Below are 503,634 nucleotides of genomic sequence, written 5' to 3'. Positions count from 1 at the left end.
CACATCCCAGAAAGAAAGGACAGTGCCTGTGTGTGACAGCCAGCCTGCTGTGCCAGGCCGCTCTCTGATCGCCCTCTGGTACGGAACACTCTCCAGAAACCCGCGGTCGGGGGTGGTGGTGGTGGGGGGAACGACATAAGCAGGAGAATTCTGCTGGAGCGGTTTGAGCTAGGGAGTGGAAAGCAGGGATCCCAGGAGTTAGGGGTTGGGGGGAACAGCACTGATCAGGGTATCACATGAACTATCCTCTCTCTTTCTTTTAGAACTGTGGCTCTGATTAAGAGGTTGGTAAAACCAGAACCTCAAATCCCAGCCTGCTTCAAACTTCAGGGATGCAGGATTCACATGCCAGGATCCAAATCTGTCCCTACAGTTTTGGCTCCAAATCCAGAAAGGCCCTATTTTCCCTGTGAAGAGGGTGGGATTTTCAAAGGGGCCTAGCACTGGCCGAACTCTGCCAACCATCTCTGGGGGTTTCACCATTGATTCAGCGAAAGCAGAGTTTGAAAAAACAGGGTTATTGATCTTCAGGAGAGCCCAACGGGAGGGAAGTGAGAGGCTCCCACCCAAGCTTCTCATGGCTCTGTGAAGCTGCTCTCCTGGTCCCTGCCCCGGTTTAAATTTCACATGCCTACCTCAGAGTTGCCTAGAGCTGACGGGACCCAGCTTTAGCCCACAGACATGCAGGGGTTTGATGGAGCTACTACACCAGTTTACACCAGCTCAGGATCTGGCCCCAGGCAGCTTTTGGCATTCCTGCCACCTGTGCTGCATCCAGTGCTGCAACTGAACCCCCCCCCCACACCGCTCAGTCATCTGTTCCCCCCACCCTCCTTCACACCTCCTTCACACCCCTGTCTGACACATGAACCTGGTACAGGCTTTGAGGTTTGTTTTTAAGACCTGCATTGATTCCAAGATTCAAAGTCCCAGGGCTCCTGGGCACCCAATCCTGCTTTGACTGACAGCCATTGACTGCAACTGGAGCAGGGTTTAGGGTTTATAAACAGCGCTTTCCCTCAGCACGGACACAAGGTCCCCAGAGTCCTGGGTTACCTGCCTTAACTATCTCATTCTTGGGGGCTGCGACTGCACGGGGTCACAAAGACGTATTGGGGGGGGCATGATCTCCTCCCATGCTTTATGGCTGGATGGGATGGGATAAGGAATTTTATGGAAGGGAAGTCTTGTAACTTTTTTCTGATGTCATCTGAGTGCATGGTATAGAAACAGTTGAGAACCACTGATTCATAACCATCTCTTACTGGCATTTATCCTATGTCCAAATTTCTCTAATCTGGGAAAGCATCCTGAGGCTCCTGGCTTAGATTTCTCACTCATGAGATGAGTTTCATTTGTCTCAATCTAGAGACTCCCATGGTGTTCCTTTGGTGGAGTGATATCTTTCATCCTACAAAATCCTTGGGGATGAATGAACTGGCTTGTGACTAGGGACGGAGGAGGTCCTTTTGCCTAATTTCAAAGCCAAGCAGATACCGTGGGTGTGTAGGTTTGATTTGATCACAAACTTTATCAGGCTCACATCCTACTTAGGCTAGACAATGAGAAAAAGCGAAGGGAGGAAAAAACAGAGCCAAGAGTGGGCAGAGTGAGAAGCAAATATGGGGAAGGGGGTGGGGTGGGGGTGGAAGGTGCACAGCAAGGGCAAGAGAAAAATACCAATGACTCAACCAATGCAGCCCCTCTGTTGCAGGCATCACTCCTATGCATTGGGTGGCAGAATGTGTCCTAAATAGACAGCACAGGTTACTCCTTAGCTAGCAAAACAAGTTAGTTGGGTTTTTAAATGGAATCACCCTTTAAAGATCCCTGGGTTTAAGTTACAGGGGAAGGGTTCATGAACTCAACACAGCTATGCCAAAGGCAGCTGCGCAGGTCAACAAGCACTGCCTCGGATGCCAACAGCTTTCCCATTGCTCTTTGTAAGGTTTGTGACCTTGAAATAGCTTCAGGTGTAAACTCCACTTATGTCACAATCAGCCTCCAGAAGGGGAGAGACTAGGGCCAGCGTCTGATATACTGGTGTAACTGGCATCAGAAGCTGGCCCATAAAAGCTCAGGGGTCAGATCCTCAATTGGTGTAAATTGGCATCACACCATTGAAGTTTATGGAGCAAGGCTGAGTTACACCTGCTGTCAATCTGGCCTGTGGACTGAAGATCGTTCAGTCGATCTCCCTTCCAGCACAGGATTCTTCTCAATGTTTTGTTCAGACCTATTTTAAATTCCTCCAGAGAGGAAACTTCCCCCACTTCTTTTAGGAGACTGATGCTTAGAGTTGACGGTGGGATGGCAGCTGGCAGGGCATTCTCCATGAGGGCTCCAGGGGCTGTGGAATTCCCTCCCGTCCCTAGTCCAGAATAGCCCAGACTGGTCAAGGACAGGGCCCATTTGATTCAGCTGGCCTTTGCAGAGAGACAGGGGATGGAGGCTGGGCCATGGAGGTGTTGGTGTTTGATTGCGTGCCCCTGGCTGATGGAAGGAGTGAGCTGATGTTTGTCATCCTGGTCTCCTAGTTTCAAATGATGGGCAAGGTGCTCCGAGCTGAGCTTGGGAGGTTTGTACCTCCCCCGCATGCCCAGACAGGGGTGGAATTCCACCAACTCCAGGGGAGTGTGGCCTGATTTACACCCCTGGGAAAGGAGAACCAGGCCCTTCATAGTCCATTCCTCTCCATAGCGCCATGTCCAATGCCTGTGCTGGGTGAATAAACAGGGCCTGACTCCCAGTTCCCCAAAGATCCCTTTACACTGCTCTGGCAAGGGGCCCTAAAGGGGGTGAAAAGGTGCTACCCTTCCTCCCTCAGTGCTAGTCTCTACTCCCACTCTAAGTGGTTTTGGCCCCCTGTTAACTGTACATGCCCTGTTGGGGCCCATAATCTCTGGGCAGTTCCCTGTTTAGTTGCCCATCACCGGTCTCCCGCATGGGGAGAGGGTTAGGTTGTAGCAAGATCCAGGCACGACTTCGGAGAGCTCCTGGAGATTAAACAAGATCTGGGCTGGGCTGGCAGAAGAAGGATGCTCCAGGGACAGCTGGCGGCCCTGGGCAAGAAGCTGCGGGCGCTGGGCAGGTCTTGGTGGGAAGGGACGCAGCCTTTGGCACCAGGAGAGGGGGCTCTCGGCCAGGACACAAAAGGCGAGGGCGAAGCGGCGAGCGGAGGGAAGGGGCAGGGATCCGAGGAGGGGCTGAACTCTGTCTTCGGGCCAGAGAGCCGGGAGCGTCGCTGCAGGGCGGCGGAGTCAGAGGGGCAGATCGAGGAGGAGAGAGCGGAGCTGCGGGCACCCTGCGCAGGGACGGGGAGCCGCGTCTGGGCGCCGGGCTGCCGGGCAGGGGAGCTCGGCCCGGGGGAGCAGCGGGAGAGGCCGAGCTGTCCCAGAGCCGCCAGCCCCTTGCGGGGTCCCGCATGGCCCGGCTCTGAGGGGCTGCGGTCGGGAGGAGCCCGGACGGGACGGGAGTCCAGGGCGATGCTGCGCCTGCTGGAAGCCGAGCTGCTCTTCGCTTCCCTGCTCTCCGGACCCTTCCCGCCGCTCTCCGGGGATCAGAAGAGGTGAGATGCGGGGCGCTTGGGGGCTGTCACTGAACCAGCGCAGCTGGGGGCTGCGGGGCGAGGGCCGGGCGCAGAGGCAAGCCCTGGGCTCCCGCCGGGGAGGAGATCGGGGACGCAGTGCGGGAGCCGCCCGCCCCACAGCAGCCGAGCCTGCTCCCTGCTCCGCCTGGCGAACGCCCCCGCAGGTCTGCGCTCGGGCCCGGCGTGGGAAGCTCGAACGGCTCCTTCCCGTAAGCAGCGCCACGGGCCGGGCGCCGCATCTCTGCCACGAGCCGGCACCCCCGCCTTTCCCCTTCGCCGGCTCCCGGCGCCCCAGCGCGCCCCAGCGCCAGCAGCCCGCCCTTGGCGAGCCCCACGGGACTCTGCCTGCACAGGTCTCTGACGCCCGGCGCTTGCCACTTGTCCTCAGAGCCACTGAGCTCCTGGAGCTGAGCCAGCATCTGCTATTCCAGTCCCGGAGCCCCCCCTCCCCCAGCTCTGCCAGTGCCCCCATCCTCACCTGCAGCCCCCCACCCCTCTATTCCAGTCCCGGAGCGCCCCCACCCCCAGGACTGCCAGTGCCCCCATCCTCACCTGCAGCCCCTCTGCTATTCCAGGCCTGGGCCATATTGCAGCTCTTTCACTGTAGGTCAATCCTTTGTGTGTTTTTGTTTAAAGGTGCATTTCGTGCTGGACTGACAATAGCCCTGTAGATGACAGTCCTCTGTGGATTTGTCCACAGGGCAGGCCCAGCATGTGTCCTGGCAGCAAGAGCTTCCCCATCTCTTGCCTGAGGAGAGAAGAAAGAGTTCAGTCTCCATGGTGTATTCAATCCCTAGCTTCTCTTCTGGGAGGGCCACCAAGGGCTTGCCCATTAGCGTTAATTGCATTTGGCAGTTGTGCCCAAGGAACTGGACCCATTTCGCACAAGCCACCGAGCAGCCCTCAGCTGGTAAATGACTTTCAGCGCTCACAACCTGGGCCAGCGCTGAACTAATGATCTGGCAATGAAGGGATCCATTCCCTGTTACTAATCCCCAGACCCCCTCTGCAGCTCAGAGCCCCAGACCCCCTCTGCAGCTCAGTCTGGCCTGACAGCATGAGAGTGCAGCACGGACTGACAATCGTGCCAAGGTGTGTGGTTGCTCTGTAATGTGGACAAATGGGGGACTGGAATAAACTGAGCTCAGTGTGGCCCCATTGTGTTAAGGGCTGTACAGACATGTCTGAAGACAGCCCTTGCCCCAAAGAGTTTATAATCAAAAGCTACTGCAGCTTCCAGTATCTGGATTACCACATGCCTTTGCCCAGCCGGTGGAGGAAGAATCCCGGGGCCATGTGGTTCTTGTCCCCCTGAAGGCATGCTTGGAACAGGCTTCACACACAGACACCTTTACTTACCCCTTCAGCATTTGTAACTGAGGTCAGGGAGCTGAGTTCCAGCCTGGTTTAAGAAGGACTAACTCTATTGACCCCACTGACACTGCAGCTGCTTCCATCAGGTCTGAATCTGACCCCGTGGGAATTCTGAGGGAGGAAGGACTTCAGGTTTGGGCTTTGATTCTCTTCTCACTTACAGGGGGGTAAATCAGGCATAACTCCCTTACAGTCAGTGGGACTACACCAGTGTCAACCTGGGGATAAGAGTCAGGCCCCAGATCAGGCCCATCTGTTTTGTTAACATGTTCGGTGCTGCAGAACGAGAGAGAGAGAAAGATCTGACTCACCTTCAAGACAGACAGACAGCCTGTCTGAGCAGAATGGTTTATAGCTAAGGACATAAGCACCAAAGTATTTTCTAAGGGCCAGATCCTCCGCCGGCATAAATGGGCACGCTCGCTCTGTTGACGTCAGTGGAACTATGCCAATGTTCAGCAGCTGAGGCGCCGACCTTAAATCCCCTCCCGCATGTTTTGTGGAGCCTCCAAGTAAATTGTTTTTCCTGGTGTTGCACAATGGACTAACTGGAAGCAATGACACATCACCTTATGCCTGTCAAAAAAATATCTGCAAAAGATGTTTCAGATACACCAGTTGTGTTGATGGGGCCAGTGCTGCCAAGGCTCCTACCCACAGCCGCAGGACAACTTCCTCTCCTCCCCCGACACAGGAGCACTCCGCCTTACCCAGCTCCCAAACCACCACACGGCATGAGTCTGTGTGGTTTTCCAGGCCATTAGACCCCCCCCTTCCCCCCCCGGCATGCCACTGGCTAGGAGCCCTGGCCAAGAGCAGCATATTGTTATAAACTGGGTGAAACCTAATCATGGGTTGGGTTAAAAGCTCATTGAGGTTGGTAGGTGTGAACTCATCCTTCTGTTAACATAACTGTAAACATAAATGCCACCTAAGACAAAAGGTGTGTGTGAAGCCATCCAGGCGCTTCTGGGCTGAGTATTGTTTGGGGTAGGTTTGTATGGGTGTGCAAGAGAACACACTGAAACTGAGGACAGAACCAAGAACAGAGAGGGAAAAAACAAGAAAGCCTAGGGCTTGGTCTGCACTACAGAGATGGGTCACCATAAGGCAGCTTACGTCAACTTAACACTGCAAGTGTCTACAACATTTCTCCCGCCGATGTAAGATGCCCACTACACCCACCTAATCGCTCCACCTCCGCGAGAGGCATAGCACTTAGGTCGACGCAGTGAGGGTGACGCAGTGTCCGTGTACCCCCTGCACTGCTCACATCGCCTGTTGCTGCCTTTGGCAGCCTGAGCTCTCAGCCTCATGTGGGGCTGAGAGATCAGGCTGTCAAAGGCAGCAACAGGCGATGTGAGCATAGAGTTGACAGCCCAAGCCGCCCTGCTACCAGGGCTGACAGCCAGATTCCCGCCAAGCCGGGGCTGGCAGCTCAGTGGCAGGGCTCCAGCTGTCAGTCGAGAGGGGGAGCTCCAGCTGTCAGCCCCAGTGGGGGTCTCCAGGCAGTCAGTGCCCCGCAATGCCCCACACTGTCAGTTAAATCGGTGGAAGCGCTCCTGATGAGGACATGCACCACCAACAGAGGGGGCATAGTGTGGACATAAATCACGGCAGTAATTACTGTGGTGGCTGTACATCGACCTAACTTAGGTCGACCTCTCTTTGTAGTGTAGACAAGACCTCAGTGTGGCCTCTGAGTATAGTTTGACCCTGGAAAAAGCTGGAGATTTGAGAGAAATGCATCAAAGAAAATACCAGGCTCCATCAAGTCCTACTTCCGACTGGAACATCCCCAGGGCACCAAAATTTGACTAGCGTCTCAGGTCACAAGTATCCAAGGGCACTTGCCTGTGATGTGGTCTGTTTGGAGGGACGGTTAATTCTGACAAATACAACCTTAAGGCCCTCATGTCACTCCAGACCCGAGACCAGTGAGCAAAAACCACCAAGCCATGTCTACTGGTCTGACACGTGCCTATGACACTCAGGTGGGACAGGCTGCGATGGCTTTGTGAACCAAGGCAGCCTGCAATCTGATCTGGAAGGAACAAACTAGACTTAAACTCTTCCTTCATCTTTCCTGCAGCAAATCTTGTCCCGAGAATAAAATCCTGACCATGGAATACTCCTGTACAGGAGCAGGTGGGACGCCGGCCACATGCTTACGGTAAGTCATGTGCCTATTTGGAAGCTCAGGGTGGGAAAGGGGAGGCATGTGTAGCACCCCTAGGATTTTGAAATTGGGGGGCATTTAGAAGGCTTTGTCTTTCCTATAATGAGGATAAACAAACAGGTCACAGCTCTCAGGATAGATTGACTGTGTCTAATGGTTAAATCCGGGGAAGCAGGAGCCAGGATGCCTGGATTCTATTTCTGGTTCTTCCACTCTCGTACCAAGGGCAAGTCCCTTCTGCTCTCTATGCCTCAGTTCCCAAAGCTGTACAATGGGGATAATAACTACACCACAGGGGGTCTGATCCTGCATTGCTTACACAATCACAACGCCCAGGAGGAGCCCCAGCTGGTGTAAATCAGCGATGCTCCAAGGACTCCGGTAGAGCTATGCTGGGAGTCCAGCCCAGTGACTGTGGAGAGTGTGAATGTGTGAGGAATGCAGGAGCGGGCCTGAGGGTGTTCCGGGGTTTAATGAGTTAATATTTGTAAAGTGCTTTGAGACTCACAAATAAAAGACCCCCTAAACGCTCACAGTATTAGTGCTATTAGCCAGAGCTTCTCCAGTGAAATCCTCCCGGAACTCTTCCACGGTCAGGGCTTTGTGCACTGAGGTGCCGTGTGTGATCTATAGCTCTACTGAGATCACGAATCCTGTACCAGAAAAAGGAGGTCTGAAGTGTCCAAACCCAAACCATGTGTCTCTCCGAGGCAGCCCAGCTGAGCACCAGATGTGGCCAGCTTCCCTCGGACCGGCATCATCTTCAGTCGAAAACAGTCTGAGGAGAGCGGGGCTTGGCAGGCTCCAGTCATTGCAAAGGCATTTTTTAAATGCACACTCCAGCATTTTTTGTGCATTGCCAAGGGAATTCTTGAGCCTTTGGAGACTGGAGAAATAGAGCAGCGTGGAGTTTTGGGAGAGACCTGAATAGACCCAGCCACTCGCTGAAAGAGAGATCGCAGACGCACATGGCAACTCTGTGCCCGTTGCAGTGAACCCTTGGGTCTCTCTTTGGCTATGTCCACACTTATGGTGGCGTGTCGAGTACCATCATGCCGCAGTGAAAGGCGGGCTGCACCCCCACTTGTCATTGCAGCGTGTGACTACACATCGCAGTGAAAGGCTCTGGCAGGGGTGGGAGGCCGCGGGACACTGCACTGCTAAACACAGCAGTGTAGACAGGAGTCGCTGCTTGGGTGTGCAGAGAGCCATGTAGGGTATGTACCCCGGGGGGATTCAGGCGTGTAGGGCGCTCAATCTGCCTAAGCTAGGGGTGGGCAAACTTTTTGGCCCGAGGGCCACATCGGGGTTCCGAAATTGTATGGAGGGCCAGGTAGGGAAGGCTGTGCCTCCCCAAACAGCCTGGACCCCACCCCCTCCCACTTCCCGCCCCCTGACTGCCCCCCTCAGAACCTCTGACCCATCCAACCCCCCCTGCTCCTTGTCCCCTGACTGCCCCCTCCTGGGACCCCCTGCCCCTAACTGCTCCCCCAGGACCCCACCCCCTAACCAATCCCCCCTGCTCCCTGTCCCCGACTGCCCTCACCCCTGTCCACACCCTTTCCCCCTGACAGGCCCCCCTGGGACTCCCACGCCTATCCAACCCCCTCTGTTCCCCATCCCCTGACCGCCTCCCCCAGAACCTCCCCCACATCCAACTGCCCCCTGTTCCCTGTCCCCTGACTGCCCCCTGGACCTCCTGCCCCTTATCCAACAATCTTGCTCCCCGCCCCCTTACCATGCCACTCAAAGTAGCAGGACTGGCAGCTGCGCCAGCCGGCCGGAGCCAGTCATGCCACCGCACTGCCCAGCAGGAGCTCGCAGCCCCGCCACGCAAAGCGCTGGTGACACGGCGAGCTGAGGCTGCGGGGGAGGGAGGACAGCAGCGGAGGGGCCAGGGGCTAGCCTCTCTGGCCGGGAGCTCAAGGGCCGGGCAGGACGATCCCGTGAGCCAGATGTGGCCCGTGGGCTGTAGTTTGCTGACCTCTGGCCTAAGCCATGCCACACCATCTACACGCTATATACACCCATGCTAGCTGGGTGTGCAGTGTCTGTACTCTACACGCCGCCGTAGACGTACCTTTTGATCCAGCAGATTTGTAGTCACGTAGCCCCTGCAATATGCTAGGTGCTATCCACACACACACACATAGAGACAGTACATTTTCAAAGGCATCTGAGTGGTTTAGGAGCCTAAGTCCCATTTCAAAAGTGACAGTGCCAGATTTTAAAAGGTATTTAGGTGCCTAACTCCCACGCAAATCAATGAAGTTAGGAGCTTAAATACCCTTGAGGATCTGGGCTTCAGTACTCTGAGTCTTACTGAAAGTCAGCCACACTCTGGGCTTGTCTACACTTATACGCTGCAGGAGATCCTCAGTATAGACGCAATCTACACTGACGGGAAGGATACTGCCACCAGCATAGATAATCCACCTCCCCGAGAGGTGGCTGCCAGGTCGATGGAAGAATTCTTCCATTGACCTAGTGCTGCCTACACACGAGGTTAGGTCGTCTTCACTACACTGCTGTGGATTTTTCATTAGTTTGACCTAATTTTCTGGTGTAGACCGGGCCTTAGGCTCTTAAATCACGTGTGTAAAAGGGACTTGGCCGCTCGGTCACGCAGGGCTGATCTGCACCGGGAACTGACATCAGCACAGCTACATCTCTCAGGGGTGTAAAAAGCCGCAATGCCGAGTGATGTAGTTAAGCTGATGTAACCAAGAATTCTTCCATTGACCTAGCTACTGCCTCTCGGGGGGTGTGTGAATTAACTACAGCAGAGGTTCTCAAACTGTGGGTCAGGCCCCCAAAGTGGGTCACGACCCCGTTTTAATGGGGTCACCAGGGCTGGTGTTTAGACTTGCTGGGGCCCAGGGCCAAAGCCCAAGCCCTGCCACTTGGGGCCAAAGCCCGAGCCACACTGCCCGGGGCTGAAGCCCAAAGGCTTCATCCCTGGGGAGCAGGGCTTTGGTTTTGGCTTCAGCCCTTGGCAGCAGAGCTCAGGTTACAGGCCCCCCGCCTGGGGCCAAAGCCCTTGGGCTTGGGCATTGGCCCCCTCTCCCAGGGTGGCGGGGCTCCGGTGGGCTCAGGCTTCAGTCCCCCTTCCTGGGGTCATGTCATCATTTTTGTTGTCAGAAGGGGGTCGCGGTGCAATGAAGTTTGAGAAACCCTGAACTACAGTGACAGGAGAACCCCTCCCCTCGCTGCAGTGAGTGTTGATACTGAAACATTACAGCGGTGCAGCGGCAGCCATGAAGATGTTACCCCTTGCTTTAGTTAAACTGCAAGTTATTTGGCTCAGTGTAGGAATCACTAGGTCAATTTCTATACTCTGTGCTGTGTAGGTCAGAGAACATATCCAAACAGTCCCTTCCGGCCTTACAAAAAATTGTATAAATCTATATCCGAGGCTGCGTTAGGGAAGGGGATAGCAGATACAGTCAAAATAGGTAGATTTCAGATCAGTAAATGAAACCAATAACTACCATCCCCAAGTAGCCCTGTGCCAAAATCGGTAATATTATCCAGAGGAAGAAGCAGCATGTTTCGGACACCCCACAATGGTGGGTGGGGCAAAGGAGAGGGGGAGGAGTCAAAGAGGACCCCAAGGCCTGAGTGTTGGGGACTGGGGGTGTGATCAGTAAGGACAGGGGGAACAGGGAAGGTTAGGGAGGGAAGCTGGGGAGATCAGTTTCAGTCTCAGCGAGAGGACGAGATGTGGATTGGCTGGAGAGAGGCAGGTCAGGAGAGGGGAGGTAGAGTTCTGAGTCACTGGCATAAAGATAATGGCTGAAGCCATGTCAGTGGATGAGATCCCCCAGAGGCAAGGGGTCAAGAGAGAAGAGGAGGACAGACCCTTGCAGGACACCCAGGCTGAGGGAGGAGAAGAGCCACTGAAGGAAGGGGAGGTAAGAGGAGAGTGAGGGGAGGAGAGAAGCACAAACAGTGAGTGATTATGTGGAGAGGCTGGGATGCCTGTTGTAACTAACTAGCCCCCTAGCAGGAGGAGAGGCTGAGAAGTTACTATTGCAAAGCACAAGGGTGTGCAAACTCCCCCGCCCGCAGAGCTGGAGTGGGGTAGAGTTGCCTTTCCCAAGCCAGTGTTCTGATCTGGGAGGGCAGCCCCCGGACCGGACCGTGTCTTGCTACCTGCTCTGTTGGGCAGACCCCCAAGGCTTCTGCATGCTGTCACCAGGGCTGGAGCGGAAATTGGAAGCACACTGGCTGGCTGAACCTTTGCCCAAGCTGCCTGCTGAGTCAGCTATGATTACAGGACTGGCTGGGAGCAGGGCCAAATACCTTGCAGGGCCCTGCCGAGCGGAGCTTCCCCTGAACTCTTTCATTACTGCAGCAGCTGGGCTCCAGCATTTTAATTAGTGAAATTGTGCAGAGAAGCAGAGGGGGAGCGAGGGTGGGGGGGTTATTCCATTGGGCATTTGCTGCTCCTCTCAGCATGGGCTTCCTAGCCACAGGCAGCTCTGGGCTTGGCTGGGGCTCCCCCCGAACGCTGACTCGGGGGAAGCTGAATCAGCACTGTCTATGCCCCCCAGCTGACATGCATCACATATTCTCGCAGTCCCCTCTTCAGCTCCAGCTTGACTGGCCTCAGCAGCCCCAATGTTGCAATCTGGAAGAGCTGCTGGGCCAGGTCCTTGGGACCAGCCCTACAGTACCTGGTGTAGCTGGGAGCGAGCGGCTGGAGAGGGATCTTTCTGCCAGTCCAGTCCCAACTCAAGACAGCCTCACGGCTGGTTCAAGGTGAGCTCATGCAGTGACTGCATTGCACACAGCAGCTCAGGCCTTTGTCCTTCCACCTCAGCCACACCCCTGTGCTGAGGTGGGCAGGAGGGGTAGCATAGAGCTGGCTATACTGGTTCTTGCCCACACAGCAGTTTCCCCTGTGCCAGAAAAATCTCCAGTAATTGGCAAAACAGGCCTGGAGGCTGCTTTGTGCCACCAGACTGGTGCCAAGCTGGCTCCGTGGGGACCAAGATCTGGTCTTCAGCTAGGGCCTGATCCTGAGAAGAGCTAAGCATCCACATCTCCCATTGCCATGTCTCCAGATCAGACCTTTTCTTCTGAGCCTCCCCACTGTGCACCGCCAATAGCTCCCAGCCCTGCCTTAGCCCTGGTCTACACTAGGACTTTAGGTCGAATTTAGCAGCGTTAAATCGATGTAAACCTGCACCCGTCCACACAATGAAGCCCTTTATTTCGACTTAAAGGGCTCTTAAAATCGATTTCCTTACTCCACCCCTGACAAGTGGATTAGCGCTTAAATCGACGTTGCCGGCTCGAATTTGGGGTACTGTGGACACAATTCGATGGTATTGGCCTCCGGGAGCTATCCCAGAGTGCTCCATTATGACCGCTCTGGACAGCACTCTCAACTCAGATGCACTGGCCAGGTAGACAGGAAAAGAACCGCGAACTTTTGAATCTCATTTCCTGTTTGGCCAGCATGGCAAGCTGCAGGTGACCATGCAGAGCTCATCAGCACAGGTGACCATGATGGAGTCCCAGAATCGCAAAAGAGCTCCAGCATGGACCGAACGGGAGGTACGGGATCTGATCGCTGTTTGGGGAGAGGAATCCATGCTATCAGAACTCCGTTCCAGTTTTCGAAATGCCAAAACCTTTCTGAAAATCTCCCAGGGCATGAAGGACAGAGGCCATAACAGGGACCCGAAGCAGTGCCGCGTGAAACTGAAGGAGCTGAGGCAAGCCTACCAGAAAACCAGAGAGGCGAACAGCCGCTCTGGGTCAGAGCCCCAAACATGCCGCTTCTATGATGAGCTGCATGCCATTTTAGGGGGTTCAGCCACCACTACCCCAGCCGTGTTGTTTGACTCCTTCAATGGAGATGGAGGCAATACGGAAGCAGGTTTTGGGGACGAAGAAGATGATGATGATGAGGAGGTTGTAGATAGCTCACAGCAAGCAAGCGGAGAAACCGGTTTTCCCGATAGCCAGGAACTGTTTCTCACCCTAGACCTGGAGCCAGTACCCCCCGAACCCACCCAAGGCTGCCTCCTGGACCCAGCAGGCGGAGAAGGGACCTCTGGTGAGTGTACCTTTTAAAATACTATACATGGTTTAAAAGCAAGCATGTGAAAGGATTACTTTGCCCTGGCATTTGCGGTTCTCCTAGATGTAGTCCTAAAGCCTTTGCAAAAGGTTTCTGGGGAGGGCAGCCTTATTGCGTCCTTCATGGTAGGACACTTTACCACTCCAGGCCAGTAACACGTACTCGGGAATCATTGTAGAACAAAGCATTGCAGTGTATGTTTGCTGGCATTCAAACAACATCCGTTCTTTATCTCTCTGTGTTATCCTCAGGAGAGTGAGATATAATTCATGGTCACCTGGTTGAAATAGAGTGCTTTTCTTCAGGGGACACTCAGAGGAGCCCATTCCTGCTGGGCTGTTTGCCTGTGGCTAAACAGAAATGTTCCCTGCTGTTAGCCACAGGGAGGGGGGAAGGTTGAGGGGGTAGTCACGCGGTGGGAGGAGGCAAAATGCGACCTTGTAACGAAAGCACATGTGCTATGTATGTAATGTTAACAGCAAGGTTTACCCTGAAAGAGTGTACCCACTGTTTTATAAAATGTGTCTTTTTAAATACCGCTGTCCCTTTTTTTTTCTCCACCAGCTGCATGTGTTTCAATGATCACAGGATCTTCTCCTTCCCAGAGGCTAGTGAAGCTTAGAAAGAAAAAAAAACGCACTCGCGATGAAATGTTCTCCGAGCTCATGCTGTCCTCCCACACGACAGAGCACAGACGAATGCGTGGAGGCAAATAATGTCAGAGTGCAGGAAAGCACAAAATGACCGGGAGGAGAGGTGGCGGGCTGAAGAGAGTAAGTGGCGGGCTGAAGAGAGTAAGTGGCGGGCTGAAGACGGGGCTCAAGCTCAAATGTGGCGGCAGCGTGATGAGAGGAGGCAGGATTCAATGCTGAGGCTGCTGCAGGACCAAACCAGTATGCTCCAGTGTATGGTTGAGCTGCAGCAAAGGCAGCTGGAGCACAGACTGCCACTGCTGCCCCTCTGTAACCAACCGCCCTCCTCCCCAAGTTCCATAGCCTCCACACCCAGACGCCCAAGAACGCGGTGGGGGGGCCTCCGGCCAACCAGCCACTCCACCACAGAGGATTGCCCAAAAAAAAGAAGGCTGTCATTCAATAAATTTTAAAGTTGTAAACTTTTAAAGTGCTGTGCTTAAAGTGCTGTGTGGCATTTTCCTTCCCTCCTCCACCACCCCTCCTGGGCTACCTTGGTAGTCATCCCCCTATTTGTGTGATGAATGAATAAAGAATGCATGAATGTGAAGCAACAATGACTTTATTGCCTCTGCAAGCGGTGATTGAAGGGAGGAGGGGCGGGTGGTTAGCTTACAGGGAAGTAGAGTGAACCAAGGGGCGGGGGGTTTCATCAAGGAGAAACAAACAGAACTTTCACACCGTAGCCTGGCCAGTCATGAAACTGGTTTTCAAAGCTTCTCTGATGCGTACCGCGCCCTCCTGTGCTCTTCTAACCGCCCTGGTGTCTGGCTGCGCATAACCAGCAGCCAGGCGATTTGCCTCAACCTCCCACCCCGCCATAAACGTCTCCCCCTTACTCTCACAGATATTGTGGAGCACACAGCAAGCAGTAATAACAGTGGGAATATTGGTTTCGCTGAGGTCTAAGCGAGTCAGTAAACTGCGCCAGCGCGCCTTTAAACATCCAAATGCACATTCTACCACCATTCTGCACTTGCTCAGCCTGTAGTTGAACAGCTCCAGGCTGCCTGTGTACGGCTTCATGAGCTATGGCATTAAGGGGTAGGCTGGGTCCCCAAGGATACATATAGGCATTTCAACATCCCCAACAGTTATTTTCTGGTCTGGGAATAAAGTCCCTTCCTGCAGCTTTTGAAACAGACCAGAGTTCCTGAAGATGCGAGCATCATGCACCTTTCCCGGCCATCCCACGTTGATGTTGGTGAAACGTCCCTTGTGATCCACCAGAGCTTGCAGCACTATCGAAAAGTACCCCTTGTGGTTTATGTACTCGGCGGCTTGGTGCTCCGGTGCCAAGATAGGGATATGGGTTCAGTCTATAGCCCCACCACAGTTAGGGAATCCCATTGCAGCAAAGCCATCCACTATGACCTGCACATTTCCCAGGGTCACTACCCTTGATATCAGCAGATCTTTGATTGCGTGGGCTACTTGCATCACAGCAGCCCCCACAGTAGATTTGCCCACTCCAAATTGATTCCCAACTGACCGGTAGCTGTCTGGCTTTGCAAGCTTCCACAGGGCTATCGCCACTCGCTTCTCAACTGTGAGGGCTGCTCTCATCTTGGTATTCATGCGCCTCAGGGCAGGGGAAAGCAAGTCACAAAGTTCCATGAAAGTGCCCTTACGCATGCGAAAGTTTCGCAGCCACTGGGAATCGTCCCAGACCTGCAACACTATGCGGTCCCACCAGTCTGTGCTTGTTTCCCAAGCCCAGAATCGGCGTTCCACAGCATGAACCTGCCCCATTAGCACCATGATGCATGCATTGGCAGGGCCCATGCTTTCAGAGAAATCTGTGTCCATGTCCTGATCACTCACGTGACCGTGCTGACGTCGCCTCCTCGCCCGGTATCGCTTTGCCAGGTTCTGGTGCTGCATATACTGCTGGATAATGCGTGTGGTGTTTAATGTGCTCCTAATTGCCAAAGTGAGCTGAGTGGCCTCCATGCTTGCCTTGGTATGGCGTCCGCACAGAAAAAAGGCGCGGAACGATTGTCTGCCGTTGCTCTGATGGAGGGAGGGGCGACTGACGACACGGCTTACAGGGTTGGCTTCAGGAAGCTAAAATCAACAAAGGGGGTGCCTGTACATCAAGGACTATTTCAGGCAGGACTGCACGGAGGGTTCCAATAAGAAATGGTGCACCTAAGTTATCGTTGTTATTGGAACAAGGAGGTTAGCCTGGCCTCTGATTGATACATGGCTAGATTTACCTCGCTGCACCTTCTCTGTGAATGACTGCAGTGTGACCTAGAGGAATGAGTCCCCTAGACAGGGGAGGAGGCAAATGAGTACAAAACAAATCTGGTCTATTTCTTGTTCTGAGCCACTCCATCTATCTTTTACATCTTTGGCTGGCAGCAGACGGTTCAGAAGGACTGCATGCCATCCGCATCTCATGGCTGCTCGGCAGAAGATGGTACAGTACGACTGCTAGCCATCTTCATCTCTTGCCTGCCTGGCAGAAGATGGTACAATACGACTGCTAGCAATCCTCATCTCTTGCCTGCCTGGCAGAAGATGGTACAGTACGACTGCTAGCAGTCCGTATTGCCTGCCCGCTCACCATAAGACGGTTCAATAGGACTGACTGCAGGACTAAAGAGAATGACCTGGTCAAGTCACTCCAAATTTAGTTCCTGCGCCCATGTCTGCCCAGGCGCTCCCAGCCGACGTGGCCAGGAGCACCTCGGACACGACGAGGACGACTACCAGTCGTATTGCACCGTCTGCTGCCAGAAGGCAATGGGTTGCTGCTACTGTGCAGCAAAGCCGTACCGCGTCTGCCAGCACCCAGGAGACATAGGGTGACGGTTACCTGAGTGGGCTCCATGCTTGCCGTGGTATGGCGTCTGCACAGGTAACTCAGGAAAAAAGGCGCGAAATGATTGTCTGCCCTTGCTTTCACGGAGGGAGGGAGGGAACGGGGGCCTGACGATATGTACCCAGAACCACCCGCGACAATGTTTTAGCCCCATCAGGCATTGGGATCTCAACCCAGAATTCCAATGGGCATCGGAGACTGCGGGAACTGTGGGATAGCTACCCACAGTGCAACGCTCCGGAAGTCGACTCTAGCCTCGGTACTGTGGAAGCGCTCCGCCGAGTTAATGCACTTAATGCACTTAGAGCATTTTCTGTGGGGACGCGCACACTCGAATATATAAAACCGATTTCTAAAAAACCGACTTCTATAAATTCGACCTTATTCCGTAGTGTAGACATACCCTTAGAGAGACTATTCCTCTCCTTGAGCCAGAGGGCACTTCAGCCTCCTCGTTCAAACAAGTGTTGACTGTCGCCAGCTCTGAGTGACGGGAGGCCTTGGTCCAGAGGGTTTATCCAGGAGTCTCTTCACAGCTGGATTGCGCATGTAGCTGAGAAGGGCGTCCGGCGAAGGGTGAGCTCTGCCTGATGCTATACCCAAAAGTAAGGCTTTGAGCATCCTCCCCTTCAGTCCTGGGAAAAAGTGGGGCGGGGATTGGAATCCAGCCCAAATGCAGCCGATGTGCACTACCCACAGATGCACGAGAGTTTCCATAGTCATGGTGGTCTCTGTGCCCAGCTGGAGTGACTTCTTCGCTCCTCCTGGCACAGAGTCAGCTGACCCCAGCCCAGATCTCAGTACATCACCCAAAGGAGGAGGAGGAGGAATAGGGAGATTGTGACAGAGGGCAACTTACCTAGGCACCGTGCAGCCTCAGCAGCAGTACAGTCTTACTGAGATCGGACCTTGCCGTGCGATTACAGAATGGGTGGAGGAAGGGGATGCAATGGATCTACCCTCCCTAGTTTGGTATGACATTGTGTGATGATATCCTAGGCAAGACTGTCTCAGGTGAGAGCTTCCAGAGCCAACACTGAGGTAGTCACAGCGTGAGCTCCTTGTGATGCTTCCGTCCCAGAGGACAATGTCTGAAAATGAGCCATCCCAATTCTAGGCGGAAAGTACAGCTCCAGGGAGGGGGAAGTACCGAATGACTGAGTCCAAAGGCAGAAAGTTATGGTTGGCTGGTGATCTGGGCTGGCCTGCACTGGAAAATTAGCTTGGTCCAGTGTCATCACTCAGGGGTGGGAAAAACCCTAAAGGCTTGGCTACACTTGCAAGTTAGAGCACATTAAAGCAGCCCCGGGTGCCCTGGCTCACTACCTGTCCACACTGGCAAGGCACGTAGAGCGCTCTGATTCCACGGCTAGAGCGCTCCTGGTACTCCACCTCGGCAAGTGGAATAACGTTTGATGAGCCTTGGCTGCAACGCCCGGGCATCAGTATGAATGAGGTGTTGCATTACTGCACACTGATCAGCCTCCGGAAACGTCCCATAATCCCTTAAGTCAAGTGGACACTCTTCTAATTGTTTTGTAATTGCTGCACGAATGTGGAAATGCCTTTTCAAAGCTCTGTTTCTGACAGCCAGCTGCTTATCTGCTCCGAGACAAAGCAACCATTACTGTAGCATGCTGTGTGTGAGAGAGAGAGGCGGGGGAGGAAGGGGGGTCTGCTGCTGTCTGAACTTACAAGACAGCATGCTGACATGCTCTCAGCCCCCCAAAACTCACTCTCTCTCCCCCCACATACACACAACACACTCCCTGTCACACTCCACCCTACCCCCCATTTGAAAAGCAAGTTGCAGTCACTTGCATGCTGGGATAGCTGCCCATAATGCACTGCTCCCAATGCCACTGCAAGTGCTGCAAATGTACCAGTGTGCTTGCAGCTATCAGTTTGGACAGACTGCAGCGCTTTCCCTACTGCGCTCTCCGAAGGCAGGTTTAACTCAAAGCGCTCTACATCTGTAAGTGTAGCCATGCCCTAAGTCCCCGCGTAGACAGCACTAGGTTGATGGAAGAATTCTTCTTCCATAAGCCTAGCTACTGCCTCTCAGGGTGCGTCTACATTGAACTGCTACAGTGGGAAGTGGGAACTGCTGCAGGTGTAGCGTTTCAAGTGTAGATACACTCTAGGTGTGGAGCAATGGGTGGGCTCTGGCATGCATTCGTGTCGGGTGCTGTTTCATTTAGCCTTCCAATGACCAACCTGGAGTGGGCAACTCGCTCTATTTGCAGCTGATTCTGAACAGGGGATGGAGGGTAAACAGTGAAGGCCAAATTCCATTCTCAATGTGGACCCACGGTGCTGGGGATGGAGAAGGAAGGAGCTGGGAAGGCTGCTTAGAGCCCAGTTTTATGGGCCTCTCTGCCTGGTAGCGCACAGATGGGATCTGGAGAGAGGTCTGCTCCAGTCCTCCCTCCCCCGCCAGCCCGGAGGGGTGCCATGGCTGCAGGACCCGACCTTGAGGGAAGGCTCCGTGTTCCCCTCGCTCTGGGAGCTGGGCAGTAGATTTACACTGGAGCCTTCCCAGTGATGTCAATCAGGTTGCCCTCCAGGGTGACAGCAGAATTCTTTTGCTTGGCAGAGAATGCAGAAGAATGATCCTGTGGTTAAGGTGCTAGATTTGGACTGAGGGTTCCTAGCTCTGCCACAAGACTCCCTGTGTGACTCTGGTTCCATTACTTAGCCTCACTGTGCCTCAGTTTCCCCAGATGTAGAGTGAGGATAATCATGCTGCCCTATCTTTGAAGTGTACTGTGAGGCTAATGGCGCAAACTTTCAGGAGATGCCTAGAGTCTTTGGGGATGAGGGCTGTATCCTAGACAGACAGACAGGCCGATCAGGAGCTCACACCTTGCTATCTGGCTGAATGAGACCATGCTGTAATAGGGGGATTGGGTTTAGAGAGCGGAAAGGCTGTGGAAGGCCAGGGCGTATCAGCAGATAAACGCTGGGTGAAGTGCCCCTCTCTGGCCTGCACAGCTGCTCTCAGGAACTTGGCCTCTGTGTGGACAGCAGAACGCTCTAGTCCAGGTCTGCCAAGAGGAGGATCTTTGGGCAGGAACTGGGAGGAGCGACTGGGAGGGGCTAGGCCAGCGAGGCGAGATGCTCAGGGCCCAGGCTGTGGAGGCACGAAGGGTTAAAGCCGTGCGTAGGCACTGGTGCCAGACCTCAAGGTGAATTGTGAGGCTGGGGGATGGGGGGACTGGAAGGTCATTTTAATTAAAGTGTCTCCACAGAGGGTTTGAGAAAACAAACCACAGGCTCCTCCCTGCCTCTGACTCTGCGGGAACCCAGCTTTTGCTTTTAATTGAATTACGCTGCAGACATCTCCCCTCTGCTGGGCTGGACCCTGCCTGGAGTGACACACCAGGGCTCGGCAGCAGCAGCCCAGGCAGGGCAAGGACCCAGCCCAGCAGGAGACACAGAGAACTTAAAGCCAGAGCAGGGAGCAGTGCAGGGGGTTGGCACTGGGCAGTGGATCATTTCACCTACAGGTTGCTGGCACTAATCCAGACCAGGCTGATAGTGATAGCAGTGGGACCGGTCCAGGGTTCTTTGCTCGGGGTCCCCAGCCAAAGTTCATTTTGACCCTCTCACCTGCACCCCGGTTTTCATTCTGTGTCCCCCGGGAATTCGTTGATTTCTGTGATCTGTGGCCGTGTCCTTCCCCTAGTGGGCTCTGCACATCTGCCCAGAATTCAGATCGGCTGGCAACGCCACCACCAGCATAACCCTCACCCGGACAGAGCCTGCGCAGCTCAGCAGCTAGGGTGGTGTTGCTGGCACGGGTGCTGGATCGCTGCCTCCCCAGAGATGGGCATGGCCATTTCCGGTCCCTCTCCGCATTCAGCTACGTGGGCACATGAACCCGACTGTGTCGCAGACCCAGCTCCCGAGCAGCTGCCGGGAGAGCCTCAGCCCTACCAGGCTCTTGCCTGCCCCATGGTACACCGGGGGAGGTAGAGCGGGGTGCCAAGGGGATGGGTGTATCAGAACAGGACCTCCTGCCTCTTCAGCTGGGCCCCTTCTCCAACACAGCACAGGCTAAATCTCAGCAGCGTTTGCCGACCATCTCCCACCATGGACTCGGCCCTGAAGCTGCAACTCCTGTCCAACTCGGCTGCTTTGCCGAGCTCTTTGCCGCTGACCCACCAACCAGCTGTCAGGGCGCTGGGCGGGGAGTCTTGGGTTCTGTTCCAGGCCCTGCCACTGGTCTGCCGGGTGACCTCGGTGAGTCACTTCCCCTCGCTGCAGCTCTTTCTTCTCCCCGCCTTTGTCAGTCTTGTTTATTTTGACTGGCAGCTCTTTGAGGCAGCGATCTCTGTCCAGCACCTCTCGGCACCACTACAAGAGCAATCACAATGGTGCCCGCCCCGATGCGTTCTCTCCTGAATGGCATCTCATAGACTTTGAGATTTTAAGGCCAGAAGGGACCACCAGGATCATCTAGTCTGACCTCCCGCCACGTCCCAGGCCACAGAGCCTCACCCACCCGCTCCTGAAGTAGGCCCCTAACTTCTGGCTGAGTGACTGAAGTCCTCAACTCATGATTTTAAGACTTCAAGTTAGAGAATCCACCATCTCCTCCATGCTACTGGTTGAGTGTGTCCGCTTCTGTGGTTCTATGAGGCTTCTCTCTTCCAGTGAACCTTTCCCCTGCAGGTCCCCAGTGCTCACAGCTGTCTCAGATTTCATCAACCCCCTTTGTCCCACCGTGCTTCATGCCATTGCCATGTGTAACGGCCCAGCAGAGGCAGAGGCCAGGAACGTCTCTAACAGCCCCCCCCAGCCCCCTTGAGGGTTCAAGTGGCTTTACAAAACATATTTCAGCAAGATCCCTTTGCTTTCCCTGTAACAGTCCATGTCACTGCTGCAGCTCTGCGGCCTGGATGGTTTGCATGGAGCTTATGCCCTCATCAAACTCATCTCCGCCTGCTGCTGCGCCCCAGGCCTGCAGCTAGATTAGCTTCCCTGTGTCCCTGAGACGAACTGCAGCTCTCACCCCTTTGCACTGACTGTCACTGGGGGCAGGGAAGACTGGGTTTGCAACATGTTTGTAGCAGGAGTTGCACTGGGCACCTTCTGAGGACAGCAGCCAAGCCGCTGGTACATTGGTGACTTGGTCCCATGATTAGCCGATTGCAGTATCAGCAGGTTTGTTTGGGGTTTTTTGGGGGTGGGGCACAGGATCCAGTGCTAACTGGTTCCAGAGTCAGCAATTTAACTGGGCACCTTGCTAGTCTAACTGGTTTCTGCGCCAGCTGGTGGAGCTAGGCAAGGATCATCCCATGCTTCTGTTCAGCATTTTTAAAGTGCCCATCACCCTTGAATAGAGGCACACAGGGCCAAATTCATCCTGGCACTGGAGGGGCACTCAGCACACAGACCAGGAGGGGGTGGGGGGGGAAGGTGCTAAGGTGCCTCCCCTATACGCAAGTTGCTAGGGGGTCAGTTTGGCTCTGGCCCAGGGCAGATCAGCCCCAAAACCTGCCCTCACTTGTGTCTGGCCTCTAAGGACCATTGCAACAGCTGGGAATAGCCCAGTGCACAGGAATACGCTGGCCATGACCCCTCTCTCCTCCAACATGCCCTGGCACCAGAGACTCTTATGGGGGTATGGCCTAGACCCCCGACGATATGGACTCTGCCGAGATTCCCCCTATATAGGTGGAATTCCCCAGAGCAACAGATCCAGCTGGTTTAAGGGCCCTGTCACAGGGTGGGCTGGACTCTTATCCTCCCTGCATAGGGATTCAATTGACTTTATTAACCAGATTCTCCCACCCTTGTTCTGTTCCCAGGGATGCATCTCCCCCTTCCTGTCTGGAGCGCTAAGCTGACATTGGCTGGTGTTCTCTGCTCTGCTTCCCTGCTCTCTCCCTAGAGGGCCGGGATCGCTCTGTCTCATCTCTGAGCCCCGGCTCCCCAGCAGTTCCCAGGCAGCAGCAGCTGCCTCTGTGCCGGTCTGTTCCCATGAGGTCACCGCTGCCCTGCTTCTAGCATCAGACAGATGAAACTTACATACCCCTGGGCTCGCTCTCTCTCTCATTAGAAGCATCCACCCGCCGTGCAGATGTGGGATGATGGATGTACTTCCCACCCCCCCTGCCACTGAGTGCCCATTCCCTTTCACCCAGCCCACTGTGAAATAGACATCAGGAGAGGAATTGCACTGGGGGTGATGCTACTGCCTGTACCAGAAGCAAGGGAAACCGCCAAGCTGGGATTTTTTTAGCCTGCACATCAGTCCAGATGAATAAGGCCTACCAAAGTGGGTGGTGCAGAGGAAAGCAAAGCCCTGGAATTGTGTGTGGCAGGAGAAGGGGGGATATGGAGTGAAGATCTAAGATACTCCAGGACAAACCTTTGCTAGACTGAGCAGTGGTGGACTAAATAAGTGGGAGGGTTGAAATTGTTGTTGTTAGTCTCCAGCATCAAGGCCCTCCTCTCTCAGAGCCAGGTAGCCTAAATCTGACCTAACTCCCACTGGCTTTACAGTAGTGTGGTGCCATTGACTTCCCTGGAACCGAGCTTACATGCAGATGAGTGGGAGCAGAACGCGGCCCAGAGTTTGGCTAGCTGCAGACTCAGGCAGGCAGCGTCACACCCCAAAAGGTTGTCTTTGCAAGCAGAGGGGCAGGAAACTTTGTTTTAAACTAAAGCTTAAATAATGGAGAGAAGGAGCCAAGTGAGAAGGTGGCTGACTGTCCTCCCTCCTCTAAAGCGGTAAATGGGGGGTATGGAGTGGGCAGCGGAGGGATGGGGGATCTAGGCTCTCAGCCCACATATCCTGGCCAGCTCTCCCTTTGTGCAGCCCTAGAGACCCAACCAGGCCCAGTAGCTAGACGGCCATTGCTCCCCAGCCGACGGGCAGGGAGGCAGAAAATACAGCAGGAGTTAGTGTTGTTTCAGGCTCTGGGGGTGTTGCTCCCCCCAGCTCCTCCCCCTCCCACGCCTGGCTTAGTTTGCTTTAGATCTGAAAGCGTTTTACAAAGATGGGAGGTGTTATCCCCTTTTAAAGACTGGGAAACTGAGGCACAGAGAGGGGAAGGGGGATTTTGCGTAAGGTTACAGAGTGAGTCAGTAGCAGAGCCAGGAATGGAGGAACCCAAAGGGCCTGGCTCTCAGGCCTGTGCTCTAACCGCTGGCTCACACTGCCTCCGACTGCAATGGTCCCCCTTCTGTACACTACAAACTGTACTCCCACATGTCCCCTCTGCCCCCTGCTCTTTCACCAGCTGCTGTACGTCCTTTGTCACTCTAAGAGTCCCGCTTCAGCCCCCAGCAGTTCTGGGACCTGGCTAGGAGAGGAGAGGAGATCCAGTAACTTTACCAAACATGGGGCAGAAGACTCATGGAGAGGTTAATTAAGCTTAGAAAGGAAAATGACGCACCGCAACAGGGGCAGATACGAGAGTAAAACAAGAAAACCAGAGCACAGGGCCCCCCCAGCACCCCGCTCCAGCAAGAAAACGAACTGCTCAGATACAGCCCGAGGAAGAAGTTGGCAGCTCCAAGCCCAACTACCTTTCTCCAGGGAAATCCCACCTGGGAGCAGGAAAGTGATGGCTCTCCCTGGTGGGCAGCACAGGAAGCTAAACCCACTGCAGTCCCAGTCTCTCCCAGCAGGAGGTGCTGCAGGACAATGGTGGAGAGGTGAAATCAGGGGGACTCCAGTCCCAGTCTCTCCCAGCAGGAGGCGCTGCAGAGAATGGTATAGCAGCTAACCCAGCTATTCTCCTCTCAGCGGGAAAGGCTACATGAAACAGAGGCCAATGATCATGCACATCATGCTTGGACTCTGGTCTGGGGACTGCAGTGCTGAAAACCAAGCGGGAAAGGAGGGCAGGTGGGTGGAGAGCACTAATGCTAGAGAGCTGAATGCCGGGCAGCTCTCTGCTGCCCCTGCTCTGGTCTCCATCACCAGCTCGCCGCCTGTCCAAATCCCAGAGCAGGACACAGCGTAGAGCCCTGCAACCTGACCCAAAGGCAACAGGACCCAGCTACAAGTGTCGGAGCCACACCGGCTGGGAGAACAACCAGACCCTTTCAAGGCTAGGCCAGCTCTCGCCTCCTGCCCATGGGGTCAGCGTGGCTGTGCCGACTCAGGTTTGGGGGGGAAGGGTCAGGGTGAGATGAGTCAAAACAATACAACGGAAGCATTTTGACTTTATCAAAATGTTTCGTGTTGATAAAGAGCCAAATGAGAAACATTTCTACCTTATCGAAACAGTGTTTCATTAATTTCCCCTTGAAAATTTGCCCAAAATGAGACATTCCCAGGAAACGTTTTGATTTAGTCAAATCAGCTTTTGCCAGACAGGGACAGACGTTCCCACAGAAGCTTTTCGACTGGCTCTAGTCCTAGCGCTGGCTTCGTTCTCAGCTCGCTCTCTCCTGTGGCTGAACTCTTCCTCCGGTGCTGAGAGCACAGTTAAAAGCAGGCGGCCTCATTCCAAACCTTGCCGGCGTGCAGGCCGTCAGGACGCCGCTCCACACAGGCATGTCTCGTGTTGACAGCCTGCCCTGGCTTTAATGAAAGCACCGAGGGCAGTGGACAGGTTTCCCTACTCAGCACATGGCTTCTGTAGACATCAACATTAAATTCAGCTAGAGCCTGGGGTACCATCCGCTCTTGCTTATTCCCTCCAGCCAACCCATTCTACCCCTGGGGGAGCAGTGCCCCATCACTAAAAGGCCCAGTCTTCTGAGAAATTAGCTTCTTCAGAGCAGCATGCTTGTGGCAGGTCGGACTCCAGCTTCAACACCCTGCCAGGACTAGCTGGGAATCCATCTTTACTCTCCACAGTGCTCTGTTACACTCAATGCCATTGTGTTCTTGTACGCCCGTCCCTTCTAGGGCTTGAGACATGGCTTTGGGAGACTAGGGGCTCAGTCTGCAGGGGAAGGTTTTTAAACTGTCAGTGAATCCCTTATTGCTGCCTAACAATCGAGTGCGTGGGAAGGGGAGTCGGACTCCTGGGTTCTTATTCTTGACTCTGCGACTGATCGCCTGCGTGACTATAGGCAGGTCACGTCACTGCTCCAATCCTCGTTTCCTAGGGGCTGGGGTCATGGGATCAAAGCCGGAAGAGGCCCAGACTCACAGTGGGTCAACAGCCTTCCTTGGGAGCCTCACAATGCCAGAAGTAACATAGAAGTGGCCTCAGAGGAGACCCAGGTTTGGAGAAGTGCGCCGGGCCGGGCAGAGACAGAGCAGGGGAAGGGAAGGGAGAGAGATGGTAGATGTCCCGCTGGGTCTTCCTCCATGCTGTTTTTATTAACTAGAGTGCAGCAGAGCTGAAGGGGACAGCAGGCATCAGAGGTGGGTTCCAGCATGATCCATTTCCTGGTTCCAGCACAATTGCCAGGGGTCAGTCACGCGGGTGGCTTGAAAGAAAGGGCAGTGCTTTGGGAACCTGGCTGATCCCGCCTCCCGCTCCCCTTCAACAAGGCCTCTGCTGAGGCCAGTCAGCCGATTCCACCCTCCTAGTTTTGATTCAAACCCAGAGATTGGGTTCTTTTCTGCCATAAAGTAGATCCAGGAGACATTGTGGTGGTACTGCCCCCTTGTGGTACAGTGTGCGACTGCCACCCCCATTGGGGGCACAAAGGGGAGGGAACAATCAGTCCAGCTTTGAATACATTTGGAAAGGTCCAGAAAAAAAAAGTCCTGTACCGGGGCTCATCAGAAACAGCTGTGGTACCGGTAGCCAACCAAGTGACTCGATTTCATCCTCAGGCTCCAGCATCAGCAAAAGTTGAGGCTGGAGAAAGATGAAGGCACAGGGGACAAGCGGGCCCAATGCTGTAGAGCGCTTCAGGGCCGAAGCTGTTCTCTAGCTACTAGAGAGGTAGCATGCTCCAGTGGATAATGCACGGGATTGGGACTCAGGAGAGCTGGGTTCTAATTCCAGCTCTGGCACTGCCCTGCTGTGTGACCTTGTCCCCTTGGTCTGGCTTGTCTATTTGGATCGTAGGTTCTTTGTGTCTCAGTGCCTAGCACAATGGGTCCCTGATTTTAGCTGCTGGGGTACAAATAATAAACAACATAAGGAATTCTAGGTTATAATCTCACAGAAATGCAAATGATAGAATCAGGCCCAAATCCTAAAGTCCTCATTTCAGGCTTGTAAATTGCAGGGCCTGAATAAGGTCCTCAGCATTCAGCCAAGACTGCTAATGCATGGCCCTGAGTCACTCCTTTCATTGGTGCATCTCCATTGATTTCAGCAGAGCGACCCTGGCCTCACTCTGGAGCAATGCAGTGAGGAATCTGGCCCTGCTTGTTTCTGCGATGTCTCCCAATTGCTTGTGACAGAAGCTAACTGCTTTTGGGCAGATGTGTGTTCGTCGCTCATTCGTTCTCGAGCTGGCAAGTGGTCCACAATGCAGCCTCCAGCGCTCACATGGTGCATTTTCAAACAAGCCCCTCTGCGTTTTCCCCCAAGCTGCCCCTCACCTGCAGGAGGAGCTCCTCATAAAGCCACCTCGGCCTCCTCCCGGGCTCTCCTCTGCCACAAGGCCTACAAGAAACTACTGGTGTTCAGAGGCCTGGAGGCCAAGAATATCCCAGTGTTCCCTTGTGCTCACCCGTCTGTCTGTACTCATCTGTTGTCTCCTGTCTTGTACTTAGATTGGCAGCTCTTGTCTGTTTGTTCTGTGCCTGTACAGCTCCTAGCACAATGTGGCCTTGGGCCATGACTAGGGCTCCTAAGTGATACAATTAAATAAATAATTGTCTGATTCTCGCTCTCTCTCCCCCAGGAGGAAGTGCTGTGAGGGCTATAGGTTTGTGATGGGCCAGTGTATCCCGGAAAGTAAGTATAAAAAGGAGCTCTCTCCCATCCTGCTCACTCTGTCCACACTTATTCTCAGGTGGCACTAAAGCCATGGATCATGTCACCTGTGAGTGGATCGTCTAGTCAGATAAATGCCAGGATGATGCCATCCGCCTGGAAAGGCTCTGGGAGACTTTGCTGCAAAATTTGGGCAGCCTTCTCCACTGCCTGCTCCAAGGGTGAAAGCTCTTGAGATGTTGGCTCATGACAGGGCTGCTTCTTGCACCATGTGATGGCAGTTCTCTGTTTTCACACATCACACCTTCAGCACCCAGCATATGGTATTTCAGCAGACGAGGCTTTCTGCATTCTGCTCTGTGTTGGGTGGGAAAGGGTCCATCGCTTTCATTCTGGAGGTGGGTCCAGGTCACAAAGTTCTGATCCAGATCTTCCCCAGAGTTCCGGGATGTTTGGAACCACGGTTTGCTCCAGGCTCATTTCTAGTCTCTGTTGAATGTGGGCCCCTCCAGCTTCTCTGCAGAGTCCAGCGCATGATGGGTCTGGAGTCTGCGCTCTCGCTAGACACCTGGGGTGCTGCTAGACAGAGGGTGGAGTGGGTCTATTACGGGATGGGACAGGTCTGACATAGTTAGGTTGGGAGGCTTGGGAGAGGAATTGGGTCACCTGCCAGTTACAGCTAGGGAGAGGGTTTGGCAGCTGGGAGAGGGAGGTGGGGAGGATGCCTGGTGGAAGGGAGAGATTGGGTTGAGGATGCTAGTTACTGGGGAGTGCCCAGCCATGAATTACTTATGCATGCAGAGGACATATGGGGCCGGATCCTCCACTGATGTAAATCTGCATCTTTACAGGGAAGTCAGAGCCAGGCTGAAGATTTGGCCCAGGGCAATGCACTGTGATGTGCGTGGGGGGGGGTCACCCTTAGTTGCAAGGCTGCGGTCCAACCCACCCTGCTTGACACCCAGGGTGAGGCGCGTGGGAGGGGTGGTCCGTACAGCAGCACACAACTTCATCTGCCCCTCTTTGCAGGCGCGGATGTGTGCGCCGACTTCCCGTGCGAGCAGCAGTGCACGGACAACTTTGGTCGCGTCCTGTGCACGTGCTTCCCCGGCTATCGCTTTGACAGAGAGCGCCACAAGACTCACCTGCACCCTTACTGCCTCGGTGAGTGCCCCCAAGGGTACCCGCCCTTGGCCTGGGCTGGTGGTAATGGCCTGGCTCCGGAATAGCTCCTGTGTCATAAATGGACACACGCGGCATCTTTCAGTGGCCTGGGGTCTGTTGGAGGACTCTGTTGCAGGAGAGGCTGCTGCAGATACCAGCCATCCCTAGGCTCCAGCGTCCAATGTAGGAGCCTAGGGGAAGGTTCCCAGAGACCCATCGCAGGGTTGCCATCCCCAAGGGATGTGTGTATCTCCTGTCCTGGGCTGTAGGATGATAGGAATCTCCCTTCTGCTGCGTCCGTTCCCCTGGCAAGGCCTCCGTGGCCCCTGGCGCTCCCCTGGCTGAGCTGTGGCTGATGTTTCTCTGTGTTCAACCCCAGACATCGATGAGTGTGTGGAAAGCGGAGGTGCCGTCTGCGACCAGCTGTGTACGAACACCCCAGGCAGCTACCGGTGCCATTGCCAGCTTGGCTATTACATAGCGTCTGACGGGACAACCTGTCTGAAATCCAGCAACGGTGAGTCCGTGGACCAGGAGAAGGATCATGTCCTAGCACTGTTCGACCCTGGGGCCACGCTCAGCCCTGGCTCAAGCAGATGTAGCTCCACTGACCCATGGCTGCAGGTCCACCCCCCCCCCATTCCTGCTGCTGACTGGCACAGGTGCGTCATTCTCTTCCAGGCACCACAGTGGTCAAGTCAGAGACCCTGATGGGCACCAGGTCCTGCTCCGTCACCTGCGAGGAGTTCACCAGCATGAAACAGACAGTCTCCCAGCTGAGACAGAAGGTGGGACAACGAACCCTGAGCCTCTCCTGGTCACACACAGCTGGCAGCGCTCCGACAGACAGCTGTCTGGGGCAAACCTGCAGAAGCAGCCCTCAACGGGACCCTGGGGCTGTCACCCCGCCACCGAGTCTCACCCAGTCAGAGCTGAAAAGAAATAGGTAGTCCAGGAAGCGGTCGCCCTGATCACACAGGCGTGCTCAGTCAGACCCGGGGCGGAAATGGATCCAAGGGCCGCATTCAGACCTGTGCGAAGTGGGCACAAGTCCATGGAAGTCAGAGCGGTTGCATCCACTTGTACCTGTGGTGAATACGGCCCACACGGCTTTTTTTAAAGGATGTGCTGGGAGGGGTGCCTCTCTGGCCACTCCCATTGGGGAGGGGCATGCAGGGGGCAGGACCTTCTCCCCAGAGGTCCTCCTTCTCTTGGCTAATCTGCATACCCTTTGCAGCAGGTTCCCATTCCCTCTAAACCCGCTAGGCGTAGGCCATGGAGCCAGGGGGACCACCCAGGCCATGACCCGACCACTATTTGGCTGGACCAGACCTGAGCAGCTCTGTGACCCCATGTGCCAGGTTGCAGTGCCGCTCACGCAGATTTGGAAGGGGTGGGTCTAGGTGCTCATGGGCCAGAGGTCAGGCTGCTGGGGAGGCTGCGAGAGGAAGAGGAGGGTCAGGTGTGTGGGGGGGAACAAATCTAGGCCCCCCCCACTTTCAATGATGCTCTCCAGCCCCTGCCACTGGGAATCACTCTGTTGACACTTTGTCCCTGGGGCATGAGGCTGCAGAAGTTGCGTGACCCTCCCTCCTTATAGGGCTTGTCTGCACTTCTTTTCCTTCCCCTTAGCTGCTGCTTCCCGTCTTGGATAACAAGAGCAGGAAGTCCTGGATGAGGATTAACCGCAAACCAGCAGACTTCTCACACCGTCCTCCTGCCCTAGGGCCCCCAGGCCCCCTGGGGCCTCCAGGTACATCTTGGGATGCTGGAGATTGCTGGGGTGGGAGACCCTGGATGCCTGTGAGGATCTGACCCAGCAATGCTTTTCATTAGACCAAGCAAGAATCCTGTTTGTCAGAGGGAAGCGGCAGGGCCGGGTTGGTGCAATCAGCCCACTAGTGCAGGAGTAACACCTACAGTGGGCAAGCAATGGACACTCTATGTCCCATGGCACCTTTGCCAAGAGCTGGGCTGGGGTTACCCTCTTGGCCGGGCTAATTTCTCAAGCCTGGATCCCCACTACCCTGGAAATACCAGGCTGCATTAGCTCTCTGGGCTTGGCATGGGATGATACACATCTTCTGTGGCTAAAGCCACGGCTCGCCCCTTTCCTGGGGAGACTAGCAGGGCCTCGGGCAGTGTAGATGGTGCAGTGGAAGACACTGCCCTTAATGCTCCAAGGATGACGGCAGAGGCCCATGCAGAGCTAATCCTAGGGGGATAATGCTGCCCCCCATCAGAGTGTTACAGCCTGCTCCCCTAAATTCGCCCTGTGCGTGGCGATGTTCTTTATCCTCGCCCTAAAACGGCAGCATCACTTGGGCAGGAGGATTGCTTCATTCCACCCCAGAGGTGGCTGCATTTCAGCAGTAAATTATCGCCTCCCAATACTTTGGCACATTTCAGGATGGAAGGTGGCTTAGGCTGTGTCTACACCACAGGGGCTGCAGCTGTGCTGTTGCACTGTAGATGCTTCCTACAGTGACAGGAGGAGTTTTCCCATTGGTGTAGGTCAGTGGATCTCAACCAGGGATACGTGTACCCTTGGGAGTGCGCAGAGGTCTTCCAGGGGGTCCATCAACTCACCCAGAGATTTGCCTAGTTTTATGGCAGGCTACATAACAAGCACTAGTGAAGTCAATACAAACTAAAATTTCGTACAGACAATGGATTGTTTACACTGCTCTAAATAGAATACACTGAAAAGTAAGGACAATATTTATAGTCCAATGGATTTAGTTTAGAGTTATATGGTAAAAATGAGAAAGGAAGCAATTTGTCAGTGATAGTGTGGCTGTGACGCTTTTGCATTTTTAGGTCTGATTTTGTAAGTAAGTTGGTTTTAAGTGAGGTGAAACTTGGGGCTACGCAAGACAAATCAGACTCCTGAAAGGAGTATGGACAGTAGTCTGGAAAGGTTGAGAGCCACTGGTGTAGGTGATCCACCTCTCTGAGAGGTGATAACTAGCTGCATCTGCACTAGGGGTTAGGTCAGCTTAATTACTTTGGTCCGGGGGTGTGGATTTTTCACACCCCAAGTGACATAGCTGGCTTGATCTACATTTTAAGTGTACACCAGGCCTTAGCTGCCACCTATCATGTGGCAGCCTTTTTAGGTGGCCTCTCTAGCCAGCAGGAGCACTTCCCTGAGTGCTACCCGTTTGGCAGGTGTCAAGGTTCCTTCCCCACTCTGAACGCTAGGGTACAGATGTGGGGACCTGCATGAAAAACCTCCTAAGCTTATCTTTACCAGCTTAGGTCAAAACTTCCCCAAGGTACAAAATATTCCACCCTTTGTCCTTGGATTGGCCGCTACCACCACCATACAAATACTGGTTACTGGGGAAGAGCTGTTTGGAAACGTCTTTCCCCCCAAAATACTTCCCAAAACCTTGCACCCCACTTCCTGGACAAAGTTTGGTAAAAAGCCTCACCAATTTGCCTAGGTGACTACAGGCCCAGACCCTTGGATCTTAAGAACAATGAACAATCCTCCCAACACTTGCACCCCCCCTTTCCTGGGGAATGTTGGATAAAAAGCCTCACCAATTTGCATAGGTGACCACAGACCCAAACCCTTGGATCTGAGAACAATGAAAAAGCATTCAGTTTTCTTACAAGAAGACTTTTAATAGAGATAGAAGTAAATAGAAGTAAAGAAATCCCCCCTGTAACATCAGGATGGTAGATACCTTACAGGGTAATTAGATTCAAAACATAGACAACCCCTCTAGGCAAAACCTTAAGTTATAAAAAGATACACAGACAGAAATAGTTATTCTATTCAGCACAATTCTTTTCTCAGCCATTTAAAAAAAATCATAATCTAACGCATACCTAGCTAGATTACTTACTAAAAGTTTTAAGACTCCATTCCTGGCCTATCCCCGCAAAGCGGCATATAGACAGACAGACCAGACCCTTTGTTTTTCTTCCTCCTCCCAGCTTTTGAAAGTATCTTGTCTCCTCATTGGTCATTTTGATCAGGTGCCAGTGAGGTTACCTTTAGCTTCTTAACCCTTTACAGGTGAGAGGATTTTTTTCTCTGGCCAGGAGGGATTTTAAAGGGCGTTACCCTTCCCTTTATATTTATGACAGCATGTAACCTAGTGGTGGTTGGGGACAGTGGGGGTTAGACACACCTCTCTTAACAAGAAATGGGCAAACCAGCCCAGACTGCCTCAAACCTGCAGCCTTCAGTTACCAGCCTTCTTGTCCTGGCTCCCCCCACATGGGGAGGGCAGCAGGCCTGGCACTCTCTGTGGTGGGCACACAGCTCTAGGGCTTCCCAGGGAAGAGGCGGGTGGGGGTGCTGGGCTGACATCCAAGTTGGATACGAAGCGGAGATGGATCCAAGCAGAGATTTCCGCTCAGGCTCTAGATTAGAAATGCTCCCTGATCTGGGAGCAGTGGGCTCTGGGGTTTGGGCTAGGCCCTCTGTAAAGATTGGATCCAAACCCTCTGGCCGGGGGTCCTGGGCCAGGGCCTTCTCTGGTATTAATGCTGTCAGTTGCTCTGCTTCTTTAAGACCCAGTTCAGAAATCAAACATCCTTTTCTATGTTAAGGTGACCCGGGAGCAACAGGTGAGAAAGGGAGTCCAGGGGCAGTTGGACCTCCAGGGCCTCCAGGAACCCCAGGGCCCCGTGGGGACATGGGACCAATGGGACCGTATCCTGACTTTGCGCATATCAAAATCGGACAAAGGGGACCAGTGGTGAGTAGCAAAAGCCCCATTTGCTGGGTCATGCATCCTGGCCCCACCCCCAGAGCGCTGGAGTCCAGCCCACCATCCCCATCGGCCAATGGCTTCTTCCCCTGCCCACACCTGGCAAATGGGCCAGTCCCACACACACAAGCCAACCCTGCCCAGTCAGGTTCAGTGCCTTCCCCCTCTCCTGCAGAGACCCACTGCCCCCAGCGCTTCCTGCCCCGCCCCTTCTCTCCAAGAGACCCACAGCCAGCAGCATTTCCCCATCACCAGATCCACTTGCTGGACCTCCAACCACCAGCATCCTTTCCCTGTCCATGCCACCAGAGCTGGCTCCCCGCCCCACAGCTGGCAGGCACTCAGCCCCACCCAGTGCCACACATGCTCTCCACCCTCCGGATGCACTTGCTGTAGACCCAGAGTCGCAATGATCTTGTTTACTCCTGCACTAAGCTCTGTGTTTGTGCTTCTCCTAGGGCGCTCCTGGGGCACCGGGAAGGAATGGCCAGAAGGTACCACGGCTTCCATTATTATCTGTATTGCCTTCGAGGCCCCCAGTGGGGCTCCACGGTGCTAGGTGCTGTACACATACACACAGTGGTTCCTACTGCAAAGAGGCTCTCCCGCAGTTCTGATTCCCAGTCTCGTGTCTCAGTTCCCAGTGAAAGTAACGTAATTCCTTTAGTGGCCCACAGCCAGGAGAAAATGAGTCTGATTCTCCAGTGCCTTGTCTCTCTGGCCATTATCTACACTAGGGCAAATCAATCCTGATCCATCTACACTAGGAAAATTAGGACCCAGGGTTCTCTGCTGGGGTCACACACCCCCGTGGTAGCAAACATGCACTTTTCTGACTGGTCCATTCTAGTCTCAAAACCAACTGCAGGGGGCATGACGCATGGGGGGCAAGTACACGCCCCCATTCTAGCTACAGCAAAACTTTCCGCACGAGCGGTGTTGTGGCCCCATTGCAACCTGAGTGGTTACATCTTGTCAACCTGCTGTTGCTTGTGCAGAACAGGTGAGGCGCTCCGTCCCAGAAGTGGCTGCATTTCAGTGGTAGGTGAGCGATCCCTGTGTCTGTACAGTTTGTTAAAAACCCTTTGGGAGTCTGCAGCATGCAAGGCGCTATAGGAATAGGTGTTGAGTTTGATTCACCTTTGCTCAGATGGCTTTATGTGTTTGAGGAGTGACGGGGGCCAACCTCTCTGCTTCCCCCTTGTGGCCCAGTCAGACATTACTCACCCTGTCAGAGTGTCTCTGACAGTCAGTCACTGCCTCTTGCAGGGTCCAGTGCAATGGGCGTCAGCCCTCCAGCTCAGCCATGTCTGAATCGCAGCCCTTCTGGGTATCGAAGTCCCCAAATACAAGCGAGCTATGAGCTCGCAACAGGGTCATCTGAGGAGTCTTCATCAGGAACCCAGGCTTCTGCTCTGGGGCTGTCTTCAAACAGCCCCTCCTTTGGTCAACCCCCGGATCAGCCATCCCATCCACTGGGAGACTCAGCCAGGCTGCCAGCTGTCCCCGACTCCTGGCTGTAACCAGGCTTCTCATCCCAAGAGAGCAGAACTCTGATCTTCTGCATGCTCAGCCCCACGCTAAGCTGGGCCTTCTCCTTTGAACTCCCCGCTCCACACCTGACATTGGCTGCAGGTGTAGCAGGGTGGGGCTCATTGGAGCCACAGAACCTCATGAAACTCCTCCCAGCCAGAATGGGGCCTGTGTGCCCCAGCATGGAGGTCATTTTATTCTCAATGAGTACGAAAATATCTTTGGTGCAAGTTGGTTTTGGGGGTGAACTCTAGCCAGCAACACAGCTTGTTCTGAGGACAAACAAGAGGCCAGACTCTCAGCAGGTGGCAATCAGCCTGGCACAGGTCAGTGCGCAGACGCTAGGCACCCTGACAATAGTTACATACAAAAGCACAGAATATCCCCTGGCAGCAGAATCCAGGAAAACATTAACTTCCCAGCCTGTCGCTGAGAAATCCTACAGCAGCTTTATCCCCACCTGAAAGACCCTGCCTTCAGTGCCCTTGTCAAATAGATGGGTTTTGACAGCGATTTAAATCCCATCCCCCTGCTCTGCCACAGAAATCATTTTGCTGCTAGTCCCCGCTCTGACCTTTGCTTTCTGTTTTAGGGCAAACGAGGATACCCCGGTCCCCGAGGGCCACCGGTAAGAATGGAAAAACAATTAGCAGCACAGAGCATCAGGCAAAGCCAGGGTCAGAAACCTCAGCTTGGGCCCCAAGTCCCCACTGCCTTGCTCCTTGGGCAAGTGAGTGTGAAATTCAACGAGTCTGATTTGTTAGCACTTGGTCCCCACTGTGTTTGGGTGTAAATGGCCGCACAAGGTTCAAGGCAGTGGAGCATCAGGCCCCAGGGGTCTGAGAAAGTATCTAAGGTTAGCCTGATTCTGGGTGTGTCTCACAAGTGTGTGCTCCCCTCCACACACACACACCCTCCCCACAATTCATCTATCTTATTTTAGTAGGCATCAAGCCCAGACAACATGCTCTGCCCTGGTCAAGACACAAAATAAAGACATTCCCTGCCCCAGTGGCTTACAATCCAATAGACACAATGGGAGAAGATGGGAAGCCTAGAGGAAGGAGTAATTTGTACACATATGGTCAGATCCCACTCTGGTGTAAACTGATGCAGCACCATGGACATCATGGGCCCTCCCCTGCTAGTATAAATCAGCGTAGCTCCATTGACTTTAATAGCTAACAAAGACCCCTCTGACAGGGAACTTTCTGTTCTCGAGCAAGGCCGCGCCCACAGAATCCAACCAACTTGAGCCCACCCTTGTGCATTGTAGCGATGGTGCAATGCTACCTCACAAGAGCCTGTTCTCAGCAAATCCATCCCTGAGGTGAGGAGGTACCTAGCAGCACTCAGCCTTACATTCCTGGCTCTGCTCCCTGGGAGCATGGAGAACGCCAGCCTCTCCTACATGCAACCAGCCCTTTCCTGCCATTCTCCTGCCTTCCCGAACACAACCTCCGTCAGGCTGGCATTGATCAGCTGGGACATGGTGTCATTGTATCATCGTGAGTCAGGGTCTGGGGTATGCTGAAACGAAACCCTGGACATCTTTATGTTTGGCCAGCATGGGAGCCTGGCCAGTCCAGTCTGAGCCACTGGGCCAGAGCTCTGCGCTCAGAGCGAGCCTCTCTATTCTCTCCCCACAGGGCCCTCCGGGCTCCTTTGACTTCCTGCTCCTGATGATGGCCGACATCAGGAATGACATCCGTGAACTACAGGAGAAAGTGTTTGGCCATCACCGGAGGATGGAGTTTGAGACGCCGTCTGCCGACAGCAGGGACTCTGAGGTGCACGAATGGGGATCCGGCCAGGAGGAGCTGCTGCGGGGGCCTAGACCCGCGCGCTCAGCCACATGACCAGGTGGCAGACACCTGCTCCCCTGCAGCTGGACGCAGGAATCGCCCACACTCCAGAGATGTTGCTTGGACACAAGATGCTCCAGAGATGTTCCGTGGTTGCTGGACACTGCAGCTGATTCGTCCCCTCGGGCCAATTTGAGCCGGCCATCACAGTCGCTGTCCAGAGCAGGGAGTCTATTTATTATGAGTGTTAAATGTTATATTTTTACACTAGAAAGAATGGAAAAGGGGTATTTTTATAAAGGTACTTTTCTGTCTCTTTGAAGAAGATGGGACATTCTCTAGATGCAGGGAGGAAGCCCTGGATTTGCTTCTCCACAGCAGCTCAGCCTCTGCCAGCAGTTTATATCCAGGGGAAATGTAGGGCAAATGAGCTGGAAGGAAGGAGTAAAACACCGAGGGCCTGATTCTCTTCTCACTCCAGTTTTACGCCAGGGTCACTGTGTTGATTTCCCTGAGGTTGCTCCCGGTTTACGCTAGTGTGAGTGGAAAATCAGGTGTGGATAATCTCAGATCCCTGCTGATGTGTCCAAGGAAGAATTCTTTACTGGCTTCAGATCTGACCCTCTGTGTAACCTTGCTCCAGAAAGCTCAGTGTAACACCTATTCTGTATGATGCTCTGGCCCTTGCTCATGATGGCAGATTGATGAGGCTGCTACGGCTGGGTCTTGTAGCTCAGACAACAGAAGCTTATGGTTTCAGATCCCCACTGCCAATAACCCGCATGGTAGAAAGAGAGAGACAGAACACTAAAGGCCATTAATAAAAGCTCACTGTGCATGCAGGGCCCTCCTTGCCTGGGGAGATGGTGTCACTCTTAGCCCTGGGCTTTCATCCTAAGGAACTGTGAACCCAGGTTACGTCCAGAAATACTAAGGGCCAAATGCAGCTGTGAATCTAAGCTGCTGTCATTTTTGCACCTCTCCTCTTGTAAATGACACGAATTTGGTCTGGCATGCCTTTACCCTCACTTCTGACTTTGGTCTCTGTAACAGGAGAGACGGCAATGCAAATAACTGCAAACAGAGGAAAGTGAACAGGTTCCTTCTCCAGTCTCTGGACCTGGGGAGAATGTCATCAGAACATGAGCAAGGGAATGAGCCCCCCAAACTCTCTAATAAAGGCCCGCTAATGGGTTGCAGTCTACGCGAATTCAGGGGTTCCAGAGAACTCCATAGACAAAACTCTCCAGTAGGTGGCAGCTGGTGTTTTGAAATCCACCCTCAATTTTAGCACAGAGGCACTGGAGACATGAACGCCTGTAATTTCTGCATAAGCAAAACTCTTGTCAGGCTGCACTGGCTCCTACAGAGCAAAGGCATGTGAAGGAAACCGTAGTGCACTCATTATGTGCAAACAGGAGTCTAGGCTCCTACACAAACACACTGCTGCTCTAAGAGGGACGGAGGCTGCCTTAAGATGTGTTCTGCTAAGGATCTGTTATGCCTCTAACAGAGGAGTAGAGAAGCCAGTGGTGAGCTTGGCCGGCGAGTGAGGAGTGCGGTGGAGTAAGTGGCAAAAGCCCAACTCTCACACTACGTCTACACTGTTATTCTCAATAGCACCAAAAGGGGCCAAATGAGATCCGGGCTTCTTCATGCTAAGTGCTGCATAATCACAGAGATACAGCCTGTACCTTGAGAGCTTCCCAGCTGCAGAGAAATGCAACTGCGAGGGGAACCAAGGGGAGGGCGTGACTGTCCAACCACCACGCAGCAGAGCTGGGACTGCAACCCACTTCTACCGATGCCTAACGTGGTCTCCTAGCCACTGGACTGTGCTGCCTCCCAGTGGGATTTCATCCACTAGTGCACTGTAGCTGCAAAACCCTACCATAGCCACTGTTTATACCAGTGCAGTGTGGCTGCAGGAGGGGATTGCACTGAGCCAGCTACGTTCGTGTAATTAAACAGGGGGCTAAAAATCCTACTGTAGGCCTGGTTTTAGGGTACAGATGGAATTTCCTGGAAAGTTGAAAATAAATGCATTTAATAGGTTAGGAGTTTAAAATTGTGGGTCAGAGCCTCAGATGGTGTGAACAGAAGACAATGGAGCTCTGCTGAGTCCTATGGCTCTGACTATGCAAGGCTTAAATGGTCCTTATCCATCTTAATTTCTTTCCCTGGTTTTATCTCTCCTCGATACTATTACAGCCCCCCATTACTTGGGCACTTCACAGTCTGTAATGTATTCATCCTAACACCACCCCATGAGGCTGGGCAGTGCTGTCATCCCTTTTGTACAGCTGGAGAAACTGAAGCAGACAGGCTAAGGACGTGTCGTCACTGGAGCGTTAACTCAGGCTCTGACTCTGGCACTTAGGACGGAAGAATCCCATGCACCGGTACAGGCTGGGGACCGACTGGCAAAACAGCAGTTCTGCAGAAAAGGACCTGGGGATTACAGTGGACGAGAAGCTGGATATGAGTCAGCAGTGTGCCCTTGCTGCCAGGAAGGCCAATGGCATTTTGGGCTGTATTAGTAGGAGCGTTGCCAGCAGATCGAGGGAAGTGATTATTCCCCTCTATTCGGCACTGGTGAGGCCACACCTGGAGTATTGTGTCCAGTTTTGGTCCCCCCACTACAGAAGGGATGTGGACAAATTGGAGAGAGTCCAGCGGAGGGCAGTGAAAATGATTAGGGGGCTGGGTCACATGACTTATGAGGAGAGGCTGAGGGAACTGGGCTTATTTAGTCTGCAGAAGAGGAGGGTGGGGGGGAATTTGATAGCAGCCTTCTACTACCTGAAGGGCGGTTCCAAAGAGGATGGAGCTCGGCTGTTCTCAGTGGTGGCAGATGATAGCACAAGGAGCAACGGTCTCAAGTTGCAGTGGGGGAGGTCTAGATTGGATATTAGGAAACACTATTTCACTAGGAGGGTGGTGAAGCACTGGAATGGGTTACCTAGGGAGGTGGTGGAATCTCCATCCTTCGCGGTTTTTAAGGCCCAGCCTGACAAAGCCCTGGCTGGGATGATTTAGTTGGGGTTGGTCCTGCTTTGGGCAGGGGATTGGACTAGATGACCTCCTGAGGTCTCTTCCAACCCTAATATTTTATGATTCCCCCACCCCTCCTCGTGTTCACACACAAAACCCTCTCAGATGCATATGGTGGTGCTTTCAAGCCAGGCAAGCTGGCCCTGCTGTGAGTGTAGTCTGATGCCCTGGAGGGGGTGGGGGTGGGGGGCTGCTTTCACTGGGTTTGGCAACCCATGCACTTTGCAGCAAGGATGCAGGCTAACTCACCTGGAAACAGACAGTCCTCCAGTGCCTTCCCACAATCCCCCACACACATGCCTAGAAGGACCAGCAAGTTCTCCCATAATTCACTGGGAAAGAATCATAGAGCCAATCAATTCACTGCAGTGCTAAGAACCATGGGATGTGCCCCTAGCAGGTTAGCAGTGTGGACACAATAATGCAGGCAGGCTAGGATAACCCAGGTGGTCAGACCTGGGTGTCAGTCACCTGGACTTAATCTGCCATGAATACCCTAAGTGACTTTCCCAAAGTCACAGAGGAAGCCTGTGGCAGGGCAGGGCATCAGAGCTAGGTCTTATCACTGGGCCATCTTCCTACTCCTAAGCCTAGTAGGGGGAGGAAGATGGTAGTGTTAGAATAGGTGGGTTGGCCCGCTTTACAAATGGCTTGTCAAACCAGGAACTCAATGCTGATGTGAGTGAATGCTCATGTTTAGGCCAAACATTATAAAGCACAAAGTTATGCATCATGGCTGTCTCCACTAGCACCATGGCAGCGAGTGAATTAAAATGTGTTTGTCAGGTTCCAACATCTAGAACTGGATCGTTGAAGACTATTAGACTTGGGTCATTGATGTGAATGGGAGCGGGACTGGGCCCAAGGTGCCTGGCCAGGGGTGCATGCTGAAGAGCCCACAAAAGAGGAGGCCCCATACAGTGCATCCCTTAAAATGTGCAGGTGCCTTTCATCTGAGGCCAATCGAAGCACTGTCCAGTCATTCTCTGAGCCAAACAACACCTTGGGAATTACGAGAGCGCTAGTTCCCCCATGTTACAGATGGGGAAATCAAGGCACAGACTGGCTAAGGGACTTGCCCAAGGTCACCCAGCAAGTCAGAAGCAGAGCAGAGAGAGTTCTTGCTTCCCGAGCCTCTGTTTGGTCCACTAGACCCTACCAGTTCTGCAAGGAGCTGGTGGAGACCTCTCAATGTGTGTCTTGTGAGCAGAGGGAGATGGGAATCCAAAGACAGAAGTCTAGCGCCCAACACCACTTCCTGTTCCTAGATCACTGGGCCCTAATGTGCTGTCTGCAAGAAATGGCAAGGGGACGTGTTATTGGCAGCAGGGCTCCAGAACCCTCCAGCTAGCTCCAGTCCACGAGCTAGGCCAGCTGCAAACACCTGTGTTGCCAGCAATCCGAGCCAGCCCTTCATTCGCACCAGGAGCAGTTGGTGCAGGTGGATTATGGCCCGTGCCCGGTATTTCTGGGTTCCTCCTCCCCAGCTGCTGGACCCTGGGTGGGGTGCATCACCTGTGAAGGGTGTGCAGTGGTGCCTCCTGGGAGACGAGAGGATTGTGGGCTGCAGCAGGGGCTGAAGCAGCTTTTGGGACCCGTTGGAGGAGTCTTGGGGGCCACCATGGAGGGGCCACAATCACCCCCTTGGCCTTTCTCCCCTCTCTCTCACCCCCACACCCTCCCACTTTCCCCAAGGCTGTCTCCTGTGACCTGAATGTCCTGCCATTGTCCCCCTCCCCTCTTGGGTGCACTCCCTCCCAGAGGGATCCACCCAGCCCTGGGGCAAGGGGATCCTGCCATCAACTCCTCCAATGTAATTTACACCAGTATAGGGGGTCATGAAGGGACAGCTGTGCTGAGAGACTGAGAGGAAAGACAGGTTTGAGGCAGCTCCACCGAGCCTGCAGCTCTCCTCAGGCAGGCCTTTGCGTGCAGGAAGCTCTTATCTTTCTATCTGCCTTTCTTTCCTTCTTAACCTCAGGACAAACTCCATCCTCACGCTCTCTCTGATTAACATGGCACTTCATTGTAATTCCAATTACTTGGTGCATCCAATCAAACCACCGCCTCCTCTCCAGAGAGCAAGGGATGATAACACGGAATGGGGTGTTGGCTTTGGACCATGAAGAAATGTTAATTATTGCTAAGCACACAACAAATAACCCAGTGACCAGATGCATGAGAGGAGCTCAGTGGAACAATGGAGCTGAAATTAATGAATGGCACCTTTCATGCCATCTACTATATCCCACCTACATGCCTCAGCAGCAGCTAAACTCAATGAGAAACATGTCTCAATGCAAGAAACTAGAGTCACAAAATTTGGATCTTCATCCAGATTTCAAACGTTTCAAAGCTCAGGGACACTTGGATGTGGAGTTTTGGTCTGTCACAAATACAAATATGAGCCAATCATAACATTTGAATCTGGATTCGGGTTTAGATTCTAGTTCCCCTCTATTCCCCCTCCTCCTCCACACAGTCACAATGAACCAGATCCTTGGGTGGTATAAACTGATGTAGCTCCATTGACTTCAGCCCTGATTGACACCAGCTGAAGATCTGGTCCAATACTGGAGTGTTGAGAATCAGGTCTCTGATTCAATCCCATCTCACTCCAAGCAGTTAGAGAAAGATAGATATATACAGCACTCTGGAAACACCAGACCACCTCTGTCTTAGAAAACATAGATGGGTGAGTATCACATGGAAACATACTGGGGAATCTTCCTCCAAAAGGAAGACAATGAGATACATGGGGATATTCTCCATTGTCAGCCACTCACATGGCTGCAGTAGCCAGGGATGCTCTTTCTGTGGATGTATCATCAGTGACTAAAACCCTGTGAGATCGGGTTCTCTGGGCCCAGGAGAGATCCAATGTCATGGCCTCAGACTGGAAATATCATGAGCACAAACTCCTTCATGCTAGGTCAGCGTTTGCTGGTCCATTCCCAGCTGAAACCCAAAAGTCAAGAGGCATGGAGGAAAAACGTGAAAAGAGTTTACCAAACTTTTTACAGTTCTCAGGGTTGGGTCAAACATAGGGAGTGAAAGCTGGGGCTAGTTCTTTTCTGATCTGACCGGCTCAGCCCGAGTTGTGCTTGGTCGAAGGGCATGAAACCACTAAATAGCTGTTATGTGTAATATGCTCAGAGGCAGCGTTCTCAGCTCATTCAACGCCAGCTAGAGAGATTTCTCCCCTCAGCACACTGACAGCATTCATGGGGCAGCCTGCTACTCCCAGGTGTTTGCTAGAGGATACCCCACTTCTTTCCAGGTGGAATCTTCATTAATATTAGGATAGCTATAAAGATAGCAGAAGGCAAAAGTCAGGCCTGGTGAGTGCAGAGAAATTGCACAGATCGGCCTCAATACAGTCAGGGGTTCCCCATCTTTGGGCACGTTGCCAGTCCTGATGACGGATGCTCTATTTGTCACATGAGGATCCCGCCAGTCCAATCAACTTCGAAATGGTGTCAGGCTATACAACTCAGACCCACAGTTCAAACACCCCTGAGCTGAAGGGTATTCAACCCATTGCAAGCAGTTGAATCTGGTTTCAGATCTCAAACAGGCCCAAGGTTTGGTTTGGGCTCGGGCTCATCTCAAACTGGAATGAAAAGGTACTCCGGGAAAGAGAAATCTGTGTGTGTTATTACCAGGCGTTTTATATGCCGTGCATTATGTGCCTGGGTCTGCTCCGCTATTTTCTGTATCTCTGTTTTCTGTGTGCCTGAGGGAAGTGGCATTCTCTGAAGTTGATTAGTACCACAGTGATGGGCAGCCCCAGGGGATAGGCAAGCGGCTGAGAGGAAGGAGTTAGTCTGTCAGCACCTCATCACTTCTTGTTACACAGGGACGGAACTGTTAAGAGATCTGATCTTGTATTAACATGCACTCAGGGATGGGGAGGAGATTAGAAATACCACAACACAAGTCACCGAGGGCGCCCAGAGAAAGAGGAGCCAACAGGATTAGCTCACACCTGTCCAGGAGGATCAGCTGTTTAGACAAGGTGTCCCTGGGTGATGGACAAACCTCAGAAGGGCTCGGAAGCCCACAAAGGTTTGGGCTGCACATCCAGGGCTATCCAGGAAACCGAGCCAGATTTTGGTTTATTTACTTAGCACTAACTTTCCTCTTCCATATGTTTTATAAACATTAAGGAGTTCATCTACACGTGCCTACAGGAGGAAATGATGCCTGACTATAGACATGTCCAGCAGAAAGAGACAGGACAAAAATCCAAGGGTTGGAAGCTGAAGCTAGACGCCACAGTCAGGGGTGCCCACTCTGTGTGAGGCAAGAGGTCAGACTGGAGGTTCTGAAAGGTCCATTCCAATCTTTAAAAAAAAAGAAAATCTATGACTTAATTCCCATGACTGCCCTGAGCAGCAGCCAGTGCTACAGTCCCAAGGGACAGGAAAACAGATGAAGGGCCTGGTTTTTCAGAAACGTTGAGCACCCAGAGTGATCACTGAATTCAGATGGAACTTTGGCTGTTCAATACCTGTGACGATCAGCCCGTAAGTGACTGAACCAAGATCAGAGCACAGCCCAGGGGAAGAGGCAAGATGAAGAGATTCTAAGGCCAGAAGGGACAGCTGTGATCACCTAGTCCCAGGGCTATTAAATTTCATTGCACCGCAACCCCCTTCTAACAAAAATTACTACGCAGCCCCAGGAGGGGAGACTGAAGCCTGAGCCAAGGGGCTTTAGCCCTGGGCCCCAGAAAGTCTAAGCCAGCCCTGGCAACTCTATTAAAATGGGGTTGCAACCCACTTTGGGGTCCCAACCCACAGTTTGAGAATAGCACACCTAGTCTGACCTCCAGATGAGCACTTAGGAGGTTCCGAGTCCCAGACCCCTGCTCAGTCCAGCCTTTTCTCCCAGCTCTCTTGGCCTATTTCCACTTCCTGTCCAGCCAGTGGCTGAATGTGTAGAGGGAGCAGGAAACACACAATGGGATCAGGGTGGGTGACTGTGATGAAGTGGGACTGTTCTTAATGCTTCCTCTGAATATTGTAGGGGTGCCTCAGTTTCCCCTATGCAGTTCTTAAGTATCTAGGTGGTGGGATAAGGGTGTATGATCGTTGCAGAGCCCTAGGGCAGGTGTGTGCAGGGGTCTAGACACAGAATGGCCAACACCCTGTTTCCTGGCAACTGATGGCCTGGCCCTTCCCCCCTGCAAGGTGAGAGCTAAAGGGTTGGAGAACAAAGGAATCAGGTGACCTCCTGGCCTGGGAAAGGGGCAAAACCCAGAGGAGGAGGGGCTGGAGGGAGATTCAGTTTGGGGCTGGCTGGGACATGGAGTGAAGTGCAGACATTGTTTTCTGGCTCACTGCCCCCCAAAATGGACCCAGCTGAGGGGTCCTGTTCTCTGCACCTGCAAGCTCTGTTTTAGATCATGTTCCTGTCGTCTAATAAACCTCGGTTTTACTGGCTGGCTGAGAGTCAAGTCTGACTGCGAAGTTGGGGGGCAGGACCCTCTGGCTTCCCCAGGAGCCCCGCCTGAGCAGACTCGCTGTGGGAAGTGCGCGGAGGGGCAGAGGATGCTGAATGCTCTGAGGTCAGACCCAGGAAAGTGGAAGCTGTGTGAACTGTGTGTCCTGAAGACAGGCTGCTCACAGAAAGGAGACTTCCCCAGAGTCCTGCCTGGCTTAATGGGGAGCAGTTCCAGAGCATCGCCCAGGGACTCCGTGACAACTGTTCTCTCTGTCCCAGGATCTTGCCACCCCAGGAATGTGTCCCCATTGACCATCACCTTCCGCTCCCACTGAAGGTCCGAGGGGCCTGGCCCCAGGAAACTCCGCACAGACATATAGGTTGGGGTCAGGAGTGGGAGCCCGTCCACCTCCCCACCCATCTGGCTGATGGAGTCTATGGCCTTGGGACCCAGCAAGGGAGCTACACCCTGGGGCTTTTCTGCAGGGTCCCCCTGGTTCAAATCTCCAGCCTGCTCAAAGGCAGTGAGGTGGGCATCCACATCCCCCGCTCCTTAACTAGGGGCAGCAATTTAGTCTCGAGGTTCCCTGCGGAACTGGCCCCCCAGGGTCTATCCCCACTCACCCCTGGGAGGTCCCCTATGCCTATCCGCTCCACCACCGCCAGTTCATGCTGCTGCTGCTTCTGCAGCTTTTTCCTCAGGCATTCACTGTCTCTCACGGTCCTCTTGCTCTCTCGGACTCAGCTCCAATCCCATCCGTCTCCGTTCTCCTGATGGGGAACCCGATCGTGAAGACCCCCATCTGGTCAGGGACAGGAGCCTTGGGGATGTCTGGCTCCCACTCCAGCTGCTCCCAGATCCTGCTATAGCTCCATTTGGGGTCAGGAATCTGTTCCTTAGAGCAGTCATCCTCCTCCAGCTGCACAATTAACTCTGCTTTGGTGAACTTTCCAATGCTCAACCCTCTCTTTCTGCACAGGGTTACAATGTCCTTCTTAAGGAGATGGTGACAGGCCATCGCTCTGCTCTTCCCAAGTTGTTGTGGACTCTCAGGCCTGTGTGCTCTCAGCTCCCCACGGTTTCTAGGGAGAACCTCTAGTGTGCCAGCCCTTCTTGAGGTCACCACCTCTTTGCCAGGGTCGAGCTGCAGACTCCTCTGCCCCTTGGACGGCTCGCTGCAATCCCCTGGGGAACCCTGTCACTGCAAAAGTCCTTCTCTCTCCAAAGAGCAAGCCGCAGGCTCCTCCGCCCCTGAGACTGTTCACCGCAGTCCCCAGGGGGACCCCATTACTGCATAGTCCTCCTCGCTGGTCACACACTCCCAGGGGTTAATCGCCCCCCGAAAGCACTCCTCGCTGAGCACACCTGGTCCTCGTCAATCCCCCTTCATTTTACTGCTCCCCAGTCACTTACTGCAGGAAGCGCCATCCACGGGGTACAGTACATCCCACCACTGCCACAGAGTCCCTGGGCGATGCTCTGGAACTGCTCCCCATGAAGCCAGGCAGGACTCTGGGGAAGTCTCCTTTCTGTGAGCAGCCTGTCTTCAGGACACAAAGCTCACACTGCTTCCACCTTCCTGGGTCTGACCTCGGAGCATTCAGCATCCTCTGCCCCTCCGCGCGCTTCCCACAGCAAGTCCGCTCAGGCAGGGCCCCTGGGGAAGCCAGAGGGTCCTGCCCCCCAACTTCACAGTCAGATGTGACTCTCAGCCAGCCAGTAAAACCGAGGTTTATTAGACGACAGGAACATGATCTAAAACAGAGCTTGCAGGTGCAGAGAACAGGACCCCTCAGCTGGGTCCATTTTGGGGGGCAGTGAGCCAGACAACAATGTCTGCACTTCATGTCCCAGCCAGCCCCAAACTGAATCTCCCTCCAGCCCCTCCTCCTCTGGGTTTTGTCCCTTTCCCAGGCCAGGAGGTCACCTGATTCCTTTGTTCTCCAACCCTTTAGCTCTCACCTTGCAGGGGGAAGGGCCAGGCCATCAGTTGCCAGGAAACAGGGTGTTGGCAATTCTGTGTCCAGACCCCTGCACACACCTGCCCTCTAGGGCTCTGCAACGATCATACACCCTTATCCCACCACCTAGATACTTAAGAACTGCATAGGGGAAACTGAGGCACCCCTACAATATTCAGAGGAAACATTAAGAACAGTCCCACTTCGTCACAGTGACGTTGCGGCAAACACTGGGGCTGGTTGTTATTCAGATTGGCCATCCCTCACTCCTCTCAGCAGGCACCGCAGAGCCAGGGTTATTCAGAGGTCTCGCTGCCCTCTGAACTTCGTACACTTCTGAACTCCAGCTCTAAGCCCCTTAATGGGGCAGGGCCTGAAGCTGCTCTTGGGTATTCCAACCTGTGCCGATAAAATCTCGGACATGCTGGAAGTGTGCATCCTTTCTGCTAGGGCACCCCCTCCTGCCCATGTGCAGCATTGCAGGGGACTGCCTCTCTCACTCCCTCTGGTGGCCACTTTGGAAACAGCGCTCACTCTTAGTAGGTGAATTCCCTGATTCCTTCTCTGGGTCTTCTGTGGCTTGTACCTCCCGCCAAGCCAGCCATCAGTTCAGTCCCGTTCCAGAGGTCAGCTCTTAACAGATCCTTCGCCCCTCCTGGGCTTTACTTCAGTTCTCTTACCTTTGTAGGCCCCTAGTTCAGGGCTTTTCTCCGTCAGCGAGACCTGTCTCCTCCACAATCGCCCCCTTCCCAACTGAATTCCCTCAGTCTGCTTATATGGCTTAGCTCTGCCTCTTCTATCCAGGAGGCAACTAGTTACCCCCCACCCCTGCCCCCCAGGAGCATAGCATAATTAATTGGGTCCTTTTCCTTGCCTTGCAGGTGAAGGAGTTTAAGCTTCATCCCACATGCCCTTCCTCAGGGTAACTCTGCTATCTGAAGAATGTGATATTCAGTCTGGTAATGAGTTTTTAGCCAAGATTCAAAATCAACATGAGCCCAGCAGAGGAAGTGGAGCTCTTGGATAAACCTGTGGAACTCACTGCTACAAGATGTTTTCAAGGAAAATAGCTGACATTTAAAAGAACTAGACATTTTGTTGGATAAGAGTTATAGGATCTGCAGTTATAGGATCCAAGGTTTCATTTGCAAGGGCTCTCTCCACCTTCATAGAAATGTAGGGCTAGAAGAGACTTCAAGATGTCATCTAGTCCATCCCAACATGCTGAAGCAGGACCAAATATACCTATACCAGCCCTGGCAGGTATTTGTCCGACCTGTTCTTAAAAACCTGCAGTGACAGGGATTCCAAAACCTCCCTTAGAAGTCTGTTCCAGAGCTTAACCATCCTTAAGGTAAGAAAGTTTTTCTTAACGTCTAACCTAACTCTCCCTTGCTGCAGATTAAGCAGATTACTTCCTGTCCTACCTTCAGTGGACATGGAGAACAATTGATCACGGTCCTCTTTATAACAGCCCTGAACATATTTGAAGACTGTGAGCAGGTCTTCTCTCAGTCTTGTTTACTCAGAGTCTACACTACAAAGTTAGGTCAGTAACTACACCACTCACCCCATCTGATGTAGTTAAATCAACACCTCTTCTGTCGAGGAGCTACCGCCTCTCGGAGGGGTGGATTTACCACAGTGACAGAAGAACCCCTTCCATCCCTGTAGCATCTCTAATATATCTATGCCTGTATCTGTATTTTCCACTCCATGTATCTGAAGAAGTTGGGTTTTTTTACTCACAAAGGTTATGCTCAAATAAATCTACTAGTCTTTAAGGTGCCACCAGACTCCTTGTTGTTTTTGTAGCATCTCTAGTGTAGACAAAGCCTAAATTTACCCTCTGTTTTAAATCTTCCTCACAGGTCAGGTTTTCTAAAGCATTCATCCTTTTTGTTGCTTTTCTCTGGACTCTCTCCAATTTGTCCCCAACTGTCCTAACACATGGCACCCAGAATTGGACACAGTACTCCAGCTGAGGGCTCCCCAGTGCTAAGCAGAGCAGGACAGTTACCTCCTGTGTCTGACATAGGACACTCCTGTTCCTACACCTGTGGTGGGGCACTCTACTCACCGCAGGTGCGGTGCCTCCTCCTGGCCATTCTGGGAAATGGCTCCCAGGTCAATGCCCCTTCCTGCAGTTGCATGCCATCACTCCATCTCTCTCTCTCTGGTCTGCAGGCTCTGTCTCACTCCAGGAGTTGCTACAGCCTCTTCATGACTTGGCCCTCCAGTCCCCTCCTTCAAAGTCTTTGTCACTCCACAGTGACCCAGTCAGTCTTCCCATTCACTGCCCCACCCATGCCACTTCCCCAGTGGTAGATAGGGGAGCCTGGGCCTGCCTGCTACTCTGGGTTCCAGCCCAGGGCCCCTACAACATGAAGCCAAGGTCAGGTCAGTCCTCAACCTTGCTGCTTCCTCCCTAGGCTATGTCTTACCCTGGCACTCCCTGCTCTCTGGGGTCTGCTGCCCTTTCTGCTTCCTCTGGAGCAACCATGGGCTACTCTTCTCTCTAGCCCCCAAACCCACCTCCCTTCTCCCAGAGAGTGACTGCAGCCTAGCCCTGCTGCCTCACAGCTCCCTGGCTTTATAGAAGCCCCGCCCCGCCTGTTTCTGCACAGGTGAGCTTCCCCTAATTAGGGCTTTCCTCTCAGCCTTCAGCCGAAGAGGTGAATTGGCCCATCTGGCCTCCATTAATCCCTTCAGAGCAAGTGTTGGGCGGACACCCCATCACAACACCCAGTGATATTAACCTTTTCCACAACTGCGTCACATTGTTGGCTCATATTCAGTTTGTGACCCACTATAACCCCCAGATCCATTTCAAGTAGTACAGCCCTATAAGAAGCTTAGTCCTGAAAATGCTTCTCAGCTCTGCCCAGCAGACATGTAAAGGCACATCATCCCCTCGAGGGCAGACTCATAGGTACATACCCAGCAGAATGGACTGTTGGTCCAGCTCCCGGCCTGGGTGCTTGGCCCCTGTGTCTGGATTGCTACCTCCCATGGGCTGGATTTTTCATTTGAACACCCTTTCATTGTTAGTAGTATCACACCTCGGGACCCTATCTTAGATCAGGGCCTCATTGTGCTAGGTGTTGTACAGACTTACAGTGACAGACAGTCCCTGCCCCAAACACCTCACAACTGGCATAGACAAGACAGACAAAAGAAATACAATTATGCCTGGTTTACAGACAGGGAGCTGAGGTACAGAGAGATGTAGTCACTTGCCCAGGGTCACAAAGGAATGTGTGGCAAAGCCATGAATTTAACCTACATCTCCTGAGTCCTAGTCCAGTGCCGTAACCTGACTGTGGGTGCATGCGTGTGAGAGAGTTTATTATTTATATTGCAGGATTCCATCATGGACCCATTGTGCTAGGTGCTGGCCAAACCCAGAACAAAAAGGCAGTCCCTGCCCCAAAGAGTTTATGTTATGGACATGGGCCATCTGACCTAGTGGTTAGAGCTGGAGCCTGTCCTAGTGGTTATAATCAGGAACGGTGACTGGGAGTCAGAGCCAAAGATCAAAGCTAGAGTCAGGACCTAGGAGAGAGCCGGTGTCAGGAGCCAGGCAAGGGCAAAGGGCCACAGGAGTCTGGAGTGGGACAGGAACAAGCTGGAGCAGGGCAGGGAACAAGGCAGGGGCAGGAGAGATTGCAGCTGGGAGCATAAGCATTGAGCAGCTGGTGACCTGCTGCTGAGCTTACACACAGACCTGTTGGCTCCTTGCAGCGAATGGGGTGAGTCTGCCGCAGCCCAGCTGGGCTCATTCACCAGCCCCAGACTGAGCTGCAGGAGGGCTCCAGCCCATAGTACCTGACACTGTTGAGCTTCTATCCACTTCCCTCCTTGATCAGGAGCATCTGGGAGGGAAATGGGGAGAAGCAGGCAAGAATAAGCTATGCCTGCTTCGTTCCCGCCCCTCCCAGCCAGGTGAGCAGCTCAGGCAAGGAGGGGTCCATTTCAGCACGTAGAGGAGCGTGAGAATGACATTGCGTGCCTGGGAGACAAAGGTGGCATGCCCAGCATTTCCACCCAGTCCCGCCGCACTTCCTCCCCAGGGGCTGGTTAGAAATCAAAGCAGGGAAAAAAAAAAGGGTGGGGAAAGATTAAGAAAGCTGCTGCTCTGCTTGCAACACCCTGGGAGTAGCGTTTGCCACACACAGCCCTCTGCGTGCAAGCGGTGAATAAACAGCCAGGCCATCAGACCACGCAGGGGTGGAAAAGGATGACAGCCTGGGCAAAGGGTGACAGGAGAAGCTGCCCTTCAGGCTCTCCCACGGCCTCTGCCCTGTCTGGCCCCCAGCTGCAGCTGCCCCCACTGGGCCTGCTCTGTAGATGTATTGTCACAGGCATCGGACTGGGACTCTGAGGGTCTGTCTACACTGCATACTGGTCCCGGGTTCTGACGTAGGTTTGAGCCCAACCCCCGCGTCTGTCCACACACAAATCAGCCTGTCTCGGATCAGCAAACGCTCAGGATCCGGGTCTTAGGTCTCTGCTGGTGGGGGGGCCTGGAACCTGAGTTGGTGATTCAGGGCCAAACCCTGTCGCTCTGCAGCATGGATGCAGCTCAAGCCACACACCCGGGTCAGAAGTTCTGCGCAGTATGGAAGTGTTAGTACATCTGTGAAACCCAGGTTTTCAGTGTAATGTGGTTTGTCAAGTGCAGGCTTGGAAAATCGAGTCCACTAGCCCGGGTCCCCCAGCCCCGGGTTTATAATGCGGTGTAGGCGTATCCAGAGGGGCTGGTTCTCTGCTGCCTTGTGCATTTGCACAGGTGCAATGCGCGTGTTGGGGGTGATCGTGATTATTTATTTGTATTACCATAGTGTCTGGGAGCCCCAGTCATGGCCCAGGGCCCCATTGTGCCAGGCGCTGTACAAACACAGTCCCTGCCCAAAGAGCTTACAATTGTTACCAATCTGACTCACTTTGCATTGCAGCAAATAACCACACCTGGTGAGGGCAATGGAGAATCCAGCCCAGGAAATATGGGGTCAGTTCTCAGCTCTCCAACAGATTTCCTGTGTGACCTTCAGCCAGCCACTTAGTCCCTCTGGGCCTCTATTCCCACCCTGTAAAATGTGGATAAGCATGGTCCCTTTGTCTTGCCTACTTAGACTCTAAGCTTGTTGGGGCAGGGACTGTCTGGTACTATGTACCTGTTCAGTGCCTAGTGCAATGGGGTCTGATTGCAGTTGGGGGGTCTCAACACACTTAGGCCCAGCTCCTCAAAGGTATTTCGGCTCCTATTGATTTCAATGGAAGTGAGGAGTCTACACACCTTTGAGGAGCTGGCCCTATAGTAATACAAATCATTGATAAGACCTGTGGCCTTTGCTCTCCAGGGCTGTGAAGCCAACACCCTGCACTGGCAGGACATTCACAGGAAGCATTTGTAAAGGGGTTTTTTACTCGCTGGGTGACCTTGGGCAAGCCGTGTCACCTCTGTGTGCCTCAGTTCTTCCTCTGTGAGAACACAGCGACATAGGAATCGCCACAGCAAATCAGACCGGTGGTCCAGCTAGTCCTGAATCCTGCCAGGACTAGACCAGGCCTTGTAGATCTTCATGTGGCTCCTCTTTGGCTCAGGAAGAGATTCAGGAGCTTCCATGGCATTGTCCTCCTCCTGGAGCCCCTCGTAGGGGATGATCTGGACTTCACGGTGGCCAGCACCAGATGCTCCACAAAACTCCCTAATTGACAACTATGGAATGATCCGCCCATAGGAGAAGTTTCTTCCTGACCCCCATCACTCAATGGTTCCCTGATTCCCTGAAGCATGAGGGTTTATATCCCTTCTAATTAAAAAAAATTGAATTTCTTTTTAACCTATCTAGTTGCACTTGGGATGTTCTCATTATCCATATAAACATCGAATCTTGTGGCAATGAGTTCCACAGGCTAATTACAGGTTGTGTCAAAAAGAAGGCACGCTGAATCCTACCCTGCTCCAAGGGGGAGGCGGGTTTAGTTTGTGGGGAGAAGGGGTGTTATGAGGGTTCTGAGACAGAGTGTTGCCCTGTTAAGAGAACTTGGAGACATTCCTATTGAATTGAATGATGATGCTCTATCAGCCAATTCATTTTAAAGGCCGTAATAAAAGCAATCAGCCTTGGAGAGATAAGGGCTCCTCCTCCTTATCACAATGGCAGTTCCAGTAAAGAAATAATAGAGCTGGCAAGGTACACCGGGGATTATGGACTGAAAGGTTTAATGAGGAAGATCACTAGGAAAAGACAAAGCCAGAGGGAGGACATCTCTTATCTAGGAACAGTGACTGAGGCTTTCATGAGAACAATCAATGGATTTGTTTATCTCAAGTCCCTGACAGAGAAGATGGCAAAGGGCTAAAATCCTGGACTAGAGCAACCAGAGAGCATCCTGGGAAATGGAAATCCTCTTTCTAGCTCTGTGAACTAATCCATCAGAAGCTGTTCTCTGCTGGGCTGGTGGAAGGAGTGTGGGCCTTGACTGGGCCAGTATTAATTACAGTCGTGTCTAGAAACCCACTCACAGATCAAGGTCCAAGTGTGCGAGACGGTGTACAGACAAGCAGCAAAGAAGACAGGCCCTGCCCCCAAAGCACCAACAGTCGTAGACAGGTTACAACAGGTGAATGAAGCAAATGAATGGGGTAGCCAGGGCAAGATGGAAGGGGGAGGTAGCACCAAAGTGAAGTCACAACCCTCCCATGCAGCAGGAGTAAAGGGGTGTAAATGAAAATGTCCCATGGAGCAGGAGGGAGTCTGGAATCAGACCAACGTCTGTCCAGTTGTCTTGGGACTGAGGATGGTGGCAGGTAACACATCCTCACTCTGCCCTACAAACCTAGGCTGTGCTCCCACCACCAGGAAGCGTCGATCCTTCCTGACCCCCAAACTTTCATTTCCCAGCCACGTTGTTTGAGAGGCAGTGGGCCTAGCACACTGGGAGGTGAAGGACTCCTGAGTCAGGCTTGTAAAGGAAGGTTCATGCTGGAAGCGAATTGTAAAGAGCTGGTGCAAAGCTCAGGCGGGTTCGTAACACTTACCGTTGTGAGCTGGGGGAGAATTTGCTTACTTATTGGTAGCACCCACAAGCAAAGCTGGGTGCTACAAAGACCACAGCTAGTTCATGATTTTATCATTTACCACCCAGGCAGAGGGCCAGATTCTCTAAAGTGATCAGCACCCACCCTGGGGGCAGATTGACAGTGTGGCTCAATTCCAATTGAGACAGCAACGTAATTATCCCTAGACTGGCTATGGATAATAATGCTCCTTATAAAGTGCTACGCCTAGAGATGTATATAGCAGAAAATGAAGCTGCATTATTAATTAATCATACAAAACTCATCCTTATGCTATCGAACGAGTGGTGTTATTGAATGCAGGGCACCTGTGAGTCATCAAACTATTTTATTCTGTTCTAGATCGGTTCTTATGCCGCGTTCATCACTGCAGCGTTTAAGTAGCTTCCCATCGTGCAAGGTTCAGTAGCTTCCCATAAGCCACATGAATGAGATCTGTTCTACACACCATTCCGTACCACTATCACTATGTCCGTTTGGGGTGTGATAATTTTAACTGATATAGTTATACCAGTGTAACCCCTAGTGTGGACACAGTTATACCAGTATAACGTGCCTTATAGATTTCCCCTTCTCATTCAGGAGTAGCGATACTGGCATATGTACCTTATCACCAGTATAACTGCATCCACACTAGGAGGTTGTACTGCTTTAAGTACAAGTCCTAGCACCACTCAGGGCATGGCTACACTGGAAACTTCAGAGCGCTCCCGTGGGAACGCTCCCCTGGCAGCGCTTTGAGGTGCGAGTGTAGTCACTTGTGTGCGCTGGGAGAGAGCTCTCCCAGCGCTCCTGGTCATCCACCTCCACAAGGGGATCAGCTCCCAGCGCTCGGGCCCCGTTTACACTCGCGCTTTAAAGCGCTCTGACTTGCTGCACTCAGGGGGGTGATTTTTCACACCCCTGAACCAGCAAGTTAGAGCGCTATAAAATGTAAGTATGGCCAAGCCCTCAGTTACCTGTCTCAGCAGGCATTGGAGACAATGTAAAACCTGGAAAGGACTCCTTAGGAAATGGCTCTTTTTCAGATTTTACAAAATCCTGGGCTCAGGTATCTGGAGAGAACCTTCCTGGGGTGTTTTAAGCCTGGTCTTGAGAACTGTGCTGGGCATCTGTAGAACCAAAAGCCGTCAGTGTCGCACCTCTTACAATCAGCACAGCAATCACCAGGGTGGCTGCATGACCTGACCTCTGAGGGCTAGCCCATGTGCATAGCGACAGGAGAATCGGGCTGCTGGGATGAGGGCTGAGTTCTGATGGATCCCTTACCGCAGAGGATCTAGACACTGGTGAGATCCCAGGGGCATGTTTGGAAAGTACAGCAGCACTTCCAAGCAGAAGCCTGCATACCCTCTGACGTTACAGGCCTTTGTAGCTAGGGCTGGTCTATACACCTTGAAAAGGAGCCACCCCCGACCCCCTCCAGCAAACCAGTGAGTGTTTATAGTCTAAGGGCCAAGGGGAGTTAAGCACCATAATACCTTTAAAATACCTTTGAAATCTGGCCCTTAGTGTACCCCACACATCCCTGGGACCCTAACACCCTAAATCTGGCCCTAAGTGTACCCCACACAGCACTGGGCCCATTAACAAGCCTGCTGGAAACTGTATTGAAGCAAGGGCTGTGTCATTGGATGGGTCCCAGACGGCAATGAGTCGGGGCAGAAGAGCAGAGGGTAATGCAGCATTTGCTGGACTAGCTAGGGCACCTCACTTAGGAGAAAGACCAAGGGCGTAGGAGTGAGCAGAAGACAAGAGTCCATCCAAGGGGAAAGGAGAAGAGGGAAGAGGAGGGGAGCAGTGCACTCAGCTAGAGGGAGGAGTCTTGGGCAGGGCAAGGCGGTCGGATAGTGTTTTGGTGTCTCCAAACTCCATTTAGCCTTGATCACGGTGTTGTCTGTGGTGGCCCAGAAGTACAAGCCACATGGAAATTCTGTCTAATTACTTCTCTGCTCCCCATCACCATAGTATCTGAGCACCTAGACGCCGGATCTGCAATGCCTTGGAGAGGCCCCAGGCCCACTATATGCATGTGAATTCCCAGTTCCACACTGCAAACTCCATAGCACAGCTGGGCTCAGGTTCAGTCACCAACCAAAGCACCCGGCTCCTAATTTCAGAGCCTGTTTCTTGTCTGGGAGGTGGGCCCAGTGGAGTTCCAGCTTGGGACGGGGTGGTCTTCACAATGGGACAGAGCGGTAGAAGGCGGGGTCTAGCTCAGGGACTGACGGGCATAAGGGGGTTACACTGGCTCTCATGCAATCCGTGTCGTTGGAGACTGAGCTTGTCTCTGGGTCACTGGCTCACCTCCTTGTCCCAGTGAGACTCGTTGTTCCCTCACACACTAACCCCACCAGTGGGCAGAGAACAACCTGAGAATGAGTCTAACCAGGAGTCATGGTTCAGGACTCATGCAACACACTCCAGTCCAGAGACCAACACCCCGTATAACATCTCCCCAGTCATAGCCACACGCCCTAGCAGTTAGAGCCAGCGAGGGCTCCTTTCACATCCTTCCTTCCATCACTCAACATGCATTGCACAGACAGCTTCCTCGAACAAAGAGAAATGAAGCAACAGGGTATGGGGAGGAAGAGTGGAAGCCAATAGCCTAGGACACTAAGGAGATTCCAGACACAGAAGGAAGAATTTACACACACACACACCCGCCTGCTCAGCATCCCGCAAACCTAGCCTGACGCAAGAGAGGGAAATGCTTCATGCCTGGCAAAATCAAAGCCTGGGTGCAGCCTCTGTGGCCTCGTTTACACTACCCGGGGTAGACTGGGCAGTTAAAATAAATGCAGAGCTCCCACCATTGCTACCATCTGTGGAGCTACCCCAGGGCCAGAGCAGCGCTGGGGATGTTAATAAAGATGTCAACACAGACAAGTTTGAAAGGGAGGAACCCTAAAAAGACCCAGGATTCTTCTTCAGCCCGTGCCACCAATTGGTGGGGCAACATCGCAACACAAACTCCTCCAGCACGCTGCAGCTGATCCTGCCCATGCATGGGGGTCAGCTCAGCAGGCCACATTGCTTCACTGAGCCCATTCAGAGACTGGGCTTAACCATGCAGTGATGCAGCCTTAACCGTGAAAAACAAAGGACCCCCTGTAACTAAACGTAGTCTTTCAGTTCCCCTGTTGGGTCCCTATCTGGCTGCAAGGTGCTGACTGCCCCCCCAGCTTCCAGGGATCTGAGGTCACTCAACGCCTCTCAGGAGGCATCAAGGAACAGGCCCCGTAAGAAACTGGCTGCAGTTCCCAGCGAAGCAGAAACAGGATCACAGTGCAGGAGCCCCCAACATGGGGGCAAAGAAGACCAAGGTGTGTTGGGATAAAAGGCCTTGTTCGCTGGAGTCAGTGTGCGACTTCACTTCATCTGCCTGACTTGGGTCAGATGCCTTCACTGAACCCAATGATGGTTGCATTTGCTGATAAGGGAGCCCAAGGCATTATCCTTCCCGCCTCTGGCTGGAGAGACACAAGCGCAGATAAGGAAGCAGCTGTGTTCTTTGGTGGGAATGAGCCTTTTATTGCTGCCGGCGAGATAAGCAAAGCAGGGTATGAATTTATGCTGCTGAAGTGAAACTATCCCTCACTGACAAAAGACCTCTCAGACGCAGGCTTATCAGAAGCTGCCATTTACCCTGCCATGAGATCACTGCTGTTATCCTTCACACACAGGTGCACAGAGCCGAGGCCATGAAGACAAGTTTCTCAGCAGAGGATGCGTTTGGGGTTAGATACCCAGAGCTAATCTAGTGCCAACAGACCAGGGACTGAACCAGGGACCTCCAAAGCAAAGTATGAGCTGCTACATCTTGGGCTAAAATTCCACAGCTGCCTACCTGGGGGCTGTAACAGACTCATACGCTCTGCAGAGCAGCACAGAGGGAAACCTGTAACACACACTCACCTGTGGGTTACACCAGCATCGAGAAAGAGAGGGAGAACGGACATGGCCTAGATGAAGGGGTTGTAAGCAGGTTTAAGATATTTCCCATCCACATTTTGCCCCGCAAAAGGTCCATATCTCCCTTGGGCCCCATAACTAATGGCAGAGGGAAATGTATGGAGCTTAAAGGGTCAGAACCTCTGCTGGTGTGAATCACCATCGCTCCATTAACTGCAAGGAAGTTCCAGTAGGGCACAGCATGAGAGAGCCTGAGAACCCCTGGGCCACGGGTTGTGATTCTGTCCCCAGCTAACATGCAGGAACAGCCACCGCAGACGCTCAGCAACTGCATTCAATTGCACCTCCTGCAGGCAGGTGCCTTCAGAAATCTCCCTCTAGACAGAGCTATGGCCACAAAGCATAAATAATCAAACACCGATCAAGAGGCTGGAGCTAATGCTAATACCGCAACATTGGGGCTGCTAGTCCTAGACACACTTTACTTTATGAAAACACAGTATAAACTGGTCTAGTACAATATTTGGAACCTTTCTGTGGTTCGGTGGAGAGCTCCTTCATCTATTGTAACCTAATATGCCCCAAATTCTTTTCATAGCTGTTACTCTTTAGCCAAAGGACCAAATTCTGTTCTCGGTTACACCCATGCAACCCCAATTAACTTAATGAAGAAGACAAGGAAGACTTGGGGCATGGATACAATTAATTTAGGCCCCAATTCAACAGTGCATTTAAGCATGTGCTTAAGTCTAATTGAAATCAGTGGGACTTAAACAGAAGCTTAAATGTGTTGCTGAATTGGGCCTTAATGCAGCAGAACAGGGTTGGGAATACTCATTTTCTTCTTCATTCTGTTTTGGTTGAACAAGTCAAACATAATTCACATTTGCATTCCCAGCATCTAAACCCTGCTAAGCCCTGGGAATGCACAATGCAGTCCGAACTGTTTTATCTCTGCAAATTTCAATTATCCCCAATAAAGCCTTATTATATCTATGAGGCTGCAGTCACTCCTTCTAGTGGTCAGATGACAATTCCAGTGTTTTGGCTTTTAAAGCCGTGTGGTGGATAAAGTTTCTGGCTTGGGACTGAAAACTCCAGGTTCAAATTAGGATGGGGGTCCATTTTCATGGAAACCGTCCTGTGTTAATATTATTTTGTCCTCCATGTGCTGTGGATAAATAAATACTTGCCACTCAGTTATTTTTCTAAACAAAACAGGCGTATCTGATCAAAAATATTTAATATGGATAGAAAGCCAAGCCTGAAAAAGGAAAGGCCAGCATACTTCGGAGTTCCTTTTGTAGTAGGAAGAGAGCATGAGACATAAGTCTTTGTATCAGAGGCCTGGTATAAGGCAGGACTTGCTCGCAGACTCTGGCAAGAACAGGGCTGATATTGCAGAAATACACATTCCTAAAAAGTGCTAGTCACAGAACAGTCACGCAAACACATCCTGATATCAAGTGATACCAGAACATCCCAGTATCAAGGATAGTACGAAAACATTCCCCAAGGATAACAGGAACACACTGACCCCTCCTAAAAGATAAGGTCAGGATAATAGTATGTAATATAAAAGGAGGACTTGTGGCACCTTAGAGACTAACCAATTTATTTGAGCATAAGCTTTCGTGAGCTACGGCTCACTTCATCGGATGCATACTGTGGAAACTGCAGAAGACATTATATACACAGAGACCATGAAACAATACCTCCTCCCACCCCACTCTCCTGCTGGTAATAGCTTATCTAAAGTGATCACTCTCCTTACAATAAGAAAAGGAGTACTTGTGGCACCTTAGAGACTAACCAATTTATTTGAGCATGAGCTTTCGTGAGCCGAGCTGTGGCTCACGAAAGCTCATGCTCAAATAAATTGGTTAGTCTCTAAGGTGCCACAAGTACTCCTTTTCTTTTTGCGAATACAGACTAACACGGCTGTTCCTCTGAAACCTCTCCTTACAATGTGTATGATAATCAAGTTGGGCCATTTCCAGCACTAATCCAGGTTTTCTCACCCTCCGCCCCCCCCCCACACACAAACTCACTCTCCTGCTGGTAATAGCCCATCCAAAGTGACCACTCTCTTTACAATAAGAAAAGGAGTACTTGTGGCACCTTAGAGACTAACCAATTTATTTGAGCATGAGCTTTCGTGAGCTACAGCTCACTTCAGCTCACGAAAGCTCATGCTCAAATAAATTGGTTAGTCTCTAAGGTGCCACAAGTCCTCCTTTTCTTTTTGCGAATACAGACTAACACGGCTGTTACTCTGAAACCTCTCCTTACAATGTGTATGATAATCAAGGTGGGCCATTTCCAGAATAAGGGGGGGGGGGTGAGAAAACCTGGATTTGTGCTGGAAATGGCCCACCTTGATTATCATGCACATTGTAGGGAGAGTGATCACTTTGGATAAGCTATTACCAGCAGGAGAGTGAGTTTGTGTGTGTGTGTTTTGGGGGGGGGTGAGAAAACCTGGATTTGTGCTGGAAATGGCCCAACTTGATTATCATATGCATTGTAAGGAGAGTGATCACTTTAGATAAGCTATTACCAGCAGGAGAGTGGGGTGGGAGGAGGTATTGTTTCATGGTCTCTGTGTATATAATGTCTTCTGCAGTTTCCACAGTATGCATCCGATGAAGTGAGCTGTAGCTCACGAAAGCTCATGCTCAAATAAATTGGTTAGTCTCTAAGGTGCCACAAGTACTCCTTTTCTTTTTGCAAATACAGACTAACATGGCTGTTACTCTGAAACCTGTCAGTATGTAATAGAGATGTTTTGATTGAACCAACATGTACAAGGTGATAACTGGCCAGGGGGCAGTGGGGGCAGTGACTAACTATGTCAGAGGCAGTAAGTAACTTGTTTGTATCAAGATATAAAGATGTAACTCAGAGGTCGTATCTTTGCCCAGCCGAGGGAGGAATGGAAAGTCCCGTCATTCACTGAGCTGGTCCATTGTCATGGGCATGCATGTCTTAGTATCCTTGTAGAGTCTACTGGGTGCTATTACCATGCTTTGTCAACAATAAACCTGGCTGGCGCCTTCGTACCTTAACGGATCTTGTGGTCATTGGGCGGTTCACTCGAGGTCTGCTGTGCTGTCTGTCTGCACAGAGCTGGGGCAGCACACAGGGAGAACACATACACACAGCCGAACATCTAACCACACTTTCACTGCAATGGCTAAGCTGGAAGGCAGTTTTTCTGAGTAAGTAGCCACTTAATCTAATACCAGCTAACCCAAAAAAAATACATCCTTCAGCAAAATGCTGGTCCTCCATAATTGATCTGGATCTATGAAGCCAGAGCAAGGGTAGTGGTATGGCCTAGAGCAGGGGTTGGCAAACATTTTGGCCTGAGGGCCACATCAGGTTTCTAAAATTGTATGGAGGCCGGGTAGGGAAGGCTGTGCCTCCCCAAACAGTCAGGCATGGCCCAGCCCCTGCCCCCATCCAACCCCCCCACTTCTCGCCCCCTGACGGCCCCCCCCGGGACTCCTGCCCCATCCAACGCCCCCTGTTCCCTGATGGCCCCCTGCCCCATCCACCCCCCTGCTCTCAGTCCCCTGACCGGCCCCAGACCCTTCACCTGTAACTGCCCCCCGCCGCCCCATCCAACCCTCCCTCCTTCCTGACTGCCCCCACCCAGGACCCCTGCCCCATCCAACCACCCCTTCTCCCTGACCGCCCCTGGACCCCTTGCCCCTAATTGCCCCCACCCCATTCAACCCCCCCCCACCTGACTGCCCCCCCGGGACCCTTGCCCCATCCATCCCCCCCTGCTCCCTGTCCCCTGACTACCCTCTGCCACCCCATCCAACTCCTCCTCTCTTTCCTGACTGCCCTCCCCAGGACCTCTGCCCCAGTCAACCCCCATTCCCTGCCTTCTGACCACCCTGACCCCTATCCACACCCCTGTCCACCCCCCAAACTCCCCTGCCCTCTATCCAACCCCCCTCCCCACCCCGCTCCCTGCTCCCTTACCACGCTGCCTGGGGCACCGGTGGCTGGCAGTGTGGCTGCACCAGGACAGGCAGCTGCGCAGCACAGCACAAAGCACTGGGCATTGCGCCACGCGGCGGCGTGGCTGTGGGAGTGGGGGGACAGCCTCCCGGGCCAGGAGCTCAGGGGCCGGGCAGGACGGTCCCGCAGCCCAGATGTGGCCTGCGGGTTGTAGTTTGCCCACCTCTGGCCTAGAGCATAGGGCACCAGACTAGGAGTCAGGAGACCTGCATTTTATTCCTGGCTCCGCTACTGACCTGCTGTGTGTCCTTGAGCAAGTCACTTTCCCTCACTGTGTCTGCATTTGTCATTTAGCGTGCCAGTGCTTCAGGATAGGGACTGCGGGTGAGATTTTTAGAGGCGTGCAGGCACGTAAAGAACCAGATGGCTGCCTTGTAGGACTTTCAAAAGTGCATAGATGACTAACTCCCACAGGCAGCTATGCACCTCAATGCTTTTGAAAATCCCAGTCAGTGCCTGTGTGCATCTGTTGGCACCAAGATGGCTTTAAAAATCTGGACCTGTCTTTTATGTGTGTACAGCACCTGGCACAAAGGTGCCCCAGTCTAGGGTTTCTGCGTGTAACTGGAACACAGACAATCATAGTAATCTCTTGCACTAAAGTGCACGGTGGAGCTGACTCTACCAGCAGGCAGAATGAGAGAGGATCTGTGTCTGCAGATAGTGTTTGTGTGGGGGGGAAAGGGGGGCAGAATGAGGGCAGCCAGCTTCAGTAGTGTTATTGAACATGCTCAGTTCATGTGAGCATGCTCACTACAAGCCAAGCTGCAAATCGGGGAGGGGCCCCCACAGGACCCCCCCACATGACCCCCTCCCCCCGCCCCCCAACGTGTTGCCTCTGAGAGCTGAGGTCTCATAGACTCATAGATAGTAAGGTCAGAAGGGACCATTATGATCATCTAGTCTGGCCTCCGGTGTGCAGGATGGAGAAATAATGCAAGGCTGGGGACTGAAGGCCCAATCAGGCACTCACAGGGACATCTATAAATGCAACTGCAGAGGCATTAGAGGGGCATCCCGCACTTCACTGCTAGAAGGCCACATTGTAGCTTGGATGTTTTTCATTGCATTTTATATATTTATGAAAAACACTTTTGTTATAACCCATGCATGCAAAGACCCTGATCCCCTTCTCATGCCACCATTGACTGCAGGTACTCTTGACTTGTACTGGTGTAAGCAAGATCTGCCGCTCAAGAATGTGCCCGCCTCGTGAAGATGATCCACCAGCTTTATTGCCAGAACAAAGAACTGAACACGTATTGCATTTAACACGTCAAACAAATCTAACTGCTTTCCTAATGCCAATCATCATCGGGAACAATTGCTGGGTGTTACATGATTGCATATGGGAAGAGAGTTCATCCACGCAACTCCAAAGGGGAGAGGAGGTGGTTGATGCAAAATTGGTGGGGCTAAGGGAAAAGTGTTGTCCAGGACTGTGATTAGAAGGGGAGGTGTTCAGGAGACTGTGTGCTGTCAGCCCTGCTTTATGGTTCAGGGATTCGGAATACATATTCTAGGCACATCACGAGATTGAACATGACGCAGTGATTTCCCTACACGTCCTCTGGGGGGCTGGGGGTGGTGTACACCCCTCCTGAATTTCCCCAACACCCGCCCCTCCCCCCAGTTTTGTGAACTAGTTACATGCAGTGTTGCCAATTTAGTGATTGTTTGGAAATTTGAATTGAAATTGAAACATTAATACACACTTTAAAAGCATATACAGTGTGGGATAAAATACGTGTATCTGAAAGAGTATAATAGATTTGAAAAGTATGAACATAGACTAGCTTCCTTGTACCACTGTTTATGACAATGTCAGTGCATTCATGTCGGTGATGTTGGCCAACCTAATAATTTCAAATTATGATTTGTAAGCAAAGTCTAAATGAGCTCTCCCTGACAGCTAGTGATGAGCTGGGGACTGGGGGGGAAAGGCTTCAGGACCAGATTGTATTTACATTCACACCTAATCTACCTAGGTATCCAGCAAACAGAGCTGTGTTGCCCAAGTGATAGATTTTGGCTGGGGTTGGGTTACAAATCACTTGAATGCACAGGGAGGGGGGAGGTTATTAAATGTTATTTTTATTGTATGGGTAAAGGGCAGTAGAACTGTACTTAGCCTGTGCTGATTGAGGGCATCCAGAGAGAGAGGGTGGGGACAGGTGTTTTGCTTGATGGTCTGCCTGAGTCACAAGTACTGTTTGATCTGCCCCTCTCCACTGTTTAAAGACAGAGCTGATTAGGATCCATAGATAGTCTTTGTTCTGTTAAGTGACCACTACAGCTGAAATCACTGATCATGACCTGCTGTGGGACAGTGTTTCTGTGGAAGAGACGGCCCAGTGTGCACTAGCAGCGAGGTTCCTCACTGAGAGCTCAGCTGAAATCACTGAGAGCTGCTGGAACCTGAAGAGACCAACTCGCAGAGGTCACAGTGGCAGGTGGCAGCAGAAGGTGGCAGCGCAGGGCCATTGGCAACAGAGCGATGGAGCAAACGGTAGCACAACGAACAACAGTGGCCAGAGCAAACAGTGAGCAGCTGGAGGAACGAGCAAGGTGTCTTCTTGTCCCTCACCTGGGAGATGAACTCATGCGAAAGCACCTCTGAACTCTGAATCTCCACTGACCAAGGACAACACCGGTGAGTGTTAATGAGGCTGTTGAGAATGTTGGAGACACAACACAGTTCATGCGAACAAACATGGCCGTGGCATCGTACTTTCTATTTAAGCAAGAGATACCACACACTACAAACTGGAGGCCAATGATAAGTGCATTGTCACTTGTTCATTCTGAAGTTGAACACTGGTTCCGAACAAGACCAGCAAATGCTCACTATCTTTCTGCAAGAAACTCAACTGACTGGCTAGACACATGTGGTGCAACAGTGAAAGACTCAGCAGTTGAAAAAGTGAAGAACTCTCCCACCACATTCAAAAAATTTGCATACATGGCTGATGAACACACCAATGCAAATGGGCATCAAGTATTAAGTCATTGTGTACGTTATCTTGATGTCAGTGGTAGGCCAGTAGATGCATTTCTAGATGTTCAAGTTATAGAAGACAGAATGGCTGCATCTGTGACAACCCACATCTTAGAAGAGTTAAATGCATGTCAATGGGACCCCAAACAGAGGGCTGCTTGTGTATTTGATGGAGCTGCAAACTTCTCTGGAAGACATGGTGGAGCACAAGCTTTGCTCAGCAAAAAGTGTAACACTAATCTCTCCTATACACACTGCAGAGGCCATCTACTCCAACTAGCGCTGGTATGAGCTGCAGACTCTTCAAAAGACATTTAAAAAGCTATACATTTAATGTCTTCATTATATTTTTTTCAGCAAGAGTCCAAAAAGACTGAATATCTTGGAAAATACAAAAGATACACTGGGACTGAAGTTCAAATTAGTCCAGTCTGGGAAAACCCTCTGACTTTCTCATGAGTGATCCTTGGCTGTTGTCTTAAAATTACTCCAACCATTATTACTGGCTTTGGAAAGTATCTACCAAGATACGATGGATCTAAGTAGTGAGGCTGGTGGATTACTTTTGTTACTACGTTCAGAGAAGACTATTGCCATTCTCTCTCTTGTAAGTCTACTGTTGAAACCACTGGGGTCATTAAACAATGCCATCCAGGCATCTGCTACAACAGTAGTAGATCTTTCTCCAGAAGCTACATTTGGATCAATCAAAGAGCTATCCATTGAAAAAGTACTGGAAGAAGCAAAGACTTCAGTCCAGAAGTTGACTAATGACTAATATTATATTTATAAATAAATTTGTTAGTCTCTAAGGTGCCACAAGTACTCCTTTTCTTTTTGGCATTTATATTGAATCCTTAAGTGAAGGGGACAAGAAGTGTTTGTTAAGACAACTGAAAAAGTACACAGACTTGATTCTTAAAAATCTACAACAGCGACTTCTAGATTCTATTCAGCCTCTACGTAGCTTTTAAAGATCCCTGTCTTATAAAACACTGACAGACTCACGATCTGACACCTCATCAGCCCTGACCCCGCACCGCCCCATCCCCGTAAATTCGAACCCTCCCCCCCCCAATTTCAATTCCTGGGGAAAACACTGAGCATGAGATGCCTGCATAAGATTCTGAAAATGAAGTGGGAAGACAAAATACCAAACAGAGGTGCTGAAGCACGCAGGACTGACATACTTAGAAACCACTATCAAGAAGAGGAGATTGCAATGGCTCGGTCATGACAGGAGAATGGGAGGACAGGAGACCATATCCCCAAGAATATTTTGTACAGCGAGATTTGGCATGTCTCTAAAAAGCAGGATACCACGACATGTGCAGAAATGATTTGAAGTCGTTCAACTTCAATGTAGACAGCTGGGAGGAGCGTGCAGAAGCCCGTCCAATCTGGAGGGAACATCTGGCACTGATTGCAGCAGAACATGAAGTGGCTTTGAGCCAGAGGATGGAAGCAGAGCGAGAAAGAAGAAAGCAGTGTGCTGTAATCTTGGACTCCAACTCAGACAACACCTGGAGCTGTGAAATTTGTACCAAGCTGTGTTCCTGTCGAATTGGGTTTGTCAGCCATAAGCAGATTCATCAGACACCTAATTAGACCTCTTACCAGTTTGGCAGGGATGGTTGCCAATGATGTTCAGGAGACAATCTCTTGAATAAGAGGGGGCCCATGCAAAGGAAAAGTTTGAAATTCCTAGTGACAATAAAGTTTGCTGGATTCCAGCAGCTGGGGAGATGCTCACCGGGACTCTGCTCTCAAATGCAACTTCCAGTTGGGCAGTGTTGCCTAATGGATAGAGCACTGGACTGGGCCTCAAAAGACTTGGGTTTGCTTCCCAGTTGGGTGATCTTGGGCCAGTCACTAGCCATCTCTCCCGGCCTCAGTTTCCCTAGCTGTAAATTTATGCTGATCTCATTTGCAAAGTGCTTTGGAATCTATGGATGATGCGAGCTAGGGCTGACTATTATTTGCTTTCACTTGTTCAGAAATGCAATATCATTTCATCCTCACTTTCTTCTGCTGGCACCCACAGCATTTCAAAGGTTCTTTGGAACCTGCAGTGGGATCACGTGACCTTTTTAGCATACGAGAGACATGGGTCTGAGCAACAGTTACTTGCTAACATCAAAAGGTTCCTCTATCATGTCATGCTTTCTCCCAGAATGAAGTATTAATCAGCCTAGTTAACATTCCCCACCCCTAGGGCACTTCTGCATTCCCTTACTTAATTGTTAGTGTTCAAATCTTGCCAATTATCACAAATTCTAACCTTCTCTTGCTATTTGCTTACATCCAATATGACTTACAAGCCATCGCTGTCATGTTCCTGTTTTCATGGGCTGTCTTACAACAAAGAGTTCATTCATCAAAGCTGCCTCAGTTTCTGGGGCTCTTTGGAGGAAATCAAACAGGTCCAAGAAACCAGAAAGCTAATCCATGTAAACAAAGTTGTTTTATTACCTATGTTCAGTTGGGAGTGAGATGCTGAACTCTTTCTTACCCTCCTTGACAAGCCTAGCCTTCTTCTACAATGTAATAGACAATACTGAACACAAGGGTTAGTTGTCAGTTGTCCTAGCTCCAATAAGGAGTTTATTTCAGCTGAGGATCTACCTCCTAAGATGTCCATGGACCTTAATACTCTACCTGGATGAAGGTCATCATGACATTTGGGACAAGCTTAGGTTCCAGCTTAGCAAAGATCTTAAGCACATGTATAACTTTAAGCACATGGGTGGTCCCAACGGCTTCAACTTTTGGCTGTCTGTTATAAGGAGGCATTAACGGAATACACCTTAGTAGCATTCAAAGAGGAATTCAGCAGAGAGCCCCAGCTATCATGCATCACCCCCAAAAGCAGTTACACCTGTGTGAACAAGCCAGGCTACCCTGGCATGTCTGTCATGATTATACAGGTGAGGGTGATGGAGCTAATTAATTGACGGGCAAGACAAATCAATACAGATTAGTCAGATAGAAGCTATATTGGGTCCAATTTATCTTAGCATATGCCCCTAAGGATGAAAATTCAAATGGGATCTCCCCTTGCCCCCATCCAGTGTCCAGAGGTGACTCACTCTGAACTCTGGATTGGGAAGCGCTGCTTAACCTGGAAGTGCTCACACCTCTTGTGTTTCATTACCAGGCCATACAGAGGGGTCATGTCCACCTTCTGTCCATCAGAGACGCTGAATTCCAGCTGCTGCAGCAGGGTGGTCAGGAAGAGGAAGACCTCCCATCTGGCAATGGTCTCACCAAGGCACCTCCTCTTCCCCAGGCCAAAGACCAGTATCTTCTCCCCATCGGTCTTGTTTACTTCAGTCCCTCCGGCACAGAGAAAACGCTCTGGGTCAAACGTAGATGGTTCTTTCCAAAGCTTCCTAGAATAGCAAGAGCAAAGCTCCTGAAACTTCCGTTCTGCTGATGCCTTGAGAAGGAATGCTGGAGAGCAGGGAATTCAGCTTGGATGGGTGTCAGGAACAGCTTCAGAACCGGGCCTAGGACACATTGACATCCACGCACCTTTGTCACTCAAGAATGCCTTTTCCATTTAAAATAACCTTCAGAAGGCATTGGGCCAAGTTAACATCTGTTGTAAGGCCTTGATGTTACTGGTTGGCTTTTGCACTGAAGCCTGAGGGGTTAGATCCCTTATAAACATGTTTTTAATCCTCTCTGAAGTTACAGTTAATGTTCTCATTATCCACTAATGTCTAATCCTTTTCTGAATCCTGCTAAGCCCTTAACCTCAGTAGTATCTTGTAGCAATGCACTCCACAGGTCAGTTGTGTATTTCACAGATTATAAGGCCAGAAGGAACCGTTGTGGTCATCTAGTCTGATGTCCTTTACAACAAAGGCCCTAGAACTCCCCTGAGTTCATTCTGGTTTGAACTAAAGTATATCTTACAGACAAACATCCCATCTTGATTTATAAATTGCCAGTGATGGAGAATCCACCACAACCCTTGGAAAATTGTTCAAATGATTAATTACCCTGACCGTTCAAGTTTGCACCTGACTTCTAGTTTGAATGCATCTAGTTTCAGCTTCCAGCCATTGGATCTTGTACTTTTGTCTGATAGATTGGAGAACCCTCTATTATTACATTTCTGCTCCCCAGGTAGGTACTTACAGGCTGTGATCAAGTCCTCTGATCAGTTTTAAATTTGCTGCTTTCTGATGCTATTGAATATCCCCTTCCTCCTTTATTATGAGAGGGTAAATACAAGCACTCTGTACCAAACATTATTTTGTACACTCTACCACGTCCCCTTCCTATTCAGCTGCCCTCTCAACTAAATAGACCCAGTTTTTTCAGTCTCTCTCCATATGCAAATTTTTCTAGACCTCTAACCTTTTCCATTAGCTGTTTCTGGACCCTTTCCATCCCTGCTCTGTCCTTTTGGAGATGGGGTGACCAGACCTGGACACAGTATTCCCAGGGAGAGGGTGTCATTGATGTACAGAAGAGCAGTATAATCATCCCAACTTTTCTACATGGGGAAACTGACTGGAATAATTGTCATTAGTTATACCAAAATAGCTATAGGCCAATAGTTATTCCATTATGCCGGTAAATTTCCATATGTAGACAAAGCTCTCGGTGTTTTTCCCGACCCCATTCCCTGTGCACCCTGACATTCTGGTTGCCTTTTTCACCTCCGCTGCACACGGAGCAGAGATTTCCACTGAGCTGTCTGCAGTGACTCCCAGGTCTTTTTCCTGTCTCACAAGAGATTTCTCCCTGATCCTTTCATCAGCAAGGGCTAAGGTGCAAGTCAGGCCTACAGACCCAGCAGATTCAGGGGGAAGCTTGATGGGAACCAGGGCTATCTGTGTGGAGTCTGTGGCCTCAGCAGCCCACCCAGTGCTCCTTGACAGCCCAGTTCCAATGCCCCACCCACTCACCCCTCCCCTGCCTGGCCATCTCTGTGTCTTCCCACAGCAGAAATTCCCAGTCCTGTGGAGAATGGGGAAAGCACAGAAATCCAGCCAGGGCCACCTCATCTAGGTTTGGTTTTTTTGATACAATGGGGCAGGGAACATTCCTTCTTGTTTGCTTGGAAAGTGGCTAGTACATCATGGATGCCACCACACAAACACAGCACCATCCTGATCTGCTTGTCCAAGTGCCAACCAGTCATACTGAAGGTACATGGTAGTGCCATGTTCTATGCGACTAAATGGGGGCTGGTACATTGATCTGAATGGATTGCACACTATTACCCTATCTGGACTCTGCATATACTTACTCATCGTGATTGACTTGCCATTGGTTGACAAAAACACAGAGGTCCTTCGGGATGTAGTAGCCATTCAGAACTGTATCTTTCGTTGTGCTGAAGGACAAGAGTGAAATTCTTAAGTTTAAAAAGCTGCCTCTGTGTTCTCATATTAATCAATTCCTGGGCCTGTTTAAGTCAGAATTGGGCCCAGAGGAGATCATTTTTTTGAGCATTATTGTACTTTCTAAGGGCTGGGTTTTGCATCTCTCACACTGAGCGGACCATCAATGGAGCGACATGCTGAATAAAGGTACCACTCAATGTGTTATGCCCCTATATCTCCACTGCATCCGTAGCACTTACCAGTGAGGAATGGTGAAGGGCAGGAAGGAGGAATGTCTGAACATCTCTAAGATAAAGGCTTCTGTGTAAGGCAGCATGGGCCGGTCTGAGAGTCTGGGTCTCCTCTCTCTGCCAATGGTCTGATCTACAGGTTATAAAGATGAGGAAAAGGACGGTTGGAATCCAGCCTTCTAGAGAGAGACATTTTAACTCTGTGACTGAAAACATACATTTACCTAATTCTTCCTGAATCTTCTTCTGAATGTCTGGATAAGTCACAAGATACATGAGGCTCCAGGACAAAGATGTTGTCACAGAGTCAAACCCTAGACAGACAGAGAGGAAAGACAGATACTAGATGAAGACAAGTCAAAGGGAAAATTCAAGCCCTGGGCTTTAGATTGTCATCAGATTTTCCTTGCTTGCACACCAGGTTTTGTCCAACTCAGAAAGGTGTGATAAAAAAATTCCTAGTTAAGGGTTTTTACACTTGCTCCACTCTGTGCTTAGTGATGCTGATTCGTCACTGTATTATTTCAGTTTTATACTGGTGAAACTTTAATGAAATCAATGGGGTTTCCCCAGTGTAATTTAGTGATGAGTCAGGACCAGTTCTGGTAAATAGGGATACAAAACTGTCTCTTGGGAGCTTCATTTCCCCAGAGTGCTGTCTTCCTACAAACTCTTCCTCAAATAGTAGAAAGCCTCCTGGGGTCGTTGCTGGTAGGCGTCAGGGTGAAAAAACTAATGTGATCTGTTTTCTGCTACTCAGAGCAGCTGGATGGAGTGTTCTTATGGGGGGAACAAAAAAAGGACTAATATTTATCAGAGTTTATTGGGATGCAAAAATAGAAAGTGGTTTCCGATTTGAAAGCCTGAATTGGAATGTTCTTACCGGCTCCGAAGAGGTCATTGACCAGGTTGACAATTTTTCCCTTCAGGAGCTGAATGTTGGCATTGGCTTCCACTTTATTCTCCTGACTTTGCTCAATCAAGGAGTCAGTGATGTCTCGAATGTTGTCCTGAAAGAGGAAAGTCCAGAGGAAGATGGCATGAAATTCCAGATCACTAGGCAGGTAAACTGAGAGGTAATGAAGAGCAATCTACTACTGAAGGGATGCTGTGCTGGAAAGTCTAGTACTCCCATGTCACAGAAGTGCGAGTAAATTCCAGTCGTGACAGGACAAGGAGGTCAGGAGAATATTTTCTTCCCCTACAGTCAGTAGGTAACATTTCACCGAGCCATAAAAATAAGGAGATGAGAATATACAGCTTGGAAGTGCAGGATGTCAGAATGATCCTCTTCTTGGAAAATACAAGACAAACGTGCTAAGCAAATTAACTCTTAATATGTGCCTAGGGAGAGAAACTTATTAATATAGAAACTAGGGTAATTTGGGTCCTAAGATGCTCCCATAATAGATAAGATGAAGATTCATTTGTAAAATTCCTAGAGATAATAAAATGCTATTTTGGCTAGGCAGGTTGTCAAAAAAGAAGCATAACATCCATTCACTGTGCACCTTTCCTGACTTTTATTTAGGTGGATGGTGGAATGAACAGGCTAGTGTGTGGGCGCACCATTGCCCTCTGTTGATTGACATCAGTACTGTTCAACAGTGTGTCATAGGTACTAGGCCCTGTGTTGCTAACAGCTAATGGATGTTCCTCTTTAGCTCAGTTGGTAGGGACCTGTGCATTTGGACAAGGGTATAAATTCTATCCCAACCTTTCTATGAAGTTTTGAATGGCCATCATAGTAACACTGGTGAGTGCTTAGATTTGCTACAGGACAGCCTGCTGCAAGAGGAAAAGTAACTTGCAGAAGCTGAAGAGCACAGCACAGAAGCTCATCTCAGGTGTGAGCAGATTCCCCCTAGGCTCTTACCTTCTCAAAGCTCTCGTAATGCTCTTTGACAATGTCCTGCAGGAGCCTGAGGAACCTCGTGTTGAATTCCATAAATTTCTTCATGGTGCGGTTCGGGAGATACTGGAGCACTGGGATGAAATCCACTGGATTGCCGGTGGCAACCACATCCCCAAATTCCTCCGTCACATTCGCTATGCTGAGCAGCTCCTGGTCATCATGGTCATAACGGTTGCCAAAGCACATGGCAGAGATGACATTGGCCACAGAGACCACCACATACCGAAAGGGGTCGAACCTCTTCTTCTCTTCCATCAGTTGCAGCAACTTTCTTATTAGGTAGTCAGCTTCTTTGGAGACGTGCTCCTCGAGGAGGCAGGTGGACGAAGAGTTGGGGCTGGGCAAGACAGAGAAGGTCTTCAGAGCATTCTGGGCCAACTTCCTGCGAGCTCTCCACACCTCCCCTGAATCAGTGCTGAAGGTCAAGCTCTGGCCATCTGTAATATGGTGAAAGCTGTAGAGATCAGGGCGCCCCATGAAGTCCTCCCCTTGCTTCACCAGGGCTTGTTTGATGGTGTCCAAACCACTCAGCACCAGCACAGGTCTGCTGCCGATCCATATCTGCATCACATCTCCATACTTCTGGCTCATCTGAGTCAAGGTCAGGTGTGGATTGCTCCCCAGCTCCAGCACGTTGCCTATCAGGGGGTAACCCCTTGGTCCTGGGAGCCTCTTCAGCCCCTTGGGGATCTGCTGCCGGAAGGATCTGATGACCATGAACGTCAGACAGAAGACAGCAGAGGCAATAAGGATCTCGGTGACTGAGATAATGCTCTGACTTCCCAGCAGTGACATTGCAGCCTTCCTCTTCAAGGGACTAAGAAGCCTGAGAAAATTAAACAAAAGGAGGGTGTTGGGTGTCTAACTTCCTCAGGCTGCTAAGGAAATGCTAGCCTTATACCTCAAGTGGACCAGACTCCACACAGGGCCATGACACACTCAGGCCTCCTTGCATTAGAACTTTGGGGGATCCTTTCTTCATAAACCCTTCCTGTGGGTTGGCCATTAGCGGGGATCCAGCCCTTTGACCCTAGAGCCTCTTACCTGCTGGGATATTCCTCCTACACTAGTTCTAGTTCCAAGAGCACAGGACAGGAGTCAGGAGATCTGGGTCCAAATCCTGGTTCTGCCACAAACTTCCTGGGGAACCTTGGGCAAGTCACTTCATCCCATTGTGCCTCTGCTTCCCATTGGCAAAATGGGACTAATCATATTTATTAGCTCAGGGGTGTTGTGAAGCTAAATTTATTAACAAAATGTTTGTGATGCTCTTGGGGATCTGCAGGTGGAAAGAGCTCAAGAACTGCAGAGACTTGAAGTGCCAATTAACATTTCACTTTCCTCTTTGTGGAGTTGATTGGTTTACTGCAGCCCTGCCATGGAATGAAGAGAAATTGACAGGGCAGTTTGAAATACAAAAGACCCATCAGCATTATCTGAACCCTGGGAGACATGGGGGAGGAATCTACTGCTCCATCATTATCCTCTCTGGCCACTGATTGTTAGGAATCGGGACATAGACAGTCTGGCCTAAGGTCAGAGTCAGGAGCTGAGCCAATGATTAGAGAGGACATTAGCAGGCAATGATCAGGTGCAGGACATAGGGGCAGGAACCAGAGATGAGGCAAGGAACAGGAGCAAGGCAGGAATTGGGAGCGAGGGCAGGAGCCAAGGACAAGACGGGAGTGGAGCAGGGTTGGATGCAGATTGCAGGAGAGAGGCAAGGAGCAGTGTCCAATGCAGATGCAACAAGGAGTCTACAGAGATGCTCAGACAATCCAACCAGCCATAGATGATTCGTGCCTCGTGATACTGGGGGGGGCACAATGTAAAGGGGGGGGGTCACATGAGGCCCCGGTGTCGCCTCAGGGAGGAAATTCCAGCCACACCTCCCTGGGCCACAGTGGCCATTCCTGCTGGCTCCTGGGGGCCTGGGGCCACAGGAGTGGGGAACATATGTCTCTGGGTCTGGCTGGGGCCCGGAGACTCACAGCACCAGTGTCTCCCTGGAGCTTACGGACACCTCAGCAGGGGCGGTGCAGGGCACAGGCAATGCTCCTACCTCCAGCTGAGCAAAAACCAGGAAACCTTCTCCCAGCACCTTCCCCAGTGACCCCTGTGCCCAGCCCAGGGACCACCATGCTCTCCTCATCCCACCAGAGTTACCTGCAGAGGGGCAAGAGGTTCTGTCCTTCTTCCACTGCACCTCCCACTGGCAAGTTTAGGGCTCACTCAGCCACTCTCCCAGGCAACTGGACCTGGGTGGGGAGTAGAAGGGATGGGCTGCTGCCAAGTCCCCAGCTGGGTTCTTGCAGGCAGCCACCACACTGGACAGAGCAGTGACCCAGAGCCACCATCTTCAGCCAGTGTGATAATCGACTCCATCCCACCCCTTCCACTCCCTGTCCGGGCCTGGCTGCCAGGAACAGGGGCCGAGTGTGCCAGGGGACAGGCACAGTGGGAAAAGGACGGAGCCCCTCTCCCCCAGCAGGCCGAGCAGAAATCTGAGGAGAGGGGGCAGGGACAACTTGACCGCACACACCCCACCACCCACATGTGTCGCCTATGCAGCCAGCTCACTGCCTGTCTTAAGTAGTGGATGTAAGCCAATCAAGTGATCCAGGGAGTCCCTCTAGGACTTCCTGTGGGGCCCGACTTTGCAGGAGCAGTAAGGGGCTACTTTGGCTGTCTGTTTCCCATGGTGGCGATGCAGCAGTGTCTGTAACCCAGGGCCTAGGCCCTAGACCCTCTACAGCAGAACACTCAGATCCTTCCATTGATTGCCCTTAACAAGTTGGGGCAAGATCCTCAGCTGGGTTAAACCAGTTCAGCTTAATTGATTTAATGGAGTTGGCCCAGGATCTGGCCCTAACATTTACCCACAGTGCTACAGGAGATACAATAGTTATTCCTTCAAGCCAGGGTGCCCCTGTGAGGCAACTGGTGGCTTTGACAGTGCTGCACTTCTGAAATGCATCCGATGAAGTGAGCTGTAGCTCACGAAAGCTCATGCTCAAATAAATTGGTTAGTCTCTAAGGTGCCCCAAGTCCTCCTTTTCTTTTTGCGGATACAGACTAACACGGCTGTTCCTCTGAAACTTCTGAAACTGGAGATCCTGGGCTGGAGTCTCACTAACTGGTCTCTTTATCCTTCTCCCAGCTGGGAGAGGGACACCTGACACCTGGGAGAGGGACACCTGCTGGCTGAGTGAAAACCCAGAGCTCAGCTACGGGCCCTAGGGTTGTATGCTGCCCTCCCAATTACTCCTTTTCTTATTCCGCTTCGGATACCATCACCCTACTGAAACCATTGCTCTGACCCAGCCCTTTTGCAGAGCTAATAGAACCAATATCGAAGGTGGCCACTATACTGTTGAGTTCAAAGGGATCTTAATCCAAGTATTTTCTGTGCCTAAATTGGGTGTCAGAGTAGCAGCCGTGTTAGTCTGTATCTGCAAAAAGAAAACCCAATGCACAGCTACAGACTAGGGACCGAATGGCTAGGCAGCAGTTCTGCGGAAAAGGACCTAGGGGTGACAGTGGACGAGAAGCTGGATATGAGTCAGCAGTGTGCCCTTGTTGCCAAGAAGGCCAATGGCATTTTGGGATGTATAAGTAGGGGCATAGCGAGCAGATCGAGGGACGTGATCGTTCCCCTCTATTCGACATTGGTGAGGCCTCATCTGGAGTACTGTGTCCAGTTTTGGGCCCCACACTTCAAGAAGGATGTGGATAAATTGGAGAAGGGCAGCGAAGGGCAACAAAAATGATTAGGGGTCTGGAACACATGAGATATGAGGAGAGGCTGAGGGAGCTGGGATTGTTTAGCCTGCAGAAGAGAAGAATGAGGGGGGATTTGATAGCTGCTTTCAACTACCTGAAAGGGGGTTCCAAAGAGGATGGCTCTAGACTGTTCTCAATGGTAGCAGATGACAGAACGAGGAGTAATGGTCTCAAGTTGCAGTGGGGGAGGTTTAGATTGGATATTAGGAAAAACTTTTTCACTAAGAGGGTGGTGAAACACTGGAATGCGTTACCTAGGGAGGTGGTAGAATCTCCTTCCTTAGAGGTTTTTAAGGTCAGGCTTGACAAAGCCCTGGCTGGGATGATTTAACTGGGAATTGGTCCTGCTTCGAGCAGGGGGTTGGACTAGATGACCTTCTGGGGTCCCTTCCCCTTATATTCTATGATTCTATGATTCTATGAAAAGGAGGACTTGTGGCACCATAGAGACTAACAAATTTATAAATTATAACAAATTTATAAATTTGTTAGTCTCTAAGGTGCCACAAGTCCTCCTTTTCTTTTTTAAATCGAGTGTGTATTTCACTGTCGGAATTAATGCTAACGATTTATTATTTGCATTGCAGGAGCACCCAACAGCTGTCGTCAGGACCAGGGTCCCATTGCTCTAGTACAGAAAGACACAGGCCCTGCCCTAAAGAGTTGACGAGTTTGAAACGAGACGTAAATGTAACCAGATGAGGGAACTGGGGACAAAGCATTAGTGGAGCAATGAGAAGATCACACTGTGGCATAGACCAGATAGTGCTTACCTGAATCATTAACAAGGTGCATTGGTTGCAAAATGGAGGAGGGAAGGAAATTGCAAATCAAATCAAATCAAACAAATAAATCCAAGAAAATGGTCTCCGTTTCTGATCAACATTTTAAAGCCGTTGAAATTTTTCAGCAAGCTGATTTGTTTGATTTCTATAATCTCAGGGCTCCATGAATGTCAGTGACCCCGAGCCATTTAAAATTGGCTAGTTTCTTGAAGGTGGCCCAGGCTGAGAGGCTGAAGGAGGAAAGGATTGTGACTCAGTTCAGGGAGGGTGTTTTGTGCCTGGAAGGAATTGCAGAGATATTTGTGGGACGAGTGGAGAAATGTCTGGGTGACCGATGAGCCAAGCCCATGAAAACTGATGTTTTGTTGCGCAGCGTAGTGCATTGAACTGTATTGACTGATCTAGGATTGATTTCCTGCTGTCTAACTCAGGACTAAAAGTAAAACCTATTCTACCTCCCATATGGACAGATCCTGACAACTCCATTATCAAATGATCTCCTTCCCATCGGTTTTGGATCATCCTCTAGAATTTAATCCAAAATGAGATCTCTGCTAGAGAATTCTATGAGGGGCAGTCCCAAAAACATATAGAAAAGCTCTCTCTGTTAAATTCTGTTGGTTTTTACAGGGATTTTTATTGAACTCTCTTAGATTGCTATAGAATCCTATTGGTTTCTTCCCTGCTAAATTCTATAGGGATTTGCATAAAGGCAGGTCTGCTGAGTTCTGAATAAGTTTTGTCTTGAAAGAGCCCCAGTTATTTAGGCTATTTGATGCATAATTACAGCCTTCACATACGTTCTTTGAGTTGAACGGTTAGCGTTATTTGGACCCTTGTTATCAGAATACTGGCCAAGCTTTTCCAAAATGACTAGTGGTTTTGGGTGGGCCCTGGTTTTGTGTGCCCCGGAGGGCTGGTTTTCAGAGAGTGGGTGCTCAGCACTTTCTGAACATCTGACCCCCTTTTAAGAAGTCTCAAATTGGGCTCCTGTAAAATGGAAGTCCCCAAAATTGCTTTGGAATACCTGGACCAGCGATGCACACATACAACACATCTGAGAGAGACCGGCCCTGGACAGCCACTTCCCACTGTCCCCCACAAGTATTTAAACTAACCCTTGTTTTTTAATATATTACAAAGGTAAGGGCTGTGTGAAGCAGCCTACAGTACCTGTGTGTCCCAGAGGAGGGATGGTGCTTAGGTTGGACTTGCCACCTGTGGCGAGAAGTTCTTTGGTGACGGCGTGAGGAGTCTCTCCCCAAGGGGTCTGGAACTCGCTCTTCTGGACAGTGAACTAGGTTCTCCCCCTCAGGCAGGCTGAAGGATCACTTTCAGACAGCTTTCTATGCACCTCCCCTGAAACCTGATTGGTCAATCATCCTCCTATCGCACTGCAAAAGTATCCTCCAAGCCACCTGTTTTGGAACTCCAGGCTGACTAAGCGTGAGGGGCTAGCTCAGTGGTTTGAACATTAGCCTGTTAAACCCAAGGTTGTGAGTTCAATCCTTGAGGGGGCCGTTTAGGGATACAGGGCAAAAATCTATTGGACTAGATGATCTCCTGTGGTGTCCCTTCCAACCCTGGTATTCTATGATACAAAATAATCAACAGAGTCTCCTCCTTGTGCTGGACCTGATCCAGAACCCATCAAAGAATTCCGCTGGACATCTTTCCATTGACTTTAGTGGGACAGACCCTTAGTCTCCATGGCCAGCCTCCAGCTGACCAATGCATATTTCACTCTCAGCAGCAAAGGCTGGATGGCAGAGACTGTGGTCAAGAGGACCAGAACATGCTCTTGCCCAGCCTGGCAGTTCTTTTCAGTAAAGTACTTCATTAAAAGACCATCTTCTCTGGATGTGGTTGTGAACTGATTCATAAAGAGTTTGTTCTCTCCCAACACAACTCTAGTGTCTGTGGTACTGGAGGGCAGAGTGAGCATGCGGGCGGGGGTAGGCAGCGAGGGGGAGGTGAGGTCAGGATGTCAGAGACAGAGGGCAGGATGGTGCAGTGTGGTTTGTGGTCTGCAATCAGGACAGGAGATGGTTGCGTGTCAGGAGCCCATTCAGAGGCAGCCCTCCCCTGCCCCCAGCTCAGTATCAGGTTAAAGATTGCCCAGGTTCGCGTGAGAAGCCATTTGGCTGAATTTCACCACTGTTTCCCCTGCAGCCAAACAGAGTGAGTTTGGGAACAGAAGGAGTGGAGAGTTCAAGGGGGACTGGGAGGTGGGGTAGGGAGCAGAGCCATTCGTTCCTCTGCAAGCACCTTTGACACATGGCAGGATGTGATTTGCGTGAGAAGGCAGTAGGGCCAGATAAGCAAGAGCTGCACTTTGGGAAAGTCCAGGGCAAGGTGCAACCAGCAGAAAGACCCTGACTCCTCCATGCCTCTCACACACTGAGTGAAAACCCACTGCAGACACAGAAGCAGAAGAAGCCTACCTGACCTGTTCCTTATAGGAGAAAAAAATCCTCCAGAGCACAGGGGACGTGTGTTGACTTTGCAGCCTCCAGCTCCACCGAGGGGCAAGTTTTCAGCCCCAGTCTCTGGGCTGACTTGCCCACCCTGTCTGATATGGCTACACTGCTACAGCCCCCATATAAATGAGTAGCTGTAATGTGGGGACAGAGGGGGGAGATTTCCCTTGCCTGTTAGATATAAGATACTTGAAAACCCTGTCTGCAAAAACTAGCTTCCACTCCTGGGCTTCTAGAAATTGGTTGGGCCATATGCTGTGTTTTGCGACGTGGAATCAGCTGGGGAAAGGCCAGCGGAGGGGAGAACAAATATTGATTTTATTTGATGGAGAACTTAGAGGAAACGCAGATGCGAGAACTGCAGCCTGTGAGTCAGATTTCATGGGAGCGGCCTCTGGCTTTGAACATCTCCATATTTTGGGTGCTCAGTTGAGGCCATCTTGCGATTGATGTTCAGAGGTAGAGTGTAAGGCAGTGGTCCCCGAACTGTAGGGGGAACAGTAAGGGAGGCACAGTGGCACCCGGGACAGCCCGGACAGGGGATGGGGAGTGGGGCCACCCAGCCCCGCTCTGCCCCCAGCTCCGCTCCTGGCCCCGACCACAGTCCTGCTCCCGGCCATGGCTCCTGGCTTCTGGTCCCCAGACTCGGCTCCCAGTTCCTGGCTCCTGGTTCCTGGACGTGGCCCCACTCCCAGTTTCTGGCTCCTGACCGTGGCTCGAGCCCTGGTCCCAACTCCCCACCGTGGCTCTGGTCCCACATCCAGCCCCGGCTCCCTTCTGCAGTTCCGAGGGACCTGGTAAGGGAGGTGCAGGAGCAAAAAAGCTTGGGGACCACTGGTGTAAGTGGTTTGGGGCAGGGACTGTCTGTATTTGTACAGCACCTAGCACAGGGGGGGTCAAAGTCCAGGACTGGGACCCCTAGGTGCTACCGCAATACAAATCATAACTAAATGCTGATCACCGGCAGCTCAAATTACTCCAATTAAGCTCCTTTGGGGGAAAATCTGACCCAAGATGTCTTACAAAATCAGACTGTTATTTAAGGTTTCTGCTTGGTTATACCCCACTGATTGAGCTTTTCCAAGTGGTACAGATCAGGCCCCACTCAGGTGCGCCCCCCCCATAGCAGACAGGTGTCCCGCAGGCACCCTGCCACAGTCCTTCCCCCCCACACACACCCTCAAGGGTCCTGCCAAACACTCTTCTCGTACTCTCTCAGGCTGAGAATCTCACAGGTGAAAGTCCCCCGTCGCAACTCAGAACACTGCGGGCTCTGCCACCGTGCATCACTTTGGACTCTTCTCCAGCCCCCAATGTTCTTTCAAATGAAGGGCTCCTGTGCGTACCCCTATATCCCCAACAAGAACTCAAAGGCAGCAGTAATGCAAATCACATCCACCCACCATGAGCCTAATTCAAGTCTCACGTCCCTCCTGGGTTCATCTCCCGACGCCTGGGACAGTGGCCACATGACCGCTGTCCTGGGCCTTCACCCCGGCATTCCTAGAGATTGGCAGGAAATGCCCCCACTACTACTGTGCAGGCCCTTAGCTGCCTTTAGCATCTGTTCTCTCCCAGTTCTCTGCTCCTTTACTGGATAGTGGCACCGCCTGGCCCTTTCTCTGGCCTGAGTCTCCAACACCCAGGCCTCCCTGCTCCTGGCCTGACTCTCCTTCTCCCTGGCTCCCAAGCCTCCTTATATATGTCCTGACCACAGGTGCTGCCCTGCCCCTAGTCAGGTCTCGCCAGGGCACCCCTTTGCAGTCAGGAACCCAAGTCGGTCTTTTGACATTTGCGCTTACCCTGGGAGGAAAGGAGTCTGAGTAACATGGAGGCCGAGGCTCCAACAGATGCTCTTCTACAGAGATCACAGGACTATAGTGGCTGGGTCATTACACATATTGAATCTATTTCCCCATGTTAAGTACCCTCACACCTTCTTGTCAACTGTCTAAATGGGCCATCTTGATTATCACTACAAAAGTTTTTTTCTCCTGCTGATAATAGCACATCTTAATAAATTAGCCTCTTACAGTTTGTATGGCAACTTCCACCTTCTTTGTATGTGTATATATATATCTTCTTACTATATGTTCCATTCTATGCATGCGATGAAGTGAGCTGTAGCCCATGAAAGCTGATGCGCTAATAAATTTGTTAGTCTCTAAGGTGCCACAAGTCCTCCTGTTCTTTTCACAGGACTGTATCAGTGAAGGAAACAGAGCCCAAAGGCGAAGAATGATTTGGTGCCCGTAGGGGCTTAAGGGGTTGCTGCTCAAATGTGTGATGTTCATGCCGGGCCTCTGAGCAGCAGCACCTAAGTTAACAGGTAACCAGATCTGCAATGGGAATCAGAGCAGAATTGCCTGAGCAGCCAGTGTGAGGGCAGCTTTCACATGGCCCCTCTCTTGTCCACATCAAGGGCAGAGAGGTGTGCGTGTGATGGGGTTTCCCGATCCCACACAGCGACTGAGGGAGGGAAGAAGCAGTGCTGGGCCCTTCAGCTGCTCCAAAGGGAAGAGCTGCTCCAAAGGGGACTCTGACAATCAAGCAGGGAAGGAGAGTGGAGAGGCTGGTTGAAGGGAGGAAGCTGGTTTGTAGCTTCTGGGGACAAAGCAATCCCCAGGAGAGGGTCTGGACCATGGGCAAGACCCAACCAGGAGGGTAGGGGTCTGCCCCTTTTTCCCCTCCCCCACTCCCTGCTGAGGGAGGATGTTGGGACATAGGAAGAGAGCTGGGGAATGCTCCTTTGACAGACTGAGTTGCTGGAAAGTCTAGCTGTGGGGATAGCAGGCTGTGACCACTCCCCAGACTAAAGAGAGAGCAGGGAGGTAGGAAACAGCCCAGCTGATGGTCAGCTGCAGTGACCAAGGCACTACAGACCTCTCCCGCTTGGGTCCTGGGCTGAGACCCAGTGGAGAGAGAAGGGAGAGGGACCTACCTCCCTTTCCATACAGGAGAACTCTGGAGCACTGGGAACTGATGGGCCAGGGCCTGCCCCCCAGGCCAGCTGACCTCTGAGTGAAACCTGCCACAGGGTGTCAAAGCTTCTCAGAGACCCCAGTTCACTTTCTGCCCAGGCCCCAGCTCAGACTCAGGTTAACGATTGCCCAGGTTTGCATGAGAAGCCATTTGGCGGAGTTTCCCCAGCTGCTCCCTGGCAAAGGGGGCAGTGAAGGGGAGGAGGAGCAGCAGGAGGTGAGCTGGAGAGATAGGGGAGGTGAAAGGGGCAGCACAGGGAGAGGGCAGAAGAGTTCATTCTTCCAACAGCCCTGCCTGAAACATGGTAGGGCTGGCCAGTGGGTGAGAAGGGAGCAGGGACAGATTAGCAGCAGCTTCACCCAGAGGGGAGGCTCAGGACAATGTACAGCCTTGACCATCCCCCACCCTCACTCTTGGTTGGCACTATTAATCTCTCTGTGTCTTCAATGGGCTTCCACAAGGGCTGGATTTCCCTTGCTCAAGCACAGTGAAATTCTGGGGGAAATTCTTGCCCCACTGAAGTCAACGGCAAAACTCTGGAGCCTGGATTTCCCTCTCCATGCACAGAATAGTAGAAGTACATTCCGTCATTTTCATTTCCCTAAGGGAAAAATTTACAGGAGGCAAGTGGGGCTTGGACTTTTCAGCTTCTAATCACAGATTTTAAAAATCCCGTTCGTTCCAAACACCCTCTTGTTTCCATGCAGCTCTGTGTGCCTGGGATCCGCTCCCATCCGTGGGGCCTGATCCTCCAGTCCCTGCCCCAGATATGAGGGGCTCGTGACAAATCCTGTGAAATAAGTAAGAATTGCCTGAGTAAAAACTGCCTCAAGATCTGGCCTAATAATGATCATTAATACCAGCGAATACATGAGTTGGCACTTGTGATTTCGTGAAGGCAAAGGAAGAATTGAATGGAGAGAAAAGCCAGAGGGAAATTCAATGCACTATTTCAATAGAAATATTTTCACTTGATCTAGCTGCAAAATGTGGCCCTGATCCTGCATTGGGATTTACTAGCACAGCCTGCTAGGATTCCATGCAGCAGGTCCCCAAATAGGAGGTCTACCTTAAGCAAGGTAGATAGATGGCACCAGGCCCATAGGAAGAATGAAAGCAATAAAACAAGGGGAGAGGTGGGAGAATGACAGCCCAGGGGCTGTTACTTCCCAAGACAGAGAAAAAGTGAATAACTAGTTAACTGGAGAGTTCGGAAGGGGCATGAGCAGGGAGCCTGCCCCGGTGGAAAGAGGTGTGTATTCCAGTGCCTTTGCCTCTCATTGCCCTGAGGGATTTGCAGGGCCAGCTGTCAGCTCCTTGGGAGGTGAAAGGGCAGCTTGTAGCCACCTGGCATTGGGGGACAGTGTGAGAAATGGCAGAGATGATTTAACTCTCTGGACAAACCTGCCATGTCCTGAGTATTTATGCTGTTGGAGAGATCTTAAAGGGCCAATGGGCTCTTAAGGGCAAACCAAACTAACTGAAAAGCCAAAAATTATCCAAAAATCAGCGACAGAAACATCAAAAGAAGAGGCAAGGGACTATGGGCCCAGGCCTGCAGCCTTTATTCACCTAAGAAGTCCCGCGCAAGTCCATTGAACTACTTGGATGAGTAAGGACTTCAGGATCAAGGAGAAGGACAGACAGGTAACACTGTATTATGAACAGACAATTCTTGAATTAATTCTTTGTGCATTACAGAATAGTGACCTGCTGATGGGAACAATTTCAAGGCCTGAACAGTTTATTAGTATATGAACAGTTGTACAAACTCATGGCAGGTGTCACTCTGTAATACCAGACTATGACTTCTTGTCTACAATAGGAGTTGAAGTCAAGTGCAGACAAGGCAGTGTACAGCTTAATATATGCTAAGATGGTTGAGTTAAACCCTAAGCTTTGACTTGGCCATTTTAGCACATGTTAAAAGCCGTGTCCCTTGTCTACATGAGACTTTTCAAACATGTGTTAGCTAGCATATTCTAACACAGCTTTTATCCCCATCTGGACAAAAGTCATAGGGCCAGAGGATTATGCCACATTACACCTGCTGAATAGCTGGCACAGAGTCTTCAGTGGAAAAACAAATGAACAACAACACAAACAAAAAGTAACCATAACGTTAAGGTTGCACAGTTAGAGCCCAATCCTGATCCCACTGAAGTCAATGCAAGTTTGCTCATTTACTTAACTGGGATCAGGATCTTGCCCTTAAAGCAGACAGAGCCAGCAAATACTTTGTTAAGTCTTAATGGTTAACTAAACAACGTTGTGCCTATAAATTACAAATGTACAGTCTTTCATTTTAAAGGCACATGGGACTAGAGTTTGATCTCAGTTAAACCAATGTCAATCCAGAATAAGTCCATGGGCTCAAACAGACCCACACCTGTGTAAGTGACAGGAGAACTGGGTCCACAATGTTTTACAAGTCATACTTTATCACAAGAGATTTTTTCCTATAATCTTAGTCATACATAGATTGATTTACATAAAAAGGAAGAATTTATCTTATAGTGATATTGATCTTATTGTGACAAACTCTCTTTCACATTAGTGTGCCTTAGTGCAATGGCTCTCAACCTTTCTATTGTTCCCCTTTCAGGAGTCTGATTTGTCTTGCGTACCCCCAAGTAACACTTCACTTAAAAATCTACTTGCTTACAAAAACAGACATAAAAATACAAAAGTGTCACAGCACACGATTACTGAAAAATTGCTTCCTTTCTCATTTTTACCATATAATTATAAAATAAATCAATTGGAATATAAATAGTGTACTTACATTTCAGTGTACAGATATAGAGCAGTATAGACAAGTCATTGTCTGGATGAAATTTTAGTTTGTACTGACTTCACTAGTGCTTTTTATGTAGCCTGTTGTAAAACTAGGAAAATATCTAGATGAGTTGATGGACCCTCTGGAAGACCTCTGCGCACCCCCGGGGTACACATACCCCTGGTGGAGAACCACTCCTGTAGTGCACTCGAAGTGCATTTTACCATCATCTTTTTATAAAAATGATGTGCATTTTCTTTTTTAGTCATAATGCGCCTACAGTATTGCACAGGAAGACAAATACAGCACATCTGTGTAGCTAAGACTGTGGGGGGAAATGTATTTTTCATTATTTGAGAAAGGGATGTGTTCACACAATTAGAGATTATATGGTAAGGCACAGGACCAAGGGGACCAACCGGAAGCTGCATTTCCACATTGACTGCACTTCGAGGAGTTTGTGTGAATAACTGTGCAGTCAGTACTTAGCATTAACATAGGTTTCTTGGCATGGAATTTCCTTGGTTGATTCGTTTATTCTAAACATAGAGAGAAAAGTAAAACTAAAGGAAACAAATGGTCCAGCGTGTGCACAGATACCAGGACAGTGCTGGGCTGGGAATACAGCTGAGGCCTCTTAATCATGTCCAAGTGGAGTCCAAGGGGGGAGAGACATCTGAAGTGGGCCGGGGAGCGGGAGGGGCTTCAGATTGGTGCCGATGGGTATGCATGGAATTGTGTCTGCAGGCAGGCTGTGTGAGACAGGATGGGGGGGGTTCTTCTCCAGTGAATGCGGATGTATGATTGTAAAGGATCACCAGGCATATCCCTTGCTCTGCCCGCCCCATCACACTCATCCAAAGGAGCTGTACTCTTCGCTCCTTCATGCCAGCTGCAGCTGGGAGTCTCTGCTGAGCCCATATAGGCTGGGCTGCTGAGGTTTATGGGGGGAGAGGCCAAGAATCAGACCTGCCTGCCCTGAGCCTCGGTTGCCTGACTGTCTCCTCCCCTTGAGGCAGACTTCAAATGGAGACACCGCGCCTTGAAGAGACACTTTTGTTGCGTGGCACATTCCATCCTTCCCTGGGGCTCTCCTTTCTTCTGCAGATCCCCTCTCCCAGGTTATATCACAAAGCACTGCTGGGATGGTCTGCTAAGGGTAGTGTGTTTGTGGGAGACTGATCACTGTGTGTGTGTGAGAGAGAGAGAGAGACCAATCGCAGAGTGTGTGTGTGTTACTCCTGGGGGAATTCTGCACCACTATGCATGCGCAGAATGTATGATCCCAGCAGATTTCTTTGCTTCTCTGCAGAAAAATGACTTTCTGGTGGGGAAGCAAAGGGAAGACACAAGAGCACTCATGCGACCCTCCCCAGCAGTATGTTTCAGGTGCCCAGGGTAGCTGGCAGAGAGGTAAATCACTGTGGGGCAGGAGGCAGGACTGGGGAAGACCTGGCTGGTGCTCCCAGCCAGCGCAGGGCTCAGCTGCTAGTCCAGGCTGAGCTGAGGAGGCTGGGACATCCTCTTCCCCTGCAAGGCATCCAGGGCTGGGTCAGACCAACCCCCAGATTTCTCCCCCAGCTGCAGGAAGCTCTGCAAAGTTCCCCATCCCCACTTCCTGCACCCATCACTTCTCAGCTGTGGGGGGAGGGATCCCTGTACAGGAAACTGCTCCCTCATCCACCCAACCCCTGTGCATCCAGACTCCCTCATACCCAGACCCTCCCACTGAGCCTCACACCCCCCTGCACCCAAAACCCCCCAATGAGCCCCACTCCCCTACACCTGCACCACCCTGATGAGTCACCCACACCTGGATACCCACCCCACTGAGCCCCAACCAGTCGCACCTGGATCCCCACCCCACTGAGTCCCACTCTCCCAGCACCTGGACCCCCTACTGAACTCCCCACAGCCAGACCTCCCTACCAAGCTCTATCCCCCTGACATCCAGACACCCCCCCCCCCGCTGAGCCCCAACCACCTTCACCTGGACCCCCTTGCAGAGCCCCATTACCATTGCACCCAAAAAAACCCAAGAAGCCCCTGTGCATCCAGATCCCCTCTGCACCCAGATCCCCCATGGAGCTGCCCACACCCAGATTGCCCCACACAGAACCATCTCAGCCCACACCTGGTTCCCCCCACACTAAGCCCCTCCACACTTGGAGCCTGCTTTGCTGAGCCTGCCTGCCCACATGGAGGGGCAGGGCCCTAGGGTGTTTCTGGGGCAAGCCTGGTCTTGCACTGTGTCAGGGTTGGGTGCAGCCTCATAGCTGAGTCGGTGTCTGGGGGTGGGGGAGCTGCACAGCGATCTCCTACCTCCTTGCAGCCAGTGGCCTGTGCGCCCCAGTGCCATGCTGGAGCCTTCGCATTTATTTGACAAACAAAATTTGCAGAATTTTTAAATATTGTGCACAGAATTAATTTTTTTGGTGCAGAATGCCCTCAGGAGTAGTGTGTGTATGTGTGTGAGGGACCGATCGCAGTGTGTGCGTGTGTGTGTGTGTGTCACTGCGCGTGTGGGACCAATCACAGTGAGTGTGTGTCACCATGTGTGGTGTATGTGTGTCGGTGTGGGGGGGGGCGATCGCAGTGTGTGTGTCACTGTGTGTGTGTCGGTGGGGGGCACCGATCGCAGTGTGTGCGTGTGTGTCACTGCGCGTGTGGGACCAATCACAGTGAGTGTGTGTCACTGTGTGTGGTGTATGTGTGTCGGTGTGTGGGGGGGCGATCGCAGTGTGTGTGTCACCGTGTGTGTGTCGGTGGGGGGCACCGATCGCAGTGTGTGTGTGTGTGAATACGTGTGTGTGTCGGTGTTGGGGAGGCAATCGCGGGGTGTGTGTGTGTCACTGTGTGTGTGTGTATCTGTGTGTGTCGGTGGGAGGGACCGATCGCAGTGTGTGTCACTGTGTGTGTATCTGTGTGTGTCGGTGTGTGGGGGCGATCGCAATGTGTGTGTGTCGGTGTGTGGGGGCGATCGCGGTGTGTGGGTCCGTGTGTGTGTTTCCGTCTTCATCAAACGGCAGGTTTTAGTTTAACGTCTCCTTTCCCTCCACTGCCCAACCTGCCCCGTTTCTCTCCATTGATTATCCGCCTCTTTGATTCAAACCCCCAACGAAACCCACCTCCCTCCCCAGCAGAAACGCGCGGGGGAGGCTTTACTCGTGGAAGACCCGCCCCGCGAAACGAAACGGGAGAGGGCCGCTACCAAACCCGCCCCCCGCCCTCCCAAATAGCGGCGCCCCGGTTCCCCGGGGACACGGGACACCTGGGCGCACTGCACCTGCCTCCGAAAGGGCGAGGGGTTGCCCGGGGTCCCTGGGAAGCCCCGCTCTGCCCTGGGCGTGCAGCACTTTCCCCTCGCGCCCAGGTGCACCCGGGCGGACTCTGGGTGAAGAAACAGGGTCAAAACCGGCCCCGCGTCGGTGGCTTTCCGAGCCAAAATCTGGCCCCCAGCGCCCGCCGCGGTGCCAGTCAGAAAACCTGCCCCTTGGTCGCCGGAGCCCCTTGGCTGTTCATTCCTCGCCTGTCCCTGGCTGAGCCCCCGAGAGGGCAGGGGAAGGGGCGCTCAGCCCCGCACGGGATCGGGCCCTGGCTGGCTCTTCCGAGCCAGCTCGAAGGACTCGGCTCTCGCCCAGTGAAAGGGAGCCCGCGGTCCGTCTCCGGAGCTGGGGCTGGTTGGTAACCAGGAGGGCAGGTAACAAGGTACTTTGTCAAGCCGTTTGCCATGACAGGCACGGTAGTCATTCAAATATGACCCCTACTGTACGCAGGAGTGATCTCGGCCTCCTGTGATCCCCCACCACCCAGGGAGCTTAGAGCCTCCAGGACAAAAAGCCATCTGAGCTCTAAAGGACAGTGAGAGAACAAAAAGAAAAGGAGTACTTGTGGCACCTTAGAGACTAACCAATTTATTTGAGCATGAGCTTTCGTGAGCTACAGCTCACTTCATCAGATGCATACCGTGGAAACTGCAGCAGACTTTATATATACACAGAGAATATGAAACAATACCTCCTCCCACCCCACTGTCCTGCTGGTAATAGCTTATCTAAAGTGATCAACAGGTGGGCCATTTCCAGCACAAATCCAGGTTTTCTCACCCTCCACCCCCCCACACACAAATTCACTCTCCTGCTGGTGCTAGCCCATCCAAAGTGACAACTCTTTACATAATCAAGTCGGGCTATTTCCTGCATAAATCCAGGTTTTCTCACATCCCCCCCACCCCCATACACACACAAACTCACTCTCCTGCTGGTAATAGCTCATCTAAACTGACCACTCTCCAAGTTTAAATCCAAGTTAAACCAGTGAGAGAACAATTACTCCTGGTGTCCCTCTCCTCCGCACACAGGCCCCCAAGAAGGGGTGGCAGCAGGAAAGCCAGGGTGTCAACAGACGTTAAAATTATTAGTCCCCACTCTGGGCACTCGTACTGTCACTGCACTCAAAGCAAATTGAATGTACTCTGCTATTGTGTCAATGTAGAACAAATTAGCCCACTCTCCATTGTTTCTGGACATTTCAGTACAGGAAGATAGGGTTTTTAAAAGAAATTCTAAATTCCCTACTGTGGTTGCCATGACGTAGGTTTTGCTGCAGGTCTGTAACTACAAACTCCGTCCCCCCCCCCCTTTTTTTTTTTTTTTTGCAAAGGATAAGACTGGGGGAGATGTCGAATGTTATGCTAGACCCGTCTGCCCATTATTTGGAGACGTCAGGTAACTGGTGAATTTCAAGAGAAAGAGGGAATCAGTATTATTAGCTACAACCTGCCAAGAATGATTAAAGTCCTGACACACAGAGAGCTGAGTTTTGAGAGGCAGCACCATCTGCTCTTCCAGTGTCAAGCCACTGCTGAGCACAGGCTGGAAACTGGTTAGTGCCAGGTGGATATAGAAGTTTCCTTCCTTCAGACAGATCTGCCAGTGTAACCGCCCTGAACATGATTCCAATCTTGGTTACCTGAAAAAAGGCAGAGGAAAGGCATTAGAAATCAGACTTAGTTCTACTGTCAGGTACCCTTAGGTGAATTTCATACTCCAGAGCAGCAGCTGTTAAAGGCATATCACCAGGAGTCATTCTCCATCCTGGGACCTGGCCCAGATGACAGAACACCTGTTTTCCAAAGGCCCCTTTACTGATCTCACTGCCTACAGTGAAGTGACTGCTGTAAAAGACAATCAACTCAAGGACACTTTAAAGGTCCTCACCTTTATTATATGTTTGATAAGCACATGGTACATTCTGTGTGCTTCCATAAGCAAAATATTCATAAGTAATCATAATATAATTACACTCACAGATGCAAATGCCATACAAACATCAATGCATCTTCACAGTAAATAAACAAGTATAATTACCCCCATTTTACAAACAGAGACCTACAGACACAGCTCAGGCAATACTGGTGTAAATCCATACATACTTCAGTGGAGTGGAGATTTTCACCAAAGTTCAGGATCTGGCCCACAAAGAGGTTAGGGCCAGAATTTTCAACAGTTGGGTCTCAATTTTGGTTGCCTCTGTATTTAGATGCCCAATTCAAGACACCAGGGATCTGATTTTCAGAAAAAAGCTGAGTACTCACAACTCCATCAGAAGGCAAAAGGAATGGCAGGAGATCAAAGCCTCTGGGAATCTGGGCCAAAGTGTCTCAGATTGGTTGTTTCAGCATTGCCCTTGCCAGATAAGTGAACATTTTTTGAAAGGATGTGAGCAGCCCAAGACCAAATAAGAAATTTATCAGAGCCAGAATTCAGCAGTTCCTGATTCCAAGCCTCATGATCTGTCCTCTAGACCAGGGTTCTCAATCATGAAGCACCATTCAAATTGGTGACACCAGAATTATATATAAAAAAAATCACATGGGAGACTGGGGTGGGGGAGTGTTGTTCTTGGGGTACCCAGGAGTGGGAGTCATCTTGTTATCCCTCCCTGCCTCCAGTGTGAGGGAGGCTTGCTTGTGCTTAACTGGGTACCAACTCTCTGACACCATCAGCCTATTAGCCCCTCAAGAACTCTCCTCTGGGCTATGCCTTGCAGGTTACAGTAGAGGCATGCCAGTCCCCAAGTTCCTTTTAAAGTGTCCCCTGTAGTGCTCAGCCCCTTATCCACTGAACACTCACAGGAATACCAGGTCTGCTGACCCAAAGGAACAGTGTACACACCAGCTTGAATGTTTCAGTTCAGGATTAGTACCTGGCTTATTATCAAAGCACTGAGATATATTTATAATGAAAACAACAACACATTTATTATTAAAGATTCAACATTCAGGTGATCATGAGTAAGGAAATGGGAAACAGAAGTGTTACATACAAAACAAAATCATAACAGCTTTCTAGAGACTAAACTTAATTTACAACATACTCTGCTGTCTAAAGAATCTTCTCTCATCCAAAGTTTTCCGCAACGTCTTCAACCAAGGTTGGTGATGACCCTGTGTCCATGAACGTAAATGCACTGCCTGTTTACATCCTAGAGGCAGGATAAGGGGGTGGCTTCTTTGCCTCCTACTATATGCCCAAAATTCATTGTCTGTATTCAGAGACTACATAAACCCCCACGTGGGTTATTTTTCCTGAGTGCTGCTTTCCTGATGACTTCACATCTTTTGATAATTTCCTATGGAAATGGGCATCCATTGTGCTAGTTTATAATGTTTACTTCACATCCAGTGGAGATAAAGCTGAATAAACATCTCTTGTCTAACAGAAAACCTGTTTCTCCACCTCTGCTCTGTTAGAGAATCTAAGACAATATTTTCAGTAGACATACATAGCTCCTTACATAGCATCTGTGCATACATTTCACAATGATCAGTGTGACCTGGCTTTCATTTAAGACCTCACCTGACATTCTTTAATGAACCAGAATGTAGATTATAGTCTGGGATGGGGAGGAGAGAATCAGGATATTCTTGTAATCCCCTTACCAGTTGGCATTAAGTGGTTCTTAGGTCATGGGGAGGGGGCAAGTTTTGCCCCCGGGGACACGTGGGGGGAGGTTGCAGAGCTTGCCCCATACTCTATCCTGCAGCTGCAGCAGCTTCTGCAGCTCCAGTCCCATGAGGCCAGCTGAGTTTGGCTCCCCACTCCAGACACTGTGACCTGGTACACAGGTTTACAGTGACACTCGGTTTGGCACTGATGCCCCTCCATTGGGATGACAGGGGTCGGGCCAAATTTGAGTGAGTTGCACTGCAACCCCATGCACAAGACTGCTATGCCACTCATACAAATTTGGCCCAGTCGGTCCTCCATCATGAGGTCCAGGACAAACCTGAGAGGTGCTGCAACACTGGAGGAGACAACACCTGGAGTGGGGAGATGAGCCCAGCCAGCCATGTAAAACAGAAGCTGCCAGTATGGAAAATACCGTGTCCTTATTTGGTGCTCATTTTGTTCATATGTATAGCATATATCTCGGAGAAGAAATATTCAGTAAGCCAGATAGTTTTGCACTAAAGCTATTTACTGGGTGGCAACTGGCCTTGGCAGTTTACAAACGGCTCCTGAGCCCCCAAAAGGCGGAGAACCACTGCTCATGGCCATGATGCTCCTTTTCTCTTTACTCTGAAATGGGCCACTCTCATTACCACATCAAAAGTTATTTTTCCTCCCTTGGTATCCTGCTGTCAATTGAATTGTCTCATTAGACTGACCTCACACTTGGTAAGGCAACTCATATATTTTCATGTATTTATACTTACTCCTGTATTTTCCACTCCATGCATCTGACGAAGTGGGTTCTAGCCCATGAAAAGTTTATGCCCAATCAAATTTATTAGTCTCTAAGGTGCTACAAGGACTCCTTGTTATCTTTTCTCTTCTATTATTTTAACAAAGCCTCTCAAGACCAACACTTTGTGCTTTTATTTCCCCTTCCCTCAGAAGATTTAAAAGCTCTTCAACAGACCTTAATAAAATACAATTCCCTGCTCCCCTCCCCAGCCCAGACTATAATCTACATTTTACAGTGGGGAAAACTAAGGCATAGAAAGATTAGGAGAAGTGGCCAGGGTCACAAAGGAAATACGTGGCAAAGTAGGGAACTGAAGCCAGATCTCTTGAGTCCCAGTGGTTTGCTTTAACGTCTAGAGTTAACATGCTTCCTCCAAGAGGGGATATCTCAGAGGGGGACTCCTTTAAGAGACAGGCAGCTGGCCTTTCTCCCTAAACAGGAGAGAAGGAATGGCTCTGTCAGCCAGTGTAGGGCAGGAGACCTTTGCGTGACAGTTTGAAACAGCAGAAGATTACAGAGCATGTCAATCAGCTGCCTGAGCCTTATGAAATTGCTCCCACCCCCTGCTATAAACAACCTGGCCTTTAATTTGTGGCTGTGGTGCAGCCAGCTCTACCCAAGAGGTGCCAGGTGTTTGGACTGGAGCAAGGGCTTGTAAATAGTCCTTCCCTCGCCCCAACATGTTGTAACTCGCCCTCTGCCTTTGTTAGCTCTGACCTGGGCCGCTCCCTCTATAACCCAGGGCTCCATGGGCTCCCAGATCAGCAGTCCAGCCGCCAAAGTGTAGGTGCTGGCCTCCTTTGGGCGCTTCTGGGCCTCGGCCTGAGTTCTGGACGTGCCTCGGAGGCCACTGCAAAGTGCGCTGTCCCTTTAAGAGCGCTCAGCGCGTGACGGAGTGACCAGGGAGTGAGCTGCAGGTTTGCCCGCGGAGTTCGGGCATCCCGGGCCCTTCTCACGCGATCCCTCGCAGCCAAGTGGCTGCAGCCAAGGGCTGCCGCGGCACGTCCCCCGGAGCCGGCCCGGTGCCCCCTGCGGACTCCCTGCTCGGCTCCCAGGTGTCCAGCGCTGCTCACGGGATACTTTTCAGTCCCGGCGTCTCCCTTCACGTTGGGTGAACACGGATCGCACGGCTGGGGATCGCACGGATCGCCCCTTTGCCTGCCGAGCCCCGCTGAATCTCCCAGGGTGTGATCGGTGCCCCGGGAAGTGCCAGGGCCCGGGATGGGGTGGGGGGGATTCTCTGTGGGGAGAGCCAGGGCTTCCCTCAGGTTGCACATTGGCATCGCCCTTCCCGCAGCGCAGCCTTCTGCCCCTGCCCATCTCCTTTCTCACGCGATGCCCCGTCCTGCCAAGGTTTCAGAAAGCGCCTCTAAGTCTGGAGCAGTGACCTCCCTTGTCCTCTGCCCCTCAGCTGCCTTTGACTTGTGCCCCCCCCCAGTCTCCCCTACACGCAGCGCCCCAGTCCTGTTTGTGCCTGCACGGGAAAAGCGGGGGAACGCAGCCAAACGACTTCGCACGCGAACCTGGGCAATCTTTAACCCGAGCGAGGACAGGGGCAGAAAGTGCCGCTACCTGATAAACTTTAACCCGCTGCCGCGGTCCCTGCTCATCCCTCCGCTTTCCCCCTCCAGTCCATCCCTCTCCCCTTCACTGCTGTCCGTCCGGCCTCCTGGGCCTCCCGCGCAGCCCCCAGCCTCTGGCACCGGAGTCCCCAGGGGGTGAGAAAGGGACAAGCCAAGCCTGGGGAAGAAGGGCAGCCCCTGGGACTATGCCCGGGGGTCTCACTCACCATTTCGAACTGCTTCTTTGGGTGCGTTTTCTCTGCGGACGTTATAGACAGAGGGGGTGAAACCCTGGCCCCACTGAAATCAATGGGGAGTTTTGAAATTGTCTTCGATGGGGCGAGCGTTTCACTGGCGGAGATTAGTGCTTTAGAGAGAGAGAGTTTTGCTGCCCTGGTTATTTTTGTTTCACAAACTGAGCAGAGGTGACTGTTATCCCATGCACTCGCCTATAGTCTATAGAAACCAGTGCATATTTAGCCACAGGACTCTCTGGTCAGGTTCACTCAGTCCTGCAAGCGGGGGACCCAGAGTTTCTGCGATCTCGAGTTACATGTGACAGGGGAAATTCCCCTTTCTTGAGGCTCCTGCTCCCACCCCAAATCCAACAGGGTGAAATGCTGTAGGAAAGATTCCACCCCGTGGTACACCTGTGTGGTTTCTATGACGATGCTGCTGCAGATGTTGTCCGACACTGCCCCAGAATTCCGGATGGGTAACTCTATAAACTCCCCCCCCCCATCTGACAAAGTCCTTCAGAGTGGAGACTGGATTCCGCCTCTCCCTGTAATAATGTAATTTCCATGCGGCTCTCCTGTTCTTTTACCTTCAGCGCAACTCCGGCTGCAATCTGGCTGTAAATTCGCCACAGCTGCAAATGTGATTTGGCCATTTCCAAGCAAGGGCACATTCTAACAGTCCCTGCTAGCAGCAGTATCTCCCCTTAGCAGGGGAGAGGCCTGTCCTGATAAAAACTTCAGGAAGGGACATTTGCAGGATGGGGGGGAGGTGGGGAGAGAGTAAACAGAGGAACTGTAGGGTCCTGATTCAGTCCCCATTGAAGGAGAATTTCTGCCTGAATCCAGCCCTCACCCTCAATCCGCCGTCAGCCTGGGCCTCCGCCACTTTATGAAACAGTTGCTCCAGCTCCTTTGATCCTGGAGAGGCCAATGTCTTTGCATGGAATCCTGGAAGAGCTAATGGCCTAGGTCAGTGGTTCTCAAACTTTTTTTTCCGCAGACCACCTGAAAGTTGCTGAGGGTCTCAGCAGACCACTTAATGATCTTTCCAAATGTTGTTTGTATCATTAGCTAAGTATTGAAAAGTGCTTTGGATAAAAGTGCTATATATAAAAAAAAATAATTAAAGCACACAACTCATATTTTAATATCAGTAGTCTTACCTTTCTAATGCAATGGATGTGCCCTCTCTCCCCAGCCATGGCAGCCCCTGAGCTGGGGCTGGGAAGGAGGGCTGTCTCTCCCTGGCATCTGCAGCCCTGGAGCTGGGGAAAGTCACGTCTTTCTCTGGCTGCCACAGCCCTGCACATCCCAAATTCCCCCCACCCTCTGCGTGGCTCCAATAATTAGGTGGGTGGCCCTTCATTGTCTCATGTACAGCCGCCCAGGCGCACACCTTAGAGGGAACTATCCATGGACCACCTGAATGGAGCTTGTGGACCACTGGTGGTCCACGGACCACAATTTGAGAATCTCTGGCCTACTTCATCCTTCGAGAGTTGCATCCCCCGCTTGTTTATGTCCAGGTCTTTCTGAAGAATGCATCACATTGGAGTTAGGAGTCAGCAGATCTTAATCAACCCGTTAAGTGTTGTGATCATCATTCCTTAGAACCCCCAGCAGTGTAGTAAATAGGTGCAATATGGAAATGTTTTTAAAATCCAGGAATGTGCACAATGTATGAAAAAGTTTCTGCACATGAAGTACAATCCCTTTGGCCTGTGGAAGATGAGGATGAGATAATAACATAGTTCATGGGATGTGGGATGTAACCCAAATATAGTTTCTGGGTTGAGGTACAGAGAAACCCAGCACATACATATAATCAGTTCTCCTGTTACTAATTGGTTGTGTGACTTTACAAATGAATGACATAAGAGAAACAGACAAAACCAAACTCAGCTCCAGAAGCAAGTGAACCAGAATGGAAGTGGAGCAAAGCAGCTTCTTCTATCTGTTTTATCAGCCTTTATGTTCACTTGCTGTTTTTTTTTCAGGAATGAAGTTAATTTTAAGTCAAAGGGCAGAAAAGACTGAAGAGACCCTGTCCACACTAGAACTTGCACTGTAACTACCTGAGGTTTGCAACCATGTGCACATAGGATTTTAGGGCCAAACAAGCATAATATTTGCCTTCATATTCAATAGGGTTACAATGTGTTCATAGATTTTAAGGCCAGAAGGGACAATTATGACCCTCTAATCTGACCTCCTGCATGACACAGACCACAGAACATCCTCTAGTGATTCCTACTTCTAGGCCAGCAACTTGTGGTTGAAGTAGATCATACCAGATGGAGTTAGAACCATGTTAAGACCATGTTAGGACCCCAATGTGTTTTTTTTTTAATAGTTCCCTGGCCACAATAGACACTTAAATCACCCTGGCTACAGCCATGGTTGAAAACAGTTTATCTGGTTTAGCACTTTCAGCTGTATTATAACAAATAGATCAGTCTGTTTGGGAAAAATGTGAGCCACTTCTGGATCCTGCTTGGATTAACTGACCCAAAAATGCATCCATTTTCTCAGCCAATACTTACATGGTTTTTAAAGACAGATCTAGGCCTTAGCCCTCAAGTCAATCTTAAACTTGAATTTTGCAGCTGTAACTTCTAAATGCTCCATTTTATATGCAGCATACATGTAACAAACTAATGGATTGTAGATTGTATTTTAGAAAGTACATCTCTCTCCTTTTTGTTTGTTTTGTTTTGGTGCATTCATTGTCTTTTACTGTATACTGCCTCATGGGATCAAGATGATCAGATAAGGCTACATGCCTGTGTTCTGCATGGTCTATATGGCTGTATGTGTTTGAAACTCAAATGCTATTATGCACTTCCTGCATTTAGTAGTGATATGTCGATACAGTTACAGAAATTGTTGTGTGTCCGTATTCTAAATGTAATGTTATTCAAATGTGGGATTCATAGCAAATATATAAGCTAGCTATTACACTCCATAGTAGTCAGACTAACTGATGGCAGATGAAGTCACTTGTACAGGCACAAATATCTGTGTGTCTTGCTTAGCTAAAAATATTTGAGTGGGTTGCTGCATTCAGATGGCAAAGCTCTTTGAATCAGAGATCTTGTTTCCATACCTGTCCCTAACTCAGGGAGCAAACTGTTGTCACTGTACAAATAAATTGTGATTCATGCAGGTGTGAAATGGCTGAGATGAACTCACTGTTGCTGAACAAAGATAGGCATCAGTGTGAGAGTTTGCAGGTGGTGATGTCTGGACGTGTAGCTTTATGTCCTGTTTTTAACTACTCACAACGCCAGTCAGCACTACACTTTGAATTAATGACACTTGCTCTAAAGAACAAAACCTCTGCAGGAGGTAAAGTGTTGGAGGACAGGGATTCAACCTTTTTCTTTCTGAGGCCCTCCCCCCAACATCAAAACTCCATGGCCCACCTGTGCCACAACTGTTTTTCAGCATATAGAAGCCAGGGCCGGTGTTAGGGGTAGCAAGCCGGGCAATTGCCTGGGGTCTCATGCCACAGGGGGCCCTGTGAAGCTAAGTTGCTCAGGCTTCAGCTTCAGCCCAGGGTGGTGGTGGGGCCCCAGGCTTCAGCACTAGGGCTTAGGCTTTCTGCCCTGGGCCCCAGCAAGTCTAACACCTGCCCTGCTTGGTGGATGCCCTGAAACCTGCTTGCAGCCCCCCGCCAGGCCCTCAAGACCCCTGGTTGAGAACTGCTGCTGGAGGAGACACAGTTTCTGAAGGCCCCAGGCTGATTAGCCAGGACTGGTCAGCTCTCCAGCCTGGGAGAGCAATAGTTTATAGGGGTCTTTGGGGGGGAATGAGATAAACTGCCCCCACACTGCCCCAATTCCACTCCAAAGCTGCATCAGCCCCTCCCTCCTGCTAGCTGCAGCTCACAGCTTCTGCCAAGCCCAGACAGAGCTGAGTGGCTCCTGGCTGCCAGGGTTAATGAGGACAAGTTCAAAGAATCAGCCTTGCGTGACAGGCACCCTCAATGGAGCCTCACGCACCTGAACACACCCTCACCCTGAGCCAATTTTCAGCCTGGGACCCTGCGCCTGTCTCTTTAAGGAGCAAATGCTTCTGCTGGGCCTTTTTGCCTTAGTGACTGCGCAGCCCTGGAGGGCTCCCTTGGTCCCTCCTGCCCGGAGAGGGTGCCCGAGCTCGTTCTGCTGCAGCTTGTCTATGTCTCATCCCTGGCACAGCCAGCGAGCCCCTAGGGGGTGGCGTGGCGGTTATCTGCAGTGGCATCAGGTTATATGTTCCTTGCATGCTAAGCGGCAGTTTGGGCATTGGGTAATTGTTCCCCATCAAGGGTCATGGCTGGAGTGTGATTTGGCAGGTGCGTGTGTGCGGGAAATTAGCTCAAGGGGTATTGACAGGATATTGATACACAGGGACTGTAAACACTCCCCCCTCCTCCCGCCCCCGCCCCCCTCCCCGCTGTTTTCTTGTGAGCACCTGGATCTGCATGCCAACATGCTTTAGCTCTTTAAAACCCTCCCTTCCCGCCCCCTTCAGCATCCTGCCCCAAAGCCATCCATTGACAAACAACTGGGGAGAATAAAGAACACAGGGCGCTGTCCCTTTAAGAGCCCTCCCATAGCGTGACTGAGTGACCAGGGCGTTACAGGTTTGTCCGGAGAGTTAACTCACCCGAGGCCCCTTCTCACGCGAAGCCCAGTGGCTGCATCAGAGGGCTGCCCCCTTGTCCCCTCCCCAGCACAACCCCGGGGGGATAGGGAGCGAGTCAAGGCAGCTCATCCCTCCCTCTAGGCTGCCCGCACCCGTCATGGGGGCAGGACCCCAGCCCTGCTGCCCAGGGGCCAGATCCTGCTTTCACGGAAAGCCAAGGGAGTTTTGCAATCGACTTAAAAGGGAGCAGGACCAGGTTCTCAAGGCAGCCGGCCAGGCTACTCTCCATTAGCGCAGAGCATCTCCCACCCCCAACTCTCCAGCCTCTCCCCCTCTTTAGCCGGTTTGGTGCGGGGACTTGGAGTGAATCCACCGTGGGCCAGATCCTGCCCCCCGAGGGGTGTTTTTACCCAATGACTTCAGTGGGACCCGGATCGGGCTCTGCATTAGCTGGCAATATTGCCGAGGCACCGACCGTAGGTTCTCTCTCTTTCATTGTCCACTCGATTTAACTGCAAATTAAAAGAGACCGGGCTAGTGTGGAAGCAGCACCTGGCTGTGCTGTCAGTCAAAGCCCACCAAGCATGTCTCTCCCTCCACCCCCCCCCCCCCCCCACGCCTGATCAGGGCTGCTGTGGCTGCTGGGAGCTTCCCGTGGGGCTCGGGGGCTTCCCGCAGGGCTCGGGGGCTTCCCGCAGGTTGCCCGTTCGTGCAGTCCCCTGCTCCTGCTAATCTGCCCTGCCCTTGCTCCCTTCTCACGCGATGGCCCCTCCTGCCACGTTGCAAAAGGTGCCTTTGGAACAGTGACCTCCCCTCCCCCTGCTCCACCGCCTCATCCCCCTGCAGCGCCCCCTCCCCTTCTGCTCCCCAATCTCTCCCGGCTGGCTTGTTTGCACGGGGAAAGTGGTGAAACGGAGCCAAAGCGCTTCTCACGCGAACCTCACCAATCTTTAACTTGGCCCGGCCCAGGGGCAGAAAGCTGCTGCCCGAACAACGTTAACCCCCTACGTTGGGCGCACAGCCCGGCCCCCTCTTTCCCGGGTCCCCCAACTCCCTGGAACCCTCTCTCCAGGGCCAGGGAAACTTTGCTCCCCAGTGATCAGGGATGACACCCCTACTCCGCAGCATGGGATGAAATGGCGCAGTGTTGGGGCAAACGAAAGAGGAGCAGAGCAGCGGGTCCCCTCCAGGGTGAGATGGGGGAGGGAGGAAGGTGTGTAAATGGGGCTTTCCTCCCATACCCCCACTATGAAACTTTCCAAGTACGAACCCTACTTCCCAAGGTTACTGTCTGCGCCTGGGCATGCTACAGACGCATATAGAAACACACGGGATGCGGATCTGCCTCTGACTTTAATCTGTTCAGTGGCTAATTAGTGGTTATGTCCCAGACTTGGGATTTTAGGAATCCTTGGGACTGGCTATCAGACCCCCGCTTTTCTAATAATAAAAGGCATTTTCACGTCGGTTTTCTGCTCAGCACCCTCCCCGCTCCCCAAAGGCAACCCGGGTCAATTCCGGCTGTCCCGTTCTTTACAATTGCAATGGTATGAATATTCCGTCCCTTCAGAGATAAATCAAAGGACAATGCGGTTTCTCCTATCCACGGGGGGTCAGTAACTTCAGGGGAGGAGGCTACTTCTATGGCCACTGACGAGTGGCGAGGGAGGACGAGAAGCGAAGCGCTAAGCTGTCTGCGCTAAGGGGAAGGATGTTTGCACAGAGATCGCCCGAAGAAGAGCTCTGTGTAAGCTCCAAAGCTTGACTCTTTCACCAACAGAAGTTGGCCCAATAAGAAGGTTACCACCACCTCTTTCTCTCACAGATCACAGTGACAGCCGCTGGAATGGCACCCCCTCGCCATGGGGGGCTAGTGACACCCCCCTCCCCCCAGAAGGACTGCGCCGGGCAATAGAAGAGATGACAGGGCACAGCTGGCGCCAGCCTCTGTCCTGGACGCTAGTGTGTTGCTGTACAGGGTTGTTGGGGTGGAGGGTTAGGCCTGGTTGGGTATTTTGCGCACCAAAGCCACCAGGCGCATTCAGCACTCTCGGGAAACCCTCTGAGCTGAGCTCCTGAAGCCCTCACGATCCCGGGCACAGAGATACCCACCCGACCCGACCGCCTCCCCCTCTGCCAATAGAGACTTCCCAGAGCTAGTGAACTCAAGAACCAGCAACAGCCGAGGCCGGGGGATCCGGCTTTCCAGAAGCAGGATGGAGGAGTCGGGCTCTTGCATGGACTGAGCCAACCTCCCTTTCTCCTGCGCTTCCGACAGCAGGCGCAGCGGCCCCAGCGCTGGACAGCCCCTGCTTCTTGCACTGATATCTCTCTGCGCTGCGGCTTGGAGACGAATCCCTGGCGCTCTCCAGGGATCCTGTCCAGTGCAAACCATAGCGGTTGTTGCGATGGGAAGGGAGCTGCTAGTCACTACTTTGGAGCTGGAAGCTTTGCGCACACTTTTGTCACGTGACGGGAGGATGCTCGGCCAATCGGGATGCAAGGAGGTGCATATAATGTTGGCAGAAAGTGGCACTCCCGTCAAGTTGCTGGGGAGGAGCACCTTATACCCCCCCTTAAGAAGCGACAGACCCCGGGCATCTCCGAGCTGCACCCACGAGCACCCTACTCCTTAGAAGAGCTCTCCAAGGAAAGCTGCGCCAAGCATCTGGGACGCACAGGTACCGCAGGTTGCTTTCCCCCGCTCCCCGTCTCTGCGGTGCTTTTCTGCAGATCCAGCCGCAGTGTAAACGCTTGTGGGGAGGGGGCTGATGAATGTGGCTGTCTGGTGGCTTTGCACATATAATGTAGAAAAGTCTTTCCCCCTCCCCCACTAGTGATAGAACTTATTAGACGCTCAAATTACCTGGAGTCCTGGACTGTCGTTTGATGCATTATCAGGTCGACCTCAAACCTGTTTGCAAAAAATCAGAGTGAAACCTAATAGCTGGAATGATACCTTATCCCCTTGAGCATGTATCTTACAGATGAAATAACACGGGGGCAGTTATAACTCTGTCTCCCACGTTCACAAGCAAGAAGTCATGCAAACAGTCATATCCAACATCCTGCAAGGATATATCTTTGGCAATAATTAAGGGCCAGGGCTTGCTCCTGTCAAAATTATTAGCAAAACTTCCGTTCAATAGCAAAAGGATGGAGCCCTAAATCTTTTGCCACAGACTTATTTGCCTGGATGGGAATCAGTTAAGAGAACTCTAGTCAAGTGTGGGTGTACCAGAGAAGCTCTCCAAAGGGTTCCAATATTAAGGCTCTGACCTCTCTTCCTTAAGATTTGGATGAGTGAGCAATATAGGCTGCTTGTTGGGGGGGATGACTCAAAACCTAGAGATCTCCTACTGAAGGAACAAGAAATGGAAACAAGGGAAGTAAATAGTCTCTGGCAAAAACTGTTCTAAACCCCACAAAAGTTGCTTTAGATCAATTCAGATGGTCCGATTTAAATGTCCCAGAAGATAGGACATTTAGAATGGAGGACATCTTATAGAGACCCTTGTTTTCAGATCCACCTCTGCCCATTGTGCCTTGGTTCTGCAGGGAAGATGTGTGTGCTCTGGGAATTGCCTGTCTTGCTTGTAGAGGTGGAAATCCGCCACTTAATGCTTTCCTAGTCTCTAATAATTTCCTTTCACTAAACAATTAGGAAGATTGTTCCTGTTTTTGCATGAAACAAGCCACTGTCCATTCAGTGATGGGCACAAAAGTCTAGTCTGGGCTTCCTGGTGACTTAAAAAAGCACCCCTCACCCAGGTAGGGTGATCAGATGTCCCAATTGTATAGGGACAGTCCCGATATTTGGGGCTTTGTCTTATACAGGCGCCTATTACCCCCCACCCCCATCCCGATTTTCCACACCTGTTATCTGGTCACCCTACACCCAGGAGAACTGACCCCTTTTAAAGAGTCTACCCATCATTTCCTCATTCTCAGTGAATGAACAGACTCTCTTCCTTCAGTGTGAACTAGGAGACGGAAAAATCTGGACTGATTTCCTCACTCACTAGCTTACATCTCTCCCTTCGTGGAAATGTGAGGCACTCCCTCTCCTATGTCAATCTTTAATGGGTGAATCAGTGACACTATAAACCATACAATGCTCTTTGGAACTGATAAGATCTAGTGTGTCGGAAACAAACACACGAAAGTAACTGGTGTCTAATCTATGTGCACTACTACACACAGGTGCTGTAAGTAGAGAGACCCTCATTCAACAGACCCTTCTGGAGAGAGGTGCACGCTGGTTGTAACAGAGACTTTTGACTAAAGCTGAACTAGACTTTGCCTTCAGATTACCCTTTTTTTTCTGGCATGTGGTCATACTAAGAATCTTACAGAGATCTTGGTAGCCCCATCTCTCCCTTCTGCATGTGCATATTCCAGGTGATCTTAAACTGAGATCAAACACTTAAGTCCTGCATCCTGTGATATTCTCAGCAAGATTAGGACCGTCGGACCCGGTGTTAGGGCCAAATTATAACTTGGGTAACTACATTCTGTACCTCAGAATTTCCCCTTGGTAGCTCCAAGTCATTAAGGCACCTTCTCTTCATTCCCCTAGTAAATGCTGGTATAATGCTGCCACAGCCTGTTAGGGAACCATGATGTTCTACTCCAGAAATTGCAACATTTCAGCAATGAAGTTCTTGGCTATTCAAAGCAAAACCCTGCATGCATTCTTTAGATGAGCTGAGGTGCAATGCTACAGGGCTGGTGACCCCTAAATCAATGGGACTCACTAACCATTTGAACAAGATGAGGAGAATTTGGCCCTGTAAGCAGGTCCCCCTTCAGTTCCTGGAAACCCTGCCTGGGTGAATTAAACAGCATACATAATCCATCAGAGCATCTGTATTATTTCTCCCTTGTGTGCCAAGTATAACACCAATTAAATATAGCAGCAGCTAGGAGTCCCCCTCCTGCTCCCTGGTTCAGTCTTGTATACAGCTTGCCTTCTTCTCCCAGCTATCCAGCTGATGAGCTAGTTACCTCATTAACTTACCAGGTTCTCTACAGGTCCAAGCAATCTCTTCTAACCTTCCAAACCTGCTCAAACTACTTAACTCCCTCATACTCTACACCATGTACCCTGGGTGCTCTGTCTAAGGGTATGTCTACATAGGGATAAAAACCCCACAGCTGGCCTGGCTCAGCTGACTCAGGTTTTCAGGGCTCTGGTTCCAGAGCTAAAAACGTGCTGTGTAGATGTTTGGATTCAGGCTGGAGTCCAAGTTCTGGGACCCTACAATGGTGGATGATCCCAAAGCTTGAGCTCTAGCCCAAGTCTGAATGTCTACACAGCACGTTTTAGCCCCACAAGCCCGAGTCCAAGTCAGGTGACCTGGGCCAGCTGCAGCTTTTATCCCTGTGTAGACATAACCTAAGTGACCAGGGTGCTAGCTTCCAAAAAGCTCTGTTTATAGTTGCTTAACTGCACACTGTCATAGGCATATAGTATGAAAAATGTTTTTGGATCCTTTTAACGGCTTCTATATAAATGTAAAGTATTATAACTCTTGGGATGAAAGGAGCAAGATCTCTGGTCCTGGGGTCATTAAGGAGTAAAATCAATGTGGCAAGTTGTTTCACTCTGGTCATTTAAAGAAATGTGGTTCAAGTAGAAATAGTCTCATAAAGCAAGTGCCCCAATCAAAATTAGAATGCAGGTTTCCTGACTGCTAGCTTTATGAAGTAACCATCAGATAACACTGCCTTATAACCTGAGGTGCCTCCTGGATTTTACCTCTTACCTTTCTTTTGTTTAATCTTAGGGTTCTTAGTCCCTTGAAGATGAAGGCTGCAATGTCACTGCTGGGAAGCCAGAGCATTATCTCAGTCACCGAGATCCTTATTGCCTCTGCTGTCTTCTGTCTGACGTTCATGGTCATCAGATCCTTCCGGCAGCAGATCCCCAAGGGGCTGAAGAGGCTCCCAGGACCAAGGGGTTACCCCCTGATAGGCAACGTGCTGGAGCTGGGGAGCAATCCACACCTGACCTTGACTCAGATGAGCCAGAAGTATGGAGATGTGATGCAGATACGGATCGGCACCAGACCTGTGCTTGTGCTGAGTGGTTTGGACACCATCAAACAAGCCCTGGTGAAGCAAGGGGAGGACTTCATGGGGCGCCCTGATCTCTACAGTTTCCGCTACATTGGAGATGGCCAGAGCTTGACCTTCAGCACTGATTCAGGGGAGGTGTGGAGAGCTCGCAGGAAGTTGGCCCAGAATGCCCTGAAGACCTTCTCTGTCTCGCCCAGCCCCAACTCTTCGTCCACCTGCCTCCTCGAGGAGCACGTCTCCAAAGAAGCTGACTACCTAATAAGAAAGTTGCTGCAACTGATGGAAGAGAAGAAGAGGTTTGACCCCTATCGGTATGTGGTGGTCTCTGTGGCCAATGTCATCTGTGCCATGTGCTTTGGCAACCGTTACGACCATGGTGACCAGGAGCTGCTCAGTATGGTAAACCTGAACAATGAGTTTGGGGATGTGGCTGCTTCCGGCAACCCTGCAGATTTCATCCCAGTGCTCCAGTATCTCCCTAGCCGCACCATGAAAATTTTCAAGGATCTCAATGAGAGGTTCAACTCCTTTTTGCAGAAGATTGTTAAGGAGCACTACAGCAGCTTTGATAAGGTAACCGGCTTGGAGGCGATTCATTTGCATCCATTTTCCTGCTCTATCCTTCATTGTCTGCTTTTTGTCTTTTCTCTTTTGCTTTCTGGCTCACAAACAAATATCAGCTGAAGCAGAGGTTAGAGAAGAGGTAGTGGAGATCATGCAACATCTTCTCTCTAGCCAAATAGCATATTTCCCAACAAAACATTACAAATTAAAACCCAATTATTTCTTATAAACAGACTATTTAGAGGCATTGATTTCTATATTTTGCTATAACTAGTAAATGTTTTCAATTGATTATAACTCTTTAATTTAAGTTTCATAGCTGCTGTAGGAAGCAATATAGTCCACTCTATTATCATAACTTGGGACAAATAGCATTATCTGTTGGCTAATGACTGCAGGGGAGAAAAGCTTATTTGCACATCTGAACCTGCAATGTAATCATGCTTCGGAGTTCACACACCTGTGACAACGAGGCACTAGACTTTCCTCCCTCCACCAGTGGACTGTTCTTGTTTAACTGCCTTAGTGTTTTGGAATTTGGTACCCTTTCCAACCTATGGACTTTCCTATTTCAGGACAATATTCGGGACATCACCGACTCCCTGATTGAGCATTGTCAGGAGAAGAAAGTGTATGAATCTGCCAACATTCAGCTCTCTGATCAGAAGATCATCAGCATTGTCAATGACCTTTTTGGAGCTGGTAAAAATACTTGCATTCAAATCCAAAGCAATCCCAGAGCTTTCTGTTCCAATTTATCTCCAGGCCTTTGATTCATGCAACTCTCATTCTCTGAGGCATAAAGGATACTTCAGTTGGCTACTGTTAGGAGCAGAGCAGTTAAATTTTTACAAACTGAAAGCTTGAAAGTTCTTAAATCAAGAGTCTTTGGCAATTCAGTCCCCCTGAAGGACTTTGTAGGAACAATAACCATGAAACAAGTTCTCCAGAGACAGTTGTGTACTGCTGTTTAGTGCTGTCAATCCAGAGTTGGGATGATAAAACTACTAGAGATGGGCCTGAACTAAAATTCCAAACACCCTTGAATTTAAGTTGTGGCACATCCACATTTTTGATTAACTTTACAGAGTTGATAAAAAAAAAAACTGCACTACTACTAACATTAACACCTTGCAAAATTGGCCAAGAAATGAGGAACATCTAAAGGCATGGGGTTGTAAATTTCCTTTGACTTGTCTTCAAGTGATGACTAAATGCTTTGCTTTTCCTTTGTCTCTATCCAGGTTTTGACACTGTGACAACTGCGTTGTCCTGGAGTCTCATGTATCTTGTGACATATCCAGAAATTCAGAAGAAGATTCATGAAGAATTAGGTAGGTTCATGCTTTCAGGTATATACAGTTTCAAGGCCTGTGTCTCGAAGGCTGGGTGCCAAACAACCTCTTCCTCCACTCTAACCTGTAGATCAGTTGATTGGCAGAGAGAGGAGACCCAGACTATCAGACCGGCCCCTGCTGCCCTATACAGAAGCTTTTATCTTAGAGATGTTCCGACATTCCTCCTTCCTGCCCTTCACCATTCCTCACTGGTAAGTCCTGTAACTGTCAAGGCCAGTTTGTGCCCTTTTTTTTGGTGCTCTCTGTGAGAATGGTCTTCTGACTCAGCCCCCTTCCTGTGCAGATCAACACAGAATTCTTTACCCTGTTATCACCTTCACCACCTCCTGATATGAAGCCAAGTAAACCATACTCCTCTGGGGGAATAGTGCAAAAGGCACCCTCCCTCCTCAAGTTGAATGGGGGGGTGAAATATTCAGCAGCACATTGGGGGAGGGATAGCTCAGTGGTTTGAGCATTGGCCTGCTAAACCCAGGGTGGTGAGTTCAATCCTTGAGGGGGCCATTTAGGGATGGGGGCAAAAATTGGGGATTGGTCCTGCTTTGAGCAGGGGGTTGGACCAGACGACCTCCTGAGGTCCCTTCCAACCCTGATATTCTATGATTTGAATTAGTTATTCAAACCCTTTCTCTTGCCTTATCTATACATGGGATTAGTTCCAATTCAGCAACTGACGTAGCTGTATTGATGTAAAGGGTGGCTTTAGTTGGGGTTTGTACCTGTGTAGCTGCACTGGTTGTTGATCGCAAGCTGCTCAATCCCAAGTACAGTTTCACTTCAGACCCTCCAATTCACCTGATGCAGGGCCATTAAGAGCTACAGCATAGTGTCTTAATGTTTTCTTCTCTTCCTTGGGAGAAACCATGTCACCTGATCACTTCAACAGGCATTTGTTTCCCGTGACAGGAACTTTCTTTGCTAGTAACATGAGTTTGAAAATTCTCCATTTCCCAGAAATGTTCACAATTAACACTGCAAATACAAAAAAAGACAGGCTATCACCTAACACAAGTCTGAGGAATGCAAATAAGATGTACAAAACAAGACACTTCTCTAAAACTGTCATCTCACTTTGATTCACCTGAAAGGGGCCTTGCAGCTTTTTAAATTTAAGACCACCTCTGTTTCTTTCAGCACAACGAAAGACACAGTACTGAATGGCTACTTCATCCCGAAGGACCTCTGTGTGTTTGTCAACCAGTGGCAAGTCAATCACGATGAGTAAGTTCAGTCAGACCAAATATGATGGGTTGGTGCTAAAATTGTTCCAATGCCTTTGTATCAATAAGACAAATCTAGATGAGTCCTAAATGACTGTACAGGATTATTGGGAATATGCTGCAGACATTATTTCTATAGAAACTCTGTAAACCGGTTGAAGTCTCTGTTTTGGGGTGTGGGGGAGGAGCGATCTCACTGAGGATTTACTGTATGACTGGTAAACTATGGGTCTTATTCTCTTCACTTACGCTAGTAGAATTCCATGGATTCAAATGGAGTTCTGACTTTCAACCTTGTGAGAGGAGAACTGGGACCAATGTGGCTTTTAGATACTAAAGTCTGAGCCTTTCCCCACACCCATATACCACAGTAACTAATGTTGTTCGTACTGGGCCTGCTGGGATCCAGTATCTTGCAGGTAGACTAGGTTTAACCTAGTTTAAGGGAAGTCATGCCTCACTAATCTTACAATTTTTTCAGGGAGTCAACAAACATTTGGATAAGGGTGAGCCAGTTGATACTGTACACTTGGATTTTCAGAGCTTTTGACAAGGTCCCTCACCAAAGGCACTTAAGGAAACTAAGTAGCCATGGGATAAGAGGGAAGGTCCTCTCAAGGGTCAGAAACTGGTGAAAGGGTAGGAATAATTGGTCAGTTTTCACAGTGGAGAGGTGAAGAGTGGGTCATCCAAGAATTTTTACTGGGATTTGTGCTATTCAACATATTAATCTGGAAAAGGGGGCAAAGTGGCAAACTTTGCAGACAATACAAAATTATTCAAGATATATGCAAAGAGTTAGAGGTATCTCACAAAACTGGATGAATGGGCAACAAAATGGCACATGCAATCCAACATTGGTAAGTGCACAGTAATGCATATGGGAAAATCCTGTCTCTCTCTCTCTTTTGCTAAATTAGATGTTACCACCAAAGAAAGATCTTGGAGCCACCACAGGTAGTTCTCTGAAAACTTCCATTCAATGCACAGCAATGATCAAAAAGACTAACAGTATGTTAGGGACTATTCAGGAAGGGATAAAAAATAAGACAGAAAATATCATCATGCTGCTATATAAATTCATGGTGCACTCCTTCCTTGAATAGTGTGTCCATTTGTGGTTGCCCCATATCAAAAAGGCTATTGTAGAACTGGAAAAGCTTCAGAGAGGAGCAACAAAGATGACAAAAGGGTACGGAATGACTTCCATACCAGAAAAGACTAAAGATTAAGGCAGTTCTGCTTAGAAAAAAGATGGTTAATGGGGGAGGATATGACAGAGGTCTGTAAAATCATGAACGGTGTAGAGAAACTGAATAAGGAAATCTTGTTTATCCTTTTACACAACACAAAAATCAAGGATCTCCCAATGAAATGAATAGACAGCAGGTTTAACACCAGCAAGTGGAAGTACATTTTCACACAATGCGCAACTAACCTGTGGAACTCATTGCCATTGGATCTTGTGATGGCCAAAAGTATAAATGAGTTAAAAAAAACTGGATAGGTTTATGGAGGATAGGTCCATTATGGATGGTCTAGGATGCAATTGGTTTTCCCAGGAAGATTTCAAATTATGAAACCTCAAATCATCATTTTTAATAAAAAAAATCGAACCCATTAATGACTTGTTTTCCCCTCAGCCGAAACTATATTGCCTTTGGTCACAAACATAAAGGGTTAAATTCATCCCTGGTGTAACTGCATAAACTTTCAAGTAAGCAACACTAGAGCTGAATTTGGCACAGAGGATTTTGTTGCTGCAGTGCTAAAGGTGAGAGCACGAATGAGTAGTAAAAGTAGCTGGATGTGAGGCTGAAAACTGTTGCCATGTTTCACACGAGTCTGTTCTGATGCTATTCATGCTGAAATGCCTGCTTTCCTAGTAATCCTTCAGATGATGGTACAACTGTGGTCTTCTCCTTCCATTTCAGGAAGCTTTGGAAAGATCCATCTACCTTCAACCCAGAGCGTTTCCTCAGTGCTGAAGGGACTGAAGTAAACAGGGCAGAGAGTGAGAAAGTGATGATGTTTGGCTTGGGGAAGAGGAAGTGCATTGGTGAGTCCATTGGCAGGTGGGAGGTCTTCCTCTTCTTGACCACCCTGCTCCAGCAATTGGAGTTCAGCATATGTGATGGTGAGAAGGCGGACATAACACCTCAGTATGGACTGACCATGAAGCACAAAAGGTGTGAGCACTTCCAGATTAAACCGCGCTTTGAAGTGAAAAGCTCTGGGTGAGCTGCAGATTCTCATTGCTAGGACATGGAGGGGAAATGCCACATCACAATATTTTGGCTTTTGGGAACTACCACCAAGACTGCTTTGAAGGCTGACATGCTATAGAGTCTAAGATAATAGAAGCCATGTTGACTCTGCATCTGTACTGACATCGTGGAGGCTTGCTCATATCTGATATGTAAATGTACTCTATCTGCTGCTGCCTATTGGCATTCAAAGACTGTTTTGCAACTGACTCAAAAATTGGCAAAGCCTACCAAGTATACTCTGAGGAGCATGCCCTATAGCAGGGGTCGGCAACCTTTCAGAAGTGGTGTGCTGAGTCTTCTTTTATTCACTTTAATTTAAGGTTTCGCGTGCCAGTAATACATTTTAACGTCTTTTAGAAAGTATCTCAATATATTATATAACTAAACTATTGTTGAATGTAAACAAGGTTTTCAAAATGTTTAAGAAGCTTCATTTAAAATTAAATTAAAATGCTGATCTTACGCCACCGGCCCGCTCAGCCCGCTGCCAGCCTAGGATTCCGTTCACCTAGGCTGGCAGCAGGCTGAGCGAGGGCCTGCAGCAGGAACCCTGGCTGGCAAGGGGCCGGCAGCCAGAACCCCAGACTGGCAGCGGGCTGAGCGGGGCCAGGACCCCAGACTGGCAGTGGGCTGAGCGGCTCAGCCCGCTGCTACTCAGCCCACTGCCAGTCTGCGGTTCAGTCCACTGGCTCCTGCCAGCCAGGGTTCTGGCTGCCGGCCCCACTCAGCCCGCTGCCGGTCTGGGATCCTGGCCCTGCCCACTTAGAGTAGGTACCTACTTTCTCCCTGGTTCTAGCCCATTCTCTTCCTCTCTCTCTGCATTGAGCTGAGGGTGGGAGTGCACTGAGCACAGGGCTGGGGGTGAAGGAGCAGGCTGGGGGTTGGGGTGCAGGGTCTGGCCAGGAGCTAGAATGAAGGAGGTGGTTCAGGGTTGGGGCAAGAGGTTTGGGTGTGGAGTGCTTACCTGGGCAGCTCCCATTTGGTGCGAGGGGTGCAGGTGGGAATGTGGGAGGGTGCAGGAGCTCCTGTTTGGTGTTCAGGGTGGGAATGTGGGCGGTGCAAGAGTCAGGACATTGGGTGTGGGGGGGCTGGGTATGTGTGGGGGGTACTGAAGTCAGGGCTGGGGTCGTGGGGGGGTGCAGGGGTCAGTGCAGGAGGCTGGGTGTGTATGAGCAGGGTGCAGGGTTCAAGGCAGGGGCCTGGGGTGTGGGGGCGATGTAAGGTGCAGGGATCAGGGCAGAGGGCTGGGGGTGTGTGAGGAGGGTGTAGGGGTCAGGGCAGAGGGCTGGGGTGTGTGGGGGGGTGCAGAGATCAGGGCAGAGGGCTGGCTGTGTGGGCTGGGGTCGTGGGGGTGTTCCCAGCCCCCTGCTCAGAGCAGCTCACAGGACGGGGCTGGAGGGGATATGGCCTGATTCCACCCCCCCTTCCCCAAGGCCCCGTCCCCACCTCATCTTCGCCTCCTCCCGGAGCAGCGAGAGCACTGCAGCTCCTCTTCTCCCCATCCCGGTGCAAGGGCCATCAGCTGATCAGCAGCAGAGAGGGAGAGGAGGAGGGGCAGGAACCCAGCATGCTGGGGGAAGAGGCGGGGGAGAGGGGAGCTTTCCTGCCCTGCAGCAGCAGCTGGCAGGACCAAGCTTCTTCATCCTGCTGGGGGGCGGGGGCGGAGAAGAGCAGGCCGGGGCGGGCAGGATTTTTAATGGCATGCTGCTGCCTGCCGGGGGCCAGGCCTGGGTTCGGCAGCGGGCAGAGCGGGGCCGGCGGCTGGGACCCGACAGGCAGCAGTGTGCCATTAAAAATCGGCTCACGTGCCGTGCCATAGGTTGCCGACCCCTGCCCTATCGTGACATCTGACACTTCAATTAGCCAGCTCCCTCATTCTTACCTGTAGAAACAACAGCATTGGGCAACATGCTTTGATCATGCAGCTACCACTGATCTTGTGAGAGGTTTTACACTGAGTATCTTGTGTTCTCTGCTGAACTTCCCTTAACATCCCTGAGGTGTAGTCCTTTTATGACAGGCACCCAGGTTTTTTTGTGTGCCCTAGTTTAGAATAAGCGACTTTGGCCTAAGATTATCTCTGAAATGTAACCAGCTGGCTATGGCTGTGAAATATATATTGAATATAGAATCAGATGTACAACATGTAAACAGAACACATTTTGCAGCCATTATTTCTAATCTCATTGACTCATCTCAGTTGTCTAAAGGTTTTGAGGAGAAACATAACCAGCCTTCTCCTAAATGGCTGGGATGAATAATTTGCAGAATGAGTTTGTGAAATTTCACGATCTATTTGTGCTGGGTGAAATGCACCCTTATGCAGAGAGCTAGCTAAATACCCATGCACTACTTAAGTCCTATTTTGAAGGCTTGTGTGAACTTAAGCGTTGCATTGAGGAATATCACCCGCTGTGTGGCTGGTCAGCTAAATCACGTGGTATCCTTCTCCCTGAAATATTTTAAAGAGGAGAATATGCAACATGCTTATCTTGTAAGAAAATTCATAAAACTGCTGAGATTTGTGAGCATTTCCTTTAATACTTGGCAATTGTCTGGATACTTGTAAATAACCCATAGCAAACAACTTGATACTGTTGTACATGAAAATAATATTAAGGCAGAGGTCTTACTAGACCAGGTCTATTCATCTAACAAAAACCTTTTCAAAGTCACAAGTTAAAATGGGTGAAAACAAAGGACAGACAGTGAGAGGGGAAACCAAAGACATTATTTGCCTTCAAATTGTGTATTGCTGCTCTTTAAAACTAGTTTTTAGAGGGAATTAGTAATAGATTTATATGTTCAGTCTAGTAAAAGGGTTATGGGGAGGAGGGAGGATAGTTTAAAGGAAGGGGGGTGACTTACTTGAGAGTCCAACAGATCCTTTGTTGTTGCCTAGGCCAGCGTCCTTTGTTCCTGTGAGGCTAGGCTGGGTTTGTCCCATACATGTCCTGATGAGGCGTGAACTGCCCCTCTGCTCTTGGAGAGTTTTTGTCTGAGCTTGCTTTAAGCCATGAGAACACATTTTCTGCCTCATAACTATATACATGAAATTATAACCTATAACATTACTATAACAACAATTACTAAAACATTACCATAACAACAATGCTCAGTACATCATGAGCCTGACATGATAAACTTTGCATTAGATACCACACAATCATATTATAAGGATGAACATGGGGGTGTACGGTGTTCCCATGAGGTACAGAATGTCACAGGGCCGCAGTTTGCCACTGCGGTGAGAGGTTGGGTGATGGACTGCTGATTTCCCCCACAAAGGGGAGACAACGGAGTTGGGGCACAGCTAAAGGGCTGTGCCCTGAAGAGGACACCGTGGTCCAGGAGTGACGCAGGTCCCCACAGACCGCAGAGACTGTGGAGAAGCAGTGACTGAAAGTGAGACACCACAAGAGGAGGGTGCCCGGCTGATGGACAAAGTTAATTCCAGGAGCAACCAGCAGTAGGTGCCACAGTGGTGAGCACAACCCGTGTCATAAATATAAAGGGAAGGGTAACCACCTTTCTGTATACAGTGCTATAAAATCCCTCCTGGCCAGAGGCAACAACCTGTTACCTGTAAAGGGTTAAGAAGCTCAGCTAACCTGGCTGGCACCTGACCCAAAGGATCAATAAGGGAACAAGATACTTTCAAATCTTGAGGGGGGGGGAGGCTTTTGTTTGTGCTCTTTGTTTACGTGGTTGTTCTCTCTTGGGACTGAGAGAGGCCAGACAGAAACTCATCTTTTCCAACCAATCCCAATCCAAGTCTCCAATATTGCAACCAGTATAGGTAAGCCAGGCAAGGCGGATTAGTTTATCTTTTGTTTTATGTGAATTTTCCCTGTGTTAAGAGGGAGGTTTATTCCTGTTTTCTGTAACTTTAAGGTTTTGCCCAGAGGGGGATCCTCTGTGTTTTGAATCTGAATACCCTGTAAAGTATTTTCCATCCTGATTTTAAAGAGATGATTTTTACCTTTCTTTTTTTTTTAAATAAAATCCTTCTTTTAAGAATCTGACTGATTTTTCCATTGTTCCAAGATTCAGGGGTTTGGGTCTTTGATGATTTTGTAACCAATTGGTTAGGATATTATTCTCAAGCCTCCCCAGGAAAGAGGATGTATAGGGCTTGGGGGGATATTTTTGGGGGAAGACATCTCCAAGTGGTCTCTTTCCCTGTTCTTTCTTTAAAACGCTTGGTGGTGGCAGCATACTGTTCAAGGACAAGGCAAAGTTTGTACCTTGGGGAAGTTTTTAACCTAAGGTAGTAAGAATAAGCTTAGGGGGTCTTTCATGCAGGTCCCCACATCTGTACCCTAGAGTTCAGAGTGGGGAAGGAACCCTGACAACCCGTTACACAGGGCCAGCATTAGGGGGTGGCAAGCAGAGGCTCAGCAAAGCTAAGATACATTCTGAAGCTGAAGCCTGAGCCTTGCTGCCCTGGGCCGAAATCAGACTCGTGAAAGGGGTACAATAGTCTGGAAAGGTTGAGAGCCACTGTACTACATCATATGCATCATGTGGTCACTTCACCAGATCAGTTGGTGGCTCTATGGTCACCTCTTTAAGGTGGCACGTGAAATGACTTGTCTCTTCGAAGAAGCTTTCCTTCCATAATGACCTTTATTGTTCCCACTGTCACCTTTAGCTACTGTAATTATTTTGTTTTTTATATTGTCATAAGCACAGACTGCAGTTTAAGTTGGCCAGATCAGCAAGTTCACAGATGAAACACAGTCTGTTCCCACCACTGAGTTAGTAGCAAACCAAATATGGCCATTTTCCTGAGTCATCCTGGGCTTCTGGTGGAGAACAGCTAGGTTCAATAGAGATGGAGGGAAAGTGGGAAACATCATGGTATCTTGAAAGTGAGAATCTGATATAAAGAAGAGATATATATGTCCAGGTCAGATGTGGGCAAAAATTAGAGTTGATTTTGCAAGTTCATCAGTTGGATTTTAGCTTTCCAAATCAAAATCCAGACATGATTAAAATCTGGATCCCATTTAGCCCAAACCCCCAAAATGTGAGATGGGGAAGGAAGTTAAATCCTTCTGATTTTGGCCTATCTTTAGTTTTGTTATGTGTGGAATGAGTCCTGTGGCCCCAAGCATGGCTGCTGGGCACATTTTGGCATTCTAAGAAGTCCCTTTCTGTTTCTTATTGTTGAATGAGAAATGATTGCAATGTACTTTCTGATTTCGCTCTTCTGTCAGTGACTCAGAAAGCGCAGCCAGATGAGCTGAAATAATTAGACCCAACCCATGCGTGACAGCTGGCAGATCTGCCCTGTACCAAACTTACACGGAATTCTGCTACACCTACTTATTATATAAGGTGGGAGGTACCAGCCATATGCTCTTATTGCCATATTTTTCATAAAGGAAACATTGGGTGGAAGAGAATCCCCTGTAAAGATGAACTGAGAAAAGTCATTGAGTGCATCTTTGACATTAACATCAATGATGATACAGGGCTGGGCCAATATAGCAGGTCTTGTGCTCATCAGGGCAATAAATACAGCTGTGAAATCAGAATCTATAATCATAGGCAATGATGTAAGCTGTTATAAAAGATGAATCTTTGGACCTATTTGGACTGTATGAAAGTAAAGAAAATGTGTAGACCACCTTTCATCGTGTTCAAGAAACTGAAATACAATAATAAACACGGATGTTCTTGACTCAGAAGCTCAGGACCCCACGTAAGCATACATCTTGTGCTTAAGGACATCCCAGTCCAGCCAAAGAGAATTCCAAAGGTGGTGAATATGTATTGTATTTCTAATGCATGAGGCACTGAAATTCCCCTAACTGGTAACAGGCCATATTACCAAGGAAGATAAATATGTCCTCTTGCTTCATCTAAGCTCCCTAGATCACACCAGTTTGAATGGCACTACGAAGCGATCTATGTCAAATGACAAGGATGTGACTAGAGAATGATTCCCTTTAATTGCAAGATGTAGCAAGGACGGTAACCCAAAAAGGAATGTTGAGATTCATGAGCTCTAAGGAGCATAAGGAGGTAGAGGGCAGTCATTTCTTGAATGAATTATGGAATATCTGAATTATGTATATCTGAACTCCCTGCTCAAAACATGGTGGCTCTCTAGTACTGCTAATAGTAGTGTGCTATGTAATCCCTAGGGCTTGCTCAGACCTCCATCTTTCCAAGGTACAGAAGCATTGACCTCCATGCAATTTATCCTGTTGTGGCTCTTTTGATAAGACCATAAAACGCAAGGTCTTGACTGTTCTGCAGGGACATTGCCCTCCCCCTCCATGACATTTAAGTAAAAGCAGAGGCTTGCTTGGGTTCTTTTGACTGACCCTCAGCGGATGCTATTCCCCTCGGTGGATGGCCTAGAAGGCCCTCGTCCTCCATCTGCATGTGTCAGGCCTGTCTTTCCTCAAGGGAATTTGCATCAATGGGGCCTCCTCCTCTCCCTGCAATGGGTGTTGTGGGTTGGGATGAAGGGAGAGGAGGAAGCCCCATTGATATGCGCCTACCTCCCCATAGCAGGTGTTGTGAGTGGGGCTGTGTGACTCAGGGACCTCTTGGTGCCAACATAAGGTTATAGGGATCCCCTGGGTCTGGTATCTACATACTAATTCATCAAAGGGTGTCCCGTAAGGTTTCTACAGAAAGTCTGTGTCACACTGATCATCATAATCATTGCAAAATGTATGTACAGATAATATATAAGGAGTTAGGTACATATGCTAAAGATTATGCTCTTAAGGTCTGCAAGCTGGGCCTGGTCATCAAAAGGTAATAAAATTTCTTTCAGGCAGGAAACGCTTGTCCACCTGTCTGCCTATTTGTAAATTTGAGTATTGCATACTTCACAATGGATGCCTATTTACAGACTGAGCAAAATGCTAATCAAAAGATTGCAAAGTCTCCAGGGAAAATTCTCTCCTGTTTACAAGTAAAGTCAATGGAATGTTGGAACTATATCCAGAGGTACAGAGGTAAACCGAGACATCCTTCACCTAGGGGACAAGCAGCCAACCTGGTTGCTGAACACTATCAGGGAAGCTTTGGATAAACTAAATGTCATTATGAAAATGTCATCTTAGTTAAATTTAGACTCTAGAAAGTGTGTTATTTTATTTGCTATTTAACCATCTGTTTCCATTCTCCTTGTTTCTTCTTGACTCGCTATTCTTTGTTAAATAAACGCAAGTCTGATTTCACCGTCACCCTAAGTGCTGTGAGTGGAGCCTGAGGTGTAACGGCCAAGCTGGGGTGCGCTGTTCCTGCAGCAGGAGCTGGAGCTGTGAATTTGGCGCATGGCATGTGCAGTGGCCCATCACTGTCCTGCAAAAGGGACTATGGTGCCCACATGCTGGGAAAGGGTCAGGTAGTGTTTTAACCCCAGGAATTGAAAGTAGTGCCAGGGCTCAAGCAACTAGGTGCTGAGGCTCAAGGCATTTTTTTTACATTCATAACTGACGCAGCAAGCCCAGAAGTGCGGGGGCTATGAACTGCCAACCAGAGGTACAGGGCTGAGCCCTAGCACAAATTAAGCACGGGGGGAAGGGCTGTGCTGCCTGTGGCCGAGGGGTGGGGGGGGCAGGGAGCTGGCTGGCAGGCTCCCTCTGGCTGGGGGCAGGTGGGAGCATGGACAGGGTGCAGGAGGCGGCCCTGCCGAGCCCCATGGCACGCTGCGCCCGCGCAGGAGCGTTCCAGGCTGCCCGGGGGCGGGGTCTGGAAGCTCCTGGAGCTTCGCTCTGGGACCCCACTGCCCCGCCCTGGAAAGGGGACTCTACCTGAGCACAGAACTCCTCCTCGGCATGAGGCACATGGAGCATGCGCACCAGCGGCACGTGCCAACAGGGTTTACACACGCGCAACCCCGGAGGGCACTCTGCGCAGGTGCATAGCCAGTTAGGCGGGTTCAGTTTGCACGGCGCAGGGCCGCAGGAGGTCCAGTTGTCTATGCTCCTAGGGGTGGGTAGAGCGTCGTCTTGGCACTGAGGCAAAGAACAGGCCTCTATGACTGGAGGCGGGTGAGCGTGGGCTCCCCCCCACCGAGGCGGAAGTGACGGCAGACGCACAGCGCCGTGGAGGCGGTGGTTCCCGTGTGCGTCGGGGTCGGTGTGCAGAGTAGCTCCAAGAGAGGCGGAGAGCGAGCCGCGGGACTCAGGTGGGGGCGGCTCCCCTGTCCCTCAGGAGTGGGCAGCGCGGGGCGGGCACGGCCTCGGCCTCGGCCTCGGCCTGTGGGGCGCCGGCAAGGAGGGAGAGGCTCCGGGGGAGGAGCTGGGGCTCCAGCAGGGGCGGTCCGTGGGAGGGGCCCCACTGAGATGCATGGGGGAGGGGGACCCCCATTCCTGGGCAGTTCCCCTTCCCGACTCTGCCCCCGTGCACGGGCGCAGCCCCCTTCTTTAATTCGTTCTCCTCGTGGCTCTTCTCCCTGTCAAGGAGTCGGACAACCTGGTGCATTTCAGCGGGGCAGCTGTTCTGCCTCCCCCTCCCCCTCCCTTTCGCCTCAGCAGCCCCAGAGCTGCTGCTCCGGGGGGCGGGGGGGAGTTGAGTCCCTTTTCCTGTTTTTGATGAGCGCCGAAGGCTCCTGTATTTCCCCGTGCCCGTTTGAAATCTCCCACCGTGAGTGATCATAGAGCCGGGCCTGAGTGCATTTTTTTGCTTTCAAGGGAGAGTGATTAAAAACAGGCCTGTCTTCTCCTGGATGAAGATGTAAGTGAGCATCCACCCATGGGATCCTAGTCCTCCATACTCATAACACACACATAATGAGGTATCCTGAAAGCAAACCATCTCCGTTAATGAGAAGCACTGTTCTTTAACCTTTGTAAGCAAACTGGAGCAGAGTTCGTGTCTTGCTATGCACTTGTATAGTGGCTTGTGCAATGAATTCCTGCTCCTGATTGGGCTCTCTTGCCATTACCACAATAAGAATAATAAATAGAAACTTTGCTGTTTCATCTGGTAGGCTGTTCTCCTGAATGCTAGGAGTAACTGTGTTCCCTTGACGACCACAAGACACTGGCACAAATTGCCTTTTGAACATCTTTGGGAAAAAGGCAGGACATTTCGATGTGGGTTTTGGATGACGCCAAGAGTGTAACAAGATTAAAAAAGGGATTGGATATTTATAGATATCAGGAATATCCAGAATTGTTCGAATTATTACCATGATTTTGGAAGGCATATTAAACTGCATGCTTCAGGGTTTATCCCAGTGCCTGACTATTAGGTCTCATCCTGATCTTTATGTAGGGGACAGGTTATTCCCCACCTACCTACTGTGCAGTTCTTACACCTTCTGTAGCATCTGGTACAGATCGCTGTCAGAGACAGGATATTATACCAGATGGACTTTGAGCCTGATCCAATATTGCAGTTCCTATAAGCTTAAATTTACAAGTATTCTTGTTCTAAAATAATAGGGTGGAGTAGACCAGTGGTTTTCAGATTGCGGGTCGCAACCCAGTACTGATTCGCGGAATGGAAGACACTGGGTCTCGGCGGCTCTGGTCAGCACTGCTGACTGGGCTGTTAAAAGTCCCGTTGGTGGTGCTGCCTGGCTAAGGCAGGCTAGTTCCCACATGTTCTGACACTGCGCTGCACCCTGGAAGTGGCTAGCAGCAGATCTGGCTTCTATGCAGGGGGGGCAATGGGAGCTGGGAGGGATCGGTGCTTGTGGGCGAGAGCTGTGTGAAGCCGCTTGCATGCCTCTGCCTAAGAGCTGGACCTGCTGCTGGCCACTTCTGGGGCACAGCGTGGTCCATGGTGCCAGGACAGGCAGGAAGCCTGCCTTAATACTCTCACGCTGCTGATCGGGAGCTGCCCAAAGTAAGCCCGAGCCCCTTCCTGCACCCTAAACCTCTCATCCCTGGCCTCAGCCCAGAGCCTTGACCCCCTCCCACACTCCAACCCCTTGCCCCAGCCCTGAGCCCCCCCAAACCCAGAGCCCTCTTCTGCACCCCAAACTCCTCATTGCCAGCCCAGAGCCCTGACCCCTCCTGCACCCCAACACCCTGGCCCAGCCCATAGCCCCCTCCCACACCCTGAACCACTCATTCCCGGCCCCGCCCCATGCCCCAACCCTCGGCCCCAGACCTGAGCCCGTACCACACCCCGAGCCCCTCATCCCCAGCTCCGTTGGATTGTGGGCATTAACAATTTTCTTCAACTGGGTTGCCAGAAAAAAAGTTTGAAAACCACTGTAGTAGACACTTGAGCCCTACTTATAATGGGAAAATGAGCTGTTGCGGAAAATAACTTTGTGATGGGTCCCCCTGAACTGGTATTGGAAACTGCTTTAGTGCGAGTTTAGACAACAAAAAAACACTTCCAGATTTATTTTTGAAAGCTGATTGAGGCTTGGAATTTTATCCTAGTCTTTAAACTGTTTTCAGTTCCAGTTGAAAGAGAGTTCTTTGCCTAAAATCATTTGTAGCAACAGTTCAACTTCCAACTCTAGACAGGGCAGCGAGTGGCTTTGGTGCATCTACACCGCACCTGGGAGCGAGCCTCCCAGCCAGGGTCCACAAACTTGTGCTAGTAGTCTAAAAATAGCTGTGTAGACATTGCTTTGACATTGCGGCTTGCGCTATCAAGCTCATGCCCCAGGAGTCAAAGCCCAAGCTGCAGCATCTACACATCAATTTCTAGAGTGATGGTATGAGCCCCACAAGTACTAGTTTGTAGACCTGGGCTGGGCGTGTTGCTCCCAGATGCAGTGTAGAAATGCCCTTAGTGGCTCTTTTTCTCAAAAGAGCTCAAAGTGCACAGCAAAGATTTTTTTTTTTTCCCCCATGTGATAATTTAGCATTTAAAAAATATTTATATACTAATCGCCTAACGTTTTTTGCCAGCTCAGAGCACTGTATAAACATTAAGGAAACTAATCTGCCAGACCAACCTGATCTCCTTCTTTGAGAAGATAACTGATTTTTTTAGATAGAGGGAATGCAGTAGATCTGATCTACCTGGGTTTCAACAAGGAATTTGATACAGGTCCACTTGGGAATTAGTTAAATTAGTTAAATTGAAGAAGGTGGGGATTAATATGACAATTGAAAGATGGATAAGGAACTGGTTAAAGGGGAGACTACAATGGGTCGTGCTGAAAGGTGAACTGTCACGCTGGAGGGAGGTTCCTAGTTGAGTTCCTCAGGGAACGGTCTTGGGGCCAATCTTATTTAACATTTTTATTAGGGCTGTTGATTAATCGCAGTTAACTCATGCAATTAACTCAAAAAATTAATCGCGATTAATCACAGTTTTAATCACACTGTTAAACAATAGAGTACCCATTGACATTTATTAAATATTTTTGGATGTTTTTCTACATTTTCAAATATATTGATTTCAATTACAACACAGAATACAAAATGTACACTGCTCACTTTATATTATTATATTTGATTACAAATATTTGCACCGTAAAAATGATAAACAAAAGAAACAGTATTTTTCAGTTCACCTCATACAAGTACTGTAGTGCAGTCTCTTTATGGTGAAAATGCAACGTACAAATGTAGATTTTTTTTTTTGTTACATAACTGCACTCAATAACAAAACAACTCAAAAGTTTACAGTCTACACATCTACTCAGTCCTACTTCTCCTTCAGCCAATCACTAAGACAAACAAGTTTGTTTACATTTATGGGAGATACTGCTGCCCACTTCTTATTTACAGTGTCACCAGAAAGTGAAAACAGGCATTTGCATGGGACTTTTTTAGTTGGTATTGCAAGGTATCTACGTGCCAGATATGCTAAACATTCATATGCCTCTTCATGCTTCAGCCACCATTTCAGAGGACATGCTTCCATGCTGATGACGCTCATTTAAAAAAATAAGGCGTTAATTAAATTTGTGACTGAACTCCTTGGGGGAGAATTGTATGTCTCCAGCTCTATTTTACCCACATTCTGCCATATTTTTCATATTATGGTCGTCACAGATGATGACTCGGCACGTTGTTCATTTTAAGAACACATTTGCTGCAGATTTGACAAAATGCAAAGAAGGTATCAATGTGAGATTTCTAACGATAGCTACAGCACTAGACCCAAGGTTTAAGAATCTGAAGTGCCTTCCAAAATCTGAGAGGGATGAGGTGTGGAGCATGCTTTCAGAAGTCTTAAAAGAGCAACACTCTGATGCAGAAACTACAGAACCCAAATCACCAGGAAAGAAAATCAACCTTCTGCTGGTGGTATCTGACTCAGATGATGAACATGAACATGCGTCAGTCCTCGCTGCTTTGGATCGTTATTGAGTAGAACCCATCATCAGCATGGAAGCATATCCTCTGGGATGGTGGTTGAAGCATGAAGGGACATATGAATCTTTAGTGCATCTGGCATGTAAATATCTTGCAACGCCGGCTACAGCAGTGCCATGCGAACACCTGTTCTCACTTTCATGTGATATTGTGAACAAGAAATAGGACTGAATGGATTTATAGGCTCTAAAGTTTTACACTGTTTTATTTTTGAATGCAGGTTTTTTGTACACAATTCTACATTTATAAGTTGCACTTTCGTGATAAAGAGATTGCACTACCATACTTAGGTGAATTGAAAAATACTATCTTTTTTTACAGTGCAAATATTTGTAATCATAAGTAAATATAAAGTGAGCACTGTACACTGTATTCTGTTATAACTGAAATCAATATATTTGAAAATGTGGAAAACATCCAAAAATATTTAAATAAATGGTATTCTATTATTAACAGTGTGATTAATCATGAATAATTTTTTAATCACTTGACAACCCTAATTTTTATTGATGATCTTGGAACAAAATGTGGGAGCGTGCTAATAACATTTATGGCTGACACACAGTTGGGAGGTATTGCCAATACAGAGGAGGACCGGAATATCACACAAGAAAATCTGGATGACCTTGAAAACTGGAGTAATAGAAATGGGATGAAATTTAATAGTCCAAAGTGCATGGTCATGCACTTAAGGACTAACAACAAGAATTTTTGCTATAAGCTGGGGACTTATCCGTTGGAAGCGACAAAGGAGGAGAAAGACCTGAGTGTATTGGTTGATCACAGGATGACTATGAGCGGTTAATGTGTTGCAGGTGTGAAAAAGGCTAATGCAGTCCCAGGTGAGGTATTTTCAGTAGAGACAAAGAAGCGTTAGTACCAGTATACAAAGCACTGGTGAGACCTCATGTGGAATACTATGTGCAGTTCTGGTCTCCTATGTTTAAGAAAGATGAATTGAAAGTGGAACAGCTGCAAAGAAGGGCTACTAGGATGATCTTAGGAATGAAAAACCTACTTTATGAGGGGAGACTCAAAGAGCTTGGCTTGTTTAGCCTAACCAAGAGAAGGCTGAGGGGAGATATGATTGCTCTGTATAAATACATCAGAGGGATCAATACCAGGGAGGGAGAGGAATTATTTAAGTTAAGCACCAATGTGGACACAAAAACAAATGGATATAAACTGGCCATCAAAGAATCAATCCTGAAGCACTTGCATGAGAGGAAAGTGATCAGGAACAGCCAGCATGGATTCACCAAGGGAAGGTCATGCCTGACTAATCTAATCGCCTTCTATGATGAGATTACTGGTTCTGTGGATGAAGGGAAAGCAGTGGATGTATTGTTTCTTGACTTTAGCAAAGCTTTTGACACGGTCTCCCACAGTATTCTTGTCAGCAAGTTAAGGAAGTATGGGCTGGATGAATGCACTACAAGGTGGGTAGAAAGCTGGCTAGATTGTCGGGCTCAACGGGTAGTTATCAATGGCTCCATGTCTAGTTGGCAGCCGGTATCAAGTGGAGTGCCCCAAGGGTTGGTCCTGGGGCCGGTTTTGTTCAATATCTTCATAAATGATCTGGAGGATGGTGTGGATTGCACTCTCAGCAAATTTGCGGATGATACTAAACTGGGAGGAGTGGTAGATACGCTGGAGGGGAGGGATAGGATACAGAAGGACCTAGACAAATTGGAGGATTGGGCCAAAAGAAATCTGATGAGGTTCAATAAGGATAAGTGCAGGGTCCTGCACTTAGGACGGAAGAACCCAATGCACAGCTACAGACTAGGGACCGAATGGCTAGGCAGCAGTTCTGCGGAAAAGGACCTAGGGGTGACAGTGGACGAGAAGCTGGATATGAGTCAGCAGTGTGCCCTTGTTGCCAAGAAGGCCAATGGCATTTTGGGATGCATAAGTAGGGGCATAGCGAGCAGATCGAGGGACGTGATCGTTCCCCTCTATTCGACATTGGTGAGGCCTCATCTGGAGTACTGTGTCCAGTTTTGGGCCCCACACTTCAAGAAGGATGTGGATAAATTGGAGAGAGTCCAGCGAAGGGCAACAAAAATGATTAGGGGTCTGGAACACATGAGTTATGAGGAGAGGCTGAGGGAGCTGGGATTGTTTAGCCTGCAGAAGAGAAGAATGAGGGGGGATTTGATAGCTGCTTTCAACTACCTGAAAGGGGGTTCCAAAGAGGATGGCTCTAGACTGTTCTCAATGGTATCAGATGACAGAACGAGGAGTAATGGTCTCAAGCTGCAGTGGGGGAGGTTTAGATTGGATATTAGGAAAAACTTTTTCACTAAGAGGGTGGTGAAACACTGGAATGCGTTACCTAGGGAGGTGGTAGAATCTCCTTCCTTAGAGGTTTTTAAGGTCAGGCTTGACAAAGCCCTGGCTGGGATGATTTAACTGGGAATTGGTCCTGCTTCGAGCAGGGGGTTGGACTAGATGACCTTCTGGGGTCCCTTCCAACCCTTATATTCTATGATTCTATGATTCTAAGTTTAGCCTTGAAATTAGGCGAAGGTTTCTAACGATCAGAGGAGTGAAGTTTTGGGACAGTCTTCCAAGGGGAGCAGTGGGGGTAAAAAACCTAATTCACTTCAAGACTGAGCGTGATAAGTTTATGGGGGGGAGGAGGGGAGATGGTATGATGGGACTGCCTACAATGGCATGTAACTGATCTGCAACTGCTAGCAACAAATATCTGCAATGGCCAGTGATGGGATGCTAGATAGGGAGGGCTCTGAGTTACTTCAGAGAATTCTTTCCCAGGTGTCTGGCTGGTGGGTTTTGCCCAGATGCTCAGGGTCCAACGAATCACCATATTTGGGGTCGGGAAGGAATCTTCCCCCAGGTTAGATTGTCAGAGACCCTGGGGGGTTTTGCCTCTGCAGCATTGGGCAGGTCACTTTGCAGGTTTAAACTAGTGTAAATGGCAGATTCTGTTACTTGAAGACTTTAAATCATGATTTAAAGACTTCAGGTAACTCAGCTGGAGGTTAGGGGTCTCACATCTCTACACATGGAAAGGCATGCACAGTTACTTCAATGTGTTGATTGAAAGTTGCACTTCCCTGAGACTCTAGAATTATGAATTGAGGGGAGACTCATGGATCAAGTGTTTAAATAAACACACAGTATGTATTTATGGGAATGTTTACCCTTTGAAATATATGCAGTAACTGTCAAACAAAGTAACTTAGTAGTTACTTTTGAACTTTGTTTTATGTTAAAACTTATCAATTAGCTAATTGTAGGATTGATAATAGTATTTTATGGGTGAAATTCTGGCTTTAGTGAGGTCAGGATTTTACCCTATATAGCTATAGCTCCATCCTTCTGTTCCACTATCACTACTCAAGTGTTTAGAATGGGAAGTGAAGACAAACTTATGTGACTGAAGCTCCAGGGAGAATGTAGGCTGGCGGAGCTAGATTCTTGAACTGGAATTTAACCAGAATACCCCTGGAAAAGTAGTTAGGGTTGGAATGCGTTACAGAAAATTACTGGTGTTTTTTAGATTACAACATTATATGGAATCTGGTTGTGTGAGACTAAGTTTTAGCAAGTATTATTTATGTAGCAACAAAACTGTGCTAGGTTCTTTACAAACAAGCCTACAGGCATGGTCTCTTTTTAAAGGGTCTTACAATCTAAATAGGATCTTAAAGTACGTATAGGTATTATCCCTGTCCCACTATGAAAAGACAGGCCACCAAAGTAAGGGCCTAAGATGTGGTCTAGGACCATGGCATGGGGGGATATAGCTGATGCTAATTAGGTTTGTCAATCTCCTGATTTCTTTTTTTCCACCTAATCCTGTCTTCATTTTACAGTGATCACGTGTCAGAAATATGGCTACAGACTGGCTTGGAAGCATTGTGTCCATTAACTGTGGAGACAGCCTGGGAGTCTATCAGGGACGAGTGTCAGCTGTGGATCAGATCAGCCAGACCATCTCCCTGACGCGGCCTTTCCATAATGGGGTCAAGTGCCTTGTGCCAGAGGTCACCTTCAGGTAAGTGTCTGCTTCTTCCAGGCAAACTTTACATATGACTGAAATTGGAGCATTTTGCTTCAAACCTCATTACTGCTTATCCTTGGCTGTAAAGTGCCTCTATTGTTAGGCTCTATACAGAAAGCAAGAGATGCTGTCTTTTGGGCTTTTTTTTGTCTGGGTTACGATGTGAACACAGATGTTGATCACAATTGGAACACATTGGTAGGAGCAAAGAAAATGGTCACTGTGTATTACCTGTCATCCAGTTTACGGTTAGATCAGACATTTGGCAGGAATTTTTGCCAATGGCAAGTTTAATGTTTGTGTTTGCTAAAGCATGATTGAAGTGAAAGTGGAGCTGTTAATCATTTAAATTAGATCCTTGCCCTGAATAAATCTGTTTTATGGCTCCAACTGCATATTTATCTTCAGATCTGTCTTATCTTCTGCCACTTTCTTTTCCTCCATCTAGATAGCTCTTGATATTCGTCTGGCAAGATCTCTTTTCTCTTTGGCATAATAATCTTGTTCTATAATTCTGAAGCCAATTGGTGCAGATTGGCCTTGGAGACACATACCAACAGCATCCGAAACTTCCTACACAGCAGTAGGCTTGTTAGTATTGCTGTTCTAGTACTAAATTAGCTGCCCTCCAGCTCTGCCCCCAACTCCCCTGTTACGTTATTGGAGAAGAGTAAAGATTAGTCACCAAATATTTTTTTCTATTATCAGTGCAAATTGGCAAAGTTAATACACAGATTTAAATGATTTCCACAAATACACAGATTTAACTATTTTATTACTAAACAAAGGTTAAATAGCTACCTTAGGGAGTCTCTCTTCCTTAGGGCTTGTCTACATTATTCGCTGGATCAACGGGCAGCTATCGATCCAGCAGGTGTTGATTTATCGTGTCTAGTCTAGACTAGATGCAATAAATCGACCGCCGAGCGCTCTCCTGTCGACCCTGGTACGCGAGAGGCTCAGGCGGAGTCAACGGGAGAGTGTCAGGCATCGACTTACCGCAGTGAAGACGCCGCGATAAGTAGATTAAGTATGTCGACTTCAGCTACGTTATTCATATAGCTGAAGTTGTGTAACTTAGATTGATCCCACCCCCAGTGTAGACCAGGCCTTAGAGAGTTGAAACAAGGGGCAGAGGGGGAGAAATAGAGAAGGAAGGATTCATGTAATGCTGATAAAGGTATTGAGGTCCATGACACATTCAGTCTTGGTAACAACATTATTTTTATATCCCAGTATAATAGATTCATTCTGAAGTTTGATTATTCTTCATAAATCTAAAGTCAAAGACTGTATCTTATAACCACTCTTTCCAGAGTGACTAGTTTACAGCTTGCACCCACTCCTTTATTACATGAAAGTGTGGATTATTTCCAGTACTGCACTGTAGTTTTCATGACCTTCAAAGGAGCTTTTAAGTGCCATCTCTCTGAGTTTCGCTATTTTAGCGATTGCTCTCAATAGAAACAGACTATGGTAAAGGGAAGTCACCTGAAAAATAAGATTAGTCATAGCACCTATACTCTTCTAGAATCTATTAACTCAAGCAGATTTCTACCCAACCATTTCCCCCCCACACTTCTGACTAGGTACAGAGCCAGTGGGATAAATTGCTATTTGGGGTTCAGTTCTCTCCAGGACCAGAAGAGTCAGATGTACTGTCTGAGGAACATAGCCTTTAAGTGTGTGTGTTCCTAATAGGCACTGTAATCCATGTTAGTGGGTTTTTTCCCCCTTGGATTCCAGTGAATTAAGAGAAAAATGTCATTCTGATGCTGCTTTAGTCTCTAACATACTAGGGGCTTGATTTCTGTAGAGCTGGGTGCCAATGTTGAATCCCACTTTGTTTTGTTCTCTTTCCTGTCTTTAGGGCAGGTGATATTACTGAGCTAAAGATTCTGCAGATCCCAGGTCCTGGGGACAGCAAACAGAGTGGGGACCTGCAGCATACCAAACTGGGCATTCCTGGCGTTGGGTGCCAAGTGGGTACCAATCAAAACGGCACTGGCAAATTGCTAAAGAAGCCTACCTCTTCCAGCAGTGCCCCCCAGGCTATCCCAAGGAGAACGGACATGAAAAATCAGGAAGTTGTCATCTCCCCACAACAGCAACAGTGCTCTAAGAGCTACATGGACCGACATTTGGAATCTGTGAATCAGTCCAAAGGTTTCCGTCGTAGACACAACTCCTGTGAGTATATTGCCCATTCAGCAGCTTTCCCTTCTCTTTAGCCCGATGTTCGTGGGCTCTGTCAGTCTAGTCCACTGCTGCATTGACTGCTGTTCTCAGATGGGTATTTAATATAGCAATTAAAATGGTGCTGGAAAGACTTTAAAAAATAGTTTGTTACTGGTATTCTTGTTTCCACACCATTAATTTCTCCACCCTGTTAAGATATTTGGGAAAATGCTACAAGCTGTCATATTTTTTTACCCCAAAAAGTTTGATTAAATGTAGATCTTAAAACTGCCAGCCACTTGTCTTAAATCAAGTGTGATTTAGTGATGGCTTTTAGCTATATCAGGGGTCGGCAACCTTTCAGAAGTGGTGTGCCGAGTCTTCATTTATTCACTTTAATTTAAGGTTTTGCGTATCAATAATACATTTTAAAGTTTTTTAGAGGGTCTCTCTCTCTGAGTCTCTATATTATATAACTAAACTATTGTCGTATGTAAAGTAAACAAGATTTTCAAAATGTTTAAGAAGCTTCATTGAAAATTAAATTAAAATGCTGATCTGCTGCTGCCAGCCCGCTGCCAGCCTAGGGTTCCGTTCACCTAGGCTGGCAGCAGACTGAGCGGTGCCGGCGGCCGGGACCCCAGACTGGCAGTGGGCTGAGCGGCTCAGCCCGCTGCCAGTCTGGGGTTCAGTCCACCGGTTCCTGTCAGCCAGTGTTCTGGCTGCCGGCCCCTCTCAGCCCGCTGCTGGTCTGGAATCCCGGTCCTGCCCACTTAGAGTAGGTATCTACCTTCTCTCTGGTTCTAGCCCACTCTCTTCCCATCTCTCTCTCTGCACTGAGCTGAGGGTGGGAGTGCACTGAGCACAGGGCTGGGGGTGAAGGAGCAGGCTGGGGGTTGGGGTGCAGGGTCTGGCCAGGAGCTAGAATGAGGGAGGGGGTTCAAGGTTGGGGCAAGAGGTTTGGGTGTGGAGTGCTTACCTGGGCTGCTCCCATTTGGTGTGAGGCGTGCAGGTGGGAACGTGGGAGGGTGCAGGAGCTCCTGTTTGGTGTTCAGGGTGGGGGTGGGAATGTGGGGGGTGCAAGAGTCAGGGCATGAGTGTGGGGAGTACTGGAATCAGGGCTGTGGTCGTGCAGGGGTCAGGGCAGAGGGCTGGGTGTGTGTGAGCGGGGTGCAGGGCTCAGGGCAGGGGGCTGAGGTGTGGGAGGGATGTAAGGTGCAGGGATCAGGGCAGAGGGCTGGGGTGTGTGTGAGGGGGGTGCAGGGATCGGGGCAGGGGGCTGGGGTGTGTGTGAGGGGGGTGCAGGGATCGGGGCAGGGGGCTGGGGTGTGTGTGGGGGGGGGCAGGGATCGGGGCAGGGGGCTGGGGTGTGTGTGGGGGGGGCAGGGATCGGGGCAGGGGGCTGGGGTGTGTGTGGGGGGGGCAGGGATCGGGGCAGGGGGCTGGGGTGTGTGGGGGGGGGCAGGGATCGGGGCAGGGGGCTGGGGTGTGTGGGGGGGGGCAGGGATCGGGGCAGGGGGCTGGGGTGTGTGTGTGGGGGGGGGGCAGGGATCGGGGCAGGGGGCTGGGGTGTGTGTGTGGGGGGGCAGGGATCGGGGCAGGGGGCTGGGGTGTGTGTGTGGGGGGCAGGGATCGGGGCAGGGGGCTGGGGTGTGTGTGTGGGGGGGGCAGGGATCGGGGCAGGGGGCTGGGGTGTGTGGGGGGGGGGGGCAGGGATCGGGGCAGGGGGCTGGAAGGGATATGCCCTGATTCCACCCCCCTTCCCCAAGACCCCATCCCCACCTCGTCTCCGGCTCCTCCCCGGAGCAGTGAGCGCACTGCACCTCCTCTTCTCCCCCCTCCCCCCCCATAAGGGCTATCAGCTGATCGGTAGCAGGGAGGGGAGGAGGATGGGTAGGAACGAAGCATGCTGGGGGAAGAGGCGGGGGAGGGGAGAGCTTGCCTGCCTTGCAGCAGCAGCCGGCAGGACCAAGCTTCTTCATCCTTCCCCTGGGGAGAGGGGGGAGCGGGCCAGGGCTGGCAGGATTTTTAATGGCACACTGCTGCCTGCCGGGGTCCTGGCCTGGGTTCGGCAGCGGGCTGAGCGGGGCTGGTGGCTGGAACCCAGCAGGCAGCAGTGTGCCATTAAAATCGGCTCGCGTGCCATCGGTTGCCCTGAGCTATATTAATAACAACATGAAAAACTGATGACAAAATCTAAATCCGTAGTTTCTCTGAGTGGACAACTGCTGTTATGGCATATCTAATTCACGATTCATTTTGGTCAATTTCACACTCAGAGGATTTTAAAAATTGTAAATGATTTCAGATATTTAAATCTGAAATTTCACGGTGTTGTAATTGTAGAGATCCTGCCCCAAAAAGAAGTTGTTGGGGGTTGCCAGGTTATTGTGGGGCGAGTTGCGGTACTGCTACCCTTACTTCTGCGCTGTTGCTTGTGGGGTGCTGCCTTCAGAGCTGGGCACCTGGCCAACATCTGCCACTTTCTGGCTGCCCAGCTCTGAGGGCAGCACAGAAGTAAGGGTGGCAATACTGTGACCCCTCCTTGCGATTCCCCTGCAACTCTCTCAAATTGGGGGTCCTGACCCAAAAGGAACACAGGTCTCCCCCCATGAAATCTGTGGAGTATAGGGTAAAAGCACACAAAAGATCAGATTTCATGGGAGGAGACCAGATTTCATGGTCCATGATGCATTTTTCATGACTGTGAATTTGGTAGGGTCCTTACTGATGGGAGAGATCATGCACATCCCACTCAGGACTGGCTTCGCTCTGAGTATTCTGCACTGGGGCATAAAACGCTGTTACGCTGGCCCTTGGGTTGTTGGGTGGAAGGGACTGGATGACCTAATCTGTCACTTCCATTTCTAACTTTTTTTCCCCCTGAAAGTAAGGTCTTATTGCTCTTTCTATGAGTGTCTGGGATACACTGGCAAAAAGCCAGGTGCGTAATGTATATTCTACACAAAATAGCTTCACATTATGATAGCATCCAACAGCATAGACAAAAAAGTCTGTTTCCATCAAATCAATGCAGGTAACTGGGAACTCTCTTAAATAAATTCCAGGTCCCTTCCATCTTTAACTTCTTTTCAGTGGGCATATTTCTTAGCTACAGTTTAGAATTCCTAACTGTGTCGGATTAGAGCCCTGCAGTGAGACTGGGATCCAGTAGATCTCTGAGAACCGGCCCCCATAATGGGGGGGTAAAAATTCAACAAACAATGCGGGTGGGAGTGGGTGTTGCAGGATGTGACAGAAGCAGATTAAAACAATAGTCCTGCGCTAGGTTCTGTGTCAGACTTCTAAGTTCTCCATGTTTGGATCGCTCTTAATTGCTTTTGCTGTGCTGATGATTGTGTATAATGGCTATCTAATGTAGGTGACTGTGTGTATCTTGGATAGAGATTAGCAAGATCAGGCAGCATGTCTGATTTCAGATTGCTAGATGTAGCCTTTTTATGAGGTCATCTATAACTAAGAAGTGCATTAACGCACTCATATCCAGGTACGACATTTCTGATTGCAGCATAGGGAAAAGTGTGTGTTTATATATGCATATCTGCTTAATTGTGGGTGAATAAATATTTTCTCCAAATCCTCAAAAAAAAAATCACCTCCAAGCTGAGGGAAAACTTGGAAAATTTCAACCTGAAAAGAATTAGTTTTATTAAGTAACAAATACCCATTCTAATTCACTTATTTCTGGTATCTTAAACCAGTGGTTCTTAACCAGGGTACGCAGAGGTATTCCGGAGGTAATCAACTCATCTAGATATTTGCCTAGGTTTACAACAGGCTTTGTAAAAAGCACTAGTAAGTCAGTACAAACTAAAATTTCGTACAGACAATGACTTGTTTATACTGCTCTATATACTGTACACTGAAATGTAAGTACACTATTTATATTCCAATTGATTTATTTTATAATTATATGGTAAAAATGAGAAAGAAAGCAATTTTTCAGTAATAGTGTGCTGTGACACTTTTGTATTTTGTAAGCAAGTAATTTTTAAGTGAGGTGAAATTTGGGTTATGCAAGACAAATCAGACTCTTGAAGGGTACAGTAGTCTGGAGAGGTTGAGAGCCACTGTCTTAAACTATAGTATGTGCTATCCTCACATGCTGCTATAAAGCATTAGAGGGAACAATAGGATGCAGACATTCTTAGAATAAAAATCTGGGGCCTGCTACGTTTAGCAGAGTTCTTAAGCACATGCTTAACTTTAAGCATGTGCGTAGCCCTATTGATTTCTGAGGGGCTGCTTATATACTTAAAAGATAAGCATGTGCTTTGTGAAATCTAGGTCTGAAAGGCTGCTTGTATGGCTATTAGTATTTACACAATGCAACCAATAAAGTTTAAGTCTGCAGGCATCCTTTGAGCTGGCTTTTATGATGTCATTGTTTGACCATAAAGGCTTACTAACACTTACAGGGGTTGTGGGCAGACATTTCTGTTTTCAAAGTGCAACTGCCCAGAGCAGCTTTCAGAATCTACATTGGCATAGATGAGAAGAGGCTAAGTATGAAGTTTTATGAACTATATGCTACAGTGCAGGACAACTTCTTATGGAATGGTGGTAGCCTCCCTAGAGTTAAGGTTGAAACTAGCTTCTTGCTATAAATCTGACTTTAAATCTTTTCTCCAAAAGAGTGCAAAAAGAAACCCGTGTCTCTAAAACTTTTAAATGCTGCATCTCGTCTCAAGCTTTTCTTGTAGTCTTAGTAGAATTCAGAAAAGTTAAAAATAATTTTCCTGTCATTCACTTGCAATCACCCAAAACAAGTTAGAGATTTTTTATTTTCAAGATGGTTTGGGCTACATCAAATTCATTTTGATTTTTGTTCACATTGTTGACAAATGCCAATTTTGCGTGGGGGGGAGTGTACCATAGGGGGAGCATTTCACTGAAATAGTTATTTTTAAGTGTATATAGAGCAATATTTTAAAAAGTAGACTGACCTCATCCTGGCTTCAGGTTCTGCTGCTGTTGTCACTGACCTTAGCCAGAGGTGAGAGGTAGGACAGGGATGAGAATTTAGGAGGTGGCATGGAGGTGTACCTGCAATGAGTATGGGGAGAAAAGGAGCAGCAAATGGCAAGTTGAAAGCAGGGAAGAGTTATGTAGGGGTACTAAGACACAAGTGTTGTGTGTGTAAGGATCTGGAAGACGTATGAGGGGGCTTGTGCAGGGGACTATGGAGGTGATGGAGAATTCTGGGGAAGATAAAGGGGTATGGAAATGAGTGTAAGGTGTTGGAGGGCATGGAAAGCAGGGTCCACGTATGTGCAGGGGACTGGGTTGAAGTTATTCTGACTGAGCTATAATTCCTCTACATTCCACTTTTTAAATATAGGTACTGTATTTGCCCTTCTCCAGTACTCTGGATTTCACCCATCCTCCATGAGTTCTTGAAGATAGTAGCTAATGGTTCTGAGATTGCTTCATTTGGTTCCTTAAGTACCCTAGGATGAATTTCATCAGGCCCTGCCAACTTGAATACATCTCACATATTCTTTAATCTGTTCTTTCCCTATTTTGGCTTGTGTGTTCCTTCCTCTTTTTTGATAATATTAATTGTGTATCTAGTCACCATTAACCTTTTTAGTGAAGACTGAAGCAAAATAGGCATTAAGCACCTCAGCCTTCTTAAGTAGAGGATCTTTGCTTTCCTTCGTCTTTCCGTTGCTACTAGTGTATTTAAAGAACCTCTTCTTATCGTCTTGTATGTCCCTTGCTAGGTGTAACTCATTTTTTCCCTTAGCCTTTCTGATTTTGTCCCTACATGCTTGTACTATTCTTTTGAACTCCTCCTTAGCAATTTGTCTGTTTCCTTTTGATTTTAAGGTAAGTAGAGCACTCCTAATGGAGCCATATTGGCTTCTTACTATTCTTCCTATCTTTCCTTCACTTTGGGATAGTTTGCAGTTGTGCCTTTAATATTGTCTCCTAGTGAAACTGCCAGCTCTCCTGAACACCTTTATCCCTTAGATTTTCTTCCTATAGGACCTTACTCTGACGGGTTGGACCCCTGGGATGTCACCTGGTGTGCTGGGCTAGGCACACTGAGGCAGACTATTCTGCCAGCCTGGGCCCCCTTTTATCTGGTGTTGCTCAGCTAGGCTTTCCAGCCAAGCACACAGTCAGCACAGAGAGACAGAGATCTGCTCTGAGAAGGCTCAGCCTAAGGGGCTTGCCACAGCACCCAGATGTCTACTCCACCTTGGAGTACAAACCCAAAATTATATGAAATGCGCCTTTTCCCTCAATGTGGAGGAGGGTATGCACAACTTCTTCCCCCCCATTAGAAATCACATAAACTGGGTTATATTGTAAACCAGAAATAAATGTATTAACTATAACAGGTGTATTTTAAGTAGTTAAGGAGGTAGCAGACAGAACAAGGCAGATTAGTAAGAAAATAAAACAGAGCACACAAACTAAGCTTAATACGTACACTAAAGAAACTGGTTAAATGTAACTTCTCACCCTAAATGTGGTTCTAATAATCTTCTTCACAGGCCAGATGTGCTTCCAGCATGGGTCCAGTTCTTTCCCCCAGTTCAGTCTTAGTTGTTTCCAGCAGTCATCTGGGGTGGGGTAGGAGGGGAGAACTGATGACCTGGATTACCTCACTCCCCACCCTTAAATAGGATTTGCATAAGGCGGGAGTCCTTTTTTCCCTAATTTGACATGCTCCTCCCCCCCCCCCGCCCTTGTGGAAAAGTACAGAATTCAAGATAAGTTCCAGTGTCAGGTGACATGGTCACATGCTTCTGTAGGCGCCCTTCCCCCCCCCCCCCCCCCCAAGCCATTCTTCACAGGTTAACCAGCACATGCGCAGGAAGACTAAGCTCTTTTACACTCCATTGTCTCTTGCTGATGGGCTATCAGCAGTGTCAGGCTTGTTTGTTGTTGTCCCTGAAGTGTTAGCAGGGGGGCTTCACCCAAAGTAACATAGTTGAAATATAGATACATAGTCAATATTACTAGCTTCAGATACAGAAATGATACATGCATACAAATTGGATAATCACATTCAGTAAATCATAACCTTTCCAATGATATCTCACATGAGCCATCTTGCATAAATTATGTCTGTTATGTCATATTCATATCATAAGCATATTTTCATAAAGAATATGGAGTATAATGTCACACTTACAGTTCTGAGTTTTAGTCTGCTTTTTTGAAGTCCATTGTCCTTATTCTGTTGTTTTTACTCCTTCCTTTCCTTAGAATAATGAAATCTATCATTTCATGATCACTTTAACCCAAATTGCCTTCCACCTTCAGATTCACAACCAATTCCACCCTGTTGATCAGAATCAAGTCTCAAAAGGCTGTCCTCATGGTTACTTGCTCCACTTTCTGAAACAAAAAGTTGTCCCCAATAATTTCCAATAAATTCTTGAAATGTGTGTGTAAAGTCCCAAATTACTACCAGGTCTTGTGTTTTGGGTATTTGTTGTTTGTTCTAGAAATGCCTCATCTGCCTCTTCTTCCTGACATCACTCTGTCTCTCACCCCCCTTTTTTTTCTTCTCTTTCTTGACCCAGAGACTTCCAACTTGTCTGTCTCTTGCCTTCTTTTGGACTTCAGCGCAAGTGTATATTTTCTTGGCGTATAATGCAACACCATCTTTCTTTTTTCCCTGCCTGTCCTTCCTGAACAAGCTCTATCCCCTATAGCAATATTCCAGTCATGAGATTTATCCCACCAAGTCTCTGATGTCAGTTAAGTCATAATTTAGCTTGTGTACTAATACTTTCAGTCAGGGTTGGCAATTTCCCAGGAAAAAACTAGTTTAGTTCAGAGTGCTGGTAATCGTGGTTTAATCCGGGAAAGAATAAAATTATTATTAAAATAAACTAATGAAAATTAGGGACAAATATTGAGCAATTTGATATTAGTTTTCCAGTAATATGGTCCTTTTAATTTTAATTAAAGGAAATAAAATAAAAACAAAATAGAAGCTGTATGCTGTTGCCTTGGCTACCTCAAACAGAAACTGAAACTTCGGAACTGGGGAATTCCCCTTCTTTGTTCAGCACTGAAAATGAAGTTTGTTTAGCAAACAATGAAGGGGAATTCCCAGATTCAGAAGTTTGTTTCTGTTTGAGGTAAACTGCCAAATAAACTGTCCAGTCCGATACTTGATCTGATTGGCTGGAGTGGCAACTGAACTCAGTGTCTCAAGTCAAAATATTTCAATATGAACAAATGTGAAAAACCACTTGATCCAATTCATGGCTATTTTGAGAAAGGTTTCAGAGTAACAGCCGTGTTAGTCTGTATTCGCAAAAAGAAAAGGAGTACTTGTGGCGCCTTAGAGACTAACCAATTTATTTGAGCATAAACTTTCATGAGCTACACCTCACTTCATTGGATGCATACTGTGGAAAATACAGAAGATGTTCTTATACATACAAACCATGAAAAAATCGGTGTTTACCACTACAGGAGAGTGATCACTTTAGATAAGCTATTACCAACAGGAGAGTGGGTTTGTGGCGGGGGGTGGGGAGAAAACCTGGATTTGTGCTGGAAATGGCCCAACTTGATTATCATACACATTGTAAGGAAAGTGATCACTTTAGATAAGCTATTACCAGCAGGAGAGTGGGGTGGGAAGAGAGAAAACCTTTTGTAGTGGTAAACACCCATTTTTTCATGGTTTGTATGTATAAGAACATCTTCAGTATTTTCCACAGTATGCATCCGATGAAGTGAGCTGTAGCTGACGAAAGCTTATGCTCAGATAAATTGGTTAGTCTCTAAGATGCCAGAAGTACTCCTTTTATTTTGAGAAAGTTCATGAAGATGGCAAAGAGAGTCTTAGATGCAGAAGTTGCAAAGAAAAAGTAAGTGGGAAGGCAGACTGTACGAGGAAACATTTTGCAAAATGCCGTGAAAAGAGCAAAGAGACACCGGAACCACTGACTTTGGCTAGATGTATGTGAGTATTAGAATCAGACTGAAGATGAAGGTACTTGCCATTGCCAAGAACGTCAAAAGAAAGCCGCACCCAGGTCAGCCAAAGACAACGAGGAGGAAATGTCACAGTTTTTCATCCACAAATGGGTGTGTGTGTAACAAAAGCAACTCCAGAATTGAAACAAAATGTAGACTTAAAAATTGCAGCATTTTTTTTATGGATGTAAAATTCCCTTTTCTGTTATCAAGCATCCAGTTTTTCAAGCAATGATCATCTTCCTAAGGCCAGACTAGAAAGCACCCGTCGAAAGCAGGCAGCAGGTGAACAGTTAGATTCAGTTACTAATGGTTTAAAGGTGGAAGCACTCAACAGATTACATGGAAAAGCAGTTACATTACTTCAGTCATCTAGTATTAATATGCACAATGATCCAGTGATAGCTAACTGTGGTTTCTGTATCAGTGATTGATACTGGAAGCAGTAAGAAAACTGGGAAGTACCATGCTACACTGGAAAGAGAAGCCAAAGCATTAGCAAATGAACTGTCATTGTGTTAAGAGCTACCTGACCGACAATGAGAAAAAGATGCGAAGTATGAGAAGTGATTTGGAACAAGATGGCAACACTTAGATTATGTATGTATGGATGTGCATCGCATTTGTCGAGGTAGATTTAGCCAGACCTTTCATGAAGTGCTTTGATGAAACATGCTATAAATTTGCAAAGTATTTTCGTAATACTGGTTAAAAGAATGCCAGGTTCTGTTAAGACTCAAATCATGGTGACAGACAATGGAAAAGTCAAATAACATGTCTGGAAACACAGAATTGTAGGACTGGAAGGGACTTCGAGAGGTCATCTATTCCAGTCCCCCACACTCATGGCGGGACTAAGTATTATCTAGACCAGGGATGGGCAAACTTTTTGGCCCAAGGGCCACATCGGGGTTGCAAAACTGTATGGAGGGCCAGGTAGGGAAGGCTGTGCCTCCCCAAACAGCCTGGCCCATGCCCTCTATCTGCCCCCTCCCACTTCCTGCCCCCTCAGAACCCCCGACCCATCCAACTCCCCCTGCTCCTTGTCCCCTGACTGCCTCCCCTGGGACCCCACCCCCTATCCAACCCCGCCGTCCCCCGCACCCTGTCCGTCCTGACCCCATACAGGCCCCCTGGGACTCCACCTGTCCAACCCTTCCCCCCCCCCCCAAATCTCTGCCCCATCCAACCCCCACCCCCTTACCATGCCGCTCAGAGTGGCAGGAGCTCACAGCTGCCTGGCCGGAGCCAGCCACGCCACCCAGAGTACTGGTGGCGCAGTGAGCTGAGGCTGCAGCGGGGAGAGGGGACAGCAGGGGTGGGGTTGGGGGGCTAGCCTCCTTGGCAGGAGCTCAGGGGCCGGGCAGTACAGTCCCATGGGCCGGATGTGGGCCTTAGTTTGCCCACCTCTGATCTAGACCATCCCTGACAGGGACGACTGTTCCTTCATATTTAGCTTGTGATCCACTATCACCCCCAGATCCCCTTCCGCAGGACTCCTTCCTAGGCAGTCATTTCCCATTTTGTGTATGTGCAATTGATTGTTCCTTCCTAAGCAGAGTACTTTGCATTTGTCCTTATTGAATTTCATTCTATGTACTTCAGACCATTTCTCCAGTTTGTCCAGACCATTTTGAATTTTAATCCTATCCTCCAAAATACTTGCAATCCTTCCCAGCTTGGTATCGCCGTAAACTTTATACGTGTACTCTCTATGCCATTATCTAAATCATTGATGAAGATATTGAACAGAACTGGACCCAGAACTGATCCCTGTGGTTCCCCACTTGATATGCCCTTCCAGCTTGACTGTGAATCACTGATAACTACTCTCTGGGAACAGTTTTCCAACCAGTTATACACCCACCTGATAGTATCTCCATCTAGATTGTATTTCCTTAGTTTGTTTATGAGAAGGTCGTGCGAGACAGTATCAAAAGTCTTAGGCCCTGTCTACAGTGGCAAGTTTCTGCACAGTAAAGCCACTTTCTGCGCTGTAACTCCCAAGGTGTACACACTGCCAAGTTGCAGCACCCCAACGAGAGGCATAGAGCTTTCTGCTCCAGGGCTGCAGTGCTGCGGTGCCAGTGTAGACACTGTGGTGATTCCAGTGCTGGGATTGGCCTCCGGGAGGTGTCCCACAATGCCTGTTCTCGCCTCTCTGGTCATCGGTTTGAACTCTACTGCCCTGCCCTCAGGTGACCAACCATCATCCACATCCTGTAAATTCCTTTGGAAATTTGAAACTCCCCTTCCTGTTTGCTCGGTGACGTGTGCAGTGGTCTCAACGAATCTTTCCAGGTGGCCAGGCCTGCTCCACACACCAGGTGATCCCCCATTAAGAGCAATGTCGAGCTGCTTGACTTCATCAGCGTTTGAGGAGAGGAGGCTGTCCAGTCCCAGCTGCACTCCAACTGTAGGAATTATGATCCCTACAGACAGATTTCACAACGCGTGACCAAAAGTGGCCATGACGGGACACACTGCAGCGCAGGGTCAAAGTGAAGGAGCTGTCGAACTCCTACCACAAGGCGCAGGAGGCAAACCGCTGCTCCGGTGCTGCCCCCACGGGCTGCCGGTTCTACAAAGAGCTGGACGCGATACTCAGTAGTGACTCCACCTCCGCTGTGGATACTTCGGTGGCTTGCGTGCCACTCGAGAGTGGACTGAGCCAGGAGGAGGAAATCTTGGACAAGGATGTGGAGGGGGAGGGGAACCCAGAGGCAGAGGATGACTCAGAGGCCAGAGATACATGCAGCCAGAAGCTCTTTTCTGCCCCAGAGGAGGCTGGTCAGTCACAGCTGTCAGAGTTTGGCGACGCAAAAAGGAGGGGAGGCCCCTGGTAAGTGGATCTGATTTTGGGAATCGGTGAAGTGAGTTGTTGGGGGCAGGAGGGCTGCAGAAAGCAGGCTTGTCCCCCACCGCATGCCTAGTCTGAGCAGTGGAACAGGCTGTTGATTGACTCCCTCACTTCATGGGAATCTCCCTCAGAGATCTCCAGAAGACTCTCATGGAGATACTGGGCAATCTGCTGTCGCATGTTCTTCAGCAGAGCTGCTTTGTTTCTTGCCCCATTAATGGTAACTTTCCCGCGCCACTATGCTGTCACACGGGGGGAGGAGGGGGGCATTGCTGCACAAAGGCGAGCAGCACAGGGGCCAGGGCAGAAGCCACAGATTTGGAGAAGACCCTCCCTTGATTCCCTGCTCACCCTCAGCAGCGAGATCTTCCATAAGGATCATATCCTGTGGAAAGTGTGGGGACAGGAATGATTATCGGGCCCCACCTGCGGTGCTGGCTCTCCCCAAGAGCCATGTGCCCAGTGTACAGCAGGGTCAGGGAAGAGTGATTTACCCTGCCCCTGCAGCTGCTCACCATTTTGGGGGTCTTGTGGCTCGTGTGCTTGCCTGGGGACAGCCAGTTCGTAACAGGTGTATGAGTACTGGCTGTGTTTTAAATCACTGAATCAGTGTTCTGTGTTGCAAACAATACTGCTTCTGTAAAATGTTGCGTTTAAACTTCACAGAGATGATCTTCGGAGCCCAGCCTCCCCTTTTTTTATTGGCAGCCGAACAGCTGCACAGAATTAGAAAGCTACCATAAAGAACTAAGGAGGACTTTCTGCGTGAGGTTATGATGCACTCAGCCACTGAGAAACAGGAATTGAAAGAGTGGTGGGACAGTGAGAAGAGAGACCAAAAGGAGTATGCAGCATGCCAGAATGAAGCCATGAAGTGGCACTTAAAGATTATGGAGCGCCAAGCAGACACGCTCCAGGTGATACTAGCTCTTCAAATCGAGCAGCTCTGCGCCCACCCTCCCCTGCAGCCACTGTTGCAAAACTGTTTCCCATGTGCCCCCCAGACGCATCCAACACACTCTTATCAACCTCCTGGCTCCAGTCTATACCAGCGACATTCCACTCCTCCCCCCTCACAGTCCAGCACTGTGGACTCCCACTACCGACTGCACTCAATACCCATCCCTCTGCAGTTTGGCCCTCCTGAAGTACAGTACCCACTGCACTGTACTCCAAAGGAGAAGGTTGGATATAATCCCTGGACATACACAAATCTTTAGCTGTCCTGGAACCCCTCCTCCTCCTGAGACCTTCCCTTCCCCCATCCCCCTCACTGCTGACTGTTTTTTTATTTGACTCTCTCCTCCGGTTGTTATCTTTTAATGAAAGAATTGTGTTGGTTTGAAAGCAATCTTCATTCTATTAACTGAAAGCAAAAAGAGCCCTGCAAAGCAACATACAATTATGTTAAACCCACTTATTGCACTGTCTGCACCAATCACCTCCTAGTATTACAAGCACTGCACTCCCAAGCATAGCAAAAATATTAGTGGCTTTCAGCTTCAACTTGCTGCCTCAAGGCATTCCTGATCCTTATGGCCCCGCTCTGTGCCCCTCTAGTAGCCCTGATCTCTGGCTGTTCACACTCAGCCTCCAGGTGCTGAACCTCTGAGGTCCAGGCCTGAGCGAAGCTTCACCTTTCCCTTCACAAATATTATGGACCATATAGCACATGGTTATAAGTATAAGAACGTCATCATTGGCCAGGTCCAGCTTCCCATGGAAGCAACGCCAGCGGGCCTTTAAATGGCCAAAAGCACACTCAACAGTTATTCCGCACTTGCTCAGCCTGTTGTTGAACCACTCCTTGCTGCTGTCAAGCTGACCCGTGTATGACTTCATAAGCCACGGCATTAAGGGATAGGCGGGGTCTCCCAGGATCACAATGGGCATTTCCCCTACAGTCTGGGAAGAAAGTCCCTGCTTGCAGCTTCCTGAACAGGCCAGTGTTCCGAAAGACGCGTGCATCATGCACCTTTCCGGACCAACCTGCGTTAATGTCTGTGAAAAGCCCACAGTGATCCACAAGCGCATGGAGAACCATTGAGAAATACCCCTTGCGATTATTGTACTTGGTGGCTAGGTGGCCTGGTGCCAGAATTGGAATATGCATGCCATCTATCGCCCCTCCACAGTTAGGGAAGCGCATTTGTGCAAAGCCATCCACAGTGTCATGAATGTTGCCCAGAGTCAGGGTCTTTCAGAACAGGATGCGATTAATGGCCCTGCTCACTTCCGTCAACACGAGTCCAATGGTAGTCTTTCCCACTCCGAACTGATTAGCGACCGATCGGTAGCAGTCTGGGGTAGCCAGCTTCCACAGTGCAGTCACTACGCGCTTCTCCAACATCAGGGCAGCTCTCATTCTCATGTCCTTGTGCCGCAGGGCTGGGGCGAGCTCATCACACAGTCCCATGAATGTGGCTTTCCTCATCCGAAAGTTCTGCAGCCACTGCTCGTCATCCCAGACATGCATGACTTTGTGATCCCACCACTCAGTGCTTGTTTCCTGAGCCCAAAAGCAGCGTTCCACTATGGTCAGCACATCTGTGAATATCACAAGCAATCTCGTGTCGTAGCTGCTACGTGTGGTGAGATCAATGTCACACTCCTCTTGCCTTTGCAGTTTAAGGAATAACTCTGCTGCCACTCATGACGTGTTAGTGAGAGTGAGCAGCATATTGGTCAACTGTTCGGGATCCATTTCTGCAGCCCGAAGAGGCAGGGCACGCAGTACACAAATGGTTGAAAGATGGTGCCAAACGTGGACGGAAGATTGCTGCAATGTGAAGCAATGCATCACGGGGCATTGGGACAAGACCCAGGGTGCCCCGCAACCGCTTCTGCTTTCCCACAAGTCAGTGGCAGAAGAGAAAGAGGTGCTCTGTGGGACAGCTGCCCAGAGTGCACCACTCCGAATACAGCTGCAAGTGCTACAAGTGTGAACATGCTATTGCATGGGCAGCTGACAGTGTGAACACCCAACAGCGATTTCTCTTCAATGCTCTCTGAGCGGCGCTGTAACTGCCAGCGCTGTAACTTTGCCAGCGTAGATGTGCCCTTACTAAAGACAAGATATACCACATCTATCGCTTCCCCCCATCCACAAGGCTTGTTATTCCTGTCAAAGAAAGCTATTAGGTTGGTTTGAGAGGATTTGTTCTTGACAAATCTATGCTGACTGTTACTTATCACCTTATTATCTTCTAAGTATTTGCAAATTGCTTAATTATTTGCTCCATTATCTTTCTGAGTATTGAAGTTAAGCTGACTGGTCTGTAATTCCCGGGATTGTCCTTATTTCCCTTTTTATAGATTGGTGCTATATTTGCCCTTTTCCAGTCCTCAGGAAACTCTCCTGTCTTCCATGACTTTTGAGAGATAATCACTAATGGCTCAGCTGTCTTTTCAGTCAGTTCCATGAGTATTCTAGGATGTATTTCATCAGACCCTGGTGACTTGGTGATATGTTTAATAATCAGCCACATTATCTCAGGATTGTGAGTGATCATGAGGCAGAACCTGAAGATAGGGTGGTCAGTATAATTGATGATCAAAGTATTTACCAAGAGGGAAATAACTTGATAAGTCAATTAAAACCAGTTGCAGTGGCGCTTGACGGACTCCAAAGGAACACATCAATAATTGCTGCAGTGTGCAAAGTATAGCTGGGTCTCCTGATAAATGAAGATGTTGCACCATGCAAAGTAAAAGTGCAAAAGAGATTTCCTGAGGCATGGCCAACCTCCTTCATGCAAAATATGCAGGAAAGAAATTTGTCAGCTGAACAAGAAGAAATTGCAAGACAGTGGTTGCTCAGCAAAAATCCTGACTTTCTGCCATATTTACTTGCATTTAAAATAGAAGAATTGCAGTATCCAAAATCAATGTTTTCTTCCGCCATCAAGGAAAAAGCTTTCCCTTTAATATAGTGGGGAAAAATCTAAAGAATGCTGATATTCCATCTGACTTCATAAAACTGGTAGTACAGTTGCATGTGTCTCAACTTCAGCAAGCATAGAACAAATCTTTTCAACTTTGGATACATTAATGGGGGTGGGGGATAACTCAGTGGTTTGAGCATTGGCCTGCTAAACCCAGGGTTGTGAGTTCAATCCTTGAGGGGGCCATTTGGGATCTGGGGCAAATACTGGGGATTGGTCCTGCTTTGAGCAGGGGGCTGGACTAGATGACCTCCTGAGGTCTCCTCCAACCCTGATATTCTATGAATTCAAAACTGAGGAATCGGTTCAGGCTATCTGCTTCATCAAATTTGGTCTTCTGCTACAGAATGCTGTGTGGCCAAATGGACCTGGACTTGTAGTCTACAACTCTACATGTTTCTGATTGCTTAATGCTTCAAACCTACTGCTCTGGATTATTGTCATTTTCATATAATTGAATGCTTTTGACTTTTGTTTACATAATATTGAAAATATGAAGTGAGTCATGACGTGCGACTTCCTTGGAAAAATATCCAACCAAAATGTATACAGACATCCTGACATTCAGTATTATAACAACATACATTAGTATCACGCTCACTGCAGTTTTACTTTTTATTTGTACAACCCTGAATTAATCTCTTGATCTATTGCCAGGTAACCACAACTTGAATATGTAACTAAAACTAAGTGTAATGTGTGTGTGCATTAATGTAACAATTTTTAAACTGGAAAATGCCTTAAACTGGGACTAGCTGGTTTTTCCTGAGGTGGTAAAAGGCGAGATTTTACATGGTAAAAACCACCTCTGGAAAATACCATGCCACCCTTGTTTCCAGTTCTTCCTGTTTGTTCCCAGTACTCCTTGCATTTGGGTATAAACATTTGCGATCTTAATCCTGTCTAGTTTTTAAATGTTTCATTTGTTGGTACTTCCATCACGTCCCTTCCGTAGTCTCTTAAATCTCACTTAATAAGTTTCCTGAATTTTCCTTAATTACATCCAACCACTCCAAGTTATATCCCGTTGGGCATCTCTCTCTGAAAGTCCTTCTTTGAACTTCCCAAAAATAGATTTATCCAGCTGTAATCTGAGATCTGCTTTGCTTTGATCTCACTGACTGAAGCCTGTGTGCCAGTTGCACTAGTTAACAGCACTTCGCTAGCCTTTTGGTAGCTCTGTAATTAGCCGAGTGCTTTAAACCCCTCCAATTAGTCTTTAAACACAAGAGACAGAAAACAGTTATTTTGGGGTTTTTTTTCAGAGTATGTCACTGATTTGACTTAAAACTGTCTGAAATCTTTGGAAACCAATGAAACATATGGCAGGCTTGAGTTTGAGAAATCTACAGGTATTGGATCTACGACTTTATTCAGTCATCTTCTCAGTCCCCCACAGTTTTGGTGGAGAGGTCTTGGACCCTCTCTATTAAATGTTTGTGAGTCCAGTGCATGACAACTTGGATTGTAAACAGGTCAAAACTCCTAACCTCTCTGAAATGTGTAGGTTTGGGGGATGTGTGAATCTGTCAGCAGTGGGATGCAAGAGATGCAGGGTGTGGGGGGGCGATTAAGAAGTCCATGGAGGAATGATGGAGCTTTCTCTCAGAAGGTATAGTGGCTGGGGTTAAAGCAGCTGCAACTGACCTTTCAATGACCTTTAGCGTGTTAAGTCAGGGACATAGTTCTCCCTTTACAGTGCTTGTGTGACAGCAATCAATAAGCAACAAATGGCAGTGTGGGTTACACAACAATGAGTTATGTGCAATGGTGGCACTGTGCTCATGCATGCTAGGGTTGGTAGTAAAAGCTCCCCGAGGGATCTTACAGGAAGGCAGCCAACCCACTGGAGACTTTATACTTGCTTGAATGTTTATAATTGAAAGGTAAAGAAGTTTGGGAATTATTGTTTATCTTTTCCAAAGGAAGTGCTTTTTTGTGTGTGTGTGCGTGCCATGGCAAACTCCCAAGTTGATGCCAAGCCACACATCTTTCACTTTAATAAGCTGAACAGACAGACACAGGAGGCTGGCTAGCAATGACTTTTCTGGTGTGTTGGGAGAATGAATGGGCTGGGAGGGGAGAATTTGCTTGTGTGTGTGTGTGCGCGCGCGCGTGTGACAAGAGTGAGAGAATTGTATGCTCATGAATGAGCTGGATTGAAAGCCCTGAACACGCTGTCTTCTGTTTATCCACAGAACAGGTATAGCAAAGGCAACAGCAGTATATGAACCGCCATCAGTTAGGGATCTCGGGCACTACTGATCTGCATTAGATTCAAGCCAGTGCCCTAGAGGGGAACAGCTCTGCATCCTATTAGTCTTCTGAGTTAACCATTTCCCTCACCTCATCTTTACTTTTTTTTTTTCTTATACTCCCTCCTTGTTTTCTTTCTTTTCCCCTCGTCTGTGTGGTTTATTACCCTTTTGCTTTATTCAGATCACAAACCATCCACAGAAAAGGCTCTGAACAACTCTGTGACTGAAGGTCCTGTAAAGACACAACTCTGATCTGCTTTGGCGACCATGAATTATGCAAGTTTTGTTGTTGGGGTTGTAACGGACTCATTACACAAGAGCTAACTCTGGTGATCAGCAGTATTTCAGAGCTGGTGACCATCAGTGTGGATTAAAGGGCTGCCCTCCACAATTGTGTGTGTTTAACTTTGACGGGGCATGGTCTTGGCTCCCATTCAATATGTCTGCAGGGGAGCCTGGGGGAGCTTTCCCATCATTGTTCTCTCTACTTCTCTAATGCAGTTTTCTATTCTGTCAGCATTTACACTCCATTCACTTCAGTGCTCTCTATCCCCTGGAACCACCACATGGGGATGCTTCTATGTCCATGTTTGTTTTTCAGGGCAACTGAAGAGTAGAATGCCGTTGTTTTCAGAAGAATCTGGCAGAGAGTCTAAAAACACTCATTTGGTAACAGGAACAGACTGGATTGGAGTAACAGCTGACACTGACGTGAAAGGCAGACTTCTCTTGACACTGTTCAGTGTAGGCTCTGTGGCTTATTGAGCTAGGCTCTTCAGGAGTGCTGCAGGGAATTATTTGCCTAGTTTTGGGTCTTTGAATGCTTTCCTGGAAGCTCTCTGCAATGTTACTGTATTGATCTAAGCAAAGAGATTGGAAGTGAGGTGTAACTGAAACCTTTCCCTCCCCCACAAAACTATACAGATAAATGACTGCTAAGGGGGTTGGCATGCACATTCTGTATGTTGCAGTCCCAGGTGTTAGTTCTTCTTGCTTGAATTCCTTATTTATTCCTGTTTCCTAATCTTTTGCATTTGCATGTCATCTGCCAATTTTTTTGATTCCTTTATCAGTGTGAAAAATATATTCCTCCTCTCTGTGTAGCTTCTTTAATGTAGAAAAATCTCTTGGTTCATCTCATTTTCATCTTCCAATTGCAGTAAGATGACAGCTTTAAAGGACACTATCAACTTGAAAGTCACACTTGTGTCTAAAAATCAACTGCCTGCTCTAGTTACAGATAATCTTGGATAGCTATACTGGAAAGAAATTGAGTAGAAAAATCTTTTTTTTTTTTTTTGTACAGGTAACACTGTGTATAATCAATTTCACTGTCCCTAGTGAGCACCTGTATACCATTATGCATCCATGCTGTGTGTTGTGTTTGTACAGTTCCATTAAAAAAATCATATCCCTAACCAAAATGTCTATAACTGTACAAGAATTGTGTATAGGTCTGACCTTAGATTTTGCTGGAGCTGCCATATAAGTAATAGTATTATGTAATTAATCCTTTCCCTCTAGTGTGGCATACAATTTTTTACTTGCCCAAGATGAAGAGAACTTTTTTGACAAGTTAATAAATTTCCATTAGTCTCCATCTGGACAGGCAACTAGATTTTGTGCTTTAGCTGGTAAACTTTCGTGGCAAGTTTCCACAGCTGTGTGGCAGTGTCAGGCTAGAAGAAGTCTTGTGGGTGGGGCAAACGAGACTTAAGTGCTCTGATTTTATAGAAACCTTTTAACAATCATGCCGTTTCCACAATCACTTGTTCAGAATGGCTTTTATAATACAAAGAAATAAATGCATTTCATTTAAAAACAAAACAGGTACTTCTCTGACAGTAAAATTCTCTTACGTCATCGCCACTTTTGAATTTTTTAAAGACAACCTATAATGGAAAAAAATAGTGCCCTTTTCCCTTGTTTGACTAATGAAGAAAATTCAACGGTATCTGCTTGTTTTTTTTAATTTTAGAAATACCAGGCCTTGACTTTCCTGTGTTTGCTGGAGAGGTAGTGTGTTCAATGGGATACTGGAAGCTGAGCAATTGTGGAGAAGAGCCTTTTAGTCAGAATGCTTAAAACTATTTGGTTTAACTCAAACATCTGACACATACTTAAGAGGAAAGTTTTGTGAAAGAGTCAGCATCCCTTTCAGTGGAGGGCTGGGAAAGCACTCTCACTCAATCATTTAGACTAGTCCTCCAGCAAAAACAAGGAACACACAGATTTCTAAAATAAAAAGTAAGCGAGAACCTGTCTCAGGGTATGTGCCTTTTTACATAAACAAAGGGCAAAATCAAATGACGCCTGTCACCAGTAGCACCCCCCCAATAAGTCAGACTTGTTGTTCAGTGAGCTCGTTTGTTTTCTAGAGAAAACTGTTTAAGACGCAGCTGTCTGGCGTGTGTCTCAGCAGAACTTTCTCTATCCAGAAAAGGAGTACTTGTGGCACCTTAGAGACTAACCAATTTATTTGGGCATGAGCTTTCGTGAGCTACAGCTCACTTCATCGGATGCATTGGATGCTTATGCTCAAATAAATTGGTTAGTCTCTAAGGTGCCACAAGTCCTCCTTTTCTTTTTGTGAATACAGACTAACACGGCTGCTACTCTGAAACCTTTCTCTATCCAGTGAGCCTATTGCCAGGGAGGGAAAGGGGATAGTTTGCTTTATGGCCATCTATCTTACTGGAGGCTATTCTGGGATTAGCCACTGGAGCTTAAATTGTAAACAGGTTGAGGCACTTACACAGATCTCTCCATAGATATTAACTTCGCCTTCTGAATTTATGGATTCTGTTCATTGCTAGCTTGGCTAAAAATGGCTCGATGTTCTTAGCTGCTTCTGAGTAAATATAGCAGTTGACAGCTGTAGTGAATTAATGCACATGTAGAATCAGCCTAAAATTTGATGTTCTTCCTCTGCTAAACAGGAACCTGTACTTTTTAACGGAAGTGTTTAGTGCTATGGTAGGGGAGTGGGATTTCTGTGAAGGGAGTAGAGGATCCAACACACAGCACGCACAGAGACTTTAAGAAAGTTCAAACTTTCTGCAGATTGACCTTGTCAGGTAGAGCTTGACAAAGTCTTTGATCCCAGGTGACTAATTTGTCTGTCCAGACAGAAAGAACTTGCCTAGACAAGTCTGGGGACAAGTAGCTTTGCAACAGCTCGCAACAGCTTTGCAACAGCAGAAAATTCTGCCAGTTCTGTAAATCCTGTTACCTCTGTAACAGAATCATAGTTATTTGTAGCTTGTCTTGTATTTCCCGCTAGTTGCAAATGGGAATTGGGGTACAATAGGGTAATAGCCAACTTTATAATTGGCTATTCAAGGGTTAATATATTGTATATTTTCATAGCACTTCTCGCCCCAAAGGTTACGACAGCAGCTTACAAGATACAGTGATGTATGCACATACAGCACCCCTGAAATGTGGACACATTTGTCTTGGAAAGCAACAACCACCTCAGCAACTAGTATACTGCACAGCAGTATGCAAGGATGAAAACGGGTTGACTGAGGAAAGCAGGACAAAGCCGTCTTCTCTTAAAATGCCTTGGCATCCTTTGTGTCCGCACAGACGAGACTGGAATTCCTGTTTTGTTTTTGGGGTTTTTTTTGTAAATCTTTCTGAAAGCTCCCCTGCACTCGCGTTCTGTCAAGTTTTTAATGTTGTGGCTGGAGCATGTTTAGACTAATCTGTAAGTGAAGGGATTTTAAATTCATAAACAGTGGAACCATAAATTTCATAACATGATGGAAGAAAATAATTGTGAGAATATGGCATTTTGGAAAGTGTTCCATGGAGTCTGATTGGTACAAGTGTACAATCTGGGGGCTGGACTTTGCCCACAAAGACCAGCACATACAAGTCCTATTAACAGTAATTATGGCACTTTGGGGTGCTTGTTTCAGTGGGTTGCAGTAGTTCTGTGAACTACCATTTCCAAGTGTCTCATACAGTGAATTTTTCTTCATACAAGAGCACATAGTGTCAATCAATCTTGTCATCTTGGTTGTGGTTGCAGTGCTACTTCCAAATAGGAAGAGATTCCCAAAGCAGGACAGACAGTCTAGAAGGGAACTGGAATGAGCTACCACTAGCTTATTCAAATAAACAAGTAACTCTCCTGTGAGCAAGCCAGGTATGGTCTGAGTTTGCCACTTCCCTGCAAAGAAAGCACTGCTTTACAGATTAGTTAACCTCTGTAACTAATCGGCAGTGGTGATGTCAGCATGTCTCTTTGCCAACTTGGAATCCCAACTTGTCCCTATCAATTGATTATTTTCTGTTTCTGTAAGGACTCAGAGGGGTGGTAGCTGTGGCTAATATCACGATTGTGTTGAGCACCGGTAGCATGCTTAGAATTGTCCAAACATAAGATGCTCCTGTCTCATAGAGTGTGCAGTGAACTAGTCTGTTCAATGAATAAGTGTGAGGCCATTGATGATAGGGGTTTAATGCAAACCTTTTTCCAGATCTGAAACTCTAGATTCAAATCAGTCTGGTCACAGTGTAGGGGTGCAGTTGAAACTTTTGAGCTGAGGGTCACTGTACTTTCTCTTGCTGGAAACAGTGATAAAAATGGAGGGATGTCTTTTTGTGGGTGGGGCAGCAGGAGATAAAGGGGGAAATGAAATAGCAATCTGAGGTACTGTTTCAAGCTTTACAATGTAAATGCAGAGGATAACATTTTGTCTGCCATTTTGAATACCTTACATACGGACATACGGAAAGCCCCACTTTAAATGCTCTTTATGTGACTCTTGCTGCCCATCAGCAGCTCAGTAATACTTCTTAACCCTTAACTTTTTCACTCTGTCCAGGCCAACTTTCCAGTTCAGCCATGTGGAGCCAGAAGCCTTTGATCAGATCAGAGATGAACACCCAAATTCCCTGTATTGGTGGCTACATTGCTTTCAAGGAGGCATGTAGTCACCAGCACAAGGAATTCTGAGGTACTTTGTGATGGGAAGTCTTGGTGTTGCTCTGTGGGAAAGAATTTCTACCCACAGACATAAGGGATAACGGGGAGGCAACCCAGATGAGGCTTAAACGATTTTCAAGGGGCCGTACAATAAATGTATGCACACTACTGCTGCATAGCTTGATTCTTCCTTAGAACTGGGTGAATGGGAGCGTCTGCCTAGTCTCCAGTGGATTTTTGCCTACTGCACAACTTGCTATTGTTGGCAGTCTGTTTGTAAGAGGGAGTAGCAGGTCAGCAGGATTTGGAGGTGCACTAAAAGTGCTGTGTGGGAAAGCCAGCACTATGCCTGTCTACACCACCTGTCAACATGCACTTTTGCTAATCATTCAGTATCTTGAACACCCAACTTAGATAATTGTACAAAAGGAGGCATCTGAATGAACGTTTGTTCCACTTGTGACTTGGTTTCAACCTGTTTTATTTTTTGTTTAGGGTCATCCAGTAGCCGCCACCCAAACCAGGTGACTCCAAAGAAGAGTGGCCTGAAGAACGGTCAGATGAAGAGTAAAGACGATGAGTGTTTTGGAGATGACATTGAGGAAATCCCAGACACAGATTTTGATTTTGAAGGGAATCTGGCTCTTTTTGATAAGGCAGCAGTGTTTGAAGAGATTGACACTTATGAGAGGAGGAGTGGCACTCGCTCCAGGGGTACCCCCAACGAGAGGCCAGCTCGCTACCGGCATGACGAGAATATCCTGGAATCAGAGCCCGTCGTCTACAGACGGATCGTCGTACCCCAAAATACTAACAAGGAATTCTGCACTGGTATGCTGGTCCTTTTACTTCTGAGGATGCTTATTCCATGGCTCCTCCAGGAGATAACTGGGAAGTGTTCCCACAGGGGGCATCTGTCACCTTAGTGCAACAAGCATGGCTATTCATTTACAGAGACTTGGATCCATGCACTTTACCACAGTATTTACATTATAACCCTCTTTATCTGCCATGTTTCAGACATCAAAAGCATAAAGGTAAAAGGGGATAAGCTTACAGTAGGGAACAAGGCCAGGATTTGGAGAAAAGGAGTTACAGTGGAACAGAGTTGTCTTGTGAACTATCAGACTAGGTTCATGTGACTTGTGACAATTGGAACCAAGGCTTAGCTCTCAGTAGCGTGGAGAGCCTGTGTGGATTGACCCCTAACTCTCAAGAGGGTTTGTCTCAGGATTCAGTACATGTGACCATCTTGGCACTTTTGGTATGTTGCTTGTGATATGAGGCAGTACAGTTCATGAGCTTTTGATGTTCTGCCTGGGTTTGAATAGCATCTGCCAGTAAAGCTGCTAACATGCTTTATTGTTTAAAATTTGAAATCTAGTCAATTTAAAATGGTGAGTTGAAAGTAGTTTCAGGTACTACATGTATTCCTGAATGTCCATGTCCAAATGTTGTAGTTTTACAGTCATTCTCTTTTTTTAACCACTTTTGCCTGTTGCTGTGTGAAAGGTCCAGACAAACAGGAAACTGCATGTAGTGCTGTTAGGGGCACAAAACACATTTTGATAACTAGGGAGATACATCCCTCCCCCCTCACGTCCTCCCCGTTCTGTTTAAAGTAATCTGAGCTGTTACAAGAATGTAAAACTTGATTTTTTTTTAAGCGGTGACTGTTCCTTTAACTTGAAGTTTTCATCATGTAAAATCCTGTTGACGAACCTATTAATTCCTTAAGTGGCCCAAACAGTGCATCTCAAAACTACCTGCAGCGCTCCTACGCTTTCCGGTCCTGTGCAGCGGTTAATAGCACTGTTCAGTGCAAAGCATAGTATAAGCAGTTATTGTGCAAGTTTTCCCCAACTGTGTGAATGCACCCCTGCAATTCCAGTACCAATGCCTTCCTAGCAGACAGCAAGCTGTCAGACTGAGGGGTTAGTCATGTGTGGGTCAGTGAGTTATATTTGATTGTTAGTAGCTGTGGAATCTAAATATAGAAAATGTTTGTGTTAGGCCACCTAGTCCATCTCCCTGAGGCAAGTGTAGGATTGTTCCCTACTGCACAAAGCACTAGTAAGTGTTCAACTGGTTTTAAATACCGCAAGTGACGGTACTTCCAGCGCTACCTCTGGGAACCAATTCCTCAGGCTAAGAGATTTCACTATTGGGAAGCTTTCCTGATAATCTACCCTTATTTAGCGATAATTTCAACCCATTGACACTCTTAGTTATACCCCCTTTTACTTATATTAAATAGTTTCTTTCCCTTTTTGAGTGTACACGCTTCAAACATGTGCGGACAGAGTCTTCTATACCCTTAATTGATGCTTAGCTAAATGATACATAGTTATAAACATCTTAATCTTATTTCCTCCAACCTCCTAATCATTCTTGCAGTTCTTCCTTTAGTACATTGGTATTTTTCTGGTGACGTGTTTAGCAGAACTGAACACAATATTCAGAGCCACCTAGACTATTACTTTCCTGTTGTTTGCCATGCCTTTGGATTTGTGGCCCAAAATTTCATTGGCCTATCTTTGTTTTGCTATCGTGTTACCCTCCAGATAAACTCTGTCCCCCCGAGTCTGAGTATTTGTTTTTAGGGATATCAGGAGCAGGCCACCTTCTGCTTCCATGTAGGGAGTCAGTTGTTGGGGATGGAGAGATTACATGCAAGAGCAGTGTTAGGTGGGAGGTGCCATGGCCTGAATCACTTCTTGCTGCTGGGAATGAGTCTGCCAAACCTTATCTCTTTGTCTGCCTAATATAAACAAGTGGAGGATGGAGAGAATTTTCTCTTTGCCTGATCAAACTGCTGACACATCAGTTAGCCCTCACCTCTAGCATGAAACCAGTTAATCACAGAACTCAGTTTCAATCAACAAACTTGTGGTTTACAAAAAAAAAAAGCCTGAAATGAATGTGCTGGACCTCAGCCAAGAAATTGGATCAGAGTTTATTTTGGAGCTGTAACCTAATGTGAAAGTTAAGCAGGGAGTATGTATAAGAGACATATAATCTAAAGGCCTGAATTTGAAATTGACAAAGGTTGGATAAACAGTTATTCTAACATACAGAGCTTCTAGTACAGGAGGTCCTTGTTTCTTGTTGTGCGGTTTATTTCCTTCCTTATTTCTACTAAGATGTGTACAAACAAGACTTGTATTTATATTTGTCCTGGTGACATCTTTTAATTCAACTAATGAGGTAAATCTCCCACATCTTTTGTAAGAATTGCATCTCCTAGAAGGCTGTATCTTCATAACCTAATACTCGAGGGAGAAGGGTGGGGCGGGTAAAAAGAGAGCAAAGCCAGAGTTTGGAAATGAAATCCTCTTCTCAACTTGGCACTCTCCTACCTCAGAACTGTTTTTGGCTCGTCAAGTGCTCAGTATATTAAACTAAGTAATGACTGAAAGGGGATCAGAGCAGTAAATTAGCTGCTCTTTTTGTTGCAGTGTGGGGCAGGGGAGAGGATAAGTGATTCTTGTCTGTATAGTTTCCATAACGCCTTAAAGTCTAGGATGAAAAGTAGTGTATAAAGCTAAGGGATGGATCATTCTACGGGGTCTTCCTAGCCTATATAGCTAACTTTCTGATGAGTCTTCCAGATGGAATTCTACCTTTGTTTGCAAAAAAAAAAAAAAAAAACAAAAAAAACTGTCACTATACAGTAGGAAATCAATCAGACATTGAATTCCCTGTTTGTGCTTACTAGGGCACATCTGCAGTCCCTTGGGGGGTGATAGAAAAGTTCCACTTCTCAGGGGTGGCAGGTTTGTAGAAATTTTGGTGGTGCCCAGAACCCGCCCCCCACCTGCCTTGGGCTCTGGGAGGGAGTTTGGGTGGGGGGAGGAGATCTAGGGTGCAGGCCTTGGGCTGGGGCAGGGGATTGGGGTGCAGGCTGTGGGAGGGAGTTTGGGTGCAGAAGGGGTGAGAGGTTGGACTCTGGGAGGGAGTTTGGGTGGGGGGCAGGGTATGGGATGCAGGCTCTGGGATGGAGTTTGGTTGCTGGGTGCAGGCTCTGGACTGGGGCAGCAGGTGGGGGTGCAGGAGGGGGTGAGGGGCGCAGGCTCTGGGGCGGAGTTTGGGTGTAGGCTCCGGGCTCGGGTGAGGGGTGCAGGCTGTGGGAGGGGGTGCAGGGGTGAGGGTTGTGGGGTGGGGCTGGGGATGAGGGATTCATGATGCAGGAGGGGGCTCGGGGCGGAGGGTTAGGGTGCAGGTGCTGGGGAATGAGGGCTCTGGCTGGGATGAGGGGTTTAGGAGGGGCTCAGGGCTAAGGCAGAGGGTAGGGATGCAGGGGGCGTGAGGGCTCTGTCTGGGGCTGGGGATGAGGGGTTTGGGGTGTTGGAGAGGTTCAGGGCTGGGGCAGAGAGTTGCGGTGCGGGGGGCAGGTGGAGGGCTCTGGCTGGCGTTGCAGGCTCTGGGGTGGGGCAGGGCTGGGGATGAGTTTGGGGTGCAGGCAGGTTGCCACGGGGCCGGGGCCAGAAAGGAGGACTCCCCTCAGCCCTCTCCCCACTGGCAGCAGTGAGCTCTGCCTACAATCCTACAATTCCCCTTCTCCCCCACCCAGCAGCACACTCACCCCACACCGCTGTCACTGCACATGCTCCTAGGGCCCCTTTCAGGCCCAGGAAGCCCCCTTGCCTCCCCTGTGGTGGGTGCCGGGCAGGGGCGGGGGGGCTGCCATCACATGTGCACTTACTCCCTTGCTGCTGCCCCTCACTGTAGCCTCACTGGGGTGGGGGGTGGGGCTGCCCCTTGCCCAGTGTGGGCAGGAGCGGTGACTGCGGGCAGGGGGGCGCCCTGTGCTGGTGGAGGGTCCCACCGGAAAAAGGAAGGGTCCGAGGCAGAAGGGCAGGGCAGGCTGGAGGGGGGCGCACTAGGACTCTGCAGCGCAGCTTGGAGCTGCAAGGGAGAGGCAGGATGCTCCGGGACCCGGGGGAGGCACGCGGGAGCAGCAAGTGGGGGCCGGGGGACACTCGGGGGAGGAGTGAGGGGCGGCAGGCACGTGCTGCGGGGCTGGGGGAGAGACCTGGCCCCAAACATTGGTGGAGCTGGGCCTCCGGGCCCTGAATATTGCTGGAGCCAGAAGCATAGCTGGGGGGGAGCGGGGCAGCGGCCGCTCTCCCACAGAGCAGAAGTGGCGCCTTTCAAATTTTTTGGCGCCTTTTTAATTTTTAGTCACCTGGCAGCTCTCCGGGTCTTCAGCAGCAGCTCAGGCGGAGTCATATGGGTCCTTGGTGCCTGGGCTCCAGCCAGTGGCATAGCCAGGTGGAGAAAACGGGGGGAGCGGAGATAAAAAAAAAAAGGCGCCACCCGCTTGGACTCACCCGGCGGCTCTCCAGGTCCTTCACTCGCTCCAGTCTTCGGCAGCATTTCAGTGGCGGGGGGTCCTTCAGTGCCGCCGAAGACCGGAGGGTCAACCCTCTTGATCTTTCTGCAAGAACAGTGGATTTAGTATCTTTGGCCTCTTCCCCTCTCTCTCGGCACAGATACAGAGTGCTCTGTGGGTAATAACTAATTATCTATTTAAACGGTTGTGATTTCCTTCTGTTTAACTTGGTAACTTCTTTCTAACGATTAAAGGGTAGCAGCTGCTGGAGTAACAGGAAGGGAGGGAAGGTTCAGAGTGACAAACCCCTCATTAGTGTTAATGGGACTGAAATCTATTATTTCTGGATATCTGTAACAAAGAGAACCCGAGTCATCGTCATTTTCTCTCAGAAAGGCTCTGTCTGAACTCATTAGTGAATCTCTAGTTGGGAAAGCAAACTTTCTAGTTATACAGGAAACCGCTACTTTTTAGTCATTTCTTCAATCTAGTCCTGTCTGTCTTGGATACGGATTGCCTTGTCAGAGCTCAGCATTGACTGACAGTGATTGGTCTGTCTGATGAATGTAATAAGAACACAGTCACAGTTGCTGTGTTGATTGACAAGTAGTTAATGTCCAGCTCTTGCCATGCCTGAAGCCGGGAAGCTCAGCCATTTGCGTGTGAATCCCTGCAGGCTCCTGCCTCTTACTCTGACACATGGCCCAGAGAATAACTTGGAGTTTTTTGAAGTGGTATCATGACCGCAAAGATCAGGGGACTGGACAGCTGTGTGATGGCACTAATTCTTCAAAAGAAACTCTAGGTCTGTCAGTGCATTTTATTGTCCATTAAATAAGTTCATCTATATAATGGGGGTGGTTAAGCACTGGAATAAATTGCCTAGGGAAGTTGTGGAATCTCCATCATTGGAGATCTTTAAGAGCAGGTTAGACAAACACCTGTCAGGAATAGTCTAGAATAGATAATACTTAGTCCTGCCATGAGTACAGGGGACTGGATTAGATGACCTCTCGAGGTCCCTTTCAGTCCTATGGTTCTGTAATGAACACAAGGCTGGACAAATCCATTTGTAGTAAAGCAACCCAATGGACTACTAGGAAGTATTGTTTGGTAGCCCAACTATTATTATAATCAACTGTATGTTTCAGATAAATAGTCTTAAATCGACCCATGACTCCTAGATCTTTTATTGCCTTTGATTCAAAATCCAATACCCCGAAGGCTAGATGAAAGTGGCTGATGTTCCATTGTCAGTTCTGGTCTCTCCTCCATGGTTATGCTCACCTATTTTTTTTAAAAGGTTAATTCTATTAACCTGTCTCACTAAAGGACAGGAGGATGCTCTGAATCTAGCAACCTTCACCCAACAGAGAGGAGCTTTTGAGATTGTTAGGGCCCAGCTCTCCAAACACTGTTCTCTTAGGGACTTGCAATATTTTATTCACTGGTTGTTCCCTGACCATTCACGTTCTGCTGAGTTTCTTCTTCATTTCTGCCCTCTTTGATTAGACAGCAGGTGAAATGAACAGATTGGGTTTTCTCCTTTGTCTCCTAAGTGACCATCTCTGTAGACTTTGGTTAAAGTAATTGTTTTGAAATGCAAAATACCGTTGCAGCTGTTTGCCTCCTGTATCTCATAAATTGTTGAAGTGAGACCTAAAGGCGGTCAGGTTGTCATCTGAGGTCAGAGGAGAAGATGATGGACTTCCTGGGTTCTTCCACCTCCACTCCCAAAACAAAGATGGTCAGTCTTGCAGAAAGAACACCAAGCATGGACATGGGTGTCATTTTGTGATTGTTAGTGTGAAAATCTGATTCAGTTCAATTCAAGGGGACTTTTTTGGCATGACAAGCTATACTAATATGACCAAAGTATAAGAAAAACACTGACTGTTAGAGGCGGCTGTGCTGTGTTTTATTATAACTTGTGCTTTTATAGAGGCAGTAGGACTTCTGGGGGGGGAACCAAGAATGATAGTGGTGAAGAGGTAGTATATTTTCTTGTAAGCTCTTCAGAAATGTAGCAGGAGTATTAGAGTGGAGAAGGCAGACTGCAAAACTGGGTCTGTTCCAGAGGAAAAACGAACACTGAAGCTAGTACAGTGCTTATCATGTCTTCAATCATCACTTATTTGAATCCATCCCTGGGGCTCTGCATGTGAATTACCCCCCAAATATATAATTAGCATTCACTCCTTCTGGCTGGCTTCTGTTGATCTTCCTCCTTTTGTTCCCAATTATACAATACTTAAAAAGAAAAGTTAAGTGTTGACAACAACAAAAATCTTGACTACCGAGAAAGCCTAGATGCCCTATTTATGAGAACAACAGGGGAGCAATTTGCGTGCTTTCTACCACACCTGCCCATCTGGAGAACTGAAGTGCACCAAGAATTTGGAGACCACTGTCATGTCCCCCCTCCTTAATCTCTTCTTTTCCAAATTTAATGTACCCAGTTCCTTCAGCCTTTGCTCATATGGCTTGAATTCCATCCCTTTGATCATCTTTGTCACTTACTTCTGGATTCTTTCCAGTTTCTCTATATCCTTTGTATACAGCGGCGGCCTAAAATTGGACACAGTACTCCAGCTGAGGCGTAACAAGTACTGAATAGAATGGTACTATCACCTCTGTTAATGCAACCCAAAATTGCATTTGCTTTTTTTTTGCAACAGCATCACATTAGCTATCCTCTAGTCACCTGATAAAGAGGCTGATTTGAGTGATGATAGGTTATATACCACAGTTAGCTCTGCAGTTTCATATCTGAGTTCCTTAAGAACTCTTGGGTGAATACCATCTGCTAGTGACTTATTGCTGTTTAATTTATCAATTTGTTACAAAACCTCCTCTATCAACACCTCAATCTGGCAAAGTTCCTCAGATCTGTCACCTAAAAAGAATGGCTCAGGTGTGGGAATCCCCCTCACATCCTCTGTGAGGATGAAGATGGATGCAAAGAATTCCTTTAGCTTCTCCGCAATGGCCTTGTCTTCCTGAGTGCTCCTTTAGCACCTCAGTTGTCTAGTGGTCTCATTGATTTGTTTGTCAGGTGTCCTGCTTCTGATGTAGTTAAAAATGTTTTTGCTGTTAGTTTTTATGTAGAATTTAAGCTTTAATTTGTAGAAGAATTAAGGTGTTTTGTTTTTTTTTAGTTAAGGTTCTGAATCAAGTGTAAACCAATGTAGTACTGTCTTCCTGAGTCTACAGACAGATGTCTTGAGAGCCTCTGTCCCTGTTCATAGCTTTACCAGCAGCAGAATGAAAAACAGAGTCTGGTCAGTTTCACGTTTGCTACTCACAATCCTTGTGTCCTACATGAAACTGACAAGAATTATACAGATTTCCTAAAGCTGCTCCTGCTTAGGAAAGCTGAGCAGCAACAGAGGTGGAAACTGAAGCGATTCATGGCGGTGGAGGAGCTAAAAGTAGAAGCTCCGGAGAAGGAATAGAACAAGACAAAATGCGCTCTCCATTGCAGTTGTCAGAGGCTCTGGAAAGGGGCAGAGAATTAGAGAATTTCCCTGCGCACCCCTGACTGCAGCCAAAAGGCTGTGGATTTTGGGGGTGGGGAAGAGACAGCTCGTCTTTTGCTTTCCAAGAGCTAGACTCTAGAGGGTGTGTGTGAAATTTCATATGTCAGACCTCTACTAGCCAGAGGCCTGTACAAAAGGTAGGGCCCAGGAACAGCACTCTGGTAGCAATCCCATCACCCTCCACCCTTCTCAGCAGTTGAGTAGTAGAGGTTGGGTAGTAGGACTTCTCATCTGGACATTGCTCCTGGACCTTGCTTTTTAAAGCCACCATCCTCATTTCTTGTATGTACTTCTGATTAGTGAGCTTAGCCCTTTGGGTAGTGGATATTAGGTTTTTTCCAGCCCTGTGTATCCTTTGCATATGCTGTGTGGTATAGTAATTGATTTGAATGGGTAACTTATTCATAGGTCTGTGCCCAGTATGGAGTGTACTTTAGAAATTATTTCTACATTCCTTGGGTTAATGAGGATTTAGTGCTGCTGTGCATGTTAAGGAATAGTTAATTATATCTGTCTTTTTTTCATGGGCAGCTATAAAATATATATTAATATTAAGGCCTAAGCTGACCTATTTTATTATCTTGATCGCTGAACAATAAAGATCCACCTTCCAACCCAAACATAATTAAGCTTGGCTGGAGTTCAATTCTGGTTACAGTACTGTTATTGTTTGTGGGTTTACACGCTATCTCCTTGATTGCTTTCCTCCAGAGTTTGTTTATCTCCATCAGCTTGTTTTAGATAAACCAGTCTGACTGGTTGGACCTTGCGTGAGTGCTAAGAAGGGAAATTTTCTTGGTGCTTGCACGCTCCGAGAAAGAGCAATTAGGACAAAGTGTAATACTGGTTCAGGCCTTGCTGTTTGCATGCTATGATGCTGTGTAATCTTACCATACCTTTCTGTCAGCTCCAAGTAATGTCCCTTGCATTAACCCATTAAGGGTATGTCTACACAACAATAAAAACCCCAAAGCACTGAGTCTCAGAGCCCACTTCAATTGACTCAGGCTTATGGAGCTCGGGCTGGAGAGCTAAAAATTGCAGTGTAGATGCCAGGCTGGAGCCCAGGATCTGAGAACTATCCCCCTTGGAGGATCTCAGAGCCCGCATTCCAGCCCAGGCCTTAATGTCTATGCTGCGATTTTTAACCCTGTGCGCCCAAGCCCCACTAGCCTGAATCAGCTGACCTGGGCCAGCTGCAGCTGTGTCACAAGTCTTGTATTGCAGTGTAGATGTACCCTAAGTGTTGATGGTTGCCAGAGCTATCAGACTGATGGAGTAGGCACGCATTGTAACTTCCAGCATCTGGAGAGGGTGCTGCTGGCTTAGCACCTCTTTGGTTGTAATATGCCAAACTAGGTTGGTGTGAAATGCAGACCTGGTGTCCCAGCCCTCTGGTTAGTGAGAACGTTGTGTAAACAGGGAATCCAAGGACCCTGTCCTCCAGCTTAAAAAGATCTGCATTGTTTAAAAGCAATTTGGGAGTCACAAGCCCCAGGTCAGAGAGGGGAGTGTATGTGAAATAACAAGTTTGGAAAGACCCTGAACTGAGGTCACTCAATCCTACCTCAGGCTAGAGAAACAAGATCTGATGAATGAGCAAAGATATGAATGGGAATGAGCTGTGGCTGAACCTTGTATGACTTTGGAGGGAAAGAGGGTGTGTGAACACTGACAGGTGCGTGACTAGTTTGACAGGTTTAAGATCGTTAGTGGCTTAGGACTCTGAACGTTCAGCTTTTTGAAGTTGCTGCTATCAACTGTTTAATTACTTCTGATAATACACATGTTTGCATATATGCTGCATATAATAAAAGCTTGATTACAGAAAAGTCTTTTAATCAGCTGTTAACATGCAAGGTCAAGTGGTCAAAACTGTTTCACGTCTCTGTAGGAGTAATGTGTCTAGTTTGTTTCAACACATTCCTAGATGTTAAGGCCGGAAAGGACCATTAGATCATCTAGCCTGACCACACAGGCCATTGAATTTCACCAAGTTACTCCAGCATTGAGCCCAATAATTTGTTTGACTAAAGCATATCTTCCTGAAAGGCATCTGGGCTTGAAGATCTTGAGAGATGGAGAATCCACCTCTTCTGATGGTTTGTTCCAGTGGTCCATGACAAGGGCTCGTGGATGCTACAGGAATACAAATGATCACCTGCACTGTTAACAAATTGTGCCTTGTTTCTAATTTGAATTTGGCTTTAACATCAAGCCATTGGTTCTTGTTTTTCCTCTCCACTAGATTAGAGCCTTTTAGTAGCTGGTATTTTCTCCCTTTGAGAAGGCACTTATAGACCGTGATCGAGACACCTCTTGAGCTTCATTTTGAGCTCGACCTGTTTAGGTTAAGTCTCTCACTGTAAGGCATCTTCTCCAGCCCTCAAAAATTTTTGTGGCTCTCTTTGCACCCTGTTTTTCAACTTTTCAACATCCTGTTTATAATGTGGACATCAGAACTGTACATAATATTCCAGTCCCCTCTTTGTATATCTACGAATTGCATTTGTCAGTTTTGCCATAGCATCGCACTGGGAGTTCATGTTGAGTTGCTTGGCTACTGTGAGGCCTACATCCTTTTCAGAGTCACTGCTGTCTAGGAGATAGTTCCCCATTCTGTAGGTATGGCCTGCATTCCTTGTTCCTTGCAGTTGTGGCTATATTGAAACCATTTTATTTGCATGAGCCCAGCCCACCCAGGAATCCAGATGACTCTGTATGATTGCCCCATCGTCATTATTTACCACTCCACCAGTGTTTGTGATCTGCAACTCCTTAAGGATAGACAAGGGCAAACCAGGGGGTTTACATTGATTGAGCTAAGGGGAACCTGAACTAGCTTTCTTGGTGCAAACTCTGACTTGCCCTTGTTGGTGCTTGGGAGTCGGCACCAGTGCAGCTGCACCACTAGCTGAATTGATGCTGTTCCTGAGTTCATATGTAGACTGCATCTGTAACTGATACATGTGTGAAAATGAATCAGGATTGATGTTTGTGACTGATGCAGAAGTAGGACAACATTAATGAAAGTACCAGATTTTTTGGCACTTTAGTCAGGCCCTCTGCCTGGCACTTCATGCCATGCCTAAGCTGTGAAAGAGAGCTTCATCTTCTCGTGAGCGATGTACATTTTTTTTATCTGTAATGTATCCTCAACATGCTTCCTGTGGCTCTCACCTGCCAGTCCCACAAAGTGACAACAGACAGAATGTTCAACAATAAATCCCAAAGCCTTCACCCATTTGGAGGCTGCTGATTGTTCCTGAATGCCTCTGGGCACTGCTTGTTCAGTTCAGAGCAGTGTATCTGAATTAGCCAAACAGAAGTGAGCCAAGAACTTGCCTGCCTGCAGTCATTCCCCCTCAAGCTGTGATTATCAAATATCACGAGCTAAGCAGAATTGAGCTGTGCTGGTATGTGGATAGGAGACCTCTAGGGAAATCCGGGTACTGCAGGGTGGAATATTGAATGAAGAGTATCCTATATCCCTAGAAAAACAACAAGGAGTCTGGTGGCACCTGAAAGACTAAGATTTATTTGGGCATAAGCTTTTGTGGGTAAAACACCACTTCTTCAGATGCACGGAGTGAAAATTACAGATGCAGGCATTATATAATGACACATGAAGGGAAAGGAGTTACCTCACAAGTGGAGAATCAGTGCTAACAGGGCCAATTCGATCAGGGTTGATGTAGTCCACTCCCAATAATAGATGAGGAGGTGTAAATTCCAGGAGAGGCAAAGCTGCTTTTGTAATGAGCCAGCCACTCCCAGTCCCTATTCAAGCCCAAATTATTGGTGTTAAATTCGCAAATGAATTTTAGTTCTGCTGCTTTGAAGTCTGTTTCTGAAGTTATTTTGTTCAAGTATAGCTACTTTTAAATCTGTTATAGAATGTCCAGGAAGATGGAAGTGTTCTCCTACTGGCTTTTGTATGTTACCAGTCCTGATGTCCGATTTGTGTCCATTTATTCTTTTATGTAGGGACTGTCCAGTCTGGCCAATGTACATGGCAGAGGGGCATTGCTGGCATATGATGGCATATATAACATTAGTAGATATGCATGTGAATGAACCTCTGATGGTGTCACTAGAGTAAATATGGGGACAGAGTAGGCAACGAGGTTTGCTATAGGGATTGGTTCCTGGGTTACTGTTTCTGTGGTATGGTGTGCTGTTGCTTGTGAGTATTTGCTTCAGGTTTGGGGGCTATCTGTAAGCGAGGACTGGCTTGCCTCCCAAGCTCTGTGAGAGTGAGGGATCGTTTTCCAGGATAGGTTGTAGATCGTTGATAATGTGCTGGAGAAGTTTTAGCTGGGGGCTGTACGTGATGGCCAGTGGTGGTCTGTTGTTTTCCTTGTTGGGCCTGTTCTGTAGTAGGTGATTTCTGGGTACCCATCTCACTCTGTCAGTCTGTTTCCTCACTTCCCCAGATGGGTATTGTAGTTTTAACAATGCTTGATAAAGATCTTGTAGGTGTTTGTCTCTGTCCGAGGGATTGGAGCAAATTCGGTTGTATCTTAGGGCTTGGCTATAGACAATGGATCGTGTGATGTGTCCTGGATGGAAGCTGGAGGCATGTAGGTAAGTATAGCGATCAGCAGGTTTCCGGTATAGGGTGGTGTTTATGTGACCATCACTTATTTGCACTGTAGTGTCCAGGAAGTGGATCTCTTGTGTGGACTGGTCGAGGCGGAGGTTGATGGTGGGGTGGAAATTGTTGAAAACCAGGTGGAATTCTTCAAGGGCCTCCTTCCCGTGGGTCCATATGATGAAGATGTCATCAATGTAGCGCAAGTAGAGGAGCGGCGCTAGGGGACGAGAGCTGAGGAAGCGTTGTTCTAAGTCAGCCATAAAAATGTTGGCATTCTGTGGGGCCATGCGGGTACCCATAGCAGTGCCACTGACTTGAAGGTATACGTCGTCCCCAAATCTGAAATGGTTGTGGGTGAGGACAAAGTCACAAAGCTCAGCCATGAGGTGTGCCGTGGCCTCATCAGGGCTACTGTTCTTAACAGCTTGTAGTCCATCCTCATGTGGAATATTGATGTAAAGAGCTTCTACATCCATGGTGGCCAGGATGGTGTTTTCAGGAAGATTACCAATGAATGCATTGTAGTTCCCTCAGGAAGTCGGTGGTGTCTCGAAGATTGCTAGGAGCGCTGGTAGCATAGGGTCTGAGGAGAGAGTCCAAATAGCCAGATAATCCTGCTGTAAGAGTGTGGATGCCTGAGATGATGGGGTGTCCAGGGTTTCCAGGTTTATGGATCTTGGGTAGCAGATAGAATACCCGGGGTTGGGGCTCTGTGGGTGTGTCCGTGTAGATTTGTTCCCGTGCTGTAGCAGGGAGTTTCTTGAGCAGATGGTGTAATTTCTTTTGGTGGCACTCAGTGGGATCAGAGGATAGTGGCCTGTAGAATGTGATGTTGGAGAGTTGCCTGGCAGCCTTCTGTTCATAATCTGACCTGTTCATTATGACTACAGCACCTCCTTTCTCAGCCCCTTTGATTATAATGTCAGAGTTGTTTCTGAGGCTGTGGGTGGCATTGTGTTCTGTACGGCTGAGGTTATGGGGCAAGTGATACTGTTTGTTCACAATTTCAGCCTGTGCACGTCTGCGGAAGCACTCTATGTAGAAGTCCAGTCTGTCATTTCGACTGTCAGGAGGATACTTGATACCATATATCCCCAGAGTTTGTACTGAGCCGTTATTCTAGCACAGCGCTAGAAGGTGCTGTATTATTTGAGAACTTTTGGTTGAGATGTTAAAGGTCTTGACCTGTGTGGTCAAAGATCCAATGATATTTTGCAAGCACCTTCTTCCTACCTGATTATCCATTCCAAACTTCCTATCCTAAACAGTTATGCATTGCTGTTGTGTGCCGTTTTATAGCTGTTGTGTTCCAACTCAAAGGGGTTTGCCTTTCTGTGGCAGGGAAGTGGATTTTCCAAAATTAGTAAAGACTGTAAAATTCTAGGGGTTCATTGCATGAAAGGTGCCCCATTAGTGCAAGATAATTCTTGCTTAGAGTTGGAGAGGGGTAGAGAATTGGGTAGTCATAGCTCCAAATACTTCAAATAAAGAATCTGGCTTGTTTTACCTGTTGACTTCTTGGGATCTCACTGTAGAAGTGAGAAAACATCTCTGCGCTGCCGTCCATCACAGCAGGGTGTTATTTTCAACACTCCAGTCCTGCTGATACAGTCTTTTTTTCCACTCAAGAGTTGGAGCAAGTCCTGGTGTGTTAGAGAATGGTGTTGCCAAACAACACACAAGTGTCTGAGAAACTCTGAGAAATACATAGAGAAACATTGAGAAATATATATTATTCTTGTGCCCAGGTGATCCTGGCAGAAGTTCTGTCCCTCTGGGATTTTGCTGTGTGGAGAACCAGAGCAGATCCTGTAATGATACAGTTCTTGTTGGGCCTTGGTGTTCTGTGACAAGATTTCTAGAGCCCTGCATGGATACAAAATTTGTATCCGCATCCGATCCGCAAAAATTGTTCTCGGATATCCTCATCTGCGGATATCTGCATATTTGCAGGGCTCTACAGATTTCCCACAAAGGGCATAGCTGAAGTGACTGTGACAGCTATCCTCCATTAGCTCAAAGATATTTGTTTTTATGTGACTTGTGTTAGGGATAATGAACTTTAACAGATAGTGAGGATGGATTGAGCAAAATGTGTAGAGGTTGGTGGTCTCATCCTTTGGAGCCTCAGGATCCTTTAATCTGGCTGGTCATTATTGTCAGGTGAAGGTATAATACCTTACCTCTCCGTGGGGTGCTTCTAGGTCACAGTTTCTATTCCCTGGCTTCCAGTGCCACTAAAGTCTGTCACAGCCATGTGCACATCCCTTGTAATGAGTTTGGAGGTGGTTTCTTTGTGTTCAGTGTGTCATGGAAGCCCCTGGTAAAGAACCCAAGTAATCTAAAGAATAAGAATGGAGTTTGCAGACTATAAGATCTTTTCCCCGTAAAGGAGTTCTCTCTGGCCAGAGAAACCTAAGGTTCGTATGATCCTTCCCACATTTATGATGATCCTCAAAGCCATGGGCTGCCCTTTGGATGGATGTCTGCAGTATTATTCTAAGCCCAGATGCCCTGTGGGCTGTCTGGTGCTGTGTAAGTACTTGAAGGATGGCTCTCATGGACTTGCAGAAGATGAGAGCTGTTAATAAACAGAACTAAAATAACTGCAGAATGCAATTGAACCATTTAAATTTCTCAGCCACACTCTGCAAAGGGCTGGTTCTTAGATTGAGATGTGCCATGGTAAAACTGCCAGTCACCAATCAGAAGCCTTTGAGCTGTTTGCTGCCTGATCTATGGCTGGATTATTCAAAGGGTCTGGCAGGAGGTAGGTCCACAAATACCATTGCAAAAACTCTTGAGAATCCCACCCTATATAGTTACAGGGCTTTAGTTGCTATCTTTCTGAGTTTAGAGGTATGGATTCCTGGCCAGGAAGCCAGCACCGCCTGCTGAGTTCAGATCACTTCAGCCAGAGAAGACATTTGGGGTCTTTTGGAGGTTGCATAAAGTCTGAGTTGGGGTGGCACAGTAGAGTGGGATTGTGGGAGACACCCTTTCATTTCTTCTGGTGGTGATGTGAAGCCGCTAAGATTTAGGGGATTATAGGTGATGTGAGTAACATGGTGCCCTTGCCAGCTATATGAATAAGAAGTTAGGTTGATGGAGGAAGAAAGTTTTGTTTTGAGACTTGTGAAGTAGGAAACTGGCTGGCTTTTATACACTATTTGCCCTCACCAATTTATCTATCCATGTATTCCACTCGCTGCAGGGGGCGATTCCACCCTGTGATTCCAGGGAAGTCTTCAGGCTCTGGGGCACTTTATCCTAGAGAGTCTGTTTAGAAACAATGGGTTTCAGAGTAGCAGCCGTGTTAGTCTGTATCTGCAAAAAGAAAAGGAAGACTTGTGGCACCTTAGAGACGAACCAATTTATTTGAGCATAAGCTTTCGTGAGCTACAGCTCACTTCATGCATCTGATGAAGTGAGCTGTAGCTCACAAAAGCTTATGCTCAAATAAATTGGTTCATCTCTAAGGTGCCACAAGTCCTCCTTTTCTTTTTTTAGAACCAATGTAACTGCTGTCTCATTAAAGAGGGAAATGCTAGTGCTTGTGGTAGTGGTAGTGGTAATCAGATAGCACTGGGTAGGACATGGAGTAAGCAGGAGTTTGGGGAAACCTCCTTCCCAAAGAATTCCCCATCTAGAATTCCCACGCTCCCCTTGCTATCCTGTTCTTGAACGTAGGTTGCTAGTTGGCGAGGAGAGGGGTCTGCTAAGACAAGGTTACTTCTGCTGTTGAGCTTCCAGGATTAAGCTACTTTCGAAGAAACCTCTTTTTTTTTTTTTTTTTCTTTTTCCCCACATTCTGGGCTTGCTTGCAGTAATAACTAAAGCCAGGAGGCCCCTTTCCCAATTAGTAATTGTGGTTTGTCCTCCAAATTTGTTTCTTAGGAGCCTAGAGGAGAATGCAGGCTGTAGTGCAGCAGCCATTCTCACACCCCTTAAAGAAATAGTTTCTGTGGCAGCATGTGGAGTAAGTGCCGCAGATGTAGCTAGCTAGTTGAGAGTCAAATGGCTGCCTCTTGAAGGGAGCTGGAGCCTGCTGGGAGCACAGTTGCTGATCCAGCCTTTAGAGATAAGGGGACCTCCTGTAGAGGCAAGTAGCCTCTTCGTTATATTCATTTAGGAGCAGTCTGTCATTTAGTTTAGAACAGATCTTAACCCTCTGGATGTGAATGATTATTCTGTCCTTCCTTCCCCTTCTCTTTGAATTGCAGACTCTGGGCTAGTCGTCCCAAGCGTCTCTTATGAACTGCACAAAAAGGTGCTTTCAGTAGCTGAGAAACACGGCCTGACTCTGGAGCGCAGACTGGAGATGACTGGGGTGTGCGCCAGCCAGATGGCATTGAGTCTGCTCGGAGGACCCAACAGGTAAACAACCCCTGCTGTGAATCTCCCCATTTGCCTTGTGAATGGAGTTTACAGAAACCAGCTTGTTCATCAAAGATGTGGCCAAATTAAATTGTATAAAATAATCTCCAGGGAAAATCTTTGTAACTGTCACAGTTCAGGACACTGCACCTGTCCAGCAAGGGCACCTGCTCTCAGGTGTCTGGCTCCCAGGCAGTGCCTTTCTTTGGTAGAGCCCTGCATCTCTCCCTTCTGACCCAGGTGCATCCAGGCTGCACTGTTCCCTGCCTTCATTGTTCTCCCCAGCAGAGACAGGCTGCCCAAGCAGACAGTTGACAGGTGTAATTGTTAACAGCTATGAGGTACCACGCAGCATTTCCTATGCAGGCCTACTTTATTCTTAAGATAAAACTCATTAAAGAGAAAACATTAAATGTAATAGAAGAACCTATACAAATGCTAATAAATTTACCAGAGTTAACCCCAACTCTAACATGGAGTAGTCCTTCAGTCCCCGCTTCCTCCCTCCCCAATCCAAGGATTATAAATTCATCACAGTTTCAGCTCAGAACAAACACTCTCATAGCATTTTTAGTCTACCCTCTGTACAGTTCAGGGGTCTTTGATTTGGAGTTTCCAGGAGCAGGTAATTAGCAGACAATGGGTTTTCCCCTCCGGGCATAATTTGAAAAGGGAGGATTTGAAGTGGGTCATTTGCATTCCCCAGGTACTTCCTAGGAAATCCACTTCACACCTATTTTTCCCAAAAATCCTTTGAAATTCCTAATACCTTTCAGAGATTGCATTGGTCTGTCTCCTAAAGAAGGTACATACATAGGGCCTGTCTACACCGGCAACGTTAAAATGCTCTACAAAACCCCACCTCCATGAGGGGCGTAGCTCCCAGTGGTTGGGCACGGTCTATACTGGCATGTTACAGCACTGAAACTTGCAGCGCTCGGGTGTTTTTTCACACCCCTGAGAGAGAAAGTTGCAGTGCTGTAAAGACAAGCCCATACAGTTCCATGATAATACATACACCGTTGCATGTTTAATATAATGGACCCCAATAATGTTCAACTTTATAGAATTAAGTTTCATTTAATTCAGAAAATTCATTCAGGATATTGCAGGGTATTGTCAATTTATCACAGTAACTACTATGTAGTACATATAGGGCCCTGCTAATCCAGATGGCCAGATGTGGCTTTGTCTCGATGCTTGCCCTCCTACTCTGGACACAGAAGCACTATTCTAGCCTGTTATGCAAACCCCACACTGTATTCATGAGTCAGTCCTCAAATGACCATGAAAATGAGAGAGTAATCCAAATTACCTAAATGCCAACCAAAGGAAGAGTTTTGCCTATAGCCTCACTTCCTTATTGTCTCTCCCTCTACATTGTATGTATATAGAGAATCAGGAAACCCTCTTGGAGAGACTGTCCTTGTTCCAGTACTCTGGATGTATTGATTTACTCATGGCTTCGCCTGGGTTTCTATATCCCAGAACCAGTAATGTCCCTCGGTCAAATACAAAATCAACAGAGGAGGGAATAAAGAATAACTCAATTCCCGGTGGAAACTTTTTCAGAGATCTCGGGGAAGATGTAACCCAAGAAAGATGAAAACACTTTATAATTTTGGATTAGCTGATCCTTTGCATGAATAACTAAACCCTTCTTTTGGTATTTATTTTAAATGTAATATTTTTGAAGGCAGATGCCAATAAAAACAAAACTCAAGAACTAAGAGGAATTGCACCATCTAGTCACAATATCACTTAGATTTTTTTTTTTTTTTTATACTTAAATCCCATTTGGAAGTCTTAATCTTTTCCTGGGGCCTGATTTGACAAGAGGTCTGATATGCAGTTGGTCCTGTGTGCATGCACACACCCCTTGTGTGAGCAAAAACCTGCCTTCAGTGTGCAGTCACTAACTAGTCAAGTAGACGCACAATTGCGATACACTTTTAAGCCTGATTTACCTGACCCTAATATTTTAAGGTATCTTCATCCCACTGGAGAGAGAGAGCATTAACTCCCTCTTCTGTTGTGTAGATAGTACTGCACTTCAATCCAATGTCTCACAAAACATTGTCTACACAGCAGCAGCGCTTTCCCTAACAATTTCTTTTGATGCTTGCTTATGCCTTGAGATAATTCATGAGGCTGCCTTGCTGGATAGAAAGTAGACGCAGCCACTTAATCTGTTATTGTACGTGAAACTGGTGGTGCATGGAGGTAATGGGAGGGCTTTAAAAATACAGTAGTATGAATTGTTTTCTACCTTTAAATGTATCTGATCGGTCTGAGGTGAACCCTAAGTTCATGGTGGTATTACTATGCTTTAAAAAGCTCTTATTCATTCATTCCTTTCTTGGGTTCAAAACAAGACCATTGGAGAGGAGCAAAATGACTCTTTTAGAATCATAGACTTTAAGGTCAGAAGGGGCCATTATGATCGTCTAGTCTGACCTGCACAACGCAGGCCACAGAATCTCAGCCACCCACTCTTGTAACAAACCTCTAACCTATGTCTTAACTACTGAAGTCCTCAAATCGTGGTTTAAAGACTTCAAGGTGCAGAGAATCCTCCAGCAAGTGACCTGTCCCCCATGCTGCAGAGGAAGGCGAAAAACCCCCAGGGCCTCTGCCAATCTGCCCTGGAGGAAAATTCCTTTCTGACCCCAGATATGGCAATCAGCTAAACCCTGAGCATGTGGGCAAGACTCACCAGCCAGACACCCAGGAAAGAAATCTCTGTAGTAACTCAGATCCCACCCCATCTAACATCCCATCACAGGCCATTGGGCATATCTACTGCAAATAGTTGAAGATCAATTAATTGCCAAAATTAGGCCATCCCATCATATCATCCCCTCCATAAACTTATCAAGCTTAGTCTTGAAGCCAGATATGTCTTTTGCCCCACTGCTTTCCTTGGAAGGCTGTTCCAGAACTTCACTCCTCTGATGGTTAGAAATCTTCGTCTAATTTCAAGTCTAAACTTCCTGATGGCCAGTTTATATCCATTTGTTCTTGTGTCCACACTGGTACTGAGCTTAAACAATTCTTCTCCCTCCGTGGTATTTATCCCTCTGATATATTTATAGAGAGCAATCATATCTCCCCTCAACCTTCTTTTAGTTAGGCTAAACAAGCCAAGCTCCCTGAGTCTCCTTTCATCAGACAAGTTTTCCATTCCTCAGATCATCCTAGTAGCCCTTCTCTGTACCTGTTCCAGTTTGAATTCATCCTTCTTAAACATGGGAGACTAGAACTGCACACACTGTTCCAGATGAGGTCTCTCCAGTGCCTTGTATAACGATACTAACACCTCCTTATCTCTACTGGAAATACCTTGCCTGATGCATCCCAAGACTGCATTAGCTTTTTTCACAGCTGTATCATATTGGCAGCTCATAGTCCTCCTGTGATCAACCAATGCTCCGAGGTCCTTCTCCTCCTCTGTTACTTCCAAGTGATGTGTCCCCAGTTTATAACAAAAATTCTTGTTGTTAATTCCTAAATGCATGACCTTGCACTTTTCACTATTAAATTTCATCCTATTACTATTACTCCAGTTTACAAGGTCATCCAGATCTTCCTGTATGATATCCTGGTCATTCTCTGTATTGGCAATGCCTCCTAGCTTTGTGTCATCTGCAAACTTTATTAGCACATTCCTGCTGTTTGTGCCAAGGTCAGTAATAAAAAGATTAAGATTGGTCCCAAAACCGATCTCTGAGGAACTCCACTAGTAACCTCCTGACAGTTCACCTTTCAGTGTGACCCGTTGCAGTCTCGCCTCTAACCAGTTCCTTATCCATCTTTCAATTTTCATACTGATCCCCATCTTTTCCAATTTAGCTAATTCCCCATGTAGAACAGTATCAAATGTCTTACTGAAATCGAGGTACATTAGATCCACTGCATTTCCTTTGTCTAAAAAATCTGTTACCTTCTCAAAGAAGGAGATCAGGTTGGTTTGACACGATCTACCTTTTGTAAAACCATGTTGTATTTTGTCCCAATTACCATTGACCTCAATGTCCTTAACTCCTTTCTCCTTCAAAATTTTTTCCAAGATCTTGCATACTACAGATGTCAAACTAACAGGCCTGTAGTTACCTGGATCACACTTTTTTCCCTTTCTTAAAAATAGGAACTATGTTAGCAATTCTCCAGTCATACGGTACAACCCCTGAGTTTACAGATTCATTAACGCTTTTATTCTCGCTGTGTTGCATTGTATGCTACTATAGACCAATGGTCTCACAGCAAAGCCTCAGAAAAAGAGAGCCAAACAAAGAAAAAGGTGAAACCATAGAACTCAAACCTGCTTGAACTGCAACACCTTCTAAGCATCCAGTGGAAGTGCCCCTTGTTTTGAAACAGAGCCCTTGTGGACAGCGTATTGATGAGATGAATAGAATAGTGCTGCAAGGTTCCAGAGTTTTGCTGTCTGTTTTACCTTTTGAGGGAAACCCTGAAGTGGAGCAGGTAGGTCATCAGTAATTTCCCAGTGCTTAAGTGCTGGACAGATTGAGATGCTGTCACCGCATATATACGTGTCTTTCCAGAGCAGGAGGACTCTGGATTCCTCATCTTCAGATTGTTAAACAGCTTAGGGAGATTTCTGGGACCTCCATGCTTTAGATTCCATTGTCATCACCCTCCCACAGAAAGAATGCAAAAGACGCTTGGGTTTTAATGGTTTCCCCCTCTCTGTGTTTCAGGTTGAATCCTAAAAATGTTCACCAGCGACCCACGGTGGCTCTGCTGTGCGGCCCCCACGTGAAGGGGGCCCAGGGAATCAGTTGTGGACGGCATCTTTCCAACCATGACGTTCATGTCATTCTCTTCCTGCCCAACTTTGTCAAGATGCTGGAATCCATCACTAATGAGCTGAACCTCTTCAGCAAGACCCAAGGCCAGCAGGTGTCCAGTGTCAAAGGTAAGCAGTGTTAGGCTTTGGTGAAAGCTGGGTCTGAGCTGAGACGCTGAGCAACGTGCAGAAGCTCATGCTGAAACGGGTCCCACTTATGAGAGCAGCACTGAAGGCCTGCACCATTGTAGCATCAAGTTTTCCTTCGAGTGATTGTGCACAGAAATGTTCTGCTGTAGGGGTGTGTGCATACAATGCACTCACCTCTCAGTGGAAAGTATATGTGCACAACACATCCCGAAGAACAATGGTAACTGTACAGGTGAGTAACCCATTTTTCCTGTCTGTCTAATTGAGCGTGTTTATTCTAACACTGTCGTGTATTCTTAGTTCAGTGGCACCACTTGGTGGTCACCAGTGGCATTCCCTCCTTTTACATACCTATGGATTATTTGTAGGGCTGTTGATTAATCACAATTAACTCACGCAATTAACTCAAAAAAATTAACTGCGATTAAAAAAATTAATTGCGATAAATCGCACTGTTAAACAATAGAATACCAATTGAAATTTATTAAATATTTTTGAATGTTTTTCTACATTTTCAAATATATTGATTTCTGTTACAACACATAAAGTGAGCAGTGTACACTTTGTATTCTATTATTTTTATTACAAATATTTGCACTGTAAAAATGATTAAAAAAATCATATTTTTCCATTCACCTCATACAAGTATTGTAGTGCAATCTCTATCATGAACGTGTAATTTACAAATGTAGATATTTTTGTTTGTTACAGAACTGCACTCAAAAACAAAACAATGTAAAACTTTAGAGCCTACAAGTCCACTCAGTCCTTACTTCTCGTTCAGTCAATCGCTAAGACTAACAAGTTTGTTTACATTTATGGGAGATACTGCTGCCTGCTTCTTATTTACAACGTCACCTGAAAACGAGAACAGGTGTTTGCATGGCACTTTTGTACCTGGCGTTGCAAGGTATTTACCTGCCAGATATGCTACACATTCGTATGCCCCTTCATGCTTCAGCCATCATTCTGGAGGACATGCTTCCATGTTGATGATGTTTATTAAGAAAATTATGTGTTTATTAAATTTGTGACTGAACTCCTTGGGGGAGAATTGTATGTCCCCTGCTCTGTTTTACCTGCATTGTGCCATCTATTTCATGTTACAGCAGTTTCGGAGGATGACCCAGCACATGTTGTTTGATTTACGAACACTGTCACTGCAGATTTGACAAAATGCAAAGAAGGTACCAATGTGAGATTTCTAAAAATAGCCACAGCACTAGACCCAAGGTTTAAGAATCTGAAGTGCCGTCCAAAATCTGAGAGGGACGAGGTGTGGAGCATGCTTTCAGTAATCTTAAAAGAGCAACACTCTGATGCGGAAACTACATAACCCGAACCACCAAAAAAAAAAAAAAAATCAACCTTCTGCTGGTGGCATCTGACTCAGATGATGAAAATGAACATGCGTCGGTCCGCTCTGCTTTGGATCGTTATTGAGCAGAACCAGTCATCAGCACGGACACGTCCTCTGGGATGGCGGTTGAAGCATGAAGGGACGCATGAATCTTTAATGCATCTGGCATGTAAATATCTTGCGACGCCGGTTACAACAGTGCCATGCGAACGCCTGTTCTCACTTTCTGGTGACGTTGTAAACAAGAAGCGGGCACTATTATCTCCTGCAAATGTAACCAGACTTGTTTGTCTGAGCGATATGCTGAAGGAGGACTGAGTGGACTTGTAGGCGCTAAAGTTTTACATTGTTTTATTTTTGAATGCAGTTATTTTTTTGTTCATAATTCTACATTTGTAAATTGCACTTTCATGATAGAGATTGCATTACAGTACTTGTATGAGGTGCATTGAAATATACTATTTATTTTGTTTTTTACAGTGCAAATATTTGTATTAAAAATAAAGTGAGCACTGTACACTATATTCTGTGTTGAAATTGAAATCAAAGTATTTGAAAATGTAGAAAACATTCAAAAATATTTAAATAAATGGTATTCTATTATTATTTAACTGCACAATTAATCGTGTGATTCATTTTTTTGATTATTTGCCTTAGAGCCTGTCCTGTTGATATTGGACTGATGCATCTATGTCAGCGTAACTATGCTGGTACAAATATCACCAGTATAGACATGCCCTTACTAGAGTCATTGTGAATCTGCATCAAATCTTTAGTTCACTTCAGATCATCATCATCTTTTTCTTATTCATTACACCAAAGTTGCAAATAACTGAAAATAAAGTTAGCCTGAGTGTTGGTCGTAACAACTGGAAGCTGAATGGTCTCAATCATCTTACCCCTGATGTCAGCTAAGTGCAGGCCTTTTAGTTTCCTCTAATATTATCTAGGGCTGTCAAGCGATTAAAAAATTAATGGTGATTAATCGCGCAATTAACAAAATTAATTGCAATAAATCACATTGTTAAACAATAATAGAATACCATTTATTTAAATATTTTTGGATGTTTTCTACATTTTCAAATATATTGATTTCAAATTACAACACAATACAAAGTATAAAGTACTTACTTTGTATTTATTTTTTATTACAAGTATTTGCACTGTAAAAAACAAAAAAAATAGTATTTTTCAATTCACTAATACAAGTACTGTAGTGCAATCTCTTTAGCATGGAAGTTGAACTTACAAAAAACTGCATTCAAAATAAAACTCTAAAATTTTAGAGCCTGCAAGTCCACTCAGTCTTATTTCTTGTTCAGCCAATCACTCAGACAAACAAGTTTGGTTACACTTGAAGGAGATAATGTTGCCCGCTTCTTGTTTACAATGTCACCTGAAAGTGAGAACAGGCGTTCGCATGGCACTGTTGTAGCCGGCGTAGCAAGATATTTACATGCCAGATGCGCTAAAGATTCATATGTCACTTCATGCTTCTACCACCATTCCAGGGGACATGCGTCCATGCTTTTGACGGGTTCTGCTTGATAACGATCCAAAGTAGAGCAGACTGATGCATGTTCATTTTCATCCTCTGAGTCACCAGCAAAAAGTTTTTTGTTTTGTTTTGGTTTTTTGGGGGGGGGCGGGGTTAGGTGGTGGTTCGGGTTCTGTAGTTTCCGCATCAGAGTGTTGCTCTTTTAAGATTACTGAAAGCATGCTCCACACCTCATCCCTCCCTCAGATTTTGGATGGCACTTCAGATTCTTAAATCTTGGGTCGAGTGCTGTAGCTATTGTTAGAAATCTCACATTGGTACCTTCTTTGCGTTTTGTCAAATCTGCAGTGACAGTGTTCGTAAATCAAACCACCATGTGCTGGGTCATTCTCCGAGACTGCTGTAACATGAAATAGATTGCATAATGCAGGTAAAACAGAGCAGGGGACATACAATTCTCCCTCAAGGAGTTCAGTCACAAATTTAATCAATACATTATTTATTTAATGATCATCATCAGCATGGAAGCATGTCCTCTGGAATGGTGGCTGAAGCATGAAGGTGCATACAAATGTTTAGCATATCTGGCATGTAAATACCTTGCAATGCTGGCTACGAAAGTGGCATGCAAATGCCTGTTCTCACTTTCTGGTGACATTGTAAATAAGAAGCAGGCAGCAGTATCTCCCATAAATGTGAACAAACTTGTTTATCTTAGCAATTGGCTGAACAAGAAGTAGGACTGAGTGGATTTATAGGCTCTATAAAGTTTTACATTGTTTTGTTGTTGAGTTATGTTATGTAACAAAAAAAAAATCTACATTTGTAAATTGCACTTTCAGGACAGAGATTGCACTACAGTACTTGTATGAGGTGAATCGAAAAATACTATTTCTTTTGTTTATCATTTTTACAGTGCAAATATATGTAATAAAAATAATATACACTTCGATTTCAGTTACAGCATGGAATACAATATATGAGAAAATGTAGAAAAACATCCAAAATATTTAATAAATTTCAATTGGTATTCTGTTTAACAGGGTGATTAAAACTGCGATTAATCACGATTTAATTATTTTTAGTTAATCGCATGAGTTAACTGCGATTAATCGACAGCCCTAATATTAACTGCTTCAACATATTGTTTCAGGGATCTGCTCGAATCTAGTGGGGGGAAATTGGATTTTCAGTGGTATTGGCTCTAAGGACACAAGTTTTTAAAATTTATTGTGTGGTGGTTTTTTTCCTCTTCTGGAAGAAACAAACCCTAGAACGAAAACCATCTGTGAAATTATTTATATTACTGTAGCACCTAGGGACCCCTGCCATGGATCAGGTCTCCACTGGGTGCGTGCAGCACCTAACGCACACATGTAACAAAGAGCTTGCAATCCAAGTTTAAGATGAGACAACAGGTCAATACAACAAACAGATGATGTGGGAGGAGTACAAGAAAACGACGACGCAGTACTGATCAGCGTGACAAGCAGCGGTTGCACCACACCCGCTGCCTAACCAATGGCAGATTCTCCAAAATGCCCTGTCCTTCCCTGTTTTCTACTTCTCTGGCTGGTAAACCAACCTCCCCCCGCGCCCCCCCTCCCCCCCCCCAGTTTTTTAATGGATCGTTAGTGACAATGACATACCACTGAGACCTGCAGTGCTGTGGTGGCTCAGCTGAGCAAATCATATTTTTGGGGTAGGGTTTACAAAAGCGTTGGTGGTTTTATAAGATTTCCTGGCAGTAGTTTCAATTAGAATCCAGGGAACTTTCCCCACCAAATTAAAGCATGTTTAGAGCTTGACAAAGGTTAGACCTAAAACTCATTATGTGGGGCCCTAGCGGGCAGGAGGAGAGGAATAGTGGCACACCAGTCCCTAGGCCAGGCTTTACACAACAAGACACTCCACATTAGAACCTGGTGTTACACTGCAGGTACTACCATGTAATCAGACGTTCAGTGATAGAGCTGTTCTGGAAGGTGGCCTCTTCAGAGGGCCAGCTGGTTCATTGAAGTGATGTCTCTCCGGAGGCCTGGGTTCAAAACTGATCAGTCTCAACCACGTCCATCCCAAAAGTGCCACACTTCAGCATGATGAGCAGAAATTGCCAACCTGCAACTCAAGCCTTTGAGTTCTATTGGCAGACGGCTGTGGGAGAGTCTATAGCTAACTGGCAAAGTCTGTTGTTACAGTGCTGCTTCTGAGTGCTAAAATGGGCCACCTCTAGGCCTCTTGCTCTGTAGGGAGATTGGAAGAATTCTCCTGGAGATGCAGGGCGGGAGGTGGGAGTACGGTTCTTTGTAGGCCGCTGCAGTTTCTGTGGAGGGGAGGTTCTCTCTTACGCTGGTCCTGGATGCACATTAAAACACGCATGTTTCTTTCAGATCTCCCAGATACCCCTGTTGACCTGGTGATAAACTGCCTGGATTGTCATGAAAATGCTTTCCTGAGAGATCAGCCTTGGTACAAAGCAGCTGTGGACTGGGCCAACCAGAACCGAGCCCCTGTCCTCAGCATAGACCCTCCTATGAGTGAAATGGAGCAGGGCATTGATGCCAAGTGGTCACTGGCCTTGGGCCTGCCCCTGCCCCTGGGTGAGAGGGCAGGGCGAGTATATCTGTGCGACATTGGCATTCCGCAGAAAGTCTTTCAGGAAGTGGGAATAAACTACCACTCACCCTTTGGCTGCAAATTTGTCATTCCATTGCATTCAACATAGAGCAGACCCTGCAGTGTATCAGCCCTGGAGGGGGAGATGGGGCGGAGTCCTGCCTAGCAAGCTGTATAAAGGATCCTGACAAGTAAACTCTTGACGCCTTAAGGATGTGAAGTGCTGGAGTTTTCTTCCAGAAGAAATATGCGTATTAAAAACAAAAAAAACGAAGGGAGCAAATGTTACTGCAAGATGCTTTCTCTCTCTCCCTCATGCCATTGGATGAAGGAATGTGGAAGAAGCTGGTATCTAACACTGGGAAAGGCAGTGCCTGCTGCCCAGCACCTGGTCACCAGCCAGAGAATGGTTAAAGTGGGTGAGAGGGTTTGTTTACAGATGCAAGTGACTGTCCGACAGCTTGGAGGTTTACAAGATGATGCTCTGTTTTTTTTAGTACTTCCGGGGGGGGGGGGGGGGATTTGTGCCCAGCAGGGGGCCCCTTTCAGGAGCAGTACCCCTCAATGATAATGTAGAAATGTCTTTGTTGCAGTTTTACTGTTTTGATTTTGTTCTTTATTTTCTTTTATGTTCATGAGAGCAATTATAGTTAAATCTCTTCCTGGAGCTGCCCGGCCCTTGTGGATGGGGCTCCCTATTTAGAAAGCGGGTGTAAAGCTTTTGTTCCTTGACTGCTTGCTGAGTGAATGCTGCCCGGAGTGAGGTGTTTACCATGGTGTCCTTCCACCAGACAGTGCTTTGGGAAGGGCATTTTCCTAAGGTGGGTTTTATTTCTCCAGCGAGCTGAGTAACCGCAGTGATTTGGAGAAGATGCGAGGGGAACAGGCAGATGTTACCCTCTTTTCTTTAATACCTTGTGCTCAGCACAGGTAGTGTTTGGATATATTATTGTAGAGCCTCAGTGGCCACCCGCAGCACACCCTGCACCTGAATGCCATGCTTCACAAGACATATAATATTCCAATCCCTTTGGGAGCAACAGCCACGTCTGGGGGAGGATTCTCCCTCCTAAAAAGCATATGTGCTTTGTTCTAATGCACTGTTCCACATGGATCTCAATGGAGTCAGTGGAAATCATGGGGCACTTGCCTCCCCTGGTTATGCAAACTGTAAAGATGAGTCAAATGCTGTTTGTCTTAGTATGCAAAGACAGCCGCGTGTGCACTCTGCATTAGGGGTGTTATGGAAGGCTTATGTTAACTCGTTCGTGGAGGAATCTTCCTCCAGGCCCCCTTGTCAGCTCCGTGTAGCACTACTAACTGTAGGGCCTCCGGGCCCAGATGATGATGGTACTGTGCTTGGCAAGCTGCTGTGTTAGGCTGTATTGCCCCTGCATGCACTAGTGCACTGAAAGCTGGGCGCCTATACCCCAGGCATCACCACTGGTAGTGACCACTGTTGTATCATGCGGCTTTCAGAAAGCTTTAAGCTTTCCAGCGACATCACACTTGAGGGGAAGGTCAGAAAACTCTGACCTGAATTACTGTAGGTAGTCTCACCCTGTTTAGTTTGCTAACTGGTTTTGGGTGGCTGATTTTTTTTCCTATATGCTGCAAGGAAAGCATTTGTCTTCATGGCACTGCCTCGAGTAAGAAGTGATTTGATGAATCTTTGGGTGTCTCTGTAGATCTATTATGCTGGACCTTTTCTTGTCTCTAAAAGTGCCAAACTATCAGGGGCTAGTGATGAGAAATATTAAACTTGGACCAAAACAGTGCTCTCTGCCTGAGGGTTTCCTGTAGAGGTAGAGAAGAGAGAGGTGAGGAATCCTTGAGCCCTGTCCTAGCAAAACAGAGCTAAGTTCCTCTGCTACTGTTTGAACTTTAAGCACAGCCTATGCTCCCAGCAAAGTTCTGCCTTCAGCATGGGACTCTACTGGTGTGGTAGGTCTGTCTGGCACTGACAGACTTCAAAGCTTCTGCTGCTGCCTTTCCCAGGGGAGGGAGATCTTCTTTTGCTGAAGTGTAGAGCAGCTGTTCTGTGAGAAACAATTGCAGCTGCTGCTTGGGTATTCAGTAACTGAACTCATGAAGAAACTGCATGCAGAGCACCCTATTCAACCAGCTGGGTTATGGGGGGATACAAGTCTGGTACTTGAATAGTGACAGGATTTTTAACATAAATCATAGAATAGCTGAGTGCACCAAGCAAGGTAAAAAAAGAGGGTGGCTGGGAAGAGACTTCCAAAGGAAATAAGATTGTTTACCTGAGCAGTGTTCCAAGTTACTGAAGTATGAGAAAATACACCAGCCTAATCTGCAAAGCACTATTGAATGGACCCTGGGGGAGGTGGCAAGCTTTCATTTCATCCCACAGGGTTTGGGCAGGGGCCTCGGAGAATAGCCCTGCTCTTATTCCCTGGTACATTTGGTATCTAGGCAGCTCTCTGCTGTATAAGGTCTTGTTAAAGGACTTCCCATGCCAAACAGCACAGAACTCATCTACCTCATGAGGATAAAGGGCCTATGGTTCAGCACATTTCTCAATGCGGAGGGTTAGACTACTAAACTGTGTCCACTGGTTTATGCTTAATGGCCTTAGTGCTAACACAGATTCTCAATGACTAAACTCTTCCCTAACATAATTGGGTGTAACAGGCTGTGGTTGTGTGGGTTTCTCTGCAAGGCTTCAAGCACCTATGCCTTAGGTAAAACACTAGTTTCAGCTTAATGCAACAGCATTTAATAAGGGATGGCACTTGCCTAGCAAGCAGTGCTGGTTAGTGACAGCATGGTGAGGGGTTATCCTTTTAAAATAAACACAACCCAAGGTTTTTCTCTGCCTTTCTCCTGTAGATCTTTGAAGTGTGCATCAGTGGCTAAGGTCCTACCAGCCATATTAGAAGGGGTAGCAAGAATTGCTCAAAGGTTATTTTTTAAATAAAGAATTAAAGTAGTCATTGTTATTGCTGCCACAGCACTTGATGCCTCTGGGCAACCGACAGGATTTTAAGTAAGGGTGCGGGCATTGACAGATTCTAGATTGACTCATCTCAAGCACAACTAAGCAGCTTTGGGACAAGTTGTGTGTTACTATGCTAAACTTAATACATTCTCCCTTTTAAGTAGCACAAGGGTAAGGGTGCTTGCTTTTCTTCTGACAAGCAGAGCTGTATTCTTGCTAGAGGAATGAAATCACTGGCCTTGTCCTAGACCAGATGCATTTTGTTGCACATCCATGTGATCAAGTCTTTAGGATTCTTGGCCCTTTTATTGTCACACAGCTACTGCAGACCTGGATGCAATAGACAACAGCAGGAAGGGATACAGCCTCCCCTTGCCCCATTTGTCAGAGCTCTTCGTTAAGATGCAGGCTTTAAGGGATGTTAACTTTTAGTGTTTGTCACGATGTGACCATTTCCACCAGTGTGTCAGGACTCAGTGGAGTAAATACTCAGGAGCTCACTTCCCAGGGCCCAGGAAAAGCAGCTGCCTGTAAATAAGCACTGGAATGGACTTTGCTTTTCCAGAAAGCAGAAATGCAACTTTCACTGCTCTGTAGTAACCAGCAGTAGATTTAAGTTCTGCATCATTCCCTCACAGCTTGTCATAAGAAAACATGCACCCTCTTTTCAGCAGCCATGGAAAAAGCCCTGGCTTCAGGCACCCAGTTCAAAGACAACTGCACCCTAACTCTGTGTAATCGAGTCAATGCTTCAGTCATATCATCATTACAAACACTGTTTCATAATTCATGCAGCAGCTGGGGTAATACCAGCCTTGAAATAAAGTGCAACTATTCCCATGTGTTCTGTGACTTATGTATATGGGAAAGGTTTGCCCCCACCTGTAAGAAAGAGCCATTCTGCACAATTAAGCCAAACCCAACATGCATTCTACTAGTTACTTCTGAGTAAGGTGCCAAGCACAACAGAAGTTACAAGTGTTTTGAAAAGGGATTTATATTTCCCTGGCAGTTACTGAAGGACTAGCAAACCATCAAAAAGTTGCCCAAATCCTCCCCTCCAATACCACAGCCAGATGTGAGATTAACAGTGCAGTACCTCTTTCCTACAACCTGCTACACACTTGCTAATGGAGGAGAAGACAAAGCAAGGTTAGTCCAATCCATGCTTGGAAATGAAGGACTACCTAGAGCCAGCAAAGCAGTAATGTCACATTCATAACAATGCCATTTTGTGGAGAAATATAAAACCACTTTTTATTTAACAGAAAAAATCTGGCAGGGTGGGATCAAAAAAATAGCTGGACACATTCATACAAGTAAATTATCAAACAATAAGAAACACTTTATTTTAACTTTACAACATATAAATATGAGACATCTGTGCTTTCCTTGTAGCTTTCTCCTCCCCCTCCCGTGCCCAGGGTCCATATCACATTGCACCAGTACCTCTGAACTCTCCGCTACAGGAGGGCTGCGTGGTGCCTCTACAGCAGAGGTCAAACTGATCCAGGAATATGTTCAAATCCAGCAGGCCTCACCACCCACCCATCTGTCATCTGCTCAGGTCACGGTTTGAGACTCGACTACACAGCAGCCTTTCCTCTGGAGACAGGCCGCTAAAGAACGGATGCAGCAGAGCATCAGAGAATGTGATCCTCTTGGAAGGATCAAACTCTAACATCCTTCTCATCAAGTCAAACAGCTGCACATGGTCCGGTGAGTCATACAGCATGTAGCTCTGAAATAGAATAGTACAGATTAAGCTGTGGAAAAATGCAGGCAAACATCTGGCAAAAACTAGACACGACCCTCCACACTATGTATCTTGAGAGCTGGCAACACTGCTACAGATAGGGCAGGGTGCTACACCATCAGACCTTTATTCCTGAAAAAGCCAAGGGAAGTTAAGAGATTTTGGGCATTTGAAGAAAGTTTCAAAGGTTGTCCTTTACTTCCTCCACGAGCAGACAAAGCTAGGGATGGTAGAACCCTGTGGCAGTGGCGAGTATCTCCTCTATTGGCTACAGCAGCAGCTCGAAGAGAATGCCGAGGGAAGTGTCACTGCTCCCCTATCAACAGTTCCACGTTTTTTACAGGGGGAAAGGAACAGACTCATGTGATTCTCTGCCAAACTGCAGGCCCTCCTTGCAACATCTGTTGAGGTGAGAGCCACCTCTGGCCTGATGTGGCCAATCTTGAAGCCCCTTCCATCTCTCCCACATTCCTGCTGCATCCTTGTCTATTAGATTAATTGTTATCCAGTAAAAACACCAGGCAAATCTCTGATGGTCTCCACTGGGTGAGAAGTCATAGGATGCCCAGTCCCGCCTACATACTACTTCCCCCTTGTAGGGAGAAATCCTTGGAGTGGAGGCTCCATGTAAGGGTACATATGATGGCTCCCATCACCACAGCATCTGAGCATCTCACAATCTGTACTGTATTTATCATCACACCTCTTGGGAGGTAGGGCAGAGCTATCACCCTCATTGGGCAGAGGAGGAACTGGGGCACAGTGAGGCTAAGTGACTTCTCCATGTCACACAGGAAGTCAATAGCTGAGCAGAGAATGGAATCCAGCTCTCCTGAGTCCCTGTCTATGGAACCAATCTTCCTCTGCCCTGTGATGGAAGGTTGGGGTCCAGCTTGTGCCCACAACAGACAAAGCCAAGGCTGCCATGCCCAGATTCAGTCCTGCACGGATCCCCTCAGCCTTCCCTGCCTGGAACAGTTTGGAAGATTAGATTCCCTGTAAGCTGAGGGTTCTCCCCAAGTCCTTTCAGTGAGCAGCAGCCACATGAGAGGGTTCCCTGTCCTGCCTCAAAGGATAAAACTAACCAGACATGAGACAGACATGTCCGCAGCTTCCCTTAAGAATAAAGGCAGAGTAAAAGTAACCAGCACATCTTTCTATGATGATTTTCACCATCCCGGTCCCTATTTCACAGCTGGGGAATTGGAGGCACCCAAAGAGACTTGCCCCAGGCCACAGCAATCCAGTCACAGATCCAGTACAGAACCCAGGGCCCGAGTTTCAGAAGTGAAGCGCATCCACAGCTCACACTGAAGTCAACTGAAGCTGGAGTGCTCAGCACTGTTAGAGATCAGGCTCCCACTCCTCATCCCATCTATGGGACTGTGCTACCACCATGGAATTCTAGGGGCTTGCTCATCTATAGAACACAGCGTATGGAGCAGTGCTGAACTGGCTGGAGGAGGAGCTACGTGGCCTAACAATTCCATCCCTAATTTCTGATTCTTACCACGCCACAGTGACACAAAGTGAAGTCTTTACTAACTGCGACTACAGCGGATTTGGGAACAGGATCTGGACTGATTGTAAAGCATTGGTTAATAGGCTCTGTAAAAGCTAATACAGCTTAAAACAATTCTGTTGGGACAGACCAGTCACTCTAGTCTCGGCAAGGTTTTGTTTTTGTGCCAAGGTGCTCCCTGCATATACGGAAAGAAGCTATCTATGTGTCTCCCATGTCATTTAGATACTGACAGCAGCACCCCCATTTCCATCCAGTGTCATCTCACTCCAAGAACGTGCCAGGTGACACTGTGGAAGCTAGGAATCTCAGCATCCACTGCAGAGCTACCTAAGCTTTCTATATAAATCAGAGCAGCGTCTCATACCCGCAGTGGTTTGCAGTTCTCTTGGACGTATCTTCCATCTGATGTGTTCTCATCCCATACCAGTCCCCCCTTGTGGAAGTACTTCTGTTTCCTGTACAATAAAAGGAACTATTCAAGAGTCCTATCTGCAAGAGACATCTGGGGGCACACACGTATGGGGTACGCGTAGCCTCACTGCAAGGCAAGACATTGGTACTAGGACTCAACTACATTACATATAAGCCAGCCAGTGCTATCAGAGGACGCTGTACCTCTTTTCCAAAGCACTTCAGAAAACTATATGCTGGGTATTCTACCAGCCCAACCAGCAATCAAGGTGGTCTTTAAAAGCTGAGCCTGGTTAAAGCCAAGCTAGATGATTTCTAGCAGCCAATACTTGGGGTTTGAATATAAATCTCGTATATAGCACTTTTCATCCACGGAATTTCAAAGCACTTTACAAAGATACTGAAGTATCATTCCCATTTCACAGATGGGAAAAACAGGCACAGAGAGGAGAAGTGACTTGCCCAAGGTCAAATATTAGGGTCAACGGCAGAGCAGGGAACAGAACCCAGGTCACCTGACTCCCACTGTAGTGCCTTAGCCACTGAACCATGCTGCCAGAAAACGACAGACGTTTCAGATTTTGATGCTGTTTGCATGAAAGTTCACTGTCAGGAACGGTGGCCCTGTCTCTGCAAAAGCATGGAAGAAATCCTAGGCAAGGCCCTCTTAGTGGTATAGAACAACAGGGTTCCATTATCTGTAGGCTGCTTGGCCATTTTTCCCAGCACCTGTACTCAACATTACTTTTATTTCAAGTTCAAGTCTTTTCTTGACCCTACGACCTCCACCCAGAACTACAACCCTAGCATTAGGATTCTGATGCATGGCCTCTCTGCATCAGAAATGGTATCCCGCCTACTCCACCATCACCAGAACAATGCAACAGCCAAGTCAGCTGCTCAGAGCTCAGAAGCTGGTTCTTACCGGGTTTTGTGGATCATCTGAGATGGGATTGGCCCAAGGATTTTTTCCATCATTACAAGGTGCTCACGATTCTCATGAGTCTGCAGAGGAAGAGCGACTAGGTTATTTTCTTAGCCTTGAAACAGTTACACAATGACGACAGGAAGGTCTAAACCCACCCTTCCAAGGATGGACTAGTAGGATAGTCTCCTCATGGTACCCAGAAAAATGTAGGCCCAAATCTACAAAGGTATTTGGGCTCCTAACTTCCAATGAGTTCAATGAAAATTAGGAGCATAAATTCCATTGTCGATTTGGGCTTCACAATTTAAAAAGGAAGGCTAAAGCTTACACAGTTCAGTCAAGGGCATAAAGGCATTACAAAAGTGTACCTGAAAGAGTGTGAAGCCACGGTAATACTCAAATAGAATGCAGCCAATACTCCAGACATCACACGGCTGTGCCCAGCCCAGCTCTGCAATGAAGAGGAGAAAAAATGACAGCTTCCAGTGACAAACATGGAGCTTGCACAAATTCCTTGCTGGTGGCCTCTAGTTTCCTTTAAAACTGGAGAGACCTAAAACTCAACTACACGCCCAGTGGATTTCTGTGGTGAGATGACTGCTTAGTCCTCTGGGAGTCAGAGTCCCGGAACAGAGAGATGCCCCCTTTTCAGTCTGTGCGCTGAAGTGGTTATTCTCTGATTAACTCAACTGCGATACCTCACACAAGCATCTCAGATCTCTGCCATCCCACATCTCTGGGCCGAGCACTCCCCCAAAGTTCTGGGCACATATTTACGGACAATATTTTGCATATAAGAAAGCGTCATCTTTGTTCCAGGCTTTGGACGTGATGCAGACCAGGTGTGCTGCCTCAGCAGTCCTAATGCCCCATCTGCAGCACCATCCAAACCTTTGCTCCCAAGAGACCCATCACAGCAGCAGGTTTAACTTTTTGTCTAAATAGGCCAGTGTAGATTGTCCCCTTTCTCCACTCCAGAATCAGAGATTTTTCCAGTCTGTTCTCTCTTGTGAAGCCCAATTCTTACCCTAATGCATCCCGTGGCCCATGCCCCAGAAAGCCATCAGTAAAGACAGAAACGTAACTCCACTCACCCAGAATCACCTCTGGCGGGCGGTAATGCCGAGTAGCAACAATAGTAGTGTGATGTTCATGGTCAAAAGTGGCACTTCCAAAGTCGGCCACACGGATGTTTGTGTTCCTAATAGATTTCTCCTCACAGTTCTGCAACACAATAAATAGCTATAAGGAACCTGGAGAGGGGGTTTCAGAATAGAGAGGGGTTCCAACAGGATCCCTCTATCCCAATAAGAGTTCCTTGCCCATGTCATTAGCAGTAAAAATGGCCACAAAATACAGAAACATTGCACTTGTATAGCACCTTCCATCACAGATCTCAAAGCTCTTTAACCCAGGTAGCCAAGTACTCTTCGTTTTATAGATTGGAAAAGTCAGGAATAGAATGCAGGCCTCCTAACTTTGTCTCCCATGTCCAAGCCACTGGAGATGATGGCCCTCATGCTCAACCAGAGAATGGGAAAAAGGAAAATCTTTTTCTTGCAGAAAGAGGCAAGGAGTTCAATCATTTCACCCTCTTTCTCAGAGGCACAACCTACCTTGGTCTCATTGTACATGGTGTCGAAATCAGAATTCACAAAGAGGATGTTTTCAGGTTTGAGGTCAGTGTGAGTCAGCTGGTTGTCATGTAAAACTGCGGAGAGGGGTGGGGAGAGAAGAGAGAAAAGTTTAAGAATCAAGCGCTGGACCTTCCGTACAGTTATGTCTGTTACATAGGCCCCCTGCGAACACATGCTCCCTTGCCCCAAAGGACGGTACTTTGAACCAGAGTGCAAGGTGCTGCACCATGGCCCATGTCAACTGTGTATCAAACAGCTTCATTAAGCTACACAGAATTATCTTATTTGAAGCCAGGTTCTTCACTATATGTCATCACATTTTAACTGTTAAATATACATTTCAGTCACCCCATCGCGTTCGCCACATACAGGCAGTAAGTCTCGTCTGTGTGAAGCTTACAAGGTTTAGTTTCCCCCCTCTTTCAGGAGGAAACTGAGGTGAATCTAGAAGCCATGTCCTCAATCCACCTCCCTTCACTGTTCTCCAAAAACATCGGAATCGCTCACCTGATTTTAAACTCTTCAGACTGTGAAAAGTGAGACTAGCCAAAATGTTCAGACACTATTAACATGCATGTAAAAACAAACTGACATTTCTCAAAGAAAACACTAGCTGGCGAGTAGAACTCACCTCATTGCTGCAGACAACCGTGGCAAAGGAATCTGGGTAACTTACATCTCAAGGCATGGCAGAGCTGGTATGCCATGTGCCGGATCTGGGGGAGGGGATATGGCTGAAAGTTATTCTCCTTCAGGAATTCAAAAGTGTTCTTGCCCAGAAGCTCAAAGGCGATGCACATGTGGCCATGGAAATTGAACCAGTCGGACATCAGGACACACAAACTGGACAGAATGGATAATAAGAATGTTATTGGCCACACAACAATCTTCCAAGGAAGTAGTATTTCCATCCCTCCTTCTCCTCAAGTGACTAGCACACAAACACTCAGTTTTCAGACACAGCCCAGCCATGCTTCTCCCTAAGCAACCTGGGATTCACCTGCTCAATCATCCAGAGATGCCAAGGACATAGATATCCTAGTGTAAGCAGCAAAATTCTTACACTGAAGGGGGTGAGAAGCGGGGAATGTTTCACTATAAAGAACTGTGTTTAGTTAATAGGGAAAGATAAATTAACCCAATTCCCAGATATTTAAATGGTCAATAATTACATATTCAGGGACCTAGGAATAAGTCACAATTCATACTAAAAAAAGCCCTTCTATATTCCCAATCCCAGAGGGTGGACGAAGGAGAAGACAACACCATTTTCTAGGTAGACGGAAAAGACAGGCATTACGTTTTCATGCTCTTATCTCAGGCTCTCCCTCACACTACCTTGCACCGACCACCATCCTCTCCAAGTAGATACGTTGACAGCACTAAGCAGCAACAGCTTCTATGCAAGATATCAAACTTACTATTTGTTGTCCTTGTCTCTCTCTCTAATTTTCTTTAGGACATTAATTTCCAGTCTGGCTGCTTCTCGGTACTTTCCCACATTTCTAATAATTTTCAGCGCCACCTGGGATTTACCTCTGCAGAGGGGAAGATGACACAGGAATGGGTCAGAGGTGGAGTGGCCCAGACCACCTCAACAAATAATTGTCCCTAGGCAAAAAACAATTCCCAGTTTCTGAGATTCTTAACCCAATTTCTTTTTGGATGGAGAATGAGAAAATGTCTCTACAATAAATCCTGGGATGAGGTAGGAGACACTGGCCATTTTTCATCCCCTCCCCAAATTGGCCATGCAGTGGGAGCAAACCACAGCTGCCTATCACTGTATTAGTAAGCTATGCCCTGCTGTTGACTGCAGCATGAAACTGGGAAATGCAGCTTGGGAAAAGCCAGGATCAAGGAGAATCCATCACCCTCGCTTCATCTGCATATTCTTCCACCAGAGGCAACTAAAACCACTTTGTAGGAATGGTCCCCAGTCACCATCCCAAGGCTTGCTGGGGGCTAAGGCACTTATCCAAGTGACACCTTACTCCGCAAGTACTAAGGACTGGGGAGCCCCTCATATATCCACAGGATGGGAGAGGTGGAAATAATCCCCATATGTACTGCTGGCCACACCCCTTTGCTTTCCTCATCCTCCTCACTGGCCTCTGAGGGATTATCTCCAGTGCACCTCCAAAGGACTTAAGGAGTGGGATTTCCCTTCTCCATATTTTACACTGCACAAGAGAGGGACTCCACCCCCACAGACCTCAGGAAGGGGAAGAATGCTTTCCTCCTAAAGTCCTGTGCTCTCTTCAGCCCCATTTATGACTAAGCTCTTTGAGGCAAGGACTGTAGTTCAGAGAAGTTTCTAAGTAAACACAGGGCAGTCACATAGCAGAAACACTGACACAAAGAGGATAAGATCACTTTGGCAAACCCAGGATGGGCATATAATTGAGTGGAAAACAAGGCCAGCAAAGTAACAGCTTGGAATTTGATGATCTGCCCATTCTTGTCTATAGCAAAAGATGATACTGAGTGGAATCCAAGCTGAGGCAAACTAATACTGAATAACTGTTTCTAACAGAACTGCAGAAAGCCACAGAATACAATGGCCTCATGTTGTAACCAAGAAGGTCACTCAAGCATATCTCTTCTCTCCCCTCCCACTTTGCTAGGAACTTTTTTTTGAAGGGATAGGAAGAGCACCGGGTAGCGATCAACAGCTCCATGTCTAGTTGGCAGCCGGTATCAAGTGGAGTGCCCCAAGGGTCGGTCCTGGGGCTGGTTTTGTTCAATATCTTCATTAATGATCTGGAGGATGGAGTGGACTGCACCCTCAGCAAGTTCGAAGACAACACTAAACTGGGAGGAGTGGTAGATACGCTGGAGGGTAGGGATAGGATACAGAGGGCCCTAGACAAATTAGAGTATTAGGCCAAAAGAAATCTGATGAGGTTCAACAAGGACAAGTGCAGAGTCCTGCACTTAGGACGGAAGAATCCCATGCACCGTTACAGACTAGGGACCGAATGGCTAGGCAGCAGTTCTGCAGAAAAGGACCTAGGGGTGACAGTGGACAAGAAGCTGGATATGAGTCAGCAGTGTGCCCTTGTTGCCAAGAAGACCAATGGCATTTTGGGCTGTGTAAGTAGGGGCACTGCCACCAGATTGAGGGACGTGATTGTTCCCCACTATTCAATGTTGGTGAGGCCTCATCTGGAGTACTGTGTCCAGGTTTGGGCCCCACACTACAAGAAGGATGTGAAAAAATTGGAAAGCGTCCAGCGGAGGGCAACAAAAATGATTAGGGGACTGGAACACACGACTTCTGAGGAGAGGCTGAGGGAACTGGGATTGTTTAGTCTGCGGAAAAGAATGAGGGGGATTTGATAGCTGCTTTCAACTACCTGAAAGGGGGTTCCAAAGAAAATGGATCTAGACTGTTCTTGGTGGTAGCAGATGACAGAACGAGGAGTAATAGTCTCAAGTTGCAGTGCGAGAGGGTTAGGTTGGATATTAGGAAAAACTTTTTTCACTAGGAGGGTGGTGAAGCACTGGAATGCATTACCTAGGGAGGTGGTGGAATCTCCTCCCTTTGAAGTTTTTAAGATCAGGCGTGACAAAGCCCTGGCTGGGATGATTTAGTTGGGGATAGGTCCTGCTTTGAGCAGGGAGTTGGACTAGATGACCTCCTGAGGTCCCTTCCAACCCTGATATTCTATGATTCTACCTAGACTAAAACAGGCCCACAGACTCAGCACCAGATGCCAAGTGTGGAAGAGCTGGGGAATGTGTATCAGCATCTAAGAGAAAAGCGACAGCGACATCTGAAGAGGACAGGACAAATCCACCCCACCTCATCCATGTCTGAACTGACTGGTACATGATAGGTAAATCACTTGGAGACCAAGGATAGCATACCTGGCATGGTCCACACACTCCACAACTTTGCCAAAAGTGCCTTCACCTAGGCTGCCGACAATCTCATCTAGGAGAGAAAACAAGAGCTGATGTGAGCTTCGAGAACCTGAAGGGCATGAGGTCCTGCAATTTCACAGCATTCACATCTCAAAAAGGTATCTCCCTGCTACACTCTTTAAAACAGAAATGTCTATTGTCTGCTTCAGGCAATTACTGGTCAGCCCATTTATAAGCAATAAACACTAGAGACCCCTCCAGTACAATAAGAGAGATCTTGTCTAACATGGGGATAGAAAGTAGAGAGGTAAAGTTTTACGAAAGGTGGCTGTACATCGCTCTTGGAGCCAATCGCCGATTCTGCACACCAGGTGACCTTCCTTGTCATCTTCCACGCTCCTGCTGCGTTTACTGCTCTGTTGGCTTCTCTGCACACACCGCCCCCCGAAACGCCATCCGACCAATCGCACACAGCGGGCAGTTCCGATTGGCAGATTGAGTTGTCATTCAAAGGTGGAGACGACGATGCGTCGGTGGTTGGATTTTCCAGATCCCCGCATTTCATAAGGCACACAGCATATATAACGATAGGGATATTGCAAGGGACACGTCAAGACACAAACTAACTTCAAAACAGAAAAGTAAAAACAGCTACAGGTATGTAAAGAACTGTCTCATTAGCTACAGTGTCTGATGAAGCTGCCTCTTAGCGGGAAGTGCCACCCTCTTCTCTGGCAGGGAGCAGCAGCTGGGATGCTCCAGTCACTGGGTTCGTACAAGCATTCCCCCCATGTTTCGCCACAGAGGAGCAGATTCCTCTATGTGAATAGAGGATGCTGCCAGTAGCGCAAGAAGAGCGAGTGCTTTGCCAGTCACGTCACTTTCTCCAGTGGCAAGTGTGCCGATGGGTAGAGTACACAAGTCAGGTTGGTCAGGCTGTCCAGTAGAAGCCAGATTAGCAGTTCCCCCTTTGTGGAGTCTGGCCCGCTTTCCTTTGTATGTTTATTAATAAACACCTCCAGGTATCCCATGGTCTTGTCCCACCCTTGACTCGATACTACTCAGCCCTTCCCATCCTGATGGAACCAACAACAGAATTGATCCTATATCTGCAAGCCTGATTGGACCCATATAGGGCCAGTGTCATCGTCCTTCTTCTGCACAGATTTAAAACTTGAAAGAATTCTAGGAGCAGGAGAGTTAAGTCCCTCGAGAGCCTTATAGCTCATAGCTCCAGGTGTGCTATAGGTAAGAGCTCACAATCAAGCCCATTGCTACTAGCTTCTACTGGAAAACCAGCCAAACATTCCTGGAGGTTCCTTCCCGCCAGCAGAAACACCCCCACCAAAGCCAACAACTCTTCTGTCCAGTGACTGAACTTTTCTATTTAGTCCCTCAAACAAAACAAAGTGTAAAATTAGTTACATTCTATCTAGTGAGAGATTCCGTAACAGGGCTCTACAGTTCCATGTCTGAACTTCCTAATATGTGCTGCGCCATATTCCTTTCCCCAACAAGTCAAGAAGAATGAACTACAGACAAAGTTTAAGAGATCGTCTGAACGGAGAAAAAGTTTCAGAGAGCACTTGAGATAGCTGCGGTGAGACTTCACAACACAGAGTAGAGATCACAACAACCAAAACCTGCACAGTACCACCACACACGCACAGTTGTTATTGGAGCATTTCAATCATTTAACCTTGGCATTAAAACTCAGATAAATTCGGCTGGAAAAAAAAGAAGGAAAGTGATGGGCCATTAAGAGTTCCAAACCATGCAAGTATCCAGTATAACCACAGGGGTTAGGAATCAATCACTTTGTTTAAACTATATGAAAGCAACAAACTTGAGAACTGTGAATAGTAACGGATCCTTACTACGGTATGACAGAGGCGGTAAAGTTAAGACATTTGGATGAGTACCTCACAACACTTCCAAGTCACTCCATTGTCCTGGGATAACCCACCTCCCTTTTGCCACAAGTTGATTATTAATCATCACTAACTAGGAGAGGGAGGTTGTAGTTCACTCCAGTCAGAGAGAGAACAAGGACATTCTCAAACAAAACTTCAGTCCAAGGAAACTAGTGACAACAGGGCACCTCTCCCGAGTATTGTGGGGAAGTGGTTGATAACCAGAGTGCTAACAATTCTGAAGAATGGATTTGACACAGCTGACTCGTCCTAAAGGGTACAAGATTCTGACACAACAAACATGGAGTATCTACATTGGAGTATCTTATGCTGTCACAATGTAGCAGTAACAACTCAGGCAGAAGTTTCAATACGCAGCAGAAGTGGAACCTTCAAGCGAATAAAAGAGGAGGACACACAACCACAGTGGATGCTGCAACAGTGCAGGCCTGCATCCAGGAGTTCCCCTTGTAATTGTGCAGACAAGCATTCCATCTGGTTTCGCTGCACTCCCCCTGCACCCCCCATGCCTTGGGAAGCTAGGCTTTATTTCCAGGTGCTGGAATGGTCTGTCAAAATTAACAACTATTAATGCTTCCAGTTTAAAGACACAGTGAAGTGGAACAAAATCAAGAACAAAACAGAAGAGGGATTAGAGGTACTCACCCAGTGTATTCAGAGCTACAGAAGGTAAAAAGTTAAAACCTGAACAATCCTGAACTCATCCGGATGCTACTCACCGATGAGGCACTGCTACAAGACCTGGTCTTGCGCTTCCGGCAGCGATGCTGGTGCTTCCTTGTTCGGTGGTGCTCTCTGTCCCGTGATCTCCGGCAGTGGTGTGAGCGGGTGGAGTAATAATCCTCTCCAAAAGAGGGGCTTCTGTCTTCAAACCTGTAGTTATCACTCTCCCGTCTGTCTCTATACCTCCTTTGGTAAGGCATCCTCTCGTGGCTGCATTACAAATAAGAACCCACTTATAAACCTGGGAAGGCAGAGCACACTGCACAAACAACGGAGCACTGCTGCATGCAAAGGCAGCCTGACTACACATGTCCTTGTGCCCTCTGCAGGGCAGCGAGGAACAATGGCAGCAGATCTAGTTCTGAACTGAATCCTGATCTGGGAGTTTGCACCATATCACAGGACTTTTGGCCAAGTAGTTCAAATGGAAGGGATGTCAAAATATGTGGTATTCTCTCCTTTATGGGAAAGGAGGCTTAACGTGCAAATTTAGATCTGGGAAGGACTAGATTCTATCTTTGTGCCTCATCACCACAGTATGCGAGTACTTTCCTCACAACCCCTCACTTCCCCTATGCAGCACAGAAGCTTTTTTGTTGTGTTTTTTTAAACAGATGGGGAATTAAGGCCCAGAAAGACTAAATGATTTGCCCAGGTGAACAGAGAATCCCAGGGTAGCACAATGGGAACTTAAGTCCACCATTGCCTTAACAACCACACCATTCTTCCTCTCATTGACAGCCTGAAGATTAGAGTCCTTCATTTAATTACAAAGCAGGTGCTGTGTGTTCAACACAAGCATCCTCCGTGTTACTGCACATCTTGACCAGAAAGGATTACCTCTGTGGGCCAAAAGGACCATTCAGTCTCTATAGTCAGTCCCTGGTCTCTGATGACTGGTCAATAACACCAAAGTTATACCTAAAGAAGAGCTATGTGTGGCTCGAAAGCTTGTCTCTCTTACTAACAGAAGTTGGTCCAACAAGAGAGATTACCTCACCTACCCTGTCTCTCTAGTCTGGGACTGACCAGTTATAACATTACATAAAGTTATACCATGTTTAGAGTAAATTTTAGGCCAATTTAGTAACATAAGCAGATTTTTATACTAAGTGCCAAAGGATGCTAGACCTTCCACCTTTATCAGCTACAAACTTCTCTTCCACAATTATTTTTTAACTGAAGCCTCAACCTCAATACCAAGTGCTTCTGTTTTTAAATATAAATGTAATATAAATGATGTTACTACTTTAAAAAAAAAAAAAAGGGGGGGGTCCACAAATCTGGTAAAGCTTCTCCTGTTAGATCAGACCACTGTGATCCAAACAGTGAATCCCACTGTGACCCGGGGCCAGAAAGGATTAAGGAACTTGCAGGCTAATTGACCCAGATTCAACCTTTAGAAACACTGATAGATAATGTTTGTGTTTTTGTGTGTTTACTAGGGCTGTCGATTAATCGCAGTTAACTCATACGATTAACAAAAAAATTAACTGATTAAACAAATTAATCATAATCGCGCTGTTAAACAATACCAACTGAAATTAAATATTTTTGGATGTTTATCTACATTTTCAGATATATTGATTTCTATTACAACACAGAATACGAAGTGTACTGTGCTCACTTTATATTTTTATTACAAATATTTATACTGTAAAAATGATAAAGGAAACAGTATTTTTTAATTCACCTCATACAAGTACTGTAGTGTAATCTCTTTATCGTGAAAGTGTAACTTACAAATGTAGATTTTTTTTTTGTTACATAACTGCACTCAAAAAACAAAACAATGTAAAACTTTACAGCGCACAAATCCTACTCAGTCCTACTTCTTGTTCAGCCAATTGCTAAGACAAACAAGTTTGTTTACATTTACGAGAGATACTGCTGCCTGCTTCTTATTTACAATGTCACCAGAAAGTGAGAACAGGCATTTGCATGCCACTTTCGTAGCCAGCATTGCAAGGTATTTACATGCCAGATATGCTAAACATTTGTATGCACCTTCATGCTTCAGCCACCATTCCAGAGGACATGCTTCCATGCTGATGATGATCATTAAAAAAATAATGCATTAATTAAATTTGTGACTGAACTCCTTGGGGGAGAATTGTATGTCTCCTGCTCTGTTTTACCTGCATTCTGCCATATATTTCATGTTACAGCAGCCTCGGATGATGATGCAGCACATGTTCGTTTTAAAAACACTTTCACAGGAGATTTGACAAAACACAAAGAAGGTACCAGTGTGAGATTTCCAAGGATAGATACAGCACTCAACCCACGGTTTAAGAATCTGAAGTGCTCTCCAAAATCTGAGAAGGATGAGGTTTGGAACATGCTTTCAGATGTCTTAAAAGAGCAACGCTCTGATGCGGAAACTACAGAATCCGAACCACCGAAAAAGAAAATCGACCTTCTGCTGGTGGCGTCTGACTCTCATATTGAAAATGAACATGCGTCGGTTCGCTCTGCTTTGGATCGTTATCGAGCAGAACCCGTTCTCAGCATGGACACATGTCCCCTGGAATGGTGGTTGAAGCATGAAGGGACACATGAATCTTTAACGCATCAGGCACGTAAACATCTTGCGATGCCGGCTACAACAGTGGCATGCAAATGTCTGTTCTCACTTTCAGGTGACATTGTAAACAAGAAGCAGGCAGCATTATCACCTGCAAATTGTAACCAAACTTGTCTGTCTGAGCGATTGGCTGAAGTAGGACTGAGTGGACTTGTAGGTTCTAAAGTTTTACATTGTTTTATTTTGAATGCAGTTACTTTTTGTACATAATTCTACCTTTGTAAGTTCAACTTTCATGATAAAGAGATTGCACTACAGTACTTGCATTAGATGAATTAAAATATACTATTTCTTTTGTTTTTTACAGTGCAAATATTTATAATAAAAATATAAAGTGAGCAGTACACTTTGTATTCTGTGTTGTAATTGAAATCAAAATATTTGAAAATGTAGAAAACATCAAAAATATTTAAATAAATGGTATTCTATTATTGTTTAACAGCGCAATTAATCGTGATTAATTTTTTTAATCGCTTGACAGCCCTAGTGTTTACCTATATACTGTTAGACAAGAACTGTTTGATTACATTCTATCGCTGGATTCTCTTAATTCAGAGATTAAAAAACGGTTACCTACCTTTCGTAACTGTTGTTCTTTGAGATGTGTTGCTCATGTTCATTCCAAGTAGGTGTGAGCGCGCTGCATGCACAATCGTCAGAAGGTTTTTCCCCTAGTGGTACCCGTCGGGTCAGCTGTGGAGCCCCCTGGAGTGGCGCCCTTATGGCTGTGTATATAGGTCCCTGCCGACCCACTGCCTCTTCAGTTCCTTCTTGCCAGATACTCCTGGGTGGTTCTTGGAATGGACATGAGAACACATCTCGAAGAACTGTGACAAAAGGAAGGTAACCATTTTTTTCTTCTTCGAGTGATTGCTCATGTCAATTCCAAGTAGGTGACTCCCACTAAGTACCCCAGACGAGGGGTCGGAGTTCACCGAGTTTCAGACTGAAACACTGCTCTACCAAACGCAGCATCATCTCTAGCCTGCTGAGTAATGGCATAGTGCGACAAAGGCGTGAAGCGATTACCACATCGCCACCTTGCAGACGTCCTGAATAGGGACCTGAGCCAGAAACGCTGCAGAGGATGCTTGAGCTCTTGTGGAGCGTGTCATCAACGGTGGAGCCAGAATCTTTGTCAAGTAATAGCACGTCCTGATACAGGTCGTGATCCAAGAAGAGATACTTTGGGATGAGACAGGAAGACCTTTCATCCTCTCGGTAATGGCCATGAATAGCTGCATCGACCTTCTAAACAGCTTTGTCCACTCAATGTAAAAAACTAGCATGCATCTAACATCCAGGAAATGGAGCGTGAGTTCCCTGCTGTTAGCATGTGGTTTGTGGCAGAATACCAGCAGAAAGATGTCCTGATTCACATGAAATTGCGAGACTGCCTTTGGGAGGAAAGCCAGGTGTGGTCGTAACTGCACCGTGTCCTTATAAAACATGGTACAAGGGGGCTCAGATATCAGAACTTTGAGCTCAGACACTCTTCTGGCCGATGCTATAGCCACTAGGAATGTTACTTTCCATGAAAGGTACAGGAGAGAGCAAATTGCCAGGGGCTCGAAGGGAAGGCCCATCAGCCTAGAGAGCACCAAATTGAGAGCCTGGTGGGGGGAAGAATCAGTTGTCGTACTTGAGAGTACAGTCTGCCTAGACCAGAGGTGGGCAAACTATGGCCCGGAGGCCACATCCAGCCCATGGGACCGTCCTGCCCGGCCCCTGAGCTCCTGGTCTGGGAGGCTCAGCCCCAGCCCCGGCCCCTCCCCTGTGCAGCGCAATGCTCTGGGCAGTGGGTCTGCAGAGCCCGGCCTGCCAGTCACTGGTGCTCCAGGAAGCAGAAGGGGGCAGGGAGTGGGGGGCTGGATAGAGGGCAGGGGAGTTCAGGGGGTGGTCAGGGGTCAGGGCGGTCAGAGGGCTGGGAACAGGGGGGTTGAATGCGGGAGGGGGGGACAGTCAGAAAAGAGGGGTTGGATGGGGCGGCAGGGGACAGGGGGGTGGATGGGTCAGGGGCAGTTGGGAAGGGGGGGGGTTGGATGAGGCGGTGGTGGGCAGTTAGGGGCAGGGGTTCCAGGGGCAGTCAGGGGACCAAGAGCAGGAGCGGTGGATGGGGCAGGGGTCCCCAGGGGGCTGCCAGGGAACATGGGGGGTTGGATAGGGCAGGAGTCCCGGGGGGCAGTCAGGGAGCGAGAAGCAGGGGGCGTCAGAAAGGGGGTGGAGGCACGGTCATGCCTGGCTGTTTGGGGAGGGACAGCCGCCCCTAACCGGCCGTCCATACAATTTCAGAAACCCGATGTGGCCCTCAGGCCAAAAAGTTTGCCTGCCCCTGTTCTAGAGCTTTGAGAAAATGGCCTATGCTAGGGTTAGAAAACACTGAGTGGCCCACTGACCCAGGGTGGAGAGCCAAGATGGCAGCCAGGTGAACCTTTATTGACGATACTGTCAACCCCTGCAGTTTTAACTGGCGTAAATAGCCCAGGGTGAAGGGAATCGACATCTGCAATGGAGGAGTGCCCTTCTGAAGCAACCAAATTGTAAACCTCTTCCACTTAGCCAGGTAAGTGGCATAAGTGGAAGGTTTTCTGCTGCTGAGGAGAACCTTCCTAACTGAGTCTGAGCATGCAAGCTCCAACGGATTTAGCCACAGAATTTCCATGCCGTGAGGTGGAGAGATTCCAGCTTAGGTTACTGGAGGCGGCTGTGGTCCTGGGTGATCAAGTCCAGAACCAGGGGCAGAGTTAGAGGTGTGTCCACGGAAGGTCCAGCAGCATGGTGAACCAGTGTTGACGTGGCCACGCTGGAGCTATCAAGATTAACGACGCTTTGTCCTGTCAGACCTTGAGAAGGACTTTGTGGATGAGAGGGAATAGTAGGAATGCATACAGCAGGCACCCTTTCCGGGAAAGGAGGAAGGCATCTACAAGCGAGCCCTGGCAGTGATTCAGGAAGAAGTAGAACTGCTGACACTTCCTGTTGTGTTGTGTCACAAACAGGTCTACCTGGGGAAAGCTCCAACTTTGGAAAATACTGACTGGGACAGCCAGGCAAAGAGACCACTCGTGGCCATGATAGGACCTGCTGAGGCGGTCAGCCAGTTTGTTCTGCGAACCTGGAAGGTATGAGGCCTCCAATTGTATTGAGTGGGCGATGCAAAATTCCCACAGCTTGAGGGCTTTCTGACACGGGAGAGGAGCAAGCACCACCCGGCTTGTTTATATAAAACATGACTGTGGTGTTGTCTGTCAATACTGACACACATCTGCCCTGAAGATAGGTTTCAATTGCCTGGCAAGCAATGCGCACTGCATGCAGCTCCTTGATGTTGATGTGCAGCAAAAGTTCTGCCTAGGACCACAGACCTTGAGTCCTGAAGTCGCCTAAGTGTGCTCCCCATCCCATTGCCAATGCATCTGTGACTAGTGACCGTGTCATTTGAGGTTTGGAGAAGGGTATTCCCGCACATACTGTTTGTGGGTCGAGCCACCACTGGAGGGACTTGAGAACCGGAAAGGTAAGAGTGACCAGTTTGTGCACGTGGTCTTGGTTTGGCCTGTAGACCAGGACCAGCCAAGCCTGCAGGGGATGAAGCCGCAGTCTGGCATGCTGTACCACTTACGGGCAAGCAGCCATTGGTCCAAGTCATTTTAGGCAATTCCGCACCGTTGTGGTGGGGAATCTGCTGAGATAATTTATGATAGCACTCATGGCAAGGAAACAAACTTCCAGAAGAAAAGCCCTGCCTGGGTGGAGTTTAGGGCTCCGACAAACTCTATCCTCTGAGTGAGGGCTATAGTTGACTTTGCCACATTCAGAATGAGGCCAAGCTTGAGGAATGTCATACGCACCAGACTCACATGGTTTTCCACTTGGGCCCGAGATTGACCCTAGATTAGCCAGTCATCCAGGTAGGGAAATACCTGCACCTGCTGTTTCCATAGGAAGGCTGCCATAACCGCCATGCACTTGGTGAACTCCTGAGGAGCTGCTGAAAGATCAAAGGGGAAGACTGTGAACTGATGGATACTGTTTATCATGAATCAAAATCTTCTGTGGGACAGAATTATGGAGACTTGAAGCACGCATCCTTCAAGTCGAGGGCGGCATACCAGTCCCCCAGATCCAGAGAGGGGATGATGGAAGCCAGGGAGACCTTGTGGAACTTCAACTTCTTCATGAATCTGTTGAGGTTTCGCAGGTCTAAAATAGGCCTGAGCCCACCCTCGGCCTTGGGAATTAGGAAATATGAGTAGACCACCTTGCCCCTGAACTCCAGAGGGACCTCCACTACCGCCCCGTGAAGTAGGAGCGTTTGCACCTCCTGCACTAGAAGTTGCTCATGAAAAGGGTCCCTAAAGAGGGACGGGGAGGGAAAAGAATATCCCAGTTGTACCGTGCTCAGGTTATTTGAGCCTAAGCACAGTAGAAATGGGACAGACAGTTCACAAAAGGTGGGAAGGATCCAGGATGTGGACTGGTGTGCCACCCATGAGGTGTGCCTTTTAAAAAAAGTTCTCTTAGAAGCTGGAGACTGCCTCGTTGAGCCATGGCTCTGATTCAAGGAGTAGTGCGGAGGCCTTTGCCTATTACTCCTACCTCGTCTCCAGCTATAGTTCTATCTCTGCTGAGAGGGGTAGAAGTGAGGCACGGGCTGAGGCTTAAAACTGTTCTTCTGCAGGGCTGGCATGTGGAGGCCCAGTGACTTTAAGGTTTCCCTAGAGACTTTTAGGCTATGAAGCCTAGAGACTATCTGTTCTGTGAACGGACCCAAGCCGTCAAACAGCGAGTCTTGAATGGTCTGCTATACCTCTGGTGGGAGGCCCAAGACCTGCAGTCACCAGCTTCAGCACATAACAATGGCAGCGGACATTGTGCAGGTGGCCAAGTCCACCGCGTCCAACGCAGCCTGCAAGGAAGTCCTTGCAATCGCCTTACCCTCCTCGATAATAGCTCCAAAATCGAAATGGGAGTCTGTTGGAAGGAGCTCCTTAAACTTGGACAGAGGGAGCAGCTGAGCACCGCTTGCTGACTACCATTTGGAAGCTGAAGCCCCCTGGTGGAATAGACCTTATGGCTGAAGAGGTCCAACTTCTTTGGATTTTGACACAGGGCCTTGCTGCCCTTGCCTTTCCTTGGTATTGGCCACATCCACTACCAACATGCCCAGCTGAGGGCACGTGAAGAGGTATTCATACCTCTTGGAAGGTACAAAGTATTTCCTTTCCACCCCCTTTGCCATGGGAGGAATGGAGGCAGGAGTTTGCCAGAGGATCTTTGTGGTATTATGAATGGTCCTGATCAAGGGACAGGCCACACTTGACGGCCCTTCTGGGGGATGGCCCACCATGGGATCTGTGTCTTCTGACACTTCTGCTGCCTGAAGACCTAGGTTTTGAGCTACTCTTCTGAGCAGCTCTTGATGGGCTCTATTGTCCACGGCTGGCAAAGAGGTAGACACTACTGCCTCGTCTGAGGAGGAAGATGAAGAAGCCCCCATGGGCACAGGTTCCTCCTGACCCTCCAATTCACAAGGTTCCTCCCCCCAGTGATGCCATCTGCGTGGTGGCTGGCACGATACCAGCTGTGGTGCTGGGCTCCGATCCTTTAGGGGGTTCCCTTACCATCGAGGCAGATGGGGGGTTCCGCCTGTCTGAGGCAATGGACAGGGACCTGGAGCTCAGCCCCTGGGCTTGATGGTATGCTCAGGGGGTCCAGAATGGCTATTGCGTTGGAGCTTGCCATTGAGGAGGCCAGGGCATCATAGGGACCTGGTGTGCCTCCTCCCGCCGGGAACGATGAGAATGGTGCCGGCTCTGCCTGGAGATATAGGACTCCAACTTCAAGGCTGAGTCTGACGTTGGGGACCACGAGGGTGCTGGAGAGCAATGCCCCAATGAGGGGGACTGCTGCCGAAGCATGGCCGGTTTGCCCTCAGAGAGAACTGGCCCCTTGTCCGGTGCCAGTTCCAGAAACTGCTGTGCCACCATCTCCATAAGGTCCCTTGTGGCCTCAAAATGTATCTGGGGTAGATGGCTTGTCCAGCTCCCCCATCTGGCTCTCTTGTGCTGGGGAGTCCAACAGGACTGGACTCAACGGTTCCGCCTGTTCGGCCGGAGTCAACAGTGCCGGTGTTGCTTGAGAAGGAACTGAGTGTCTCCGCGAGCCCCATCGCGCTCCACTGCTCTGTTGGCGAACGCCCCCTCTCAGCTCTTCTTTGCTTCTTATGCGGCACCGGCAAGCGTGATCAGTGCCAAGAGGCCGCTGAAGTTGTCTTCAGTTCCGGAGAGTGTCGGTGCCGTGAGTCCCTGGGTGCCAGGTTCTTTGCCAGCACCGCAGCATCCCTTACGGGGGCCAGTGTGCTCCGCACCAAAGTGCTGGATTTCGGCGCTGACACAGGCTGTGCCAGCTGTGGGCAAAGAGCCAACTGCATAAGAAGAAGTTTGAAGTCCCTCTCCTTTTTTGTTCTTGGGTGGAAGCTCCTGCAGATTCTACACTCTGATGGGCTTCCCCCAAGTACTTTAAGCAGGAGTTGTGAGGATCTCCCCTGGGCGTAGGCTTTTGACAAGATCCACAGGATCTGAAGCCTTGACACCGAGGCATACCCCTGTCCCCAAAGGTGAGAGTGGGGGGAAAAGGGGGAAGGCCCTACAAAGTCTTAACTAAAAACTATAAATACTATGCTAATAAAAACTATTTACAAAACAAAGAAAGGGAATGCTAGGGAATCGCTTGCCCGAGGCAAGAGAAGCTTACTGACATGGACAGTAAGAAGGAACTGAAGAGGCGACCGGTCGGCAGGGACCTATATACACTGCCATAAAGGCACCACTCCAAGGTCCACAGCCAACCTGATGGGTACCGCTAAGGGAAAAACCCTCTGACAACTGTGGATGCAGCGCGCACACACCTACTTGGAATGGACATGAGCAATCACTCGAAGAATAAAAAGATATTAACATTTAAATGAACTATAAATATAGGGATATCACTGTCTCAACTTCTCTTTGAAGTATGTAGCAAATCACCTGCAAATGGCGGGAGATAGGCAATTGCCTTATGTTAAACCATGTAGCTAATTACCAGTGAGAAAATAGACGGTTACTTCAAAAGCCTATTGTTCACCCAAGGACTGGTGCTGTCAATAGGCTGCAAAAAATCTCTATACAAAAACTCTTAGGACCAGATCCTTTCATCTCAGATCTACTTAAGCTTCATTCAGGGGAAGTTTGAGGTGTAAGACTCCAGTCCCATCTGGACCACCCAGATATTGAATATTTGGACACTGAACTATAATATTTGATTCTGAAAAGGACTCTTTGCAACTCTGAAGCTCACCATCTCTACTATAAAACTGACCTAAAAACTATTTATACCTGTATGTATAATGATCTTTTAACCAATACATTGTTTTATTTTTTAATAAATGTTAGCTTAGTTGATAAGAATTGGCTGTAAGCATGTATTTGGGTAAGATCTGAAATATTCATTAACCTGTCCAATCTGTTGGGACTGGCAGAACTTTTTATATGATGAACAAGATTTTCAGTAAGCCCCATCATATTTGACTTGGCTGTCTGGGCGGGAGCCAAAGGCTGGGTTGCTTTAAGGGAACTGTGTTTTTGGCGTCTGGGTAACCAGTACAGCATTATGGAAGCTGTTTTGTTGCTGGCTTGGTAAATCTAAGTATCAGAATAACCACCAGTTTTGTCTGTCACATTCTTTACAGTTTACCAAAATTGAGCAATCTCAGTGTGGCTCCGCTAGGACCTTGGTCAAACGCACATTCCCTTAGCTAGCTGGGGCTGGGCAGAGTTTAGGCACTGACCCAGGCTCTACGCACATACTCACGATGCAGACCTCATGTTTGATATCCCTTCTGGCAGAGGCGATGCCATGGTCCAAATTTGCCTGCTAACCCCCACTCCCACAACAAAAGCAAGACCATCTCTTCTCTGGCCCTTGTATCTGAGTCCTGAGTTTAAGTCCCCTACCAACACCTGTTCTGCTGGTGATGATTTTGCACCTTCCACTTCATCAGCCCCCCTGAAGAGAAATTTGGTCAAACTGGTTTTCCTGCTCAGGCAACCTCCTTAGCACACCCATTGTCAGATTAGAGCACAATTGTGAAGGTTAACAACTCCATTTATTAGGTCTAGGAAAGACCTGCTATAGTACTGTCAGCAAATGTTTGCTTCCATATCCACACAGAGGCATTCCATGATAACAATTTCATATCAACCAGAATTCATAAGTTGTACATACAGATTCCCCATATGGTCACAGTGGTGTATGATACTGAATGAGAAGGCAGTGTTTATGTAGCAAAGCCTGTAGTTCATAAAGACAAAGGTCAGTTTATTGCCCTTTCACATTCAAAGTGAGCGTCTTATATTTTAAGATTGTCTGAAGTTTACTTTATACATTTATTTTTGATGTGCAGTTAACCACAACTTGACGCCATTCAATAGTTACATAAGAGCAACCAGCCATATCTTTAATCAAAATTTTGGGAGCTGCTAATGTTCCAGTTTGTCAAGTCTCGATTTTCTTCATTTTTCTCCCTCTTTGCCAACCAAGGGGCCAATTGTTGCCAGGCAGGATAGTGATTTCACTTGATCCATTAGATGCCAAAAGAAATCTGATGAGGTTCAATAAGGATAAGTGCAGGGTCCTGCACTTAGGATGGAAGAATCCAATGCACCGCTACAGACTAGGGACCGAATGGCTAGGCAGCAGTTCTGCGGAAAAGGACCTAGGGGTGACAGTGGACGAGAAGCTGGATATGAGTCAGCAGTGTGCCCTTGTTGCCAAGAAGGCCAATGGCATTTTGGGATGTATAAGTAGGGGCATAGCGAGCAGATCGAGGGACGTGATCGTTCCCCTCTATTTGACATTGGTGAGGCCTCATCTGGAGTACTGTATCCAGTTTTGGGCCCCACACTACAAGAAGGATGTGGATAAATTGGAGAGAGTCCAGCGAAGGGCAACAAAAATGATTAGGGGTCTGGAACACATGACTTATGAGGAGACGCTGAGGGAGCTGGGATTGTTTAGCCTGCAGAAGAGAAGAATGAGGGGGGATTTGATAGCTGCTTTCAACTACCTGAAAGGGGGTTCCAAAGAGGATGGCTCTAGACTGTTCTCAATGGTAGCAGATGACAGAACGAGGAGTAATGGTCTCAAGTTGCAGTGGGGGAGGTTTAGATTGGATATTAGGAAAAACTTTTTCACTAAGAGGGTGGTGAAACACTGGAATGCGTTACCTAGGGAGGTGGTAGAATCTCCTTCCTTAGAGGTTTTTAAGGTCAGGCTTGACAAAGCCCTGGCTGGGATGATTTAACTGGGAATTGGTCCTGCTTCGAGCAGGGGGTTGGACTAGATGACCTTCAGGGGTCCCTTCCAACCCTGATATTCTATGATTCTATGCTGGGCCAAGACCAACTAATTTAACACAGGCTGCCAAACAGATAGCAGCAACTGTAGGTCACTACTGACCTTGGTTGAAACTGAAATATAGATCTCAGATTCCTAGACTTTAAGGCCAGAAGGGACCATCATGTTCATCTAGTCTGACCTCCTGCACATTGCAGGCCAGTAGGCCCATTATCTCTGGCTGAATTACTGAAGTCTTCAAAACTTGATATAAAGACTTCAAGAACAACAAAAAATAAAAACCAACCATGGAAAGGTTAAAGAATGTAAGGGTCAGCTGGATACACTTTTTATTGCCTTTGCACTAGCAAACTGCAGTTGCAAGTTGAAACACGCAGACACCACCTGTGCAAGCTGCTATGCTGACTAGCTATCCTGTTTCAGATGCACAGTGTACCACATCGGCATGCAGCACTACTTGCAAATGTTACAGTTCCCAGCACAGTTCCCTGAAGCAGATGCTTAGTGCCTATGCTAAATTTATTTGCACCTATGCATTATTTGGTTTGTTCCAATGGATGCTTTGAACAAGGCTGGAATTTAAGCAGGGTCAAATTAGGAAGGATCACATATAGCTGAACTAAAAACAGCTCTCTTTTTTAAAATTTTAGGGTAACACTTTCACTCTACCCTAACTAACTAAATCTGGGCAGCAATTTCAGAAGACAACTTGGTTTGACATTAGAGATTTAATTCACTCCTTGATATCAGTACTGAGAAACACTGACTCCAGGGCAGGGTATTTCATCAATACTTAACGTATCTCAGTATTTTAGAAAGGAGACGTAGTTGGATATGAGATTTAACAAGAGGCTCAGAAACAAACCCATTTACTTCCAATTTTGAAGCTATTAGCCATGATCAGGAAATGCTGATAATGTTATCACCACCCAATTCTATCCCTGAAATCTGATTAGAATCTTAGAGGAGAATCCCAGCCTCCAATTAAACCAGCTCTCACCTTCTAGACCGTGATCTCCTTGGAAGATCCCTTTGAGGCTGGTATCGCAATCTTCCTTCATATTCTCTGCTGTGAGACCTCCGTCTCTTCCATTTGTGACTCATGTAGGTCTCCTGCTCAGGGGATTGATATCTCTTGCAGTGATGCATCTAGGGACATAAGAAAGGCACTTCAAGTAAAAACTGTCATTTCCTCTAGGGGCAAACATTTCTAGTTTCCTACACCCAGGTCCCCACCAACTTCTACACAGAGTTCAGGAGCGCCAATATTCTCTGAAACTTATTGTTCACATTTTACTGACTTTTTGAAAGCCTCATACAGCTCACTGCATAGTAAGCAAAAAGCATGAAAACAGAAACCATGCCCAAAGAGTTGGAGGAAATTCCCATAAAAGCCATCCATCACCAGCAATATTAATAATTAGAAGTTATAATTTTAAAAAGGCTTCACAAAGCAAGCAATGCATGTAACCAAACCCCAAAAAACATTACAGGGACACCATCAACATAAAAACCACTTTTTTTCTAAAAAGTTTTATACCCTCTTTTGTTACAAACACCTAAAATTATTGTAACTGAAAGAAGCTAGGAAAAACTTTTCCCTGTATTTTTTTTTCCAGTTTATTTGCTTTACAATAAACTGGAATCTGTTTCACTGTTTCCTCTGTATACCAGTTAGTTTACCCTGTTTCACAAAAGCAATAAGGATGAGAACACACTGTTAAACAGGAAAAGTGATTGTAAAACTACAGAAACTGGCAGGGAGACTCAGGAGCGGATGTAAGACTTGACACTATTTTAACTTTTTAAAAACTGACTATATTAAATAAAGTGTCCCTTTAATACAAAAGAGCACTGATGCTCTGTTTAAAAAAAAAAGATAAATGACACCTAAATAATCAGACACAAAAGAGACGTGGATGGCTCAGAGTATCTGTAAGTAAAGACAGAACCTTTCACTTCTTGATCATAGTTAGAATCCAGACTATATTAATATGGTGTGAAAAAAATCAGTGCTTCCAAACAGCTTTTCACTCACATGCAAAATGGTGTTCTTGGGCCAGTTTCTAGTGGACTGGAGTCCTTATTTGCAGAACAAACAGATTTCAACGGTATCTGTTAGGGAATCTTCCACACACACGTATTCAAAAGACAAGTGAGATTTAAGAATGCAGTGGCCAGAGTAGAGATTGATTATCCAGTTTCCTCTCACTGCTTTGCCCTGCTCCAGTGCAAAGCAGTCATAAATCCTGGTTTAAATGGCCTCAGGAGGATTCCCTGGCATAAGGAAAGCCTCTAGTGGCATAAAGCAGTCATAGCAGTTCTTACGCCCCTCCCCCTCGGAAAGAGGCCCGGACAACCTGCACAATGACACTAAGCTCCTCAAAAATCCTTGTTGGTACTTCATGTAAGACAGTAGCCTGAAGGCTACTCTAGCTTGGATCACCCTGGGTGCCAGCTCCAGGATCAGGGAGCATCTGAGGACAGCTTGGCCAGTTTAGAGAACATGGGCCAGATCATCTTTTAAGTTAACAATGAAATTAACTATCACTGTTACACTGGAAGCTGGAACAAACTATAAGCCTCTTAAAAGGCCACCATCAGATCAATTTAGGGCCAAAGTGTAAGTTATAACATTTTACTGTTTTTAAAAAAGCAAGACCAACCATTTCCATTTCCCATTTAATCAAAGTGATTTAAGTCATCAATTTTAATCTTGTTTTGCATTTGTATTTTTTAGTTATTTTCCTAAAGAAAGGTTCATTCACATCAATTGGTATAATCACGAAAATGAGCTGATCTGCGACCAAATATAAAAATTTAGTGTAAGGGCAATACTACTTTTTGCTATCCAGGGAGATATGCTATATCTATTCACATTTATTTAACCAATTATACATCTTAACATACATTTATTCAGATTCTTAATTTCTACACTTTCCTCTTGGTTCTGTACATAATTTTTTAAAAAAGAGCACCATTTAATGCATTAAAATTTGAGGAGGGCTCATTGATGCAGCATTTGGGTTTATTTACATGATTTTAATAGATTAGAATAAGTTTAAGCATTACCATGGTTAGTAATTTCTAATTTAATTTCAACCATATTTTAAAAGAAAATGTATTTTAAATAAAATCTGATTTAAATAAAAACAATTTTTTAAAAATTAAAAATAATTGATTTTTATTCTCTCAGTATCCCTTGCAGTATTCACAACTCAAACGCCACAGAATTGGACTAATTCATGAGTGCTAGAAGAGAAAATTAAGTCTATTTTCTTTAGTAGAGAAATGCAAAATGTAGACATAATTGTGGAAAGCCTGTCAGATTTTGAAAGCCCTCAAGTCTGGTTAAAAAAAAATAAATCAAGTTTAAAAAAAAAAGCTGATCTTGAACTAATAATGCCCTAGAACAAAGCACTCATTCCTGGTTTCTCCCTCATCGTGTATGGATTTTCTAGATCTCTTCTGCTGCCTTATTTCTACTTTATCTCCATTTACTGTCTGAGACACCTTAAGTCCCATTCTTTTGAAGTGGAAAGCCTTAACCAGCAGCGTCAATGGTTCCTCCTACCATATTCTACCATCCCATCACGGTGACCTCACATCTACCTGAAGAGATCTAGACAAAACTTCAATTGGACCCATCAGCACAGCTTGTTTCTTCAGACAGTGAAAATGGTGGCTAGGGAACAATGCAAAACACTACTTCCCTGAAGGTGTCAGCCTCGTGATTGAGACACTAAAGTAGAACCCACAAAGTATTCAGCCTCTAAGACCACAGGTGAACATTTCCCCTCCCTTCATCCGTTTGACTACCAAATCTGTGTATCCACTTCTCTCATCTGCCAATCCAGCTAGACACAGAAACAAATCATCTCCCAAACCACTCTGTGACAAAGGGGTTTCCAGTTTCTGCTTTAACAAAACCCCGTAAGAAACACAGTGTTGTTCCTCAATGCAGCATATTACAAAGAAGGGCACTTGGTCATTATCTCAGAGTTGCAAAAAAGGACTTTGGCCCCTTTGCATCCTTCATGTGATCATAGCAATGAAAATTTTTAAATGGACATAGAAGGGTTTTAATTTTGGATTGTCAGCTATCTCACCCAATACAATTATATTATTTCTACATCATCTTCATCAGCAGACGTTCCAAAACCGGGGCTCAGCTGTGAAAATATTTGTAAATTTCAAAACCCCGCCCCCCCATCTCACAGGAGCCAGCAGAGGAACTGGTTCCAGACACACACCCTACAGCATAAACAAAACAGGCCCAGAGGCGGGGGCAGAGAAGGGGGGCGCCCCGGGACCCTCGGGGGGGGGGGTCAGCCCCAGGGGCGGGGAGCAGGCGCCCCAGGACCCTCGGGGGCTGGGGGGGGGTCAGCCCCAAGGGCGGGGGGCAGGGAAGGGGCGCCCCGGGACCCTCGCGGAGAGGGGTCAGCCCCAGAGGCGGGGAAGGCCCGCGGAGGGAAGCGCTCAAACCTGGCGTTGGCGAAGCGCGTCTCGGCCCTCAGGCCAAGCCAAGCCAGGCCAGGCCCGTCCCGTGCCCCATCCGGGTCTCCCCCCTCCCCCACTCCGAGTTCCCGGATGTTCTGGCCCCGCTCGCGCTCCCCGCCTCCAGGGGTTGTCGCGGCCGGGCGCCCAGCACTCACCGTCCCGCACCCCCTCAGAGCTGCGCTCGGCGGCTCCGCTCAGGCCCTGCACCGCCGCCACTGCTTCCGCTTCCGGCTAGACCTGCGGCGCGAGCGGGCACCCTGCGGCCACCTCCTCCAACCACGACACGAGCTGCGCGCGCACCGCCTTCCTACTGACAACCCGTCACGCCGGCAAGAAGGGCTCCTCCGAGCTCTACCTACGCTCCTGGTTCCTCTAGCCACCCGCTCTATGCTCTTGGAGGACTCCTGTGCGGAAAACCCGCTTCTTCCTGGGGCACGTGGCGGCCGGGCGGGGACAGGCAGGGGCTTGGCGTACAACCGGGCACCTGTGCAGCGTGCTCGCGCAGAGAGCGCAAAGCCCCGGGGTATTGCATTTGCTTTCCTTGGTTAACAGCCATGAATGAATTGTATTTGTTGCCAGGGGGTCGCTTGGCACAAGCTCAGCCCAGCCCCTGCCACGTCCCCTGCATTCGCACCCCGCCTTCTGGAGCGCTACACCTGCCTTTAGCCACAGCCCTGCTGCAGGTTTTAACTGCACCGTCCAGGCCGTGCCTCGCTGCAGGGCTGCGGAGTCGCACCTCTTAGGGAAAAGCCATGAAGCGCTTCGGCCCTTAAGGGTCTCACGTGTAGGGAGCAGCTTGCGGGAGCCGGATCATCTCTGTGGAATTTTTAAGAGATCCTCTAGAATTAATTCATGAAAAGGAGGACTTGGGGCACCTTAGAGACTAACCAATTTATTTGAGCATGAGCTTTCCTGAGCTACAGCTGACTTCATCGGATGCATCACAAAAGCTCATGCTCAAATAGGTTAGTCTCTAAGGTGCCACAAGTCCTCCTTTTCTTTTTGCGAATACAGACTAACACGGCTGTTACTCTGAAACCAATTAATTAATAGCTCACCTTACCTGATCACTCTCCTTACAGTGTGTATGGTAACACCCATTGTTTCCTGTTTTCTGTGTATATAAATCTCCCCACTGTATTTTCCACTGAATGCATCCGATGAAGTGAGCTATAGCTCATGAAAGCTTATGCTCAAATAAATTTGTTAGTCTCTAAGGTGCCACGAGTCCTCCTTTTCTTTGTCCTCTAGAATTGTGTATCAGGGATAGAATTCTCTCTTAAACGCCGTAAGGAGGTTTAAAATTCCATGCAAAGGATCTCATCTATACTAAAGGGACTCTATTAACCCCAATCTAGCCTACTGAAAAAACAAAACGAGAAATTTCAAGTTGCTACACATGCCCCTGAGAACCCCTGCCATTTTTTGGCCTACATCTTTTCCTCCCAAGGGATTCAACAAGGATTCCCTTCCTTTGTCTTGTCAAGTGGGTCAGGGTTTCCCTCAGCCCATATACAGGCAAGGATGGTGGGTCCCCAGGATTCAAAGCATCTGCAGGCTGCTGGCTGTCTTGACAACTGCTATGCCCCCAACTTCTGCTTTTGTCAAGACCTTCTTCTAGCAATTGTTCCCCTGATCTGTGAGTGGGATCAGGAAAGAACCCTAAGTGTGTATAGTACAGTATCTAATGTTTGAGACAGGAACTTCAGTTTAAAGGGCCTGGGGCTCCGGCCACCGCTACTGCCCTGGGGTAGTGTCGGTAGCCGGGGCTCTGGCGGTGATTTAAAGGGCCCAGGACTCCCAGCTGCCGCTACCGCAATAGAGCCCTGGACCCTTTAAATCCCTGTCCGAGCCCCGGGGCTCCCGGCCGCCTCCGCTACATGGGGGCTCCGGCAGCGGGGCTGTGGTGTCAATTTAAAGGGCCTGGGGCTCTAAATGCTGCTGGGAGCCCCAGGCCCTTTAAATCGCCAGCCTGGGGGAGCCGGTCCGGACGGCGCACCGGCTCTTGCCGGTACGCCATACCAGACCAGACCGGCTTACTTTCACCTCTGCCCCAGGGATACTGCCAGTGTTAGCTGGGCTGTGTTATCTGTCCTAGCATGTCTGCAATGAAGAGCGTTCAGTGAAGTCATGTTGTCACTCCCTGGGAGTTTGTTCTGCTGAGTTATCTAAAAACAGTCACAGCTTGCTTTTTCTGTGAAAGGAACCCTTGATCGGGCTGTTATGGGGCGCATGTGTATGTGCATGTGTGGTCACTGAGCCAGATTCATCCCTGGTCCAGGGACAGAGAAGGGGCTAGCGTCTTCCTTATTCAGGACCTGCTGAGGGCAGGTTTGGCTCCTGGTGCAGGCTAAGGTAGCTCTAAGCTGCTCTAACTTGCCTGCTGCACGGTTACAAAATCATTGGGGTGCAGCTCTGCCACCCACCTGCTGTGAAGTGCTCTAGCTCGCTCCCCCCATTCTAAAATGCTCCCTTCACTGGGGCCAACTGCGGTGCATGTAGGTGAACCGCCCACCTCACCTGCTCTGAAATGCCCCAGCCCCCACGGCCCTCAAAATGCCTCCTGTGCTGGGGCTTCCTGCAGCATGGGGGAGAAGGGGCGGGAGAGTTAGTTCTACAGCTCTGTCAGAGAGCCTCCTGTGCCATGGGTATGCCTTGGGTGGGGGCTTACAGCCTGTGTGCTCGCTTACCTCTGGTCACTCAGTATTGCCAACCCTCGTGATCTGATCACGAGTCTCACAATATTTGGTGTTTTCCTTAAAGCCCCAGCTCCTGGAGTCATGTGAGTATGTGAGACGCTCAGCTTTCGTTTTTATATAAAGCGTATTGCCCTCATGGTTGCAGAGAAATGCTTGAAAAGTCTTGAAGAAAAATACAAAGAACCCAACATGTATTTTAAAAAAAATCTCATATTTTTGCAGCCTGACTCATGAGTTTGAACATGGAGGGTTGGCAGGCTTTATCCCTGGATCTGGGAATCCCTGGCATGGCTAGTTTGCCAGCATTCAGAGGGGGGTTGGATTCCCAGCCCCCTTTCCCCCTTTGAGTGCAAACATGAATGTCAATGAAAAGCTAATAAAGGGATCAGTGGTTGCTGCTATTAATAGCCGGTGAGTCACGTACAGTATGTGAAAGAGACTTGATGGACGTTTTGGGAGGTAATTGTTGTTGGAAGGCTTGTGCAGGCAGTGGGGAATGTGGAGTGCTAGGTAAATGGTGTCTGTAAAGGGATGTATAGAATAAGTGGCAGGTGGAAAGGCAGCGCACCTATAACTGCAAATGAACTAAGAGGGGATTGAAAGAAAACTGACACAACAAAAAAACTTCAAATCCAGACTCCAGCAAGAAATTGCTGAATTGGAATTTATTTGCAAATTGGATACAATTAACTTAGGCTTGAATAGAGACTGGGAGTGGCTTAGTCATTATGCAAGGTAGCCTATTTCCCCTTGTTTTTTCCTACCCCCCCCCCCCCGACATTCTTGTTAAACCCTGGATTTGTGCTGGAAATGGCCCACCTTGATTATCATACATAATGTAAGGAGAGTGATCACTTTGGATAAGCTATTACCAGCAGGAGAGTGGGGTGGGAGGAGGTATTTTTTCATGCTTTGTGTGTATATAATAAGATCTTCTAAACTTTCCACAGTATGCATCCGATGAAGTGAGCTATAGCTCACGAAAGCTTATGCTCAAATAAATTGGTTAGTCTCTAAGGTGCCACAAGTACTCCTTTTCTTTTTGCGAATACAGACTAACACGGCTGTTACTCTGAAATCTGCCACATAACAGATACGATTTGCTACCTGTTGCATTTCGTTATCGAGAAAAGTAAATTACTCAACAGAGATTTTAAGCTACTTAAATAGAATCTTTAAAATAATTAAAAACCAAATACGAAGTTGCCATCTTTCCTTGCTTCACCACTGTTCTGTCGTGTGGCCTTGGGCAAGTCACTTAATGTCTCTCTGCCTGTTTTCCCTCTAGTTAGATTGGAAGTATCTTATTTTTTTTATATCTGTGCACTTTGCCAGTCATGAGTTTAAGGCTAGATCAGATTTCTTTGTTTTAACCAGACAGTTACTGCAGGAAGGCAGAGCCAGAGAAATGAGGTTTGCTTTTTGTTCTGAAAGCAGAGAGTTTAGTTGTGGAGGAGGGTTTTGGCTGGGGGATCTGGTTAGTTACAAATTCACTGTCTGTGGCGACCCTCACCCCCCACTGCTACCAGGGATGGAGCCCCTCAACGCCCAGCTCCCTCACATGGGATCGCAGCTCCATCATCACGATTCCACTATCCCCGGGGCCCAGGATGGAAGTGGGGGAGGCAGGTTTGGGGCAGTTTTACTTTCATTCCCAGGGAAGTGCTGAGCATAGAGAGAGAGGGACAGTGGCAGGAGAGGGGCCCAGGGTGTGTGGGGAAGCGTGGGCCTGCTGCGGCTGGTGAGTAACTCTGCCAGGTGCCCCTGCCGCTCCCCCATCATAGCCGCCTACGCGTCACAATCGGAGCCAGTTTATCAGGAGAGGGGGAACAGGCACTTTGAAGCTTGTTGCCATCTCGGTTGCCGTGGCAGCAGCAGTCCTGTGTTTCCTGACATGGAGAGAGGTGGTGAGTACAGCAGCTGAGCTGAACGAAGAGACGCCCTGGAGATTCAGTCGGACGGGGTCCCCGAGGGCCTGCGGGGAGACTCGCGGAGGGGTAAGTCACTTACCAGTGCTCTGCTTGCACTCTCCCCAGTGCCTGCGTTTCTCCTGGCCAGAGCTTGGAGCAGAGGGCGCGGCCACTTCACGTTCCCCAGGGCTTGGTCTTTTCTGATCACACACCCTGTGTTGGCAAATGCAGGGCATTGTGAATAGAGATGGGGTCCAGTTTGGAGCTATAGGGCCAGCTGGGGGAAAAGGTTCCTCCTTCGGACTCTCCCCATGTTGGGAGCTGACGTTGCCAAGGAACCACTGAGCCTTAACTGCCCACTCATGTTCTTCTTCCAAGTCCACGGTCAGAGCCTCCCGCCTCCCTCTGCAGCATCGTTGCCTGTGTCACTCACCTCCACAGGGATGTTTGCTGTGGGATTGACCAGGTGGGCTCTGTGACTGGGAGGGGAGAGTGGCCTTCAGCCTTGCAACTGAGGTGGGATACGGGCGTTCCTGGTTTTGAGCTCATTCAGGAAGTCACCTCCGCGAGAGGAGATGCAGCCATCTGTCTGTGGGTTTATGCCGTGCTCAGCGCTGTGACATCTGAGAGAAAACACAAAGGGTTCTCAATGGCCTTCACCTCCAGTGCGGCTACCAGCACAGTCCAGGGGAGAGGTTGGGGTTGCAAGCCTCCTCCTGTTCCCTCTCTTCAGTGTCCTGACTATACAGATCTGCCCAGCCGATTGCAGCCAGAGGATCTGCCCCATAGCGCAGTGTGCCGATTCGCACGGCACCCTGGGAAATGGAACAGAGGATTCTGGGATGTGCTTGGAGGTGGCGCAGTAGTGAGTGACATTGCAGGGTGAGGTATCCCATATGAATTCCCTTGTTGGGTATCCACTGATTCTTCCTTTTGCTGCCCTTGGTGACAGGCCTCTGGCACTCAATGCCACAGCTGGATTGCATCTTCTCCATGTCCCATAGATCTGGATCTGTGAGATTCCCCTTGGAAGCTCCAGGGAAAGTGCCGTACGTGAAGCAAATGTCAGTACCTGAGACTCAGCTGCACTGATGACCCTTCGAGGGAGGGCACCCCCCCCCCCCATACCACTGGGCCATAAATGTCCCACCAGAAGCAGAGCAGCTTTCCTGGCCTGCCGTCCCGATACAGCGGTGATGGATGCTTCCAGCATGGCACTGACACAGGGGTCTCAGGTTGGGGTTGCCAGGATCCTGAGAATAGTAAAAGACGCCCACAGGCATCTCGACCCTGTTCTGTGTCGGAGCTGGAGAGGAGCTACACAAACAGCTACCCCTCGTCAGAGGTCCCCTTCCAAGGAGAGGTAATGGGACCAGCTTGACTTTCGTGCTGGGGGACCAGGCACCTTTCTGGGGCTTCATGGGATTCCTGCAAAGGGGTCATGTTCCACCCCTGGCCTTCTGCTTATCATACCATGTGGCTCCTAAGATAAAGCAGGCTGATGTCCTGCTGGTGATGGGTCTGGGACTCGATTCCTTGGCACACTCAAACTGCTCAGAGGGCAATATGCCAGCAATCCCCCGTGATCTCACCTCTGGCACAGAGGCCATGGGCATTACCTCTGCCACACCCCAGATTCCCTCTCCCTCACAAGCTGAACTGCGTTGCCATGAGCGTTCATGAGGTGGCTGGGTGGCAGGGGTTGTTAGTGACTGCTCCCATGATTCACTGCCTTTGTTCAGGCAACATCGCTGACATTGATGGGGAGTGATTCCAGTGGGGGACGGGCAGAGTGAAAAGGAGAGAATGTGAGTGTGTGTATCAAGGGGGGGATCAAGATGGAAGTGGCACATCCCTGTCCTCTGCATCAGTCTTTTCTTCCTCACCTCATTCAGAACCCTCTGAACGGGACGCCAGGACCCCGGGAGCCCAGCCACGCAAACAGCACATGGAGAGAGTCCAGCAGGGGCTCTCTTAGCCCCAAGCACATCGAAAGAGCCAGGTCCATGAGCCCCTTGCGAGGGATCCACTCCATAGATAGTGGGATGTAAGTTCAGTTTTAAAAGAGCTTGGGATGGGAGGGATCCCGTGGGAATCGAGTGGAATTGTTTGTGATTGAGGGGTGCAGAAAACTTGCTTGTTGGGAAGATTTGCAAGGAATCTTTCTTATATAAGTACAGTTTAGGTGGATGGATGGAAGGACAGAAAGAAATACTTACAGAGCAAGTCAGATCCTTTTCTTAAGCAATAAGTTACAACCGGAACTCCCTGCTGCTGTGTGTTATTGGATCAGCTTGCTTAACACATTTCAAAATGGATCAGACACTCACAGCCAGACAAATAGCATCTGCAGTCACACTAGGTAAGACAAAACAAGGGCTGTTCATCCTCATGCTTCAGGCCAGAAATTGATCACCACTTGCAGCCAGGAAGAAATTTCCCTGCTGGGTATAGCCCTGCACAACTCGGTGCCTGAAGAGGTTTTCTCCTTCCTTGAAAGCATCCCGCATGCAGGGGACTGGATTAGATTTATCATTGGTGAGTTTCAGGCAGGCAATTGCTATGTTCTTACACCACATATCTGGGGTTGTGAATTACTGGGCAGTAAGTTGTTTCAATCACATGAGTTTAATTGCATCAGCTGTGGAATACTGCAGCATAATTCATACTCTGGAGTGACTGGTTTTGGTTAATTTCCTTTTAAAATAAGAAATGTGTTCTTCCCCTGAGAACTATAATGGGAAAAATGTCCCTAAGATTGATTGATCTATCAGTTGATCTGTTCATCCCCATACGTATCCATCCATACAGTCATCCAAACTGAAATGATGGTTTCACTAGCATTCCTATAACTCTGATTTTACCAAAGAAAGCCCCTGAGCAAAGAGCAGAGGGGAAGTAGAGTCCAGGCCTTTAAATTTCCACTTGCCTTGCAGAAGCAGCAGGGTTTTTTTAGTAGGATCTCAGTGTAATTCAATGGAATTCACCTGTAGGACACCAGCAGGACTGGGGGTATTTTCAGGTGTCAGGACTGCAGGTGGCTGCCTAGGGTACTGCCTCTCAGGAGTCACTGGAATAGCACAGGGACCATAATGATCACTCAGCAATACTTTTGTCCCCTGCTGCTCTTCCCAAGGGGCCTGATCCTGACATGGGCTAAGTATCAGCAATTCCCACTAACATCAGAGGGAGTTAAAGGTGCTTGGTAGCTCTCGGAATTAAGCTTTGGCAGTGAAGTTTATGCCTGCTCTAGTCCTGCTCACTCCCACCAGAAAGGAAGGCCATGTTTCTGCTCAGCCATGTGTAGTGGCTGCATTTGGCTCTCAGATTCCACCTCTCCCTCCCACCATGCCTCCTTTGAAGCAATGCTGCACTTAGTGCGGTGGTTTCTGGGACACATTTGGTAACAGACATCTGGTCTTCCCTGGATTTGCCTGAGGACTCCCTGGAGGTATCAGGTGTTTACTGTTAGCTTTCTCAGCCATTCATTGAAGGAACTGGGGTGGGTATTGAATCTTTAACAAAGAGAGGTTTTCTTCTAGCTGTTTATAGGGCATCTGAGTTACATAGGAGTTATCCCTTCTCCTTTCAGTCATTCAGGTTTCATTTACCTGATACTTGGGATGACATCATCCTACTAGTTCTCCAGTTGTCGATAGAGTCTTCTAGGATATAGAGGTTGGACAAGACATTTTTCCTAATTATGCCCCAGAATCCATTGCACCAGGTAACCTTTAAAGACAAGTGGTATGACTAATGAGTTGTGAACAATGGTTTAAGGATCATCTTGTCATCATTGAGGTCTCCTGTTAGCTATCCTCGTTGCTCTGCCTTCCCAGGCCTTTCAATCAGTCGTTAAAATTAAAAAGGATGGATCTCTTTCTTGGCAGAGTTTTAACCAGTGACATGGAATGTGCCAGGAAGCATTCCAGCCCACCACTCAGAAGGAGGCATTCTTTATCTCGTCTCCCGGACTGGGGCACAGAAGAATATGGTCCCATGCGGCCACTGGCTCGAAGGGTGTGGAGTGGATTGGAGCTGGACCTGCGGGGATCTTTACCAGAGAATGTGCAGAGGACAGCGGCGCTGGGGCCCTCTCTGCGGGACACTCCTGGGGTGCTAGAGGGCCAGGCAGAAGCGCTGCAAAAGCTGGAACTCAACAGGGTGAAGTTTGAGCTACTTTCCATTAAACAGAAGGTAAACTGGAGTCTCTCCAAAGCCTGGGGAGTTTGTGAGGACCTGTCTGATTGGGACACAGGAGGAGCTGCTGGTTCTAGTCCTTCTTCTAGACACTCACCTGACTTTGGGGCTGACCCTGAGACATGCTAAGCACCTGCACCCTCCATTGGTTTCAATAGGAGCTACATGTGCTCAGGACCCCTCAGGGTCAAGCCTGATGAGTCTAACCAACTCCAAGCTTCTCAGATGCAGCACATTACATCTCAATGGTCTGGGCAGGCTGCTCACTTGTTTCCATTGGGATGACTCGAGCCAGTGTGTGCCCATCCTTCAGAGGGTGAAAGCAGTACAGTGAAGCGGGATGGTGCTGTTCACACTCTCTGTGCCTGCGTGCTCAGTGCTTGCTGAGATCAATGGAAAGATCCCACTGACTTCCGTGGGCTTTGCACTAGCTAGGCTGTGTCCCCTAGCATGTGCTCTCATTTGAGGAACTAGAAGCTTATGATCCTGAAGGTTAGAGATGCCTATCTGGGAGGCTGGAGCAGCTTCTGGCTTATCGCTGTTGGGAATAGTCTGGCCTCTGTCATGGAGAATAGAGAGTGGCACTCCTCTGGCATTGTTCTCTTCAAGGTTTAGTATAAAATTAAGCTGCTTGCCTTTGAATTCTCTCCTGACCTCGCCTTTCCCACAGCAGATGGAAAGCTCCCTCACCCAATTAGAGAAGGAAAAGAGCTGGCTGGACCTGTCCCGCTATGAAGACCAGAAACAGAGAGGGGACCTGCAAGAGAAGTACGTGAATTGGGGGTGGTGGTGGTAGGAAGGCTTTGGGTTAAGAAGTCTAGACAAGGAGTACGTAAGATGCAGGCAGCTGCAACAGGGTCAGAGGTACCGTACAGAGAGAGACGAGGGTGCACAGTGGGTTGGCGAAGACGGCAGCTTAAGGAGCTTCTTGTTTAGCATGTGAAATCATTGAGCTAGAGTGGAGGTTTTAGGCATACCTAAGGGAGTTAGGCACCTACCTGCCTTAGGTGCACCTGGAAATCCTAGTCTAAATCTTTCGGTCAGCACCATATTACCCTCCCTCAGCAGCCTGCATTCTCAGTGGGGCAGCTGCCCCAACCCAGGAGACTAGGTGGCTCGGGACTGGAGGTGGAGAGTGCCCCTAGGCATCCATGTCCACTCCAGCCCTGGCCAGTGGGGAGTGAGTGAAAGTTCTTCTCACTTGAGACCTGTTTAGTGGCTTGTGTGCGATGAGTTTCTCTGTAGAAGGTCTCAGTCCAGTCCTAGTGGACTAGTGTCCACACCAAAAACGCAGACCCCAGATTTGGCCGTTGCTGTCTCCCTGGCTGCAGAGAGGCCAGGGTTTGAATGAACTCCCCTCAGGTCAGGTTTGGTGTGTGCCCTGCTCTGTCCCTTGTACCTGTTCTCTGGATAAGCAAAGGACTTCAGTGTATAAGTCAGCCTGGCACCTTTCACCAGCACTGAACTCACCAACGTAACCTACTCTTCTTCCTTAGGGAAAGGGGTTGTGGTGGGGACAGGGGACAGTGGCTGACAGTGGTTGGCCCAGAGGTTGGGAGCGAGCATGGGGGTTGGAGCAACCTGTCAGTTTGGGTCTGGGGCATCTCTAGAGGGGGCACAGGGAGCAGCTGTTGGACAAGGGGTCCATTTGGAGCATGGGGGTGGGGACAGCTGTCAGGTAGTGCCCAGCCAGTGGACATGGTTGTTGGAAAGAGGGCAGGGGGAGGGGCAGTTGAGAAAGTGACAGAGAGATTGGGATGTGACGAATGGAAGCCGGGTGGAGCTGCTGTCTGTCTGTCTGTTTTTTAGGATCTTTAATTTGGAGATGGAGGTGGTGAAGGCCAAATCCTGCTTGAGCAGAATGAGCTGCCACTCAGTCTCCCCAAGTCCCAGCCAGAGGTTGTCTGTGGTAAGGAAGGCCTAGCAAACCCCAGTGGCTATTACCTGGGGCTGGGCCCAAACATTTCAGAGAAAGCATTGCACATAGTAGGGGATGGAGCCCTGGCATCGGGCAGTAGCACCATCAACTGCCCGCAATAACGATTGTAGCACTGGAACAGGGCCGGGGCACTTGCAATTGCATGCACTAGGATGCTGCACTGGTCCAAGGCTGCAGCCCTTGGAATTGCACAGCAGAGGTTGAAAGATTTTGGGGCAGTGGGAAGACCAAAGGGTTAATATTATGTGTCCTGATTCCTAAAGTCCCTGCAGGCTTTTTCAGGCTTGCTCTGGAGCCTCATTCCCCTGCACATACTCAGGGTAAATCTTTGGGGGATGAGTGCAGGAGTTGCCATCCCGTGTGCTCTGTGTTGGGCTCTGCTGTGTGATTCTCCCTGTTTGCTCCTGGACTCGGGACACTTGGAAATGTGCAGCTCCCAGCCAGCAAACCCACAATTAGAGGACTCTCAGGAGCTAAATATAGCACAGGGCTGGGGGAGGAGGGGAGCAGTGACCTTCAGGCTCCCTGCTGTCAGTGGCCTGCGAAGTCTGGGCAGACTTTGAAAAGCCTTGCTCCCATGGAGCAGTGGGATGGGCACTGTGATCAGAGCGCAGAGGTTAAGGGGAGGCTGACCCTGGGGCTTCCATGGGAAGGCAAAAAGATCTGCTTGCCCTTTTCTTCCCCGCCCGACCTGCTCTGCACACAGGCTAGGTACAATCCTAATCTCTGAACTCAGCGTGTGTGCAGGGAGCAATCTTCTTGAAAGGAGGCAGAGGGGGGACGGTGCTCCAGCTCTGCCCCTGTCCACGCTGACTGGCTGGCTACCGAAAGGGGAACACTTTGCAGAGGTGGGGATTCAGGTGAACCCCTCCCCTCCACCTTGTATCTCAGGGATTGTGCCCCCTTCCCCCAGTAATCTTGCGCTGGGGAGTACAGCTCCACACTGCCCCCAAGGCCAGGAGTAATTGGCACAGTCTGTCCCTTAAAGTGACAGGCACAACAGTAATACTTCCAGCAGATAGACATGCTCGTTCTTTCTCCCTTGGGCACAGGCTAGAGGCTAGAGCTGGTCGTATTAGCCATTACAGGCAGCACTTGTTAGGGACTGAGCCCCGTTTTGGTTAGCAGATCGCAGTATGGCCAACCCCATGTGTTCCAAAATCATGAGGCTGACTTAATATTCATGGCTTTTTTAAAGAAAACCCAACAGTACCTGGGTTCTTTACCGTCACCTCCTGATTACAGAGCCTTTGAGTAACACCTGGGTCAAGTATTCCAGCTTTTCTCTGCAACTATGAGTGGCAGAAACGTATTTTTTTTAACAAAGGAAAGGTGGAATTCTCCTATAATAACATGAATCCAGCAGCTGGGGCTTTACGAAAAGCACCGGGTATTGCAAGACTCGAGGTCTAATTGTGAGTTGGTCACACTAGGATTGTTCATGAGCCGAACCTGAATCCTGTGAACAAACGTTTACCCAATCACTTCCAGCCTGGGAGAAGGTTCGCAATCTGTTTGCGCTGAATAGGCAGTGCTAGCTATTTGTGAGGCGTTACTGGTCACCATACTTGCGTGGTATTTCTGCTGCCTGATTGGTTGACTGATTCTTTTTCAAATAGCAGAATGATGACCAGGGAATGTTTGTGACACTCTTGCTAATGTTTGCGAAACAGTCAGGATTTGTGAATATTTTCACCAATGCCTGGCAGTCCTGTGGAGGCTTGTGAAACAGTCAGTCATGTTCATCAGAAGGGATGGGTTGGAGGCAGGATTCACTGGGTGAGATTCTCTGGCCTGTGCTGTACAGGAAGTCAAATAAGATGATCATTATGGTCCCTGCTGGTCTTAAAAATCTCTCTCTTTTGTGATTGTAGCGAACCAAACTGGGTGGCTTTTATTCCCAGATCAAGTTGTTTACTATTCACCCAGCTCTGTGCATGCTAGGGGGTGGTTCGTGACTTTGAAGCCTCATCCTAGCTGGCTGATGTATCCATTCTGTTGATTTGTAGGAGAAGGAGGAGCTGAACCGAGAAATGACAGCTCTTCAGGAAACCCTGAGTGGTTACAAGGAGCACATGAAGGTTCTGGAAGCAGAACGGGATGAAATGACCCAGCAGCTGAACTCAGCCAAAGAGGTTAGTTCCTTGGTCCAATGTGCACAATCCCCCTGTCACTGTCTAGGGATATGACTACACTGCAATAAAAAACCTGTGGCACTGGGTCCCAGAGTCCGGCTCAACTAACTCACGAGGCTCAAGCTGTGGGGTTAAAAATTGTGGTATAGACATTCGGGCTCGTGTTGGAGCCTGGGCTTTGAGACCCTCCCCCCTCATGGGTTTCAGAGCCCTGGCTCCATCCCAAGCCCGAATGTCTACACTGCAATTTTTAGCCCCACAGCCCAAGCCCCACGAGCCTGAATCAGCTGACCCGGGCCAGCCGTGGCCATGCTGCAGGTCTTCCATTGCAGATTGGGTGTACCCAAGTGGGCTGGAAAAGGATTCACTGCACTATTTAGGCACCAATGAGTCCATGAGGTCCAGAAAATAGACACAATTAGAAACATCACATGTTGGAGCTGAGACTGGACTCCTCACTCCTTCTGCTCCAAAACCACACCTGCTACTGCCTGGACTCAAAGCAATCGCGTTTAAATTGTGTCTTGTCAGCAGGCCTGCAATGTATCAATTCACTCCGACACTCCAAGCCTGTACGTTACAATATATACCCTCACATGCTTCCTGTCCTGTCCACTCGCCTCTGTATCCTCACTGCACCCCACGCTCCTTAGGGACGGGTGAACCTCAAACCATAAACACACCAAAATTTGGATGCTTGTTCTCAGTCTACAAATGAGGCTGCTTGAGCAGCTGCCCCACCCAATCACTGCAGAGTTCCCGGAAGATGTACAAATAGTTGCTCCCACCCCTACCTGGGTGTCCACACATTTGCTCCTCCCTTCTTCCAGCTTCTCTCCAGAGGAGAGATGGGGCTTAGCTACCCCAGAAGTTCAGGCGTTTCGGTTCCCTACTTCAGAGGTTCCCTTGTTCCTTTTGCTTCCCAGGGGCAACAGCTGGCTTTCAGCCAGACCAACGAGGCCAACCAGAGAGTGACGGATTCGCTCCAGGCGACAAAAGCACTGCACAAGGAAATTGGCAGACTCCAAGGGGCTTACAACAGCACCAGCCGGGTATGGGGATGGAGGAAATGTGTGGGTCTGAGTAACGAACAGCCTGTGATTGAGCTCCCATTGGTAGCATGTAGAACAAGGTCTCCCCTTGTACTACTGGCTGATGCACCATGAGTACAAGAAGGACAAGCTGTTCTCTACGTGTGCGAGTACGGGTGTGATGCGTATCTGTGTCTGATGGGGGTGTCATGCAATGAAGTGACTAGTGTACACATGCGCTAGGGGGCTCCTTACTGGCTGGAAAGTCAGACACGTTTAGGCATTCGTGGGCTCCCTCTCCCTCTTGTGGCTGACCCAAGAAGAGGCTAAACTGTTGAGTGCTCCAGAAGTGCACTTGTGGAGTAGAAGATCTAGATTTTGGTTCCCTGCGCTGCAGTGCTGTGGTCTGGCTGGCAATCAGGATGGCTGCGTTTTCTATTCTGCTCTGTTCTGTGTAGGCTTTTATTCTGTGCTCATCACTGTAGTATCTGAGCACCTTGCAGTAATGCAATGTGACTGCACATCTGACACATGCTGGTTATTCGCTCATCCTCTCCCCAGGGGGAGAAGCGTGTGGATTGGAGGGTCTTGTTTTGGTAGGGTTTTTATTTATTTGTTTGTTTGTTTCTTTGGGGGTCTTTTGTTAAACAGACCTGTGCTCTGTGTTTGTATTAGAGAAGGCAGGTCAAAGAAATGTGCCCCGCACTTGGAGCGGGAAGCAGTGAGGTTTGGGATGGTCCTCAGTTCCTGGGGGAATTCATTCCCCTGTATTGGATCACCCCCAGAGAAGGTTCTGTTTCCTGCACAGATGAGCTTGACCCATGTTGCTGAAAGTTCCACTGTGCCAGAGGAGCAAACCAGGAGTCTTCGGCCGGGAGCTTTAAAAGGTCTTTTCGATACCCTGGGCGCAGGCCATGGAACGCTTTGAAGATAAGGACTGAGACCTTCAACTTGCTTTGAAATGCTACAGATTGTCAGGGAAGAGAGCATGTGCCAGGTGTGATGTGCTTATGGTAGCCTGTGTTGCTGAGGTGACATGCTACAGCATTCTGTATTAGTTGGAGTTTCCTAAGTGCTGAAGGTTTCACATCTAGGGATATCGCAGTGCTGTAGGCCAGCTGAGAGGTGATGAAGGCATGAGTAACTGAGGCCAGGATGGGACAGAGTCTCCTAGCCAACCAGAGATGGTAGAATGCATTACTCATGGCAGTTGCAATGTGAGAGCTCAGCATCAACAAGGAATCCAAGAATACTCCTAGAATATGCACTGAATTGATCAACTGTGGGCGTGAATCTTCAATCAAAGGAGACTGCTCCATGACTGCAAACTCCTCAAAATACTCTCTTCTGTTTTGCTTGGCTCAGCATCAGCTAGCGGTTCTTCATCCATGAGATGATTTCATCCAAGCACTGGGCCATCTTTGTGGTGGTTGCGTGGTCATATGCGGTGAAGGGTGGGTAGAGCTGTGTGTCATCTGCATGTTGCTGGCATTTGAGTCCATGTCATTGGGCCAATTCACCTACTGGCTGCATGCAGATATTGACAAGGACCAGAGAGAACTGATCCTCATGGAGGCTCACAAGTGGTGGAGATGCAGTTTGCCATCACTACTCTCTGGGTGCATCCCTCCAGGAAGAGCTCAAACCATTTTAGTGTGTTACTCTGGACTCCAGCCAACTCTGTCAGGCTAGACAGCAGCATCTCATGGTCAGCAGTGTCAAACACTGCAGAGAGGTCCAGGAGAATGAGAATAGATGTCTGGCTTCTATCCGTTGACAAGAGGAGATCATCTATCTGTGCTACTAAAGCAGTTTCAGTTCTGTGTCCTGGCCTGAATCCAGATTGTGCCGTGTCTAGAACATTAGCTTCAGTTAGATGTGCTTGTAGCTGGCCTTTAGCTAGCTTCTCTATGAGCTTCCTCAGGAATGGGGGGGTTTGACACTTGGGTGGTATTGGCTAGAACTGAAGCTTCCAGGGTAAGTTGGTTGGACTGTTGAGTGTTAGAAGGAGGACAAAAGATTCCTTTCTGAATGAGGCCTTAGCTATTTGGCTAAGGGTATTTGCCCCAGTTGTTCATGGCTTTCTGTCACATGCCAGGAAGGATTCACAGATCAGTTACAGTCTATAAATATGATTTGTTTTTTCTCATCCTGATGTGTAATGTTCCTGGGCAGGAGAAGGAGCTGCTGTCTTCCAAGGTGGCCAGGCTGGAGGAGAGAGTATCTGAGCTCACCATGAAGCTGAAGCCTGCCCTGTCCGACAGGGAGAGGTTCCTAAAGGTATTGAGTAGGCGCAGGCAAATGAGAGAGAGAGAGAGGATGGGGAGTGGTGGGGAAGAGAGGCAATGGGGAGTGGTGGGGAAGAGAGGCAATGGGGAGTGGTGGGGAAGAGAGGCAATGACACAAGAGGAGGAACAGAGTGGGAGAAAGGAGAATGCCGGGGAATCCAGATCAGCCCTGGGTGCAGAGAGGCCATTGGGAAAGGTGACTGTCAGGGCCAGCTCCAGGCACCAGCTTTCCAAGCAGGTGCTTGGGGCGGCATGCAGAATGGGGCGGCAGTCTGTGTCCCGCGGCGGCAATTCGGTGGCGGCTCCGCTTGCTCTTCCCGCCACGGTGGCTTTTCGGCGGCAGCTCCGCTGCTCTTCCGGGCTCGGTGGCAATTTGGCAGCAGCTCTGTCGGCAGCGACTGCTTGGGGTGGCAAAATTGGCAGAGCCGCCCCGGTGACTGTGCTGCTTGGCTTTCAGGAGAAAGTGGAGCTGCACCAGCAGGTGCAGGATCTCACCTTGCAGCTGGAACATGCGCAGCGGAGCCAAGAGGGCTTCAACGGCCAAGTGTCAGACCTTCACCTGGAGCTGGTGAATGCCAAGGCCCAGGCCAACCGCCAGGACCAGGAGAAGGTCCTGATGAAGGAGGAGCTGGTGACCCTCAGACAGGTGACTCCTTGAGTGACTCTCTGAGCTGGGTGCGGGAGCCACGAGTGGACTCTGCGGGCATCACCCACCGACCCCGCTCTGTGAGCACTGCTTCCAAACCCCACCCTTCTCAGTGAAATGAGGGCCCTAGGGCCACTGCCCCCTAAGAGCCAGTAATAAGCTGCTTTAGTAAAGTGGGTTTCCAAGATGCTCCCTCCATTCCCATATTCCCAACCACTTGCCCTACCCCACCAGCCACCCTAGTCTCAGGTACAGTGTTAGCTTGTGTTCGTGCCCACCACCACCCTCTGCTGGAGGACTGTAGACCTTCTCTTCTCCAACAATCCCCTCTACTATCTGAACTAGCACTGAGGTGCTTGGATCCAGGTGCCCTTAGCTTCTGTCTCCTCATGACATTCTTGTCATCTATCCACTGCAGCTTGGTGCCCAGGCTAGACTTTCCAGGAACTGGGGTGAAGCCCTGAGGCTCTATTTTGAGCTCATGGAAAAGATCTAGAATTTGTAGGGCTGTCAAGCAATTAAAAAAATTAGTCATGATGAATGGTTCAATTAAAAAAATTAATCACGATTAATTGCACTGTTAAACAATAATAGAACACCATTTATTTAAATATTTTTGGATGTTTTCTACATTTTCAAATATATTGATTTCAGTTACAACACAGAATACAAAGTATACAGTGCTCACTTTATATTATTATTTTTGATTCCAAATATTTGCACTGTAAACATGGTAAAAGAAATAGTATTTTTCAATGCACCTCATACAAGTACTGTAGTGCAATCTCTTTATTGTGAAAGTGCAATTTACAAATGTAGAATTGTATGCAAAAAAATAACTGCATTCAAAAATAAAACAATGTAAAACTTTAGCACCTACAAGTCCACTCAGTCCTACTTCAGCCAATCGCTCAGACAAATAAGTTTGGTTAAATTTGCAGGTGATAATGCTGCCCGCTTCTTGTTTACAATGTCACCTGAAAGTGAGAACAGGTGTTTGCATGGTACTGTTGTAGCCGGCGTCACAAGGTAATTACATGCTAGATGCGCTACAGATTCATATGTTCCTTCATCTTCAACCACCATTCCAGAGGACATGCGTCCACGCTGATGATGGGTTCTACTCGATAACGATCCAAAGCAGTGCGGACTGACGCATGTTCACTTTCATCATCTGAGTCAGATGCCACCAGCAGAAGGTTGATTTTCTTTTTTGGTGGTTCGGGTTCTGTAGTTTCTGCATCAGAGTGTTGCTTTTTTAAGACTTCTGAAAGCACGCTCCACACTCGTCCCTCTCAGATTTTGGAAGGCACTTCAGACTGTTAAACCTTGGGTCGAGTGCTGTAGCTATCTTTAGAAATCTCACATTGTCAAATCTGCAGTGAAAGTGTTCTTAAAACGAACAACATGTGCTGGGTCATCATCCGAGACTGCTATAATGTGAAATACATGGCAGAATGCAGGTAAAACAGAGCAGGAGACATACTATTCTCCCCCAGGAGTACAGTCAAAACTTAATTAATGCATTATATTTTTAACGGCGTCATCAGCCTGGAAGCATGTTCTCTGGAATGGTGGCCAAAGCATGACGGGGCATACGAATGTTTAGCATATCTGGCATATAAATACCTTGCAATGCCAGCTACAGAAGTGTCATGCGAATGCCTGATCTCACTTTCAGGTGATATTGTAAATAAGAAGCCAACAGCATTATCTCTTGTAAATGTAAACAAACTTATTTGTCTTACTGATTGGCTGAATAAGAAGTAGGACTGAGTGGACTTGTAGGCTCTAAAGTTTTACATTGCTTGTTTTTGAGTGCAGTTCTGTAACAAAAAAAAATCTACATCTGTAACTTGCACATTCACAATAAAAAGATTGCATTATGGTACTTGTATGAGGTGAATTGAAAAACACTATTTCTTTTGTTTATCATTTTTACAGTGCAAATATTTGTAATTGTGTTGTAATTTAAATCAATTATATTTGAAAATGTAGAAAAACATCCAAAAATATTTAATAAATTTCAATTGGTATTCTATTGTTTAACAGTGCGATTAAAATTGCCATTAATCGTGATTAATTTTTTTGAGTTAATCGCGTGAGTTAACTGCGATTAATCAACAGCCCTAAGAATTTGTAACCTGAACAGAGTCATTTCATGGGTGGGACATGCCTGAACTCCTCATGTCTCTGAACTGAGTTGGTCTATTTCTGTAGGTCATTTGGTGTCAATTGGATCTCATGGACCAGAATCCAAGATCCTTGCCATCTTGTCATACACAGCTTCTAGATTTCACTTGCTGCTGTACTGTGCATGGACATCACTGCAGTGAATTAGGCCAAGTCTCAGCTATGCACATGGGTTCCCACTGCAGGTAAATGAGAAGCTCTCCTCTGAACTGGGTCAGAGCCACCAGAGACTGGAGACCTCCCTGGGTCAGCTCCACCACCTGGAGGCTGAGAAGAAGATCCTGAACAATAGGATCCAGGCCCTGGAGACTGAGCGCATGCAGCTGCTGGGTGAACAGGAGGCACTGAAGTCAGAGATGCAGAGGGATGCTGGAGGCCAGGGAAATGATGTGGCAGCTCTTCAAACGACCTGCGAAGGGCTCAGGTACCCGAATATTGGGAGCAGGAAAGGTAGGAGACAGGAATAGAGAGGCACAAAGAAAGAGAATGAATCCCCTAGCTGAGCTCTTCATGCTACTTCTCTGCTTCTGTGTCTAGAGTGGAAGCATTAAGGGTCAGGGCCAAGATGGGAAGGCATCCTTCAGTCCAGCTGCTGCACAGCTCATCCTGGCTGTTAAATAATCTATAATCTGATGAACTGGCTTCTCTTTGCTGCAGTTCAGCCCAAAGCCGCTGGGTGCTGTCTAGCACCTTTCACACAGTGTGTATCCCATAGGCTGCCCAGAGCGAAATGATTCCAGGTGGCAGCGCGTGGTACAGATGGCAGAAAGGATGCTGGAGTGGGAGTTCCATTGGCCCCTTGGGTCACTGGGGAGGGGGCAGTGGAGTGGTGAGAGGTTTCTCACTGGATTTGGTGACGGAGGTGGAGGGAGGGAGGCTGTTCCAGGCAGCTGCAGAGGGGAAGGCTCTCTCACCAGCCCTGCTGAGCTGATACGGAGGACCAAGGAGATTGCAGAGGTGGGAGTGGGGAGCAGGTCTGTGGGGAAGACTGGGTAGGAGAAGCCCATGCAGCATCACTGGGTGCATTAGCCAGGCCCGGCGCTTTGCAGCACTCGTGCTGTTTTGCAGGGCATCGCAGTCCCTGTTGCAGGCAGAGAAGAAAGCCCTGCAGGCTCGCTGCATGGAGCTGGAGGCTGTCCTGCGGCACAAACAGGAGGAGTTGTGTGGCCAGCTCACAGAGCAGCAGCAGGTCTCCCAGCACTGGAAGGACAGATGGAACCAGGTGGCCGTGGCTCTAAAAAACAAAGAGGAGGAACTGGAGCAAGCACATGTGGCGCATCAGAGTTTGTCTGCCAAGGTGGGTCATGGCCAGTGAGCCCCAGGCCAGTTGCTGCCTCTCTGTCCCACCTGGCAGCCTTGGGATTGCACCATCTTTCCACCCCTGCCCCAGCTCTGCACTCAGCCACTCGAGTCTCCTTTCTCGTTCTCTCATCTACGCCCCAGCTAGTGGGTCACTGAGCTCAGGAGCTGGGAGCTGGGAGCTCCTTGGTTCTAATTCCACAGCTGCCACCAAGTCAGCATGTGACTTTGGACAAGTCACCTCCCTTCCATCTGCCTCAGTTTCGCCATCTGAAGAACAGGGAGAAGGACTCCTCCCTCATAGGGATGGTGGGAGGGTTATATATAGATCCACATACTCTTTGCACCAGTTTAACTACTGTGATTTTAATTTGATCTAGCTAAACCAGTGCAAGTTTTCTAGTCTAGACAAGACATTTGAAGCAAGAGGCTCAGAACCCCATGGTCAATACCCCCACCCAGCCCACCACCAAAACCACTGATTATATGTCAGCTTTGTACTGAGCTTCATCCTGATGTGCCCTGGAATGTAGCTAGCAAGGTGGCCAGCTTCTGGATCCCAAGGTGAGGAGCCCCTTTGACATACCTAGAACCGGACGGAAAAAGAACACAAAAATCACATGACTTTCTTTTTCTGGTTTCTTGAAATTTCTGAATTTTTCCAACCAGCTCTAGAAATACCTGGGATTGACAGGGAGGTGGGGAATGGGGTGGTTCCTTTGTCTGTCTTCTGAAGGCTGGTTATGTGCTAACATTGTGTCTGTGGCAGTGGATTTCAAGGCTTGCTCCTTCATCGGGGATTCCTGGCATGTCCCTGGGCTCTCCTGTACCCATTCCTCCTGAGGTGTCCCCAGGCACTGGCAGGGGGTCCTGGCACTGCTTAGTCAGGCCTAACCATCCTTCCCGTGTGCCTTTCAGCATACTGAGCTCCTGGAGGACTGCGAGCTGCTCCAGGTGGATGCGGAGGAGCTGGCCGAGCTGAGAGGCGCCGTGCGCAGGTAGGGGGTGAATGGTCTCGCTCTCCAGCTGTTATTTCCATAGGTCCTTTTGTCTCGCTGCTCTGATCCCTGCATTTATCCCCTTTCCTTTCCAGCTAGGGCCACCCTGCAGTGTGGTTTCCTCTCTCTTATCAGAAGGTTTTTTTTCAGACACACCATCCTGGATGCCTTGGCACAGGGCAACCACCTTAAAAATGAACTGGAGCATTCCTTGCATGCTTCCCTCCCCACTCGCCTTCAGGCTGCAGCTTCCTCTGGGCTCCAAGGACATACAGAGAGAGGCAGGCAGACGACAGTGGGCAGAACTCCTTAGGAAACCCTTTTTCTCTGGATCCATTGCAGAGGAATCCTGGACAGCTCGCTGGCATAAATGGAGTTGTGCCCGCTTCCATGACACTGCAGCTGCATTTGGCCCGTGGAGTTCTCTCCCTGACATGGCACCAGCGCAGACTTGGCACTTGATTCTGCTCCCATGGATTTCAATACTGGGGTAGCCGTAGTCGAGTGAATCTCTCCCTGCCTAGGCTTTAGTGCAGACTGTGCCGCTCCTGGGTGAACTGCAGTCTCCTGCGTGACACGGCCTAGCAAAGGCTTCACCCTGTGTCCCTGGTTTTGCATTAGCAGAGTCACAGCTGCATCGACCCAGGGACACGGCTGCTGGTGCCAGGAAGTCTCTGGTGAGGCTGGCATGCTGTGTCCCCATGTACACACCCAGGGTCCAGTTTCAGATTTGAGTGCCCAGGTCTGGGATTGGGAGCTCAGATTGGCACCGAGGTGCTGAAAATGGACATGGGTATATGTGCCAGCCTGAGGTCCCAGATACCCAAACTTGGGGGCAGGGAGGATGGAAAGATAGTGAAAAGCTTGCTGGGTCTGAGCCCAGTTGCCCCACTCTACGCAGGGTTGCCCGTGCTTCCGGCCCATAATGCTGTCATCTTCCATTCATTAGAGGGCAGTGGGGTCCCTACCCCTAGGGGGATGATCCACTGCTGCCTGGCACTACGGTGTGGGTGTGCTGCACCATTCTGATCGGGCAGTGTTTGACCCTTTGCCCTCGCTTTGCACAGGAGTGAACGACTCCCCAAGGCTCAGGACAATGGAGATTTGGGCCCCTGCAAGCCACTGAACCCAGCTGAGTCCAGGCTCCGAGAGAAGAGCCGTGGTGCTCTTTGTGGGACTTTCCAAAGCCCCTAAGTGACTTAGGAGCACACATCACGGGCAAAGTCAATGGGATTTGTGCTCCTGAGTCCTGTCAGGCATTTTGAAAGTCTCACCCCTAGTGTAAATTTACAACCCTTTTTATCCCCTAGCCTGAAGGAAGAAAATGGAGATTTAATGAGACAGCTGAGGGAGCAGCAACAGGCCACCCAGCTGCTGCAGCTACAGCAAGAGCTGGCTACAAACACAGTAAGCAACAGAGAGATGTATGCGCCCTTTTCCTCCTCCAGGGAGAACTCCTAGACACATTGGTCTGAGGGCCAGAAGGGATCATTCTGATGATCCAGTCTGACTCCCTGCATAGCCCAGCCCAGAGACCCTCACCTAATAGCCAGTTGCTCCACTCCTCTCTCTCCCTCTCATCTCCCCTGTCCTGAACACAGTGTCCAGTGGTACATCTGGGTGCCCACAGTGCTGCAGAGACACCAGTCAACCCCTGCCTCGCTTTTATTTTCATCTCCCTTTTGTAAGCTGCATACAGTGTCATATCTCACCACTTGATCCGGGGATGTAAATCACAGCCGTTATCAGAGCAGGCTGGAATGAGTGAGCAGAGTTCTGGCTGAAGCCCTGGCACATCCCGTTTCATACTTTCTTTAGCATCTGACTCAATCGTAGCAAAACAGGTCAATGGCTGTTCAGGGCAGCGCCACAAGCCAGGGTTCAGCCTCAGTACCATTGGAAGGAATGAAAAAGGTCTTTGGTTAAATACAAGCTGCTGTTCTGGCCAGTTCCAAGCCTGGGGGCTGGTGGGTTCTGGGGAGGTGAATGATTGGTTGATAACAAAGATGGAACCAAGCAAAGGACATTATGGACTCACTGTGATAGATCCTAGCTCTCCATGTGCCACCCACCCCCCAAACACACACAAGGGAGGCAGTTGCTTTGGGGTAGGTGGGTTTGTTAAGCTGGGGAAGGTGCCAGATCGGGGATGAGGGAAGCCAACACCTCAAGTTACTTGAAAAACCTCTTATATTTGTTCCTTCCAGTCTGTACCGGGATCAGGCTCAGAGAGGACTTCAGAACAAGAGGCCCTTTACAAAAAGATCCAGGAAACCCAGTGAGTTCTTGCTTATCCTGTCATGCTACAGAACTACTAGATTGACTGGCTGGGAAGTCACTGGCAGGTGACGGGAGGGAGATTTCTTGCCTGGAAGACAGTAGGGAACAGCTGTTCTTGTTAATTGAATGGCTCATCCGCCATCCTGTTGGAGGCAGTTACAAGCCAGGACTTCCCTTTTGTATAAAACTATAGGAAGACTCTAACAATGAGAGATCTTGGGTCCCTCGATATTACCCACCAGGCCCGAAGAAGTGTTGGGTGATGATGGGCTGTCTAGTCAATGTAGGCATCTGCCTCTTTTCCAAGCTCCTGCAGACCTAATTCATTCCCTGTGTAACTCTGCTGATCATGGAGTTGCTGACTTTGGATCCTGGGGCTCACAGAGTTGACCAGACTTTCTTTTAAGGATCCTGTGCCATGGTTTAGGACAGTCTCTTATTAATTGGCACACAAGTAGCAATCTACCCCCAGCTGTAATGTGTGAAATGTTGGCTCTCCTGAACCACTGAATTCAGCAGCAAAATTCCATTGGGTTGCTATTGCCAAATAAAAAAGACTGGGGCTAAGATCCTGTTTATGACACTGGAGATTTATTGGTTTACTTCTTGGTTTCGTCCGTCCTTTTCTCAGATTGGCTTCCAGGGAGTGGATATTGTGGAAATCTCTGGTTTCTCTGGAAAATAACTGGGTTCCCTGCATTTGTTTCTTGTTAGCGACAGGATAAAGAGGCTGGAGAATGAAAAAGCGGAGATGAAGTCCGAGATCAGGAAGCTGAAGGTAGGAATGGCTTTGTTCCTATCTCCATGTGCCCGATTCGTGGCAGGGACGCATGATGGTTTCAGTTACAGTCTTGGGAGCCTGGTGGAAATCTTTTCTGCTCCCTAGAAACCCAGGGAAATATCTCCTGCTGGGATCTGACTCCGCTACAGGGATACATTACAATTAGGCCATGCATTCACATGTTATTTCTACCCTCAGTCCATCTGGAGCACCCTCTCTTAGTGCTGGCTCTCATGATACCCTGGCATGATGGATGGACTTTCAGGTGATTCTTTAGTGGACTAGGTCTTCCCCTCCAGGAATGGCATCCTTGTGGATACTCAGGCTCCTGTACTCTCCGCAACATCTGCCCTTTAGGGGTCCCACTGTCACATCTTAAGAGCAGTTGGAGGTGGTACTTTTGTTATGGTGTGGAACCCCCTTGGCCTCCATCTTAGCTCATTCTTCCCCCTCCTTGACTTTCCTTTTCCAAAGGTATTTTGAGTGAGATTCTGCCTTGGGTTGGATTTCTCTACAGTCTGCCAGTCTCTAAACTACAGCAAAGTATTTCCATTTATTATTAAATTGGGGTGCCAAGGAGCCCCAGCCATGGCCCAGGACCCCATTGGGATAGGCACTGTACAAACACAGAACCAAGAGACGGTCCTGCCCCCAAAGAGCTTATGACCTAAATAACCAGTGACTGAAATGTATGTGTAAACTTCTGTATCATAATTCTGCTCCCCAGCCCTCAGAGCACACTGGCAGTGGGGAATGCGGTGGACACAAAAGGGTGAGTTCCTTCCTTGGCTCTGGTCCCCCATCTGTTCTTTTCCAGCCTTGAGATCTGCCTGGTGTGTTGTAACAATTGCCCGTTATCCAGGGGCCAGCCATGCTGCTGTGATCCGCGTGCACTGGTGTCCCACCAAGCATGGCTTTCAGGGCGGGCGGGCATCGGGAAGGTTCATACACATCTTGCTTTCTTCCCCCTCTGGCAGCTGGGCGGCGCTTCCGTTCTGCGGATTGAACTGGACGCCTGTAAGCAGGAGCTGGAGCTGGAAAAGAGCCGCAGTCAGGCTCTGAATGGCAAAGTGCAGCTGCTGCAGTCCAGGCGCTGGGACAGTGCTACTCCCCACCATGAGGTCGGTACCGTTCTAGGTGTCTCCAGAGCAGGGCTGGGTGTTGTACCCACATCTGTGCCATGATCTCTACTGAGCTATTTTCTATTGCTTGGTGCTGCAACCTCCCTAATGCTCAGCGACATGACGGTGACTCCATAGCGACTTCATTGTACATTTAAATACCCTGCATTTTAATTGTGCTCCTCAACCCTTACAGCATCCAGCCCACATGGGGCTGATCCGGCTTTGTCTCTGATCTGGCCTAGAACCTTAGTATCTCGTGACCACGGTTGCTTTTCCACCTGTTCTGTTCAGTGTTTGTATTGGAGCCGTGCAGAGTGTGTGCACATCTGTGCTTTGAATTTTGGCTGTACCCTGGTAGAACTCTCTGCTTAGCTACCAGCCAGGTGACGGTAACAGGATTCAAACTCAGTCCTTGCCACTCTGACTACAGAAGCCTCTGTCTGTTAAGCTAAAGAGATAACACTGTTCATTCAGTTGGTAGAAAGGACTGTTACAGATGTGCCAACCCTGCCTTCCCCGGTAAAGGGCAACGGTACACGTGCTACTATATCAGACCCTGTCTGACTTAGGCCCCAATCCTGCAATAGACTCCATAGTTGCAGATCTTCATGCCCCCGCTGACTGCACAGGCCTATGGTAGCAGATCCTGATGCAAGATCAGGGCTTTAACCACTTCCTGGGAGTGACTGTCTGGCATAGAAATGCAATGGAAATTGGACCCTGCAGTGTCCCTGTCCAGTCTGGCTCTAGCTGTGAGCTGCAAATAACCTCAGAACACACCTGTAGAATTAACAGATACTGAACAATAGTAGCCAAGAAGCCAGGGCTTGTGGCTAAAGCACAACCCCAACAGGCAGGAGACCTGGGTTCTGTTCCTGGCTCATTTGCTGACTTGCTCTGTGACTGTGGGCAAGTTGCGGCACCTCTTTGTGCCTCAGTTTCCTTTTCGGTAAACTGGGGTTAATGATACTGACCAACCCCACTGGGGAGCAGTGGGGCATTGACGTCACTGTCTGGGAGGTGATGTTGATGTGCTTCCGCTGCAGCAGGAGTCCAGATTCAGCCACCTCTTTGCAGAGGACAAGCTGCGAGCTGTGTGCCAGGGAGCAACAGGTCTGAGCTGCTGTTGCCTAGGTGACATCTCTGTGTGTATTTTCCAGCAGATCAAGTTCCCAGCAACCTCCAATACCACAGCAACATCTGGCTTAGAGATGGATTGTCTTGTGTCCTCTCCAGGAAGGTGAGTGTCTGTCTGTCTCCTGAAAGTCCATCAGTCCCATCCTGCATGCTGCCCTGACATACCCATATTCACTATGCCACATATCCAGCAGCATGTCTGACTGTCTTTGTGCTACTCACCTTACTCACCCCATTCTCCAGGCTGTATGTTACCAATGGCCAGCCTTGCGGGATGGCCATCCTGCTGCTTGAAAAGGGGAACAGGAAAAGGGAGACCTGGAAGGAAAGTGAACTTGGATCAGACTTTTATCTGCATGTGGGCTCTTAAAGTGATGATTGCAGCCCCTGGGGGCATTGGAGGACACCCTAGACAATGCTGTAGAGCAGAGTGAAGGTCCTTCCAGGGACTCTGCTGAAATGCGGATCATGTCCACTGATGGTGAACGGCATCTGCTTTGTATCTCAGTTCTCAGATTTCTAGTCCTCAAGGAGAACCGTTGGCCACGGAGAGCCCTCAGGGCTTGATGGCCTCAGGGGACCTGTCTGAGGTGGAGAGCCTGAAGCGGAAGCTCCAGAGGGAGACTGCATCCCAACAGGAAAAGGAGGAGCTGATCTGGACTCTGAGAGAGGTGCAGGCTGGATGTGTACTTTACAGCTGTTGTGTGTAGAGACATAGGAGGTGATGGAGGGGGAGGGTAGGAATCCCAGAGTGCTCTGCAGAGGACAGGATGGGTATCATGGAGTGTGATACCTTCTCTTTGGTCCCTTCCTGCTGATGAGTGCCTCCTTGGGAAGAGTCTGGGGGCCAGATTCTACTGTTACGCCAGGGTGAATCCACGGACAGTGGAGTTGCTCTGGGCTCATCCTGACTAATGGAGAGCACACTCTGTTCCCATGCGGCTAAGGAACTTCTCCTAACTATGGGGTTCAGGGGGTTCTGCAGAGCCCAATGACAGGAAACTAGGACTGAGACACTTGGCAGACGATAGTTACACAAAGGAAATATAGAGAGCCCCCCACTGTGGGGATGTACCAGGAGGTGGCCAGCCTCAGGGTATGGTGGGAATGAATATGTGCATCCCTGCGGGGGATGCCAAGAGATGAGGACACATGAAAACCAACCAACCATCTTCCAGGAGAAGAAAGTCCCTGCAGGCAGGCCTGGGAACAGCATGAGGAGGGCACCTAGGAAGAGAATGGGCAGGGAGGCTAAATCTCCTTTCTTTTACTGTTAGGAATTAGAAGAACTGAAACTAAAGCAGCCAGGAGACATCAAGGTGAGAGGAAACACCCTGACGTCTTTACACTGTTAGAGTGACTTGGTACAAGGTACAACTGCAGCCGTGCCAGTGGCATTCAGTAACCCATCTCGGCAGGGGTGGCCTGCAGGCTCTCAGAGCAGCCAGTTCTAGGGGTCTGATGCCACAGCTGAATGAAGCACTTATGCACATGCTTGATTTAAAGCCAGCGGAGTTGCGTAGATTTACACCAGCTGAGGATCTGGCCCTGGAGCGCTTTGTCCTTGGTCTGTTGTTTTCCTTAGTCTGAAATAAACAAGCCCCTGTTTTGCTCTGTGAGTCTGGCAGAAGTGTGGTGCACGGCTTGAGGTTCTTATCTGCTCCTCAGTACTGTGGTCTCTGAGCACCTTGTCATCTTCAAGGTATTGCTCTTCCCAGCCCCCCTCCCCCCCCGTGTGGTAGGGCAGTGCTATTACCCTGTTGTACAGCTGGGGTGCAGAGAGGCTGAGTGATGTGCCCAGGGTCACACCAGAAGATCTATGCTAGAATAAGGAATTGAACCCAGCTCTTTCAAGTCCTGGGCTAGTGCCCTAACTACTGGGCGACCCTTCCTCTCCAATGGGGAAGAATGGCAGGGTCCTGGGGAATGGAAGGTGTTGAAATAAATGGAAATTATTATTAAATGAATATAGTTGCTGCTAAGCCAAGAACATGGTGACACTGGCCATAATAATCACACGCAGTGTAGAGCCTTCCTGTGTTTCCCAAACAAGCTAGGAAACATGCAGAAAGCCTTGATAGCGGGGCTCGATCCGGGAACACACTGCGTCCACTTCTCTCTGTAAGGAATATGCTACGTTTCAAGGGTCTGAGTGTTATTCCATGTGGCACACAGCTTCCTTCCCACCTGTCCAACTTTTAGGCCACCATTTGGTTGAGCATTTTGAACTCTGACCTTCCAAGAGAGCGGCATGCAGGCCCAGGAGATCTCATTGTACGATCAAGGCCTTGGAGCTATGCAGTACATTTGGGCAGGTCTCTGACTCAGTCCTGGGAACTTTTGGAAGAGTTCTAAGAGGGTCAAAGGTTTTGCTTGAACTTGAATTCCATGGCTGGTCTATGCCTGGCACTGTGTCAGGACCCATGGAGAGGGAATGGGTGAGATACCCACCCTCATCTTCCACTGGCATCACTTCTCCTCGGTGTTGCCATGTAATGAGTATTGTTGAGAACTGAGGCGACGCATTCAAACTGTCACTCGGCCATGGATTAGCCCCAGCATGGCTGTGGAGTTTGACAATACTCCATAGGCTCACGCTGGCTTATGTGGACATCTTAAGGCTAACACCTGAAGCTGGTTGCATCCCATAGCTGGGGCTGGTGTAGGATCTGCTGATCTGGTGTGCGGCAATACCTGCTGAGTGACCTTGGCTAGAACAGCCTGTATCTTGAGATCAGGGAATGCGGCTGGTTTTATATTACATCCATTTCTAAAGCACCCATCACTGTCGTATCTGGAAGCGCTTTCATAAATGTGCTTGGAAATGGAATACTCCCTAATGGCGTCTGACTCTCTGCTCCTCCTCCACAGCTTATTGGCAGAGGAGACTCATGCCGATTTTTCTCTCTCATGCTTCAGGCCTCCCTGGAGGAAGTAGACACAGAGTTAGCGCTGGTCCGAGAAGAGCTGCAGAAGGTTTGGGACATGCTGAAAACACGTGATACGGCGCTGGAAGAACAACACCTGGAGTTAGAATCGGCCAGGAGCCAGGTACCAAACTTGTCTGAACATCCTGCAGAGACATGCCGGGTTATTACACTATTATTTGATTCCAGGAGCACTTAGAGGCCCCAGCTGAGATCAAGGCCCTGTTGTGCTAGGCACTGTACCAACACAGAGGATATGTCTACCGTGCAATCAGCAGGTGTGATTGCAGCATACCTGCGCTAGCTTGGATGGAGCCACTCACTAAAAATAGCAGTGTACCCTTGGCAGCATGGGTGATGGCACAGGCTGCCCTAGTTCTTAACTGATCAGGATTGTACACAGGCTGCAATTACACCTCCCAATTGCAGTGTAGACACAGCCAGAGTGAGACTTCCCCTGATCTAAAGAGCATCCAGTCAGAATAGACAAGCCAAAGGATGGCATGGGAAGGGAAGTGACTTGCACGTGGTCACTCCATTGACCAGCGTGGTCTCTCGAGTCCCAGGCCAATTCCCTGTCAGTGGAACCAGGCTGCCTCTCCCCTCAGACGGACTCATCTCAAAGCGGTGTGTGTTTCTGTGCCAGTATGTGTCCATTGGTTGGATCAGCTCCCTTAGTGGTTCTCCAGAGTTCACTGCACATGCCTGGCAGGTGGCTGGATTAGTCCCTGGCTGTTTCTGGAGATCTACCTCAACCCCAGTCTGAGCTGCCTACCCCCTTCTCTTGAACATCAGCAAATTAGATTGACCAGCAAAGAGCCCTCCCTACTCTGGTGTCAGGCAGGGGGTGACTCCCTGGGATAAGAATACAGCCCAGAACCAGCCATTGTACTGTCTGTGAATAAGGAACACCAGCGACAATATCAGAGGGCTTGTCTGGGCTAGCTGCTCATCTGGGGTAACTCAAATAGCCCTTGCGTAAGTAGCTAGCAGAGAGCAGGAGCGGCTGATGATGAACTAGGTGACTTCACTGAGTAACGCTAACCTGCATCCTCTGTCTATTGCCAGTACACTGAATGCAGCTCAGAGAAGCTGAGACTGGAACAACTTGTCGCCTCTCTGGAGCACCAGCTGGCGGAGAGGTACGGAGCTAGCAGGGATTCAGTCCTAGGGCAGTACTGAGCTCTGGGTGCTTCATATGCCGCCCCCACCAGGGAAACCCCAGGGGAGGCTGCGCTGTCTCCACTGCATGGCACAACTCCCCCGCCATGTAACTTTAAAAGGTATGCGCCAGAATCCTCCCTGGTGTAACTCCAGAGACTCCAGTGGAGTTGCACCGGGAATGAGCCTGGCCCTGTGTCTGTGAATAGAACAGCCATTGACCTGCAATGTGATGAGGTGGTGAGTGCAAATCTAGTAGACCTGTCCCCTCTAACATGTCTCCAGGTAGACCAAAGCTCTGCTCCACTAGCCTTTGGGAAGTTCCCAGGGGACACACCACCCCCATGTGGAAAGTGGAGATGCACGTGGGAAAGAAACAGTTTATTGCTTTTCAGGGGGGCATTTCTGTGCCTCTGCCTGGCTGCTGTAGTCACCTCATTTATAGCAGCGGCAGCAGAGGGGGCCCAGTGCCAGAGATGGTGACGTACAGAGAGATCTGGGTCCAGCATTCTGGAAGAGGGGGGCAGTTTGGGTCGAGAGTTTTGGTTCAGACCCATCTCTAGCAAACGGTTGTCTCAGCTGCGTCGAACCCCGCTCCAGCCACCAGAGAGAGGGATTGCGCTAGTTATTAAAGGGAAACGTTCCTCTTGGGCATGTGCCAGAAACTTCCTAGATGCCGCAATGTGTGGCAGCCAGCATTGAGGCCAGGACAGCCTGCCCCACAGTCAGCCCTGGGAACGCCAAACATCAGGAGCATGAGAGGCACTCCTGGTTCAGGAGGCAAGTTCTCTCTAGACCCACCAGCCAAAAGCTGGAGCTGGGCCATATCCCTAAGGTGTTCACCAGCTGGGGTCAGCACAGCTGGATCCCGAGCCATCTGTAGTACAGTGATAACATAGGTAGCTGCGGATGAGTCACCTATCCAGGCCCAGGAGCCCATCCCGGGCCAGGAGAGTGGTTTGTTAAAAACCTAGTTATAAAGCAAGCCCTTCCACCATGGGGTGAAGGCTGCCACAGGCAGGTTCTGGCAGGCTCCCCACATGGAAGCCCTATGCTGGGAGAGCAACTGAGAGCCAGTGTGTCCCTGTAGAGCTTAACTGCTGCGCTGGGGTGGAGCTGGGCCCCAGGTCTTCCAGAGCAGAAGGGAACTGATGGGAGCCCTTGGAACTAGATTGATAGGGCCCCTTTCAGCCAGAAGAGCCAGGCTGAGGGCTGGATGGCATGGAGCTACGGCCCCATGTTGGGAGTGGGATCGGCCAGGGAGAGGGGGAGGAGCAAACTAGGCTCTGCCACTTTGGGAGAGGATAGCGTCGGCCATGGCGCTAGCTCCTTGTACTGGCCTGGGTCATGCCGTGCAGTGGGGAAAACCATGGGAGACGGGCAGGGATGAGCTTTCCCTACAAGCTGCCCCTCACAATGAAGTGAGCTGTATTCTTTTGGATGAACACATCCAATGAAGTGAGCTGTATTCTTTTGGATGAACACATCCAATGAAGTGAGCTGTAGCTCACAAAAGCTTATGCTCAAATAAATGGGTTAGTCTCTAAGGTGCCACTAGTACTCCTTTTCTTTTTGCAAATACAGACTAACACGGCTGCTACTCTGAAACCTCACAAAGTGTTATCCTGACTTTTCCATAAGGCTTCTCTCTCCACCCTTAGTGGGGGTGGGGCTCCCTAGGGATCTGCTAAAGGCCCTTATGTCTCTCCACTGGCTCCAGGACACTTCAGCTTTCTCTGCTCCTGGGAGAGCTGCACCGCCAGCCCTTCCCTATTCTGGAGACCCCCTCTAGCCTGGGGGGCCTCAGGCTGGACTACCTCTCCTGCATAATCCCTGTAGGTTTCCAAGGGGAGCACCAGTTCCACCCCTGTCCGCCCATCCCTCCCCACACGCCCTGCCTGGGTTGAGGGACAGGGCAGGGATGCTGCTGCAAGGAGTGGCTGATGTTTTCCCATTGCTCATAGGACCTGTGCATGGAGAGTCCTTCTGTGCACTGATCTCTGGGGCACAATCTGACCCCGCGAGCACAGTCTCGTGGTGTGCTTCCTCGTCCTTCCTCGCTACCTACATAGTAGTCTGGGCCTGCATGTGCATGGGCTTATGTCACCCACCTCTGTTTAACAGGGAGCAGGTTGGTTACCAATGGGAGAAGCCCACCCCTTATAGCATCTTGAGCTCCCTGCTTGGGGCTCTGCTCAATGCTCTTGAGCCACGAAGCCTTATGGGACCGTGTGGAGCTGCGACAAGAGCAGTATGAGTTACATGCGGCTGGAGCCTCTCGAGACCGGACAGACCTCCAGGCCCCTGGTTACAGACTCTGCAACATAAAAGATGGTGCAACAGTGGGTGGACCGGAGGGTGGAGGCTCTTCCAGAAAACAGGCAGTTTCACTAAAGCAGGGACTTGTGTCCACAGAGAACAGGCATTGAGGCACCTTCGACAAGCAAGTGAGATGGAAAAAAACAAGCTGGAGATTCAAGCCTCTTCATTAGAGCTGAAGGTAACGCCTGAGAAAGCTGTGCGTCCGTGTCCCCCCTCCATGCAAGGACACTCCAAGGAAAGGCTCATATGATTTTGTGTGGGGGGTGTCACTAAATTCGTACTGTGATCGTAACACAGATAGGGCCAGATCTTCCTTTCCAGCTCCATCTTACCCCATCTGCACAACAGCGTCACACTATGGCTAGGACTTTCCAGAGGACTCCGCGGCAGGTCGGATTTTCGAGTGCTTGGCCCCCACAGGTGGGGCCAGATTTCCAAAAGAATCCAGCAGCCAATGTGCACCCAAGAACACGTGGCTGATTCTGAACAGCACACTCGAGAAATCTGTTCATAACCTCAATCCTCTGGAACATTGTGGCCATTGCGTGAAGCTCTTGAGATGATCAGAGAGGACAGGGCTGGAGAGAACCTCTTGTGCCGGAGACTATCCTTTGTGCAGCTGCACAGGTGTGTCCTCGGCCTATGTCTCCTCTAGTCTGCCCCTATCTCCATGACATCCCTGGGCAAGTTAATCCAAATTGTCTAGCTGCCCTAATTTACATTTTCCCCTCACACGCTCCGGCTGCTACTACTTGTTCCATGGAGAGGATGGACAGGGGAGGATACCCAGGCAGGCTGGGGAGTGGTTGGGGGGGAGGATACTAGGAGAGGCTGGGGAGTGATTGGTAGTGTGAAGCAAGAGAGCTAATTAGCACTGACGGTGGGTATGAAGCCCTGGAAATGCTCTCTGCACTCACCATCCCCTCCCAACATCTAGCAGGCTGGAGTGAATGCTGCCGATGAAGAGCAAGGATGATGTGTGATGTTATCGCGGGGGTCTGGATGGCACAGGAGACTGAGGCTGAGCTGTGGAGCCACCGGTTCAAATCCAGCCCTGCTCCTAGGGCTCTTAAAAGCTGGTGGCAGGTTGGCAGCCACCATGAAAGAAGATTGGGGTTTTGGCCTGGCTCCTAGGGGATGGAGGTGCCTGCATTTAAAACCGCACCCCCACAGCCAGCATTAGTGCAATCCCTGCTGGCAGTCGCAGCACAGAGGACAAGGATCAAATGGGCCATGGGGACTGAACTCCACACTCCTCCTTGTGGGGCTCCCACTAGGTCAAGAGAGAGGCACATTTGCAGTGTGGTGGAGGAAAGCTGGTGCAGCTGCTGCCTGTGCTATACCTATGGACAGAGGTCGTCGCTCTCCCATCCCAATAGGCTATGCTATCCCTTAGGCCAGAGCCTCTCTCCCACTGGAAATCCTGGACAGTCTGTGGCTGTCTCAGTGATTGGCCCATGCGCAGGTCACACATTTAAATGCTCCTGTCTGACCTCCCCTTTGCATCCTGACTAGCTGGCAGAAGTGGAGGTCCTGAGAGATGACGCCCACCGACGCCACCAGGCATCCGGCCCCACAGAAGTACAGAACTGGGGCCTCAGGCAGAGCCGTGACAGTCACTCCCAGGGAAAGTGCTCCCGGTGTGATGCCTTTCTGGCCCAGCTGAACAAGATGATTCAAAGTAAGGGCTTCTCCCTGTAAATAAAAGCTGCTCTGACTCACGGAGGTTAGGAGGCTCAGTTCATCAGCGTTTGCAGAGGGCCTGGAGATCCCTGATGGCAGGTGCTGGAGAATCACTTACTGGACTCTGAGTTCTTTCTTACACAAGTGTGGTGACTGTCACCTGCTGGTCCATTCTTTCTCCCTTCCCTACATGATCACCCCGAGTCTAATGTCCTCTGCTGGTTTGACTTGCTCAGCTGCTCTCTGCAGGGGCAGTGGTGGCATCTTGGTCCCTCCTGTTCTCTCCATTTGGCCCAACAGTTCAGTTTCCAGAGGACTGAAATACTTTGACTGAAGTCTTGGGCTTAATCTAGGGGGAGCTGGGTGAAATTCTCTGGCCTGGCCCATGCAGGAGGTCAGACTAGATGATAGCTCAGTGGTTTGAGCACTGGCCTGCTAAACCCAGGGTTGTGAGCTCAATCCTTGAGGGGGCAAAAATTGGGGGTTGGTCCTGCTTTGAGCAGGGGTTTGGACTAGATGACCTCCTGAGGTCCCTTCTAACCCTGATATTCTATGATCTGATGGTCCCTCCTGGCTGTTAATTCTATTGGCACCCTGGACCTGAGCATGATGGTTAACAGGAAGGCTCTTTTGTGGGGGGGGTGTGGACAAGGCACTTGCTGGCTGAGGAGTGCTGGACTCAATGTTTGCAGCTGCTGCTATAACATTTTCCTCACCCCGTCTCTCCTTCACTGTTTGCTTTGGCTCCAGGCTGTACAGAGAAAGGGGCTGCGCTGCAGGAGGACCAGGCCTTGACCTACTTGTGTGACCTGCAGGGGCTCCTCAAGGTGAGTGACAGTAGAGGCCCCCTGTGGGACAGCACAGCTCATGCAGGGGTTTTAACATCCCCTGAAGGAACTCCAGTCCATTTCTGGGTCCGTTTCTGTCCCGGTTCTGCCTCCAAAGGGCTCCCACCGGGAATGCAGGGTTGCCGGATGATGCTGCAGGGATGTGGAGAGCTGCTCTGTGTGCCATCTCAGTTGTGACCCTCAAATCTGCACCATGTGTCTCACTGTAACAAAGTCGGAGAGTTAGGGGCATGTTCAACAACCCCAGTGCCCATCAGTGGCACCCTCTGGGCACAGAGACCTCAGACATAGCCTTGCCTAGGACTTTGTATCCAACCACCTAGCTGCTCCTTTAATATTTTTAGTATGGTTGTGAGGTCCCATTGTGCTAGGCGCTGTACAGAGACTAGAAAACAGTCTCTGCCCTGAAGAGCTCACTTCACTTTGCTTCCTCACTTCTTTTCCCGTTTACACAGAGGTGGAGGGCCCACAGTTCTCCTTCGGATCCATGGCACTGGTCTTAGAGTTCCAGCCCTTTTCTTTCCATCGTATTGTCAGTCTCCCATGCCCTTTCTTGCCATCCTCTTCCTCCCAGGCTTTCTTTGCTGTTCTTCTCCCGTTCCTATCACACGTCCAGCCCACCACAAACATGCACTTTCCAATCTATCTATCGCTCACAGTCCCAAGTTCATCTTCCCCCTAATTTCTTCCATGTGCACACTGACTACCTGCCACCTGCCTGCCATCCTCCTCAGTATATTATTTTCTACTGCCTGTATCTTCTTTTCTCCCATCTCCGTAAGACCCATCGTTTCAAACCAGAGAGCAGGCAGGGACAAACACACACAGCGTACGCTTCTCATTTCAATTTGTGCCTTAATTGATGATCCCACAGTACTCCTGCCACCCATGCACATTACTCTTTTAATTCTCCAGCCCTCTCCCCAGTGGCACTAATGTAAGTAGGGGAATGGTTCCGCTATTGTGGGGAACTTTCCTGGCTTATACACTACGCTGGTGAAATGAGCTAGCGAAAGGATGAGTCCTCACTCCCACTCCTTTAACCCAGAGACCTGCCTGACCTAGAGGGCTCCCCTTCCACGCTCCTGTGTGGCAGAGTCCTCATAACCCCAACAAGGCTGGGCCCAGGATTCCTGGCAGGCTTTACCCCCAGTCTTATCATGATCACTTAGGGTAGGGGCTAAGGTGTCCCCACTCCGGGGTGCTCTCTCCGCACTGGACACTTTCCTGACCCACTGATCATTGCCTAGAGTTCAAAGCAAATACAATTTATTAAACAGCAGTCAATTTTTAAAAAATAAGGAAAAAATGGGAAAGGTTAAAGGAAAACACATCACCCCGTTCTGCAGCACGGGGACATCACAACCAGCCGTGGCTGGAATGTCAGGGCAGTTCACAACCTGTTCCTCTCGTCCTAGGCCTCATGCCCAGGCCCTGGCTGTGCTGCAGGGATGCTGCGGGTCGGACGCTTGCTCTGGCAGGGGCCACACACCTTCAGGCTCTAGGTGGCAGGACCCTTCTTCCCAGCGTCAGCCCCCCGTCAGGGTTACGATCCCCCTCCAAGTCTGGCCAGCAGAGCCTCTTGGCTGGGGGCATCTCCCTGCACTGGGCCCGCTGCCCAGCGTCCCCCTCGCTCTCCCCAGCTGCTCACCGCACCCAGCACCAGACTGCCTGAGCTCCAGCTCCAGCCCCACTCTGCCTCAACACTCCTAGAGCTTTGCCTCCTGGGCTGCTCCTCCGGCCCCTCAAGCTCCTGCTCTCTCCTTAGCTCTGCCCCTCTGGGCAGGCAGCTCCAGCTCACATGGAGGACAGGACGCCACACTCCCGACTCCCTTATTGGCCTCCATGTGTTGTCAATCAGGCTGACTAGAGCATTGGCCTCTCTCCATTGGCCCTGGGGACTGTCAGTCTCAGGGTCTTGATTTCTCATCAGCCCTTCTCCTTTCTAAAAGGCCCCATTAAGTTCCAGTGAGGGGCCAGCAGTCCCCTTACACTCAGCGTACTTCCCAAGTACACAAATTCTTTCTTCCAATTCAGCTTCTCTCCTAAAACATCAACCAACAGCGCTTCTTCCACTGTCCCTGCTTGCATAACTCCAGTTCCCTCTGTGTTTCCCTTCAGACCATGGGCTTCAAACACAGATGCCTGCTCTGCTACTGTATTACCAAGCTAAAAGACAAGGCAGACAAAGAGAAATAAACCCATTGTTGCCCTGTCTCCCATGAGACCTATCTCCCCTCTGGTTGGAGTAAATGCTGCAAATTAACCTTCACACCCCCTTGAGTTGGTCCTAAACAAACCAACATTTTACTGGCTATGGTCCAGAAACAGAGAGAAAAGCAGAGAGGCTGGGTAGTGGTTAGAGCACCAGCCTGGGGCTTGGGGGACATGAGTACATTTCTGCCCTCTGCCTCAGTCTCCCTGTGGGACCGTGGGCAAGTCACTTAGGGCCAGTTTTCCAGAAGGATCTAGGTGCCCGATGCAGCTAGGTGCCCAGTGGGATTTTCAAAAGCCTATTGGCATTGTTAAGTGCCTAAATCCCTTTGAAAACCTGCCCTTAATTTCTCTAGTCCAGCTCTCCAAAGGGAGTTAGGTGCCTAAATACCTCTGAGGATCTGGGCCTTTGAGCCTCAGCTACCCATCTGTATAATGGGGTTGGGAGCTCTGTGCTTCCCCCCAGGGGTGTGTGAGGATAATACATGAAGGCTCTGGAGGCACTCAGTTCCTGTGGTGCGGGGAGCCAGGTGAGTCCTAAGACAGTCAGATACAACAGCAAGACATACAAACACCATGGACTGCATCACTCAACTGGCCCTAAATGTGGTAACAAAGCACCACAGGGCACATCCCCTTATCAGAATGTCGCTCAGTCAGGTTGCTCCTGGCCAGCTCGCAAAGTTGCACCCTCTTTAGGACACCTGCTCCCCAGCCTCAGCCTGGGTCAGTCTTGCCTATTGCTTAGCCCATGAGATATCCAGATGTAGCAATGCTCCAGGCTGTAAAGGCACAATCTGCCTTTCTGGGCCTCAGTTCCCCATGGGTACAACATAGCTAATGCCACTCCTTTTCTCCTGCACTTTAGCTGGCTGGTCTGTAACATCTTTGGGGCAGGGACCAGTTCTAGTACGGTGCCAGGCACAATGGGGCTCTGATTGCGCATGGAGCATCTCAGCGGAACCATGATACAATAGTCGTTAAGTTAGTAACACCGTGGTGATGGGACAGTTCTGAGACCTTCTTGGAGATCTAGAGAAACTGCCCTTTCCAGGGAGACATGGGACAGCCCCTAATGGGCTAAGCTCTGACCACTAATCCATTCAGAATCCCTGCATTGTAGATGGTTCGGCTTCCCTGAACAGTCTCCAGGGTGCCTTTTTGACCCCTCCACCAACTGGGACGAGGAGGTGGAACTGAAATAGAACAGAGCGAGAGATCCGAGTCCATTCATCGCTCCGCCCTGCTCATGTGGGTCTGTTTCTCCGCAGAGGCTGAGTCACTGCGCGGCCGACCAAGTCACAAGGAGCCCCCAGGAAAAGAGCCAAACCCTGGAACAGCAGCATCGGCTGGTGACCGAGCAGGTAACAAACCATGCATTCGTCTTTGTCTCGGGCTCTCTGACTCATCATAGTCTTTATACTTCTCTGAAGCGGGCAGGTGGTCTCCGGGGCAAGGGAACCATCACAGGCAGAATTCTGCTGTCAGAGCAGCTGTGTGAGCATGGGCTCTGGCATGTGGCTGCGTGAACATGTTCACATTGAGGGGAGGTAGCCAAAAGCCCTGACTGAAGTTGCATGAGGCATTTGAGATTACAGGGATGGATGGAATATCCCAGCTAGCCGGAGCAAGGCACAGGAAGGCAGGGGTGGCTACAAGGAGCTTGGGAAAGTGTGGGGGTATCCCAAGGACCCAGAATGGATGGAAAGTAGAACAGGCTTCCTAGTTACTGTCCAGAGCCTCTTGCACCTGGAGATTTAGGCCAGTGCCAGTGGGGGCTCATAGAGCCCCTGAAATTCACTCTCTGCTGCTCCAGCAGCTCAAGGGCTTGTTCAGACAGAGGCAGCAGCTGCAGTCAGGGCACAGGAAGCTGTCGAGAGACCAGAAGGACAAGTGCTCAGTGGAGCAATGGGTGAAGAAATCTCAAGTGGTAAGAACTGCCTACCCCTGTCCCCGCCCCACATTAGTCCAGCTCCATGCAGCCCATCTTCACACCCAGGAGGCGACTGCAGTAAGGCCGGTGCTGGTTTGGGGTGTTGGGACACAGGCAGCAATTGGGAATGTGGGAGTCGGTTGACTCTGAAGGGCTGTCAGGTATGAGTCACGAACCCAGCAGGTACTCCTGGTATCTGCCATGAAACCACTATCGTCTTTGGTCTCATGTGGTTTCTACAGAACACAAGAGGAGCCATCAAGCCGCACGGGAAACCTCCGCAGGAGCTAAAAGAAAAGCAGCAGCCTATGCCAGGAGATCTGGGCTTCTCCAACAGCACCGATGAAGCGCAGAGCCTCAGGCTGCAACTGCAAGAGAAAACAGAAATGGTATGGCCCTGCCCTGCCCCAGGGAACGCACCACAGCTCAAGGGCAAGCCCGGTACTGAGTGGGGAGCTGTAGATCTGGCTCTCCTGAGGCAGCATCAAGCTGGCCAGAGGCTGCAAATCAGTTTGAGCATCAGTGCAAACTCCTCCTCTGCCATCCACCATTATGGAAGGATCCCCAGGCCCATGTGCTGCAAGAGCCCATCATGCTCTGTGCATCCTACTCCACACCTTTATCCCTCTGTATCAGATTCTCTGTCTGCCTCTTATGGAATCTGCCATTTTCATGGCCTCCCGCTAAAATATGTAGATGTGCAAGGGGCCATCCAGGCAGCATACCCACCGCACGGTTTCTAACAGAGCTGCTCTGCATTGTTTCCAGATTTCAGCCATGGCCTCTGAGATCCAGGGACTGCAGCAAAAGAACGAACACCTGATGAAAGGTAGGGTGGCGGCATTGCCACGGCACCAGGCTGCTGCTTGCAGCTGTACTGCAGGGCAGCGGGAATGGGGTGCTGGGCCAGCAGAGACCGAGGTAGGCTGCTCATTTAAAAACAAACAGTAAAAAGTGAAAGCTCAAGGCCTTTCTGCAGACTAGGGCCTGATCCTGGGAGATGCCGAGCGCTCTCAATCCCACCTGGTTTTAATGGGAATTGAGGTCGCTCAGAACTAGATCCTCAAAGATGTTTAAGGGACTAACTCCCATTGAAATCCATGAGAGTTAGGAGCCTAAATATCTTTGAGGATCTGGGCCCCAACGCCTACATGAAGAGAGACAATCTCTCTCCAGATTAAGGCCTATGTTAGGAATCACCATGTCTCTGAACAATCCAACAATCCTCCATGTCTAGGATCCTGCATCTAGTTTCTGGATGCGTCAGAGGAAGGCAGGACAGCCTCCAGGGCACTCAGCGCAAGCACAATATCATGCCATGACGGGAAGGCATGTTTGAGCTGGGATGTTAATAGCCTTTGATATTTTTACCCTAACATATGTGACCTCAGCTGCTGCTATTTTATAGACTAGATTTCAGCATTTACCCAGCCGTTTGCCTTAGTAACATCCTGTGGCAGTGAGTTCTGCAGCTTAATGCATATTCTGCAATTTCAACCTTACCTTTGGCAGCTGTAACTGGTTTGCTTTATAATTCCATTGAGTTTCCCGCTCCCTTTCCTGCTCTTTGATTGGAAAAGGTGACTGGGGGTCTCTGCTTGACCATTCATGGTGTTCCACTGGGAGAGCACAGTCCATCCTTGCGAGAACCCATGACTGCAGCGGAATTGCAGCAGGAGTTAGTCCCAGTGGTCTAGCACTCCTTGCTGAGGCCGTTGAAAGGAACTGCCGCCTAGAGTTTTGCAGTGGAATTGATCATCTGATGCCCGTGACAATCTCCTTCCTCTTCTCCTAACAGCGAAACTGCGGTTTCAGCAGCAAATCCAGGACATCCGCAGCCTCCAGCAGCAGCGACAGGAAAGGAGCGCCTCAGACCTGCTGGTTCCTAGGCTCTCCAGCCGGCAGGAGCTGGAGTTGGGGCTGAGCCAGTGGAGTGAAGGCTCTGCACCTCCGTCTGGCGGTGATCCCCATGCCTCCTCCCTCTGCCCCCTACACAGCAGAGCGGCTCTGTACCTAGCCAAGCTGCCTGAGGCAGGAGACGAGCTGTGTTGCTTCAGTTCTGAAAGCAGTGGCGGTCAGTCCCACAGGTCCCAGGCAGGGTCAGAACCGCCAGTGCTACCACTGAGCAAGCTCCCTGCTGATCCTGTAACCGGGAAGCTGCCTCCTCCTTCCACGCTGCCCCTCCCAGCCTCCAATTCCGCATCTGGCAAATCCTCCCCTGAGGCCCGCTCCTCCCCAGTGAGCCCCCGGAGTCAGCCTGGCAGCCAGGAGTCCTCGTACACTCCCAAGGGAGCAGTGCTGCTCTCGCCGAGACCCTTTCGGGCACAACGACTGGGCTCGCCCTTTAAATTCAGAATGAGCCCGGAGCCCCCAGGGGAAAGCTGTGGCAGCTGAAGCACCCTGTCCGTTGAGGTCAGACTAGATGATCACAACGGCCCCCTTCTGGCCTTGGAATCTATGAATCCTGCATGGCTGGGTACACGTGGCTTTGAATGATCTGCTCTGTGCCCTCTCCTTATCTTCTGAGCTGTTTGCCGTAGAGCCTGGCTGGTAAATGAATGAACATAGCATGTTCTCTTGGAACTGGCTGTTTCCCCCTCGCAGCGGGGGAAGGTGGTCTCCTGACCCTTTGGGTTGGAATTCAGATTGGGGGCATTACAGGGGAGGGGCTGTTCTTGCACTAGTTGGGCAACTAAGTCCAACAGTCCTCAGTGCCCCGCACACCTGGGCCTCCTGGAGCAGGGAGCCACCAGCGTGGTCTGTGAGCAGCAAATGGTTCGATGTACGCTACAGGTTCTTCCCCTCCCCTCCTTGCCTGAGCATCTGAGCACCTGCAGCTCATGCGTTAAGGGATTTGACTCACTTTTGCCATGCATAGTTCATGCTTTCGCTCGTCTTCTCCCCAGGGGAAGAACTGTGTGCTGTGGAGTGTTGGAAAACATACCCCCTGCTCTGTGTTTATATGGGCAAGGGCCGGTCAGAGGGGTGCGCCTGGCACCTAGACCATGAGGTGGGGAGGGTTGTGACGGTCCTTAGGTTCATCCCACAGTCTGAGGCTGGCCCCCAAGACAGCTCTGCCTCCTGCACAGCCGAGCTTTACCCTGAAGTTAGGAAGTGCCTTGATGCCACAGGAGCAGAGCCCAACCAGGTCCCAGCCCAGAGCTTTAGGTGATCTTCTGCATAGGCTAGGCCTCTTCTATTCCCCTGAGATGGGAAGCTTGCTTTTCTTTCCCTGGACAGCTCAACCTCCAGAGGGAGAGGAGGCTGTAGATAGAGTACCCCAAGCTATGCAGGCTCAGCTGCTGCATTGAGGAACAGGCAGCAGAGCGGGCCCATGTAGCTCACTGCCTCCAGTTCCCTTCTCCCTAGCAGCCCTGCCTTCAGAGCCATCAGGCAATGATCACTCCATGGGCCCCCTTTTGCATTGTAAGCAAGATCTCCCTTACTGCTCACTGCTGTGCTGCCATAGCCCTTCCAAAGCACCAGAAGACTTGGTGGAGGGGGCAGGTTCCCCACTGGCAGTGTTTGGGTTTCCCGGGGAGGTGGGTTTCAGTGGTGGGCAGCTAAGGATTGTCAGCATAGTCACAGATGGATTTGATTTTTGTGAAGGCCTGATGCCCTCTAGAGCAGGCCTTGATCCTCTCCCCCTGCCCTCCATGCAGCCCTGTGCTTGCTGTGAAATCCCCTTGGCATCAGGCACCGATCGCTGTCCCTGCAGCTGATTTCTGGGGTGGGAGCGAATCCCCACCCTCATTATTCTGCTTCCTGTGTGGATAACGTGTCTGTCTTCCATAAAGGACTGGAATGTGCTGTGCTGCCTCAGACTGTTCTTCTGCTGCGCCCCCAGGGACGGGAGGCTGGGCATCAAGGCTGACTGGAAGATGGCCAAGAAGCTAATAGCAAGGAAGCCTTTTTACTTGAGTCGGGCAGGAGTTCTAGATCTAGGGGGAGGAGAGCCAGGTTCTAGTTCAGCCCATTGCTGTACTAAGGGTGCAAGTAGGCTTCCCAGTGTTTGGCGTATGAGGAGGGGGGGGGTTGGCTTCCTTTTCCAGATGGGGACACGCTGCCGATGAACATCTCACAGTTAGTGCCCTGTGATTCGCTCACTATTAGGGGTTTATCCTGCCACCCGTCACCGCTGCATCTCAGCCCCTTCGGTGTAAAATCAACAGCAACTGGAAGGAAATTAAACACCTTGTTCCTCCTCAGCTTCAGTATCGCCCACATTCTGCCCTTCTCACGAGGTCGCCAACATGGGCCTGTGTCAGGCAGGCCAGATGTGGCACAAGGACACCATCTCCACCGGCCCAGGGACCATGGCCGTTTGAACCTGCACAGCGACGGCAGGGCTGGAACGCCCACGCCGCGCACAGGCCACAGGAGTTAAAGGCGACTCATAATAATAGAGGGCCTATGACACACAGGTGAGCAGTTCTAAATCCAGTAAGGAGAGAGCAATGCTGCAGCTACACAACAGCAGTTCCTCCGTGTGTACATACACACCTACAGTCCATGTACATATACGTCCCCTCAACACAACCAACAAGCCAGATTATTTAACAGCACCATTCACCACCGAGACTTGGGAGTTTAATAACAAAAGCCCAAGGAAACCCCCTTAATATTGTTCTGACATCAATACAGTCGCATGGCAGGAAATGACATCATGGAGGCAGTGATACACTTTCAGAACAAATTCCTTTTATTTATTTAAAGGGGAAAAGTGGATGGAAAACACAAAGGTCTGAGCCAGCAACCAGCTGTGGGGCTGCAGGCCTGGGTCCTGCACGATAGTGATGGCTCCCTTCCCAATGATGTCACTTCCTGTCTGGCATCTTGGGAGCCTAACAAGCCTCTATGGAAAGCTGCTGTGTTTTAAAAATAAGTTTCCAGGCTAGTACCTTCTCATGTCCCTGGGAGGGTGTATTATTCATTGACTGGGGACTGTGTTAAGTATCCGACTGCTATGGTTGCAGCTTGGTTTGATAAGAGGACATGAATGAAGAGATGCTGGGGTGATGGGTTGGCCTTTGGAATAGGCATAAAACTACAGCTGCATTTGGCAGTAACAGCCCAGCAAGCTGCAGCTGCTCTATGCCAAGCTGGCACTGCCAGCATTACCTCAGTGTTGTATCGGAAGGGGACCACGGCTTAATAAGGGATTCCCTCTGAAGATTCAGTGACATCAGCGGAATCACAGGAAGATGGGCTCTCCTGGATCCACCTGCAGAAGCTCGTCCCTGCAACCTTCTTTTTTTCACGTTGTAGCCCGGCCCTCCAGCAGCAGCTCTGAACTCCAGAACTGAGGTTCCAAGTAAAGTGGGGAGGATTATGCACCAGAGAGATGCATCCAAGGGCAGGTCCAAGGTGAGATGTGCAAGAGTTCGACACTCCATTTTGAAACAATGAGGTGGGAGAACGGGATGGAATCTTGTATTTTATGCAGGAAGTTGGGGATAGGGAAAATGGCCTTCCAGCCCTTCTGTGACCTCTTCCCTGCCCATGCTCAGGGCAGATGGGTTCCTCCTTCACAGGGACCCCACAGATCAGTGCTCTACACAGTACAGCTAGCTTGGGCTTTTTTACACAGAGATCTAGAAATCAAGGCTGACATTTCATCCATGTGTGGTCCGGCCATTCCCTATGAGTGGGCTGGAACAGACTGGAGGTTGTTCTGACTGTAGCACTGATTGTACCTATTACGCTGAGCAGAATTCACATAAATGCAGCAGGGGCCACACCCAGCCCAAAGGAGGTGTAATTCTACTGACTTCATAAGAGCATCAAGCATGCGGTAAGTGGTCATCATAACTACAGTGAAGTCAATGGAGTTGCGCCTGGTTATCCTCAGGCTGGATGTGGGTCAGGGCCTCCAAGACTGTCTTAAATTTGATCACAGGTTACTGTCTTGGTCTGGGGAGAGGGGACAACAAGCTTTGTTGGTGTGCCAGCCTGGAATCCTGAGCAAGCCTGGAACATGTGAAGCTTGCTCCTTCCATCTGTCAATGCTCTTTCCTCTCCTCTCCACGCTCTGACTTCCCTCTGCTCCCTTCCCTGTCTCATGTCCCTGGGCCCATCTCCTGCCCTCCTTTTGATGCCACTGCTGCCAGTGCTGCCTTCCCCTGGGCCAATGTCCCAACAGCAGCCAGGACTGACAGTGGGGCTCTTTCCCTTTAATTTCAGATATATGCTCTCTATCAAAGATACTTAACAAGGAAAGTCTCTGGCTTTGCTTCGAGTTCCTTGCTGCTCCAAGTCTTGGTGGCCTCGAGGCCATCCAGGGCAGCACAGAACAGACTCGCACCACGTAGGAGACGAGACTTCTGACATGACTGCAGTTCTTAACCCAGCTGCACAGCCAGCAGGAACCACCCGCTCGTGCATTGGCACTGACTTCCCCATCCTGCTCCGACTGAGGAGCTCCAGTGAGACACCTGCCGACTGGCCGTAGGGAACCTCAAGGGGAGAGGCTGAAAGCATTCGGCTGAATCACATGCCACCGTGCGGATTCCATGTGCCCTCGGCGGCACATCTCCTTCCAGTGGAGCAGCCCTGCCTCTGGGACGTGGGGTCCAATCAGCACTCTGCCCAGGGTACAGCTGCGCGTATAGAGACGAGTCTTTGGGGAGGAAGGGGAAAGGCAGCATGAGGCAGGGAGGAGTCAATGGGAGAAGCAGCCAGAAGGCTCGGCAAACAGCCCTTCCCCTGGAAACGCCATCGCATTCCGACAGCCCCTTGCAGACAGCAACTAGTCCCAGCATCTCCTCCACAAATACCACCTGTGCCAACACCCCCCATAGTCCCTTCCAAATGCCACCATGTGCCAACCCCCTACAAGTGCCAGCTGCCTTGACAAATCCCTTAACATTCCACTGAGGAGCCAACCTTACCACACCAAAAACACTTCCCTGGGGCACTGAGTGCCTACTGGTACCAATCCCCCTGAAAATGCCCCTGAGCATGAACCCGCCCTAACAAACCACCCGGCTCCAACAAACCTCCCCGCATATGTCACCACCCATTTGCCAGCCTGCCCCTGCAAATGCCCCACTATCACCTGCCTGCTCTGGAATTGGTGCCTGCACTGATAAATACCCGCCCCCGCCCCTGCCCCCTTTATGCCCTGCAGCATGCTAATATACCATCTGATACACACTGGTCCCCACTCCCGCTCCTGTCCCTCCGACCTGCATGATGGTGAACTCCAGGCACAGCTGCTGCTCCTGGATGTCTCCTTCAGGGATGCTGAAGAGGAAGGGCATGTTCCACACAGGGTTGTAGCTGGCTATGGACTTGGTCTCCTTCCTGTCCATGACTCGCCCATTGTGGTAAAGGTGAATGACAACGTAATGGTCTGGGAATGGAATTGGAGAATAAGGAGACTGCCGACAGCGCGGGATCTGCTGTGAACAGACACAGGTTTGTTCTTGGACGCAGTGAGGCTCAGGAGGAGGTAAGTTGGGGCATCTGAATAGGTGTGTCCCGTCTCCCAGAAGCTCTGTGTCAGACCCTGTGGAGCTATCAGGATAGAATGGAGAGAGCTTTGAAGCAGTGGACACTCCCATCAGTGCTGGTCAGAGGGCCCCGGGCCTCGGAAGGTCATTTAAACAACAGAAGGCCTCTGAGCCAACTACTCTCTTCACTAGCGGCCTGCAACATTGGCCTGGCTAGAGGATTCACAGCCCTTGGGCTTGGGAAAGTGGGATGCAAAGAAGGGTTAGAACAAAGGGGCAGAGAGGACCCGTGCCTGCCAATAAGGGGGTGGGGGAGAGGGAGGGCAGCCGGCTTCAGCAGTATTACTGAGCATGCTCAGTATAAGCCAAGGAGCAAAGGGGGGGGGGCATATGTCACCTCATGCCCGCCCCCCTGCCATGTGTCACCTCTGCGAGGGAAATTGGAAATCCCACAACTGTGATTCCCCCCCATTCTGGATCCCTCACTTTAGCCCACATCTCCCCTGTACCGAAAATATCTTCATTTTAACCATGGTCCCAGGGGTGTCACCATGGGCATGCTCCTCATAGGGTTAAGTGTGTGCTGTACGGGACATTGGGTGAGGGGCTGATAGGGCCTATAGCAGAGATGCCCGGACTCCATGGTCCAACGGGTCTCTAACTGAGAGGGGCATGTGCCATAGCAGATCCTGGGGACTTTTAAATGATTGGTCCCTCCAAAGTCCTTCCTGCTGCCAAGACCTATTGAACCTGGTCTGCCCCTCAGCCTTTTAGAGGGGTTCCCTTTGCACCTCCCTACCTGGTGCCCCTGGCATGCGGGTGAGCCGACCCAGATTCTCTGCCTTGCGGACCAGCACCTTGATACGATTGGCCAGAGCCTGGTACTGGAGGAGAATGAAGAGCTGGCCCAGAGACGTGGATTGGGAGCACGCAGCGCCATAGCTCATGTCCTGGGTGCTGAGACACTGAAACAACATGGGCAGCAGGGGACAATGCAATACCTTCCAATCTCACCTCCTCCCCCCAGCCTCCAGGGCACCTAGCAGCCACTGAGACAGAAACAAAGGTCAGGCCCATCCAGGAGCTTCAGGATGGCAAGTCCTTCACGTTCTTACCACAGCCAAAGGATTCCCCACCCGCTTTCCCCTATCACATATGCCCTCCTGCCCAGCTGCTCTCCTTCCAGCTAAGGTGGACTTAGCTTCACCTTGAGCTAAAGGAGGAACTCTTTGGACCTGCATGATCAGACATGAGCTGGCCTAGTGTCCCATCCAGCAGAGGGAAGTGGTGATACACCCAGTCCTCACTTGTCCCGCAAGGGGAATTCCACTGAATGACAGAGAGGTTCTGTAATGAAAAAGTCCGCCCCTTGCATCCTTACGGGTGGACCTTTAAGTCTCTGGGGCCCTGGAGACCTCAGCCAGCACTATCCCCACTGGGTGCTAGTAGTTCAGTGACCCAGTCCTGACCTTTTTGAGTTTGGTTTTGGTGGTTGACAGCTCCCGGGTGTAGCTGGAGGCCACCTCGGGGTTCCAAGTAGCCTGAGCACATGGGAACATCACTTCCCCGACGAAGGAGTCCCTGAAGCTGTGAAACTCCTTCATGTAGACAGCAAAGCGCAGGGTGAAGCCCCTCAGCTCCTCCAGGTGGTAGCGGCCGAACTGGAACTGCTCTCGGAACTCGGGGTTGAGGCTCTTCCTGCGCACGGCCGTCCGCTGGGGCTCGATGAACTTGGGGAGCAGGTACACCTTGACGTAAGAGTCCCGGCTGCTCCGAAAGCCCTTGGGCAGGTGGGACACGCTGCTCACCGTCACAGTGAGTGTGGCCTCGGGCTGGGAATAGAACAGGATGAAGTGGAGCTGGGGCCGCTGCTTGCGGCCAGCGCTGGAGAGCCTCCCTGGCATGGTGGATGACTGGCGGACGCTGGCTCCCAGAACGGGAAGAGTCAGCAGGCTGCTCTCGTCAGTCTCCCCAGAGATGGTGAACCGGCGCTCCCAGCCTGGCTCTGTCTTGGAGAACAGGTCAAGCTTCTGGGAGAAAGGGATGCTGGGTAAAGAGGCCCTCCCACGCAACATGTTCCGTGGCGGGCTGCCAGCCCCAGGAGAACCCTGCGAGTCATTCCCTGCACATTCCAGCACCTCTCCCTCTAACTCCACGTACTGTTGCTGGATGGGCACGGCGGTGGTCTGGGAAGGCAGAGCAGGACCCAGCTCCACCAGGGTGTGTGTCGGTACCTGCTCTTTCCTGTCGCTCTGGTTGTGCCTCTCGCTTCGACGCCAGCACATGGCACAGCTCAGGAGAAGGCAGAAGCACAGAAGAGCCAGCCCCACTCCGAGGAGCACCTGCAAATGCACTGAATGGAGCAGAGAGGAATTACAGCATGAGCATATGAAAGGGGCTGCAGGTAGCAGAGCTCCTGCATGAGCAGAGGCATTTGGCAGAAGGTGACTAGCCAGTGGGTGGGAAATGTGATTAAGATGTAGCAGTTTGCACCTGTGTTCTACAGCGATGGGCCTATTACAAATGCCATAGCTAGACTGATTGGGCAGGTACCTCCCTCAGCTCTTCAGAAATCAGCAGTTCACATCACTACGCCAAGGATGAAGTGATCAGAATCATCCTTTATAATAATAATACCCAGCTCTTTCCAAAGGAGGTCAGCACCAGGATCACCATTTTACAGATTGGTCAACTGAGGCACAGGGTGGTGAAGAGCCCAAAGTCACCCAGCAAACCAGTGTCAGAGCCAGGTATAATGATCTTAAGATCTATCACACACACACACACACACACACACACACCCCGGAACAGTCAGAGCCAGCGGTCCAACTCTGTGCTGTTACTAAACCAAATCTGTCAGCCCCTCTCCCATCACCACACAGGACGTGCCTGGAAAGATTAGTGCGTAATGGTGAGCGATAGAGGAAGGAGCGGGGTCAGAGAGCTGTGCTGGGGGCATCAGCATCTGCAGTGCTCCATTCTCTCCAAGCACCATTCCCGAGCAGAGCTGGACTTATTACATCAGATCAACACATCAGTCACAAGACTAAAATAAACCCAGCCTCACCCTAAACAAGATAATGGCCATGGAAAAAAACCTCCTCTTATCAGCCCCACAGCCGCGTTGACGCACTGTTTGTGTAAGACACATTATTGACTCCAGTCAAACGTCCAGGGGAAAAAAACCAGAATCCTCTCTTCGGCCTTCTTTCCAAGTCAGTGGGTCTGAGGCTTCGTTGACAGCCGTGGGGTGACCTCACATGTGCTAGAGGAAGGGCAAACAGCCTGGAAGTGGAGGTGTCCTGACACAGACAGCAGCCAGTTCTGTGTGGTGTGGCACGTGGCACTGCTAACACAGCATGCATGGTAGGATCATGATGGTAAACTCAGCCTTGCCATTGTCCCCTGACTCACAGAGGACTCTCAAGGTTCCCTCAGTGCCCCAGTGATTTCCCATCCTGCACTCACCCCCCCATCGTGCTGTCCATGCCAGCCTAGGAGAGCTACATGTGGCTCCCCTCACTACCCATCCACACTTGTCTTACTGTGAGTCACCACATGAGACACCTCCTCCCACCCCCAGTGTTTGAGCATGATGGCCCTAACCTCCTCACTATGGCTGTGGGGCCAAGAGTGAAGGAACATGCTGACATCCTGACCTCAAAGCCTGGCGTGGGAAGCAGGTTGTCGGAGCTGCAGTACCAGCCTGTAGCAGAGCCAGAGCTGATCCACCTTGGATGCCATAGTAGATCTGGATCAATAGGTCAACCCGGGTGTCAAAAGTCACCAAGCTTCCAATCCCCTATGTGGAGTAAGCAGGACAGGGGACAATCTGCCCTAAAAAACAACAAGGAGACAGTGGCACCTTAAAGACTAACAGATTTATTTGGGCATAAGCTTTTAAGGTGCCACTGGGCTCCTGGTTGTTTTTGTGGATACAGACTAACATGGCTACCTCCTGATACTAAATATTTAAGGCAGTTCCCATACTCTTGATCTTTGGATGGAAACTTGGATCTTTAGTCCTTTAGTTCTAGTACATGGTTTGTTTCTTTAACAGCACGAAATGAGACTGAAATTTTGAATCAGAAAACAAAACGGATGCCAGGATACAAGACTAAGGAGACTGCTGCCCTGCCAGTCTGAGAAGACTGGGCATCCGTTCAGGCCTTGGGGAGGAGACCGAACGTAGTCCATCTAGGCCATTCTCTCATGCCCCTTCCCCGCAATGGACTCAGGCTGAGGACTATCTAAGGGGTTTGTGTTGCACCCCAGGGTGCCTAAAGCAAGGCCTATCGTTTCAAACTTGAGTGGCTAAAACCTGATTCAGATAAAAGGCCTGAGCTGAAGAAGTGCCGCGTCCCCAGAGCCCTTGTAAGCTTCAGCAGGAGCTGCAGGTGCACAACACCGCTGAAAAACCAGCCCAGACTTGTAGCTAAGAGCCTATGCATGGTTTCAGGAGCCCGACCTTCAGGCTCCCAAACTGGAAAATTTTGGCCTGAGTCCATCAGAGAGTCTATTCAGCTCAGTCGACAATGTTCCCTGGGCTCAGTGCCAACAAGCCCCGGTCTAAGTGACAGAGGAGGTGTCAGTCCATGGCGTTCCAGCTGCAGCATGACTCAGAGCAGCTGCATTATGGCTGGTTTGCATCTCAGCAGCCTGCAGGAGCGACCGATGACTTTCCTCTCACTACTGGGAGGATGGCAGCGGATTAGGGAGTGAGAAGGAAGGGGAAAAACTGGGATTGTGCAAACACCTCTGTCTAGCTCTAGGTCACAAGGAACAAAGGTCCACTCCCCCATACAAACAGATCTACCAGGCTGGAGAGCGACATGGCAAGAGACAAGATACAAAATCCATTTACCAAGGGAAGGGAGGGGTGGGGGATGGAAAGAGATGAACCTTGCTGATGTTGTTGAGCAGGACTTGGATGAACAGCCAGAGGAAGAGGATAGCCACCACCCCTTCTCTCATTCCTTTGCAGAAGAAGATGGACTGGCAAAGGGTGAGAGCTGGGTGCTCGGGATCCACATACGCCATCCTGTTGGCTGCAGAGGGAGCAGGAGCGGAGCAGGAGCTCTAGCTGGTTGTCGGAGCTGCGGTACCAGCCTGCAGCAGAGCCATCAGGCAGAGAGTAGATCCCAAAGGCTAAGGGAGAAGATCTGTAGACTGGGTTCCCATTCAGGGGAATTGCTTTCCTCCTGCTGAAGATTTCTGCCCTGGTAAAGCGTCCTCAGGGCCTTGGGTGGGAGGAGGACACAGTCCAGCCTGCCTGTGTGCTAAGCAAGAGCCAGAGCGGCATTGTTCACCAGCAGAGCCTATGCTTCGCCAGCTTCTGGTGGGACCCAGCAGGCAGACGGCATGAAAGCACAGCCCCAATCCCCCAGCAGGCTGCCAGCTATCCAGCAGCCCCCAAGACCACCTGCCAGTGCAGATGTCAATGGCCCTCTTTAAATAGTTCCAGGGACAGATGCAGAAGGCAGGGAGTCCTCTCAGTTGCCGTTAATAATGAGTGTGGCTTCTGCTCCAGTCAGTCCAATCCAGAGCCCTCCTCCCTGCCAAGGCCCTGCCACTTCACATCAGCAGCGACAGGCTAGCCAAGCAGAACACAGCTGCTTTTCAGTTGAATTGCTCATACAACATGAGCAGCCAGAGGATTGGTGCCCCGTCGTGCTAGGTGCTGCACATACACAGAGCAGGGTGCAGTCCCTGCCCCGGAGACCTTCTGAGCCAATTTAAGACTGGGGGGAGGGGAGGGAGGGAAGGAGCATGCACTGCGTGGAACAGGAAGGACAGTGAGGGCAAGAGACATTGGTATAAGGTCACAGATTAGTTACATTCATGTTTGTACTACATGTAACTTGTTACATACATGTAACTAGTCTATGATTTACTGCTGCTATCTTTGAATCCCCCATTCCCTCCACTCCCCCACACTCGTCACATCCGTACTTGTTACACTCATGCACCTTTGTTTATTAATGGTATCAGGATTCTGACTGGCCTGGCCGTTCCCTGTTGGTAATTTACCAGACTTCACCACCTGGACTCCATCCTCTCTGCTGCTCACTTCGGGAGCCCAGCGGGGTGCAGCCCCTTCCTTTCTTGCTCTAATATTTCTGAGATACTTGCCTGAAAACCCTACCTATTTCTGAGACTTACTGACCCTGCTTTTCCTCTCTCTGTCATCACATGCCCCAAACCCATCCTGGACCTTTTATAGATCTGAGACCAGACCATTGTGATCCTCTAGTCTGACCTCCTAAATAACACAGTTTACAGGACCTTCCGGGATTCATTCCTGTTTGAACCAAAGCAGATCTTTTAGAAAAACATCCAGCCTTGATTGAAAAATTGCCAGCAATGGAGAATCCACCACAGCCCTTAGTACGTTGTTCCAACGGATCATTACCCTCACTGTTAAAAATGTGCATCTTATTTCCAGTCTGAATTTGTCTAGCTTCATCTTCCAGCCACTAGATTTGTTATGCTTTTGTCTGCTAGATTGAAGAGCCCTTTATCAAAGTTTTGTTCCCCATGTAGGTACTTATAAACTGTGATCAAGTCACCTCTTAACCTTCTCTTGGTTATAGACTGTATAGACTGGCTCCTTGACTGTATCACGATAAGGCAGATTTTCCAATCCTTTAATCATTCTTAAAAAGAAAAGGCGGACTTGTGGCACCTTAGGGTATGTCTACACTACGGAATAAGGTCGAATTTATAGAAGTCTTTTTTTAGAAATCGGTTTTATATATTCGAGTGTGTGTGTCCCCACAGAAAATGCTCTAAGTGCATTAAGTGCATTAACTCGGCGGAGCGCTTCCACAGTACCGAGGCTAGAGTCGACTTCCGGAGCGTTGCACTGTGGGTAGCTATCCCACAGTTCCCGCAGTCTCCGCTGCCCATTGGAATTCTGGGTTGAGATCCCAATGCCTGATGGGGCTAAAACATTGTCGCGGGTGGTTCTGGGTACATATCATCAGGCCCCCGTTCCCTCCCTCCCTCCGTGAAAGCAAGGGTAGACAATCATTTCGCGCCTTTTTTCCTGAGTTACCTGTGCAGACGCCATACCACTGCAAGCATGGAGCCCGCTCAGGTAACCGTCACCCTATGTCTCCTGGGTGCTGGCAGACGTGGTATGGCATTGCTACACAGTAGCAGCAACTCCTTGCCTTGTGGCAGCAGACGGTACAGTACGACTGGTAGCCGTCATCGTCATGTCCGAGGTGCTCCTGGCCACGTCGGCTGGGAGCGCCTGGGCAGACATGGGTGCAGGGACTAAATTTGGAGTGACTTGACCAGGTCATTCTCTTTAGTCCTGCAGTCAGTCCTATTGAACCGTCTTATGGTGAGCGGGCAGGCGATACGGACTGCTAGCAGTCGTACTGTACCATCTTCTGCCGAGCAGCCATGAGATGTGGATGGCATGCAGTCCTTCTGCACCGTCTGCTGCCAGCCAAAGATGTAAAAGATAGATGGAGTGGATCAAAACAAGAAATAGACCAGATTTGTTTTGTACTCATTTGCTTCCCCCCCTCCCCTGTCTAGGGGACTCATTCTTCTAGATCACACTGCAGTCACTCACAGAGAAGGTGCAGCGAGGTAAATCTAGCCATGTATCAATCAGAGGCCAGGCTAACCTTCTTGTTCCAATAAGGACAATAACTTAGGTGCACCATTTCTTATTGGAACCCTCCGTGAAGTCCTGCCTGAAATACTCCTTGATGTAAAGCCACCCCCTTTGTTGATTTTAGCTCCCTGAAGCCAACCCTGTAAGCCATGTCCTCAGTCACCCCTCCCGGCATCAGAGCAACGGCAAACAATCGGGCATCTGAGAGTGCTGTCCAGAGCAGTCACAATGGAGCACTCTGATGGGTCTAAAACATTGTCGCGGGTGGTTCTGGGTACGTATCGTCAGGCCCCCGTTCCCTCCCTCCCTCCGTGAAAGCAAGGGCAGACAATCATTTCGCGCCTTTTTTCCTGAGTTACCTGTGCAGACGCCATACCACTGCAAGCATGGAGCCCGCTCAGGTAACCGTCACCCTATGTCTCCTGGGTGCTGGCAGACGCGGTACGGCTTTGCTGCACAGTAGCAGCAACTCCTTGCCTTCTGGCAGCAGACAGTGCAATACGACTGGTAGTCGTCCTCGTCGTGTCCGAGGTGCTCCTGGCCACGTCGGCTGGGAGCGCCTGGGCAGACATGGGCGCAGGGACTAAATTTGGAGTGACTTGACCAGGTCATTCTCTTTAGTCCTGCAGTCAGTCCTATTGAACCGTCTTATGGTGAGCGGGCAGGCGATACGGACTGCTAGCAGTCATACTGTACCATCTTCTGCCAGGCAGGCAAGAGATGAGGATTGCTAGTAGTCGTATTGTACCATCTTCTGCCAGGCAGGCAAGAGATGAGGATGGCTAGCAGTCGTACTGTACCATCTTCTGCCGAGCAGCCATGAGATGTGGATGGAATGCAGTCCTTCTGCACCGTCTGCTGCCAGCCAAAGATGTAAAAGATAGATGGAGTGGGTCAAAACAAGAAATAGACCAGATTTGTTTTGTACTCATTTGCCTCCTCCCCTGTCTAGGGGACTCATTCCTCTAGGTCACACTGCAGTCACTCACAGAGAAGGTGCAGCGAGGTAAATCTAGCCATGTATCAATCAGAGGCCAGGCTAACCTCCTTGTTCCAATAAGAACGATAACTTAGGTGCACCATTTCTTATTGGAACCCTCCGTGAAGTCCTGCCTGAAATACTCCTTGATGTACAGGCACCCCCTTTGTTGATTTTAGCTCCCTGAAGCCAACCCTGTAAGCCGTGTCGTCAGTCGCCCCTCCCTCCGTCAGAGCAATGGCAGACAATCGTTCCGCGCCTTTTTTCTGTGCGGACGCCATACCAAGGCAAGCATGGAGGCCGCTCAGCTCACTTTGGCAATTAGGAGCACATTAAACACCACACGCATTATCCAGCAGTATATGCAGCACCAGAACCTGGCAAAGCGATACCGGGCGAGGAGGCGACGTCAGCGCGGTCACGTGAGTGATCAGGACATGGACACAGATTTCTCTGAAAGCATGGGCCCTGCCAATGCATGCATCATGGTGCTAATGGGGCAGGTTCATGCTGTGGAACGCCGATTCTGGGCTCGGGAAACAAGCACAGACTGGTGGGACCGCATAGTGTTGCAGGTCTGGGACGATTCCCAGTGGCTGCGAAACTTTCGCATGCGTAAGGGCACTTTCATGGAACTTTGTGACTTGCTTTCCCCTGCCCTGAGGCGCATGAATACCAAGATGAGAGCAGCCCTCACAGTTGAGAAGCGAGTGGCGATAGCCCTGTGGAAGCTTGCAATGCCAGACAGCTACCGGTCAGTTGGGAATCAATTTGGAGTGGGCAAATCTACTGTGGGGGCTGCTGTGATGCAAGTAGCCCACGCAATCAAAGATCTGCTGATATCAAGGGTAGTGACCCTGGGAAATGTGCAGGTCATAGTGGATGGCTTTGCTGCAATGGGATTCCCTAACTGTGGTAGGGCTATAGACGGAACCCATATCCCTATCTTGGCACCGGAGCACCAAGCCGCCGAGTACATAAACCGCAAGGGGTACTTTTCAATAGTGCTGCAAGCTCTGGTGGATCACAAGGGACGTTTCACCAACATCAACGTGGGATGGCCGGGAAAGGTGCATGATGCTCGCATCTTCAGGAACTCTGGTCTGTTTCAAAAGCTGCAGGAAGGGACTTTATTCCCAGACCAGAAAATAACTGTTGGGGATGTTGAAATGCCTATATGTATCCTTGGGGACCCAGCCTACCCCTTAATGCCATGGCTCATGAAGCCGTACACAGGCAGCCTGGACAGTAGTCAGGAGCTGTTCAACTACAGGCTGAGCAAGTGCAGAATGGTGGTAGAATGTGCATTTGGACGTTTAAAGGTGCGCTGGTGCAGTTTACTGACTCGCTTAGACCTCAGCGAAACCAATATTCCCACTGTTATTGCTGCTTGCTGTGTGCTCCACAATATCTGTGAGAGTAAGGGGGAGACGTTTATGGCGGGGTGGGAGGTTGAGGCAAATCGCCTGGCTGCTGATTACGCGCAGCCAGACACCAGGGCGGTTAGAAGAGCACAGGAGGGCGCGGTACGCATCAGAGAAGCTTTGAAAACCAGTTTCATGACTGGCCAGGCTACGGTGTGAAAGTTCTGTTTGTTTCTCCTTGATGAAACCCCCCGCCCCTTGGTTCACTCTACTTCCCTGTAAGCTAACCACCCGCCCCTCCTCCCTTCAATCACTGCTTGCAGAGGCAATAAAGTCATTGTTGCTTCACATTCATGCATTCTTTATTCATTCATCACACAAATAGGGGGATGACTACCAAGGTAGCCCAGGAGGGGTGGTGGAGGAGGGAAGGAAAATGCCACACAGCACTTTAAGCACAGCACTTTAAAAGTTTACAACTTTAAAATTTATTGAATGACAGCCTTCTTTTTTTTGGGCAATCCTCTGTGGTGGAGTGGCTGGTTGGCCGGAGGCCCCCCCACCGTGTTCTTGGGCGTCTGGGTGTGGAGGCTATGGAACTTGGGGAGGAGGGCGGTTGGTTACAGAGGGGCTGCAGTGGCAGTCTGTGCTCCAGCTGCCTTTGCTGCAGCTCAACCATACACTGGAGCATACTGGTTTGGTCCTGCAGCAGCCTCAGCATTGAATCCTGCCTCCTCTCATCACGCTGCCGCCACATTTGAGCTTCAGCCCTGTCTTCAGCCCGCCACTTACTCTCTTCAGCCCGCCACTTACTCTCTTCAGCCCGCCACCTCTCCTCCCGGTCATTTTGTGCTTTCCTGCACTCTGACATTATTTGCCTCCACGCATTCGTCTGTGCTCTGTCAGTGTGGGAGGACAGCATGAGCTCGGAGAACATTTCATCGCGAGTGCGTTTTTTTTTCTTTCTAAGCTTCACTAGCCTCTGGGAAGGAGAAGATCCTGTGATCATTGAAACACATGCAGCTGGTGGAGAAAAAAAAAGGGACAGCGGTATTTAAAAAGACACATTTTATAAAACAGTGGCTACACTCTTTCAGGGTAAACCTTGCTGTTAACATCACATACATAGCACATGTGCTTTCGTTACAAGGTCGCATTTTGCCTCCTCCCACCGCGTGACTACCCCCTCAACCTTCCCCCCTCCCTGTGGCTAACAGCGGGGAACATTTCTGTTTAGCCACAGGCAAACAGCCCAGCAGGAATGGGCTCCTCTGAGTGTCCCCTGAAGAAAAGCACTCTATTTCAACCAGGTGACCATGAATTATATCTCACTCTCCTGAGGATAACACAGAGAGATAAAGAACGGATGTTGTTTGAATGCCAGCAAACATACACTGCAATGCTTTGTTCTACAATGATTCCCGAGTACATGTTACTGGCCTGGAGTGGTAAAGTGTCCTACCATGAAGGACGCAATAAGGCTGCCCTCCCCAGAAACCTTTTGCAAAGGCTTTAGGACTACATCTAGGAGAACCGCAAATGCCAGGGCAAAGTAATCCTTTCACATGCTTGCTTTTAAACCATGTATAGTATTTTAAAAGGTACACTCACCAGAGGTCCCTTCTCCGCCTGCTGGGTCCAGGAGGCAGCCTTGGGTGGGTTCGGGGGGTACTGGCTCCAGGTTTAGGGTGAGAAACAGTTCCTGGCTGTCCGGAAAACCGGTTTCTCCGCTTGCTTGCTGTGAGCTATCTACAACCTCCTCATCATCATCATCTTCTTCATCCCCCAAACCTGCTTCCGTATTGCCTCCATCTCCATTGAAGGAGTCAAACAACACGGCTGGGGTAGTGGTGGCTGAACCCCCTAAAATGGCATCATAGAAGCGGCATGTTTGGGGCTCTGACCCAGAGCGGCTGTTCGCCTCTCTGGTTTTCTGGTAGGCTTGCCTCAGCTCCTTCAGTTTCATGCGGCACTGCTTCGGGTCCCTGTTATGGCCTCTGTCCTTCATGCCCTGGGAGATTTTGACAAAGGTTTTGGCATTTCGAAAACTGGAACGGAGTTCTGATAGCACGGATTCCTCTCCCCAAACAGCGATCAGATCCCGTACCTCCCGTTCGGTCCATGCTGGAGCTCTTTTGCGATTCTGGGACTCCATCATGGTCACCTGTGCTGATGAGCTCTGCATGGTCACCTGCAGCTTGCCACGCTGGCCAAACAGGAAATGAGATTCAAAAGTTCGCGGTTCTTTTCCTGTCTACCTGGCCAGTGCATCTGAGTTGAGAGTGCTGTCCAGAGCGGTCATAATGGAGCACTCTGGGATAGCTCCCGGAGGCCAATACCATCGAATTGTGTCCACAGTACCCCAAATTCGAGCCGGCAACGTCGATTTAAGCGCTAATCCACTTGTCAGGGGTGGAGTAAGGAAATCGATTTTAAGAGCCCTTTAAGTTGAAATAAAGGGCTTCATTGTGTGGACGGGTGCAGGTTTACATCGATTTAACGCTGCTAAATTCGACCTAAAGTCCTAGTGTAGACCGGGGCTCTGAGACTAACAAATTTATTTGAGCATAAGCTTTCATGAGCTACTGCTCACTTCAGCGGATGCATGCAGTGGAAAATACAGTAGGGGAATTTTATATACACAGAGAACATGAAACAATAGGTGTTATCATACACACTGTAACAAGAGTGATCAGGTAAGGTGAGCTATTACCAGCAGGAGAGGGGAAAAAAAAAAACCACAAAAAAACTCTTTTGTAGTGATAATCAAGGTGGGCCATTTCCAGCAGTTGACAAGAACGTGTGAGGAACAGTGGGGGTGGGTGGGGGGAATAAACATGGGGAAATAGTTTTACTTTGTGTAATGACACATCGACTCCCAGTCTTTATTCAAGCCTAATTTAATTGTGTCCAGTTTGCAAATTAATTCCAATTCAGCAGTCTCTTGTTGGAGTCTGTTTCTGAAGTTTTGTTGTTGTAATATTGCCACTTTTAGGTCTGTAATCGAGTGACCAGAGAGATTGAAGTGTTCTCTGACTGGTTTATGAATGTTATAATTCTTGACGTCTGATTTGTGTCCATTTATTCTTTTATGTAGAGACTGTCCGGTTTGGCCAATGTACATGGCAGAGGGGCATTGCTGGCAAGTGATGGCATATATCACATTGGTAGATGTGCAGGTGAACGAGCCTCTGATAGTGTGGCTGATGTGATTAGGCCCTATGATGGTGTCCCCTGAATAAATATGTGGACACAGTTGATAACGGGCTTTGTTGCAAGGATAGGTTCCTGGGTTAGTGGTTCTGTTGTGTGATGTGTGGTTGCTGGTGAGTATTTGCTTCAGGTTGGGGGACTGTCTGTAAGCAAGGACTGGCCTGTCTCCCAAGATCTGAGAGAGTGATGGGTCATACTTCAGGATAGGTTGTAGATCCTTGATGATGCATTGGAGAGGTTTTAGTTGGGGGCTGAAGGTGACGGCTAGTGACGTTCTGTTATTTTCTTTTTTGGGCCTGTCCTGTAGTAGGTAACTTCTGGCTACTCTTCTGGCTCTGTCAGTCTATTTCTTCACTTCAGCAGGTGGGTATTGTAGTGGGTAATGTAATTAATCATTCTTGTGGCTCTTCTCTGAAGCCTCCCCAATTTCTTAACTCCCTTCTTGAATTGTGGACACCAGAACTGGACAAAGTATTCCAACAGTGGATCTTTCCTAGGGATCTGCATCCCTCTCCCCCCACCCAATATCCCAGACTTAACCCTATGTCATAAATATAAAGGGAAGGTGAACCACTTTTAAATCCCTCCTGGCCAGAGGAAAAGACCCTTTCACCTGTAAAGGGTTAAGAAGCTAAAGATAACCTCGCTAACACCTGACCAAAATGACCAATGAGGAGACAAGATACTTTCAAAGCTGGAGGGGAGGGGGGAAACAAAGGGTTCTCTCTGTCTGTGTGTTGTTTTTGCCCAGACCAGAGCAGGAATGCAGGTCAGAACTCCTGTAAAGGGCTAATAAGCAATCTAGTAAGATATGCGTTAGATTATATTTTGTTTAAATGGCTGATAAAATAAGTTGTGCTGAATGTATATTCCTGTTTTTGTGTCTTTTTGTAACTTAAGATTTTGCCTAGAGGGATTCTCTATATTTTGAATCTGATTACCCTATAAGGTATTTACCATCCTGATTTTACAGAGGTGATTCTTCTACTTTTTCTTCAATTAAAATTCTTCTTTTCTTTCTTCTTCTTCTTCTGATTGCTTTTTCATTGTTCTTAAGATCCAAGGGTTTGGGTCTGTGTTCACCTATGCAAATTAGTGAGGATTTTTATCAAGCCTTCTCTAGGAAAGGGGGTGTAAGGTTTGGGAGGATTTTGTGGGGGGGAAAGACGTTTCCAAGCAGGCTCTTTCCCTGTTATATATTTGTTAGACGCTTGGTGGTGGCAGCAATAAAGTCCAAGGGCAAAAGGTAAAATAGTTTGTACCTTGGGGAAGTTTTAACCTAAGCTGGTAAGAATAAGCTTAGGGGGGTTTTCATGCAGGTCCCCACATCTGTATCCTAGAGTTCAGAGTGGGGAAGGAACCTTGACACCCTATCTCTTTCTTAACCATGCACACACATTGTTCCCAGATCCCCACAACACTATCCATATCCCTGACCTCAAAAAGATCAACCCAGACCTCCACTGGTTCTGCATTTGCTCTCCCTCCCTACACACATGCCAAAAACCCCGCTGTCTTCACCGTTGAGCCACATTATTTTTGAGCTCAGAGCAGATGGATTCCACCTTATCAAATGTCTTACTGGAACAGTTACACACCTAATCATACCAAAGTTCAGAAGTGTCCAAGACAAGGTTGCATGTGGAATCTTAACTCTGCCCCCTTGGGCGTATGTATTCTTGCAGTAGCATTAAACCATGTGATCGTGCAGTTCTCAAACAACACAATACAGTACAACAGTTTTCACAACACATGCTGTGTCTTGCAAAGTTTTAATTCCTTGCATTATCATAATGGCCCAGCATACTTTTATTGTTTAATTCTTTTTTACATACATCTTTATGGTCTCTATTTTAACAACTTTGTCAGCACCCATCTGCTGTACATTTTATTTTCAACAATTAATTATGAAGCTAACTTAGCTGTGAATTTAATTACCCTATCTATATTCCAGCAAGATGGCAGTATTATGCTAGCTAGGTACTTACACAGACCCATTACTGATGTAGCTCAGAATATCTGTGCTACGATGTGCTATGGTATTCTGGGTATGTATGATTTTGTGTGTATTCTTCATATCTGTGAATTTCATGGACTCCAAGTGGCACACACAGAACACTACACAGCACTACAACATGCTACACTTGTGGATCTAACGTATCTGGAAAAATTAGATATAACATGTGATCATGTAATTGAAAGGTGGTATCATAGAAGCATGGGCACAAGGGGGCAGAGTTAAGGTAACACATGCATTTCCTCAATCATTTCCTGACTTTTAAATCCTTACCTATGCAACCTTAATGTTCTATTAACAACTTTTTTGGGGGTTTTTTAATAGCGTTTCCTAGGTGTTTTTTTCTTGAAAAGAAAATGCACAGGATGCACTCCAGGACTTCAAAGCTGCATTGCAATGCAAATAGCACAGGTAAATTCCATAACCAGGAACTCTGGCTACGTGCCCCCTCTGATATATCTCCCACTGCAACTCCCATTGACTTCACTGATGCAGAATCAGGTCCCTTCGGTGCTCTGAATTTGGGTAAGACTCCAGGTAAATGGATTTCTCAAGCGCCACCAAAGCAGAGGCCTCTCTGATTCAGAATAGGGCTGCCAGGTGTCTGGTTTTCTACTGGAACCCCTGGTCGAAAAAGGACCCTGGCGGCTCCCGTCAGCAGTGCTGACGGGGCCGTTAAAAGTCCGGTTGGCGGCGCAGCAGGACTGCCTTGGCTGTGCACAGCTCCCTGGAAGCAGCCGGTATATCCGGCCTCTAGGTGCAGGGGCAGCCAGGGAAGCTCCGTGTGCTGCCCCCACCCCAAGTGCTGTCTCCACAGCTCCTATTGTCCGGGAACCACAACCAATGGGAGCTGTGGGGGCAGTGCCTGCAGGTGCAGGCAGCGTGCACCGTACAGTGCCGCCTGGCCATGCCTCCGTCTAGTGGCCGGACAAGCCATCTGCTTTAGGAAGCAGCAGGGAGCCTGCCTCAGCCCCGCTGACCAGTAGCCGCCTGAGGCAAGTGCTGCCTGGCCAGAGCCCTCACCCTGAACCCCCTGCCCCAGGTCGGAACCCCCTCCTGCACTCCAACCCCCTCTGCCCCAGCCCAGAGCCCCCTGCTGTACCCCAAATCCCTCATCCCTGGCCCCATCCCAGAGCCTACACTCCCAGATGGAGTCTACACCCCCTCCCGCACCCCAACTCCTTCCCACCGCCCACAGCCCCCTCCTGCACCCTGAACCCCTCATTTCTGGCCCTATCCTGGAGCCCTCACCCCCTCCTGCACCCCCATTCCCTGCCCCAGCCCAGTGAAAGTGAGTGAGGGTAGGGGAGAGCGAGCGACGGAAGGAGGGTGTAGTGAGTGGGGGGCAGGGCCTCAGAGAAGGGGCAGGGCAGGGCCTTGGGGCAGGAGTCGGGGCCAGGGTGTTCGGTTTTGTGCAATTAGAAAGTCGGCAACCCTAATTCAGAGCCCTTCTTCAGCAACTATGAACCTTACGAGTCTGGTTAGAATCCTCCATCAGACCCACTTCTCCCTACCAATTTGTGGCAGATTAGCCATTTCACAGCAAAGCTACTTGTCAGCTGCACATGGACAGAAAACTGAAGTTTTACCAATGGGACACGGATGCAGAGTGATTAGATGACTCAGCCAAAGTCACTCAGCGAGTCAGGGACAAGAGCCAGGACTAGGGCTCAGGAGCGCCTGGTTCCCAGGCTCCAGCTATAACCTCAAGATCAAGGGCAGATCATGTCCGGAGCTGAAAGCATGCCGAGTGCTGTGTACCTGCTATCTGAAGCAGTGCTAACGCAGTTAAGCAGAGCTGGCAATACCCCATAGACCTGCACTGGTTTATTTTTGTTTCACTGAGACTTGACGATAATGCCCTGGATAGCTCACGAAAGCTTATGCCCAAATAAATTGGTTAGTCTCTAAGGAGCCACAAGTCCTCCTGTTCTTTTTGCGAATACAGACTAACACGGCCGCTACTCTGAGCCCTGGATACTGATTGACATGCTTTGTTAGTTATTAATTCTTGTTCCACCTGCCCTGATATGGGGAACTGGAACTGCTCCAGTAAATGGGCTGGGAGGTTTGCCTCATTTCCCTGTGATCTCTTAGCTACCTTATTAGCCATGTCCTCATCTAAATCGCTGTTTTCAAAGCACTGAAGAATCACAGCAGATATGCCTACGTCACCGCCGTCAGAACAAGACGGGCGGCAGCAGCAATCCACTCATGGCACGACAGCCTCTCATCTCAGGACACCACTAACCTCTGTGAGACAGATACCAAAAGGTCCTGCACTTAAAGCACAGACAAAAGAATTATGCCTCTGACTTTTATCTTGCCCTGGAGGTTGGAACAAATGGCTCCAGAAATCGCAGTCATTGGAAACAAATGCACAATGGGTGCTAACAGATTCCAAGTACTCTGGGCCAGATCCCTAGCTGGTGTAAAGTGGCAGAGGCTGCTGCTGATTTACACTAGCTGAGGATCTGGCCCTCTCGTTCTACAATCCTAAGTCACGGAGACAAACCCTTCACAATCAGCCTTGGTCCTTGTTCTTCGTAGTGCCGCTTTCCCCTGTTTTACTCCCTCACAGGTCGCTAGATGGCAGAGAGAGAAAATAAGGGGACCAATATTTGCTTAGGCTACAGAGTTGTAGCTATAATAAACATTTGACATTCTTCACCTGACACTGCCAATATAACTTCCTCGTCTCCTTGCCCAAAGTCAGCTTGGAGGCCCTCCCAGGTTTTACACAGCAGGAAGCACTGGTAGTTAAAGCCATGCAGCAAGTGTCAGGACACAGGGGTTCTATTCCCAGGTCTGCCCCGAATCACTCAGAGAGTTACTTTGTTTCTCTATGCCTCAGTTTCTTCCCCCTGTGGGTAATGTCTGCCTACCTCACGGGGGTTTGAAGGGGCTTAATTTTTAATGACGTGATTGAGACCCTCAGATGGAAGGCCACACATGGCAGTATGAAACAGGACCTTTAATAAGGCAGCAACCACCTTCGCCAAATCACACTGTAGATAACTAGCCGGGGCAGGGGATGGGCCCATCTACACTCTAACTGTGATTCAAGCAGTCATCTTCCAACCCAGACACAACATGGTTCCTCAGGGTAATAGCTGTGATCCTGAATGATATTAAACCCTTGACCATTCAATTCCTTAGCGTACCTTGAGGGTGCAGTTAAAGTCCTTTCTGTAGCTCAAAATGGAGCCACATTCAATAAATGGCCAAGCCTAGTACCTAGATAGCACTTCTAGTCTGTAGATCTCAAAGCATTAGCCCTATTTTACAGATAGGGAAACCAAGGCGTTAAATAGAACCCAGGTGTCCTGACTCCCTGCCCGATACTCTGTGCACTGGACAATGCTGGGCACAGCCCTCCAGCAAAGCTGTTCTAATGAGATCCAAAGGCTGGCTTTATACCACACATCACAAGTGAGAAAAAATATCCCTGTCTGCAAATGTCTGGGAATTACATCTGCCTCCTGCCCTGTTAGTAGCAATAGTTTATTCTTCCGCGTAAGGATCTTAATGCACACATAAATGAACTGAGCCTCCCTGAGGTAGGAATTACCCACGAAAAGTGCGCTAGCCAGACACCTTCTTTAAACATGGCTGCTGGCAGGACAAGTCTGTACCTCTGCCTGATCCCCCCCACAACAACAGCTCTGGGGCATGAGGCTCCAAGCCCTTAGGAATGGGTGCTGGTTGTGTCTTTCTGGGGCACCATCCTGGAGCTGATCTTCCCAAATGCTGCTGGGAGCCCTGGCCTAGATCCTCAGAAGTATTCAGGCTCCTAATTCCCATTGATTTCAGTGGGCATTAGGAGCCTAAATACCTTTGAGGATCTGGGCCTCTCGTCATTCTAGTGCAAAGTGCTAGAAAGCAAAGCATTCCCCTCCCCCACTACTCCTGCCACCCCCTAGAGCTCGCAATGAGCTAAAACGAAGCTGAAAGAGGCTGAGAGCTGAGGGAGCAGCAAGCAGGATTAGAGGAGGTGGCAGAAAGCCTGCTCATTTAGGAAGGACTTTGCTTGCTGGCATCAGCCCCCACCCAGACATGATCTCTGGGTCCACAGCATGGACGCGATCAGCAAAAGCAGCATTTCCTGAGAGGGGTCGAATTAGATCACACAGATTGTTCATGCTCTTTATTTGCAATGGAGCTGTCAGTATTGGTTATCAGCTATCAGAGTTGGTATGGCAACCCCCATTTTTTCATGTTCTCTGTATATATATATCATCTTCCTACTGTATTTTCCACTGCATGCATCCGATGAAGTTGGTTTTAGCCCACGACAGCTTATGCCCAAATAAATATGTTAGTCTCTAAGGTGCCACAAGTACTCCTCGTTCTTTTAGTATTGGTCTGTCACTCATCTTGGGCTTGGATTTGAAACACTCTGCTGAGGATTTTGGGGGAGGCTTTAACTGTGAATACTATTGCAGAGAGCTGCAAGCCTAAGCGTGTCACAATGAATGTAGGAATGAACACAAATCTGGGAGTCAGGAACTCCTTCAATCTAGCCATGGCTCTGCCCCAGGCTTGTGACACTTTGGACAATCATGCAAGTTTTGTGCCTCCGTTTCCCCCTCTGTAGAATCAAGATAGCACTTATCGTATAGGAAGCGCTGCTGAATGATGAAAGGAAAATCAGAAGGAAGGAAACTGCACCACTCATTGCTTAAAAGCACCCCCACTGCCATCTGTACCTGCTCAGGAGATCACACGCCATCCTATCAGACATACATCTGGCCACCATTATCCATACATTGGTGACTGACACTCACTTCTGGGAAATGTGGCCATGCACCCTTGAAAATACAACACCCAGTGGCCCATCCAGCTAGCGACAGGTCAACTTTGGGGTTCCTCTTTCTGTGCAGACTCCCTTTTGGTGGATACAGAGCCCTTTGTCTTGACAGTCCAAGCCCTCCCTGGGATCAGCTCTTGGAAACTGCCCCTCCATTCGTGGCCACAGACCTCCCACAAAGCAACATTCCAGCAGAGCAACCAACCCAGAAAAGGTAGGCTTGCGTGTGCACAAGACAGATCTGTCCCAGGAGCTGGACCTAGGCTATGAAACTCACTCCTGCAAGCGGGAAGAGTGAGCATGGACTCAATGTCTTTTCACACACACACACACACCCAGCCCCCACCCCGAGTCTCATTTAAAGTGCCCTGAACATGAGGACCGACCTGGTAGGACGCAGGTGGGAAAGTGTCCGATTATTACAGACCTCATTGGCCAATGCGAGAGAAGCTGCAGAGGAGAAAGGATGGCAATGAACTAGTTAATTCAAGATGGGACTGGCACTCAAATGACTCCATCTGGCATAAGCTTTCCACCTATTTGTTTTGGTCATGTAGGGTATAATAATGACATAATCACGACGCTGAATCCCATTGTTTGCTTCTTCACTCAATCCTGGATTAATAGCCTTGGAAACTGAAGTTCTCTAGGTTTATACCAGGCATCAGCTGTGCAAGATTCCCCCACAACAGCCTGTCAACATACTTCAACCCTGAGAGGGGACATCTACCACCAGGATCCAGTGACTCTCCCTGATTCTTGGCTGAGATGCCTAACAAGGGAGACAGTGCTAATTGTGGTGCGTTTCAAGAAGTGGACACTCCACTGGGCTGATCATCAGATGATGACAGTAAACAGAGCTCTGTATATAATGTGATCACTTGGCCATGCAAATTCCATGCATGCATGGCTGCCCGCCTTTCTGAAGCTGCTACAGAATTTTCCTCCAGAATCCAAGTCTAATTTAAAGAAGAGAGTAACTATGGGTAAAGTTTTGACCTAAGTGATTTTGGAGGCCAAATTCCATTGAAAGACAATGAGACTTAGGCTCCTAAGTGTCCACATCACCTTTGAAAATGAAACTTCAGCTCCTAACTCACCTAGGAGTTTTAGAACATTTTATATGAAAAAGCCCTCAGAACACAAACGAATGCAGCAAGATCTGCCTGAGTTTGCAGACAGCCTGAAACAAAAGCTCTGAAAAAGGTGTGAGCTGCACCATTCAGCTCAGTATCTTGATCACCAATTTTGTAAGGCACCCAAGTCCCCATTTAGTAAACTTAGTTGGGCTGCCTGGGGAAGGCCAGCTGCAGTGGAGCCATCCACTGAGAGAGGCCAGAGAAAGTCCAAACTACAGGAGAAATGGTGGATACAGTAAGTACGCTAAACACCTTGATCCAAAACCTCACTGAAGTCAATGCAAAGACTCCCACTGACTTTTATAAACTTTGAATTAGGCCCTAAGTGAGGAGCTATGTAAAGTCTGATTCTGGACAGAGCATTGTTAGAGGCTGAGATTGGTCTAAGACCGATACAGGGGATCTTAATGTTAGGAGGGGGGAAAAAAGCAGCGTCTTATACTGTGGGACTGTGCTGAGTCGGGGTTTTAACATGCAGGCCTTTTCATCTGCACTAAGCTATCTTTAGCTCCTTTGTTATTTGTGAGGAGACCAAGCAGCTTTTGAAGACTGGGTTCCTGCTTGGCTGAACAGTGAATGGCCTGTATTAAGAAGGCGAAGGGGGTGGAGGGGGGATCAGTGATGTGCAAGGTTTTATATTGCAGTGGAGACCACAGAAGTTAATACCCAGGGCTTTCAAGCTCTGGGAATGCGAGTCAGGAGAGCCAGAATATGCCAGGTGTGGATTCCCTTGCTGTTTGTGCTGTATATCAGTGCTGATACACTGGAGATAATGGGAAAGGTGCATCAGTGGCATAGGGGTTAGAATCTCCTCCCATTCTAATAGCTTTCCAGCTATACTAAGTAACCACCAAAGCCACCTCTCCTGCCCAATCACAGCGTGCTGTGCTGCTAGTGGGGAGATTCTCTATAGGTTGAGTGGACTGAGGGCTAAATTCAGCCCTTGCATAAGTAAGTACAATTCTTTCCAGGGCTGATTTTGGTCCCCAGAGGATACTAGAGTAAGGAGTTGGCTTCGTGGGGAAATTGACCTATACCTATTGCCAAGTAAACTATTCCAGAATAGTTCTCTGTATAGACAAGGCCTCCGAGCAATATATGACCGGTCTGCCCAAAGCTAACAAGATGGAGCGGAAGACGAACTGAATACACCAAGCAGATCAGGTACAGGATTGTGTACACCACATGTGTAACATTTCACATTGCAACACCCCATGTGCATTGACAGGGCAGAAAGTGGCATCCTGCACTCAGTGCAGTAGAGTGGAGTGTCTGGGAGATGCTTACATGCATTAAAACTTTACCCAACACTGAATCAAAGAGTTGAGCACAGTGTGTAAAACAAGCCAAGGAAATGGCCAGTTGAACTGCAGAGGGATGTGCCAGATAGCCCGGATTCCACTGAGTTGTTGCTAAAAGACGCAGACGGATGAGTGCAGTGGGATAAGGAAAAAATGAAATGCACTTTTGCACCTCTACACACTAGGGGATCTGGGGGAGGGGGGGAAGGAGATTAAAAGCCACACAGAGTACAGTGTGACCCTGAGAAAGGACTATAAAAATGGTCCCTTTCTACTCAGCAAATCTGCTGTCTTAGAAAATAAGCTCCTGCTCCTTTTTCCTCCCATTAACCCTGCAGAGCCAGGAAGTCTATAAAGAAGGGAGCTGGATTCTATCCCGGCTCCTGTATCATGATAGATTTGTTAAGCAAGGCCCAGTTGCAGAACTGATGTTGCTAGCGATGCGCGAGCCAGAAAACAACCCAACTCAGATGCAGAGCTTTTATGGCCAGGAGGGACCATTCTGATCATCTGCATAGCACAGGCCAGAGACCCTCGCCCAATCGTTAATGCATTAGCCCACTACTCAATGTTTAGACTCCCATTTGCAGAAAAACTGTCCCTTTACTGGTAAACAAAGCACTGTTGACTTGAAATTAGCAAGAAACACTAAACACAGAAGCCCATGATGCCATTAGAGTCTTCTTTTTCCAACAGAACCACCCCAAACAAACGAACATTTAAAAGCAGCAGTCAAAGAACTGGTAGGATTTTCCAGCTTCCTATGACAGGCCAGGTGGCACAAGGATGAAGTTAGTGATAGACCAAGCTGCCATTGTTGAAGTTCTCAGTGGTTTCTTTAGCTCAGTCTGATCCTGCACCGCCCTTACCATGGATTCCAAGGTGAGGTTTTACCTGACTGAGGAGGCCAGGGCCCCAAAAGAGCAGGTTATAACTTGTGTCCACAGACAGAAGGGTTAAAAAACGTTACACTTCAGTCATCCAGCCTGACTTCCTAGATCAGAGGTGGGCAAACTACAGCCTGCGGGCCACATCCGCAGGACCCTCCTGCCCAGCCCCTGAGCTTCTGGCCCAGGAGACTAGCCCCCGGCCCCTCCCCCGCAGCCTCAGCTCACTGCGCCACCAGCATAATGCTCTGGGTGGCAGGGCTGCAGAGCTGCGGCTGCCTGTCCTGGTGCTCTGGGCAGCGTGGTAAGGGGGCAGGGAGCAGGGGGGTTGGATAGAGGGCAGGGGAGTTTGGGGAGGGTCGTCAGGGGGCGGGGGTGTCGATAGGGGGCGGGGCGGTTAGAGGGCGGGGAACAGGGGGATTGAATGGGGGCAGGGGTCAGAGGGGTAGTCAGGAAGGAGATGGGAGTTGGATGGGGCAGTCAGGGGCAGCGGGTCCGGGGGCAGTCAGGAGACAGGGAGAAGGGGTGGTTGGATGGGGCAGGGGTCCCGGGGAGGCTCAGAAAGGAGAGGGGTGTTGGATGAGGTAGCGGGGGGCAGTCAGGGGCAGGGGTTCTGGGGACAGTCAGAGGGTGGGGAACAGGGGGGTTGAATGGGGGCAGGGGAGCAGTCAGGAAGGAGTGGGAGGTTGGATGGGTTGGCGGGGGGCAGTCAGGGGCAGGGGTTCCGGGGGCGGTCAGGGCAGGGAGGAAGGGGTGGTTGGATGGAGCAGAGGTCCTGGGGGGCAGTCAGGAATGAGAGGAGGGGTTGGATGGGGTGGTGGGGGGGCAGTCAAGGGTGGGGGTTCCGAGGGCTGTCAGGGGGCAGGGAGCAGGGTGGGAGTGGATGGAGCAGGAGTCCTGGGGGGGCCATCAGGGAACGGGGGGGTGGGGGGTTGGATGGGGCAGGAGTCTTTGGGGGGCTGTCAGGAGGCGAGAAGCAGGGGGAGGGGTTGAATAGGGGGCAGGGGCCGGGGCACACCTGGCTGTTTGAGGAGGCTCAGCTTCTCCTAACCGACCCTCCGTACAATTTCAGAAATCCAATGTGGCCCTGAGGCCAAAAAGTTTGCCTGCCCCGTCCTACATCATCCCCACCTCTCCCTTATCTCCCGCAAGCTGCTGCTTTAACCCTTTGTCCCACAGCTTGCAGGGTATAGATGAGAGGGCGCCAGACCTGTGTTCTGTTCCCAGCTCTGACACTGACTCGCTTTGTGCCCTCAGAAGAGTCCCTTAGGCTGGGATTTTCAAAGGCACCTGAGGGAGTTGGGCACCTAATTCTCCTTAGATACTTTGAAAATCCCAGCTTTAACCCCTCTGTACCTCAATATCCCCATCTGTAAAACAGGGAGACTGAAGTCCAGCCCAGCTCTGTAACGTGCATTGAGTTCTACAGTGGAAAAGCGGCTAAAGACTATTACTAATGGCTCTGTTAAACAACACTGACTTTTGTTCCACCTCCAACTCCTGACCCTAGCCCTGGCATCTTGAGTTACTGTAACGCCCTTCCTTTCTATTGTAACCTCGAAAGTATTGATTCGGATTAAAAACCTGCCAGACACTAGTTGGCACATTGTCAGTCCTAGAGATGGTGAGATTGCAATCCTGTTCCCCCCGCCACTTTGTCTCCTCTGAAGAGCTAAACCAAGCTGTCCCAGGCCTGTATCCTGTCACCTGTATAGCACTTGTACTGCCCTTTTTTTCTAGGCTCTTTTCTTACACAGTAGGGCCCAGACCACAAAACATCCAAAGGCCTATGTAATGCAGCACTATTGCACCGTATACATTACACACAAACAACAAACTACCTTAGAAAAACAAGACTGAGACTGCAAAGTCAAGCCCTCAAAAATTAGTAAATGCAGAATTTAGGTTGCCTATGCAACCTTAATTCCCCACCCCCCCTTGTGCATTATAATAATCTATAATATATATGATCACACGCTTTTTCCCCCAGCCTCTTTCAGTACCCAGCATGGACGGTGCTAATTGAATGAGCAACTTTCCAATATTTTGTTTTATCTTTACTGCACCTGTGTGGCACCAGGCCTTATTTATTGTCCACTATTTATTGCAGGCTGCTCTGAAGGTAAAATTATTAATTTCCTCATGGGCTTTTCTGTGGCATTCATTGCTATAGTACCTGAGTGCTTCACACACATCAATTAATTTAGCCTCACAACACCCCTGTGAGGTGAGGGGCGGTTGTTATGGGGAATGCAGGCCCAGAAAAATTAAAGTCAGAAGTTTCCACTAATTTTGGGTGCCCAATTTGAGACACCTATGCCCTGATTTTCAGAGTCCTTAACTTTCTATAGTACTTTATATGTTCACCACACAGTCCCACAGACTTCAGCTGTGGCCAAGAGTGCCCAGCACTTCTGCAAATCAGACCCCGGGGTAGCAAGTCAAGTACCCAGAAAATGAGGAATACACAATGAGTGACCACCACCTGTGAAGTATGGTTTAAATGACTTGCCCAAGAATCACACAGGAACTCTGTGGCAGAGACAGGGACAGAATCCAGTCTCCAAAGCAGCATTCAACTCCCTTAACCATAAGACCATCTTTTCTCTTCCTGCAGCCCCCTGCCTCATTCACTATGCAGAAGTCGGCAGGGGCAACAGACGAGACAGGTTCTTGTAGTCAACAGCCTCCTTCGCTACATAACCCTGACGCATCCCTGAAGGAGGTACCCATCCTGTGCACTAAATGAGGCAGGGGTCCTGTGGAAAAACAGTATATGGTCATGCAATTAAAGACTGCATGATAATGCACAAGGGGGCTGGATTAAGATTGCACAGACAACCTTAATTTTGGCATTTCCTAACTTGTCAGTGCTTTTCTTTTCAGACTTAATAGTGTTCTTTTAACAGAGGAAATTACACCCATGCAAAACCCTGCTTTTATAAAAAAACAAAGCAAAACACCTTATTTTTCCCTAGCCTCATCCTTGGAAATGGCGGACCCATTTTCACTGAAATTTCCCACAGAAAATCAGCCAGACACCCAACATGAAAAATTTCCTCCCAAATGGTGAACCTTTAGCAAAATAATAAGCAACTCAAAACAGGGTTTTATAATGGAAAATGTCAGGTATCCTTAATAATATACAGCAGCCCCATCTATAATCTCTGAAGACAACACAGCAGCTTCACATTACAATATCCTAGTTCTTTAATCCTGTCTTCTCAGGGATGCCAGATTCTGCTTTCTAGATGGCTATCCACACCCCAGCTACAGTTGCCAACAATAAGTGCCTCTTCTAAGATACTAGGACTCCTCTATGTTGGTTAGCTAGGGTTCCAATGGGCTCCTCTCCAAACCCTGCTGCCGCACCAGCACGCTGGCTCCTACTTTGGATCCAAGCACAGGCAATCATCCCTGCTCATATGCAGAGGCTGCAGCCAGCTGAACGCCACCCCTTCGTACAGGAGGTTGTTCACTCTTGCTTCCCGAGTCCGCCTTACCTGCTTCATCGCTCAGGCTTCTGAGGTGAGCGGTGAAAACTGACGAGTCCTGAGGTGACCCCAGCAGGGCTGACATGGGGAAGTCTGTATGCAGTGTTGTCACCACGTTGGTCCCAGGATATTGGAGAGACAAGTGGGGGGGAGGGGAGGAGGGAGAGGTAATCTCTTTTATTGGACCAGTTTCTGTTGGTGAACGAGACAAAGCTTTCGAAGTTTGAAAGGAACGAAATGAAGCCACCGAAGGACACTCCTGTGCAGGGCAGGGAGGGAGGAAAGAAGAGAGAGGACTCTGCTTTCAGTCGCTCATTGCCTGGAGAGGCTGGGATAGCAGAAAGCAGGTGAGTCTGGCAGCAGCGGAGAGCTCTGGCAATCTGCGCTTGTCTGATACGCAGAGGCCAGGAACTGCTCCAGGCTGGCAGAGCTGAGCAAACAGATGGAAAATTCCACCTGTTTACTCCCCTCTGATTCCAGGGGAGGACAGGCTGCTCTGTCCTAAGGGCAGCAGGGGAGATGCAGGGATAGTCTCCAGCACAGGAGAGAGGAAAACTGGCCTGAAGCACTTTGCTGCGGGGTGCTTCAGAGCCCATCTGAACTCCGCCAGGATTCTTGGTGGGAGTGGACAGGAGGGCAAAGCTTGTTGGGATGAAGCCAGGAGAGCCATTCTAGGCTGGGGTAGGGCAGAGCATCCACTGACACCTTGGGCTCCTGCTGAAACGGGTACTGGTGGAACCAGAAGCCCATCTCCCCAACAATCCTCATGCCTTTACTAGTTACCAAGCTGCAAATGCTTCCCCAGCCTCATAAATGGGCAGTCTGAGCTCTTCAGCCATCCGGTGGGTTTACCACAACTGGACTGGAACTCAGGAGAGATCCAGATTCAAGTCTTGGCTCTGACACAGGTTTCCTGTGTGATCTCAGGCAAGCCACTTACTATCTCTGTGCCACAGTTCCCCAGCTGTAAAATGGAGCGAATGCTTCTTTTCTCCCACAGTTTGGTGATACTACAGACCTTGACAGAGACCCTTGGGTTTGACAGTCACTATGATGGGCCTGGTATCAGAACCTACATAGATAATTTTAGTTCAAGGATGCAGAATTTGAGCTCATTGTGCATCTGCCCTAACACTGGTGTGGGAGGAGTGACCTTTACATAGCATCTTCCATTCACAGATCCCAAAACACTCGACAACCTTCTATTGACAGTCACTTCACCCGCCACTTGGAGCAGCAGACATCGAACAGCAATGCTATGCAACAACTCAGGTCAGAAAGCGAATGCCACTGCCCCAGCCAAATACTCACAGAGCCTCCTTTCTCTTGAAATATATCCATCCTGCCTTAATTAAAAGGGGAGGAAAAGGAGCAGATCTGAGGAAAACGAGGAACAGGTCAGTTGCCTGACACTGCACCATCCAAACCAGGAGATTTAGCTTGGGTGCAGCAAGATGCTGCCCTGTAATGAGACTGTCCTGAAAGACATAAGAGAGGAGTATTATAAGTATGCTTGAAGGGGTGTCTGGTGTGTGCAGGGCACTGCTTCAAGTGGTCAGCAGACTGCCTTGTCTCACATACACACTTCACTATTACCAACGATGAAGCAAGATTTTTTGAGAATTCTTCTGGGCTAAAGAGAGAGAGGTGGATTGGTTGCATTGACATCAGCCAGGGCAAGAAAGAAGGGTCTTCTTGTTCCATTACCATTAAGATGGTCCTATCCAACGGCCAGAGGGGCCCCACATAGTGTAACTCACCTCAGGCCTGACACATTGACCCAACACGCTGTTGGCATAACATGTACCTCAAAGGTGTCGGGTAACGGATCATAGGTAAACCAGTGACACGCTGGTCCTGAAAATCATTGCGTGATATGTGTAGAGTTACAGATGCGTGCTGAAAATATATTCTTAAAATGTGTTTGGGAGGCAGTGTGTAAAGTCAGTCCCCCCTAGACAAGGGAATGTGGATTTATTTACCTGTCTGACTGGCTTCATTGAAAGCAGAGGACAATGAAAGTACATTTACATCTAAGGTAAACAAAGCCATCAAGCTAAACAATTGGGGAAGAAAACCCTTCAATGATCACATCAGCAGATAAAATCTGCACCCCAGGAAGCCTTCCTGGCTCTTCAGGAAGAGATAACAGACTTGAGTAATATAACGGGGGCAAAATGACATTTTAGTTCCCCACGAATGTGGAGACAAAGGGAACAGCCCCTAGTCTGAAGGGCCAGGGATGTTGGTAACTTCATATAAGAAAACTGCTTAGGCAAAGATTGTAACTTGCTAAAATAAAGTGTTAGTTACTAGAAAGTGTGTTTTGTTTTGTTTGTAACCAGACCTGCCTCTTTTATTCTTGCTTAGTATCACTTAAATCTCTGTTCTTTGTTCATAAAAAACTTTTTCTTAGTTTTTCTACAAACCGTCTCACTGTTATTATACTGAAGTGTGCATCTCCAGCTGGTGTGTGCACTGTCTTTTTGGAGGCAACGAACTTCATAATGTCTGTGATTGTCCAGTGAATGGAACTGGATATTGCAGGGAAATATCTCTGGGGAACTCAGGAACTGGGGTTCACAGATTGTTACCTGCAAGGTAAGTTTCAGACTGGCAGAGTCTTGACAAGCGGGCAGGTCAGAGAACTGACACATAGCTTAGAAGCAGCAAAGCTCTCGTTCTTGGCTATGGCAGAGGGGTACCACAGTGGCTCATAGTTCTGGGTGTCCTAAGCAGGATGTCACACCACCCTTCTCCTCATTTCCCATATTCAGTAACACTTGTCCAACCAGGAAGCACAGCAGTGCCCATATTTCAACAGCAGGTCGCTGACATTGCATCCATCTAGTGGCAACACATGAGAACTGAAAGCAATTGGAACTTCTGCTAGGCCCAGATGCTCAGAGTCTGGAGGGAGATCCAGGAAAGAGCTACCCAACTCTTCCCACTAAGTGCAGCAATGGGGTTCACATGGCAGGAACTGTCTTGGAGCGTGCCTGCTCCAAGATGGATTCTGTATCTAAAGTTCCCAAGGAGGGGGAGGGAGCCTGCAGAGTGGTCTAAGAGGGTTGTAACTAGGAGTAATGAAATGAAACTGAGCAAGAGGGAACTTGAGCTGGATGGTGGGAAAATATTTCCTAACTCTAATATCTATTTGCCTGTAGAATAGTGTCCCAAAGGGAAATGGAAACCTAGTGCTAGACATTTAAAAGTGGATTAGAAAAAGCACTCCAGATAGGGCTTCCTTCTGCAGTGTTCTGAGTGCCCTCAACTCCCATTGGCTTAAATACAGGAGCTCATTGCTTTGCAGGACTGGGCTTCTTGTGAAAGGAACAGTCCCACACTGAACCTAGGCTGACCAGACAGCAAGTGTGAAAAATCGGGACAGGGATGGGGGGGTAATGGGAGCCTATATAAGAAAAAGCCCCAAATATTGCGACTGTCCCTATAAAATCGAGACATCTGGTTGCCCTAACTGAACCAGAGGGGGGTGGGTAGGGGAGATCAGATGGCATCCAAGAGGTATTTTCCTTCTCTGGTTTCTATTATGGAAGTTATGTATTTGTGCCAAGTGCCAGAATGAGCCAACTTCCAAAGCAAGGCCATCACTGGTGACAGGTAAACTCTGATGTGAAGGAATCGGAACTAGTTTCCATCCAACTGCCAAACTGGTTCAACAACTGGAAGAACAACTCTGCGGTCTCCTGAGTAACCAGAAAATAGTTGAAGTATTATAAAGTTCTTATAATCACTGAATAGTACAGTTGGAGGGATTTGGAAACCAGTTCCTGCCTCCTACAGCTAGTTCCCACACTACATGTGTCACAAATTGATACTTTTCCGGCTCACTGCCCCCCAGGAGACTCTAGGGCTGATCTAAGAATACCTTGCAGATCATCCCAGGATCTTCAAGCACTTGACAAATCTAAGCCTCCCAACCCTGCCACAGAAGTAGAGGACGATACCCAGAAATCACAGAATTCTGCAGCACACTAAAGCCCAATTCTGAAACAGCAAACGTCAAGTTGTGGCCCAGCAACATGCCACTTAAGTCATCTCGTAAAATTCCACTCAGAAGTGAGTATGAGCGAAACACATTTAAAGTTACCCCAATAAATTAAAAATTAACAAAACAAATTTTTGTTCATTAATTTATTGGGATAATTTTGTGTTAATTTTCAATTTACTGGGGTAGTTTTAAAATGTTGCTCAATTCATCCTCAAGTGCCCTACTATCATGACACGGGCAAGGCTGCATCCTCTCTCAATCCACATACTCCACTGTCAACAGCAGAGACTTTTCAAAACCAGACCCATCACTCCTGATAGGTGTGTGAGTCTGAGACAAAAGGACCATCACCAAGAGGATCTCCCAAAGGATTGGATGGAAACGTATATATGACAAGCTCCAACCCTGAACTGTAACGAGATAAAAGAACCCTTCGCAAAACCTAGGGACCATCAGACAAAGAAAATGAAAAAGAACTTGGCAGATTCGTTCAGGGATCAGCCTTGACACTTACAGATCCATATCTGTAAGTGTTAGTTTACTTCCATTTTAGTCTTTGGGGGTACTTCCCCCACACTAACAGGTGCAGAGGGATAATATGATTTTCATCAGTGTACATCTAGGACCTGGAATCCACCCAGGATTAAATTCCTAGCACTTTATGTTAAAAAACATACCAAATTCATTTTAGCTCTCTAATATTCTCTAAAACTGGATAGGAAAAGGGCTAAGAACCCCAATACACAGCTTTGGCATATATTGCTGGAGGTAGTTAGGGGTGGGTGGGTGGTTGTGTGCATATGTCCTTCTTTCTCTCTCTCAGAAGGAGCCATCTCACACTGGGATGGGGTGCGCCTACTGATCAGAGCTGGGAATCGAGTGGCAGGACTCAAGTTCTATTCCTGGCTTTACACTGATGTATGTGTGGCTTATGGCATGTCACCTTGTCTGTGCATATTCATTTAGCCATCTGTAAAATGCAGATAATACTCATTTGGCTCAAGGCTCCGACGCTTAATGTCTGCCAAGTGCTTGGAGATCCTCTGATGAAAGGCATTATAGAAGTACAAACTGTTACTGGTATCTGGCCCCTTACCATGCACAGATCTGTAATGGGAGGCTGTTAGCTGCAAGGTCATAGGCATAGTGGCTCATAAAACTACTGCATCTTCCATTTGTGTTTAAAAAGTCAGCTTGAGTCCAGAAACCTGGAGTGGCAAGTTTGATTCCCAGCCCAGTCAATGGAACAAAACATATTTGCAGGGTCATCATATGAAGAGGTAGAAGTTTATTGGAATATAAACATTCAGATAACATGTAAGATAGAAAAACCCAACAACAACATATACAGACACTTGTTGGAAGCAGACGTCTGAGGTATTTATCCACTGCCTAGGCTATCACATTTTTTTTAAATAGGTAACAAAACTAGTAGCAAGGCTGCTGCTGTTCAGTTAAAATGTCTTCTGGTTTGAATCCATTTGGAGATCATACGCAGCAACCAAAGGACTATGTGACACATTCACATTTGTTCCAGGAGCTGATTGCGAACAGCTCCGCCTGTGCAGTTTGAGGCTTGTTTCTGAGCTGGACTCCATCCTTTCCATCTTCATGTACTACCAGAAAACACTGGTATTGAATGTAAGAGGACAGGAGGTGGCTCTCTGTGTGGACCTGGTTTGGAAACCAGACAGCACGTCTGCACCCACTTCATTCTGAAAACAGAGCGCTAGGCTGCTGCTGCTGGCCCACTGCACCTTTGCCTCCAGATGGCCCCTTTTAGCTGCTTGTTGCGAAACCCTAATTGCTCTGGAGTTTCAAGGTGATTAGACACACTGCAAAACGGAACACTTCACACCAGGAACAGTCCTTCCTGCAATATCAAAACCCCTGAGTGCCATACAATCTTCAACATTCTGAGTTAAATGGATTGGAGCTGAGGAGACACGCCCCCACTCCCAGCCCTCCACCCTGTATCTGCTGCTGGTTTCTATACCTCTGTCCCTAAAACCTGGCAGCTCAGCAGGAATATCTGGATCTAAGCAAAATGTGCATCAAGCCAAGTGCTAGTATCAAGCTCAGGCTAGGGAAAGGGTTAGTATTCACAGTCTGAATGGCTGATCCTTGTAGCCAGCTAATGAGAGAATAGTTTATTGTTGCAGCTTATTTTACTGAGGTATCTGTTACACGTCCCAACTTTATTCTTTCCCTGAATTTGATAAAAAACAATCTGTTAGTTCCTGTCTATTTCCAGACTAGCTGTGTAAAGCTTATAAACATTAATACTCTAGTAGTGTCAAAGCAGTTTATCGGTTCAGTGATTCGAGCAGCTTTCTGTGCAAGAAAACACAATGGTAGCACGTGATACGCAAGCAAAACACCCAATATTAACCTCTGCTCCCCAGGACAAGAGAATAAAGCATAAGGAAAAGTAGGTATTCCCTAGCCCTATCCTTGGGAAATAATCCCCACCCCCACCCCCAAAAAAGAAACAGGACAATTATAAAGATCCCCCGACTCTGGAAAAAAATCTCAGAGTTTGAGACAATGAAATGCCCTGGAGGTCTGCAAGATTCACAAATGCATCAGGGCCAAAGTCTGGTCCCCACAAATGCGTGGGTGCATACAGCTTCCACTGAAGGCAATAGGAGAGAGGACGCCCCAAGGCAGAACCTGCCTCAGGACAGGTGCATTATAAATAATTTGACTGCCTGTTAAAAAGAAGTCACCGTGTCTGCTAATGAGACCAGCTAAGCCGTATAATATAAACTAATACACACGGGCAGGGGAGCGTCCTACAGCAGGTACCTCCTGAGGCCTAAAATGCCACCACAGGCTCAGATCCACTCTCACTGGAGCATCAAGTTGGGGAAAAAGCTTGTCCATTGCAGGGTTTTATTGCTGATGAACTCAACCAGCAAGTGATTCTTATTCACCATCAAGCCTGACTGACTGTGAGGGATGGGTGTACTTAGTTTTAAATTGAAATTATTCAAAGCACATTCATTAAATTTGTATATGCAAATCAGACCTGGCCCTTGGGCTTCTAAGTCTCCAGCCTGGCCTTTACTGTTCAGTGTCTGGTCACCTGTTCTATTGTACATGCTCTTTCCATGAGTGGTAATGGATCATATCACAAAGAAGCAGAGAATTCTGGGACTAAGGGGACGTGCCGGTGCCCACAAAGGCACTGCTGCTGCTGCTTTTGGGGGACAGGGCTCCCTGTCTGAAGCTGTGATACGTTACACAGTAGATATAAAGATGGAGCATCATGGTTCTCCTGGAATATTTCACCAGGAGAGAAATTACCATTTCACCAGCCAGTTAGGACACCCTTCCTCTTGGAGCCATCCGCAGTGATTGTTACACTGGGGTTATTTATTGATTAGCCACCTATCATTGGGAAAATACTCTTTTAAACAATTTGTTATAAAGTTACCTCCAGTTTTTTATAATGGGCCTGATCCAAAGTCTACTGAGGTCAGTGGAAAAACTCCCTATTAATCATAGAATATCAGGGTTGGAAGGGACCTCAGGAGGTCATCTAGTCCAACCCCCTGCTCAAAGCAGGACCAATCCCCAATTTTTGCCCCCGATCCCTAAATGGCCCCCTCAAGGACTGAACTCACAATCCTGGGTTTAGCAGGCCAATGCTCCAACCACTGAGCTATCCCTCCCCCTGGAGGGATTAGCTTCAGTGGGCTTTGGCTCAGGCCCAGTGTGCATCCCCACACTGAGGTTAAATCCTGTTGATGTTAGAAGGTGCTTTGTTCACAGTTCGGAGCTTGCTCCAGCAGCCTGACCCGAGACTGGCTCCCAAAGTGGTACCTTACAATTTCAGTACAGAGAACCTCGGATCAGTTTATAAGCTCTTACTTAAATGCACTTTCGGACTACGGGGAGGCATCTGTGACACTTATGGGCTGGAGAGAGGGGAAAATGTGCAATGGCTTAATTTCCAGCTGTGCAGGCAAGCTGACTTGAGGTAAGTTATCCTAGTATTACAGTCCATCAAACCTCTTAATGCAGTTTGATCTTGCCTCGAGGTGTTGGGTGTTCTAACAATGTCACTAAGCTGTTCGGCTGCCCCTGGGTTGAATTCTCATCTCAAACTAATTTTATACTGGCTTCAATTGAGTTAACTCATAATTTACATCCAGATAAGTAAGAGGAGAATCAGGCCCCTTGCCTTCAAAGGGCTGTAATACCAATCTGATAAGATGGTTCTGTCCCATCTACACAGGCAAGAGCCAATTGAGTGATAACATGGCTAGGTGACTGTTAGGCCATCCTCCAACACTGACTGCTTGCCTGTGTAGAGCAGAGAACCCCTTAGATTCTTTAAAAGAAAAGGAGTACTTGTGGCACCTTAGAGACTAACCAATTTATTTGAGCATGAGCTTTCGTGAGCTACAGCTCACTTCATCAGATGATGAAGTGATGAAGTGAGCTGTAGCTCACGAAAGCTCATGCTCAAATAAATTGGTTAGTCTCTAAGGTGCCACAAGTACTCCTTTTCTTTTTGCGAATACAGACTAACACGGCTGTTACTCTGAAACCTTAGATTCTTTAGACACCGAGAGCAGAACTGGGCTAGTTATGACCATGTAATGCGTGGCTGTTGCTAACAGGGACTGTTGCCTTAGAACTATGATTGAAAACTGTCCAATAGATTGCTGAGGGGGATCGTTCTGCAGCAGGACTCTCTGAAAAACCACTGCCCAAAGAAACCGTGCTAGAACCCTGCGAGCAATAACCTTTCACACACATGGTGGGAGCTAGCACGGCTTTGCTCCAAGTACAGACAGATCTGAAAGGGCACTGCACGCTGCGTGTTTCAGTGGGTAACATGACAGCCCAACAGACCATGCTATAACAAACTAATTTCAAGCCAGCTGATCATCTTGCCTGTGAAGAGAGTTACAATGTCGATTAGACTTATGTTACCAAATTGTATTTCAACCCCCTAAATATGGGGATGGTTGCAGAGTTTGGTAACACAGGCCTTTACAACGTAAGTGAAAGCAGAACCTAGAACACATTCCAGTATTTAGGTCCTGTCTGCTCCATGAAAAGCTACCACAATGCACCATTTGGGTACAATACGGTAGCACACAACATGGTTTGGTCTCATCGCATAAACAGGACTCAGGTGTATTTTTATCTGTGTGACCGAATCCTACTGGTAAAATCCAAAGCTGCAGCACAATTCAGGTGTTTGGTCCTGCCCACACTGGAAGAGTGAACTGTACTTTAACACATCAGGAGGCCTAGCAAAATCTATAGTGTAGACAGGATTGTTATCTTCAAAGCTGTTCTACTAAAACTTGCTAAAAATAAGCCCAGTACTAGATCACAGAGTTCTGTAACACACATTGGGACCACTTGAACCCCACTGGGGACACCCCACCGTTCACTCTGAGGGGAAATCCTGAAACTCAAGCCAGCCTGAGAAATAAAACTGCCCTCTTTTCCTTCTCTACCTGCATCTGTCCTCCTCTATTGCCCTGTCCGCATGCCCAGCTCCTGGGTCAATGCTGCTGGAACTGTCTCCAGGCTATGCTAAGGACAGGGAAGCCACCTGCTCCTTCACTCAGCTTTGTTGTCTTTGGTGCTACAATAAAAAATAAAAATTAAAAACAAAGTCAGCAAAACACATATAAAAACAAGCTTTAAGATATGCCAATACTTCCTGAAGAGGTAACACAATAACAAGTCCATATCTGAGGTATTTCATCTGCTCAAAAGAACCTGACTCAGGCCTGCATGATGGAAGAGACATCACCAGGGCGGGGGCGGGAAGGCTCAGATCCACAGACTGTGAGAACGTCACCAGGGCAGGGAAGAACCTGTCCTATGTGCTGCGGGAGGGGAGAGGACAGCATGGGTGCCTGCGTGCGGGGAGTGCAACAGCAAGGAGCTGGGTCAATGGAAGTGAGCCAAGGAACTAACTTGGCTGACAAAGGAGGAATGATGGACTAAAGCAGCCCTAGCTCCCCACATCGGGAATTTACTGGGAATGGGTGGAGATTTTCTTCCCTCTCTCCGCAACCAGAGGCCCATGTCCTCATTCAACTGGGATGCACCCATGTGGAGCTGTCCCAGGTCCAGCTCTTCTGTCCCTTTAGCCCAGGTGAGCCTTGTGAATGATGGCTGTGATTTGGAGTATGCTGCAAGATACCTGGCAAGAGCCCAACTGAAAAAAGTGTGTAGTACATGAATAGACACAAACACACAGCTCAGCAGATTGCCAGCATCACCTCGTATCTCCTTTGGGTGACAGTGGCCCGCAGCTGATGTGTCTGTGTGGGGACAGGATGGAGAGGCTAATGAAACACACAGGAGAGGAAGCGCTGCACGAAATCACCATTTGGTGCAAACCCAGTTCTATCAAGGGCCAAGGGGCTAGAACTAGGAGCAAAGGGATGACATCAAGCAACAGAAAAGTCAGGATGACTATCAAGATAAAGGCTGCAGTGGTGAGTTTATTTAGCCTGTCCAATGCTCCCGCAAGGGAAGCAGTGCAAGGGCCATTGGTGGGGCATTTAAAACTAGGCGGGGCAAAGGCCTGGAAAAAACAGTAGGGTCCAGGTTTGCACTGGCCATGGGAGATGACTAGCTGGACTAAAGACCGTATCCATCTCGGTGTATCAGATACAGAGGTGGGAGAGTCCTCCGTGTGCTGCCAGGACCCTAGAGAGGTAGATGCCAAAGGAGGAAGAAGTCATGCAAGTCTCCTGTGAATCCAGCATTAGTGACCATTTGCCCTTCAGCCTAGTCTAACACACAGGAGACAGCATCAGGAGGCTGAACACAGTGGAGACAGAATGGACGACTAGATGAGACTTGCTCGCTATCAACCTGCACAACTCCTCTGCAAGCGACCGCAAGAGGGAACAAATACAAGGTGAAAAGAGACCAAAGTTGCTCTGGGTGTAGGATTGTCAATACACTATGTTATATTAGGGAAGTCCACGCAGCTGTTGATTAGAGAACAGGAACCCTTCCCTCACCCCAACTACTACCTCCTTGCTCCTTCCGCCTGCCATGATGATGTCTCAGTCATCTGCAAACCCACAGCCCCTAGAGACAATCCCTGATGGAAAAATGCCGCATGCCCCCTTCCCTTCGCCCCAACCCCCCAGCAGGAACACAGTCAAACCTGAAAAAATAATCAAAAAAGCTGGACAAACAGGCAATGCAAACTCGCCAGCACAGAAGGTTTCATCGTCTGGCCATTGACCAACCGCAGAGCAGGTTCCTTGAGATGAGGTAATCTGTGCGACTCCTTCCTGGCTCGCTCTCTGCCTTGAACGGAGAGGGCAAAGCTGCCTGAGGCTAATGAGAGAGACAGCCCGCTCCCCCATCCATCAGAGAGACCAGCTGGTTGAGGGCTCTGCGCTGGGGGTGCCCCTGGACGAGGTTGGGCTAGGAGAGCAGTGGGAGCTGCTGCTGCTACTGCAGGTGCTTTGAGTGCTGGATCCTGCAATTAGATGGACGACGGGCTTCTGGGCAAACAGAACTCCTGCAGGACAGAGACGGATTTGGAACCGGGTTACTGGGACACCAGAACAACATAGTGCTTAAGGAGAAGCAACTGGCTAGCCCACACCTATGTACGTGGCTGGAGAGGAGAAGAGTCTACCAACCCCAGAGATTTTAGAACAGGGCTCAGGGAATTCTATCAGCGAGAGTTAGCCCAATCCAATCAAGCAGGTTCAGGAAGCTGCAGCAACAGTGCAACTGGAACGAATACAGCAGAACTTGCTTAGAACAAAGGCTGATAGAGTGACGCTTTGCTTGAAAATCCCCAACAGCTTCGATGCCGTTTTCAATACACTTTCGCTCCGCTAGAACTGAGTTCCACTGAGCTACGCCACTGGGAATGCAGCACTCTGCACCCACCTAGAGAAGTGTTAAATGTGGCCTTCAGAGGGGATCACCATCCAACTGAGCAGGAGTGAGGAATGTAAAGAGAAACTGACACTCCTCAGAAGGGGGTGAAGAGAAGCTAGTCTGGTTAAAGCTGCTTCTCAGCACGAGGAGAGAGAGATTCCAAAAGTTCCCCTTCACTCAGGGCTGGCGGTATCTCCTATAGCAGCAAGGGACGAAAGGCAGCCCTGGTACCACACTCAGGGTGAAGGTAGGGAGGGATGTCTTGCCAGATAGTTCTTTCTCGCATTACAGTGAAATGCTGCTTGTACAGAAGCTCTGCAATCAAAACTACTTCACTCTATGGGTGTGTCTAACCTGCAATCAGGAGATGCGGTTGCAGCACACGTAGACAGACCTGAACTAGCTTTGATCTAGCTAGCTCGAACAACAATATAGTGAAAGCGTGGCTGCATGGGCAAACCCCACCCACCCAGAACCCTGCGTATGCACTTGAGCAGCCACAGCCTCAGCTGCCATGGCTTCACAGATATCATTACTCAAGCTCGCTTTGGCCTCGCTAGACCCAATCTAGCTCAGGTATGTCTACACGGGCTGCAATCACATCTCCTGACTGAAGTGCAGATGTACCCTCAGGCAGAGGACCAGTGTACACAGAGATCAAATCCGAAAACTGGGCAAAGTGATCAGAATATCTATAAACAGCACACACAAAGGCGGAATCGCCAAGCAGTAGCATTTAGAAGGATCTCGAATATATTAAAAAAAACATAAGAAGGGGCCATCTTGACAGAGCGGTGCAGAGGACTGTGGAAAAGCAGCTCCTGTGTCAACTCAAGGCTCTCTCAAAGCAACGAAAGTTTTGGGTTTTGTGTTTGGCAAATTTATATCCATTAAAAGTATCCTGCATTCAAACAAGAGCTGCTTTCCCCTGCTGCACCACTGCTCTGGGCAGCTGTTGCTTTCTCACCAGCATAGATTGTGCCGTTAATCTCCACAGACATGTTAATACTCCCAATGCCGCTGGGTGACAAATGCAATGCCGCCGCCGCCGCCGCGGCATCTGGTTTATCTTCTGTTGGGGAAAGGAGAGTTGTGAGTTAGGTTGCGCTGGGTCTCCACTGCACTACCCAGGGACAATCTAGTGCTTAGAGGGTCCTTCTTTCACCTCCCCTCTGCAGTGAAAACTGAACCAAGCCCTCCCTGCCCCCCAGTCCCACAAGGCCGACTCATGAACCGGTGGCCTGCTTTGTGGGGGGAAGGACTCTGAAATTTGGAAGCACATCGCTCCCGCCTGCCGGCCGTGAAGTACACTGGACTGCTTACAATCAGCTTCTATTAAATGACAGGATTTCAAGAAAAGCAGAATGCAGGAAAGTGTTACGTAAGGTTTCCCCATACAGCTCTGTCAGTACACCCCCTCACGCCCAGAGTAGCGAGTCATAGGGTGCTGAATGAAGAAAAAGGCTTTTGTAAATGTGAAGAGCTGTCTGACGTTTGACAATACTAAACTTGTTTCATTTGTGACCACTGCCAGATCCCAACCCTGGCCCTTCAGAGGTAACTGGTTAGAAACCCACTGATTATTTGATACATAGGTAGCATGTAGCTTTATTCAGCTTCATTCTGAAACCTCCACTGCTCTCTCGGCTCTCGTCTGAGCCTGAATATCTACACTGCAGTTGTACAGCACCGCAGCTCAAGCCTGAGTCAGCTGCCACAGGCCAGCTGCAGGTGTGTGCCAGTGTTTTATTGCAATGTAGACATACCCTCAGTTAGCAATGGCTAGGCTGTAGTACCGCTGCCTGCCAGCTGAGGGAGCAAAATCTTCTGAAATACCAGACTCAGGAGAGGAATAAGAGACAGAAAGAGACGTTGAAAGAAAAGGAGTACTTGTGGCACCTTAGAGACTAACCAATTTATTTGAGCATGAGCTTTCGTGAGCTACAGCTCACTTCATCAGATGTTGACATCTGATGAAGTGAGCTGTAGCTCACGAAAGCTCATGCTCAAATAAATTGGTTAGTCTCTAAGGTGCCACAAGTACTCCTTTTCTTTTTGCGAATACAGACTAACACGGCTGTTCCTCTGAAAAGAGACGTTGGTCACCTTTAGAACAGGTCACACCTTGTCCTCCCTTGATGAACATACCTGGGGACCCCTTTTTAAGCTGCTGCACTAGAAACTAGATACATTACAATTCTGTGATATCTGTGGAAAAAGACATGGGATTGTTCCCCCATCACCCGGCTTTGTGGGACATCCCCTGGCCCTAAAATCCTGCTCAGAGTTTGTGAAGCAGCAGCATCACATCGCAATGACCTCTCACAATGAGGTGCTGGTTTTGTGTTAGTGTGCAAATGCCAAGTAAGGACAGAAGAGCTTTTCCTGTGGAAATGCACAAGGGTGACACCTCAGACTAAAATCTTCTGTGTAAATCTTACACGTTTTTCCAGTTCCCATCTGATGTTGCATTCCTTCTGGGATATCATGGCTGCTGTCTCAGCAAGGACTGCTATTGACATAACTAGTATTTAACCCAAGAGTGGTTCTTAAGATAATAGGAACAATCCCTAGCTTTTCTATAATGTTTTTCGTCAGTAGATTTCAAATCACTTTACAAAGGAGGTCAGTACAATTATTTCCATTTTACAGATGGGGAAACTGAGACAAAGAAAGAAAAAGTGAATTTGCCCAAGGTCATTCTGGCAGAGCCAGAAATAGAAACCGTCTCCCTTGAATCCAGTCCAGCGGTCTATCTACTAGGCCACATTGCCTCCATCAGCGTGTTTTTAGGTGTAGAGGCTACAACTGCATCTTAATGCCAGAAGCAGTGCGAGGAGAGATAAGGGAAGGACATTAGCAAGGTGGAGAGGATTTAAGGCATACCACAAAGTTTGCCCTTCCTCTCACACACTATTCCTTTTTAAGGAAGTTTAAGTGTGAAATTTAAGTAGGTCCATAGTCTTAGGGAAGCAAAATCTTGGTCCAACTGAAGCTAGTGACAACGCTTCCATCAGCTTCAGTAGGGCCAAGATCTGTCTGACCTCATGCCACATGTATTTCTCTCAACCAGAGCTTCACACTGCAGCACTGCTCCTGTTGAATAAAGTGCAATGGCCAGCAGAACAACCCTTTCCCTTCCCCCACTCAACGTCAACCCTTTGTGGCCTAGTGTCTGCCTCAGAAGGTGCAATTAGATGGAGCTTGAGCTCTTTAATTTAAATGGATCAAAACGTTTGAAGAAGAGAAAACAGCTGTTGGACTGAAATCTTCTGAGACACTGCTGGCTTCACTCTCCATCTAACTGCAGCCCCCAGGGCAGATAGGTGGAAGTGCTGTGCTGTTTAATCAGCTTTGGAAGTCACATTAAAATTACATTGATTCTGACAAGTGACCTTTAAGGATGGAATCTCCACTTACCCAGTACTTTCAGTGGTAGTTTCCCCTGGCCATGAGTGCGGCTTACACTCAAACCTCTAACTCAGCCTGCAGGGGCCTGGAGGCTACGATTTGGGGCAGTCACCTCCCAACAGAATGCCAGGGGCTTTTCCCTGGAGGCTGGGAGCAGGGCAGTGGCATATTAATCTATACTAAGGAGAAGCAGGGTCCTCTCTCCTTGGAAGCAGTTACTGGCAATACTATCGCTAGCCCCAACCTTATCTGAGATGTCACGTGACCCTTTAAAAAAGCCCAGACTCAGCTCTGGATAATAAGTAGGGCCCTCAAGCAACAAATGCAGATCCCCATCCAGCTTACTCCCCACCTATGACCTGGGCTTCCTACACACTGTATACCCATGACATCCTAGCTGCCTTCTGAAATCTGTATATGAAAAGCTGCCGCCTTTAGTGACAGGGAAGCTAAGAGGTGGTGCCACACCTTAGTCTCCAAGACAGGCGCAGCAAAGGGAAGTTTGGGAATTCATGCCCTGCGGCAGCACATTGGCACTAGAATCAGAACAGACCAGGGTAAGGTACTCTGGCTGATGGGCTGGGTGGGCGCACCCAAAAGAGTGGGATAGGTTGCATAAGTGCAAGGGTGCCACTGCCTAAAGTCCTGCACTGAGGTGAAGCCCACATACCCAGGGTTTAAAGAAAGACTTCCTCTCTTTGGGGTGCTCACTCCAGCACACAAATCCCCCCTCATTTAGCATGGGAGCCTCCTCACCCCTGCCATTGATTTTGATCTTCATGGGGATCTGCCGTGCCACACTGAACAGGTTGCGCTGAAGTGCCTGCTGGACAAGCCGCTGCTCCTCCTCTGTCATCCGTGAGAGTTTCTTCTCCGGCGGCTCTCCAGCCTCCAGCCTTTCCCGCAGCTGTTCCAAAGTGGCCGTCCTTGCTGCTACAGTTGCCTGCTGGTTAGCCAAGGTCACTGGCATGGCAATGCGATTTGGCATGGACACAGTCAGAGGGATGCCATCGCCTAGAAAAGCAATCAGTCACTCAAGCTCCGCACAGAGTTTCCCAGTGCAAGCATTTAGCTTTTGAAGCCCAGTGTGGAAGGGGGACAATGGGACAACAATGCTGCTCTGAGGAACCAAACACTACTAGTCCATTTCATGGCAGCCTGTGGCCTGTTCCCACTGTACGGGACTGTTTCTACCAACATCAGCTCACGCTTCCAGGGCACAGAAATCCCGCCATCATTCCCAAATGGAACTGCTACTCCTCAAACAGAATTACCTTCCTTGCTCTCTTTGCTGGAGTAATCTTAACTCCATTTTGGTGTAGTCTGCCTGGCCTAGATCCTCAAAGGTATTTAGGCTCCTAATAGCCACTGAAACCAATGAACATCAGGAGCCTGAATCCTTTGAGGATCTGGGCTTCTGAAACTCCTTCGGAGACTTGCACTAAAGTGAGCAGATGAGACACCCCCTGCCCTTTCTTTTTTCCTCTGAAATTTACCAGAATATTTCCAATCCGCCCCCAAGATGGGGTGGCTGCTTATTTTCACAACCTCTAATAGCATCACTCACACTTCCTAACAGGATTTAGCACTTCCATCACAGTTTTGACCTTCACACAACTAACAAAGATTAGCTAATTAATCTCCACCACATTGCCGGGAATTACCCACCATTTTACAGATGGGGAACTAGGGATGCAGACAGGTTAAGTGACTTGCCTAAGGCAGCAGAGGAAGTCAGACCTGGAGCTGGGTCTAGAGCCCCAGTAACTCCTGGTTGATCCCAGTCCTGTCCTCATTCCTCTATCCTTCCCTCTCTCATCCTGCTCTGCAGTCCTGGGTGATTAGTCAGTATCAATGACAATGCTGCCGCTACTGACCCAGCGCATACGTAAACTGGTTAACCTGGAGCTTGACGGCTCTGTATCCCTGAGCCATCCAAGTCCTCTCACTGTCCCCAAACTTTCTTTTACCCAAGTTTGGCCAGACATTGAAATTGAATTTCACCCACTGCCTACTCCCCCCACAGACATTCTCTGTCCTGCACAGAGGTCAATAGCAGACCTTTCCTGATAGCTGCCGCTGGAGAGAGACGGGAGTTGCTGGTTCCACTGCCTGGGGTCAGGCCGATGATCGGGAAGCGGATCTTTGGAGGAGACAGGAGGGAAGGAGGCCCTGTGGTGGTGGGTGAATAACTGAACAAGGAGGAGCTGTAGCTGGGCCGTCTGCCTTCCCGCCTGTTGCCATCGATCGCAGCCTGCAGCTCAGCAGGAGAGCTAAGGGACTTCTTCTCACATTCGTAGGCATATAAGTACTTCATATACCTGAGAGAAACACATGGAGAGGGGAGATCAAAGCAAGTGTACTCAGCAGCACCTGAAAAAAGTAGATTATGGGAATTCTCATGGTACTAAGCATTGCTCAGGAGTGCTTGCAGGACTGGGCCCTTTGAAGACCTAACTCTGCCAACCACTATTCATTTTTGCTTTGCGGTCTTATGCTTAGTCTGCCACCAGCTGTATAGTTTGGGTGTCAGGTGTCATTTTCAAACAGATGACTTTCATGGACTCATAGTCCAGCCTTTGCAGAGGACAGCACCCTACTACATGATGCTACATATGTAACTCTAAGGAAGTTGAAAGAAAGTGTGTGACATAATATTGTCTTTAAGAAATTTTGCATGGTCATACAATTAAAGATCATAATTTGAATGCTTATGCACAAAGGGAACAGTTAAGGGATCAATTCTAACTTTCAAATTGCTTGACTCGAGTGATAAGCTGTACAACCATAATCGTCTCTTGGTTTTGCCCCCCTCTCCTGGAATTTCTTTGGTGGGTTTTAGGGGTTTGTTCTAAGTAAATTACATAGAAAAGAAAAATAAAATAGAGCAGGCACCTCACTCTCTGAGACAGCAAAGCTCTTCTGATTGGAAGAAAATTGACATAAGCAACGTGAATTCCCTTATCTGAACTTATGTGACTAGATTACTGGTGCCCCCTTGGCCCAAGCAACTGAGGAGGGAGATGCTTTCCTGAATGGCCGTAGGGAGGGTCACTGGAGAAATTCTCCTTTCTCTGAGCCCAAAGAATTGCCAAGCTCCCAAGGTGCATCAGAGGAGGGCTCCCACCTAGGCAACTGATCTAGTGCACATTAGGGGTCCCTAGCCCTTTTGCGCCTTCAAGGTTCAGAAGGATAGGGGCCAAAGCTCCCATGCAGCCCTTGCCAGAAGCCAATATATTTAGTCACAGACCTAGTTATAGATTTAAGGGATGATTTGACTACAGTCTCTAAATATCTACATGGGGAACAAATATTTATCAGCAGGCTCTTCAGTCTAGCAGAACACAATCTAATGGCTGGGAGATGAAGCTGAACAAATTCAGGATAGAAATAAGGTGTTCTTTTTTAGCAATGAGAGTCATTAACCACTGGAACAACTTACCAAAGGCTGTGGTGGATTCTCCATCACTGACAATTTTTAAATCATGACCTAAAACCTCAGCTCTAGGAATTATTTGGGGCAGTTCTCTGGCCTGTGTTATACAGGGGGTTAGACCAGATGATTACAGTGATCCCTTCTGGCCTTGGAATCTATGAATCTACACCTTCAGTATATTTTTCACTATGTTCCTAAATTAGTTGCACAGGGTCCAGCAGCACCTTCTTTCTCTGTGTGCTTTAAGAACATGGTGAAAAATCCCATATTAACTGTACTAGGCATGCGATTTTTAAACCTGGGCACAACTAAATTTGACTGAACACTCACAAGTACTTATCCTCACTGAGAGCTGTTTCCATGCCACATTTCAACTTTCTATACCCAGCTGTTTTGACTGTTTGAAAAAACGTAATAAAACTCCCAAACTCTCCTTGTATTCAAAAGAGGCCGAACATGGTTTGTCCAAGCTTTTTTTTTAAAAAAAAAAAAATCACTTTGGGAAGAGGCCACGCCTGGAAAAGTGTAGTGAAAAGGCACGTTCCAAGAACTGCCAAGCTATGGAGAAGCAGTTTAGAATGAAAAGACTTTACTACTCTCCTGCTCCAGTGATAAGACCAGCACACAGCTCTTATCCAGCACTTTTCATGAGTAGATCTCAAAGCACACTCCAAAGGAGGCCAGTATCATCATTTTCATTTTACAGATGGGGAATTGTTTTTTACCCTTCTATAGAGCCTTTTCCAAGGCTCTCAAAGCACTTTAGGAACATCAGTGAAATTTGTGAGTATCTCCATTTTACAGAATGAGAAACTGAGGGATGGAGAGGTCACATAATGAATTCGGGACAGAGCTGGGAATCCCCGAGTCCTGATTCCCAGTGCCCTGCTCAAGTCACTGAACCACACTGCCTCTTAGCCTGAACAAAAATGTTAGGAGCCACCTTTGCCTGCCTCCATGTTGCCAGTTCTATTCCTCTCTCCCTAGGTTTAGTGCTATCCTATCTAATCTATATTAAGTATTTATGGGGCTGGGAGCAATTACCACAGTATCTAGGTGCTAAAACACAAGTGGAAACTCAGAAGACTATTTGATTATTATTATTTATAATGTTTACTACACTAGTATCTTAGGCCAACCATAAATGGGCCCTCATCATGCTAGGCACTGCACAAACATAAAGCAGCAGATGCTCCGTGCCCCAAAGCTTACAATCTACCAGACCAGACACAGGGTGGGGGAAGGGGTAACCATGTGATTGCAACAAATGGCATGGTCGTTCCATGATTATTACTTTTGGAGGGGTGGAGGCTGATTTAGTTTGGAGGGGATCAGCTAAAGAGAAAGACAATTGAAGAGAGAGGGATCACTGAAGAGAAAGGAGGTGAGGGGGCAGAGCAGGGGGAAAGAAGGTAAGAGGCGATGGTGTGGCGCGAAGCTGAGGTGAAGAGACTATGGGGAACAAGGTGGAGGAAGGTCGAAACAAACAGCCAATCAGGTCCATTCTTGCCATAGAAGGGGACAATTTGCTTATTTCTTTCCCCTCATCCCCCCTCTTCCTTTCTCCTCTCTACTTTTCCCCCTCCCCACTTCCTACTGTTGCATGCAGGAGGGCTCTATACTTACTGGGTCCGAAGTGTAAACGCTGCACTGGTGATGGAGGTGGGCAGGTTAAGGCCTTTGGTGATCTCCCGCCATATCTTCTTGTTTATGATTTCCACCAGCCCCCCTTTCTCAGTCACCAGTTTGTAGAGCATATAGAGATCCAGGATCTGCTTCGCCATGATGGGGATCCGATTGATGGGAGTTCCTGCAATATCACAACAGGACGGCAGGGAGGGGATCATGGAGACAGAAAATGAGGACAAGAAACAGTCAGGCAGGTTGGAGCTATTGATCTTCCCGCTAATGAGAAATGAAGGCAATCTTGTTTGTAACCTGACCAGAATGCGCTCTGTAGGCAAGAAAATGAGAGCGACTTAGCTACACACCAAGTCCTGTTCATGGAAAATCCTTTCCTGCAGGCAAAAGCAATTACCAGACAAATCAAAACATGCAGCTAGGCAGCAACTTGTGGAATAGGCAAACTCAGGGGAGGGGAAGTAGAGGGTTTTTCAAGTCAGGACCGGAGATGTGAAAGACAGCAGAGGAGCAGCACAGAGGTTTGATCTATGTGAGCTTCCCAGTGCACTACTAGACACAACAATTTGTTTCATTCATGCTCATGAGGGAGCTGAAGAACCCACAAAACAGCTCCTAGCAAAGAACAAGACCTGCTTATGCATCAGGATTCTCTGAGTGGTTGTCAGAATATTCTCTTCCTCTTTTATATTTTCTGTACTTAATATGAGAGAGCAGATGTGGAAGGGAATGATGATATTTTGGCTAAGATCTACTCTCCCCCTAGCCACACTCCCCTTTTGCAGTTTCTTCTGCTCACGCTCTTAGTACAGTACTTTTGGTCTTACTCCTGTTTCCCCTCCCTTGAGTGATCTTAACCCCCTTCTCCCATTTTAAGCTCTTCTCTCTTATTCCTTATTTGGTGCTGACACTCTCCCTGGCAGAGGGAAGCCAGATTACAGCTGCCTCCAGAGTCCATCAGAACTGTTCCTGCATAAGCCAGAGAGGGTCAGTGGATGATCCCCCCACTCTAATGCTGTCGCTACACTGCTTCCAGCCTCCCCACCACCACCACTACAAGCATGGGGAAGCTGAATTCTGATACTCTCTATTACTATGTCACTGCTGCCCCCTCTCTTTTTTGGGGGGAGAGGGGTGATTAGGGAGCGAGAGGAGTTTGGACGCTTACTCCAGCACTCTGTCTCGTTCACCTCCAACCACAATTTGGCTATTTTATGCATTATGAGCACATTTGCAAATGATAAGTCCCCCGACTCCCTCCCGCAGCTTGTGTTTAAAGGGACGTTGTTGCCCAGTTGATTTAGAGTCAACATCTAGGCTTTCTAAAATTAGGTTTAACAGAAATTGAAGATCAACTGAAATCTGATTTCTTTTAAAAAATTCAATTTAAGTGGGTTTTCTGGAAAACGTTGCAGACCTTCCCTTGCTGCATTTGCAATCCGAATACAGTAGCAAGAAACTAGTGCCTGAGAGCCAGAAAGTGAAACTAACATCCATTTTCATTGTCCAAACTGAGTAAACAATCAGCATAGAGAGTGAAATGTACATTAGATTTCAGACTCTAGGCTTCCTTTTGCAGCGTGCTGTGGGACAAACTTCTGTTCAGTTTTAGTAAACTCACAGGTTAACACAGGTATGAAAATCTGATTTTTAACCAGCCAGTGCCCCTTTCCCAGAACTTAAAAGCAAGAAGCTGCGATTTCAAAGTTGAAACTAATGAAATCTAGCTAACAAGAAAGAAAAATGTAGGCATGGCAAATATTTCATTACATAGAAAATGCCATACTGGATCAAAGCAATGATCCATCTAATTTCACTGTCCTGTCTAGGACACAAGTCAGTACCAAAATCTTTACAGGACAGAATAAGAAACTCAGTAATGGACAATTGCGAAATAATTAGTCCACAGAGGAGATTTCTTCCAACACCCAACAGTGGCATATGGTATACGCCATAGAGCAAAAGACTTTATGGCCCTTATAAATGGTTTTTATTCTGCTTTGTGTAAGAGTCCATCTAAACTCCACCGACATTCCCAATGCCCCAAGTGTGTAATCTTTTTTTAGAATCCTGTTATGCCTTTTCCCCTCAATACCTGCTGGCACGGAGTTTCACCAGCTAATTATATGCTATATAAAAGACATCCTTTTGTTAGTTTTAAACTTGCTATCTTTCAGTTGTACTGAGTTGTCTCCTTGTTCTTGTATTATGGGAGAAGGTAAATTGGAACCCTGGACTGACCATGAACTATTCTGTATACATCTATCATATATCCCCGTTTAGTTGTCTTCTTGCCACAGGGGAAGCACCTGTAAAGCAGTAATGCCAGCCTGTTATCTATCAGTGGTATCTCATCTGCCGTTTTCATTTTGCATCCTATAGTTCCCTCCAGGACCAAGACTGTAATCATTCCCAAACAATGTAAATGTGTTTGGTCCCCATTCACCCTAATTAGCCAGTCAGAGTTTAAACCAAGGGCTGGTCTACACTTGAAAATTATGACAGTATAAATGTGTTGGTTAGGGTGTGATTTATTTTTTTTACTAGTATAGTTCCACCAGTACAACTCCTAGGGTAGATGCAAATATACCAGCATAAATATGCCCTATACCAAGATAACTTATTCTCCTTCCCATACGGCAAGCACCTTTATACTGCTAGAACTGTGTCCACATAGAGGGGTTATACCACTTTAACTATAACAGGATGAGTAAAGCGGTACAATTTTCTAGTGTAGACAAGGCCTAAGTCAGCTTGAACTGTGTTAAGATTTGTAAAGAAGTTCACTTAGCATGGTTAAAGGTTCCGCGCAGACAGAGTCAGCATTTCCGTATAGAAAACTCTGTAGGAACAGTCTGGCAAGAGCATGTGCTCCACCTTCTCGCCACAGCCCTCGTTTAATAGAGCTGGTGGCTTATGTCAATGACTTGTTCGCTTATTTTCCTTGGAGGACTTGCAGACACTGAACTCGGAACTTTCAACTTCTCTGCAGGGCAGGGTGTGTGAATAAAAGTCTTATTTAACCCTCTTTCATCCCACCCCACAAATAGGAAGAGAGTTTGTTTTTAACCCCTTTACTGCTGGATATTTCTGACAAGGTGGCCACTTTCAATGGATGCCAGAGTGTTCCAACAAAGTAGATAATTACAAAAGTTGCACTGATGATGCTACGGTCCATATCAGAGCCCAGTTCTTTGGTCAACAATGACAGGGGAGGGCACAACTGGAGCACTCCTCCCACTTCTTTCCTCCTCCCCCGAGACCATCTTGTGTTGCTCAAAACCATCCACTCTTCCCCAATCCAATTTAGAGAATAGTATTAGCTCGCTCATAAGGGACTTTCATCCAGCTATGCTTGGACAGTGGCCAGATGGGACAGCTGGAACATGAAAGAAAGGGCCATTAATAAGGTTCCTCAGGAAAACAAGGGGTTGGCAAGGGGAAATACTGAGATATTACAGATTTTTTTTTGAAACAGCTTTAGCCAAAATCACAATTTTTCACCCTCTCTAGCTCCTCTCAACCCATGATCTCAAAGTACTTTACATATATTAATGAATTCATTCACCTACCTCACAGAGGGATTGTGAAAATATTATCCCCATTTTACAGATGGGGAAACTGAGGCACAGAGTAAAAAAGCTAGTGGAGGAACAGAACCCAAATCTGCCTTCCCATACCCAGCTGTAACCACCAGGAAATACCCTCTTCCTCTGGATAGCTTTTAAAAACAGGACCCTTATAGAAAAAACGAGGAGTGCAGTGGCACCTTAAAGACTAACAGATTCATTTGGGCATAAGCTTTCATGGGTAAAAAACCCACTTCTTCAGATGCATGGAGTGAAAATTACAGATACAGGCATAAATATATATTGGCACATGAAGAGAAGGGAGTTGGGAGTTACCTTCTCTAACTCTAACCTAACTCCCTTCTCTTCATGTGCCAATATATATTTATGCCTGTATCTGTAATTTTCACTCCATGCATCTGAAGAAGTGGGTTTTTTACCCACGAAAGCTTATGCCCAAATGAATCTGTTAGTCTTTAAGGTCCCACTGCACTCCTCAGTTTTTTTGTGGATACAGACTAACACAGCTACCCCTCTGATACTTAGGACCCTTATAGGAACTTCTATAAGAGTCTATAAAAAATGACTCCAAAAACCCACAGAATGAGATTTTTAATGGATTTTCTTTAACCATCCTGCAGAGTTTTACAAGAGAGACACCCTTTCTGTTACATTCTGTAGGAAAGCTAAAACCACAGCATAGAGGGAAGTGGTCATGTTCTATGAAATGCTACGGGACTTTCCATAAAAGGAGAACGTTGAGTAACATTCTCTTAACTTGCATGAGCTAGGGAATGCAACAGGGGTTGTGTTTTGGGTTCCCGTAAGCTCTGGATGCTCTCCACTGGTTTTGTCAGCCAGAGCAAAGCACATTTCACAGGAGCGGATTACGAAACGCAGACAGTAAGTGAGGAAAGGCTGCTCTTTGAGCCCCTCCCCCAGTCCTTTCAGAGGAAGGGAAAGGTGATAAAGTCTTTATTGGAAACCTCCAGCTCTGAACACAGAAAGGCTGAAAAACAAGTAGCATCACGGGACAGGAGGAGGCTGGAGCAGAGCGGATCCTTTCACAGTCGGCTGCAAGCCTTGTCAGGGCCAATGATGGATTACTGTCATCTGGCAGCATCAGGATTAATGATCTGGAGGTCAGAGGGGAGAATTCCAGAGGGAAAGGTCACCGACCTGGGGCACAGCATAAGACTTGTTGCTGTTTGATGGCAAACTCATTTTACTGTACTTTCCAGCCTGTCTCCCTCTATTCTACCAGCTCACAAAAACGCCTTCTGCAGCCGCTACACTGGCTTTGGGGTCTCCTTCAAATCAGAGAAGGGGTGGCAGGGCTCCTCTCCACACTGTTGCTGCAGGAATTACTACCTTTTCCTCCCTTGAAGTGAGCCCACTATACAATCCCAGGCCACCTCACCTCTGATACCAAGTAATCAGAATCAGACTGGGGCCTAGGCACTATAATAAACAGCAGGGAGAAGCATTTGTATCCCACGGAAAAGGGTTGCTGCTCAACTGACATGATGGGATTCTGAGGAACACAAATGTCCTCATACTGCAGTCGTGACCAGAGGCACCAATGAAAATGGGGGCTCTGCTGTGCTAAATGCTGTACAAACAACCAGGCAGATTGTCTCTGTCCTCTAATATGACAAAGGATCAAGGGCAGGACAATGGGAGTCAAGATTTTAAAATGGCTCAATATTTTGTATATATTATATTTTAAAAGAAAGGTTAGATCAGTTTTCCTTGACTACCCCACAACCTAGCCATTACTTGTAGGGATCACTGTAGAGGTGGGCAGGATTTACAGGATAAGATAGCTCTTCTAGATCAATCCAGCCAGGGCGCTCCTGGAGCAAGCTCGTAGAAAGCATGAAAATGTGGGTGGGAGAAGTAAGCAAGCTGGGGGCTGAGTCAGGTATCTCTGGAGATGGATGGACAAATAGGGAGGGGCAAAGTTGTTCCCACTTTCAAAATCCTCTGCAAGACACCTGAATTTGAGGATATGAAAAAAGGAGAAGCCACCGAACAGCCCGTAGGCAGGTGGATTTTGTGAAGGGGAGGAAGTTGTAATTACAGTTGGGGTTTCTTGAAAAAATCATGACTGTAGTTATGACCGAGCCACCTTTGCAGCCCCTTCTTCCCAACCATACCATTCCCCTCTCTGAAAGCCTTCTTTTACCTTCAAGAGAATGTAACTGAATAAATACACAGAAGCTTAAAGGTTTTATTCTGATGGTTTTGAATGTCTCCCTTGTTTGAGAAGCATATGGGGCTGAGTAATTGGCTTGCTCTTTCCTAATTTTGGAGAGGTGTGTGGGGAGTGAGGAAGAAGAGAACCTTGGAAGTATTCTTTTAACAGGTTTCAGAGTAGCAGCCGTGTTAGTCTGTATTCGCAAAAAGAAAAGGAGTACTTGTGGCACCTTAGAGACTAACAAATCTATTTGAGCATAAGCTTTCTTTTAACAGGTATTCTTACAACTGGAGGCCAGGAGTCTACAAGGTCCCATGGAAAGAGCACTGGTGAGCGAGTCAGAAGACCTGGGTTCTTTGCTCTCCTGCCTTTTTCCTGTATGACTTTGGCTAATCACTTTACTGATTTGTGCCTCGATCTTCCCATCTGTAAACTGGGGATAATGTAATTTATCCACGTGTTTCAAGACCTACATTTTGGAACAAAATATTCCCTCCTCCTGCCCCTTACACATGCCTCAGGATGGCTGGTCTTTGTGGGATTTTAGCCTGGGACTCAACCAGAGCAGCGACCTATCCTTCTTCTCCTCTTTACCCTGTGCCAACACTTCTTTGAGAGATCGTTTCTCGGCCAGGTTTGGGAGTTCTAACCTGGTTTGATTAAAGAGAGGTCATTACCCTTCCTTTGTCACAGCGATTCCCTGGGCAATTTCTTCACACTCTTCCTAGTGATGTACTCTTTAAATCTCTCCCTCATACCTCTTTAAAGATTCCCTTTCTAGAGAGACACACACTAGATAAGGATGCCGCCATGCAATAACATTTTTCAGAATGTCTTTCATACAAACTTTAACAAAATGCTTCATAGAGTTAGAGAGAGAAATGAATAGGTAAACACAAGACCATTGTCAATAACTTGCCTACAGATACAAGATGAGGGAAGAGATGCTATTCGAGACTTCAGAATCGGCGGGGGAGCAGACCAACAGTGCGTGAAGGGGTAGGACAGAAGCACCAGAGATCAGAGGGAATGGAGAAGGAAGAGGGTGAGGCCTGTGAGGCAGGCTGGAGCAAGCCTGTGGAGATTTTAAAAAAATGAGGAAAGCAGGAACTGAATCTTGAAATGAAATGAAAACTAAATTAGTTGGGGAGGGAGGGCGAATGCGGTTGTACTTTTTACATGTGCACTATCCCTCTTTATTCCTCTTCTCTCTAAATGGAGTCCATTGATTAAATTAATCAGCAATATGCAATTAACATTAGAAGTCCCCATTCCAGGCTCCTGTTTTACTTGGAATCATCTCCAAGCACAAAATCCAGGGTTTTAAGCAGGGCTGGTTATGCTGAACCAGGGACCATACATGCAGCAGTCATTCAAACTGTTCCCAGTTCCTCCACATGAAAGGTTCCGTTGTCACCTCTATTGCGTAAGCTGCCGACGTTAAAATGAGAAAAGCAGCTATGGGGAAATGAGAATAAAGGATCTCTCTCTGCCAGCGCCATCACTGATCTAATCTCTCCCCAGGTTTGCTGCATTTCCACAGCGGGCATTCTCACCTCCCAATGGGAATGTCACCACCTGATCTGCAAGCCTGCGGATCATCAGAAACTCCTATCAAAGCAGGAGCTGGGACTGAGGGTAATTAATCATGTTCTATTTGACAGGAGGCCCAGTTCTTATCTAGACCCCTAGAAATGCCATCGGTCTCTGCTTCCCTCCTCAATAAGTGAGACTGACAGTTAGCGGCCCCTTATCAGATTTCAGCTGCTGAGCCGGAGGCAGCCTAACTGGCATGTGCACACACTTTCCCAGTGACCACAACCCTAGTATACTGACCAAGCCTCCAACCATTTTAAGTTTCAGGGGAAGGGGGCTACTACATCCCAGTGTCAAGTGCACTCCCATCCCAGTCGAGGTCCCATGGAAATTTACTGCTCCTCATATTAAAATCAAATAAAGTCCCACTGTTCAACTGCTACTGACACAGCTGGGTCCAATAGATTTGCTATTTCCCATTTCTCTGCCAGATGTTGAACAGCTTTGCAACTGGTGGGGTTTCCACCCCTACGACCTTTGGACTAACAAGCAGAGGTGGGAGATGAACTCTTCTTCACCAGTCAAAGAGGACACATGAATACGTTTGAAAGAAATGCAAAGGAATGAAGGAAGCGGAACAGACATACAGCCACAACTAGGCTTAGCTGGGCAACATAAGGCCAGCTGCTTACGGATTGTGGCAGAGGGTCTGGAATGCATGCCAAACAGTTCTGCCTTTTTGTATTTGCCTACCTACCTGTAAGGCCCTCATCACCACAGTATCCAAATGGCTAGGTTTTGAGTTGCTTGAGCACAGCAAGAGTCATTAATCACTTGATTAGAAACAGGCTGCCAAGTCAGCTAGGAAGCCAAAGAGCCCAGAGCATCCGCAATGACTAGGAAGTTCCAATATAAAGAAGATCTTTGGGAGGAAAGGATTTGGAACACTAATATCCAGGTTATGCGACAATAGATTAACTCTTCACAAAATCTAAATCCTCGTGGCTAGGTAGGAGTGAACTTTACATCCTCAATTCTGCATTCCAGGGAGAAGCTTAATAGGGAGTCCTTAAATTGGTTATTTTAGGAGAAGACTGATGTCAGATTGGCATATTATAGGGAGGGATACAAAGCAAACTATGTGGAAACACATTCACACCAATTAAGAGGAGTTATTCATCCCAACTCCAATCAGTAAATATTTAAAGTTTTAACAATTAGTTACCTTAACTCTGGATAAGTTTAAAAACAAAGTCTTCTAGAGTCCAGCAACAAAAAAACTTCCACTCTAATTTCCTATTAATTATAGGTAGAACTGGTAGCACTACTATGCGAATACTCAAAAATTCCCATTGTAAGACCCCGTTTTCACTTGCTTATAACTTTTTAACCTTTGACATTATCCATGCTGGGTGTTTGCCTCAAGCTTTTTTTTTTTTAAACAGTTTCAGGCTGTTCCAAGATTAGGGAAAAAACACATTTTGCCAGTATTAAAAGTTAATGTTTCCCTGCTTTGGAGCAGGGGACTTAATATTTGGCAGGGGGTCTCTCATGTCACAGCTGTGCCTTTTATCAGCCGCAGGAAAATTTGGCCAAGTTAGAAGTCTCTGAAAAATCTCTGCTCGGGAAAGACTTGTCCGCGTTTGGCAGCTAAATTCTCCAACGAGCAGGACTTTCCCAGCAAGTGCTCCACCCCGTTACCAGCATCCACTGTGATGCCGAGCACAGACGTATATGAACACACATGCACAAGGGGGCCGAATTAAGGTTGAATGGGTGATTTTCATTCTGGAATTTCCTAACTTGAGTGACTAACTCTGCAACCTTAATGAGATGAATGATGGTGCAGTGGCTAGGCTGTTAGCTTGGGACAAGAGAGATACAGGTTCAATTTCCTGCTTTGCTACAAACTCCTTGTGTGATTTGGGGGTTAAACAAGATGACCCTTGTGGTCCCTTCTAGCCCTATGAATCTATTAATATCATATACAGTGTGATCCTTCCCTCCTTAAGTGCTCAAGGCCCCTACAAAAGAATGCAATATAAATAAAAGCATATACAACTAACACACAAACAAGTAATCAATAATGGGGAGAATAGTGAGTAAATGATGTGCCCTGCTTCACACCTATCCATCATTTTACACAGGAACCCAGTTACCACAGTTCTCAGCTCCTTAAATCAGATCAACTGGCCAAAATAAGTAGCCGATTCAGTGATTGAAATAAATCCTGAAGTGAGCTTTATACAGTTCAGGGTCCAGGTAGCATAGAACAGAGGTTTGTTAATTTAATTCAGAACATCCACGTTTTATTCTTTATTTGCTCACGAATCATCTCTCCTGAGAGCAATGACTGAGAACTCTTCTTTCTGGAGTAGCATGCTGAGGGAGATTTCTTCACCGTGGAACTTCTGCTTTCGTGCTAGGAGACACATCTGCTCTAAAATCACTTACTCTGTCTGCTTAACAGTGACAACAGGAGTGGAGAGTTTACATCCAATTTAGAGAATTACATTATTTTATTCAGAAAACAAGATATCCTTGCAGGAGCAAAAGAAACTTGTGAAGTTGAGAAAGGGCAGATGGAGGGGGTATATCTTGGACATGTGTATGATAAGCACCAGTGTTGCCTATAGATAAAAGAATCCATCAGTAAATGCTTTTGTCAATACCATGTATTTGCCATGAGTATTTCCATATCTAAAAGGAAAAAATTAAAACCACATGCTCAGGCTTACAAAGTCCCTCCTATGTATATGCACATCAAAAACAGAATGGCCAACCCACCTGGGAAAACCAAGGTCACACAGTAACCTTGACCAGAATTAGCAGAGTTGTACCATCAGAGAGGGTTTATGAGATCTTCACAAAGGCAGTACTTTAAATGAACAAAACAGCCTTCCTTCAAAAGGAGCCTTTTCTGATGTGCTAATACATGCAATCTCTTAGGCTGCCTCAGAGTGTTACACCACAATATTCGGTTAGTTCTCTTCCACACACAGTCATTTCTCCAGAGTAACTTCTTGCAAAACACTAGTGATAATCCCAATAGGATAGTTCCATTATACTAGAACACCTCCAAGAAGTTTTGATGGCAACATGGTGAAAACAGGGAAATGGGGGGAGGGAGAAGGGAGAGGAGTGTCATGAGGAAGACCATCACTGTGTACCTAATGCAAAGTCTGTGACTGCATCAGTATGACCAACTGGGGTGGGTTCCTTAGCACTTATTTACACTAAATGTGGACACATCCAGTGTAAGGCATGCACTAAGAGGGTTCTGAAAAAGGTAAAATATACTTCAGAGTGCTATCCGAGTATATTTCATTGGTCAGTGAAACAAAATTCCAACAGATCCAAGAGGAAAGCATAATGAGATCAATCATGCAGTGAAAGTGGACCCTGAAGATGCTAAAGATTTCATACTAGAGCAGTCAGGAAATGACTAAATGGGGGGAGGGATAGCTCAGTAGTTTGAGCATTGGCCTGCTAAATCCAGCGTTGAGAGCTCAATCCTTGAGGGGGCCATTTAGGGATCCAGCGTTGAGAGCTCAATCCTTGAGGGGGCCATTTAAGGCAAAAATTGGGGATTGGTCCTGCTTGAGCAGGGGGTTAGACTAGATGACCTCCTGAGCTCCCTTCCAACCCTGATATTGTATGATTCTATGAAGTTCAGAACAAAGGCCCATAGAAATAACTGTGGAAGTGAGCTGTAGCTCACGAAAGCTCATGCTCAAATAAATTGGTTAGTCTCTAAGGTGCCACAAGTACTCCTTTTCTTTTTGCGAATACAGACTAACACGGCTGTTCCTCTGAAACAGAAATAACTATTTCTTTTACTGGACCAATTTCTGTTCGTGGGGGAGAGAGAAGCTTCTGAGCCACATAGAGCTCTTCTTCAGGACCCGAAGAAGAGCTCTGTGTGTCTCAGAAGTGTGCTTCTCTCACTAACAGAATTTAGTCCAATGAAAGATATTACCTCACCCACCTTGTGTCTCTCGTATCCTGGGACTGACTCAGCTATAACTACACTACACACACGTTTCTTTTGCCAGCCTTTTCTACGCCTCCATCTCCTCCCCTCTAAAGTAAAAGAGGAGGAATTGTAGGTGTTTGCAGTTCTCTGGAGAGCTGTTTTTTGGATTCATTTTAAGTTGCAAGTGTGTTTCAGAGGGGTTAGGTCTAAAACCGACTGCTTTGTGGATGTTTATCCATGCCACAATACTTCTACACAATTTGCTAGGATTATCATTCTCTGCTAAGGACTGAGATGCACTAGCAAAACTATGTGAGAAGGCTTGCTCAGTGCCATACTTAGTTGTATATGAACATTCACATCCCTAAAATTCTCTCCTTTTGCAGCAGAGCTGGAAGTCATGCCCTTCCCAACCTTTCACCCTCCCACAGTGAAGGGAGGAGGAAGATGCAGTCTAGAAGGGGAGAGTGCGAGGGTGGTGCAGCAACTTAAAGCAAGGTAAAGATAAGGGCTTGTCTGTATGGGACATTCATGCACGGCAGGTCAGTGCCTGACTTTACAGTGCATGCTTGCTACACAGTAATGTCCCACATGGACACTTCGAAACACAAATGTATCCAAGAGCACGATGGAATTTTTAGTGTGCTGTAGCAGTGTCCATACAGGATGCTACTGTGCAGTAAGCTAGTGCACTGTAGATTTATACCCAGGCTTGCCATGCACTAATGTCTCATGTGGACAAGCCCCCCAAGTCAGTAGACTGGTCACATTGTTGAGCCAGTTCAAAGTTTGTTCTGCACAACAGTCACCCGGACTGTCTGGAGCCCTCCCATGGGTCACAGCTATGGAGAGTACAATTCACCTAAATACATACCCAAAAAAATCTCCCAACAAAGGAAGAGTTACAGCTTTCCCCTCATTTCCCTCTTCCATCATTACTGCAACTGAAGGACCATTTTATCACTTGCAGCTGGAGTATTCTGTGACAACCTGCTGTGCTCTGAGGCTGATGAGACCCGCACATTTGATCTGCATTAAGCCCATTTCATGGCTTCACATTCTAGGTACATTTCAAGCAGTGGCACTAAGGGCCAAGTCTTTTCATGCTCAGAGCTCTTCAGTAGCTCCTGGGAAATCTGCTATTTGTTTTTCACATCAGGCCTCCAGTATCAACGTTAGTTACCAGTCTGCTGTCATCCCCCCCGCCACCAACACCAAACAAGGGCCAGCATTATCCAGAGTCTCTGTAATAGGGCAGGAAAATACCCATCATTATACCAATGATGCTGACAAAAAGACATGCATTCACTCCCACTTGGATTTGAGGTATAAATTAACTGGACAATGACACACACGGACGGACAGGGACAGAAACATAGCAGTTTGTTCTCAGCTCCCAGGTGCATTAAAGCCTCAGTTTGTCAGTCTCCTTCTGGTGGACTCTTTCTGAACAAGGTGTTTATATTTAATGAGAAAGGAGACTGATTTGTGTTAGGTGGGAGCGCAGAGGGGAAAAAGAAGTATTAATAATAATCTGTGTGTTCACTCTGCTGTGAGTGACTAAATGTTAGGAGCATGCCAGAGTCCATTAGCATGTTTAGAAATATGTGCATGTTTGCCAGATATGCACCAACAGGTGACTGCTCCTACTGCTGCTGTTAGCAGTACTGAAGGCATCACAGGAAAATACTAGGGTGACAACTCACTGTCAGCAGGACACCAATCTGAGAACCTGAACTCCACAGAGTCTCTCAACTGACTTTTTAGGGAGCTGCCACAGGAGCAATGGCTCCCAGGCAAATACCACTCCAGCCATATGACTCGCAATCTAGCTTGTTCTGCATAGCAGCAGTAAACGGATGTCAGCCATAGGAGTTATCAGAAACATTGGAAACAGCACTCTAGAATTTAACTCCCACTATGGGTAGCGCTCTTAACATGTCCTCTTAAATATCGTTCTGGAAAACAAGAGCTGCAAGAAAAGAAAAAAACTGGCAATGTACAGCTGATTCAAAGCTATACTCCTACAACAGTCAGCTGGTGACTGGCTCAGCCTCTGCACTGGGAACATGTTGCTGGTTAATAATTAAACAGTAATTGGAAGGAGGCAATGAGGTAGTGAGCAGATTTCTCTCAAGGTAACAAGAGGTTTTCATTGCTGCCAGTCACACTCTTCTAGGACTATATTCTTGTTTCTTCACTTAGACTGAAACATGCAGCTCAAGATAACAGTCATAAATACAAACTAATTAGGACTTCTTAAACCTTTGCCCATGGAGGACCCAGAATCAGTGAAACAGGGCTCAAGCTTTTAAAATGCCACAAGAGCAAATCCCCACACTGCTGGATGTGGAAGCCCTAGCAGTGTCAGAAAGGGTGTGGCATGTTACAGCCAAGCTGTGGAAGCCAAATGAGATACAAACCATGCAGCAGATGTGCCCACAATTAGCTGGAAATCTGACTGCAATGGGGGCCACCCTTTCCCCCATCCTCATCATGTTTCAGCAAGCCTTTGAGATTTTCAAGAAAGGAACGTGCCCCAGAAATACCATAGTGAAACATCAGACCAAGTGGAGGTGAGGCCCAAACTCCAGTGCAAGGCAGTTAAAGGGCAATTGGCTGCTCTTCAACTTCAGAAGACAGATGTTTCCCACAATTCCTTACCAGATTTCCTGAGAAATAAGCTGGGTAGTGACCATTTCTATAAGAGCCCTAAGGAAAGTGAGATGGTTTCCTAGGTCTAATGCACTGTCAGTTATAGAACATTATACTATGACAGGAATAAGCAAAGGGCAAGGTATTTCCCTCTTACATGTTAAATGCTCACTACGCCTGTTCCTAGAACCCAGCAGATTGAGACAGTGAAAGGAGCAGAATGTGGTGTCGCACTTTTCATCTACAGAACTTCTTCACAGCCAGCCCATAGTCCTTTCGGCATGTCTAAAGAGGCCACTATCTTTCTGTTCCAATGACAGATCTGCCTAAAACATAACAGACAAATTGACCACAGTTGTCTAGCAAAGGAATGTTATTTCAACTGTGCTGCAAAAGAGGTATTAAGAGGGTCACCCTGCCAATTTTTTACTAACCTCTGTGGGGGAAAAAACATTTGAAAGGAAAATTCATTTCAGCCTCAGATTTGTGATGGTTTGCCCCATATGACCGGGCAACAAAATGGCAGATGAAATTCAATGTTGATAAGTGCAAAGAAATGCACACTGGAAAACATAATCCCAACTATACACGCAAAATAATTGGGTCTAAATTAGCTGTTACCACTGAAAAAGAATCTTGGAGTCATTATGGATAGTTCTCTGAAAGCATCTGCTCAATGTGCAGCAACATTCAAAAAAGCTAACAGAATGTTAAGAACCATTAGGAAAATGATAGATAAGAGAAAATATTATAATGCCTCTATATAAATCCATGGTACACCCAGACCTTGAATACAATGTGCAGTTCTGGTTGCCCCATCTCAAAAAAAAGATATTTGAATTGTAAAAAGGTACAAAGATGGGCAACTAAAATGATTAGGGGTATGGAAGAGCTTCCATATGAGGAGAGATTAAAAAGACAGACTGTTCCTCTTGAAGAGGATACTAAGGGGAAGCATGATAGAGGTCTATAAAATCAAAAATGGTGTGGAGGAGAATAGGGAAGTGTTATTTACCCCTTCACATGACTGACACCCCTGGTTTGTTTGTTAAATTGATAGGCAGAAGGTTTAAGACAAACAGAAGGAAGTATTTCTTCACACAACACACAGTTAACCTGTGCAACTCATTGCCAGAGGATGTTGTGGAGACCAAAAGTATAACTGGTTTCAAAAAAATAATCTGATAAGTTTAGGGACGATAGGTCCATCAAGGGCTATTAGCCAAGATGGTCAGGGTCACAACCCCATGCTCTTGGTGTCTCTAAATCTCTGACTTGCAGAAGCTGAGACTGCATGACACAGGACAGATCACTTGATAATGCCCTGTTCTGTAATTCCCACTGAAGCATCTGGCACCAGCCACTATCTGAAGACAGGATACTGGGATAGATCAGAGGTGGGCAACCTACGGCCTGCGGGACCATGGGCGCGGCTGCATGCTCTGGTGCAGCTGCGCCGCCAGCCACTGGTGCTCCAGGCAGCACAGTGAGGGGGTGGGGGTGTTGGATGGGGGTCAGGGAACAGGGGGGTTGAATAGGAGCAGGGGCAGTCAGGAAGAAGAGGAGGGGTTGGATGGGGCAGCAGGGGGCAGTTAGGGGCGGGGTGTTCGGGGGGCAGTCAGGAAGGAGAGGGGAGATTGGATGGGGCCGGGGTCACCAGAGGCGGACAGAGGACAGAGAGCAGGGGAGTGGGTCGGTGGGTGGATGGGACAGGGGTCACCAAAGGGCCATCAGGGGGCAAGAAGCTGGGGGGGACTGAAAAGGGGGTGGGAGCCAGGCCATGCCTGGCTATTTGGGGAGGCACAGCCTCCCCTAACCAGCCCTTCATACAATTTCAGAAACCTGATGTGGCCCTCAGGCCAAAAAGTTTGCCCACCCCTGGGATAGATGGTAGATAGTCTGACCCAGGATGGCCATTCTTATGTTCTTGTATCTGTAGGCATTTATTAATCATTCCTCTTCAACTGGTAGAACTATACTTAGAAAGATACCTATAAAATATTCTAGCGGAGCAACTCCACCCCCCTACTTCTGTCATGAGAAAAACCTCAAGTGGTTGATAGCAAAAAGAGCGTGACAGTTTCCTCTCAGCTGTGTTCCTGGGCTCAGCTGAACAGAATGATATGAAATAGAAATCCAGGTCTAAGAAATGCAGTGTGGTAACAGGAAAAGAGTGCTTTGTATCTCTTTTCCAAGCCCCCATATTGCAGATTCTAGGCATTAGCATGAACACCTACTTTATATGCAGATCTTGTCCAACAGAGTGGGTGTTCACACACATCTTCCATGATGTATAGCATGAAAATAAGACACCAGGGGCTTCTTGTGGGTGATCAGTGTCAACACAGCAGCTTATTCTGAGACAGGGTGTAGATTTGTGTGAATGTTTCAAAAATTGGTTTGTTGCAGGATAAGAAGCAGAAATCAATTGTTCCAAAATGGATCTTAGAGTCTGCTTTTTTTAGACAAGTGAAAGGAAGGGTAGGGAAACTGGTCGTGCCCTTATAATCCAGGATTCAAGGACAGGACAGTTCTTTGCACAGCCCCTTTACTCTCAAAGCAAGTATCTCAGGTCATACTACTGTTCTCCCACCTGATCAGCAAGCTCAACTGGCAGCTTCATTCTCTTGAGCCAGCTCCCAGGGCACTGTCCCATTTTATATTATCCAAATAAAGCAGATGGCTCACTCACCCCTCTTTTGCATAAAGATGAAGAGGTCATCCAGGAACTCCTTCCGTTCAGGGTCACTATCCAGTTCGTACAGCTGGGGAATTAAGAAAAATAACGGTATAACCCATGCTAGGGCAGACAGAGAGGGTAAGACCACCATATATTATACTGGGCCTCATGTGATGGTGGGACAACATGCTGCCACAGAGGTAGAGGCAAATCAGTTGTAGAGTTCTGGTCTCCTCCACTGACCAGGCTGAAGTGTAGCAAGCTGAGCCCCTTTGGCGGAATTGGGAACACTCTGTACTGATCTCCTGGGGATTGTTCAGGCATGGTGCAGACTGTGGTTTGGGAGGAAGCAGGGTTGAACTCTGCCAGAGGAGTGCTGCTATAATGCAGGGCTATTGGGAGGAAGGAGTAGAAAAGAAAGGATTCCAAGGATCCAACCTGGGTCAAAGGGGAGAGAGAGAAACTACTGCAACAAACAGAAAACCAGAAAGGAAAGATGGGAAAGCCAAAAGAAATGTAAAACTCAGGTTATGTCTACACTAGAAATGCTATAGAGGTAAAGCGGTTGCACTGCAGCTGCGCCGCTGAAGCATAGACACTTACGACAGCAACGGGAGGGGTTCTTCCATTGCTGTAGTAAATCCACTTCTACAAGAGGCAGTAGGTCAACGGAAGATACCTCGCAGTGTCCACACCAGGGCTTAGGTCAGTTTAATTACATGGCACAGGGCATGAAGTTATAGCTCTGAGCGATATAGTTAAGATGACCTAACTCTATAGTGTAGACCAGCCCTCAGAGTACACTAGCTCCTCCAATTCACACCTTAAAGGCACAACGGAGGTGCAACTTCTGATCCTGTTATTCCTTCCCTTGAGTTTTCCACTTATGTGACAATCCCTGAAATGCCTTGAAGGGAAAGGTGAAAGAAAAGATATAGATCTTTCAAATCGTGCTAACAAGTAATGCCTGGTGGGAGATGCTCCTCTGAAATCAGATGGAAAGTACTCTCACTCACCTTGGCAATCAGCCTAGAACCAATGTTCTGAAGACATATTTTGGCAAAATGCCTTCGAGATCCAGTGTTTCTGATTACATATTTCTGAAAAGTTTCATATAAGATTTATTCAGAAAACAAATTCTACTTCTTAGCATCACCCTCTGATATTTCAGAAAAGGCGAAGGCAGGAGAATCATGCAACTGTTCCATAGTGAATCCAATTTTCACCTCTGGCGGACACTGGGGGGATATACCGTGACTGGCTGAAAGACACAATGCCAGTACTGCTAGCAGAAATATTCACAAGGAACAAAAACTCCTGCATGTGGAACAGAAATGAAGTCCATGTAGTTGTGGAAATCATTTCTTCTGCTGGCCATAGGTGCTCTCTTAGGGAAGGATATCAATGGAAAAGCAAAGCCTCAATGAGATAAACGTGTCTGTCTTTCTCTCAAGACATGGAGTTAGCTACTCAAAGTCTGTCTATTCCACAAGAAAATGGGTTTATTGAGTCATTTCCTCTGTTGCCTACCTCTTCTCACACACTGAGCTATTGGGAAGGAAATGCATCACTGGATTTGCATAGCAATTAGTTACACTCCTTCAAAAAGGGCTAGTTTAAATTAAATACATTGTTTATTTGTCTGACAGGACACAAACTGCTGACAGCTCAAAATTGCTAATCAGTTTCAGGAAGCTGAATCCTGTACTGCCAGCTGAAGAAGGATCCTGATCAAAAGTGTTAAATATCATAACTGACAACTACGAGGCTTTACTGAAAGCTGCCTTTTAGCCATCAAAGGCAATAACATGGCCTAACCCAACCGGTCCCCAGACACAGAGGTTGCTAAGTGAATTTCAGTGTACACAGTCCCTATTTCACATTCCCACAAGCTGCAACAGAACAGTCTGGGATTAGCAATCCCTCAACAAAACAGCGGGGAGGAACATGCTGAAAGTTATCTCTCCCAACCCCAGCTTCACATACAGTGAAATCCAATGATCAGACAGGCTTACCTTGGCAAAATCTCGAGAGATTTCTCTTCCTCGGCCTCCGTCAGCTTCTTCGCTCCAAGTCAGACTTCCATTCTAAGGGAACAGAAACAAGAGGATGACTGGACTATGGGGAGAGTGCCCTTGCTCTATGGGTGGCAATTCTAGACAGGGAGTACACATACGGGGGAGGTCACTTCTGATGTAGGGAGCATAGGGATGGAGAGAAGTATTTAAGCAGAGAATTGTACCGTATTTTAATTAAGCTTCCAAGTATGTGGCCACAGAAGCTGGCTGGAAAATAGAAATCCCTTCCCACAAAAAATGTCCGTGTTTTTTAAAATAAAATTTATTCTTAACTGTATGAAAAAAGTCAAAAATGCAAAATTTTTTGCAGGACAGAACTTCCAGAGAAATCCCATTTGGGAGCCCCAAGGCAGAATTTTTCAGCTTGCAAGCTATCTGCCTGGAAGACTCTTGTCAATTTTACTTCCTAACTGCATGCCAGAAACTGGGTACCCCTGGTCCCCTCCAGCCAAGCTGCTGGAAAATTCCTGACCAGCTCTAATGGGCACATTATTCCACCTGTTAAACATCAGTGATCTAACATTTGAAGTGGGGGATCTCTTCATTCACTGTAGCCAGGTTCACTTCATTGTTCAAAGCCAAACAAGGAGCAAGTTCAAGAACGAAGCTTCTTACTGTCTGACCATCCTTACACAGGTGCATTTTTTTATGGTCTCTAGAGCCAACATTGAAAGCAGCAGGTGTCAAGCATTCTTGTCAACTTGATCATGTTGAGCCTCATCCTTTCTGTTAGCCATCTGATCAGCACTACCATACTTCAGGATGGGAAAATATGCAGCCTGGCCTCCTCTAGTGTTCTGACATAAGCAGCTCTAAGGATAGGTCAAAGGGATGGGAAATAGGGGATAATAAGGTTGAGACCCTGCGCAGACCTCTCTGTACCAATCATGGTATGCGCAAGCTTAGGGAACTGTTGTACTCGGATCTCCTACACAGAGATAGAAAGCTCAACTCTGTTGGATTAAGGCTTGCACTTCTCATTAGGCATTATAGGGACACCACTTGGGTCTATCTTGCTCAGCAAATCACGACAGAGAAATAGTTAGCAGAACTGAAAAATAGCAAAGGCAGATCTGGCTATTTCTCAGTTGTGGGAACAGAAGGGTGATAAAACATATTGTGTAGCCATCTTCAAACCACAAACACCATAGAACAGTAGCCACTGGTACAGACAGCCACCCAATCAAGTGCTCTGGTAAATTATAAGTGGTACCTGCCATTCTGGTTACAAATGCACTGCACCTTATCTGATAGGAAGACACTGAATATGTGAAGAGATTTCAGAACAAAAATACATTTTAATTAGAGTTGCTCTAACATCTGAAATCTTGGAGTCATCTGGTAGTGATGCCAAGTGCTCTTCACCTTTGTAAAAGACAGGCAAAGCTACATTTTCCCTTTAAAAACAGCAGTGGGCTGCTCTAATGCCCGCTGATTTAGTTTGAGCCAGTAATTCCTGCTGGAAAGTCAATTATCCAGTGAGTCCCATCAGCTGAAAGATATTTAATTGGGGATTATTGCCACTTCTGTTATGTCAGCTGTTTATTCCAGCAGGTCAATTCCCCTCCCTCTCTAGGGAGAGGTCTGAAGACAGGTTTTGTTCACAGGAGGATTCATTTGGGTGTCCTTGGCTAACAGAGATTAAAAACACATATTTTTGTTAATTATGATAACATCCAGCTGCTCCTAACATCCTGCTGATAAGAAGCCAGAAAACTAAGAGCAACTAAAAACCTGGATGAATAGTGAGAATAAAACACACATGCCAAGATCTTCAAAAGTGACTAGTGATTTGGAGTGCCCAAGCTGACATAACATAAGGGAATCTGTTTTTCAGACAGTGTTAAGCATCCACCTTCTGAAAATAGACCCCCATTTAAAGTTGGGTATATTAGAATCAAAGCACCCAAATTCACTATAGGCACATTTTAAATACTTGGCCATACCTGCTGTATTCATTTTTCTCTTTTAAATACAGGAGGGGAGAGGGCAAGAGAACATGTATAAATTCCCCCAGGCAGAGAGGAAGTGTGAAAAGCAGATTAAACCACAAATATATTTTATACATAGCACACATTAGCCAACAACTCTCCACTGAGAACAGTTTACAACCAGGAAGGAAGAAAAAAAAAAAAGAAAAACATACTGTGGGAAAACTGCATGGAGCATTAAAAACACATTCTTTATTTTAAAGAAAAATATACTTTTCATTAATTTTAGAATTATGAAGTTTAAATTCTTTCATCAGAGACATCACCAAGGAGATCAAAACACAAAGAAGTAGTACTTATGTGCCCCTTAATCGCTAAATCTCAAAGCACTTCAAAAGGTGAGAAAGCATCACTACTTCTATGTTTTTTAGTGAAAAGAAGATAAAGGCCAGCTGAACTCTGTCATTGCAATGTTTAACCGTGTGACTGAGTGGCTGGATGAAATTGGCATAATTTGGCATAGCAAGCAGCAGTGAGACAAAGGTACTGAAGCTCCCAGATAATGAGACCTGGTGAAATAAAAGTACATGGGATTCAGGGCACAAGGCATGCTTCTTTTATGATGAGCTAGATCAAATTCTTACAACTCTCCCTTACATGCAATCAGGGCTGCTTCTGGGTAGCAACGGAGTATAATCCAGTGCAGAGGTGAGGGACAAGGAGACTGGAGTTAGTGGATTTCTGGCTAGTCTAGAGTACCAGGTAGACTTCATTCTCCAGTATTGTTAATTTATCCATAGAACAGGTCCACAGCATGGACAACAACAGACAAACTTCCCACTGTCCACATGTCTTGACTGTGATCTGAAGGGACTACCTTCATGACCTATCATTCTGTGGCCTCCCTGCCAAGACTACCAACAATGATACCAAATAGTGACAACTGCAATGCCAGTTTTGTGAGGTCAGAAACCAGTTCACTGAGAAACAGACCATGATCCATCAACTGATTTCACATAAGCCATCAACAGCCATCAGAATTTCACAGTGTTCCACTGCTAGTGACTTGAGCTCAAATGAAACGTGCAAGACACAGAAGGAAGAAAACAAATAGCTACCCAATTACAGATGAGAATGCTGCACAATTACTGACATATGTAGGATCATTTATTTATTATATAAAAGCTTCTTGCATGGAGGATATAGCTCTCTGCATAAACTTCAGCATATCGAACTTTCACTCTTTCTCGGAAAACATAATTACTCTATGCTGGGAGACCCTTCTCTCCATTAACAGCAGGAGCTTGAGAAATCAATATCCCTTCCACCAGGCATCAAAAGGGGGTTTTATAGGTCAGGAGATGTTTTCTGCTTCCTTTCTGTACTATTTAAAATTAATATCAAGGAATAAGCTACTGTTTTCTCCCTCATTTTGTAGCAAGGAAATTTACTTGATGTTTGAGAAATAATCATTTCCATAGTTACCAACCGGGATATCACAAACAAGAATTCACCTGAAACTTCTGACATCTGAAAAAAATTAAGTTGCCCCCTATGTCTTGGCTCAGCTCTCTGACATCATGTACCAGTAGAAGAAAGCCAGAATTCTGTAAATAGTTCCTGCCCTGAGAAAGAACTTTCAGCCTGCAGGCTGTCCCCAGAAGCTGCCTGCCCCATTCCCTTTGCCCACATCCCCAAACACACCTCTGAAGCTCATCTGCTATCAAAATGTTCTGCTCTTCCCCAGAGAGGATAGGCCTGACTTTAGAAGCAATTAGAGCATGGGCTATTTTAGGATTACTTCCTAACCACCTGGAATATCTTATTAAAGCAGAGCTCAGATGTCAAAAGCAGTTTCAGTTACCACCTACAAAAGCCATAGTTAACCCTTTCCTCAAAAATAAGTTACTGGAACAGGTCACTGACAATTACAAACAACTTGTTTTTCATTCCAGCCTCTTGAAGCCCCAAACCTCCAAATTATTCATCTAAAAACTCCTATGATTGAGCTGTTTAGAACTTGAGTACTAATATTCCAACTCTCTGTATAGTGGCCAGAGTCTAATTTCCCCAAGAACCAAAATCCTGTGTCCAACTCAAAGGGTCCAGGATGTAAAGGTTCACCACTAAAACTCAAAATATCTGCACCTCAGGCATGAGACTTGCCTCATGGAAAAACTCTCAAAGCTTTAATATAGCTTTGTTATTCAAATATTTTAATGAGACTCAGCTGAGGTCTGGTAAGGTTTATGAGACTATGAAATTGGACTTAAATCTCATTGTGTATTTATTCTGGGTGAACCTGTTGAAGTTTAGGATTCACAAAAAGTGAGGAGGCATTAGCACACTTGGAGCCTCACCTAGGTTTGCCAACGTACCTCAAACTTGATGTGCTTCCTCCATCACTACTATTTCAGTCCTAGTGTTTCCAGATAGATACTTGTTACTGGGCAACCACCATAATGTTTGAAGTCTATCTACACACTAAGCTAAATGTTGCTGTGAAAAACCCTTTTCTACCCTATCCCACTAGCTTAACAGCAAACACTGAGTTAATGGGAAATGTACAAAGGGGGTGATTTCAGGATTATCAGAGAATCAGCAGAAATTCCTTTTGTGGGTGGGGCTGAGCCCTAGGAAGTGAAACAGATGCCAGTATAAAGAAAACTGTTGTACTACAAAACACCGATAAGATCGGGATTACTGCCCTGAGCTGCAAACTCTCAGGCACTATAAGAACCAAGTTATAATTATCACATACACACCTTCCGTTGTCTGGTAAAACTTTGTAGGAGCTGAAAAATCCTGCCCACTCTTACTAGCAAGACAGCACAATTCAACATCTACGGCTTTAGAGGTGCTTTTTATTCTAGTGATCTCAAGATTAAGTGGAGAAAATAAGAAAAGAAAGGACTGAAATGCATGAATTTGGAATTCGTTGGTTACACCTTTTAATAAAGATTCCTTTAAAACTCTCTCCCAGCTGTGCAGCTGCTGCAATTTCCTGATTCCTAGTGGCACAGGAACCCAATGGAAGGCAAGAACTTCACAGTTTTTGGGTACTGCTGAATCGGGCAATTGAAAAAAGTAAACCAAAGTCTGGGCGATGCAATTTCACAATGCTGATTGTTTTTCAAAGAAATCTGTGCTTTGTTGTGTGGCTGGGCAGACAAGATTAGCACTGGTATACAGCAAAGCCATTCTCTGCCAATTTACATTGGGGATAGACTACAGGGGTCAACTGGAGAGCGATCTGCTGTTGATTTGGCGGGTCTTCAGTAGACCCGCAAAATCGACTGCTGGTGGATCAATCTCAGAGCTTCGATCCGGGCTGTAGTGTAGACATAGACCTACTCTAACTAGTACACCTGTAAAGTAGCACTGGAACAACAAGATACAGGCATTTTTAGAGGCAAACACTTGAGCCAAATTTGGAATTTATAATCCCACGCAGATGGAGTTGCATGGGATATAAACCAACACCAAATCTGCTCCCTGGAAATTGGATCAGAGCATTCTAATTAAAAAATTAAACCCCCTTGCCTTACACTTCAAAGATAACAGGGCCAACAGAACAGTGAAGACAAAGATACACAGATTTCTCCTAGATAATTTTAAAGGGATATCCATGGCCAGAAATTCGAGATCAGGTGAGCACAACTGTACGCACATTAATTTATGCATGCAATTATGCTTGTATATTGGGTATATCATTCTGTCATTGAACAGGCCACGAACATGCACAAATACCTGATTTTGTGCATGAACATCAAGTACTAGTGCACACAGATTTATCCAGATATGTGCACGTAACTGTCCACACCCAATCTTGAAAACCTGACCACAGAGTAAATTCCATTTATTTTTGTGAGACGTTTATCTGCTCTGGCTGCTTATTTCCCATTTTAAGTTACAATTTCAATGGTGACCTCAGCCATGATGCAACATGAGTCATCTGCACAGCTAAGAGCAGATAAGGAATTCAGATGGGGAATAAATGAATTCAAAGGAGGAAAAGCAGGTAAGTTCTTAAGAATCAAAGAATTTGTTTTCATGCAAAAGTTCTTTGCAATAAAGAGGAAATAAACAAACATGTGATACACACGCAGTTGCTAGTAGAGAAAATTGTTTTTCATTATATGACAGCTTTTTAAAGGTGACCCACAAGTGGAATTAGAAATCCATATTAAGAAGTGCACTGAGTTTTTCCAAATAAGGGGCAGGGCATTTAGCATGTAAAACAATTCATTTGTTCTCATGATTTCCAATCCCTTTGGATTACCAGGTATCCCCTCTGAATAGTACCCCAGCATTGATTATACTTAAAGCATCACAGCAGCCATGGAACTTCTGCCGCCCTTTCCCAGAGCCAGTTTATAGTGATCGCTCTAAGTGGGCTTCTCTTTGCAAACACATATCAGCTTTCTAAAAGTTAGGTCATGATTTTGAAGAGTTACTAGTGGTTTTGGGTACCCAACCTGAGACACCCGATTTTTAAGAAATACTGAGCACTAACCCTCTGAAAATCAGGCCCTTTTGAAGTGTTTTAAAAAGAGTTATAAGGCACCCAAGATCACCAGGCACTTGAAAATCTTGACCTTATTATTTATAGCCCATGAAGGGATAAAAGTACTAATGTATATGCTTTGATATCTACAATCAAAGTTTTGCAGTGGTATAGCGTGCTGCTGAGCATACCAGCCTGAGTTTGAAGGGGATTCTCTGGAACCTGAACTGGAAAGGCAGCAGCAGAACTGAACTGGCTGCAATCTGTTCAGCAGTGAGGTTCTTCCCAGTAACCAAAGAGACTGCCAAGCGATGCTTAAAACTAGATGAACTCACACCCAACCGTCTGCTAAAAGCAACATTTTTACCCGCAGAATTAAAATCTCATTTCTCTTCAGATGAAGACGGGCAGCCCACATCTCCCTTTCTGCAGGCGCCGTGGGAAACCTCAGCTGTCGGAGAGCTGATGGATTTACACAGGATTTGAGCAGTGCTAGAAGAGACTGAGCCTACTGCATCCGTCCGCCCTTCTTTCAGAACTGCAACCCCTTGACAAGCAGCTAACACTCCCTCGTTGTTTTGTGCTGACAGGATTCCCACCGCCCGTGTCAGAAGCTGAGCCAGCTCTTTTGTCTGATGGCTTGTTCTACAATTATTTACTTGGCTGTCCAAAGCTGAATAGGTCTCTAAAAGTAGCCAGACATCAATGCTGGTATTCATCTTTCTACCGCCCTAGTATTAGGTCCCTTCCAGAGGATCTCAGTCTTATGCTACGAAGTCAACATTTTTCTGGAAGACCTCATTTTTAAAAGAAAATCACTATCAAGAGAAGAAATACAAATGACTTCCCATTCCAAAATTAATGGCAAAAACCAACTAAATATAACCTACAAATATCATGAGATTGTCACAAAGTTTACCCCCAAAATCTGATGTGGTGGTGAATGTTCTGCCAGGCTCATCATCTGTACAGTATTAAAACAGAAGATAACATTTTCAAAATGCACCTAAGTGACTTTTGTACCTAAGTCTCACTGACAGTCAATGGGAGTTGGGTACAATTTTCAGAAGTGCCTATTATCTGCTACTTTGTTGTTCAGTTAAAAATACCACTGCTAAAATCTGTACACATTTTAAAAACATTTGGACTCCACAACCTAAAAAGTTGTTATCCCTGCTTGCTGTAGTCACAGCATCATTTAATCAGCCCCTCTTCCTAATGATGCTAGTGCATAAACAAGCAAGCAAAACAAATCTGAGCTTGAACTTACATCTTTAAAAAAAAGTGTGTGTGTGGGGGGGAGAACATTTGTAAATGTTAGAGGATGAAATGAGGACATTTAATATTCTGAAGCTTCTAAAAAGGGAAGCACAAATCATTTTAAAAGCTACGTATTAGTTAAATAAAAAGACACAGATGTGTGTGTTTTTAAGGTATTTTACCTCACCAGGAAAACAAAAAAACCATTTAAATAGCAGAAGAAAAATGTCTGCCTGCTCTTTCTTGCATTCAGAAATCACCACACAAGCTACTTGGTACTGACTTGAACCTATTTCATTTGAAGTCCGTTGTAAAACTACTAGTACCTTAAGTGTGACTAGCATCAGACAGAACCTATCATCTTGCAGTTAAATTTTCACTCTCCTGCATGGAGACTCCAACTGAGGGCACAAACAAACCAACCTTTGATACTTACCCATCCCAAAGTGAGCATGATTCACCAGCAGTATTTTATACAACCATTGTGATTTTCATATATGCATGTCAAAGTGCTTTACAAACACTGGGCCACATTCATGCATGCAGCAGAGATCCATGCAACACTACAGTCAGGAAGGCCACGGAGGTGGGGAGTAAAGTTAGTTGTAAACCCCTTTTTACACTTCCTGGATTCTAGAACAAACTTGGCAGGTCCAAAACTACATTAGGTTGCAACAGACCCCAAAGGGTCACACAGCAACTGAAGACAGCTGAAGTACACCACCAATGAGAGCTTGCAAGAATGTAAGCCAGGGTGGAGCTGTACCAATATCTCTATACCACCTGGGGAATCTTATGCCAGAGGTATTACCTGAGCACCAGAGCTGGCAAGTTGGTAGCCCTTACGGTTTGTTAGAGTGGCATAAAGGGGTTGCTATGGGGCTGTGAATCAAGCCTATTAACTTACAAAGCTCCATAATTCCTTACAAGATACGAAAGTATTATTCTGAAGCACAAAGAAAGTCACAAGGCACTGGCCAAGCCAGAAACAAAAACAGTCTTCTGAGTCAACATGTAAATATAAGCCTCTACCTCACCATGATCAGTAGCTACTACAAAGGAACCTACAATTCCACATTTTCCATTTTTTTAAGGCCACTACAATGTGCCACCAAGCCTTGCTGTGCTTTCAGCTCCCTGACTGCTATGTTATACCAAGAGACTGGAAAAAGGGGAGTAGTCTTCCCTTCAGCCACTATACTCCCGTTTAGAAAGCCCATCAAGTTCTGAAGCAATTTCTCCAAAGACCTAGTCACCTGAATGACACACCCACCTAGTTTCCTGAGAACAGTCTGAATAACTCCTCACTCAAACTAGCCACTCTTGAGGAACAGGCATTTCAGAGTATCAGCTGGCAGGCTGCCAAATCCTACAGTCGCTTAGTTAGTGTGCTCACCAGCATGGAGTCAGGAATCCCATTTACCACTGACTTGGCAACTTTCACAGAATCCTGCCAAGTGCATCAACATGGAAGCTAGCGAATCAGGATATGAGTTTGATGATATTCCATGAGCTGGGTCATGTTATGCCAGTCAAATAAGAATCTTTCCCCACTGAAAAAAAAAAACAACTCATGATGGTGTAAAGCAAAGCCCTCTTGTCTCTGACCCACAGTATCTAGGGGACAGGCTTTGAACTGTGAGTGCTCACAGCAAACACTCATCATAGGCCATCACTAAGGAGTTCCAATCTTCCCACTTATTCACAGGATTTCCAAGGGAGAAACTCTCTGTCAATAGCCAAAGATACTTCCACAGCAGAGTTAATTCAACCCACACCTTAACAGCACCTAATGGAACACTTACCCAAGCTCACCCACACTATAGCTTGTAGCAAAGAGCAGCTAATCCCAACCCCCAAACTTAAACCTTAGGACCAATCTCAACTCACCTATGGGCTGTTCCTATACCTAACGGAGCTAATCTTACCTCTATAAAGCACCCTAGCACTATACTAAAGAAATGCCCATTTATGAAAGCACACAGTAAAGTGAAAAGCTCTTGGGCGTACTGGCATATCGCTTCAAGCACTGGTAATTATAGATTCAAACCCAATAGTAACATCCTACTGTAACCATTCAATAAGCAAGTCAGCCACTTTCCATCCACTCATGAAATACAAAATGCCTGCGCTGCTCAGATGATCAGGAACGGGATATGGACTTTTTCCCCACTAGGACAGAGGTTCAAATTCTGTCCAAGTTCATAGCGACTAGAAGGGGATGGTCTATGTGAAATAAATTAAGTCAGTTACTAGCAGACAGGTACCTATAATCAAAATTCATCACAACAACAGGTACTAACTGGCCCCATGCTGAGAGTCTCAGCAGAAAGGTGAAGGAATGAATGAGCCACAAAGACCAAGCTCCTTTTCCATCTTTAGCAGTGACCCTTGTTGATCAGGGTTGACACATGTAGATAAGGGGCTTTAATTTACCTTTTCTTTGTACAGTTAGAGAGCTGCACCCCCAGAGCTGGAAAATATAGCCCCTTTCACAAGTACTAAATTCACTTTTGAAAGAAAGAGCTTTTGTTCAGAGAGAAGAAATGTCAGCACTGACCTGCTTGAGCTGCTCATCCATTCTCCAGGTCTGCCGCCCAGATGGGGAACCAGAATACGATTGTTTAGTAGTGTCTTTACCCTGTTCCTCCTTTCCCTGCTGTCCCCGCTGAAGTCCTGGGGCTGGAAGAGTAGACACCACTCTTTGGTTGTGATGGGCAACTTTCTGAGAATGAAAATACTTCAAAGTAGAACAGGCATCTTTCCCAGTCATTTCAGTGTCCTCCTCAAGATCTCCATCTTCCAAACCCTCTTCCTCTTCATCCTCTTCCTCCTCCTCCTCCTCCGGCTCTGAGGTCACACTGCTCTGATCAAAAGCTCGGGTGGCCCCAACTACAGGTGGGACTTTGGCCAAAGGACCAAGTGCTGTGCTGCCCGAAGCCCTGCCAGATGTGGCTGCTAGAACAGCCTGCTGTGCTGCCAGCTGCTGAGTATAAAGCTGCTGGGCTTCTCTCATCTGCCTCTGCTGTCTCTCTCTGGAATCCATCTGCAGAGGACCTTGCTGCTGTTGCTGCTGCTGCTTCTGCAGCTGCTCAACAACAGCCTCCAGCTTCATCCCGCAGTTAGCATGGCTGTGAAAAGACAGCTTTTCTATCCAGCAGGGCTCAAGCCCCAACCTTCAGAGATCAATAGAACCTAAAAGATAGATAAATATTTGTATGAATATAACACACTTTCATCTTTTTCCCTGTCGGAGGATAAGCAGGCTGCAAAGCCAGTCCTCTTTCCAGTCCAGGAGACCGTAAAATAAAACACCTAGAGTTTCGCAGCCTCAGGCTCAAACTTGCACTCCATTTTCAGTGTGTTTAATTGTATTTTCAAACTGAACACACAACAGCATAACCTCAGTTTTACAAACTGCAAACTGCTTACCTGAAGTATTTGTCCCCTGCCCTAAGAGCATATTCTTCACTGACCATTCTCCCACAAGTTTTACTAACTACCTTTAAAGCATTAGATTTTAAATTTAGATTTCAATCTTACTCCATATACTATTTTAAGGAACTGCACATCATAATAATTGCACTAAGTGCATGCTCTTTAAGTAAATGTATTTATAATCCTGTACCAAATGCTATTGTCTTTGCAAGTTATTTCATGGCCTCATGATTTTACAGAAGTTCCACATGCTCCTTGAGATCTTAGTAAAAACAGGGCTCTTTTAGCACTTGTTACTCTGAGTAATTTGGATGCCATGCAAGTAAAGATCATCCTACCCCCAAATAGCTAGTCACCTGGAAACCTTTACCCCAGCTTCTTCACACACAGCTCTGCCAATGCACCTAACATCCCAAGCTGGGACACTCTCTGTTACTCTAATTGGAGGATGCACAGGACTTTGTTAGCACTCCATTTTGATGTACAACATCCCCTACTCTTCCAGCATTAGGCACCTCTTGAACAGAGACTAACACACCTGGCTAGAGCCAGGTATACTGTTGAGACATACTAGGCAAATCCTGGGAGAACAATGGTGCTCCTAATTTCCAAAGGCTAAAGGAGAATGTGCATTTCCAGGCATTATGACAGAAATCAGAAATGTAAGTTGATCTAACTTGCTAAGTAGCTGCCCTTCGAGACTTACTAGTAAATCAAAACACAGTCAATAATGTACAAGAAACAAAGGAAAGGCAGCCAGCAAACAAACTAAGGAAATCCTCCTTCCACCCACATAACCAGTGCTGTGGTATGCAATCTAACCAACACCAGGTCCTTAAAAAGGAGGATAGTTTGCTAATGCTTTATGATCAAACACAAGAAAACACACTTCTGTAGGTAAGTCAAATACACTAATTGACCTAATTTCCACAAAATTCCAAAATAAGAAAAGACCTCAAATGTCCCTAGATTCTCCTTGAAGAGACTCAACAATATTTTCTGCAAACATAATACAATGGAACTGATTTTAAATTGTGCAAGGTATAATACTAAAGACATTTTTCTCTGTATTAAGCAACTATTGTCATAAATAAAATCATTCCAATGACAGGTCTATCAGCATTCTTAACTATCACACACCAGTATATCCTTTAGCTTAAAAGTGAAGCAACACACAGTTCGAATGTCAGTAACAATCATACATCATCTGGCATGTGATTAGGGCATCAAACACTCCTCAGGCACAATATACAGCCTGGCATTGGTGTTATAATACATACACATCTCCCTTGTACAATAATAATGAACTGGAATGTGGATTCTAACATTAAGCACAAACCAGACTGCGTATTACTGTGCCTAAGGCATGTGTCTACAACTCCCACAACACATCTTATTGTGTAGTGCTGCACCTGAGGCGTGTTAGGATGTCATCTATCATACCTCATATGTAGCAATACACAAGAGGGTGTGCAATTAAGACATGTCTCATGTACAATACAATAATAAGTGACTGGTATGTGATTAAGGTCAGGTAAACACACCTCAGATGCAGAAACACAAGCCCTGGTATGCAGTTCCAGTGTGTCTCACACAGCTCTGATACAATAATGCATGAAAGGTTATACCAAGATTTATACATTTCTCCTGGGTGCTGTGATTAGACATGAATGTGAAATATAAGGGCTCCAGGGAAGTTGGACTAGATGACCTCCTGAGGTCTCTTCCAATGCTTATCCAGAACCAAAGATATAGTAACCACACCCTGATTAGGTATCAGTGTGATTATAAAAAGATATTCAACATTTGTGTGTTTTAAGTAAATAAAGATATTTAGAACAAAGAGTATAAGATCAGGATAATTTGTTTTTTAAATTCTCCATCTGGGTTGCTATTACTACTTGAGATAATTAAAAACAGTTTTAACATCTGATTTTCTTTTCAGCATTAATATCTGCTTAAGGGCTTAGACTACACTGGCAACGCTAAAGCAGCGCTCTAAAAAACCCACCTCCACAAGGGGCGTAGCTCCCAGTGCTGGGGCACTGTCTACACTGGTGCTTTACACCGCTGAAACATGCTGTGCTCAGGGGGGAGTTTTTTCACACCCTTGAGCGAGAAAGTTGCAGCACTGTAAATTGCCAGTGTAGACAAGCTCTAACTTTTTGAATTACAACCAACTCTGGTCAGTGAAACTACTCAGATTAACTTTCACATCTCATGCAGTAACCCAAGCTCATGTGGATTTCCATCCTGGAAGAGCAGTTAAAGAAAAAGCCATCCCATCTGAATTTTTAAACGTTCCTTCTTTGTTTTAAAACAAGCTAATTATTGCAATTAAACCACACTGGTAATGTTCTTCTGTCAGTTTTGGGTGGGGCTATAAAAAGGACATTTTGAAACAGAAAAAAACACTGAAAAGTATACAATTCAAGCTCCTCTGAAAACAAATGAGAGGTTTTAGAAAGGAGTAGTAAGCAAAACTGTGAATGCTCCCTGTATTCTCAGACAAGCTCCACTATGGAATGTTCCTGCTCCCCCAAGCTTTTATTATCTCCTCTACATCTAGTTCTCACACCAAGCCACTGTAACCTACTTCCCTAAACCAGCCCCCTAACTAACCGCTTTCACCCATAACCTGTCACCTAACCAACTCCTCCCATCATAGTCACACTAATCAATTCCATAGTCTGTCCCTCAAACAAACCAAATCCCCCTCCCCAATAAGCAGCCCCAAACAAATCCCACTAACCCAGAGCCAGTCATTCCAACTAATCCCACAGCCTGCCCCCAACCAACCCACTCCTTCTCAACACTCATAACCCCCTCCTCATAGAGCCCCCCAACTAGTTCCCTCAGCCTCCCTATAACCAGTCACATATCCTGCCCCACAAAACCAACTCTGCCAATTAGCCCCCATAACCACCCCTTCCCCTCCCATCCAGACTCTTCAAACCACCTATAACTAGCCCCCCATAACCAACCAGCTTCTCCAAAACCTTCATAACTAGCCCTTCAACAACCCCACAGCCTGCCCTCACCCCCAGTCTCCAGCCCTACCGCTACCACACGCATCCCCAGCCCCCACCCCCATCTCTACCTCTACTCTCAAACCCACCCCCAGCCTGCCCTCACCCCCACCTCTACCCCGCCCTCGCCCCCAGCCCTACCCCTGCCCTCGCCCCCAGCCTGCCCTCACCCGCACCGCCTGCCCCCACCCCACCTCTACCCCTACTCTCACCCCAGCCCCCACCCCCCAGCCTGCCCTCACTCGCACCGCCTGCCCTCACACCATCCCCCACCCCCACCGCCTGCCCTCACCCCCATCTCTACCCCTACTCTCACACCCACCCCCAGCCTGCCCTCACCCCCACCTCTACCCCGCCCTCGCCCCCAGCCCTACCCCTGCCCTCGCCCCCAGCCTGCCCTCACCCGCACCGCCTGCCCTCACCCCACCTCTACCCCTACTCTCACCCCAGCCCCCACCCCCCAGCCTGCCCTCACCCGCACCGCCTGCCCTCACACCATCCCCCACCCCCACCGCCTGCCCTCACCCCCATCTCTACCCCTACTCTCACACCCACCCCCATAGCCTACCCTCAGCCTCCACTCCCAACCCTCCCACCAGCGGGAGCAGAGGGGCCATTACCTCCTCCGGAGCGAGGGGAGCGGGTCACTGCAGGCCCGTGCGCAGCCACTCGACTCTGACCGTCACCCCTCCCCCGCCCCCCTGAGCAAGACCGGAAACGGGGCCGGGAGGAGGGAGGGGGCGGGGTGCATAGCGGAAGCTGCGCCACTAGCCTCCCCTCCCCTCAGCAAGAGCGCTGACCGGAAGTAGCTGTCAGGAGGCGGAGTCAGCTAGCGGAAAGTCTTCGGGAAAGGAGCGGAACTGGGGCGAGGAGACGGGCCGTTATCACCAGCAGCCAATGGGCGCGCGGGGCTGGGGCCGGGTTTCCGGTTCCGGTGGTGATAAAGCGGTGCTGGACGCGGGCGCTACTGACTGCCGCAGGGAGGAGCTGAGCAGGGCCGGAGCGCGTGCGGCTGCAGGTGACGGGGACGGGACGGGACGGGACGGGACGGGGAGAATCTCCGCTGCGGTGGTGGCAGGTGACTGGCGGTGTCCAACCTGCTGGGTGTGGCAAGCAGGGCCTGCCGCCCCCGCGGGCGCCCCCCCACCCCGGCAGGAAGCTGCAGTTAACCCAGCTAAATGGGCGCAAACCCCTCATGTGAACACGCTTAAACCACGTCGGTATTGGCGTCACCTGGTGCCACACGGGGGTAGGGGAGAGGCTGGGAATGAGCCTCGGGATTCCCAGACTCGCCCGGCACAGCCGTTGTCTGGAGTGCAAAACTGCGCCACTTTAAGTAGCTCAGACTTAAACTCCCCTGCCTAGGCTGCTGCCAGTGCCTAGAGTACAGTCGCTTAACCTGGCTGAGGGCTTGTCTCTCTGTGCCTGGCTGGCACTAGGACCAGGTCATGTGAGCGGCTGGGATCTCCCTCAGGTGAGACAGCCTTATGCACCTCCCCATACAGGCCTGCAACCTTGCTCTCATGTTAGTTTCTATCCATGGATCCTTGCCCTCTTGCCTGAATGGTAATCTAAGTAGGATTTATGGGGAGGCCAGCCAGATATTGACAAACCTTCGTTCTCTGTCCCCCCTCACTGTCTCTCTCAGATTAAATCAAAATGGCCGATGAAGAAATCGCCGCCCTCGTTGTTGACAATGGCTCCGGGATGTGCAAAGCTGGCTTTGCTGGGGATGATGCCCCTCGAGCCGTGTTCCCTTCCATCGTGGGACGCCCCAGACACCAGGGTGTCATGGTGGGCATGGGGCAGAAAGACAGCTACGTGGGCGATGAGGCCCAGAGCAAGAGAGGCATCCTCACCCTGAAGTATCCCATTGAGCATGGCATTGTCACCAACTGGGATGACATGGAGAAGATCTGGCACCACACTTTCTACAATGAGCTGCGGGTTGCCCCTGAGGAGCACCCTGTCCTGCTCACTGAAGCCCCCCTGAATCCCAAGGCCAACCGAGAGAAGATGACACAGATCATGTTTGAGACCTTCAACACTCCAGCTATGTATGTGGCTATCCAGGCAGTGCTGTCCCTGTATGCCTCTGGGCGTACCACCGGTATCGTCATGGACTCTGGGGATGGGGTCACCCACACAGTGCCAATCTACGAGGGGTACGCCCTGCCCCATGCCATCCTTCGTCTGGACTTGGCCGGCCGTGACCTGACCGACTACCTTATGAAGATCCTGACCGAGAGAGGCTACAGCTTCACCACCACGGCCGAAAGGGAAATTGTGCGTGACATCAAGGAGAAGCTCTGCTATGTCGCCCTGGACTTCGAGCAGGAGATGGCCACGGCCGCTTCATCTTCCTCCCTGGAGAAGAGCTATGAGCTCCCTGATGGCCAGGTGATCACTATTGGGAATGAAAGGTTCCGGTGCCCAGAGGCTATCTTCCAGCCTTCCTTCCTGGGGATGGAGTCCTGTGGCATTCACGAGACCACTTTCAACTCCATCATGAAGTGTGATGTAGATATCCGAAAGGACCTCTATGCTAACACGGTGCTCTCTGGCGGAACCACCATGTATCCTGGCATCGCTGACAGAATGCAGAAGGAGATCACGGCCCTGGCACCCAGCACAATGAAAATCAAGATCATTGCCCCCCCGGAGCGTAAATATTCTGTCTGGATTGGTGGCTCCATCCTGGCTTCTCTCTCCACCTTCCAGCAGATGTGGATCAGCAAGCAGGAATATGATGAGTCTGGCCCATCCATTGTCCATCGTAAATGCTTCTAAAGAGGGTCTCAGCAGGTGTGCTCAGCCTCTGCTGATGGGGTTACTCACAGTAATTGTCAGGGCAAATGTATTTACCAAATTGAGTAGTTACTTGTAAACTTTGCCCTTGAAAAGCCTTTCATGTTGGACCAATATTGTTTGATTTACTCACCACCTCTTATGTTTAACTTGACTATTCCTTTGATGTACTGTGTAGTAACTATACCCCGTGCATCTTAAGCTCTGTTACAGGTTGCACATGTGATGAAGGTTACAGTTAACTGTATTAGTGGAGAGTGAGAGAGCACGCTACCTGTTAAGCTTTAGTTTTCCTGTGGCTGACTAGTGACCCTTTACTTCCCCCGCCTTAGCTATAAATTCCCTGGGGCTGGAGACTAGACTAAGGGTGGTTGACTTTACTATGTAACTTTGGTGTAATGGGATCTCAGAAGTAGATTTGTAACTAACCCTAAAGGTGATAACTGTAATGTCACTGACCGCTCCTTGTATAAGGCAAACTAATAAACTTCTGTGGTTTAAAAAGTTCTCATAATTATATGCTTGGAATCACATGGTCTGCCCACCAGGCTGAATGAACCTGGTCATCTCACTTTTCAATAAAAACCATCATATATTGGCTAAATCATAATTCTAACTCTTGCATGCCAAATTTGTGATATACAGAAGGCTGATGCCTCATTAGGAGCAGTTGTGCTGGACACATGTACTCTGCCACTCCAAAGTGGAGAGAATAAATGTAAATATTAAATTTCTGGTGATGTGATAGCAGAGTTATGAACCTCATACTCAGTTTGTAGATGGTTCCTTTTACGTGTCGTTCTCTGACATTGAAAGGCATAAAGTAAGAGAGAAGGGGGGAACAAAAGTACTCTAATATCTTGATTCAAAGGAAGCTAACACTATTTCTAATGGTGTTGCAAGTAGGGAGATATCTAAAAGCAAAACCAGTGTAATATAATGCAGTTAACTCATATATGGCCTGATTTTTTAAGTGTACAACTTTGCTGTTGTATAAAGAATACTTTCCTCTTAAGGTAGCTGAATGGCATTGGGGTGGAGTGTTTTACTGCCTCCATTGTTGGCTAGCTGAAGATGGCTTTCTACAAGGCTAACACACCAGCACAACCATGCAAAGTTGCACTAGCTGTCCTGGGAAGAGTAACTTGTGAAGAAGATACAGAATTTCCCTACATATAGTAAAATGAGACCTTAACCATGGTTTTAAAAACTGCCACTTTGACCTCCTTCTGGAGTTGTCTTGGGGTTGCGGAAGGGAAGATACTAGAGCAGCCAAACTTTTTGGCCTGAGTCCCACATCGGGTTTCCAAAAGGGTATGGAGGGCTGGTTAGGGGAGGCTGTGCCCCCTGAAACAGCCAGGCGTGGCCCAGCCCTTGCCCCCTGATGGCCCCCCTCCCCTGGGACTCCTGCCCCATCCACCTGTCCCCTGACTGCCCCTACCCCATCCACCCGTTCCTCCCATTCCTAACTGCCTCCCAGGACTCCTGCCTCGTCCAACCACTCCTTCTGACTGCCCCTGGAACCCCTGCCCCTAGCTGCCCCATCTAACCCCCCCTCCCTGACTTTCCCCCAGGACCCCTGCCCTATTCAACCCCCCTGTTCCCTGACCTCCCTGCCCCTTATCTACACCCCAGCTCCCTGACCACCACCCTGAACTCCCCTGCCCCCCCTTACCGTGCTGCCTGGAGCACCAGTGGCTGGCAATGCTACGGCCGCCACCCGCACAGCACAGAGCACCAGGTCGGGCCGCGGCTCTGCCGCTGCGCTGCCGCCCAGAGCATTGTGCTGGTGGCCCAGTGAGCTGAGGCGGTGGGGGAGGGGGAACAGCTGGGGAGGGGCCAGGGGCCAGCCTCTTGGACCAGGAGCTCAGGGGCTGGGCAGGAGGGTTCTGCGGGCCGGATGTGGGCCGTAGTTTGTCCACCTCTGTACTAGAGCTGAATACTTGCAGTTTCCTTCAAATTCTCTCAGTAGCCTACTGCAGCATAGCACAGTGTGAATTTCTAAACAGTTTAGCAGCTGCCTCTATACAGGAGATCAGGACTGACTCCTCAATCTCCCCCAGTCCTCAATCATGCAGTTTTGTATTTTAAAATGGTCTTGTTCTGTAGGTGGGCAGGTAGGGGGAAAATATTGTCCTCAAACATCAAAATCTGAGATCAGACCAATTGATGATTACCTCCCAGCTTCAGGCTGCCCCAAAATGACCTCCAGTGTTTTTAAAGACAACTTATTTGTGGGTCTTTTCTATTCTAAAGAGATCACTGAAAGATGATTACAAAAGCACAACGTGGACAGAAATATTATATTGCAATATTAGCTTGGACTGGGATCCTATGTGCTAGATGCTATACAGATAGAAGAAACAGATGGTCCCTGGCCTCAAAGAGTTTGCACTCTAATCCAACTACAACACTAACTCTACAATATCTTGATTTTTAATAAGGCTTTGGACACAATCCCGCATGACATTTTCATAAGCAAACTAGGGAAATGTAGTCTAAGTTACTATAAGGGGGGTGAATAACTGGTTGAAAGACTGTATTCAAAGAGTAGTTAGCAAGGGTTTGCTGTCAAACTGGGAGGGTGTATCTAGTGGGATCCTGCAGGGATCAGTCTTGGGTCTGATACTGTTCAATATTTCATAAATGACTTGGATAAGGACACAGAGTGTGCTTATAATATCTGTAGATGACATCCAGCTGGGAGGGGTTCTAAGCAGTTTGAAGGACAGGATTGGAATTAAAAATGACTTTGACAAATTGGAGAATTGGTCTGAAATCAACAAGATGAACTTCAATAAAGACAAGTGCAAAATACTTCACTCAGGAAGGCAAAATCAAATGCACAACTACAAAATGGGGAATAGCTGGCTAGGCAGTAACACTGCTGAAAAGGATCTGGAGATTATAGTGGATCAAAAATGAATGAGAGTCAACAATATAATGCAGCTGCAAAAAAGGCTAATGTCATTCTGGGGTCTATGAACAGGAGTGTCATACATCAGAGACAGGAGGCAATTGTCCCGCTCTGCTACACACTGGTGAGGCCTCAGCTGGAATATTGTGTCCAATTCTGGGCACTATAGGAAAGATGTGGACAAATTGGAGAGAGTCCTGAGGAAATCAACAAAAATGATAAAAGGTTGAGAAAACCTGATGTGAGGAAATGTTGAAAAATGGGCATGTTTTGTCTTGAGAATAGAAGACTGAGGGAGGACCTGATAATAGTCTTCAAATATGTTAAGGGCTGTTACAGAGAGGACTGGGATCAATTGTTCTTTGTGTCCACTGTAGGTAGGACAAGATGTAATGAGCTTAATCTGCAGCAAAGGGGATTTAGGTTAGATATTAGGAAAAACTTTCAGACTATAAGATGGGGCGGGCAAACTTTTTGGCCTGAGAGCCACATCGGTTTTCCAAAATACTATGGAGGGTCGGATAGGGGAGGCTGTGCCTCCCCAAACAGCCAGGTGTGGCCTGGTCCCCGCCCCCTATCCGATCCCCCAGCTTCTCACCCACAACAGCCCCACTGGGACTCCTGCCCCATCCACCCGCTCCTTGTCCCTAAACCCCCCCCGCCCCATCCAACCCTTCCTCTCATTCCTGACTGCCCCCCTGGGACCCCTGCCCCATCCAACCACCCCTTCTCCCTCTCCCCTGACTGCCCCATCTACCCCCCCCTCTCCTTTCTGACTTTCCCCTCAGGACCCCTGCCCCCATTCAACCCCCCTGTTCCCCACCCTCTGACCTCCCCGACTCCTATCCACACCCCCGCTCCCTGACCACCCCCTGAACGCCCCTGCCCTCTATCCAACCTCCCCTCCTGCTCCCTGCCCCCTTACCGCACTGCCTGGAGCACCGGTGGCTGGCGGTGCTATAGCCGCACCACCCAGAGCACCAGGACAGGCAGCCGATGGAACCAGCCACGCCACCTGCACAGCACAGAGCACCGGGTCAGGCCGCGGCCCTGCCACTGCGCTGCTGCTCAGAGCATTGCGCCATCGGCACAGTGAGCTGAGGCTGCGGGAGAGGGGGCACAGCGGGGGAGGGGCCGGGGGTGAGCCTCCCAGGCCAGGAGCTCAGGGGCCGGACAGGAGGGTTCCGCAGGCCAGATGGTGGGCCGTAGTTTGCCCACCTCTGCTATAAGAGTATTACAGCTCTAGAACAGACTTCCAAGGGAGGCTGTGGAATTCCCATTGCTGGAGGTTTTTAAAAACAGTCTGGACAAACACCTATCTGGGCTGGTCTAGGTTTACTTGGTCCTGCTTCAGCACCGGCGGATGGACTTGATGATTTCTCAAGCTCCTTTGTAGCCTGACATTTCTATGATTCTAATTTGGCGCAACATTCCTGATGTCATGACTCAGCCATCTCCGAAGGTCACTGTCCTTCCTGGGCCCCTGCCTGCCTGACCCACTCCTCACTACCTGCTGCCCTTGGACTATGACCACTCACCAGATTCATCACATTGTGCTGCCTTGCAGGAGATGGGTCAGAATCCAATCCCAGCCTCCCTCTTCCCAGGCTGGCAGGGATTGTGTGTACCATTGGGCTAGAAGCCAAATGAAGCAAAGCCAGTGGCACAGAGGCAAAGCAGCCCTGCTTGCTGGCATGTGCTGGATGTCAGCAAAACAAATGAGGTTGGGAAAAACTCCATTCTGTTCTCATTCACAATGCTGGAAGCAGAGCACTGCAGGCATCCTAACCTGTCCTCCACTGCATCCCTGCCCCATGGCAGGTACCTTCCCTAGTCCCGCCCCTTGCTCCATGGCAGGCACCATCCTCACACTAGAGCTGGAGCTTGCGTCAGCTCCAGCCTATGACAGGAACCTTCCCCACTGCACACACCTTCTGCAGGTAGCCACCCACAATCCCTGCTCCATGAGAGGCGAGTGCCTCTTAAATCCAGGCCTACAGGAGTATCCTCCCACAAAATATCCTCAGTGGTATTTACACTTCTAACTTCCATTGATTTCAGTGGGAGTTAGGAGCCTAAATATCTTTGTAGACCTGGGTCTTCGCTGCAGGCTGGCCCAAGGGATGTTACATTGGAGGGGAAGTAACAGGAGCAGAAACCACACCATGGTGGTAGCTATGGGAGTAAGGACAGGTGAGAAAAAGTGGACACAGTGCCAGGTGCCTGAGAATTCAGATAGCATTAACAGTATTGCTTCTCAAGACCTTACAGCCTGCACCTCCTATAATTTGTGCCTTTATTGCCTCTGTGTAGGAGCTGGGCACCATTGTACAGCACACTCATACTGACTAAGGCCCACACTTGTCAGCTCATAATATTCCAAACCTATTTTGTCATAAGCCCCCAGGGTTCCTCATTATATGGGATACCAGCTGTGTGGACATTGGCTGCAACCTGGATTTTGGCTGGATAGAGATGGGTAAATATAATCTGCCCTAGATCACAGGCAATCACATATTTTGCTGTGGCAACTAACTTTGCCATATCAGTACCTGAAAGTGATAGGGACAAAAATATTTGAGTATTGTACAACTTGGACTTCATACTAAAGTTTGATAAACTAGAAACCACCAGTCCAGCACTCTCCCATGTTCAGTACTGTGTGACACCCTGTCCCCAGGCTAGTTGGCCTTTGCTTATGCTAGCTGGACATTCCCATGCAGAATACATGTAGGCAATGAAATGGGGAAGAGCTAAAACAGCTGCTGGCAGCCTCAAGGAATGTGATTCAAACCAGGGCACATACAGAAACAGCATATAAAGTTACTATTTTATGAAATTAGAACATGTGGTAGTTTTTCCCCTGTGGAGTGATTTTGCTTGGAAAGGGAGAGAGGTAGGCAAGTTTTACCACCAACCCTTAGGACCAGATCAAGAAGGTATCCTATTTAAAGGATACCACCACTTCATCTTGAATTCATCCTTAAGACAGTTTAGCTTCACATTAGTTTTCAAAGTGAACTGAAACAGAAGCCTACCAAAATCTGACTTAAGAAACTTCTCCAAAAAGGCTGTCCAGCTGAATACAAAACTGCCCCTCCTCCAAGACTTTAGGGTGGAGTCAGTGTTTATTCTTTTGGAGACTGAGTACTGAAGGCAAGACAGGGCAGTTCTGTTTAAGATATACTGTTTGGTTTACTCTCCTCTGACTGATCTTAGAAGTGTATGACAGTTTTTACTAGAGTTGAGCATATGTTTGAGTTCTTAAGGTCTAAAAGTAGTCCAGAAGATATTTTTAAAACATCAGAAATGATATGTCCAGTCTTCCAGGCAGGACATGTTGGATACTGGAGTGAATGTTATTGTGGGTTCTTGTATCTTAGTTAAAGCAGCAGAATGATGGATCTTTAAGCCAAAGAGTAAATTTCCAGAAAGTTACAAAAATTCTTACAGTATTAAAAGAGGGGTTTAAGCAGCTTAAAAACCCACCCCAGCTTCACTCATTAGGTGAATTTCCACTATTTCTCCAGTCAATTCTCAGGGGCAGAAATGGTCTTCTACAGCAGAAAGCACACTTAACACTCGGGCCTTCATACATCATACAATCTATTTCCCCCCCCACCCCCTCCCCCAGTCCATTTCTCTTGCCCATCTTTAACAGATGTTTTACATGCAATTTTCCCCTCACTGAACAAAGTTAGTGGTACCCAGCAATAGCTAGCCATGCTTTGCTATCTGAGTGGAGGGCTCTTCAGGACCTAGCTGAAAATGCGGGTCAAAATTTCTTCTCTGTACACCAAAATAGAAGTGAGACATGTTAGGCAGGTTTTAGAAGTCCCCATGGCATTTTCTGGGCACAGTGATTAGATTAATCTGGTAGGCTGCAGTATAGACTTGCAATTTAATTATGCAAATTACTATGGAACATGCATTTCTATTAGTACTTTTCAAAGATAATTAGCTTTTCCATATCGATCAACCCAGCTACCCTGAAGTAATTGTACAACACATTTTAAATTTTAAACCACAGAAGTTTATTAGTTTGCCTTATACAAGGAGCGGTCAGTGACATTACAGTTATCACTTTTAGGGTTAGTTACAAATCTACTTCTGAGATCCCATTACATCAAAGTCAACCACCCTTAGTCTAGTCTCCAGCCCCTGGGAATTTATAGCTAAAGGGGAAAAAAGTTAAGGGTCACTAGTCAGCCACAGGAAAACTAAAGCTTAACAGGTAGCTCTCTCTCCACTAATACTGTAGGTTAACTGTAACCTTCGTCACATGTGCAACCTGTAACAGAGCTTAAGAGGCACGGGGTATAGTTACTACACAGTACATCAAAGGAATAGTCAAGTTAAACATAAGAGGTGGTGAGTAAATCAAACAATATTGGTCCAACATGAAAGGCTTTTCAAGGGCAAAGTTTACAAGTAACTACTCAATTTGGTAAATACATTTGCCCTGACAATTACTGTGGGTAACCCCATCAGCAGAGGCTGAGCACACCTGCTGAGACCCTCTTTAGAAGCATTTACGATGGACAATGGATGGGCCAGACTCATCATATTCCTGCTTGCTGATCCACATCTGCTGGAAGGTGGAGAGAGAAGCCAGGATGGAGCCACCAATCCAGACAGAATATTTACGCTCCGGGGGGGCAATGATCTTGATTTTCATTGTGCTGGGTGCCAGGGCCGTGATCTCCTTCTGCATTCTGTCAGCGATGCCAGGATACATGGTGCTTCCGCCAGAGAGCACCGTGTTAGCATAGAGGTCCTTTCGGATATCTACATCACACTTCATGATGGAGTTGAAAGTGGTCTCGTGAATGCCACAGGACTCCATCCCCAGGAAGGAAGGCTGTAAGATGGCCTCTGGGCACCGGAACCTTTCATTCCCAATAGTGATCACCTGGCCATCAGGGAGCTCATAGCTCTTCTCCAGGGAGGAAGATGAAGCGGCCGTGGCCATCTCCTGCTCGAAGTCCAGGGCGACATAGCAGAGCTTCTCCTTGATGTCACGCACAATTTCCCTTTCGGCCGTGGTGGTGAAGCTGTAGCCTCTCTCGGTCAGGATCTTCATAAGGTAGTCGGTCAGGTCACGGCCGGCCAAGTCCAGACGAAGGATGGCATGGGGCAGGGCGTACCCCTCGTAGATTGGCACTGTGTGGGTGACCCCATCCCCAGAGTCCATGACGATACCGGTGGTACGCCCAGAGGCATACAGGGACAGCACTGCCTGGATAGCCACATACATAGCTGGAGTGTTGAAGGTCTCAAACATGATCTGTGTCATCTTCTCTCGGTTGGCCTTGGGATTCAGGGGGGCTTCAGTGAGCAGGACAGGGTGCTCCTCAGGGGCAACCCGCAGCTCATTGTAGAAAGTGTGGTGCCAGATCTTCTCCATGTCATCCCAGTTGGTGACAATGCCATGCTCAATGGGATACTTCAGGGTGAGGATGCCTCTCTTGCTCTGGGCCTCATCGCCCACGTAGCTGTCTTTCTGCCCCATGCCCACCATGACACCCTGGTGTCTGGGGCGTCCCACGATGGAAGGGAACACGGCTCGAGGGGCATCATCCCCAGCAAAGCCAGCTTTGCACATCCCGGAGCCATTGTCAACAACGAGGGCGGCGATTTCTTCATCGGCCATTTTGATTTAATCTGAGAGAGACAGTGAGGAGTACAGACTCCGTTAGGTGCATGGAAGCTTTCAAGGAGACGCGATCGGCTTCCTCCCCCCTGCGCCCTAGGGCAGGGGGACGCTGCTGTTGTCTGGACCGGGATGTGGGTGCAGCAGGGCTCAGCCTACAGAGCTCCGACCCATAGGCCAGGCCCAGCCCGGCGCTGCCTCCTCGCCCCGCCCCCTCACTAGGCCCGCGGACTCAGCGGCTCCGACTGGAGACGAGGGCGGTCGAGCGTGACCCCAGCCCGGAGCGGCCAGCCCCCTCCCAGCGGGATCCCAAGGCCGCCAGCCCCGCCCTCGGGACACAGAGACCGACCCACCCGTTACCTCCAGCAGCTCAGTCACGTCCGGAAACCGCAGTAGCCTGTGTCTCCTTCCGCAGGCACCACGCGCGCAGCTTTATCCCCACCGGAATCGGAAACCCGCCTCCGGCCCCGGACGCCCATTGGCTACTGTGATGATAACCCGCCCCTCCCCACCTTCCCATCTACCTATCAGAACGTCGCTGGCCGGACCAGCCTTGTTCCCAGCAGACTTTGCGGCAGGGAGTCCGAGCCGCACGCTGGGAGCTGTAGGCGCTCGGGGAGCGAAGCAATGGCTGGTCTCGTCTCGTCAACTACAATTCCCAGCATGCGGCGCATGGAGCTCGCCGGCACTTCCTGTTTCGGGGATGGTGCTCCGGTGACTGTAAACAACATCAGGTGGGGGTTGTGGAGCCCTTCGCCGTGGCCACTGCGGGGGCTGGCCTGGCCTGGCCTTGACTCCCGCCTCGGGGCAGGGTTGGATCAGCATCGATCCGTTCCCTAGGTCCCTCTCGCCCCTGGGCTGGGCCCTAGGGTTCGGCCTGGTGTGGCTCCGTCTCCCGGCGCTGTGGTTGGGGTCTCCGGCACTCGGATCTGGATACCCGGGCAAGGCTTACCATAGACCCCACCCCTAACCCGGGCTGGGGACCAGGAAAGGCCTCGCCTAGAACCTGTCCACTCGCCGAGCTGGGCTCTGTGGTACGGCCTGGCAGAGGAGCTCCTCTCCGGTCTATCAGGGATTGGGACCAGGGCATAGGCCCACCCTTCGGTGTTGGTGACTAGGGCAGGGACTTAATGTACATATCCCCACCCAGAGTTAGGCACAGGGTATAGCCTAGTGTAGATCCATTCCAGTTATGTGGCCAGCTGAATCAAAGTCTTGCTGGGAGCGTCTCATGTTGGTTTGTTTTGTTCCCTTCACAGCCTCTCCTGGAGCTCAGAACTGGGTTTCTGAGGCTCAGTTCCTCTTGATGACATAGTTACAATGTCTTTGTCAGAGTGGCATATTGCGGTGAAGCTGGCAGATCAGCCATTGGCCCCCAAATCCATCCTGCGGCTACCAGAGACTGAGTTTGGAGAGTGTCCTTTGGGTGGGTGCAGCATCTCCTACCTGAAGCAGCTTATCACTGGAAAGCTGCAGGAGTCAGTCCCAGACCCAGAACTTATTGGTGAGTTACTGCTTTTACTGCAGGGTTGGGCCTAGTCAAGCCTGGGATCATGGTCAAATTTCAATTGGGTAATTACATACAGCAGTTTCAATTGGATATAGCTTCTTTGCTTCCAGTGTTGCTGTGTATAATGTTAGTTATTATGGAGACTTTAGCCATCCCTATTTTCCAGGTTTGCTTTTAACAAATCCTTCTAACAAAGCAGGCTAGTAGACACCTATTTCTGCTATGAGATATACTTTGTGTCTGACACCACTAGAACTCTGTGGGGTTGGGGCAGTTCTTTTAAACCGTGTAGTTCTGTGAGAGGATGCACAGCCAGGCTTGTGTCCTACGCTTCAAGGTCCCCTGGAATTTAAATGTGCAAGTGTTTATGCCGCTGAATATTTAGGAGTTGCCACTTAAATAGCTACATCATGTGGCAGGCTGATAGCATGCCTGGAAATGTACTTATCCCATAAAGGCCAAGCAATAGACCTTCCCACAGGAATACCCTCTGTTACAGAGCTGTGCTTTCTCTCTCTCAGATCTGATTTACTGTGGCCGCAAGCTGAAGGATGACCAAACCCTTGACTTTTATGGCATCCAGTCAGGCTCAACTGTTCATGTCCTGCGGAAGTCATGGCCCGAGCCGGATCAGAAACCAGGTGAGAGAGAGGATGCCTGGGTTAACCCTCTGGAACTCTTAAGTGTGTGTATGTGTGGTGCTGATCTCTTGGGGTTGAGATGGGGACACATACTCCTACTTGCCTGTAATTTTCAGGGACAGAGGTATAGTGGAAGGAGGTGAATTCCTTGAGATTGATCTGGTGTCTTCTGTGAAACCTCCAATGTCGAAGGGGAGCTCTCTGTGTCTGTTTCATGCTGACATGGGAACTGTGGAAGGAGCCCCATGATACATGGAGAAAGAGCCCCTTAGCTGAGTTCCAGTCAATTACACTGGTGCTGTTGAGGACCAAAATCAGATCCCCACTCATTTTGATCCATCTTTATTTTGCTTTTGGAGTGTTCTGTGGTCAGCATCAGACCAGGTAAATTAAAGCAGTGGCACTGGGATTGCAGATTTGGGAATGCTAGCGCAAAGGTCTTTAGATTCTTCCCCCGCACACACACTGCTCTGACAGACTGGGTTTGGCTTTCTTGGCAATGAGGAAATGGATGACATAAAGGACAGGCAGAATGAAACTGACCAATAAAAGCTCTTGATTTTTCTTCCCATCCCTTTCTGAACGTCTCCCCTAGAACCTGTGGATAAAGTGGCTGCAATGCGAGAGTTCCGTGTCCTGCACACCGCCCTTCATAGCAGTCCTGCATACAGAGACGCAGTGAGTGTGGCTTATTCTTCACCCCTAAATGTGAGTCATCCACCATGTGTGCCTGAACAAAGGAGAGGGATGGAGAGCCCCAATAACAGTTTAGTTGGGCTACCCCAGTTTTAGACTGGCCTCGTTATGTGGCGTTGCTGATCTGTTTTGATTTCTTTGGTAGGTCTTCAAGATGCTGGGGAACAAGGAATCACTGGATCAGATCATCGTAGCTACCCCTGGCCTCAGCAGCGACCCTGTTGCTCTGGGTGAGTTCAGATGTGGCCAGACAGTGTAAAGGACATAGTAAATAGGGGTGGTCTGTGGAACCTATTAATTCCTCACATGGGAGAGGGAGCGTCAGGCTCCAGGAAGAACAGGAAAAGGCAGTTTCTGCAGAGACTTTCCACCTTTGAGATGGAGAGGTCTGAATCTGTCCGGGAGTCAGATTTTACTAGTGCTATCTGTTGTTGGTAGCTACACTCGACAGGGCAGGGGCTGATCGAAGGACACTCACTTCAGCTGGAGCAGGACTGGGCCATAAGGAAATGGAGGGAGGGAGGTGTGTAATGAATGCATCTGCTTTGCACTTGCCCTTTCCAAGTGCCACAAAGGATTAATTAACTCTAATCCAGGCCCACCTGGCCTAGTGAGCTAGCAGCATCTCTGCATGGCCATGTGCAGATTCTAGTAGGACTCTGAGTTATTGCTTCTCATGGCCCTGAGCCCAGAAGAGCAGATAGCTCTGAAGAGCAGAAATATTGTATGATGCTCAGCAGCAACCATTGTTGACTCAACACATGGTCCTTGTGCTTGGGAGCTGATGGTCATGATGCAGAGCCTTGTAGGAAAGAGGTGGAAACCTTACAAGAGAATAACAGTGGAGAGATCGTCTGGAATACACATTGCTCCACTGCCCAAGGAGTAAAGCTGTTCCAGGAACTAGTGACTTTTGCTTGTGTTTTGGGTCACATTTGACAGATGTGCCTTTTGTTTCCTGTCCCTGATTCAGTACGTTTCCTGGTCTCTTTCAGGTGTCTTACAAGACAAAGATCTTTTCTCTGTCTTTGCTGACCCAAACATGCTGGACACGTAAGTTTCGAATGGCCAGTGCTGGGTCCAAGCCACCACACCACGCAATGCCTGTTTGTACAATTGCAGTCTGTTTTTCTTTAGGTGGGAGGAGAGGGTTACTCCAGTTCTCAACTACCGGTGTGGACATGCCATTCCATTGGCGTAGGCTGGGTCGAAGGCTTTCCCGTCCCTTCTTCCTGCTTCCAACCCCTCTCTCTTAGTAATAGTAGTCTGAGAAAAGACTGAGGTGGGGTGTCTGTCAGTGAGCTTCCCCTGCTGCACTTTACCGGGAGGGATGGCTCAAGAGATTTGTACTTCAATGCAGGAACTTTCATCTCTGCTTCCTGAGTTCAAATCCAGTCTTTGTTGGTTGTGGCTGACAGTTGCAACCATCTGATTGTTGCTCAGTGCCCTGTGCAAGTTGAGGTGGGGAATCTCGTTTTTGGTCCCAGTGGGCAGCCTGCATCAGAAATAGAGTAGCCAACTTTCTAATCGCACAAAACTGAACACCCTTCCCTGGCCTGTTCCCTGAGACCACGCCCCTTCCCTTCTCTAAGGCCCTGCCCCTGCTCACTCCATCACTCGCTCTCCCACACCCTCACTCACTTTCTCAGGGCTGGGGCAGGGAGTTGGGGTGCGGGAGGGGGTGAGGGCTCCAGCTGGAGGTGCAGGGTCTGAGGTGGGGCTAGGGATGAGAGGTTTGGGGTGCAGGAGAGGGCCCTGGGCTGGGGCTGAGGGGTTTGGAGTGCAGGAGGGGGTGTGGGCTCTGGGAGGGAGTTTGGGTGCGGGAGGGGGTTGGGCTGTGGGAGGGGGTGAGTGGTGCTGGTTCTGGCTGGACGGCGCTTACCTTGGGTGCCTCCTGGAAGCGACTGGCATGTCCATTCTGTTGCTAGACTCAGGGGTAGCCAGGTGGCTCCCTGCACTGCCCCTGCCTCCAGGCACCACCCCTGTAGTTCCCATTGGCTGTGGTTCCCAGCAGAGTTGGAGCTCGGGGCAGTGGAAGCGTGCAGAGACCCTCTGGCCACCGCAGTGCCTAGAAGCCAGACATGCCGGCCGCTTCCGGGAGCCACATGAAGCCAGGGCAAGTAGGAAGCCTGCCTTAGCCCTGCTGCAATGCCGATGCGGACTTTTAGCAGCCTATTAAAATCTCCCAGATTGCTTTCAATAGTCACTAGGAGATTGATGCCGATTCCATTAGACTCCTGGCCAGTCTGGGAAGGTCGGCAACCCTAATCGGAAACCCATTGCCAAAATGGGATCGAACTGGCCCCTCTTGTTGGCCAACTCAGCAGAGTGTGTAGGATTGAGTGGGCCAAGGGGAGGGCACTTCCTTCACCTAGAGATCGTCCTTCTGTATCATGAGATACATCAGCCAGGGGAGCTGGAACTGCTGTGACCTATGCTGTACCTCTTCAGTGGATAAAGAGAGGATTCCAACCTTTGGGGATGTCAAACGTGCCATCTTTCACTAGCATCAAATCCACTTAAAAAAAGAAGTTGGAGCATGATACCTGGACTGGTGGCAGGATTATTACTAGACCAGGTGGACTGGAGAGGTTACATCATCTGGCTGCCAGAGCTGGGATCGGAGATGGTGGTGAAGCATAGCCCACTGGGAGGCCTGAAATTGCTGCTCCGGGTGCTGTGGTGGCCTCCCTTCCCTTCCTCTGGTGCCACCTCCAGGTTTCTTGTTTTGTCTCTGCCCAGGCTCATCCCAGCTCACCCTGCTCTGGTGAATGCCATCATCCTGGTTCTGCATTCAGTGGCGGGCAGCACGCCTCTCCCAACTCCGGAGACCTCCTCGCGCAGCATGCCCTCCAGCTCCTACAGGGACATGCCAGGTCAGTTTGCCTGTGTGAAGCATCCAGCTGTGTGTTCACATGGGGTAGATGAACTGCGGGATCTACAGACTAATCCAGGCCGTAACTGACCCTGAGCCTTCCAGGGGCAGGTGGAGCAGGAGGCCTGGTTTGTTGAGTTGGTAACGTGCATCTGTTCTGGGGGTAATCTTTAGGGCAGAGAGAGAGAGAGAGGGATTTTCCTTCTCCTCTGACATATGCAGCACTAAGTAGAACTCATGGAATCTTCCAATTAGAGTGCAATAAATGAGTTGCTGGGTGTGTTAGGCCTGCAACCATGACCCTTCAGCTGCTGTAGGTCTTGTCAGATCCTAAGTGGGATGGAGCCTCTTCACCACTTGGGTGGGAAACCTCCAAGGAAAACCTAGGATGCTGGTGATTCATAGGTAGCACTCTTTCCTCTGGATCAGAAGTAAACCAGGGTCCCATGTAGCGGTCCTGGCCCTGTGCTGCTGAAGGCTGTGCCTTTTCCAAGGAGCCATAAAACACTTTTGAATTTTAAAGATCCCGTAGTTTGTTTGCATGAGAAGAGGTGTTTGCTCCGTTGTCCTGGCTGTATTCTAATTTGGGTAACTATGCTGCTTCCCTAAATTCCCTCCGTACTTTCACTAGGAGAAGTTATTTTTCACTCCCCCATCTAGTGCTGTAGGCACATTAATGTCTGCTGCATTCCACCCCAGAGATGACTGCATTTTAATGGTGAGTGGGCAATCCTTATAAAACGCAGTCCGTGAAGTGTCTTTCCCTTGGAGGCTGAGTGTTGTCTATCAGCTGATTTGACCTCTCTGAAGGCATGGGCGATCTAACAGTCTCTGCTGGGAGGGTAAATGGGAGCTGAGATTTTGCGTTGTCTGTGGTTTGGGAGCTTTTTTCCATTTGAATGTGTTCTCTTCTCTGGCCAGGTGGCTTTTTGTTTGAAGGTCTCTCTGATGATGAAGATGATTTTCATCAGGTAATGTTAGTGGGGCAGGTGAGGGGTCTGGGTTTGGGGGATGGTTGCATTTAGAGGCACTGTAAAATCAGAGAACCTGGAGCTGCACCCTGGGCAGGGTGGTCTTGCAGTCAAAGCACTGGATTAGGGTTTGAGAGACCGAGGTTCAGTCCTTGGCTCTGCCAGAGCCTCCTGTGTGACTTTGAGCAAGTCGCTTCTTCTCCCAGTGCCTCAGTTTCCACATTTGTATTATCTAGGGATAAAAATTCTGTCTAACTCCCCCAGACTATTGTGAAGCTCAAGGTATTAATGATTGTGAGGCACTCAGATACTACAGCGAGAAGAGCCACAAAAGTACTTAGTTAGGCTCACATAGTAAGAAATCAGTCGGGCCAGCTCAGGGAATGGTGCTTCTCTGAATGCCAGCACCAAACAGCATAGGAGCGGTGCAGCACCTTGCCTGGATGTGAAGAGTGGGTGATGCAAGTACTTCTGCTTCAGGGCAGCGCTGCAGGTTTCTTTGCAGAGGGACAAGGTCTTGGTGGGTATGATTGTTTGAATATTCAGCAATGGGTGGGGAGGGACACCCTGCCTGACAGGGATCATTAGGCTAAGGCGATGTCCCAACCCATGGCCCGTTGACAGAACCACTGAGGAACTTGATATTGGCTAGTCAATCATTCCCTCCGTATAATACATCCAGTAACTGCAAGTGTCGGATCAAAGCCAACTCCCCTGACCCCCAACCCTATGTTTTCTCTTTGTCTCCCTTCAATTTGCCAGCAATGATCACTAGATGGCCCAGACTGCTGGTGGCCCCAGCCACCTCTGAACTCTGGGTCTCTGTCACATTGTTTGTTTGAAATTACTGACACAGCTGCAGCATGATCTTCCTTCGCTGCATCTCTACAGGGCTTCCAGTGTCTCCATAACAGCTGTGATTGATACTGGGAGTTCTTAGCCTGGTGACTGCGAAGGTTAACGTTGAAAGACAGGGGAGCTGGCAGGCCGAGTTGTGCAATGCTAGTTCTAAAGGTGGTTCTGATGGTGACCTCCTGGAATCCTGAGCGCGCCTTGAGTTTCTTTGTGACATAGACGTTAAGTCATGGGTTTTCTTCCATCCCGGCAGAGCACAAGGTCCACGCCTTCCAGCAGCACTTCTGGGTCCCGCCCAGCATCGCTTGGCTACACTGGGGCTGCCGGACCCCGGCCAATCACACAGAGTGAACTGGCAACTGCGCTGGCCCTGGCCAGCACGCCTGAGAGCAGCTCACACACTCCTACCCCTGGCACCCAGGTAGGGTAACAGCACAGCATCAGGGAACCCCTCTCTCAGGTCACAAACTGCAGCGAGGTACTGACTGCTGAGAGCCAGTCCCAGCTAACAGCCCTGGGACCTGGAACTGGGCTAGCCCATTATGGCAGGAGTCTCCTCTGTACAGACCCCAGGAGGGAGAATGTGGGGTTGGGGAGACCCTTGTGGAGGAGGCATTGCCCTGAAGGTCACTGTGGTGGCCAGTTAACATTACAGCTGTGTGTGGATCCCACTAGCACTGTCTCCTGTCTTCCAGGGTCACTCATCGGGCACCTCTCCGATGTCCTCCAGTGTCCAATCAGGAACTCCCATCACCAACGATCTCTTCAGCCAGGCCTTGCAGCATGCCCTGCAGGCATCTGGGCAGCCTGCCATGCAGGTCAGTAACTCAGTCTGGTCATTTCAGGGCTCTGTGACCCACCTCTCTCTACCCTGACTCCAGCAGCTATCGCAGGACAGGAGTCTTTCACTTGAAGCCCCGCGTTGCAGGCCACTCAGTATCCAAAGGTGGTTCAGTGGCTGGCTGGAGCTCCCAGCAGGAGGTGCTGTAGGGAATGATGCAGAAACACTGGAGGTGGAGGGTATGGGGCAGGACCGTGGGGTTGCTCCCAGCAGGAGGTGCTTAGATCCCAAGGTGACAGAGGCATAGAAATGCAGTAGGGAAATGCTGCAGCATTGGAGACCATGGAGGAGGGTGGGGAATAACTTGGTATTATTTACTTGGGTACTGACAGATCCCCTTAGCTGTCTGTTCTCTCTCTACAGAGCCAGTGGCAGCCGCAGCTGCAGCAGCTGCGGGACATGGGCATACATGACGATGACCTGAGCCTCCGAGCCCTCCAGGCCACCGGAGGGGACATTCAGGCTGCCCTGGAGTTGATATTTGCAGGCGGGGCACCCTAACCCCCTCTGAGTGAGGGCAGAGTAGCATGTTTCAGAGATGCTGCTAGGTTAGGACAATTGTGAAGTTCCTGTCTCCAATCCCCACCTCAGCCCTGAAACACTTGAACAGAACTGAGCATCTCTCTTGCTACGGGCAGTGTAGGGGTCTCTCCCCTATCTTGTCGGGACACAGTTGATGGCAGAGGAGATGATGCACTATGCTGGGATGGGAACTCTGTGTCAGCACTCAGAGAGGGTCTTTCTACTGCAGTCCTCTGGGCTATAACCACCATAGGCAAGACCACTGGATTTCTGTATAGCCACAGGGAAAGAGCAACAGCCCCCTGAACCAGGAGATGCTGCAAAGCCACAGCTGCTACCACGAGGCATCTGCCAGCTCCCTCTCCTGCTTGCACTTCAATTCCTGCCACCCTAGAACGCCTCAGTCTGTTTTAGTGCGTCAGTGTTTGAGTCTAATAAAGCTGAACCTCTCCACTTGTCTGTCATTGGAGTTGTGACCCGGTAGATTTCAGAGCTAGCCTGAGCGGTTGTTGGGTGTGAGGCCTCCAAGAATAACCTTAGCTGCTGGAGGAGGTACTGCCGATAATGCAGCTGGGGGTGCTCTTCCCCCGGAGCCCATGCTGAACCAATGTCCCCAGGCAATGTCAGTGGAACATTTCAGTCAAGAGACAGTGCCCAGATGATCATTTGTGTGTATTAAAGGGGGGGAGGGGATTCCTCATAACATGTAGCATTTACATCCCACTTCTCATCTGCAACACCCTTTGCAACCACTCATTGATCCTCACATAAGCCCCAGGAAGTAGGTGAAAGTAGGGAAGGACAGGAACTGGCTAAAATGCAGGAGGAATAATTCCATTCTGCCCACCAAAAGTTCTCTCTTTGCTTTCCAGGGATACGCTCTTCATCCTCTTACCTTGGTTCTAGTGTCATTGTAGTGGCTGCCATATTCCACCCCACCAAACCATGCAAGGGACATGCAAGCGCAGCTGCTGAGCACCTTGCATTACAGGTCATTTCTGGAAATGTGGGTCTTTGTCTTGCGTGAAGACGAGTTTTAGGCCTCCTTAGCAGGTGGGGTTGTACAGGCATCTGTATTAAGGAGAGACTCCGTACTCTACAGCATGAGACTCCCTCTTCAGCTGAGACCTGCCCCCATCAGCTGTGGGGAACCAGTTTGGAATTTGAGAAATTCACAGGAGCATGCAGCCACCACAGGGTGGCAGTAAAGGCACATCACATCGGAGTTAATCCGAGGACCTCAAAGCCTTTGACAGAGCTCCTGGAGGAAGGAAAATATCCCTGTTCTCATAGGAGGGAAAAAAGCCCAGGCTAGTGTTTTCAGGAGTGGCACCTGGTTTTGGTTGCCCAACTGGAGAACAATTTGGAGCTGACTTTCATAGTCAATTCATTGAATTTCTTAGTAAGTGAAGTCAATGGCCATTGTGGATGCTTTGGCCCAGATCCCCAAGGGTCTTTAGGCTCCTAATGTCCACTGATTTCAATGGAAGTTAGCAGCCTAAATAACTTCGTGGTTCTGCCCTTAGGACCCCTGAAAATCGGGTCCTAGGTATCTCAAGATGGGCCCCCAAAATAAGTAGACACTTGAACATATGGCCTTCACTGATGTGTACCCATGGGGAGTCCCTGGTAGAGCTCAAATCTCCTGCTTTCTAGGCCCCTGCTGAGACCTTAATGCGTGCCTACTTCACTTTTTTAAAGTGCTCTGCAAATATTAACATGGTTTTGTCCATCACACAAAGGCAAATCCTGGATTACTTGGCACAGGGCAATCTGTTGCCCACTGCTTTTAATCCATTCTAGTTTATTAGATGTCTCAGGGGGTAGGGGTCGCATCACTTCCCTTGAAATGCAACCTAGGTGATCTCAGCATTGGCCATTGGATGGGGATGTACAAATACTTGATTTATCCTGTCTGGTTACTGCCCTAACTGGGTGAAATTCTTCTGGCCTCTGTCAGACAGGAAGTCAGAGTGGATGATCATAATCATCCTTTCTAGCCTTTAAATCTATTAATCTAATTCCTCTCTGTGGCTTTTAACCCCTCATATAGGTGTAGATAGAATGCTATCTCCCTTAGTCACCATGGAGGTAATCTCAATTTTGTTTTGAAAGAATGTTAGAATACAAGGACGGCCATACTGGGTCAGACCAAAGGTCCATCTAGCCCAGTAGCCTGTCTTCCAACAATGGCCAATGCCAGGTGCTTCAGAGGAAATGAACAGAACAGGCAATCATCAAGTGATCAGTGTTCCCAAGTCAGTTTCTCATCACTGGTTTGTGTCACTTTTCTCTGAACTCCCTCTGGTTTGTTGACATCATCTTGGTTCTGAGAACTGCATATGATTGTTCCAGATACGGTATCGCCAGTGACACCAAGAGGGACTTGGCGCCACCTTCCTTTCGCTACAAAAGGGGGTCGGGACCCCTCAGGGGGTCGTGAGGTTATTACAGCGGGGGTCACGAGCTGTTAGCCTCCACCCCAAACCCCACTTTGCCTCCAGCATCTATAGTGGTGTTAAATATATAAAAAAGTGTTGTTAATGTATAAGGGGGATCGCACTCAGAGGCTTGCTGTGTGAAAGGGGTCAGCAGTACAAAAGTCTGAGAACCATTGCTCTACAGTGTTGTGGCTGCACGTGAACCGCACAGAATCCCAGTGGCTGAAAAATCCCAAGCGTGTCTCTAATTTGCTGTCTACCAAACCTCCTCAGTCATTGACCATAGCTTCTTTCCAGCTAGCTCTCTCCCTGTTCATGCTAGTTTTGGTTGAATTTTTTTTGCTCTTATTAAAGGTGCATGTGCCCAAGTCAGGTCTTTCCAGTGTACTAATCTCCAGGATCCTATCACTTCTTGCTCTTCCTGGATGATGCAGTCACCTGCTTTACTTCCTGTTACATACTTCTGTGTTAAAGGGTGCTGAACAGTATATTTTTACATGTGCTGCTCCCTACATTTCCTCCTACGTTGAGGTTTGGCACATGATCTCCAATGGGCTGAGTTACGTGCTAGTCAAATGTTCATAGACTTACCTGCCCTAGCATGGGCTGGCTTGCTCATAGGATTTTTGAAACGTGTTCATTTGATCATACAATTTCAGTTGGTGCTCGCAGCTCTTCAGTTAATTCTGTGGTATGGGGTTACCTCAGGGTGTCTCGCTGTAAGCATGTTTCACCAGCGACTTCCCATTTTTGACATCAAAGTGAATCTGACTGGTTAAGTTTCTGACTGCCCTCCCACAGAGTGATGCTGATGGGGGCAGGGAGAGGGAAGTGGCCCTTGGGTGTGTTATCAGTTGGTAGCAGCTGTTTTCATTCTGGTCTCCAAAGCTGCCCTGGCACCCTCATTATCTCTGGCTATCCTTTCCATCACCACTGCATACTAGGGCTGCCCCTCACTGACCTTGTCTTTCTTGGAAGGGCAGGGCTGAGTGCCTATTCTTGGGCAGCTTCCCTGCGATGTTGTCTGGCTGTTATCCACCCCCCTCCATTTCATCTTGCTGGTTAGGAACATCCCACGGCATGGCTGGCCTCCCCCGCCAAGGACACATCACTCAGTGACAAGAAGGGGATTTGGAGAGGGTGATGTTGCAAACAGAGCAGAATGGAGATGTGAACATCCTTGCTTCGCTGTCACAGTAGCTTCCTTCCACCACCCGCCCCCATCAATTTATGACTCCAACTGTCCCTGGCCTCATCCGCTTCCTGCATGACGCTGGGACCTGCCAGAGGCAGTGCAGGAGCAACCGGCCTCACCTTGATGCCCACAGCATGAATGCTACCTGCAGTCCTGGCTGCCCCATCTCAAAAAAAGAGAGATTGGAATTAGAAAAAGTGCAGAGAAGGGCATCAAAAATGATGAGGGGGATGGAACAGCTTCCAGAGGAGAGGAGATTAAAAAGGGACTGTTCAGCTCGGAAAGGAGATAGCTAAGGGGGGGTGTGATAGAGCTCTATGGACTCATGAGTGGTGTGGAGAAAGTGAACAAGGAAGTATTATTTACCCCTTCACGTAACACAAGAATCAGGGGTCACTTTATGAAATTAATAGGCGGCAGCTTTAAAACAAACAGAAGGAAGTACTTCTTCACACAATGCACAGTCAACCTGCAGAACTCATTGCCAGGGGATGTTGTGAAGGCCAAAAGTACAGCTGGGCTCAAAAAAGAATTAGATCAGTTCCTGGAGAATAGGTCCATCAATGGCTCATAGCCAAGATGGGCAGGGATGCAACCTCATGTGATGGGGCATACTCCCCTCACTAGCCCCGAGAGAGCTGATTTAGGCCATGTGGGCCCAATTAGCCAATTAGGCTGCAAATGGGGGGAGATTGAAGCTGGAGGAAGCTAATTAGATGAAGGATCACCTGTGATGGGACAGGTGGGGCTTCTGCAAAGCCAGGAGGCTGGCAAGCAGCAGGAAAAAAGCCTGCAGTCCTCCTCCTGGGGTAAGGGAAAAGAAGCCTGGTTGGAAGGTGTTTGGGCTGGGGTGAGAGCAGTAAGGTGATGGAGATGCAGACCCTAACTGTTCACTAGAGGGCCCTGGAGTGGAACCCAGAGTACAGGGCAGGTCTGGGTTCCAACTCAAACCACTGCAGAGTGGCACTGTTTGGGGGCCATGAACAGGAAGACTGTCTGGGCCCTGTTGGAGTGCCAGGGTCCGGGGCCATGAGGACTGCCTGATGCCACGTGGACGGAAGAGACTTTGAAAGCCTACCCCAGAAGGGGAACTTCTTAGTGACCTGGCTGGAGGGCTACTTCACAGAGGGCCCTCAGCAGCTCCTGGAGTGAGACAGAGGCTGCAAACAGAGAGAGAGGCAAAGGGACAGGATGCAACTGCAGGAAGAGGCATCAACCTTGTGAGCCATTTCCCAAAGCAGCAAAGTGGAGATGCCATCCCGGTGCTGAGTAGAGCGCCCCTCCCCATCACACCCCATGCTCTGGGTGTCCCTAAACCTTTTAGTTCTAGAAACAGGGACTGGATAATGTGATGGATCACTTGAAAAATTGCGTGGTCTGTTCAATCCCTCTGAAGCACTTAGCACTGGCCACCATCAGAAGACCAGATACTGTGCTAGATGGACAATCAATCTGATGCAGTGTGGCCACTCCTGTATTCTCCTGATCGATCACAAGAAAAAGTCATGTTTCCGGCAGCATGCAGAAACCATGTTGCTTCTGCTTTTTGTGGCTTATTGGAGTGAATCTGAAATCCAACATTTCAGTCCCGAGACCTGATTTCTGATGTAAAACAGGAAGTTCCCTATTAGTAAGAGGCTGAGACGTTTTCCTCCCACTGTCTCCTGAGAGATCCCTGGTTCCTCCCCTTCTACTGCAGCCTGCCATAGAAGGGGTTTGGCTTCACTGCTGAGGCACGGGGGCCATTTGAAGTCCCCGCTGGCTCTGCATTTCCCTACTGGCATCAGGACTTGAGTGCAAACATGTGGATCACTTTATCATGACATGCCTTGAGCACTAGTCAGGACTCATGCTCCCTTCTGCCTGCAGTGGGATTGGATGGGTCAGCTGGCAAAGGCAGATGTGGGCCAGCAGCAGTGGCCTCTCACAGAGGGGTCTCCATGCAGGTGTTCTGCCAGGAGTTGGGGGAAGCAAAGGGATTTAGCTGAGCCTCTGTCTATCCCACATAGACTGTGATGGTGGTTCCCAGCCCCAGTTTCTTGATCTTGGCCAGGTCCTTCAGCAGGGGTAGTCAATTTTTTTTTTTTTTTTTGTCACAGTCCAAATTTCTTGGTCAAGGTCCATACTTCAGAGAACATAATAAAACAACAATGATAAGGATAATAAGTAAATAAAGATTTTGGGGTCTATTCAAAAGTGTCTGGTGGTCTGGATTTGGCCCACGGTCTGCCTATTGACTACCCCTGTCGTACAGAGTCCGAGGCTGTATGTGAGCTGGACAGGCTGCAGTGCTGCTGAGAGATGCTTAAGTGGAGGTTAAGTAAATGTCCCCACTGGTGCATATGTACCTGCAAAGGCGCTTTCTTGTGTTCTCTGGAGGCTAGCTAAGAACAGATCCCCTGCAAGGCTCCCCCTCAAGGTGGCGCTGCTCACAGGACAGGCAAGGCTGGCAGTGGGGAGCTACTCCTGCAGCGGAAGGAATCCGGGCACAGACCAGTCACCAAGGCCATGAGGGCAGTTTGTCAATCTTGTGACATTCTGGGCCTGACTTGGCAGTTTTGAACACTTGGGGTTGGTGATTCTGGGAGGGAACAACAGGGCACCAGGATCAGGCCCTGGCTGCTTCCCAAGGGGAACAGCAGGATCCTCTTCCTACACCCACACACCCCCAACACCCTATTGGTGAGGGGCTGGACATGGGGCCCTTCTCCAGCTGGGAAATCCAAGGCCTTGTTGCAGTCACAGCACTCCAACAGAACTGGCCTTGAGGGTCTACAAAGCTGCCCTGAGCAGCTCCAGGAGGCCATGGCAGAGGCTGGATCCCCTTCTGTCTGGGGAAATGAGTGCTTTAATCAGTGCTGGTCTCTAGCATCAAATACTCCATAAATGTCACATGCAACAGGGCCCAGGGACTTCCCGGTCCCTCCAGCTGGGCCCCAGGTCATGATGTCTCTTGTCCCCTTGTAATCTTTGATGGCACCTGGCTGTCCCATCCCAGAATCCTCTCCGCTGCCATGGGCTGGAAGTGCATTGTTTGGGCCAGCCGCTCTGGTCAGCAGCAGGAGCAGCAGTGGGATGGAGTCCCTCCAGGACCTTCTCTCCAGATCTGCAGCAGGGACCATTTCTGAAGGTCAGCACCAACCAGCAGGGATGGGGAGGGGAGGGGAATGGGGAGAAATGCATTTGGGTCTCGGGGTGGGAGACTTCCCTCTTTGGGGTGGCCATTGTCCCCAAATCTAATAAGAATATGGGTGAGGGTTGGGGCAATCCCCAAGGAGAGACCTTGGATGGGGGTGGGTAGCACCTACCAGGAGGGGCTGTGGTGGGAGCACCCCTCAGAAACCCAACCTGAGTATGGGTGGGGTAATCCCCCCCCTAGGAGGTACCCAGGTGGTGGGGGGAAGCAGCCCTTGTGGGTTCAGGCTGTGGGCAGGGCAGGCTTGTGAGTTGTCAAATCATCCCAGGGTCTCCCATCCATCTCCTGTAGATACCCTGTAAGGGGGAGACTCCAGCCCCAGATACGCAGGCCAGCATTAGAGGTAGGAGCCACCTGGCTGGGTGGGGGACACTGGATCTAACACTGGGATGGGAATTTTTCCATTTGGGGTCTATGCAGCGCATGGATGGAATCAGTCCCCTCAACAAACAGCCTGGCGGAGAGAGGAGCGTACAGTCAAATAGCAGGTCTCTTGCCCAGAATCAGGACACATGGTCACCATCTGGGCCCCCTCCCCTAGGGTTCCCTGGCTCCTTCCAGCTGTGTTACCCTGCTGCCAGCTCCACCCTGATCTGGGCATCGCAGGGTCGTTCTCTGCTCGTGGACGGCAGGATCTTCCAGGGGATTATCAGGCTGGCCCTGGGGATGAATGGATGTTGGCAGGTGTTCCCAGGAAGGTTTGGGGTCTTTCTCTCTTCATGAGAAGTATCTACCCCCCACATTGCGCCCCAAGCCCTGCCTGAAGGAGGCAGCAGTGGGACTAGGTCATCCCCTAGTGGGCCAAGTAGGAGCCATTTCTGGCTTTAGCTCCCTAGCGTCTCTAAGGTGATGGGGAGTTTGGGCTGGTTCTGTGGCGGGGGACACACAAATATTCCAGTTGGTCTCAGGGGGGATTTCGGGTCTCTTACTCACCCCATGGGGCTTCCTCGCTCACCCCTGCCTGGAGCAGGAGGGACGGGCTGAGACTGCCTCTGTTCATCAATGGAACAGGCTGGATCCTTCCCTTCTCTCCTTCTGCACCCTGGGGTGGTGGCTACTTCTATTATGGAGGGGGGTCAGGTCCCCCATTTCCCACCCCCACCTCCCATTGGCTCCCTGCAGCTGGGCTGGCTCCTCCAAGGTGCTTCTCCCCCGCTGGCTGGAGGCCACACTAACTGGGACCCTGTTCAGCGGTAGGGAGAAGGCAGAGGCCCAAGGGAGCTCTCAGCAGCCCTGGGTTTGCTGGTTCTAGCCCAGGAGGCACCTACCCCACATTCCCAACAGCCATGAACTGGGTGAGGGCACCAGCTGTCCCAGACCCTGGAGTCCTGTGCTGGTGGTATTTTGTGGGTGTGTATGTGAGGGGAATCCTGAATAATGAGGCGGATTAGGGGAAATCCCCCAACAAACTATCTGCTGCATTGAGAGGGGATTTTCCCATTGAAAGTATCTGAACTGACTGCTGAGGTGGGACGGGGCGAGAGTCGCGAGGAAGTGGCCTCAGAGGCTGATGCTGTCCTACATGTGTGTGAGGCGGGGGGGTGCACATGGGGTAGGCCTGGGGGAGGGGGTAACAGGGCTCATGAACTGTGGGAGGGAGGCTGAGTGCCCTCTCCACAAAGAGGGATCTTGGCTGCACATGGGGACTGCAGTGCCCCACCCCCATGGAGCCCCAGGGTGTTGGAGGGTGGGGTTCATTCAGTCCTCAAATTATATCAGTGGCTCAGCCTATTTCTCCACACCCCACACCCCTTTCTCCTGGGTGACCCTTCTCTCATCTGTCCTGCAGAGCCTCCTGGCTCTCGGGCCAGCGACAGGTAGGAGCCGTCACTTGCTGCTTTTCTATCAGGCTGGGTGGTCTGGGCCAGGGGAGGGAATTGGGGAGGTTCCATGGGGCACACTGGACAAGTGTCCTGGTTGGGTGAGGGATGCCCTGGCTTTGGCACTGGGATGGGAATGGATTCCACATGCTGCCAGTTCATAAAAACAGTGGGCCTGGTTCTGATCCCACTTACCTGGGTGTTACCCCCTTGTGGCCCCATTGGGCCTGGTTCTGATCGCACTGGGTTTGTGTGTTCCTGCAGAAAGGCCTGTATTTGGGGCTTCCCCACAATCATTCGGACCCTGAGGCTGCACACTGGAGATGGGAGCCGCTTCAAGCTCATTCTGTGTGGTGGAGGGGAGCCCGGTGGTTTATTTTGGGGCTTCATGTGGAGGGTGGAGTTGGAATGGGGTGTGACACCCCAGGGGGCAGAGGGGCGGGGTCGCAGGAGGGCTGGCAGTGGGTTAGCTCTCACTCCGTGGGGAGGTGGGTAACCCTGCCTGGGGGTGAGTTGGGTCTGGGATGAGGGGGTGAGTGTGGGGTCTGCCCCCTTCTAGCCATGTGGCTTGGCCCATCCCTGGTGTTGTCCCCAGCCGAAGGTGCCTGCCTTGCCCACCAGAAGGAGCAGAGGGATCCGGTGATTTGGTGCCTCAGGGGCCCAGGTAGGAGCTGCTTCTGGCTTTAGCCCTTGATTGAGATGTTTGGGGTGGAGCTTCGGGAGCTGGGCACGGCGGAGTGGGGAGGGGTGAGAATGGGGCAGTCTCTGTAGCAGGGACCGGGAATGAGGTGGGCAGGGGCTGGGAACTGGGTGAACCCATCAGCAGGGAGTGGGGGCCCCATAATGTGTGTCTCAGTGGGACTGGGGGGTCCTGGCTGGGACGTTCCAGGGCTGAGCTCTGGGTTTTCCCTCCTGGTGTCTTGCCCAGGCCCCAAGAGCACACGCCATGGGAAGCCCTCAGCAGAACTGGTGCGGGGGCCCATCCCCCAGGCGTCAGGGCTGGGTCTGTGCTCCTGAGCTAGAGGCCATGTCACTCCAGGGGACAAGTGGGGGGTTACCCATACTGCCACATACTGGAAGCCTCCCCACTGGGCCCTGCTGCTGAGGGACCATCTCAGGGCTTGGGCTATGTTGGGCTCCCCAAGGGGCAGGACAAGACACTTGGGGGGAGGAGGCAGGGTCCTGGGGGGCTGGTGCTGGATGGCATAGCAGTGAGCTGAGCTAATGCAGCCTCCCCAGCTGGGCGCTGCCTGCTGCCCTTGTCTCTCCTGGCTCAGTCTGAGACCCCCCTGGCAGTGGGACCCGGGGCCTGTTTGCAACTCCCTGAGGCAGGACAGGGCTGGGCTGGGCTGGTGCTTTTGTGAGCTAAAGTTCAACTGATGGAATTGTTTTACTATAAATCTGAAATACTAAATTGTTCTTTGGATTTGTTTTGTTAGAATGTTGTGGAAGCTAGATTAGTAACAGTAGGATTATTTTATTTAGCCTTATTTTTCTAGAGTAGAGACCTGCTTTTAATATTGTTTTGCTATTCTTTGTGAACGTGCTGTGCCTTGTGGGAATGAGATTGGTGTGGTATGTAAGCAAATAAGAGAAAAGATGCCAGCAATAGATGGGCCTAATTGCCAGATGGGCCTAATTGCAAAAGAGGGAGTAAAGAGAAGAAGTCGCCAGTATCAGCTTGTCCTGATGGCCGAAGAAATGCAGATTAACAGCCCGAAGTACAAAGGCATCTGCCCTAAATCAAGAACAAAGCACAAGATAAGGAGATGGAGAATGAACTGAAGAAGACCAGTTTTGATGATAAATGATTACAGCATGACACCGCAGGATCCATAGACTAACATAGGAATCAACTCCTATAAAAGAGGGGTGAGAGCCAGGAGGCTTTGGGCTGGTTCTGCAAAAACAACGGAGCATGGGTATGTGTGTCCGACAGAGGCCCAGCTCCCACTCGTGTTCTCTCTAGCTGGCCTCTAGACTGACTCGAGCAACGATAAGGCTGGTAACTAGAACACCAGCTGCAGAACCTTCTGCGGGGTGTGTGTGTGTGTGTGTAAGAATGTGAGCATGTGCTGATTTTAATATCTATTGACATTTTAAATAAAAGCAGCGTATTGCTTTGTCCCCTAAAAAAGATTCCATAAGTTTCTGTAAGCATAACACTTTCTAGGAGCCCCAGGGCAGGTTGAGCAGGGGCTGGTCCTGGTCCCACTGCTGCACAATGGGATGGGGGCAGGGAATCCATGCCCAAGGGTGCTGAGGGGTTGGGGTGGCTGGCCTGCCACACTGAACCCCACTAGAAAAGCAGGATGGGGGATGGGACCAGTCCCTGGGGATCACTGGGGAGACTGGCTGCCTCCCAAGAGCCAGCTGTGACCCTGTGATGCCCAGATCAGGGGTAGGGCAGGCAGTCTGGTAGCAAGCCAAAGAGCCAGGATGGGAAGGGGCCATTTAAGGTGTCTCCCCCCTGAAAATGTCAGGAGAGGAGGAATAAAGCAAGGGACCTCTCTTCCTCACTGCAGAGGGGAGCGAAGAAGGGGGACCAACCCATGTCTGCATCTCCCAGCTCCTCTGGGCTGAGTGGGGCTGTGTATCAGGGGACCATGAGGCGAGCAATGGGTTTGGCTGAAAACCACTTGGGGTGGAGAGAGCGGGCAGAGGCAAGTGGTGCTCTGGGTGATGGGTTTCCAGCCTGGGGCAGGGGCACAGGATCAGCCATCGCCAGCTGGATCAAGGGCCCTTTGGGCTGGGATCCTGCCCCTAGACGAGCCCCCTATGCTGGAGTGAGGGGAGCTCATGATGCAGCTGGAGATCCCTGTGGGAGTCAACTGATGCCTGATCCGCTTGGCCACAGTGCAACTACAGAGGGGCCCGTTACTGCAGGGAGAGATTCTCCTGCCCCTTTAAACCCAGTGTATCAGTGTCTGAGCCCCTGAAGCCACAGCGATGGGGAATACAGTGGCCCCAGAGTGTCTGAGTCAGGATCTGCCTTTTTCCCTCCCTAGCCCTGCCAGAGATTGGGCTGCAGGTAGGAGCCAGCATCAGCCACAGAGTCAGCTCCCTGCAGGATTAGTACAGGGGGCAGAGTGGCTGCCTGGGTTTAGTGCTATACGTTGTTCGTTGTTGACTGTGTGACAGTGCGCTCCATATGCTTTATGAAAATATGCTTATGAATGTGAATATGATGTACTTTTTTATTGAAACATCTCTGAGGATGAGCTATTACCTGTAATCAGTTTCTTAATGTATTAGGCTTAGACTTGTGTGTTTTTGCTTTATTTTGCTTGGTGACTTATTTTGTTCTGTCTGTTATTACTTGAAACCACTTAAATCGGGGTTCTGAAACTGGGGGTCAGGACCCCTTAGGGGTTCGTGAGGTTATTACATGGGGGGTCGCAAGCTGTCAGTCTCCACCCCAAACCCTGCTTTTCTGCCAGCATTTATAATGGTGGTAAATATATAAAAATGTGTTTTTAATTTATAAGGGGGATCTCACTCAGAGGCTTGCTATGTGAAAGGGGTCACCAGTACAAAAGTTTGAGAACCACTGACTTAAATCCTACTTAATAAAATCACTTCTGTTTATTAATAAACCCAGAGTAAGTGATTAATACCTGTGGGAGCAAACAGCTCTGAATACCTCTCTAACAGTGTTATAGAGGGCGGACAATTTATGAGTTTATCCTGTATAAGCTTTATACAGAGTAAAATGGATTTATTTGGGGTTTGGATTCTACTGGGTGTCTGGGTGCTGAAGAGGTAACCTGCTGAGCTGTTTTTGGTTAAAGTCTGCAGCTTTGGGGGCGTGGCTCAGACCCCGAGTCTGTGTTGCAGCAGGTTAGTGTATCTGTCTCAACAAAGGAGGGTTCTGGAGTTCCAAGCTGGCATGGAATACCGGCTCAGGGGTAATTTCAGCGCATCAGATGACAGTCCCAAGTGGGGCTCTGTGATTGAACCCATCACAGTGGCGTAGTTGAACAGGATATATTCACAGCTGATTGTTTGGAGATACTGGTAGTGATTTTAAGTGCGTTTTAAGTGTAGTGCCTGGAGAACAGACAAAGGAGTTATGGGTTTGTTATTTTCTGTTTGCTTATTTCGGGTAAGGGAAACAGAGGCCAAAACTTAGCAAAATGAGTAAGAGTGAAGCTCTGAAGAAGCTAGAACTGTACAGGTTGCAGCTTGCTGAGAAGGAAAATGAACATAAAAGATAGATGCAATTAAGACAAATGGAAATTGATGTGCAAATTGCTAGGGAGAAAGCTGCTCACGAAAGAGCCATGGAGTTAAAAGACAAAGAACTTGAGGCCTAGAAACAGGCTCAAATGGAAGCACAAAAAGCTGCCCTGGAAAAAGAAAAGGCTGCCCACCAGCAAACCCTGGACTTAAAAGGCAAAGAAATTGGGGCCCAGAGATGAGCACAAATTGAGACCCAGAAGCATGAACTAACTGTTGCAGCGGTGGCACACCATTTTGCACCATTTCTACTTGGGAATGATTTTTTTGATGTGGCAGAATCTGTCCCAGGGTTTGTTAGCAGCAGGAAGGAATCTTGTGCTGAAAGCCCCAGAGGGAGGATGAAGTTACATGTGCTGCTGGGGAAATAGGAGAGTCTCTCTTTAATTCCTCTCTAGCAGTGGAAAATAGGCCAACAGGGGCAGGGATGGTCGAGACCAGTTCCAGTAGCCCCAGGGCTCAAGGCAGGTCCCTGTGGGAAGGGGTGTGACCAAAGACAAACAGGGATTTTATATGTACTACCTCCCGCATGGACAGTGTCCAAGTCTCTGGCATTAAGTTCAGGAGGAGGGTGTGATGTTGCACTCTATGCTTTATGAAAATATGCTTATGAATGTGAATATGATGTAACTGGAATACGCTTTATGCAAAAGGTCTCTTGTAAGGTATCATTACAAAGCTGATAATCTACTGAGTGTGTTCATCCTGTTTGTTTGCATGTATTATTTCTATGTCTGGAGTTAAGAGAATAAGATATAAACTTGTATCACTGATGTAAACATATTAAGTGGAAGTCATTAAGGGTGCTTCAGAATCAATGAACTGTAAATGGCTCTGTTAACTTGCAAACTTTCCTGTGTACCAGCCCAGGAAGAATGGAGGCTGGGGTCTCACAGGACATATGACCATGTCACATGATCCTGGAATCCATCTTAAATCTGGTACTTTTCTATTTAGCAGAAGGGGTGGGGACCCAGAGAGACAAAAGATTCCCGCCTTGTGCCAAAGCCATAAAAGGGGGTGGAACAGAACAAAGGGGGCTGCCAGTCATGAGAAATCCCTTGTTTACCACCTGAGATGTCTGCTTGAACTAACAAGGACTGTACCAGGGGAAAGGATTGGGCCCAGACTAGGAAGGAGTCTAGTCTGTGAAAGAAGCTTATTGGAACATCTCTGAGGGTGAGATATTACCTATAATCAGTTTCTTAATGTATTAGGCTTAGACTTGCGTGTTTTTGCTTTATTTTGCTTGGTGACTTACTTTGTTCTGTCTGTTATTACTTCAAACCACTTAAATCCTTTTTTATACTTAATAAAATCACTTCTGTTTATTAATAAACTCAGAGTAAGTGATTAATACCTGGGGGAGAAACAGCTGTGAATATCTCTCTATCAGTGTTATAGAGGGTGGACAATTTATGAGTTTACCCTGTATAAGCTTTATACAGAGTAAAATGGATTTATTTGGGGTATGGATCCTATTGGGAACTGCGTATCTGGGTGCTGGAGAGGTAACCTGCTGAGCTGTTTTTTAGTTAAAGTCTGCAGCTTTGGGGGTGTGGCCCAGACCCCAACTCTGTGTTGCAGCAGGTTAGCGTGTCTGGCTCAACAAGGTAGAGTTCTGAAGTCCCAAGCTGGCAGGGAAGACTACTTATTATTATTAACTTTTTATTGTTTTTGCCAGTTAACTTATTTTATTTGGCTGGTTTCTATTGACTATTATTAGCAATTTATTTGTTATAATAAGCTATGAAGTCTATCGTTAGCACTTACTATTTATTAATGATCTAACAGGGCAGGAATGGGGAGGGCTTGAATTAGTGTAGTGGTTTTAATGCTCTGTTTGCTGCCTGGCCTCATTGCAGAGTCCATGGGTGTCTCGACCAGCGTGGAAGAACAGCCCCCTAGGGGCCGAAGCTAAGGAGTACTGTACCTGTCTCTCTGCGTCTCTGCCAGTATGAGAGGGGAGCAAGCGTGCAGGGCTGGCTGCACAGAGAGTGTCCAGCAATGACACAGTGACCCGTGGTGTGGGATTGCTGATGGGCCTCAGGTATGTGCTAATTCACTGTGGGTTTGGGTGTGTGCGTGCAGAGCCTTTCATTATTATCATCAGCACTTTAATGGTCCCTGCCGAGGAAATGGGTGTGTTATCAGTTGTGCCAAGTGTTGTGCCCTTGACAACTCTGTTGTGCCTGTCCACATGGCTGAGAGCATGACAACACTTCCAGGAGCAATGTGTGGGGTCGTGTGGGCAGAGCTACCAGCCAGCAGCACGTGACTTCTAATTCCAGCTTTTCCACTCACTGGTGTGAATATTTCTGGGCTCTCCACCACTTTTTTTTATTAACCACAAAGCAATCCTGCAACTTTGGGCACAGAGAGCTGTCATTCGCCCATCTGACAGCTGATCTAACAGAGAGACTGCTCACGGTCACTTCCGGCAGAAGAACTGAATCTCTAAATTGGCAGACCAGACGCATGGCTTAGCTGCTTTGCCACTCTGCCTTGCTGAATGAATATGCCAAATTATGTACTTGATATGCTGTCAGTAACTCCTAAACCAGGGGCAGGCAAACTTTTTGGACTGAGGGCCACATCGGGTTTCTGTGCCTCCCCAAACAGCCAGGCTTGGCCCGGCCCCCACCCCGTATCCAATCCCCCCTGCTTCTCACCCACTGGCAGCCCCCCCGGGACTCCTGCCTCATCCAACCCCCCGGTCCCCTCACCGCCCCTGAACCCCCCACCCCATCCAACCCTTCCTCTCATTCCTGACTGCCTCCCTGGGACCCCTGCCCCATCCAACCACTCCTTTTCCCTGTCCCCTGACCGCCCGCAGGACCCCTGTCCCCATTCAACCCCCATTCCCCGCCTTCTGACTGCCCCGACCCCTGTCCACACCCCCGCTCCCTGACCATCACCCCGAACTCCCCTGCCATCTATCCAACCCCCCCGCCATCTATCCAACCCCCCCTGCTCCCTTCCCCCTTACCGCACTGCCTGGAGCACCGGTGGCTGGCGGTGCTATAGCCGCACCACCCAGAGCACCAGGACAGGCAGCCGATGGAACCAGCCACGCCACCCGCACAGCACAGAGCACCGGGTCAGGCCGCGGCTCTGCCGCTGTGCTGCTGCCCAGAGCATTGCGCCATCGGCACAGTGAGCTGAGGCTGCGGGGGAGGGGGAACAGCGGGGGAGGGGCCGGGGCGAGCCTCCCAGGCCAGGAGCTCAGGGACCAGGCAGGAGGGTCCCGTGGGCCGGATATGGCCTGCGGGCCATAGTTTGCAACCTCTGCCCTCGACCGTACTTTCCTCCCAGAACCAGCAATAGAACCCACATATCCTGATTCTCAATATGCCACTGCTGTCTCACCAAGAGTCGTGTGACCCACTGGCAAAGAGTGTGTTGTGGGCCCAGTTACAGACTCAGCCACGCTAAGACAAACAGCTCTAATACTAGTTCCTCTTCAGACCACTGTCATTTGAGTTCCTCCAGTGTATCTAAAGATCATGGGTTCATATCCTGTTGATGACCCGGGGGAGAGGGGGAAATACATTAAAGACTATCCTAGGAAAATAGGAATCACCAGGCCATGCTGGAGGACACCCCTGCTCCATTCTAATCCAGCATTCTGTCTCTGAATGGCTAAGAATCCTCCAGTCGGCTGGTGTGGATAATCTACCTCCCCTCCGCCACAGGTGTCATCCTGGTTTCTTAGGCCCAGATCCTCAAAGATATTTAGGATCCCAACTCCCCTGGATTTCAATGAGAGTTAGACCTCTCATTATCTGAGAGGAACTTGGACTTTATGCATATGGACAATGGGGCTAAATTTAGCACAGATGGGTAACCTTAGTTCTGGTGTTCCTGCACGTACTGAATCTACCCAAGTTTCTAAAAGCGGAAGTTCATGACTATATGCAAAATAGACCACTAAGTAATTTGCATAAAACATCACTTGTCAAGCTGTGTGGAACTTGGTAGATATGGGCTTGTCAATACAGGGAACGTGATCAGCATAGGTAGTATGGAATAGCTTCCCATGTGAACACTCAAGCACTTTGATTCCAGAATAATTACTCCACTTTGGAACAGTATGAATTATTCCAGAATAAAGTCACTTTTATTCTGGATTAGTTATTGTGAAATAGCTTATTCCACAAAAGCTATTCCGGTCAATTTCCCCGTGTAGATGAGCCCTATGGAGTGTTCGTCAGATCTCAGTAGCAGAACCCCCAGACACTAGTCAGGTTCGTGTCCCACTGATGTGTTGGGTGCTGCTCAAACACATAATAGGATAGTGCCTGATGCAGTGAAGAAGAGGCAGCAGGGAGCTGGCCGTGTCTGTCTTACACCTGGGACCACTGGGGAGGCTGAGCCTGAGAGTAGGTCTATGCTTATGGGGGTGTGTACAGTAGAGACACTGGATGTCCAGCTAGCGGTGGTATGAATAGCAGTGTAGATGGTGAGGCATGGTTTACGTGAGTAGAGTGCCCTACATGCCTGAACCCTAGGGTATATACTCTACCTGGCTCTCTTCACGCTGTTGTATTAATTTAGATGGAATATAGGGGCTAAAGGTGTTCACACAACCCAGTCACTGAGCAACATGAAACAAGGTCTGTGGTTTGGTATTCAGAGACCATGCCTGCTTAGTGCCATGGCAAGCACACCCTTAAACATCTTTTAACCTCTTACTAAAGGTACAGTAAAGATGGGGAAACTGTTACAGCCTTTGCAATGTAAAGTATTAAATGAGGCTTTCATTTCAACATCATCCCTTGTATCCTTTCCCGTTGGCTGGAGAGGGGTTTAAAAGGAGAAAACGCTTGTGTGACAGTCTCTTAGATGGTATCAAAGATGGTAATAATTTCTGGGGAAAAGACAAGAAGTTAGGTGAGATGAACTGGCGCTGTTGTTAAGGTCCGATCCCATTTCATCCCAGCTGGTGGTTGGGATTCAGGTGGAAATGGTAGGGGTAGTAATGTCATCTGGCTTCTTCTCTCTGGCCCGTTCTGGTCAGGACATCTCTCAGGATCAGGATGATGAAGGCCTGGGGTCAGGAGCAGCAGAAGGTCCCTAAAAGTGTGTGTGTGTGTTGGGGCACACTGCCGCTTCCCCATGAGGCCTTGCCCCCCCTCACTCCTCTCTGCCCCCTTTGCCCCCTGTTGCTTGCCCTTATGGCTGGTAAAAAAGTGGGGCATGTGGCCCTCTGGCCTCCCCATTCCAGTGCCCCTGCCTGGGGCCCCCGGAGATGGTGAGGGTGGCAGCCATGATGGTGGAGCTCGCTCCAGTAGCCTCCTTCTGTTCTTCTCCTCTCTTCGTCTTGTTCTTTTGTAGGCGCCCCACACAATCTTCCTTTTAAGGGTCCTAAAAAGAGAGCAATTGGTGGAAGAGCCCAGCCTCTCATTGTTTTGTCTACCAATTAGGCCTAATATCTGACATGCCAATTTTAGTTAATTCTAGCTCCACATCATCTGTTTTTAATAAGCATAACTTGAACAGTCCTTGGATTATATCAACATGGCCTCTTTGGCTTAGACTAATCCAGTTTCTCTGTCTGGTTTTCTTGCGTCTGTTTCCATCCACATTTGTTAGGGTATGGCTGTACTACGAAGTTAGGTCGAATTTATAGAAGTCGGTTTTGTAGAAAACGTTTTTATACAGTCGATTGTGTGTGTCCCCACACACATGCTCTAAGTGCATGTAGTCGGTGGAGTGTGTTTACAGTACTGAGGCAACCGTCGACTTCCGGAGCGTTGCACAGTGGGTGGCTATCCCACAGTTCCCGCAGTCTCCGCCGCCCATTTGAATTCTGGGTAGAAATCCCAGTGCCTGATGGGGCTAAGACATTGTTGCGGGTTGTTCTGGGTACATATTGTCAGGCCCCCGTTCCCTCCGTGAAAGCAAGGGCAGACAATCGTTTTGCGCCTTTTTTCTTGAGTTACCAGTGCAGACGCAATAGCATGGCAAGCATGGAGCCCACTCAACTAACCGTCACCGTATGTCTCCTGGGTGCTGGCAGACGTGGTACTGCATTTCTACACAGCAGCAGTTAATTGCCTTTTGGCAGCAGACAGTGCAGTATGACTGGTAGCCGTTGTCAATGTAGACCGTCCTGGGTGCTCTTTTAATCGGGCGCCTGGGCAAACATGGGAGTGACTCAGCCAGGTCATTTCCCTTGTTTCATCTCATGGCGATTGAGTCGTACCGGTAGTGCACTGTCTTTTAATCTGCAGCTAGCAGAAGATGACGGCCAGTAGTCATACTGCACCGTCTTCTGCCGAGCACCCAGGAGATGATGATGGCTAGCGGTCGTACTGCACAGTCTGCTGCCAGCAAGCTGTATAAAGATAGATGAAGTGGCTCAAAACAAGAAATAGACCAGATTTGTTTTGTATTCATTTTCTCCTCCCTCTCTCCCTCCCTCCCTCTGTGAAATCAATGGCCTGCTAAACCCAGTTTTGAGTTCTAACCTTGAGGTTTTGAGTTCTATCCTTGAGGGGGCCATTCAGTTTCTCGCAAAGCCACCCCCTTTGTTGATTTTAATTCCCTGTAAGCCAACCCTGTAAGCCATGTCATCAGTCGCCCCTCCCTCAGGGCAATGGCAGACAATTGTTCTGCACCTTTTTTCTTTGCAGACGCCATACCACGGCAAGCATGGAGCCCTCTCAGATCACTTTGGCAATTAGGAGCACATTAAACACCACACGCATTATCCAGCAGTATATGCAGCACCAGAACCTGGCAAGGTGATACCGGGCGAGTAGGCGACATCAGCGCGGTGACGAGAGTGATGAGGACATGGATACAGACTTCTCTCAAAGCATGGGCCCTAGCAACGTGGGCATCATGGTGCTAATTGGGCAGGTTCATGCGGTGGAACGCCAATTCTGGGCCCGGGAAACAAGCACCAACTGGTGGGACCGCATACTGTTGCAGGTCTGGGACGATTCCCAGTGGCTGCGAAACTTTCGCATGCGTAAGGGCACTTTCATGGTCACCTCTGCTGATGAGCTCTGCATGGTCACCTGCAGCTTGCCACGCTGGCCAAACAGGAAATTGAAATTCAAAAGTTCGTGGGCCTTTTCTTGTCTACCTGGCCAGTACATCTGAGTTGAGAGTGCTGTCCAGAGCGGTCACAATGAAGCACTCTGGGATAGCTCCCGGAGGCCAATACCATCTAATTGCGTCCACAGTATCCCAAATTCGACCCAGCAAGGCCGATTTCAGTGCTAATCCCCTTGTCGGGGGTGGAGTAAGGAAATCGATTTTAAGAGCCCTTTAAGTCGAAAAAAAGGGCTTCGTCGTGTGGACGGGTGCAGGGTTAAATCGATTTAACGCTGCTAAATTCGACCTCAACTCCTAGTGTAGACCAGGGCTTAGTGTGGATTATGGTGACGTTTTATGAATTTACACTCACTTTTTACAGTTAAACTCACAATTAGGGTAAATCTGTACACCCAATTGTCACAGCAATGCCCAAGCCGTGCCTCTGATGTCTGCACTGCTGTTTTTAGAAGTGTAGTGTCCCCCTGCCTTCCCCCTGTCAGAGCCTTTCCCCGACACAGTGAAAGACTCCATCAGGGAAAGGCTCTGGTAGTGGGGAATTGCCAGAGCCTTTCCCTTCTGCTTCCCCCATGCCGGAGCCTTTCACTGCCACATGTAGCTACATGCCACTGTGGGTGTGGAAAAAGCCTGCCTTTCACTGGGGCGTAGAGCTACGTGTACCTTACGTCAGTGGTTCTCAAAGCCGGTCCGCCGCTTGTTCAGGGAAAGCCCCTGGCAGGCTGGGCCGGTTTGTTTATCTGCTGCATCCGCAGGTTCAGCCAATTGCGGCTCCCACTGGCCACGGTTCGCTGCTCCAGGCCAATGGGGGCTGCGGGAAACGGCGCGGGCCAAGAGAAACTCCAGGCCAGTGGGAGCCACAATCGGCCGAACCTGCGGACATGGCAGGTAAACAAATCAGTCTGGCCCGCCAGGGGCTTTCCCTGCACAAGCGGTGGACCAGCTTTGAGAGCCACTGCCTTACATGCTGCTGTAAGTGTAGGCCAGGTCTGAGTCTGTCCAGTGGGTTCTGAGAAGTGGCCAGTAGCATTGGGCTAATAGTGGCCAATTTTGTACGCTGCTTGATGATTTACAGCTGGAAAAGCCTCAAACACAGTGTATTCGTGCAAGCCCCCTTGCCCAGGTGTGTGAATAAGGCAGTGAGAGCTGCAGGGCCTGGGGAAAGAGGCTGTAGAATCAGGAGCCCTGACTATCAGGTTGGTCTCTGACTCACTTTCCTTTGAAAGCACTCAGTGGCCTCATGGTTAATCCTGATGCTGAATTGTGGCCTCAGCTTTGTCCCGGGAGTGAAGCAATTCTGGGCCACAGGGATTTCTTTAGAAGAGGGTTTGGCTGAATGAGGCCAAGGAGTCTCACTCAGGAGTGAAGGGAGTTTTTCATGGGGTAGTCTAAAGATTGGAGTGTGATCCTACAGCAAGGTCAGTAATATGGCATAGCTGCCCAAATGCTCTGGGCCCAATAAATGGGACCACCTAGGTGTTGGACTCTGCCCCTTCCCTTGAGCTGGGGAAACCTCTTTCGTGGTTTGTCAGATGCATGTAGTGGAAATTTCCAGAGGCAGGTATAAATATGCAAGCAAGAATCAGGCTAGGGATAATGAGGTTATTTAATAATGGGCTTTTCAGTCTAGCACAGAAAGGTCTAATAAAATCCAGCCGGAAGTTGAAGCTAGACAAATTGAGACTGGAAATAAGGCGTAATTTTTTAACAGTGAGAGTCATTAACCATTGAAACAATTTGGTTAAGGTTGTGGTGGATTCTCTATTACTGACAATTTTTAATATCAAGATTGTTTATAAAAATACCCACTCTGCTCTAGGGATTATTTTGGGGCAGTTCTCTGGCCTGTGTTATACAGGAGGTCAGACTAGATGATCACAGTGGTCCCTTCTGTTCTTGAAATCTCTGAACATCAGTAAATTACACTTTAAATAGACTAAGAATTGGCTAACTGATGGATCTCAATGGGAAATCATCCTCAAATAGGAGTGTTTCTAGCGGGGTTGTGCAGGGATTGATTTTAGGCCTGACACTAGCCAATATTTTTATCCATGATCTGGAAGTAAATATAAAATCACTGCTGGTAAAATGTGCAGATGACCCAAAGACAGATGGAATGGTAAGTAGTGATGAGGACAAGTCAGTCACTGGTTCGCTTGGTAAACTGGGCATATTCAAATAAGATGCATTTTAATACAGCCAAAGGCAAGGTTGTATGTCTAGGAACAAATAACGTCATACGTACTGTAGAGAGGACGGTATCCTGGAAAGCAGACATTCTGAGAAGGATTGAGGGGTCAGCATGGACAAATAGCTCAACGTGAGCCTCCAGTGCAATGCTGTGGCACAAAAGGCTAAGGTGATCCTGGGATGTATACATGAGAGTAGAGACCTCTGGTGAGACCGACACTGCGTGCTGTTCTGGTGTCCATGTTTTTAAAAGGATGTTAAAATATAGGTCAGGGTGCAGCAGAGAGCCACAGACATGATATGAGGGCTGGAGAAAATGTCTTTCAAGGAGAGACTCATGGAGCTCAATCTGTTTAGCTTTTCAAAATAAAGATCAAGAGGTGACTTGATCATGATGTACAAGGTCCTTTTCAGCAGGAGAAAATACCAGGTCCTAAAGAAAAGGAGTACTTGTGGCACCTTAGAGACTAACACATTTATTTGAGCATAAGCTTTCATGAACTACAGCTCACTTCATCGGATACATCTAGCTTATGCTCAAATAAATTTGTTAGTCCCTAAGGTGCCACAAGTACTCCTGTTCTATTTGCAGATACAGACTAAGACAGCTGCTACTCTGAAACAGGTCCTAAAGGGCTCTTTAATTTATGGAGAAAGGCAAAACAGAACCCAGGGCTTGACGTTCAAGCCAGACACATTCAAATTACTAGTAAGACACACATATTTAATAGCGGTGGTGATTATTATTGGTAATATTTCTGGAGCACCTAGGAGACCTAGTCACAGACCATTGGAACAAACTACCAAAGAACGATCGATTCTCCATCTCTTGAGGTCTTTGGATCAAGTCTGGAAGCCTTTCTGGAAGAGATGCTTTCGTCAAACACAAATGATGGGGGCAGAGGGGTCACTGCAGGCGTAGCTGGGGGAAGTTCTCTGGCCTGTGTTATACAGGCATGCAGACAAAACGATCTAATGGCCCCTTCTGGCCTTAAACATTGATTATTCTATTAAACCTGGCTAACAATCATCTCAGCAAGGGCACTGCAAGGTTCCATCAATGGGTCACCTGCCCTGTTTCCCACCACTGCCACTGAAATTCTAGGGTCTTATGCTGTGCCTACCACTGTGGTGTCTAGGCATGGTCCAGTTCATTGTCCCACAGCATAACGAATGATACTTTACTTGCCCAGCTGAGCAGCGCCGAGCACTTTATAAATATTAAGCTTCACCCAGCCCCTGTTAGGTGGATAGAAGGATGGTCTAGTGGCTAGAATGTTTAGATTAGGACTCAGGAGTCCTGGGTTCAGTTCCTAGTTCAGACCCTTTAATCTCTGTGGGCCTCCCCATCTGTGAATTGTGCTTCCCTATCTTATGGGGGTGTTGGGAGGATAAAATCCATTAACAATTACGGGGTGCTCAGATGTTACAATAGTAAGGGCCATATAAGAGACTAGAGAGAGAAGCAAGTTCTGTTGTCTGCTGCTTATCCCTTTGAAGCATCTGGCATTGGCCACTGTTGGAAGACAGGATCCTGGACTAGATGAACCGTTGGTCTGACCCAGTATGGCTGTTCTTATGTATAGTTTGGGAAACGGAGGGAGAGGGAGGTAAAGGTCCCTTGGGCCCATGGCAGGGGTCAGAGTAGGAGACAGAGCGGACATCTTCACAGTCCCATGCTCTAGTTGCTAGGCTGCAATTCCTCCTTCAGCAGACAAGGCCGTTTCCACCTCTGGCATGCCCTTGGCATTAGTCAGAGGAAGATTGCCCAGCATGATGGCAGACTACACCCAAGCTGTTTGTTTGTTTGCTTCCATTTTAATTGTGTGGTGTCTAATTAGGGTCTGAATCAAGGAGGGAGGTGTGTGTTTGTGATTGTGGCTTCCTTGAGATTTACTCCAGGATATTGTCTTTTTGTGCAATGTTCTGGCTACATGTCTTTTAATGATCTAGGAGCCTCAAGAGGTGTATTAGTGCCTCGGAGTCTATCACAGGGGTTCTCAGGACAAAATTTTTGGTGGTCTCAGAATGTGGCCACCAACTCTTGCTGGTGGCTGCTCTCACACTTTTTCCTAAAATACTTAATTAGCTTTAGAAAAACCAAATAAATATGCACATATACACGTCCAAATCATTGTAATTTATTTATTGCCAGCTAGTAAGTCTGTTGTGAAAAGTGATATTAACAAATATACAGGTATCCCTTTTCACAGCAGACTTACTCAGTACTAGCAAGCCTGGGGATAAATTAAGCCCTGGATGGAAGGTCGGGGGGAGGCAGTGAGGGCCAGGGGAGATGGGGGTTAGGGGCTGGAGGAGGTAGAGGGGGCTGGAGCCTGAAGCCTTGTTGCCAGAGCCTGTAGGTTTGCAGCTGCAGGATGGGACCCACAGACGGAGCCTGCCATCGTGCAGCCAGAGCCTGGGGGTGGAGCCCAAAGGCCCATGTCCAGAGCCTGCTGCCCTGCCACCCCTGAGCTGAAACCCAAAGCCTAAGCCCCACCACCCACTGTTGTCCCCTTACTAAAACTCAGTTCGGTTTTTTGGTTGGCTAGCTCCCAGTAAGAAAAGAAAGGGGAAGGGTCGATGGGAAATCAGGACCCTGAGACTGACAGTCCCCAGGAACAATGGGGAGAGGTCAATGCTCCAGGTCAGTCTGACTGACAGGGTGGGCAGGCTAATCAGGGAGTCAGCAGGCCATGGGGGGGTCCCGTCCTCGGTGTAAGCTGGAATTGCCTGGGTCAGACAGAGTGGGGCCGAGCTGAGCTGGGGGGCAGAGCCGTGCCAGATCCAGAGGGGCCAGAACAGCAGCCCAGGAAGCAGAAACCTGTGCTGGGAGGAGAGCTGCAGCAACCAGCGCCAGAGGGCCCAGGGAGCTGGAGGCAGAGCGGCAGCAGTGCTGAGGCAGAGTAAAGCTGGAGCTGGGGCTGGGGCTGGAGCAGTCCGGAGCTGGGTGCGGTGAGCAGCTGGAGAGTGCGAGGGGGACCCTGGGCAGCGGGCCCAGTGCAGGGAGATGCCTCCAGCCAAGAGGCCCTGCTGGCCAGACTTGAAGGGGGATTGTAACCCCGACAGGGCAGGGGCGATGCTGGGAAGAAGGGTCATGTCACCTAGAGCCTGAGAGCGTGTGGCCACCACCAGAGCAAGTGTCCGACTCGCAGCATCCCTGCAGCACAGCCAGGGCCTGAGAAGGAGGCTGGGTCTTGTGAGGAACAGGCTGTGAACTGCCCTGACATTCCAGCCAGGGCTAGTTGTGATGTCCCCATGCCACAGAGCGGGGTGACGGGTTTTCCTTTAACCTTTCCCATTCTTTCCTTATTTTTTTAATTGATTGTTGTTTAATAAATTGTATTTGCTTTGAACTGTATGTAATGATCAGTGGGTCAGGGAAGCATCTAGTGCAGAGAGAGTACCCCAGAGTGGGGACACTCTAGCCCCTGTCCTAAGTGACCACGACAAGGTTGGAGGTTGAGCCCCCCAGGAATCCTGGGCCTAGCCTTGTTGGGGTTACAAGGCCTCTGTCACACAGAAGCGTGGAAGGGGAGCCCTCGAGGTCAGGCAGGCCCCTGGGTAAAGGGAGTGGGAGCGAGGACTCAGATCCTTTCGCTAGCCCATTTAATCGGGGTAGTGTATAAGCCAGGAAAGTTCCCCACAATCGTGGGACCATTCCCCCGCTTACATACAGCGTTGTGTCCCAGGTGACTCCAGAGGGGGGCAGGTCCCAATCCCTGCTGCTGGCCCCAGCAACCAACACCAAGGCAGTGCATCTAGGAGCAACAGTGAGGGGGACGGGGCGCTATTTTGCCCACCCCCACCCCATCACAGCCCAGGAGCCTGTGGCTGCAAGAAAAGCCCCTGGTGGCCTCATGTGGCCACGGAGGCCGCATTTGAGAAATGCTGGTCTAGCATGTGCGTGTCTTCGTTTGCCACTCCTCATTCATCCGTCTGTCTCCTTTTGTCTATCGTACCTGTCATCGCCTGTCTATCAAACCTTTATCTGTCTGTCATTAATCCATCCATCTGCAATACATCATCTCTCTGTTGTCATCCATCTGTCTGTCCTTGGTCTGGTTTTCTGGTGTCATCTGTCCATCAATCAGTCTGAGCTAGAGTACTTTTGATCATTCATCCGGATGGCAGGCTGTGTCTGAAGGATCAATACCAGCTACATGAATAATACTAAGCCATTCAAAAAATCACTCTCCGCCCATGGAGTCAAAGAGACCATAAACAATCATTGACATGACAGTGCATGAGAGGAAGAGAAAGACCTGAAAAGAGAAAGAAGCAGCATCCGCAATTATCCACAAACCCCCTTTATTAACTTCTTGATCCACAGACTAAAGGAATGTTTCTAAGAAGATCCTAGACAAAATGTAAAACAATTTGACTAGAAAAACCAGCTCGCTCCTGACCTAAGAAAAGGAACAAAACCCAAGTTGCTTTAACCAGATTGCTTACACAATCTTTTTCTCCCTGCCTAGGTTGTTTGTGAGTTTTGTTTATTTCAGGGAGGAATTTATGTTAATAACCCTGCAGAACATGTTAGTTCTGCCATCTTGGCTAAACACCAGTGTGTGTGATTAGATTTTGCCTACCTAAAATTCCTGCGGTTTCAGTTGTCTACAGTACTGTTCATAGCCTGGCCTAAACTTTTGTGCTACCAGTCAGCTGCCATATCTCACTCCAGAGGTGCCTGCGTTTCAGTGGTGGGCAAAGTGATTCCTCAACATTAGCACTCATCTGTTATGTATATGGAGGCTGCTCTAAGTTGTGCTAGGCGCTGAACTGGTCCCAGAATTACAAGCAGTGATAGAAAGGTGGCCAACAACCACTTGCACTGCTTGCCCCCACACAGAAGTCAGGTCCTGCACCAAGCACAGATCATCCGTATCTCAAGACTGATCCTAATATAAGCTGCATGACTCAGATCCTCAAAGGTATTAAGGCACCTAACTCTTGTGTGAATCAATGGGCCTAAATGCAATGGGTGTATCCAGGCCCATCTGGTAATATAAAAATTGAGAATTAACAGCCAGATTCTGATCTCCCCTCCACTGTTGTAAATCTGGATTAAAGTCCCAGTTTAAATACAGCCCTATTTGTCCAAACAGCTAGGGCCAGCTTCTGATCTCAATTACGCTGGTGTAAATCCACAGTAACTCGTATTGATTTCAGTAGAGTCCTTTATGCTAGTGTAAATGGCAGCAGAATCTGTCCCTAGCTGGCTAGACAAGGAGGCTGGATGGAGGCTGGAATCACTAAGGTGGCCTTTTGACCGTGCTCGCTCACCTCCTTTTGTCAGTGCTGGCTGTGTTGCTGCTATGTTCTGCTCTAGCACCTCCTACGGGCCAACTGCCTCTGGCCCCAGGTCTTCTGTGGCTCAGCCCTCCAGCCAAGTCACCTCATTTCAGACCCCTTCCTGGGTATCATGAACAAGTGCAAAGAAACTGCATAATTCTTCTGCCCCCTTGGGCGACTGAAGTCTTCTCTGCTTACAAACCCTACCTCTGGGCTCTCTCCCACAGGAGCCTGCTCTGCTCACTGGGAGTCTCCCTCTGTGGGAGATTCCCACTTTCTTTTCAATCTCTCCCTAGATCTTTCCCCCTTTTTTGCAGGGCCCACCATGGGGACCACTCCTGACCCCGTGGCCTTCCTTAGTCTGCCTTCCCCAGGCCCAAGCAAGGCCAGGAACTCTCTACCTTCTCTCTCTAGGGTCTTCTCTCCATCCCTGAGTTCCCTCAGTCTACTTACAAGGCCAGGAGGCAATTAGTTAATCAGTCACCCCCCAGGTGCGGCATGTGACTAATTGGGGTTTTATCCCTTACCTTGCAGGTGTTCATAGAATCACAGAATATCAGGGTTGAAAGGAACCTCAGGAGGTCATCTCGTCTAACAAAGCAGGACCAATCCCCAATTTTTGCCCCAGATCCCTAAATGGCCCTCTCAAGGATTGAACTCACAATGGTGGGTTTAGCAGGCCAATGCTCAAACCACTGAGCTATCCCACCCCCCTAAGCCCCATCCCAGGCCCCTTGGTGCTGAACGTTCCCTTTGTGTCAATATCTGTGTCGCTTACAGGAATGGCCTTCCTTCCTTCCTTCCTGTCTCAACACACACTAGCTGACCTCCCATAAGGTGAGCATTTGCTGTGGAGAGGGATTGCTGAGCTGGGCTGTTCTTGGGTATAAACTCTGTGACCCTGACCCGTGACATAAATCCCTGGGACCACAGAGGCTGTTATTTCCTCTGTGGGGGAGACATGGAAGTGACTTGTTCCACTAGGAGCCTGCACATCATTTGCCACAGGGGAGCCAGGTCATGGCTCAGGATCTCATTGCTCATTGAAACCCTGGCTTATTTTCCAGTGGTTTGGCAAAATTCGCAGATAAGGTCTCAGACTGTGGAGCTAGATCCAGCCTCCATGAGAACAGGCCTTTTGCACCTCATATTTCACAGCACCAGTTATAAAGAAGACATGCTGCATGGGTGACCAGCCATTTATATATCCCAGATACACGTCTGGCCAACTTTCACCTGATGTGGAGAACTGGAACCTTGCCAGCTGCCTGGAAGGACGGTATTGTGATCTCACTTTATAAGGGCAAGGGAACGCGCAGTGAATGTAAGAGCTACAGGCCAATCACCTTGTTGTCCGTGGCAGGGAATGTGTTTGAGCATGTTCTGCTGGTGTGTTTGGAGCCCCTGCTACATCGGAAATGTCACCCCCATCAGTCAGATTTTATGAGGAACACAACCACGTTAGATGCCATTTTGGTCCTCTGCTTGTTGTTGGAGATACACTGCAAGTTCACATGGTGTAAGTTGATCTTAAGGCTGCATTTGATTCAGTTGACTGAGTCACTTTATGGAAGGCCTTAAGGGCATACATGTCCCAATCAGTCTTCTGGACTTGATTAGTGAGCTACACAGAACCACTGCCCATGGACATCTTGGGAATGGGAGGTTGACACCTTTAAAATCAGTATTTAGGATCAGGCAGGGCTGTGTCTTGGCCCCTGTGCTCTTTTGTCAGGCAGTGGATTTCGTAATGCAGCATTCTGTCAGGTCAATAGGCATTCAGATCAGTGATCTCTCGCTCTCAGACCTAGTCTATGCTGATGACATTGTTCCCCTAGTACAGAGCCCAGACAGGTTTTGCGAAGCACTCCAGCAAATGGAGGAGGAGTCGGCCAAGGTCAGTCATGGTAACAGACAAAGCTGCAAAACCTAGGATCAGGTCCACCAGTGACTTCAATCTTTGAATAAGGAAACTGTCAAAGAAGTTTCCAGCTTTTGCTATTTGGGTCCTATACTCACCAGTTCCTCAAACTCTCGCCCGGAGGTTCTTCACCGGATTGGCATCGCAGTGTCTGCCATGGGTTGTTTAGAAGAAATATGGAACTAGCATCATCTCAGTACAACAACCGTGTTCAGGATCTATTTGAGCTATATCCTCCCAGTACTGCTGTACGGCTGTGAAACATGGACACTATGCCGCTCAGGCCGGGCAAAGCCAGAGGCTTTCCACACAAAAAGCCGACGTATATTGGGCATAAAGTGGAATGACTTCATTCGTAACACAGGCGTTTACAGTCGCTCCAGTCTACACAGTACTGGGGCCATTGTCCACAGATGGCGTCTTACGCTTTTCAAACATGTCGCCAGAATGCTGCAAGGCATTCCAGGTACACATGCACACCACACATCATCAGAAACATGCGTGATCATTTATATATCCCAGCTATTCTCATGCACACACGTCATCAGAAACAAGAGTTATCTTTTATATATCCCCGATGTACCCCCCTGTAGCGGGGTGGTCACCTGCTCTACTCCTCCTGGAAGGGCTTAAAACAGCCCTGGGAGAGGGCTGGGGCAGGGGAAAAGCTGGGCTGATTGGGAGGCAGCCTTAGCTGTGGCCATGCCCCAAACAGACCCTTTATAGGCTTCCCTATAAAAGCCAGGGAAGCCAGGCGCAGAGAGACTCTCTCTAGCCTGTGGAGAGGGAGGGATCTGGCTGCTGGGAGGATACCAAAGTACCTGAGGTGGAGCAGGGCTGGGGGAAGGCCAGAGGAGCTGGGGAGCTCCGGCCTGGAAACCCCCCAGGCTGCAGGCCTAGTGGAAGGCCACATAGGTACTGGAGTTGCAGAGGGCAGCCCAAGGGGTAGGCAGAGGCAGCAGGTCCAAACCCCCCTTGCCTATGATGAGTGGTGCTTACAGAGCAGTTGGCCCCAGGGAATGGGGGCTAGGTGATGATTGGCAGTGGCCATAGACTGAGTCGAGGTGGGGTAGAGGGTTGGGGGTTCCCTGGGGAGGGGAGACCCAGATCTTTGTGCGGTACTGCAGGTGGCAGCACCCTGGTGTGGAAGGGGGCACCGGGATCCAGGAGGGACTCGGGAGCAAGTGGGATGCCGGCCTGCAGAGGGCGCTCTGGAGGCTGGAACGCTAATTCCCTGGATGACCAGTGGGAGGCGCTGCAGGGGTGAGTCCAAAACCGCTACACCTGCGCCGTGCCCCCCCCCCCTTCCCCGATCAGAAACACTGGAAAAAGGAAACATTAGTTAGACTGTAAGGCCCAGCTGCTCAATGTATTTCACTTCAGTGGAAGACTGTAACCTAAATAACTTTCAGGATCTGGGCCTAAGCACTTTGCGGCCATTGTTTCATGATATGTGTAGACAGCACTTAGCTTGATGGGGTCCTGATCCCTCCTTGGGGCCCTAGGCGCTAGCGGAATGCAAATAATAAACCGCTATAATACTCGAGCATCCCACAGGGCTTTCTGAGATGCTGGCGTCTATTACTTTTGCCAGCAGTCTGGCTCTGCTGAGAACTAGAGTATCTGGTTGAAAAGGGGAGCATTGTCTGATGGTTTGGGTATGTGCCTACAATTTGGGAGATATGGGGTCAAGTCCCTCCTGCACCCCAGTCTGACTGTGGACAAGTCACTTAGGATGTATCTACACTAGAGCTGGGAGGTGCAATTTCCAGGTTGGGTAGGCATAGCCACACTGGCTCTGATCAAGCTAGTGCACTTAAAAAGAGTGACCCAGGTGGTAGTACCTGCAACTTTCCCTCGTACAATCCTGCCTAAGATCCTAGGTGTGTACTTGAGTGACTAGCCTGTGCCATGGCTATGCTGCTATTTTTTGTGCACTGCCTTAATCAAGATTCATGCTTATACATCTGCCTGATCTGGAAATTACACCTCCAGCTGCTGTATGGATGTACCCTTAGGTCCTGATCTCAAAGGTATTTAGGCACCTAACTCTCCTTGAAATCAGAGTTAGGCACCTAAGAACCTTTGAAGATCTGGGTTTTAGCTTGTGAGGTGCTCAGCTACTGTAGTGACGGGGCCAGAGCAGTGGCTGATGAACTCAATCCAGGGATGCATTCTCACGGGGCACCAAGCAGGATCCCCTGTTCTCAGGGAGTCATAGTACCTTTCATTTTTACTGACCATTAATTTGTCTCCCCTTTGCCATGGCAAGGGGTAAAGGCTATGAAGCTCCATTTCCTTCTGATTGCTTTAGCCTCCTAAGAATTCAAATGTCTTTCTGCCAGCCCCGGAACAAACAATATCCCTCCTCAACTGTGATAAGAGTTTAATTCTCTTCCATTCGTCTTTCACTTTATTTCATATCACTGCCCCTTCATGTACATAACAAAGCCCAGGTGGAAGGAAAGCTGTCTGATAACTGTGGCAGCCTTTCTGCTGGGAGAGGTCCTTTCTCCTCTGCTACCATGTGCTGCTCCTTCCCAAAGGGATCACACGGCCAAGCAGAAATATCAAGAGGACAAAACCCTAGGACTTCCTGGTGTATATCCCAGTCTCTTGTAATAGGATTTTAGTGTACAAACCCATGGTTCTCCAGGACTTCATGGTTGTCACTTATGCTCGTGTCACAGCCTCTTTGGACGTCTGTGTCAGCACGGATAGAATTCAGATCCTCCTGCTTCCAAAGCACAGGCTCCTAAAATCTGTTTATCTGAAGGAGCATCTCCGTTAGCGGTACTGAGCTTTGACACACAGTTGAGCGGTGCTGACTCTATGTAGTAGAGACCAGTGAAATACATGCTCGTGCTTGCACACCCTCTGCTTCAGTACAATCCAGCTAGCACATGAGAAGGACCAAGAGCCACCAGTGTCTGCCACCTGCCAACAAAAGACATCGATCTTGTGGGACATGCCAGCCTCCTCCTCACAGATGTCCTCTGCTCAGTGCGTCAGAAGAAGGCAACATCTACCCACCTCCCTCCAAGTACCATGGGGAAAGTTCCTCCCTGGCATTCCTCTCAGGCAGCCATGGCCCAAAGGTAGGGCATCATTTGAGACTCACCTCACTTGGGAGGCTTGAGGGAGGGACAGGGTGGCTGGGTGATGCTCCCCTTGTGTGTTTTGTGGGAACTCATGAATAAGGCTACATTGCACGGAACTGCAGTGTTGTTTCTGCCCGTGATGGTGAAGATTTGTCCAATATTTCAATCACACACAGTTAGTTTCCCTTGAAGCTTCATCCCTAGCCTTAGTTTAGCAGCATTGGCTGAAAAAGGACAGCTTTGAGGACTTCATCACTTCAGATACAGATTCTGGAGTAGCAAGACACAGCAAGTGGTCTGTTAGATCTCTGCTTTTTGTGGTCAATTCAGCAACTAAAGGATTAATTTGCTCTATCTCTTGCACAAAGGTCAATTAAAACATCAGGTGCATGGCCTGCTCTGTTTCTGTTGGATAGACTTTCTGGGGACAAATGATGAATCACCGTTGCAACTAACGTTCTAGCTTGCACAAGTTTTTCTTTTTTTAGTCTGGAAAAAGGCCAGATGGAGACTGTTAATGGTAAGGTGGCTGTTTGATTGATAATTGCTAGTTCCTTGGAATCATCCTTCTGTGATTAAATACAAATTTTTATTTAGGAAACTCCATGATTTGTGATTCTTTAATGTACATCAGGGAGGTTCTGATCTAGGTCTGATTTTGCATCTGAATGTTGCAATTCAGGCAAAACTGCATAGAATCCATCACTGAGGTGTCTGATACTTGCATGAAATTGACTTGCAAAGCTGCAGGAATTTTTAAGGGAAGGGCTGGCAGGGCTTTTTAGGGGAAGGGCTGACCCATGAAGAACAATTTGAAATCTTCCTAATTTCTATTTTACCTCAGTCCTTGCTCAATAAAGTGGGAAACCAGGCGTCTGGCTCAGCTAGTTATGGTTCAGGCATCTGATGAGGAATGAAAACACTTCAGAAAGATTGCATTGCTCTGCATCCTGCATTTAATTGATTTTTGTGTTTTCAGAACAGCAGAGCTCTGACATTCAGATCAGGATCCAGATTCCATTCAAAGTTCTCTGGTCTGACCGAGCTGTGCTAGGCACAGCATGGGAGGGAGTCTGAGTAAAGGTAATCTAAACCATCTTTAAATTCCCTGGTCCGGGCTAACTCTGAAAGTTGGTCTGATCCATGGTGTCCAAAAATGCGCAATACTATACCCGGCTACCTATAGCTCCAGTGGCCATTCTGCCAGTCGGGGATTGCTGGAGCCCAGGGTGTCATAATTCAGGATCCCCTTCTCCAACTCACTTCAAGCTTGGTAGAAAAATTCTACCTTGTCCCCAGATCTAACCTGCCAGTTCTGAGGCTAACAACATTTTAAAGAAAACTCTAGAGGTGCAGGCAAACTTTGGCTTTGCCTGGAAACTGGCTTTACAGTTTTGTAAAGCATTTTGGGATTTCTGAATGAAAGGAACCACGTATAAATATTTGCTCTTACAAACAGTCATAATGCAGGACCTTGTGCTGGGAAATTATGCACGGCACCAGTGGTAACACTAGGAGGCGCTCTAGCACAGCAGCAAGGCACAAAAGTGTGTCACAAAAAATATTGGTGGTAGCTAAACTTTAACGGCAATTCCTGTATAAATGGATCTTAGTTAGCTCTTTGGGGCAAAGCGCAAGTCCATTTGTACTGTTCTAACCCAGGCACTGTAAAAATAACCCTGTCCTTCTTTCCCTGATTGTACGGTAGGATCTGAGCACCAACATGTCTTTAGTCTTCAAAGGCCAGTGCTGTGAATGGCAGGTTGTGTTTTAAAATGCCGCCTCAGACGGGGAAGCTATTGGCGTTAAACCCAAAACAGAATTCAACTCCCAGCTCCGCGGCTGGCAGCTCACTGGCAGCGAGACCCCATAAGGCTGAACTTGTTGGGTTCTTCCGCACTCAACACAACATCATCCTGGCTGGCGCCTGTATTCTGTCCTTGTGAGCTGCTGGAGGAGTGAAAGAACCCAGAATCCCATTGTTCCCTCCTTATGCTGTGCAGCCCTTTTTCAGCTGCTATTCACATCCCTCTCATTTCAGGCCTGTTCCAAAACTCACTGAAGTCATGGGAAAGACTCCTATTAACATCAAGGGGTTTGGGATCCGCCGCTCTCCCATCTCGAGTGCTGTTTCTGGCCCTGATTCAACAAAGCGCTTAAGCACATGCTTAACTCTAACCCTAACCCACGGAAGCACATGCTTACGAGCTTTGCTGTATGGGGGCCTTGCTACTCTGCCTTGCACACCATAAAGGAGAGTGTGGAATGAACTCCCTGCTTGCTGTATCTGGGCCTCTGACCCCATTCCTTTAATAATTCTCACATGCTTTCCGAGCCGCAAGACAGAATGCTGCGCTAGCCCAGGCTGTGGTCACAAATAATCAATTAAAGACCCGATCATCTAAAGCTCCTGTTAACCAAATGGGGATTTTGCCTGAGTGAGGAGTATAGGATAACATCCTAACTCTCTGCTTAGACTATATGCATGCAGTTCAGGAACATAATCACTCAGCAGGGCCCTCCACTCCTACAGCCGGAGCTTAAACTGCTCACAGGGGTGAGGCATATAAAACAAAGGTAAGGCACCTCTACTGCGTACAGAGATCCAGATTACTGATCAGGGATTTATTACCCAGAATAAGCATCTCCTCTCAGAAATCATAGTGCAAATCAGATTTTCAGAGACACAGAGGGGAACGAGTCCATTTGTGTCTGAAAATCTGCCCCCCCCTCCCCCCCGGCATGTTTTATTGCCGTAAGTTAAAGGGAACCCTAGCACAACCAAATTGCCCTGCCTCACTGCTCAAATGAATCCCAAAATCTGAACAATAAAGCTTGGATTTTACCCCCCGATATAAAATATAATTATAAAACATGTGAAGATCATTTTTCTCGCGAGGGTTGGTCTGTTTCCCTTCTGCTTTGTGTTTACAAGTTATTTTCCTTTGGCTGCGTGAATTGCATTTTCTTTGCCATCCTTTGATTGCCAGCTCTGCAATGGACTGACCTTTGGGAGTGGGGGGGGGAAATAGGGTGACCAGATGCCCTGATATTATCAGGACCCGCCTGATATTAGGGGCTTTGTCTTATATACACAACTATTACCTAAATCTCTCCCCCCCTCCCCCCCCCCACGGAAAAACCTGTCCTGATATTCACACTTGCTATCTGGTCTCCCTAGGGGAAAACCTTCTTTATTAGATGGGAAAGGTAACTAGTAATAAGTCTAGGCCCTAATTTGTGATTTTTGATTGTTTTGTATAGTAACCATTTGTTTCCACCACTTTCTCATTTCTATTTCCTGTTTAAATCAGCCATCTTTTGTTTCTTACAGGTGCTGTGTGTGTACAGGAGCAGTGATTTAAGGTAAAACTGGTAAACCAGGGTACATTGCTCTTTTGGGGGCAGAGAATCTGGGATTTCTGTGAGTAGTCCATGTCGGGCTGGCTATCAGAGGGGAATATTCAGAGGGCCTCAGGGACTGGTGTGCACCTCTTGTTACCTATAAGGCAAAGACAGGGCTGGTGGAGAGTTCTTGAAAGGTTGCTAATGTTAGGGAGCTAACGCCCACCTCCTGCACACAAGAACCATCACACAGGGAAATGTATGAAAACAGCCATTTAGAAATAAGAGGAACCCTCTGGAGGAAGCATTTTGACAGTGATTGGTTGGAGGGCTGGGCTGAAGTTCAAGCTATTTATAAAAACGATTGTGTTTCTTCCCTAAGCTCCAGAATAAACTCAGAGATTAAAATGGATTTAATGAAGTGTGGTTTTTCCTGTTATACCAAGTGCAACTGGCTTGAATAGGCCCTGAAACAAGACCCCTTGGGAGAGTTTGGAGCTAAATTTTGTGGTCCAGAGCCACGTTCTTAATGCCAGGATAAAAACACTTGAATATCACATGCATGGATGCAGCTAATGCAAAGAATAGATTGTTTATTTTTATTACAACTGAGAGAGAATCCTAGCTCATCATTGTCTAAAAATTGTCGTGGCTGGAGTTCAATGTATCCAGAATGCTGAGGATTGGTGCAAAGTTAACCAATTAGATAGTTTTATGTAAATAAATACCTTAACTGGTAGTTTAGGGGACCATAATGGTATCTTCTGGACTGCTATCTCAATCTCCCTTTTAGAATATTAGTTTAAATGAAATGCCATTTTTCTTAGAAATTGTTTTGCTCTGTTAATTGAATTTACCATGATTTACCCATTGCACCAATAAATCACCGTGCTGACCAATGTCTTCCTATTTTTATTAATAGAATTTATACGAAGCTAATCACTTTCAGATAGTCCTGACTTTGCAATGTTGTAAAAATAATATACTAATTGTATAAACACACAGCACAAAACCAGAGCTAAGATACTTCAGGACATAAACTATAAAGGAAATAATAATACATTATACCCTTGAAAGCAGTATGTATCTTTTGTGTGTACAGACCAAATTTTAGGTGCAAAAAAATTTTAGTCTCACATTATCAACAACAGCTGCTGGGCCTAGAAAGGGAGTGACATTTATATATACTACGCTGCTGTTTTATAAATGATGGACCTGACTTTCATGTACTTTCACCCACCTTGATAATGTAAAGGGGGGCCTTAAAGTGGGCATGAATTACATTTACACTCGCATTAAGGCTCACACTGCCAGAGCGGTAAATTAAATCTGGGCCCAGTATGCAGAGGGATCAATGAACCCAGTACAAAAATGCCACCACTTCTGGGGTGGAACATAACAGCTGTTTATAAGTGAACAGCAACACGGCACAACATTATAGGATTGGAGGGGAAGAAAGATGTATCAAATTGAAATACAGGAGGGATTTTCATGATGTCATCTTTTTTCCAATGTCAAGGTTAAGTAGAGCTATATTCCATTGGCTTCATGGATTAGGTAAGTACCTAGACTGCCAGTTGGCTCAAGTCTAGGCCTGTTTTACAGAAAGGGAAACTGAGCCACAGAGAGGCAAAGTGACTTGCCCAAGGTCACCCAGCAGCCAGTGGCAGAGCCAGGAATACAGTCCAGTTCTGAGTACTAGACTAGTGCCCTACCCCCTAGGCTATGCTGTCTCTCATCCGGCAGACCACTGCCAACTTTTGTGATTCTTACCGTGAGCCTGGCGATAGCTGGAGTTAAAAGCCCTAAACACCAAAGTTAGGGGAATACACCAGAATCTCCGCTTTCTTTATTTTTTTTAAAGTAAGTTTCTGTCTCTTATGGTGGCAGAAGAAAACTTGTAAAGATGGCCCTCAAAGGCTAGAAAGCCAAGAAAAATAAATCACCCCCAATGTATTCTATTTAGAAGCTCACGATTTTTAAGCAATCTCATGATTTCAGGGGCCTGCAGTCATGATTCTTGAATGCTTGGGGTTGCAATGCTACAGAAGTAAGCAGGGGGCTGCAGTATCTCTCTAACCCTGAGGATTTATCCCATCTGTCTCCACAGGCACAAAGTGACCCCTCCCTGGCACTGCCAGCTTGCAGAGTGCCAAGTTCCCCAAGAACAGCTGTATGGAGCTGGCAGGGATTGGCCCTTGGATCTGTGGGGCAATCGCTGCTCCCTGTTTCATCTACAAGGAGCAGGTGTTCTGGATTCAGGCAGTGATGTCATACTCCCCCCAGCCTCCCTTCATAAAGGGTTTGGCTGGTGAGTCAGGGCTTATCTTCCTTTGGAAATGAAGTGAAATAGCTAGTCTGGAATTCTTATTCTACAATAATTCCAGACCAGAAACCCTGCCATAACTCCTCATGTGGACTCTTATTCCAGAGTAGCTGATTTGGTAAATTTCCAAGCTTTGATAAACCCTTATACCTAGCTGGGGTAACTGTTTTCTGCCCTTGCCTCCCCTTTCCTGCTTGCACTCTGATTGGTTAGTGAGTAATCACTTAGTCACACCCACTTTCAAAGGTTTGCATGTTAAGTGTTATTCTCTACTCTTCTTGCAGAAGTAGGGTGCTGAGCTCGTTGGAGAGCTGTGGAAATGGGTCTGAACTCACGTCCTACCTATCTCGTTGCCCTATGGACCAGCCACCTGTTTCTCCTGGCAGCTGGGCACTCAAGGGTGAATCCTAGAATTATTACAGCTCCAAAAGGTAAGTCCCAGAGAGCAACTGCCTGACAGATCCTTGCACTCCCTGACAGGCAGATCTGGCAACCTTGAAATGTATAAACAATATGAGCCATTTACAAGAGACATGCGGAGAATAGCCCTGTTGGTGTAACAATCTGAATCTTCTCTCTGTATAAAGTCACTTTGGGATTAGTCTTGATTCGTATTTGCCTCTTCAAGGAAGATTGATGCTGTTGTACATGAAAAGATATTAGCTGGCAACTTTTTCTCATGTGTTAAGATCTTTTTCCTCCTTGATCAGTTTCTTAATTTTTACAGCTGAGCCCTCTCTTTCTTGAGGAGACCTTTATATATTTTTTTTATTTCATCCCCTTTCCAAACTGCACAAATTAAGGCTGCTGATATGCCTAGTTCCTGGAGAGAGACTGTAACAGCTCTCTCTGGAATTACACAGATACTGAGAAGCTGAAATGCTGGACGCTTGTCTTGTAAAACAGTTATCTTCCTATTCATTAGAGTTACTTAACCTGTTGTCTCTGTGCCAGTTTGGCTCTACGCTAAACATGTAGTACTGCGTGCTCCTCGAGCAGAAACTGAGGGGGCGCAGCTATTAGACGTGAGGTGAGGTTACAGACGAGGAAGCGTATACAGTGTGTTTGTGGAGCACACGTAAATGTACAGAACAGAATAGCTTTTACTGATGGTTTCTCTCCTCCCCCGCAAACTCCTTGATTAACGCCATGTACAAAGGCATTAACAGAAGGCACTACAGTGTCCCTGATTTATACGCTATTTGTCTGAACCGAGCAGACAGCTGTACTGGAAATTTCTTGTCAGTCTGTGACCAATAGCTTCTCTGTATAGTCTCCTGGAGCCTCTTTGTTGAGGGCATGTTTGCACCCAGCTATGGCCTAGCTTATTATGAACCTCTGTTCTTCAACCATGTGCAATTTCTGATTAGTGCAGCTCAGAAGCAGCTGTTCAGGGGCGTTTGGAGAGCATGGGCAATATTAAGGCCTCTGAATAATATTCACAGCATGTGGGGGGAGGGAGTCAGACTAAGGCGATCCAGGGGAAAGATGCCACTATTACCTCTGTCTGGCAAATAATGCAGACAAATGGTACAAGGAGGAGATGGGGACATAGAATCCCTGGCTGGGAAATGAGTGAGTTGGGGGGGGGGAGGATAATTTCCATTGAATCTTCCCCTAAGGAAAAAATGTCATATCACCAGCCTCTTGGCTAAGCATGAGGGGGAAACACCCCTTTCCAAGGGAGCGTGTCCCAGTGGAAAGAGCAGGCCGAAGCAACCAGGTTTCTATGGCACCTGTTTCTCTTTGGCCATGTTCCTCTGCTGCTTGTTACGCAGTTATTTATCCTCTCGGAGCCTTTGTAGTGTACATGTGCCCCAAGCTGGGCTTCCCGGCACGTGATGCAGGGAGACGCTGTCACCAAGGAGCACGTTTGATAATTAGTGGTGGGAAACTTGATGGCAAATACATGCTTTGGGATGGCTTCTGATGCAGGGCTTAGACGGGGCGCGTCCCTATTGCTTTATTGCGGGGGTGGGCAAACTACGGCCGACGGGCTGTTTTAAGCTGGCCTGCGTGGCTCGGCCCTGCTCTGGGTGGGGCTCTGGGTCACGGCTGCACCACGCAGCTCCAGGAAGCAGCCCACACGGCCCTACTCCAGTGCTAGCAGGGTCTGGGGCCTCTCCCGGCATAGGAGCTGGAGAAGGGACATGCCACTGTTTCTGGGAGCCGCTTGAAGTAAACGCCACTTGGAGCCTGCACCCCTGAGCCCCTCCTCATGCCCTATTCCCCCTCCCGCTCTCCAAACCCCTCAATCCCAGCCAGGAGCACCCTCCTGCACCCCAAACGTCTCATCCTCAGCCCCACCCCCAAGCCCATACCCCCAGCCAGAACCTGCACCCCTGTCCCAGCCCAGAGCACCCACCTACATCCCAAACTCCTCATCCCCAGCCCCCCTCCACTCTGATTGGTTAGTGAGTAATCCCCAGCCTGCACCCCTCCTGCACCCCAACCCCAATTTTGTGAGCATTCATGGAGCATTCCCAGAGAGCTCCCATGGAGCAGTCCCAGTGGGGCAGAGTGGAGTGAGCATTCATGGAGTTTACCCACCACTGCTTTATTGGATCCTGACCAGGATTTCTCTGAACAGCTGGGGATCCAGTGACCATGTCTAATTTAAGAAATCCGCTGTTAGCTGTGGAAGTCTGGCTCCCTGTCACCCACATCTTTCTTACCCAAGTCATGCTGGGATGCAGATTGGATAGCAGAGAGAGAGAGAGAGGATTGGCTAGGGAGTCCAAATCCAGCCCAGATGGGTAGTGACCCAAAGCCGTTACTTCTCTTGGCTGTCTGGCCTGTGGGAAAGGAGGCTGGGAAATTATTTTTGTGTTGATCCACCCCACTTGCATTCCAGACACTTCAATGATAAGCTGTTTGGGGCAGGATCTGTCTTATCTTGTGTCCAGGAAGTGCCTGGCCTACTTCAGACCTAGCTCAGATCAGCATTCCCAAACCCACAGCCACAACTGGGACGCAACAAAAATGACCAAGGATTTTATGGGTGTCTCTACGCTGCAGGTGCGGGTGAAGTTCCCAGCCTGAGTAGACTTGTGCTAGCCACTCAAGCCCACCTGACACTCAAGGCTTGAGCTTGGGTGGCTCATGCATGTGGCTGCAGGAGCCGCAGTGTCCACGCACTTTTTTTTTTTTCTTTCACCTGGAGGGGCCGGAGAGCCAGGAACACGTTCACTGCTGCTGTAACTGGCTGGAGCTGCACTGATAACACCAGCAGAGAACTGGGATCCTGGCTGCATTGGCTCCGAGAGCTTGGCCCCTCCGGGTAGGGATGGAGGCACATTGCCGGGAAGCCAGCACTTCCATTGCAGCTGTCCTTGCTTTATGGTGAAGTGCTCCAGCGTCCTGCGATTCTCGATGTATATCACATCATTGTTGGCTCTAACCTCCTCCAGCTGGGGCCGGCATGGCAATGGGGACAGCTCTTGGATGAGAGAAACGCTTCAGCTGTTGCAAATCAGTCACTCTCTGTGAACTCCACCGCCTGAGGATCTGGGCTTCTAAAGTGACGCTGCTGGCTATCAGGGCTGGTGACACATCCTCTGGAGGGATCATTTAGCAAGTCCCTAATACCATGTAGGTGATTTCCCACCTTATTAAAGGGACTCTGTCAGTCTTAATATGGACCTCCCCTCCCCACAAATCTGACTCTTCGGCTCCCTCAAGCCCATTAAAATTAATTCCCGGTTAGTATGATGAAGCTCCTTCCAGCCCTCTAACCAGGGCTTGTGTGAGAGCCCTACGATCCCAGCTGTTCTCGCTGGCAGAGCTGCCAGGCTCTGTGATGGCACCACGAGGTCGGTGCAAAGGCCTATTAATCCAATGCAAAGTGCCTGGGATCTCTGCTCTTGCCACGCGCCTGCTCCAGGGAGTGGGGCGGGGAGGAGTGCAGTGCACAGGAGCTATATGTGCTCAGCTCACATTCACCCCTGTAGCATAGGCTGGTGAAACCTCTGAGCTTATCCCCTGGGTAAGGAAGGAATCAGAGCTCTTGTGCAGCGAATATAATGCTGTTTGATTGGGGGCCCTAGTGGCTTTGGGAGTCTGGTCATTGTGACAGCTTCTCTTTGAAGCATCCACAAGAAGCCATTCTAGAATGGTGCTGGGGTATCCCCCACATGTTCTCTGCTGAGGTCAGAGTTGAGGCTGGAGTGGCATCCTGGGTCTCCTCAGCTCTGTGCTGGCCTCCGAGTCCAATAGTGTCTCAGCAAGGCAGGGAGAGCCGAGATCAGAGCGAAAGCTTTCATGCCTCGTTTCCTGGCTCGTGGCTGGGGGCAGATCTATTACTGACCCCTTGCATTTTGCTGTGATGCTGGGAGCGCCTTTGCCAGACCTGAAGCAAAGCTCTCGGTGGCTTGGAAGCTTTTATCTTGCCTTTCTTTAAGATGGCCTTTTCCAATACTGACTCTGATCATGTACTTTCAGACAGAGTCCCTTAGCCTGCAAGACTGGCCAGACCTCCTACCCCCCACTTCCTCCACCACTCTTAGAGCAATAGCTTGCAATTCCAACACAGTCCTCACCACACAACAGTTTCAGGGCATGAGCTGCTCACCAGCTGAGGTGGGGAAGCAATTCCCTCTACCATGGGATAGTCTTACCCAATAAGACCTGTTGTAAAGAGAGATGGGATCTATGGTGCAGAAATTGGGTGGTATCCCTTTAAATAGCATAGGAACCATCTAGTGGGCTTGGCTGTCTCTCTAGTGCAGATTAGCCACCAGATCCTGACATAGGAGCAGTGTATATGTAGCTAGGTCATGTCTGTTTGCAAACATGGGTATTGGGGACCCAATTGCATGTTTCGTCATTCTCAGTTGTGGTCTCAAGGGGGACCGAGTCCAGAACCTGTTCCAAATGTCAAAGCTTGGACTCCTTTCTAATTGCAAGGATTTCACACCCTCCTCAAAGCATCTGGCATTAGCCATTGTTGGAACAGAAGCTAGACAGGGTGGCCCATGGGTCTATTCTGGTGCATTGAACTTCCTCTAGTGCAGAGGAAAGAAGAAAGGAAGCTGTGGAGTTCTGTAGCTTTGCAAAATAGTCCCTCAGTACTCAGAGTTGCAGAGAACTCAGGCACTCCTCCCTTTGCCAATGCAGAAGGAAGTGTCTTCAGGCTGGTAACTTGTGTTCTTTCTTTGCTTGCACAGTTAGAACTAAATGCTGGCCCGCTGGGCTATGCTTTGGAAAAGGTACATTTGAATTATCCCATGCTGAGCCCTGGCTTGGCAGATCAGATATTGCTTTACAGCATGGTAGGGCTGCAAAGTAAGAGATCAAGAGGAAAAACAGAGCTGGCCCAATATGCTACATTACTGCAGCTGTAGTTCGGCTTTTCCATACTGGTGTAATGGAAGGCCAAAGCGTGCGATGTGTAAAATACCCTTTACAAAAGCTCACCTCAGCCATACCAGGCAGGGCAATGAAGGATGGGATGAGCCCATCTGGTGTGTATCTGGCTCAGAAGGAAGCTCCATGAGCAGTCCATAGCTAGTACAGGAGCATGACAGCTGGTACTGCGCTGGGACCCTACCCCCATCTAGCCAGGACCCCCCGACTCCAAGTTAGCAATCAGTGCAGGGTGGGTGTGCCTGCTGACGCCTGTTTATGACCCCTATGTCCCCCCCCTTTTTAACCTGGGCATAGTTTGGGGGCATTTGCCCTCCCCGTCCCCCCCAATCGCAAGCCTTGGGCAGGCGTGGAGCAGCACTGAGATCAGCTCCCCTGCTGAGAAGCATGCCCCGTTCCGGTCCTGCTCCATGCCTGCCCAAGGCTTGCAGTTTGTGGGGGAGGGGCAATGTGGGGAACCTTTCTTTTCTGTGAATCAGCCCCAGTGAGAATGGAAAGTGAGACAGCAGAGGAAGAATCAAAGCAAGGAAGCCACATGGTGTTTCCACTGCTAAAGACAGCTTTGTTTCCCCATGACTGAAGCCCTGTTTCCCCCAGGCAAAAAGGGCACCTGGGATGAAGTCACCAGCATAAGCATTTCCAGTAGAAAGCCCCTTTCCCAGTGATGCAGATTTGCTCTGTGGTCATCTTCTCTGGGGGTGACATTGGCGTAATTAGGACTCAGTGCAAAACATTTTTTAACCAAACAGCAAGTGGTTTTCGTCCCCTCCTGTTATAGGAATGTGAAGAAAACAAATAGGTTTGGAATAACAATGTAAAGTTCATGCTGCTTTACTTGGCATACGGGACTTCTAAATCAGTGTCCGTTTCAAAATGCATCCCGTACATTCAACTAGCTCCAACTCCATATACTACCTAGCCCAAGGTCAGTCCTGTTAGTAGCTTGACCTCTGTGACTGGCCAGTGCAGTATTATGGCCTTGGCACTTCATGGCTCAGCAGGACTAGAATACAGATCTTCCTGCTCCAAAAGCCCCCACTCACCTGTGTGACAGAAGAATCTCCAATAGCAGTAGGCACATAAAGATTTCCTGACTGGATCAGACCCATGGTTCATGAGCTCAGTATCCCCCTGCTGATAATGGCAGCACCAGACGCTTCAGAGGAAGGTGCAAGAGTCTCATAGTAGCAGATGTGGATAATCTGCCCCCACATTAGGGCTCATTTTGATCTCTAATGCGTAGGGAATGATTGAAGCCCTGAAGTTTAATACTCCTTCCAAAATTGTCGTCCATAATTACGATGGCTCTGGGTTTTCTTGCTATCCATATAAATCACTCCAGTCCCTTTTGGAATGTTAAGTTCTTGGTCTCACTGACTTCCTGTGGCATTGAGTTCCACAGTCTAATTATGCATTGTGGGAATAAAAAGGATGATAATCCCTAGCTCTCATCTAGCACTCTTCATCTGTGGATCTCAGAGCGCTTTACAGAGGACATCTGTATCGTTATCCTCAGTAAGCATTTCCTTAGCCAAAGGGAATACTGAGTGACTCAGTGTGAGAATAGGAAGTCATGAAGGTTTGCCAGCTTGGATGATGATGATGATTTGATTTCAGTGATGCATCTCTTGATTAAATTTCAGCTAATGCTATATCCAGCACTGTTGGCACTATGACTTGGCAGGGGTAGGGAAGGAAAGAATATAAATAGATAATCAGTGACTACCTGTGCCTCAGCAGTGCGGGTGTGTCATTGGTGGAGCAATTTGGATGAAAGACGCAATTCAGACTCCAGGGAATTCACTTCTCTAGCCCTAGTGAAGGGATGGGGCCCACCAAGCAGTCAGGTCCAGATCCCCAAGGGTAGTTATGTATTTAACTCCCATTGATTTCAATGGGAGTTAGGTACTGACATAACTCACTGTTGGGTGATGGAGAGCCAGGGAAGTACCTAGAATGGTATGCAGGGAGCCCATAAAGACATGAGTGGTGCCTACTGCTAATCAAGCAGAGGGTCCCTCTACATGAGGTATGAACTTCTCCAAACTGTTCCTTGTCATCTGCAGGCTTTTTGGAGAATAGAAAGTCTCTTCCCCTAATTGAGCTGCTTCCTCATGCCAAATTTCCCTGTTGCTTTTTTATCTTGTAAAGTGCAAGAGGCTGGGTGGAAAGCAGTGGGGGTGGAGGGTGCAAAGAGCTCTCTTTATCCCCAGATCAGGTGCAGGGGAGAAAGTAGCTCATATTTATCTCCCTCTGCACCACCCATGTGCCTGGGTGCTGACCAGGAGTGAGAAGGGAGCACAGGATCTCAGAGCCCCTTCAGACCCAGGTCCACAAGGGGGACAAGTGGTGTTGACGTGTGTCCCACCAGGGGTGGAGACTGAGACGCTCACTGATCTAAGCGCAGTCAGTTGGCAACGTCCTTCAGACCCTACAGACCGGGGTGGGAGAGGAGAATTCACCTTGGAGATGGAAGGCTCCATGGCCTTTGAGTCCTTCAGAAAAGAAGGGCTGAGCTCTTGAAATGTACATATTCCGCCTTAGTGTAATTCTTCATGCAGCTGGTACCCTTGATGGTCTGTCTTGTCTGAGGCTGTCCAAGTGCTTGATAGGCATTTATTTGTGCTCAGCCCTTCAGAGGACTCTAGGCCTTTCATCTTTACCATGATGCAGATGGGAAACTGAGGCGAAGTGACTTGTCCAAGGTCACACTGTGAGTCCGTGTCTGAGCTGGAAATGGACCTAGGGGAAGCGTTCTCTTTCCTGTGACCACACCTGGACACATGAAGCGGCTGGGGCAGGCTCTAAATTAATGCAGCCTGCTTTAAGCAACCTTTCCTCTGCCCCATCTGCTGGGTTAGGGTATCTGTGCTGCACCCCCTGGAGGTGCATTGCAGAATTGCACCCCAGGAGTCTGGGCTGTTTAAAGCTCATTTGTCCTCTGGTTGTCAAGACAGATTCCATCCTCCCCACCGTACAACTCCCTTAAAAATCTACACCGATAGGGATCGAGGCTTACCCTGCTGCCACTAGGTCTCTGGGGCTGACACTGGAATTCAGGCTGGGGTGATGCTATGGTCTCCAATAGCACAGAGCACCCAGCCAGTGGTGAGCTGGAGCCGGTTCGCGCCGGTTCGCGTGAGCTGGTTGTTAAATTTTGAAGCAGTTTTAGAACCGGTTGTTAACCCTCTTCCCTGCAGGGGGTGCTGAGGCTTTGATGGGCTCTGGCCAGGAAGTGATGTAATTCCTCCTCTGGCTGCCGGGGGCGCTGCGCTGCGGGAGCCATGTGGGCTGCCACCTGGCCCTGGACACGAGCCGTGTTGCTGCTCCCCTGGCCGTGGGGCTCCCGCTGCTGCCTGGTGGGTCCCCGGCTGCTCTGCTGGGCCTGGGCTGCGTCCTGCTGCTCGGGCTGCTCCGAGCCGCTCTCCCCGTGAGCACCCACCACCCTGCCTCCAGCCAGCCCCTGCCGCACCCCCTGCCCTGCTCACAGCCAGCCCCGCACCCCCTTGCCTCCAGCGAACCCCGCATCCTCCTGTCTCCAGCCAGCTCCGCACTCCCTGCCCTGCCTGCAGCCAGCCCCACACCCCCCTGTCTTCAGCTAGCCCTGCCCCACGCCCCTGTCTGCAGCTGGCCCCACGTCCACTAGTGCCCTGCAGTTCCCAGGTCAGTAACCCTGCACACCTGTTTCAATGAGGGGGGCAGGGAGCAGCTGGGACCCACACATGTGCATACCCTAGGGTGACCAGACAGCAAGTGTGAAATCAGGACGGGGGGGGGGGTAATAGGAGCCTATATAAGAAAAAGACCCCAAAATCGGGACTGTCCCTATAAAATAGGGACATCTGATCACCCTAGTACACCCCCAGGGAGTGGCAGGGACCCACACATGTGAAACAGAGCTCATTTCTAGTTCAGGCCCATCTTTTTAAACTGGACAGGTTAGGCTTTTTAGTTCTTAAATTGCCGTCTGGGAGGAATTTTTAAATTTTAAAAATTCCTCCCGGGAAAATACGGACGTATGGTAACCCAGTTGATACAAAAAATACATACTGGGGCACATCCCTTAAATCAGAACTTTTTATAGGGAACCGGTTGTTAAGATTTTGGCAGCTCATCACTGCACGCAGCCCATGCCAGGTGCTGCCAGTGCTGTGGGGATACAGGTGGGAATAACAATGTTCTGCTCTTGTCTCCTCACCCTCTACCTCCAGCAAAGAGGCAGTGACATTGAATGAGACCAGCTGCATCCCCTCTGGCATTTGTTCCAAGTGTAAGAGAGCAGCTGTTAGGCAAAGAGAGGCTCGCTTTGGGAGCTTTCAGGGGATGTTGGTGGTGTGTGGGCGGGTAGATGAGACTGTAAAATGCTGCACCCTAACGAGGAACACCTTTTACCTCTGTCACCTCCCTGGTGTCTGGCTTGTCTGTTTAGCTTGTAACCCAGTGTCCTAGTGATTAAACCATAGATGACCAGTGCCTGCTGACAGTGGGGGGGCCACTATCCCAGAACAGCTTGAGTCACTCCCGGCCCCCCATTCCGGCAAAGCAGCAGCACCTCCGAGCAGCTCCCAGCTGTTCCTCCCCTCCTGCCTCTCCCTGCCCCCACACAGCTCGCTTGGCAGGGAGGGGGCCCGGCCTCACCATGTGACCAATCAATCGGGGGGGGGGGCATGTGACCCCACATTCCTTCTTTCTAACTCAAAGGGTGGTTAAGCTCTGGAACAGGCTTCCAAGGGAGGTTGTGAAATCCCCCTCATTGGAGGTTTTTAAGAACAGGTCGGACAATCTCCTGTCAGGGCTGGTCTAGGTTTCCTTGGCCCTGCCCCGGCACAGAGAGCTATTACTCTGCAATGTGCACAGCAGCCTGCTCGCAACCTCTGGCTGACCTTTGGCTCCCCTGTCCATACTGCAGAGAGGTTCAGAAATTGATGGTCTAGGATAAAAATAAGTCTCCTTAGCACCAACTCTTCAAATCTGGGTGAGGCCAAGGTCCTCTCGGCTCTTCCATTCCAGGTAGTTTACTGGAGTCTGGCATGAGACCTTCAAAGCTGAGGTCCTGTCTGGTCTGCATGGGTACAATTCCCCCAGCCCTTTTTGGAGGAGCAAGGATCATTGGGTAGATCAGACAGTAAAATGCTGCATACTTATGAGAAGCCCCTTTTATCTCCCTTGTGCCTGGCGTGTCTGTTTAGAGCAGTGGTTTTCTCACGGTCTGTCTCTGGCTGCTGCCCTCTGTCCTAGAAGTGTCTGTGTTTCAGAGCAGTTGCGTATGGAGGCTGGGCTTGCCAAAGCCCCAAATCTCCCTGAAACCCCATGAGATTTGGGCACCTTTGAACCTTTCAGCCATAGTCCATGAAGCACTTCGGGGATGAAAAACGCTATGTAAATCCTAGCATGATTGAAAGGTAGGGCTGAGAGAGGTCACCAAGTCTAGCTCCCTGCACTGAGGCAGGGCCAAGTAAACCTAGACCAGCCCTGATAGGTGATTGTCCGACCTGTTCTTAAAAACCTCCAATGAAGGGGATTTCACAACCTCCCTTGGAAACCTGTTCCAGAGCTTAACAACCCTTAGAGTTAGAAAATGTTTCCTAATATCTAACCTAAACCTTGCTACAGATTCAACCCATTACTCCTTGTCCTACCTTCAGTGGACATGGAGAACAATCGAGCGCTGTCCTCTTTATAGCAGCCTGTAACGTTTCTGAAGATTATCAGGTCTCCCCCCAGTCTCTTTCCCAAGATGAAACATGCTCTGCTTTTTAAACTTTTCCCTCCTAGGTCAGGTTTTCTAAACCCTTGATCCTTTCTGTGGCTCTCCTCTGCACTCTCTCCAATGTGTCCACCTCTTTTCTAAATTTAAATGACTGATTTGCCATGGCAAGGTCCCTGATTCCATGGAGAGGCCCTGAGTTAAATTTGCCATTACCAGGCTGAAGAAGGGGCTGAGCTGGATCCCCTCCACCTCTGCTGGGGTCCCACCCTCTCTAGGTATCACTAACCAGCCCCGCTAAGGAGGGCTTCTCCTCAGGGCTCAGAGCTGTACCCTCATCCCTGCCGCACACCCGCCCTGGGACGCTTCTGAGAAATGCTCCTTTGGGAGCCTCCAGTTACAATATTGGCAGCACATTGTTATGTCTCAGACACTGATTAGCCAATGCTCTTCATGTGTCACAAGCTTCCCTGACGCCCTCGGGCAAAGGCGCAGCCGTCTGGTTTCATCCTCTCTCCCTTCCTGGGAGGACGTGGGGGGGCTGACGCACAGCTTTTAAAAACTGCAGACAGAAGTTGACAGAAATAAACATCCCTACATCCAGTCACCAGCTCTTTATATTTAGACTCCCAGACAGGGAGGATAAACACAGATGCCACTGTTATGATTTCTGGGAAGGGCCTCATGATAACCAACTGGCAGCGGCAAAGAATCTGAGCAGTGGAGAGCAGGAAGGATAAATCCGAGTGCCCTAGAGTGTCTCTGGCCCTGTCGGGACCGTGCCATGGCTGGGAGCAGGAAACTGCTTGAGCTGCAGCTCTGGGACAGGGAGAGTTTGTGTGTCTGAGAGACAGGGAGAGATGTCCTCTCCCTCCTACCTTATTGACCCCGGCCTTTTTTCTTATTCAACGAGCAACTACTGGACACATGCTGAGTCTCGGAGGTGCAGAACTCCTGCTCGACTATCTACTAACCCCCTTCAGCAATAAACGAGAGACAAGGTGACAGCCATGCCCAGCATTTGATAATTGGTCATTTTGTGTTTGGGGCTTTACTGATCTATAGTCCCCACATGCTTGGCCTCAGCAGAGAGTCAGTTCGACCTGGTGCTCGGAGCATGTAGCTGGGGTTCAGGCCAGCTGGAGTCTGGTCTCAGCTGTGGCACTGAATCAGTGATGGACCTTGGACAAGTCGCCTTCACCACCTTGTGCCTCTGTTTCCCCATCTGGAAAAGAAGGGTTAAGAATTCTTACTCATTGCTGGAAGGTGCTTTGAGATCTTCTCGTGGCTATACTGCTGGGAGTTCGACGTTCCAGTCCCATTGCCATTTGCTGGGGGGCTGGGCTGCTCCCTGCTCCTTTGCAAACCCCAGCCTTAATTTGCTCCAATTCAGTTAGAGAGAAATAAGAACAGCAGAGAGGTGCCAAGGAGAGGGAGCACTTGCCTGTGTTCAACTCCCTGCTCTGCCACAGCCACCCTGTGTGACCTTCAGCGAGTCACTGAGCCGATCCGTGACTGTTTCCCCATCTATACAGTGGGGTTAATAGCCGAGCCCAGCCTCCCGGTCCCAGGGGTGTTTGTGACAATACATTACAGATTAGGAAGTACTCGGGTAACTATGGAAGTAAAGAGCAAAAGCAATGATGAACTGAATTTCCAGATGAGATGGCTGTGGAGGGGAAGACCCCCACCCACCTTCACTGGCAAGATTGGGGCGTCCCAGGACTTCACACCTTGTCTTCATGCTTCTGAATAAGAATCCTTGGGAAAGTACTGTCCTGCGGCTCTAAAGCCCTCATAAACTGAAGGGGATGGAGGACCAACCTAGGGTGGGCTTCTGAGCTCTGACCACTCCAGAGTTGGGGAATTTTTAAAAATAACCCTAGGAATTATTTCCTCAAAATTATTTTTAAAATGAGACAGATTATGACTGAGCGGGGATTTGGGAATTCTGTGGGGGTCCCCACTGTGGCAGGAACCCTTGTAAATTTCCAATGAGAGGGCGTGCATCTGTAAATTGTAACGATCTCTCAGATTTACTTTGTAGGGGGGAAAATAGGGAAACAGCAGCAGGAAAGAACCTGCTCTGCATGTCATCGACGGGCACCAGCTGAACCGCTGTGTTTCCTTATTTGAGGTTTGAGGATGTCTAAAATGGCTTCGTACTTAGTTTCCTGTTAAAGTTCAAGGGATAGGTCCGCAGATGGACTGTGCTGGCAAAGCACTGTGTTGGTGCTGGCCAGAATCCCGAGGCTGCTTTCCCCCGGCCCATACCTCGGCTGTACTGAGCCATTTCCAGTTGAAGTGGGTTGAGTCTGCCCTCTCCACGGCTCCACTCTGTTTATAGATCAGCAATAGTCTTACTAAAATGTTGGCTCAAACCATGGAATACAGGATGTACTTGGTACCTCTGACCTCATTCCCGGTGCAGGGGCTTAGCCGTATGTGACCTGGCACCACAGAAGGGATGTAAGGCTCTGATCCGTCTGTGTTGTGGGAAACTTATGAGGGTTCCTGCCACAGTGGGGACACCCACAGAATTCCCAAATCCCTGCTCTGTCGTGATCTCTTTTTTCCTTGGGATTATTTTTATTATTATTGTAAAAATAGTTCCTAGGTTTTTTTTTTATTTTTAAAAATTCCCCAGCATTAGATGAGTTGTCAGAGCTCAGAAGCCCGCCATAGATTCACCCTCTGGTTTCTGTGGGCTTTCAAGCCCCAGCACAGCCCTTTTCGCAGGATTCTTATCCAGAAGCATGAAGCCAAGATGCCTCTGATTTGTCCTGAAGTGTTTCCTTCCTTCCTTCCTTCCCTTGCATTGAGTCCAGGAAAGAATAAAACCAGGACACAGTAAATGTGCTTGTGAGGGAGCAGAGCAGAAAGGGATTGAGACTCAGGTGGGAGCGCTCTCCCTGCAGGGCCTGATGTCCCGCAATAGGACTTAAAGTGGCACCCACTGCACCCACCCACTCATGATGCTAGGTGGGTCACACCATGGTAAAACTGCCAGGAGGTTTCATCTCCCTGCCTCTGGCGATGGCTGTCTAGATGGAAGCTAAAGGTCCTGGTGCCTTTTTTATCAGAGCTGGGCTATATTACTTAAACTGGCATCCCAGGCCACTGGTCTCCTCTTCCATTGAAACTGATTCGTGCAGATCCAGGGCTGTATGTGAATTCTGCTATCCAGCCTCTAGCATAACAGGACCCTTATCTTGATTGGGGGGCCTCTGGGAACTACTGGAATAGAAATATGGACTAATTAAAAACAAGCAGAGTGCACGTGGCTTGATTATCAAAGGGGACAGATGCTCGCAGCCCCCACTCAGGTTTGCTCGGCAGCTTTGAATATCAGGCCAGTAATGGCTGATGCCTTTGCAATATACTCACTGCACCCTATGGAGACATGTTGCTGTGCATCCCTTGAGCATGGAAGATCGAGTATTACCAGGGTTATTGATGCTCATGCTTCTAAGCTGATTTCCCAGCTGGAGTCAAGAAGGATAGTATAGTCTGTCACAATTAGGGGCATCATTAGGGCACTGGGTCATTGTTGTATATTCTGAAATATCCAGTATTAGCCCCTATCTGACAGGATACCAGAGCTCAGGGCCCATTGGCTTGTCCTGGTGAGTCATTTCCTGTGTTCTTATAAATGATGCTGCTCTGTATATGGCTTAATTCTAAACCTAATTCTCTCCAGTCAGAACAATTCTACAGAGCTGGTCACAAAAATCCCACTGAAACTTATTTTGTTCTGATTTGGCAAATTCCACAGTGATGGTCTGATTTTGATACAGTTCTGACAGAACCCCAGCATGCTCGCCACCTGCCAGGCAGGTTTCCAGAAGTTCCCAGGCTCCCCAGTCTTCCAGGGCCCGTGGCTTGGGGGCAGCCCATCCAGCAGCTTGCCATGGGGTCGAGGACTTGCAGGTTGCGCAGCTCCTTCCCTTTTGCAGAGGGTTTCGAAATGTTTGGTTGTAATGTAGAGTCAGAATAAACCAGATTTCAAAATACTGAAATCCTCCCCAAAATGAAATTGCCTCTCTGCTCAGCTCTGTGGTTACACAGGAGGGGCATGAGATTTGCCATGACTGATGGTCCATCTAGCCCACTAGCCAGTTTCAGAGGATGGTGTATATTAGTCCCCACTAGGGAGAATTTTGCAACAACATGCCTTTGATGGAAGAGTCCTCCCAGCCCCAGGCAGTCACTCCTTAGCTAGCATCCTGAAGCAGAATCATGAAGGCTGATTGCTTTTTATACCTGAATGATGAGGGGTATGGAACCGCTTCCATACAGGGAGAGATTAGAAAGACTGGGACTTTTCAACTTGGAAAAGAGACTATTAAATGGGGATATGATAGATGTTGACTGGTGTGCAGAAAGTAACATTTCCTTTATTCATTTATTCCTTTGCATAACACAAGAACTAGGAGTCACTGAATGAATTTAATAGGCAGCAAGTTTAAAACAAACAAAAGGAAGTATTTCTTCACACAACACGCAGTCAGCCTGTGGAACTCATTGCTAGCAGATGTTGTGAAGGCCAAAACTATAACAGGGTTCCAAAAAGAAGTTCATGGAGAACAGGTCCATCAATGGCTATTAGCCAGGAAGGACAGGGATGCAACCCCATGCTCTGAGTGTCCCTAACCCTCTGACTGCCAGAAGCTGGAAGTGGATGACCGGGGATGGATCACTTGATGTTACCTGTTCTGTTCATTCCTTCTGAAGCACCTGGTATTGGCCACTGTCTGAAGACCGGATACTGGGCTAGCTGGACCATTGATCTGACCCAGTATGGCCGTTCTTATGTTATCCTGGCTTGTCTAATTGCATGTGATTTTTTTTTCTTTTTTCCTCATTGTTCTCTGTGCCTAGTCCGTAGCTTGGCAGGATTCAGACATTTGCCCCCCTTATGTCCTGGGGCGATAAAGATGCAGCCCATGAAGCAAATTGTTCAGAACCAATGGGTTTTGTGGCCGCACAGCCTCGCTGATGTAGGGCAAGATGTGTAAGAGCTCATCTGATCATTAGCAGCACACACAAGAAATCAGCCCTTCTGCATGGCTAGCCTGAAGGGCAATTGGGTCAGGCAGATAAAGAACACTTATGGAAAGTCAGGATTTATGTCATCATAAGACAACCCCATCCCCAGATGTCAGTACTTGAGTACTGTCTTCTCCGTACGTATCCTGTTTGTCTGAGATAAGCTTTGGAGGGCAGGTACCGTGTCTCCCTCTAGGGCGGGGTGGGCAAACTCCGGCCCCTCGGGGCTTTGGATCCGGCCCGCGGGATTGCCACTGCTGTGGGCTCCGCTCCGGGAAGCAGACACACCACGTCCCTGCAGCCCCTAGGGTGGCGGGGCAGAGAGCTCTGCACGCTGCTCTTGCCTGAGGGTACCTCCCCCAAAGCTCCCATTGGCCAGGAACGAAGTACAGGGGAGGGAAATGCGGGAGCCCTCTTGCCCCCCACCTCCCCCAGGGGCCGCAGGGATGTAGTGTGGCCACTTCCCAGAGGGCGAGGGGCCAGGCAGGGAGCCTACCCTGGCCCCGGTGTGCGCTTCTACCATCCCGGAGCCATTCTAGGTAAGCAGCACCAGGCTGGAGCCTGAACCCCCTCCTGCACCCCAACTCCCTGCCCTGAGACCCCTGCCGCACCCTGCACCCCTTCTCTGCCCCAACCCCTTGCCCTGAGCTCCTTCCTGCATACCGCACCCCCACCCATACCCTGCACACCGCCCCAACAGCCCAACCCCCGGCCCTGCAAGCAATTTCCCCACCCAGAATGTGGCCCTCGGGCCAAAAAGTTTGCCCACCCCTGTTCTAGGGCCCTGATCCTGCAATAGCATCCATACAGGCGCATCCACGCAGAACTTTTTGATTTCAGTGGGGTTTCCCACAGACCCTGGGGTCTGCCCTCAATAGCCGGATCAAGGCCGGCAGCACCTACCACCTCTGGGCACTGCTGAGTAACAATAATTGGGATTTTTGTACAGCCCCCTATGGAAGTGTCAGAGAGCAGCTATTTCTCCTCTCCAGCTGAGTTCTTTCTCCCCTCTTTCCAGTCTTAGGCAGAGCAGGATCTTGCTGTGTGAAATGTTGGCCATTAGAGTCTATCTTCTCTGCACATCCTACCTGGCGCACACCGTCTTTCTGGGCGTTACAGTTTATCATTCAGCAGGGAGCATAGCCTTGAAATGATACAAGCGCCATCATGGTGCTGCCCTTAGCTGGAGTAATGACACACAGTGCAGGACAAAGGGGTCCTGATACACAATGGCCTTGACATACCAGCGTCACCACCCGGGCAGCAGCGGGTGATGTGGGAGACCACAATCCCTCCTTGTTCAGTGGGAAGGGAGAGCAAATGAACCCCTTAGTTCAGTGCCTACAGCCTCTGCACATGGGGTGTTGACAAATCCCACCTCTTTTGTAGCCTGGGCAGAGACGTGACACTGTGAGCAAAGACACCAGGCTCACCGTATGGAAGGGCAGAGACAGTGCAGTCTATTGGATGGAGCACTAGGATGTGATGGACGGGGACGCTGAGGAACAGAGGAGAGAAGCGACTTGCCCAAGGAATAGAGCCCTCTGTTCCTCAGCTTCCCCATATGTAAAATGGGGATAATTATGATGCCCTTTCGCAGAGAACTAGAGGATGCTCCTACCCAGAGGTCCCTTCCATGCTTAGGTTCCCCCTGCAACGTCCACTCGGGGACCAGAGGACCAAGAACTCCACAAACTCTCCTCAGCCTCACTCCATTCACAGCACTTTATCACAAGGTTGAAGGCAAGGAACTCCCAGACCCCAGGGCAAACAAACCCATAGCTCTAGTGGTCCCGGTGCCTTCTCCCTGCCTCTGCTTGGCTGTGTGGCTGTGTAGCACCCCAGGGTGAAGGGTTACTGGCTCTCACCAGGCATATGAACTGGTGTTGGCAGGGAGGTGCAGCCACAGGCCAGAGTGTGACAGGTCTCCTGTGTCCAGCCCATTGAGAGTTTGGCTCTTTAGCTCAAGAGGACCCCAGGTCAATCCCTGACCAGAGAGATGGAAGCCAATTGAAATCCCTCTGGGACCTTTTGGACTTCAAACCAGCTCCATGGCCCATTTCTACTAGGGGTTGGGGGAGCGTGGGAAGGCCCAAGATGCTGAGAAGAGAATCAAGAGGAAGACAGGTCCCAGTGGCCTTCCCCCATAGAACTGATGGGACTGGGGAGGAGCCATGAGACAGACCAACCTTGGGTGCTTTCTGAAGTGAAGAAGCCAGCAACCACAAAAACCAGTTTGCTCAACCCGGCCTGGGGGCTAAGTCATTGTGAGAGTCTAGTCTCATGAGAGTCTAACTGATCGCAATATTTGGGGTCAGGAAGGAATTTCTCCCCAGAGACCATGGGGGTTTTTCACTTTCCTCTGCAGCATGGGCCACGGGCCACTTGCACGTTTAAACTTGTGTCAGTGGTGGATTCTCTAACTTGAAGTCTTTAAATCATGATTTGAGGCCTTCAGTCACTCAGTCAGAGGTTAGGGGTCTATTACAAGAGTGGGGGTGTGAAAGTCTGTGGCTGTGATATTCAGGAGCTCAGGCTAGATGATCATGATGGTCCCTTAAAGTCTATGGGGGAGACTGACATTAACCCTTCCTGCTACCCTGGGCTACAAGGAAATGTGGGAGGGCTGATGGTGCGCTGCATCACTGCGCACACAGACCCAGCCCAGCAGGGTGGGACCATGGTGACTTTAAACCATCCTGACCCCTCCCTTTCCTGGTCTGTTCCAAGGGCCAAAATTACAGCAGCCGATCCCCAGCTGCCGCTGGGCTGTGACACCAGCCTGCCCCCTCCCATTCCCAGTTTCCCCCTGCCACATCCCCTCTTCTTGGGCCTTGAGACCCAGTACCTGTGTTGGGAGACTTCCCTCCCCGCCCCCCAACAACCAGATCCTGGCCTGTTCTTGTCTCTGGGGAGGGGTGAATCCATTCTGTTGTCACCAGGCCGGCTCCACAGAAAAGTCAGGTTTATGCCAACCAGTGACTCTGTAAGAACAGCATTGGAGAGGAAGGGGTGGGGGCTTGTCCCTGTTGCCTCTCTGTGACCCCGATCACATCAAACCAGATCACAAGTAAAGAGGAGACTTTTTTTTTTTTTTTAACCTGCCCGCTCTACAGACTCCTGGAATCTGAGAGCCAAGTTGGACAATATGGGGTCTGCAGGCCGGATTATACCTGCCATCCGTGCCACCTGTGCAGGCCCATTGCCTTTGGATCATGTCCTCAGTGCGGCTTGTGCTGTCAGTTGGGTCTGACTGGAACTTAGCACACAATTGGGTGGATACAGCAGCAGGACCAGGTCCAGCTGAGCAGAGATCTCTAGGCCCCCTGGCCAGTGACTAAGTGAGCTGCTTTGAACAGCGAGCCACGTCTGATCAGTCCTTGGGACAGGCTCCCACTCATCAGGAAACTGCCAGGAAGCCTGTGACTGAGCACATGAAAACATCATGTGTTTCCCTTCTCCTTTGATCACGGGCGGCTGCTCCTCACTTGCCGCCCTCGCTCACCCTGCCTGCCAGTAGCTACACCGCTGATGACAGCAGTGAGTTGACCTCTCCCTTGGTAACTTGTCTGCAGTGTAATGCAAGCAGAACACGGCCTCGTGCCAGAGCAAATACCCTGCTGTCGTCATAGACCCATGGGCATGCTGGGGAGGAAGGATGCATCTGTGGTTAGTGCAACACCCTTGCTGTGTGTCCCTGGGCGCATCCTTGAGTCTCACTCTGCATTGATGGAGAATTGAGGCAATGGGGATAATAGCACAGCCTGTGTTGTGACGTATCCGATACTACTGCAGTGGTAGCTGGATAAGTACCATAAATAGAGCAGCTGACCTCTTTTAGTTTTCAGGGGGTTGTGTGCTTTTTACATGGAAATGAGAAGGGATTCCCCCTACTGAGGTCTGTTTCCCTGAATTGGCCCCTCTGTACTTTTCCCCTTTGAAGGGGTTTCCAGGATGTTAATGATTCTTTTTTATTTTTAAGAAGAGAAGAACAGAAATAGAGGACTGGGGAGTCCTGCTAACCGACCATATCTGAGCCATAATAGGAACTTCCAACCGAGGCTCTTAAGCACTAATGAATTAACGACTCACTAATACTTGTACTAATGCCTGGTGATATTTGTAGTCGGGCACTAATACGAAAGCCTTCGCATATAGGAGCACTGACAGCCTCTACACACATTAGCCACTATATTCTCCTGAAATCCAGGGGGCAGGTAGCTAATATCCCTCTTTTACAGCCCCCGATGTACAGAAGTGAGGAGTGATTTGCTCAAACCACCGGTGAGCCAGCAGTAGAACTTGATTACTCTGAACTCCTAAGCTCATGAGACCAGCAGACCGAATCCACTAGACCAGTGGTTCTCTGTCCGCTGCCTGTTCAGGGAAAGCCCCTGGCCAGCCGGACCGGTTTGTTTACCTGCCACGTCCACAGGTTCGGCCGATCACGGCTCCCACTGGCTGCGGTTCGCCGCTCCGGGACAATACGGGCTGCAGGAAGCGGCGCGGGCCGAGGGATGTGCTGGCCGTCCGTCCTGCAGCCCCCATTGGCCTGGAGCGGCGAACCACGGCTAGTGGGAGCCACGATCGGCCGACCCTGCGGACACTGCAGGTAAACAAGCCGGCCTGCCCTGTCAGGGGCTTTCCCTGAAGAATCAGCGGACTGGCTTCGAGAACCACTGCACTAGACCACACTGGCTCTGGCTTCGAAGCATAAACTGGTTACATTTGGGGAAGGGGGAGGCGGGGGGTGGGGAGTCCGGAAAGAAATCTCCCTCCCCATCCCCAAATCTGGCTGGAGCATTGAACAATTGGCCAGGTGCAGTGTGGGGGCATGGTGAAAGAGGGGCTTATCTTCCTGTGAAGGAGCAGGTTCTGGTCAGTGCTGGAGGCAGGATACCAGACTGGATGGACCAGTCCTACATTCCTGCGTGCCAGACACTGCAGTGCCTGGAAGGGGCAGATCAAGGCAACTCCCCACTGAACTTGGGCCATTTGTACCAGGAGGCCATTCACCTCCTCACTTCCCCATAAGTAAAAGAACAAACGTGCTTATTCCTACTATGTGGTGTGCAAGGACAGCTGACTGAGACTGAAGATCAGTTGTGGTGCCCTTCAGCTTAGCTGAATAACATGAACAGCCCCAGGTGATGGAAGCTAGTCTGTTTCTTGGTTCCCTTGCTGTGCAACTGACCATGTTTGCAAGCTCCCTTAGTAGTCGGGAGAAGTAGCATTTGCTCTTTGGATGGGTCACTTCTTGTTAGTTAATTACAGGAGGCATTTTCCTATGAGAGCACCTTCTTTCTCCTTATCTGCTTCTCCGTTACCCCCACATGCCCGACTTTCCTGTGGGACATATTGTTATCTCTCTCTCTGCCCCGTATTCTTCTGCTGTGCCCAGGTCCTGGTATCTGCCAGTAATTGATCTGGCTGCTTTCCCTGCAAAGCACAAAGCTCTCCTTTCTTGTATGCATTCTCCCACTCAGTTTAGCATCTGAAATGACAATTGCTCCATTGATTCTTCAGCTGCCTGGGGCTTTTGTGTGACCCAGATAAAATGTCATGGAAAAGCTCAGAGCGAGTTGATGGGAATTTGGAGGGTGGGTGGGAAGCCTCCTTCCTAATGGCATTGTCTCATTGGAGGGGTCAGTCTTCTCCTGGGAACTGCGACTTTTTTTTTCCCCCTCCACTGAAATGGAGATCAAGAATGCACATGGGGTGATTCTCCTACCAGACACTGAAAATGCCGGTCTGGGGCTGTGCATGGAAAAGCAGAGCATGGCTTGGAGAGGGTTTGAGTCTCTTAATCGAAGAACAACCTGACACCTTTCACCCAGAAGGATCCCAGCGCGTTTACAGACTGCATGAGTGGGGATCAACTCGCCTACCTCTGACATGCAGCCCCTCTGGCATGCATCCGATGAAGTGAGCTGTAGCTCACGAAAGCTTATGCTCAAATAAATTTGTTAGTCTCTAAGGTGCCAAAAGTCCTCCTTTTCTTTTTGCGGATGCAGACTAACACGGCTGCTACTCTGAAACCCACCTCTGGGAGTGGATCATGGTAGCCGTAGCATCCTAGTAAATTCTCACAGCTAGAGTTAAAATGGAACCCCAACAGGAATACAGAATGCAGCTTATCAAGTTAGAATTTGGCCAGGATATTGGGGGTAGCACCCCTTTTTGCACCAAAGTGCCATGAGATCTTTAAATCCCCACCAGTGGGCAAGCCTTGGGCTTTAAATCTAGTCTATTTATATGGCCTCAGTTACTGTGGCATGTGATCACCTCACAGTCTTTAATATATCCTCACAACACCCCTGTGTGGCAGGGCAGAACTACTAGCCCCATTGTGCAGAGGGGGAAACTGAGGCACACCCAAATCCTTAAATGTATTGAGGCATTGAAATCAATGCCCAAGGTCACACGGGGAATCCGTCAAAGGGCAGCACTTCCAGCACTGCACTTCTGGGAGCACTGGGGGTCGTGCCAATTCAGAGAGAAGAGTACCGGGACCTGGGCTCTTCTTGGAGTTCTCCCATCCAAGCACCAGACAGGTTCAACCCTGGTTAGCAGATGAGTCCAAACAAAGCAGCAAGTCAAGCACTTATGGCATTTGGCAAGCCTGTGTATTTTGAGTTCCACCATTCATCCCTCCCTTTTGAAGCATCTGACAGAAAGAAAAACAACTACTGCTCTGGCACCAGCAAAATGATTGTTTTTGTTGTAGCCGCTCAAAGAGAAACAAGTCATTAGCTTCTGTGTAAGCTTGGGTCTGAGCAGAGCTCTGGAGCATGGCTGAGCTCAACTAAACCCAGTCTCCCGAAACGCCCACACTGCAAAAAGCCAAACTGAAATCCGCAGGAATGAAGTGAGCAGCCTGGTGCTGCATAAGGGAAATGGAAGTCTGAAGGCAGCATGTGTTTCCCTAGGTTAGCTGTTGAACGTAGGACGAAGACCAATGTTACACAAGAGGGAAAAAGGTCACTGGACCCCCAAGTAAGAGCTAGAGTATGTTGGTAGCATAAGATCAGTGGGTTGCTCTTTAGTTATCCAGGCACTAGGCTATGTCTTCCCTGCAAAAAGGCATGTGGATTTTACATGGCCATAACTACTGTGATGTAAAACCCTAGGGGAGCCAAGGTTATTACCTTGATATAGCCAGTTGAGGTTGCTGTTATGGGCACCACACTTTAAGAAAGACATGGACACACTTTTGTGCAGTATTTGCCCAGCACTGGCCAGGAGTCAGGACTTCTGGGTTCTAATCCAGGCTCCACCACTGAGTCACTGGTTGACCTTGGGCAAGTCACTTCACCTCCCTGTGCTTCAGTGTCTCTATCTGTCTTCAATCTGGTGAAGATTCAGCAGTGAACATGGGCCCAACACTTTGAACATGCCCAAGTTGTTGGATCTGCAAGAAAGGGATCAACCAAGGAACAGCTTGGCCTGCAAGCCACCCAGGACACGAGACAGACAGTGCTCTGGCAAAGAGCACTGTGGGATTGCAGAGGACAGATCCTGGAGGAGACCCAATCAGGTCATGTCAGCAAGCAGGCTACATTTGTAAGAGCATTGTGTGCAGGCAACCCCATGTACCGTTCTCTCCCAAGCCGTGAAGGGATGGTACTTTCTAGCACTATATCAGGGCTGCCCTGATCTCTTCCCCAAAAGCCTTTTGTGATTGTAACTGACTTGCACAACACTACATGCTTAAGGTTTGCTGTATTTTCCATCTGGATGTGGTGGGCAGTGAGCTTCCTGGAAGTGACTTGCAGTTGACCAAACTGGCTGACAGTAAGCGGTGATAAGCGCAGCCACAGAGAGTTGCGCTAGAGGCTGACGTTGAGGTACAAATGGCTGAGTGGAAGGAATTTAACCCCTCTGGTGAAGATGCAGAGTGAGGGGGCTGGGGTACGGCGATACAGGCCGCTGTGGATATACAAGGATCGTGCACCCATTCTCATGGTTCTGTCCTGCCTCCTGCAAGCTTAGCCTGCAGGGTGAGGTGAGGTGAGCCCTCTGTTTGCAGGGAGGAGGGGTAACCTGGCCATGTCGCGTCGCAGCATCATGGCACAGCGCGTAGTGACCTTAAGGTACAACGCTGCCTCAGTAGGTGGTGCGTGGGATCCAGTACAGGCTTTACAATAGGGCCGGGCCTACAGTCGAATGGGCAGTGTTGTGGTGAAGCTCACACTGCTGGGGTCTGGCACTGACAAGCCACTGGTGGAGTCTTGGTCCACGCTAACATGGTCAGACCAGGGAGGTGCTCACTCTGCATTGACCGGGCACTGCTGGGAGGAAGCTCACAATGCAGCATCCCAGCTGGACACTGTTGGGAGGAAGCTCCCAGGCTGGAATCCCAGGTGCTGCTGCTTGTGAGGAGGAGGCACAGAGAAGACAATGCAGCCACCAGAACAATCAAGGCACCCTCTGACTTGCTGAGTACAGCGGCTGTGCCAGACAGGCAGGCAGCCTGCGCCGTGGCTGAAGGCGCCTGGCAGGAAGCTCGGTCGTGTGCAGCCTGCTCTTTGCCCACCCTGCGCATTGACTCTGTCAATCAAGAGGCACCTGCCGGAGATTTATTTCCTTGCTCAGGGGCCTTTTTCCCCTTGGCTCATGTGGGCTGCAGACTCTCCCCCGCCCCCTCCTCCTGTACTTGAGGCTCAATGCGCACCGCTGATTGATCCTTCTCAGCAGGAAAGAATGGGCTGGCTGGGGCTGAAAGTGAACCTCCTGCTGGCATAAAAGACCCAACAGCTAGTCTGTCTCTGCAGCAACGTCTGGTTCCGGGCTAGCCTCCCGAGCCAGCTTGAGTCCAGCTAACCTGGGTAATGCTAGCGGTGAAGACAGCGCAGTGTGGGCTAGCGATTGGAGTACGTACCCAGGGTCTCCGCCAGACTGGTGTCACCCTCTCTCAGCTGCCTTCACTGAGCGAGGCGGGCTTGCTCTTGCGGTGTCAGCAGACCCTCTGTCGGGCAAAGCACAGGCAGCCCCAGTGCAGACTTCCCACACGGCCGCACACATCGGGCTTTGTCTAGGCTGGGATTCTAGCCCCCAACCTAGGTAAAGAGATGCAGGCCCAAGTGTAGACCAGGGCAGCGAGATGGCCAGGGTAAGAGACAGTCAGAACAATGACAGATCTCTGAATAGTCTGGACACAGCAACTTAAGTGTGCCTGGCTCTTAATAGAGAAGATGGTGATATAGCCCCTGCCCCCAGTCTAGGGAAAAACTAGGATCCTCACGTTCGCTACTAGTGGCAGGGCACCGCTGGGAGGAAGCTTACAGCAGAAAGGAGCAGCTACACTGCAATAGAGGAAGGAGAAGAGCGGAGAGCAGGGAGATGTCTCACTAGCAAGCAGGAGAGTGAACCAGCCCAGCCAAGAAAGGCTCTGGCCTGTAGCAACCAGCTGCAAATCGGGGGGGGGGAGGGGGGCGGGCACAAGTCATGCATTGCACTCGTTGGTGTGCCAGCGGGGAATACCGCTTCTGATGGCGGCTCAGGGCTTTACGTTCTTCATCAAGGCTGCCGTTTAGCTCCCCGCTAAGTCTTGTGGCCAGCCTGCAGTTCGCGATCCGAGTGATGTGGCTACGGTGGAGGGATCCGACTAGCGCATGCCCCTGTTTTACACTATATTATAGATACCCCCTAGGGGGCACAGATGCAGCTGCACTGCCCAGGGACATCACCCCCACTTGGAGGCTGAGTTCGCAGGTCTCTCTGCTCCGGTTGTGGCTCCAGGCCTGCAGAGTCAGGCACCAAAGGGAGATGTGGGAGGAGAACTCTGCTAGAGAACTCAGCTGTGACATGAGAATCAACGGAGAGGGCCCTTGCCCCGGGGAGAGGAAGAAGCCCAGAGCTTCCCTCAAAGCCCAGCCCAGCTGGAGCAGAACCTAACGAATCCCAGGGTGGGTGATTCTCACAGGTCGACTTGGCAATGAGGATTCCCCGTCCTGGAACCAACGCAGTCGCACTACAGCCTCCCCAGGGAAGGGATCATCGCCGCAGCTCAGCTGTTGCACTAATGACCCTCGGTGCACTGCTGCGTAAGCGAAGAATAAATAGCAATCCTCCTCACCACTGGGACTGGGCTTGATCAGTTCACTGCACTTTGTAGACACCATTCCCCAGACCACCTCCCCTCTAGTGAGTTTTATTAGCCTCATGAGGCACAGGGAGTAGGAGGGGCTCCCCTCAGGCCGTGGAACAGCTGTCTGATTTTTCAGAGGTGGTGTTCGTTCCCCAATGCTGGAGAGCACGTGCCTGGCCACTGGTGGTGTCAGCAGTAGAACTCAGCAGTGTAAGGCCTGACCTAGCTCATGCTGCCTCTGACCTACTAGATCTTGGGTGGGGAAGAGCCGTGGGAGCGCAGCAAAATGGAACCGTGTGGGCTCGTGCATGCAGCCTGTAAGTAAGGACAGCAGGAGCTGTTCCTCCCTCTTCCACTGACTTGCTGCGCGGAAGGTCCTGTTGCTGCTTGATCTGCCTGAGTTTCTCTATCTGCAAAACGGGGCGACCTAGTTCCCAGGTTTGTGAGTCTTGGTTAATTTGTTTACCTGGCACTCTGAGGTCCTCAGCTGTGAGCTGCTGTAGGGGGAGCAGTGTATGATTCTGCAACACTGGCAGGCAGCTTCAAGGCTGGATGCTGGCTGTCGGGCATGTTGTTCTTGTCTGCCTGGGAGGGCTGCAGCCTTGTAATCTCATCTGTTCCTCCCCGAGTTTCTCGGCAGTTGTGTAATCCTCTTCCCTGTTCTGCACACAGAAGGGTCAGATGCACAGCGCACTTAGCAATTAGCGGTGTCTGGGAAGAAGAGCAATAACCTGGCTGCTTTGGAGTCAGTGACAAACCACTCTCATCTGCTGCCCTCCTGCATCAAATATTCCCAACCCCTCCCTTCCACCACGTCCTGTAAGGGCATCAGGATCCTCCCTGCCCTTCCTGTGTCTCTCTGCCTTGCTTCTCTAGCTCTCTTCTTGTTTATGGCTGAGCCAGAAGTGGGAGGCATCAGCTGGCAGACACCAGTGTGCGGGTGGTAGTGAGAGTGGCTATTGGTGTGGTAGGTAGAGGGAGATTTGAGCCCCTGCATTCGGATCTGGATTCCCCCCACCCCCATCTGGGGGTGGCTAGATCTGGGGGTTTGGCCTGTGCTAGACACCAGCTGCCTGCAAAATGTTGTGGATCTGGAGGGGGGCTGGATTCTGAGAGCCCTCAATGCCCAGGGCAGCCAACTGCAGGGGTCTGGCTCAGGCCCCTCTGTGCTGGAGGCTGAGCCACGCCAGCATGATCAGTGCCAGGAGACGGGCACGGCCCACCCGCGCTACGCAAAAGTGGAGACGTGGCTGGTTCTCCTCAGGCCTCTAGCTCCCAGTGGACACAGCTGAGTTAAGCCCCCAGCAGCTCAAATGCTTTTATCTGACCTGAATTAACCCCTGCCCCACCCCTAACATGAATTGCTCCATGGTACAGTGTCTTTACATGCTGCACACCCCACACAGGGCCCCTGCTCATGGTTGTATTAGCTCCCCTCTGTAGCAGAGACTCTGTTTCAATGTCCTTTGGGGCTCTGGTACAATGCAGCAGGGCACAGAAAGGCAGGACTAGAAGCCAGGAGCCCCAATTTCCGGACCCCTGCTCTGCCCCCACCTGGCCGGGCTCTCCTTGACTTGGGGAAAGCCATTTATTTTTCTTCTTGTGGGCCAGATACTTGTCTTATCATGTCACATGAGTAGGGGCTGGTAAATGCTCAGGACAGTTGTGAGAAGCTGCTCCAATGTGCACAGTGTCTGCAGTTTCACTTGCTACGAGGAAGCTGACGAGAGCTTTCCAGCCTTGTGCTGGTGGACGAGTGAGGGTAAGAAGTGGTTCCACCCCCCCAGTGCAGCATGGCACAAGTGGATGTGCATCGGGCATTTGGGCCTCCTTCTGAAAGGCACCGAGTACCAGACTTGATGGTCCATCCGTCAGGTGTGGTGTTACTGATTACTGCACATGGTGACGGTCTCTTTGATCTGGGGGGTGTCTCCGCAGTTGGGTTTACCGTGTGGCAAAAGTAACTAGCTGAGAGGCGTAGATCAGTGTGTGTACTTCCTATTCCTCAGTGGGGCAAGGTGGCTGGTAATCAGACAACGACCCTGCTGGATTCATGGACACTCCTGCTGAGTCTCTTCTTTGCTGTGTTTTCTAGGGGAGAGACGCTTTCTGCTGGACAAGCATGAGACTCTCACAACTCTCTACCATGAGGAGGGGAATTCCTCTCTCTTGGTGGGAGCAGAGGGAAAGCTCTACTACTTCGACTTTGAGAGCTCCAGTAACCACGCGGTAAGGAGGCTTTATAGATGTGCATGGCTTAGCCTCCCAAGCTCACTGTGAAGTCATTCAGCCGCATTCTCCCCATTGCACAGCTAGGGAAACAGAGGCACAGGGCAGCTTAGTGACTTGCCCAGCCTCCTCCAGCAAGTCGGGGCAAAGCTGGGAAGAGAAGGCCAGTGTCTCAACAACCAGCCCCGTGTTTTAATCCCTCTGGATAACGACCCTGCACAATCTATCCAGGGAGCTGACCAGCCAGAGTTGGACCTCAGCATTAGTGATTCTGATGTCACATAGACTAGCCAGTGAGATCACTGATGATGGAGGCCAGTGTGGTTTGGGCTCTGAATTATACCATGGACTGGGCAGTGGAAGCATGGGTGATGTTGTCTCCATGCCCTTCCACTCCCCCCAGGCAACTTAACCCCTTAGGGATAAGGCACAGACACCACCCCTCTTGCTGTCATACAAATGGACAGTCTGGTTAACCCTCTGAAAACCCCAGTCCCTCTTAACACTCCCTCCTCCACCCAGCCACTGATGCCTACTCACTTCCCCCAGCAAGAGACCTGAGCCCTTCCTGACAGCCCTCTGACAGCATCCTGACCTGAACCCACTACTAGTTCCCCCAGCTGTGCCCTCTGCCCACCTGCGGCCCCTCTTCCACCTCCATTTATCCCAAACTCCCAGACATGGCCCTGAACCGGCCCAGCCTCCCAAGTGCTCCCAACCCGTAGCTTCCACATGGGAACCATCTGGAAAGTGCCGACTATCTGTGTTGACCCAGCCATGCAGCCACCCACATCTTCCTGGCCAGTTGAGCCCGTGGGTGGCGCATGGGTTCACCGAACTTTGCCGGCATTCATCATTCACTTCCAGACAGTTGTTCAGCAAGGGCAGGAACTAACCCACGCTTATTCCTTTTCTCTAGGAGGATTTCCCTGCACATGATACAGAAGCCTGCCAAAAACCAGTAAGTCTGTAAGTCTGGAGATCTCACCAGGTGGATTTAGCTCTCTGAGAAATATCAGGAGTTTTCCAGATAGTCCAGAGGAGCCCTCTGCTTTGTTAGCGCACCTTTTCCATTCAGCGGTAGGACTCCTAAGCCACCCAGCGTAAAAGGAACCTTGATGAGCACTTAGAGGGGTGGAGGATGTAGGCTTAAGTCAGGGGGAACATGAGTCAGAAGAATTGAGGGTCAGGGGTGGGGTGGGAAGTTCTGGCGGGACAGGGGCGAACAGGAGATATGGAGTCACCAAATTCCATTAATATGGGGAATGTATAATTAGGAGATTGAGTCAGTTCTGTGCTACGGGGTGGGGGTGGCTGAGAGTCCCACACTGGAGCTCTGGAGGGTGTTCCGATCCTGCAGTCCCCTCCCCAAGTAAAATTCTCTGGCCTGTGTTGTGCCAGGAGGACAGCCTAGATGATCACAATGGGGAACGGTCCCTCCTGGCTTTAATACCCAGAAAAATCCTGGTGTCTCCTCCAGCTTAGTGGTACTACCAGGGCTCCTAAGGTTGGGCCTGGAGCAGCTGGGATTCACTAAACTGTCTACCGTGGCTCATGCACCCCTTTTTCTTTTCCAGGAGGAGAAGAAGAACTACCTGACTTTCATTGGCAAGTACAACGACATGCTGTTGTTATGTGGGACAAATGCCTGCAAGCCCACCTGCTGGAACTTGGTAAGCCAGGGAGTTTGTCACCTGTAGGTGAGCAGGTCTAGAACCTGGATCACCTGATGCTTAGTCCAGTGTCTTCTCCATCGGACCTGTGGTTCTGTCCCCACTTACCTGCACTATGACCAGAGTAAATTGCTCTGCCTGTCTGTACCTCAGTTTCCCCATCTGTCAAATGCAGATGATGATGATCACACTCCCCTTCCTTTGCAAAGTGCTTTGAAGCCTATGTGGGGAAAGCCTATGTGGAAGCTGAGTTTAATAGTCCATGACCGAACCCACTCTCTGCTCCCGCCTGGGAAATCTGATCCGTGGCAGAGGACAGGAAGGATCACTTATCTCTAGTGAGTAACAGCAAAGGGGAATGCAGGAAAACACCAGCCAAGCCAATGCACTTGTCTGTAAATGTTCCTCCAGGTTAGCTTTGATGCCAGAGTTCTTCTTGGAACACTTGACCTGACCCCTCCCCCCACAGCCTTAACTCAGAGGAAACACCTTTCCTGAGCTTCCTGGTGCACCAACCCAATCTAGCTCTGCATGGGACCCCCTGCAGCCAAAGCACATGCCAGGCCCAAATACTGGGGGGCAGGTAATCTCCTCTTGCTCCAGAAGGGACTTGGAGCCAATGTTGATTGCATTACCCTGCTGGGAGAATACAACAAGGTGCCAGAACCCCTCCTACCAACAGTGACTCTTAATTGTTCCCTCTGCCCTCCCCAGGCCGATCGGAATAAAGTTGGAGAGGCCGCCCAGGGCTTGGCCCCTTTTGTGCCTAACCAGAACTCCCTGGTCCTTGTTGATGGTAAGTCCGAATGCTTGTGTCTGTTCTTCGGCCCGTAGCACCGCAGGGCCAGGGCCCCAGCTGGTGTAACACTGAAGTCAGTAGAGCCACGCTGATTTCCACCAGTTGGGCGGCTGGCCCAGAGTCTTTAGCTTTGCCTTGTTTATGTGCTCGTGCTCGTTGGGGAGGGGCTTTGGGGGAATGGTGCCGTCTCCATGCCATGTCATCGCTGGTCTGTAAATCGGCCTGGTGCTGGTCAGAGGACAGGCCTTAGATCTCCGTGCTGGGGAGAAGCTCAAGGTGGAATGAGCATGAAGTGGGCACTGCTCTCCAGCCAGGAACAGGGTGATGTCGTGGGCCCCCAGTGCAGGGTCAGTCCCATTAATTCTAGCATCAGAGCTGCTGAGGAAGCCTCAGGAGAGGGTGAGCCACCTCCGGGCTGGGCTAGAGCCTATCTCTGGAGCAGTGTGAGGAAGGAGCCTGGGACTGTCCTGCCAAAGCTGGCCAGAGTCCATGGTGATGGGTAGTAACCCTGCAAACCCTCCCCTATCACTCTTGCCCAGTGCCCAAGCTGCTGGGCAGTCTGGCATTGCCAACACCTCATCCACTTGCCCAAAGAAGGGAGGCTGGTGGGTTCTCTTGCCCTCTCGCAGGGGACCTGGCCCCATCCTCCTCACCCAGGCAGGCACACAGAGGCTCAGCCCTTGTGATGGGTTTCCAGGCGCCACATTTCGTTCTGCCTATCTTGGGGGCCCTTGGTTTTCTCCCATCCCCAACACTACCCCTTGCCACCGAGCCCTATGCCCAGGGGAGAAGGCAGTGGAGTGGGGAGTTCATCCCCATGCCCCGTCCAAGGCTGCTGTGAATGCCGTTCTCCCCTGAAACCCTCCGCTCTTCTTCTGCCCCGGGAAACCAGAGCTGCTTCCATGGCTCTGTTGAATAGCTAAGGGGTGATGCTGCTGATTCTGGCCCCCAGGGGACGAGTGCCTGTATCCAAAGCCAGCCCCCCACTCCCACCCCAACTGGCAGGGCTTGGCCCAGCCCAGAAGCCACGGCGTGAGTGGGCCTTGGAGAATGAGCTCTTTGCTAGACCAGGGCTGACACAGGCTAAGCTGGCATCACCATGACCCAGGCCAGGCCCGCTCAGCGGGTCTGAGGGGGCTCCGCCCTCCAGGGTCATCAGCCCAGCTCCTTTCACCTGTGCTAGATCCCTTGAGGGGAAAAATACTCCCTAGGCAAGTCCTGGCAGAACTAAAAACCAGTCGGCTGCAAACGATCCTTCCCATCTTGCAGGCAAAGACATCTATTCCACCATCGGCTTGCACCAGCACAATGGGAAAATACCCCGCTTCCGCCAGGTCCGAGGGACTGGGGAGCTCTACACCAGCGACACAGTGATGCAGAGTGAGTATGGCAGAGCGCCCATGAGGCTGGGGCTGCCTGCCAGGCTAATCCCAGCAGGAGGATGATCTTGGGACGTAAGGGTGTTTTCACCTTGTTCTCTTTCCACAAGCTGTCCTGCATCCTCAGCCCCCTGCTGTAGTCCTATCTGCTGCTCTGGGATTGCACAGAGTCAGTACGTGGCTTGGGGACAAGTCCTCCAGCGCAGCAGCAGCATGCCGGGGGTGGGAGTATGGCAGGCAAGGCAGTCTCCTTAGGTAGCCGTGGGGAGGCTGCCGTACACTGGAGCAGAGGAAATCAAAGCATTTACTGGCCTGCTCTTTGCAGCACTGAACAATAAGGCGTTCCTGGAGTGATAAACAACTTCCACCTGTTATTTGGCCCCAGCCATTGCTAGCAACTCCCAGGACCTCTGCTTTAGCTGCACTGGGGAAGTTGTCCCGGTAATGATGGGGACTAAATGCCAGTGCTGTGCAAAATGCTCTAGGTAGTGGCTGCAGAGGAACCGTTCCTCCAGCATGAGGTTGGGGGAAACCGAAGTAGCTGTGTAAAAAGAACTGGAAAAACGGACGTAGCGTCCCGTGTTTGAAGCCGGAAGGAAATGCAGCTGTTTAATTGGCCCGCCAGCTGCAATCACTGCCTGTTGGTGGCAACCGAGCAGAGCGCTTCAGTTGCCCATCTGGCCACAAATGGACACCTGGTGGAGCCCAAAGGCTGCTCCTCTTATCGCCGGGGCCTGGTAATGAATCCAAATCTGGAAAGCATCGTTCCTCCCTCCGCCCACCCCCCGGTGGATTGGCAGAGGGAAGAGTCAGGGGTTTCCACCTGGCTAGGGGATTTTATCCACCTCACAGATGAGGGCCAAAAATGGCAGCAGGTCAAGCGCAAACACGGAGCCTGCAGAAGCAAACAAAGCAGATGCTCCCAGGGCATCACGTAATCAGGCTGTTCCGTGCCGGGGGACACGAAGTAATGAGCCTCCGCGCTCCCCTCCAACTGACTTCATGGAGCCAGGGAGGTGTATTAATAGGGCTCTTGCATCGTTACCGGACTTCCCTGGTTAAACACAAACAACTGCAAAGCCCGCAGGGCCTCCTTTCCATGCCGTGGCATTTCCCCTACGCACTCAGTTGTCTCCATGAAACGGGTTTCCTTCCATGCACACCAGCCTGGGAACTCGACTGAGCTGGACTCCAAAGCCTTGACATTTCAAGGAAGCTGCAAAAGGCAAGATCCAGAGCCTTAAACCAGGGGTAAGCCACGGATGAGTGTGTCGGGATGGTCTCTCTTTGTGTCTGATCTATAGAGGATCTGAGTCGGTTTCAGTTCCTGGCTTTGTAGCATGGCTCTTCAGATGCAGAAGTTCACTTGATGGTTCAATGGTTCAGGAACCTAGAGGTTCAATCCCTGGTGGTTGTTGTCACAGGTGCCCTTCTATTAGGAGAGATTTTTAGGACATGTCTGCTTGTCTGTCCCATTCTCATGGCTCTTCCTCCTCCATTCCAGACCCGAAGTTTGTGAAAGCCACTGTCATCAAGCAAGATGAGCGCCATGATGACAAGATCTACTATTTCTTTCAAGAAGACAATCTGGACAAGAGTCCCGAGGCCCCGTTAAATGTCTCCAGAGTGGCCCAGCTGTGCAAGGTACAGAGCAGGCAGAGTGGGACAGGCCGGGCGGGTTAGAAAGCCAATGGCATTGCCTCCATGAGTTTCCCCTGCTTCTGGGAGCTGGTGCGGCCGCATGGTGAGGAGGTTGCTCTGGGCATTACAAAGCAGTGCTGGAGGTGGAGAGAGAACCCAGCTGCCGTAGGTCATTTTTTGCACCCCCTGATTTCTGACCTGCCTAGAAGTGAAGTGCTGGAAGGGAGCAAGCTGAAAGGATGGTTTAGTGGTCCAAGGTGCAAACCAGGGATCAGGATGTGGCTCTGCCACAGACTTCCTGCGTGACCTTGGGCAGGTCCCTCAGTCTCTCAGTGCCTTCGTTTTCCCCCTCTGCCCTACCCTACCGGGGTATTGTGAGGATAAACACGTTAAAGATAGTGAAGTGCTCACATGCTGCGGTGATGGGAGGCCATGTAAGTACGATAGATAGATAATGGAGAGCCATTCAAGGGGCTGGGAGTGTCCCAGAGATTCCCTCCTGCATCCCCCTCCTCTGGGATGGGCTCTGAGGCCCTGCTGTGTCTCCCAGGGTGACAAAGGGGGCACCAGCTCCCTCTCTGCTTCCAAGTGGACAACTTTTCTGAAGGCCACACTGGTCTGTGTCAACCCGGCCACCAAGGGCAACTTCGACTTGCTGCAAGATGTCTTCATTGTCCCGTCAGACAAGAACTGGAGGGAAACCAGAGTGTATGGACTCTTCTCCAACTCCTGGTGAGTATCTTGGCCCACACAGGCCACAGCCTCAGAGCCGAGGGTAGGGGTGTTCAAAGGCACCTCAGGAGCTGGCCGCTAGATAGCTGGTCCACTCACCCCAGCTCCCTCATAGCTGAGAGGGAAAGGCATGAAACTGAAAGCAAGTGCTCCTCTGCTACTGTTTGCCACCCGTGGCTTTGTTGCTCATGCCATCAGAGAAGACCGCTTGTGGGCCCAACCCTGGGAGGAGCTGAGCACCTTCATCCCCATCAAGGCCCCAGTCCCTTGCAGGACTGGGGCCCTGTGATGGGGTATACCAGGCATTCACTGCCCCCTGTTGGTGACCCCAACACCTTGGTGCACTCCACCTTCAGCAGGTGCCCTGCTGGGAGGGAAGAGCAGCAAGTTTGGACAGCTAGGGGCTGCCTAGAGAGGCCTCCCGTGATCAGCTGCAGGCAGAACCAGTGAGAGCTGGTCCACTGGTGCCTAGAAGGGGTGGGAGCAGGCAAAGGCCAATCAGGGCCCAGCAAGCCAGATAAAAAGGGCGGGCTGACTTTCCCCTACTAGGGCCAGTTCTTGGGGAAGCCAGGACGGTCTCCATGTCTTAACCTAACCCAAGTAACTTGGCCCACTCCAGGTCTTAATCTTGACAGTCTTCCCCTTCGCTCCCTGTAGTATTTATGTTACAGGCTATTTTGTTTTCTGTAATCCTGGGGTGAGCCCTCTCCGTGGGATGTCTAGCCCTTGGGTGTCTGCTGCTCCCTTCCATCCTGTCTGTTTCCCACCAGTCTTCGCTGTCTGTTTCTCTTGCTTTCTCCCAGTGTGAGTCAAGACTTTCAGGGGCCCATCTTCCCAGCGTTGCAGAGATGGGGAGGCCAAGTGTCAGCTCTGTGACAAACTATTAGCTCCAGGGACAACATGCTCCCATATGGCGCTTCCTCCAGCCATCCCTGCTCAGGGAAACTTGCTTTGCACTCTCCCCTTGCTGTTTCTCATTATGGTGCTTAATGCTGCTGATTTGAGACACCACTGAGAAATGCCCAGGACACTGAACTGAGAGAGAGAGAGAGAGAGAGAGTGATTGATTGAAGTATTATGGGGGTGGCCACAGGCTCTTCTCAGAGATCAGGGTCCCACTGGGCTAGGTGCTGAGCAAACACTTCTTAAAAAGCTAGTTTCTCTGTGAGGTCTCTCCCTGGCGATGCTCACGTTTGCATCTTCTGAAATTGGCGCCACTCTCCCAGTTTTTATGAGCACGCAAGGCAATTAAAGCCTTTATTTTCCCCGCCCGCTGGTCTGTCAGGAGATGCTGTTGTATTGACAGCAGTGTCATTGGACGCTGAGATAGCGGCATGCTGAGAAGATGCCAGTGGTGTGGCATTTGCTGCCACATCACAATGTGATCCTATTGTGTAACGGGGCCAGCTGCCACCCAAGTGCCCCTTCGGGCTAAGGGCCCTGCCCTTTTTTCCCCCTTCACCAGGGCTCCTTCAACAAACTCCACAGTGTCTTTCAGTCACAGCCCTTCCAAGGGTCTGGGTTTTTATTAAATTAACAGAGTTCTCAAACACAATCGTCCACCCAGGCTTAAGCTGGGCTCAGCCCCTCCTTCCTGAGGACATGTCCTGTCCTGGGGGGACCATTGCAGGAGACCACCTTTCCCTGCAGCTTCACTCTGCAGCTCTCCCCCTATAGGAGCCCCGACCTTCCTCCTCCTCCTCGATGCAAACTCACTTGCTTTGCTGCTGACTTCCCATGTGATCTTGGGCAAGTTGCTTAGTTTCTCTATGCCTCAGTTTCCCATCTGTACGATGGGGATAACAGCACTGCCCTGCCTCCCAGGGTGGTTGAGGATAAATCCATAAAACACTGTGAGGCTCCAGGAATAGTGCCATAGAAGTACCTAAGATAGACAATCTTTCCTTGGGGAATAGAGAGCCTTCAGCATCTCTCTACTAAGCACAGCCCTGGTGCCCTTGCTGTTAATTTCAGTGGGTCACGGTTTCAGGTTTAGGATGCTGGCATCTATTTCAAAATGACTCTGGTGTCCTGGCTAATATGGCCTCACCCATATGGCTACTATTCCACTGTCACATGGCTTGGACCTGCTGCTTCATCCCTCCATTCTCATTGGCTGAGACGTGTCTGGGATATAGTTAGAATTGTCCCTATCCATGGTTATGTAATAAACCTTCCCTCCCCCCCCCACCAGCTTGGGAGAAACAATGGCTAAGAATTTGAGCAGTAGCAGAATGGCGGCCAGGCCCTGATCCTCTGTTTGTTTTGTTGCTTGTAGGGGGTACTCTGCCGTTTGTGTCTACACCATCGGTGACATTGACACTGTGTTCCGGACATCGAAACTCAAAGGCTACACTAAGGACATGCCCCACATCCGTCCTGGACAGGTGAGTGACAGCTGGCCTTCTGGGTGGGTGGTCTGATGCTTAAAGCACCGGGAGGTGGAAGATCTGATTTGTATTCCCAGCTCTTCCTCTAACCTCCTGAGTGACCTTGGGCAAGTCCCCTCATCTCTCTGTACTGCTTCTGCTTCTCCCCCTGTAAAATGGGGGATACTGATTAGTTCTGGGGACCAGGAGTCCATGATGCTAGGTGCTGTACCAGGGGTGCTGGGAACAGGGAGGGCCAGGGGGCCATGCCCCCCCACTTTTAAAAGTAGGAGGGCTATGCACTCCCACTTCTAACGTAAGGGCGAGCAACAGGAGGAGGGGGCAGAGAGGAGTGAGCAGGAGTTGGGACCTCGTGGGGGGGATGGACAGTGAAGGGGCAGGGCCTCAGGGGGGCACTTGGGTACCTGTGGGGCCCCTCACACACTTTTAGGGCGCTTCTGCCAAGATGGTCCCTGCCCCAATGAGTTTACAATCTAAGTTCCTGGCCAGGTGACAGTGGCACATTTCAGTCCTTAATGTATATAATGGGACTCTGAGCTCCTCAGATGGGATGAGCTAGAGAAGGGGGAACTTATTGGGGGCTGATCCCTTGATGTCAATGCTGTTAGACAGTGGGGACCTTGAAGACACAAGGCAAGTGATTGATGAGAGGGAGAAGGGTTTCTGTGGCCCAGATCCTCAGAGGCACTTAAGTACCCAACTCCCATTTACCGTTGAGGATCTGGGCTTTAAACCTGTTTTCTGAGGGCAAAGCGTCACTCTGCCTTAGTGACTCAGATGAATTACCCATGTGGGGCCAAGGGCACAGGCTGGGTGATAACTGGGCCATCGGCTGAGAAGCACCAGTCTGCTGCCCAGCGCACAGGGAAGCTGCACCTGTCACTGCTGCAGAGGTTCCTTGTGCGTTGGGGCCAGATCTATAACAGGGCTGGATAAGACTATGACCACTGCATGAGAAGATAGGGGTGATGGGCTCTCTTGTGCCTCAGGCTGTGAGCGTGTCCCCATGTGGGTCGGGGGGGACATTGGGTGTGTGTGACACATCTCTGGAGCATTTGGGATTGCAGCTGCTGCAGAAACCACATTCCCTCTCCCCAACTAGCTAATGCCTCCCTGGTAGGAACCAGGGACGGCCTCTGAAATATGGGCTGCTTGTGCCTCTTGGAGACCAAGCTTCTAGCCCAGGGGGTGGCATGGTGGTTTAAGCCCCTTCTGCACCCTCCTGTGTCTGGGCTGTGCCAGGGGCCAAAATGGCACAAGTTAGGTAGCCCACCCTGAGCGGGCTGCGGTGCTGCCTAGAATTGCCTTAGCGCTTTGTGCTATGGCCCCACTTCCTCCAGAGCCTGCCTCCCAGGCATGCCCCCAGGACCAGGCATCGAGGGTGGCCTGTGGCTGCTTTACACCACAGCTGTGCTGGGGGAATTCTCCCTGGGGCTTTTCTGCTGACACAGCAGAGCAAAGGTGCCTGAGCACACCCCTGGTAGCTAGCTTCCTTGTCCCAGGGTTCCCTTGGGGAAATAGCAGGGGAGATGGCTCACCCATGTCTTTGTCTCCCTGTGGATCTGGATGGCCCTGATAATGTGGTGGTGTTTTTTTTCTCTTGGCTCAGTGCCCTTGGGGCAGAAATCATACCCCTCCCGAGACTTTCAAAATAGCTGACCTCCACCCGGCAGTGGAGGAAAAGGTGCAGCCTGTTGCCCCAAGGAATAGTCCCCTATTCCACAACAAGAATCGCTACCAGAAAATCGGGGTGCATCGCATCCAGGCAAGGGACGGACACACCTACAACGTCCTCTATTTGGTGACAGGTACGGACTGTTTTTCTCCACCTTTTACCCTCAGAACCCAGGCAGGGCAGCCCCTTCCGGAGCACTGGACTGGAACTAATCCATGGCCACCTAGGGACTCTGTGTTTGTCCCTATACTACACCCCATGGCCACTGGGAAATTTCCAATGACTGCAGGGATAGAACGCATAGCAGTCTGCTCCTAAAGCATTAAAGGAGAATCTCTATGAGCTGTTAGCAGTGTAGGGCTTATGACACACAGGTAAACAGTTCCAATTCCATCCTGTAGATGGAAGTGGTATGGGAGTACACACACACATATCCCTACCTCTAGCCAGTTCATTACTGCACACCCTGAGATAGAAGGCCCTGTGCTGGAAGCATCTGTATTTTTTAGTCTGTCGTGACTAAGTGCAGTGCCTTGGGTTTTACTTGTTGAAATGGGGCCCTTTACTAAATAGCAATCACGTGCCACATGTTCAGCGTGTGTAAATGGATGTAGCGCCGTTTGACTCCTTCCATCATTTGGCTTCAGTGGAACTAGACTCACTTTATATGACCTGAAGCTCTGGCCCCAGTGGAGGCTCGCTTAGTGCAGGCTGGAAAAGTGGGGTGTGCGTGAGAGTGAGTGACCTTTGAGAGCTGTGCCATATATTTAATACCCACTGCTCTGCGGCTCTGGTAGCTGTGACATTGCTTTGTGGTAGGTGCTGATTTGTCAAAGGGCAGCCAGGGCTGAGCCCCGGTGCCCCTCGACTTGGCAGTTCATAGCCCTGGCACCTCTTTCATTACAAATGAAGCACTGCAAATCCCCATGTTCGGTTCTGGGGAAGCTGGTATTGGCTAGCAGGCATATAACCTTCCTGCTTGTCTGGGGCTTTCAATACAGAGCTAGGGTTAGGCAGACAGGCTGAGGGTGACATAAGAACCTTTTCCCCAAGCAAAGGCCCAGAACCAAACACCCTCCCATCCCCCCCGCTTTGCACACTGGGGCTGTGCAAAACCAAACTCAGCACATGCCCTGAGCCTTTTCAATGGGTTTGGAAGCAGCGGGACCAAAATCCTTTGTTGGAGGCTCGTACTCCTGTGCAGGAAGGACTGGAGACCTCTCGAGGTCTGCTGCAAATCCACCAGGTTCAGCCAACAATGCAAACTTTCTGCTGAGGTGCAGCAGCTCAGAATACCCATCGTGTGTATGTGTGTGTGTGTGTGTGTCCAAGTGCTGACCTGCCTTCCCCCCACTGAGCCACTTCTGGGCTCCTGCCCTCTAGTTGCTGTCACAATCTGGTCTGCTTCCTCCCTGGGCAGGGCATGGCAGGGGGGAGAGGTGGGCCCTTCTCAGAAGCCAGCAGAGGTTCCCAGCATGGAGCAGGGAAGGTGCCCTGATCAGATCCACGTTGGCATACATGGCTGGATCTTTGCCCGCCACAGACCTGACTTTCTGACCTGGCCGACGCCCTGAGCTGAATGCAGAGAACAATGTCAGACTCCCAATTCCCTATTAGAGGGGTTTGCTGCAAACTGTTGTACTTGATAGATCAGCGCCCAGCATGGGAGGAAGGATGGTGCCTAGCTACTTTGGAAATCTGGGCCTTAGTCTCTCTGTGCCTTGGTTCCACAACTGTACAATGGGGATAATAGCAGAGCCCTGCCTCGTGCGGTGCAGTGAGGATAAATACCTAAAGGATTGTGAGGCGCTCAGATACTTGTGCAGCCCCCAATATCACAGTACCTAAGCTAGGTGAATAGATAGAATGGCCGTGTGATTCCGCCTCATCGTGCGCTCAGGACTGAGCTGTCCCCTCCCCATGCTTCTAGCATCATGGCCTCTCCTGAGCCCTCTGCAGCAACACCCGCTCTTTCTAGTCTCAATGCTCAAGGTTTTCTTTAAAGCCCCAGCTCCTGGAGTCAGGTGATCGTTGTTTTAAAAAGAAAAGCTGAAATTTGCATGTAAAGTTTCTAGCCCTCCTGGTTGCAGAGAAGAGCTCGAAAGTGGGACCCAGCAGTAGGAGGCCCATTGAAGAACCCACAGTTTTGTCTGTTTATTTTCAGGGCTCCCCTGATGCCTAATTTTATTTTATTTTATTTTTTTAAATGGCGGTGTTGGCAATGGTCTTGTGCTCTCCTCCCCACCCCCAACCCCTCTATCCCTGCCTAGGAGCATCCATGGGCTTGGGGATGAGGACAAGAGACAGAACCAGGGCCGGAAGATCATTAGCTTTGGAGGTGGTGCTCCCTTCACAGAACCCCCCCCCGCACTCCCTAGTGGCACAGCGACCCCATAGATCCTGGGATTCCTCCCTCTGGCAACAGAGCCCTCCCAGGCGGGCTGGTTGCTGGCAACGTTTGGGAGCGCTGCCCGGCCCCACTGTGCCCTGGGATGGCCCAGTGCACCACTGTCAGTTTCAGTGGGCTGTACTCTCCAGGGTCAACCAGGTGCTGTAGGGGCAGGATCAGAGGGCGTGCAACCCTCTGGCCACCTGTGACATAGGACAAGGAGGTCTGCATCCAAACAGAACAGGACAGGAGAATATGTACTCCTCCTTTTCCCCCAACCTGATGTGATTCATGAGCAGGAGGAAGAGAGGCCAGACTTGTGGTCTAGTCAAATGCCCCAAGATGGGGAAAGATCTGGGTTGAGTTTATTTTCCCTTCTGTGGTGTTAAAGGGACAGTCACACCTTCCTGCTCTTCGCAGCAGGGCCTCCTCTCCCAGTCTGTGAGAGGTGGCAATAGGGAACCAGCTCTTGGGGGCTGCAGGGTATGGAGCTGAGAGCACTCGGTGACAGGCCCAGCCTTTGTTGGCCATTTCCCATGGTGCTTATTGCTCTGCCGAGCCCTTTCCAAAAAGGCCCCCATTGTTTTGCCATCCGTAGCAGCAGCGGTCAGGGCCCTGGAATCAGCCCCTTGCTGGAAGCTTCAATGGGCTGCTGGTTCCTGTGACTAATTCATGCCAAGTTTTGCAAAGAGGGCATTGTCTTCCCATGCAGCTTGAGACGCTGCAGAAAAGGCAGGTTCTGCTTTTAGACCTAGGGCTGTTGATCTTGACCCTGCTTTTTCTCTCCCCTGTTCTCTGCATAGCCCTGGCACCATCCTCCTGTGCTTCCAACTCTCCCTGCTTTGTGGGCTGACCTTTGCTCTCCTATCTCTTGCAGACAAAGGGTATATCCACAAAATAGTGGAGATGCCGCACGGCGTCCTGAACATCCTGGAGATCCAGCCCTTTCAACAGCCAGCTCCCATCCTGGCCATGACCCTGGATCATAGAAGGGTGAGTTCCTTCCTCCGTCGCTCTGCGTGGCCTCATCCCACCTGCAGTGACACAAGCAGCAGAATCTGGGCACCAGACTTAGAAACAGTCTGCTTTTCCTATCAGGGCTCAGGATGTCTGTATGTTGGAGCTGCCTCCAGCTTCCCATAGGATTGAAGGACATTTCTCTAAGTCAGGGGTTCTCAAACTTTTTTTTGCTGGGACACCCCCTCCCCCCTCCAAAAAAAAGTGACGAGGCACTCCCATACCATGCCACCATTCCTTCTATGCTGCTGCTGGTGGGGGCTCTGCCTTCAGAGCTGGGTGCTTGGCCAGCAGCCACCGCTCTCTGGCCGCCCAGCTCCAAAGGCAGTGCAGAAGTAAGAGTGGCACTACTGTGACCCCCTTTTGGGTCGAGACCCCCATTTGAGAAACGCTGCCCCAAGTCCTACCTAGAGTCCTGATGCCACCTGCTAATTGTGGGCAAATCACTCACACTACCAAGGGTCAGGTGCTAGCCGTAAAGGAAGGGAGAGAGACTCTTTAAAATACCTGATCTCCAGATGTAACGTTCCCTGGAATTGCTCCTCGTTGGGCAAAGACTGCCTCCCAGTGTCACAGAGTCCCCGGGCGATGCTCTGGAACTGCTCCCTACGAAGTCCGTCAGGACTCTGGGGAAGTCTCCTTTCTGTGAGCAGACTGTCTGCAGGGCAAAAAGCTCACACGGCTTCCCCCTTCCTGACCTCGGAGCATTCAGCATCCTGTGCCCCTCCGTGTGCTTCTCACAGCCAATCTGCCCAGGCGGGGTCTTGGGGAAGCTAGAGGGTCCTGCATGCACCCCAACTTCGCAGTCAGATGTGACTCTCAGCCAGCCAGTAAAACAGAAGGTTTATTAGACGACAGGAACATGGTCTAAAACAGAGCTTGTAGGTGCAGAGAACAGGACCCCTCAGCTGTGTCCATTTTTGGGGGGACAGTGAGCCAGACAACCACGTCTGCACTTCACTCCATGTCCCCAGCCAGCCCCAAACTGAAACTCTCTCCAGCCCCTCCTCCTCTGGGCTTTGTCCCTTTCCCGGGCCAGGAGGTCACCTGATTCCTTTGTTCTCCAACCCTTTAGCTCTCACCTTTCAGGGGGGAAGGGCCAGGCCATCAGTTGCCAGGAACAGGGTGTCGGCCATTCTCTGTGTCCAGACCCCTGCACACACCTGCCTTCTAGGGCTCTGCAATGATCATACACCCTTATCCCACCACCTAGATACTTAAGAACTGCATAGGGGAAACTGAGGCACCCCCACAATATTCAGAGGAAACATTAAGAACAGTCCTGCTTCGTCACACCCAGACACCAGATCAAGCCCCTGAGCACTGGGGATCCCAAGCCACTTTCTGGAAGAACAGGGATGTTAATCCCAGGGCCCAGTTTCCAAATCCCAACCTGGGTAACTTCAATTTCAGCTTCCTCTTGCAGTTCTGGTGGGATGCTACATTCTTCTTCACTTTCCTGGTTGTTGTGTAGCATCGCCATACTGTCTGCTGTTACACAGCTGCGGCGTTCCACCCCAGAGATGGCTGCATTGCAATGGTAGTGATCCTTGGTTATGTACGTATTAGCCCACCGAGAGCGTTGGGAGCCCTTGGAATGAAGAGCACTCTGTAAATAGAGGGGGTTCGGGAAAGGCGCCTGGTGTGAGGAACTGCTGCCGGAGTGATAGCTCTGCTTTGTTTTCCCCGTGCAGGCAAAGCTCTATGTGAGCTCGCCGAGCGAGGTGGTCCAGTTGCCCATGGACATGTGCGAGGTATATCACAGGAGCTGCGAGAGCTGCGTCATGGCAAAGGATCCCTACTGCGGCTGGGCAGATGGGAAATGCGTCTCCGTTAAAGCTAACCTGTACGTCTCCCTTTGATGCTCCCTGTTTTATTGCTTGTTCCTGGTGTCAGTGCGGGCGACAATAAACACCCCCCGACCCTTAACACCCACTTGCTTTCCCCGTCACAGGCGTAAAGCCTATCCAGATGGCAATCGCCTGGTGGGACTGCCGCTCAAGCTGCCGACCTCGAGTTACAATCTAGCTAGCTTGGGTCCCAGAACAGCAAAGCTGCAGCAGTGCAAGCTTGAGCACTGGCTTGCCCCACGAGGAGCTCCCCAGGGTACTGGGTGGGTTTGGCAGCCTGGGTGGGTTTGGACAGGGGAAGCTCACCCTGCTGCAGCTTCACTGCTCCAGGATTAACGCTAGCTCGGGTTTCCATGTGACTGCAGCATGGAAGCTGACCTAACTATGCTAGCTTTCCTCTGGAAAGCTCTGTATCCATTGGCCACTATCCTGGCTCATCCTGAGCCTAGATGGAGCTTTCACGCCCTGCTTTAAATGCACCCACTTCTGGGGTGGAACGTGGCAGTGCCCAGCAATGAGAAGGGGATGATACCTACCCACCTCTGCGTAGCCTGTGAGACCCTTATTCACATGTGGCCAGATTGTCCGCGGGCATGAAACAATATAGCGATATCCGAGTTAATGGAGCTGCACCAATTGACCCCAGCTCATGCTCTGGCCCATTGCTCCACAAGCAGTTGAGGTCCTTGTGTACATGGAGAACACTTACCTGCCTAGGTGTTACTGGGTATAGTTTCTCCCATGGAAGAGTGCGAGGGGAGGGGAGGGGAGAAGTATCATAGCCTGAGCTGTTGAGATCTACCCATGCAAACAGCACTAAGTATTACTAATGGCTTTACCCAGGCAGGCACCTGGCTCTCAAACATGGTTATAACTTGCTTTACCTGTCCTCCCAGACAAGAAGGTGATTTGATCACAGTCCTGGGTACACAGAGGGGTCAGCGTGGCCAAGCAGCCACAGCACTGGACTGGGACTCTGGAAACAAGGGTTCTAGTCCTGGCTATGCCTCTGGCCTGTGGGGTGACCTAGAGCAAGTCACTTCCCCCCTCTACCTCAGTTTCCCCATCTGCAAAATGAGGATAATGGTCCTGATCTCTGCTGATAAAGCATTTTGAGTTATACTGATCAAATGTGCTAGATAAGAGCCAGGGATTACTGTTGTTTTTGTAATGTAGACAGGCCCTAAAAGACTAGTGTAGAGTGAATGTGTGTGGAGGAGATCATTGGGCATGGTACAACGTCTCTCTCTCTCCCTTCACCCAGTCACAGAAAGGAGGAGGGCCAACTCTGATCCCTAGGAGATAAATCTTCAAAGGCCAGGAAAGAAATCCAATATAAACAACTAGGTGACTTTTGTTTCTCTGTTAATAGTTGTTCCCACTTCCCTTCTATTCAGGACAATGCTACAGAACTTGACCTTGGAGTCCTCACCGGAAATATGTCCCCATTCCAGCTTCAAACAGCAGGAAGGTATTTATAATCAGCACTGCTCTTTGATTTCTAGAGCCACTTGTTCTTGGGAAAAGTTGGGCGGGTAGGGCATGGGTAAGGTAGGTAATTAATGTCTTAGGAAGAGGTTTTCTAATACACCCTTTTACCTTCCTTGGGAAGATTGTACCTTGTAGGATCTGCCTTCACTGCAGAGTTGACTCGGGCTCTTTCCTGGGTGTTGCCCCAACCCCCCTTCCATCCACATGCAAAACCCTCTCTCCGGATTTAGCAGTGCTTTGCACCCAGGCTAGCCGGCTCAGCAGGGGGTGCAGGCTAGCGCTTGGGTGCTGCTTTCGCTGGCACTGGTAACCTGCCCACTTTGCAGCAAGGATGCACCTGCGATTTGGTAGTCCTTCATTGCCTTCCCCAAATCCACCTTGTGCCCAGCAGGACAGACTCCCACAACTCCCTGGGAAGAATCATAGAGTGGCTTAGCTCACTGCAATGCTAGGAATCATGGAATGGGCCCCCAGAAGTCCTAGCAACCCATGGGGGAGCACAGCACCAGTGAGGACACATTAACATGGGCAAGGCTTTGCAGTGGCTGCTCGCTCCTGGCATTAGCTTAACCCAGGAGTACTGATCTCCCGGCTAACACTGGAGAGAAGACAGACCCTTAGTGGCCAAGAGTAAGCACTGTTCTGCATAAACTGCTCTCCCCTCTGTGGGAAGGGGGACTGAAGCTACTAAGCAGCTAGTACCTGCAGTCAGGTGAGAAGGACTGAATCTCTCACCCCTGTTATGTGCAGGGTTGTGTTAATACCTGTTTGTAGTTAAATAAGGTGATGGATTCACAGCCCCTAGCATTTCATGGCACGTAGCACAGTGCCAACTGAGGCCACTCAACTTCCTCAGGACTAGAGCTCAGCTCCTTCTGTTCTGAAAGCATGGGCCCCTGCCACTTGAACTAGAGAATTGCTATTAGCAGTATAGAGTCTATGACACGCAGTGGCGCAGTTCTGATCCACTGCAGCCCAGGACAATGGGACACAGCCAAACTAACCACTGTAAAATACCTGAAGTCAAAGGAAGCAGGAGTCAGACTACCCTGTGTGCAGCCCCCACGATCTGTAGTAACCCTTCACCCTGCTGTTCTCAGCAACGGTTCCTCACAACTGCTGTAAACCCAGGTTCCGCATTCCTTTCCTGTATGCATGCCTCTTGCTCCGCTGATAGCAATGGGAGCTCTGCAGGCACTCAGCTGGCCCTGACTTATTTCAGGGAGCTGCTGGGGTTGAACAAAGATTTTCTCCTTTAAAATCTGCCCGGGTGTGGTCTGAGGCCTTTTAAAGAGGCAGGAGGGAACCTCCAAACACTGGCCTTGTAAAGCCCATTGAAGTCAATGGAAATGTTCCCCTTTGATCAGGCTTGTGTATTCACGTTGGGTGGACATGCAGAATAGGTGGGTTGAGGCCTTCTCCTCCCCGCCTCCCGTGAGTAAGGAGGAAGCAGGTCCATTTCATGCTTTACCATGTTTTGGGGACAACCATCTCGTTTCCTCGCTCTTGCCAGCAGATAGCCTGGAGAGCTACCGGAATGTCACTGTGGCGCTCTTCTCCCGCTATTTCCTGTACTGCCCCACCGAATCCCATGCCGCCACCTACAAGTGGCATCACAATGGCAGCTGCATCCAGAACTGCTCCACCCACTGGCCCTGCTTCCACTTCATCGAGAACGTGACCCACGACCGCTACGGGCGCTACACCTGCATCTCAGAGGAGAACGGTTTCTCCCAAACCCTCGTGAGGGAATGGCTGCTGAAGCAACCTAAGCCCTCCCAGACTTTGAGGTGGAAGAGCCAGGCTGCGGCCACCTCCCCTTCCTTCTGGCTGGGCTTCCTGCAGATGATGGCTCTTGCCCTGCTGTTCCAGTGAAGGGGTGGGGTGGTGTCCATGCCCATGGGCCAGGACTCACCATCTGAGCTACTGTTGATACTCTTCACCTTCTTACCAGCACCTCAGAAAGGAAGGGATAGCCCCATCCCAATGGCTGCTCTCTGGACATTCATCTTTGTGCATCTCGGCCCCCTCTTAGCTTCGTAAGTGGCATCCCTTCCACTCCAAGCAGATGGATTCCATCCCCCACATGTCCATACCCATCGATTCCATCATGGCAGCTTCATGCCGGAAGGTGTTTTAGGGACACTGAATGGAGGGGATGAAACCAGCCCAGATCCCTCTCCTGATTCCATGCAGCACAGGAGCTGAGGCTACCAAAGAGAGGGGGCAGGACTGGACTGAAGCTAATGCCACCAAAGAGAGTAACGCAGGGGGCTGATCTGACTGTGTCTAGCGCATAGGCGTCGACTCTGTGGGTGCTCCAGTGCTCCGGGGAAGGATCCTGCCTTGGTGTTTCTCCGCTGAAAGGGAAAGGCAGAGCAATTGTTGTAGACAGCAGCAGCCTGTGGGGCAGGGAGAGCCCAGCTAAGCAGGGACAAGAGTCAGTCCGGCTGCGTCGGAGGAGATGAGTCAGGAGAGGCACATGGATACAGAGGATGAGCTGCATTAATTCATGCAGTTGTCCTGGGTTCCTGCAGACTCTGGGCATGTGGTGAGGATCAAGGCTGGGGGGGATCCGCTGGAACTGCATGCACCCACAGCCAAGCTCCCCCCACCCTCTGCCCCTCCTCCTCCTCCTCCAGGGGAGAGGCAGGGCCGGGGCGGGGATTTGGGGAAGGAGTTGGAGTATTGGCAGGGAGGGGGTGGAGTTGGGGTGGGGACTTTGGGGAAGGGGTGGGCAGGGGTGGGGACTTATGGAAGGGGTGGAGTGGGGGTGAGGCCAAGGGCAGTGTTGGGGTCGAGCACCCACAGGGAAGAGAGGAAGTTGGTGCCTACGGTCTAGCGAGGGAGGGATGTGCACACAAGGGAACCTAGGCTCAGGGGAGAGGAAGGGGGCAAAACAAAGGAAAGTGGAGTCGTGGTTTGGGACAGAAGATGTGTAGGAGGTGACGTTGGCAGGGAATGGAGGGGGCTGTCAGGCAACAGGGGTGGAAGAGATGGAAAGATCATTTTAATAAGTGTTCTGCACTAGAAGAGGAGGGGGCTGCAGATTGGTCAGCAGGGGGTCGGGGAAGGATCCTGCCTTGGTGTTTCTCCGCTGAAAGGGAAAGGCAGAGCAATTGCTGTAGACAGCAGCAGCCTGTGGGGCAGGGAGAGCCCAGCTAAGCAGGGACAAGAGTCAGTCCGGCTGCGCCAGAGGAGATTAGTCAGGAGAGGCACAGGGATACAGAGGATGAGCTGCATTAATTCATGCAGTTGTCCTGGGTTCCTGCAGACTCTGGGCATGTGGTGAGGATCAAGGCTGGGGGGGTTCCGCTGGAACTGCCCATCTTGACGGCTTGTTGGTCTTGTCTAATGTTCTTGTTGCTACGTTTTTGGAAACCATTATCTATTCCACTCCCAGCCTGCCCAGTCAGAGTCCAGGCAAGTCTCCCGGCTTGCCTCCGAGAGATTCCTCTCTAAGCATATGGCTACAGACACCTGACAGTAGATACCTGCCGTTGACCCGTGCCAGCTGACTCCGGCTTGCAGGGCTCGGGCTAAGGGGCTGTTTAATTGTGTAGACCTTGAGATCTTGGGCCGTTCCCCTTCACAGGATCCTAGAGCCCAGGCTCCAGCCCGAGCCCAAATATCTACACCACCATTACCCTAAAGCACTGTGCAACTCCAGGGCCCTGGAGTATTGCTCACCAGAAAAGGAGGGGAGCTCTTGGGAGGGGTCAGAGAGGCCTGGTAGAAATGCATTTCAGTTTTGTGTGTGTGTAAATACCTTTGAGAGTGAGAGCAGATCATTGTGTGTGTGTGTAAATCCAATAGCTGAGCACCTCTGTGTGGGTTTGTTAGTGGATCATCAGGGTATATAAGGAGCTAGTCACCTGGATATTACAATCATTTGTGATCGATCCGAGCGTGAATGGGTGTGCCTGCAATAGAACTGGAGCTAGGCCTGAGTCCTGTGAAGTTCTGGATCTGCACGTCTCTCAAGGTCAGGGGACAGGTCGCTCTGGCGTCTCGTTGAGCCAGCACAGTGACAGGAGCTAGCCACGAAGTAGCAAGCTGTCTCTGAACAGCCCCAGAGTAAGAAATAGCCTCAGATTCGGGGGTTGTTTTGTACCCATCTCTATTCAGAGATTTGGGTCCAAAAATAATACTTAATTTTTTTATACCTTAAATTGACTTCTACTTGCTTAACCTTTTTATATTGAGTTTATACACTAGAGAAAAGGAATCCGGAACCGGCACTAGTGGCCCTGCCTGTAGACAGATTAGACAGCAATACCCACACGTAGCACTCATGAGCCTGAGCTGGCTGTAAGCAGGGCTGTGTGCAAAGGAGAAAGATGTGCAAGAGGTACTCAGATACCATGGGGATGAGTGTGGTGATGGATGGATGAGGAGACTTTCCTGGAAATAATCCAGTTCTGGTGTCAAATTCTGGCTTTGTTGACCTGCACACATGTCCCTCTAAAGTTTCTGGGAGCTGCTGGCATGTATCGGAGGACAAAATGTAGACTTTGATACCCAAGTCTGAGTCTCATCAAAATTGTTCAAAAGAGTCTTGCCTTTTCAGTGATGCTAGAAGGAGTTGATTGTTTCTGACCATTTCAGCTCAACTAGTGAGATTAGGATAAACTGTGAAATAAGCAGAATTCTCCTTAGGCTGTGGGCATCACGTGTTTTGTCAGTTTCCTGGGCATTGGCCACCCAGCCATGGAGCATATTTTGCTGCACTACGTTTTCTGATATTCGCAAACCCTTTCTTGTGTGTTATACACTGGTTCTGTTACAGCCTTTCTCAAAGCACTTTAGTATCATAATGATGTGACTATTAAAAGGCTTATTTATTATCTGTTTCCATGTTAATTTTGCATCGCACTGTTGTAGAGGGGGATTTTTTAAAGTTCCCCTCCCCCCCAAAAAGCCTCTCAATAAAGCTGTGACTTTTCATTAACTAAAGCGTGAGTGTGGTCATGATTAGGGCCCCATCTCTTAGCTGCAGGGGTCCTGCCATGTGGAAAGAGAGCTGCTCTGCGGGAAACAGGCCCCGATTCAGCAAAGCAGTTAGCCGCATGCCTAGATGATTTGCTGACTGTGTGTATTCAGGTGTCCTTGGATTGTAATTCCACTTGTGGGAAGTCTTAATCAACACTCAGACTGAGCAGAAACGGATGGGGAGGGGCATTGGGGAACAGGGTGGAGATGATGGGTATGCTGGGTAAGTCCTAATTCTCAGCAATACACCATTTCTTCCTGTCTGTTGGTTAGTGTGGCTAAGATGACTTTGCTGGGAAGCCAAGGAAATGGAATGCCAGCCTATCTTGTCGTTCAAAACTGCCCTGCCTGAGTCGAAGCACAGCCGCAAAGTCACAGGAACACTAAGGAAGTTGCTGCATCGCACCACGTTGCGAGGGGGGCAGCTAGGGACAAAGTGGGGTTGGGAGCTGGGGGAGATTTTAATCTCACTGCAGATCCACTGCTGGAATTCAGGGGCAGTGATGGAAAAGGGGAAGCGTCCGTTCAAAAGTGAATTCCGAGCTGGGGCAAGGTGCTGGCCCTGCAGAGAGAAGTGTTCTGCTTATCCATACAGCACGTCTCAGATGGGGGGGGGACTGTGACCAACTGTCCCTGCCTGGCACTCTCAATCCTCCATGCCTGGGATGGACCCACCTCTCCTGGTACCTGGTGCCGTGTCTTCCCGAGGCAACACATGTGTGTGTGTGGGGCGGGGGGGGGGGGAATGCAGGGTCACAGGCTCCCTCTCCAGATTTCTGCCAGGGTTCATACCAGAATGTGACCAGCAGCCGCCTTTTTGCACTGGGTGGGAGGGGAGGGGAGGGAAGGGAAGGGACGGGAGCTACTTCCAGCTGCATGGGGGAAGGGATGACCTGGCCCGGGAGTTTGCTAGAGCTCATCTCTCTCCCCCCGTGACTGGAAGCAGCTTGTTCCTTCCTGCCCGCGGCGTCGAAAGGCAGCTAACACCTCCAGGCTGCTGCTAGCCACCAATATAACCCAGCTGCCACCTGTCCTCCAGCTCCAGCATGGGAAAGAAGGGGTGAAGCTTTAAGGATGCACTGTGCACCAGGGGCTTCAGCAAACCAGGCCAGAGAGGTGGCTCAGCAGGGGAGGTTGCCTAGACCAGTGCTTCTCAAGATATCTGATGTGGGGGAAAGGCTTTTGCAGACCGGCAGCTGATGGCTCACGGACCGGCACCAGTCCACAGACCACCACTTTGAGTCGCAGTGGCTTAGAGGACGGAGCAGCTCTGTGCCCTAGGGGGTGGGTGAAGAGGGTGCTAAGCCCCTGCCTGGGGGCTGCTGTGGAGCCTGCAGGTTTGGGGCGCAAATAGGCTGGAAATCGCTTCCCCCCCCACACACACACACACCACTTCAGAGCTTAGCTGAGGGGTGGGGAAGCTTCCCCGTGCCAACGCTGTGCGGGGCTTTGGCACATGCAGGGCTTGGCTCCTCCTAGCCAGCACCCCGGGCTGGAGGATTTTGGGCTTTCCCGGGGCACCAGCCCAGCCAGAGGCCGTGAGGGAAGGAAGGAGCCTGCCGGCCAGGCTGCCGGTGAGCTGAGCGCTCTGACCAGGGGCTGGTTCTCCTCACAGCGCTGGGAGCGGGACACACCCCGCTGGGGAGGGACATGGAGGAGATATGAAGATATGCAGGGGGTGACAGGGTAAAGCAGGGAGAGGACAGCGAGGGGGACGCATGTAAAGGGCCGATGGGTGGCCAGCAGAGGTGACACCTAACCGGCTGTCGCCTAGCGCCTGCCCGCGCTCGCCAGCCAGCGCAGCGTGCAGCCAGCGCATCTAGGAACAAAGAACGTCGGCTATAGGTACGGGGTATGTTGGGAGGGGCTCTCTCCTGGGAACGGGATGGGGGGCGGGCCCTGCTGGCCGAGAGCTGGCAAGCAGCGGGGGCTGTGCTGACAGACCAGCAGCGGGAGCGGCCAGCCCCACCTGCTGCAGCTTCACCCCGCCACTACTCTTGCACCCCCACCCCCATCGTCGGCCACTGGACCGCCCCCCCACTCACCACTGGTGGGCGGGTGGCTGGTGAGCAGGGACCCAGCCAGCAGCAAGACCTGCCAGTACTGATAGTGGGGGGGAGACAGAAAATATGGGACAATTTGCCTATTTTTAAGAAGTCGGGACACCTGCAGGAGGGTTTAAATACAGGACTGTCCCTTTAAAAATGGGATGTCTGGTCACCCTATCTAGCCGAGAAAGGTCTAATGTGATCTAATGGCTGGCAGTTGAAGCTAGACAAATACAGGTTAGATATAAGGTGTACGTTTTTAACAGTGAGAGTCAATACCCATTGGGACAGCTTAATAGGAGTCATGGTGGATTCTCCATCACTTCAATTTTTAAAATCAAAATTGGATATTTTCCTGAAAGATACACTCTAGGCAGGGATTGTCGTAGGGAAGTTCTCTGGCCTGTGTTGTGCAGGAGATCAGACTAGTTCTCAAACTGGGGGTCAGGACCCCTCAGGGGGTCACAAGGTTATTACATGGGGGGTTGTGAGCTGTCAACCTCCACCCCAAACCCTGCTTTGCCTCCAGCGTTTATAATGGTGTTAAATGTATTAAAAAGTATTTTTAATGTATAAGGGGGGTCGCACTCAGAAGCTTGCTATGTGAAAGGGGTCACCAGTACAAAAGTTTGAGAACCACTGGACTAGATTATCACAATGGTGGTTCTGGCCTTAGAATCTATGAAAACCTATGTGAAGCTCAAGGAGCTCAGCGTGGGAGTATGGGGTGTGGGGCCTTGCATGGGCAGCGGGTATCGAAGGCCAGGGGAGGCTAAGTCACCTGTAACTGAGGTCAGGGCCCCGCCCATGCTCCACCCCAAGGCCCCGCCCTCACTCACCCTCTCCCCTGAAGCCAGTGGGGGCTCAGCTCCAGCCAGTGGCCTGGAGCTTGGGGCTCAGGTTGGCGGTCAGAGCCTTAGGGGGCCAGGGGTGGCTAGTGCCGGTGCTCGGGCTGGGGCAGGCCAGCCGGGGCTCCTCCGGTGGCAGGAGGCAGGCCTTCGGGGCTCTGGCGGGCAGGGGGGAGGACCTCAGGTGGAAGGCGTGGGGCTGGGGGCTAACCTCCTCGAAGGCAGGGTTCGCCAGCCACCTATGAGGCCTTACATGGATTCGATTGCGGGCTGGGGGCTGCTGTGTATTGGCTGTAGCAGTAATCACTCTGATACTCCATGTGTATTCATTTCAGTAAAGAGCTGTAGTTTTTAAGCAAAACTAAACTCCTATATCCTGGCTGACCTGCAGTAATTGGGACAACGTCTCTTTAAATGAAACAAAAAACGTGTGCTAAATGAAAAATGGGGAAAAGAAGTTGTTAGTCAAATGAAAACAAGCAGGGCGATGGGGCGGGCGGGGAGTGGAATGTGAGTCAAGCTTCCGCAGGAGTCAGACAATGGACCAAAAACCAAAAACAGCCAAATCGCAGCCTGAAATCTTGGCCCCGTCTCTTTAAACAAAGGCAGGAATTGGAGGGGGCACAGCTGGCAAAACAAGTTTGTTGGTGGTCAACATTCTGCTCCTGGGCATGACCTTAGTGATCAACTCGCACTGAGCCCTCCGCCGCTCTCAATGGGTCCACATGGCTGAGGCTACAATCTGGCCTGTCAGTGCATTTACAGGTGGTTTGCCATCTAGCACTGTCAGAGATGTGTTCCCCGGGTTCCTTGATGTGCAGGAGGGGCTTCTGAAACCAAATGCAACACAAGGCTTAGTTATTATGGTAGCACGGAGAGGCCCCCAACTGAAATCAGGGCCCCACTGCGCTAGGTGCTGAACAAACAGACAGTGAGAGACATCGTGTAAGCCCTGAAGAGTTTACAATTTGGACAGACAAGACAGAAAAAGGGTTAGAGGAGAAACCGAGGCACAGAGCGGCAACATGACTCACCCAAGAGCCGGTCCAGTGCACTATCCACTAAAGCCCTCTGCCTCTCCCAAGAGACCTCCCACAGCCTGGGATATGGTTCTTCCTCTTCTAGGTAGGTTATATGATCTCTCCCATAGGCTTCAGTTCTGGGCAATTCACTTCACCTCTAGGTGCCTCGGTTTCCCCAACAATGAAAAGTGCCCGTCTTTCCAAAGCACTGCGAGTGCAAGGCAGAAAAGCACTCACTCTGTGCTAAGTGCCAGCATCCTTTCACCCTGCGAATGTGTGTGAAGGCACGTCCTGGGAAAAGCCTGTGTGAGTGTTTGATCTGTGACTTGTGCAGGAGATCGATGCCAGGATTTAGCCCTGAGCCTTCTTCCCTCTGGCAAGAGGCTGAAACAGCCACGGCCTGGGGTTCTGAGGTGGGACTAGGAGATGGGGTGGTGGGGGGGCCCACAACATTGTTACCACACGGCCCCTGTGTGCCAGGCTGGGTCCCAGGGCAGCAATAAAGCACGGCACCCACAGCAACTTTGGGTGCAGGGGGTGGGGGCCAGAGCTGGTGGAGGGGACGGACCCTGCCCTGTGTGGCTGTGGCCCTTGCAGCTGGGGGCCTGAATCCCCATTCAAGGAGCCATGCCTGTGCTAGCTTTGATTGAGCGAGTGCTGAGCACGCTATAAATAGCAGCATTGCTTTGGCGCTGCACGCAGTGGGTGGGGCTAGCTACCCACGGATGCACCTGGTGTCTCAGAGGGGTACTCACGCTGAAACCCCTGGGCTGACTTTTGAGCCGGATGGATACTGTGTGTGCAGGAAAATGTCACCCTGCAGGAACCTGCACTGAGGGTGCTGCAGAGAGTCACAACGTACCAGGTGTGCCCAGCTGGCATGTCCTTCCTGTGGGCCTCCTGCCAGCATACCAGTGCGAGTCACCTCCGGGCTGCTCTCCTCTAGCCCCATGCAGAATCTAGTGTGCATAGAGACATGTGCAGAGCTGCACCCCCAGCCGCAGGGGCTTCCTCCCTGCTTCAGCAAAGGTGTGAGCTCCCCTTCTTCTCACAGCATTCAGCCCTCCACAAGGTGCAATTTCCAGTCTCCACTGAGCCTACCGCCAAGGTGTGAATCCTTCCCCACACCATGCAGTGCAGCTCCGGGAGGTGTGAACCGCAGCGCTTAGTTACAACTAGCCACATGGAAACATTTCTAAGAATGGACAGTCTGAAGGCCCCCTGGGCTCTAGCCAAATAAGGGCACTTCCTTGTTACCCAGTGGAAAGCCAGGGTATAGGTGGGACCGAACTGTGTTCTTGTGACTGTTAAAACACTGGCAAGCACAAAGATTTAGCCCATTCCAGGAGCCTGTTTAGATCCCATCCAGCTGAAAGGCACCATGAAACTGTAACTGGAAGCTCATTGTTATGAACATTTCAGACCAGACACCCAGCTCTGCTCTCAGCTCCCCGCAGAGCTGTGCCATTTTACCCGGGCAGAGGAGCCAGCCCAATGCCTTCGAACAGTTCTTAGGAACAGGCGTATTAAGCCATGGCTACACTCCAGTCGCTACAGCGTCACAGCCATTGCTGTAATGCAGACGCTTCCTACATTGCAGGAATTGGGATGGGTCTTTTCCGGCACCGTAGTTAATCCATCTCTCCGCAGGGCAGTAGCTAGGTTGACAGGAGAATTTGCTCATCGACCTAGCCATGTCTAAACCCCTCCCCCCATAGAGATCCCCATGTACTTGGGCTGTGTGCTGAGATCCAGGAACCCCTGTGTAGTCAGGCCCAAAGTCTGTTGGTGTCCACGTCTTACTGGCTGGAGGTGGTGAACACCAAAAATTGGCTCTAAGGCCTGGTCTACACTTAAAAATTAGACCCACCTAGCTACATCATTCAGGGGAGTGAAAAATGTCATGCCATGTCACCTTAGGTAGGTCAGTCTAAACCCCAGTGTAGACACGGCTAGGTCGATGCTGTCACACCTTTGCTGAAGCAGGGAGGAAGCCCCCGCGGCTGGGGGTGCAGCTCTGCACATGTCTCTATACACACTAGATTCTGCATTCGTAGCAGCAGGTGTTGGCGGCTACCAGGCAGTGCAAACCGGAGAGGTGCTGACAGCCCTCAACATGCGATGACGTGCTGCCGCTCTCCGGATCAAACCGAGGTGCCATGTGGTGAGCTTAACCCCAGGGAACACGCTGCTGCAGCAGCGTGGACATTCTGCATCGTCATCATTGTCATTTACGTTACAAACGGGTGGGGTTTTAATAAAGTAAAAGGGAATGTAAATAATTCAATCGATGCAGCAACCCCAGCGTTATCACCGTTGCTATTAAAGGCAATGTATTTTACACTGTGTCCACATATGTTTTCGACTATGCCAATGACTCATGGCATCTTAGAAGCTGTCAAGGGGAAGCAGGAGGTCTGGGCATCTGGTTGGGCGCTATTTGGGGGTTTGGTCACCTGGGGAGGTATTGGAAGCAGTTTAGGGTTGTGGGGGTGAGTACGTTAGCTAAATGTGAGCACACCCTGGTAAAAATCATTAGCCATGAAATCACTACAATTATTATCTTATAGTTTAGCTGAAAGGGCGGTTGAGAGGTCTCAGAGTTAACAATGCACTGCTATGAGCTGACAGGGACGCCGCTCGCAGCTGGTTTTTCAGGCTGCCTGCAGAAGATAATGTTGCGCCTATTTACACTCGGTTCATCTGTTCAGGGTAAGAAGCCCAGTCCATTTCTACAGTATGGGGTGGGGTTCTGCTGCCAATTATGTGTGGGGGCCCACATACTGTCCCAGGCGCCAGACTGGCTGGCTCCTATGCTCCCCTTTCTCTTTTAGCTAGAGATAATTTTCAGCAAGGCTGGGCTAATGGGACAGCAACCCACTGATTCACAGGCTGAGCGCTATCTTTGCAATGGAGATGGACAGAAAATAGAGAGCCAATTTCTGCGTGGGCCAAAACAGCCCTTGATGGAAGTTAGAGCAGCCTTGGGACCACTCCAGGAAGCTTCCCTAGGGTTACCTAAGGGCCGTGCAGCAGGCCAGAATCCACTGCACTAGCGAGCATTACAGCTATTCCCCTTTTGCCCCCAACATGCTCCACCCGCCTGCCCTGGCACATCCCCTCAGCTAGGGGCTCAGCGTGGGGCTGCCTCCCGGCTCCTTGTGTCGCATTTAAGGCCCCATCTGCTGCCAGAATAGGAAGCAGTGCTGTCCTCTCCATTTAATAAGAGAAAGAAACCCTAGCTCGGGGGTTCACAAGTATGGTCATCAGGGTCCTCATGTGAGAAATTTTGTTACAATAAACCTTTTAAAAAAATTGATATAATTAGTCATAACTGTGTAACATTTGTGGTATTATTAATAGTACATATTATTCTTGACCTGGAAAAGCTTATTTTATTTACTTCCAAATAAGTATGTGTAAGTGTTGTTAGTACGTGGTTTTAACTGTAGGCACTGTGAATTTGTTTGAGAACCGCTGCCCTTCATGGCATGAAATAGGGGGTCTATGACTCAAGCTACTGCTTGGTTCCTAGCAGTATCTTCCATGGCACCACATGTATTTCCTATGCAGACAATACCCCAAAGAGCAGTGGCATTGTTAAAAAAAGAACAAAGTCCATTCTCTGGGGCATGCCAGGGTTATTTTTGTCTCTGGAAGCGAAGAAAAAGGCAGATCATGGAAGAGGAAAAACCTGTACATCAACCCTTCATGCAGACAATGACTCAATTGTTCCATGGCAGCTATTTTGAGGCTATTTTTACATGACAAATTTGTTCACAGTGCAAGGCCAGGTACAACAGTTCCTGTGTGAAAGTCAACACTCCCACCCTGTGGTCTCTGGCTTCCTCTTCCTTGCGGGGAGACAGTGGGGTCTTGGTCAGGTCAGGAAAGAGGCGATTTGTGCAGGGCCAACCCACCCACCCCCTTCCTCCCCGGGGCTTTCTTTGTCACCTTGTTACATTGGAAACTGTGAGAGAGCAGAGGAACCCACTAATTAACCCTCGTGTCATAAGACAGGTGGGCTTGTGGTTTAGCCTAGGGTTGGAATCAGGAGTTTTAGGGTCTATTCGCTGCTCTGCCACTGAACAGCTCTGTGACCTCGGTCATGTCACTTCCCCTCTCTGTGCCCCAGATCCCAGCTGGTCAAATGGGCGTGAACATGCTGTTCAAGCTCAGCCTGGGTGTGGCAAGAGCTGTTCGGCGATATTTGCCAAGTGCTTGGAGTTCCTTGCCTGGAGGGCACAGGAAATGTGTGGTGTAACTACAGCCACAGAGGTTTTGTGAGGGCTAATGACCTGGCTACTTGTAGGGCTGAGCACAGCACCGAGACCTCGGGCTTAGCCTGCCTGCAAAGTCCTTCTGCCCCTGCCCCTGACCTGCAGCAGGGTCTTGCCTTTCCTTTCCCCTCCTGCAGGGCCACAGCCAGTCCAAGGGTCCTGTGTCGCTCCCTCCACCTCCTGCCAAGGTTGCAATCAGCCCTCACAGCACCCAGGGAAACACCTCAGCCCTGTGTGCCTCACTCCAGATGAGAGTGGAAGTTACACCAGCTCCTGGCTGGTGCAAGGGGCTGAAAGTTCTTGTGGTGCCCAGTTCCTCATAGGCAGGGAAGCTCCTAATGTCCACTGAAATCAGTAGAAGTTGGGATCCTCACTACCCTTAAGGCTCTGGGCCTAAGACTCCAGAGACCTGGGTTCAGTTCTCCTAAAAACTCCCTGTGTGGCCGGGGACAAGTCACGTTGCCTCATCGTGCCTCAGTTTCCCCATCTGTAAATGGGGCTTATCCTTCCCTACCTGCCGGGCTGTTGTAAAGATATATTCATTAATGAAGATGAGGTGCTCAGGCATAGGTGCTGAGTTTTGATTTTCCCTGGGGGTGCTCCACACCTGCTCTGCCCCGAGGCCCTGCCCCCACTCCACCCCTCCCCTGAGGTCCAGCCCTTGCTCAGCCTCATCCCACCCTCGCTCCACCCCCTTCCCCAAGGCCATGCCCTCACTCTGCCCTCCTCCCCAGGCCCCACCCTAGCTCCGGTTCCTCCCACCCTGCTCCGCCCCCTCCCAAGGTTTGCGCCGGCTCATTGCTCTCTCCACCCTCCCTCAAGCTCTTCCCCCAGCCACCAAACAGCTGTTTGGCGGTGCCGCCCATCAGCTAATGGGGGTCGCTGCCAAACTGCTGTGGCTGGTGGGTTCTGAGCATGTACTATTTTTTTCCCATGGGTGCTCCAGACCCAGAGCCCCCAGGGAGTCGGTGCCTCTGTCCTCAGGTGATGGGGACCAGATAAGAAGCTCCGCAGAGCCCTGACAAAGAGCCCAGCTTTGAACTCAGCTGTTGCTATGGATACTACAAACCATGTAAGAAGGGGTAAGCTCCAGCCCCTGGGGACAGAGCAGCACATGGCATCGGAGGTAGGAGCTGGGAAATGCACGAGGTCTCGCTTATAACTTGCACAATGTTTCCTGTGACCTCCCTTTCCAGGTTCAGCATTGCTGACATCAGTGATGGGCAGGAGGGAGGCTGACAACACAGGTGATCCTGGGATACAGCTAAATATGGGGCTGACCAGAGCTGTGAGCCAGCATGACTTCATCCCCATTCTGCTCTTAGTAAGGCTCCCTGGAGTACCGCATCTATGACTAGTGACTGACTATTTCCTTGTGACTGCAGATATCGAGTATGTAGGCTACTCTGATATGGTCTCTGTGGCGGATACTGTCAGTGGCACAGTCAGGAATGCTGGATGACGCAGTCCGAGTCAAAGCCTCTCTCTGGGAATCAAGGCAAGGCGGGAGAGCGAAGGTTTCTGGATGTCACAGGGTGAATGAGGGCTAGAGGGTGTGGAACAGCAAACAGACTTCGCACATCCGGTTTGATTCCTATGTCATAGAGCAGGTGTGGTCGATGAGTCCCGATGTCTAACTGCAGCTCTGACACGAACTTCTTCTGTGGCCTTTGGGCAATTCAATGCACTGCTTTGTGCCTCAGTTTCCCTATTTGTAAATGAGGAAAAACCATGCTTCCTTATGACAAAGAGCCATTGTAAACTTCAGTTAAGTATTGTCTGAAAAGGGCTTTGAACATGAGAAGTGCATCATTAGGCTTGTCCAATTGGGGAAGTTATTCTGCAATGAGGTGGGGTGAGGATTTAAAGCACAATAGCTATTGTGGAATAGCTCCTTGGATGTATGCACTTATTCTGCAGCAGCTATTCTGATCAATTTCCCCATGTAGACAAACTCTCAGCGTTAGGATCATTGTCTTTGACTGGGAGGGGATCTGAGTAAGTTGCTTTGGAGATAGTTTCACACTAGGGAAGTTTTGCTGGGATCGCTGTACAATCCAAGCCCTCCTAGGGCGGATGCAGTTATACCAGCATGGAAGTGCTATTGGCAGTTGTAAAAGGGCTGTCCACCCCTTTAGGAGCCATTGGGGCTGGGGAGCAGCCGGCCCTGGTCTGGTGAAGGGCCCAGCAGACAGGTGTTGGGAATTGTGTGACCCAGCTGGCCTGCATCAATGAGTGGGTCTGATGTGATGAGTCCCAGCTAGGGAATATGAATGAGGGCCCTGGTAGTAGACTAGGAGAGGAATGAGATTGGATTTGTCTGGGGCTGAAGCAGTGGCTGCCTGAAAGGCTAACTAAGGGTAGCAGCCCAGTCTGGGACCAGAACTAGTGTTTGTTGGTTGTTCCATGTTTCTTTCTCTGTGCTGTGCTGGGGTTGTGGCTGGAGACTGGGCCTGCTGGATTACAGTGATATAGCCTATGCTGCTTTGGGGAGTGACATAAAATAAATTGGTTAGTCTCTAAGGTGCCCCAAGTCCTCCTTTTCTTTTTGCGGATACAGTCCCACACGGCTGCTACTCTGAAACCTGATAATCAGCTATAGGGGTGATTTTCAAGAAGAGGTTTGTGGGCTACTACTAATTATTATTATTGTGCTTTTTGGTGTACAAACACCAGCAGAAAGATGGTGCCACCCCCCACCAAAAAAGCCTACCTCCTAATGGCTTGCAGGGTGGCATGAAGGAGGTGTAAATGACAATAGCTTAGATTCCCTTTGATACACCTCTGCCCTTAGCTCATGGTGGCCAGAATTCCCCACCCAGTACAAAGTGCTTGTTCCCATGTCCTCTTCTGAGTGTAGGAGTCAGAGGCCTGCTGGGTCAGAGAGGAGACAGATGCTTGTTCCTGGGAATGGGAATCACTTGCTATAAATGAGATGAGCTCTGAGTTGGCTGGAAGTCTCTTCCTACATAGCGTATATAAATATTTTCTTTTAAGAAATCAACTTCCTTCTTTTCCTTTGCTATTGTTCTCTCGTCCCTGTTTGCGTGTCTCCTCTTTTCCCTTCTAGTTCTCCCTTTTTACTATCCAGGTTAGTGAGGCTGTTCGAAGTGGCATAACTTACTTTCCCCTTTTACTCCATTCATATTTTAACTATATAAGCCTTGAAGGCAGGTGTGATGAAATGTGGTCCTAGCTCTTTTTATTAATTGCATCTGTTGATCTGCATCCCAAAATGTGATGTGTGTGCTTGGCTCCTAATAGGATCAGACACTATCAACAGGTTGGGGGGAGACACAGCTGTCAAGCTGGTGGTTATAACCCACTGCAACTGAATGGGTGTCTCAGAGGGGCATTCTCCTGGGTAGGCCCTCATGGCTGCTCCCGCTGAATATGGGTGGGATATATGGGGGGGGGGGTTGAATAGGGTGGGTCTAGGAGAACCAGAGTGAGACTCTCAGACAAGCAATGGGGGAAGAGTAGCAGGGAACGCTGGGAGTGGTGACGGGGGGAGGGGTCACGGACGGCTCAGGCTTGCTAGGACATGAGATTTGTGAGCTGGTTCTGGTCCTGTAATGTAAGGGCAAAGCCTGTCTCACTAGCTGTGAAGCATAAAATTAGATGAGGGTAAATGTACAAGCAGGCTGTTTATTTTTAAAATCCCTTTCCTCTGTTGCTTTGTTCCAACTGCTAAATAAGAGACTTTCTTTTCCCCCCAAGAAGGCCGTCCACTATGGCTCAACTTCTCAGAGGTATTTAGGTTCTTAATGTCCCCTGAAATCAACGTAAGTTGGGAGACTGAAGATCTTTGAGGATCATGGGCTAGATCACTGGTCACCGGGAGGAAACGCTCCTGCCTGAAACCCCGTCAAGCCTGCAGAGTGAAAAGAGACTGGTATGGGGGGGAGCCCACTCTGGTCTAAGAGGGGAAGAATTGCCGGACAGGTAAGGGCCAGAGGCTGAGCACCTGAGCTGGGTGCTCTGAGACCAGAGGAGCAGGTAGTCCAGTAACCGACAGTGGGATTTCAGAAGAGTGTGCTTGTGTGCAGTTGGATGTGTGAAAATGTTTACAAGTCTAACCATACACTGATGTGTAGGGCCTGATGCTGCACCAGTGCAGTTAATAGTTTGCATGGCAAATCTCCTATCCCCACGATGGCTGTCATTCTCCCAGCTGGCCTGGGCCATGTCCGTGCAATCGTGCATGCAGGTACCCGGGTTGCATTCCTCCCCACTCTGAACTCTAGGGTACAGATGTGGGGACCTGCATGAAAAACCTCCTAAGCTTATCTTTACCAGCTTAGGTCAAAACTTCCCCAAGGTACAAGATATTACACCCGTTATCCTTGGAATGGCCGCTACCACCACCAAACTAATACTGGTTACTGGGAAAGAGCTGTTTGGACGCGTCTTTCCCCCCAAAATACTTCCCAAAACCTTGCACCCCACTTCCTGGACAAGGTTTGGTAAAAAGCCTCACCAATTTGTCTAGGTGACTACAGACCCAGACCCTTGGATCTTAAGAACAATGAACAATCCTCCCAACACTTGCACCCCCCCTCTCCTGGGAAATGTTGGATAAAAAGCCTCACCAATTTGCATAGGTGACCACAGACCCAAACCCTTGGATCTGAGAACAATGAAAAAGCATTTCATATTCTCTGTGTGTATATAAAGTCTGCTGCAGTTTCCACGGTATACATCTGATGAAGTGAGCTGTAGCTCACGAAAGCTCATGCTCAAATAAATTGGTTAGTCTCTAAGGTGCCACAAGAACTCCTTTTCTTTTTATGGATGAATTAGACACAATTGCACGTGTCTGATAGAAATCATAGCAAAACTGATGGGGGGAGGGACACTGATGTGATGGGAAGTGATTCCTCTAGGGCAGATGTGGTTTGGAGTTGTCCCTAGGATCCCACCTTCTGCTGTGTGTTTCGCTAATTCCATGGTTAAAACCTTCCTCTACAGAGCAACTTCCCACTGAGTGTAGGAGCTCAAGTTACCCTGTGAATCATCCTTCCTTATTCACAGTATGGGAATGGCTCAGGCTGCAACACCAGCTCTGAACCTCTACTTAAGATCTCTGCAGGGGAGATAGACATGGCCTATCTCTGTTTACAATACAGCCGAGGTGGTGTGGGGTTTTGGAAAAGATGCGGAAAGGGATTAGCTAATGCAGAAGGCATTCACACCCTGTATGGACTAAGTGAACTCACTCTGCCCATCAGTCAGACACTGTCCCTGATCTCTTTTCATTCTCATAGCCATAATTATCTCAGTGCAGGAAGTTGCCTGGGGCCCATGGATGTTCCTAGACCCTTAGCATACTGCACGTTGATTATGATCATGTCCTCCATAATCAAGCACAGGGGGTGAAATTCACCCCTGTGCAGAGGGATTGGATGTGGCCCATGCGTCATTTAAACTCTGGTTTAAGTGGGATTTAATGGGGTGTCAAGGCCTCTTGTTGGCTCGCCACGCAAGGGTTTCCTGCCTACGTGATCCAAGGTGGTAAAATGGTGACTGTCAGGATGAAGGAGGTTTCCTAAAATCCTGACAGAGATTTTAAAGGTACGTCTACACTGAGATGATAAACCCACGGCAGCCAGTCTCAGAGCCCGGCTCAGCTGACTTGAGCTCACAGGGTTTGGGCTGAGGGGCTACAAATTGCATTGTAGATACTCCGGCTAGAGCAGGGGCTCTGAGACCAACCCCCATCATGGGGTTTCAGAGACCAGGCTGAACGCCCTGCAGCCTGAGTCAGCTGAGCCGGGCCAGCCCCAGCCGGGCCGTGGGTCTTTTGTTGCAGTGTAGACGTACCCTAAATGTCTCACTGAAGCATCGTTGCAAAAATCCTTCCCTGCAATGGGGGGAGACTTAATTATCCTTCAGTTACAGGAGGGAGTCTCCTCAGGAGTGTGTGAGCTTTGGCAGGCGTGCACAGCTGGCCAGCGTGTGAGCCCGATTTCACATCTGCTCATGACGTCCGAGCAAATTGCACTTTGTTCTCTCAGTGACCGTGAAGCTCAGTTTCCCGAGCTGGTGTGTAACAGGAGGCTCACCTGCCAGCGAGTCAGAGAACAAAACTGGCTGGCTTCTCAGTCCCCTTCCGTAGTCAAACCGTGTTGGCTGTTCTCAAAGCACTCCGCCCTGTCCCACAAAGGGTACGTCTGCGGTAAATGCTACAGGGACACAGCTGCGTCGCTGCACCCCCGTCGTGTAGACATTCATTACAGTGATGCCAGAGGTTTTTCCAATGCTGCAGTAACCCCTCCCCTTGAGGGATGGTAGTAGGGTGACAGAAGAATTCTTCCGTTAGCCTGCTGGGGCTTAGGTTGGCTGGACTACCTCTCTCGGGGGTGTGAATTTTTCACTCCCTTGAGTGATGTACTAGGTTGACCTACGTTTTTGGTGTAGACAAGGCCTAAGAGACCTGCCCTGTCAGGAAGATGGGTGATGTGCACAGGTGCATATTCTGCTTTAGGGCTCATCACTGGTAATGTGCGTTTGACTCTGTTGATCGCACAGTCCATACTCACAGCCGCTCCTCCTTGGTGCCTCCGATGGCTCCTGCTTGTGATGAGCAGGGAGAATTTGGAAGGATCAGATGGACGTAACTTCTTGGAGTCTTGCCGATGTAGGAAATCCTGATTTCTGCTGAGGTGTCAATACAGGTGGGGCCAGGCTTTTGTGTACCTGCTCCAAAGAGAGAGAGGGTCTGTCCTGCCAGGAATAGGACTGGGGCAGTAGGGGTCCCTGTGTTCAGGCAGTGCGAGGACTCTGCAGGACCAATGCTTCTGTCATCATTAGCCATCCCAAAGGGGTTGGAAAAGTGGAGAAGGGCAGATCCATGATCCTGCTGCCAAGTCTCTGCCAGCCAGTAGCACTGGGCAGCCATAGAGGAAATTACGTGCTGCCCACCTTCTTAAAGGGTCCACTACCCCCTGGCTGTACACTACCCCCACGATGCAGCTTCTTGAGGGAAGATGGGTTAGAACCGATTACTGCCTGTCTGACCTGCCTTGGCATAAACACAACCTACGGGCCAGACCCCCAAAGTTCAATTTTCTTCCCATTTCCCTAGAGTTGAGGGGTGCTAAGAGTTGCCCGGGGGGTGGGGAGGGCAAGAAGGGTTGGTTCCTAATTAAAATGTCTGCTGGCACTTGCAAGATTGCAGTTTTGTTCCTGTTCCCCTCCCAGTCCAGGTTGGCGCCTGCTGTGGTGTACAGGATCCAGCGATTGCTTAGGCAGATCCAAATGGAGATGGTCTGAAGAATTTTTTATAATATGATTCCACTGCATTGAGGAAGGATACCCAGGCAGGTGTGTGTATGTACATGCCACATACAACAATCCTGCAGCTCTTAATCATGTGAGTAGTCCCCCTGGAGCCAATGGGGCTGCTTGCATAAGTAAGAACAGGACGTTGGCAAGCCATTACTCTGTCATTTTTGTTGTTTAGTTTGTACAGCCCCTAGCTCAATAGGGTCGGGGACCATGACTAGGGCTCGTGACACTATGGTAATGTTATTGGTTATTTTTGCAAAATCTAGAGCTGGTTGAGTTTCCCCCTACTCTTTATTTTTGATTTATTTTATTTTATTTTTTTCAAAATGTAGTGTTTCCATTTCAACGTTTTGGAAATGGAAATATCTTTTGTTTTTTACCAATTTTTTTGTTTTGTTTTGTGACTTCTGAAAACTTTCCAAACTGTAAAGAGACCCCTCCCCACTGCCCCCAGGCATGAGACCTAGCAGCAGTAAGCCTCTCAAGTATTTTGTGTGTGTGCCCATGCAAACATGGAGTGTGGAAAACCCCATGCAATGACATGGCAAACCAAAAATGAGAAGAATTTAGAAAACCCCAAAAAGTTTTAGAAAAAAAAATAAAGCCACCCCAAAGCCCCCAAATTCAACTAAACTTATCATGCAACCAAATCATCGTGTTGGAACCAAATAGTCAAAGTTTTCAGATTTGAATATATGCTGTTTTTTGATGGGGGCAGTGACGGCGGGGGAGGGAATCAACCAGTTCTCTATCCCTTTCCCCAGCCCTTTCCCCATCTTGTCAGTTTACACTGTAAGCTCTTTGGGGCATGAACTATGCTACTTGGTGTTTATACGGCACCTAGCATAATTGAGCCCTCTTGGTTACCTCACTAATAAATAATAAAGGACTGTAGTATTGTAACAATCCAACTAGTAACTTTATGGGGAGGGAAAACATAAGGCAAGAGGTGGCTGGCTGGGGGAATGTGCTTTATATTTATTATTACCAGGTTCTCTTTCAGGATAATTTTCTTTTTATTCCTGCTCCCATTAGAACAGGATTTCTCCTGAAAGATTCATTTCCTGAATAGTTTGTAATCAACAGCTGCTGCCCTGATCTCAGTGTGAACCCTGCATGATCTCTCCTCCCTATGGGTTATTAGCTGTCGAAACAGCAGAATCATTTTGCTTGGGAGGTGACATGTGAAGGTGTGAATCCCCAGGCTGACTAAGGAGGGGAGCTGAGTGCGTTTGGGGAGGAAGTGAAAACACCATATCCACCCTCGGAGACCAGAATAGCACAGGAAATACCCCCTGCCCCCTTCTGAGGTGCCCACTTGGCTTGGAGCTAGGACTGGGAGCTGGACCTGTTCAGCTTGAATGGAGAAGTAGGTGGGTGTTTCTGCACCACTAGAATACACATGATTCAAAGCGGGAAAGGGGGTCTGAACTGCAGCCCCAGAACCATGACTGTTTTGGAGCATTGCTCCCCCTGTTTCACAGCCGGCGCCTGGCAGGGCTGTCTCCAGCAGATAATCTTTCCCTTAAAACCCTTGTGCTGGTTGTCCCATAGTAGCTGAGTGTGGCTCATTAATCCTTTCAGTGCCTTACACCTTTGGGGTCAGGCTGCGCTTTGCCTTACAGTGGATGCAAGGTGGAGAATCAGGCACAAGGATTTGTCCTCTACCCGCTATGCCCCTGCATAGGGGCTGGGTATAATAGCATGGAATAGCTTGTCCACAGTACCAGAGCTCTGCTTGACCCACCAGAGGAGGCATAGGTGGATTTAAACTATTTTTATGCTCTCCCAATTTTCAGGGCAGCTAGAGGCTGATTCTACCCTGGGCATAACTTAGAGCAGCCTGAGGGCTGCTCTAAGGTCTGCTGGCTTTAGAATGGCAGGGTAGGGTACTGCAGAGCTGGCCCTCTGCCAGCTGCAGATTGCCCGCTATGCTGAGGGAATTGCCAGTGGGTTGATTAGGGCAGGATTATGACCTTGCTGAGGTGAGTGAGTGGCACTAAGAGGCCATAGCATAGCATAGGTCAGAACCTGAGCCCTTGCATTCAGGCCCAAGATAGCAATATGAAATGACTTCTATAGTTGTCTCTGCTGTGCCTGAAAATAAATAGGCCAGGTTCACAGCATGGCTCCCTTGCATTGACTCCTCTGATGCAAAACAGCTGCAAAATCCATTTAACTGGCTGGGTAAGATGGATTTCCAGCTGCTTTCTGTCACTCAAGGCTTAAATTCTGCTGGAGCAGTCTGGAGCAGAGCTCCAGTAAATATTTTCAAACCTGTGGGAGCCCTGGTGCTCTCCCCTCCCCACTCAGGGCTGAAGCCTTGGGGCTCCAGGAAATACTCGGGGAGAATTTAAGACCTGCTGTTACTGGAGTGGTGCAAACAGCTGGAGCATGCTGGTGAATCTGGCCCAGTAGCTCCTTGGTTTGATCTGATCAGACTGTTCTATTTGAGGAAGCCGTGACCTTCATTCTCCCCTGCCTGGCTCGTTGCAGAGCGATGCTGATACAGCTGCAGATTTGTGGGAGCTTGCAGATGCAATTGATTGCTAACCACACAACTCCTTGTGCAACTTGCTCTGTGCTGGGATTGAGCTGCCAGGGCACGAGGGGCCTGGTTTCATTTAGCCTGAGTTCCTATCACATGGGGATCCCAGGGCTGCTCTTGGTATGGGTGGTAATGAGGTCAAGCCCCAGAGCTTGCAGCTAAACACAAGCTGCTTGTTAAATTCCTGGTGTAAATTTCAAGACAATCCTCTGCCAATGTATCTATCATCTAGCCTGGAAAGATCCCTCTTCCCTGCTTAGCAGAGGGGAATTCATTCCCCATGGTGTTTGGTTTTTCAATGCTGCTTCACCAGTTGGCTACCAACCACCGTCACCCACACTGGCTTTACAAGCACCCCCGTGCTTATTCTCCCATGCTCCATGCAGCTTAGAGCTGCTTCCAGCTGAGATGAGTTTGGCTCAAGCAGGAGGAGGCCTCATTTTGGTTCACCCCGCAGAGCCCCGATTCCAGTTTCAGCTGCCGTAGGGTCACGCACGTGGGTTAAGCCTTGGACGAGGGGTTGCCTGCCCCAGTGTCTTGCTACAAGCCTGCGAGAAGCAGTTTCCCATCTTGCCTGGAGCTTCTCACCAAGTATCAATGTGGAAAGAGCATCAAGGCTTTGCCTAAAGATGGGACTGGATGTTTTCGCTCATGCTGGCAGAAACGCAAGTGCAGCTCCTACAGATGTCAGCCGGGTGACGCAGGTGTAAGCGGTGTCAAGGGCTTTCCCTTCGCCCTTCCCTTGCTTCTTGTCATGCAGCCAGAAAGCAGAAGACCAGATGTCCGAAGTGTAGGCAATGTGATGTTTATTGGGATTAATCCCAGCGAGCATATCCACAGCTCTGTATGCTGCAGAGCCTTTTTCCCTTTCCTCCTCCTTAGCAGGCCCAAATATACCTGCAGTGCATACCCTTACTATTCATGGTCATATTCTGTTCTGGAGGGTCTTGAGTCTGGGGCCTTCGGTACCATCTCTTTTGTATCCCATGGGAGGGGTAGGGAGTGAGGGTATGTACCGGGCAGGGATACCTTTTCTCTGGCTTGTTGTTGTTTCTTATGCCTTCTCCCCTGCCCCCTCCTTGCCCCCTCTTGACTGGTTGCTTGACCTTGTCTTGAGATAGGAGTCGAGGTAGTCTTCAAGTGTACACTTATATATTACACTCCCACTATACCACGTAACACACAAGCTCTCTCTCTTTTTATCCCATCTGCTTGTGGGCACATGTAATACACAGTGTCGTTGTTCACACGTACGAGTAAGAATATACAAATATGTAAAGTCAAATGGGCAAACAAAACCCAAAATTCTATCTCAGGCCAATCTACAGGCCTGACTGCTACATTATCATCACTAGCAGGCCGAAGAAGCGGGAGCTGAATTTGGCTCATTGGCTGCAGGTTAATATATGTTGTTAGCGCAGCTGAGAAACGGGGCAAACCTGGGCTAAGCGCTAGCTTGTGTCTGTGGAAGACGCTTGATTCTTCACGCCTTCTTGGGCTGTTATTTATACCTGTGGGGTGCTGAAATGCAGCTGTTCTGATCTGGGGAGCAGGGGCCTCAGGTGGTTACTGAATGTAGGTTGGGGCATCTGGACAGACAGATGGATAGCAAATCGTGAGGACCACCTTGACTGCAGGGAACTGGACTAGCTGGCCTCTCAAGGACCCTTCCAGTCATCCGCTTCTATGATTGAGAAGGGATGGGCCTGTGGCAGTAATTTGAGATCTGAATTTCAAGCCACTGCAAAGTTTGATGGTATTTGGGTCAGGCCCACTCACTTCTCAAACCAAGTGGCTGGCTCAGAGCCAGCACCAGAAAACCAACCAAGCCCCAGAGCACAGGGTGGCGAGACCATGAACCAGACAGAGCTAAAACAGCAGCATGGAAGATGAAGTGGTTAGAAAAGCAGAAGGGTTTTGTTTTGTACAGCTGGGCAAAGCTTCTGAGCTTTGCTGCGGCCGAGCCAGCTGCTACTCTGAGCTACGTCTGCGCAGATCTGGAGCGACTCTGTTGATGTGATTGGCACCTACCTCATGGGGGTATTAGGAGGAACTGTCTGGGAATAAGTGCTTTGAGGCATAGGGCCAAACCCTTGGCTGCTGTAAATCAGCATTGCTCCATTTAAGGTACTGGAACTATGCCACTGTACGCCAGCGCAGGATCTGGCCCATTAAGTGCTATCTGTGTAGAGGAGTACTATTATTACACCAGGGTAACTGAGCGGGATTTGGCCTCTGAAGGCCCTTTCTCCCAGTACCGCCCAAGGTTCACCTCCACCAGTGACAGCAATTGCATGATCTCTGGTGCAGACTGCGGCACTAGGCACTGCATCGTGCAGACCTGCTCTGAGCTGAGCGAGACACCAGGTTGGCAAAGATGCCAGAGCCGTGTCTACACTAGTGTCTCCGTCAGAGTTACTACCACAGCTAGTCAGATGGAGCAAACAGATCTAATACAGGCAAGTCCAACAGGCAGGTGTGGACGGGTGACTCTGCAAGGAGACAAAACCTCACCCCACGCCACTAAACTCACTTCAGCAAGGGACCCCGACACAAGTCCCTGCGAGCTGTGCATCCGAGCATAGTGCACAGTCGGTGTAACCACCAGCTTCCCCTCCGAGCTCCTTGCAGGGGCGATATTTGCAGAACAGAAAGCAGGGGCAGCTCAATTTCCTTTTTGTATTTCACCCCCCTCAGTCTGGATTGGAGCCAGCATTTGATTAGGGTTGTATGGGGCCCTAGAACCAGAGAGATTTAGGGACTCCCCAGTGAGGAGCAGTGCGTACACTGTCAGTGTGCAAAGATATTGTGATGGTCAAGGGACTGTTGGTGGAGCAGTGGGAGGAAGCCAAAGAGGCAACAAATGTGGAGACGGTGGACCTGAGTCTCTGTTGATTTGCAGCTTGGGCCAGATCCTCCGAACTGACCCCCCTCTTAGTGGTGCAGCTTGCAAAGGGGGTGGAAGGGCCCTAGGATGGCTGATTCTCAGGCCTGGCTGAACTAGCCCCTATGAGACCACTTTAGGAGCCAGATGGCTGAAGCGCAAGGATACAGTGGCCACAACCTCCTTTCCTGTGCCCCCTCTGCGGCGGCCTGGGAGGGAGTGATACAGAGCTGGCCATGCCTATCGGAGGATTCCACTCAAGTCTGTACTAAAACACAGCAATGTTGCGTGGCAGTTTAGGACAGGAAGGGGAGAAAACAATTGTCTCCAGCTGCCACTGCAGAGGGAAATTAGGGAGGCGGAACCTAGCTACCCAAGTTGGAGGTGGTTAGCTCTTTAGAGGCGGGAGCATCTTTGGTCTGTGTTTGTACAGCGCCTAGCACAATGGGGCCCTTTCAGAGCGAGGACTCCCAGGCCCTCCAGCAATACAAGCAATAACATGAGACTGACCCCCTGGTGCTTTCAGATTGGGGGGATTGCTGACGGGCACGAGCAGACAGGACCTCGTTTTTTCATTTAATCTGAAATACAGCGACTCCAGCAGCACAGCGCCTGCTAACTCAGCTGCGGGGCTTTGGCTCCGAGGGAAAAGCACGCTCCACTGTGTCACGCAGGGGTTCTGTGGCCATCTCCCAGGCAGGAACTAACAAGCCCTTCCCCTGGTTCATCCATGACTACAGCCCAGGGTGGCAGGTCTGGACTCTGCTGACTTGCATGTCGAGGCTGACTGTGAGTAGGACGTTTTCTGATAAGGCCCCGCAGGAGAATGATCATTAGATGGATGCTACAGAAAGGAACGTTACCCACAGATTGTGTCTCTTCCCCACGGGCCCCGCCTTTCTCAGCAATCGCTCTGTCTGCTGGTCTTGCAAACGAAACTCTTCCAGCTTCATGATGAAACAAAACAGAAGGCAATAACGTGCATCATGAGCCTTTCTCCTCTCTGAGCAAAATGCTTCCACTGGCCCTGAATCGCTATGGAGGCGCGTTGAAAGGATGATGATGCTAACGTTGTCTCTAGGGGTGGGACGTGTCCTCAGTGATCAGCCCCATTCCTTGCGGTGGGAAGCTGGGAATGATGGTGTTCCCAGGGTGAGAGAGGAACAAGGGAGGGGTTTTTCCAGTCTGCGGCCTTCCTTCCCACAGCATGCCCCCCCCCCCCCCGCCTCCCTCCCGTGCACTCCTCCTCTAGGACGTCCATCTGCCAGGTGTTTTTGCCAGGAGGAGTGCAAGTTGCAAAGAGGAGCTTCCTCTTCTGCTCTCTTTGGACTGTTTTTCATGGCGCATCCTCCCCCAGCTCAGAACCGGAAGCTGGGCAGAGGTGCCAGGCAGTGAATCAGCAGCTGGTGGAGGGGGACGAGGGGGCCCTGCAGCTGTGCACTCCCCCTCCCCCTTCTCCCCCATGTGTTGCTACCTGGGTTTTCTTCTCCCCAAGGAGAGGGGATAATGGAGGGCTAGGCATGGCATGGGCAGGGGCTGGGTGAACTTGCCTGGGGCTAATGCACTTTAACGCTGAGCTGGAGTGCTTCCTGGTACTTAAGCCAGAAGGAATGCAGGCCTGATGCCCATCAGTCCTGACCCGCAGCCTCCTCCAACCCCATCCCATGATCCCAGCCCTGCCCAGGCACCTCGGTCTTGACCTGGCTTAGGAGTAGGGTGGGATGCAGGCGGGGAGCTCTGGGTTTTTCCTCCTGGAATCTGGGCACCGTGTAGCATCAGAGCCCTCAGCACAGCGGGGACTGTTGATAGTTCCTGGGGCCCCAGGGCAGGGTCTGTGCTCACCCGGGCAGGGGCTACAGCCAGTGATGAGCTGCCAAAATCTTAACAACGGGTTCCCTCCTCACCCCACGAGGGGGTCGTTGCCCACCCCTTCCCCCCAGGACTCCTGTCCCATCTAACCCCCCCGCGTTCCTTGACGCCCCCCCAGGACCCCTGCCCCATCCACCCCTGTCCCCTGACTGCCCCCAGAACCAGGCAGGAGGGTCTCATGGGCCACCGTAGTGGGTGCCCACCCCACCCATAAGAGCCAGAGACACCTGCCAGGGGGCGAGGTGGGGAGTCCCGGAGGTGCTTACCTGGGGCAGCTCCCAGGAAGCATCCGGCAGGTCCCTCTGGTTCCTAGGGGCGCGGGAGCATAGCTGGGCGGGAGCATGGGGAGCGGCCGCTCCCCCACTGATCACATCAAAAGTTCCCCGGGGCTGGAGCACCGATGGGGAAAATTGGTGGGTGCAGAGCACCCACCGGCAGCTCCCCACCCCGCGCCCGGCCCCAGCTCACCTTCACTCCGCCTCTGCCTCCTTCCCTGAACGCACCGCCCCGCTCTGCTTCTCCGCCCCCCCCTGCTCCCCTCCGGCTTCCCACAAATCAGCTGTTTGGCGGGAAGCCGGGGAGGACTGAGAAGCAGGCCGCAGCTTCCCGCTCAGGCCAAGGATGGCGGAGGTGAGCTGGGGCAGAGAGTGGTTCCCCTGTGCGCCCCCCCCCCGGGGTTATCTGCTGCGGCGCGGGCGGCCCTCGTTGCGCCCCCCCCCAGCCCAAGCTCACCTCCGCCTCCCTGGGCCTGAGCGGGAAGCCGCCACTTGCTTCTCAGCCTGCCCCGGCTTCCCGTGCAAACAGCTGATTCGCGGGGTGGGGGGCGGAGAAGCAGAGTGGGGCAGCGCATTCAGGGAGGAGGCGGAGCGGAGGTGAGGTGAGCTGGGGCCGGGGGTGGGGGCAGCAGGGAGCTGCCGGTGGGTGCTCTGCACCCACCAAATTTTCCCCTTGGGTGCTCCAGGGCCAAAGGCGCCACTTTTGGAGGGTTAAATTTAGAAGCCCTTTTAGAACCGGTTGTCCCTCGCAGAACAACCGGTTCTAAAATGGCTTCTAAATTTAACAACCGGTTCTAGCGAACCGGTGCAAACCGGCTCCAGCTCACCACTGAGTACATCCGATAATCTGTCCAGCATAGGAGGGAGCAACTGGATCAGGTTTCAGAGTAGCAGCCGTGTTAGTCTGTATCCGCAAAAAGAACAGGAGGACTTGGGGCACCTTAGAGACTAACCAATTTATTTGAGCATGAGCTTTTGTGAGCTACAGCCCACTTCATCAGATGCATTCAGATGAAGTGAGCTGTAGCTCACGAAAGCTTATGCTCAAATAAATTGGTTAGTCTCTAAGGTGCCCCAAGTCCTCCTGTTCTTTTTGCGGATCACATTGTCTCCCGAAGCTGAGCCCTCACTGACCCGGAGAGGAGTCTGGCTTTAGCTCGCTGGCAGGCACGGGGAGGCGTGTTTCTCTTTTCTGCCTGGATGGTGGCGTTCTCGCTTCCCTTTGGGATGTTGTTGTTCTGGTGCAAGTTTCCAGTCTGCAGCTCTTGCTCTCCCTTCCGCCCATTGTTCCTGGCCAGGCAGGTGGATGGGGGAAGAGAGGTGAAGTATCTCAAAGCCGCTCGGGGCTGCTTCAGTCACAGGAGCAGCTCTCGAAAGGGTCACGGCAGCAATGAAGCGTTGCAAAGGGAGCTCTCTCCACAACAGGCCGTGTGGGGGAGGGAAGCACAGTACTGCAGGCATCTAGGGCAGAATGGTGCCCTCACCGCCCCAGCAATGGGCAGGGCCATCGGGGAGGCGGTGGGGTTCTGCTGCATGAAGGGAGGGAAGGCCGAGTTCTGCAGGAGGCCTGAGCGTCCTGGCACTGTGCAGAGCTCAGTTGTGGATCAGCTCCGGGCGTGCCGGGGCACAAAGTGGGTGAGGACGGGGTAGGAGACGAGATGGGGTGAGTTGGAGGACCCATTTCTTGCTGCGTGGCACCCTCTTTTCTTCCCCTCCCCCACCCCTCCATCCCCTGTGGGGGATGGAGAGGGGATTTGTCCCCCTTCCCAGCTTCCCACTGCCTGGGCCAGCTACTCAGGCTGGGCCCTGGGCTGAGGATTTGTCCATTAATGCACCATATTGACCAAGAACCTACATGGAGGGACGGCCCTGTTGCTACTGAAGAACTGTGCTGGGCTAAGCAAGAATCGCTGAGGAGGGCCTTAGCATGACTACGCTGTAAGGGTGGCCAGGTGTCTGGCACTTTACATGTCATGAACTCGACCACCTTCATGCCTGTGCATCCCTATAGCCCCACTGGAGCCCCACACAATCAGGATGGGGGGTGAGTGGGATCTGTGATGGGGGGAGTGAGTGCAGGGTCTGCCCTCTTCTAGCCGTGTGGCTTGGCCCATCCCTGGTGTTGTCCCCAGCTGGAGGTGCCCACCTTGCCCACCAGAAGGAGCAGAGGGATCCGGTGATTTGGTGCCTCAGGGGCCAATATAGGAGCTGCTTCTGGCTTTAGCCCTTGATTGCGACGTTTGGGCTGGAACTTCGGGGGCTGGGCATGGCGGGGTGGGGTGGGGTGAGAATGGGGCAGTCTCTGTAGCAGGGGTGGGGGCTGGGTGGGGGCTGGTGAACCCATCAGCAGGGAGTGGGGGCCCCATGATGTGTGTCTCAGTGGGCATGGGTGGCCCTGGCTGGGACGTGCCAGAACTGAGCTCTGGGTTTTCCCTCCTAGTGCCTGTACCCAGGCCCCATTAGCATGCGCCATAGGGAGCTCTCAGCAGAGATTGGTCTGGGGGCCCATCCCCCAGGTGTCAGGTCTGGGTCTGTTCTCTCCAGCCAGGGGCCAGGTCTGAGAACTCTTCAGCCAACGATGGAAGCTGTTTCCGGGGCCTGAAAGTCTCAGGTAGGAGCTTGGCTTGACCGCCGCTGTGTCTCTGGGGCTGTGTGGGCAATGGATGGTTTGTGGGGGGAGTTGACTCAGCAGGTGTAGTCTTGGAAGGGGGGTGTTTCCCATCCACTGTCTTGGAAGCCCAGAAAATATTCTGGTTTAGGGTTGAACCTGGGGAAAGTTTGGGCAGGTTCCGAGGGGAGGGACAAATATTCCACCTGGTCCTCAGGGGATGGAGGATGCGGTGTGTCCCTTCTTTCCCCCACCCCTTTGGGGCCTCCTCTCTCCCCTGCCCAGAGGGAGGCGCCTGGTGCTTCAGTTCAGCATGAGCAGGCTGGATCTGATGCCCCCCAAAAGGCTGTAGATGGGGGAGCATCTTCCCTCTCCTTGGAACCAAGGCGCCCCTTCACCTGCAATCCCACCCCACTGCCCAGGCTGTCTGGGGGAGGGGGGTTTTGCACCACAATGGCTTGGCTTGGCCTAGCCCAGGCACCCCTTATGTCTTGTTCCCTGCAGAAGCTCCAGGGGAGCGGCCAAACCCCCAGCTCTCAGGCCAGTAGCAGAGGTAGGAGCCACTCACGCCTCAGGTATCGTGCTCTGCTTTTCCAGCGGCTGGGGGCAGGAATGGTGGAGGTCCCATAGCATTGAGGAGGAGGGGGTCACACTGGCCAAGTGCGGTGGTGGGGGTGGGTTGGCTCTGACCCCGGGAAAACACAAATGAAAGGAATTTGGGGTTGGGGGTTTGCAGATTCCACAGCCTGCTGCTTCATACAACCAAGGGGCCTCATCCCAGTCACCCCAGTATCTCCCCGTGGTCAGTCTATTCGGGCTGGTTCTGCACTCCACTCGCCTAGGGTCACTCACTGACTTCAGTGGGGTCTCTCCTAATTGACAGTGGGGGCAGAATCTGACCCAACTGCTAGTGAACGCTGGGCAGTCTCCCCCCATCCACCTCTCCCCAAATGAGAAGGAATCCTGCCCCAGTGGGGGAAGGGAGGCTGTTGGAGTGGTGTCACCAAGGGGAGGGGCAAAACTTTCCAAGGGGCCCCACTTCAGCTGCTTGGGGCCTGACGCCCAGAGAGGCTAAGCTCCTACTGCTCCCCCAACTTCACTGGGCAAGGGGGGAGCTCAAAATGGAGATGGATCTTTCCTGCCCTGCTCCTCCGTTGCCTGGCCCTGGATTTGTGTCCTGTTATGTGTTGCCTGTAACTAGGGACAGGGAAGGGGCTAACTAACCCCCAACCCTTTGGGTCATTTGTTATGTGTTATTTACAAGTTTAAAGCAGGTAAACACACACATACACAAATGAGTTACAGTCAAGTCACACAAGGTAGTGGCAACTTCTATAATAAGCAGACTCTGTATGGCCTTTAGGGTAACCCAGGCAAAACAGCTGGGGACTCCTTACTTATGCTTAGGAATCCTCGCCCCTCAGAGATCAATCAGCAAAGGAACAATAAGTTCTCCTTAACAGGCATTTTTATTTCTTTCACCCAACATTCAAGTTGTGATGGGACGAAGGCTTGTGCACTGCACCCTCTTCAGGGCTCGGGGGGAGCAAGTCTTTATTTTGCTGGGGAGGAGGTAACGCCTCTTATGGTGAACAAGTATTTCACACGTGGTTGTGCTTCTTCCCTGGCTGTGGGGGATTTACAATCTTAGCAAACATTTTTATAGTTACAATGTAAGCATTGAACACTACCTTATAACATGGGGTACAGATATTGTAGGTAAGATTAATACAGGCAGCATCCTACAAGCATTTCATAAAAATCTAAACACACTTTTATAACTCTAGTGTCTGTTTTAACTATCGTAACCCACAGGGGAGCCAGACTGGTTTCCAGCTCTGCATTTGTCAGTGTGCAGTGAGGTTTGCGCCTTGGCATGAGTTGGCCCCTGGTCTGCCAGGGTCACACTGGAATTGTGAATGGGGCCTGATCCGGTAAGCAGCCTCTAAGCACACCTATTGGATGGGGCCCCACATGCAACTTAGGCAGTGGAACACCTAATTTTCCCCAGTTCACGATTCGCTCTGGGGCTTAGCGGGGAGATGGTGCCTTCCTCCAGGTGTCTGGGCACATGCCCAGAGGCTGAAACACGGGCACTTAGGGAGCTTTATACTGTAAAAACGTAGGTACTAAGTGAATTTAGGCACCTACAGAGTTTGCTGTATAGTTTGTGGATCACAGTGGAGCCAAACCCAGGATTTCCAGGCCTAAATCTGGGATTGGGGGGCCTGGGTCCTTTTGTGGTGGAGCCCACCCTTACAGTGTTTTCCCCAGGAACTGAAATTAGGGGGGATGTTCGAATTTACGGGGGGGTGGAGGTCAGGGCCGATGAAGGGTAAGACCTTGAGGGTGAAGATGGGCAGTATGTCACCATAGTAAAAACTGAAAAAAATTTTCATGACCATTTTATTAGATTTAACTCATGTTTTAAAATCATCACACAAATTAAAGTTGGCTACTCAAGCCTTCTATGAAGCACTACGTCTACATCCTTCTTTGTTTCTTGTTATAATTTTGCACAACTCTGTTAATGAACTTCTTGAATGCAATGCGTTCATCTTTGGTGGCTTCTCATGTGTCCAGTACATCCATTCCTTCAATTGATATGCTCATTAGTTCATTCACATGATCAGGCAGAAGGCAACTTCTTTCAAACACAAAATTCTATTCAATGATGAAAGAGAACGCTCAACTGTAGCTGTTGTGACTGGGAGTAGCAAGAGATGAATTCCTACTTCTTAGCCCAGGAAACCTAGCATAAAGATCAGGTCGAGCCACTAGTGATGATAAAAAAGAAGTTGAAGTCAAATCTTCATTCATTTGTCGTATGATATTCCACTCTGTGTTCAAATTCTCTATTCTGTCCTGAGCACATGGCAGCCCCATTGCTGGTAGTGCCTCACTCCACTCAACTGTCGGTGTTTTATACGACAGGGATCTGTGAAAGTTACGTAGAGGTTGAGTAGAATCTAGAAGTCGCTGTTGTAAATTTTTAAGAATCAAGTCTGTGTACTTTTTCAGTTGTCTTAACAAACACTTCTTGTCCTCTTCACTTAAGGGTTCAATATAAATGCCTTCATTAGTCAACTTCTGGACTGAAGTCTTTGCTTCTTCCAGTACTTTTTCAATGAATAGCTCTCTGATTGATCCAAATGTAGCTTCTGGACAAAGATCTACTACTGTTGTAGCAGATGCCTGGATGGCATCGTTTAATGACCCAAGTGGTTTCAACAGTAGACTTACAAGAGAGAGAATGGCAATAGTCTTCTCTGAATGTAGTAGCAAAAGTAATCTACCAGCCTCACTACTTAGATCTATTCCATCTTGGTAGATATTTTTCAAAGCCAGTAATAACGGCTGGAATTAAGACAACAGCCAAGGATCACTCATGAGAAAGCCAGAGGGTTTTCCCAGGTTGGACTAATTTAACTTCAGTCCCAGTGTATCTTCTATATTTTCCAAGATATTCAGTCTTTTTGGACTCTTGCTGAAAAAAGAATATAATGAAGACATTAAATGTATAGCTTTTTAAAATGAAGAGTCTGCAGCTCGTACTAGCACTAGTTGGAGTAGATGGCCTCTGCAGTGTTTATAGGAGAGATTAGGATTACACTTTTGTCTGAGCAAAGCTTGTACTCCACCATGTCTTCCAAAGAAGTTTGCAGCTCCATCAAATGCACAAGCAGCCATCATGCTCAGTGAATGTTCTGTTGTTGAATTGTTCTTCTGTTCTGATTGTACTTTGACTAGCAAAGTGATGGCGTGGAAAGCTAAAAACAGAATCCTCTCCAACTGAGCTTTCAGCAAAGGGGTATAAAGAAATTCAACCACACTTGAAACGCCGACCATTTGCAGAGGGATATGAATCCATCTTGGGCTGTATTGGTTGTTCCTCTTTGTGCAGTGATATATCTATGGCTGTGGAGATGTTGTTTTTCCTGTCATGAACAGGTAAAACTCTGTTTAACACAACCTTCTACCCTTGCTGGTGAGGTCAGCGCACACAGGACATTCTTAGAGGTGTAGTTGGTGGCCACTGATGTACTGGCACAAGGATCATTATCATGAGTGGTGCATGAACCCCACATTCAGGGAGGCTAGCTCCCTACCCCGCCTCTTCTGCCCGAGGCTCTGTCCCCCAGCTCTTGCCTGCTGGGACTGGAGGAGTCCCGAGCCCCCCACTGTGGCCGGAAGAGCCCCGGCCTGTCTCGAGCCTTGGCCACCTGGAGGAGCTCTGAGCCCTGCCTCCCCAAGCCTCCATTACGCGCCACCCATGATCATTATCCAGTCTGTTTTGTTGTGTTGACTGCAGGGACAATGTTACTTGGGGAAGCATTTACACAGTTTATTTTCAAGGATGGTTCTTCACTGTCACAATTTTCATTGTCAGGGGCCATTCTTTTTAAAAAGTATTCCTCTGCTGCAGTGGTACAGGTGCCATTGTACACGGGGAAAAAAATCAAAAAGCTTTTAAGCATAAAAACAAAATAATATAACAATAGTGTAGATTTGATTTGATTACTATATTTGTATTAAATATTTTTCAAAGGCAGCACTGAAGTGCCTTTCAATGATGCAGTGAATGCGTGTGCAATTAATGAAACAAAAAAACATACGAAACACTGTGAAGCAAAAATAAGTGGTTTTTTCAACACTTCCCCGCTCCCCTTTTTTATGTAGTTCAAATAAACAAGGTATTACGGTATAAAATGAAGCAAACTTTGCCTGAAGCCTGTCTGTGGGCTTCAGCCAATATTGAAGCGATGGAATAAAGAACCAGTGGAATATGACATAAGCAACGTAAATGGGTGATTTTTTTTAAACCGAAGTAAAATAAAAGGCCAAATAAAGACACAGATACAGTTTTAAAAAAATACTTACCAGAGAGGATGGAAAACCACATCTGAAAAGTGGAATTCTTCCAACCTCCAGCAGGGTGTGTGTACATACATTTCTGGGGGAAGTCTAGGACTGGGAGTGTGTTGGGGTCCCCCTGCAGTAGAACCAGGCTGGTGAGAGCCAAGGTGTGACTGGCAGGTTGCAGTTACACAAAAACATCCGGTGGTGACCTGCATGCTAGTGGCTGGTTACAGGGCAATGGGTGACACAGCTTCCCACTGCTGTGGATAGCACCCCAGTATGTTACAAGCAGCCAACAGGTTATACTGGGCGGGAGGGTGGGGGGGTTACTGTCTGATATTCCTTCACAATGTGCACAGAGGAAACTGGTGAGTAGAGTTGTGTAAAATGGCACTACTGTGGCGCTAGTCTTCCTATGGATGTTCTAGCAGACTGAACTCTGAAATCCCCTGCTTCTAGTGTCCAGTCCTTCAAAGGCAGTTCCCAGTTGACCGGGCACTTGTTGGAAAACTTTAGATTAGGGGTCTCAAAGTCCCGGCCCGCTGGCCATCTGCGGCCCGAGAACCTTCCCACTGCGGCCTGCGAGGGAGAGACATGTGCAGACACGCTGCCCGATGTCTGCTGCGGGCACTGTGCCCCGCAGCTCCAATTGGCTGGGGGAGAGGGACAGAGATACCATCATTAGTTGTGGGGCAGAGTCAGCCATGGAGGCAGCATCCCTTTTTTCCACAATGAATATAAACAAGTCAAACATAACGACCGAACACAATTCTCTGACGCACACCTTGCTGCAATCCTGAAGGTTTCAACTGCTCAGTCTCTGAGGCCAAAAATAAAAAAACTGACAGAACTGAAACGTTGCCAGATGTCTGGCAAACACTAAACACCCTCTGGCAGGCGAAGAATTGCAGAACGTTGTATGACAGTTTTATTATTTCTAAGAAATTCGAAATAAAAAATACAATATAAACATTTTCTTTTCTGAACACCATCTTCAGTGACATTATTGGCCCGCGGGGAGGATTTGAGGACTGGCACTGGCCCTACGGTAAATTGAGTTTGAGACCCCTTCTTTAGATCTTGTTTCTATCTGGCTGAGGCTCATTCTCAGGCTTATCTCAATGGCTTTTCAAATGACCTGTATGCTAGTGTTAACGCTTCCATGTCTGGTTCTTCCCAGATGACCCCAGACACCCTGGTTTACAGAACAAGCCTGAAGTATAACCCCACCCCTGCCAGCAACCCAGTGATCCTGAGAACCAATCCAGCTGTGATTCCCATTGAGTGTCACTACTCCCATTGAATGTCTGAGATGCTCAGATCCCTCCCTCCCATTCAGTCCCTGTTGTGGGATCTAGCTCAGTGTCAGGTTTGCTCCTCTCCCAGGAAGGACAATGTGAGCAGTAAAGCCATCAAGCTGATGTGGGTTCCCTTCAGCTCCACCCTGTCTGCTGAGGAGAGGCTGGATTTCTCCCTGCACCTGATGAATGGTAGGTGGGAGGAGCCTTCAGGGGAGTCCAGCACTGCCTGCCTGTCTGTCCTGCTCACTGTGAACTTGCCTTGCAGATGACTGGAGTGCTGAGAGACACTCCAATGGATTCCAGCTAGGGGAGGTCATGCATATCCAAGCTGATGTCAGCACTGGGAACCATGTGGCTCTTTGGCTCTTTGTGGACAGCTGTGTGGCCACCCTGACCCCAGACAGGGACTCCTCTCCTCGCTATGCTGTCATTGACTTCAGTGGGTAAGAGCTGGGAGCCCTTTCTAGTCTAAAACAAGACTGATCAGGGACTCTTACTGACCCTTGTTTCTTGTGTGTAGGTGCCTGGTGGATGGGAGATCAGATGACATCCCCTCAGCCTTCATATCCCCCAGGCAGGACACACTACAGTTCATGGTGGATGTGTTCAGGTTTGCAGGAGATGGTGAGCTCCCAGATTTCTGCTCCAGTCAGATCTCCAGGCTAAGCAGGTGTTAGTGTCCCCTGGGATGGTCCTAACCCCTCTTCCCACTTCACCTCAGATCTAGATCACCTGCCATCTGAAAGTCACTGCAGCTGAGCAAGCCCCAGATTCCTGGAACAAGGCTTATCCCTTCAACAAAGCAGGTGACGTGAGTAGCTGGAGTAGGACCCTATGGAGGTGATGGTTTGTGGGCAGGTGGGGTTCGTGGGATGGGCAGCCCGGAGAGGACAAGTCTTACTGTAAGTGACTCTGCCACTTCTCCTGGTCTAGCTGGTCTCCAGTGGAAGGCACCAGAGACATCTACGGCTGCGGTGAGACTGGGAACTGTGGGTTGCTTGGAGCAGTGGTTCTCAGCCAGAGGTTTGGGACCCCCTGGGGGGCTGCAAGCAGGTTTCAGGGGTCCACCAAGCAGGGCTGGCATTAGATATGCTGGGGCCCAGGGCAGAAAGCCAAAGCCTGGTCACATGGGGCTGAAGCCCGGGGCCCTGAGCCCTGCCACCTGTGGCTGAAGCCTGAGTAACTTAGCTTCACGGGGTCCCCTGTGGTGTGGGGTCCCAGGCCATTGCCCTGCTTGCTACCCCCTAATGCTGGCCCTGGCTTTTATATGCAGAAAACAGTTGTTGTGGCACAGGTAGGGCCGTGGAGTTTTTATAGCATGCGGGGGACGGGACTCAGAAAGGAAAATGTTGAGAAGCCCTGGCTTGGAGGACAGTCCAGGAGAGGCAGCCCTCTGGACAAAGGACCAGGGAGATGCTTCCAGAGAGATGTGGCCCCTGGGCATGGTAGGTTCTGTGATTCCCCACCCAACCTGTGTAGGGGGGCAGGGTATACACCTTTGACCTGAAGAACAGAGGCTGGCTTGATCAAAATGACCCCCTATTTTAAGGGGTCCTCATCCCAACATGAGTGGGGGAGGGTGTATCTAATGAAATATTAATGTGCTCTTGGTAACACTCTTGTATCCCCACACAGGTGAGTCCTCAGTGAGGGTAGCAGAGGCTCATGGTGTGGTAGGACCCCTATTAATCCTAGATGCCTAGCAAGGATCCAAGGATCTCCTAGAAGACCAACATGAAGCAATGCAGGCAGCATCACATGGTACCTAGTGACTGACCTGCATGCACCTTGGAGAGATTTCTGCATTGTGTTATGAATCTATTTCTCTATTGGTGGAGGACTGGGAGCTTCCACCCACCTGGGAAAAATCCTGAAGTCTCATCCTGGGGCAGGGTGGGGGGAATTATTCATAACAGTGAGGATTGAAGAGGGAAGTAGCAAAAATCTACACCCTATCCTGAAGGATGATCCCTCACTCTCACAGATCTTGGGAGACAGGCCAGTCCTTGCTTACAGAAGGACTGTAAACCCCCCTGCCTGAAGCAAATACTCACCAGCAACCACACACCACACAACAAAAACACTAACCCAGGAACCTATCCTTGCAACAAAGCCCGTTGCCAACTCTGTCCACATATCTATTCAAGGGACACTATCATAGGACCTAATCACATTAACCACACCATCAGAGGCTCGTTCACCTGCACATCTACCAATGTGATATATGCCATCATGTGCCAGCAATGCCCCTCTGCCATGTACATTGGACAAACTGGACAGTCTCTACGCAAAAGAATAAATGGACACAAATCAGACGTCAAGAATGATAACATTCAAAAACCATTCGGAGAACACTTCAACCTCCCTGGGCACTCAATTACAGACCTAAAAGTCGCAATACTCCAACAAAAAAACTTCAAAAACAGACTCCAATGAGAAACTGCAGAGTTGGAATTTATTTGCAAACTGGACACCATTAAATTAGGCTTGAATAAAGACTGGGAGTGGATGGGTCATTACACAAAGTAAAAACTATTTCCCCATGCTAATTTTTCCTCTACTGTTACTCACACCTTCTTGTCAACTGTTGGAAATGGGCCATCCTGATTATCACTACAAAAGTTTTTTTTCTCCTGCTGATAATAGCCCACCTTAATTGATTAGTCTCATTATAGTTGGTATGGCAACACCCATTTTTTCCATGTTCTCTGTGTATATATATCTTCCTACTGTATTTTCCACTGCATGCATCTGATGAAGTGGGTTTTAGCCCACGAAAACTTATGCCCAAATAAATTTGTTAGTCTTTAAGGTGCCACAAGTACTCCTCGTTCTTTTTGCTGAAACGGATTAACACGGCTACCACTCTGAAATGGGGGGTGGGTTCTCCACTGAATACCTGCCCCAGTCCATCACAACTAGGCTGTGAAGAGCCTTGGTGGCTAGGCTGATGCACCAAGCTGTGGTCTATGATCAACAGTTCTGTAGGCAGAATTATAAAGCAATTGCTGCCCATCATAGAATCATAGAATATCAGGGTTGGAAGGGACCCCTGAAGGTCATCTAGTCCAACCCCCTGCTCGAAGCAGGACCAATTCCCAGTTAAATCATCCCAGCCAGGGCTTTGTCAAGCCTGACCTTAAAAACCTCTAAGGAAGGAGATTCTACCACCTCCCTAGGTAACGCATTCCAGTGTTTCACCACCCTCTTAGTGAAAAAGTTTTTCCTAATATCCAATCTAAACCTCCCCCACTGCAACTTGAGACCATTACTCCTCGTTCTGTCATCTGCTACCATTGAGAACAGTCTAGAGCCATCCTCTTTGGAACCCCCTTTCAGGTAGTTGAAAGCAGCTATCAAATCCCCCCTCATTCTTCTCTTCTGCAGGCTAAACAATCCCAGCTCCCTCAGCGTCTCCTCATAAGTCATGTGTTCCAGACCCCTAATCATTTTTGTTGCCCTTCGCTGGACTCTCTCCAATTTATCCACATCCTTCTTGTAGTGTGGGGCCCAAAACTGGACACAGTACTCCAGATGAGGCCTCACCAATGTCGAATAGAGGGGAACGATCACGTCCCTCGATCTGCTCGCTATGCCCCTACTTATACATCCCAAAATGCCATTGGCCTTCTTGGCAACAAGGGCACACTGCTGACTCATATCCAGCTTCTCGTCCACTGTCACCCCTAGGTCCTTTTCCGCAGAACTGCTGCCTAGCCATTCGGTCCCTAGTCTGTAGCGGTGCATTGGATTCTTCCATCCTAAGTGCAGGACCCTGCACTTATCCTTATTGAACCTCATCAGATTTCTTTTGGCCCAATCCTCCAATTTGTCTAGGTCCCTCTGTATCCTATCCCTCCCCTCCAGCGTATCTACCACTCCTCCCAGTTTAGTATCATCTGCAAATTTGCTGAGAGTGCAATCCACACCATCCTCCAGATCATTTATGAAGATATTGAACAAAACCGGCCCCAGGACCGACCCTTGGGGCACTCCACTTGACACCGGCTGCCAACTAGACATGGAGCCATTGATCACTACCCGTTGAGCCCGACAATCTAGCCAGCTTTCTACCCACCTTATAGTGCATTCATCCAGCCCATACTTCCTTAACTTGCTGACAAGAATACTGTGGGAGACCGTGTCAAAAGCTTTGCTAAAGTCAAGAAACAATACATCCACTGCTTTCCCTTCATCCACAGAACCAGTAATCTCATCATAAAAAGCGATTAGATTAGTCAGGCATGACCTTCCCTTGGTGAATCCATGCTGGCTGTTCCTGATCACTTTCCTCTCATGCAAGTGCATCAGGATTGATTCTTTGAGGACCCGCTCCATGATTTTTCCAGGGACTGAGGTGAGGCTGACTGGCCTGTAGTTCCCAGGATCCTCCTTCTTCCCTTTTTTAAAGATTGGCACTACATTAGCCTTTTTCCAGTCATCCGGGACTTCCCCGGTTCGCCACGAGTTTTCAAAGATAATGGCCAATGGCTCTGCAATCACAGCCGCCAATTCCTTCAGCACTCTCAGATGCTACTCATCCGGCCCCATGGACTTGTGCACGTCCAGCTTTTCTAAATAGTCCCTAACCACCTCTATCTCCACAGAGGGCTGGCCATCTCTTCCCCATTTTGTGATGCCCAGCGCAGCAGTCTGGGAGCTGACCTTGTTAGTGAAGACAGAGGCAAAAAAAGCATTGAGTACATTAGCTTTTTCCACATCCTCTGTCACTAGGTTGCCTCCCTCATTCAGTAAGGGGCCCACACTTTCCTTGGCTTTCTTCTTGTTGCCAACATACCTGAAGAAACCCTTCTTGTTACTCTTGACATCTCTCGCTAGCTGCAGCTCCAGGTGCGATTTGGCCCTCCTGATATCATTCCTACATGACCGAGCAATATTTTTATACTCTTCCCTGGTCATATGTCCAACCTTACACTTCTTGTAAGCTTCATACTAGGCAGCACCACCCCAGGGCCCTCCAAAAGCCATGCTGCACAAACACAACTCCCACTGCTCCAGCTGCAGTGTCTGCTAATGCATGAAGCAGAGTGAGCTCCCAGTTGTGGGATGTGCAAGTGACAGGGATGTGGCGGAAGTTCTCGGTTCCAGTTCCAACCCTGGCTTTCCTCTTCCAGCAGCCGTAGATCCTGCGCTGCTGGTGGGGTTGAGCGCGGCAGCTGCTACCCCAGCTTTGGCCTGTCTTACTCTGGGACCTTTTCTTGTAGGCACAAACTCCAGCCAGTCCCTGCCCAAGCTGTCAAGTGACACTGCCATCCTTGCAGAGTAAATGAAGAGCACTGAGCAGACTGAGGTGGCTGCTGCCTGCCTGAGGGGGATGTTCCTGCTAGTGAATAGGCGAGGAAGGAGGTGACCCCTTTAGCTGTATCCCAGACTCTCCCACGAGAAGCTCCTCCCTGGGGTGGGCTGGAGCGGGGGTGACCCCTGTATTGCCAGGAATGCTGCTGTGAATGCTGTTAATGAGCAAGGGGGCCAGGAGGTCAGACCCCTGGGCACTTTGGAAAACACCTTTATTCCCCTTCAGGAGCCTCCCTAGGAGAGGCAGGGTATGCGGCAGGGAGCTGCATTTCAGAGTGAGGCTTTGTTTCCCAGGAGCCCCATGTTGCTACTCTTGGGGGTGTATGTGTGGAAATCCTTGTGTGGTGCTGCCAGGGAACTAGCTGCCGCAGGATGAAGGTGAGGTCAGCAGCACCCCATGTCTTCCTGTTCCGCCCTGGAGCTGCGGACTCAGCCCTGCTGCTGTCTGTTCCTTGTCGCAGGGGGGAAGGTAGGAGTCCCCCAAACCCGCTGGCCTTCATGGATTTGCGATCTGAAGGGGTCAGCTTAAACCTACCTCTAGCTCTCCATTGAAATTACCCTGAGAGCCTCCTGCTAGGAGACACTCCAGCGCCTCTCCCCACCTAGTGTGCTCACGAATACCATGGAGACCACAGACCGCGCTCAGCTGGGATAACTGTCCAGCTCTGTTCCTGCCCCATTGCCCATCACAGCCCCACCACTCAGGGGGTTGGAGGCTCAGGGAGTGGGAGCAGGGACTCCACAGGTCCCGGGCTCAGTCCCCTCCCCAAGCTCCTGGTCCTGGCTGAATGGATTTGGAAGAGGAGTTAGTGGGGGAGGGTCCCTCCTTTCCCACCCTGATTCCAGTAACCGACATCCCATGGTAAGCCATTTCTAGGAGCCAGGCACGAGTTAATGCTCTCGGGCTAGCGTGGCAAGGTCCTGTGCATGGCTCTGCTGCTTGGGGGGCATGGCTGAGCCCAGCTGCTCAGAACAGCTGGTGCGCGGATGGTGTCATCTCTGCTCAAAAGGCCAACTCCAGCCTCCCCCGATGAGAGTTTGGGCTGGATTTTGGTGCAGCTGGGTGTCCTTTGTCCTACAAAAGGAAACCTGGTGGGTCTGTGTCCAGCAGCCTTTGGCTAATTACAATAGTGAACAGGTGCTGCCAAACTTTCAAGAGCTCAGAACCCAGGGGGTGCCAGGGCTGTAAGAATGGCCTGGGGGGCAGGGCACAGGGTGGGGATTCGGGTGCCAGGACTGTAAGAATGGCCCTGAGGGTGGAGCACGGGGTGGGGACTCGGGCGCCAGGACTGTAAAAATGGCCCTGGGGGGCAGGACAGGGGTGGGGACTCAGGTGCCAGGGCTGTAAGAATGGCCCTGGGGGTGGGGCATGGGGTGGGGACTCGGGTGGCTGGGTTCAATTCCCCTCTTGGCCCCAGGTTTCCTGTGGGACCTCGGGCAATTCATTTCCCTGAGCCTGGGCCTCCCTTCCCGACGCCCCATGATGGGGATAGCATGTGGAAGGGTGTGGGGAGGGGAGTACCCATTAGTGACTGTGAGGCATTGGGTTCCTGTGGTGACAAAGGTCAGATAAGCAAAGCTGGACTTTCAGTACAGCTCAGCATCCACCTGCTCTGCTCCTAACCCAGTGAGCTGAGCTCTTCTCAGCTGCGCCCGGAGTGGAGCTGGGGAGTTCTCCGGGGAAGGGTGGCCCATGGAATGGTTTTTCTGCTGCTTCTTGTTCCCTGCCCAGCTCACTCCCTCGGGACAGCCCTGGCAGACACTGGTTCCAGAGCAGAGGTGCCCTTCCTCCAAGGGGCTCTGCTGCCGGGAGTGGGGGGTCCGGTCCAGTCCCTGCCCTGCGCAAATCACTTAGGCCCAGATCCTCAAAGATATTTAGACTCCCAACTTCCATTGAATTTAAATCAAGGGAAGGCAGTAGCTTTCAGGATCTGGGCTTTAGTCTCTCTGCCTCGGTTCCTCTTCTGTGCTGTGTACTTCCCTCCCTCTGAGCAGGGGCGCTGGAAGAGTTTGTCTAGTGGGGGTGCTGAGAGTTATTGAACTAAACTGTAAACCCTGTATATGATGGGAACCACTTCAACCCAGCGTGGGGCCAACCCCCAGCACCAGCGTCTACAGCTCTGAGGAATGTTGTGAGGACAAATACATTAAGAGCATGAGATGCTCATATCCTGTGCAGCAGGGAGCCGCAGCTGTAGCTAGCAGGGTTAACAGGCCAGTGGACATCCAGTTGCTCATTCAGTCTGTCTCCCTTTCAGAGTAGCCGAAGGGGTAGGGGCAACCCACGGTGTTTGCTTCGCAGCTGGGACTAGAACGCCTAAGACCCAGATCTGAAGGCCTCTGCCGCCCCCTGCTGGCAGCAGAGAAGAGCTGCCAGGGGCTGAGGCTCAGTCTGTGCAATAAGTCAGCAGGCTCCACGGCTGAAGTGCCACTAAATCTGCGGTCAGCTGACTCGGCTCAGCGCGCTGCTGACAGGCTGCGGCGCAGGGAAGTCTGTGGTCAGCTGACTGCGCTCCGAGATCAGCTGATGGCTTCCAGCCCTGGCGTGGGTGAGGGGTCCCGTGCCCGGCGTTGCAGAGTCAGCAGGAAACCATGGTGAGCGCGGGCGCTGTGCATGGCTGGCTGGGGGGTGTTAGGCCTTTGCTGGGATTTGGGGGCCGGGGGCGATGCAGAGCTGAGTTCCTGGGGCAGCAGGGACTCTGGGTACTACAACGGGAGCCACGCCTGAGGGCTCCCCGTTACTAGCCCAGTCCTTGGGGTTCGCCAGGCCAGTGTCACGAGCTTCCTAACATGTGCATCAGGGAAGGGGGAGAAGGGATTTGGGGTTAAACAGTGTGAAGGGTCTGGCTTAAAAACTGCTTCCTCCCTCCGGTGACCTGAGATCAGTGGGGTCCCAGGAAGGAGTTAGAGCAAATAGAAAGAGCTGCCCCTTTGCACAGTGGGTAATTGGCCTGGGGAACCCACAGTGGCAGCCGGGGAACGGAATGACACCCCTTTGAGTTCTAATACCTCTCCTAGTTAAATGTGCTCGGGATAAATGAATCTCCTGCTTCAGGGTGCAGGCCAGTAGCCTGCAGGGGTCAGGAAGGAAACGCTGCCTTCCCTGCCTCACTCCCACCACCCAAAGTACTGCCCTGCAGGATGGGGCACGTGACAACTCCTTGTAATGCATCTTTCCTCTGAAGCAGCCAGCACTGGCCAGGGCTGGGGGCAGGATGCCGGGTCTGATGGGCTGTTGCCGTAGCAGCACCTGTGTTTCTAAAGCAGGGAGTACTAAAGGCTTCAGCACTGGGTGTGCAGGGGAATGAGTGGGAGGGGAAAGGATCATTTCAGAGCCACGTTAATGTTAAACACTGGGGGGATCAGCCATCCTGCTCCCCTCGACCCAGATGTCTGCCCCCTGCTCTGAGCAGCTTATGCCAGGTTCTGTCGCCTGTGGACCTGTATACGTGAGCTCCCAGAGACTTGTCCCCTTGCACTCACTGCCTAACTGCAGCAGGTATAAAGCAGCTGCTCCAGGATGTGGGCTCATGGTCTGTACCAGCATTTGCTGGGTTAAACTGCTGAAGCTGCGGCCTAACTGGCAGCTATTAGGAACGGAAGAGGTTTAGGAACAGGAAGGGGCCATCTGCCCTGTCCTACCTTCACCCCACCCCTTCATCAAACTGATCCCTCTGGGCATACCCCAGGCCCCTCCAACTCTTTCCTTCTCCGGGGATGAGTCTGTCTCCTTCAGACTCTGGGCCCAGTTCAGCCCTGGGGGAAGCCCATTGAATTCAGGGTAGTTGCATCCCCTCGTGCCAGGGCTGAGCTTGGCCAGCTGACTTTGGTTGTTCTCCCCAGGAGCTTGCTCCAAAGGCTGACGGCCTCCGTGCACGGAGCCGTTGTGCCTGAGTTCACGGGGCCTTACACAGTGGGGACCCAGGGCCTGAGGAGGAGAGTTATTTGTACATCTCCGGATCGACCCAGCTGTTGTCCAACTCTGCAGTAGGCTCAGCCAGAGCAGAGACTGGAGATGAGGGCAGCCAAGTACCCAGAGAAGAGAGAAATCTGGGGGGGGGCGGCTCTTCTGGTGCAATGGAGACAGGGCAGCAATAACGGTGGGAAATGAGGGTTCCCCTGCTCTGGCAAGAACAGCAGGGCTGCCCTGCAAAGGACTCTCTGCCGCTGACGTCCCCTGGCCCAAAGGCCGCCTGGGTCCTAACTGCCCCCGATCTTCTCCTTCCAGAGGTTCCGGTTTTGCGGAGACTTGGACTGTCCCGACTGGGTCCTGGCCGAAATCAGCACCTTGGCCAAAATAGTTAAGTGGAAACTTTCTCTTTCTCTGTTTTCTTCTGGATCTTACCCAGTGCCCAGCAGCCTGGGATCTGAGCACTTTTTGCTCTTAAACCCCCGCAGAGACAGTATCGGGTGCTGTGAAACCAGACAGTCAGCATGGAGTCTTGACCGTCGAGAGGGGTATCTACGGCCTGGGGGAGCAATGGGAATATCTGAGTGATGCATCCCGATCTGAGCTCTGGGACTTGGGGTGTCTGATGAAGGGGGAGAGCTCAGGTCCCTGAGCAACCGGCGTGAACTCTGCACCTGTCCCTGGTTGAGAGGGCGTCTCTAAGAGAGCGGGGAGAGGCTTGGGAAGTACGTAGATCAGGCTTTGATTGAGGGCTCGAGCAATACACTCAGTGCAGCACAAGAGCTGGCTGGGGCTTTAGCTTGACCATTGCATCCAACTCTAAGGGAATCCAAACCATGGTGTGCCCCAAAGTGGCAAGAAGCGAGTGGTTTAAAAACAACCCAAACCAGTGGCTGTTTGGCTGGGGCAGGGCAAGGCTGAAATGGGTCCCGCTGATGTAGCGGAGAGCGTGTATTTTGAGGGGAGCTCAGACTCCTGCCAGACAGTGCCCGCCGGGCCCAGCATTGTGGTGGGGTTTTATTTTCTTGCTCTCTCCTTTCCAGTCCTCGGTGAAGCTGAAGCTCATCTGTGGCCAGGTGCTCAAGGACCTGCAGGGCGAGGGGATTGATGTAAGTGAAGGGCGTTCTTCTCCCACGTTCAGCCCAGCTGAGCTGGGATCTTGCGATTGCAGAGACTCAAGTCTCCCCTCCCACTGGCTAGGTGGCATGGGCCATGTCGAGCTGGCCAGCCTCAGGGCAGGCAGTGCGGTGGAGTGGGTGGGGTATCAGAGTGGGAGTCAGGACACCTGGGTTCTATTCCAAGCTCTGCCACTGATCTTGGGCAGGGTGCCTAAAGCCTGTGTCCCTATCTGTAAAAGAAGGCCAGTGATGGTCCCTCATCGGGGAGATCTGCTGGTGGAAAGGGTCGTACAGCTGCTAAATACTTACTAGTAAATAATAGTTGCTCTAAGGGTCCTGTGTGGTCTGTTTCACCTCATCCACCCATTGGCCCTGTCATTGCTAGGAGAATGGCCGGTGGTTGACAAAATGGATTCCCTTGCAGTCTCCCAGCAAGGGGGTTTGGCCGCTTGGGGACGTGGGCCTGAGCCATTTGTAACGCCCATCACAGACAGCAGCTGACCCGCTGTTTGGATTGTGGAGGTTCCCTGTAGGACATGCCTGGAGCACTAGCAGCCAGTGGGAATGGCCCATCCTGTACCCGCTCATTGTGAAGGCAGCTTGGTCTAGTGGGAGCCAGGAACCCAGGAGTCCTAGTCCCAGATCAGTCATGTGCCATGTGGCCTTGGGCAAGTTACTTAGGCTAAATCCAACAGCTTCTAGTAATTTGGGTCCCCCCTTGAGACACCTTGGCCCCATTACTCAGAAGTGCTGAGCTCCCACTGCTCCTATTGACTCCAAGTGCACCCAAAACCAGAGGCCCCTTGTGTTGGCCTTAGCCTGGCTCTGCTTGCCCCATGGAGGATCTGCTCGGTGAGGGCTCAGTGATCATTCTGCACCGTGCTGTGTGCGCCGGGAGCAGGGTACCCTGGGGCTGATGGACCTGGGTGTTGCTCTTCTCTTGCAGTATGAAAAGATCCTGAAGCTAACGTCGGATGCCAAGTTTGGTGAGTGTCGTTCCCTTTCAGAGCAGTTGGGTGCCCGTAGCCTGGGCTCCTCTAGTGCTGTCCATGAGGCCATCACGGTGGATTTGGCTCTTTGCCTCACCCGCCTTCCAGGGAGCTTTGCTGGCTTCATTACTAGAACTGACATTCCTCTGTCTGTGCTTACGGCAGGAAGGCTGTGGAAAACCGGTGGCTTTGGGATGCTAGGCCAGGCTTTGGCTGACTCTTACCTCCCCCCCCGCCCATTCCACACCCCAGTGCCCTGGCTGAGAACATTTTACCTGCAGTGTTTATGGGCGCCAGGCTCGGCTTTGTTAGCAACATTGTCTGAAAAGCGTCGCTGGCTGGGGTCACAAGTGGAGAGGCACGTCCTGAAGCAGTGAAGGTCTGAAGAGTTAATGCTCAGCCATTGGAAACCAACGGCACCCTCTGCTTGTGAGCAAGCACAGGAGCCCTGCTAATCTCCCAGGGTCCTTGCCCCTGTTCTGTCTGGGGGAGATGCTGCTAATTGGCAGCCTGACGAGTTTCCCCTTCTCACTCCAGACGCTGCCCTGGCTTTATATTTTTGGATGGTTCTGGACCCTTGCATTGGGGGATAACACCATTTCCTGAGTGTGTGGAAGAGCCCTGCGCCTGATGGTTGTGGTGATCACAGTAGCAATCAAAACTTCCCAGGCGCTGCCCGAACAGCCCCCGTCCCTGCCCTGCAGAACTTGCTGTCTGAGTGTGGCAATGCAGAGGGGAGGGGATGGGTCCCAGGAACTCAGCCTGGTCGGCGCAACAAAGAGAAGGTTAAGGGGTGATGTGATGGGAACCTGTAAGTACCTACATGGGGAACAAACAGCTGATAATTGGCTCTTCAGTCCAGCAGATAAACGTCTAACATGAGCCAATGGCTGGAAGTTGAAGCTAGACCAATTCAGACTGGAAATAAGGTGTTTTTAACAGGGTCCTTAACCACTGGAACAACTGCCCAAGTGCTCTCCATCACTGGCGATTTCTAAATCCAGATCTGCTCTGGTTCAAACAGGCATTAATTCAGGGACGCCCAGTGGGCTGTGTTACACAGATCAGACTGGACGATCGAGGCCAGATGGGACCGTGATGTAAGCTGTGAAATGTCTGGTTTGGTTTTTATGAATGAGCTGACCCCAGCTGAGTTGCCGTGCTGTGGCTTGGCCCTTACTGCCACTGGCCCGATTATGGTGCAGTGTTAACCTTAGGCTTTGGCTGTACGAATGGTTAGTTTCAGCAAACCAGGGTGTAAATCGGCCACGTGCTAGGTGACCGGGTGGACCCTGCTCCACACCCCGAGTTCCGCAGTGCGCCTGGGATCCGCCCTGCTTGGAAACAGGAGTAGGTGAAAGTGCCCTAGGGAGCTGTTAGTCTGCAGCAGCAGGGTCCACGGACAGTGCGCAGCTGGCTAGGGCAGGGGAGCTTTACACCCCTGCTTGCCACGAGCTAAGTGTTCGCTTAGACAGGCCCTTACTCCTCTGGCCCTTGGCCATTATTAGTATTTGGATCCCTAGCATCAGTTGATTATAGTTAGAATTAACCTCTGCCTGTCCCAGGCTTGTTTAAATCCTAACCTGTTTTGACCATTGCCAGTTGCACTTGACTCTTCTCCCCCCACCACACATATCAGTCCCCTGCCCATTGCTGCTTCTCACCCAGGTTGGTGACAATGAGTCCAGTTCTTTATGCCTGTTTCCCTGCTGCCCCTTGTGGCCCAGTGCGAGGTGGCGTCTGTCCGTGCACCCTCTCTAGTCTCTTGCAGACGATGAACTGCAAAGGGCAGGCCACGTCAAGGGCTGTCGGATCCTACGTCAATGGAGACGGACCCTTGCAAGGGTTTATCAAAGCTGCCTCCCTGCAGGGAAGAGCCCTGCTGCCATGCAGAGGCCCAAAGATTTCTCCTCCTCTCTGCAGAGTCTGGGGACGTGAAGGCCACTATTGCTGTGCTCAGCTTCATCCTCTCCAGTGCGGCCAAACACAGCGTAGACAGCGACTCTCTGTCCAGTGAGCTGCAACAGCTGGGGCTGCCCAAAGGTAGGGGAAGTGCCAGGGGATGGGTCCCTCGGAGTGGGCTGCAGTGCACTGGGGAGCCCTGGGGTCAGTAGCAGCAGCCTGTCTGGTGTGACGTCAGCCAGAGGAGGAGCCCGGTCTATGCACCCTACGCACCAGGCTGTAACTCTGGATAATTGTGTCCTTCCACCCTTGCTCCAGCACTCTCCCATCAGCGAGAAGTTAGAACTCGCTGTGTCAACCAGCAGGAAGGACTTTGGAGCAGTACCTGGGCCATCTTCTGATTGAAATGCCCTAGGGTACCACTGTCCCCCCGGTATCCCATGTACGCCCCAGCATCAGCATCCTGCTAGAGTCCCCCTGCTAAACAGGCCAACTCAGCTGTTTGCAGCCAGGATCCCTTCTGAGCCCATTGGAACTGGAGTCGTGTTGTGCAGGGACCGATCTGATGCTCTTTGGTGGGTGATTTCTTGGTCTCCGTGTTTTGTAGAACATGCCACAGGATTATGCCGGTCCTATGAGGAGAAACAGAGCCCCCTACAGGACAGCCTGAGGGCACGCAGCCTGAGATGTAAGTGTTCCCGCTCTGGCCGTGCAAACCTGACACTGCTCCAGGCCGCAGATGGGAGATGGTCCTTCAGCAGGGGTACAGGCCCTGCTGGTACCCACTCCTCCAGCTGTTCTCCTGTGTCCATGGATGGAAGTTCAATAGGACTTTCCCCAGTCATTCTCCTCTGGGACTTCCTGGGGAGAACTTGCTCCTGAGGGCTGTGGGACCGGGTCAGTTTGCTGAGGGTGCCTGGGTTTTCAGCAACAACTGAGGGGGTGACCAGGAGCTGGGAGCAGAACCCTGTTGTCCGACCCCGTTGAGCTGGGACCTTGTCAGCCCGGTAGGTTAGGAGCTGCCCAGGTTAGTTCACCTCCGGGACAATCCAAGTGCAGCAGGGAGTGGTGCAGGTGACGCACTAGGCAGTGCTCTGCCCTCTACGTTGTCTTTCACTGCCACAAAGAGAGACAGAGCTGAGGCGGTGCTAACCACTTGGACTCATGGGAATCTTTGCAATGAGGGTTGTGGCTGGGATAACACAGCTATCTCGGAGCGCTCCACTCCACTGACCGAAACTCCCTTGTTATTTCAACTGGAGACATTTCCTTCCTGTAATGTCTTACATTGTCGCTGTGGGCTGGTAAGACAGTTGCTGTGTTGCGCACACACCAGAGGTGGCTGCATTTCAGGGGTGGGAGAAGCCGCTTAATGCTCTTGAAAAATGCTTCCCAAATCCATATCGCCGGCTCGTGCATAGAGAGAGTGTTTTACACTGACAGTGCAAATCTGAGACTGGCTCTGCCTCTGTCCTCAGTGAACCGTCTGGACTCTGTGTCCTGGAGGGTGGATCACACACTCAGCTCCAGCGAGCTCCAGCAGGTCAACGAGCCCCTCGTGCACCTGAAGTTCACCGTGCGAGACGGGGACCGAGGCGGGACGGAGCCCTTTGCCATGACCATGTCGGCAGAGAAGTTCCGGGTCTTACTGGCAGGTGAGTAGACAGCAGACGGGCAGCTTGGAATCGCTCGCCTCGTCCCTGCCCTGCCAGCTTGTGCTTCCTTTCCTGTGTCCCCTCTGCTCCCCCTACTGGCTGGGGCAGAGATCGGCTGTCTCCTGTTGTGTCATTTCTCTGTTCCTGCTCACAGCGGAGAGGTTATTCTCTGCCCTGCTGTGACCAGTGAATTGGGAACCGGCTGCAGCATCCCCTGTTGAGATCCAGGTCACTCTGCCCCCATTGGCTGTTTGCATCTCCTCTTCCACTTTCAGAGCTGAGACAGGCCCACGCCATGATGAAAACTCTCAGCTGAGGATGGCAGCGAGCGTGGAAGGAGCCAGCTGATTGTGCAGAGGCCCATCGGAGAGTCTGGTGGGTGCGGTTCCTCCGCTGGGGAAGCCCCTCGCTGCACACAGCCGCAGACACTGCCTGGGCAGAGATTGGACTGGGCTCTCTCCTCCCTTCTCAGACCACTGCAACTGAAACTGACGACTGCTCTTCCCACTATTCCTGGCTGCTGTCTCCCCCGCCCACCTCTCTTGCTGTGGAGTCTCCTGCCTGCCCCTCCTCCATCCTGCCCACAAACCCTTGTGCTTCCAGGACCCCCACCCCAGGACCCATCCCCAGAGCAATGGTGGATGTGGGGGTTGGTGGCTTCTGCATCTGCTAACTAGATCTCCACCTCGAGACCAGCTTCAGCTCGGAGTTCCCATAACAAAGGTGTACAAACCCTTGGGCCATGCCACCGTGTTACACACACACACACCTCCAGAGAATACCCAGGCCTGCCGGCTGGAGGCTAGTTTAACACTGAAAGACCCTGAAATCCCCTGCCCAGCCCTTTGTTGGTAGCTCTGTTCCTGAACAGCTGCAGGGAGCTGATCTGCCCTTTTGCTTCTGCCTGAATTGTCTCCTGTGGCTACTCCAGGGCAGGCGCGCGGGTTCCCATGTCTCCTCTGGAGACGTAGCGTGCTGCAGCCCACCAAACGCTGCGGCTAGGCCAGCTCCACATCACCTGTTGACTGAACTCCTGCAGCAATCCGGGATGGCTGGGGCAAGTCTCCCAGTCGTACATAAGAGGTTGGGAAGTTTCACCAGCTGAAGCAGATGGAGCGTTCTCTAGTCCCTTCTTGCTCCCCCGCATCCCTCCCCTAAAAAGCACTTTGCCTCTGTTCTTTCCACTTCCTCTAAAGGAGCCTCTTGCCTGTGGGGGAATAAATGCAGCTTTTCTGTCTTTCCTTCCACCCCCCGCACCTACCACCTTTTCCAGGGCAGCTCAGTGCATGGAATAAAGGATCAGCAGGAACGTGCATCTGCGAATCTCTCCATGTGTTTACGGTTGGCCTTGGCACATGAAGCCAGTTATTTGTAATGTTTCCTGTTTTGTCAACGGGATCCCATAAAGCCACGTGGTTAACAAAGGCAGTGCCCCGTAGGAGCGTTTTTAATTTGTACTGCTGCCTCCCTTGTTACCCCTGTGCCCTCATTTCTGAAACCCTCATGAGATGGGGAACAGAGACGTGTCTTTAAATAACTGGAGTAAATCTTTCGTATTTGAACGGGAGGGACTGATGCCACAGGCAAAATTAATCACACCGGCAGCTGCCGACCCCCTGCAGCTCTGTCAATGTCTCTCCATCCCACATACACCCTCCCTGTTCCTTCAGTCCTGACCTTTGTAGAAACCAGAACCAGGGTAGGCAAAGTCCATAAACTATTCGCTCGCCCCAGCCTTGTCTTGTAACAACCCTGGCTAGTCCAGCCGTTGCCCCAAGCACAGCTCTGGTAACACAGCCAGCGGGGGACCAGTTGGGTTTTGGTAACTTCATTTAAATTGTGCTCCGTTTACATTGGCCCCTGCCACTGGTGCCCTATTGTGCTAACCCCCTTTCCTGGCTACAGCTCAGGGCTCTGATTTACAGGAACGTCACAGCTTGGGGATCATGCAGTTGCTTCTTTAGTGCAAAGCCCGCATAGCCCTGAGGCAGTGAAGTGGGTAACCATTTTAACTGCAGCCTTTGAACTACATTTGGTAAATTGCTGCTGAACAGCAACGGACCAGGGCAGCCCTGTATTGTTAAGAATAAGGCCGTGTTCCATTAATTGAAAGGCAATACAGTTAAAATGGTACACGAAATTGTTGAGTTTCTAAGGCCAAATGTGGTATCCCTTTACAACATTTTCTTCTTGGAGGGAGGGGAGAAAGCCATTTTGTTATTTTTAATCCCCATTTTCTTGTCTTGACTTACACTTCTGCCTCTTCCATCGTCTCTTGGTGGTTGGTTTGTCCATCACAGGCAGCATGGTCTGGGGAGGTAAACCAGAGTGGCAGGAGTTTTGGATTCTATTCCTGGCTCTGACACTGATTCTGTATTCTCAGGCAAATAGCTCTGCCTGTCTGTGCATCAGTTTCCCCATCTGCAATTGTGGGAAACCAGCACTGCCAACCCCAAGTGTTCACATATAATGAATCAGTCCCCCAAAACCATGAGATTGGCTCAAAAATAATAAATCTTGTGGTTTTATTTTTTTCTGCTTTTTGAGCCTTTAGGGTTCCTGTTTTTGCTTATTGTCTCAGCAACCATGAGGGTACTTTGTCAGGTTTTTTGTTTTGTTTTATTTATATGAAAGCTGTGAATCGCATGATTCCAGGAGCTGGGGCTTTAAGAATGTATCATGAGAGCTGGCAACACTGAATGTGAGGTGGTGTGGCCTCCCTCCGACCCAGAAGGGGAGGAACCACCCTCTGTGTCCAGAGCCAGACCCATCTCATCCCTCTCATCGGAAGTGGATAGGCAGGACAGGAAGTGTATAAGGTGAAGCATCCAACTCAGGGCTGAGACAGCGAGGGAGACAGATGCATACTGCTCTCTCCAGTCTGCTGGCTTCGCTGCCAAGCCAAGAAACACCCTGTTCCTGGAGGAACCTGTGTCAGCAAAGGAGCTGTCGGGACGATGCTGGCCACCTGCCCCAGGGGAGATGGAGGACAGCCACTGATCCAGGTACACCCCGAAGGGAGGGTAGGAAGTGGCCTAGGGGCAGCCAACTCCAGTCTGGATGTAGTGCTGCCCGAAACGCGATCAGTGTGTTGCAGTGGGATTCCCCGCTGCCCCAGGGACTGAACACTCCGCCACTGTTAGGGCCCTGGGCTGGGACCCGGTGGAGTCAGATGGGCCCAGGTCCCCCTACCCACTGCCCCCCCACCTCTGGGGTGTCAACCTCCCCACTGGTGGCCAGGTGGCCATTGTTAGCCTACCCTCCGCCAAAGCTAGGACACTTGACTATTCACTGCCCTGCCTTAGGGCTGGAGTTTTGGACTGTTTGGTGCCGTGCCCTGTTTGAGGCCTGGACCCCTAAACCTTTGTTGCTATTCCCGGGCCGGAGCTCATAGACTCCCTGTTTGCTCTGCCCGGGCCTGAGGGTCGGTGCCTATAGACTGGCTGGGGTTTTGCCCATTAAGGTGGTTGGGACACTAACGCCTGCGCTCCTAATTCCCCTGAGACTAGGCAGTGATCCCAGTGACATAGTAAGGGGGGCTGGCCTGCCTCCGACCCAGAAGGGGAGGGATGACCGCAATCCCACTACAGAGACTAATGCTTACTCCCCTTGGAAAAGTGCTTTGAGCTGTTTGGCTGAAAGATGCTACAGAAATGGAATATAAACTAACCCATCTCGGCCTCCCAGTTAGTCTCAGTAGGATTAGCCCAATGTGTCGAACAGCAGGCCGGGTCCCTGTTTTAGCAAAGGAGAAGGGTTGCTGTCAGACAAACTCAGTGATGAGGGATAGTTTAAAACCAGCCCAGCTTCTGAACATCCAACATCCACATTATTTTACACCACGTAAAAGAGGGAGGGCATGGGTGTGGCAAGGTCTCTTCTGTTTTGGCTGTATGGGGGACTCACTATGGTACACCTCCTTGGCTTCACCACCTCCTGGGATGGACCTCGGAACCTTCAGCACCCCTGTTTCACGCCATGAGCTCCCCGCAGCGAATCCACCTGAATATGACACCTGGGGAAGCCTTACACACTCCCCGAAGGCGAGCCAGGTACCCCCGACTTCCTCAGTCAGCAGTGAGTCTCAGCCAGTGTTGTAAAACAGAAGGATTTATTAGGTGTCTGGACCACAGTGTAGAAAAGTTCTTTGTTAGTACAAGAAATTACAGCCAAGTCTGAGTGAATCCGGACTCCAGAGGCCCTCTCCCCTCTGACTTACCCTGACCCAGTCCTGAAAACATGTGTCCAGCAGCCCACGCCCCACATGTCCACTCCCCCTCAGTCTCTTGTTCCCACTTTGTCATATTCATTACATGATCCAAACATGAGAAAGTTTGATCATCTGGTTGTGTATTAGTTGCAATGACTGGCTGTGGTTGGTTTGGAAGCCTTGAGTCATCTTTGTGTTCTGCATCTGCCAGCTGTAGAGTTTGCTGTGTTGATTGTTTTTAAAACAAACTCTACAATGTAGAACACAAAGATGACTCAAGGCTTCCAAACCAACCACAGCCAGTCGTTGCAATGAGTGTGAGAAAGTGGGATTTTTTCTTTACAATAGCTGGAGTTGTCCATCCTATTCCGACACAAACACGGTCACCAGGTTCTATATCTGGCAGTTCTCTAGATGATTATGTCTGTTGTAAAAGTGCAAGTTCTTTTAGCCTTTTTATCTGTTTTGGTTACTTTCTCCATGTCTGGCCACTTTGGAGACTAGAAAATAACGCAAGTCAGCTCATTAGTTCTGAGTTGTCTTCCCATCAGAAATTGTACTGGACTAGACCCATTAGGTGTTGATCAGGAGCTCAGAAGAGCAAGGAATGGATCTTCCTGCTGTAGGATTTTCTCAGCTGTCTGTACAGCTCTCTCAGCCTCTCCATTCGCTTGTGGGTAATGTGGGTTGCTACTAATACGGTCAAAATCATATTTCATTTGGAATGACTTAAATTCTGCTGCAGGGAATTGTGGTCTGTTGTCTGTCATTAATTGTTCTGGAAGTGAGCAAAAGTGCATTTCAGTTTCTCGATTACACTGCAACATGGTATGTCCTTCATGGGTGAGGTTTAGGATTTCTCCTCTCATTTCATTTGGAATTACAACACAATCGCTTTGAGTCATGTGTCCATTTGACTCGCTTAATTGTCCATGTACTGCAAAGCAGTCTCTTCTCAGTTCCGTAGTGTTCTTTAGATATTTGGGCCAGCTGGCCCTTATGTAACTTAGAACTTCTTGAAGTTGCATGTCTGTCAGGGTTGCCTGTTGTAGCTAGTGTTGTCTCTTTTCTGACACTGGTCAGTATGCATTTACATCAGTGGTTCTCAGCCAGGGGAACGCATACCCCTAAGGGTGCGCAGAGGTCTTCCGGGGGTCCATCAACTCATCTAGATAATTGCCTAGTTTTACAACAGGCTACTGAAAAAGCACCAGCGAAGTGAGTACAAACTAAAATTTCATCCAGACAATGACTTGTTTATACTGCTCTATATACTGTACACTGAAATGTAAGGACAATATTTATATTCCAATTGATTTATTTTAGAATTATATGGTAAAAATGAGAAAGGAAGCAATTTGTCAGCAGTAGTGTGCTGTGACGCTTTTTTGTATTTTTATGTCTGATTTTGTAACCAAGTAGTTGTGAGGTGAAACTTGGGGTGCACAAGACAAATCAGACTCCTGAAAGGGGAACAGTAGTCTGGAGAGGTTGAGAGCCACTGATCTACAGTATCCATATACATCTTTACATCATCTTTAAGCTCATGTGCAGCTGAGTGTGATTGGGCTCTATGGCAGAGTGCCTGCTACCACCAGATTTTCCCCCCAGAAACATATTTAGTAGTGGGGTTAAATTACATTATCTTTCTCAATAGACCAGGGGCTGCACTGTGGGGGGGGGGGGAGCTTGCGGGGCTATAGTCACCCCAACATTTGCCTTAGGCTCCCCTCCCCCATAGTCACCTCTCTCAGTTGCTGGCGGTGGCACTGCCTTCGGAGCGGAGCACCCAGCCAGCAGCCGCCACTCTCTAGCCACCCAGCTCCGAAGGCAGCGCAGAGCGAGCTGTGGCTGCCGGCCAGGTTCCCCTCATCTCCCTCCCCAGATTCGCTTGCTCTCACTTTCCCCCAGCCACTCGTGGCTGTCTGCAAACAGGCATCATCAGGTGCCAGAGCTCTCCTGCCAGCATAATTAAACCACCCCTAATGAGCAGTGGTAGCATCTCCCACTGACATAGTGCTGTCCACACCGGTGCTTTTGTCAGTTAGGGATGTGGGTTTTTTTCCACACCCCTGGCTGACAAAAGTTTTACCGACAAAAGTGCCAGTATAAACATAGCCTTAGTCATGATTTCAGCTTATGTTTATAACTTCACCTGTAACGCTGCTACGCGCATTTTGTTATATTATTGATCAGCAAATTATGAGTTTTTTTCCAGTGATGCCTCGCAAGGCGTACCTTCTACAGACATTATTACAGTAGTGTGTAGGCTGTGAACACAGGGTATATTACCCTCCTTTAATCTACAGGAGCTAAAATTCAGAGGGATCTTGATAAATTGGAGAATTGGACAACAAAGAGAGCCAATATCTCACTCCTGAGGATAAGCAAGGATGCATCTCCTGCACACGTGCGGCTTCAGACTGGGTCACTTTTTTGCTTGCTTGTTTGCTGCTTTGGCCCCTGCACAAGTGATTGACAATTAGCGTGGGAAAGTTTCCTACAATGGGAGAAGGAACAAAGGAGCTCTGCCAAGGAATGTTTAGCAGAGGATTGGCAAGTACCTACAGGAAAGTTTGCTAGAAATCTCTGTGTGCATTGACACACTGTTGCACTGCATTGCTTAGCTGCACAGGGGAATGTAGAGCACGCACAAACGCAGCTAGTCTTGTACATTTCTATCCCTTCACCCACTTGTAGAATATACAGAGTAAGGACAGCTCTACCTCATAACAGAGCAGCATCAACTCAAAAAGATCACTTACCAGAGCTCTCCTCTCCCGCATCTTGCACACCAGAGACAGACTGCTGGGACTGGCTAGACCCCTCCGGAGCGGAGAAGAGGTCCTGATTTGCCAAGCCACTGGACAACCTTGTTGTGTGCTCCACATCATCCTTCAGCTCGACCTCCTTGTCCACAACTTCATCCTCGGGGTTGGGTCCACTGTGCACTGCCTCCAGCCCCACCGAAGTATCCACGGGGTTCTAGGCAGTGGAGGTGAGGTCAACACTGAGGATGGCATTCCAGCTCCTTGTAGAAGTGGCGATACAGATTCCCTGGCTCACAGAAATCTCCTTCCCATTTCTTTGTGCCACAGGCTGACAAGGAAGAAGGTTATCAATTAACAGAAGAGTCCAAGGAATTGGACTTCGTCTTCCCAGGTTATCGGGTACCATACATGTCTACGCCTCACTGCACGCTCCTCCAGCTAAACTCCTGATGACTTTGGCTAAAGTAAACA

General features: G+C 49.4%; 13 protein-coding genes and 4 long non-coding RNA genes across 36 annotated transcripts; 12 read left to right on the top strand and 5 right to left on the bottom strand.

Moving 5' to 3' along the window:
* Positions 1 to 3,199: 3,199 nt before the first annotated feature.
* On the top strand, positions 3,200 to 38,872 carry LOC125644160 (collagen and calcium-binding EGF domain-containing protein 1). The gene is made up of 11 exons (XM_048867686.2): positions 3,200 to 3,568; positions 7,056 to 7,136; positions 27,541 to 27,593; positions 28,602 to 28,736; positions 29,116 to 29,253; positions 29,418 to 29,524; positions 30,369 to 30,489; positions 33,306 to 33,454; positions 33,925 to 33,960; positions 35,592 to 35,627; positions 36,649 to 38,872. Exons 1-11 carry the CDS (start codon positions 3,486 to 3,488, stop codon positions 36,856 to 36,858), a joined length of 1,149 nt encoding a protein of 382 aa, XP_048723643.2. The 5' UTR covers positions 3,200 to 3,485; the 3' UTR covers positions 36,859 to 38,872.
* Positions 38,873 to 63,521: 24,649 nt separating this feature from the next.
* LOC125644163 (cytochrome P450 1A5) lies at positions 63,522 to 78,711 on the bottom strand. Of its 2 annotated transcripts, none has more exons than XM_048867692.2 (7): positions 78,556 to 78,705; positions 72,776 to 73,640; positions 71,783 to 71,909; positions 71,124 to 71,213; positions 70,909 to 71,032; positions 70,573 to 70,659; positions 63,522 to 68,698 (listed from the first exon to the last, which is right to left on the bottom strand). In XM_048867692.2, exons 2-7 carry the CDS (start codon positions 73,607 to 73,609, stop codon positions 68,392 to 68,394), a joined length of 1,569 nt encoding a protein of 522 aa, XP_048723649.1. In that variant the 5' UTR covers positions 73,610 to 73,640; positions 78,556 to 78,705; the 3' UTR covers positions 63,522 to 68,391. The 2 variants fall into 2 exon arrangements, with proteins under 2 accessions (XP_048723649.1, XP_048723650.1); XM_048867693.2 differs by lacking the exon at positions 63,522 to 68,698 and adding an exon at positions 68,714 to 68,815 and having other exon boundaries at positions 78,556 to 78,711.
* Positions 78,712 to 102,222: 23,511 nt separating this feature from the next.
* Positions 102,223 to 112,364, top strand: CYP1A1 (cytochrome P450 family 1 subfamily A member 1). The gene is made up of 7 exons (XM_048867923.2): positions 102,223 to 102,486; positions 105,595 to 106,459; positions 107,026 to 107,152; positions 107,695 to 107,784; positions 107,876 to 107,999; positions 108,943 to 109,029; positions 110,963 to 112,364. The coding sequence occupies exons 2-7, from the start codon at positions 105,614 to 105,616 to the stop codon at positions 111,267 to 111,269; spliced, it is 1,581 nt and encodes a 526-aa protein (XP_048723880.1). The 5' UTR covers positions 102,223 to 102,486; positions 105,595 to 105,613; the 3' UTR covers positions 111,270 to 112,364.
* Positions 112,365 to 119,226: 6,862 nt separating this feature from the next.
* Positions 119,227 to 184,848, top strand: EDC3 (enhancer of mRNA decapping 3). 2 transcript variants are annotated; one of them, XM_048865971.2, is made up of 8 exons: positions 119,227 to 119,459; positions 119,965 to 120,068; positions 127,416 to 127,597; positions 129,474 to 129,793; positions 153,257 to 153,592; positions 170,456 to 170,609; positions 175,331 to 175,548; positions 180,818 to 184,848. In XM_048865971.2, the coding sequence occupies exons 3-8, from the start codon at positions 127,434 to 127,436 to the stop codon at positions 181,150 to 181,152; spliced, it is 1,527 nt and encodes a 508-aa protein (XP_048721928.1). In that variant the 5' UTR covers positions 119,227 to 119,459; positions 119,965 to 120,068; positions 127,416 to 127,433; the 3' UTR covers positions 181,153 to 184,848. The 2 variants fall into 2 exon arrangements, with proteins under 2 accessions (XP_048721928.1, XP_048721927.1); XM_048865970.2 differs by lacking the exon at positions 119,965 to 120,068 and having other exon boundaries at positions 119,229 to 119,459.
* Positions 184,849 to 185,328: 480 nt separating this feature from the next.
* Positions 185,329 to 218,004, bottom strand: CLK3 (CDC like kinase 3). 3 transcript variants are annotated; one of them, XM_075132957.1, is made up of 13 exons: positions 217,985 to 218,004; positions 209,776 to 209,924; positions 196,789 to 197,002; positions 194,470 to 194,563; positions 194,139 to 194,205; positions 191,687 to 191,803; positions 190,942 to 191,108; positions 190,245 to 190,339; positions 189,723 to 189,852; positions 188,997 to 189,079; positions 188,626 to 188,705; positions 187,654 to 187,744; positions 185,329 to 185,749 (listed from the first exon to the last, which is right to left on the bottom strand). In XM_075132957.1, exons 2-13 carry the CDS (start codon positions 209,922 to 209,924, stop codon positions 185,564 to 185,566), a joined length of 1,473 nt encoding a protein of 490 aa, XP_074989058.1. In that variant the 5' UTR covers positions 217,985 to 218,004; the 3' UTR covers positions 185,329 to 185,563. The 3 variants fall into 3 exon arrangements, with proteins under 3 accessions (XP_074989058.1, XP_048721929.1, XP_048721930.1); XM_048865972.2 differs by lacking the exon at positions 217,985 to 218,004 and adding an exon at positions 213,431 to 213,588; XM_048865973.2 differs by lacking the exon at positions 217,985 to 218,004 and adding an exon at positions 213,261 to 213,340.
* On the top strand, positions 217,643 to 256,833 carry LOC125643910 (uncharacterized). 7 transcript variants are annotated; one of them, XM_048867175.2, is made up of 30 exons: positions 217,643 to 217,971; positions 218,837 to 219,247; positions 219,780 to 219,931; positions 221,775 to 222,048; positions 222,755 to 222,852; positions 223,894 to 223,993; positions 226,033 to 226,158; positions 227,085 to 227,210; positions 229,365 to 229,469; positions 229,935 to 230,123; positions 232,502 to 232,740; positions 233,385 to 233,613; positions 234,534 to 234,613; positions 235,924 to 236,020; positions 236,821 to 236,891; positions 237,608 to 237,671; positions 238,402 to 238,446; positions 238,652 to 238,795; positions 239,959 to 240,038; positions 240,444 to 240,606; positions 241,213 to 241,254; positions 242,855 to 242,986; positions 243,931 to 244,004; positions 246,439 to 246,523; positions 247,861 to 248,026; positions 248,779 to 248,855; positions 252,362 to 252,454; positions 253,266 to 253,412; positions 253,792 to 253,852; positions 254,822 to 256,833. In XM_048867175.2, exons 2-30 carry the CDS (start codon positions 219,026 to 219,028, stop codon positions 255,415 to 255,417), a joined length of 4,077 nt encoding a protein of 1,358 aa, XP_048723132.2. In that variant the 5' UTR covers positions 217,643 to 217,971; positions 218,837 to 219,025; the 3' UTR covers positions 255,418 to 256,833. The 7 variants fall into 7 exon arrangements, with proteins under 7 accessions (XP_048723132.2, XP_048723133.2, XP_048723131.2 ...); XM_048867176.2 differs by having other exon boundaries at positions 217,644 to 217,971; positions 222,758 to 222,852; XM_048867174.2 differs by having other exon boundaries at positions 217,644 to 217,971; positions 221,775 to 222,081; positions 222,758 to 222,852.
* Positions 256,834 to 257,702: 869 nt separating this feature from the next.
* On the bottom strand, positions 257,703 to 287,743 carry LOC125644027 (synaptotagmin-11). Of its 2 annotated transcripts, none has more exons than XM_048867414.2 (5): positions 287,324 to 287,743; positions 261,947 to 262,830; positions 261,277 to 261,442; positions 260,211 to 260,377; positions 257,703 to 259,642 (listed from the first exon to the last, which is right to left on the bottom strand). In XM_048867414.2, exons 1-5 carry the CDS (start codon positions 287,397 to 287,399, stop codon positions 259,481 to 259,483), a joined length of 1,455 nt encoding a protein of 484 aa, XP_048723371.2. In that variant the 5' UTR covers positions 287,400 to 287,743; the 3' UTR covers positions 257,703 to 259,480. The 2 variants fall into 2 exon arrangements, with proteins under 2 accessions (XP_048723371.2, XP_074989057.1); XM_075132956.1 differs by having other exon boundaries at positions 261,947 to 262,309; positions 287,324 to 287,410.
* On the top strand, positions 287,182 to 289,633 carry LOC142073370 (uncharacterized). The gene is made up of 2 exons (XR_012670202.1): positions 287,182 to 287,348; positions 288,494 to 289,633. It is a non-coding gene; the product is annotated as an uncharacterized LOC142073370 (long non-coding RNA).
* An 8,629-nt stretch (positions 289,634 to 298,262) lies between these two features.
* Positions 298,263 to 341,385, bottom strand: ARID3B (AT-rich interaction domain 3B). The gene is made up of 9 exons (XM_048865976.2): positions 341,190 to 341,385; positions 336,663 to 337,297; positions 326,342 to 326,413; positions 324,339 to 324,411; positions 307,696 to 307,879; positions 304,695 to 304,954; positions 303,390 to 303,647; positions 300,190 to 300,294; positions 298,263 to 298,851 (listed from the first exon to the last, which is right to left on the bottom strand). Exons 2-9 carry the CDS (start codon positions 337,215 to 337,217, stop codon positions 298,697 to 298,699), a joined length of 1,662 nt encoding a protein of 553 aa, XP_048721933.2. The 5' UTR covers positions 337,218 to 337,297; positions 341,190 to 341,385; the 3' UTR covers positions 298,263 to 298,696.
* Positions 307,398 to 318,915, top strand: LOC125643425 (uncharacterized). 2 transcript variants are annotated; one of them, XR_012670201.1, is made up of 5 exons: positions 307,398 to 307,453; positions 313,755 to 313,808; positions 314,405 to 314,524; positions 315,004 to 315,117; positions 315,507 to 318,915. It is a non-coding gene; the product is annotated as an uncharacterized LOC125643425 (long non-coding RNA). The 2 variants fall into 2 exon arrangements; XR_007358725.2 differs by having other exon boundaries at positions 307,400 to 307,481.
* A 54-nt stretch (positions 341,386 to 341,439) lies between the features above and the next one.
* LOC125643424 (actin, cytoplasmic type 5) lies at positions 341,440 to 343,881 on the top strand. Of its 2 annotated transcripts, none has more exons than XM_048865978.2 (2): positions 341,440 to 341,587; positions 342,218 to 343,881. In XM_048865978.2, the coding sequence occupies exon 2, from the start codon at positions 342,229 to 342,231 to the stop codon at positions 343,357 to 343,359; it is 1,131 nt and encodes a 376-aa protein (XP_048721935.1). In that variant the 5' UTR covers positions 341,440 to 341,587; positions 342,218 to 342,228; the 3' UTR covers positions 343,360 to 343,881. The 2 variants fall into 2 exon arrangements, with proteins under 2 accessions (XP_048721935.1, XP_048721936.1); XM_048865979.2 differs by having other exon boundaries at positions 341,476 to 341,647.
* Positions 343,882 to 350,304: 6,423 nt separating this feature from the next.
* Positions 350,305 to 352,454, bottom strand: LOC125644321 (actin, cytoplasmic type 5-like). Of its 2 annotated transcripts, none has more exons than XM_048868082.2 (2): positions 352,308 to 352,454; positions 350,305 to 351,958 (listed from the first exon to the last, which is right to left on the bottom strand). In XM_048868082.2, the coding sequence occupies exon 2, from the start codon at positions 351,945 to 351,947 to the stop codon at positions 350,817 to 350,819; it is 1,131 nt and encodes a 376-aa protein (XP_048724039.1). In that variant the 5' UTR covers positions 351,948 to 351,958; positions 352,308 to 352,454; the 3' UTR covers positions 350,305 to 350,816. The 2 variants fall into 2 exon arrangements, with proteins under 2 accessions (XP_048724039.1, XP_048724040.1); XM_048868083.2 differs by having other exon boundaries at positions 352,301 to 352,388.
* Positions 352,455 to 352,526: 72 nt separating this feature from the next.
* UBL7 (ubiquitin like 7) lies at positions 352,527 to 361,311 on the top strand. Of its 3 annotated transcripts, none has more exons than XM_048868081.2 (11): positions 352,527 to 352,681; positions 353,207 to 353,451; positions 353,979 to 354,098; positions 354,694 to 354,776; positions 354,940 to 355,024; positions 355,790 to 355,847; positions 357,537 to 357,670; positions 358,591 to 358,640; positions 359,749 to 359,916; positions 360,191 to 360,313; positions 360,700 to 361,311. In XM_048868081.2, exons 2-11 carry the CDS (start codon positions 353,268 to 353,270, stop codon positions 360,835 to 360,837), a joined length of 1,143 nt encoding a protein of 380 aa, XP_048724038.2. In that variant the 5' UTR covers positions 352,527 to 352,681; positions 353,207 to 353,267; the 3' UTR covers positions 360,838 to 361,311. The 3 variants fall into 3 exon arrangements, with proteins under 3 accessions (XP_048724038.2, XP_074989054.1, XP_074989055.1); XM_075132953.1 differs by lacking the exon at positions 352,527 to 352,681 and adding an exon at positions 352,702 to 352,888; XM_075132954.1 differs by lacking the exon at positions 352,527 to 352,681 and adding an exon at positions 352,958 to 352,981.
* An 11,913-nt stretch (positions 361,312 to 373,224) lies between these two features.
* Positions 373,225 to 381,566, top strand: LOC142073369 (uncharacterized). Its single transcript, XR_012670200.1, has 3 exons — positions 373,225 to 374,928; positions 375,615 to 375,799; positions 380,388 to 381,566. It is a non-coding gene; the product is annotated as an uncharacterized LOC142073369 (long non-coding RNA).
* Positions 381,567 to 397,714: 16,148 nt separating this feature from the next.
* Positions 397,715 to 447,163, top strand: SEMA7A (semaphorin 7A (JohnMiltonHagen blood group)). 4 transcript variants are annotated; one of them, XM_048868086.2, is made up of 15 exons: positions 397,715 to 399,110; positions 399,277 to 399,423; positions 427,298 to 427,431; positions 428,351 to 428,392; positions 429,009 to 429,104; positions 429,819 to 429,900; positions 431,173 to 431,283; positions 432,787 to 432,926; positions 433,474 to 433,655; positions 435,934 to 436,042; positions 437,655 to 437,853; positions 440,987 to 441,102; positions 442,821 to 442,972; positions 444,374 to 444,447; positions 445,981 to 447,163. In XM_048868086.2, the coding sequence occupies exons 2-15, from the start codon at positions 399,312 to 399,314 to the stop codon at positions 446,340 to 446,342; spliced, it is 1,911 nt and encodes a 636-aa protein (XP_048724043.2). In that variant the 5' UTR covers positions 397,715 to 399,110; positions 399,277 to 399,311; the 3' UTR covers positions 446,343 to 447,163. The 4 variants fall into 4 exon arrangements, with proteins under 4 accessions (XP_048724043.2, XP_048724044.2, XP_048724042.2 ...); XM_048868087.2 differs by lacking the exon at positions 397,715 to 399,110 and having other exon boundaries at positions 399,176 to 399,423; positions 445,984 to 447,163; XM_048868085.2 differs by lacking the exon at positions 397,715 to 399,110 and having other exon boundaries at positions 399,177 to 399,423.
* Positions 447,164 to 481,577: 34,414 nt separating this feature from the next.
* Positions 481,578 to 484,113, top strand: LOC125644274 (uncharacterized). The gene is made up of 3 exons (XR_007358944.2): positions 481,578 to 481,735; positions 481,813 to 482,098; positions 482,928 to 484,113. It is a non-coding gene; the product is annotated as an uncharacterized LOC125644274 (long non-coding RNA).
* A 4,927-nt stretch (positions 484,114 to 489,040) lies between these two features.
* LOC125643731 (COMM domain-containing protein 4) lies at positions 489,041 to 497,607 on the top strand. The gene is made up of 8 exons (XM_048866827.2): positions 489,041 to 489,203; positions 490,837 to 490,908; positions 491,562 to 491,627; positions 492,583 to 492,622; positions 494,549 to 494,668; positions 495,135 to 495,215; positions 496,006 to 496,182; positions 496,458 to 497,607. The coding sequence occupies exons 1-8, from the start codon at positions 489,201 to 489,203 to the stop codon at positions 496,496 to 496,498; spliced, it is 600 nt and encodes a 199-aa protein (XP_048722784.1). The 5' UTR covers positions 489,041 to 489,200; the 3' UTR covers positions 496,499 to 497,607.
* Positions 497,608 to 503,634: the final 6,027 nt, after the last annotated feature.

This window comes from Caretta caretta, chromosome 10 (genome assembly GCF_965140235.1).
Source record: "Caretta caretta isolate rCarCar2 chromosome 10, rCarCar1.hap1, whole genome shotgun sequence".
Lineage (NCBI taxonomy): Eukaryota > Metazoa > Chordata > Testudines > Cheloniidae > Caretta > Caretta caretta.
This window is presented reverse-complemented; position numbering and strand designations above follow the sequence as displayed.

What these genes read in the sequence shown, in the direction of transcription:
- LOC125644160 (XM_048867686.2), top strand. Translation starts at nt 3,486, where the DNA reads ATGCTGCGCCTGCTGGAAGCCGAGCTGCTCTTCGCTTCCCTGCTCTCC. An exon ending in CTCTCCGGGGATCAGAAGAG is followed by an intron (nt 3,569 to 7,055) that starts GTGAGATGCGGG and finishes TCTTTCCTGCAG; the next exon opens with CAAATCTTGTCCCGAGAATA. An exon ending in GGGCCAGTGTATCCCGGAAA is followed by an intron (nt 27,594 to 28,601) that starts GTAAGTATAAAA and finishes CCCTCTTTGCAG; the next exon opens with GCGCGGATGTGTGCGCCGAC.
- LOC125644163 (XM_048867692.2), bottom strand. Translation starts at nt 73,609, where the DNA reads ATGTCACTGCTGGGAAGTCAGAGCATTATCTCAGTCACCGAGATCCTT. An exon ending in ATTACGAGAGCTTTGAGAAG is followed by an intron (nt 71,910 to 72,775) that starts GTAAGAGCCTAG and finishes TTCCTCTTTCAG; the next exon opens with GACAACATTCGAGACATCAC. An exon ending in GAAGATTCAGGAAGAATTAG is followed by an intron (nt 71,033 to 71,123) that starts GTAAATGTATGT and finishes TATAACCTGTAG; the next exon opens with ATCAGACCATTGGCAGAGAG.
- CYP1A1 (XM_048867923.2), top strand. Translation starts at nt 105,614, where the DNA reads ATGAAGGCTGCAATGTCACTGCTGGGAAGCCAGAGCATTATCTCAGTC. An exon ending in GAAGATTCATGAAGAATTAG is followed by an intron (nt 107,785 to 107,875) that starts GTAGGTTCATGC and finishes TCTAACCTGTAG; the next exon opens with ATCAGTTGATTGGCAGAGAG. An exon ending in TGGCAAGTCAATCACGATGA is followed by an intron (nt 109,030 to 110,962) that starts GTAAGTTCAGTC and finishes CTTCCATTTCAG; the next exon opens with GAAGCTTTGGAAAGATCCAT.
- EDC3 (XM_048865971.2), top strand. Translation starts at nt 127,434, where the DNA reads ATGGCTACAGACTGGCTTGGAAGCATTGTGTCCATTAACTGTGGAGAC. An exon ending in GTGCCAGAGGTCACCTTCAG is followed by an intron (nt 127,598 to 129,473) that starts GTAAGTGTCTGC and finishes TCCTGTCTTTAG; the next exon opens with GGCAGGTGATATTACTGAGC. An exon ending in GCAGGTGTCCAGTGTCAAAG is followed by an intron (nt 175,549 to 180,817) that starts GTAAGCAGTGTT and finishes TGTTTCTTTCAG; the next exon opens with ATCTCCCAGATACCCCTGTT.
- CLK3 (XM_075132957.1), bottom strand. Translation starts at nt 209,924, where the DNA reads ATGCATCACTGCAAGAGATATCAATCCCCTGAGCAGGAGACCTACATG. An exon ending in GAGTGTGTGGACCATGCCAG is followed by an intron (nt 191,804 to 194,138) that starts GTATGCTATCCT and finishes TCCCCTCTGCAG; the next exon opens with AGGTAAATCCCAGGTGGCGC. An exon ending in CCCGCCAGAGGTGATTCTGG is followed by an intron (nt 189,080 to 189,722) that starts GTGAGTGGAGTT and finishes TCTTCATTGCAG; the next exon opens with AGCTGGGCTGGGCACAGCCG.
- LOC125643910 (XM_048867172.2), top strand. Translation starts at nt 219,026, where the DNA reads ATGTCCCACCAGAAGCAGAGCAGCTTTCCTGGCCTGCCGTCCCGATAC. An exon ending in CTGAGAGGCGCCGTGCGCAG is followed by an intron (nt 234,614 to 235,923) that starts GTAGGGGGTGAA and finishes TTTATCCCCTAG; the next exon opens with CCTGAAGGAAGAAAATGGAG. An exon ending in CCGAGATCAGGAAGCTGAAG is followed by an intron (nt 237,672 to 238,401) that starts GTAGGAATGGCT and finishes TCTGCTCCCCAG; the next exon opens with CCCTCAGAGCACACTGGCAG.
- LOC125644027 (XM_048867414.2), bottom strand. Translation starts at nt 287,399, where the DNA reads ATGTCAGCCCTGCTGGGGTCACCTCAGGACTCGTCAGTTTTCACCGCT. An exon ending in AAGCCTGAGCGATGAAGCAG is followed by an intron (nt 262,831 to 287,323) that starts GTAAGGCGGACT and finishes TGCTCCATTCAG; the next exon opens with TGCATTTGCAGGTGCTCCTC. An exon ending in TGGAGTTCACCATCATGCAG is followed by an intron (nt 259,643 to 260,210) that starts GTCGGAGGGACA and finishes TCCTCCCCAAAG; the next exon opens with ACTCGTCTCTATACGCGCAG.
- ARID3B (XM_048865976.2), bottom strand. Translation starts at nt 337,217, where the DNA reads ATGAAGCTGGAGGCTGTTGTTGAGCAGCTGCAGAAGCAGCAGCAGCAA. An exon ending in GCGTTTACACTTCGGACCCA is followed by an intron (nt 304,955 to 307,695) that starts GTAAGTATAGAG and finishes TGTTTCTCTCAG; the next exon opens with GTATATGAAGTACTTATATG. An exon ending in TAACGGCACAATCTATGCTG is followed by an intron (nt 298,852 to 300,189) that starts GTGAGAAAGCAA and finishes TCTGTCCTGCAG; the next exon opens with GAGTTCTGTTTGCCCAGAAG.
- LOC125643424 (XM_048865978.2), top strand. Translation starts at nt 342,229, where the DNA reads ATGGCCGATGAAGAAATCGCCGCCCTCGTTGTTGACAATGGCTCCGGG.
- LOC125644321 (XM_048868082.2), bottom strand. Translation starts at nt 351,947, where the DNA reads ATGGCCGATGAAGAAATCGCCGCCCTCGTTGTTGACAATGGCTCCGGG.
- UBL7 (XM_048868081.2), top strand. Translation starts at nt 353,268, where the DNA reads ATGTCTTTGTCAGAGTGGCATATTGCGGTGAAGCTGGCAGATCAGCCA. An exon ending in CGAGCCGGATCAGAAACCAG is followed by an intron (nt 354,099 to 354,693) that starts GTGAGAGAGAGG and finishes CGTCTCCCCTAG; the next exon opens with AACCTGTGGATAAAGTGGCT. An exon ending in CTCCTACAGGGACATGCCAG is followed by an intron (nt 357,671 to 358,590) that starts GTCAGTTTGCCT and finishes TTCTCTGGCCAG; the next exon opens with GTGGCTTTTTGTTTGAAGGT.
- SEMA7A (XM_048868086.2), top strand. Translation starts at nt 399,312, where the DNA reads ATGGGTCTGAACTCACGTCCTACCTATCTCGTTGCCCTATGGACCAGC. An exon ending in AATTATTACAGCTCCAAAAG is followed by an intron (nt 399,424 to 427,297) that starts GTAAGTCCCAGA and finishes TGTGTTTTCTAG; the next exon opens with GGGAGAGACGCTTTCTGCTG. An exon ending in CGTCCTCTATTTGGTGACAG is followed by an intron (nt 437,854 to 440,986) that starts GTACGGACTGTT and finishes TATCTCTTGCAG; the next exon opens with ACAAAGGGTATATCCACAAA.
- LOC125643731 (XM_048866827.2), top strand. An exon ending in ACAGCTGGGGCTGCCCAAAG is followed by an intron (nt 494,669 to 495,134) that starts GTAGGGGAAGTG and finishes CGTGTTTTGTAG; the next exon opens with AACATGCCACAGGATTATGC. An exon ending in GTTCCGGGTCTTACTGGCAG is followed by an intron (nt 496,183 to 496,457) that starts GTGAGTAGACAG and finishes TTCCACTTTCAG; the next exon opens with AGCTGAGACAGGCCCACGCC.